General features: G+C 36.8%; 1 protein-coding gene, 1 long non-coding RNA gene and 1 other non-coding gene across 10 annotated transcripts; 2 read left to right on the top strand and 1 right to left on the bottom strand.

The window, feature by feature from the left end:
- Positions 1-102,203: 102,203 nt before the first annotated feature.
- On the bottom strand, positions 102,204-293,675 carry SLC16A7 (solute carrier family 16 member 7). 7 transcript variants are annotated; one of them, XM_060657092.3, is made up of 7 exons: positions 293,468-293,675; positions 201,732-201,836; positions 196,618-196,745; positions 192,983-193,226; positions 109,636-109,779; positions 106,532-107,350; positions 102,204-102,503 (listed from the first exon to the last, which is right to left on the bottom strand). In XM_060657092.3, exons 4-7 carry the CDS (start codon positions 193,194-193,196, stop codon positions 102,232-102,234), a joined length of 1,449 nt encoding a protein of 482 aa, XP_060513075.1. In that variant the 5' UTR covers positions 193,197-193,226; positions 196,618-196,745; positions 201,732-201,836; positions 293,468-293,675; the 3' UTR covers positions 102,204-102,231. The 7 variants fall into 7 exon arrangements, with proteins under 7 accessions (XP_060513075.1, XP_060513077.1, XP_060513078.1 ...); XM_060657094.3 differs by lacking the exon at positions 196,618-196,745; XM_060657095.3 differs by lacking the exon at positions 201,732-201,836.
- A 14-nt stretch (positions 293,676-293,689) lies between these two features.
- LOC144616897 (uncharacterized) lies at positions 293,690-490,944 on the top strand. Of its 2 annotated transcripts, XR_013556732.2 has the most exons (4): positions 293,690-294,798; positions 323,380-323,450; positions 486,253-486,311; positions 490,610-490,944. It is a non-coding gene; the product is annotated as an uncharacterized LOC144616897 (long non-coding RNA). The 2 variants fall into 2 exon arrangements; XR_013556731.2 differs by lacking the exons at positions 486,253-486,311; positions 490,610-490,944 and adding an exon at positions 439,924-441,055 and having other exon boundaries at positions 323,380-323,518.
- On the top strand, positions 360,484-360,588 carry LOC132660443 (U6 spliceosomal RNA). The gene has a single exon (XR_009601793.1). It is a non-coding gene; the product is annotated as a U6 spliceosomal RNA (small nuclear RNA).
- Positions 490,945-576,716: the final 85,772 nt, after the last annotated feature.

The following is a 576,716-nucleotide window of genomic DNA, read 5'->3' as shown; positions in this document are numbered from 1 at the left end:
CACTGTGGGGTGGCGTGTCCCGTCTGGGCTACTTGCACACTGCCAGGCTTGTGTTGCTGGGGATCTGGCGTATTAGCTGGGGTGGGTAGGCAAGGTGCACGGGGGCTGGAGGGGCAGGCTTAGCTCGCTTCTCCTTAGGTGATCCACTTCAGGAGGAGCCCTGTGGCAGCGGGAGGGAGTCAGATCTGCTGCCGGAGGTTTGGCTCCGCAGAAGCACAGAGTTGGGTGTTTGCGCGGAGCGAGCAAGTTCCCTGGCAGGAACTGGTTCCCTTTGGGATTTTGGCTGGGGGATGGGCGGGGGAGATGGCGCTGGCGCCTTTGTTCCCCGCCAAGCTGAGCTCTGCCATCCGGGGGCTCAGCAGCTCTCCCTCCCTTTGTCCTCCAGCCTTCCCGCTTTCCGAGCAGAGCTGTTCACTTATGACCTCCCAGACGCTAAGTCGCGCTTGCTGTCGGAACACAGTCTGTCCGGCCCCTCCGCTTTTGCCAGCCAGACTCGGGGGCTCTGCTTGGCCGGCGAGCCGCCCCTCCGCCCCGGCTCCCTCCCGCCAGTCCGTGGAGCGCGCACCGCCTCGCCGCCCTTCCTACCCTCTTCCGTGGGCCTCTCGTCTGCGCTTGACTCCGGAGACTCCCTTCTGCTAATCCTCTGGCGGTTTTCTGGGTTCTTTAGGCAGGTGTAGGTGGAATCTAAGTGATCGGCAGGACGCGCTGTGAGCCCCGCGTCCTCCTACACCGCCATCTTCCGGAACCTCCAAGAAGTGCTAATCTGGAAGATTCCTCCCCATCATATTGTTGGTTTCTTTCAGACTCTTTCCCTTTTTTCTTCCAAAGTTTCATATTTTCAGTGCACAGCAGGGTGCCTGGATGCTTCCGAAAGCAGAAGAAATGCCTCCCACCTTATATATCGCTGTGGGTATCAAGTGAATTAAGTGTCTAGGTTGTAAAGTTTAAAATCGGTAACGAAATCATGTCTTTCAGAGTTTGGCTTATACTCTGAATTAGAAATCAGTATCACAGAGACAGGAAATTTGACAAATGATCATAAAATCTTAGAAATCACTTAGTTGAAAAAGATTCCATACTTTTTTCATTTCTCAAAGCAAAAACATAATCAATACACAAATGAATCCAAATTGAACAGGTGGATAAAATATCAAACAATAAATAAGTAATAAAAAACTTATTTTCAAAAAATGAAAAAGTACTTTTAACAGAGTAATTAGTGTTTATTGAGAAATATGTTCAGATCATTATTGGATTTGCTTACTGTTTGAAATAAACACAGATTTTCATCTGTTTAATACAGCTGAAATTTCAGGATATCATTTGCATGCTTTCATTTGCAGAAGAAGCCTACACACACTAGGCTATCTCTAGCATTAAACACAAGTCACACATTAAAACAGATTTTTAACACGAAGCTATCTGCTGCCCCAGGTTCATAACTATGACTCATTTTGTTTTAATAAATTGGAAAGACTGTGTTTCAGAGCTAATTAGGCAACTGGCTATCATTAGCGTTGTACAGTCTCTTGCCAGCTTGAATTTTATAAATGAAATTAGTGTGATGATTCCAGCTCACTCTCAAGCAGACAGTTTACATTATTAAGCTGTGTTTGGCCCACCTCAGCAATTAACTGACTCTCCAAATATACTGTTTTTGTCCAGTTTCTCCAAAAGAAGATAAAAGGAAGATCGGAAAACCAACCAGACCCAAATTATGGCATTAATAACTAAACAATGTTGGAAGCCAAATGCTATTTTGTGTTTTAATCAGAAACACCTCACATCATACCCTAATCCTTGATGAATTTTAAATGCATTCCATGGCATTACCCATTTAATCATTAGTAGCTACTGTTTATTCATAAAGAAGATCCACAAAGACCAGGGGACTATGCTCGAAGATAAAAAAGAAATATATCGTGTAGAGTGAAACTTTCCTTTTTGCAACAAAACAAAAATATACACATGTGCACACATGCATTTAAAAAAGGAAAATGAATGAGATATCCTGAGGGAAAGACTAACTAGGAAAACTGAGCTGACTAGAGAATGATGTTTCCACATCATGATTCTGATCATGGTGCTTTCCAGGTTCAAGCCTTCACTTACCCTTTATTTCCTAGGACAGGGGTCAGTAAGCTTTCATAAAAGGTCCAGATAATAAATGCCTTTAGGGGCCATTTGTTCTCTGTTGCAAGATAACAATTCTTCTGCTATACCTAAACAAATGGGCATAGCTATGTTCCAATAAAACATTATTTACCAAAAAAATAGAGTATGGCCTGAATGTGGCTTATGAGCCATAGTTTTCTGATCCCCTGACCTAGGCAGATTCACATATCTCCACAGATTTATTTCCTTCCTCTTCTCCTTTACTTACACAACTTTTCTCTGCCTGGGAATTTCTTTCATGATGAATAACTGTCAAACAGCTACTAATATTTCCAATATATGGATTATTAATTTGTGGTAGGTTATCTTAATATTCATCTCCCTCCCTTCCCCTCGTGTGAAGTAAACCTTTTTCTTTTCATTATCTTATTTAGAATCATTTTATTAAGTGCCCACTATATGTTCTCCATGTTTGGGATACTCCAGCAAACAAAATAGAAATTCTTGCTCTTTGCTATTTCCATTAGACGTGGGAGTGAGGACTGTGGGGGTGGCAGGGGAGTAGACACGGGAAATAAATGACATTTTCATTAACCAAAATAAGTAAATATATCATGTTGTATATTAGATGGTGAAAATTATTATGGGAAAATAAGGGGGGTGGGAAGAGCAGTATAAGGGAGAGGAACTATATGTAGAAAAGGGACAGTTGACCCTATTCAATTGGGTTCTCATTGTAAACCTCATTGAGAAAGTGGAATTTGAGAAAATATTCGGGGGGATAAAAGAAAAAAGGAAGTTAAACAGATATCCTTTTTTTACAGAAAGAACTGTTAGAGCAAAGGCCATAAGACAAGAATGCCCAATGTAAATGGATGCAGTAAGCAAGAAGGAGAAGAGATGAATTTGAAGAAATCGCTTGAGACCACATCCTGTGGGGCCTCATTAATCATTATAAAGACTGTGGCTTTTACTCTGAGTGAAAATGGGAGCCATCAGTGAGCACAGGAGTGATATGAGCCAGATTATGTTTTAGAAGGATTTCTGACTGCTCTCCTAAGAATGGATTGTAGCAGGGCAAAAGATAGATGTGTCATTAGTGATAAGGTTCCTGCAATCATCCAGGCAAGGGATGATGGGGATCTGACAAAGAGATAGCAGTGGAGGTGTTGAGAAGTATCCAGATTCTTGACTTTAACATTCTACCTTTGCATCTTCTTGCATATATTTTTATTTAAATACATTTTGAAGTATTTTAATTCTTTACATGAATTCTTATGTCCCCATATCAGGCCATCAAGACAGTAATTATGCCTATCTGTATTTCTGAGACTTCACTTAATTCTTGGCACATTAAAATAGCCCAATAAATGTTTAATAAATATCTGGATGAACTAAAGAATAAATCAACCAATCAAGCAGTGAATGATTCAGAGTAAACTTTTTTTTTCAAAAGGTTAAAACAAATTAAAGTAGGTATTTAAATAACAGGGATATAAGACAGAAGGGAAATGATGAATTGTCACTAGGAATAAATTAATCATAATGTGGCTAATTAGCTCAAAACAATGCAAAAATGTGGTTTTTGCTTCTTGCTGTTGGTTCTCTCTTCACTTTTGTAATTTTATCTGTTTTCTAAGTCTTTCCCTTTTCTCTCCTAATTCATCATTTTAGTTCATTCCAAATATCTGTCTTTCTTATTCCTATGTTCCAACATTTTCACCTCTCTCTCATGAGTTTGGGGATCAATGAAGTAATGAAAGTTGTACCACCTGGTTATGGCTTGGACACTATGGATTAAATTGTACCATGTCCTAAAACAACAGAATGATCTCAGTGACTGTAGGAAAATAATATTTTTTTCTCTTCATTATTTTTATTGCTTAAAAACAAAAAAGAGGCTGTTCTCTGAAGAAGACATATGAAAATGCTCCTCTTACCTTCCAGTGTCTATTGTATCATGAGCCTCGTGGCTTGCATTTAATAAATTGTTCTGCAGAAATCATGTCTATCAAATATTTTTGGACATGTTAAATCTACCCCCTACCTACTACCCCACAAGATTTAATCTATAAGAAAGCCAAATAGAATCTAAGAATACTGTTTTCAGAAGATTTTCTGAAATAATAGATTTCTCAATAACTACAGAATTGCCAAGTGTGAATCACTGTAGGGCATACTTATTTTAGGATTTTTGCTGGATTGGGTTTTACCCTCAACTTATTGATGCATTTGTGAGGTAAATTTTGGAATACATTTATAGTTGTGGGTTGTTTTCATAAAACTATTGCATTCATCTCAAAGGCATTTAGTACCCATTTCTCCATTATAAAAGGACTATCCCAAAATAAATTGCATTACCAGGATAAGAGAGAAGCTATTGAATTTTAGTTATTTTTAAAGGCCATTTGAAGGAACACTATACTTGATTCTTCTATGTAGAGATGAACAGATTTCTATAAAGGCTGATTAGCCCATCTGAGGATTTACATTATTGGTTTGAGGTACAAATTTTTCATTTTGTTGCATTTCAGCAGAGGCTTCTATAAAACTGGATGTCCCTTCTCTTTGTAAACCACGAATTTCCAGAAGGGAGAGTGATTCTGTAGCAGGGTCTGAATTGAAAGAAACAAGAAAACTAGAGCTCTAATGATTCTGCTACAACACTCTCTAGCTCCTTTTATAAGCTGTTCTGTTTTAGATTTCTAACCACAGTAAACACATTTGCTGCAGCCAGAATCCAGGTTGCTGTAGCAAGGTAGTTCTCTGAAGTAATTGTATAAAATCCCTTCTATGAATAACAGGGAAAAAGCCTAGGTGAAAATGCTTTGTTTAGTGTATTTTGATCCCTAGTTTGAAGCAAAAGAGAAAATCAGCATCATTTGTCATCTCCAGCATCTTGATGCAAAGCCATCTTTTTGAAAACTTGCAGCATGACCCAATAGAAAGTGTTAGACAATGAATCAAAGATCTTTGCTCAGGCCTCGGCTCTCCTATACACAAGTTTTGTTCCTTCAGATAAAGTCCCTTTACCTCTGTGTTCCAGTTTCCTTATTTATAAGGCTTTAATCAGAATACTAACCCTGTTTACTTCTGAGAATTAATATGTTAACCACATAAATATTTATGTGAAAGGGCTTTGAGAAAGTACAGGAAACTAAAATAGGCCATATTCCAAACTTGGACTACTTTTATGTTCACATATGTCTTGTCTTTCAACCAATGCTTTGAGCAGGCACATACTTTATCAGTAAGCAACACTTTTGACTACAAGTATTAATATCCAAATAACAGCTATTTAAACTAGGGTGGGGGCGGGCTCCTGGGTGGCTCAGTTGGTTGAGCATCTGACTTTGGCTCAGGTCATGATCTCACAGCTTGTGAGTTCAAGCCCCACATCAGGCTCCGTGTTGACAGCTCAGAGCCTGGAGTCTGCTTCAGATTCTGTGTCCCTCTCTCGCTGTGCCCCTCCCTTGCTCTTGCTCTGTCTCCCTGTCAAGAATAAATAAAACATTTTAAAAATTTTTTCACAAAAATAAAAAAAAAACTAGGGTGGGGGCATTTATTATTTAGTTAAAATGAGGTGTGGGGGTAGGAAACTATTCAGTGGGTTCAGTAAAAGTTAACAACTTTCTTTACATTCTGAATTATTTATTGTGTATGGATTGTTTTCACCCATATGCACATTACCATCTCCCCTTTCTCAGTAATAAAATAGACACCTAAGCACCAGACATCATCATATCCATATATAAGGCTGGGAAGGGAAGCACTGGCTAAGGAAGACAGCCAGCTTTCTTTTCCTGACAAGTTCATATAGAAATTATCTTTTCTAGGCAGTTAAAGAAGGTGGTGTATAAAGATCCTGAACTCATCTCCGATGAACACACCGAATATGCAACTACATATGGAACATTTCTGTCTGAAAAAGACCTGAAAACTAGCTGAATAGCTCCTCCACAACAAAGTAGAAAAGAGTCACATGGAGATGGAGAGGAGAGGTAGAAACACTGTCTTTTCAAAAACTCCATCCCTGGCATGGTGACCCACAATCAGGAGGGATCTCACAAACCTGTCCTTTCTCCCTAAGGAGCAAAGAATTTGTGCCTTACACCAGGCACCCAATCCTTGGGATCTGAAACAAGCAAAGATACCTCAAAATGTCTGGCCTTAAAAACCGGTGGGGCTTACATCCAGGAGGCCCATAGGGTTGTAGGAAATGCAGATTCTACTCCTAAAGGGCTCACACACATACTCACTCACTCTAGGACCCAGCACAACAACGGCACTTTGAAAAGCACTTAGATCATATATGAAAGAGAATTATTTGCTAATCTTAAAGCATCTGCCAGATGGGTAGAAGCCTACTGGGACTCTCTCTGAAGAAAATGGTGCTTCCAGGTGCCATTTTCACAATCTTTCTCTACCTTGCTGGCACTAGTGGGCATACCTCACCTCTGTGCTCACCATGGCCCCGCTAAAGCCAAGACACATAGGGGACACTGACTCTGACACATAGAGCACGTGACTCTGATGGCCAGCAGGGATTGCATTTCTGGCCCCACAGGTCAGGAACAGCTGGAAGAGAGAGTTTTGGGTAGGCTACCATTTCCGAGGCACTGCACAGATAGCAGACTAAAACACATCCTCAGTCTTTCTGTGAAAAGGGCCTTATTTACTTGTCCTGGAGCTTCACTCTGAGGACAGGCTTCAGGTTTACTACACATCTAGAGACCATGAAAGTGCCCTCAGGAAATGTGCATTGAAGGATGCTATCTTTGAATTCTCCCTCTACCTCACTACAACTCATCGGTATCCCCCAGAAAGGAGCTCATTAGAGTTGTCTGGAGCCCTGATTTTTTTTCTAACTGTCACCAAGGGGACATCTCCAAATCACCTGGATTGGAGGTCAGCAGGGTTTATGATTATGGTCCCACAAGATGACATATATTGCACTATTTAAAAGTTGCTGGCTAAGAGTTTTCCTTCCAGTAAGCCTGAAACTAGATGCTGAATAAGAGCCCTCCCTCTAGAACACTGACAGGTCTTAGCACACACTCATCCACTGAGACCTATGAAGAATTAATCAGGCTAATTACATAACTACAAAGATTCAAGAGATAACCAAAAGCTAGGTAGGGTTAAATGATAAGGTTGATCTGCTACAAAGGGCCACTCCATCAAGACTGAGAGAGAGAGAGCTGTTTCACATATTATATAGAAACAAACACAGAGAACAAAGCAACATAAGGAAACAGAGGAATATATTCCAAAAGAAATAACAAGATAAAACCCCAGAAAAAAAATATTAATGAAATACAAATAAGTAATTTACCTGATAAAGAGTTCAAAGTAATTGTCATAAAGATACTCATTGAACTTGAGACAAGAATGAATGAACATAGAAAGAACTTCAACAAAGAGAAATATAAGAAAGTATCAAACAGAAGTCTCAGAGCTGAAAAATGCAACAACTGGACTGATAATACACTAGAAGTGTTCAATAGGAGAGTAGATGAAGCAGAAGAAAGGATCTAGGATCTGGAAAATATGGCAATGGAACTCACCCAAACAGAGCAGAGAAAAAGAGGACAGAGAAAGAGAAAGAACTTTAAAAAGTGAAGATAGCTTAAGGGACCTATGAGACAATATCAAGTGCCATAATATTTGCACAATAGGGGTCCCAGAAGAAGAAAAAGAAAAAAGAATATTTATTTGAAAAAATAATGTTTGAAAACTTTCTTAATGTGAATAAGGAAACACATCCAGATCCAGGAAGCCCAGAGAGTTCCAAAAAAGATGAACCTAAAGAAAGCCACACCAAGACACATTATAAATAAAATGTCAACAGTTAAAGATAAGAGAGAATCTTAAAAGCCACAAGAGAAAAATTACTTGTTACATACAAGAGAACCCCCATAAGCAAGTTTCTCAGCAGAAACCTTGCAGGCCAGAAGAGAACGGGATGATACACTCAAAATGTTAATAGGATAAAACTTCCAACAAAGAATGCTTTACCTGGCAAAATTACCTCTCAGAATTGAAGAAGATAATAGAGTGTTTTAGACAAGTAAAAGCTAAAAGGATTCATTTAAACAAGCTTTATAAGACATGTTTAGGACTTCTTTAAACTTAAAAGAAAAGGCACTAATTAGTAAAAAGAAGACATATGAAAGCAAAAGTCTCTCTCTTAAAGATAAATATATAGTAAAAGTGGATTAGCCACTTATAAAACAAGTATGAAGGTTAACAGACAAAAGTAGTAAAATAACTATAACTACAATAATTAAAGGGATAAAATAAAAAGACATAAAATATGACAGCAAACAAAACATGAGGTGGGGACAACATGCAGAGTTTTAGAATGCATTCAAACTTAACTTGCTATCAACTGAAAGTAGACATATATGTAGGCTGTTACATATGATACTCAAAGTAAACCATAAAGTCAAAACCTACAATAGAGACACAAAAGATAACAAGAAAGTAATCTAAGCATAATACTAAAGAAAATCACCAAACCATAAGGGAAGAAAGCAAGCAAGAAAAAAAGGAACAGAGAGGAACTACAAAACAGAAAACAACTAAAAAAAGCACAATAAGTACACACCTATCAATAATTACTTTTAATGTCAATGGATTAAATGACAGAGTAGCTGAATTGGTTTAAACAACGACAACAACAACAACAACAAGACCATTTTTATGTTGCCCACTTGAGATAAGGACACACACAGACTGAAAGTGAAGGGATAGAAAAAGATGTTTCATACAAATAGAAATCAAAAGAAAGCCATGGTATCTGTACATATATCAGGCAAAATAGACTTTAAAATAATGACTATAATAAAAAACAAAGATAGGCATTACATAATGATAAAAGGGTCAATTTAACAAGTAGAAAGAGCATTCGTAAAAATATTATGTACCTAATATAGAAGCACCTAAATATATAAAGCAAATATTACCTACAGAGAGAAATTGACAGAGATGCAATAATACTAGGGAATTTTAATGCACAACTTATATAAATGAATAGATCATCCAGACAGAAGATCAGTCAATAAGAAAACGTTGCCTTCAACAACACATTAGACCAGATGGATTTAGTGATACATACAGAACATTCCATTCCAAAAACAGCAGGATACATATTCTTCTCATACACATGTAACGGTCTCCAGATTAGGTCATATTTAAGGCCTCAAAACAAGTCTTAATAATTTGAGAAAATTTAAACCATATGAAACTAGAAATCAATACATGAAACTAGAAACCAATTACAAGAAAACTGGAAAAATCACAAATATGTGGCATTAAACAACATGCTACTGAACAACCAATGGATCAAAAAAAAAGTCAAAGAAGAAATTTAAAAATACCTTGAGACAAATGAAAATGAAAATAAAATATCAAAATCCTGGGATATAGCAAAAGCAGTTCTAAGAGGAAATTTCATAGCTATACATGCATACCTCAAGAAAAATCTCAAACAATCTAACTTTACACCTAAAGGAACTAGAAAAGGAAGAACAAATGAAGCTCAAAGTTAATAGAAAGAAGGAAATAATAAAAACCAGAGCAGAAATAAATGAAATAGAAATTTAAAAGACAATAGAAGAGATCACCGAAAATAAGAGCTGGTTCTTTAAAAAGACAAACAAAATTAAAAGTCTTTAGCTAGACTCAGTTGAAAAAAAGAGAAGGATCAAATAAATAAAATCAGAAATGAAAGAGAAGGTACAATTGATACCAAAGAAATACAGAGGATCACAAGACTACTACAAACAATTACATGCCAACAAATTAGACAACCTAGAAGAAATGGATAAATTCCTACTAACATACAATCTTCTAAGAGTGAATCATGAATAGAAAATCTAAACAGACTATTAGTAAGATATGATCAGTAAACAAAAACGTCCCAACAAACAAAATTCCAGGACCAGACAATTTCACTGGTGAATTCTACCAAACATTCAAAGACTTAATACCTACTTCAAACTCTTCCAAAAAAATGAAGAGGAGGAAAACTTCCAAGTTCATTTTATGAGGTAAACATTACCCTACTACCAAGACAAGGATGCCACAGAAAAATAAAATCACAAGCCAATATCCCTGATGAACACAGATGCAAAACTTGTCAACAAAATATTAGCAAATCAAATTCAACAATACATAAAAATGGCCATACACCACAATCAAGTAGGTTTTATTCCAGGAATGTAAAGATGGTCCAATATCTGCAAATCAATCAACATGATACACTACATTAACAAAACCAAGGATAAAAATCATGATTGTCTCAATAGATGCAGAAAAAAACATTTGACAAAATTCAACATCCATTTATAATAAAAAGTCTCAAAAATGAGTATAAAGTGAAAGTATCACAAGATAATAAAGACTATATATGACAAACCCACTGTTAACATCATACTCAATAGTGAAAAGCTCAAGCCTTTTCTTCTAAGATCAGGAACACAACAAGGATGCCCACTCTCACCATTTTTATTCAAAATAATATTGTAAGTCCTAGCCAGAGAAGTTAAGCAGGAAAAATAAAAATAAAAACATCAAAATTGGAAAGGAAGAAATAAAACTCTATTAGTTGTCAACATGATTTTAGAAAATCCTAAAGACACCACAAAAAAACCTGTTAGAGCTAATAATAAATGAATTCAATAACATTGTGGAGTACAAATTCAATATACAAAAATCTGTTGCATTTTTATACACTAACAATGGACTATCAGAAAGAGAAATTAAGAAAACATTCCCACTTATATTCACATCAACAAGAATAAAATACTTAGGAATAAATTTAACTAAGGAAGTTAAAGACCTGTATTCTGAAATCTAGAAGACATTGAATAATGGAAAAACATTTCATAATCATATATTGGAAGAACTGATATTATTAAAATGTCCATATTACCCAAAACAATCTACAGACTCAATGCAACCCCTATCAAAAGTCCAATGGCATTTTTCCCAGAAAGAGAACAGAGTCCTAAAATGTGTATGGAACCACAAAAGTTCTCAAATAGACAAAACAACCTTGAAAAAAAGCAGAGCCAGATGCATCATATTCCCTGATTTCAAACTATATTCCAAAACTATAGTAATCAAAATTATAGTATTGGCATAAAACAGACACATATATCAATGGAACATAATGGCCTAAAAATAACCCTATGCATATATGGTCAATTGGTTTGTAACAAAGGAGACAAGACTATATAATGGGGGAAAAAAAAAACCTCTCTTCTCTAAAGGGTGTTGGAAAACCAGAGAACCACTTGAAAAAGAATGAAACTGGACCACTATCTTATACTATATCCAAAAATTAACTCAAAGTGGATTAAGTACTTTAATGTAAAATATGAAACCATAAAAACCCTAGAAGAAATCATCGGTGCTAAGTTTTTTGACATCAGTTCTGGGTGATGATTTTTGAGACCTGCCCCAAGAACCAGGGCAACAAAAGGTAAAATTAAAAAAAAAAAAAAAATGGGACTACATCAAACTAAAATGCTTCTGGATAGCAAAAGAAATCATGGACAAAAAGAAAAGGCTACTACTGAATGGGAGAAGATTTTGCAAATCATATATCCAGTAGGGGGTTAATATCCAAAATATATAAAGAACTCACACAACTAAATAACAACAACAAAAAATCTGATTAAAAAATGGGCAGAAGATATGAATAGACATTTTTCCAAAGGAGACATACAGATGGCCTACAGGCACATGACAAGAAGTTCAATATCACTGATCATTGGGGAAATGCAAATAAAAACCAGAAGATACCATTTTGCACCTGTTAGAATAGCTATTAACAAAAAGACAAGATATAACAAGTATTGATTAAGGTATAGAGAAAAGAGAACACTTGTGTACAGATGGTATGAATGCAAATTGGTGTAGCCACTATGGAAAACAGTATGGAGGTTCCCCCAAAAAATTAAAAATAAAACTACATCCAGCAATTCCAGATTGAGCTATTTATTCAAAGAAAATAAAAACATTAACTTGAAAAGATATATGCATCACTTTGTTTAGTGCAGCATTATTTACAGTAGCCAAAATATGGAAACAACCGAAGTGTCTGTTGATGGGTGAATGGAGAAAGAAGATACATTTTATATACATCACACACATGTATATATATACACATACATATCACAGAATACTACTCAGCCATAAAAAAAGAAATGAAATCTTTCCATTTGCAAAACATGGATGGACCTTGAGGGTATCACATTAAGTGAAATAAGCCAGAAGTACAGATACCATATGATTTCATCTATATGCAGCATCTAAAAAACAAAACAAATGAATAGACTGAAGAAAACTAAACCAAATTCATAGATACAGAGAACAGATTAGTGGTGGGCAGAAGGCAGAGGATTGGAAGTGGATAAATGGGTAAAGGAGGTCAAGAGGTACAAACTTTCAGTTATAAAGTAAGTGAGTCATGGGGATATAATATATCTCATGCATACTTGACAGTTGGTAAAAGAGCAAATCTTAAAAGTTCTCATTACGAGAAAAAAAAATGTGATTTTGTATGGTGACAGATGGTAACTAGACTTGCTGTGCTGATCATTTCTCAGTGTATACAAATATTGAACCATGTTGAATACCTGAAACTAATGCTACTTGTTGATTATATTTCAATTAAAAAAAGAAAGTATCTGTTTTAGAAATTCCTTCTATCAGATTTCCTTTCACATACCAGTGTCCAGAACTAGATTATATAGTCACCTCTGCAGTGAAAGAGATCTAAGTTTATAGTATATGAGATGTGAAGGCAGTAAAGGATGAGAGGGTAAAGTATAGATTTGGGGTAAGAAACAAATAATGTCTCATACACCTTAACCACACAAAGTTCAATACACCCTTTTGAGAATATACCCCCACATCCTACAATTGCTGTTTATTCACATTCTTACATGATTCCATTTTGTTACTATAGCAAAGTGACCTCAGTGGCCCAGGACCCTGTCCAAATCTCATCTCATGCCTCATCTGGGGCATGAAGTTTACAAATTGTTTTCCAGATGTGTACCCCAGTCTTACTCACTGTTCCCAAAAAGTAAACATCATTTTATGGAGGTCAAACATCAACCTCACCCTGTGAAGTAACCAGTTCCTACCAAAAACATATTGGCCCTTCTTTTGAGACCTTTGTCTCCAAGTTTCTTTGGAGATATTTTATTGTTTCAGCCTCACCGGTCTACACTTGCCAACCTAGCCAGAGAGCAAAAGTTTACATGATAAAAATATCTCCTATTCCTTTATAAATATAAACTTAAAAAGTCACTTAAAGGTGACTCTCTACTCATTCTTCCCTGCTGAAATATCTGAATTGAGGTGAATTTTTATCTCTGCTTTCAAGGCAAAGCAGATGGTAATGATTCTCCCCCTATATCTCTCCCCTTCCAAATGAAATCATTCCTATTTAATCTGGGCATTTTATTACACATGATGCACTTATTAAACCATCGTCTTTGTGTTTTATTGATAAAACAGAATAAAGGAAACTCAATTCTGAGCAGTCATTGAAACTAAAGAAACTTCTTTCTCTCCTCATCTTGCCCTTCAGAATCCAATAACAGGCAGAATAACTCTGTCCATATGTACATGGCAGTGGAATGTGATCACTGTCTCAGGAGTTCTTAAAGCAGGGTTGAGGAAGTTGGTATGGTGATCACACTGAATAGTAATTAGATTCTGCAACCCCCATAGAAGCCTCTGGTGTACTTGATTAACCTTGAGAGGAGGCTCCAGGAAATGTTTCTGGAATCATAAAACAAAAACATTGGCCAGTCTCATCCTTGCATACTGAATCTAGGGAGCTTACTTTCTCCTGGGCCAGATAGGAAACATCTAGGGAAAAAATTAGGAAAGCTAAATGTATTACTTTTCCCATGGAAGAGTTAGACTCAAATTCAGGGATAGTGGGAACCAAGATCCCTGCATAGTCATGGAGAAACCCCTACCAGTTCTTTTTTTTTTTTTTTTTTTTTTTTTTTAAGCATTAGCAGACCTTGTTTCTGTTCTGCTTATACAAAAACTTCTTTAACTTCTTCCTGTCATTGTTTGTCCAACTTCAGGGACAGCAACAGCAAATCTATCTCTCTGAATCTTTTACCCCTAACATTGTTTCTTCTTCATAGTAGAAGTTCAATAAAAAATAGTTTAATAAAACATGAATTTATAATATTTTAAAATATTATATTTATAGAACATAATCTAGAAATATTTCATTGAATAAATACCCGAGGGTAGCAGTTTACCATGCAGTGGAAATGTTGGGTGGAGAATGACGGTAAGTAAAAACTCCTCTCGAATTCCTAATACAGCTCAGGTGGAAAAAGAACTTTAGCTTCCAAACCTACAATGAAGCAGCATGCCAAGAAAGGTGACCTACCTTAAAGGCACAAAGAATCTGACAGTAAAAGATGAAGGAAGATGACAGGTGCTTCCAATGACTTTGGAACTGAAAGAGTTTCTTGAGGCATATAGAGAGTCTGTGTCTAAAATAAATGTGATGCTTGATGGGTTTGATATTCATTGGGAACCACTAGGGAAACATTTCAAGTAGTTTGCTTTCCAAACCTTTTCCTTGGTAACGTAAAGAGTGGGAATGTGTCACCTAAAACCCAAGCAACTTGCTTCCCTTGGCAGCAAAGTCAATCTCTATTCATGGAATGGGCATGTTCCTGAGCCTCAGCAATTTATGTTTCTTTTATTCTCAGAACACATATCAGCCCAGTGAGCCTCAGTTCATGTGCCTGACATATTTCAGTGTTATACTGCAAAATAAAACATTGTTTCTTTCTTTCCATGTGCACTGAGTTTTCAGGTGGGAGTTCTCCCCTTGCAAACCTATCGGTCAAATCTAGCTACTGTGCCCACAGATCCTATCTCCATTTATGCTTAACACTTAACAACAGTGAAACATGTCATCTCTTCGTAGGGGTAACAAGGCTCTTGCTAAAGAATTCACAGAGCAGAAATAACTAAGATCTATTAGATCGTTTTGAATATTTTCTATCATTATGTACATTTCCCAGGATAATCTGTGGGAAATTCCAGATGTGTTATCGCTAGAGTCCTTCTTACTTATAAAACTTCAGCTTAATAAAAATAATACTAATCATGTTACTTGCACCTGACCAAAATGAAAAATATCACAAATGAAAATATTTGTCATTGCCAATACATGTCACAATTTTTTGAATAACAGAAAAAATAAGAAACTAAACCTTTTTTTTTTTTACTTTTCAATATGAACTTAAAAAAACATTGCCTACTTTATTCACATTTTGGAAGATTGCTTTCAATTGTATCATGTTCATTGCTATACATTATTTCCCCTGAGACATATATTATTATTCCTATACTTTTTTGTTTTTTAGATTTCTGTTTAGATTGTAACATCCAAATAACCCAAAGATATTAAGACTTAATTACTGATTTTTATTTTTGCAAACACAAAGACTTTTCTCTGACCCAAGCTTCAGCTTCTTCAAGAATACATGTGATATATTATTTTATTTTTAATATTTATTTACTTAGAGAAAGCACAAGTGGGGGAGGCGCAGGGAGAGAGGGAGAGAGAGAATCCCAAGCAGGCTCCATGCTGTCAGTGCAGATCCTGATGTTGGGCTTAATCTCATGCACCGTGAGATAATGACCTGAGCCGAAATCAAGAGTTGACGCTTAACTGACTGAGTCACCCTGGAGCCCCAAGGATACATGGAATATTTTAAACAGAGGATACCTAAAGTCTTTCCCTGTTCTAAGAATCAGTGACTAATTCACATTACAAGGAAAGAAAGATATGAGTTTTTTTTGTGAAATCATTATTTTTAACCTGTGAGCATCATCCTTACTATGATTGCTAGTCTCCAAAGAAGCCTCCTCCCATAAACTACACTCTCCCGTTACCTTCTTTTAATCAGTAGAATGTGGTAGGAGTGATGGTGTGTGACTCCCAATGCTAAATCATGAGAAACCAAGGCTTCAAGCTAGGTATACCAGAAAATTCTTCCAGGGAAGCCAATCATGGAAATAATTCAACTTCAGTAAGCTTAGCATGCTGTGAGAGGCTCCAGACTGGTCACACTTAGAGGCCAAACAGAAAGCAAAAGATATTCAGGCAGTTCCCATATCAGCTGAGGACTAGCTTTGTGAGGGAAAGAACCATCATGGATATTTACCCTAACTGGGCCTTCAAGATGAATTTTGGCTACAACTGAAATTTTCCTGCAACTGTTTGAGAGATCTGAACCCAATCAATCCACTGTGAGAGATAATAAATTGTTGTAAACCACTAAGATTTGGGGGTGGCTTGTAACATAGCAATAACGAAACAAATACTGATTACATTTTTAATCTATGTTCTTTACTAAAGTCCTTATCTGTCAAATTTATGCAGGTTTCCTCTCACATATTAATCTTTTTCGCTTTATTTTTTTCCACTAATGATATTCCTCACATTTTGAAAAACACATAAAAAGGTGGCCTATTGTGCAATAAATATCCTGTACAAAGATTTCAGAAAGCCTGGCTTCTAATCCTTATTTCACATAGTAGTTGACTTTCTTATGGCTTTAAGCAAGTCACTGCATACTTTTTTCTGAATCTTACTGCCGAGAGTTCATGTAATTATAACAGAATTTATTGCATCGAAGTGCTTAATAATGCCAAGAAACAACAACCAAACTAGGAACTGAAAAACTGTAGACTCCACTGTAAAGGACAGTTTTCCATAACAGAAAATTTTAAGTTTTCTGCTCCATCCCAGAACTTTTAATGATCTACTTGATACTCAGAGGCTCATATTTATATCAGCCATCTCTTCATTTTAAAAAATGGTTAAAAAAAAAAAAAAAGACCTATGTTTATCTCAAACGTAATGTCACATTTAATTACATAGATAAGAAGTTGTACCTGATTCTATGTGAAATATTAAAAATTCTTATCTCAGTAATGGTGATAAAAAATAGCATGTTTTCCAGTAACTGTATTGTGCACATTTAATTAAGATCAACTTTTGTAAGTCCTGTCTTCTCGTGCTCACCCCATACCCTTTGGGAAATAGAGGAAAGATCTGAAGTCTGTGAAGAACGGTCAGTTTGATGTTTAGAGAGAATGGAGAATTAACAGTATTTGCAAAAAAAAAAATGCAAAAATAGTACTAAGAGGAATAGAGCAGATTGGAAAATGCTTGAGGTTTCCCTCTGGGCCTGGCTGCCTAAATTTTTAAGACTCTCTGTGGCCATCAATTTCTTGGGGAGATAATAATAGCAAGTAGTCCCCAAAACGTACACTCTTTTGCTATGATAGCCCAAGAGTGAGTCTGAATTTTGAGTAGCATTATTGATTGGATGGGATGAAGTGATACTGAAGTGGGCTGGCTGATCCTACCTATAACAGCTTATCAAATCCAGAAGCATGAGCTGCTGGCCTCACAGAAAAAGAAGCACAAGCTTCCTTTCAGGCGTAGCTCCTCTGAGCAGCAAAGGACCTCCAATAATGCTGCCTGCTGCTGACCATGCTAAAAACAATGTTCTCTCTGGTGTGCCTGCGTGGCTCAGCTGGTTAAGCGATCGACTTTGGCTCAGGTCACGATCTCACTGTTTGTGGGTTGGAGCCCCGCATGGGGCTGTGTGTTGACAGCTCGGACCCTGGAGCCTGCTTCAGATTCTGCGTCTCCCTCCCTCTTCTCTCTCTCTCTCTGCCACTCCCCCACTTGTGCTCTCCCTCAAAACTAAATAAAAACGTTTAAAAATTTTTAATAAAAACAATGTTCCCTCAAGTCAGACTAGCGCGGCACCTTACTACCAAGGGCAGACACTAATCCCACCCCCTTTCTTCTCCACTGGCATGCCCAGCTGGCTGGAGGGAAGACCGTAGCAGTGCCATTCTTGTTTCCCACTGCGGGTTGAGGGGTGGATGGCAACAGCAACGTGTATGTGTGTGTGTTCAACAGGAATGAGCGTGGTCCTTGACACCAGTCGCTAGCCAAAATAAAATAACCAGAAACACTTTTCCTAGGTAGCTAGATAACTTTGCTACCATCCTCAGAATGTAAGAACTCCAGGAGTCACCCCCTCCCTCCCTGCCAGTCATGCTCATTCAGCTCAGTATAGTGGGGAAAAGCCACGTCTCTCCACATGGCCCATCCTAGAGGGAACTACGCAGCCCCTTCACGCCTATTTTTTTGATGTTCGTTTATTCTTGAGAGAGAGAATGAGCTTGGGAGGGGCAGAGAGAGGGGGAGAGATTCTGAAGGAGCTCTGTGCTGACAGCAGAGAGCCCCATACGGGGCTCTAACTCACAAACCATGAGATCATGACCTGAATCAAAGTGGGATGCTTAACCAACTGAAACACCCAGGTGCCCCACTCTATCACACCTTTAAGAACAAGCTACAGGGGCACCTGGGTGGCTCAGTCGGTTGGTTAAGTGCCCGACTTCAACTCACATGATGATCTCAGGATTTGTCGGTTCAAGCCCCATGTTGGGCTCTGTGCTGACAGCTCAGAGCCTGAAGCCTGCTTCAGATTCCGTGTCTCCCTCTCTCTCTTCCCCCACTTGTGCTCTGTTTCTCTCTCTGTCTCTCTCTTCCCCTGTCTCAAAATAATAAACAAATATTTAAAATTTTTTTTAAAAAAGAACAAGTTACAGAATGGAGGTGAGAGCTAAATTATAATTGAAAGGAGAAATACATGTGGAAGAATATATTTATTACCAAATTTACAGAAATATTTAATTGATTTTTGACGTATATGGGAAAAATGAGGTGAACAGTCCTTAATCAAAACTAGAACATAAAAACTGCATGCAACCATTTTTGCCATGATTTTTTTTGGAAGGAAGGAGGGAAGGGTTTCCCTGAAATATATGTCTGGTGATAGCATTTCTATTTTTAACCTCTCAATATAGGTTAAAGCTGTATATTTTCTCACTCTTTAACGGCTGTTAAATGAGTCTGTTCTCAGACTCAAACACTAAGGATAATAATTTTAAAGTAAAGAACAAAAGTGTTCCTGTCAGTTGCTCTCTGCATATTAATGTAGTAAGCTTATTACTAGATTTCATGATTAAAACAACAGATTTTGATAACTACCAAAGGCATAAAAGTTATGTTCATATGTCTGCTGATATAAATTTGTTTATTCAACAGAGAGAGGATGTTTCTATACTTATAGCTAAACAGAGAGGGAAGAAAGAACAAAAACTTTATTCCAAACTGGCATTTCTTGTTTGCACAAGTACCTGAAGTCAAAATATAAGAGATGGGTTTTTATATTTTATAGCTAAGATGCTTTATAATATTTCAGTAGAATATTTTCCAAACTGCCCTTAGGTAATCATAGTTTTATTTGAAAAAAAAAAGTCAAAAAAGCATTTGCTTGAAAGATTGAGAAATACTAGATTTTTGTAGGCTCTCAGAGCTTTTAACATACTAATGTAAATTGGGAATCTCCAAGGGAGGTATACAATATAGAGGGTTTGCTAAACAAAAAAAATCCTTATGTACCTATGCATGGGTATATGTGTGTGTGTGTGTGTGTGTGTGTGTGTGTGTGTGTGTGTGTGTGTTGAACAAAATCTGTTAACACACAAAAGAAATATTTTTCTGACTTCACAGCTTGGGGGAAAATACTGGTACAGAATATGACTTATGGAACCACATCTTATTTTACATGCACACACAAACACACACACATACACCCAACCCCCCTAACAGCAAAGTGAATACACATATAAAAGCAGTAGTTCTTGAATTACAGAATTTATAAGAATCTTTGAAATATCTGTTTTGAAAATCGTGGTTTTGGAGGCTACTGTAAATAGAAATTCTGATTCAGTAAGTCTTGAAAGGGGCTCAGACATCTGTATCTTTAATAAGCATTCTACATAATTCTAATACAGAACCCCATGTGTTTTACAGAGAAATGCTGGTCTAACATATTTCTAATAAATTTATTTTTGCATAGATGTTTTTGTATATCACAGCCCAGTATTAGAAGGTGAGAAAAGATGAAAATGCATTATTAAATTTAGGGAAAGGAAGTATTTTTGTCCTCGTGTATTTTCCTACTTTTCCTTCAATACTGCTACCATTGTTGAAGAATAGTAGAGATCCTATGGCTGGTATGTTTTATTGGACATATTGCCAATTAAATATTGAATGCCTTTAGGTCTGGCCTTTTAATGCAACCTAGGATGTCCCTGCTCAAAACAAGCAGCCCCAGGCAGTCATCATGAAGTCTCCACTTAGCTCATTTCTCGCCAGTCCTCATCTCTGGAATTGAACGGTAAGGAAAAGAAGAGGGAGAGAAAAGTAAAGGATCAGCCTTTTGTTGACCTTTGACACCCCCTCAATTTGTGTTCCCTGTTTTTCCTCCCCCAACTGAATATCAGGGATACTTAATCAGCATTAGAGAAATCTCCATCATGGCTGTAGAATTCAAATACCCACAGTATTAGTTTATCAAGAGGGAATTAGTTTATCAACAAACAGCAACAGAAGGATGGCTCTCATGATATGGGGAATATTTCATCCTTCTGGGAAAAGGGAAGAAAATCTAAATGAACTTGTTACATATCCAAAGGCAACAAATATAATCAAAGACATATGCCCTTTGAATGGGAGAATCAGGTTGTCCCAGAAGTGGCAGAGGGATGTCAGAAGGTTGACCTATTACCAATGTTTATATTAAGCAGCGGACTGTTCAGAGGTCAGTGCAGAATGCAAACTAAAGGGAATAGAGGCTAATTCATTTTTTTTTAATTGCGGTATAATTGACATACAACATATTAGTTTCAGGTATACAACATGATTCGATACTTGTATCTATTGTGAAACAACCACTATAGTAAGTCTAATTAACATCTATCACCAGAAACAGTTATAGAATTGTTGTCCTTGTGATGAGAACTTTGAAGGTATACTCTCTTAACAACTTTCAAATATGGAACACAGTATAATTAACTATAGTCACCATGCTGTACGTTACATCCCCAGGAGTTATTTAGTTTATAACTTTAAAATTTATCTGTATCTCTTGACTTCCTTCACCCATAATGCACATCAGAAATTCCCATACTCTCAGGCTGCCACCAACGTGTTCTCTGTATCTATGAACTTGTTTTTTGTTTTGTTTCATTTTTAGATTCTGCATACAAGTGAAATCTGTCTCTCTTACTTATCGCTTTCAGCATAACACCCTTACAATCTATCAATGCTGTAGGAAATGACAAGGTTTTATTCTTCTTTATGGCTGAATAATGTTCCATTGTGTGTGTGTGTGTGTGTGTGTGTGTGTGTGTGTGTGTGTGTATATACATATACCACATTTTTTAAATATGAAATTTATTGTCAAATTGGTTTCCATACAACACCCAGTGCTCATGCCAACACGTGCCCACCTCAATGCCCATCACCCACTTTCTCCTCCCTCCCACCCCCATCAATCCTCAGTTTATTCTCAGTTTTTAAGAGTCTCTTCCTCTCTTTTTTCCCCTCCCCCATAGTCTTCTGTTAAGTTTCTCAGGATCCACATAAGAGTGAAAACATATGGTATCTGTCTTTCTCTGTATGACTTATTTCACTTAGCATAACACTCTCCAGTTCCATCCACGTTGCTACAAAAGGCAGATTTCATTCTTTCTCATTGCCAAGTAGTATTCCATTGTGTATATAAACCACAATTTCTTATCCATTCATCAGTTGATAGACATTTAGGCTCTTGCCACAATGTGACTATTGTGGAAAGTGCTGCTATAAACATTGGGGTACAAGTGGCCCTATGCACCAGCACTCCAGTATTCCCTGGGTAAATTCCTAGCAGTGCTATTGCTGGGTCATAGGGTAAATCTATTTCTAATTTTTTGAGGAACCTCCACACTGTTTTCCCAGTGGCACATTTTTTTATCCATCCTTCATCAGTGGACAGTTAGGTTGTTTCCATGTCTGAGCTATTATAAATAATGCTGCAGTGAACATGGGGATGCAGATTATCTTTTTGAATTACTGTTTTAGTTTTCTTTGACTGAATACCCATAAGTGGAATTGCTAAATCATATGGTAGTTTTATTTTTAATTTTGGGGGAAACCTCCATACTGTTTTCCATAGTGGCTGTACAACAATGGAAGTTTTTAATATTTATATTAATTTGATTTTATCATAAAAGTAAATAGGTTTCTGGGGCATAGATCAAAGTTGTTATAACTTATACCAATAATGACACCAGTTTCCCACATCCAAAGTTCCACAGGTGAAACTCTGAGAAAAGCTCTGAAATTAAATCTGGGAGTTTATAGAAGTTACTCCTCAAAGAAGGAGTAAAATATTTGTTCTCTAGCCATTTGCATTTATTTCATTGGAATATAAAAACTTTGCTGCATACCTCTTGGTTTCATTTCCCTTTGAAAGGTAAACCCACAAGGAGGTAACTCTAAATCTCTCCAGAGATTTCTAACTTTTCTAAACCAGTCTTTAACTTCCAAAACTCATCCTTTAACACAGATGCTAGGAACATTTGCTTAGAAAGTTTAAGTAGGTAGAGACATTAAAATATTCATTTCTTGACTATAATTATTTACCTTTGAAATGACTAACCACTCATATGACAATCTCAAATCCTCTTCTTCCTTTTTTTTTAAATTTCTTAAAGTTTATTTATTTTGAGAGAGAGAGAGAGCAGGAGGTGGGCAAAGAGAGGGAGAGAGAGAATCCCAAACTGGCTCTGCACTGTCAACACAGAGCCCAACACTGGGCTCGATTTCACACTTTGAAGTCATGACCTGAACTGAGATCAGGAGTCTGATGCTTAACAAACTGAAGCACCCAGACAACCTCCAATCTACTTCTTTCATTTTACCAGCATTGTTCATGCTAGAACTGAGCCAGCAGACACCTTTCCGTCCTTATTTACTTGATTTCAGAGTTGTCCTCTAGATACCTCAAGTTCAACAAACCCAGTTCCTAAAGTCATAGACTACTTTCCAAAATCGGATCCTTATTCAGCATCTTTTAATAAATGGCATTGTGGTCTACCCAGGTGCTCAGGCCAGAAAGCTTGATGTTACATTGATGCAACCCTCTTCCTCACCACCAGTAAAACACCAATTCTGTCAATTGCAGCCATGTCTCTACACTTCCACTGGGGCCACCAACATTTCTTATATGTCTATTGCAAAAACATCCCAAGTGGTCCATTATATATATCCTGCATCCATTCAGCAACTCAAGTGATATTTAAACAAAATGTAATTTTAGATAAGTTATTCCCTTACTTCTGGCATTCCACTGCCTACAGGAAGGTAACTCATGGTCAGATTGCACCAGCAGGGCTCCTTGAGATCTAGTAAAATTGAGATACCCAACATGTCATCATCTTTCTTCACGTTTTTATTTCAGTCTGTTCATTTGTTGATCTTGGTCTGTCTGCTGTGTGACATTGACCATAGCATGATACAACCTCTCCTTTAGATTCTGTAATCAAACATTCTTCACGACCATTGAGAGGCAATGTAGCACAGCAATTAAGAGCAGAAGTTTTAGATGTAGTCTTCTTGAATTTAAATTTGCCTGTCTACTTTCCATAGGTATTACCTTGGACAAATTAATTAACCTTTCTATGCCAGTTTCCTCATCTTTAAATGAAGATAACAATAACTTTGCAATAATGAATAAATTAATTAGTACATGTGAAGTATTTAGAATTGATTTTGACACATAGTAAACATTCAATAAATGTTAGTTATTTTGTTTATTACCATAGCTTATAAACAGACTTGTTTTGTTTACTAGGTACTGTATCCATAGTTCCCAATTAATCTAATTGTTTTATTTCTGTCTGAGCCAATCTTATTCATATGCACTGTTTCCCTGGTCCTTAATTTTTATTTCTTAATACTGGTATAATTTATTTTACTCACAACATTTTGGAAAAGGCTGAGGAAGGGTTTAAATCACAGCAACACAAACAGCTTCAAAAATCTCACCTAATCCCAAACTTTTGCCATCTGCTGGTTCTTCTCTTTCTCTCCCCGTCCTGTATCTCCATTACTCTTTTTCTTCTTAGATTAACCAGAAGGTCCCAATTCTTCTTCTATTATGCAAGAAAACATCCCACCAGTAACCCTGTTAGTCGTTCAGTTTAGAGGACCCCCTCTTCTGGTCAGCCTCCTCCAAATGGTGAGGAATCTGCAGGACTACTGGGATGTGCCCACCTTTAGGTGATGCTCTGGGTACTCAGAGCTCAGGAATTCACTGCCCCAAGAGTCCCTAGGTCACCTTCAGGGGTTGGGTAGGCTTTTTTTTTCCCCCAGGATAAGTGTCATAAATATCTAAACTGGAATGTCTGCATGCTTTCACACAAGATTCCTCATGATATGGATAGGAAGAGATGGGGGCTGATCTGAGAATAGAAGAGAAGGCCTAAATATTAGCTCTCTTTGTGCCATCAGATTCCAGCACAGAATTCCTGGAAGTCTAAGCATTTTAAATTCAAACTTGTTTCTTTACAATATTATGAGATTATACTGGCCCAGGTAGGATGGTAGAGCATAATACTTACCAGTTTGTTAGCTTGATTTACAGTTTTTCAGTCTCCAGACATACGGTATGTAAGTGTCCATTTGAACACTTGGAGTGGGACTTGCAAGTTTTAGGCTCTGGCCTGTACCCCACTTCTTTTAAGTCTTGGCTCCCACCAATACATAAGTCCCTAGGGTAGTGGGGAGAACTTTTCTACTTCTACTCCAAGAACTTTTCAAAGTTTTGTTTTGCATTTTTATTTCAAATAAGGGCATTTTTATGCCTACTAGGATTTCTGATATTAACTCTTAGGTAATAAACTATTACGACATCATTTTTATACAGTGAAGACCCAAAACTGAAACAGGGGCTATGAATTATGTGTCCTTTGTTACCTACATAATCTATGTTTCATACCACTTTCCTCTTGATTCTCACTCCTCTGGCCATTGCGAGACATTGTTTAGTTCCTTGAACAAAGCACGATCTTACCTGCCTCAGGGCCTTTGTGCTGCTATTTCTATCTAAAGTGTTCCTTCCCCCTTCCTACGTATCCTAACTATATATGCTCATACTTGAGGTCTTGGCCTAAATGTAATCTTCTCAGGGAAATCTGAGAGCAAGTTAAGGCTTGTCTTCGTTTTCTTCTTCCCTTGCTTCATTATAGTCTCATTAAATTTAATCCCACAATTAACTGCTGTCTCCTTATTCCTGTACGAGAGTGATTCCATGTCTGTTTGTGCATCAGTTTATTTCCAGTTTTTGAGCATTGCCTAACCACATAAGTAGCCTTCAATAAATATGTGTTGACAGACCTACTAGCAACTCAATGTTTTGCAAGTTTATATAATAATGAATATATCCCTGTAGCCTAGTAATGTGTGAAAGGCTGGTATGCAGAATGCTTTATTATGAATTATACATGTCAACTCTGAAATTTCTTCCTAAGTAATTCCATGCAAGCAACAAGAGTAATTATTTGAGAATTTCAAACTCTTGGAGCCCTGTAGCGAGTTTGTTGCACAATATTATCTTCACTTAAAAACAGTTTTGCCTTTCCCTTCACACATTTCAGCATCATGTAAAAAAATGTAAAAAAAAAAAAAAAAATCATCCATTATTTAAAGGTACACTGTGGAGCTGTTGACCAAATTTGCCCTTTCTTCATTTTCCTTTCACTGATTTTAGTTTAATTCATTGTAGCTCAACCTAATTCTTATCAATTCTATGATCCAGTTTGTATAAGTTTCATCCTACGTTAAAATGAAATCATGTTTCCAAGGAGTCTAATGGGTGTGACTGAAGTATACTTAGCTAAATTCACTGTCATCAATAGCCCAGAAATTCTTGCCCATCTGTGGGGAATAAATCCTGAAAATGGATTAATTCCTCAGTAGCTGGCTTTCTTTGATGAGCATGAACATCATCATTCTTTCCATTTGTGCTATTGAAGAAAGGAAAGGTCATAACTATATGTCAACAGGCTTTAATATCTGCAGCCTAAGGAGAAGTTCTCTGAGGTAGAAGGAAAATGGAGACTGGCTGGGGCTACTAAAATAGAATACCATAGACTGACTGATTTATTTTTTTTTATTTTTATTTTTTTTAGGATTTTTGGTTAGTTGTTTTGTTTTTTTTTAATATATGAAATTTACTGTCAAATTGGTTTCCATACAACACCCATAGACTGACTGATTTAAACAACAAACCCTTCTCATAGTTCTGAAGGCTGAAAGTCTGAGATCAGGTTGCCAGTATGGTCAGGTTCCTGGTGAAGGCCCTCCTCCTGCTTCACAGATGTCTGCCATGTCACTGCACCTTCACATGGTAGAGAAAGGGGGATCATCTGTCTATGTCTCTTCTTATAAGGACACTAATCCCATTATGAGGGCTCCACTCTCATCACCTAATTACCTCCCCAAAGCCCCACCTGCCAATACCATCACTTTGGGGATTAGGACTTTACCATATGAATTTGGGGGGGGGGGCACATTCAGTCCATAGCATATATGTATGTGTGTATGTATATGTCAATTTATGTAATTCCATCAACTAGGAACTATTATTGTATGAGGAGACTAGTGAAGAGGTTAAGTTTTTTGCTCAACTTCACAAATTGTTTTAGCAAAGGAAACATTTACCCAAATAGGATTAGCATTATTAGTATTATCCCTACTACGGTTCTCAAGCTCTGCAAGGATGGCACAACAGTAATTTACAACCAGGCATTCTAACACCAGAGTCTGTGCACTTTAGCACCATTTTTTTTTCACTTTTTATTTAAATCCCGGTAGTTAACATACAGTGTATTAGTTTCAGTTGTACAATATAGTGATTTAACACTTCCATACAACACCCACTACTCATCACAACAGGTACGCTCCCTAATCTCCATCACCTATTTCACCCATCCCCCACCCACCTCCCCCCTGTAGCCATCAGTTTGCTCTCTGGAGGTAAGTGTCTATTTCCTGATTTGCCTCTCTTTTTTCCCTTTGCTCATTAGTTTTGTTGCTTAAATTCCACATATAAGTGAAATCATATGGTATTTGTCTTTCTCCAACTGACTTATTTCGCTTAGCCTAATACACTCTGGCTCCAGCCATCTCATTGTGAATGGCAAGATTTCATTCTTTTTGATGTCTGAGTAATAGTCCATTGTATGTATATGTATGCGTGTGTGTGTACACACACACACACACACACACACACACACACACTCACCCCACATCTTCTTTATCCATTCAATGGTTGACGGACACTTGGACTGTTTCCATAACTTGGCTATTGTAGATAATGCTACTACAAACATCAGGGTGCATTTACCCAAAGAATACAAAAGTACTAATTCAAAGGGATACATGCACTCCAATGTTTATAGCAGCATCAATCTTGAAGTTGCCTCTAGCTAAGCTAGGAAGAGCGTTGTGATCAATTAGCAAAACCTATCAGCACCCGAAGGAAAGTGTTAGCACTCACATCAAATATGGTTGCCCCTGTGCTAGTCTTTTAAAACTGAATTGTGCCCTTATCTTTGAACTCTCATTAGGCAACAAGAGCAATAGTCCCCATTAAGGTACGAGGAATAGAAAGAAAGTAGCTTAGCTGATGTGAGGATGAAAGAGTTGTTCTTTAAACATTTTGCTTAATATTTACTATATAACAAACATTGAGCTAGTTGTTTTCACAAATATTGTTGCATTCATATTGAATAAGTTTTGTTATTAATTCTTAAATTAAAGACAAATTGATGTTCAGAGAGTATACATGACTTCCAAGATCATACATCTAGTAAGTGATAGAGAAGGCATAAAGATATAGATCCTCATATTCTAAAATCATTGCTCTTTTCATTATACAGTGGCTACATATGGTGGGTAATAGGAAAATTTTGATCAGAAGAATATATTTACTAAAAAAAAAATAAATTCAGTACAACTGATAGTTCCATAAAATCTTTTCTAAAGAGTGTAACATCTTTTTTTAATGTTCATTTATTTGTTTTTGAGGGGCAGGGGAAGGGTAAAAGAAAGAGGGAGAGAGAGAATCCCAAACAGGCTCTGCACTGTGTGTGCAGAGCCTGATGCAGGACTTGAACTCATGAACATGAACCAAAAACAAGAGTTGGATGCTTAACCAACAGAGCCATCCTATGCCTAAAGAGTGTGACATCTTAATCCCTTGATATCTCTAAGCCTGAATCTTAAAATAGAGAGCCCTTTAATTGATTTTTGGACATTAGACATACACTAATTGTGAGGCTTATATGTGACAGACACCCTGAAGGATTCTGAAAATTAATTCATTACAAAGGTGTTAGATACTTTATGCTGTCACAGAGTTCATAGTCTACTAATTATCTCATTCAAAGATATTTTTGTACTCCTACTATGTGTCAGACACTATGGAGGTAAATGGTGAAAAAGATAAATGTGATTCTTGTCCTCTGGATTATGTTCTAATAGAGAAGACAAATTCTAAAATTCATTAATAAACTATAATTATAATAAATAATATCACATGGGAATTTTTTTAAGGCTATAAGCAGGATACTGAGGAAGAGAATAATTACCTTAAAGAGTGTGATCAGGAATGATTTATGTGACATTTATTATAATCTTGGGTAAATAGAAAGAGCTAACCATGGAAAGAGCATTCAAGGAAGAGGGAGCATGTGTTGAATGCCTACCATGTACCAGAATGTGTATATATAATTTGGCTTTGCCCAAAGAGAGGTCTGGCCTTGTGCCAGACTGCTGGAAGTTACTCTCCAAACCTTTGGAATCTCTGGAGTGACGTGTCTTTCATATTTATGTTGGGCCTCTCAGACCACACCTGAGAGTTCATAGGAACTAGGTGGTTTGTCGTGAGCCCCGTGGGCCATATCATGTCAGTCTGAACTCTAATAAGGAAGGGCTAGAGACAGAGTCCAATCATGTGGGAAACCAATCAACCACTCATGCTTACATAATGAAGTTCAATAAAACTCTGGACACATAAGCTCAAGTGAACTTCTGTGGTGGGCAATCCTCTATGTGTTTTGTCACACCTTGATGCTGAGAGGGTAACACATTCCAAAAACAATGGGAGCTTTGTTTAGAGTTCTTCCAAACTGTTCTATGTGCCTCTTCTTTTGGCTGCTTTTAAGTTGTATCCTTTCCCTATATTTGTAGGGGCTATTACTATTTATCAAAATTACCTAATGAGCCAAACTGGATTAAATTGTCCTGAAACAATTTGAAAGGAAAATTACTTTCATCCTTTATCTAAAATTCATTTGATCTTATTCATCAGTTTCTACCAGCTTACCAACAAGAAATAAAAATAAATTAAACACAGGATGTTGACTTTGCACATTTATGCAAAAGTAGCATTTCCTGAACAACCCTCATGTTGATGCGTGTCGTTTAGTAGTGATTGCTTGTCTGGATATATATATATATATATCTGCTTTGATAATTTCAACAGATGTTTTTGTTATTTTGTTCATTTAGGGAAATAAATTAATTAAGAACATAGTTCTGGAGTCAGATTCCATTTTCTGAACTCCAGCTCACTAGGTGCACCTACCAAATATTATATAATCTTCCTGAGCTTCAGTCTCTTAGTCTGTGAAATGTTGAAAATAATCTTTCCCACTGTAAGGTTATTGGGAGGATTAAATGAGAGAGTCATGTAAAGAAGTTTTCATGGAATCCGGGACATCATATGTGCTCCATAAACATTAATTGCTAGGGATAGGTGGGACATGATTTGGGAATAAAGAAGGTGCAAATGAAAACAAAATTAAAATGGAATTTTAGATCAATTTATCAATTTTTGTCTAATGAAAAAACAACACCTTTAGGTACTTTGTTAATTAAAATGTTAGCTAAAATGCACTTTCTCCCCAATTTCCTATCCTTCCCTCTGTTTTTCTCCAAGATGGTAGCCGAATTCATGGAGGAAGGAGAGGTTCCTGAAAAGGGTTATAGCCACAGAAAACTGGATCTAGGCCTGTAAGGTGTCTTCTGGATCATTCAGACTCTTCTGCCGAGCTTTAATACCAACTTCTCTTCTAAGATATAAGCTTATTTATCAAACTTCATTCTTGACATCTACACTGGGATGTCTCATAAATATTCCAGGCAAAACAGACCAGAGATAACTATTGATTTTTTTTCCTATACCCACACCCACTCCTCACCCAGTCTTCCTCCTTCACTTGATCCCCACCACCCACTTCATTGTTCCTATCCCAAACCTAAGATTTGTCTTACGTTCCCATTCCACACTCCACATTGGCAAGTCCAATTAGCTGTTGTCTAATAGATCCTTCGTCCATCCTTTTACCTTTATTTCCACTACTACCACTGTATTCCCAACCTTCATCATCTCTCAATCTCTTCCATTGGAGTAGCTTTATCATCATTCTCCATGCTTCCACTCTTGCAGCTCACAATCTATTTCTCACAAAGAAGTTTGAGTGTTCTTTTAAAACTTAAATCATGTCACTACCATGCTTAAAACCCTTCAGTGACTTCCCATCACATTTAGATTATACTCACATTAGTTAATAAAGCTTTTAAAATATAACTGTATTTGCCCCTAACAACTTTTCCAACTCAGCTAGCGTCACTCTTCTGTGGTCCAAATTCACTGACCTTCTCTGGATTCCTTGAGTATATTAAAGTGGTTTCCATCCTACACTTCTGAATTTACTATTACTTTTACCTGGAATTCACATATCCTTAACATTCATATACCTGTCTTTTCCTTATCATGCAAATGTCTAGTGATTTAGTTTAAATGTTACCTCCTCAGGGAAGTCTTTGCTCAGTATCTAATCTAAAAGCTTTATCCAGACACACTCCACTAACTCACATTTGAAGTTTTCTTATTTGTTTGTTCATTCATTCATTCGTTCATTCACCCATTCATCCCATTAATTTTCTCTTTCTTCTCACCCTACTGTAATTTAAGCTACTTGAGAAAAGACACAACAGTTTCTGAAACAATAGAATGTCAGTACATATTTGTTAATTAAATTACTTAACTAAATAAATGATTGACCTCATTGAAAAAATGGATTGACTGAATCTGTGCCATCATTGCCCTAGAGTACTGTGCTCCCAGCACGGATGATCACTATGTTTAATCTGGTCCCCTTTGACTATTTGTGCTGGTGCTCACTCCTACATTAGGTTTCTACCTGTGGTTGCCCTTAATTCCCAAATCCACACCTCCGTGCCACCTTATCAAATCAGCCCTTGAGACCCTGTAGCTAGAATCCCACTTTAATGGTCATATATATAGCGAGCTTCCACGAATGTTCTTGTACCATTTCCCCAAGCTATGTTAGAAATGGACATTTTTGCGGGCGCCTGAGTGGCTTAGTTGGTTACATGTCTGACTTCGGCTCAGGTCATGATCTCACAGTTCGTGAGTTCGAGCCCCACGTCGGGCTCTGGGCTGACAGGGCCTGGAGCCCACTTCAGATGCTGTCTGCCCCTCCTCTGCTTGCACTCTGTCTCTCGCATTGTCTCAAAAATAAATAAACATTAACAAAAGTTAAAAAGAAAAAGAAATGGACATTTTTGAGACTTCTTCTAAGAGGTTTAAATCCTCTCACAATTTATTTTTTATTTTTTTTTTTTATTTTTTGACATTGAAAAATTTATTTATTTTTTTTTTTTGACATTGAAAAATTTATTTATTTATTTTTTTTTATTTTATTTTTTAATATATGAAATTTTCTGTCAAATTGGTTTCCATACAACACCCAGTGCTCATCCCAAAAGGTGCCCTCCTCAATACCCATCACCCACCCTGCCCTCCCTCCCACCCTGCCCTCCCTCCCACCCCCCATCAACCCTCAGTTTGTTCTCAGTTTTTAACAGTCTCTAATGCTTTGGCTCTCTCCCACTCTAACCTCTTTTTTTTTTTTTTTTTCCCTTCCCCTCCCCCATGGGTTTCTGTTATGTTTCTCAGGATCCACATAAGAGTGAAACCATATGGTATCTGTCTTTCTCTGTATGGCTTATTTCACTTAGCATCACACTCTCCAGTTCCATCCACGTTGCTACAAAAGGCCATATTTCATTTTTTCTCATTGCCACGTAGTATTCCATTGTGTATATAAACCACAATTTCTTTATCCATTCATCAGTTGATGGACATTTAGGCTCTTTCCATAATTTGGCTATTGTTGAGAGTGCCGCTATAAACATTGGGGTACAGGTGCCCCTATGCATCAGTACTCCTGTATCCCTTGGATAAATTCCTAGCAGTGCTATTGCTGGGTCATAGGGTAGGTCTATTTTTAATTTTCTGAGGAACCTCCACACTGCTTTCCAGAGCGGCTGCACCAATTTGCATTCCCACCAACAGTGCAAGAGGGTTCCTGTTTCTCCACATCCTCTCCAGCATCTAAATCCTCTCACAATTTAAAGAAAGTGTGTCACTTGCATCAGTGTTCTGGGACAGTTTCATACCTATCTGAATATTTCTGAAAAGTGTTCCTCTTACACCGCCCTCCTACTGGTCAGCCTCTAAGAAGAAAGGAGAGGATAAAGAATGAGGATTCTGGTACCCTAACTATTTAATCTCTTTAACTTCTCCCCTCTTCCAAAAGTCTCAGAATCAAAGGTGTGGAATATCTTCCAATCATAAGAAGATACATCATTTGTGCTATAGAATAGATTTTGCATTCCAGATATGCCATATTGTATCCTTGTGGTATAATTTCACATGTTCCTCTATCCTCACATATTTCTGTTAGCTGCTAGTTATATCTAGAGGTTTGGTTTGATCTGTTCCTGTTTTTGTTTTGTGGGAGTTGTTATTTCTGCTTGTTTTTCCCCATTATATCAGGAGGTACATATATGAGGTTCTTCCCTCTTTCAGTAATGGTAAAATAGATGTAAATATTTAAGTTAATAATGGCTAAATGCATTAGCCTAAGTATTCCATTAAAAAGTTTCATATCAATCTTTCTCCTAATGTTTTAGCATCCACAGATAATCATAAACCAGTCCTATTGTTTCATTAAGTACAAGTATTATTTATTATATGCCAAAGATCAGTCTACATTGACTTACTTCAAAGGAATTTTTACATGGGTTTCTAAGGACTATGTATGCAGGCAAGCACTGCAGTGTTTAATTAATAGCCAACCTTCCAGCCCTAGCCTAATGGAATTTTACTCTTTTGTTAATGTAATGGAGTTGGAGTTACTTTTTAATGACCTTATACAATCGACTCTTCCCATTAGAGAGCAACATTCTATGCTGTACATAATTTTTTTTATGTATCTATAGTGCAGTTTGTGTTTTGAAAGCACTTTATAGTTTGCCTTTCCATAGCTAGCTTTTCTTCCATAATTTTGCTTTCATACCAGGCAAAGTATGCAACCAGATAAACTAACAAACCAGAGACTAGTACATGCTTTAATTGAGGAACACAAAAAAATTCAAGTGAAAGTAAACTTCTCTATTTCAACTAGTGATAATATACAAAAACATATGTTGATATGATGAAGGTTAACTGGGGGGGGGGGGGGGTTGAATAGTGTAGTCACAAAAGCTCTCTCTGAAAGAACACAACTGAGCTGAGACCTGAATTGAGAAGGAGGTGGTCATACAAAGAGCACCAAAAAAACATCTCAGGCCAAGGGAACAGCCATTGCAAAGAGCTGGAAGGAAGAATGAGTTTGGCTTCTTTAAAAACCCAAGAAAAGATTAGTGTGGTTACAGCATTTAAGTGAGGGGTTAGAATTGTTTGAAATAAGATCATGTCAGTAGGTAAGGAACACATCATATAGGTCATTCAATGGAGGCCATGATAAGGAATTTGAAATTTATTTGAACCATAATGAAAAGGAATTGTAAGGTTTGAGTATAGTGGTAATGTGATCTTATTTAGGTTGTTAGAAGACTAAGTTAGAATGGTTATATGCACAGAAAGAATCTGGAGAGGCTGAAGGGTAAGAGTGGAATTAGAATAAGTAAAGGATAAGACAATTGCAGTATTCCAGGGAAGAGATCTCGGTGGCCTAGCTTAGGGGGTAGCAGTAGATATAGAAGACACAAGGAGAGATTCAAGCAATATTTTGGAAGTAAAATATACAGAATTCTGAGAAGTTGGATGGGACCAGTGCTGAGGAAAAGAAGAATCAGGGTAAAACTCTCTGTGTAAGTAAATGATGGGTGCTTGTGTCATTAATTGTGATAGAGAAAACTGGGGGTAAGCAGTTCTGTAGATTCCCAGTTTGACCTTGATAACTGAGATTTCTATTAGACTTGTAACTGACGCTCTCAATAGTCTGTTAGATTTATGGCTTTGGAATCCTGGAACTCAGGGGGACAGGTCATAGCTCAAGACACAAAAGTTGTGGAATCCATCAGCAAAAATAATGAGTAGATAAGAATACCTAGAAAGAGAGTATAGGTAGAAAATAGCAACTGACACAGCTCCAACCCTGGACCACTATAGCATCTAGAAGTTGGTTAAAAGAAGAAAGAGCATAGGCCCTAAGAAAGACATGTCAGTGAAAGAGAAAATTGGGAAACTGTAATATCAACAAGCTAAGAGCTAAGAGAACAAGCTGAGAACAAAGCTAAGAGAAAAAGCTGAGAGCAGACTATGATGAGAGATAACGAAATAACTAGTGGCTATGGTAATGTGGAAGTCATCTGCAATTTTAAAAAGGGGAAGTTCATTGGGAAAAGGCATATATGCAAAAATAACATGATTTAAAATGAATGGTCAATTTTCATGGATTGGAAGAAAAAATATTGTTAAAATATCTGTACTACCAAAGCAATCTACATATTTAATGGAATGCCTATCAAAATACCACCAGCAGTTTTTACAGAACTAGAACAAACAATCCTCAAATTTGTATGGAACCACAAAAGACCCTGAATAGCCAAAGCAATCCTGAAAAAGAAAAACAAAGCTGGAGGTATCACATTTCCAGACTTCAAGCTATATTACAGAGCTATAGTCATGAAGAGAGTATGGTACTGGCACAAAAACAGACACATAGATCAATAGAACAGAAAAGGAAACCCACAGAAATGGACCCACGATAGAACAGAAAAGGAAACCCACAAAAATGGACCCACAACTATATGGTCAACTAATCTTCAACAAAGCAGGAAAGAATATCCCATGGATAAAAGACAACCTCTTCACCAAATGGTGTTAGGAAAACTGGATAGCAACATGCAGAAGAATGAAACTGGAACATTTTCTTATGCCGTACACAAAAATACATTCAAAGTGGTGAAAGACTTAAATGTGAGACAGGAAACCATCAAAATCCTAGAGGAGAACACAGGCAGCAACCTCCTTGATCTTGGCCATAGCAACTTCTTACTAGACAGGTCTCTAGAGCAAAAATGAACAATTGGGACTTCATTAAAATAAGAGGCACAGCAAAGGAAACAATCAACAAAACTAAAAGGCAGCTTATGGAATAGCAGAAGATATTTGCAAATGACATATTGTATAAAGGATTAGTATCCAAAATCTATAAAGAACTTGTCAAACAACATTCCCAAAATAAATAATCCAATTAAAAATGGGGAGAAAAATGAACAGACATTTTTCCAAGGAAGACATCCAGACATTCAGACACATGAAAAGATGCTCAACATCACTCATCAGGGAAATACAAATCAAAACCACGATGGAGATACCACCTCACCCCTGTCAGATGTCTAAAATTAACAACACAGGAAACAACCAATGTTGAGGAGGATGGGGAAAAAGGACAATCCTCTAACACTGTCAGTGGGAATGCAAACTGGTTCACCCACTCTGGAAAACACTATGGAGGTTTCTCAAAAAGTTAAAAATAGAACTACCCAATGATCCAACAATTTCACTATTAGGTATTTACTCAGAGGATACAAAAATACAGAATTGAAGGAGTACATGCACCACAAAGTTTATAACAGCATTATCAATAATAGCCAAAGTTTGGAAAGAGCCCAAATGTCCAGTGACTGATGAATGGACAAAGAATATATGATATATACATCACACACACACACACACACACACACACACACACACTGGAATATTACTCAGCCATCAAAAAGGGTGAAATCTTGCCATTTGCAATGACATGGATGGAGCTAGAGTGTATTATGCTAAGAGAAATATGTCAGAGAAGACAAATGTCATACGATTTCACTCATATGTGGAATTTAAGAAGCAAAACAGATGAACGTGGAGGAAGGAAAAAAAAGAGAGGGAAGAAAATCATAAGAGACTCTTAACTACAGAGAACAAACTGAGGGGTGCTGGAGGGGAGGTAGTTTGGAGATGGGCTAAATGGATGAGAATAATTAAAAAGAGCCCTTTTTGTGTTGGGCACTGCGTGCTGTATGTAAGTGGTAAATCACTAAATTCTACTCCTGAAACCAATATTACACTATATGTTAACTAACTAGAATTAAATAAAAATTTGAAAAAAAAAAGAAACCAAAAAATAATGTGAATGGGTGATTTTAAGAAGTAAAATAGTAAATTCTGATTTCCAGAGCACTGGATCATAGGGGAGAAGTGGTCAAAGTGATCATCCCCTTGTTTTCATAGGATTTGATCATGCATTTTGTATATTGAAGGAAACAATCTGTTTGAGCAGTAGAAACAGATGCTGTAAAAGAAAGAGGGTAGGAAAACAGCCTCATCAAAATTCTTGGGGTGACAGATAATGGGATGCTATATTAATCAGGGTTCTCCAGACTCCTGAGAAAACAGAATAGGATATCTGTATCTTAGAGATGCTTAGAGGAAGCATTTTTTCTCTATTGTTAAGAAAGAGAAGACAGAAAACATCAACATAGATGAAAGTAGGGTTTGAGTAGGTCATTTTATTTGTTCTGTGTTATTAGGAGTCAAGAACATCAACTTAGTGTGAGGACCCAGGAAAGGATGTGGGAAACTGAAGGGGAAAGTATAGTATATAAATCCCCACCCAGGGCATTTAGCCAGGTGTAGAATCAGATTTCATGTTTATTTTGGTGCCTATTCAAAGCATGTAACTTGGAATTTAGGATGATAGTTGAACTCAACAAGAAAGGATTTAACCAGGTAGTTAAGTACAAAAGGGGACAAAAGTAGGGGGAACATTTGTAAGGGCATAGTTTTGATGATAGAAACTATGGATGTGAGGGAGTGATAAGCAGTAAAAAAGTATATGGTAAGTGAATGGAAAGTCTCAATAAGAATATTTTGAAGTTATGCTTACAGTAAGTGAGATAGGTGGATAGGAGTTAATAGTTTAAGAATGTGTGCTTGAAACTGAAATTTCGAAGGAGGAATAGCAGAGACAGAATAAGAACTTCAGAAATGTCACACTGGAAAGTTTGGGGGAGAACCTTATGAAATACAAAATAAACAGAAGCTCCAATCTATGAAATAAGTGGAAGGAGATTAAAAAATTAATTCTTTCATGACTATTATTTCAATGCTGCTTATATAGTAGTATTATCAAATTCTCCTGAAAATAACCTTGTGCCATGTTAGCGGTTACATGTTACAAATGCCCTAAGCAAGGGATCAGCCCGTCTTTTGAGTACTTGAGCTCTGTGCGTCACTTCCCATGAATGATTATCTGGGATGGCACTTGTGAAAAACATAGAATAAATAATTAATTTCTCGGGGTGCCTTGGGTGGCTCAGTCAGTTAAGCATCCAACTCTTGGTTTCAGCTCAGGTCATGATCTCATGGTTTGTGAGTTTGAGCTCCACATCAGGCTCTGTGTTGACAGAGTAGAGCCTGCTTGGGATTCTCTCTCTCCCCCTCTCTCTACCCCTCCCCTGCTCCCCACCTTCTCTCTCAAAATAAATAAACTTAAAAATTTTTTAATTAAAAAATAATTAATTGATTAATCTCTTTATTCTGTAGTGCTATTATCTGCAAAGTGGGGATAATAATACATACCTGGAGGGGGTACTGGAAAATCAAATGCAAGTTTGTGTGTGTGTGTGTGTGTGTGTGCGCAGTGTGGTTTGTACTGGAGATGCTCAATACTTTTTCTTCTGTTAACTCTCCAGTCTTGTTTTCAAACATAAACTAAATCAATGTTTTCTAAAGTAGTATTAGTTAAAACATTGGTTTCAAGGGATATCTTTCTATCATGATAGAAAAGAGAGGTTTGTGGGATGCCTGGGTGGCTCAGTCAGTTGAGCATCCGACTCTTGATTTCAGCTCAAGTCATGACCCCAGGGTTGTAAGATCAAGCCCCACATTGTGCTCTGCACTTAATGTGGAATTTGCTTAAAATTGTCTCTCTCCCTTTAACTTTGCCCTTCTCTCCCGTGTTCTCTCTCTCTAAAAGAAAAATGAGAGAGAGTGGGATTTGTATTTAAATAAATTTAAAGAATCTGAGATTAAGCAATGTGGTTTTGATTTGAAGATAAGTTTTTTTTTTTCTTGCAGCACCTCCTGGAGACTTTATTTTGCTTTTGCATATTATGACTCTGAGGAGGAGTTTGGTTATATTTGTTCCACATTTTCCAAAGTTCTTTGATGATGAAAACTACTTGTAAAACACTAATTTTCCATGGATCCACTTTTGGAAATGCTGGATTATATTATATCTCAGGATTTCCTTTCCTTAAGGTTATGGTAGTATCATTTGTTTAATAAATGGATTAAGTGTGAATGTTGAAAGCAAAATGTAGTTCAGATTTGTGGAACTGATCATCAAGAAGGAAGAAGCTATATGGCTCTTGCTCTCAAGGAACTTGAACTCTAAGTAACTGGGGTGCTTCAAAGTTACCCCCCACAATCCTTCAAGGGATACCTTTCATGCATCCCAGTGTTTCAGTAGTATCCCCTTCCAAAGAACATGTAGCCATTGTTATGTTATGTTATGTTATGTTATGTTATGTTATGTTATGTTATGTTATGTTATGTTAACAAAATGGCATGAGCCTAGGATATAACTCAAAACTGTCAAATACCAACATTCTGAGACAGATCACATCTGCTGCAAACATCCTCATCAACAGTTTCAAAGGAAAGGAAGTGACTTTATTAGACCTTTACAAGACTAGACAGGGAGATAAAAAAAGATTAAGAAAATCAATATATCTTTTTACACATTGGCCTACAGTCAGACAACAAAGACTTCAGCTACAAGCCAAACTTAAAATCAGAATCTCTAATGTCACCCAATCTCAATGAGCAGAACTGAGATAATAGATATGTGACTCCCGTTTACTCAAACCCTTTGATGAATCTTGTCTATGTGCCCAGCTCAGCATTCAAATTTTTTTTCTGATTTTTTAATGTTTATTTTTGAGAGAGAGAGAGACAGAGCACAAGTGGAAGAGGGGCAGAGAGAGAGGGAGACAGAATCCGAAGCAAGCTCCAGGCTCCAGCTGTCAGCATAGACCCTAGCGTGGGGCTTGAACTCACAAACGGTGAGACCAAGACCTGACCTGAAGTCAGACGCTTAACCGACTGCGCCACCCAGGCACCTCTACCCAGCTCAGCATTTAAAAGAAACAGAACCACTAACAATTTCTTAAAGCCTAATCCATCTTCAGAGGATGTACTATTTCCCTCTGAGAGAAAAGTCATACATAGCATATTGTCTGAAGAAAATGAATCACTATGAAGCATCTCAGAAATGGCAGGGAGATGGGAACATGAGAGTCGAGTATGAATGTAGAAATCAGCCTGAAGCATGTCCTCTAATTATAAAATGCTGCTGAGATTTTGACAAGATTCTGAATGTTAATACTTGTTGCACCCAAACATGCACAGGACCAGAGCATAAGGTATACCTGCAGGAGCATCTATAGGATAATCCACTCAACTATTCCAGGCATTCTCAAAGTGTGGTCCTGGACCAGCTGCTGGAGCATCACCTGGGGGAATGGGTTAGGAAGGCAAATTACACAGACACATTGAATCAGAAATGTGGGTGGAGCCCAGCAATCTGTATTTTAGCAAACCCTCTAGGTGATTCTCATGCAGTTTCAAATTTGGAAACTATTGATCTATCCAAATCATTGCAACAATTTGCATGGGAATGTAGTCTCTTCTCAGAAGACCCCACCTCCCCCCCATAAAAAAAAATCTTGTACCTTCTCATCGGCCTTGTCTGCACGTGGCAATAGCCTAATCCTATAGGGAACTTGAAAGAACAATGACGAAAGTCAGTCAGAAAAGAATCCCAGCCTCTGTCGTCAAGCTAAGTTATGTATGCTAACTGTGATGTGATGGGCAAGGGTCACTGATTAGCAGAACTGGCCACAACTGCACACAGCTGCAAGGTCAGAAGCATCATCTTTGTTGGCAAAGAGCTACACAACTAATTCCTTGATTAAAATGCCTGTCGTGCACCTTAACAAAATGAACCACTAGTATTTAACTTATCATTATGCAAAGTCCTGTTGATTATGAAATGCTAAACATATATTAAGTCAAATTCTGAGCCATTTGTCCCCAAAGTGGGAGGCTTGCTGATAACAGAGGGGGTATCTCATGACGACCCGCTGAGGAAGATTTTATGTTTTCACTATTCAGGTACACGAGATAGCCCTGGTTTCTTGCCGTTGTAAACCCATTAGGAAGATGTTGAATAGCAGCCAAAGAGAAAAACCTGTGACAATATGACCAAGTCAAGCAGAACATACTTAGGTTTAGACTCTACAGAATGTTTATCCTACCCTCAAACATTCCCTACTATCAGCTTTGGCTGTGGCTTCCTGCTCAGTCCTCAGGTGGCTCTGCTCCTGCTACTCAGTTTTATCCAGAAAAGAAGGCAGCCAACCTTGTCCTGTCCAATCAGCAGCTGGCTGCTTATCTGACCAGAACAGCTCCATGGGGCAAAGTTCCCCTCTCTGAGATAAACAGTCCCTTCCATTCTGGGAAACAAATTGGCTCTGGAAAAGTAGTGTGTGCAGAGCAAGATTACAAGGAAAAATAGAAAGAGAAGCCAGAATGGGACATAGTAAAGGGGATAAAGATGGAAAGAGAAAATGATGGTAAGGAAGAATAATAAGGGGTAAAGCAGAGGGGCAAAAGGGCAAATGAAACCATTATCGCTCAAATTTAGAAAGATTATATAGTATTCAGATATTTGCAGACTAAGTCTCTCTCCTGCAAACAACCCACCATCTCACCAAAATGGAAAGCTGATACTCGATATCCATACAACAGCTCCACTTCTGTGGGAGAAGTTTCTCTGCCCTATCCAATACAAATTACCTCCTTTTATTGTTTTCTGCCAGTCTTTAGAAATTTCTTAGAACAAAAGTGTAATGCATCAGGACTGTGACTGAGGATATTTTCACAGTTTTGCCCACTTTGGGCAGTTATTTTTAAGTCCTATATTATAGGAAAAATGCAGCTATAACTGAGACCTGATTTTATTCTCTAAAGTAGCTAGAGTTGAATGAGTTTATCCTCCCACACTTATTTTTCAGTGAAGAATAAAGTGACCAGTATAGTTGAATCTTATGGCTTTAGGGGGCCTTGCTCCTTCAGCTTTGTGACCCATTAAATAGATCCTAGTTCATCACTTTCATGACTACAGAGATAGCACTATGCTCATAGGAGTTCATCAGGTGGAGTTGCAAAAAGGAAAAAAAAAATCACACTTCTGGTCAAGGGATTATTTCCAAATTTCCACTATTTAAAAAGTGGTTACTAACCACACATTTAGATGATTTGAAAGAGTAAAACACTGTAAGATATTTTGACTGCTAATTCATATTAATCATAATGGGTATCCTCCAGGGTCAGGAAAATCTAACAGTATCAAAAAGAAGAATCTGTCTTTTTATACCTTTAATGTGTTTTATTTTACTATAAGTGTTAGAATTTGACAGAGATTTTATGACACCTTAATTTTTAGCATAAATACTTAATTATTACATGAGGCCAAAATTCATAACTGTGCTTGATCCTAAGAGGTAAAAACTTTAAAATCTTTCTATTTAATTAATATATAAATTGTGGGGCGCCTGGGTGGCTCAGTCAGTTAAGTGTCTGACTCTGGCTCAGGTCATGATCTCACCGTCTGTGGGTTCGAGCCCTGTGTCAGGCACTCTGCCAATAGCTCAGAGCCTGCTTCGGATTCTGTGTGTGTGTGTGTGTGTGTGTGTGTGTGTGTGTGTGTGTCTCTGTGTGCCCCTTCCTTGCTTGCACTCTGTTTCTCTCTCTCTCAAAAATAAAAACATTAAAAAATTAAATATATATATTGATAGATATAAATTGTATGATCTGTTATTCACAAGTATTCTCTATATGAAAATGTACTAGTCTCATGCCATATGCTAATAGTAACATTACAGAAGAAGCCAAACCATGTTAAGTAAAAATACAGAGTGTTATTGAACATGATATTAAATCACAATTGCCAGATAGGAAGTCAGATATGCAGATAATAATCTTTCACTTTTTTGTCACCTATTTGAGCATGTACCCACAGAAGTTCAACTACCTGAGTGGTTGGTTATGCCCTATAAATTATCATTGTGTCCTACAGAAGTCAAAGCAATTGTGCAATTTTCTACTGAACTGAATTCGTATCTCAACTGCTTGCAATAAAAAAAAAATAATAATTTGCTATATTTACAAAAGACCTTTCAGAGAAAGAAATCCAACAGCATCCCTTGACTTGCAATTGAATGACCTGAGTAGCCAGTTTTGGGCCAGTAATTTTTTGAGAGTGCCATCTACCAAAAGAAACAAAAACAAACACATAAAGCTTTTATATTTCTGACAGCTCTTACCGACTTCACAATGTCTTCAATTCAATAAACTTGGTATGTCTGCTACGTGCCAGTGATATTAAGATGAAATAGGCGTCTTGATTGACACCTTTGGAGCACAAAGTGTTCTAAGGATTAATATAAATATCGTTTCATTACCTTTTGGTAATATACCATAATTCACTCACTTACTCATTAATTAACTAATTAATTTGTATTTATTCATATTTCATGCCCAATACCTGAGCACCAACAATGTGTTAAGCACTGTACTAGGCCTTAGGAAGGCACAGGTTGACAACCTCGAAATTCTCCTCAAGGAATCTCATGGGAGACACAGTAAATAAAGTAAGGATTTCAACAGAACATAATCATGAACAATGATACAAAGAATTTATGCCAGTGCATTTATATTAAATTTTAAGCCTAGGCTGCGCCTGGGTGGCTCAGTCAGTTGAGCGTCCGACTTCAGCTCAGGTCATAATCTCGCGGTCTGTGAGTTCGAGCCCCACGTCAGGCTCTGTGCTGACAGCTCAGAGCCTGGAGCCTGCTTTGGATTCTGTGTCTCCCTATTTCTCTGCCCCTCCTCTGCTCATGCTCTGTCTCTCTCTCTCTGTCAAAAATAAATAAACATTAATTTTTTTTTATTTTTAAGCCTGGAGTTCTTACAGGAAGTGATATTTTGCTGAAAAACTTGAAGCCTGGTGAAGAGGCTACCAAATGATTTTCAAGTACATAACAGTGGGTGCTGAAGCATGGAGGTTTAAAGCCAAGCCAGTAACTGAAGCAGCAATTCAATGTGGTGGATTTTTTTCCTCCATAAAGGAGTACTAATGCCTGGGAGCAGAAGAAGTTGAAACTAGAGAGAAGCGGGAATCAGATTACAAGAGACTGGGTGGTAAGGAGAATAAATGTTATCTTGAACATGATGAAGAGGCATCAAAAGAAATGACACAAATTGCTCTTACAAAACACTTCTGAATCCTAAAATTCACACGGAAACACGCAAGACTCCAAACAGCCAGGGAAATATTGAGAAAGAAGAAGAAAGCTGGAGGTATCACAGTTCCTGATTTCAAACTATATTACAAAGATACAGTAAAGCATAAAAAGGACACATAGATCAACAGAACATTGCAGAGAGGCCAGAAATAAGCCCATGCATGTATGGTCTTCAGCATATATCTTCAACAAGGAAATTTCATAAAAGAAATTTGTCTAGGAGTTGTTTTGAATCAGTGGGTTTCTTGGGGAAGGATGGTCCAGAGTTTCCTTCTCAAACACGTTGCTGACATTTCTTGAGTAAAATAGCATGAAAGAAAATAAATCTATTAGATTCTTTTTTTGTCCTCTGGTCATCTTGTTCCAAAGATTTATTTTACCTGTCCGAGTACCATGTTTTTACTAAATAGCAGAATCAGTACAGTACTAATGATCTCTCAAAGACACCAAAACAAGCAGGAAATCAACAATGTATGATATTGGGAAGGGTCTGCCCTTAATTTTCTAGGGACATAGGCAAAAGTGAAGAGAAGTGTGAGAAATGCCAAAACTGTAAAGAGAGTAAAGTGAATAAATTCGTTGTAGTCACATACAGCAGGGAAGATTAGCTGAACTCATTTTCAAATTGACTTTTACAGATGAAGATATTACATTTAGAAAAAGCTTAATGTTTTTGTTGAATTTATGCCAGTTCTTTATCACAATTTTTCAGGTTTATATTTGTATTTGTGTGTATATATGCATTTGGATTTAAAGCTCAGCTATGTGGTTCTTTAATCTGGGGGGGTCTCAGTCTATCGACAACAGGACATAGTTTAAACTCTGTATCTGGCCATGCACTGTGATGGTATCTGACTTCTACCAATCCCTTTGTAATCATATTTTGCAGCCATTCCCTGCCTTTCATGTCGTAAGCCAACAACATCAAATTATTTATGGTTCTCTCTCTCTTGCTTTTGCTCATGCCTAAAATTTCTAAAGTACCTGATTCACCTTAAGCCTCAGTTTTGTTATCGATTGTTTCAAGAAGCTTTACTTGACCTTCCCAAGCTGAGTTGGACATCTCATCTTTAGTATTTCAATAACAATGGACTAAATCTCCATGACTATGTTTTCTACATTTTTTATAAGTATTTGCCTATATTTTCCCTCCTCATTTCAATTTATTGACCATGAACATTCTGACGCTCTCTATTCTGCTCTAAAAAGCTGGAGATCGATCAATGCAACCAAGAAAGTGAAAAAATACCCACATAACTGGAGAAAAGTTTTCAAATCACATTACTGAGAAGAGCCATATCCAGAATATAGAAAGAACTCTTGCAAGTCAATCATAAAAAGATAAAGACCCCAATTAAAAATGGACAAAGAATCTAAGTGGACATTTCCCCCAAAGATGACCAAAAAGCACAAACTACAATAAGATACTGCTTCACAACCACCAGGATGGCTATAATAGAAACAACAGACACTTTTGATAAGCATGCATTCACCCACATACTTTATCAAGTGTTGAAAAGGATGTGGAGAAATTGGGCCCCTCATACACTGCCGGTAGAAATGTAAAATGGTGCAGTCACTTTGGGAAACAGTTTGGCATTTCCTCAAAATGTTAAACATAGAGTTGCCATATGTCCCAGTAGTTCCATTCCTAGGTGTATACCCCAAGGCATTGAAAACATAAATTTACCCCAAAACTTATATATGAATATTCATAGAACCATTACTCATTATAGCCAAAAAGTGGAAACAACCCAAATGCATATCAACTGATGAATGGGGAAAATGAGGAGATGTTGGTCCAAGGATACAGATTTTCAGTTATAAGATGATTAAGTCCTGGGGATCTAATGTACAGTGTGGTGATTATAATTAACACTACTGTATTGTAGGCTTTAAAGTTGCTATAGTTATAGTTAAAGTAGATACCAAATGTTCTCACTATAACAACATAAGTGGTATTTATATGAGGTGAAGGATGTGCTAACTAACTTTATTATAGTAAATGTTTTGTAACATATATATCAAATCATTATACTGTATACCTTAAACTTATACAATGCTATATGTCAATTATATTTCTGTAAAACTAGAAGAGAAAATCCTAAAGCAAAACAAAGAAAACAAAATAATGGACAGTGACTTCTAATGACAAGTGTTCTTTTTGGGTTGATGTAAATAGTGGAGAATCTGAATTTGATTTTGGTAATGGTTGAACAACGTGAATATACAAAACAACAATGACGACAACATTGAATTATACATTTTAAACGGTTGAATTGAATGGCTAAATGTTGTATGAATGGTTAAAAGGTATATGAATTATGTTTCAATGAAGCTGTTTCAAAAAAAATCGAGCATTAGGGCATGACAAATAAAACAGTAACATTTCCTCAAATGCTCACAGATCAGTTATGTTCTCTGCCCTCTGGGAAAGTACATGGCAAGTTAAATTGTAATCAAAAGCCTGCTTGATAGATACAGATTTAGAACAAAGAATTTTGGTAATCTAAGCAAGCTTCTAGCACTTATCTTTGATTAAGGAAATAAACCTACCTGTCAAGGGCTTTAGTATCTGAGCCCCTTTGCCTAGTCAGAATTTCCCAGATGCCCATAATGAAGCATAGTTCTCCTTTCTGACTTTTTTGTCTTTTGTACTGTCTATAGATAGTTTCATAGAAGCAGTTTTGCTTAACACACCTTGCTAATAGCATAGAGTAAACCAGAGTTTCAAATATCCCCCAAAAGCCAGACTTAGCCTGAGGCCATTCACTAATTTCTTGATTAGAAGTGCTTCTTAGTCACTCAATTGTCAGGATGCTCTATGGTATTTCACTTTAAAGGGAGAATCAACTTTTCTCTGTTTACCCAAGTCCAAAGCCCTGTGTGATACATATCATTGCCCCTCAAAAGATAATTTGAGGATCATTTAAATGTACTGCTAAGAAATGGTACACATTTTGTTCCTCTAAGATGGCCTTGGTCCTCTCCTACTTCCCCAAGCACCTTCCAGCTAACCTTATGTTGGAGTTGGTCATCAAGAAGACATTACTGTTGGTTGATCCCCTAGCTAGGACCAGGCAATCAGAGGCTTTTCATCCTCTCTCCTGACTGTAAAATGTATGGTCCACCCACCATTCCCATACTAGGAGTTGTTTCAAGGACATCATTTTGCAAGTAAACTGCTGTTGGACCATCTGGACTGAATGTACGATGGAACCCAATTAGACTGCTATATAAATTTTTAAGATCTGGAGGATGGGTATAGAGATCTAGCCATCTTGCAGCCACTCAAAACAAGCCTCGTATCTAAGTTCCTTATTTGTTAAAACTGCCACCTACTAGTTGAGAGTGGCCTGTCTGTTTCTCGTGGCTCTCCTTACCCTCCGGGTACAGAGTCGGTTTCAGATTTCATCCAGGGAACTCCCAAGGTTGCGAACTAACACCTTAGCTACACCTTCACCTCCTCTGCATCCCTGCTTCATCCAGTTCATTCAGATGCTATTGTGACATTCACTTAAGAGGAATGAACCAATTCCTTTACATTGAATGGATCCACATTCATGCACGTGAGAGACTATAACAGAAACAAAATGTGGGCTTCCCTTGAACATTTTGCTGGATTTCAACCTCCAATAAGGAGTATTTCAGTGTTTCCAAAAATCGACCCAGTTAGTGTGATCAGAGAACCAGGAAATTCTGGCTTCTGCACAGTGTGCCACTAACATGAAAATGGAAGGATTGGGAATGACGGGGCCAGAAACGCCTGCAGTGAGTTATAAAACAATCTGTATTTGCTTTCTAATAGTTGGTAAATGCGTTACCACATTTTAAATAAATTATCTGCAGCTACAGTCAATAATTCAGAGAAAGCCTAAGTGCCACAAGAAGATATTATTCTCCTCCGTGGAAACCACAAGTTTGGTTTTTTCCCAAGATACTTATGTGCAGGAGATGATGATAGTTGCTCTCCATAATTCTCTTTAGTGGCTTTATGATTCTGCAGACTGTGCTTCTAGAGGTAAAACATAGTTCCAGGAAATATGCTAGGTAGTTGCCCCCTCTTAATTTAAGCTTCTGTTTTTGTGTCACAGTATTCAACTAGATAGTTCAAAAATACAACATGTATGTATACAATAATTAGGTGTTCTCTGTACCTATGTAAATTCAAGAGCTTGATAATAGATGGGGCTGGTTTAACAGATCTTGTGTTCTCAACACAGAAGTTATCTTAATTACGCCACTTCAGTCTATGTTGCTAGATGTCAAGAACTTAAAAGGTGAGAAAGAGTTGAAAGGACTAGACCATCCATAGTGGAAAGGTTGGAGAATCACGGAAACTTGGCTCAAGCCAGTTTAATTCAAGAAGTGCTTACTGTGATAGGTATAAGCTTATACACAAAGACAAATAAACTCCTTATTTTATCCCTATCTAGTTATAGGATTTAGGGGAAAAAATCACTTTACATCTCTGGACTTTTTTCTGCTCATTTAAAAAATTATGGTGTCAGTATAAGATAATCACCTTTTCATGACTTTTATTCTTGAAATTTTAGAATCTCATGAGTCACCTGGCTGACTAATATATAGCATAATTGCCTTATGCATATTACTAATCAATATTTTTGGATTAGATGTTACTGACTCACAAAGTTTTCCAAAATTCTCAGGTTATGTAAAGAACCAAAATAACCAAAAACAAACAAACAAACAAAAAAAAACAAAGCATAATGTACACGGGGTCAATTGAAAATGCATGTTACAAAATGATTTTGAACATTCACGATTAACTCAGCCTTAAAAAGAAAAAACTCAAGACAGATATATTATGAAAAGGCTTGTTAAGTACAAATTCAAAATAAAGAAGTTGAATTGCCTGAGCATTTCGACTTGTGCAATGGAGATGATATTTGTCTTTTTTGTGGGGGAGGGCTGTCTCTCAGAACTTTAACCCTCTTCCTCTGTATGAGGATGGAGGGAAGCCAAGACACTTCAAGTAAGATTTGAAATTGCCTGATAGTTTCTTTGCCAGTTTCCCCTAAAGCCGGCCAGAAGCTTATTTGGAGGCCAGCAGGGGCAAGTTCAGAGGTTAGGCACCCGATCCCTGGGGTTCAGGGGAGGGGTGCTGCGCTGGAAGTGTGTGCTCAATGCAGGATGGGAGCTGAGGCCCTACCTGTGTAGAGCAGGGCTTGGTGCTCACAGCACTGGTGGCCTTTGACCGTGGCTTCTGGTCTGCCTGCCATATTACCGATGATTTTCCATGTCTTAGCTTCCCCACTGAGACTGTAAATCACTCAATAGTCTTTCTATAAATTTCTTTTGCTGCTTTAATGGGGTGGAACTGATTCATGATATATGCAGTTAATACACGGGACTGGCCCAAGTATATACAGTCATGGTCACTTGTGCAACAATATTCAAGCTTAATTGTATAATTCTTTAGAGTATTTACAAGTTTGAAACATGATTCGGCAAAACAGGTTGATCACAGAAGGTATCTGCTTTAAAGCAGGTATCTATTTAATGGTGTGATTAGAGTGCTAAATTGCTCCCCATTTTCTTAATGTGTGACCTTGGGTAGGTTCATTAACGTCTCCAAAAACAGGTTCTCTCATTTATCCAAAAAGGACAAATCCTACTTACCTTACAGTTTGTTTTTAGAATTAAATATATATAGAAAAAATATTAAGCCAAGTTCTTGGTTCAAGTAAATAAGAAATATACTATTTTTAATAAATACATTCTAATCCATATTATAGTAGAACAAATACTTTTTGGAATTAATTTGAAATTTAAATCTGCATCTGTTTCATTCTAATAATACAATGTTGACGTTTCGCTTAATTTCTGTCTCAGTTATATCAATATTTAAATTTAAAGAACTTTTAAATGACCTCATTAAATTGTTTTGTAGACCTATGTGTATGAAATAACCCAGACCAATGGTTAGAGATATAAGAGAGGCTACCTATTTTATGCAGTATTTTTGGAACATTGCATTTAGTCTTTTCAAAACTCAGTTTTATGAAGATGAGCTTTCTAGAGTTTAAATGATGCTCAGTCACACAGGAGTGCTTGGAGTCAGACCCCAGGCAACAGGACTCGAAACCTTTGCTACTTGTACTTCCTAATTCATGTGTGAGGCCCAAGGTAAGCACTGAATACATTTTAGTTCCTATCCCACTTTCCCCTTAGCTTAAGCAAGTGTATTTATCTAAGAAAAAGAAAAAAAAAAAAAAGGAAAAAAGAAAGCTGTGTGCTAAATTATAAGAGAGTGACTGAAGATAATTGGTGTCATGTTCTTTCTGTCCAGTGATTAGAACACTATGGTTTATTTTGGGCACTGTTAGAAGGACATTTACACCCATTCTGGAAAGACTAGTTCAAATCCCCTTTCCTTCACTTCTAGCTCTCCGACATCCATGGCTTCCATTTACTTATCTGTAAAATGGGGCTGCTGCTGGAGTTGTGTGTTTTTTTTGTTTTGTTTTGTTTTGTTTTTTTACCAAGAATGAAGGAGATACATATCTGCTGTACCTAGATTAAAACTAAAGGCTATGAATTTCCTTTCATCAGAGAAAAAGAAGGCACAGTTGGAACCCTCAATCCAACTAAAATAGTATCTAATTCAGCCAGACTTGGGCTATCAGCAGAAACTGTGAACACCAACAATAGTAAACAAACCCTCGGGCTAGGTTTCTGCAGCTATCATGGAATTGGATCAAGACTCTCTAATGTTTCATTTTCTATGGTTTGTCAAGGCAGCAGAAATATAAAACCAAGACTAGACAATCTGGCTTCATTGCCAACATGGCATTAAGACAAGAGTTGATAGGATAAATCCAGCTAATTCACGTCTTAGTTTCAACTATCCAAGGATACATTTACATGGATTGGTACAAAATGACTAATTTTTCTGCAATTTCAGTTTTTTCACAAAGTATTCACTTTGTCTGGTTTTTTTTTTTTACTTATTTTAGAGCCAGGAAAAAAAGACCATTCTGTAATCTGATCTGCTTATTATGACCTATGTGTTTTGTTGTTTCCTTTAGACAAGGTGTCTGTGTAAATTAATTGAAATTATTTGAATTAATCGAAAACATGAATTTTTAATATTAAAAATTAATTGAACTTTTTGAATTAATTGAAAATATTTGATTTCCTTTTTATTATACATTTAATTACTGACATAACAATCTTGGATTCATCCTTATCATTCCCCATATCCAAAGAAGCATTGAGTTCTGCTGATTTCATGTACTAAGTGTTTTAAATTTGTCCCCCACAGCTTTACTACACAACTTGATTTCAAGCTCTTACCATCTCTTGCAACTACAGCTTTCTTTTATTTTTTTTAGTGTTTTTTAATGTTTATTTATTTTTGAGAGAGAGCACGTGCATGTACACGCGCGCGCGAGCGCGCGCACGCGCGCGCGCACGCACACACACACACACACACGAGCGAGCAAGGGGCAGAGAGAGAGGGAGACACAGAATCTAAAGCAGGCTCCTGACGCGGGGCTGGAACTCACGAACTGCGAGATCATGACCTAAGCCAAAGACAGACGCTTAACGTCCTGAACCACCCAGGCGCCCCTGCAACTACAGCTTTCTACAGCACCCTGTACATCCAAACTTGGGTTGCGCAAAGCCCTGTCTCCACACAATTTGTGGAATGATATATCTAAATGCAAATCTGACCATGGCATTCCCAGGTTTAAAACCTATAACTAACACCACATAGCCCTGAGGCTAAAGCCACATCTCCTTAACAGGACAGAAAGTAAAAAAACAAGCCACCATAACTTAACTCCCTCCTGCCTAGATCTGACCTCGCCTCGTGACATTCCATCTTATATTTTATACGCAAGCAATATAGAACCACATGCTATTCTGCAGATCTGCTATACTAGTTCTCACTCCTAGGTCTTTGTTCATGCCATATCCTAAGTAGCTAGACCTTTGGTCTAGCTAACCCTTGCCGTCCTGTAAGATTTCGCTTTGGCATTACCTCCTCCAAGAAGTTTTCCTGACCTATCTCTCACCACCAGGTTGACTAGGTATTTCCGCTGCCATCTGCCATCTGCCACTACCATTTCTCCAATCAAAAGAAAAGCAGTTGATTTGCAAGTCTGCTTCTTCAAACGATTCTGAGAGCTCCTTTAGAGCAGAGAATGTTTGCTCATCATCACTGATCCCAGCACCTAACACCATGACTGGCATAATGCCTAGGAGATGTTCAATAAATGTTTGATTAAATGAATATACTCATGGCATAATCTGCCAGAAAATTTGTTTCCTGTTTGATTATAAATGCCGTCCTGAAATTTCTCACATTTATTAGCTGACTCATATTTTGCTTAAGTCCAGTGTGAAACCACCACAGTCACAGGAGACTTAACGCTATACATAAAATGCACATGGACCCCTTGAGAGATTGTTTTGCAATGAACATTCCTAGAGGTGATTTGGATAGAAGTTTTACAGTGAATTCTTTACAGTGAACTAATTTAAGTCAAGTTTAAATACCTCTCCACCAAATTCTCCAGCAAAGACAATGTGATATTGCTAACAGCAAAAAACAAGGGTCTGAAACTGTTTCGTCTAGGACGTTAGGAAAAAAGTACCCTTTCTCAAAAGAATGAGTCAGAAGAAGAAACTAATAAGGGTTTGTTAAAAGGGAAGAAAAGGAATAAAATTCAAGAAACTGTTCAAAAAACACAGGCTTCATACCAAAGACATAATGACTCATTCTCATATAAATAGGTTCATTACAATGAAAAAAGAATAACCCTTTTCCCTTCTGAGTTCAAATCTCTCCAGCAATGGCTGAACCCCCATTCATTAGTTGACTAATGATGAAAGCTTATGTTTTACTAATAGTATATAGAGGCCAAAGGCAGACCTTCCCATAGGTAAGATTTGTGTTCGGCATTATACACTAAAGGAAATTTAAAAATCACAGCAAATTAGTCAAGCAGAAACAGCTTTCAAGGAATAGCATTATCTTGAGCAGTGCTGGGAGTGGTTCCCCTTTTTTGTGCATCGTCTATTCAGCAAATACTTACTGAGGGAAGTACATGTGGAAAGCACTTGGGGTGGGATGGGGGGAACAGCGAGGATGAACAATAACAGAGCAATGGAGCACTTGATAGAGTCCAGTCATGGTTCCAAGTGCTTGACTTGAATTAACTTGTTAATGATCCCCACAACCCTAAGAGACAGCACTCTTATCCTCAGACTACTTATCTGGAAACTGAGACACACAGAACTTAAATCTCTTGCCCATTTTTCATATAGTTTTTGCCCTAATTGCGGTATCTGTGCTGTGTGTAAAATGCTAGGAGAGACATAGATATCATCCCACAGGTGCCACTTGTGAGAATAAAAATATTACAAATGGGGGCACCAGGGTGGCTCAATCGGTTGAGTGTCCAACTCAGCTCAGGTCATGATCTCGCAGTTTGTGAGTTCGAGCCCCTCATCGGGATCTGTGCTGACAGCTCAGAGCCTGGCGCCTGCTTCAGATCCTGTGTCTCCCTCTTTCTCTGCCCATCCCCTGCTTGTGCTCTGTCTCTGTCTCTGTCTCTCAAATAAATAAATGTAAAAAAACAATTTTTTTTAAATACATTACAAGTGCAATCTAATGTGTGATAGTCACATGTTTGCCTCAGTCACCACTTTACCCCTGCCATGGAGAATGGTGCTTGGGATATAGGAGGAATGAAGTAAATATTTGTCGCTTGAATTACTTAAGTGAAGATATCATTTTTATTAAAGGTTCAAAAGGAGGGAAGACAATGGGAAGAAAACTAACATTTATTGAGTGTCCTATGGGGTAGGCACCTTTACTACTCGACCACTTGTTTGGTGTGGTGGTTACCGGTATGAATTCTGACACCAGACGAGCTGGCACCAAAGCCTGGCTCTGCCATTCTCTAGGTGTATGAACTTGGAGACACTTACACTTTCTGTGCCTCACTGTCCTCATCTGTAAAATGGAAATAACAACAGTGCCTACTGAGTGGATTAGTATGAGGATTACATGAGTGAATTAGGCAAAACCCTCACGAAAATAATGCTCCCACGAAAATAATGGCTCCCCATTATTGTTACCAGTAAAACATGATCATTACTACACTCAATACCCAATTTTAGTGACTGGGAGAGGGTCCACATCTACTCCACATTAGATGCTTATGCCAATTAATAAGTGTTAACGAAATACAGAGACAAAAGACAAGTGTTCAGGGAAATCAGGAGGGGAAGGAAACAAGAGGGTGAATGTGAGAGACCTCAGGCAGATGGAAGAGTGTAGGAGAAAAAAATCATGGCTGTCAAAGGGCAGAGACTAGTTTGGGAAGCAATAGGTAGTAAGGTTTACGTGAGAGGAAGTCAACTCAGTAGTTAACCTTTTTTTTTTTCTTTTTAGTAGTTCATCATTTTAATCTCATTCCCATCTATTGATCTCCTCAGGAAACAAAACAAAACAAAACATACACATTTGAAAGTTGATACCTTTACATTTATAAGTCCAGTTTCTCAATGATTAAAGAGCCTTTGCATTTCCGCTAATTAGAATATCTATTTTTATCAGGACTGAGTAATATAAACTTTCCTTGGCAAGGGCACAGATCCCACACTCCCAGTTTCCTTATGTTTGGCTACAATCCGTCTGAGAGCAATTGTAGCCTACAGGGGAGGAAAACTTTTCCCTTCCCCCCTTCTAGTTATTTAGGCCAATTCAGTAACTAAACTGCCATAAAACAGATTAACAGGAGAAAATCAAATTTAATTACATAGGTATGAAAGATCCACAAAGGCATGAGAGGCTCCTGGACAGTCAGGCATTGAGGCTTATATACCATCCTGGGCTAAGGAGAAAGGGGTCTGATCTGGGACTTCAGAGAGGAGGAAGACAGTTCACAGGAAGACAGGAGGAGCAAGTAGATGGTAAGCAAATGTTTGCCATACGAACAGAAGTCTTACATAAACAAGAACCAAAACCACTCTTCCTGGAACAGGCTCCCAGTCTTATTTATTTATTTATTTATTTATTTATTTATTTATTTATCTATCTATCTATCTATCTATTTATTTAAGCCAGTTAAGGGTGAGATAAAAAACTCTTGTTGAGTCTGTTGGGTCTTTACCTCAAAGATAATTATTGTCTTTACCTCAAAATAATCCACATGCCAAAGTGGCATATTCTGGGGCAGCCAGCCCTGAACCCCATCAAGCCTAGAGCCATACCAGCAGATTCTTATTTATTGGCTTGCTGAGAGAAGCTAACAGGCTGTAAGGCAGGGGCCCCACGAATTGGAGTGCGCTTTCTAGCTGACATTGTAATCTAAGTTTTCAACAGAACAGCAAAGTAAATATATATATATATATATATATATCCCTTTAATACTGAGCAGTGGTCCCTCTGGATGGGGAAGCAGGCATAATGGCACAGTAGCACCAGAAAGCCTGCTTTACTGGCTTCGGTGCTTTGTGCATGTACTAAAGACAGGCCGAATAATGGTCCACTTGGCATCTCTTCTAACCCTTAATTTCTTACTTTAAAATACAGATTATTATAGAAAGTATCTTTTTGTGCTCTGTTGTTTTTGTCTGGGGGGAGCTGTGGAATGGAAATGCTCCAGCCAACCAATATTGATTCTGAGAGACAGTAAATGCATTCAGGCCCAAGCTCTTACCAAACATATTTGTTCTATGGGACAAAACAAAATATTCTTGTGTCCTAAGTCCAAGCAAAGTTTCTTTCATACCTGAGTCAGAGAAAAGGAGACACATTAAATAATGACCAAGATGCTCAGTTTCAGGATGTTGGATTCTTACTGTTGACCTTTATATGGTAGCTTGTATATGAAAACAAATCATAAGGAATGAAGTCAGCAAATTAGGCTGCTACAAAAGGAGGAAAAGAGCTTCAGACTTAAGCAACAGCCTGTGCTAAAAGCAGCTTGCTGCATAAGTATATTTAGTCAGTAAAACAGTGAACTGGAAAATCAGATTAGGATCTTTAAAATAAAAATCTAGGGCTTACTGGGAAATGCTTGAAGAGAAAACTCAGTGAGCTAGTAGAACACTTTGTTATAGAGGGCAATCCAATTGAACATGATGGAGATTTTCTTCCTAGTTTGAAAGAATACAGAAGAGAGTTACAAAACCAGATAAAACACCCACAACTCTTGACTAAGGATACTTTTGAGATGAACAGTCTATAAGAACAAATTTAAATTGGAAGAATGTCAATTCTCTGCTTTTTATCCAAAGTGGGGAGAGAGGGACATGTCAAAACAATGCATGTATTTAAATATAAAGTATTACAATGCTATAGTTATGATTTGTAAACCCAAGCAAAGATGAGATAAAATAGTGTGAATATTTCCAGATACTCGCCTGGCAAGTTCTGAAAGTGGATTTTTTGCCAAAGTGAGAACAGAGAGATTATTAAATTGGAAGTTGGAAAGGAGTGGAGGAATATAGAATGTTGACCAAAAAGATGTCAATCACAAATGATGCCAATCACAAATCATGCTTAAGCAATTCTCATTAGAGAGATAGTTCAGTAGTGTAGGCTATTCTGTACGTGAACGTACCTTCTCTGATTTTAGGATTTCTTCGTCAGGTATGGGATTTGTCAGTTTGGGGAAGTCTGCATCTTTGTGTGGACTTGGCAACAGGAATTAAGAAAGGGCAATAAATTGAGTGGACATTATCTCTAGAGAGAGAAAGAGAATCTGTTGCAGTGATATATCAAAGCCACAGAGATACTCACGGCTGCTCAGATCAGATAATGAAAAGAGGGCATGAGACTGTGCTATATATAAAGACAATAAGTTCCAAAAATAAGGCATGGGCCAAAATGACAAGACCAGGAACTGGGGGAAAAAAATCAGAAAGAAGTGATATTAGGTGAAAACTAAGGAAATCTGGATAAAATATGGACTTTAGGTGGTCATAATGTATCAATGTTGTTTCATTCATGGTAATAAATGTACCAAAGTAAAGTAAGATGCTAATGAGGAAACTCTGTGCAGAGTGTGTGAGTACTCTCTGGACTATTGTTTCAATTTTTCTGTAAATGTAAAATTGTTCTAAAAATAAAGTCTATTGAAATTTTTTAAAACACAGTATAAAAATCTTCTTTGTATACTGATCTATGATATTCCTTATAGAATAAAATAATATGCATCCATTTTAAAAATAAAGCACGAGAAGAGTTCTGAGAGTATTGAAGTCTGTGTTGGTTCCATTGGAAAGCTCACATTTGAACAGAAGCTTAAAGAAGGTCAGGAAAGACTATTTCGGGTGGAAATGGATATGGATGGTTATCTGGTGGAAGTATGTTTCCAGGAAAGAAAACATCAGGAGGAGAACGCCTGTAAATGACAGAATGCTTGGGCTCTCCACAGAAAAGTGAGAAGCTAATGTGACTCCAGAAAGTGAGGGAAGTAGTAGGAATTGAGGTCACAAGTCAAAAAGATTATAATTGTAGGTAGACAGATCTTGTAAGGCTTTGGATGTTTACTATTAAAGAAACAGGAGCCCTTGTAGTGTTTAAGTATAGGAGTGCCATGATTTGGCTCATGTTTTAAAAAAGGGACAAACTTAGGGAAGTTTGTCACAGAAAATTATGGGGGGGGGGTGGGGGGAGAGGAAGAGTTTGTACTGAAAAGAGGCAGTTGGGCGTTAGTCCTCTTGAGACATGGAACAATGAAATTAAAGTAGTTGGTGTGAGTCTTCTAGCTTCCAGGATCTCTGAATTCCAGCCTCTGTGGGGAAGAATGCAGTCCTTTTCAACCTTACTGATGGTAAGGAGGCCTTCCAGCCAATGCTGAGCTGAGAGGGCTCTCCAGAACTTGGGGGATCAGTGGTGATACTTGCCTCAGGCTTCGCAACCACAAGCGCATCCCACAGGCACCCAGCACCCACTAGCCCTTCTGGAGCTTTTCATTCCTGGCAGGGAGCTGGGTGGTGGGGTGGGGGTGGGGGTGCACAAATAAAACTTCCTTCTCCAGCAGAAAGTCTAGTGACCACTATTGAACTCTTGGAATAGGATGTTCTAAGTCATAGGGATGGTATACTTTCAATATATTAAAGAAAGGGATCTGTAGGAAGGAAAAAAGACATTATCACTAGAACATAGAGGATCTTTGGTAAATTATCTTCAAAGTTAAGTAAGTGCAATATTATTTTTATCCTAAACTAATGACAGAGGCCATAAAATATAAAAGATCTAAGAAGGTCACATACATACCAGGTTGAAAGGAGAATTATTTTAGTGAACAGATGTGTTGACCATTCCATGATGTATCGCAATGTTGAAACACACATGCCTAAATTTCATTTCATGTAAGCTCCCTATTCATATTGGGTCATTCCATTAAAAAAATTTCTCCCATTATCTATGTTGGTGGGTAAGAATGAAAGGACAGTAAAATTGGTATATCCAATAAATGGTTCCTTATTTGAATTACTGTCTTTCTATCCTGCTGAATTTCAACCAGGAATCTAGTTGAGACAGAATTCATGGCTTTTACAATAGCTTATTCTGTACAATTCTTCTACAATAAAACATACTTCCCTCAGGGAGTCCAGAATTATAGTGGTTAAAGAACTAGACTGGGGAAAGTCAAAGACTATGTATGTATGTATGTATGTGGGTATGTATAAACAGATAGGTTATCTGTTAATTTTTGAAGTGAGAAAAATGTATGTAAGTAGGAACTTTATAAAACATTTATGGAATCAGAAATTCTGAATTAGCCCTGAGGTTTATGTCAGAAATCTTTTCCTTTCTATTTTTGGATGTAACCTACCATGGAGAAGAGAAGAAGCCTCCCTCCAAGCTGGGGAGGAGGCTAAGAAGAAATATTTAATACCTCTAATGTCAATACACATAAAACTAAGAATTTTTTTTGCACTGGGAATTTGTGACAGGAAGTATATAATCACATAACTTCCCTCAAATCAGAAATATTCTGCCTCCCTAAGATGAGGGCACTGATACACATTAGGAGACAGGGAAGGAAAAAGCTTTCATTATGAGTAACAATTTAAGATTGCCAAAAATACTTGTTTGTAACCCAAATGCCAATCCATTAAAAGTAAGTTGATAACTCTTCTTACTCTAGTGCTGGTGTCAGGGAGAGGGAAACAATGTACACCACTAGTTCAAGAGGCTCCTTGTGAAATTGTGACAAGGTGCCCTTCCAGGCGGACGCCGTGTTGAGGAGGGCACATGGCTTGGTTAGTGGAGTAGGATGGATTTTGGGAGGCACGTCCTCTCTGCCATTCACCCATGAGTACCTGGACCTGAATGTTAGGGAACCAAAACGTGGGTGGGGAGAAATGCCCCTCCATCTTTGTTAACAGTAGTGATTACGTCAAAGTCCTAATAACCACCATGGTAGCATCAGTCCTGAGCATTGGCCATGAAGGTTTAAAAAATAACTCTCCAGGAACTCCAAAACAAGACTCTTACTCATGAAGAGTGGAAGGTATCTAGGAAACACAGGAAAGGGAGGAAGGTAGATCTTGGCTAACTTTTGTAATGAGTTACCATTTGGAGGGACATCCAAGCTCCAGGGTATCAGAGATCTACCAATTGCTGCTGCTAAGTAGGTCAGGGTTATGACAAAGTGTTACATATGATATACATTGTTCATTACCAAGGAGACATTACTAACAAGTAACAATTATTAAAGTTGCATAGATGGGAGAAATGTGATTTCTTCTTATCCATACTCAGCATGGAGTTAGGAGAGTATTGGTTCTTATATTTAGTTCTCTAGGTAAGTAAAACTGCTAGAGACTAACTACTGGGCTACACTTTCTAGAATGTCCCTGATTAGAAAAATAAGTATTTGCCTCTCTAAATATTGTTTCTCCATATTCTTAGAAATAGCAATTTGTCTCAGATGTAGGAAAGAATTGAAGAAGGTGTAGAAGCAGCTACAACTTTAATTTTTAGAACACAGTATGTTGTGGGACCTGAGGACAGAAAAAGAAAAGCGAGTTGAGAAATGTAACAGGAGCAAGTCCACTATGTGCTGGCTGGCAGGTCACACAATGAGAATGCAACAATCAAGGAGATACTGACCCTTCTCTACAGAGCTTAGTGATCAGAAGCAGTAGATAAAGGGGACTTCCATGGGCTACACTGTCTCAAGTACAAGGCAATGTGCTCACTGCTGTAGATACATAGTGAATTAATGCACAAACCACCCAATGAGAGAGGTATTCAATAACTCCTTTCACAAAGAGGAAATCAAGGATGAGAGAGATGTAAATAATGGGCCCTGCCTGCGAAATATGGAGCTGGGATTCAAACCCAGCATATCTGACAATGACATTTTTCATTCTTTATTACTATCTTACAAGGTTAAGACTCCTTTTATTAACCTTCTAATACTTGGGTTTGTATTAGAATGATTATTGATGCTGCTTTTATTATAGACTATGGCCTTGAATGGAGGTTCCATCCACCAATTAGCAAATTATCATAAAAACGCCCAGGATATCACATTTGTTATTGCTTGACCTCTGTATTGCCACTGTGAATGAACATATCAGAATGTCACCCATGTTCAACTATTAAAATCCTCATTTTAAAAGTTAGATACAATTTCAGAGTCAGAGAGGAATATATGAGGTGACATTCCAGCTTTTATTCATGTCAATGAACATAAATAATCCAGTGTTGTTAAAGGGCAAATCTGAGTGAATTGGTACTCCAAAAGTGAGTAAGTTTATAACATGAATTTTAACTTTGAAGCTCCTGCTTTTTTGGTTAATACACCTAAGAGAGATTTGAAAGCGATCAGTAGTTGTTTGGGTTTTTTTTTTTTTTTAATGCTTGTTTATTTACTTTGAGAAAGAGAGCATGAGCAGGAAAGGGGCAGAGAGGGAGAGAGAGAGAGAGAGAGAGAGAGAGAGAGAGAGAGAATCCCAAGAAGGCTGTCTCTGCCAGTGCAGAGCCCGATTCAGGCCTTGAACCTATGAACCGTGAGATCATGACCTGAGCCAAAACCAAGAGTTGGATACTTAACCAACTGAGCCATCCCAGTGGCTAGCATAACCTTAGAAAAAATTCTTCAAGTGGCATATGAGTTTATTTTTTAATTACCTTTCATACATAGCATTTTTTTGCAATGGCATTATTTAACATCTGAGTGGCAATAGTTTACCTTCTGTTGTGTGAAGAGAGGAAGGCGTGATTTTTTTGGCTTCCAATCAACAATAAAGTGTGGAGGAGTATAACAGATGCTGAATATTTAGTCGTGCAGTTTGAGGATTGAGCCATGGCATGACTGTCCTAGATAAACAGACTGAGTACCTATGTGCAAGGCACATTTCAAATGAGATTTTCCCCCACATCCTTTGTAGGATGTGAAAATGCAGCCTCTGAAACCTGAGGCAGAACAGAAGGGGGGAAGAAGCGATGTCCATATTTTATTACCATCGTTATTCTGCTTAACTTTCTGTGACACCTCACCTATTTCTCTTTCCCTCTGTGCTACTTCAAAGCATTCATTTCTTCAGATGGCATACTATAGTTCAGAAGATGGTGCCTCCTTATTTAAAAGGAGCAAAGCAGAAGGAGTGAAATTCTCCAATGTAGCAATTGGAGGAATGTTTTTTAAAAATCTGAGTTTATGATAAAGGGAGAAATACCTTTCCTTTAAACTTGATCATCCTGTTGAGATAAAGGAGCAAACTTGTAGGATCTCAGAGCCTGAAGTTCCCTCATCATTTAACCTACTAGATTAATGGAAGAGAGAACCGAGTCCAGCTGGCACAGGAGTCAATAGCAGAATCCGCTTTTGTGGCTTCGGGTGTAGCCTTCCTGAGTCATTGCAAGAGGGCTTTTTGTACATTCTGATCCTATCTCATTGAAAGCAGTGGAAACTAAGAAATCTTTGCTAGCATAATAGAGACATTTTCCTCCAGCTCTAGAGTAGTCTCTCCTTAAATAATGTACGGAATATTCAGCTTTTTTCATGAGATTCCTGTCTTCCTCCCCTCCTCATGTTTATCAAGATACCAAGACCCGTACAACACCAATGTATTGAATTTCAGCCAAAGAGCATGCAACCAAGAGGGAGACTGTGAGGGTGGAGACCCAATAGAAATTGTTATTCTACAGAAGGAAATCTTAGATGCCATGATTCAAACTACGCTCCTTCCCTAGCCTGCTTCTACCTCTTTACCCTTGAGTCAAATGTTATCAAGTGTGGATGGTGTAACTTAGGAATAAATTGTATTTTGAGGGGTTTGTAATTTTTCTGCAATGTCTTGTTATTCTGTTTTACATTTGATTACCTATATATCACATATTACACACGTATTACAAACATATCTGAGGCCCAATATGACAATTTTTGAAGATGAAATGTGAAACAGAAGAGGAAGATCCTAGGTCTAGGTCTCTGGGAAACTTCAATGAGGTTAATGGTGAAAAATTAAAATCCCCTGTGTCAGGAGACACAAATTGCCATTTTTCCAATGGAAGTTACTCCTGAAGACGTCTTACACGAGTGGTAATTCAGGTCTTCTATCCCACTGGGCACTGTCTATGGAAAACAACTTTCAAAGATACCAGTGGCTCCACCGAATTCACAGCCATTTGACAAATAGAGTGCTGATCAGCTTAAACAGTGATTGGAATCCCCAAACAAACAACAAAACCTAGTTTTGAAAGGCCCGGAAGCAATTTACTTAGTAGCAGCAAAACTTACTGCCCAGAAAAGGAAAACTAATAATGCCAGCATATGCAATTAGAGCAAGTAACATGCTGTAAGATGCAGGATGATAAAACAAAAGATTCCACTTTCAAATGGCAAATAAGTTGATGTATTGGTGGTGTGTCACATCACGCTGAAAAGGTTGGACATAATAAACTGAAAAACAACAGCTCCTCTCTCCAGGTTGATGAGTCAACACATTTCACCAATAAATGTCAAGCTATAGCATTTGTAAGATGTGTAAATGATGTTGAAATCCAAGAAAACTTTTTCTGTTGCAACCAACTCCATGAAGAGGAGGCAAAGACAAGATATATTTAAAGTTTTGTAAACAAAAGATTTATCTCGGAGGAACTGAGTTGACATCTGTATTGATAGTGCCCTTTCAATGATGGGCTTCATGCGAGGTTTCATCCCTTGTAAAATAATGTCACGGCACACTCCTTTCTTTACGGAGAGGGGCTGGAATCAAAAAATCATTGGAAATGAAATTTTCAAAACAAATGTCTGGATGATGGTCCAAAAATGGTTAACTTTATTAAACAATGACATCTTATTTGCAGCTGCTTTAGAAACCCTAGAAACATCTAGAAAAGAGCTCTTAACTCTCCTGCTGCCTACAGAAATCGGACGGTTTAACAAAGGAAGAATTCTTAACAGCGTGAGTCGAAAGGTAAATTGCAGATGTTGCTAAGTGTTTTGAAGATGAAGAACGGCTACAGAAACCTGTGTGCTTAGCACACTTATTTTTTTAATCACATGAAGCAGCTGAGTAAGTCCCCTTAAGGCCCTTCAGAAAATGTTTTGACTTCACAAGATGAGAGTCTTAGACTTAAAAGAAAATGGAATCTTTTGAAAAAAAATTATGCTGCAAAAGGAATGTTGAAATGTTGCCACTGCCTCTTGGTCTTGAGAGTAAGGAAATACATTGGTAGATCTCAAGTCGTCTTGAAAACCATCCGGAGGAGTCGCACTACAAAACTGAACAGTATCTCCCCCATGACCCTCTTTCACGGTAAGTGTATAACAGGGAGGTGACCCTTTCTTTGAATCTTCTCAGCCTAAGAAATGACTTGGAGAAAAGAGGAAGAACTTTGTGACCTATAGTTCGATTATACACTGAAGATGAAATTTACCAACCATCCCAAGACAAGTTCTCAATTTCTGTGAAAGAAGAGAAACTTGCCACTCATAGGAAAGTACTGAACAATTTGCTGCAATTTACAACCCTTACATGTGTGAGCAAGTTTATTTTTTACAAGAGCTAGGATAGAAATCATCTCACTTCACTTGAAAATGAGATGCATGTATTCATCTCAAGTTTGATTCTATGCAGCAAAACACAGCACAAATTTCATAGAAAAAAAAACCTACTACATATTTGTGTGTTTCTATAGAAGATATATAAAAACATATATGTATAATAATTGCATGACTGTTAAATCTGTATTTGAGCCTCAATATGTCATAGTCTTATAAAAAGTTCGGCTTAGCACCTCTATTCATATCGCTCTGGAAAAAAGTTTTAGTAGATTTAATATTAAACATTGCTGGGGTGCCAGGGGTGGCTCAGTCGGTTAAGAGGCCGACTTCAGCTCAGGTCATGATTTCGGGGTCCGTGAGTTTGAGCCCCGCGTGGGGCTCTATGCTGACAGCTCGAAGCCTGGAGTCTGATTTGGATTCTGTGTCTCCCTCTCTCTCTGCCCCTCCCCCGCTCACACTTTGTCTCTGTCTCTCTCTCTCGAAAATAAACATTAAAAAAAAATTGCCAATAAATTCTCCTGTTGTAAAGAATGTAGTCAATTTACAACCTTTATTTAATTTTAATCTACTTTTAGAGATAAGAAATCCCATTTTGATGCAAGCCAGTTACTTAATAGAAATTACTATGTTATTTTGTTTTCTTTATGAAAAGAAAAAAGAAAATCATACATAGCAAGGTAATGCTAAGTATCTGATTTATTCTCAGGAAAACTGTACTATAAAAGTCATTCTTAGTTTTAAATAGGAGGAAAACAAATTTCTCCTATGCATGCCATACACTGTATCTCATTAGCATCCTAAGAATAGAAATGGGTGACAAAGCTTTTAGGCCTACTCAGATAAGCATTTTTAAAAATCAAGAAGGAAGGGGCGCCTGGGTGGCTCAGTCGGTTGGGCGTCCGACTTTGGCTCAGGTCATGATCTCGCGGTCCGTGAGTTCGAGCCCCGCATCGGGCTCTGTGCTGACAGCTCAGAGCCTGGAGCCTGTTTCAGATTCTGTGTCTCCCTCTCTCTCTGACCTTCCCCCATTCATGCTCTGTCTCTCTCTGTCTCAAAAATGAATAAACGTTAAAAAAACAATCAAGAAGGAAGTCTAAAAACAAAGAACAAACATTGACATTTTCTTTACCTATACTAGTGACTCGCATCAAAGTTGATATCTTCTGTCAGGAAGGTGAAGTACACAAAAAGAATAAGCTACTAATTTAGCCAAACTTAGAAGATTCACAGAAGAAATGACTACTCAAAATAGCCCAGATTCATTTACATAATAAATTTGCATTGTCATGATTCTTCAAAGACCATCACAGTGGGTTCAAAGTAGTGGAAGATACAATGTATAATGTTAAAAAAAATTTTTTTGAGTCACAACATAGAAAAAGAGAGGGATGGAAATGAATGGTCCAGTTAAATACCAACAGACAGGGGCACCCAGGTGGCTCGGTTGGTTGGGCGGCCGACTTCGGCTCAGGTCATGGTCTCGTGGTTTGTGAGTTCGAGCCCCGCGTCGGGCTCTGTGCTGACAGCTTAGAGCCTGGAGCCTGTTTCAGATTCTGTGTCTCCCTCTCTCTGACCCTCCCCCATTCATGCTCTGTCTCTCTCTCAAAAATAAATAAACGCTAAAAAAAAAATTTAAATACCAACAGACAATGCTGGAGCAAGAGTCTCCTGCAGGAACCACACGGACTCTAAGATGCTCCCTTAAGCCTATGCTCAGAGTGAGTACAGCAGTATTAGCATTTTGCCATCAATCAGACTTTTTTCCTAGTCATGAATTAATCATTGTATCTTTGGTGACAGTAAGATTGGAGGAATTAACTAGATTAAATACACTGTTCCTCATCTATTTTATATCTTTTCTCCTCAAGCTTTACAGTTTACAGTTGTTTAAACCTTACAAGATTTTGTAAATAATAACACATCTAAAATATGTACTTTTCACTTTTGCAAGCTAGTGATATCAATTAGCAAAATTAATGTGACTCTACTGTAATTCTCAATATTTCCACAGTTCATGTGCTTTTTTTCCTTACGACCCTGATGGAGTCCACAGCCATTAACTCATCGAAAATTGGTAGCAATGAGATTTTGGTGTAAAGTCAAACAGAAATGAGATAAAAGAAATCACATAATGAAGAAATATTCCCACACCAGCTTGGTCTGTGGTTAGAGAGGTGTTTTAAAAAATGAGAGCTATCAGAAGAATACAAAACTTAATGTGATTAATTAGGAAAAACAATCTTAGCAGTATGAGTCATTCTTATATCCTGAATAATGAACACATACCATGAACACAATTTCTTCTTGATGAGCTTAAAATTTAATAAAAAAAAAATAAGAAAACCAAGTAGATTTACCCACTGAAAGCTGAGGTTTAGCTATGCAAAGTATGTCAGTTCATCTCCATTGGTCTTGATAATACTGATTACATTTCCTCAGTTGCGATCTAACTTTTCCCGCAAAAACACCTTAAAGAATATTTAGATTAAAGATTTTCATTTAGCTGTGAAATGTTTGACTTTGTATAAGCAACTCATTTGTATTCTGAAACAGTAAGTGTGATGAGGCTATTTGCAGATCATCCGCTACATTGAAACCACGTCTACCACGTGGTTTCAACGCAAAAGATAGCCTTTGATTATCGCCTCCCACGGAATGCCTCTGGCCTGTTTCGCCACCAACTGTGCAGTTATGGGAGTATATGATCAGAGTGATATAGACATAGTTTCTAAAAGAAATCTCTAACTTAATTTTGAAGTTCATTAATTTATTTAGTTTAAAAAACTGGTTTTGGTATGGAATCCCACCCCTGACTTCTTCCCGGAACCCCAGGATCATAGGTAACTCACGAACTGACTTGCTGAGATGGGTATCTACTAGCCTAACAAACTAAACTTGGCAACTCAGCTAATCAGAATTCTTATTTTGTTGTTGTGAATCAGAAAAAAATTGTCACATAACGTTGTATAAATTTAAGGTGTATAACGTGTTACTGTGATACATTTATATATTGCCATATGATTGCCATTGTGGTGATATTTATCACATTACATAATTATAGTACAATTTTGTTGTCTATATCCATTATATGGTACATTAGATCTCTCTGGCTTATTTCCTACTCATTGCAAGTTTGTACCCTTAAACAACATCAGTCTTATCTCCCTCCTTCAATCCCTGGTAACCACCATTTAACTTTCTATAAAACAGAGTTTTTAATATTTATACCAACCTCTTCCAATCCTGTACTGTTCTCAATCTTTCCTGTTAGTAGTAAATGGCATCATTCTTTTGCTTAAGTCAGATGCTAAAGAGTCTTAATTAATTTCTCATTTTTGTATTACTTACCATGTGAGCAAGTCCCATGGGTCTGATTCCAAAACATGTTACTAATCTAATCAAATCACCATCATTTCTTGCCTTATAATTGTAATAGCCTTCTATATTTTCAACAGTCTATTTTTGTATAGCAGTCAAAGAAGTGTCTTAAAATGTAAATATAATTATGGCATACCCATATTTACCAGCTTCTGGCAGCTGACCCTGTTTAACTCTCTGATCTGATCCCATGTAAGGCCCCCCTACCTCACTCAATGGGAGGGCCCATCTCTAAACACCTATTGTTAGGTACCCATCCAATTATTCTCTACTGCATAAACATGACAATAGTTATCATGATACAATATTATTATTACTATGATGTTTTATTGTTTATTTACTTATGTGTTTTTTCCTGATAAGAGTCATAAGAGCAGACAACTTGTCTCTTTATCACCACTCTACCCTCAACACAAGAGCAACAAATACAAAGCAAGTGTTTAGTAATGAATAATGTATAAATACGTAAGATGTATTGGTGATTTGTTTTACTTTGCTGACATTACTGTTCTCAGGACTACATAACATAATACAACATAATGTAATATAACACAATGATACTATTTTTCACTTTGTACTGGGTCAGTACATGAGATCAAAAGTGAAAGTTAAATTAGATTTTGTAGGCTTTACTCCTCCAAATTCCTAACCACCTATTTCTGTTTCTTTTATCTTGAGAACTTATAAATTATAATGTAAATTTACTTACTATGTTTTGCTTTTCATCTACCTTATCCAATTATAATAGACATGCCATATGTTCAGGTTTACATCTGTAATACTTTGCCATTTGAAATACCTCCTGGTACCTAATAGATGCCAAATAAATATTTGTTGATAAATGAATATTTGACAATCTTAATTCTATTAGTTCTTGATAAGCAAGGAGTAGATTTCAAAGAGCATGAGAGAAATGGTTTCCTATATTGGCATTCTGATATTTTGGCAAGAAAACATATATTGGTTGTAACCTCTTTGGGAGCTTCATGAAAATCTGAAACCAGCCTCCAAGGTCAGAGGGCAGGGAGAGGCCAAAGAAAGAGGCAGGCCACTGTAGGTTGGCAGGTGGCAGTTTTGATAAGAGTTATTATATTCAAGGCATATCATGGGCGACAGCAATACAAGTGAACCCCCACCCCTGCCTGCCAAATTGTAAACATTTATTAAGACACCCTAACTGGGATTAGTCACGTATACTGTGCAGATGTTCTCAACCTCACCATCTCATGGTTATGCCCTTGGAGCACCCTCTGGGATCAGGAAAGGCAAATGGAACCCATATCCCAGGACAGGGGAGGGGGTGAGAAGCCTCTAATTGCCTAGGTCACAGCTCAACCAGTGGTGTATCTTCCCCATGCCTCCTTCAACACACAGTTAACATATCACACAATCTTTAGATCAAGATTTAAATGATGTAGAAAAAGAGACAGAACTCTTTGTATTTAAACTCGTTAGTATATAAATTAAGCTAGGTTTTCTGAATACTTCTTGAAAACAGCCTAAACCCCTCCATAATAGTTAACTAAAGAAGGAAAAAGCTTATTTTATTAAACTGAAATTATATAATTTTTAAGTATATCTTTATCGACCTGCACTTGCTGAGTTACACGATATCATATGATGCTTTAATTTCACAATATCGTATTCATTTAAATGTCATATCTTAGTCTGAGCTATTTTAAACATATACTTCAACCCTTATTTTAAAGTATCCACATTATCCAATTAGACCTCTGCAGTGTTCACATATAAATTTAACTAACTGCAATAAAAGACAGTACCTAAATTGTTGCCCATGGGTGGTACAGAAAACAAATCCTGTAGGAGTTCAGAAGAGGCATAGATGAGGAGATAAAGGAGACTTAATAAGAAAGGTGGTTCTTAGGCTGGGATCTAAATGATACATAAAATAGAAACAGATAAACCAAGACCAGAAATACAAGCAGAGTTGAACCAATCAAAGTTAACACGACTGGACCACGAGTGGTCTCGGCAAAAGTGCAGAGTTTGTACAGAAGAAACCTTGTGAGAAAGGTAAGTGAGGAGTGCAGGTCTTGAACAATAGGCCAAGGACATTTGACCTTAAATAATTATTAGTTGCATGATGTTAGAGACATCAGCGGAATACTATTGTAATGGCCATATGAAGAGTTGTTTGGAGAAGCAAGAGTTTAAAAGCGGAAAACCAGTTAAAAACCTTTGGCCATTGACTGATTTTGAATTAATAAAGAGCTTGACTAGAAATATTGGTCATGTTAATGGAAAATAACATTATTTTTTTTCTCTTGGTTCCAAAACTATTTCTGGATAAGCTTTATCAAAATATTCCCAACTTGAAATCCATGTTTCCTACAACTACAACTCCCTACAACTAATTCTGCAAATCTGAAAAAGTGAAATGAGTTTCATAAACTTGATATGAACTCATTAACTTCATCAGCGAAGGTGTGAAAGGCTGCGGTCTTCTCCCAGCCAAGTGGGTTGTCTATAATAAAACACCTATCACTTCAGGGATTTAAATTAGCAAGCCATCTGGCAGGAAAAAAAATAATAATGAGGACAACATTACACAAAGGGGAGGGCTTGGGTTTAACTCAGAGGGTTCAACAGCATTGAGGATGATCTGTTTTTTGTTTTCTTTTGCTTTAAGTTAAAATTTTAGTTCTTATTAAAATATCACACCTGTGAGGGTTACGTTTTTAAATAGACTTCTATGTTGTAAAGTCAACAATATGCATGCAAAAATGAGCAATGACTATTAAGTAGATGAGACCCCATTGATTAGTTCAGGTGTAGATATAGTACCATGAGAAGGTCTCATCCAGTTTTCTTATCCTTAGGTACCTGTTAAGGCCCAGTAATGCACTGTTAAAGTCACTGTCTATGATACCCTCTTAATATGGTTCCCCTGATGAATCACGCCTCTCACCATTTAAGGAAAACAAAACAAAACCCAGCATTGGTAAGGGTAGGAAGCTTTATTCACCACTAGCTGGTAGAAAGATGATTTCACCTTTCAGAAAAGCAATCCAGCAATATTATTAAAAACAAAAAGTGCTTCTAACTTTTTGCCTCGTAGTCTCATTGTAGATTTGCCCATATAATAATAATTAACAATCCCAATAATCTAAGAGTAGGTCAGCAGACCACAGAATATTTGTAGGCTGAAATATTATTATCAAGCTTATGACAGTTGAGGGGCTTTGAGGAGATACTGGAGAAGGAGTAAAGGAGCAAGGAACTAGTACCTGAGCATTACATTCACAATGAGTCTGAAATATGGACTTTTCACTTTAGATCCACATGGCATATAAATACAGTTGCAGATTTATATTTATGGAATTGAAATGTATATATCACACAACTTTAAATTTGTTTTAGTTTCACACTACCTGATGGAAATTCTTGGATGGTAGGCTGGCAAGTAATATTTCCATATGTTTTTATAATATTCACATTTTCTGTGATGAATACATATCACTTTACAAACAGGAAGACACACAATATGCACTGTATTAAAAAACACACTGAGGAGAAACTGACTTACACAGTTGTTCTGTTTGATCTATTTTAATCTGGTATATGAAACACAACAATGTAGGATGGCTAATAATAAGCATCTTGCACACATGACAGATGGACTTTTCCCCCAACAATAAAATTCTTCCTGGATGTCCAGCTTATGTAATATAAATCTCTTTTTTGCTGCTAAATAATTGTACTTTGCTATTCCTTGTCCTATTTGGCTTTCTAGACACCCAAGTTAATTGTTATATGCAATCCATTATGTACCCATATCCTTGTTTTCCAAAGGATACCATAACTGGCTTAGTTTGAGTTCTCCCAGAAACAGAACCTAAGACACACATTTTGGTACAGGTATTTTAGTTGGGAGTTCATTCCAGAATGTTGGAGTGGGGGAACAGGGAAAATGTGATATGAAGTAGGAAAAGCCAATAAAAGGCACATTCTTGAGGTCACAGTTGTAGGCAACAGGGGCTCAACTCAACCAGGTCCTCTGATTAAATATGTAGAATGCCTCAAAACAGTGTCCATGCAGAGGATGTCTAGGACAGTTATGCATCAGATCCCAACACCTGCAGCATTAACACCCCTGCGCAGCCAGGCAATGCCTGTATGTGAGCTGAGTGGGCTTCTGCATGATCAGGGAAAATTATGAGCTAGAAATGCAGTAAGATTAATGGCACATGCTTGAGGAGGGGTGCCATCAGGACTCAAAGAAGTGTTTACCACCATGGAATTGAAATATATATATATATATATATATATATATATATATACACACACACACACATATGATATATATATCACATATATATATGATACAGTAAGGAATGATACATATATATGTACAGTAAGTATATATGTGATATATATATCACAACTGAAAGTAGGGGTGGGGTAAGAGGATGTGCAAAAGCATCTGCTTACACTGCTCAGATCTATTTGTAACCCATGTTAATTTTACTGTCACTTACTCTTCAAGGTAGTAACCAACCACATTCTCTTAAAAAGATTCAGTAATTAGGTTTAATGAGACAAGCTATAGTGCTCACTGAGGTGGCTTTCCCTGAGGTCAGAACGTTCATTATCTCCATCCACAACAACCCGTTCTAGATTGCCCTTTTTCCAGCACTGTCGCTGGTTTAGGTGTGTGTCTAGTCAGATGATGGGGACCTTTCCTGAGGAGTCTGAGACTTTGGTTATCTTTTCCTTATCAACGTCTGGTTGCTGAGAAATGCTCTATTAAGTCTCCATATTCTAGATGAGCTGATTCAGACCTTTATTCCCTAGGGGTCTGAGCATCTGGTTTTGTCAAGCTGTGGGAGATGCAATTTTCCTTCCACTCTTAACAGGCAAGAAAATCCCAAAATATGTTTCAATAAATTCTCTAAGTTCCATACACATTCCCCCCCATTCTGATTACATAGCTGTGGGCCTAGCTCCTCATGACCATCAGAGTTACCTTTTCCCTCAGTAAAATGGTACCTATTTCCTTTCTGTGATAGTCTACTGGCATATAATAGGATGTCCCAAGTGACAATGCAACTGTCATAGCTCCAGTTTCAGTGAAAACATCATTGTGTCCATGGTGGAAGTGTTCCTTATCTGGGAAATAAAGCCTAACTCAGCAGAGACTAAAGTTATACAGAGGAGAAAGACATTTCCAAGTAAGTCTCTGGGAGGAATGGCCAGAGGCCTGATTCTATGCATAACTCATGATTCTGGATCCATACAACCTAACTTCAGAACACAATAATATTATGTTAGTGCTTTACAAAACATTCTAAGATTTTTTCTTAATGTTTATTTAATTTTGACTGAGAGAGAGACAGAGCATGAGCGGGGGAGGCGCAGAGAGAGAGGGAGACACAGAATGGGAAGCAGGCTCCAGGCTCTGAGCCATCAGCCCAGAGCCTGACGCGGGGCTCGAACTCACAGACCGCAAGAGCATGACCTGAGCCGAAGTTGGACGCTCAACCGACTGAGCCACCCAGGTGCCCCATTACAAAACATTCTAGAGATTGATGCTATAAAATAAATAAACTGGCTGACATAGGAAATAACGTGGTAGGGGTTCTACTTTAGACAGGACATATGAGGAAGACTTGTCTGAGGAGGTGACATTTAAACTGAGTACAAAATAAAGGAAAGGAATGAGCCATTTGAAAAGTCCGGGGAAAGATTTTGATCTACACTGAGTGTCTGGAGGCAGAGAGAAAGCATAGGAAGAGAATGTAGAGAGGAAATCAGGAAAGAGATCAAGTAGGGCATTTTAACCACGGAGAAGAATGGTAGTCTTGTCACGAGTGATTATGATTACAGAGTTTTAAACACCAGCATGACCAGCACGATTATATTCGTATTTAAAGGAGATGACTCTTGTGTAGAGAGTATACTGGGGATGGAGACAAGGAAAGAAGAGGGGGAAAACCAGCTAGGAAGCAAGGCAATCATGGTTGAAGAAAAAAAATGAAAGTAAGCTGAATGAGGATGAGGACTGGGAACACAGAAGTAAGAGATCCTAGAACACATCTGTGGTGAGAAATAATTGACTTTACTAATTGTAGAAAAAATTAGAAGGAGATAAATTTTGACTTGTTATAAGGAGTAATTGCATCTTTATGTGATGGATTGCTATTGTTCAAAATTATATCCTCAAGAGTATTTTACTTCCCTACCCAATAACTTCAGTATTAGTCACAGCACTACTTTTAGTGTTCAAATGTGAAAGAGGGGCTCCTGGGTGGCTCAGTCAGTTGAGCGTAGGACTCTTGATTTCAGTTTAGGTCATATCCCAGGGTTGTGGGATCAAGCCCCACATCAGGCTCTGTGCTGAGGGTAGAGCTGCTTGGGATTCTCTCTCTCCCTCTGCCCTTCTCCCCAGCTCATGATCTGTCTGTCTGTCTGTCTCTCTCTCTCAAATTAAAAAAAAAAAAAGTGAAAGAAAGTGATGTTTGCTGCTCTTTTAAAAATAAGTTTATTTATTTATTTTTGAGACAGAGACAGAGAGAGAGAGAGAGAGAGAGAGAGAGAGAGCATGCACACCAGTAGGGGAGGGGCAGTGAGAGAGGAAGAAAGATTCCCAAGCAGGGTCTGCCCTGTCAGCACAGGATGTGGGGCTTCAACTCACCAAGTGTGAGATAACCAAGGGAAGCCCCCCAGGTGCCCCACTGAAAAGAAACCTAAAAAGCTATCTTATGGTTCCCTTACTGTTTTTTTTTTTTTTTCCTCCACCAGAAGCACAGTATATTCTGACAGGGGCTCTCCTCTTGTCTGGACACTGAACGGGAAAAAATCCTAAGTAGAGCCACAGCTGATCCACAACACATGTCACGTGAGTGGGAAATAAGCTAGACGCTTGAGGCTCATTTGTTACTCTAACATAATTAATGACTGATACGATGTACAGCTATTTAAAATGCACATTTTGGAGCGCCTGGTTGGCTTAGTCGGTTAAGCATCTGACTGTGGCTCAGGTCATGATCTCCCGGTTTGTGAGTTCGAGCCCCGCATCAGACTCTGTGCTGACAGCTCAGGGCCTGGAGCCCGCTTCATATTCTGTGTCTCCCTCTCTCTCTGCCCCTCCTGCACTCATGCTCTCTCTCTCTCTCTCTCTCTCTCTCTCTCTCTCTCTCTCTCTCTCTATATATATATATATATATATATATATATATATATAATATAACAAACGTTAAAAAAATTAAAAAAAATAAAACTCACATTTTAAGTATTTTGTCACACTCAATTTTATCTATAACTTGATATTTTTCCATTCCTATTAGTTATTGTGCATCTCTGTGGGAAGATCAATAGATCTATCCTCTTCCAAAATTTTCCTAGCACCCAATTTATCAGTACCTGGATATCTAATGTATCATAATTTCCATGGTTCTTTCTTTATTGGACAGTGTATCACTGAAAGGAAACCTTTAGACTTTTCTGATTTAGATCAGAATCAGAATAAACTGAATTCTTCCGGCAACATAAACCACTTGGAAGAATTGCTGACGCCATATTACTCTCAATATCACAAAATTTAACTGTCATGGCCATTACCTCTCCTCATCCACTCCTCTCAGAAGGTAGGGAGGATGACATGAATGGTCATCGCCACTTTGGCATATGGGCTATTTTGAACTGAAGGCAATTAAGAAGCAGCATATGTAGCATCTCCCATCTGCCTATAGCAGAACATAAACCTCCTTTGTGAATAAGGTGTTCTCCTCTCTGTCTTCGGTACCAAGAGGAGGGAAACAACTCTCATCACTGGAGACAGAAAGGCAGCACCAAGATGGGTCGGTACAAACAAACCTTACTAAAGTAGCTCTTATCTTCCATTAATTTCATCTGCATTCCCGCAACTTATTGTGCCTACAAGTCTCAAATCAAATCTCCCTTGTTTTGTCACTTCTGCACAAATTTATCATTCCTTGTTAAGATGGTATATAAGCCCCAAATTCTAACGACCCCTTGGAGTTACTCATCATCGAGTTCTCCTGCATGTATACGTGTTACATGTATGAATGTGTTTTTTGTGGGTTTTTTTTCCTCCTGTTAATCTGTTTTTTGTCCGTCTAATTCACCAACCCCAGTGATAAAACATAAGAGGGTAGAGAAAAGTTGTTTTCCTAAACATTAAAATGTAATAATAGAACATTATTATTAATAGGTTATGTCTCATATCAGACACAACTCTTATGTACCTACCAGATAGATTGATAGATAGATAGGGATGTCTTTTTATCTTCTGGCTTTTCACTCATAGCTGATTCACAGCATCTGGGGAGAAATCTGAGGGATGGAACAAAACCTTCATCACCAGTTTTATATTACAGAAGCTTTAAAAGTTGAAAGAGACAATACTTTTCAGTGATATCTTGTTACCTAATGATACAGCAGCATAGGAAATGAATATTTAGCATTAACTTGTTAGTGTTTGTCTCCACAGTAAGAGGTTAAAGATAAGACTTATAGAGAAATTTCTTCTGGTCTGGCTATCCATGCAGCTCTTGTTGGACCTATACACAGAGATCTGAAAAAAAAAAAAAACCTTTAACTGACATAGAAATTTTGCTTTAATGTATTCTGTCTCATAGTTTCTCAATATTCTTTCTTTTAATGTTTTTTATTTATTTTTGAGCAGAGAGGGACAGAACATGAGCAGGGGAGGGGCAGAGAGAGAGAGAGGGAGACACAGAATCTGAAGCGGGCTCCAGGCTCTGAGCTGTCGGCACAGAGCCTGACGCGGGGCTTGAACTCACAGAGTGTGAGATCATGACCTGAGCTGAAGTTGGACACTTAACCGACTGAGCCACCCAGGCGCCCCACAATATTCTATCTTCTTGATCATCTCAGTTTCTATTATTTTCTTTCAACACTAACGAACATAAATGTTTCAGTTCAAGCAGCAAAGCAAATAGTGAATTTTTATCAACTATGAGTGATTAATTAGGATCAGTCATTATAGTATCTGTTATCCTTTTCTAATATGCAACGAAATGGGAAAAATTAAGGCAATTTTGTATACCATAGGAAGTTTCATATTTAAATTCTTTATCTTCCATGATTTGTAAATTTGGGCATGCCATGTAACTTCTGCTTCATTTATATCATCTATAATTAAAATATTTTTGGGGCGCCTGGGTGGCGCAGTCGGTTAAGCTTCCGACTTCAGCCAGGTCACGATCTCGCGGTCTGTGAGTTCGAGCCCCGCGTCAGGCTCTGGGCTGATGGCTCAGAGCCTGGAGCCTGTTTCCCATTCTGTGTCTCCCTCTCTCTCTGCCCCTCCCCCGTTCATGCTCTGTCTCTCTCTGTCCCAAAAATAAATAAAAAAAATTTTTTTTTTATCTCATCTAAACATAAGATAAAGGTATGTGAGACTGTATCTTTTAAGCATTCACCAAAGGCACAAGTTAAAGGCCATGATTTTATTGAATAGACTACTGACCATTTCTAATTGACCCAGACAGTTCATCAATGTGGAATTGCTACATATTTTATATAGTGCAATTCCATAAATTATTGAATTGACCCCTCCCAAATCTGGTTATAGTGAAAGGTAAATAAACATTTTAAATATAAGCATTAAATGGAAAAATGACGTTACAGGGATACCTCTATGGTTAGTGTTCTCTCCCATTTAGTTGTAAAGCAGGAGACCTGTTTTCATCTCCAAATTAAAATAAGGCCCAGATGAGAATGAAAACATGCGATTAAGGGGATGTTTAACAAAACGTATCCTTAATTTTATGGACCTTAAATCTTTCATTTTAATAGTGACAAAACTTCACTACCTTTGCCCCCAGGTATGCCTCTTCAACACCCTATGTTATCTTTGCAGTGTGCATTTCAAGAAAAATTATTTTCTGTAGCCAAACTTAAAAGTTGATACAATACCTCCTTCTCTCTTCCCGCTTCATTAATCTCTGGCTCTTGTCCCTTGACAACTAAGAACTATTTACCAGGTCAAATGTAATTCGCAAACTAGTTCCATCGACTTCCTCCCCACACAGATGTGTGTTTGTGTTTTGCACTGGGGCAGCCTCGAGCCCATGACAGATGCAAATCTCATTTCCACTCCCACAACTGCCTGCAGGATATTTTGGTAATTGAAGTTGGGATCAGATATTTCCAGTCAGACTTTTATAAACTTTTATTTATAACAAGCCAGAGTGTGATGATTTTTGTAAGCCATGCTTCGGTGCCCAACTGTATTATCGCAAAGCATAGGGAGAATTTCAGGAAAACTTCTTTAGGTTTTTAAGTGATGTGACTTTATTTCTTTCTAAGATTTACAGAAAATAATATCCTATTTTGTTTAGTTGCTTTCCTGCAATAACTCTAATTAATTAATTTCTCACATAGCTTTAAAATGTGTCAAAGTCTAACCAGGCCCAGTTGTCCGGGCTGTCTCATGGGGTGCACCAGGAATCAAAAGGAAAAAGTCAGCAAGGATGTCCTTTTCCACAACCCTCTCTCATGCCTCAACCACCCCAGGCATATATTTTGTGGTATAGAGTAACAAAGAATTTCTCCAGCAGTGTGTTCCCTTCTTGAAATCTGTTGCTTCATGGCTAATTCTACTGGGTATAGATAGGTTTGATTATTCTCACTCCTCTAAAGGCAAATTAGAAGGTGTTATCTAAATAACTAATTAATTTCATCGTTAGTAATAATAAAATGAAGAATATCATAATAATCTCTCCCTTTCCAAAGGTGCATTTCTACTTGACTTGGATTCTTTTATAAATCTAATCATTTTACTTTAAAAGAGGAATACTAATATTACGGATGTAGCAATTAGCATCTTAAAATTCTTATTAGCTTAGAATTGAATTGAATCTAGTATTTCAAATATGTCACAGAAATGAACATAAAAGACTACAATTGTATCCAAAAACCCAGAGCAAGTGTAGAGATGAAGATGTCGTTTTCCAGAATCCCATATGAAAATGATTTCAGTTTCCTTGACTGCAATTAACAATGTGATATGTCTGACCAAGAGGCTAACGCGACCTTCTGTTACATTAATAGAAGTAGAGTGCCCAGAAGAAAGGATGTGACAGTTCAACTGTTCTCTGTACTTCTAAGGAATCCTGCTTTACTCTGGAGACACATTTTGTTTAAATGATCAAAATGATGAGATGACTAAATAAAATTATCACGTTTTAAAAATTAGAAAAAAGAATATTTATGAGATGAGATGGAAAAGAAGGAATATTATAGTCTATTTGAAGGACAGTTTAATGAGAGCTGGGTAGATATTCCATTCTTATCCTATTATACCCTCCTCATGTCAAAATTCTAATTGAATCAATTCATGTTGTTGAGTATTTACCCTATTCCTGGCAAGATAATGGGGTTGATAACCAGGAATAGATTCCAATTCTGGCCCTTTAATTCACTGCTACGTGACCCTGGCCAAGGATTTCGCTTTTCTGATTTGCAATATTCTGAAGTGCAATGTGGCGTTAGCCCTACCTATTTCAGAGAAGAGTGGCAAGTGTTAAATTAGCTAATGTGTGGAATGTAACAGAAACCATCCCACAGCAAGTATCTGACTTATCTTTGTGAGTATTGTTACTATTAATATTCAAAATATTTTTTAGGTCCCAAGTGGAATGAAGTGTTCAAGTGTTAAAATTTCTAACATAGTTCTATTCAAATAAGCAATAATTTTTTGTTTTCCCCATTCTTATTGGCCGTTCTTAGGCTTCTGTTGTTGTTGTTGTTCCGAAATGCTTTGGAAATTCTCATATAAGCTCTGAGCTCCCTTTCCATATACGTGTATGTGCACAAACAAGCACAAACACATGGATAAAACTGTGCTAAATATTCAGGAGATGGATTGGTTCATTAAATTCCTCCCCTTAGTATATGTCTTCAATAAAAAAATAAATTAAATTAGTAAAACTAGAAATTTCACAGAGAAGGGCAAGAAATGCTCTGCCACTGAGGAAAGTATCTGCAAATCCTGTTGGGAGTGCTAACATCATGCTTTCGATCTTTCTTGGTAATAATGCAATGGGGACAAAGGACAAGAGATTGGAGATGTTATCTCAAGTCCAATTAGAAATTAGAGTTCATTCAGCAACAGCCACAGGATTTGCTAAATATTCCCTAGCTATAGAATGGCAAATGAGTGGAAAGTTAATCCTTGTTCATTTGCTGACTTGTAGCTAATTTGTTTGCAAGCAATACATTGGGATCAATTTCAGAGTTTATGTTTTGTCAACAGACAAGTCTTGTTACACTAGCATTCTAAATCTTTACAAACCCTTGGTCTCTTTTGATAAACATAAAAATATGAACCTCTCACTTAATGTAATTTGAAATTGTAAAATAACTATTTTAATAAAGGTACCGACAAGGTTGAAAACAATTTTTTGAAATTAAGTGGTCTCTCAAAGATTCCAGCATGATTCTCTCCATGCTTGTTCCCTCCTGCTTTGCCTTCATTAACCCCCCAATGTATTATGTACTTAATGTTTTACACGTTTACCCAGAGAGAAGCAAAAATAAATAGAAAATTATTCAAATTATTTTAACCAACCTTTTTTCTGTAATTATTGTGGTGCCTGATATCATTGTCTGCACAGGAGTACTCTTCCTTCCTTCTGCTAACAGAACCTGGTTTCCGATCCCAGGGGCAACCATGTGATCCAAGTTGTGAGACTCATAATCCATAAACTAGACAAATAGATTGGTCCAGGGGTGTGAATAATAATACAAGAAAGGACAACTGGAATCCTCTCCTGGAGTTTTAACTGGAATTAACATGTCTGCGTATTACAGTTGGGGATATTGTGTACACATACACGTGTAGAGGGGAAGGGGATTTTTTTTTCCCCCTGTGATCACAGAGTCGTATAAACATAACACCTGAGCATATTCCCTCATCACACGGAGAATAAAGACGCACACAGAGAAAAACAGAGATGAGAAACGGCAGAGAATACCCCGAGAGAGTCAAGTTTCAATGTATCAGAGATGTCCTACAAGTCTTCAATTCTGAGACGTGTGCAATGTGCTGTCAATAAATTCTTGTTTTACTCCAGCTCAATCAAGTGGGGTTCCGATCTCTCACAGTTGAAATGGTTAATACCACTACAATTTTAGGTTATTGTGTGTTTTGCTCTTCAAGCATTTATTTAAAGCAATGGAATCTTTTTCAAGTGAAATAGTAGGAGGACCTTCACCCCACAGAAAAAGTTGTTTGGCTTGAAGCAGGTTATTAATAAAGGTCCTGTTCTTTAGTGCCTTCTTGGAGTTCCCCTTGTCCCAGAGGTGACTCCTCTACTTTCTGCAAAAAGGCCTTTGTCTCTGCAAAACACTGTCTGAAAATTAACTGGGAAAGTCCTCCTGGGAACAAAGCGTACATTCTACTTCATCTGCTTCTTTCTTTCCTTTTTTTTAAAAATTAATTTCAGCTCTATTGAAATATAATTGTAATATATAATTATAAGATATTTAAAATGTACATTGTGGTAATTTGATATACATATAAATTGCGAAAGGACTTGTCCTATCTAGTTAATTAACACATCCATCACCTTGCATCTTTTTTTTTTTTTTTTTTTTTGGTGAGAACATTTAATCTCTACTCTCTCAGAAAATATTAATTATACAATACAGTGTTCTCAACTACACTCCCCGTGTTTTACATTAGATCTTCAGACCTTCTTCTTCTTTTTTTTAAGTTTATTCATTTTGAAAGAGAGAGAAAGAATATGAGCAGTGGATGGGCAGAGAGAGAGAGGGAGGGGGAGAGAGAATCCCAAGCAGGCTCTGTGCCATCAGTGCAGAGCCCGATGGAGGGCTGGAACTCACAAACCACCGTGAGATCATGACCTGAGGCGAAATCAAGACTCAGATGCTCAACCAAAGGAGCCATCTAGGTGCCCTGACCTTATTCTTATAAGAGTTTGCACCTGTTTACCAACCTTTGCCATATCCTCCCATCCCACCCCAGACCTTGGCAATTACTTTTCCACTTTTTATGATTTGGACTTTTGTTTAGATTCTACAATTACATATATATATATATATATATATATATATATATATACACACACACACACACACATACACACATATATATGTATATATATGTGTGTATATATATATATATACACATACACACATATATATGTATATATATATACACACACATATATATACACACACATATACACATATAGTTATATACATACATGTGCACATACATAAATATACATGCACACACACATATATATACATACACACACATATATACACACATTGACATGAGGGTAGCTGCATATCTCTATCACACTTTGCTCTGTGATATGTCTAGACAACTTTTGCCTTCTCATACTACTTTTGTTAGAGGTATCCTTTACCTAATGTGTTATATGAAAAATTCTGCAAAGAGTAATTAGCTTTAGAGAAATATGTATGATTCCACCAATTTCCTAATATAAATATAAAACTGGGGAATATATTTCTCTGAAAATTATATTCAATGATTTGTATTTTATCATTATGTTTTCAATGTATTTTTCATTTGCTATAACATTGAGTCTTGGTATTATACAAACCTAAGATACCAAGCTTTAAATTGACTTCTTTTTTATTTGTTTTTGACTTCTTAATTTTAAAATAAAAGTTGTATAAACAATATTTACAAAGGAAATTCTATGAAGAAGAAAATGTGGAAAATGACTCTAAATATATTTTCTTGTTAATAATTAAGCTTGAAGAGTGAAATACAAATGTTTAACTTTGTGATAATGAATATAGTTATGATTTAGAATCAATTAGCCCTTAAAATAGGAAATGGTTACATGAGTTTCCACTTTGGGTAATGAGGAAATTTCATTTTAGTAAAGTGCCTTTCATATAGAAGTCAAGAAGGTTGATATGATAATGGTAATGATGATGATGTTTTTAATTTGAACCTCATGAGGCATCAGTTATCTCAATTAAAGCAAATTAAAAATGAAAACACATAATCAATAGAAACATAGCAACTTGAAGTCACCAGGTTTTTTTTTTTTTCAATATAGCCATTTTTTGTTTTTGCCTACCCAACATCCTCTCCTCTCTGGTACAGCATTTCAAATTGCCTTTGGGAGAATATCCTCCACCCAACTTCAGGCAACAAAGCTCAGAAGGGACTCTAGCCAAGACTCTATTTGAGATTTAGCCTGGTAAAACAAAGCGCCGGATTATCTTAGAAACAGGGATTGGTTAACAGATGGGCATATGACCTAAAATCGTCCAATGAGAGAGAATCCCAAAGCTTGTGAGGGAGCAGGTAAGAGATGATGCTCTATGTTTTAAGCCAGAATAGAGAGCCCATAAATAAATCCATGCATCTATAGTTAAGTGATCTTTGATAAGGGTACAAAGAACATACAATAGGGAAAGAATGGTTTCTTCAATAAATGATAGTGGGGACACTAGATATCAGCATGCAGGAAAATGAAGTTGGACTCCTATCTCACGCTATATACAAAAGTCAACTCTAAATAGATTAAAGACAGAAACATAAGATCTGAAACCGTAAATCTCCTAAAAGAAAATATAAGGGAAAAGTGTTGACATTGGTTTGAGCAGTGATGTTTTTGGGTGGGATATGATGTCAATAACATAGGCAACAAAAATAATAATAGGCAAGTGGGATTGCATTAAACTAAACTTCTGCACAGTAAAAGAAATAATCAAAAGAATGAAAAGGCAACCTATGGAATGGGAGAAAATGTTTATAAACCATATTCCCAATAAGAAATTAGTATCCAATATATATAAGGAACTCCAACAACTAAATACCTAAAATAGATTAACCCAATTTAAAAATGAGCTAAGGACCTGCATAGACAGTTCTCAAAAGAAGACATGGAAATGGCCAACAGGTATATGAAAATGTGTTCAACATTGCTAATCATCAGGGAAATGTACATAATAATCACAATGAGGTATCACCTCATACCTGTCAGAGTAGCTATTATCAAAAAGACAAAAAGTAATGAGTGTTAGGATGTAGAGAAAGGGAAACTTTCTATTCCGTTGGTGGGAATGTAAATTGGTATAGCCACTATGGAAAGCAGTATACACATTCTCCCCAAAGTTACAAATAGAACTACCATATGATCTAGCAATCCCAATTCTGTATATATACCAAAAGAAATGAAATCAGTATCTTAAAGAGATATCTGTATTCCCATGTTTATTACACCATTATTCACAAAAGACAGCACATGGAAACAATGCAAGTGTCTATCGACAGATGAATGAATAAAGAAAACGTGGTCTAAGGGAGCCTGGGTGGCTCAGTTGATTAATCACCCAACTCCCGATCTTCACTGAGGTCATGATGTCATGTTTCATGAGTTCGAGCGCCGCCTAGGGCTCTGTGCTGACAAAGTATATTGTGATTCTCTCTCCCTCTTTCTCTGCCCCTCCCCTGCTCACTCGCTCACTCTCTCTCAAAATAAATAAATAAGCATTTTAAAAGAAGAAAATGTGGTGTATATACAATGGAATATTATTCAGCCATGAGAAAGAAAGAAAGCCTGCCATTTGGGGAGGAGATGGATGAAACTGGGGGGTATCATGCTAAGTGAAATAAGCCAAACACAGAAAGACAAATACTACATGATCTCACTTATATGTGAAATCTAAAAAAGTCGAACTCATAAAAGCAGAGTAGAATAGTGGTTGCCAGGGGCTGGCGGGGGGTGGTAAATGGAGAGATGCTGGTAAAAGGGTACAAGCTTCAGTTATGAGGGATAAAGAAGTTTTGGAGATCTAACATGCAGCATAGTGATTACAGTTAATACTCTATTGTATACTTGGGATTTGCTGAGCTGATCTTGCTTGTCACCACACACACAAACAAAAAAATACACATACACACAAACACAATCATGACTATGAGAGGAGATGCATATGTTCATCAGCTTGATTGTTGTCATTATTTTGCAACATATATCAAAACATCATATTGTACACCTTAAATATATACAATTTTTTTGGTCAAGTCTACCTCAGTAAAGTTGGGCAAAGAGTCAGACTCTGGAAATAGTAACCTAATAAAGGGCTAAAACCAGAGAGATTAACCAGATGAAAGTTTACAGAAAATGTTGAGTTTTATATCTATGTTAAATAATGAATAAGATAGGAGTTTGTAAGAGGAATAGGGGACATTTGATCGGGAGCCAATGTTAGGAATGCTCTTTTCTTCTCTCTCTCTCTCTCTTTTTTTTTTTAAGAACTCGAATCCTATTTTGTCTTCTCCAGATCACTGTATGAAATAAATAGAAGCCAGATAAATAGGCATCTACTTGAGGAACAATTCAGGGATGCTCAGCCTTTCGTTTGTTGAAATAATAGCATATCAAGGACCTTATCCTCTACTTGTGGACAAAGCACAAAAGAATAATTCAAGTTTCTAATTTAACAAAAGCAAAGAGATCCGCGTTCCCATCGCAGTTTATTTTCTGTCTCAGTGATTTTGTTCCATCCAGGGGAGCTAGAGAATTTGGTCCAAAGAGGGTAGAATATTGGCCTAGTAGTGCAGCAGGGTCTGGAATCCCGGCATGATCAGAGGGGAAGGTGTTTTTGTTTTAGGTGTTTACTTAAATTCCAATTAATATACAGTGTCAATAATTAATCCAATTAATATACAGTTTCAGTGTAATATACACTGTAATATACAGTGTAAATAATATACGGTGTAATATTCCATGCAACACCCAGCGCTCATCACAGTGCACTGCTTAATCCCCAGCACCTATTTCGCCCACCCTTCCCTCCCTGGTAACCACGGGTTTGTTCTCTATAGTTAAGAGTCTCTTTCTTGCTTTGCCCCTCCCTCTCCCACCCCTTCCCTCCCTCACTCTCTTTTTCCCAAAAAGGAATGTTCCTGTGGTATTTTGTACATGGCCATTCTAGACTTCTCCAAGAAATTTCAGAGTCTGGCACACTTATGTAACTTTTTCCCATTTCAAATACAACTGTAGACTATTTTTCTTATTACTCTGCTGATAATTTTATTCAGACTTTGGAATGGGTGATATTAGATGTATGTATTTAAGCTTCCGTCTTAACTGAAGTCTAATAATTAAGTCTGCCAGTATAAAAGTCCATAGCTGAAAAACATTTATTGAACACTTATAAGAAGGAATTAATCAGGTCAAGGAATGAGAAAAAATATTATAGGCTTATGGGGTAGCACGAGGCAAAAAGCAATGGCAGCTTTATAAAAATGAGGAGACACCCATGTGACTATATTTTAGTAATTACAGAAGGATTATTGAGAAACCAGTCTGGAAAGGTAAGTGGCAATAGCTAATGAGAATTCTAATACTATGCTCAGGACTTTGATCTTTTTCTTCACAAAACAGAGTACATTGAGTATTTGGGAGAGTGGTGGTTATTTGATAGAAATAGAGCTAGAACGTGAATAAAATAGTCAGAGAAAAAAAGGATGCTAACAATAGACTGTTCAAGACCTATGTGAATTAGAACAGAGACTACAGACGAGATGTGGTAGTGTACGTGGAAAAGGTAGGATGCCGTTGATTTGGTTGCAGCTTTCTTCTACAATTGCATTGTTTTTCTTGGTTTTGTCTTCTATCTGGATGAAAGTTTTTTTTTAAAAAATGGTATTTTCCCTCAGTATACAAGTCAAAGTCCTTTAGTTGACCACTAAGTCTCTAAAAACACTCCCAAGGCCTCCCCTGATCTCATTTACAACTCCCCACCCCCCGACCCCCTTCATTGTCGCTCTTCTCCCTAGGCTGAACATTTTGCCCTTTCTTGAATTTGCCAGACATGCTCCTAACTCAGAGGTTTCTCACTTCTAGTTTCCTCTGCTTGGGATGTTCTTCTTTCAGAAATCTGTATATTTTTTTCCTTTACCTCCTTCAGGTTTTTGTACAAATGTCATCTTATCTATGTTTTCCACCCTGCCTAAAATTGTAACCTCCTTATCCCCTTCCCTGCTTTATTATTCCCTTAGCACCTAGTATCTAACATAGTAAATGAGTTCATTTTTTTGTTTCTTGTTTTCTCCAGTAGAACTTAAATTTCATAAGGTCTAAATATATTCACCATTTTGTTTACCATAAACTTAGCATTTAGAACAAATGTTTCTACAATTTCAAGTATTCAAATATATTTGTCAAATAATTATCAAGTGGTATGCTTTGCAATGTATGTAGCTGCTTGTGTGCTTTTTATACTTTTATTCATTCCTTCATACCTCCTATCACCACCACTTTGTGAATTTGGCCTAATTGGCATCCAGAAAATCTCTGGACACTAGATATATCTCACCTAGTCCCACTTACCAGGCCTTCCCTACCCCTACTCTCTCTCTCAGAGAATGTAAGAAAAGAAAAAATATATATTTTTGTTCTGACTTAATATCAGTGTAGATGGTGCTATATTTCATGTTGTTTTTCTCCTAAATGGAAAGTATATATATTATGCCAAATTCCACAATGTGATAGACACCAATATTCATCTCCCACTTATTGCCTTGATTTGTTAGAAATATAGGAAGGGCCCTTGAGCTCAGTGAAGACAAATTCTACCTAATCCCCAGGAGAATCATCATCACTGGACTCCAAAGTGGATACAATAATTTCATTGGCCAGAAATTTGTTTAGGATTGGCCACGTGACCTAGCGTGGCCAGTGGGATAGAAGTGGGAAGCTAGTGAAATGGGCTTCAGAGTCTCTGCTTCCCCGATAATAAGGTCAAATCCAATTGGCAGGGTGATTTACTCTTCTACACTTCATCCTTCCCCTTCCTCATTCGTCCCGCCTGCATTGTGAATGTGATAACGGCAGGTGTAGCCATCATAAGGTGATAAACATGAGCAGAACCAAAATGTAAGACTGACAGAGCAGAAAATCAGAATGACCCTTGGTCTCTGATGGCATCATTCAGTGCTTGCAAACAGCCGACTTCTGGATTTCTCATGATGTGGAAAACACAAATCGATTTGCCTAAGTCACTGTACTTGGGTTTTCTGTATTTCTGATTACATTCCTAATTGATGTAGTAGTGACTCAAATGTGTTGATGTAATTAGCTGCATAAATACAATAACACCATGCTACACATCTTGCTTATTTGCAATAGTACATTCCTTGTGAAATACTTTGATAACAACGAGCTATATTAAAGTAATAATGGGGTATTAGGGAATTTAATATACAATTTTAATTTACTGAAATGAGCTAATGGCTTCATGAGGTAAAGTTATATTCAAAAGGGAGGATCTTTAAAAAAGGGGGGGAGGATCTCATAGTAACGATACTTGTTCACACACGTTGTTTAGTACAAGTGAGGCAAGTGAGTGCTTAACATTTAATATTCCACCCGATGCTATACCTTTGTGTGAAATCAAATGTCAACCTATGGTACTTATTTCTGTAGTTCTCTTTGTTGTGCATACATCATTTTTCCACAGGAGATTCTCTAAATCCCACATCATAAAAAAAAGGGAAAGGAGATATGACCTAGTTAATTTCATTCTAGATAGGACTGTGTTAAGACAGCTTGTTAGTAGACGATATTGACACACAAATTCAATACCAATGCCCCACTGAATGTACTTTAAATATAAGCAACTAAGTCTTCCCATTACCGTGAGCTACACTTTTTAGGTTGATAACTCTCAGAGCCATTTCTTTATTATTCTGAAGATGTAGGTTTAATCACTAATTTGAAATCATGTGGGGACAAGAGCTCATGACAAAAGTTAAATGTTGAAGTATGTCTTTAAATTAAAAATAAGTAGGAGATGAGATCCATTTCAAAGGCCATTTAAAACAAAAACAAAAACAAAAACTCTTCTGCTTTCTGGTCTGTTATGCAAAGCTTAGAAGTTGCCAGTCCTAACATTAAGTGAAAAAGCTAACGGATCTGAAAAATCAACATTTCTTCTTGGAGCCTTGAGAGAGATGAGGTACCATGGCACACTGCTGCCCCCCACATTGGAGAGCTGGACGGGCAAATACAAATAACCACGACTTACCAGAGCAGACACCTGCGAGCAGCAATTCCACAGGAACCAGGGCCGGGGTAAGAAAACCTCAACAGTGGTTGCCGAAATCTCAGCGTGAAAAAGTCTGAGAATTAAAAACTCCAGGGGAACCCAGTCAGAGAGGAGAGGCCCACACATTCTGGGTTTTCCTCCAGGAGCTTTACCAGGTGCTTACGGTGGATATCAGAGAAAAACTCCCTTGTGCTTCTGGCAGGGGGAAGGGAAAAGGAACCATTTTGAAATGCTCCAGAGCATTCTGTTTTTACTCAGCAAGGTCTTTCCTCAGAAGAAACTATTTAACCAGGGCCTAACCTGCTGGGGCTTATCAGAGCCTAACTGACTTGAGGGAAGGGATATACCCAGCTCCAGCTGGCTGTAGCCTTCCACATAAAGGAAGGGAGATATCCAATTACACTCCCCCCTGCCAAGCTTTCTGTGAGAAAGAAGGAAAATATTCAATTCTAGCTTACTCTAGCCATCCTGTCCCACCCAGGGCTGGGCTGGTGGGGGGTGGGGGGTAGGGTGGCAAGGAAGAAAAATAAGAAGCACGTGTGAACTGCACAGTGCAGGGCACAGAACATCTTACTAAAGGCTTACTTAAGCACTTCCTTCTTCCAGTTCTTTCTACCAACATCATGTCTGACAATCAAGAAAAACATTTATGCGACATACTAAAAGGAACGAAGCACAGCTTGAAGATGGAGAGCTAGCATTCAAGCCAAACTTAGTTATGGCAAGGATGTTGAAATGATCAGATCAGTAATTTAAAACAACTATGCTAAGAGCTCTAATGGATAAAGTGGACAGCGTGAAAGAACAGAGAGGCACTAGAAGCAGAGAGGCAGAGTTCTGAGAAGGAACCAAGAAGAAATGCTAGAGATCAAAAACACTGTCACAGAGATGGAGAACACCTTTGATGGGCTCATTAGTCAACTAGACACAGCAGAGGAAAAACATCTGTAAGCTTGAGACTATCTCAATAGAAACCTTCATAACTGAAAGGCACAGAGTAAAGACAGAAAACAGAACAGAATATCCAACAATTGGGCCTACTACAAAAGTTGTAACATACGTATAATGGGGATATCAGAAGAGGATGAAAGAGAGGAAGAAATATTTGAAACAATAATGACCAAGAATTCTCCAATAATATCAGGTACCAAACAGATCCAGAAAGCTCAGAGAACACTAAGCAGGATAAATGTAAGAAAACTATACCTGGCATGTGATTTTCAAACTATAGAAAATTAAAAATATGGCAAAAAAAAAAAAAAAAAAAAAACCTGAAAGAAGCCAGAGGGGAAAAAAAAACGCTTCACCTGTAGAGGAGCAAAGATAAGACTTATATCCAACTTCTCTTCAGAAACCATTCAAGTAGGAGGAGGGTAGAAGGAAATATTGAAAATGTTGAGAGAAAAAAAGCCCAACCCATAACTCTGTATACTGCAAAATTATCCTTCAAAACCGAAGGAGAAGTGTTTTTTAAGACAAACAAAAATTACGGGAACTTTTCACTCGTAGACCAGCCTTTAAAAGATGTTTAAAAAAGTTATTTAGAGGGAAGGAAAATAATAGGGGTCAAGAACTCAGATCTATAGACAGAAAGGAAAGGAATTTGAGAAAGAATAAATGAAGGTAAAATACGAACTTTTATTCATCTTATTCTTAATTGCTCTAAAAATAATATTTTGTCCAAAAAAGTAATAGCAATAATGTCCTCAAGTATGCATGTATATTCATACATATACATATGCCTACATATATGAAATGAATGACAGCAATGATACAAGAGATAGGAGAACAGAATTAGGACTGTGTTGTTTTTACAAGGTACTTGCACAACCTGTGAAGTACTGGGTTAGTTGTAAATGTGTATTGCAATCACTAGGCAAACCACTAAAAAAGTAAAAAAAAAAATAAAAGGAAATATAACCAATATAATCAATATGCTAAGAAAGGAGAGAAAATGGAATTATATAAAATGCTCCTTTAAAGCCATGAAAATCAGAAAGAGAGTGGAAGACAAAAATAGGAACAAAGAACAAGGGCAGCACATAGAATGTAGTAACAAATTATGGTAGATATTACTCCAACTATTCAGTTATCATGTTAAATATCAGTGGTCTAAATGCACCAATTAACAAGGAGATTATTAGGGTAAAACACAAACAAGACCCACCTATATGTTGCCTCTGAGAAACCCATTTGAAATATGAAGACACCTATAGATTCAAAGTAAACGGATGGGAAAAAGTACACTATGGTAACACTAATCAAAAGAAAGTAGGAGTAGCTTTATTAATTTCAGATAGTACACACTTTATTTACAGCAAGGAAAGTTATCAGGGATAAAGAGTGGCATTACTTAATGATAAAGGTGTCAGTTTTCCACAACAATCCTTAATATGTATGTTCCTAACAACAAAGCATCAAAATATGAGGTCAAACCTGCAAGGAGATGTTGATGAGTCCACTGTTAACAGCTGTTGACCTTCAATCCTCCATCAAAAATGGACAGATCCAGCAAGAAGAAAATCAGTAAGGACACAGTTGAACGCAACAACACAATCAAACAACTAGATATAATGACATCTATGGGCTACTTCATCCAACAAGAGCAGAGTACACTTTCTTATCAAGTTTACATGAAATACTCACCAACATAGACATTCTGGGCAATAACACAGACCTTAATAAATTTAAAATAATAGAAAGTATGCAATGTCTGTTCTCAGACCACAATAATATTAAGCTAGAGATCAATTAACAGAAAGAGAACTTGAAAATCCCCAAACACTTGGGGATTAAACATCGTACTTCTAATCATAGTGCATTTCTAAGTAACACAGAGTTCAAAGAAGAAATGTGAAGATAAATTTAAAATACTTTGTATTTTTACAAAAATGAATTGTAGCAAAGTTGCTACTCTGGGTAGCCGTGGGGGTGGGGGAGGTGCTGAATGGGGAAGACTATGCATGTATGGGACAGGGCGAGTATGAGAAATTGCTGTACTTTCTATGCCATTTTCCTTGAACTTGAAACTGCTTTAAAAAAAATAAAGTCTATTTAATAAAGTTAAAGGAGGGAAAATAAGCTAAAAAGTGGTTTGACGGGAACTTCTATGGTGCAGGTAATATTTTCTTTTTAAAATGAGTGTGTTCCTTCTGTATACTCATGGAAAATAACAAACAGTAGACATTCATTTTAGCCCTTAAGAATAATTTGTATTTTGGCTGTATTTGACTTCCAATAACATTCATCAATTTTGTGCATTCTGAAAAAAGTAGTACCCTAATATTTGAGCTGATGTGGGAAATTGTTTTGATTAGCATAGTATAGCATAGCATTTAATGGTCCTTAAAAAAAGCCGTGGCAGATTTCATTTCAAAATTTAGCATGAATATTTATTTGTCATTTTAACCTAATATGCAATACAGGTTTTCTATATATTATATAAATATATATTCATATACTTTCCAAGAAACAGCATAGGCCTGCAATAAAAATTAGTGAGCAATAAGAAATAATAATTAAAATACAATAAGAATACGGTACAAGGGAATATATACAATGCTAAATTGCATAATTCAGACAAAAAGATGCTTTAGTTTTGTGTGCTTCTCCCCCTACCCACACCCAAAAAAGAACCAAAGCTTAGTAGACAAGAGCACTTATGATGAATGTAAATATTGGGAATAAGTAGCACCTCTGGTCAATAAAATCATTGTCAACATTTATTTCCAGGAAGCCTAATAGTGCATTTCTGATTTTGTAAATAAAACTAGTTAATATGTACCATGGAAGTTTGGCTACTGCATATTTCAGAATTTACCCAGAATGTTTACTAATGAAATAAAAATGAATTCCTCAAAGCAGAATTATCAATTTTAAGAACAAAAAAGGTACAGGTATTTGTTTTCTATACCTTACTTTGAAAATTAGCCAGAGAATACCTCTAATATCCATTCAACCTGCATCATAGGATGCTATAGTACTAATTTAATAATCTAGATCCATCTATTTATTTCAATAAATGAATTATTCTGTGCATGGTACTTAGCTAGGTAGGCATTTAAGCTGTTATTATAACAAAGTTAACTAACATTTTTGTCTGCAAGAAACTCACATTCTAGTAAGAAACAGATGAATTTGAAAATATATTCAAAACTGCAGGCAAAATATGTACTCCCATAAAGGAATTCAACATTTGGTTTCAAATTAGTTATGCTGAGAAACAGAAGATACAATTAACGGAGACAGTATAAATGAAAGTTAAGTGGTAAATGATTCAGTAGTGAAACAAGTTTCATTAAAAATGAAGAAGTAGGAAAAAAATAAAGTAGGAACATATTGAATTGAATATACTTTAAAATAATCAACAACATAATATATTCCTGATTGAAATAGATCTACATTATATTTAATTAACAACAAAATATGTATTTGTATGAAAATGCTAGCTCTTTCATTTTAATTTCCCCCCATGTTTTATTTACCAAGTCCAGAACTACTGGATATGCAAAAATTATAGAAATGAGTACATATACTTTAAGTACCTTCATCTGTAAGAAGGCAAAAAGAAGTGCATTCTATCTTACATTTTAAAACTTTGATCGATGTTCAAATTATTTTATACCTTACTGATTTTTTTGGAAAGTGAAATTATATGCAACCATGGTTTAGGTCATAAAAACAACTGACCGAATCATCTTACCTATCAAGCAAAACCACCCTGTCTCTTAATTTCTCTTTAATTTTAATTGTAGTCTATAGGCCCTGTGACAGTAGGATCATTTTGTTCAGTGGTCTTTAGGATGAACAAAGCAACTACATTTTAATTCTTCCACTTAAAAAATCATAAAAATACAGCCCAAGATACAATTTATATTTTTTAAAAAAGTAATCCTACAGATTAACCCCTAAATCTAGCTCCTAAAGGATTCTCGCAAAAGTTAGCTAGATGTGGCTATTGCTAAGGAATATCTTTTATTTGTCTTCTTAACAACATGTCATTATGCATGACTTTTATCCCATAATTTTACTTTTAATATCTGCTCCAATATACCAATGGGATAAGAAAAAAATGTTTATTGAAGGAATATAAATAGTAATTTTTAAAAATTTTCTTTTACATTTTTTTAAGTTTATTTATTTTGAGAGACAGAGAGAGAGCACGAGCAGGGAAGGGGCAGAGACAGAAGGAGAGGGAATCCCAAGCAGGATCCGTGCTGTCAGCGTGGAGCCTGACAGCAAGGGGTGGAACTCCACACCAAGAACCATGAGATCATGACCTGAGCCAAAATGAAGAGTCAGATGCTTAACAAACGGAGCCACCCAGACACCCCAATAAAATACTTTTTTAAATTCCTCAGAAATGGGAAATTATTCACCCTAGGAAATACTAATCAACACAGTAGTTTAAAATAGCTGGAGGGAATATTTAGCAAATATGTGGAAATATCCTACTCTCCCATATCCAACATAGGAATTTCTATACCTGACTCGTATCTAAGCAATTTGCGATCTCATTTTTATCATCATTACAAAGAAGGGGCCTCATATTTATTGATGCGCTCACTGCAGCTACTGAGGCTTTTCCCATCCCAATGACAAGGCAGTGAGTACATATGGATATCTGTTTGGCTGAATAACACGTCACTGACCGCAAACACGTAATGTGCCCTGTTCATGAAAGATTTTACTGTGACACATCAGTTTATCAAAACTTTTATTAAAGTATGTTCTTAGGGTGAATAGCCTTGATGAATTAAGCAAACAAATACAGAGTACAAATTGTTTTTACACTTTCACAGAGCAAATTCCTAATAACAACCACTATCCCCTTCACAAGGGATTTTCTATTTAGACCTGATTTTTTTCTAGAATAGAATCAAAGGGAAAATCTGAAAATAATATCTATCTAGATAAATGGGGACAGAGGAAGATGGTATCTCTAAGGTAAAAGAAACTATAGTTTTACTGTTGCCAGACCTCTGTTGTAGATTTTGGTGTTAAATACATGAAATGACCATTTAACAAAGCAAGAATTTTCTAGATAGATTTTATCTTAATAATTTTATCAACCCATCCTCAGATACCTGGATCAAGAAATATTGTTGAGTGTTCTCTTCAAGATTATACAGTGGCAATAATTTCTTGCATAGAACTTAATAATTTAACACACTTGTGTTTTCTGTGCTCTGGCATTAAATTTTTAGGAAACAAGTGAATGATGCTTCTAAAATAAAGTATGAACATACACAATAAAGGAATTAATGGACTACTGACACATGGTTTCTATAAACACATTATTGGAGAGTATGTTTAATGACTTAGATATTGCTATAACAATACATATTGTGCACAATCATTCATCCCACCAATTATTATGTCCAGTTTACTCAGAATTATCTACTGTGGGAAATCATTAAATATTCTTCAAATTCAATTTACAAATGTGATTTTGCAAAGTATGACTCAGGAGAAATATATTCACTCTGGAAATAAAGGTTTTATGAAGCAAGGTTAGAATAAACATTTCCAGGTAAATTTGTATTCAGTCTATAAAGTTCACCATTACAAATAGTATGGCCTATTCAGTGCAATGGAGAAAAAAAAAATGAGTCAGGATTCAAAAGACTTGGGTTCTACTTCCTACCCTGCATTTATTCAAAATTCAAAACATCTGTTTAGGCAAAGCCCTTAACCTGTTATAGTCTTATTCTGTACAAACATGCATATCTAACAAACCTAATTTAGAGGGTTGAGAAGATGAAATGAATTAAATATATTTTTGATACATAAATAGATCAGACCCAAAATACAATACAAATCAAAATACAATTACATCTAATGATCAGAAAATAAACATTTTAGTTTGCGTATCCTTTCTCACTAAATCCAGAAATCTTCATCCTTCAGTTAGAAATAGAAAGCATGTGGTAGAAAAATAAAGTCCTTTAAATAGTATATCCAAAATTTGTACTCTACTCTAATGAACAAGCTATATAAACTAGGACTAACTTCAAAATCTTTTTTAGATGCATATTAAAGTAAAACAAAAACAAATGCAGCATAAAAAGCTTAAAAGAATGTGTTTTAAAATTTCACCCTGAAATTCACATAAGAATTCCATTCTTTTGTTCATTTGAATGAAACTTAAAAAAACATTTTTTTAATGTTTATTTTGGAGAGAAAGGCAGAGTGCAAATGGGGGAGGGGCAGACAGAGGGAGACTAGAATCTGAACCAGGCTCCCGGCTCTGAGCTGTCAGCACAGAGACCGATGTGGGGCTTGACATGAACCACGAGATCATAGCCTGAGCTGAAGGTGGATGCTTAACCTACTGAGTCACCCAGGTGTCCCCAAACAGAACTTGTTACCAACTTATGCCTTGACAGATATTGAATATCTGTGTTTTCATACAGAGCCTCTCTTATTTTGCCATATGTGAATTTTAAACAAGGAAATAAAAAAAGCTTGTTTTGCCATGTGAAGAAGAAATGTTTGCTGAAAAAGTAATGAATTAATCACCTACTGAAATATTCCTGAATGTTACTCACACTATTAATAAGTACATACAGACACTGGAAAACATGGCATTCATGCACATAGGGGAAGTGTAACTAAAACCCACCAGAAAAACAAGAATTCTATATTAAAAATGCCCAGAATTAGATGAAAAATGTTAAAGAAGCTGACCTAGATATTGTGAAAAACAAAGGAAAATAATTTTTATTTATCTTTTTTTTAAGTTTATTTTGAGAGAGACAGAGAGCACCTGCATGTGCATGTGTGGTAGAGGGGCAGAGAGAGTGAGAGATTGAGAGAGAGAAAGAGAGAGAGAGAGGATCCCAAGGAGGCTGGGCACTTCAGTGTGGAGCTCGATGTGGGGCTCAAACTCACGAACCCTGAGATCATGACCTGAGTAGAAATCAAGAGTTGGACATTCAACCGACTGAGCCACCCAGGCACCCCAAAAGGAAAAAAAATAATTTTTTTAATAGTTATGAGGGAAAAAAAGGAGGTGAGGAGTTACGGTAGCACAGGGGTGCGATGGGAGAAATAATTTGGTCTAAAAAATTCCCATATGCTCTACTAACGCCAAACATTCTGCTTGCAGTATTACTTTTCCTCTTAAGGCAAGGACTTAAAATTATGATTCTCAATACTCTAACAATTCTTTCAAGAACTGCATGTAAGTGAAATAAAGTGAAAGAAAGGCAGTAGTGGGGGAAGACTAACATCAATCAGATAGCAGGATCTTGTAGGAGCTAAAAATGAAATAGTGTGCAAACAATTGAGAGCAAAGAAGAGAAAATGAGAACTATAAAAAATGATGTGAGCTCAGAAAATTATTCATTTTTTAATTACCAACAAAGATAGTTTATGGTTTTCATTATACAAGCATTATAATTACTGATAATTGAGCCCCTCAGCTTCTAAGTGCATGGAGACCATGCACATGGATGTGTGGAAATCAAAACATAATAAACAAAGTGAGTTGAATAAAGTAAAGATGATAATTTCAATTTATATCTGAATAGTTTTGATGCTTCTTGATACTGTGAAGTGTTTTGGTAGGGAATCTACTTGGTATGATGTGTCGGGATGTCATTACATTAAAACTGCGTATAGGATGATATGTAATGGTGCTGTGATGGGGTGTTAAGCTTTTGTTTCTCAAAGTTGTGAGGTACTTTAAGAAAATTAGAAACATCCAAGATAGTGAGTGTCAAGGACAGGAAGATCGATTTTTCTAGATTCCTAAAAATCATATTCATTTATATATCTATCATGCATAAGAAAGACTCATTAACAAAATGTCTTCTAGAATATAAGCACGTTCCTTATGCAGGATACCTCAAGCCTATAGTCACACACAAGTTCTCTTATTTGTGAAGATGAGAGGTCATGGCCAAAAATATATACTGCTGGCTCCAGGAATATGGCCATTCCTACAAATCACAAATAAAGAAGACCAGATACAGCATGTGTGGTTTTGTGAAAGATGTAAGACACTAGAAGTGTACTATCTGAGACAATGCTAAGGAGAACAATATATATATATATATATATATATATATATATATATATATATATATATATGTATATATGTATATATATATGTATATATATATTTTTTGAGAACAATATTCTATGGATGCCAAAAGTCTAGAGGGAAAGGACAAAAGCAATGACACTTTTCTGTCTAAAGAACAAATGGACAGAATGGAGAATGGCAATTACAGATGCTCAAGGAAACTTGAAAAATGAGTTAGGGCTTTAAGGGGCAGTTGCATTCAATGAGGAAAATAAATACTTTATAGATAAATCAAGTCAATTATATCTTACAATCTTTCTAAATTTCTTTGATAGCTTGGGATGATCCTATAAATGGGAATCTCTGTATCTCTGAATATGATTTGTATAAGGTACTTTTTATTTTTGAGTCATAATAAGTAGCAACTAATATGGGAATTATTTATCCATAAAGAAAATAACATTTTCCTTCTAAATCCAACCTCGGGGAAAATATATTATGCCTGAGTCATATAAATGTCATTATTTTTATGAAAAAAAAAAAAGCTGTATTAAAACAATTAGGGTTATTATACAATCATTACCATTATTTGGGATAATTTTCATGGGCTAGAAAAGCAAGCAACTTGAAATTATATATTCAGTTTATGGCAAACAGTCTCTAATGAACACTAAATAAATCAGATTACAAATTACAGTTAAACCTAACTAGTTTACCATATAGGTTTTAAATTTCTTATATCTATATTCTATCTACCTTTGCTTCTATAGATTCTATTGGAAGAAAGCATGGTAGTGAACACCCTAGGGGCTCTTTCTGCTCTCAGATAAACCTGAGTTTTAGTTCTATTTCTGTCACATACTACTTTTCAACTTTGGGTAATTAGCTGAACTTTGTGTGTCTGATTTTTTTGTTTTGTTTCTCTCATCTATTATATCAGGCCAATAGCCTCTACTTATAATTTGGTTTGAATATTAAAAGGCATTATGTAGCCAAAATGCATGCTATAAATATTACTTCTCTTTTCACTTCCTATCCTTTCTCCCTGTTAAATGCATCCTAATGATCATGATTTTTAATTGTTTTATTAAAAGTGTGCAATATTATACATTTGAGAGGGCCTTTTTTTAAAAGGTCCTTTTGGATGGAAAATTATTTTGAATTAAGTGATTAGGGATATCTCTATGTTTTATGACATCAATATAAAAACTTACATTTGTATCATGTATCTTGAAGTCTTTTTCCTGTATCCTCAATTGTCATGTACAGCCACAGAAGGAGGAGTGAAAAAACGTGCCTAGATTTTGAAAGTGCACATTTAAATATATCAGACAATTATTTTATTTATTTTCTAGTTTCAGGGGATGGGTCATGAGATAGGGTGGTTGGAACTTGATACTAAAGAAATGAAACTCATGAGCCTTGTGAATTTACATTGAGAAAACATCAGGTCTTCCAATGTGAAATACACTAGATACTGACCCAGAAAGGGAAAAAGAGTAGGGATAGGTCAGGACAAGCCTAAACCCAATATTCGATTCATAAATTAGTGAAGGCATATTTAAGGTTAAATTGTGAAAGACATGGGCTGCTCAGTTATCACAAGTAGAAAAATACCTAAAAGTATCCAGTGATCATGAATTATTTTGGTACCTTGGTTTATAACCTCCCTTCTGCACAATTCCTCAGTGACGGAATGACACTAAAAGGAAATTTAATGGTGTATATTCTGAATTTGCTTCATGACACCTTGAACATCTAAAACCCATCATTCCCTAGGGGAAGAAATATGCTAATTGCTGCAGACTCAGAGGCCAACTATACTGCTTCCTCTAGTTACGCAACTATGTGAATTTCTAGGTTGGTACCTTCTGCTCAGTCTCCAAAGATTCTCTTAAAGCAACAGGTATTCTAACAAGTTCAAGAGAGTGGAGAGCGAATGACTAGAAGATTACTTTACCCCGGAACAATTCTCAATCCTGTACGTGAGTCTGTGTCAGTGTTTCAGGTGTGTTCTGATCTAATTTCCAACATGTACATATGGGAATTAATATTTGCACATTTTGTAACGTTGTGTAATGCTACTGCTGGGTATGGCTACATATCTATCACGTGCTTTGTGCAATTTTACTTCCCTTTTTTTTTTTTTTTTTTTCAACGTTTTTTATTTATTTTTGGGACAGAGAGAGACAGAGCATGAACGGGGGAGGGGCAGAGAGAGAGGGAGACACAGAATCGGAAACAGGCTCCAGGCTCCGAGCCATCAGCCCAGAGCCTGACGCGGGGCTCGAACTCACGGACCGCAAGATCGTGACCTGGCTGAAGTCGGACGCTTAACCGACTGCGCCACCCAGGCGCCCCTACTTCCCTTTCTTTTTTAACAATCTAATATACAATGTTAGTAATGAAAATTTAATGAGGATGACCAAAGACCAACACAACAAATTCGAATCGGTTTTGACCTGACAAAAACCTCATCAATAAGTGAATAAACCCCCTTCCATGGAGGAAGGCACTGGAATGCACCCACCAGCTTGTCTGTACCAGCAAGTGACAAAAAGGACTATAAAGCCTTAGGCACAAAACCCCACTATCAATACTTTGCTGTTTATTCCCCCTGGGATATTATATCTGTATTAATTTAAATAGGTATCCTCAGAGAATCTGAAGACAGTTTTTGGAAATCTTTAATAGTGGACAGCCACTACACAATTTATCATGTTGCATTTCTTACGATGAATCAGAGTTGAATACAAAAGCACTAATAAAATGAAAACAGCTCATTCAAGACTCAAGACTGGGCAAAACTAAATTAAAGACAGCCAAACACTGCCACATTTTGCCTGATTTATCTACCTATCGTATTGGCACAAGTTGTTTTATTTAATATTTAAAAAATACAAATACCTCTTCATCTGCAAAAAAGATAAATGAGATGTGGAATTTTCTATAGCTTCCTAAATATGAGCCCCATGCTTAACCAGTGCATAAATTTTACAAATCAAATCCCTAACATTAAATATCACAAAAGCTTGGTGTCCAGGTGCACTCTTATAAGAAACAAAAATAGCACCTGCCTCTACAGCAATTAAAAAAGAAAAGAACGGCAAATTCATTTTGTAACATCGCTTCAATAATCAAGCACTAAATGTTTTTCATTAATCATATGCTTAAACTTTAGATTTATTAATATAAATACTTATCGCATTAGCCATAAGGCACAAATTCTTCCTTGTTTAGAAGTACTTTATTACTCTAAATTGTATTTATAGTTCTGAGCGCACAGTAACTGTCATATACTTCCATACTCAAGGGTGATTCAGATTCTCAGATGTTTTAACATCGCTATGAAAATGAGAAACCGCTATATTAACCCAGCCCGCAATGCTGCAAGCTTCTTACTATCGTATGACAAACTATGCCTACCCTTCACAAGTATATGCCAACTAACATACAGCTTCCAGTTCTAGAAACCTTTAACAGTCTCCTAGTCATGTTCACTGGCAGCAGGAAGTCTGACTGGGAGTAGGTGGGATTTCGAAGAGCTGCCATTCCCACAAGGTGAGGAATCTCAGTGGTGGAGTGAAAGGCCCATTGGGGTTTCTCTGTTTCGCTTTTGCATTTTGGCGAGGGGATAAAAATGGGAGAACTTGGAGGCCTCAGTAGAAGCACCTCTCACTCTTAGTCAGCTTTATTCAGATGGGTCACTCATAACAGTAACTCTCTGATCACTGCTACAATGACTGGGAAAAATTAGAATTTGGCCTATTTGTCAGTCTGTCAACCAGGTTGCTGGTAGATTCCATTTTGAAGTCTATGACAGGGAGTCTGGATTGAGTTCTGATTAAAAGAAATCCCTGCTTATTACTTTCTGGCTTAGCAACTAAAATCCTTTTAAAATTAATGAACGTAGCTCATTGCTAAGAATCATTTAGGCTTTTAATTTGATTTATATATTAAGTAAGAATTCTGAAAATTGTTTGAGGGTTCTATTCTCTAGCACCAAGTACTAATGGCCATCCTCAAAGAAACTACATGCATGGATTCATCAAATTTAACAGTACTCAGAAATAATGGTTTAAAATGGAGGGTTGGTTTTTTTTATTTCAAATTTATTTTTTTCAAATACTTTTATTTTTTTACAGCAGTTAGTTGCGTTTTCAAATTAAGATCATCTTCATTTCACCCATGTTCTTATATTTAAAATCTACACTACAAAGTAGTATGCAGACCTAATACATTTCTTCACTCTCCACGGATTTGTTTTTAAAGTTAAAAAAAAAAGTATAGTGATAATATTCTTTCTGAACCTATTTGTCTTTTGTCCTCTAGATACTCTGTGCGCATGTGTGTAAATACAGGTGAGTGTGTGTGTGTGCATGTGCACATTAGAAGAAAATTCATTTTCCTTCAATTCCATCTAACACTGAAAACTAAAATCTAGACAGGGTATTCTTATTTGATTAAACATATTCCTTCTCGCTATTTAAACCAGGGATTTGGGATTCAGATCTCTATAACCAAGACCAGAAGTCGCTGGAAGACTCTACAATTACTCTAACCACCACAACCAGAGTCACGTATGGAAATAAACCCATTGCATGGATTCTTTATAGGCATAACCTCAAATTTTAACTACCCAAACAAGTTTTAAAAAACAAACTTATAAAAATTTGCCATTGAGGAAAATCTCACTTCCATCCTTAATTATGACTTCTCATTTCAAGTAAAAACCTTTCCAATATTTTGAAAAAAAAATACTCCTAAGAAAGTCATAAACATTGAAATCAGAGATGTGATTCTTATTAAATATTAGTTTCTCTTTCTGAGGGATTATTCTCTGTTCTTGTACTTTTGATGCTGACATCATGATGTTTAGATTTGTTCAAAGGTTCAGATTCTTTGGACTCAGGCGAACTCATTTTCTTCTTCCTTGCTTCTCCCAGCTTCTTTTCCTTTGCAAGCAATCTGTAGTTTATAGCATTGCCGATAAGTAGCCACACACTTGATAGGAACACAATAGCTCCACAGGCCATATACATGTATTTATATTGTCCAGTTTGATCCACCAATTTACCTAAGAGACAAAAGAATATCTTTTAAGATAGCATAATAAAACAGCCATAAAATGATGAAATTTTCGATAAGTATACCTATTTCTTATTTAATATTGAATGAGACTTTAACAAAAAAAGTCCTCAATTATGCCTTCTATATATGCATAGAAAAGGCATGTACAGGCACACACAGCATTATACTACCAGTATGTTAAATTTATTAAAGATATTCCCCTCAGTAAAATTGTACAACCAAGACAAAGTAGGTATATATATCTGTTTGGGTGTATATTCGTAAATACATGTATGTATTTACATGTATGTAAATATGTACACATACATATACATATATGTGTGAGGCATGTTTTTTGTATTTATATGTATATAAATAGATCTATTTATCTATTAATATTTACACACTGAGACTGCTTCATCCTTTCCATGCTTCTTTTCAATAAAGAAAATACAGAGGAAAATATTACATTTTTTAGGTAAGACACAAAAGCTTTTATAAGGTTCTCGACAGGGCATAATATTTACTCAATGCTTTCTCTATGCCCAGCACTAGGCTAAACACTTTTTTTTTTTAATGTTTATTTATTTGAGAGAGAGAGAGAGAGAGAGACAGAGCACAAGCAGGGGAGGGGAAGAGAGAGAGGGGACAGAGGATCTGAAGCAGGCTCTGCACTGATAGCAAAGGGCCCAATACAGGGCTGTGAACCCACGAGCTATGAGATCATGACCCGAGCTGAAGTAGGACGCTTAACCTACTGAGCCACCCAGGTGCCCCTAGGCTCAACACTTTTAAATGAGGTAATATCTCATTTAATCTTTATAAGAGCACTAGGAAGTAATTTGACCATGGTTACATAGCCAGTGAGTGGCAGAATCTAACCAAAATCTGTCTGAATCTCTGGTTCTTAACTACTCTGCAAAATAGGTTCAGCGAAACTCTTGGTTAAGAGTCATTAACTCTTTAGGCTGATCACAATTTTTTAGTTTATCTGAACCTATTAAGGCCATACTAATCAGGAAGAAAGTATGTATCCCATCTGATTATTAAGAAATTTAAAAACTAGCCTGGTATCATACAACCTGAAGGTTTATTGACTTTTAAAATTGGCTTATTTAAGTGTGCCATATATATAAACATAACAATAATGCATAACTTACATTTCAATTCTAACTTAAGTCAAATATTTCTGTTCATGCAATAATTTTTCTACTTCTAAATACATAAACATTAGGTCTATGGCTCCCATCAGAATTAATATCACGTTGGGTTACCATATTGACATATTTTCTAAATGTTTGGGGAATTTCTTAGCATCATCAAGAAACCAGATGTGATTTCCAGTACTGAAACTTCAGCTGTTTGTGAGACAGCAGTGAAAATTTGAGCTGAAAAAAAAAAAAAAAAATCAAAACCATACTCTCTCTACCTTCCACTGCTCTACTAATAAGAGTAGCAAAAAAAAAAAAAAAAAAAAAAAAAAAAAAAAAAAAAAAGTAGCACCAACAGCAACTGTATGAGAAGTAAATACAACACTCATTCATTCGAAAGTATTTACTGGGTGCCTCCATGTGCCAGACATTATTCTATCAGCGATCAAGGCTATAGAAAAGAAGCCAGTCTAAACATCAAGGAAAATCTGTGGTAGCAGGAGACATATACAGTATGAAAAAAATGGGTAATTGTGGCTATGGTCTGAGAGCTTCAACAAGGAGCCCCATATTAATTATTGTCTTTGTCACTACTGGTGCAATGGTTTGGCAATATCAACACAATAAGCACTCAAGAACACTAAAACTGATGTAAATATTCTTTTTCTTTTAAATTTTTTTAACGTTTATTCATTTTTGAGAGACAGACAGAGAGTATGAGTGGGAAAGGGGCAGAGAGAGAGGGAGACACAGAACCTGAAGCAGGCTCCAGGCTCTGAGCTGTCAAAACGGAGACTGACACGGGGCTCGAACTCACGAATTGTGAGATCATGACCCGAGCCGAAGTCGGATGCTTAACCGACTGAGCCACCCAGAAGCCCCATTAATACAGGTTCTCAGCACAGGTAGAAATAATCAAATCATATTCCTTCATTTTCATTCTTACAGCCTACCTACCATGTTTGTTGACCTGACTTCTTTTTTTTTTTTTTTTTTAGTCCCACCATGGCTGGTGAAATACAATTTTCTCTGTTAATACTAAGAATTCTGCTGCTCATGAATAGGCTTCTAAAACCCATTTGGTAAAACTAATTCTGTAGGAAAAGACAGGTCAATTGTATTTGTCTTATGCAGCAAAATCATTTGGCTGATAAATAAGACTAGCTTTCATTCTTTTTGAAAATTGCTTTGGTGCCACAGTATATACATATTAAAAGGTATACCACCCAAAACATCTGTGCTAGACAGGAGAGGACAGCCCTCCCTGGTAGACAGAAAAAGTCAATAGCTGTACCACTCATTCCTGACCAAGTGGAAAAGCAAGGCAAAAGGTCAATGATAACTTAAGATCAACAAATTAAATACAAATTTTCCCAATTCAAAATGATTCCTTGTCACTATATTGTATACCTGAAACTAATGTAACAATGTATGTAAATTATACTGGTATTAAAAAAATTATACCTAAATGTCATGTAGGAAACAGTTTAAAGACTGACTTACATACATGGAAAACTTTACATTGAGCCTGGCAGTTACTGTGACCACCGGATGTCAGGCCAAGAGTCTAACTGAATACCTAAGTTTAGTATTAAGCAAAACAATGGTTTCCAGTGGTTACTGGAAAAGACTGACCCACATAATGTTTACAACATGAAAGTCTAAGATTAAACAAAGTCTTAACTTCAAAAATGCACTTATACATTTGTTTTAGTCTCCTTAGTGTGCAATTTAGCACAGATACTTTCTTTTTTAAAATTGTTTTTAATGTTTATCTATTTTTGAGAGAGGGTGGGGAGGGGCAGAGAGAGAGGGCAACACAGAATCCGAAGCAGGCTCCAGGCTCCGAGCTGTCAGTGCAGAGCCCGATACAGGGCTCGAACTCGTGAACTGTGAGATCATGATCTGAACCGAAGTCAGATGTTTAACCGACTGAGCCACTCAGGTGCCCCTAGCACAGATACTTTCATAGGCATGACTGAAATATTTCAGATCTTAAAAATCTAAAAGTAATCCTTATAGTTTATAAGTGTGAAATGTAAGTATCTGTTCAAAATAAATTTCTTTTCCTTCCTGTATATATATATATATATATATATATATATATATATATATATATGTATATATACACACACATATGTATATATATGCATATTTTTCTGTCAGCAATGTTATAAAAGTATGCTATCCTTAGGCACGTAACATATTAATGTAACCAATGTACTCCAATAAGAAAAGAGATCCTGACCTTTTGATAGCATTATTTTAAATTTTTGACTCTTTTTAATATAAACAGAAATTTGTTCATCAATGATAAATAAAAGGTGGAATTTTATTATTATGATACATTTTTATAAGCACAAAAAAGATATGCATAAAAACCTGAAGATTATGTTACTAATTATCAGTCTAACTTAAATTTTTTTTTTAATTTTTCTTTAAACGTTTATTTATTGAGATAGAGAGAGACAGAGCATGAACGGGGGAGAGTAAGAGAGAGAGGGAGACAAAGAATCTGAAACAGGCTCCAGGCTCTGAGCTGTCAGCACATAACCCGACTTGGGGCTTGAACTCACAGACTGCGAGATCATGACCTGAGCCGAAGTCGGACGCTTAACTGACTGAGCCACCCAGGCGCCCCAGTCTAACTTAAATTCTTAAGTTCATAGGTCCAGGCTCTGAAGCAAATTTATGTCTAAAATCAACTATTTATGCAATTTAAAAATACATGTATAATAAACCCTAAAGTTAACACACCCACAGCCTTGTAGGCTATTCATGTTTATTGTTATAAGCCACATTATATCATACATTCCAAAGAAGGTCCTGGCTAGTGGGTATTCCTTCTATGCTCTCTTCTCCTCTGGATGAGAATGATTCTTACCAGCAAGAGGAGGGCCAAGAAGAACAGGGCAACACTCCACCACTGTGACGAGTCCCACAGCACTGGAAAACCTCTGAGGGCCAACCAGGTCCATGAGCGTTTCAAAGAGGACACTGCTGACACTCCCAAATCCGAGACCAAAAAACACAGCATACAACACCAGGCTTGTGTAGTCGTCTGCCAATGGGCACAGGAGATGACACACTCCATTGAACATGACTGCAAAACTGAAGAAGTACTGGATTCGGGGTCGGATAAATTTGGAGTTTGCAACGATTCCTCCACAAGGTCTAGCAAACATATCAACAAAAGCCATAATAGACAGCAAGAAAGCTGCAGAATACTCATCAATTCCCTTGTCTTTGGCATATGGAGCCAAGAATATAATGGGGGCAAAAAACCCTAGAAACATAATGACATTTCCAGATAAGTATATCAGAAATCCCCTATGCTTAAAAAGGGAGAAATCTAAATACTTATTAACTCTTTCCCATCTTGATTTCTTCCTATGGCTTTTCTTCACATCTGGGTCATTCTCTTTTACGCCAATCTTATTTTTAGACTTCTTCGTAGCTTGTTTGGGTTCAACGGGTCTCATGAGGGATCCAGCCACACAAGCATTCAACAATAAGCCTCCTAAAATCAAAAAGCTTCCTTTCCAACCAAAAGTATTAAAAAGGTACTGATTGAAAGGAGCCAATGTGCTTAAGAAAACAGGACTTCCTGCCATGGCGAGGCCATTAGCCATGGGTCGTTTCTTGTAGAAGTATTTGCCAATGATTGTTAGGGCAGGTTGCAGGTTGAACGCTAAACCTAAACCTAAAAAGAAAGACAAAAAGGAAGAAAAACACAAACACATTATGTCACTCACAAAAGAAATCACTCCTTAAAAGGTACATTCATGTGGGTAAGTCAGGACCCAAAGTACAACACCAGGTGGTAATTTTTGATGATAATTATTATCACAGAATTGCACATCAACAAAGAGGTTCTCATAACTGGACATTTGACATGTATGACAGCTTCATATTGCTTTCATGTAAAAGCACAAAATTAAACCCAAGAACTTCTGATGTTTCCATATTCATAGAATAGGTTGAAATTAGGACAGAATTATTAGTTCTTACTTAAAATCATGTAATTAAACAGATAGGCTAATTCTCTCTCCATTTATGTAACATATATTTTTATATGCATTATATTTATATACACACATATACAATAGATTGCTACCTTGTGGGCAAGAGTGCAATTTATGTGACCACTTTTGTTATTTTTTTTTTTTAAGTTTTGTTTTTTTATTTTGAGAGAGACAGAGCGCAAGCATGGGAGGAGCAGAGAGAAAGGGAGACAGCGAGAACCCCAAGCAGGCTCCACACTGTCAGCACAAAGCCCGATGCAGGGCTTGAACTCACAAACTGTGAGATCATGACTTGAGCTGAAGTCAGACACCTAACCTACTGAGCCACCCAGGCGCCCCACCTATATGCATTATTGGGCAAAACACTTAGACTTCTTGAGTTCCAATCCCCTCAACAATAACAAATGAGGGTTTTGCCAAAGTCAAGTAAGTTCTAAAACTCTTAAGATGTTATATAATGACATTATGATGGTAATTATCTGCAAATATTTATTTAAAAGTAATGAAATTCTGGGCACTCTGTAAGGTACTGAGTATTCATTTTTTGCATGCATCATCCCAACAACTCCAAAAGGAAAGAGCTATCATTTTCCATATTCTAAAGACAAAAAGATAGAAAGAGGCTAATTTACCCATGATCAGCTAATATGTGCTAAGTCAGGATTAAAACTAGATTGTCTATCAAAAAGTATTGGCTGATAACGCCTTAAGATAAATCTCATAGGTGTATTTAAGGGTTGACTCCAGAAGCACCAAAGTCTTCAAGACTCAAAATAAATGGAATTGAAGTCAGAATAGCATATAACGCTGTTGAAATTTGTGGGACAGTAATATCAAAATGATCATTTCCATATTACATCTGTTTGTGGGCCCAGCCTGACTTCTATGGTCAAATGCAATATACGGTATTTCTGCACAAAACAAAAAAGGTGTTCCCTGCACTATGACAATTCTTAGATAGAAGATTCTCATTTACAATGTCAAAAAGTATTTTATCACATCAAAAAGGTAGAGTGTTGTGGATAGGCTGTAAAGAGAAAGATTTTAACATCACTATTACTATAGGCTTTACTACATCTTATTTTTTTTTTTCATCAAATGATATGCCACTGCAGGGTTAGACTGACCTAAAATTACTATAAAAAGAGAAATACACTTACTGTTTTGCTGTGAGCATAAGGAAAAGATTCAATTTCTTTATACACTGAATCCAATTTTCCTTAAAACTTTGCGTGTAGATTTGCTTAATGCAATTTATTGTTAAGGCTAATAAAAGTAGTGTTTTCCAAATGTACATATTTAGGTCAGTTTAGGTCAACAGACATTACACATGAGGAACAACTGTAATCAAGTGACAGTATAAAATTTAAAAATATTAGCAGCAAATGTGCCTTACAGAGCCTTTAAGCAACTGGAATCTTTTGTAAGGAAAAGAAGGGACCCTAATACAGAGCCCTACCACTAACCAGAACACAAACAAAAATAATTCTATTGTTAGAGCTAAATCAGTGCATGCAGAAAATATACTTTGGCATCATTTTTTAACCTATAATGAGTCATAAGTCAGATACTCCAAATAGTGGTAAGTAATGAAAAATAACTTTAAAAAAAATGAAGCTATTTATATGCCAGAAAGTTTATGTCCATAATACCCCATCTTAACTGGCTGATGAGCAAATGGTGAAATGGTAAAATTGAATGAAAATGGTTTTCTTTTTGACATTGATATCATAGCACCTAATGTGTCTAATATTTTGTTTCTTCCATTTCTTGAAATAAGTTTGATTGGCCATTCCATGCTAGTATTTCATTGTACTCGATGAAAATACTTTAAGATAGCATCTGCTATAAGACACAAACTCAAGTAAAACAATGTAAATGTTCTATTGTTTATGCTTCTTACAGAGCTTTGCAAACAATGGAAGTGTTAAGAAGAAAATAAGCAGAAAACAAAATGACTTACCGGTAATGAATCCCACAGTGAGGTAGAGCTCTATTACGCTGGTACTAAAAGAGGCTGTGACCATTCCCAAGCAGCATAATAAACCTCCTATCATCACTACTGGTCGGCTACCATATTTATTCACCAGAACACTACTTATGGGACCTGAGGTAGAGAGAAAATGAAGAAATATTCAATTGCTGGGTCATTTACTTACAGTTTATTTTTTAACATTTGTTAATTTTGAAAGCACGTTTTAATGATCAAACAAAAATATTAGTTCACATAGAATATAATGAAGACTTTTCAATACTTCCTAATCAGATTGACTGTTTTTCTTTAACCATATATATGACAGCACACAAAATAATAAATTCTAAGTGTTTAACATATAGTTTACGACCATAATCATTCAACTTTTGATGTAAAAGTTTTTCAACAGGACATAATTATACTACCCAATATTTAATAAATGCAAACAAATTGATATAACAATCTAGAGATTATAGAAATCACTTGTTTATCATTTTATTTTCTAGAATAATATATTCTATGGGCACACACATATATATCCTCTTAATTAGAGCTCAAAATTGTTTTATGATACCACAGTATGATTTTCTTTATAAATCCTTTTTTGAAAAATTTCTTTTGATTCTAAGATACCAATTGTTTTCATATTTTATTATGTTAGAAATGAGGATGTCTCACACTAGAGGTCTCTTAACAATCCCTGTTTGACAGGTGGTGGTCATAGGTAGCAAAGTAGCTATCACAGCCTATGCATGCTTGAATTTGGTTAATTCTGTGGCTTGGTTGGACAATGGCAATTCTTCATATTTCATATATTTCAAATTGCAATCAAACCATATAAGGACCACTTGAAGAAGTAATATGAATATGAATCCTGATTATTGTCTGAAATATTCTCCTGTTGACACATTCTGATAATGTCAAGAAAGTACCAGCATCAAAACATACTGAATAGGTAGAGCAGCTGAGATGAAATTACCGGAGAAAATGGCAGATCTCTCTAGTAAGATATGCTGCCTCACTGGCAAAGAGAACAAGCTTACGTGTGAAACACAAACACTGAGAACGCTGACTCAAAAACTAATTTAGGAGAGCCATATACTGAATAGGAAGAAGTTTTAGAAATGCCTTACTCAATTTATTTAATGTACACTTCCTAATGCATGTGTGTGTGTGTGTGTATATAAAAAATGTGCAAGAGTGATTAAAAGGATTAAAATCATCTATGTTTACATCTAGAAAAGCTCTTTTGGTAGTTATAAAATAAAGGCTCTAAATAGTAAGAGCTGTTTTATTTTAATCACAGCAATTTTTTTAGCAGTATCTCATAAAATAATGGTACAACCTAACAATTGAGGTCATCTTAGATTCCGTGAAAGTTTATACTGTTTTATGAGAACTGTCAACATGTAAATGGTTTGATTTGACATTTCCTTCTTAACTAAAAATCATATTTCATCTATAACAAGGGCCATTGCTTTGAGGAAAAAACTACATTAGGTCAGAATTCTCAGTCCAATATTTAGCCTAGAAAATAATTAATGATTTTTAGTTAATACTATAACTTAAAAATTTGCTAAGTGCTATTGTACTGCATTTGAGAATTTTTACGTGGATAGTATTTGAAATATGTTCAGATTCATTTGTCAATAAGCCTTATTCTTTCATAGAACTATAGTTATTATTTTTATTCCTTAACTATAAGTTGAAATAAAAACTTCATGGCCTAATATTACTCCACACATCTTCTGAAATGGTATTGGTAAAAACACATTATTTTACAAAAAGAACTCAAAAACAGAATATCACATTTTGCATTTAATACCAAACAAAGCAAAACTAGAAAGGGCCATATGAAAGATAGCTCTATAAAAACAACAGAGTTGGGGGAGAAATCAATGAAAATTGTACAAGATAATGTGAAAAGAATAGATTTCTATAAGATGGTAAAAACTCATATGATTTAGGAAATGAGCATTTTCATCAAAAAGCACATAGCTAAATTCAGATAGCCTTTGTGAGAACTGAATTGATTAGCTTTGATTATGTATTGAACTTTAGTGTATATTCCTTTTCTTAAAATTACTTACCCAATTCACTTCACTTCACTTTAACTCAAATCAGTTCAATGCAATATTTCTTGAGCTTCTAGTATAAAACCAGTTGACATACACCAAACATAAAATAATAAACGCACAGCTATAAACATCAATGCATTATAGTCCAGAGGAAATTAACAACAAGTTATTTTAAGAACTGTGATGAGTGCTTTGATTAAATACCAGACTATTCAAAGGCATTTATCAATTACTTGGACTAAAAACAATTTTCTTAGTATCGTTGAAATTATATATGCCATTTTCTATGTGATGCCTGGATAACTAACACAAGGGCTAATTACATTTTACAAATGTATTTGCCTAAACGGTATAAATTTAAATTTGAACAGAGCTATGAATCACAACTTAATTTGCAATGCATTGTAAATAATTATGTCTATAGTTTAGGATAACGACATAAAGGCTTTCATCTCCCTCCACAACTGTGATTGATTAAGAGTAGCCAATAAAGGGGCGCCTGGGTGGCTCAGTTGGTTGGGCAGCCAACTACAGCTCAGGTCATGATCTCATGGCCTGTGAGTTTGAGCTCCCGCGTCGGGCCCTGTCCTGAGCGCTCAGAGCCTGGAGCCTGCTTCCGATTCCTCGGTTCTCTCTCTCAAAAATAATAAACAATAAAAAAATTAAAAAAAAAGAGTAGCCAATAAAGGAAATATTTAGAGGTGTTAACATTTTTTTTTTTGGAAGGGGCCTTTATAGCTTCTACCATAGTATCAGTCAAGATGCAATGGGAGTTCTGATTTTAACAAATGATTTTTCTGTGAATCATATACTTTAGTTAAGTGATAATCCTTAAAATAATCTATAAGGAATATACTTACATAATTCATCTATAATCTTTTCCTAGCAAAAAGAAATATATAAAAGATATATTAAAAATATATACTTTTTAAGTTGATTTATTTAGAAATAATCAAAGCTCCTTACCTCTTCATATTAAATGCTTATAAAATGTCATAAAGTATTTCTAACAGTTGTGGATCTAATTAAAATTATGATACAGGACAAACTATACTTATTTTGTAAAGAATCTTTAAATGCTTAATATTAGCTTGAGAAGGCATCTAAAATTAGATGTAAAACACAGTGCCACTCAATACCTCTTTCTCCAACCTACAAACAGCTTGGTTCATTGTATTAACAAGAAAGATAAAGTTTTAAGAAAATAAATTCTCATCACATGTAATTTTTGTTAAACATGCACTAGCCTCGCAGTTATCCTTTGTTGATGAATCATAGGCCTAATTATATTCTGAGCCAATTCATTCATTTATCTATTAATTCAATGTGTGGAAGTTTTTACTCAGCATATGTTTCTAAGTAATCATGATGTTTAATCATTAGTTATGTCAAAAAAATTCTCTACCTGCTGAGAGTTGTATCTGAGCCCATATCTAAGTAGAGCAAAGGTATTACTCATCCAAATACTGTTTTATTTCTCAAGTAGTTAAAAAAAAGATGTGTAAGAATTATTAATATTGTCTTACTTCCAAAAAATCCAAGAAAGTATCAGACTGTATCCAAACCAGCCTGATCTACCCACTAATTTCTTCTGATCCAGCTTTCCAAACTATCTCAGGATTTTTAGAGTCAAGTATAATAGTCACTTTCATGGTAGCTGTGATGCTGTAAAGGAGGACTTTCTCAGAGAGCAGTATAAAGATCACAATGTTGTCACCCATATTTCACCTTCTTTATTTTCTGAAAGCTACTTTTGTCAGCTACTTCTGTCTTTTAATGACTATGGCTCCATAACACTTAGCAAAAGAATACCCTGGCAAGGAAGTTTTTGTGGGTTCTTACAAATTACAGACAGTGTTTGCCCATTCTTAGAACTGTTGCATTTATAGTTCGTCACCTCTCCCCCCCACACACATACCGCAACACTTATTTACTCTCTATTTTATTTGTTTGAGTCTTGTTCATATATTCTATTTGAAGCTCTGTGACATTAGTCACCACATATACTATTATTATTCATCAACATTTATTGAATTATTACTCTTTGCAGGCAGTGTGTTAAGAATTGTACATGAATTATTGCATGTGATATTCATGGCAATTGATAATTACAGTAATGTAAGAATTGATCAAACTGATATATGCAAAATGTTTAGATAACTTGTTTAAGGACACATCAATATAAGTGGTAGAATGTGGATATGAGCCCCAGGTCATCTGATTATAAAACTTACACCTTTTACTACTGTGCAGAAAAGAATTAACATATCATGTATGAGACTGCCATCCTTAGAAAGGCCTGCCTGCAAGGCTGGCACCTGGGAACTTGGATTTCAGACGTGTTCCCACCATTCCCTAACTGGTGAGCTGGCTCACTGTGCTTGAACTGTTTCACGATGTGGTTTACGCCAAACATCTGCTTTCCTACCCCGAGTGTGGATCTTTAGGTCATGCGCGACAGAGAATGCCCATGTGACCAGCAACCCAATAGAAACCATAAGCTTCGAGTCTCCAGTGATCTTCCTGGTAGACAACGCTTCACCTGTGTCACAACTAGTTGCTGGATTCAGCTTATCCTCTGTGATTCCATTGGGAGAGGACTGTTGGAAGTTTGCACCTAGTTTCTCCTGGACTTTGACCCATGGGCTTTTGCTATTCCTGACTTTGTTTGGCATCCTTTCGTTATAACAAATCATAGCCACGAAAAAGACATTGTTGGGTCCTGTGAACTTTTCTAGTGAATCATCAAACCTGAAAGTTGTCTTGGGGATTCTGAATACAACTACTATAGTATATCTCTTCTAATTTTGAGTTTTGCATGTAGTTATATTTAAACAACTGATTTTTTTTTTTTCGGTAAATATTTTTTAAATGTATGACCTACGTATACAGGAGCTGGTCTATTCTTTTGTGCATTGTTATTCTCTTCTGTAAACATGAACTCATAGTGTTTGTTTTATTTCTTTGGTATATGGCATGAGTACATGATAAATGCTGTGAGAAAATGTAGAGAATATGTTATGTAATGAACATTTCATAAAATATATTTGATCAATCTAAAACCATGAATTGGAATTGACTATCAATTTGAGCTATATAAAATTTTTATGCATAGCATAAACACTAACAGAAGAAATGATAAACTGCTATAATTTATTTTTCATTTGCTTTATTTCAAATTTGTATATGTGGTATCCTGTCAAATCAAATGATAAAAAGCACTAGAGCAGGGCTGGGAGAAAGTTGTTTGCAATTACAGAAATTTATCTGTGTTTACTACTGTAGTATTTTTCTTACTGACAGGGACTTTCTAAATTTGAAAGATTTTTCAAAGAGATTTTTTGAATTAGAAAACTGTTGCTATTTTAATTGGGACAGAGGGTGGGAGCCTCCTCATTAACTACTTGTTTGCCTGACATTTATCCCTGCACTGAAGTTGGAATTGAAAATTCCCCTGCTTTCTTTCTCCAAGTGATTCACTTCACTTAAGGTCAGTGAAAAACATGAGGGGAGAGTCCCTAATGATTAGGAAGCAGCTATCGCATTTACCTTTACAAAGGATGGAGATATAAATGTTATGCCGGTAAATCATCGTCAGTTAGCATGTTGCTCAATGATAATTGCGCCGGTTTGATTTACTAGAGCTCATTCAGGCTCTTACAAAAGATGAATTTTTATGTCGGCCAAAGGCAGTCATAGTATATTCATTCAGCATTCAACTAGTATTTTAGATTTTTAAGTATATGAGGGTTTTGAATGTACGGTTTGAGTAGCTGTAGAAATCAAGAAAGGGGTGATTAATATGCTAGGTGTATTTTGATGCATAACAGGGACAGAGGGTACTGGAGGGTGACATGGTCTGCGAACTCATCTTTGCATTTGCTGTTCCCTCTGTTTGAAATGTTCTCCCCTTTATATATAAATGGCTTCTTTTTTCTCACATTCAGGTCTCCGTGCATATGTCACCTCCTCAGACAGACATCTCACCATTTCAACGGATGAACGTACCAACCTGGCATCATTACAGCTGTTTAAAGGAGTGGTCACTCTGCATGGGGGAGGGGTGAGAGAGTGAACAAACTGACCTCAAAACCTTTTACTACAAATCAAAGTGTTTGAAAACGAACATTCTCTGTGAGCACTGGCAGAAATGCCAAACACTTCCTTGGTGTTTACAGGTTACATTCTTCCCAACCAGGAAAACCATTTTCACTTGTTTAAGGCTGGCACAATGGCTCCGTAAAAAAACACAAACAAAAACAAAAACCTTTCTTGAGGACTTGGCATGTTTCTAAACTCTTCACATATAAAATCACATTGAATCCTTAAAATCTCTCTAAAAGTTGGCATGATTTCTTCATTCCCATTTTATATATAAGGAAACTGAGTTGCAGAGTGAAAACTTTGAAGGATTGCTCAAGCCCTCTGCTATACCTACCTGTTCTAGAGCATGCCTCGCACAAGTATCATTATTCCTGGGAGCAGAGATCACATTTCTTTTACATGTATGATGCTCATTTATTCAAAATAAAAATTTATATTTAATATTACATTATGCAAAATGTATACTTTATAATCCCTGATCTTTGGAATAATTTTTAAGAAGACAGAAAAAATAAGACTATATTGCAGAAACTGCTGGTTGTCTACGCCCTTCATTCTTCCTAAAAGAATCCTGATTTTGTTTTATAATTAATCTCTTCTGTGACACCCCAGGCCTTAACGCTTGGGGAATGAATCGTAAGTACTGTAAGCCAATCATGATAGGACCATTCCCATCACCAAATACTGGCTTACACATGAGCATCTGGGGGCAATTTATATAGGGTAAAATTTTCTGAGGGCTTCTGGGAAAGGATGTCTTTAGTCTTATAAAGCAATAAAGCAATAAAATGCCTCTGTATGTTTTCATGAGAATGTGATGCCTCGAGGTTCCATAGTCATCTTTTGACTGTAAAGTGTTCTTGAAGATGAGACAGACATTTAAGCCATTGATTAGACCAAAGAGCCAATAAATTAACCAAACCAGACTTCTTGTGATATAACATCATAAAGCTTCAGTGCTGGTTAGTTTACCAATGGGCATTGGATTTTTCCCTGCTTGCAGTCTAAGACATTCTGATATAATAGAAAAAATTCAATTCCTATTAAATATATTTCATAAAAAATAAAATCTATTAATACTATCTCATAAAATACTATCTAAAGTATTAATAAGATCTATAAAATATATTTATAGTAGTCTTTATAGTATCTATAATACTATCTCATAAAGTACTATTATTAATACTATTAACACTATCTCAAAAATCTATTAATACTATCTCACAATAAAAAGTAGTTGACATCTACTAAATACCTTCTTTTCCCCTAAAGCTTAAAAGTTTACTTAGTTTCAAAATAGAACTACCATACAACCCAGTAATTGCACTACTAGGTATTTATCCAAAGGATACAGGAGTGCTGATTCAAGATTTGAAGGGACACATGCATCCCAATGTTTATGGCAGCACTATTGACAATAGCCAAAGTATGGAAAGAGCCCAAATGTCCATCAACTGATGGATGGATAAAGAAGATGTGGTGTATGTGTGTGTCTATATATACACACACATACACCACATCTTCTTTATCCATACACACACACACACACACACACACACACACACACACACACGATGGAATATTACTCAGGGATCAAAAAGAATGAAATCTTGCCATTTGCAACAACGTGGATGGAACTAGAGTGTATTATGCTAAGTGAAATAAGTCAGAGAAAGAAAAATATATGATTTCATTCATATGGGGAATTCAAGAAATGAAACAGATGAACATAGGGGAAAGGAAGCAAAAGTAAGATAAAAACAGGGAAACAAACCGTAAGAGACTGTTGCATACAGAGAACAAACTGAGGGTTGCTGGAGGGGTGTTGGGTGTGGGGATGGGCTACATGGGTGGTGGGCATTGAGGAGGGCACTTGGGATGAGCACTGGGTGTTATATGTAAGTGATGAATCATTAAATTCCATTACTGAAATCATTATTACACTATATGTTAAGTAAGTTGGATTTAAATTAAAACAAATAATAAAATATATACATATTATTTAAAAAATTTATTTAGTTTCACAGAATTATTTCAGTGAAATCTAATTATAGAACATTTATTTATATATTTTTAATAATTTTTAATATTTTAAAACATTTATTCATTTTTGAGAGACAGAGAGAAACAGAGCATGAGCACAGTAGGGGCAGAGAGAGAGGGAGACACAGAATCTGAAGCAGGCCCCAAGCTCTGAGCTGTCAGCACAGAGGCTTGATGTGGGGCTTGAACCCATGAACCATGAGATTACGACCTGAACCAAAGTCAGATGCTTAAATGATTGAGCGACCCAGGCACCCGGATATGGATATATTTATATATATAATACTATATAGATATACACATATATTTAAGTTTACTTTTCTTTTTGAGACAGAGATAAAAAGCAAGCAGGAAAGGGGCAGAGAGAGAGGGAGACAGAGTTCCAAGCTGACAGTGGGGAGCCCAATGTGGGGTTTGAACTCAAACTGTGAGATCGTGACTTGAGCCAAAGTCGAGTTGGATACCTAACTGACTGAGCCACCCAGGCACCCCATCTAACTATAGAACATTTAAAGTGATTCTAACATTTTTCCAATTTGTTATACTCAATTAAATGTAATAGTTTAACCTCAATGGAAGTTTTGAAATGTGGATATGTAATTGATAATGTATCTTAAAATATATGTATTTCTCTTAACCAGTCAGGAAAATTCAATCTGTAAATTGAAGGTTCAAACCTGTCTTAGGCAACTAATAAACAATATGACCATTTCTAAACGGTGCTAAAATATGTTTCTGTTCATGGATATTTTTCCCTCATAATTCTTACTGTACATAGAATATTGCATGAAGTCCTATGAAATTTTATATTATTTCCTTCCATGTGTTCTTCAAAATTAGCTTTAAATAACTTGGTTCTAATGCATTCCATGAATGCATCCATCTAATATATTCTAATCTTTTAGCTGCTAAACTACTTTGTTCTTCTCTCAAGTTAGTATTAATATTCTACTTTGTGATATTTATTTCCATATTTGTATTAGTCACTAGAATTTCAGCTCTTTGGAGGGCAAGGGCATAATGTGACTCATTTATAATTTACTTAGACTTAAGACAATTTATTTCATATAAGAGATAGGAATTATTTTTTAATTTAATTAGATGAAATTATTTTCTAAGTTGATTTTAGAACTGTCATATGATGCCACCCTCACTTCGACATGATATCAGTATTTATCACAGCAGACAGGTTTTAAAGAGGGTATTTAATCTACTGGGTTCCTTTTTCTTTTCATCTAAAGATGATATGTAAAACGAAACAAAACAAGAAACACATATGCCAGGTTAAAGGTCAATTTAGAGATGAGTACATGAGCTCCATTGATTTTAACTCTTCTCTTTAAAGTGCCTTTGTTTATGAGTGAAGACTGATTTTATGCATACAAAATTCCTAACTAAAGGTATGAGGTCCACTTACCCCAATATCTCTGTCACTACTTATTACCATATTTGACTCCATACACTACATATAGTGCATATATAGTGTATATATAGCATATATATAGTGTATATGTAGTGTATATATAGATGTATTTGTGTGTAGGTGTGTTTTGAACCTAAGAGACACAGTATCAAGCAAATGTGCTCCTACTGTCCTTTGTGAACTTTTTACATAAGTGCTGGTATAAAGTACTACAGAGTGATAATAATTAGTATTCTCCACTTATTCTAGGGAATAGTCATCACCAGAGAAACAATAACTTATATTTAAGTGAGTCCTCCTGTGTCTAATACTCTTGGTTATAAGCTCTGAATCTCTGCATCCATTTTCTCCTGCTTTCTCTTTTGAGAAAACGTGGATTCCCTGCAGGATTCTGCTTTTCACTGTGCAGCCACATGCTAAGAGAATTATGGAGGTAGGAGTAAATCCTGATTTACATAGAGAGCCAGTTGTGATAACATCATTCCCTTCTCCATTGAATGATTTAGGTCTGGGCTTATGACACAATTCTGGCCGCCAAGACATGAGAGGAAATCTAGCAATTTCTGGGAAAAGTTCTTCATTTTTTTTAAGTTCATTTATTTATTTCAAGAGAGACAGAGACAGCAAAAATGGGGGAGGTGCAGAGAGAGAGGAAGAGAGAGGGAACCCCAAGCAACACTGAGCCTAAGGCGGAGCTTGAACTCATGAAGCTAGGAGATCATGACCTGAGCCAAAACCAAGAGTTGGATGCTCAACTGACGGAGTCATCCAGGCACCCCAAAAGTCTTTTTCTTAAAAAGAGATACAAAGAGGGGGCACCTGAGTGGCTCAGACAGTTGAGCATCTGAGTCTTCGGCTTAAGTTATGATCCCAGTGTTGTGGGATCAAGCCCCATGTGGGGCTCTATGCTGAGTGTTGAGCCTGCGTAAGATTCTTTCTCTTTCTCTGCCCCTCTCCTGCTCCCACTCTCTCTTTCTAAAAGAAAAAGAAAAAAAGACAGAGAGAGATACGAAAAATAAATCACTAAATGTTGTCTCCTATATGTATGTTACCTTGAAACACAGCAGCTATCTTACAAACATGAAGAGAGCTGGCCTGAGGAAAAGGTGAAACACAGAAGCTAGAGAACTTCACAGAGCATCACAATGAAGTGGACTTGGAACCTAATGATGCCATTTTATGGTCACTCTATATTTTAAATCCTCGTTAAATGAAGGAATGTATTTATTTAGTGTTTAAACTGAAAGCACCCTAGCAGATAAACGTGCAAAAAAAGACTACTTTTCCTTAAATATTGTGGTCTAATGAAAGATAGATTTGGAAATACCAAGAGTAATTACAACAAAAGAAGTGTGGTTCAATCACATGCCTAAGTGAAAAACTGTAATTTTACTTTGAAGAACTGGGTATTTCGTTTAATAGCTTGTTTTACAGATTTCCTGAAGTAAGTGGCAGTCATAAATTTATGGCAATACATACATTCATAAATTAAATAAAAACTTTAAGTTGACAAGGGTTTTTTGGTGTTTGGAATTTCACGGGGGTTTAGATAAAATATATGACATTGTCTAGATACGTCTTTGCGGTTGGTTTATATTTTAACCTCTTTATAACCGCCATCTTTTACACATACACACACACATATGAACTCAAAATAAAATTTTAAAAAAATGTTAATAATGGCCTCAGAAATCTCATTATTTATTATTAATTATGGGACATATATGTTCTAATTTATGTAACATTACTATCAATCCAGGGAACAATATTATTTTTTTTAAAAGTCACAGTAAGACATTTTATATCCTTTGGCATCTTCTAGAACCTCTATGAGTGGGATCCAGCTATAACAGTGTTCACAGAGTAAGTCTAAAATGAATGAATGAGGGGTGCCTGGATGGCTCAGTCGGTTAAGCGTCTGACTCCAGCTCAGGTCATGATCTCATGGCTTGTGAGTTCAAGACCCCAAGTCGGGCTCTGTGCTGACATCTCAGAGCCTGGAGCCCGCTTCAGATTCTGTCTCCCTCTCTTTCTCTGCTCCTCCCCTGCTCATGCTCTCTCTCTCCTTCAAAATAAATAAACATTTAAAAAAATGAATGAATGAATGAATGAATCCAACTGTTTAGTAAATATATGATGTATGATATTCTTGTCTTTCTGAATGAGGAATCAACAAGTTCCAGAAAGCATCACAGGTTACCTGTGGAAATAACACCTGCAATGCAGGCCTACAGATAGAGGAGTAAACTGACATATGGGCACTGAACAGTGGTTTCCAGAAGCAACCTTGGAAGGTATTTGCAGAATATTTTTCCTTAATATACTTTCCCATCTTTTGGTTTTGGCTTGAACTCACATTTCCAGACATTTACACTTACTCTTTCACTTTTTATATTATTTCCAACATTCTTTCTAGGATATTTTAAACCACTTTTTTAAAGAAAAATATTTGGTACCGAAATTAGAAAAATTACACAAATACAAAATAAGCCTGAGATGACCAAAATGGAAGACAAGTGTGGATTTTTGGAGAAGAAATGGCAACTCAAGAGAAGAATAATGGTATATCTCATGGAATTAAAACTAGAGTCATGAAGAGAAACCGAGAGAAGGGAGGTATGAGGTTCAAATCTCTGAAAATTAAGATTTTTATGGAGAAAAATATGGAAGAATAAGGAGTATCTCTAAGCACTGATAGCTGCTGATGAAGTAATTAAATTATAGTGTTAAGATAAAAAGAAAGAACAAAGAACATGTTAGAGAAAAGTAGAGTCAGGGAAATATAGACCCACTTGTCAGAAACAAACAAAAATATGTCTTCCATAGGTTAATAAATAATAAATCTGAAGGTTTCTAGGAACAAATTAGCATACATTATTGAAAGATGTTTTTTTTTTTTAAAAACTAGAATAGAAAGCTATGATCAATTACTAGTCAAGTAATAGAGAACTTGTGACTACCAAAAAACAAATAAAAACTAAACTACTCCACCCCAAAATTCACCTACATTATCAGAGCTTGTTTTTAATTGTATATATTTAAGGTGTACAACATGATGATCTGATATATGCCTACATTATGAATAACCACAGTCAAGCTAATTAACATATCCATCACCTCTCATAGTTACCGTGTGTGTGGGGGGGTGGGGGTGGGTAAGAACATAAGAGATCTACTTTCTTAGAAAATTTCAGGTATACATTACATGGTTGTTAACTATAGTCACCATGTGGTACATTAGGTCTCCCGAATTACTCATTTTATAATGGAAAGTTTGCACATTTCACCAACATCTCATTTCCTCCACTTTCCTCACCCCCTGGCAACACCACCTTCTTCTTCTACTCTCTGGTTCTAGGAGTTCAACTTTTTTAGATTCCACATATGTGAGATCATGCAGTATTTGTCTTTCTCTGACTTAATCAGTTAGTATAATGCTCTCAAGCTTCATCCATATTGTCATAAATGACAGGATTTGCTTTCTTTTAGGGCTGGACAATATCCCACTGCATATATACATATACCGCACAGTCTTTATTCAGCTATTGAAGGACAGTTGGGTTGTTTCCATATCCTGGCTACTGTGAAGAATGCTGCAATGAATATGGGAGTGCAGACATCTCCTGAAGACAGTAATTTTATTTCCTTTGGATATATACTCAGAAGTGGGATTGACAGATCATATGGGAGTTCTACTTTTAATTTTTTAAAGAACTTTGTATTGATTTCTATAATGGCTGTAAAGATCTTCATTCTTACCAACAGTGTATAAGGGTTCCCTTTTGTCCATATCCTTGCCAGCATTTGTTTTCTCTTGCCTTTTGTATAATAAACATTCTAACAGGTGTGAGGTGATACCTCATTGTGTTTTTGATTAGCATTTCCCTGATGATTAATGATGTTTGGCACCTTTTCATATATCTGTTGGCTCTCTGATGTCTTCTTTGGAAAAACATCTATTCAGGTCCTTTGCTTATCAGAACTTCTTAACTGAGGCAAAATCTATCCTTCATATGGGACATTTGTCAGTGTTAGAGAATATGTCTGTTTTCATGGGAATTTGGAGCACTATTAGTATTTGGTGGATGGGATCAGAGATGCTAAACCTCCTGAAAGGTGTAAAACCCATTACACAGATTTGGCCAATTTCAAATTCCACTAAGCTCCCAATGGAATACTCTGGGCTAGAAAAATAGAGGCAGATTACCTGAAGAGGAGAGTGTTTTCACACATGAACACCTGATAAAATGAGGAATGGTTGAAAAAAATGTATATACTTAGCTCTGATAAAGATGATATAGGAAAAAAAATAACAGCTTCCTTTCATTTTTTGAAGAACATTGAGAGGGTTATTAGATACAACAGAAGTTATAGAAGATCTGTGTATAGAAAAGATATTCTTAATTCTTTGAGAGATAGTTACTTGCCCTTGAACTGTTCAAGCAGAAGCTATATGACCACGTAATAAGAATATTGTAAAGAGACTTAAAGAATGAAAGTTGGTCAGACATTTATGTTCTTTTAATCCTAGGATTTTCAAAGAAAATATTTCATATATCTTACATATAAAAGCTGCAGTTTAAAGTATGCTAAATTATGAATTCCTTGCATGACTGATTCCAATCTCGTTTTGAAATGATTTTTAAGTCTAACTACTATGGTGAACCTTACATTTCTTAAAAAACAATGTAAATTACTTCTCAAAAGTAGTTTCCTACAATAAACATGCAATCTGTAGATTCATTATTAAGTAAAGTACTATCTCAGCTTTTCTACCTTCTGTTGATTTTGCTATTTTAGTATAAACAGTCATTACTCATGACATATTTATTATAATTTTATTTACAGTATTAAAAATAACATGAGTATGAAAGAATGCTGGAAAAGCAGAGAACTTTAAAAGGATGCAAGTGAATTTCAGCATTCTGGAACATACACAGTTCATTCCTGTTTAAGTTAATAAGGAGAATTGACTCAACAAAAATTAGATGTTGGGCACACTGTTGGGAAGGTAGTGAGATGGATGCTTTTCCAAAAATTTTGTAATGGATAATTGGTTTCTCATTTCAAACTGAGAAAATAAGATTAAGTGTCACTGCTGTTTAGTAAGCTGGGGAAAAAAAGGGTCGTGGTTCTATAACCTTAAGCATATCTCTAAAAATCTCCAATTATCAATCAGCCATCTGTGCTTGAGCAGTCATGGAGATAGTACTTTCAAAGAGAGGCAGATTTTCACATCCAAAAAGGTACTCGGAAAAAGTGAGTGTTTTTGTTTCTTGTCAGCAAAGACTGTGCTTCACTTGATTATATGATTGTTGAGAACCATTAGGCTAAGTGACTTTTAGGTTTTCTTTATAGAAAAGTTTGAGAATCCTATGCCTCAGTAACCTGTTCTGGAATTCATTTATTCAGTCAATAAACATATAGACAGTTTTGTTTATATACCAGGAATTTTAAGTGTTTCCTCAGTTGCTGGGAATAAAGAGACCTTATCTACCCCAAACTTGGGGGCAGGAGAATCTTATTCTAAAGGATCTCAGTGTTCAGTAAAGGAGGGTGGTTCAGACATATAAGGAAATAGAGCAAATTGCAATCCTGTATTGTTATTATGGAGATCTCAAAACAGTTATGAGAGAGGACCACTTAAAGGTGCCTCCAGGAGTCAAGAAAACTGAACAGTGGGTAAAAGGGAGAACATTCTAGATGGTGGAAAGAGTGGTATGACTCAGTAAGTTGGAACCTCTCTAGAAGAGTGGTTTTCAAATTGAGGTGTTCTTACCCTTGTAGGTAATGCAAACTTTCCAAAGGATAAAGCATTTGTAGTTTAAGGTATTCAATTATTTCAATCCACAATTTCCATATGCTCTAAATTCAAATATCATGTAGATTCTTCTATCCTACCTCTGCTTTCATAAGGGTCCACCGCTTAGAGGTGTTAAACCCCCCAAAAGCTCTAGCGAGACATTTGGAAAGTTTCCCTAGATGCTTTTAAAGGATTAATAAAGGTTTTTTAAAAACCCACTGTAAAGCCTCCTTTCTTTATCTTGTGCATATTAATGTTGGGGGAAATGCAGGCTTGTCCATGGGGTATCTGAGGTCTTATTTTTAAGAGTTCAGAAACCACATACATTGTAGTGTGGATAGAGGAAGTGATAGCAATTTATGTTCAGCAGCTTCAGGTCTTCCAACTACAAAGAATGCATTGCTCTTGACGGAGAGTCTGATGAGAACAATGTAAACAGAGCATTAATAAAAATGAATGCTTGTTAAAGATTCAAAATTTAAATTAATAATTTCCAGCTATTCTCTCTTTTCACTCTTAGGACAGGTCATTGGAAATAAAAGCACCTTTGATCAGCTGGAGCAGTTCAAATCGTTGGAGCGTATTCCTTTAATTGTACCTGAAATGTTTTCTGGAATACCACATTTTTACTTTAAATTCATGGATAAATACTAAGATAGCCATGGGACTAATTGTATTTCAGCAGCATATACTTTTCTGTTTGTTAAATTCGTATGAAAATTTCATAATAATGAATCTAAAAATAAAGTAAGATATTTGTGGATATGTACACCTGATTCTTAAAATACTTCCAGATACATATTTACTAAAATAATATTGTGCCTTTTGTCATATTCTGACTTCATAAATAAATAGGAATCAGAGGCATGTTATACTAAGTATCAGGAACAGCTTACAAATTTGTTCTTGTTTTTAAGCTTTTTGCAAAAACACCTAAATATGTTACAAAATTAATTTAGGTTAACTTTTTATAAGATGTACCCTGTAATTAATTTTCAGTACTTTTACAATAATCTTCAAATGCATATTAAAATATTTATTTGAACTTGAAAATCAATTCAGACATTCTCTGACTGAAATTAAATTGTTTTAGCTGATTAGTTTGAGTAGGGACTGGCTTTGCTAATTAAATGAGAAGGAATCATGTTCCCACACACTGAACAAGCTAAGTCGGTGCCTCCAATGTTTTTACAAATATATACATAAAACACATGACAGACAAAGCTCTTAGTCACAAACACCTTATTTAAAAAGGTGTATATTTTAATTTCTCTACCCCTTATGACTTTATTAGATTAAAAATCTGCCTCTGAATTATGAAAAAGCAATATAAATTTTTATCATTTAGTTAGTTTTGGTAAACGTTTTAAATAAACTTCTCAAAAGTTGAGAGATTTATTGACTGAAAAATAATTCTTTGGTGAGATAGATTTTCAATGCTTTGCTTTTCATAATTTGCGGGAAGACTTAGTTAAATTGTTAGCTAATCGATCATTACAATTTTTTATTAGAAATCATTATATGATTTTTGGCAAATTCAGAGAGTTGACTGATATTGCTAAAATCAAGTACATTCCATTGTGATCTACTTTATTATGTAAATAGTTTACTCAGTGTTTACATCTATAGAAACAAAACAGGAATATAATTGAGACAAAATCTGTATCTGCTCAACCAGCACTAAAGAATATTCATCTATAAAAGCAAAGGTGGCCTGTTAATCTCATTAAAAGACACCTTTCCATTAAATGTTTACTTTTTGTTGAATTACCCTATTTTGATCAAATCTGCTATAATAATATTATAATGAAACTAGATCAGAATAATTCTGTGAATACCTTAGAATCCCAAAAAATTATAAATTAATTTAGATATATAAGCCATGTTTTTCCAAAGAAAGAAAAAAGAAATTAAAAATACTTAAAAGCATGAAAGTAATTTGCAGGAGTATAATGGAAACGTAAGTTCAAATATGGATTGAATGCAAAATTTGCCACTTTGTAGTTGAATGCTCATTCATTCATTTATTTTTAGATGAATGATAATGGTCAACAGATCATTTTGGTATTTGGATTCTATTATTGCTTCAGAAAGAAGTCACTATTTCTATCCTTTGCTCGTATAGAAATTTTTATCAGAGAGAAAATTAAAAAAAAAACTCTCTAAACCTGTTTGACTTCTGGGAATGGTTGTTTGGTAGTGACTGTCGCTGATGGACATTTTGCAAGGTTACTTACTGGTTAATTTTAAACATGCCTAGAAATAATGCATAAGCAAAGATTTTCGAAGTTTTATAAAACCTTACACATAAAGTTTTATAAAACCTTACACGTAATCCACAATGTCATAACTAAATACATTCTATAATAAAGGAAATGTAATTATGAGATATTATATTTGAATATTCAAGGTAGAGTGAAACAACTCATTTCAAAAGCTTTCCACGAGGAGTTGCAAGTGACAGTATAAAGACAATGGCTCCTGACCCACCCATGGCATTCTGGCTTAAGAGACACAATCTGTGGAATTTTCTCCAATAACTGGTTAAGGCCAGAGCAACTCTGACTCTAGAGTGAAAGATAATTCAAAAAAAAAAAAAAAAAAAAAAAAAAGAAAGAAAAGAAAAGAAAAAAAAAAGCAGTAGATTGTTGGTAAAGCCCCTCTTTATTTCTTTTGCTTGAGTCAGTTTATGTTAGACAACAATTCAGCCGAGCTTAAATGTGTACCATCCCTCCACCGTATATGGCGGTAGTTTGGTGAGAGCCCTGAGTAGTAAAGAAAGAAGCCTCTTAAGAGGACAGAGTGAAAAATCCTGGTAAGATCAAACACAACACCGCCTAAGGCCCTTCCTACTCATTCCTCTCATAGAATGTCTACCTTCAGTACTCCTCTTTGAGGAGATGTTAGAACTATGCCCAGACACTACGCAAATGTTCTGAATTTGCTTGTAGAGACTTGATACCAAAGGAATAAACAGAGAAACATGTGAAAATATATAGCCCTGCCAAAATTTTCTTGGACATTCTGGCATTGTTATTTTCAGGGAATTGTGCCTCGGCATCAGGGAATCAGGTATTTTCTTCTGTTTCTTGCTAAGAATGTGTGTTGTTCACTTGAAATAGTTTAACCTGAAATGCCAAATGCCAAATATTCACTGATACATACAAGTATTTGTGGTATGTTTTTTAGAGACCAATCTATGCTTCAAATAAAACTGTGTACTAAGATCTGTTATCACTATGATTAGCAAAAAATAAAAATAAAATAATTTATGATAGCTAACTGAAGGTAAAAAATACAAAAGGGTTGAGTAGACAGACTCCAGTACAACAGAGTTTAAGGTAAATTGCGATTTCCTTCATCTCTGTTTTTTTAAATGTTTATTTATTTATTTTGAGAGACAATGTGAGAGAGAGAATCCCAAGCAGATAATGGGCTATATCATCTTGGAGCCTGATTCGCGGCTGATCTCACTAACTGTGAGATCATGACCTTAGCCGAAATAAAAGAGTCAGACACTTAACCAATTGAGCCACCCAGCCGTACTATATTTCCTGCATCTTTATAACATAGGCTACTAGTGAGAGAATCACAAATGCATTAAGATTTTGTATGTTCCATTACAAATAATAAAGAAAGCATTTGTATATCCCCCAAGTTGAACTTAGTAGCAAATGGATCAACACAAATATTCCTAATGCAGGAAAGGAAAAAAAAAAACTAAATCTTATCTACTGATGATTTAACGATGAATAGTTCCATGGCCTTGAGATTTCCTGTGATTAAGCTGCACTGAATGAAGGCTGTAGAGAACAAGACATTTTCAAATATTCTACTTGCAAAAACATATGTACCTTCTGCACTAATCCCTGAAATTAAAGATTAAGATACATGTGAATTTTTTTTGCAAATGGAATTAAATATTGAAAGTCTTGAGAACTAGTTGGTTAAAAAAATACTTGATTTAATATTTAACAGGAGTATCTATGTGCACTGTTACCAAATATTTAACTAATGATAATGAAGCCGTTAGCCAATCTGCTTCTTTCTTCATATCTTTTTGCTATATCCAAATGTACTCTTACTGTCAAATGAAGGCAGCTTAAGCTACAAACCCTACACTTTCATGGGTCCCTTGCAAGGCCCTGGAAGGGGCTAGAGATGTATTCACAAGGTCATACATTTAGTAAACTCTGAAAAGTAAGATATTTTTACATTTTTTTCTTGAAAAGTTTCCTCCAAATGTTACAAGATTACAAGGACAACAAAATCTAGATCTACTCCTAGAAATGCCAATATTTTTTTGGCTGCAATATAAATAAAATTTCAAGTTTAGACTTAGTTTCACAAAGCCTAGATTGCTTTGATCATGTAACAGGAGAATTGTCTGTGCACTTCTTAGCTACTATAATCTATGATTGTTAAACTAATGTGATCCAGAGAGTTGGAAAAATTCCAGGGTGCTAGAAACACATAACATTTAGTTTCTTTATGACAACTGAGGACACAGGCCATCTATTTCTGATCCACAAATAAATCTCATTAGAAAAACGCAATGACAAGGTTTCATGTCATGCTAATATTAGTAATCAGTACAACTGAAGAAACAAAGAGTTATAAGAACTGACCTAAAATAATTCTGCTGAACAGACACAGCTTTCAATATTTGCATAATTTACCCTAAATATACCACTGCATTGTTCTATCACTCAGAGGCAGAACATGAAAGCATTCTGAATTAAAATGTTTTCCTCTGGGGTGCCCAGGTGGCTCAGTTGGTTGAGTGTCAACTCTTGATTTTAGCTCAGGTAATAACCTCATGGTTTGGTTCATGGGATCGAGCCCTGCATCGGGCTCCACGCTTAGAGAATGGCACCTGTTTGGGATTCTCTCCCGCCTCTCTCTGCCCCTCCCCTGCTCACATGCACTCTCTCTCTCTCTCAAAATAAAACAAACAAAAAATGTTTTCCTCAGAATTTATCCTAAATTTATCCAATAAAATATTTCTTGTTGTGTATTAAAACTATAGGTCTCTAGAGAGATGTCTATTTCCATTTATTAAAAATATCTGTATCCCTTGGGGCACCTGGGTGGCTCAGTTGGATAAGCGTCCGACTTCAGCTCAGGTCACAATCTCACAGTTCATGGGTTTGAGCCCCTGTCAGGCTCTGTGCTGACAGCTCAGAGCCTGGAGCCTGCTTCGGACTCTCTCTCTCTCTCTCTCTCTCTCTCTCTCCCTGCCCTTCTCCCACTTGTACTCTGTCACTGTGTCTCAAAAATATATAAACATTAAAAAAATTTAAAAAAAAAGCTGTATCCCTTTTTTGGAGTCTGGATTTTTTTTCTTAGTCTAATAATTTGTAGAAAACCAATGGAATATTGTGGAATTTATAATTTCATAATTCCCTAATTGTGTCAAGAGGTATTAAGAAAAACATAAATATGAAGTGAATTTTACAAAGTGAATAAAAAATAGCATACTATTTTAATGACTCTTTAATGTTGCTATGAATACAATCTCATATGAAAAATGGATCTTTACAGATGGACAGGGCAGGTAGATAATAGAGAGACTGACAGATTTTAATTTAGGTACTCTACCAGATATTTTTTTAATATTTTGTAAGTACTATGATACTTATGTTTGCTTATGATTCTGAAAGATAAAAGTTCCAAATTATAAGCTTTGTACTACATTCATAGCTAGCAATTATCACACAGTGAATTAAAATATGTCTAGTTTCAGAATACACAGAAATAATTCCTTAAGTAGTAAAATAATCCATCCAGAAGAGTCATGATAAAAATTTATGATTGGCCCAAGAATATCTTTTATATCAAATTATACAATAAAGCTGACAGCCTTAAAAATGGCAACAAGATGACACAAAAATGAAAAGAATATTCATTAAAATAATGTTATCCTAAAGCAGTCTGACAAATGAAGACGTGTCTATTTTTCAGAAATAGACGCTCAAGAATCAGTTAACTGTAAAGTACAGACTTATTTTAAAATGTAGGGAAACAAGGGGTGCCTGGGTGGCTCAGTAGGTTAAGCATCAGACTCTTCTTGATTTTGGCTCAGGTCACGATCTCATGGTTCGTGAGTTCAAGCCCTGTGCTTGTGCTGACAGCCTGGAGCCTGCTTAGGATTCTCTCTCACCCTCTCTCTCTGTCCTTTCCTCACTTGTTCTCTTTCTCTCCCTCTCAAAATAAATAAACATTTAAAAATAAACAAAATGGAGGGAAACAGAAATGTGCACATGAAAATGCAACATCATGAAAAATTATCACAGCTGAGAAATATGTTAAATTTGTAAGATCTAGAAATGCTACTAAAAATTCACATTAGTCGACAATGGTTTACACATTTTCAAATATGCATTATATACATATAAACTGGATAACCATTAGTGACTCCATTCATATTCAACTGGGTATGTCTATTTTTAATTTGCTAGGTAGGGTTAAGAGAGTTCATGCACACACACAAAAAAATTCCTATTTTAATCTGGGTCAATTCACCCACTGATCAGAAAAGACATCACCCAGCACTTGTACCAAACACTGGCTTTAAATGTTTATCTGCAGGTTGCATATGTCAAATGCACACATTCAACACAAAAGACATATAATGCTGTGTGTCATAGAAAATGAAGTCTATATGTGGGGTAGCACACAGTACAATCACGGGTATAATTCCTTTAAAAAAATGGGAAACCTTTATGGCCAAATCTCAGATTAAAATTTATAAATTAGTGGCTTATGGTGATCATATTACTTCTGTAATAGAGTTTTTTTTTTTTTAAATTTTTTTTTTAATGTTTATTTATTTTTTGAGACAGAGAGAGACAGAGCGTGAACAGGAGAGGGGCAGAGAGAGAGGGAGACACAGAATCTGAAACAGGCTCCAGGCTCTGAGCTGTCAGCACAGAGCCTGACGCGGGGCTCGAACTCACAGACCGTGAGATCATGACCTGAGCCGAAGTCGGCCGCTTAACCGACTGAGCCACCCAGGCGCCCCTGTAATAGAGTTTAAAATCTACAGTCTATAGACTACTTCACAGGGTCTCTGGAGGATCAAAAGAGGTAATACACATGAAAGAGTTTTGGGACAGTTAAAGAAATAAAGTCCAATTCCTCCTCCTGCACCAAGATCACCCCTGCTTATGCCCTTTTCTTTATAGCTCCAATACCATAGCCTATTCCAGGCCTGACAAGGATGGATTTTAATCTGATTGGTTAGAGTCTGGGAATGGATTAAACCTATTTAATGATATCATCTGCTCTAAAATATGTGAGCTAGGTACCTTACACCCTCTCACTCATGATGTCTTACTTCTATGCTCTTCATTTCTTACTCAAGTTTGCTCCTTCATTTACCAAGCCAGAAAAAGGTAAGATCACAAGATCTAGATATGTGGTGGGAATCAGGGAATAGGAAGACAGAATTTAGTGTTAACTCATTATAATAAAGATAAAACAAATAGAAAAAAAAAATTTCGTAATTTTTATAATCAGAAAAAAATATAAATATATATATTTTCTGCACAGATATATTTTGAATTATATCAAATGATAATTTCATTATATGTCTACAGCTGTAATTAATTTATTTGAATGCATAGCACAGTAATAACTGTTACAAGTCAGTCTAATAGTTGTAGTAATTTCTGCTTAAATAGAAACTTAAAATGTTCAAAGTCTTTCTCCCATGTTACTATGTCACTGTATGTATGTATGTAGGTGTATTTCTTGGTAGTTAACTATTATTCATGAGAATACTAAATCTTGCCTGCCTGACTTTAGGGAAAAAATCAGATTGCATAGACATCTTCATCCATAAAATCCCTAATTATTCTGCTGTCTACTCTGTCAATATTCTTTGAAGGAAACCTAAAATAATTTTCTGCTAGATTCAGATGCATGAGGGTACAGCCTATGAGGAATGCCAACTGGCTAGAACTAAACTAAGATACTCTTAAGGTATGCTCTGGTTGGAAATAATAATAATGACACATTATCTTACTGTCTCCTTTGGCTCAGCTCACAATTAAATGTAAAGCTACTCTCAAAGCTTTCTTCAGACTTTAATTATTGGAGAAGTCCCAAATCCAAAATTCTAGACCAAAACTCTTTAATGATGATGGCACAGGAAAAACAAGTTCCTTCTAGCATTTTCAGCAGCATTAATCACCACCATTTCAAAATCAGTCAAGCCACAAACATTGTTTCATTCAAGCCTCAGAAAAAATTGGTTCTGTTCCTGTATTTCTGATTTCATTTAGTGACATCACTATCCATTCAATCAAGCCAGAAAGCTAGATACCATCCTAAATAATTCTTTATGTTTCATATCTGATATCAAATTAATCATAAAGTACTGGTGATTTCAGTTCCTAATTATACTTTGAAACCATTTGCTTCTTTTCATCCTTGTTCCATTTCCTTACTTAGAGTTTGTATCACCTTTTACTGGACACAAATAGATGACCAGAGCGATCTTTCAAAAAGCATCTTATTGAACATGGTTTTTCTTTCCAAAACCCTTAGTTGACTGTCTATCAGCTTTAGAATAAAGACTAAATATTTAAAAATGAGATATGACCCATTTATCATATTATCTGTCTTTAACTTCACAACATTCCACTTTGTTTTTTTACATTCTTTCAAGATCTATTATATTTGTGAATGCTGTTTTAACTCATCTTATAGACATTGAGTGCCTACTATGTTTTAGACAGGTCTAGGCATTGAAGATACAAAACAAAAGAGAATTAAATGTCCTATTCTCTTACTGTATTCATTTTAATTCTTTCTGCTTGGAATGCCTTCTTTTCCAACATAGAAAACGTCTACATAAATTCCAAAATTTGTCCTAAATGTAACTCCCTGTGGAGTTTATCTGTCAGGAAAAGTATCTGCTTCTTTACTTTGCATGTATCATAACTGGTACAATTTTGTATTATGACATGTATTACTTTGTTTCTGATACATCTGTCTTCCTCACCAGAATGTAAATTCTTTTGTGTCATTCACTGTGGGTTTGGTGACTAACCCATTACATCTCTGCTTTGTTATGTACAGTTTCTTCCATTATCATACCTGTTGATTTAAGTCTTTACTTGAAATTTAGCAACTTTTGTATCAATTTCTAGAGCAATTACCTTCGTCCTCTCTGTCATCATCGTTATCATGGACATTGTGATAAACTCTCCAACATTCATTCTAACCCCAGGTGAAATGTTTAGGAAGGAGCCCAAACCAGTGACAGAAATCTCATCCTTCTTGCTGGTACAGTATGGGGTTGATTAGAACTACACTATTTTGAGCCAATAAAATGGGAGAAAAGACTTGGTTAGGGCTTCTACAGTAAAATGCACTTAAAAATGTAGAATTTGTCATACCAGATTATAATGTCTCCTTTTCTCTTAGTATGTTTCTCTCGTGTAGAGAAACTGCGTGAATGAAATTTAAAACCAAATGAAACCCAATGACATGTTTTGTCAATATAACTTTGGTGCTTTTTAAAATCAGTGCAGAAAAACTCTACCAGTTTGGAGATAAGTAATTTACAAAGTTTAACTTTTGTCCAAATTCATTAGTAATTATTCTAACTTCTCTTCCTCTAATGCCTCATAAACTTCTCTTTTTAACACAATGTTGCTAATTATTAGTAAAACAGCACAGTGAGTCTGCTAATAGCTGGTATTCCTGAGTGTTTTTCCTCTGGGACACCAGCAATCGCTCCTCCTGGAACCTAGTGTTCTACACATTAATCTGAAAGAATGGCTCCTCCTTTGTCAGAATAATTTCCATGCTTTAAATCATCTGTTTGTTTCACGATTTACAAATGTACGCTTTCTTGTAGATAGAAAGATCCTTTCTTAAACATCCAGTAAATGTAGCTTTAGTAACAAAACAAAACTAAAATAAAAATAATGATGAACATTAAGTCAAGTTTACTGTGCAAGGATTTATATAGACAGAGGGAAAAAAAAGGAATATGCTAAAAGAAAAAAAAAGGAATCTCTCAAATACATTTCTATCCATTGATGAAGATACTGATATAGATGGAGCCCATGCACATCATTAATTCCCCCTTCCTTTTCACCTGGCCTAAAAGATGTCTCTAGAAATTCATATTGTTATATAACATTATTTTTCTATAAACAATTTATATGATGTCTCTCACCCCCTCTATCTTTTAGATCATGATAGTCTCTGTAGATGCTTATTTTAAACTTCTCTGTTTCCATCAACTATCTTTAGAATATTTTCCTTGTCTTGAATTCCTCTTTCCATTTCAGAACCCTCTTGAATTCCCCACTTCCCTTTCTAGGTTGCCATTCAGGGACATAGGACCTCTTTCCTCTATGTCCTAAAATTAGCTGTGAACCAACTAATCAATAGCATATAGTTCCTGCTTTCAGCTACTGGTTGGCCTCAGGGGTTCCACGTGATTTTCTTTAGATTCAAGCCAATGGTTTCTTGCTTCTTAAAAGAAAAGTTCCAAAACTTTCCAAGTGGAAAGGATGGTGGCAGCGTTAGCATGCTATCTCCAGGGCAACTCATCCCTTATTTACCTTTGGAATGTTTTACCCTATGTTTTTAATGTTTATTTAGTTTTAATTTTTTAATGTTTATTTATTTTTGAGAGAGAGAAAGAGAGAGAGAGAGAGAGAGAGAGAGGAGAGTATGTGCAAATAGGGAAGGTGCAGAGAGAGAGGGAGACAGAGGATCCAAAGAGTTGTCTACGCTGACAGCAGAGAGCCCAAGGCAGGGCTCCAACTCATGAATCTGTGAGTTCATGACCTGAGCTGAAGTCGGATGCATAACCAACTGAGCCACCCAGGTGCCCGTTTTGCCCTATTTTTAGTAAGGGTCTACTATAAGCTAAGCAGACTCGTGGGCCCTGGGACTAACCCAGTACCATGAGCAAAGAAGAAGGTTCTGGCAGCTGCAACCCAGATGTGAAGGAACTGTTACCCCTCACACTGCATTTGCAAACAAACTAGTTAAGTTTTCTCCAAGTGCTCCATGGTAGAAAGGGCTACAGTCTATACCTACTGCATTAGAACCTCTGGGCATGGGAAAAGAAATCTGCTGTTAAAAATGATCAGTATCCTCAAGTGATTCTTTTGTACCTAAAGTTTAACTCTCCGGGTTAAGCTGTGAGCTCACAGCATTTTCTTTCTCTGAAGCAAGGTTTTGCAGTGGCCCAGGACTAATGTCAGCTATAGATACTCAGGAACATAGAGACAAACGCAGTGGAAGGCAAAAGGTTGAAATGCCAGTAAAAGGTAACATGAATGTCAAAACACAGTCCATATTTTAGAAACGGGCAAAGAGTTGTTCTCTATCAGAATTTGGAGCTAGTAAATAAAAATCCAGGAGAGAGGCACCTGGGTGGTTCAGTTGGTTGAGTGACTGCCCCTTCTCTCTGTGTGTGCTCTCTCTCTCTCTCAAAACAAACAAACATTAAAAAAAAAAACAAAAAACACAAGTTCAACAAAACTAACAGGTTTCTTTTCTTACGTTTATTTATTTTGAGGGGGAAGGGGCTGAAAGAGAGGGAGACAGAGGATCCCAAACAGGCTCTGCACAGTCAGTGTGGAGCCGAAGCAGGGCTTGATCCCAGGAACCATGAGATCACAACCTGGGCCGAAATCAAGAGTCTGAGGCTTAACCAACTGAGCCACCTGAGCACCCCAAGAATTGGTTTTTTAAATAAACACAAATTTTCTCAAAGAAGACATACAAATGGTATATGAAAAGTTGTTCAATATCACTAACCATCAAGGAACTGCAGATCGAAACAGCAATGAGCCATCACCTAACACCTGTCAGGGTGGCTATTTAAAAACAAAACAAAAGGCAACAAGTGTTGGCAAGGATGTGGAGAAACTAGAACCCTGATACTGCTGGTGGCAAAGTAAAAAGGTACAGCCCTTGGAAAATAGTATGGAAGCTGTTCAGAATATTAAAAGTGCAACCACCAATAGTGATGCAATAATTCCATTTCTGAGTATTTATCAGAAAAATGGAAATCAGAATCTTAAAGAGCTATTAGCACTTTCCGGTGTACATTAAAGTACTCACTATTCATAATAGCAAAGATGGGGAAACAATCTTAATGTCCATTGACGGATGAATGGCGAAAAAAATGTGGCACTTACATACAATGTGATATGATTCAGCCTTAAAAAAGAAGGCAACTCCACAACATGGGACAGAATGGGTGAATCTGGAGGACATTATGTCAAGCGAAATAAGCAAGTCACAGAAGGACAATATGATTCCACTTATATGAAGTATTTAAAGTTGTCCAGTTCATAGAATCAAGAGTAGAATGATAGTTGCCAGGGGCTGGGTGGACAGGGGAATGGGGAGCTACTAATCAAAAGGCAGAGTTTCAGTTAAGCAAGATAATAAGTTGTAGAGCTCTCCTGCACAACACTGTCCCTACAGCTAATAATACTGTATTATATACTTAAAAATTTGTTTAGAGGGTATATCTCATGGTAAGTGTTATTACCACAATAAAATGAAACTTCAAAACAATTAAAATTTTTTTTTAAATCACAGGGGCAAATAAGAAGATGAAGCAGGAGAATTTTTAAGAGGACACAGGCCAGAGTAATTCTTTCAGAGATTTGTTTGGGCCACTGTGTTTTTGTCAGGATACAATACCATGTTGCCTGTTGCCACCTTTCTGCCTTTGAAAGGTGTAGCTAAACAAGTCAGTTTTCTAACATCAAAGTGGTGCTAATGTTTTAGAAATAATTTAATTCCTCAATATGATGAAATTGGGAAAGTTCTCAAAGCAAAAAGTCTTCCTGTCATCAATTCGCCTCACATATAAATGTGATCATAATCCAGCATGAATGCTTTCTTTGTCCTGTTTCCAATAGCAAAGTGCCCTACTCCGATTTCCGACAATGTCACAAGTTACTCATTAGACCTGCTGTGGTCATCTGATGTTGACTAGTATTTATTCCCTTAAGGTCTAGGAAGAAATTATACTTAATTGAAATTCATGGTCACCTGTCTCATTTAAAGGTATCTATCTCCAAGCTGTTCAGCCATCCTATTCCAATTCAAGTCAGGTCACTCAAAATATATGCAAAGCCTATTTTATATTTTCTTCCAATCTCTTCAAATGTGTAAGTCTCTCTCTTTCCCACTCTGCCATCACTCAGACTTATATGGAGAACACAGAAGGCACTTCCCAGGCTTAAGTGGAGAACACAGAAGGCACCAGGCAAGAACTACTTCTCAACTTCCAGTGTGCAAAACTATAAACTTTCTTGCAACCTACCAACGCAGGAAATATTAAGATGATGAAGACTGAAGATCAAGTATTTTGGAATATTTAAAACCCTAATTTGATTTTTCAGTTTGGCTGTATCTTCCACACTCAGTTCCAATTTATAGTTGCGTTTCATAATCACTCACACATAGGCTTTCAAGAGTTATATTTTTGTTAGTAAATGATGGGCTATCTTTGAAAATCTTACAGTATAGTTCCATACTTGGTGGATGAATTTAAATTTATTCTTTAATGGAAAGATTTCATTCTTGTGATGGTGTGATCTAGACCACCTGACAGTTCCCAAATCGAACCTGGTAGGTGTACTGAGACCAGATATCTGTCCTGGAATTGTTGTGAACCTATTTTTTTTTCAAGTGCAATATTTCTGTGATAAAGCATCATTCTGTGAATGCATAGCCTAGAGCTCTTCGAAGGTTTTACTTTATATAAAGCTCATACAGAGTGAATGGCAATATGAGAATGGTGATCATTATCTCATACCATAAAGGCTGAGCATTACTTGGTTTTGCAATCCACAAACTCTTTGCATGTGGTCTAGTTTAGAGCAATGACTTATGGGACACAAGCAGAGATATTCAACCATTAAAGAAGCAAGGAACTATTTCATTAGTTGGACTGGTTGGCAGGATAGAAACAGAACCATAGTCAAAGTATGAGTCAATTATGCTGTTCTACCAGGGTCAGGAACACTGGTTTAGAGATACAGGGGAGCTGTTACAGGGACAAATCTAGAGTCAAGGTGAGAGGCCGAGTCACCCTAAAGAAGCCCAGTTTCTGTTTCTTCCTATCACAGCAATGGCATTAGGAAAACTAGGAAAAGTCCCATGTAATTTACTCAGTTATTCAAAAAGTCAGCTCACTTTTATCCCAGCCAGGGATTTAAGGATGTTAAGTAACATCAACACTTGGTTAGTAATAAAATTATTCTATGGCGTTACAAGAGGAATGGGGTTTTAGAGACTGCGTTGATTACTTTAAAAGGCCCATTACTAAGCAATAATCACTTCTGAGAACTCCAATAAACTGGTCTGAAATTCCTCTTTCTCCAAAATGCAATCAGCTCAAATATTGGAATTTTCATTCATTATAAAACTTCAATTTTAATTTGTCAACGATTTCATAGAATAACAAGCAGTCTCTTCGTTATTATTATTTGCCAAGCTTTTAGGTATGTACCAAAACCCTTTCAAAGAAGATGGTCTTCTGTAGCATTAGGTAGAGGAGGCAAAATAAGTTGTACATCCTATTTGAAGCTGGCTTGCAATGTCCTTTGTGTTTCATTTGCTCCCCCTACCACATCTGCAATTATGCCTTGGTGCAGAAGCACAAATACTGAATCTTGGGAGGGTGGGGAGGGTGTTGGCCACATGCTTTTAAAATACTGTGGGACAGGGGTGCCTGGGTGGCTCAGTCGGTTAAGCGTCTGACTTTGGCTCAGGTCATGATCTCACACTCCATGAGTTTGAACGCCGCGTCAGGCTCTGTGCTGACAGCTCAGAGCCTGCTTCGGATTCTGTGTCTCCCTCTCTCTCTGCCCCCCCCCCCGCTCATGCCCTGTCTCTCTCTGTCTCAAAAATAAATAATAATAAAAAAATTAAAAAAAAAATTAAATACTGTGCGACAATATGCAGTCCCCACTTGAGAGGAAGTAGAGTCTGAGAAGAAACTAGGGTGGGTTTAGGATAAGGAGACAGAGGGCTAATTCATTAAAAGAGGCTGACAATGTAGAGCCTAGAGAACATAATACATGTCCTCTAATACATAATACATAAAGGAAGTTCCATAGAGCTCAGTGGGAAGGATTGGTAAGGATTGGTAAGGATGCCAAGGGGGGGGACTAGAAATCATCAGAGAAACATTAGTCAGCATGTGGAGGAAGGTATGTGTGAGGGAAGCAGATGATCAGGAAAACTTATGCTTGTACTAAAGGCTAGACAGAAATAAGGAACTCAATGGTCTTAATTTCCAGGCAGGATCAGGCAGTGAGGTCTAATGAGGCTGGTCAAAAATTCTTTTGTTGAGACCCTAAAGTGGTATCTTCCCAGAAAACTGTTTAAAAGGGACTTTTTAACTGCAGTGCCTGTGACATCTGCAGCAGTTTATGGTGCAAAGAGACCATCTGTAGCCTCCTGGACCAATCCGGCCTTGAAGTGATACCTGAACAGAAGGCTGAGGAGAAAATTAATTCACTACTGGAACTCACCCTTCAATGGACCTTAATGGCTGCTACAGTTAGAAATTTGCATACTGTGTTTGAAATTATTTTTGAAGAGTTTTGTTTTTGTTTTCGTTTTGTTTTGTTTTGGTTTTGGTTTTTTTGGTGTGCACTTAAAGCATTTCACCCAAGCCTACTCTACCTTCTATTTTTCCATATTTATGAAATCTCTGCTCCTGGATAGACAATTTGACTTCACATCCATGCTCTAGAAATTCTTATTCTTTTGCCTCGACCATACTACATGCACATGGAGTTTAGCTCATATTTTGCTCTTCCTTTAAGATCCAGCTTAAATGCTACCACATCTAAGGGCTGTCCTTGGAGCCTTGCTCTCATGTTTCCAACCACTGGCGCCATCTATTGTCAGATGTAGGAATCAATTTCTTACTGGTTAACAGGACTATATATCTCACTGCCTATTGCCTTGAGTTCTTATGAAAACCAGGCATCAAAATGTATTTTCCTACAAAAATTTTGTTATCTCAGGTAGATGGTAATCTCGATGGATAAATGAATGCTCTGCTTCTTTTTCCTATAGTACCAATCACAGAATATTTATACTTGATACGTGTTAGAGAGTTTAACTTTATTCTAGTGTCGATGTGTATTCAAATGTACAGCAATCTCCATTATGCAAAATTTGTAATATTTTACCTAATCTTTAAGTATTTAATGATAAACATATATTGAGAAACAGTGTTGAAAATGGTGAAAGTTATTATTAAACTTATGTTGAAATATAATGCAAAACTATCAGATGAACATTCTTTCATTTAAAAACATCTTCATGGTCACCTGTGATAAGGCACAGTGAAATGCATGATGTATGAGAACTGTTGCACAGAACTGGTAGACTTCTGACCTATCCCACTTTACTACAGAGCTGTTCCCTTTTTCTACCTTTTGAAATGGGCATATATTCCTATCTGACATCAAGAAATAAAACCTACCACAAATAGAACTCTTATTCCCCATGAACTGATGTAAAGCAGCTTACTTCTAATGGCTGCAATGCATCATACATTCAAAATAAATTAGTGGCCATTAAGCCACAGGCTCCTCATCATTTGTATTACAAATGATGCTTAGACATCAGGCATTACTGGAACCACCTTTCATCTGAAGAGTGATATTGATATTCTTCAGTCAGAGCACATTAAAATGATCCAATGAAATACACACTGACTTCAGGAAGGATATAGCATGTTATGCTTGTGATGAGAATATTATTTAGGTTTCCTGGTAGCAAAACGCATTTCTTCCATTATAAAAACTATGTTTTTGAGGTAGAAATTAAATATGCCTCAAATCAAAATGACTTTTTCAGGACCTCATAGTGGTAGACTATTTATATCTTAGCTGTTTGCCACCTAAATCACAAAGCACACAGGGAGTGTTCAAAATATATTCAGGAGCTGTAAAAGACTATTTTGCTTTCATTCTTGTATCATGTCTTAAGCTCTTTTCAAGATGATTTAATTATATAGGAAATGCAGTGGGCTTTATTGTTAGTGTCATAGAAAAGGAAACTTCAAGTTGAATTTTAAGAAACCAGAGAGTGATGCATGAATGTATGAATTTATAGCAATATGGGAGGATTTTTAAATATGATTATAAACCTAATGAAACAAGCTTTCTTAATCTCTTCACAATTTTTCTTATTTTGCATATAACACTTGAACAATAGCTAATTACATAAAGAAAGTGAAGAATTTCAATTACCTCCATCATCAAAGTCCCCAAATCCATATCATCAACTGGAATCTTAAGAAAATTTTAGGAATATTTCCAATTCTAACATGAATCTCCCAGATTATTCTGTGGATTCCCTCTGTAGTCAGAAAGTCCGGTTTGAATTGAGACAACCCACAGCATCTCCATATTGAGGGTGTAAAGCTACACTTAGATACGTTTGTTTGTCCCCCTCCCCCTGTGGCTCTCCCGTGTTGGCAATTTCAGGGATATTTTTCATATACTAGTGAGAACATACTGCATAGTTTTTCAACAAAGGCATTTTCAAACGTGATCCCTTATGTCAACTATAATAGAAATCAACTCTTTAACACCCTCTCTTTCTTCAAGTTGGTGTTGGTGGGAGGGGGTGAGGAGGCCTAGAGCTGGCCAGGCTAGAAGTCTAACTGAAGCTGTGGAGGGACACGCACTGGCACGGGGTCAATGGGCTGATAAGTCACACGAGAAGGGAGGAGCCAGTATGGAAAGTCACTTCAATCTTTATGAAATTCCTTATGAAGCAGCAGAAAAATAAGAACCTTGTGTACTTGAGAAAATTAAGAAATAAAGGAAGAGAATGGTTGAAATCTGCAGAGAAGGGCAAAAAATAAGCCAGTTAAAAGTCATACACTAGGCTTTAGTCACATATGGCCTTTTACCTGGACATAGTTCCCTTTCATACTGCTTTGGCTTATTTCCTGTAGAACCCACAAAGATTCAGGAACCACTACATTTTCTGACAGAAGGACTGAAAAATGTAACATTTTAAAATATGCTACACGCTAATGAGGCTTTTCTCCACATACACATATATTTGCATAGCACGTTTTCAGTCTACAAAGAACTTCACAATTTTATTTATTCCATTTGGCTTCTTGAAACACTGTAAGGCATGAATATCACTATTTTAGTGATATAAGTATCACTCCCAATCATTACTTCATAGTGGACAAAACGGATTCTCACACTGGATCAAGGACTTGCCTGGAATCACATAGCTCCCAGTGATAGAGCTGAAGTTTGACCCCGTGTCTTTACGTCCAGGTGAAACCCTCATTACAAAATGCCATGATGTTATGAAATAGTATTTGTTTATACTTTAGAACAGCAGCACTTAGTCCTCTTTGGAACACTTTCCCTTTCGAGTGTGGGTCATATGACCTCTGCGGGCCGAGCCAAGAGCTGCATTATAACCACGTTATGATGAAGAAGTCAGGTTCACAGAGCTCAGGTGACTTGCATGAGGGTCACATTGCTAACAGACAGTGCAATAAAGATTTGAATATGGTCTTTTTATACTAAATCCAAAATGTTTAGATAGTCTATGAACTCAAGGGTTTGAAAGAGTAGACATAAAGGATAATGGGCCATGTGTCTGGGACTCTTACAATGCCAGCAAACGCTTCAAAGCACTGAGCCGAGGGGGCTGCAAGGTTTGTGTCCTAGGGACTAGTCCTGTGATCTTTCGTGAGTCATTTAACCTTTCTGAACTGCAGTTCAGAAGTTCTGTAATCTGGAGAATGATGATCAGATCATTCTCCAAACTCATAGGCTGTTTAAAATTCAGATGAGGTCATTCATGTTAAAGAATGTTACAAACTTTAAAATGCTATACAAATACAAAATGTTAGTGTTTTTTGTCACAATTTTCTGAAAACGTCTTAAGGGTAATTTCTTACTTAATTTATAAGTTTGGGGCATACACAAGAATAAAATGTAAAAGTCTAAACATGTCTGAGCTTGAATACTCTGCATTTAATTTCATTTGCAGTATGCATTGTTAACTGTTTATTACATAAAAGGAATCAGACCAGGTCAAAACAGAAGGTACTTTGACATAAAGATATTTAGAACCTGTCCTGGCAGATATTCAATACATATGCTTTAGATTATATTTTCATGATTATTCATTTTATGGAATGATAGGTTTTCCTCCCCTTTTGTTTATAATCTATTAAAAAGCTCTCCACACGTCTTGGGATGTGTGTGGGAAGGCTGGATGGATAACACTGCTATGGATAAGCACAGGTGGTGAAGAGACTTGAGAATTTGAAAGTTTCTGAGATCTATGACCACTGTCATATTTTAGTAGAATAAATAGCACTAAACCATTCCATCCTGAAAAGCATGTATTTCAAAAAAGTTTCTGATCATGAAAAACACGCCACCTGGAATCTGAATACATCTCAAAATATATTAGGAAAATAGAAAGTAAAATAGATGGACTTGGTCCAGATACTCAAGCAAGATGTTCTCTGATATGGCCACCACTCTAGTCCTCCGTAGCTAAGTCACTCCTTGTGCTTTTTGGTGGCTTCCTTTATGAAATAATACTGTTTTTGCTTTACCAATATTTTCCTCAGATGAAACTATATAACAGTAAGTCTATATATACTTACTGCTAACATATCTAATTCTCACACTAAAACTATACTTATATACTAGCTCAAGAAATAGGGGAAATTTTAGAAACACCAGCAGTTTATGATTTTAGGAGCTGCATGTTCTGGTTATTTTTAATTTTAGCAAGCCCAATATTTTAGAGAAGACTTAAGACTATTTATGTGGATAGGGTTAAAAGATTAAGAGTTCTTGTGGCAGACAGTGTTGACAGAGATGCTTCTAAGTGTTAGAGGATTTTGTCCTTTGGTATGACAGATCCCAAAGAACACTGACAACAATAAAAAAAATGTGGCAGTAAAAACTGGTGTGGATACTTGCAAGGTTAAGGCTTCAATAATACCTGGTAAATCTTGAACTAATAACTGAGGACCTCTGTCCTGAAAATTCATTCTAGATTCTCACAAGTGGTTGGGTCATAATTGACCTCTGTATAGACACTGAAAAATCTTTTTGTAAATGTGAAAGCTGGCAGGCAACCTATTATAACAAAGGTAGATCCTCAATAATTACCAATAATTTTAAAGCAATCTCTTCCTAGACCTACTTTAAACTTTTCCACACAGACAGACAAGTAGATAGTACTATCTAGGTATCAAAGTCAGCTACATTGTCAGCAAGCTTCATTGTGCTGTTTGAAAGCTATGTGTAGCTTTTCCAGAACCGTCATTCTGCCTTCCAATACCTACATTTAACATTTAACATTTAAGTGACAAATAACAACTTGGCCTAGGCAAAAAAAAAAAAAAAAAAGGAAAGAAAGAAACTAGTCTGTTTACAAGGTAAGGATCTGTCCACTTGTTGCATGATTATTTTAAAAGCCACAAAAGCATGGATTAGTAAAAACTATCTGTACTACTCTTCAACTTTACTACAATCTTACTTTTATTTATTATTTATTTTTTTAAATATAAAATTTATTGTCAAATTGGTTTCCACACAATACCCAGTGCTCATCCAAACAGGTGCCCTCCTCAATGCCCATCACCCACCCTTCCCTCCCTCCCAGCTCCCATCAACCCTCAGTTTATTCTCAGTTTTTAAGAGTCTGTTATGGTTTGGCTCTCTCTAACTTTTTTCCCTTCCCCTCCCCCATGGTCTTCTGTTAAGTTTCTCAGGATCCACATAAGAGTGAAAATATATGGTATCTGTCTTTCTCTGTATGGCTTATTTCACTTAGCATCATACTCTCCAGTTCCATCCACATTGCTACAAAGGGCCATATGTCATTCTTTCTCATTGCCACATACTCCATTGTGTATAAAACCACAATTTCTTTATCCATTCATCAGTTGATGGACATTTAGGCTCTTTCCATAATTTGGCTATTGTTGAGAGTGCTGCTATAAACATTGGGGTACAAGTGCTCCTATGCATCAGCACTCCTGTATCCCTTGGGTAAATTCCTAGCAGTGCTATTGCTGGGTCATAGGGTAGATCTATTTTTAATTTTTTGAGGAACCTCCACACTTTTACAGAGTGGCTGCACCAGTTTGCATTCCCACCAAGAGTGCAAGAGGGTTCCCGTTTCTCCACATCCTCTCCAGCATGTGTAGTCTCCTGATTTGTTCATTTTAGCCACTCTGGCTGGCATGAGGTGGTATCTCAGTGTGGTTTGGATTTGTATTTCCCTGATGAGGAGTGACATTCAGCATCTTTTCATGTGTCTGTTGGCCATCTGGATGTCTTCTTTAGAGAAGTGTATATTCATATCTTCTGCCCATTTCATCACTGGATTATTTGTGTTTCAGGTGTGGAGTTTGGTGAGTTCTTTATAGATTTTGGATACTAGCCCTTTGTCCTATATGTCATTTGCAAATATCTTTTGCCATTCCCATAAAAGGTTGCCTTTTACTTGTGTTGATTGTTTCCTTTGCAGTGCAGAAGCTTTTTATCTTCATGAGGTCCCAATAGTTTATTTTTGCTTTTAATTCCCTTGCCTTTGGAGATGTGTCAAGTAAGAAATTGCTGCAGCTGAGGTCAGAGAGGTTTTTTCCTGCTTTCTCCTCTAGGGTTTTGATGGTTTCCTGTCTCACGTTCACGTCCTTCATCCATTGTGGGTTTATTTTTTTGAATGGTGTAAGAAAGTGGTCTAGTTTCATTCTTCTGCATGTTGCTGTCCAGTTCTCCAAGAACCATTTGTTAAAGAGCCTGTCTTTTTTCCATTGGATATTCTTTCCTGCTTTGTCAAAGATGAGTTGGCCATACTTTTGTGGGTCTAATTCTGGAGTCACTAGTCTATTCCATTGGTCTATGTGTCTGTTTTTGTGCCAATACCATGCTGTCTTGATGATTACAACTTTGTAGTAGAGGCTAAAGTCTAGGATTGTGATGCCTCCTGCTTTGGTCTTCTTCTTCAATATTACTTTGGCTATTAGGGGTCTTTTGTGGTTCCATACAAATTTTAGGATTGCTTGTTCTAGCTTTGAGAAGAATGCTGGTGCAATTTTGATTGGGACTGCATTGAATGTGTAGATAGCTTTGGGTAGTATTGACATTTTAACAATATTTATTCTTCCAATCCATGAGCACGGAATGTTTTTCCATTTCTTTGTATCTTCTTCAATTTCCTTCATAAGCTTTCTATAGCTTTCAGCATACAGATATTTTACATCTTTGGTTAGGTTTATTCCTGGGTTTATGAGTCTTGGTGCAATTGTGAATGGGATCAGTTTCTTTATTTGTCTTTCTGTTGCTTCATTATTAGTGTATAAGAATGCAACTGATTTTTGTACATTGATTTTGTATCCTGCGACTTTGCTGAATTCATGTATCAGTTGTAGCAGACTTTTGGTGGAGTCTATCGGGTTTTCTATGTATAATATCATGTCATCTGCAAAAAGTGAAAGCTTGACTTCATCTTTGCCAATTTTGATGCCTTTGATTTCCTTTTGTTGTCTGATTGCAGATGCTAGAACTTCCAACACTATGTTAGCAGCGGTGAGAGTGGACATCCCTGTCATGTTCCTGATCTCGGGGGGAAAAAATCTCAGTTTTTCCCTATTGAGGATGATGTTGGCTGTAGGCTTTTCATAAATGGCTTTTAATATGTTTAAGTATGTTCCTTCTCTCCCGACTTCTCAAAGGTTTTTATTAAGAAAGGATGCTGAATTTTGTTCAAGGCTTCTTCTGCATTGATTGACAGGATCATATGGTTCTTATCTTTTCTTTTATTAATGTGATGTAGCACATTGATTGATTTGAGAATGTTGAACCAGCCCTGCATCCCAGGAATGAATCCCACTTGATCATGGTGAATAATTCTTTTTATATGCTGTTGAATTTGATTTGCTAGTATCTTATTGAGAATTTTTGCATCCATATTCATCAGGGATATTGGCCTGTAGTTCTCTTTTTTTACTGGGTCTCTGTCTGGTTTAGGAATCAAAGTAATACTGGCTTCACAGAATGAGTCTGGAAGTTTTCCTTCCCTTTCTATTTTTTGGAACAGCTTGAGAAGGATAGGTATTATCTCTGCTTTAAATGTCTGGTAGAACTCCCCTGGGAAGCCATCTGGTCCTGGACTCTTATTTGTTGGGAGATTTTTGATTACTGATTCAATTTCTTTGCTGGTTATGGGTCTGGTCAAGCTTTCTATCTCTTCCTGTTTGAGTTTTGGAAGTGTGTGGGTGCTTACGAATTTGTCCATTTCTTCCAGGTTGTCCAGTTTGTTGCCATATAATTGTTCATAGTATTCCCTGGTTATTGCTTGTATTTCTGAGGGATTGGTTGTAATAGTTCCATTTTCATTCATGATTTTATCTATTTGGGTCCTCTCCCTTTTCTTTTTGAGACATCTGGCTAGAGGTTTATCAACATTGTTTATTTTTTCAAAAAACCAGCTCTTGGTTTCATTGATCTGCTCTACAGATTTTTAAAATTCTGTATTGTTCATTTCTGCTCTGATCTTTATTATCTCTCTTCTGCTGCTGGATTTGGGGTGTCTTTGCTGTTCTGCTACTATTTCCTTTAGGTGTGCTGTTAGATTTTTGTATTTGGGATTTTTTTGTTTCTTGAGATAGGTCTGGATTGCAATGTAGTTTCCTCTCAGGACTGCCTTCACTGCATCCCAAAGCGTTTGGATTGTTGTATTTTCATTTTCATTTGTTTCCATATACTTTTTAATGTGTTCTCTAATTTCCTGGTTGACCAATTCATTCTTTAGTAGAGGGTTCTTTAACTTCCATGCTTTGGAGGTTTTCCAGACTTTTTCCTGTTGTTGATTTCCAGTTTCATAGCATTGTGGTCTGAGAGCATGCATGGTATGATCTCATTTCTTTTGCACTTATTATGGGCTGTTTTGTGACCCAGTATGTGATCTATCTTGGAGAATGTTCCAGTGCACTCGAGAAGAAAGTATATTCTGTTGCTTTGGGATGCAGAGTTCTAAATATATCTGTCAAGTCCATCTGATCCAATGTATCATTCAGGGCCCTTGTTTCTTTATTGATTCTGTGTCTAGATGATCTATCCATTGTTGTAAGTGGGGTATTAGAGTCCCCAGCAATTACCACATTCTTATGATAAGGTTGCTTATGTTTGCGATTATTTGTTTTATATATTTGGGGGCTCCCCTTTCGGCACATAGACATTTATAATTGTTAGCTCTTCCTGATGGATAGGCCGTGTAATTATTATGTAATGCCCTTCTTCATCTCTTGTTACAGCCTTTAATTTAAAGTCTAGTTTGTCTAATATAAGTATGGTTACTCCAACTTTCTTTTGACTTCCAATAGCATGATACATAGTTCTCCATCCCCTCACTTTCAATCTGAAGGTGTCCTCGGATCCAAAATGAGTCTTGTAGTCAGCAAATAGATGGGTGTTGTTATTTTATCCATTCTGATACTCTATGTCTTTTGGTTGGAGCATTTAGTCCATTTACATTCAGTGTTATTATTGAAAGATATGGGTTTAGAGTCATTGTGATGTCTGTAGGTTTCATGCCTGTGGTGATGTCTCTGGTACTTTGTGGTCCTTGCAACATTTCACTCACAGAGCCTCCCTTAGGATCTCTTGTAGGGCTAGTTAGTGGTGATGAATTCCTTAAGTTTTTGTTTGTTTGGGAAAACCTTTATCTCTCCTTCTATTCTGAATGACAGACTTGCTGGATAAAGGATTCTCGGCTGCATACTTTTTTCTGTTCATCACATTGAAGATTTCCTGCCATTCCTTTCTGGCCTGCCAAGTTTCAGTAGAAAAGGTCTGCCACTACTCTTATGGGTCTACCTTTGGAAGTTAGAGCCTGTTTATCCCTAGCTGCTTTCAGAATTTGTCTTTACCCTTGTGTTTTGCCAGTTTCACTATAATATGTTGCGCAGAAGATCGATTCAAATTACGTCTGTAGGGAGTTCTCTGTGCCTCTTGGATTTCAATGCCTTTTTCCTTCTCCAGATCAGGGAAGTTCTTAGCTATGATTTGTTCCAGTACACCTTCTGCCCCCTTTCTCTCTCTCTTCTTCTGGAATTCCTATTATATGGATATTGTTGCATTTGATTGTATCACTCAGTTCTCTAATTCTCCCCTCATACTCCTGGATTTTTTTATCTCTCTTTTTTCTCAGCTTCCTCTTTTTCCATAATTTTATCTTCTAATTCACCTATTCTCTCCTCTGCCTCTTCAATCTGTGCTATGGCCACCTTCGTTTTATTTTGGACCTCATTTATAACATTTTTTAGCTCCTCATGACTATTTCTTAGTCCCTTGATCTCTGTAGCAATAGATTCTCTGCTCTCCTTTATTCTTTGTTCAAGCCCAGTGATTAATTTTATGACTATTATTCTAAATTCTTGTTCCGTTATATTGCTTAAATCATTTTTGATGAATTCGTTAGCAGTCTCTACTTCCTGGAGTTTCTTTTGAGGATAATTCTTCCATTTTCTCATTTTGGGTAGTCCCTGCTGTGGCTCCAAACTGCAGGGTACTTCCCCTGTGCTGTCTGGAGTAACTTGTGTTGGTGGGTGGGTCCACAGTCAGACCCGATGTCTGCCACCAGCCCACCACTGGGGCCACAGTCAGACTGGTGTGTACCTTATCTTCCCCTCTCCCAGGGGCAGGACTCACTGTGGAGTGGTGTGGCCCTTGTCTGGGCTACTTGCATACTGCCAGGCTTGTGGTGCTGCTTCAGTGAGATCTGGCGTATTAGCTGGGGTGGATCCACAAGGTGCACAGGGGTGGGAGGGGCAGGGTTAGCTCGCTTTTGTGTTCCCCTTCGGGAGGGGCCCTGCATCACCTGGAGGGAGGCAGACCCGTGGGAGGGATGGATCCACAAAAGCACAGCTTTAGGCGTTTGCGTGGTGCAAGCAAGTTTGGTGACAGGAACTGGTTCCGTTTGGAATTTTGGCTGGGGGATGGAAGAGGGAGATGACGCTTGCCAGGGCCTTTGCTCCCCTGCTGAGCTGAGTTCTGTCTTCCAGGTCTGAACAGCTCTCCCTCCTGGTGTCCTCTCACCCTCCCAGCTCTCTGAGAGCAGAGCTGTTGACTTTTAACATTCCAGATGTTAAGTCCCGCTGGCTTTCAGAACTCACAGAGTCCGGGCCCTGTGCTTTTGCAAGCCAGACTATGGGGGCTCTGCCTTGCCGGGCTGGCTGCCCCTCCACTGCCCTGGCTCCCTCCTGCCAGCCTGTGTAGTACACAATGTGTCTCTGCCCTTCCTACCCTCTTCTGTGGGCCTCTTGTCTACGCTTGGCTCCAGAGAGTCTGTTCTGCTAGAGTCTGGTGGTTTTCTGGGTTATTTAGGCATATGCAGGTGGAATCTAAGTGATCAGCAGGACGAGGTGAGCCCAGCGTCCTCCTATGCCACCATCTTCCAAGAGTCTCTCCACAATCTTGTTTTTAAAGTTGAACTTCTTATGGAGAAAGGTTGAGTCATGAAACCTTTAGTTTTCACAAATAAAGAATTAAGACTATAACATTATCAAATGAGAGGCATGAAAATGTTGAATAATTAATGACATGGGAATTAGAAAGTGACATTTAATAAAGAGAAACAAAAGGGAGAGAAAGACAGAGTGAGGATACCCTTTCCAAATTACTCTTTTCTTTTTTTCACAGAACACTTACATGATGTAAGAAATCATAAAGAGATGGAGCGCCTGGGTGGCTCAGTCAGTTCAACATCCGAGTCTTGATTTTGGCTCACTTCATGATCTCATGGTTCAAGGGACTGAGCCCCATCCTGCTTGGGAGTCTCTCCCTCCCTCTCTCTCTGCCCCTCCCCCACATGCACATGCACTCTCTCTCAAAATAAATAAATATTTTAATAAAAGAAATAATAAAGAGATGATAAAAAAAGGAAAGGATGGGAATGCAAGCTGGTGTAGACACTCTGGAAAACAGTATGGAGGTTCCTCAAAAAACTAAAAATAGAACTACCCTATGACCCAGCAATTGCACTACTAGGCATTTATCCACGGGATACAGATGTGCTGTTTTGAAGGAACATATACACCCCCATGTTTATAGCAGCACTATCAACAATAGCCAAAGTATGGAAAGAGCCCAAATGTCCATCGATGGATGAATGGATAAAGATGATGTGATATATATATATACACACACACACACAATGGAGTATTACTCAGCAATCAAAAAGAATGAAATCTTGCCATTTGCAACTACCTGGATGGAACTGGAGGGTATTATGCTAAGTGAAATTAGTCAGAGAAATAAAAAAATCATATGACTTCACTCATATGAGGACTTTAAGAGACAAAACAGATGAACATAAGGGAAGGGAAACAAAAATAATATAAAAACAGGGAGGGGGACAAAACTGAAGACACTTAAATATGGAGAACAAACTGAGGATTACTGGAGGGGTTGTGGAAGGAGGGATGGGCTAAATGGGTAAGGGGCACTAAGGAATCTACTCCTGAAATCACTGTTGCATTATATGCTAATTTGGATGTAAATTTTAAAAAATTAAAAATAAAATTTAGGAAAAAAAAAAGGAAAGGAAAGGAAATACCCACCTGACCTCACTGGTAATCAATCTCGTGAGTTATAATACCAATCAATTCCTGTAAACTCTATGGATTCTATGAAATTGGTTTTATTTTTTATTTTTTTTTAATGTTTATTTCTGAGAGAAAGTGTGAGTGGGAACGGGTCAGAGAGAGAGAAGGAGACACAGATTCCGAAGCAGGTTCGAGGCTCTGAGCTGTCAGCACAGAGCCCGATATGGGGCTTGAACTCACAAACCATGAGATCATGACCTGAGCCGAAGTCGGATGCTTAACCGACTGAGCCACCCAGGGTCCCCTGAAACTGTGATCTTAATGGCAAGCTCATTACTAAGAAGAAATGACTTTAAGAAGAAATGTGAATAATTATGAACTTATTTTTTCAAACCACACATAGACACAACTAATGAGAATGTGTTGGTGTATCCGGTGACAATACACATGGGTCGTGAGTTTCACCCAACATAATGGTACCACTAATACTCTGAAGTGTAAAAGTGTTTTGCAATTTTTAATTTAAAAAAATGAATTATAAGGTGAAAGTTTAGGCAAATTGGAAAAAACAATCTCAGATACATATCTACATAGGAAACCTCTCTGTTTGATATTTCCTCATTTCAGAAGTTGGTAAACTTTCAGAATTTCTAGGTTTCTATTTTCCTGTGCAATAGAAAAAGAAAAGTACACCACAGTATGTAGAAGCGTGTGTCCTTTCAGGGGGAAGCATGGGTGATATTACCCCATAGGTTGCACATTGCTTGATGGCAGGTTTTTAGTGTTTAGACTAAACACTAGTTGTCAGTAATCTGCAAGCATATCCACTTCTCAAGGGCAAACTCATATTGACCATTTGCCATCCTAGTTTAAGCCACTGTTGTTCACTGACACACTGTTCTTTGCTGCCTAAAGGGTTGCTCACAGCCATCAGGCTCATGCCCTTGCGTGTAGTTCAGAGGAGAGTATGCAGTCAGTGTCACCACATCACTAAAGAAAATGTTTACGAACAGAGAACTAGAACTGAGTGAGTGTCCATGCTTTTTTACCTGTCCTGTTCCCATTACGCTGTTCTGTCCTTCTCCCGTACACTATGAAGATGCTCTGTTTGTGTTTCATTGTTTTGCCTTGAGTGCCCTAACTGTTTCATTACAAAACTACTTCCTTTGGATCCTCTGGGTGGCTCAGTCGGTTAAGCATCCGACTTCGGCTCAGGTCATGATCTCATGGTTCGTGCATCAGGGTCTCAAGGCCGACAGCTCAGAGCCTGGAATCTGCCTCAGATTTGGTCTTCCTCTGTCTCTGCCCCTCCCCCAACTCGTGCTCTGTCTGTCTCTCTCTCTCAAAAATAAACATTACAGAAAAATTTAAAGCGAAACTACTTCCCTTGATAACCTTTCAATTGGGAACTTCCCCCACCCAACTACCTCAGGGCTAGGGGGCGGCATAAGTGTTCTACCTTTTCTCTATCAAATTTAAACCTCCTCTCCAACTTTACCCTTTCTTTTATAAATCTTTGTGCTTCTTTTAAGCTATTTCCATCAAGTTTCTGCACTCTCTCCAACCCCCCTTCTTGCTATTATCGATTGGCACCTGGGTCTCTTACCCAATCATGCTTTTGAGGCTGGCACATAGCTAAGAGCCTCTCTCTACCCCACTGCCAATCATCTTCGTTAGGGACATCAATATACATGTGACTTCTCAATTTCTTGAGCTTCCCCCCCACCCCAAACTTTTTCCTTTAATTCTTTTTTGTCACATTCTACCTCAATGATACATTGAAATGGTCATAGTTGGAATTTGTCATCAACCAATATGGCATTTCTCTCCCCTGACAATTTGAATGCAAACATCCCCTTCACCACCTTGGGCCTTTCATTTCACTTGCTTTCAATCTCACTATTAATAACTTCTAAGGTCTCATCAAGATTTCCAATCTATAGATGCTACTGCTCCCCCTCCAACATCCAACATTTATCAAGGTCTCCTACTTTTCTTTCCCTTGTAGAACTTAAATTGGATGGCTTACACTAAAGACCTGAAAATTGCTGTAGAAAAATCACAGGACTGTAGTAACAGATGCCTTCACATTTCATGATAGCAAACTCCAAATGGAATCTCAACAGTGTCTCAATACTGCTATGTGATTTCTAATAATCTAGCTTTCCCATTGTCTGAGGTTTCACACCCAACTCCCTTGGTCCTCAAAGCCCTATTCTCCCTCTTCCCATGCCCATCTCCCTGCAGTCAGTTTGTGGTGAGACAAGAGAAGTCATCACCAGGGACTTACTCATCTTCTAGAACAACAACCCCACTATACCTTTATGTGCACACTTATCCCTTCCCCAGTACATTTATATTCATTCCATATTTTCAATGGTCTTGCTAATATAATGATAATATTCAGTATAAGTTGGCTAAAGTTCCTTTACCACTGGACAGTGTTTGGATTGATACTGACAAGTTTTGCCTTATGACCATCTTTTTAAAACAGATTTATTTAAATTCAAGTTAGTTAACATAGAGCATAGTATTGGTTTCAGGAGTAGAACCCAGTGATTCATCACTTACATATCTTATGACCCTCTTTTTGAAAAACATTCTTATTTAGATAACTGGATTTAGTATGATTACTACTGCAGCTTAGAGTTCCTTTCTTACCCTTTAAGGTGATGGTGCCTATCTTTATTCTAATCCACTTATGCATTGGCCATAAAGAATACATCACTGGACAATCTTATTCCCAAGTATTATATCACATAAAATTCCTAACTTCTTTCCAGAGATATAAGTAATGATTACTGAGTGGCGAATGTTTGGAGGACTTGAATGAGAGTGCTAGGTCCCAGGACAGGAAGGTGAGGCAGAGCACAGCCTGTACCATCATAGCCAGCAACCCTAATAGCCCAAAGATGGAAGATACAAGATTAACAGTCAGATTTCCTGGTGCCTAGTTCTGTACCCTATTAATTTCCAATGCTATGTACTAACTTGCTCACTATTAACAGAGTCATTAAAATCTAGTGGATCAGAAATTGGCTAATAAGATTTTAGACCATATAATTTGATATCCAAGGTCAGTGAGAGTAGTGACAAGGTTGTAGTAAACAACAACCTGCCTATCATAGTTCCTGAAATCTGTATCTTCTCCTTCCTTTCATTTTTCCCTCCCTACATTAATTTCTTTCTCTTTTAAAGTGAAATGTCTAATTTAAGCCATATACTTAAATGTTTACCAATCTATACCTAAAAACTTTAAATATGCTTTTTCAAAACAGTTTAAAAATTACACTTTGGCTAACTTAATATAGCTATTTCTTCATACCCCAAAGACCTTTCTCAAAAGAGTTTCAAGTCACGTTCATTTTCTATATGAATTCCACTGGTACTCAAGGCTCTCTGGTAATCTATAGGTCCAAAGCAACTCAAATTAGCCACATGCACTCATTCTGCACTATAAGTGAGATAACTTTAAACACCGTCATGGGGAACATGAGTTTGAGGCTAAAAAATGCTTCTGAGCTCTACGCACTAACTAATCGTTATAATCCCTTCCTCATATCTCCAACTTGATTGGGATGGGTTAGTCCACACTCCATCTGTGGTCTGCTGAGACCACACAAACTCAATGTGGCAATTTGAGTCACCTCTCTAAATAGAAAGATGTTATGTTTTGAATGGTGCCAAACAAACCATCAACACTCAAAAAATAAATTACAATAATAAGAACATGTAGGAGGCAGTTCAGGGAGAAATAAGTGAAATGTCTAAAAGGCTTAGAGACTGATTTATGAGGGATGATTAAGAGAACAGAAAATAAGTAGCTTGGTCAAATAATGCCAAGGAGGACAATGAAATAACTACTTATATTTTTTGAGGGACTTAACATGTTGAAAAGTAAAAGCATTTATTATTTACCAAGTAGATAATAATCATAATCACTATATAGCTTATGTTTCTTTGGTATAATTTTCAAAATACATCTCACATATCTCAGAGTGTAATTAAGCAGTACAAACATTTTACACCCATCAAACATTTTTTTTTTTGTGGTGAAAATAATTTGAGGAAAGTTATTTCTAATCAAAGAATGTTATGTGCTATTTCGAATAGGAAGGATAGAGAATGATCTAGCAGAAGGAATCCTGAAAGATGACTCCTAGAAGTCAGAAGCCAATGCCCTCATCCTCTCACTGGTACATACTATATGGCTTTTGAAAAACTCAGAACCTTCTTGGTATTTTATCCATAAAATAAAACAGCAGTAAAGTGGAAGAAACTTCCCTTCACTTTGTAAAGGTCTATGAACACATGTAATTATGAGGCAAAGTATAAAATGTTTCTTTAAAGAATATTAAATTATATGGAGTTGGAAGTGGATTCTAGCTGTTTAATGATAAACCACACCAATAACATACACTAAGAACCCATAAGCAACATTCCATTTAGTTATGAATATAAGCCAAATAGTTAATTCCTGTATCTCTGCGCTTTCAACAGGATTGTGTTCTTGAGGGAAAGTATTCATGCAACAGTATTTCTGGAGATATACTATTATTCTTTGGCACTGGAATATCAATAACTATAATTTTTTTGGAACTTATTACATAGCATTACTACACTTTGGGTAATTTATCTAACTGGAATTTTCATAAACCAAAAGTTTTCTATTATCACCTTCATTTCACAGGTAAAAGATTTATATTGGACTTCTTTTTTTTTTTTTTTTTTTTTTTTTTTTTTATTTTTTAATATATGAAATTTACTGTCAAATTGGTTTCCATACAACACCCAGTGCTCATCCCAAAAGGTGCCCTCCTCAATACCCATCACCCACCCTGCCCTCCCTCCCACCCCCCATCAACCCTCAGTTTGTTCTCAGTTTTTAACAGTCTCTTATGCTTTGGCTCTCTCCCACTCTAACCTCTTTTTTTTTTTTTTTCCTTCCCCTCCCCCATGGGATTCTGTTACGTTTCTCAGGATCCACATAAGAGTGAAACCATATGGTATCTGTCTTTCTCTGTATGGCTTATTTCACTTAGCATCACACTCTCCAGTTCCATCCATGTTGCTACAAAAGGCCATATTTCATTTTTTCTCATTGCCACGTAGTATTCCATTGTGTATATAAACCACAATTTCTTTATCCATTCATCAGTTGATGGACATTTAGGCTCTTTCCATAATTTGGCTATTGTTGAGAGTGCTGCTATAAACATTGGGGTACAGGTGCCCCTATGCATCAGTACTCCTGTATCCCTTGGATAAATTCCTAGCAGTGCTATTGCTGGGTCATAGGGTAGGTCTATTTTTAATTTTCTGAGGAACCTCCACACTGCTTTCCAGAGTGGCTGCACCAATTTGCATTCCCACCAACAGTGCAAGAGGGTTCCTGTTTCTCCACATCCTCTCCAGCATCTATAGTCTCCTGATTTGTTCATTTTGGCCACTCTGACTGGCGTGAGGTGGTATCTGAGTGTGGTTTTGATTTGTATTTCCCTGATAAGGAGCGACGTTGAACATCTTTTCATGTGCCTGTTGGCCATCCGGATGTCTTCTTTAGAGAAGTGTCTATTCATGTTTTCTGCCCATTTCTTCACTGGGTTATTTGTTTTTCGGGTGTGGAGTTTGATGAGCTCTTTATAGATTTTGGATACTAGCCCTTTGTCCGATGTGTCATTTGCAAATATCTTTTCCCATTCCGTTGGTTGCCTTTTAGTTTTGTTGGTTGTTTCCTTTGCTGTGCAGAAGCTTTTTATCTTCATAAGGTCCCAGTAATTCACTTTTGCTTTTAATTCCCTTGCCTTTGGGGATGTGCCGAGTAAAAGATTGCTACGGCTGAGGTCAGAGAGGTCTTTTCCTGCTTTCTCCTCTAAGGTTTTGATGGTTTCCTGTCTCACATTCAGGTCCTTTATCCATTTTGAGTTTATTTTTGTGAATGGTGTGAGAAAGTGGTCTAGTTTCAACCTTCTGCATGTTGCTGTCCAGTTCTCCCAGCACCATTTGTTAAAGAGACTGTCTTTTTTCCATTGGATGTTCTTTCCTGCTTTGTCAAAGATGAGTTGGCCATACGTTTGTGGGTCTAGTTCTGGGGTTTCTATTCTATTCCATTGGTCTATGTGTCTGTTTTTATGCCAATACCATGCTGTCTTGATGATGACAGCTTTGTAGTAGAGGCTAAAGTCTGGGATTGTGATGCCTCCTGCTTTGGTCTTCTTCTTCAAAATTACTTTGGCTATTCGGGGCCTTTTGTGGTTCCATATGAATTTTAGGATTGCTTGTTCTAGTTTCGAGAAGAATGCTGGTGCAATTTTGATTGGGATTGCATTGAATGTGTAGATAGCTTTGGGTAGTATTGACATTTTGACAATATTTATTCTTCCAATCCATGAGCACGGAATGTCTTTCCATTTCTTTATATCTTCTTCAATTACCTGCATAAGCTTTCTATAGTTTTCAGCATACAGATCTTTTACATCTTTGGTTAGATTTATTCCTAGGTATTTTATGCTTCTTGGTGCAATTGTGAATGGGATCAGTTTCTTCATTTGTCTTTCTGTTGCTTCATTGTTAGTGTATAAGAATGCAACTGATTTCTGCACATTGATTTTGTATCCTGCAACTTTGCTGAATTCATGTATCAGTTCTAGCAGACTTTTGGTGGAGTCTATCGGATTTTCCATGTATAATATCATGTCATCTGCAAAAAGTGAAAGCTTGACTTCATCTTTGCCAATTTTGATGCCTTTGATTTCCTTTTGTTGTCTGATTGCTGAGGCTAGAACTTCCAGCACTATGTTAAACAGCAGCGGTGACAGTGGGCATCCCTGTCGTGTTCCTGATCTCAGGGAAAAAGCTCTCAGTTTTTCCCCGTTGAGGATGATGTTAGCTGTGGGCTTTTCATAAATGGCGTTTATGATCTTTAAGTATGTTCCTTCTATCCCGACTTTCTCAAGGGTTTTTATTAAGAAAGGGTGCTGGATTTTGTCAAAGGCCTTTTCTGCATCGATTGACAGGATCATATGGTTCTTCTCTTTTTTTTTGTTAATGTGATGTATCACGTTGATCGATTTGCGAATGTTGAACCAGCCCTGCATCCCAGGAATGAATCCCACTTGATCATGGTGAATAATTCTTTTTATATGCTGTTGAATTCGATTAGCTAGTATCTTATTAAGAATTTGTGCATCCATATTCATCAGGGATATTGGCCTGTAGTTCTCTTTTTTTACTGGGTCTCTGTCTGGTTTAGGAATCAAAGTAATACTGGCTTCATAGAATGAGTCTGGAAGTTTTCCTTCCCTTTCTATTTCTTGGAATAGCTTGAGAAGGATAGGTATTATCTCTGCTTTAAATGTCTGGTAGAACTCCCCTGGGAAGCCATCTGGTCCTGGACTCTTATTTGTTGGGAGATTTTTGATAACCGATTCAATTTCTTCGCTGGTTATGGGTCTGTTCAAGCTTTCTATTTCCTCCTGATTGAGTTTTGGAAGAGTGTGGGTGTTTAGAAATTTGTCCATTTCTTCCAGGTTGTCCAATTTGCTGGCATATAATTTTTCATAGTATTCCCTGATAATTGTTTGTATCTCTGAGGGATTGGTTGTAATCATTCCATTTTCATTCATGATTTTATCTATTTGGGTCATCTCCCTTTTCTTTTTGAGAAGCCTGGCTAGAGGTTTGTCAATTTTGTTTATTTTTTCAAAAAACCAACTCTTGGTTTCGTTGATCTGCTCTACAGTTTTTTTAGATTCTATATTGTTTATTTCTGCTCTGATCTTTATTATTTCTCTTCTTCTGCTGGGTTTAGGCTGCCTTTGCTGTTCTGCTTCTATTTCCTTTAGGTGTGCTGTTAGATTTTGTATTTGGGATTTTTCTTGTTTCTTGAGATAGGCCTGGATTGCAATGTATTTTCCTCTCAGGACTGCCTTCGCTGCATCCCAAAGCGTTTGGATTGTTGTATTTTCATTTTCGTTTGTTTCCATATATGTTTTAATTTCTTCTCTAATTGCCTGGTTGACCCACTCATTCATTAGTAGGGTGTTCTTTAACCTCCATGCTTTTGGAGGTTTTCCAGACTTTTTCCTGTGGTTGATTTCAAGCTTCATAGCATTGTGGTCTGAAAGTATGCATGGTATAATTTCAATTCTTGTAAACTTATGAAGGGCTGTTTTGTGACCCAGTATATGATCTATCTTGGAGAATGTTCCATGTGCACTCGAGAAGAAAGTATATTCTGTTGCTTTGGGATGCAGAGTTCTAAATATATCTGTCAAGTCCATCTGATCCAATGTATCATTCAGGGCCCTTGTTTCTTTATTGACTGTGTGTCTAGATGATCTATCCATTTCTGTAAGTGGGGTGTTAAAGTCCCCTGCAATGACCACATTCTTATCAATAAGGTTGCTTATGTTTATGAGTAATTGTTTTATATATCTGGGGGCTCGGGTATTTGGCGCATAGACATTTATAATAGTTAGCTCTTCCTGGTGGATAGACCCTGTGATTATTATATAATGCCCTTCTTCATCTCTTGTTACAGCCTTTAATTTAAAGTCTAGTTTGTCTGATATAAGTATGGCTACTCCAGCTTTCTTTTGGCTTCCAGGAGCATGATAAATAGTTTTCCATCCCCTCACTCTCAATCTAAAGGTGTCCTCAGATCTGAAATGTGTCTCTTGTAGACAGCAAATAGATGGGTCTTGTTTTTTTATCCATTCTGATACCCTATGTCTTTTAGTTGGCGCATTTAATCCATTTACATTCAGTGTTATTATAGAAAGATATGGGTTTAGAGTCATTGTGATGTCTGTATGTTTTATGCTTGTAGTGATGTCTCTGGTACTTTGTCTCACAGGATCCCCCTTAGGATCTCTTGTAGGGCTGGTTTCGTGGTGACAAATTCCTTCAGTTTTTGTTTGTTTGGGAAGACCTTTATCTCTCCTTCTATTCTAAATGACAGACTTGCTGGATAAAGGATTCTCGGCTGCATATTTTTTCTGTTTAGCACACTGTAGATATAGTGCCAAGCCTTTCTGGCCTGCCAAGTTTCAAAGGAGAGATCAGTCACGAGTCTTATAGGTCTCCCTTTATATGTGAGGGCACGTTTATCCCTTGCTGCTTTCAGAATTTTCTCTTTATCCTTGTATTTTGCCAGTTTCACTATGATATGTCGTGCAGAAGATCGATTCAAGTGACGTCTGAAGGGAGTTCTCTGTGCCTCTTGGATTTCAATGCCTTTTTCCTTCCCCAGTTCAGGGAAGTTCTCAGCTATAATTTGTTCAAGTACCCCTTCAGCACCCTTCCCTCTCTCTTCCTCCTCTGGGATACCAATTATGCGTATATTATTTTTTTTTAGTGTATCACTTAGTTCTCTAATTTTCCCCTCATACTCCTGGATTTTTTTATCTCTCTTTCTTTCAGCTTCCTCTTTCTCCATAACTTTATCTTCTAGTTCACCTATTCTCTCCTCTGCCTCTTCAAGCCGAGCCATCGTGGATTCCATTTTGTTTTGCAATTCGTTTAAAGCGTTTTTCAACTCCTCGTGACTGTTCCTTAGTCCCTCGATCTTTGTGGCAAGAGATTCTCTGCTGTCCTGTATACTGTTTTCAAGCCCAGCGATTAATTTTATGACTATTATTCTAAATTCACTTTCTGTTATATTATTTAAATCCTTTTTGATCAGTTCATTAGCTGTTGTTATTTCCTGGAGATTCTTCTGAGGGGAATTCTTCCGTTTGGTCATTTTGGAGAGTCCCTGGCGTGGTGAGGACCTGCAGTGCACTTCCCCTGTGCTGTGGTGTATAACTGGAGTTAGTGGGCGGGGCCGCAGTCCGACCCGATGTCTGCCCCCAGCCCACTGCTGGGACCACAGTCAGACTGGTGTGTGCCTTCTCTTCCCCTCTCCTAGGGGCGGGATTCACTGTGGGGTGGCGTGTCCCGTCTGGGCTACTTGCACACTGCCAGGCTTGTGTTGCTGGGGATCTGGCGTATTAGCTGGGGTGGGTAGGCAAGGTGCACAGGGGCTGGAGGGGCAGGCTTAGCTCGCTTCTCCTTAGGTGATCCACTTCAGGAGGAGCCCTGTGGCAGCGGGAGGGAGTCAGATCCGCTGCCGGAGGTTTGGCTCCGTAGAAGCACAGAGTTGGGTGTTTGCGCGGAGCGAGCAAGTTCCCTGGCAGGAACTGGTTCCCTTTGGGATTTTGGCTGGGGGATGGGCGGGGGAGATGGCGCTGGCGTGCGCCTTTGTTCCCCGCCAAGCTGAGCTCTGCCGTCCGGGGGCTCAGCAGCTCTCCCTCCCTTTGTCCTCCAGCCTTCCCGCTTTCTGAGCAGAGCTGTTCACTTATGACCTCCCAGACGCTAAGTCGCGCTTGCTGTCGGAACACAGTCCGTCCGGCCCCTCCGCTTTTGCCAGCCAGACTCGGGGGCTCTGCTTGGCCGGCGAGCCGCCCCTCCGCCCCAGCTCCCTCCCGCCAGTCCGTGGAGCGCGCACCGCCTCGCCGCCCTTCCTACCCTCTTCCGTGGGCCTCTCGTCTGCGCTTGACTCCGGAGACTCCCTTCTGCTAATCCTCTGGCGGTTTTCTGGGTTCTTTAGGCAGGTGTAGGTGGAATCTAAGTGATCGGCAGGACGCACTGTGAGCCCCGCGTCCTCCTACGCCGCCATCTTCCGGACCATCTGGACTTCTTGTTATTATACTCTCAAATGTAGAAATTTCATGTACATCTCAACTAAAAAAAAACTATTCCTAAAATGCAAAAGCACCTTCACTCTTCAAGTATACTTTTAATGAAAATATTCTTATGATAAAATTAACTAGTTAATGCTCCGCGTAATTAAGTTAGAATCACATTTATGTCTCAAATTCTAGTCCTATTCTGTTTGACAATTAGCAAACACCTCAGATAGAAGCACCAAACTAACTCCCAACAAGTCTCCCCTAGGTTCTATCTTACCAAATGCAACATATGTTTACTTGGTAAATAACATATCCGATTAGCAAGTTCAATTATGATTCTTTTTTATTGTATACAATTGATATAAAAACCTGAAGACTAACCTTAAGAAAGACTTGAGATATGGGTTTTTAAGCATATTGTTAATATTGATGTTAATATTTAATAATTTTATTTTCTTTTTCCTATGCGCACCTGAAAACTGATATTGAACTGTGACAATCAGCTATGCTTTCAGGGGAGATACCTGATAAGTTCCTTGGCTGGTGTGAAAGGTTTGAAATAGCACCTTGCTTTACCAAATTAACAGTATTCTTCATTCCACTGTCACCTAATCCTTGGCACTAGAATAAGAGAAGGACACAAAAGCTGTATTCTACAAAGGATCTATGAGTTGCTGCTGTATACCAGGTGGCCTTTCAGGTTTTTCTGCACTCAAGTTTTCTTGGAGTGTCTATGACGACTTATGGAGCTTATGAGGTATCTCTGATATTAAAATCATAGACACACATATGTTATATAGAACAGACATTATATATACATACATTGTTTATCTCCACAATTAAATTTGTCATTGTCAAAAACAAATGAACAAAGGAAAAAAAAGAGACAAACCAAAAAGGCGATGATTAACTATAGAAAACAAAGTGATGGTTACCAGAGGGGGTGGTCATGAGTGGATGGATAAAATAGCTGAAGCAGATTAAGAGTACACTTATCATGATGAGCACTGAATAATGTATAGAACTGTTGAATCACTATATTGTACACCTGAAACTAATATAACACTGTATGGTAAATATTTTGGAATTAAACTTTAAAAAATTTAAATGTTTATTTTTGAGAGAGAGAGAGAGAGAAAGCGTGTGAAAGCGGGGGAGGGGCAGAGAGAGAGGGAGACAGAGGATCCAAAGCGGGCTCTGCACTGACAGCAGAGAGCCTGATGCAGGCTTGAACTAATGAGAACCATGAGATCATGACCTAAATTGAAGTCGGCCGCTTTACTGACTGAGCCACCCAGCCTCCCCTAAAATTAAAAATTTAATAGAAAATTAGACAATTCAAAAAGATTCCACATAGCAGAGAGAACTTGACCATAATCTTTGAAAGTAAAATAAAACTTAAAGTTTGTCTAAACAATCTTTCATTGTCAGTTTTTGTAAACTGGATGCCTCTTTAGGAATGAAAAAAGAAGAATTTGTAAAGTATTCACTATAAAGCAAGAAAATATTTCTTGTGTAGATGGAAAATTGATGGAAATAAAAAAAGAACAATGGAAATGGGGTAACAACAGTTGAAAACAAATAATTATTGCTTTAGAATTTTATAACAGAAAGTAGCTGAAGGACTTCCAACTTTGTAAAAGTATTCTCTGAATATTTATACTGTGACCTCATAATAGCACACAAAGTCATATCATGCGATGCCTTGCACTCAAATATCCCATAATACTTCCACATTTTATGTTAGAGGAAGGAACTAGTTTCAAAGATGATCTCTGTTGTCCTTATACTAAAATGCTGACTTTTTCTAAACAGTTTAAATCCTCTCTATCCTCCAGGAAGCCATATCATTCCCATTTCCACCAACTATTCCTTTGACCATTAAGGATATTTTTTATTTCTTTTCTCCCCTATCGGTTAATATCTCTGTCATTAAAATTATCACATAGATTTAGTAGTTTTTATTTATTTTTCTTCCTAGCTGGATAAAACTCCTTGAGGTTGAAAGTTTACCTTCTGAACCTGTACTGTCCAATATGGTAGCTATTGACCAACTGAAGCTTTTAAAATTTAAATTAAAATGGAATAAAAATTTAGTTCCTTTCTCAAACTAGCTTCATTTCAAGGGCTCAATAGCCACATGTGGCTAGTGGATAACATTTACTGGACAATCAGATTTATAGAACATTTCTATCACCACACAAAGTTCTACAGAGCAGTAGCATTCTAGTAAAAACTAAATAATAGATAGTGATAAATGATACAGGTGGGAAAAACAGTGCAAGGAAAGAGGATAAAATTGTGTGGATATGATGTTGGCAAGCTTGAGAAGACCTCTCTAGGAAGGTGAATTTTAAGTAAAGACCTGAAAGAAATGGAGAGCATAGGGGTAGTCATTTATAAAATCAAGGGAACATCATTCCAATAATGGGAAGAATAAGTCCAAGTCCCTGAGATGAAAGCATGACTGGTATATTCTAGAAACAGCAGGTGGGCAATATAGCTAGAGCAGAGGGAGATAGAATAATAGGGTCAGGGAAGTAATGGGGGACAGCAGACATTCTGAGTGAGATGGGAACACACACAGAGGAAAGAAAAGATTGGACTTAGGTTACAAGATTTCACTGGTAGCTATATGCAGAAGCAGGGACACCAAATTACAGGCTATAATATTCATCTAGACTTCAAATAATAGTGTCTTGAACCGAGCAGCAGAAGTAATAAAAAGTGATCAAATTTTGGATGTATTTAGAAGGCAGAACCAAAAGATATGCTAATCAGAATTAAGAGAACGAGAGAGAGAGAGAGAGAGAGAGAGAGAGATTAAGAAACATTCCAATGTTTTTGGACTGATCAATAACGGGGGGAGAATTTCAGGAGATCAATTTTAGATAGGTTAAGTTAGAGATATCTGTTAAGAAGTTGAGTGAAAATGTTAAAGGAATGCTTTATATGCAGGTCTAGAGTTCAGAAGAGATTAGGACTGGAGATATAAATTTGAAAGGCATCAACGTAGAAATAACAGCTATAGTCATAGAGAAGTACAAGCCACCTATGGAGCAAATACATACAGAAAAGAAATCCAAGAGCCTATCTTTCAAACGCTGAGAGTTTAAGGAAATAAAAAGCGCTAGAAACACACACTGAGAAGGCATGACTACCACCATCAGAAGAAAATAACATGTGCAGTCTTTTACAAGTAAGATTAAGAAAATGTTTGATGGGAGAGTGAACAGCTACTGTGTCTAAAATCGCTAAAAGGTCAGTATGATGAGAACTGAGAAATGACAAAACTGATCCCACAGCAGTCAGGGAGACCCTGAAAACAGCGATTTCAGGTAAATGGTGGGAACAAACATCCAACTGGAATGGGGTAAAGAGATGGAAAAGAAAGCAGAGATATTAAATATAGCAATGCTTTCAAGAAGTTTTGCTTAAAGGGAAGGACATAAGTAGGGTTGTGGCTGACAGGAAATGAGAGAACGTTTTTTATTTATCTTGTTTTGGAAGTTAACCTATTTGGAAGTTGGAAGATAAAATATGTATATATGCTACGGGCATGATTCTGTTTTAACGGGAAGCAATTTTTGTCTATAGTCATATCTTTCAGCTAGTGAGTGGTAAAAAAATGAAATGCATGAGTAAAGGGGTTGATCCCAGCTAGGATGCAGACAGTGCAAGACAGAAGGGGGGGTAGATAGGTCCAGATGTAAACACGTGGGAAACTGTGATGGTAGAAATATGTGACATGTCTTACTTCAACTTTCTAAATGAAGTAAAAATCAAAGTTGTCACCTTGGATGAAGGAGATGATAGTGGAATTGAGGAATGAGAATTCAAGGAGAAATACCCATCTCATAGAATGGGAGAAAGACTGAGTTAGGACAACAGGATATAAAGTACAGTGACCAGACAGTTTAAGGATCCACTTGAGATCACTGATCGTGAATAAAAATAGAGCAGTAAATCCTGCAGCATATTTTTCTTTAGTGACAGTCAGCTGTGTAGATGCAGGCACTGAGCAGGCAGACAGCCTGCTTTAACTGGCTCTGGTTGCATGAAGGGGTACAGGAAAATGAGCAGTAGGTAAGCAAATTGAGAATGTACACACAAAAAAAGTAATAATCACCGAATCTGACAGTTAGTTAGGTAAAGACTGGAAAGATGGCATCAGGGGAGCTGTGATAAATACGGCAGTATAAATAGAAGGATAGGACCAGTGGGGCTGAAGGATTAGCAGAGCTGGGAGACTAAAGGAAATGGGTAGAAGACAGGACCTACTGGTAGAGAGTCAAATATTAGAAAATTGGGATTATGAAGGGTTTAAAAGTTACTGGTGAGGACAGTTTAAGGATGTGAACACAGGAGTTACTATAGAGGGACTGGATGATGGTGGCAGTGGTGATGGTGAAGGTGGTGATAACTACTACTTTGTGCATTACCTTTTTTATGTCACCAAATGTCTGGGTTGGAATCTATAATGTCCTTCCAATTTGTAGAGAAAGCAGTTAAGCTTAGAGGGAATAGATAACATGGTTAAGGAGGTATCCAAAACAGGACATTCCTGGGTTTATCTGACTTCAAAGTTATACTTTTTTCTCTTAATTTTTGTGACATGAGAAGTTTACACTACAATGACTGGTCCTTTTCAGAAATAGAAAGATATATTTCTATGGCACAGAAACAGACACTCAGATCAATGGAACAGAATAGACAACCCACAAATGGACCCACAAATGTATGGCCAACTAATCTTTGACAAAGCAGGAAAGAATATCCAATGGAATAAAGACAGTCTCTTCAGTAAGTGGTGCTGGGAAAACTGGACAGTGACATGCAGAAAAATGATCCTGGACCACTTTCTTACACCATACACAATAGTAAACTCAAAATGGATGAAAGACCTAAATGTAAGACTCTAATAAGGATGAGTTGATTAAGAATATGTATTAAATTACTTTGTTTCCACTTTTATGTAGACATATCATGCATGAATTTATCTAAACTTTGAGTCTGTTAAAAATTTTGCCTAATTCATTTTTTATTGGGATCATAAATTATATGCGATCATCATTCCCTTATATAAGAAAAATTATCTTTTCCAGTCTCCTCTTGTTGGTCCTCACGTTTCCTTCTTCTCTCACTACAATTCCAATATTGTAGAATTCAGTTAGCACATCTATTCACATAATCCATACCCTTCAGAACTTCATATTGTTTTATTGTTTTATCTTTTCTTAGACTTGGTATTTCTACCGTGTAAAGATAAAATATGATTTGTCTTGATAGAAGAGTATTCTCCATTTCAAAAACAAACAAAAACTCACAAATATGTGTTTCTGATCATTTTAGTTTCTCTGCCTGCATTACGTTACTTGTATGGTGCTCATTTTGTGCATCTACTGCGTTAAAATCTGTTCAAACATAATATACAGCCATTCACCACAAAAATAAAGCACAATGGCTTAGCTGCTGTTACGATGGATTCTGCAACTCATACATTCTCACATACTTTCTCCATATGTTGCATTGAAAAAGACAAGAAAGGAGGAAACTTAGAAGACAGAACATAAATCTAGTTTAAAGGTTTAATCATCTAATTTAGACAATGTCTAGAACGGCAAAATGTGGTCAAAGTAATAGAAAAATGGATCCTTTATTTTTTTTTCTAAGTTGAAATCTAAGGCAAAGTTTACATTATCATAGGAAGTTTTCTTTCCTTCTTAATCCATTCTTCCACACTGGTGATGGTGTCCAGGTCTCTGAATAATTTTGAATTTTCAAAACACCTAAACTAAGCTCATTGTTAGCACATTATCTTAACACATACAGGTTTACATGGTAAGATGTTTGCCCAGATAACCACACTGTTCTTCCTTATTGTGTTTAATTAGGTGAGATGAAACTAATCCACAGAGAGTTCAGAAATATATATTCATGAAAAAAAGCACAGACTTTTTATTTATAAGGGACTTGAGCTGAGAAATATTAACTTGCCAGAGCTACTCAGCTAGTTAAGTGGCAGCACTGGAATCTGAGCACAGTCAAAAATACAAGTCCATGCCCTAAACCACTATTCCACTATGTCACATTACATCTTAAAAAAAAAAAAAAAAAAAAGCATAATAAGACTTCTTTTGCTTAGAAATTTAGTAAAGAAAAAAATCAGTTATTCATCTTTGAAAGTTTCTGGTGTGTTTTTAAACAACAATTTATCTAGACTCAATGATTATGCACTACAAAAGGGTAAGTGAAACAGCCTGCCAGTTGAAAGAGGAGCACCTCTTCGAAAAAACAGTTACAGTTGGAAGATCAGGAATAACTATCATTGAAAGTAAAACTAATATTCAAATGTTTAGCTAATTGAATTTCAGGCTATTAGATTCCTATTATGGTAAAGAAATAGTTATGACTTAGCTAAAGCAACAAAAAGTATTGTCTGAAACCAAACAGAAATTCAGGTTCTTTGTGAGATATGTTTTTCTGCTGCTACTGCCGAACCCCAAGGGAGAACGAATGAATGGTGAACATAAAGGAAACAGAAACATTTCTGTTTTCAACTTGATGCTTCACAAGTAGAGAGAAAAAAATACCTGTGTCTAATAACTATTCAACATTAACTGATGCTTCATTCATTAAACCTAAGAGAGTAAAAGTAGTCAAAAAGACAAAATAAGAGGTCACAAATATGAACTTAAAATATGAAGTGAATAAAACGGTCTTCCTTTCTTCTCCCAGAGATTTATTTTGGAATGTCAAGAGCGTATGGAGCCAGGCTGTTTTGTCAGGACATGTAGTTTCGCAAGCACTTTCGAATTGCCTCAAGCTTCTAGTTGAGTTGTGTTTGAACTAAATGGGAGCCAACTTTAAGGAGCAGAGGTTATGTTGCCTGTGGAAAGTTTTATTCAGCTTCTAAAACACATCATGTTTGATTTAAGGAACACCTTGAAGTAATATTTTTGCCACAACACAATGGTATTTAGTATCATTTCTCGTGTGAAGGAGTATTCATCAAAAAGGCTTATTGTTCATTTTATCAGTCATTGCCTTAAACTTGTCTTTCTTTATCTGAAAATGAAAAATTAACTCTACACAGATATTTTACATGTATCTTACATTAATTGTGACTTCTCTTACCCAAGAAGTATTTGGAAGATTAATAACAACCTCTATGTGTTCAAGAACACTCTAAGCGAGGTTATTAAAAGTCAACCCTTTCCAGATTTCTGATAGAAGATAAAAAATTTGTCCCAGACAACAACAAGGGCACAGAACACAGAGAAGCTTTGAAAAGTTTCTCAATCTTTAGATTGCATCCACCCTTGGGAAGATGATAGAAATCTGTACCGTTGAGACAGACTTCTGTTTCAAAAACTTTTTGTAGCCCAGTTCTTGCCCAAAAAGTCAAATATCCAACTGCCTGTTCTTTGTGCCACACGGATTTCACAGCTGTCATTTCCCCAGCACATACCATATCATCTTGCCACTAGCACCATGCAGAACACATTCTCATCAGAATAATTCAAGGCTATGGGGCATCACCTATGTATCAGTCTTCAAAAATCCATCAGTGCTTTCCATAGCAGTTCTACAAAGCTTTAGAATTAATGCCCCTCTCGTTACTATAATGTTTCTAGGTGTAATTATTATTATTTTAATAGCCTGAGAAAATTGTATTCCTTTTGAAGGACCTTGATAAAATCTATGGCTGTAATCCAGGTATATCTACATAAATGTTAGTGTAGGGAAAACAACTGTAACAAAAACATTGGGTAACTTCAAATTATTGTACACAGCACAGGAAACAGTAATTCTATCAGAGAAAGTCTACAGGTATGGTGGTTCCCCCTTCTCTTTGGATTCCCTTTTTAGGTGAACTTGCCTACTCACTAAAATTTATTTGTAACTCCCAAATCAGTACTCACAGTCATTCAGAGATGTGCAGAGTAGGGGAAAAATGGAACCTCCTGACATGCAAGTTCCCAAGGTCAAGCAAGGTGACACTCTGCCTTCTTATTTCAGTTCTCCTACTGTAAACAAGTATCCTTTTCCTTCCTTAGTTTTCCTTCCCATGTTTTCCACATTTTTGTACTTTTTGTTGATGATTTTGTTGTTTAAAAGTGGTCTTAAGGCGTAAATGCTTAAGTACTGGCTAGTGTTTCTAAGCACAAGAAGGCTGTGTTGTACCTTATGGAGAAAAATGTCTTTGAACAGAAACACATAAAACAAGATTATATATTGAGCAGTGGATGAAAATATGACCAGAGGCTCATAGGAACCTAACCTTGTATTTTCCCTGGGAGCAGGAGCTCAGTATTCACTGATTCGGCATCCACTGCAATTTCATCCAACATAACTAATGTGAATACCAAGAATCAGCTGCATTTTAATACATTCAGAATTATGATCCTAAAATAGGAAAAGAACTGGGACACTGCCCAGAGTTGTGATTTTGGTATCCCAGCTGGTCATCTTCTGATTGTCTTCTTTCGTGTCTGCATGGACACAAATTAGTTGTCCAGGATAATTTGAGTCAATTTTAGGCTATCCGCTAGACCTCTCTCCATGTTTTCATCCTGTATCAATCACATTCACTTCCTTTGGGCTACTAGAACTCTCTATGACCTTTCCCCCTTTAGGGCTTTCACTTGTATTACGTGCTCTGCTTCAAATACTTTCCTTACTTTCATTAATGCTGCATACTCATCATTTAAGTTCAGCTCCAAGAAACATTTCCTGATCACACACTTATGAGATCTATTACCTTTCTTATCAGTTTCATGCCAACTGCTGTGCTTCCTTACTTATACATATGATAGCTATAATTAAATAAATGAAATTTATTATCCTGTAAGCACAGACTGCATCTGCTTGCTCGATGTGACTTTCCCAGGTAAACCAGTGCTTTGCATGTTATTGATGCTCAGTGTGTATCTGAAGAATAAATAAATGAATGAAATTACATAAGTAATTTCCCCATAAGTAATTCTCCCCAGTTATGACACTGGATTACCCACCTATCTCTACCTCTGATGATCACAAACAAATACTTGTGTACTAATTGTGTACTTGTGTACTAATTAGGCAGAAGCAGAGTTTCTGCCATAGCCAGGGGCCTCATCTTAAGGTCAGATCTATGAACCCCGTATCTGCATATCTAATTCTAACTAGCTGAGCAAATACTTGCACAAGAACAGCCATCTAGATTAATCATTTAAAAAACTCTCTGGAAAAGTGCAATTACTGTGTCTGTCACTACTGCTATAAGAAGGAAGGAAGGAAAGAAGGAAGGAAGGAAGGAAGGAAGGGAAGAAGGGAGGGAGGAAGGGAGGAAGGGAGGAAGGGAGGAAGGAAGGGGAGAAAAAGAAGTAATCAAAGGGTATTTCAAATTCTCTTCCATAATCATCAAACTTAAGTCACTCACAGAATACAAAAAAAATGAAAATTAATTCCTATTTTCCTAATGTCCTTTTAAGATAACTAATTGAAAACACCTGTTACATATTCTCGATCCTAATGCTGATTGAGAGGGGATAGAATATTTCCTTGTTTTAAAAGAAATATTCTCAGAAACAGTTTTTAAATTAATCAATATAGTTCAGGAAAGTATTTTATGCTAGGACCTTTTAGGAACTTAACCTGACATATATCTATCATATGTCTATTCTACTTAAAGAAGAACACATTCATTGAGGACTAACAGTAACTCACAGAATATTAAGGAAGATTATTTCTTTATAGAAATTACAGAGCATATGAATTTGAGATTTGGTGGAGAGATGCTACTCAGTCCACAGCACTGCCCGAATCAACATTATAAACTGATTGTTCCAGTAAGCACATCACTCGCTGTTACCAATGGCCACATACACTACAGCTTATGAAGCACATCCCACCGACTTCCAACAGTGACACTATTTTTGTGCTACTTCTGGATCATGGATTATCTGTAACCACCTTGCCTGAATGTATTCTTTGAGGCATCTGTTTCTTCACATCAGTAGTTTCTGAATTAAACCTGGCCTTACCAAATTAGGTTGATGGGGCTTGGGTGCCCTAGGTGCAAGGAATTCTCAGAAAGTAAATTTCTGACTTTTTATTTGGGAAGGCAAGAAATCACAAAGTTGGGAGTCCCCTAAACATAGGAAGGATCCCAAAGGTATATGATAGCCCAGAAGAATGACAAATATCCACTGCGCTACCCAAATAGCACGTGGCGTAGGGAAATGCCACAGCAAATACGAGTAAAGGCCATGGCATTGCTGTTAGAACTGACTACTGACCTATTTGTTACTTTAACGTCTGTTTAAAAACCTTACTGGCACGGGTTGTTCTAATCAGACTTACTATCTTCCTTGCACCTAATCTGTGGTTGTATTCTATCATGACTCTGAGGAGTAGATATCATATGTACATTCACATGTATTTTTTCTATGATTTACAGATGGGGAAAGTGAAAATCCGAGGTCAATGGGTGGCCCAAGCCATGAAATGGCAAAGTCCACACTTTATGTCTGTTATTTTGGAGCTCATTATTTTAACACCAATACTCTTCTGCCTCTCACTGAACATAAACCAATAAAAAACCCTCATGAGATTCCAGGACTTTCCATATCTAAGCTCCACTCAAAGGACCAAACCTTGTAAGGTGCAACTGAGCGGTCTAGATAACTACTAAGTATTATATTTCATTAGGTGATCGAGTTTCTAAATACAGAATATGGATTTTGACACACATCTAACCACTTAGCTATAAAGAAACTATCTAAATGTAATCATGGATGACTAGTAAAAAAGCAACATATTTTATTCTTGAAAATCACATATTAGTCTACTTTAAAAACAGTGAAGTAGTGAGTACTGATTGTTTTGTCTCTTCAAAAACCTTCTCTCCTCTGGGAAGAGTGTCACCCTAGTTTTTAGGAACTGCTCTTTTCCTACCCCACATATATTGTTCCACTCAGACTGCCAGTGTTAGCCCCTCATTCATCCACTGCCTGCAGGGGCTGATGCAAAGTAGACCAGATCCTAGCAATCGTCCTTAGCATCTGTCAAATTATAACTTAGGGAAGAGGGGCAGTCTCATGTCAAATGTGAGACTGAAATATGAGCCTGCAATGCTGGTAATCATTTCCCCTCTGTCAATGGGAGTATACCAAAATAAATAAACAAAGCTACCTCACTGGAAGAGGCAGAGGAGAGAGAAGAGAGAGCAATATGACAGACAGAAATCACTGCTGCTGGTTGACCTGGAAGGCACTGACACCTGTGTGCCACTTCTGATTTGTATGCAGGAACACTTCTCTTTAGACAAGGGGTTGAATCAGGTTTCTGTCATTTGCAACCAAAACACATTTGCATATGCAATGATACAATAGCATATTTCAGAGGAATTTAAGCCACAATTCAGGAAACGTACTCTTATTCTTACTAAGCCATAAATTAAGAAGGTTCTTTTTATACATTGATAAATGTTCACTATCTAAAGCACACACATCAAAAAGGATTTAAATAGTTTGTTAATTTTTTTAATGCATATATTTTTAAGTTTTTATTTATCTATTTGTGAGAGAGAGAGAGAGAGAACAGGGAAGGGGCAGAGAAACAGAGAGAGAGAATCCCAAGCAGGCTGTGAGCTGTGAGCACAGAGCCCAATGCGGGGTTCGATCTCATGAACCATGAGATCATGAACTGAGCCGAAATCAAGAGTCGGACACTCAACCAGCTAAGCCACACAAGCACCCTTTAATTTTTTTTTCTCCTGGAAATAAAATTTAGTAATAATCCTATATTATTTGAATTATCACCCCTCTATAGGGACGGTATCTCCTGGACTAGTTAGGCCTAAGCATACTTAAGATCTGCCCTTGATCCTGTCTCTTACCATCCAAGTTCTGGGAGGAACAAAGAGACATTTAATTATAAAAAGCTCCATTGGCATGATTTGATCCCAATCTCTGTGCCTTAAGGTGCAAGTGTTTGCCTCTCACTTCTATCCCCATGAAAACTGGCAATGACTATTTCCATGTGCAGCTCCTTTTTAATTTGAGAAACTGAAGGCTTCCTTCTTCCCTAACAGAGCTCTGAAGAAGGAGCCCATGTAGAAACCTTCTCATGATATGAGCCAAATGACTAAAGTCTATTCTAGTCCATATTTACAATTTCCATAATTTATATTGTAATTACATAACAATCTAGGCCTTCATGTTTGTATTGGTCAGTATCATATAGGTTTTTTGGAACAAGAAACTATAGAAGCTTAATAAAAATTTCTTTCTTAATTACTCAAAGTATAAGGCGGACCAAGGATCTTCCCCTTGTAGCCATGTCATGTGGAACAAGATTGCTGCCAGGAGAAGAGGAAAAAGGAAGTTGCACACCAGCTGGAACTGTTTTGTCCAGGTGTCCAGGGAATATATACATCCTTTCACTCTCATTTCATTGGTCAGAACTAATCATTTGATCTCAATGTGAGCATAGAGAAGCTGGAAAATGTACAGGAACACATGGATATATACAGTAAGCAAAATGCTTTCTGCCACACTATACCATATTTCCTAGGAAAACTTTAGCAATATCTTTAGCAATGCTCATGGATTTTTAAAAAAATCTACCATCCTGTAGGTATAAAAGGTACATAGCCTGCTTGCATAGGACTATCCAAATGTACCTGGTACTTTTGGGATTTTATAAAGCTAATATGAAAGCCCTGCGTTATCTCAATCACAGAATGGAATAAACTTCATTTTTTTTTTGGCTACTAAAAGAGAGCACTTTATGAATTATTTTAATGGCTCTTTTATTCTGCAAAATATTCAGAGTAGAAAGCAAAATAATGTAGTGAGCTTATTTAGACTTAAGAAAGAATAGAAAAATACACATTATATATTATGACCACCAACCACTCATGCCTAAAATCTTTTGCTTCTTGGCCTCCAGTAAAAACAAACCAAAACAAAACTTGGTGGTCTGATGCTTGGCCCCCTGTGTAAAGTATTCCATCATAAAACCATCACCCTTACCTTAGTACAACTGGCAGTCACTGCTCACATAAAACAGAAGAGTATGTTACCATGGAGACAAAACCAACTCTCCCCTCCAGAATGGTTGATTCTTCCAAGTCATAACAGATACTACCAGAAAAATAACAAGAGGTACTCACAGAGACTGGCAGCCCCAAATCCATATTCAGTTATCATGGAGCTAAGCAAGTTTGCATTATCTTTTGATAGAGTAACAAAGGCAAACATTGCACTGAAAGATAATCGTATGTAATCACTGTTTACAAAATAAACCCCTATATCCATCTAAACAATGTGGAAAGTTTAAATTGTAACATTTTCTACCTCTACTTAGCGCTTTATTAATGGAGTGACCACTGTGCTTGACCTATTTGCTGAAATTCATTAGAGCTCCAGGAGACCATATGGATGACCAGATGGGTTGCTGTAATTTAATGTCATTATTGGAAGGATGAAGTAAGGTATAAACATAATTTGCATTCTTTTCCATTCTTCCTGCATACCTTTTATTAGTTTCATTTTTAATTCAGACATCAGAAGGGAAGATAATACCTTGCTACCAAGGCTCAGATGCCAACTAATTACTACAAGAGACTCCAGTCCTGACATCATAGGCCAGGCCTCAGAACACACTCCATCTTACCCGGTGACCCCACCATGGTGATTAATAGGTTGAGTGCTAAGGCCTAATGAGTGTGTCAGATCTTAGATGTTCTCTAGGCTAATGTAATTAGCATTATGTTGAACAGAGTATTTCAGTTACTTAGTAGAGAGCCTCGTTAAACTTCATACTAAACTATGTGTTTTCACATCTTGGTCTTTAAATTTACTTCATAATCATCAACCTAAAAGTCCTCCATAAATAGAGATCTTTCAAATATTAAAGGATAAGCTAAATATTTTTACATCAATTATGGATTTTCTTGAACAAAAGTGAAACCCCATGCTATAAATGAAATGAAGTATTTTTCAGTGATGCTTGTTGAAATTCAAGTATCTAGACTCTACCAATAGAAATTCTGATTAAAAAAAAGGGGGTTTAGGAGAAGATCCATGACTATGCATTTTAAACAAGAGACCCATTAAATAAAAAGCAAAAAGTCTGTGGACCATGCTTGAAAAAGCACTACCATTTTGGTAACAGGACCAATATCTGTCTCTTAGATTAACTGAATGTATCAGAATTTTTTTCTAATAGTTATTAGGTTTCTGAAAAAATTATCTGAATCCATAAAAGGGGGATTGTTTTCATATTGAGATTACAGTTTAAAATGTACCAATTATTTCTTGTTAAAAAATTAAAAACAATTATTGAGATGAAACACAAATGTTATTTGCAACAAACCATGTAAAGTGTAATGAGTTCTCCATTAACCAGGGGACATGGAAGGCAAAGACACTTCTATCCTGCAGCCCATGGGCCTGGGATTGCTTTCAAAATTCATGGGAAATAACACAGTGTAGAAGAATTCCTAGAATTCCTGACTTTTCTCTATGGCCAGGGATAATAAACAAAATGTCTCAGCTCTGATGACTAAGGACTCTAGCAATATTCCAATTACTTACTTGGATCTCACCTAGATATTACCATTATCAATTACTACATACTGAGTATGTATACTACATACTGAGTATGAGTTTTATGTGTGTAGCGTTTGCTTTCTTGAAACATTCAGATAGAAACTCCCTACTGATCTTTAATTTAGACACATTTTTTCATCTATTACCCTAAACATTTAAGGCATTTTTATCCCAAATTGATAACTACTTACTTAACCAAACTACCATTTTCTTTATGAGCTTCAAAAGAGTTCGCTTTTGTGAATTTTAAACATGTATGCTATGTGTATTTAAAATAGGAAAATGAATAAAATAAAAACTATTTCATGATAAATATATATTATAGGTATTGACATATTATAATTTGATACTGAGATTTAATGGTTCGAGAAAAGAAATTTATCATTCTTCATTCTAATAAACCTTTTTGTAGATCCAGCCAGGGAGCAGAAAGCTATCAACTGACACTGGCAAGTCTATAAACACATCGTGCTTCCATTGGATGAAGAATAATTGCTGGGGTATCAAGCTCTACATGAGACTCACTGGATGATACCAGCTCTATTTTTTCCTCTAGGAATCTTGCATTTTCCAGCAACCCTGGCCTCTGTCTTTAGGCAGAGCAGTATAAGAATTCTGATCAGTCAAGACAATGGGGGAAGAGTTAAGATGGTGGATTAGTATGGCCATCCTGAACTTGTCTCATCCCAGAAATGCAGCTAGATCAGGATCAAACCATTTTAAACACCTGGGAAATTGATCTGCGGATTAACACAACAAACTGCATAATTGGATACAGAGAACTTGGCAGGTATATGGTACAGAGAGGTGAATAAGTGGAAAGAGAAAAGCCATGGAGCCACATAGGGCAGGGAGCCATTTTTGCAGAGAGAGGACAGAGAGAAAGAGAAATGGGGAGAGTGCAGAGCATCAGGATCATGCAAAAAAAGCACTCCCCCTGAAAGTAGCTGGAAAGAAAGAGAGAGAAGAGTGAAACACTTGCAGGAGACAGGAGAAAAAAATCTGTTCCCCGAAACCATTGATGGGGAGGGAGGAGAGGGCTTCACTATGGCCAGGATTCCATAAATATTGGAGCACAGAGTCTGAAGTTTCAGAGCTCAGTGACTAGCAGTGCTCTGGTGAGGAAGTAGGGTGAATCCCCAAGAGCAGGCAGCAGGGTCTGAGGGGTCAGTGTGTCACACAGGGAGAAGCAGTTCCCCTGACTGGATTGCATTTGGTAGAGGTCAGATGGCCTCCCCATGAGCAAAAGTCCCAGCAGAGCCCAGAGAACAGCCATGTTGACTGATATTGAAACTGCCTGAGGGCAGCAAAATCAGACATGGGCTCAGTGATGTGATTTGCCATAAACTCTGGGCCTCTGCCACTGTGTGAAAGCATGAATGTTTTCTGAGACAAGCCAGCATCTAGCCATTGCTCAGGGAGACACTGCCCCAGAGAGTTGCTGCAGGTCCATGCTGCAAGGGTCTCTGAAGTGTGGGGTTTTGAAACACATCCCCCTCTGAGATAAAACTCTGGAGGGAGGTGTTGCCGGGAAGGTAGACAGCTTGAACACAGACAGGGTAGAGGCAGGGAGCGGAGAGAAGTCTGAGACAAAAGAGAGATGCTTGATCCTGGGTTGGTGAGGATGTGGAATTCCTGTGCATAAGACTAGGGAGCTAGCTGAAGTCATTTTCATTTCTAGCATGCCTAGCACGCTAGCACACACAGTTCCACCCCAGTAAGCTAAGCAGCACAACCAAGTGACACAGAGCTATTACACCAAGCCCCACCCACCTGCGCCCTTCAGGCAATCTCCCAGAAGACCAGCATAAACCCCTTCCACCTGCAAATCAATCTATGGACTCGAGTGTACTGCAAAGTTTCAATTATAAGGGAAACAGGATGTAACTTTATTCAGGTTTCATTCTGTTTGCTTGTTTGTTTATTCATTTTCTTTGCTTCTGTTTTTGCTTAGGTTGTTTCTTTTTTCTTTCTTTTATTTCTCTTTCTTGGAAACAGAAAGACCAAATTCTTTTTTGTTTTATTCAATTTTATGATTTAAAAATTTTAAATTATTTTAACATTTTTTTCCTTCATCTTCTTTCTCTATTTCTATTTCTCTGTTTCTTTCTCAACAAGCAGAAAGTAACACACTTAGGATATAGCTCCCTTTCATTGATTTTTTTTGTTTTTAATTTTTTAACTTTTATTTTTTTATCTTATTATTCTTTTTCTTCCTCCAAAATGACAAGATGGAGGAATTCATCCCAAAACAAAGAACAGGAAGAAATTATGGCCAGGGATTTAATCAGCATAGATATGAGATGTCTAAACTAGAATTTAAAACCACGATTATAAGGACATTAGCTGGGGTTGAAAAGGCATAGACGATACCAGAGAATCCCTTTCGGTGGAGATAAAACAACTAAAATCTAGTCAGGACAAAATTAAAAATGCTATAACTGAGATGAAATCTTGAATGGATCTTGCCATGATGGCAAGGATGGATGAAACAGAGCAACAAATAAGTGAAATAAAAGAAGAAATTATGGAAAATAATAAAGCAGAAAAAAAGAAGGAAACAAAGGGGAAAGATCATGATACGAGACTTAGAGTACTCAGTGACTTATTAAAAAGAAATAACATTTGAATCGAATGAGTCCCAGAGAAGGAAAAGAGAGCAAATGGAGTAGAAGGTTTATGTGAGCAAATTAAAGCTGAAAACTTTCCTAATCTGGGGAAAGACACAGACATCAAAATCCAAGAAGCACAGATAATTAGATTCAATAAAAAATGCCATCACTAAGGCATATCATAGTCAAATTCACAGAATACACAGACAAGGAAAGAATCCTGAAATCAGCAAGGGAGAGAAAAGTTCTTAACCTACAAGGTAAGACAGATCAGGTTCACAGCAGATATGTCCACAGGAACTTGGCAAGCCAGAAAGGAATGCCAGGATATATTCAACCTGCTGAATCAGAAAAATACGTAGCCAAGAATTCTTTATCTGGCAAAGCTGTCATTCAAAATAGAAAGAGAGATAAAGAGTTTCAGACAAACAAAAACTAAAGGAGTTTATGACCACTAACCCAGCCCCGTGAGAAATTTTAAGGGGGACTCTTTGAGTGGAGAAAAACAAAACAAACAAAACAAAACAGACCAAAAGCAACAAAGACTGGAAAGACCCAGAGAATACTACCAGAAACATGAACCCTAGAGGCAACACAATGGCACCAAATTCATATCTTTCAATAATCACTCTAAGTATAAATGGACCAAATACACCAATCAAAAGACACAGGGTATGAGAATGGATTAAAAAAAAAAAAGACTCATCTATATGCTGCTTAGAAGAGACTCATTTTAGAACCAAAGATCTTCGGATTGAAAATAAGGGAATGGAGAACCATCTATTACGTTAATGGTTATCAAAACAAAGCTGGAGTAGCCATACTTCTATTAGACAAACTATATTTTAAAATAAAGATGTAACAAGAGATGAAGAAGGGCATTATATCATAATTAAGGGGTATATCCAGCAAGAAAATCTAACAATTCTAAATGTTTATGCCCCTAACTTGGCACACCCAAATTTATGAATCAATTAATATAAACAAAAGGAAACTCATTGATAATAATACCATAATAGTAAGGAGCTTTAGCACCCCAAATACAACAATGAGCACATCATCTAAGCAAAAAATCAACAAGGAAACAATGGCTTTGAATGACAGATACTTTGATAGACTTAACAAATATATTCAGAACATTTCATTCTAAAGCAGCAGAATACAAATTCATCTCGAGTGCACATGGAAAATTAACATTCTTCAGAATAAATCACATTCTGGGTCACAAATAAGCCCTCAACAAGTACAAAAGTCGATATCATACACGCATATTTTCAGACCACAACACTATGACACTTGAAATCAACTACAAGAAAAAAACTGTAAAGACCATGAATACTTGGAAATTAAATAACATCCTACTAAAAAATGAATGGATTAACTAAGAAATTAAAGAGGAAATTAAAAAGTACGTAGAAGCCAATGAAAATGAAAACACAACAGACCAAAACATCCGGGAAGCAGCAAAGGTGGTCATAAAGGGAAAGTATATAAGCAATCCAGGCCTTCCTAAAGAAGGAAGAAATGTCTCAAATACACAACCTAACCTTATACGTAAGGTAGCTAGAAAAAGAACAGCAATTAAAGCTCAAAACTAGCAGAAGAAGGGAAATAATAAAGCTTAGAACAGAAATCAATGATACCAAAATCAAAAGAACGGTAGAACACATCAATGAAACCAGGAGCTGGTTCTTTAAAAGAATTAGCAGAATTGATAAACTCCTACCAAGATTATAAAAAAGAAAAAGGAAAGAACCCAAATAAATAAAATCATGAATGAAAGAGGAGAGATCACAACCAATACCACAAAAATACAAACATTAATAGGAGAATATTATGAGCAATTATATGCCAACAAATTGAGCAATCTGGAAGAAATGGACAAGTTCCTAGAAACATATAAACTACCAAAACTGAAACAGGGAGAAATAGAAAATCAGAACAGACCCATATCCAGAAATTGAATCAGTAATCAAAAATCTCCCAGCAAACAACAGTCCAGGGCTGGATGACTGTCCAGGGAAATTCTACCAAACATTTAAAGAAGAGTTAAAACTTACTCTTTTGAACTGCTCCAGAAAATATAAATGGAAGGAAAACTTCCAGACTCATTCTATAAGGCCAGCATTACCTTGATTCCAAAACCAAAGGCCCCAGTAAAAAGAATTAAGGACCTATCTCCCTGATGAACATGAATGCAAATATTCTCAACAAGATACCACTAGCAAACCAAGTCCAACAATACATGAAAATAATTATTCACCAAGATCAAGTGGGATTTATTCCTGGGCTGCAGGGGTGGTTCAAAATCCTCAAATCAATCAATGTGAAACATCATATTAATAAAAGAAAGAGTAAGAATAACATGATCATCTCAACAGATGCAGAAAAAGTATTTTTTTTTTAATATATGAAATTTACTGTCAAATTGGTTTCCATACAACACCCAGTGCTCATCCCAAAAGGTGCCCTCCTCAATACCCATCACCCACCCTGCCCTCCCTCCCACCCTGCCCTCCCTCCCACCCCCCATCAACCCTCAGTTTGTTCTCAGTTTTTAACAGTCTCTTATGCTTTGGCTCTCTCCCACTCTAACCTCTTTTTTTTTTTTTTTTTCCTTCCCCTCCCCCATGGGTTTCTGTTATGTTTCTCAGGATCCACATAAGAGTGAAACCATATGGTATCTGTCTTTCTCTGTATGGCTTATTTCACTTAGCATCACACTCTCCAGTTCCATCCATGTTGCTACAAAAGGCCATATTTCATTTTTTCTCATTGCCACGTAGTATTCCATTGTGTATATAAACCACAATTTCTTTATCCATTCATCAGTTGATGGACATTTAGGCTCTTTCCATAATTTGGCTATTGTTGAGAGTGCCGCTATAAACATTGGGGTACAGGTGCCCCTATGCATCAGTACTCCTGTATCCCTTGGATAAATTCCTAGCAGTGCTATTGCTGGGTCATAGGGTAGGTCTATTTTTAATTTTCTGAGGAACCTCCACACTGCTTTCCAGAGCGGCTGCACCAATTTGCATTCCCACCAACAGTGCAAGAGGGTTCCTGTTTCTCCACATCCTCTCCAGCATCTATAGTCTCCTGATTTCTTCATTTTGGCCACTCTGACTGGCGTGAGGTGGTATCTGAGTGTGGTTTTGATTTGTATTTCCCTGATAAGGAGCGACGTTGAACATCTTTTCATGTGCCTGTTGGCCATCCGGATGTCTTCTTTAGAGAAGTGTCTATTCATGTCAGAAAAAGTATTTGACAACATATAGCATCCTTTAATAAAAACCCTCAAGAAGTAGGGATAAAAGGAACATACCTCAAGATCATTAAGGGCCATATATGAAAGATTCACAGCTAGTATCACCCTCAGTGGGGAAAAACTGAGAACTTTCCCCCTAAGGTCAGCAAAATGACAGGGATGTCCACATTCACCACTGTTACTTAACATAGTATTGGAAGTCCTAGCCTCAGCAATCAGAGAACTAAAAGAAAGAAAAGGCATCCAAATCAGCAATGAAGAAGTCAAACTTTCACTCTTCGCAGATGACAAGATATTCTATATGGAGAATCCAAAAGATTTCAGCAAAAAACTGCTGGAACGGATATATAAATTCAGCAAAGTTGCAGGATATAAAATCAACGCACAGAAATCAGTTGTTCAGTTGCATTTCTATATGCCAATAATGAAACAACAGAAAGAGCAATCAAGGAAATCGATCCCACTTACAATTGTCCCGTAAACTATAAAATACCTAGGAAGAAACCTAACCAAACAGGTTAGGAAAGATCTATACACTGAAAACTATAGAAAGCTTATGAAAGAAATTGAAAAACACAGAAAGAAATGGAAAAACATTCCATGCTCATGGATTGTAAGAACAAATATTTAAAAATGTTAAAACAAAGCAAACTACACATTCACTTCAATCCCTATCAAACGAACACCAGCATACTTCACAGAGCTAGAACAATCAATCCTAAAATTTGGATGGAACCAGAAAAGACCTGGAGTAGCCAAAGAAACCCTGAAAGAGATTAGGTGGGGAAGATGGCAGTGCAGGAGGATGCTGGGCTCACCATGTCCTGCTGATCACTTAAATTTCACCCACATCGGCCTAAATAACCCAGAAAACTTCCAGAAGACTAGCAGAATGGACTCTCCAGAGCCAAGTGGAGAAAAGAGGCCCACGGAAGAGGGTAGGAAGGGAGGATAGGTGGTGCCTACTACACAGACTGGCGGGAGGGAGCCAGGGCAGTGGAGGGGCAGCCTGCCCAGCAAGGCAGAGGCCCCAGAAGTCTGGCTTGAAAAAGTGGAGAGGCCAGACTCCAAGAGTCCTGACAGCAGGCGGGACTTAACATCTGGAGTGTTAAAAGTCAACAGCTCTGCTCTTGGGAGACCGGGGAGGGCGAGAGGATGCCAGGAGGGAGCCTTGTTGAGCCCCAGAAGACAGAGCTCAGCTTGGCGGGAGGAACAAAGGTGCTGGCAAGTGCCATTTCCCTCTCACATCCCCCAGCTGGAATTCCAAAAAGCAACCAGTTCCCATTCCTGAACTTGCTTGCACCTCACAAATGCCCAACACTGTGCTTCTATGGATCCATCCCTCCTATGGGCCTGCCTCCATCAAGTGTTGCAGGGACCTTCCCACAGGGTACCACCAACTGCAAAGCAGGCTAAGCCTGTCCCTCTCACCCCTGTGTACCTTGCGGATCCACCCATCTAATACACCCTTGGCCAGATTCCATCAAAGCAGCACCACAAGCCTGGCAGTGTGCAAGCAGCCCAGACAGGGGATACACCACTCTATAGTGAGTCCTTCCCCTGGGAGAGGGGAAGATAAGGTACACACCCGTCTGACTGTGGCCCCAGAGGTGGGCTGCAGGCAGACATCTGGTCTGACTATGACCCCACCCTCCAACACAAGTTACTCCAGACAGCACAGGGGAAGTGCCCTACAGTTGGGAGCCACTGCAGGGACTATCCAAAATGAGAAAATGGAAGAATTCTCCTCAAAAGAAACTCCAGGAAGTAGAGGCTGCTAACGAATTCATCAAAAACGATTTAAGCAATATAACTGAACAAAATTTTAGAATAATAGTCATAATTAATTGCTGGGCTTGAAAAAAGCAAAAAGGACAGCAGAGAATCTATTGCTACAGAGATCAAGGGACTAAGAAATAGTCATGAGGAACTAAAAAATGCTATAAATGAGGTGTAAAATAAAATGGAGGCAGCGTAGCACAGATTCAAGAGGCAAAGGAAAGAATAGGTGAATTAGAAGATAAAATTATGGAAAAAGAGGAAGCTGAGAAAAAGATATAAGAAAATCCAGGAATATGAGGGGAGAATTAGAGAACTAAGTGATGCAATCAAACAGAAAAAATATCTGTATCATAGGAATGCCAGAAGAAGAAGAGAGAGAGAGACAAAGGGGCTGAAGGTGTACTTGAACAAATCATACCTGAGAACTTCCCAGATCTGAGGAAAGAAACAGGCATTGAAATCCAACAGGCACAGAGAACTCCCTAAAGTGGTAACTTGAATCGATCTGCATGACATAAGATAGTGAAACTTGCAAAATACAAAATTCTGAAAGCAGCTAGGGATGAATGGTCCCTAAGATACAAAAAGGTAAACACATAAGGGTAGTAGCAGACCTACCTACTGAAACTTGGCAGGCCAGAAAGGAATGGCAGAATATCTTCAGTGTGATGAACAGAAAAAATATGCGGCCAAGAATCCTTTATCCAGCAAGTCTGTCATTCAGAATAGAAGGAGAGATAAAGGATTTCCCAAACAAACAAAAACTGATGGAATTCATCACCACTAAACCAGCCCTACAAGAAGAGATCCTAAGGGTGATTCTGTGAGTGAAATGTTGCAAGGACCACAAAGTACCAGAGACATCACTACAGGCATGAAACCTACAAATCACAACAATTCTAAACCCATATCTTTCAATAATAACACTGAATGTAAATGGACTAACTGCTCCAACCAAAAGACACAGGGTATCAGAATGGATAAAAAAACAATACCCACCTACTTTCTGTATACAAGAGACTCATTTTAGACCTGAGGACACCTTCAGATTGAAAGTGAGGGGATGGAGAACCAAGTGGGATTCATTCCTGGGCTGCAGCATTGATTCAGTATTCACCAATCAATCAATGTGAAACATCACATTAATAAAAGAAAAGAACCATATGATGCTGTCAATCGAAGCAGAAGAGACATTGGACAAAATTCAGCATTCTTTCTTAATAAAAACCCTCGAGAAAGTCGGGATAGAAGGAACATACTTAAACATATTAAAAGCCATTTATGAAAAGCCTACAGCTAATATCATCCTCAATGGGGAAAAACTGAGAGCGTTTTTCCTGAGATCAGGAACACGCCAGGGATGTCCACTCTCACCACTGTTGTTTAACGTAGTGTTGGAAGTTGTAGCATCAGCAATCAGACAAAAAAAGGAAATCAAAGGCATCAAAATCGGCAAAGATGAAGTCAAGCTTTCACTTTTTGCAGACGACATGATATCATACATGGAAAACCTGACAGACTCCAAAAGTCTGCTAGAACTGATACATGAATTCAGCAAAGTCACAGGATACAAAATCAATGTACAGAAATCAGTTGCATTCTTATACACTAATAATGAAGCAACAGAAAGACAAATAAAGAAACTGATCCCATTCACAATTGCACCAAGACTCATAAAATACCTAGGAATAAACCTAACCAAAGATTTAAAATAGCTGTATGCTGAAAGCTATAGAAAGCTTATGAAGGAAATTGAAGAAGATACAAAGAAATGGAAAAACATTCTGTACTCATGGACTGGAAGAATAAATATTGTTAAAATGTCAGTACTACCCAAAGCTATCTACACATTCAACACAATCCCAGTAAAACTTGCACCAGCATTCTTCTCAAAGCTAGAACAAGCAATCCTAAAATTTGTATGGAACCACAAAAGACCCCTAATAGCCAAAGTAATATTGAAGAAGAAGACCAAAGCAGGAGGCATCACAATCCTAGACTTTAGCCTCTACTACAAAGTTGTAATCATCAAGACAGCATGGTATTGGCACAAAAACAGACACATAGACCAATGGAATAGAATAGCAACTCCAGAATTGGACGTCACAAAAGTATGGCCAACTCATCTTTGACAAAGCAGGAAAGAATATCCAAAGGAAAAAAGATAGTCTCTTTAACAAATGGTGCTGGGGGAACTGGACAGCAACATGCAGAAGAATGAAACTAGACCACTTTCTTACACCATTCACAAAAATAAACTCACAATAGATAAAGGACCTGAACGTGAGACAGGAAACCATCAAAACCCTAGAGGAGAAAGCAGGAAAAAACCTCTCTGACCTCAGCTGCAGCAATTTCTTACTTGACACATCTCCAAAGGCAAGGGAATTAAAAGCAAAAATGAACTATTGGGAACTCATGAAGATGAAAATCTTCTGCACTGCAAAGGAAAGAATCAACAAAACTAAAAGGAAAGATATTTGCAAATGACATTTGGACAAAGGGCTAGTATCCAAAATCTATAAAGAGCTCACCAAACTCCACACCCGAAAAACAAATAATCCAGTGAAGAAATGGGCAGAAAACATGAATAGACACTTCTCTAAAGAAGACATCCAGATGACCAACAGACACATGAAAAGATGCTCAACATCACTCCTCATCAGGGAAATACAAATCAAAACCACACTGAGATACCACCTCACGCCAGTCAGAGTGGCTAAAATGAACAAATCAGGAGACTACAGATGCTGGTGAGGATGTGGAATAACAGGAACCCTCTTGCACTGTTGGTGGGAATGCAAACTGGTGCAGCTGCTCTGGAAGACAGTGTGGAGGCTCCTGAAAAAATTAAAAATAGATCTACCCTATGACCCAACAGTAGCACTGCTAGGAATTTACCCAAGGGATACAGGCATGCTGACGCACAGGGGCATCAACAATAGCCAAATTGTGGAAAGACCCTAAATGCCCATCAACTGATGAATGGATAAAGAAGCTGTGGTTTATATACACAATGGAATACTAGTTGGCAATGAGAAAGAATGAAATATGGTCTTTTGTAGCAACGTGGATGGAACTGGAGAGTGTTATGCTAAATGAAATAAGTCATACAGATAAAGAGAGATACCGTATGTTTTCACTCTTATGTGGATCCTGAGAAACTTAATAGAAGACCATAGGGAAGGAGAAGGGGGAAAAAAGTTAGAGAGGGAGGAAGGCAAACCATAAGAGACTCTTAAAAACTGAGAATAAACTGAGGGTTGATGGGGGGTGGGAAGGAGGGGAAAGTGGGTGATGGGCATTGAGGAGGGCACCTTCTGGGATGAGCACTGGGTGTTGTATTTAAACCAGTAAGACAATAAATTTCATATTAAAAAAGAAAGAAGAAACACTGAAAAAGAAAACCAAAACTGGAAGCATGACAATTCTGGACATCAAGCTGTATTACAAAGTTGTAATCATGAAAACAGTATGGTAGTGGCACAAAAACAGACACATAGATCAATGGAACAGAATAGAGAACCCAGAAATGGACCCACAGATATATGGCCAACTAACCTTCCACAAAACAGGAAAGAATAACCAATGGAAAAAAGACAGTCCTTTAGCAAATGGTATTGGGCAAACTGGACACGGACATGCAGAAAAATGAACTGGACCACTTTCTTACACTCTGCACAAAAATAAATTCAAAATGGATGAAAGACCTAATGTAAGACAGGAAACCAGCAAAATCCTAGCACAGAAAACAGTCAACAAACTCTTTGACCTCAGCCACAACAATTTTTTACTAGACACATCTCTGGAAGCAAGGGAAACAAAAACAAAAATGAACTGTTGGGACCTCATCAAGAATAAAAGCTTCTGCACAGCAAAGGAAACAATCAACAAAACTAAAAGGCAACCAACCTATGGAATGAGAGAAGATATATGCAAGTGACATATCTGATAAAAGGTTAGTATCCAAAATCTATAAATAATTTACCAAACTCAACACCAAAAAAACAAATAATCCAGTGAAGAAATGGTCAAAAGACACAAAGAGATACTTTTCTGAAGAAGACATCTAGATGGCCAAATGACACATGAAAAGATGCTCAATATCACTCAGCATCAGGGAAATACAAATCAAACCCACAATGAAATACCACCTCAAACCTGTCAGAATGGCTAAAAGGAACAACTCAGACAACAACAGATGTGGGTGAGGATGTGGAGAAAGGGGAACACTTTTGCCCTATTAGTGGGAATGCAAACTGCCACAGCCATTCTGGAAAATATGGAGGTTCTTCAAAAAGTTAAAAATAGAACTACCCTATGATTGAGCAATTGCACTACTAGGTATTTATCCAAAGGATACGCTTCTGCTGTTTCAAAGGAGAACATGCACCCCAATGTTTATAACAGCACTATCCACACTAGCCAAATTATGGAAAGGCCGAGATGTCCATCGACTGACGAATGGATAAGGAAGATGTGGTATATATATATATACACGATGGAATATTACTCAATGATTAGAAAGAATGAAATCTTGCCGTTTGCAACAATATGGATGGAACTAAAGCGTATTATGGTAAGTGAAATAAGTCAGAGAAACATCGTATGATTTCACTCATATGTGGAATTTAAGAAACAAAACAGATGAACATAAGGGAAGGGAAGGAAAAATAAGATAAAATAGAGAGGGAGGCAAATCATAAAAGACTCTTAAAGAGAACAAACTGAGGGTTGCTGTAAGGGGTTGTGAGTGGGGGGATGGGCTAAATGGGTGAAGGGATTAAGGAGGGCACTTGATGGGATGAGCACTGGGTGTTATATGTAAGTGATGAATCACTAAACTCTACTACTGAAACCATTATTACACTATATGTTAACAAACTTGGATTTACATAAAATTTTGAAAAATACACACACACACACACACACACACAAATTCTGACCAGTGGAATATTACAGAAGTACTGTTTATCCTTTCCAGGCCTGGCCCTAAAATATCTCCACATGTTCTTCCATGATGTCTGTGTTCATTCTCTCCAGACAAATGGAACAGATTTTAGAAACACCACAAAGTCTCAGGTGATGGCAGAGCCACTAGATGAAACATTGCTTGAGCAATAAATAAACATGTATTCCTTTGAGGCACTGGGATTTTTGGGTTATTTGCTTAAAAGTAATAAAGTCAAGACTTGAGTTAATCTAAAAGTTATACAAACTTTTGTCTTGCTTGTGAGTTAGTCAACTACCTATTCAACAAAAAATTATGATGTTCAAATTCAATGGACTTCTAGAGGAATCTGTTTCATTTGTATTTAAGAAGGGGAAAAAATTCATATCTTAACATTAGCACATTTTGTAGCTCAGGAAAAGAGGAATTTGTGTGTAGTTCTAGTGAAGTGTTATTAAAGAACACCTGACCCTCTGCCAGAGGAACAAGACAGGGTGCACAGTATCTACTGTTTCTATTGTCATCAGAAATACTATAATTATATTCCTTAAAGCAACTGTCCAAAGGAGATACTCAGAAAGTGTTTTAGAAGCAGAAGTTTTCACTGATCCACCCAAGTAGCATTTTAATTTTTTTAAAATGTTTATTAATTTTTGACAGACAGAGAGAGACAGAGCATGAGCAGGGGAAGGGCAGAGAGAGAGGGAGACACAGAATCCGAAGCAGGCTCCAGGCTCTAAGCCGTCAGCACAGAGCCCAACGCGGGGCTCTAACTCACAGACTGCAAGATCATGACCTGAGCCAAAGTCGGACGCTCGACCAACTGAGCCACTCAGGCGCCCCCCAAGTAGCATTTTAAAGATTTCTTTTGGTACCAGAACAAAAAATGCAGCAATTTAACCTAGCTAAAAAGCTAAGAAAGGCAAACTGGATTAATGTAAAATCAGTGACATATAGAAAATGGAAAACACATATATCAACACGAGCACACATGGGCACACACACACACACACACACACACACACACACACACAGGATTATTGGAGGATAAAATTTTCACCTCGGTAGCACACTAAAGAGACCAATATCTTACAGAATAATCATATGCCATTGACAAATGACCTCAGTGGAGGTATCACTGAATCAGGTCAGTAGAAGGCCTGGCCTAGATCTGGCTCTATCACTTTCTAGAGGCAGAGAGGAAGAAATGAGAAAGGCATAAGAGCATAGTGACAATGTTTGGAGTCCAATTTCCATCTGCCACTAATGAGCTGTCTGTCTTGGGAAACTATTTTATGTTTCGATTTCCTCAGTTATATAATGGAGAGAAAATAATACCTATTTCACATATTGTTAAGAGGATTAAATCATATGATACATAACAAGCGTTTAGAGAGAACTTATGTGAAAGTAAATACTAATAAATGTTGAATATTATTTCTAATGGTATCTTCCTATCACTAATGAGCCATATTACCTTCAACTGCCAAGTAAGAAACTGTGCTAAATGATTTGTATGGTTTCTCTTAGTGCTTATATTCTAAGCCTACATCTGTATCTTAAAATCAAGTATCCAGTTGAAAAATGAAAACTCGAAAACCTAAATATTTTAAGCAATGACTTAAAAAAATTAGAGACAGTCTAGTCTGCTGTTGAGATTGATTTAAAGAAAATAATTTACATAATACTGCATAAATAATTCCATTTTTTAAAAAATATTCAGAAGTGATACGGTACTTTGTTTTATTTTTTATCCTTCATGAATCTTACCTCATTTAAACAAGGAATGTAACGAGATAATTTTCAGGCAACCATTTAAATTAAAACCTGTCATATTTAATGAATACTACAGAGATAAGGAATTATTTTGATCACACAAACCTGAATGGATCAAACCTGAATGGATCCAGAATGTACTGATAACACTCCATTTTTGCAGCTGAAAGTGAAGTACTTCCTAGGCTTATAGATTGTCAGCAATTGTAGGTTATTTCTCATTAAGAAGAAAGCATTTCTACCAACTGTAGCAGTGGTAGGAAATGATACTGACACTACAGTATAGACTTCACTCCAAATTAAATGGAAAGGTAGCTCCCTTGGAAATTCTATAATTTAGTGAATCTTAGTTTGTTCAAAGAAATTATCGTTCAAATAAATACTCTAGTAATACTCAGATTCAGGTGAATAGTTCAAGAGGTGGAATCAATAAAATTATTAAGAATTCATTTGGAATTATGTTTGATTGGTTTTAAGTGACAATATATACACCAAGACACTACATGTAAAACACTGTGGTATGGAAGAATTGTTTTCTTAATTGGCAATTCCATTTATTACCAGAAACCTTACCTCCTGCATACATAACAGCCAGCATAATGGATGATATCCAGGCGATCTCACTGTAGGTAGTGTTGAATATTTGCTGAATTTCTTTGAAGAACACCGTGACTGCTTTGGGGAACGCATATGAAAATCCAATGGAGATAAAAGATGCTCCAACCACTACCCAGCCCCATCCTCCATCAGGAGGTGGATGCAGTGGGGCACCTGCTGGGGGTGGCATGTCTGCTCCTCTATTTGAAATTCAAATAACCTGTTTAAAGAAAATGAAATAACAGTTGAAACCATATTTCCATTTTCATACATTACTCTTGATAATCACCAAAATAGTATATTCCAGTTATAGCTACAATTACATGACTTTGCATGAATACTTTTTAATACTCTTATACTCAGAAAATTAACAAAAAAAAAATGGAATGAGGTATGTCACTTTGCTATGGGCTAAAAGTTGAAACCATTTAATTCACTTACAGAAATAAAAATTACTCAACGGTTTCAGTTCTGTACTGAAGTACCAACTCCAAAATAAAAGCTATCTCAATCTGATTTCTAAACATAGTAAAAACAGAGCTATTATCACTTAAAAACAGAATACATTTGGGGCTCCTGTGTGGCTCAGTTGGTTGAGCGTCCTAGGTGGCTCAGTAGGTTAAGTGTCTGACTCTTGATTTCCACTCAGGTGGTGATCTCCCAGTTCATGAGCTCGAGCCCTGCTTTGGGCTCTGGGCTGACACTGTGGAGCCTGCTTGGGATTCTCTCTCTCTCTCCCTCTCTCTCTGTTCCTTCCCCACTTGTGCTTTCTCTCTTGAAGTAAATAAATAAAAACTTAAAAAGAAAACCCAGATTACATTTTTAATCCAAAATACTTAGTATTTTCTTTACAAAGTTTAAAAAGGACCATGTATGGGGTAACTGGGTGGCTCAGTTGGTTTAAGCGTCCAACTTCAGCTCAGGTCATGACCTCGCGGTCTTTGAGTTCAAGCCCCATGTCAAGCTTTGTGCTGACAGCGCAGAGCCTTGGAGCTTGCTTCAGATTCTGTGTCTCCCTCTCTCTCTGCCCCTCCCCTGCTCGCACTCTGTTTCTCTCTCTCTGTCAAAAACAAATAAACATTAAAAAAAAATTTTAAAGGACCATGTATTAAATCTGATAGATTTTAAAGAATAGATTTTTAAATTAGTAGAAATATCAGATCATTAGATACATTTTAGAATTTTTCTTTTAATAATTGAGAACCCTTAAAAATATTTCACATGCATCTGTTTTCTAGACTCATAGCATTAGAAATTATATGGTTTTAATGAATTAATATTACCACTCTTCTCAAAATGGTGCTACCATTTAATGAATGATATATTTTATGCATTTTTTTATAGCAATGAAATTCTTTCAAACAAATGAATGGCATGTTATTGTTTGTTAAAAGAAAGGACTTTCTCTCTGGATATGACTAGGAACACTTAACCACTAACTTTATGGTACATAGCACCCACTCTCCTGTGGAAGAAATGATCACACATACTTAATACAACTGAAGTTAACTTTAAAACACCTTGGTTGCCTAACATCAATGTTTCTTTGTAAAGTTGTTTGCTTAGCTTTTGCTGTAATTGCCAGCCTTTCTCAGTGTCTTCTTATTACAACTCTCATGTTATTTGTGAACATATTTCAATTGCAATGTAGAGGAAAGAGAGAAGCAATTTTCTGTTAGTAAAATAATGTTGGAAATGAGTTAATAAAAACTAATTTTGCCACCTGTTTTCAGAAAACCTACCAAAAAACTAAACAGATATCTATAAAAACAGAGACAGATTTTTTATTTTAATGTCAGATTACATCAGGGATACTTTCAGTGATCTTTTATATGTGTTTTTTATTTAGATTTTGAATGAAAATAGTCTAAATTCTAAAATTTTATAATCTGCTGATAGTTATACTGAAGGACTTTGCTTTCAGAAATTCACATAGGAAGAATGATAAAAATGAAACCTAAAATAGGTAGAGCAGTTCTCTGCAATTTTCCTGTTTGCATAAAAGAATCTGTCTTTCATTATTAATTCATGTGTTTAAACTATTAAAGTTTTTATTACATCTGCTATTGTAAACACTCAGAAATACAACTGAATGATTTGTTTTATCATTTCAAAAATAACATTTCTAAATAATCTTAAATACACTTTTAAATAATTAAGCATTATATCAATATGAATATTGAAATTTACTAATATTCAAATCATGTTATGAATATGAATACTGAAATTTACTAATAAGCTAGGTTGATGTTAGGATTTCTATTGTATAGACAGGAATCTATGCTCATAAAGGCCCTTAAAAAAAGGATTATATAGGTGGCATAGGTGGCTCATCAGTTAACCTTCTGGCTCTTGATTTTGGCTCAGGTCATAACCTCACAGCTCATGGGATAAAGCCCGAGTCAGGCTCCATACGGACAGCATGGGACCTGCTTGGGATTCTCTCTCCCTTCCTCTCTGCGCCTCCCCTGCTTATGCGCTCGCTCGCTCTCTCTCTCTCTAAAATAAAAATTTTTAACAAAAAAGGATTATATGACTGAAATATTTTTTCTCCTCAATCCTTGTTTTGTATTGTTATTTTTTCACCAGTTTATCTTAGTATGTGATCTTTTGTTATCTGTTTACAGCACATTTGCTTGATTTTAATTATAACCACATTTTATATACACAATGGAATACTACGTGGCAATGAGAAAAAAAGAAATATGGCCTTTTGTAGCAACATGGATGGAACTGGAGAGTGTGATGCTAAGTGAAATAAGCCATACAGAGAAAGACAGATACCATATGGTTTCACTCTTATGTGGATCCTGAGAAACATAACAGAAACCCATGGGGGAGGGGAAGGAAAAAAAAAAAAAAAAAGAGGTTAGAGTGGGAGAGAGCCAAAGCATTAGAGACTGTTAAAAACTGAGAACAAACTGAGGGTTGATGGGGGGTGGGAGGGAGGGCAGGGTGGGAGGGAGGGCAGGGTGGGTGATGGGTATTGAGGAGGGCACCTTTTGGGATGAGCACTGGGTGTTGTATGGAAACCAATTTGACAGTAAATTTCATATATTAAAAAATAAAAAAAAAAAAAAAATTATAACCACATACTCCAGGTTGAGAGGCACCATTTATACCTCTTCACTTCCTTATCTCCTAGCTGTTTTTTCCATATAAATTGATATCTCATGATCTCTTAACTAAATCATTACAAAGTACAGCCTAACCAATTAGCCCTTGAAATATTCCACTTTCACCTGTTCATTATTTCTTTTAATGTTTATTTATTTTAGAGCGTGTGCGTGAGCAGGGGAGGGACAGAGAAAAAGGGGGACAGAGGATCCAAGTGGGTTCTGTGCTGACAGCAGTGAGCCAGATGCGAGGCTCAAACTCACAAACCACAAGATCATGACCTGGGTCAAAGTCCGATGCAGGTGCCCCCAACCTGTTCGGTATTAAAAAACTCCTGAGTTGATTAAGTCAGATCCAATTCACACACTCAATGGTCTCGTTAGTTTCCTGTGCACAATTCTGTTAATATATTACACAACTTATAGCTGTTGTGTCTTTTTCCTTTTATTTGTGGAAATAATCAGAAAAAATAGGAATTAAAAGTATAATTTTACCTGTTGATAGATGCCAAATTGAACAGATTTATTTGGATTATCCGTGGAATTTTTAAGCCTAGTCACTATTCCTTGAAGTGATATGTGAAGGCAATGCAAAGGGGAGAGTAGAGCAGACTCTGTATTTCCTAAAGAAATGAAAAAAAACAAAGGTTACATGTATAATTCAATCCCATAAGCCTCATTAAAGCCACTAGCTTTAATCATCCCAGGAAAACATGTGACCATGTTTTAATAATTAGCAAAATTTCTTTGTCAACCCATCAATTGGATTACTACAGTATGAACAAAATGACAAACATACATGTGTGAGAAAAAAAAAATTTATAAGTATAAAATGAAGAACTAGGCATTTTTAAAAAAAGTAAATAATAGATTGCATATCTATCAATATGAGAAGGAAATTTATTGGCATTCATTAGCTGTCACTCAAATAATTTCCTATAGTCATTTAAATAATTTGCTGTAAAATTCAATTAAAGAAAATATCCATTGACAAAGGAAACAAAGTTTAAAAGAGAATTATGGGAAATATTACCAATAATATATATGTCTCACAATGAGACAGACTGGGTCATGAAAAGGAATAAAAGTATTTTAAGGACCTTCTGATTTAGAATTAAAACTTCCTAATCAGATCTGGGTGACAGACAAATAGGCTAAAATTCCCTAATACATCAAATACTATTATTTCAACTTGAATCTTGTGCTGAATATATAGAAGCTAGTACTTAGAGTTTATTTTGTTTGGGTTAGACATTCCTTTGCCCAGATTAAAGCTGAGAAAAAGTCAACTCTTTCAATTAAATAATCAGTTTCCTGTTTTGCACACAAGGCTGCTGTATCTAAAGTGTTGAAGGCAGGCAACAGAGCCACCAGACCATACAAATGAGATTTGTATGACAGGATGAGCAAAGCCTGTGATCTAGTTGCCAAGTCAGTGAGAAACTGAGGGTGGGGACCAGAATGAAGAGTACTCAGGGGATTATAAAGTCAAGAATAAAATCTGATAAATGGACAAGGCTGGAATTAAAGTCTTAACTTACACTAGGAAAAAAGAGTTCATGCTAAATGGGTCTCCCAGGTCTGGGGTAACAGCAGCGAGGAGAAACATCTGTTCTGGTCTTACCAGGTGCCTTGGGAACCTTGGTAACTTTAAGCCGGGTAATCTAGGGATGGCAGCCCCATCCTACTACATGTAACTAGCCCATCCGAATGCAGAAAACCCTTCTTATATTTTACAAAATACAGTTTCTGTCCGTTTCCTCTGGCACAGAGAACTGCCCTGAGTTCAGGGCAAAGCCTCAGAGGAAAGCCTGAGGCATTCCTGAAAATTGGGCTCCGACCTTGCAGTCCATGCTTAATTATCATCATGCTTTATGGAGGTCAGCAGAGAGGCCACAACAAGCAATCTTGACAAGTCCACATTCTAAATGCCATCTAACATTTCTACAAAACTTTCACAGTGCTTTAACCTGACTGGTCTATTTTCTTACCGAAAGACCAACGCATATGCATGGCTTTTTCAACAAACTGGCCAAAAATCCAGTAAGTTATAACTTCCTGCTTGGTAATTATAACTATATTAATCTATTTTACACCCCTTTCTCTACATCTCTAAAACTATCATATTTTAATACATGTTTATGCAAATATATTTATATCCATACAACCCATATATTGGTCTTTAGGTTTTTTCTTATTTTTTTTAATGTTTATTTATTTTTGAGAGAGAGAGAGAGAGAGAAAGAGAGACAGAGTGTAAGTAGGAGAGGGGCAGCGAGAGAGGGAGACACAGAATCCAAAGCAGGCTCCAAGCTCTGAGCTGTCAGCACAGGGCCCAACTCGGGACTCACGAACTGTCAGATCATGACCCGAGCCAAAGTCAAATGTTCAACCCATTGAGCCACCCAGGTGCTCCAGTCTTTAGTTTTAAAAATGAAAAGTAGTGTTTTAGAATTGTGTGCCCTACTAAAAAAATAGAAGATCAACAATCCTTAAGAATATGGGAAGGTTTTCTTTTAATTTGGGAAAGCAACTATTTTGGAGATTGTTTCCTAAAGTCCAAGAAGGCATAAAGCTTATGTGTCCCTACAAAAGCTGGATTAATTACCATAGGTGCAAGTTGGACTATGCTCTCAGCTAATTTGGTTTCTTAGCAGTTCTCACATACGCCACTTGTTTCATGATGGCTTTTACTTACAACAGGATGCATGAAAAAAAAAAACAGCAATGCTTAATTTTTCCCCCAAAGATTCAATTAATTATCATAATTCCATAAATGAAGAGGAAGTGGTGTTTTTAATCACATTTAGAGATAAGGGCATATGGGGCACCTGGATGACTCATTCGGTTAAGCATCCGACTCTTGGTTTCAGCTCAGGTCATGATCTCACAGTTCATGAGTTTGAGCCCCCCATTGGGCTCCTTGCTTACTGTACAGAGCCTGCTTCAGATTCTCTGTCTCTCCCTCTCTCTGCCCCTCCCCTGCTCATGTTCTTTCTCTCTCTCAAAATAAATAAGCTAAAACAAAACAAATCACTGGATTCTGTGAAAAGAGAGACACACACAGAGAGAGAGAGAGATGAGGGAATGAAGAGTTAGAGGTGCTAAGTGATTTTTCCTATGTGTAATGTCCAGTAAGTGATCAAATTGGTACCATGACTAGTATTTTTGTTAGGCCCATTGTTACCGATTCCACTTTGACACAGCAACTTAGAGGCTGCTCTTTCTGCTAGCAAATACATTCCTTCGGTTTTATTTCTATGGTGAATTTCCAAATTTCAATTCTTGCATATATCCTTGTCTGTCTGGTCCATTGGAATTCAAATATTTGTTCTCTAATTCTAAACCTCAACTATCCTTCAAAGTCTTTAGGAATTCATCACTATTTCAGCTTATTTACATCTACCCTCTCTATAATGCGGTTGAGTATATAGACTAAAATATATCATTGTCATTGACAAAAAGGGTGACTTAATGACTACTGAAAACATTTGGCTATAAAGTAAAAAACTTAGGGGGCGCCTGGGTGGCTCAGTTGGTTGAGTGTCTGATTTCGGCTCAGGTCATGACCTCACAGCTCATGAGTTCGAGCCCCACTTCGGGCTCTGTGCCGACAACTCAGAGCCTGGAGCCTGCTTCAGATTCTGTGTCTCCTTCTCTCTCTGCCCTTTCCCTGCTCACACTTTGTCTCACTCTGTTTCTTAAAAATAAATAAATGTACAAAAATAAAAAATAAAAAATAAATTTTTTAAAGTAAAAAACTTATGTGGGGGGACATGCTAAAGCGCCAAAACCTTGCTTTATCTTCTAGCAATCAATATGGGTTGACTAATCTATGGAGAGGAAGATGTAGTACAAAGAAATAATATAACTATTAGTGATGATCAATGGGTAGACTCCAGTGTTATATTTAGGGCCCTTTCTCATTCAGTTGCACAGAATATCAGAATGTTCCTTTATATATTTTGCAAATAATTTTTCTTCAACTACCCAAATCTAAATCAGGATGCCTCAGTTTTATGAACCCTTATCAATAGTCTAAGCCATCCAGAAGTCTGTGTTGCAAAATACAGTCCAGAAATAATATTCTCAGGAAACTAAGTCCCAAATTAAATCATTTGATGTGAGGAGACTATTGACTTCATTATAAATTCATCTAGATAGCCCCATAGATAAAGCATAGCTTGTTCTTCACATCCTACCTTGGCTATGTTTTCACCTAAAGGGATTACTATGTTCCTTAAAGAATAATGAAGAAGACTTTTTGCTTTCTACTTCCTTTTTCTTATACAAAAGGATAGAGTTGTGTCAAATTAACGTACGATATTTAAGTTTAGATGATAACTCACCCAATTTTACAATAGGAATTAAACTGAACCAAATCTTCTCTTTTCCAACAGGTAATTGAATTAAAATGGGAATCTAATGCTGAGAGGTTATTTTATTCTTCCAGATGGACCATCTTTTAAATCCTATAGACTGATTTACTTTGACAACTAGACAAGAGAGATATCAATAGTGCATGGCCCACAAAATGTCAGTAACACAAAACCTATTTTTAGATGTGAACTACTGCTGTAGTTAAAAGGACTCTGAGAATGCTAATTGATAATAAAGGTCAAACTAACTGAAGATGTTTTTATAATGGGCAAATTATAAAAAATAATATGAACCAGCACATAATTATTTATAAAGAATTGGAAATGGACATCCCACACCAAGCAATTCCTAATTTCTAATCCTATACTTTAGAATTGTGTACAAGCAGTTTGAGTGGGCTGAATAGGGGCCCCCCAAAAGATGTCCATGTCTAATCCCTAGAATCTGCAATATACCTCATATGGTCCTAGAACCTGAGTGCTTGTGTTCCCTCAAAATTCAGATGTTGATACCTAATCCCAAATGGTGATGGTATTTGAAGGCAGAGCCTATAGGAGGCAGTCACCAGGGTGAAGTTCTCATGAATACGGTTCATGCCCTTTTAAATGAGGCCCCGAGACAGCTCCCTTGCTCCCTCTGTCGAATGAGGATACTATGAAGCAGGAAGAGGGCCCTACCCAGACACTGAATCTGCTGGCACCTTGATCTTTGACTTCCCAGTCTCCAGAACTGTGAGAAATAATTTCTGTTATTTATAAGCCACCTAGTATATGGTATTTTGTTACAGCAGCCTTAACAGACTAAGATAAAACTCGGTACCGGGGGCAGGATGCTGTCTGACATTATCTTTTTTACCTCTTATATTTTAGTGACATTCTCTGGTCAACCTGGAAAAATGGAATATATTTACAGATTTTTGGGTCTTCCATTATGCATTTAGTCTTCAAAGATTTTCTGGTATTTGTTTCTTTCCTCAATTTGAAAGGAAGGTAATTAACTGGCACTAAGAAAGGGGTGTTAAAAAAAATTCCTGAAGATTTCCAGGAAGATTACAGGGCCATAGAATACCCTTCTCACTTTTCTATTACAAAGCCCATTTTAAAAAATTAAGTAAAGAAAAAATCCATAAGATCTCCGGATACCAAGGATGAGATTGAGAAATACGCTAGAATCTCCTAGAAGTTTCTATAAAATACAATACTGTTGAGGGCAGGATTAAGATATAGTACCAGAGCAAGGTGAATCAACCCAGCCAGAGACATGAAGTAACATGGTCTTCCATTTCACCAAGATAAGCTCCCTTATTCCTCTGCTCACCAGGTGGCTGAAGCTTCCTGTGAAGCAATGCTCCTTTTAGAATCCTGTTTTAGTTCCATCTATGACATATCTCTTTGTCCCCCAATAGAATTGTAACCCAATTCTACAATGCCTGCATCCTCTCACCCTTGAGTAATAGTATTTATAATATGGGGAAAGTAAAGACAACTTAAATGACCAATGCTGGGAAGTGGTTGAACATATGTCACTGCCATTCACTTGGTAAACTGTTATACATACATTAAATGATAATTACAGAAGTTGTGCAGTAACAAAGGAAATATGTATTATATAATGTTCAGTGAAAACATGATGCTAAAAATGTGTATGATAGCAAAATTCAAAATATATGACAAAAGAGATGCATTTAAAAAGACCTCATAAAGGGCACCTGGGTGGCTTAGTCAGTTGAGCGTCCAACTTCAGCTCAGGTCATGAGCTCAGGGTTTGTGAGTTTGAGCCCCACATCAGGATTTTGGATCCTCTGTCTCCATCTCTCTGCCCCTTCCTGGTCCTGCTCTTTCTCTCTCTCTCTCAAAAATGAGTATTTATTTAAAACAACAACAACAACACATAGGTCATAGTCTTGGGGTGAGGTTGGTAAAAAATATATATATTTAACTATACTAGTTTGGAATAACACTTATTATAATATCTTACTATATAAAATGCTTTAAGTTAATCTTACACATTTAATTATTTGCCCTAATTTTGGGGTTTATGTCTGCTTTGAAAAATAGGTTAATTTTAACTCATACACAACAATTCAAATATGGTTATTGTAAGTAATAGAGTGAAATTGGAAGCTATATTTTTAGAGACCTTTCCTCTGTTTTTGTTTCCTTTTGTCTTGCTTTATATGATTTTGTTTTTAGTTATACCTAAATGAAATGATGAGGCTTTTGTATTGTAAAGAGGATACCCAGAGATGGTCTCCATGTATCAGTTTAGATATACATTACATTTTCTCACTACCAATTACCCATGTAAATAACACTTTTTGTTACCTCTTAAATTACAAGTAAGCATCACTGATTAAGACACCTGACATTTTGACCTGTATTTTCTCATAATTCTATTGAGTAGCTATTGTCTCCATTTTGCAGACAATGAACTGAAAGCCAACCATGTCGGGTATCTTTCCTTAAGTCTACCTGCTGCACTTGTTTCACTCTAGGACAAGGCACTCAGAGTTAAGAACTGTACGCTTCCTACTATCTTCATGTTACTCTGCAATCCTGAGCCACTGGCAGTGTGCACGTTGCCGCCCTTTTTCCACCCTACTATCTATTTTGCCTGTTCCAATTCTGCTTTGCTTCTTGTCACTTGCCTAGGCTTTCTGCCTTCCACCCATTTCAGCTCTGTACTTCCCAGGAGACTTCAGGAGACATTCAGTTGGTAATTGCCAAACTAGGAAGAGGAAACAAAAGCTGGAGCCCACGGAAAATTAACCATCCAGTGCATTCAGGAAATGGTATCAAGAGTCAGGACTATAAGGCTTTGAAGGGAAGGGCTGTGCAACTCTTAGAAATCTAACCAAGTTGTCAGTTGTTTCTTTTACTACACACTTAGCAATGGATTCGATTGACAATTTTATTTTTTCTTCATCATTATTTGTCCTGGTCTAGTCATGTTTGCCCTGCGTCTCTGAAAGCAAAATATACTCCCTTCCCACTAACTTTGGACATGCTTTGTCAATGCGATATAAAGCAGTAAGAGTCACCTTAAAATATGTTTGCATGTTTTGACACTATGCCTATAGTCCTTACTTCTAATATGAAAACATGTCCCTAGATCCCTGATGTTTGAAGGTTAGCCAGGAGCCAACCGGCGCTAGTGCTGACCCATATTTCCAAGTAGCATGAATAAGAAATAAATATCTATTGTCATAAGCCTTAACATATTAGAGCTGTTTGACAGAACAACAAAATTTGAGGTGGTGTATGTAAAACAAAATCCTAAAATGTGTGGCATTGGTTTTAGGGATAGGCCGATGGTTGTGAGGAAGGACCCTGTTAGAAGAGATTAGAAAAATGACAATTTATGTTAAGCAGAGGCAAAATATTTGGTAAAACTATTTGTCTGTGGCGTCTTGGAAGGCAGAAAATGCACACAGGGCAGTTGGCATTTTGGGACAAGAGATTTAGATAAAGAATGTTGGTATCATGAGTTGGTTTTAACTAGCTACATTTAACAAGTACTAGCAGAGGCAATAAGGTCATAATAGATTTGATCTGCTTGCAAGCAAGGGTGGAAAGGAAAAAGGGACAATCCATGTATTACAGGGAATTGGAGGGTTGTAAGACACATTTCCGTCCCCTATAGATAGCCTGGTAAAAGATTCTCAAATTAAGACACTGCCTCAATGCAAAAACTGAATCAAAAGGTCACGGGAAAAGGCCAAACCAAGGGTGCAGCCTTAGTGCTTTTTCTTAAAATCTCTTACTGGCTTGAGTCAGACACCAGTAAGTTCTTTCAGTTTAAAAAATAGTTGAGGGCAGGGGTGGAAAAGAAATGAATCGTTGGTCTCTGAAGGTCTAGTAACCTTAAATTGTCTCTCATTAAGTGTATTTAGAGAGGCATTGCTCATAAAAAACTGAGAATGTTCTTATTTGCACTAATTGGAATCAAATAATTTTAAAAACATTTTAAAGGGTTATATTATAAAATGTTGTCATCAGCCTGGATAGAATGGAATAGTGTCTGTTGGAAATATAAAATGATCAAGTGATTAAAATGACTCCTATATCCTGCATCTTGCTTTATGTGACATACAGAGATCTAACACTGGAAAATTTGAATACATAGATCACATTAAATGTCACTAAAGTGCCGTAACCCTTTGAGCAAGTGGCATTCACACTGGCTCTTAGTTTCCTTATTTGTAAAAAGACAGCAGGATTAAGCGTTCTCTGAGGCCCCTTTCAGCTTATATTTGATTCTATGACACAAAAATAGTCCTATTTTATAGACTCTCTTAGCTTGTGAAATACAAATTTCTTTCTCTCCGAAAATAAGCAATGAACAGATAGACATTATTTGAGCAAGTTTTCCAAGATTCCAAAAACTTGGAAATGAGAAAAGTTCTTTTGAAAAAATCCTCTGAAGGAATTTCATTATGTAAGGGGACTGGGCCACATACTTAAATACAAGAAGGCTCCTACAGGACAAGTATTAGTTCCTTAAGTGTGCTTAGAATTTTATTCAATTCCCAAATCACAATTTAGTTTCCATAAAAATTATTATATGAGATCCTCAGAGTACCTGGTTGGTATGTGTTTGAATGGTTTTTCATGATCAGGATTAAAATATTGACGCATATTGCCATGTTCTTTAACAGAATATGTTCCCATAAAAGCAGGACAATTTGGTTCAGTGTTGCAAATAAATCACGTGAAGGCATCTTTCCAAAACAGAGTGAAAACAGCACCTTGCACATGATATATTCAAAGTGTTTTAAAAACTATGTAATATTTCAATTCATACACTATATATTTTTAGTTCCCAAATTTGCCCAATTTATATATCCCTAAATAAAAAAAAAAAATGTACTATACAACTACCAAAAGGGAATCAGGTCATCATATTATTGTTCAGTACAAATAACATGTTTGATAGAATTTTAAATAGTCACTGAAGATATCATTAATAATGCATAAGAATTGACTATTTATAAACATTCCAAAAGGTATCCCTCTTGTCTAATTTATATATAAATTTTATGACACTGACATCGGTGGGGACCGTTAACTGCAGTCATTTCTTATAAAAGATCAATAAAACCCAGCTGAAATAGGAGGCAGAGTCGAAGTGATTACTTTCATCCCATTTTATGACATTCTCAAGAATCACTCTAAAGATCCTCTCAGGAAACTTCCCTGTAAAGCCCCACAAAATCCACAATTTTAAGCCCTCGTATTTAAAATCTGATGTTATTGTTATGTGATATGCACTGAACACTGATAATGAAGTTGATGCTGACTGGAACAAAAATGAACCCAAAGTTAAATAGAACCTAGATGAGAGCTACAGGAGCCACTGAAAATAAATCCATTGGTTGGATCCCGCTTGTCACTTCTAGAAGGTCACCAGAAAGAAGCATCATCCCCAATGCAGAGAAAAGAAAATCGTCTCACTCCTTTTCTCCTTTCCTTACAGTACTAGTCAAGGCTGTGACTCCCACAAAAATTCAGAAACAAATGCAGTCATCTGAGAACAGACGACACACTAGTACCACACAAAATTAGAGTAATGAAATGATGAGAACCCTTTCATCTTTGCACGCTGTATCCATTTTTTCCCCTTAGCTTTCTCCTAAAAGCCTGGTGGCTTCACTCAGATTTTGCTGCCACCTGGGCAAGGATGATATCGATAATTCCAAGCAATTTGAGGTCAATTTAATTTCTCTACCTTTAATCAATTTTTATTAGTTTAATTTTGTTTCCACCTTGCTGTTCCCTTGTAGATCCTGGCATCCACCCATCTTCTCAAGAGACTGTCCTGCCTGACTGGGTACCATTCTGTTCCAGGCGATTCACTCCTATTTGTTCTGAATTTGCCTCAGCCAGGGAAGAGCTCCCTCACCCTGAGGCTTTCTTTACACTCCTTGCTGCTTTACAAGACAGCGCTAAGCTTTCTCTTTTAGTTTGCTCGTCCAACACATCCCAGCCTGACTGACAGCAAGACAAGCAGCTGAGGTAGGAACTACAGGCTGCTACCGTTTCTCCCTAGAACTTTCCAAACCTGGGGACAGCAGAAAGGGGATTCCTATCTTTAACCTCCACTGCAAACAAACCTTCTCTTCCTGTTCTGTTCTGGACAAAAAGACATCCTTCGCTTTTCTCATGCTAATTCATTTATTTATCATTGTTAAGGAAATCTCTCTGACCTTTCTAAGGGCTTTGGAAACAATAATTTCCATGCGTTATTTTTAATTTTTAATGTATTTGTCTATTCTGGTTCTTTCCTTTACCCTGTGTTTACCTCTTCAAGCCTAAAAAGAACAGGAAAGCATAACTTACTCCAGTTACCATTTTTTTCCTGAGCTTTCATTATATTTCTCTCATCTTTACCTCAAAACTTCATGCAAGAGACATCTTCCCTTAAAACCTCTATTTTCTCACCATCTACTCGTAATTCCTTGCTTGGAACCTTTCACTTGCAAGCTTTGCTGAATAAATTTTCTCTTAAAAACGAGCTATGACTTCCTAATCTCCAAAACCACTGGCGCTCATTTCAGAATTTTCTATGGTATTTAACAATATTTAATTGTACTTTGTACTTGAGACTTTGGTTTCTATCTCACTCCCTCACTCTACCTCCTTCCATGACTAGTTTTCCTCTTCAGGTCCAACTATGTGGGTTCTCATAAAGGTCATATTGTTGATTCTCTTTTTCCTTTACCTACTCTCCATAATAGCATCTACCTCTAAAAATTCAGTTACCACTTTTACACGTGAGGTAGCAATTCTCTATCCCTTGTGGCTATGTTTTTCCTAACTTATAGTTCTTTATTTCGTACTACTCCCTAGACATTTTCAAAAGGATATGCCACTGAAATGTTAAATTCCCCTAAGTCTGTTAATTGTAGTAACAGTCAGGTCCTAGGCTGTAAATCCATAAGTCCTTCCTTACGCATGGATACTTTTCTTTAATAGCTCTTGAATGCATCTTTCTTTTAATTTCTCTTTGACCAGTATGGTTCACACTCCTGTTCATCTCACATTGTCTCCTAAGGGACTGTCCCATCTTCAATTTCCCATGCTTGCCTCCTATAACCTCTTCACACAGCCAGCCTCCCTTTGATGTTCCCCAGCAGGATTAACCTCCCAACAGTACCCTCAGATCGGGTTACTGCATCACTCAAAAACTTCAGTGGTACCGCAGAGTACAAGGCATTGCAATATTTGACTATACTAAATCTTTCTTGCTCATTCTTATCATTCAAGTTTTAAATTTGCATAATACTCTATATATTACATAAAATACCTGTCCCACAAGATGTTTACATATAAGTAATCAGGTAGATTTGAGGAATTCTCTGCTAAATGATGTGTTTATTTCACAGTTTCTCAGTCTTCACTGTTAATATGCATTTTGGTTTGCTTTAGTTATAGGATACAAAGCTCCCAGACTTGTTTTAGGGCAGAAAGGGGCTTTTTCCCCCCAAGAAGTCTACCTTCCCTTCATTTACTCAATCCTCCTACATAGTCACATGATGAAATAATGCCCATCCTTCCACACAAATAAACGATGCCTTTTAAAATAAAATCATGGAAGTCTTTCTAATAACTTATGAGAAGGGAAAATCTACCTTCTCTAAACTCTGAAAGCCATTTTATTACACTATGCCATATCTTATTTTGAAATTATTCACGTCTATCCTCCATCCTGGACTGTAAGTATCTTGAGACCATGAATCATGAATAAATCATATTATATTCTCTATAGTACCTACCACGTAACCTCAGATTAAGTAAATAACTTCATTCCAGGATATATAAAACTTGACACAGGTTGTTTTTGTGTTTTAGAGTACTTCACTTCTTATAGTCCTTTCGAATGAAGAAATTTATGTACATTCAATTATATAAAAGTGGCACTTAGTAATAACATAAAAATCCTAACATGGAGTTTGTTACTCATACAATCCTAAAATAGACATTGGTGCTAGAATCATTATCTGCAGATAATGACAAAATTTACTCAATGTATTTAGTTTCAATGGCTCAATTTATTTCAGTAAATGGGGTCGGGGATTCACACAGAACTAAATGAAACTAGGTAAATTTTGGTCTCACAGAAAACTTTTTTTAATTAAAAAAATTTTTAATGTTTATTTATTTTTGAGAGAGAGAGTGTGAGCAGGGGAAAGGCAGAGAGAGGGGGAGACAGCGAATCCCAAGCAGGCCCTACACTGTCAGTGCAGAGCCCGATGTGAGGCTCAAACCCACGAACCATGAGATCATGACCTGAGCTGAAATCAAGAGTCGGAAGCTTAACCGACTGAGCCACGGAGGCGTCCCTCACAGAAAACTTTGTAAAAGCCAGTCAGATTCTAGTCAAACTAATTAGAATTTCTAGTTTCACCCAGTTCCTTTGGGGTCAAACATGTAAAATGTATTACCAAGGACCGTGGGGAATAAAGCTGTATCATGGGATTCCTAGAGGCTCATAATTCTACCTGGTTCTAAGCTGACCCATCAAAGTGATGGAAATAAATATGCCTTTGAATCTAGCCCTGTCTTGAGAGGAGTTCAGACTGACTAAGCCACGCTCCTTTGGGACCTAAGGAAAAATGTCATGAATGACACAGATGCCATCTATGTCTAGAGCTGACTCTCTCAAAAGAACCTGTAATAGAGATCCCCATCCAAATATAAAAGACTAAGACATGCCGTAGGTTGAATCACTATTTAAAATATTATGTTCAGTAACACCTGACCTTAAAAGGGGCTACAAAATGAGAAACACTCTTCATCTCTCTTCATTCCCAACCATGCTTATACCTCTCTCTCATTACTATGCATCTCCTGGTAAACCAGGAGATTACAGCAGATTCGCTGGTTACAAAAAATGTTATGAACAACTTTTCTACAATTTTTGGAGCAGTTCTAATTTTAAGAAAATGTTTGTAATGAGGTATGGAGACTTCTAGATTCAAAGGAGAACAATATGTTTATACAGACGATTGTTCCGATGCAGGTAAAATTGAGGTTCCAAACTATGCTCATAGAGCTAGTGAGCTGAAGATGATTCTAGGAATCTATTTGCACGAATTAACAATTCTGTTTTGTTGTTGTTGTTGTTGCCGCTGTTGTTGTTGTTGTTGTTTTGTCTTGCTATGTGGCTAAAGGCAGAGAGAAGAGTGCATGGAGGCCCAGGAGAGAGTAAAATAATCCAGTAAACAAGATGTATGGCATAGTACCCATGGTCAGTCTGCAGATTCTAATGGACAGAGAGTTTAGGGACAGAACCTCAAGAAAACTGTTTTCCCAAAAGACTTTGAAGGTCTGTACACATTGATGTTTTAAGATTCAGAAGATAAAGTTTGGTATATTCAGAAGTTTTAAGATTCAGAAGATAAAGTTTGGCCAGCTTCAGGCCCTCAGTAGTCAATTACTTTTGGAGCATCAGAAGACAAGGTCTTTTCCATTGGCAATGTTTCATTTTTCTTGTTGTTGTTTTCACTGAGGGCATTACTGGTGAGAAGCAGTAGTGGAAAACCTCATCTGATCTCTTTCTGATCTCATGTGATTCCCAGAAATGTTTGATGGAAGATTTTTCAGAGAATTCAAAGTCCTTATAAAAAAGTAAAAGGTGAAGAGTCAGAAGAACTGGGATCATTAATATCAACCTGACTCCATATTCAGTTAATATTCAAGAAGTATGAATTGAAAGCCTACTGTATGCCAAGTGCAGTGGCTACAGTGCTGAACAAAACAAATCCCCACCCGTGGTTGCGTATTTTAGTGGAGGAGAGAGGCAAAAAGAATGTTGTAAATATAGACAAGATAATAACAGACTGATACCATGTAAAAAGGAAAATAAACAGGGTATAATGATAGAGATTCATCATTCACGGGTGGGATAAACAAACAAACAAACAAACAAACAAAAAACAAGCTTGCAAATAAAGTAGCCAGGGGAAGTAAAGGAAGTAAAATGTGAAGGAATTTTTATTTCACTTCCTTCTAAATAGTAGAAGTTGAAGAACCTTCTTCTCTCTCTGACTTCTTCTCAATCCAAAACTTAATTGCAATCAAGATAACTCATCCTCAGTCTAAGAGAAATAAGACTAGATATAATCCCTATGAAGTTCAAAGTTGTTTTTCAAATATAGTTAACCGTTTGTTTTCTGGAAAACATTATATTGGAAAATGCCCCCATTTTCTGTGATATTCAGCCCCAGGGCTCTTGGATGCTCTAAGGATCAATTCACTGCCTGCTTCATTCTTTCTTGGCTATGGGTCCCAGGAACTCAGCCTGTTTTCTAGTCTTCTTGTCTGTTGCCTCTCTGTCTTTTTTTAAATTCTACTCTTGTAGTCTTGACTGGAAAGTGGGATAGTTTCCCTAAATCTTTCATTTCTTGACAATCCTAAAGTTAGACAGAAAACTCCTTTGTTTGGGGGGTTGTTATGAATCATCACTGTGGGGAAATACATGGGGATAGTAAAAATGATAAATACGGTAAGTTTTACAGCTTAGAGTATTAACTGTGCTGGTCTTCAATTAGAGATTTTGCCTGTCTCTGAGATGATAATTAAAGTGGAAAATGAATCTCTATCCTGAGTTCTCATTCCTGGAGATAAGCCTTGCAAGTCTCTTCCTTCATTCTAATTGTCTGCCCTCATGACGAAATCAAGACAGAACATTGTGTTTTCATATCTTCTTGTTTCCTGTGGTGATACATTCATTTACTCACTTAACATTTACTGGGTATCTCATTTTATGCAAGGCATTAGAAATATAAAGATGACCAGGACACAAAATATTGTCTCTGACCTATGAAATAACTCCATCTAGGAGGTGAATTATGAAGTAGATGGTTACAACAGAGTATGATATTTTTTTTCTGTTTCTTTTTTTTTATTTTTATTTTTTCAATATATGAAGTTTATTGTCAAATTGGTTTCCATACAACACCCAGTGCTCACCCCAAAAGGTGCCCTCCTCGATACCCATCACCCACCCTCCCCTCCCTCCCATCCCCCATCAACCCTCAGTTTGTTCTCAGTTTTTAAGAGTCTCTTATGCTTTGGCTCTCTTCTACTCTAACCTCTTTTTTTTTCCTTCCCCTCCCCCATGGGTTTCTGTTAAGTTTCTCAGGATCCACATAAGAGTGAAACCATATGGTATCTGTCTTTCTCTGTATGGCTTATTTCACTTAGCATAACACTCTCCAGTTCCATCCATGTTTCTACAAAGGGCCATATTTCATTCTTTCTCATTGCCACATAGTACTCCATTGTGTATATAAACCACAATTTCTTTATCCATTCATCAGTTGATGGATATTTAGGCTCTTTCCATAATTTGGCTATTGTTGAGAGTGCTGCTATAAACATTGGGGTACAAGTGCCCCTATGCATCAGTACTCCTGTATCCCTTGGGTAAATTCCTAGCAGTGCTATTACTGGGTCATAGGGTAGGTCTATTCAGAGTATGATAAACATCATTAAATGGGTAAATTCAGATTTCTATGGAGAAAGATGAGGAAAACTGAGACCACATGCTGAAGTTAAGGAATTATCTCAAGAGTAGTTGAAGTCACAATGACCTGGGTAAGCTGACTCTTGAAATATAAATGGGATCCACTTCTGGGATGGATTGGGGCCTGGTGGGATAGGGAGTGGTAACAGATGACAAGAAAATATATCAATTGGTATGCCCCAGAAATAAAAGACAGCATGACATCATGATGTAGTTGGAGAGAAATTAGGTGAAAGGGCATATATTCTATTCATCTTAGAGTTTGGGGACTTACATTCTGCTTTTTGAGAAAGGGGATGATTTAGTTAGTTACCATTTTAGAAAATAATCCTAGATATAGAGTAGAGAAGAAGATGATTGAAGAGATGATTTAACAAAGTAGTTAAATTCTATTGCAGTAATCTAGAAAAGACATGAGAAAACAGTATCCAGAGAGACAGAAGGGCAGATTTATTAAAAATAATAGCTATAATAATTTAATGGATATACAACATAAAAAAGGTAAATTATGACATTAAAGACACAAACTGTGAAAAGAAGGGGAGTAAAGAGTAGAGTTCTTACATGCAATTGAAGTTAGGTTGTTATCAGCATAAAATAGACCATTATATCTATAAAATGTTTTATGTTAGCCTGATGGTAACCACAGAGCAAAAACCTATAGAAGATACACAAAAGATAAAGAGAAGGAAATTAAAGCATACCATTAAGAAAACTCACCAATTCATAAAAGAAGACAGCAAGAAATGAAAAGAAAAAATAATGGAGCTATAGAATAGTTAAAACAATAAAATGACATTAGTAATGGTATCAATAATTATTTTAAATGTATGGATTAAATTCTTAGTCAAAAGTCATGGAGTCACCAAAACCAAATGGAAAAAAAAAGAAAAAAAATATATGCTACTTATAAGAGACTCACTTCAGTTTTAAGGATCCACATAGGCTTAGAGTGAAGGAATGGAAAAAGATTTCCATACAAATGTAAATCTAAAGAAATTGGAATGCTGTATTTACAGCACTCAAAATATATTTTAAGTCAAAAACTCTAGGAAGAGAAAAAATCATATAATGGTAAAATGGTCAATTCATCAAGAGGATATAACAATTATAAATACATATATGAGGCCAAAAATGGACCCCCTAACTGCAGTAAGCAAACACTAACAGATCTAAAGAGGAGAAAAAGACAGTAATATAATAATATTAGAGGATTTCAATACCCAACTTTCAACAATGGATAGATCATCCAGACAGAAAATCAATCAGGAAACACTGGACTTGAAATATACTTTATCCAAATGGACCAAACAGCATATACAAAGCATTCCACCCAAAAGCAACAGAATCCACATTCTTCTCAATTGCACACAGAACATTCTTTAGGGTAGATCATACGTTAGGTGACAAAACAAGTACTAAAAAATTTAAGAAGACTGAAATCATACCAAGTATTTTTTTCAACCAGAATAGAATTAAACTAGAAAGCAACAACTGGAAAAAAATTGGAAAATTCACCAACATGTGGCAATTAAAGAATATATTTCTGAAGAGCCAAAGAGTCAAAGAAGAAATAAAAACATTATCTTGCGGGGTGTCTGGGTGGCTCAGTTGGTTAAGCATCCAACTCTTGATTTTGGCTCAGGTTATCTCATCGTTCATGGGATTGAGCCTGCACAGACAGTGTAGACCCTACTTGGGATTCTCTCTCCCTCTGCCCCACCTCTGCTCATACACTCTCTCTCTCAAAATAAATAAATAAACTTAAAAATTTTTTTTAAATATCTTGAAACAAACAACAACAACAACAAAATGGAAACATAACATGCCAAAACTTATGGGAAGTAGCAAAAGTAATTCCAAGAGGGAAGTTTATGGCAATAAACATCGACCTTGAGAAAAAAGAAAGATCTGAAATGAACTAACTTTAAACCTCAAGGAACTAAAAGAAGAAGAACAAATAAGCCCAAAGTTAGCAGAAGGAAAGAAATAACAAAGATTAGGTCAGAAATAAGTTAGAGACCAGAAAAAATTAGAAAAGATCAATGAAACTAAAAGCTGGTTTATTTGAAAAGATAAAAAAACTGAAAAATCTTTGGCTAGACTAGGATAGGAAAAAAAGAACATTCAAATAAATTACATCAGAAATGCAAGAAGAGACATTACCACTGATAGCATGGAAATACAAAGGATCATGACACCGCTATGAAAAGTTATATGCCAACAAATAGGATAAACTAGAAGAAACATACAACCTAATATGACTGAATCTTGAGGAAAGAGAAAATCTGAACAGATTAATGACAATTAAGGTGATTGATTCAGTAATCAAAACTTCCCAACAACAAAAAGGCCAGGACAAGATAATTTGAGTACTGAATTCTAACAAATATTTAAAAAGAATGAATGCCAATCCTTCCCAAATGCTTCCAAAATGTTAAAAAAAAAAGAGGGGGTTGGGTGGGGAAACACTCCCAAACTTATTCTATGAAACCAGCATCACCCTGATGCCAAAGTAAGATGAGGACACTATAAGAAAATAAAATTAAACATCAAATTCCCTGATGAACATAGATGTAAATATTTGCAACAAAACATTAGCAAACAAATACAATAGCACATACCATGAACAAGTGGGATTTATCCCTAGCATGCAAGGATAGTTCAGTATACACAGATCAATAAATCTGATACACCACATAAAGAGAATGAAATATAAAAATCATATGATCTTCTCAGTAGATGTAGAAAAAGCATTTAACAAAATTCAACATCTCTGCATGATAAAAACTCTCAAGAAATTAGGAATAGAATGAATGTGCTTCAACATAATAAAGACCATATATGATAATCCCAGAGCTAATGTGATATTCAACAGAGGAAAATTGAAAGCTTCCTCTAGGACCAGAAACAATACAATGATATCCACTCTCGCCACTTAGATTCAACAGTACCAGAAGTCCTTGCCAGAGCTATTAGGCAAGAAAAAGAAATAAAAGGCATCCATATTAGAAAGAAAGAAGTAAAACTATTTCTATTTTCAGATGATATGAATTTATACATAGAAAATCCTAAATAATTCATCCAAAAACTTAAAATTAATCAAGATTCAAATTCAATACACAGAAATCAGTTGTTATTTCTATACGCTACTAGTAAACTATCTGAAAAAGAAATTAAGAACAAAATCCCATTTACATCAAAACAATCAAATACTTAGGAGTAAATTAAACCAAGGAGGTGAAAGATCAGTGCACTAAAAACTATAAGACTTTGATGAAAGAAATTGAAGAAGACAGAAATAAGTGAAAACATATCTGCAGTAAATAAAAAGAATAATTTTAAAGCAACCTAAACACTCACTGAAATCCCTATCAAGATACTAATGGGATTTTTTTTTAATATAGAAAATTCCAATCCTAAAATTCATATGGAACCACCCTGACTGGACAAAGCAATCTTGAGAAAAAAGAACTAACCTGAAGGCATCATACTTCTGATTTCAAACTGTAAAACAAAGCTAGCATAATCAAAACATTATGGTATAATCATAAAATAGACACATAAATCAATTATAACAGAGTCACAAACCCAGAAATAAATCCACAGATATATGGTCACTAATATTTGACAAGGAAGCCAAGTACACTGAATGGAAAAAGGATAGCTTTTTCAATAAATAGTTTTGGGATAATTGGATTATCACATGCAAAGGAATGAGACTGGGCCTCTATCTTACACCACTCACAAAAAATAACCTGAAACTGATTAAAAACTTAAAACATAAGAATGAAATCCTAAAACTCTTAGAAGAAATCACAGGGGAAAATCTCCTTGAATTGGTCTTCACAATTACTTTTGGGATATGACACTAAAGCACAGCAAACAAAAACAAAAAATAAAAGTAGGACTACACCAAACTAAATTAAAAAATCAATAAAATAAAAATTCAACCTATAAAACTGGAGAAAATATTTGCAAACCATCTCTATAAAAAGGGGTTAATTAATATCTTGTATATACAGAACTCATATAGCTCAAAAGCAAAAAACAAACAAAAAACAAAAAAAAAAAAAACCACATTCCAATTAAAAATTTGACAGAGGACCTGAATAGACATTTTTCCCAATAAGGCATACAAATGGCCAACAGATATATGAAAAGATACTCAATATCACTAATCCTTATGGCAATGCAAAACAAAACCACAATGAGATATCACATAACACCTGTTAGAAGGACTATTATTTTTATTATATTTTATAAGTTTTTTTTAATTGAAGTGTCATTAACATGCAGAGTTATATTAACTTCAAGTGTGAAAAGTAACAATTCAACAATTCTATACTCAGAGCTCATCAAGATAAGTGTACTCTTAATCCCCTTTATCTGTTCCACCCATTCCCCCACTTATGGCCCCTCTGGCAACCACCAGTTTGTATTTAAGAGTCTGTATTTTGTCTCTTTTTTCTTTGTTCATTTGTTTTGTTTCTTAAGTTCCACACTGAGTGAAATAATATGGTATTTCTGTTTCTGTTAGCATTATACCCTCTAGTTTCATCCATGTTGTTGTAAATGGCAAGATCTCATTCTTTTTTATGCCTGAGTAATAATCCATTAAATATATATACCATATCTTTATCCATTCATCTATGGATGAACACTTGGTTGCTTTCATATCTTGGCTATTGTAAATAATGCTGCAATAAACATAAGGATGCATACAGATGGCCAATAGACACATGGAAAGATGCTCAACATCACTAACCATCAGGGAAATGCAAACCAAAGCCACAATGAAATACCACCTTATACCTGTCAGGTAGGCTAAAATAAACAAATTTAAAAATTTAAAAAAATTAAAAAAAAGAAGGAACAACAGTGTTGGCAAGGATGTGGAGAAAGGGGAACCCTTCTGCACTGTTGGCAGGAATGCAAACTTGTGCAACTACTAAGGAAAACATTATGGAGTATTGTCAAAAATTTTAAAATAGAATCACCATATGATTCAGTAATTCCACTACTGGATATTTACCCAAAGAAAACAAACAAACAAAATAGTAATTCAAAAGATATATGTACTCCTATGTTTATTGCAGCATTATTTACAATAGTCAAGATTTAGAAGGCAAATTATTAACAAGAGAAGAATGAGCAAAGATGCAGAGGAAAGAGAACCTTGGTGTACTGGTGGTAGGAATATAAATTAGTAAAGCTACTATGGAAAACAGCAAGGAAATTCCTCAAAAAATTAAAAGTGGAATTATCATAAGATCCAGCAATACCAATTCTGGGTATATATCCAAAGGGAATAAAATCACTATCTTGAAGAGATATCTGCTCCCCCATGTTCACTGCAGCATCTATTCACAATAGGCAAGACATGGAAACAACCTAAGTGTCTACTGATGGTTAAATGAATAAACAAAATGTGAGATATACAACATGTATGTGTGTGTGTGTGTGTGTGTGTGTGTATATATATATACACACACATACAAACACAAATATATACAGACAGATAATGAAATACTATTCAATCATTAAAAAAAGCAGGGGGGTGCCTGGGTGGCTCAGTGGGTTAAGTGTCCGACTTCAGCTCAGGTCATGATCTCGTGGTCCGTGGGTTTGAGCCCCACGTCAGGCTATGTGCTGACAGCTCGAAGCCTGGAGTCTGCTTCGGATTCTATGTCTCCCTCTCTCTCTCTGCCCCTCCCCCACTCACCCTCTGTCTGTCTGTCTGTCTCTCCCTTAAAAATAAATAAACATTAAAAAATTGAAAAAACAAGAAAATTCTGCTACTGATGCCAACATGGATGGATCTTGAGGGCATTATGCTAAGTGAAATAAATCAGACAAAGAAAAAAAACACTGTATGATCTCACATATGCAGAATCTAAAAACAGTGAACTCATAGAAACAGAGAGTAGAATGGTGGCTGCTAGAGGTTGAGGGGTGTGGGAATTGGGGAGATATTAAATAAGAGTACTAATGTCCACTGATAAGATGAATAAGTTCTGGGGATTTAATATACAGCATAGACTATAGTTAACAAAACTTTATTATATACTTCAGAGTTACTAACAGAATAGATGTTAAATATTCCCACCACAAAATAAAAATGGTAATTATATGAGGTGATGGAGGTATAACCTACCCCTATTGTGGTAATCATTTTACCATATTTAAATGTATCAAATCATCACATTGTAGCAGCGCCTGGGTGGTTCAGTTGGTTAAGTGTTGGACTCTTGATTTCGGCTCAGGTGATGACCTCATGGTTTGTGAGATGGAGCCCTGTGTCCAACTCCACGCTGACAGAGTGTGGAGCAGGCTTGGAATTCTCCCTCTCACTCTCTCTATGCCCCTCCCCTGCTCTCTCTCAAAATAAATAAACTTAAAAAAAATCACATTTTACATCTTAACACATCTTACACAACAACTAACACAATGTTATATCTCAATAAATCTGAGAAACACACACACAGTGGATCAATACAAAGTTTAGAATAACTGTTACCTCCTTTGGGAGCAGGTTGGAGAGGAAACAGGAGGGGAATAAAGTCATTTCAAGGGATGTTTCTAGTAAATTCTCCAGCTGAATGGTAGGTTTCTGGATATTTATCATATCAATATGCATTCTAATTTATGTAAATGTTACTTAAAATGTTTTGTATTTATCACATATGTTTCAGTGATAAAGAAAATACATAGTAATAGTAATGTTATTTTATTTTCTTAGTAGATGAGAAAACTATAGCAAATGTGTATTATTTTCCTTCCTTCCATTTCTTGCATTTTGTTTCCTTTTCAATGTGACACACTTTAATTCTTTAAAAAAATAAATTTATAACGTTATAATAGTACAAATACCCTTGAGAAGAAAGAGAAAAATGATTTGTTAGTTTTCTGTTTTCCAGAAATTACAAGTTCAGTTAGTGAGGGCTGCACCTAATTATCTATGATTGTTTTTCAAGTACATTTGCTGTACTCAAATAGATAATTGTAGCAAAAATCCAATAACTAGTAAACAGATTTTTTCATATAAATATTAGGTTTACTGCTAGGTACAAATTAAAAAAAAAATCTCAGGAGCTACTTGTCATTTAAAAAGAAGAGCAGAACCATGTCAGCATAATTTAAAACACAATGAAACTTTACTTTTTTAAAAATAAAGCTTTAATTTAAAATGATTAGATTATTTTAAATGCACATGTCCTCAATATAAAAGAAATTGAATTTTTTATCCAATTAGTGAAAGCGCATAGTCAAAATACTTAAAACTGAGGTAAATTGTTTTTTACCTAGAAGCATAATAAATCAGAAGCAAACTCTGTCAAATGTTAGTCATTGAGAACATCAATCTGTACAATGACTCTGCTGTCAACTTCAGGTTTGAGGCTTAATCATTTTAGAAGCAAGAAAGCCATGAGTCATATTTTATCCAGGAGGCACTTGAGAACACAATATTCATGCTGTTACCCTCATAAATTTCTTGACAATTTGCCTCAAGGTCAATTGGCAATGAAATAATAGAAATTTTAAATTTTGAACAGATTATGTGAAGGTGGATTTAATGAATATGTAACCTGCACTGTCATTTGGTCTCATGTACATATACTTTGGAAGATACCAGATAGCCTGCAAAACTAATAAAACACACAATAGTCCTGAAGTATACTTAACAGGTAATCACATGGCATATAAGCACTGAATAACATCAGAATGTGTCACTCCGAATCATTTTTTCTAAAGGGTTAGCTTTTGGAGTTTTTAAAGAATGTTTCATATGCAAAGAAACATAATTCATTAATTTATGATACCTACATAAATTTTATTACGTCATGCATCATATTTATTTAAAGACCATGATGCAAAATGGTAATAAGGCAAAATTGCCTACTAAATATTCCCCTCTCTGTATCCACCTCTCTAAATAGTTCCCTTTCACATTTACTCTTGGCTTGGCCATGTGACTTACTGTGTATGTATTAGTCTGTACAGGCTGTCCCAATAAAATATCATAGGCTGGGTGGCTCAAACAGCAGAGTTATTTTTTCTGGAAGCCCAAGATCAAGGTGCCAGCATGGTCGAATTCTGGTGACAACCTTCTTTCTGGCTTGCAGAAAGCCACCTTCTATGTGCTCACATGGCCTTTTCTTAATGCATGTGTGCAAAGAGATATCAAGCTTTCTGATTTCTCTTTGTATAAGGGTAACAATTCCATCAGACCTCGTCCCCACCCTCATAACCCAGTTACTTCCCAAAGGCCCCATCTCCAAATACCATTACATTGGGAATGAGGAGTTTAATAAATGGACTGAAGCAGGGGAACTCACAAGTATTCAGTCTGTAACAATATGGCCAATGGAACAACAGCAAATATGACACAGAGACTTCAAGACCATTTGTGCATTTGAGTCCCTCCTTTCTTGTTTTCTGGACCCCCATCATCACTACCCGAGAAAGGAGTCTGAGGTAGCCCGCTGGGTAATAAGAGACACGTGGCCTTATTCCGTCTTTGTTCTTGCTGATCCAGACTAACTTAGCTCATGAGTAAAATGACCTGATAGCTGAGGATCAGTCTTACCACACTCTGAGACAATTATAATTGCAGATTACTACCACTCTCCCCACCTCACCGGGCCTTTCAAATACTAACACTACTCCTCCTTGGACACTGTGGCATGAATTAGTGATTCTTTAGTGGAATACCATTATTCCACATATTCCTCCTTGGACACTGTGACATGAATTAGTGATTGCCTTAAATAGTTCTACTATCAAACTTCTGCCAAAAGAAGCTTCCTTCATTCTAGCATTTGATTCACAAATATTTTCAAACTACATGGAAAGAGGTCAACAGGCTAAGATTAGGGACACAACCATGGAACAAGATGCAGCCCATGCATTCACACAGTATGTAATTCGTTGGGAGATAACAATAAAAAAGGGGCAGGGGCGCCTGGGTGGCTCAGAAAGTTAGGCATCCAACTTCGGCTCAGGTCATGATCTCATGGTTCGTGAGTTCGAGCCTCACATTGGGCTCTGTGCTAGCAGCTCGGGGCCTGGAGCCTGCTTTGGATTCTGTGACTCCCTCTCTCTCTGCCCCTCTCCTGCTCACACTCTGTCTTTCTCTGTCTCCCAAAAAATAAATAAATATTAAAAAAAAATTTAAAGGGGTGGGGAACAATACCCTGTGGCAGCTTTTCTCAACTGCAATGATCTGAACCAGCAAATATAGAAATGACTTCAGTGACTATTTTCTCAGTTGTCTCAAGTATGTTACATAAACAGTGTGTACCTCAGTGTATAGACAGTAAGTTAATTCAATCCATTCTAAGACTTATGGCATTAAGAGTAATTGTCTCATCAAACTCCAGTTGAGAAAAAAACAGTCTGTATCAATAACTATTGCACTAGGAAGTACAAACAAACCAGCCTGAAGAGATTATAAATACATTTTGGTTGAGCCTTTATTGACGAACATGAACAGTCAAGTGAAAAGAAAAGAGAAAAATAATCAAATAAGAATATTTTGGGGGCTCCTGGCTGGCTCAGTTGGAAGAGCATGCAACTCTTGATACCAGGGTTGTGAGTTCAAGTTGTGGGGCTCCAAGCCCCATGGTGGGCATGGAGACTATTTTAAAAAGGGGGCGGGAGGCGGGGATGCTTGGGTGGCTCAGTTAGTTGAGCGGCCAACTTCGGTTCAAGTGAGGATCTAATGGTTCGCGGGTTCGAGCCCCACATCACGCTCGCTGCTGTCAGCACAGAGACTACTTCACTTTGCATCCTCTGTCCCCCTCTCTCTGTCCCTCCCCTGCTTGCACTCTCTCTCAAAAATAAACATTTAAAAAAATAAGTAAGAAAAACTAAAGAGTATTTCGCACAGAGTCTTGGGAGGAGAGATGCTAGTACACTTGTAAAACTAACAGATAAAATCGATTCCCTCTTTCTGATAGCTAACCAATGATGCCCCAGAAAACAGCATAGCAAAGTCCAATACAGACTAAAATTATAATCACTTGGAAGAACTAACACACCGAATGAGAAACACAGTTTCATCCTTATAAAGTGTTTCCGAAAGTAAGTTCAATGTAATGGATAAGAAATGGACGTTACGATTTTTTTCACTGTTGCTGATAGCCTCTTAGTCTACATAATTTTAACTTACACTAAGGAAAAGAAAGTGTATTGATTAAATGTTAATATAAAATGTTTTATTGCTAAGAACCACTAAGAACTACCAGTAGAAAAACAACAAGAACAGCAAAATAAAAACCCACATTTGCTGGCAACTTGCCTAGTCTTTAAGTAACAGTGCATCACTTTCCTGAATTAGGTTTAATTTTATTCAACGTTCTCGGATTCTTATCTTCAGTGTTTATTCTGTCTATGTTGATGACATGGTCTTACCAGACTATTTCAGAAGTAGCCTCAAGAAACAACGGACTCTATTGCCAATTACTGTCTGAAAGAATAGCTCAGTATTAATTACACCAAACCTAACTCATCGTTTTTGGTAGCTATTCTTCTACAGGTATAAAATGCTAAAAATTCTATGCAACAGGTTAGCTTTATTATATATGGGAGTATTATATAGCAAAATCATCCTGACATGCTTATTACACTGCTCAAAATTCTAAATTTTATAAGAGCCTTGTAAGTTATTTTATGATAGAGGTGATAGAAATGGAAACTTCCTGCCTACAAAACATCCCAGGTCAGAGTCAACCCTTTTATGCTTCAGAGTGCAGAATTCTGTAACTTTATTAAAGCTTTAATTCAAATAGCTGACTAGATCCAAAACTGCATTTGAATTAAAGTCCTTGGACTACTATAAAGTACCCTTGCAGAACCATACTGATACAGAGATGGTACATTCTTCCCCTAGATAAGAATACAAGCAAGGCTCTGAGTTGTATATAACAATGCCATTTTCACAATCCATCGAATTAGAATACAAAGTGGATCTTATTGCAATAGGTGATACAGAACTGCCAAACACTTCAGTCTTAATTATTTGCTACACAACTTTAGTCCAAAGTCAAGATCAAGATAATTCTGTAAATTTGCATTTGGATATAACCCGTCTGCTGTAAGTACATGATGATGAAAAATAAAACCTGAAAAGAGAAAATCAAAGCAAATAACTAATCTAAATGAAGATGATGATGATGATGATGATGATGATGATAAGAAGAACAATAAACAAATAACAACAACAAGAAACATTTCCATTGACCAGAAGCACGATGTGGTAAAACATGAGTCTGCTGGAATCTGGAACCAAAGCGGTCAATGAAGCAAAAGTTCATCTTCTGTACAATAGAGGGGAGAAGTTGAGCAAGTGTTCCATGCAACACCAGATATTAGACTTGCCCAATGATGTAAGCTGGGTGCCAGTCCAGGTCTGTCTTCTCCTCCTTCAATTCCTCCTGAGTGGAGGAAGAAAAAAGCAAACCGTTGCCCATCACAACTGGAACAATATTTCTTGACATTAGAGCCAATGGGACACAGGCAGAACTGGGCAACAAAAGTCAAACAAAGCTAGTCCATGGCTTACATGTAGATTGCTATAGATTTCAAACAAGCACAGGATGTTGAACAGTAGGAACTCTTCTCCATTTTGAGAAATGTTCATTGAAGTTCTGCATATCTTACAATCCTCAGTTCTCCTAGGTGAACATGTTTGTGCAGAAGACATGTAAAAAATGTTTATAGCTGTCTGTAAATAGGAGTTTTTAAAAATTGGAAACAATTTAAATGTATATAAATAAAAGAATAGGTAATTAAAGTATGTATATTCTTGTTAAAATGTCTATACTACCCAAAGCAATCTACACATGTAATGCAATCCCTATCAAAATACCACCAGCATTTTACACAAAGCCAGAACAAAGAATCCTAAAATTTGTGTGAAACTACAAAAGGCCCCCAATAGCAAAAGCAATCTTGAAAAATAAAAGCAAAGCTGGAGGCATGACAATTCTGGGCTTCAAGTCACATTACAAAGCTGTAGTCATCAAAACAGTATGGTGCTGGCACAAAAACAGACAGATAGATCAATGGACCAGGATAGAAAACACAGAAGTGAATCCACAACTATATGGCCAATTAATCTTCAACAAAGTAGGAAAGAATATCTAACAGAAAAAAAAAGACAGTCTCTTCAAGAAATGGTGTTGGGAAAACTGGAGAGCACAAGCGTAAAAAATGAAACTGGACCATTTTCTTACAACATACACAAAAATAAACACAAAATGGATGAAAACCTAAATGTGAGACAGGAAACCATCAAAATCCTAGAGGAGAACACAGGCAGCAACCTCTTTGACATCAGCCATAGCAACTTCTTACATCTCCAGAGGCGAGGGAAGCAAAACCAAAAATGAACTATTGGGACTTCATCAAAATAAAAAGCTTCTGCACAGCAAAGGAAACAACAAAACTATAAGGCAACCGATGGAATGGGAGAAGATATTTGCAAATCACAAATCTGAAAAAGGGTTAGTATCCAAAATCTATAAAGAATCTATCAAGTTCAACACACAAAAAACAAATATTCTAATTAAAAAATGTGTATAAGACATGAATAGACATTTTTCCAAAGAAGACATCCAGATGGCTACCAGACACATGAAAAGATGCTCAACTTTTTGAGGATGAGGATGAGGATGAGGATGAAGGGAATGTATTTCCCTTCATCATCAGGGAAGTACATTTCAAAACCACAAACAGATACCAGCTCCCAGCTGTCAGAATGGCTAAAATTAACAACTCAGGAAACAACAGGCTTGGAGAGGATGTGGAGAAAGGGGAACCCTCTTGCACTGTTGGTGGGAATGCAAACTGGTGCAGCCGCTCTGGAAAACGTGTGGATGTTCCTCAGTTAGTTAAAAATAGAACAATCACACAATCCAATAATTGCACTACTAGGTATTTACCCAAAGGACACAAAAATAGTAATTTGAAGTGAAACATGCACTCTGATGTTTATAGCAACATTATCAACAATAGCCAAAGTATTGAAAGAGCCCAAATGTTCATTGACTGATGATTGGATAAAGAAGATGCGGTGTGTGCGCACCCACACACACACACACACACACACACACACACACACACAGTGGAATATTACTCAGCTGTCAAAAAGAATGAAAGCTTCCATTTACAATGACATGGATGGAGCTAGAGTGTATTATGCTAAGCGAAATAAGTCAGTCAGAGAAAGACAAATACTGTATGTAATCACTCATATATGGAATTTAAGAAACAAAACAGATGAACATGGAAAGAAAGAAGGAAAGAAAGAAAGAAATGCAATGCAGAAACAGACTCTTAACTATAGAGAACAAACTGAGGATTACTGGAGAGGAGGTGAGCGGGGGATTGGTTAAATAGGTGACAGGTATTAAAAAAGGCACCTGTGATGACACTGGGTGTTGTATATAAGTGATGAATCATTAAATTCTATACCTGAAACTAGTATTACACTGTATGTTAACTAACTTGAATTTACATTAAAAATTTAAAAAAAATAAACAGGAAAAAATAAAGTATACATATTCATAAATGTAATATACAGAGTTAAACTGATGAGCGCAAGCTGTGTGTTTGAGCCACCTCAGATAAAGCATGTGGCAAAATAATGCATGCTTTCTTTTATCACGAGGTCTGATAACTCATAAAACTGTGTAAAAAATATATATAATCTATACGAACAGAAAATATAATAAAATACAATAAATAAATATAACAAAATATAAATAAATACATATAAAGTATAAAATCATGAGAATGATAACCTTCAAATTCAGCAAGGCCATTATCACAGGAAGCAGGTAAGGGGAAAAGGGGAGCAACAGGACGGGAGAGTAACATGGGCGTTCCTCTGTGTCTACAAATTATTAGTACTTAAGTAACTAAGACGAGATTTAATTATTCAATCAGTAACTATATTATGTACGTGCTGTGTGCTTGGCACCATTCTAGGCACTGGGTTTAAGCAATAAACAAAACAGACTAATACTCCTGCCCTTACAGAGCTTATGTTCCAGTAGAAAAAGAGGAGGCAGCAGAGAAGGAACAAGTAAGTGAGATGTGAAGCATTCCCCATGATGGCGACCGTTCTGCAGTAAAATCAAACCTAAAAGGGAGACATGGAGAACTGAGGGTAGATTGCTGCAGGTCTAAACCTCAGAGTCAGAAAGTGCTGCATAGAGAGAGGCTCACTGAGAAAGTGACTTTTAAGAGAAGATCTGAAAAGATGTGACTACAAGATAAAAAGTTGTCTGGAGGAAAGAATTCTTGGTAAAGGTAGAACACATGCAAAGGCCCTGAGGCTGGTGTGCCTGACAAATTCAAAATGACAGAGCACCTGGATGGCTCAGTCAGTTGAGCGTCTGTCTTTTGATTTTGGCTCAGGTCCTGATCTCCCAATTCGTGCGAGTTCAAGCCCCACATTTGGCTCTGCGCTGACAGTGCGGAGCCTGCTTGGAATTCTCTCTCTCTCCAGCTCTCTTTCAAATTAAATAAAAACAAATAAACTTAAAAATAATTTACAAAAGGAAATAGATGTAGAGGCACACTGCAAATAACAAAAAGCTACAAGAAGAATAGTTATGTTGTTTTAACACAACTCTGGTTTGGTGGGAGATAGAAAAATGCACTATACGTGGATTCAGGTCTCTACCAACTTCTCAGCAGTCTGTATCACACTGAGAATAAGTCATAAAAGACTTAAAAGAAGGAAGGAAGGCTGAAGAGGCAAAAGATAAAAAGCGGAAATATTAGTTTCCCTAGAAAATGTCCAAATTCCCAGTCAACTTTTATCTTAAAAAAAAAAAAAAGAACAGTTAGCAAAAAGAAAAAAAAGAAATCAAGGGCTTCTCCATATACTTCCTATTTGTGATGGTTAATTTTATGTATCAACTTGGCGAGGCTATGGGACCTGTTGTTTGGTCAAACAATAGTCCAGATAACTGCTGTGAAGGTATTCTGCAGAGGTAATCAACCTTTATAACCAAGTGACTTTAATTAAGTGAAGAAAATTACCTTCCACAACATGGGTGGGCTTCATCCGATCAGCTGAAGGCCTTAAGAGCAAAAACTGAGGTTTCCCAAAGAAGAAAGAATTCTACCTCAAAACTGTAACATAGAAATCCTGTCGGAGTTTCTAGCCTGCTGGCAGGCCCTGTGAATTCTGGACTCAAGACTGAAATATCAACTCTTACACAAATTTCCAGCCTGCCGGCCTCCTCGCAGATTGCAGACTTTCCAGGACCTGTAACTGCATAAGCCAAGTCCTTAAAATTAATCTCTCAGTTTTTGTTTTTGTTTTTCTCTGTAGAACCCTGCCTAATACAGAGGACAGAGCATGGAGCCACAGAGAATTGTTCTCAAGCCTCAAAACCTAATGGCATTTGCTCTGCTAAGTCGCAAACTTGCTTGAGACCAGTGACCCTTCCGTCCTTCCAATTTCTCCCTTTTTGAAGGGGAGTATCTAATCTGCATCTGCCCTCTTGCATTGTGGAAGCAGGTGACTTGCTTGCTAGGCTTCACAGGTCCACAAACGGAGAGGAATTTTGCCCCTGAGGGACTAGACCCCAAGTCCCACCCTTTACTGATTTAGATAGAATGTGGACTTAGAGCTGACGCCAGAATGGTTAAAGTCTTTGGAGGATACTGGGATTGGGTGAATGTATTTTTACACGGGAAGGACATGACTTTGGGGAGGGTCAGAGGCAGAGTGTTATTGGTTGAACTGTGTCCCTCAAAAAAAAAAAAAGTACATTTAAGTCCTAACCTCCAATACCTCAGAACGTGCCCTTATTTGGAAATAGGGCGAATGCAGATGGAAACAGTTAAGATAAGGTTATGCTGAAGTAGGGTGGACTCCTAATCATACACCAGTATGACAGGAATCCTTATAAGAAGACGGCCATGTGAAGACGGAGACACAGAAAGAATGTCATGTGAAGACAGAGACAAAGACTGGGGTTATGCTGCCACAGCCTGGGACTGTCAGAAGGTATAAAAACAAAGGAAGGATTCTTTCCTAGAAGCTTCCAAGAAAGCCCAGAGGAGCCAAAGCTCTGACTTCAGACTTCAGGTCTCCAAAATACAGAGAATGCATTTCTGTTGTTTTTAGCCAGCTAGTTTGTGATACGTTGTTACAGCAGACCTAGGAAGTGCTTAGCAAGGATTTATAGTTTACCAGGTAACGTTCTATATAAATTCACATGATTCTCATGCTAAACAAGTGGAGGAAGCACTATTATTGCTATAACCCCCACTTATAACTCATGCAACAGAGACTCTTACAGGTTATGTGATTTACCCATGATTGCAAAGCAAGTTAACTGTGATACTGAGGCCATGAGCTAGGTTTTGACACCTACCCTTTACAGCATTGAAAGGATTGGTACTCTCTGTTTACCTTTGAGATAGATCTTGTGTGTGCATGTGTGTGTGTGTGTGTGTGCATGCACACGCATGTATGTGTTAATATCTATGGGTAATTGCCAAAGGGCCTTAGTGAACTTTTCGGCAATTCATGGAGTTTATGGGATAATGGGCTGAAGGAACACAGACAACCTTTTTGATGGTAACTTGATCTGTATATTCCCAAAGGAAAACTGAGAAGTAGGTGAATATCCAATGGACACAGTGAATTGGAAAAAGGACCTACATATTATGATTCTGAATATCTGAATATCTAATAATAAAAGAGGAATAGAAGAGTTTACTAAAAAATATGATAAGAAATCTATACGTACCTCACTTTAATAAACCGTCTTGGGGCGCCAAGGTGGCTCAGTCAGTTAAGCGTCTGACTTTGGCTCAGGTCATGATCTCACAGTTTGTGAGTTCTAGCCCCACATCAGGCTCTGTGCTGATAGCTCAGAGACTGGAGCCTGCTTTAGATTCTGGGTCTCCCTCCCTCTCTGTCCCTCCCCTGCTCAATTTCTCTCTCTCTCTCTCTCTCTCTCTCTCTCTTGTAAAAATAAATAAACATTTTAAAAAATTAAAAACACTGCCTTGATTGTTAGGGCCTCAAAACTTAATTTTTTTAATCATAAGTCAAATAATTGTTTTATCTTGGATGGCATGCAGATTGTTTCAAACGTTTTTTGTTTTACATTTATTTTTTTTGAGAGAGAGAGACAGAGACAGAGCACAAGTGGGGGAGGGGAAGAGACAGAATGAGACACAGAATCTGAAGCAGGCTCCAGGCTCTGAGCTGTCAGCACAGAGCCCAAAGCAGTGCTCGATCTCCCAAACCATTAGATCATGACCTGAGCCGAAGTTGGATGCTTAATGGACCAACCCAGGTGACCAACCCAGGTGCTCCCAGATTGTTTCAAACTTTAAATAAAGACACTTCATATTTATCTGCATATTTGTATTCTACTCATATTTTAAATTTCTTTAATTAGTGTTACTACAGCCACTTAAACATTAAGTTATAAATGAGGAACCTGCTGGCATGGCTTTATTGTGTCTCATACTGAGTACCAGAAACACTCTCTTCTCTAACCTTGAGAACTTAAATGTACCTAAGCATGTCCATATACAGAGAGAAGGGCTAGATTCTATACATTATAATACATGGATACACAAACTTTAGCAATGCGAAGGGTGAATCTGGAAAATATCACTAGAGAACGATTCCTTAATAATGCTGGTGCTTATTTAGCTACACCTCCAAATAAAAATGTTTTAAGGACTAAAATATGATTTCCCATTCAAAACCAGTATAAACATTGACTAATAACCCATTAACCCCATTGTCCCCCCAGTAAGTAGAGACTTTGGTTTTCGTCCCAGCTCTCCCAGCAGCTGTGGTTACTTTCCATCTCTGGACTGCGCTTGTCAGACATAGTGTGATGGTCTTCAAGATCCCTGGTAGCTCCAAATTTCAATTGCAAAATCATCAATCCTCGATTGACATTTAATTGCAGTTCAAAAGAAACATACATGGAAAACTACCACAATTAACATTTAGCTTTTAATTTTTACTCGTCTTTATCACTTGAGTCTCAACACAACCAAAACAAGTTTTCCTGGCCTTGGATACTTGCTGAATTGTGATAACAATGGTCAGACACTCTAGAAAAAAACCAAGACTCCCAACATAAATTCTTCTAATTTATGGCTCCAGTGGCTTAAGCAATATATCTCTTTATCCTCAGAATTCAATACAGAATATGATTACTCTGTAAATGTACAGAGTAAATATTTTTATTTTTAGAAACCAACTTTGAAAACTATAAACTCTAGTAAGCAATGTCTTTAATTACATCTAACCTATAAAGACAGCATCACCTGCAATGTAGCTGTCAGTAACTTCTTATCTTGCCATAATACAGTCTCGAACATTCTGGGAACAAATTACCTAAGCCCCATAAAGAATAAATTTATTTTTACAATTTTTTCAGCAAAGTACACACAGTTATAAAACATAATGATTTAAAATAAGAAAAATTAGATTATTTTTGACATTGTTATATAACATCAAATAAAAATGAAATTTTAGTGATTGAAGATTGTGTTATTTTCAAAATGTCAGTGTTAAGCAAACTTTAAGATTTCCCTTACTAATGAAGACTTGGCAGGCTACATAATATACCATATTATTTTACATAATTGCGATTAATACATCTTTCAGCCAAGAGGTTGAAGAATGACTAGTTTTAGAAAAACATTTAAAATCCTATTTCCCTAATGCAGGCACAGAATACCTCACTAGCCTTAACTCCATGCAACTCAAAAGCAAAACCTTTAAATGTTGGCTAGTCTTTTTCTACAGTTTTTCATTGTTCTTTCATTAAGCTTATAACATGAAATCAGTGGATATTAAAGAAATTTAAAAAAACCGCATGTCTATAATCTAAGGAAAGCCTAACATGGATACAATCTGTTTAATTTAAGTTACCTGAATAGGGAACACGAGTTTTCCACTTTTCTCAGGGCTCAGAGTTGAGAACAGAGGCAACTAATCATTAACTTTTAGCCAGAAGCGAACTTGCACACTTATCTCAAGAGACTGCTTTTCCCTTCCCTCTCTCTTCTCTCAAATAGGGGAAAGGTAGCCTCTTTTCTTGAGGAACTTGCTTTGACAGTCACAATTAGTTCATACTTTTCACAGTATAAAGTTAACTTGGCTTAAATTATATCCTGGGTCAAAGAAGGTAACCAAGTCTGGCAATTTGAACTGCTAAATTTAATCTTCTAATCCTTTTTCTCTGAGTTGATATACCCCAGTTTCAAGTGTATTTACCACAATGTGATTTCATTCATGTATAGACACTGCAAAAGTACTATAATATATAAGTTCATGTGCCAGTGAATCTTCACTGAGTCTAAAACTAGATAATTCAGTAAGGAATGAACAATAAGGCCAAGGTCATGTGTTGAATCCCTCCAGGAGTCCTCAGCTTCCTTTTGTTGCCTAATCACAAATTACACTCCTTATTCAACCAGCCATTCTATAAATGCAAAACCTACATCAGAAAGCGTCCTCACTTAAGAATGTGACAGTAATTCTGATGATGGGTCAGTGTTGCCATCTTTGTATTTGAAGAAATTACACTGACCTTTGGAGAAACGAAGAGCTACCATTTACTGGGTGTTTCTCATATCCTCGGTAGTTATTTTACCAAACAATTTATATCCACAACTTCATTCTCTAAACTGTAAAATATAGGGGCGCCTGGGTGGCTCAGTTGGTTGAGTGCACGACTTGGGCTCAGGTCATGATCTCACAGTTCGTGAGTTCGATCCCCGCATCAGGCTCTGTGCTGACAGCTCAGAGCCTGGAGCCTGCTTCAGATTCTGTGTCTCCCTCTCTCTCTCTACCCTCCTCAGCTCATGCTCTGCCTCTGTCTCAAAAATAAATAAACATTAAATTTAAAAAAATAAACTGTAAAATATAGACATTATGATACATATTTTAAGTATGAAAACACCGAAGCGCTGAGTTTTGATCACTCATATGTAAGGCCATATAGCTGATAATTATTGGGTCCTGGGTTCCAATTCTGGTTTGTCTGAATCCAAATCTGTATTTCTCTCCACTGAACAGTAGACCATCCTTTGCATAGTCAGTGGGTGAGAAGAATTTGATTCCCCACATAAAAGATGCCATTATTAAGACCAAGGCACTAAGTAATAACTAGCTATAAAATATGCTTCCTAACTATTTTATTTATTTATTTTTAAATGTTTATTTATTTATTTTGAGAGACGAGAAAGCACAGGTGCAGGGAAGGGAAGAGAGAGGGAGGAAGAGGGAATCCCAAGCAGGCTCTGCACTGGCTGAACCCAGCACAGGGCTCAAACCCACGAACTGTGAGATCATGGCCTGAGCTGAAATCAAGAGTCAGATACTCAACTGACTGAGCCACCCAGGTGTCCCCCAAATATTTCAATAGGCCGCATTTCTAAATGCATATCATGGTTTCAATCACCAAGTAATAGCATAACTAGTCTCTGGGCATTTCCCCTAATTTATTTAAGGATATAAAGCAAATGCCTTTACAAAATATGACATGGTATTTTTTCTCTCTCCCTTATTAAAATTCAATTCAAAAAATAAAATAAAATTGTTAAGAAATTTTGCCTCATACAAAATTGGACACTCACTGAGGTTGTAATATCTTGAATAAATTGTAGTATGGATTTTACAATCATGTAGTATATCTGATAATCAAAAGCAAAGAATATCTTTACTGAGAACTCTTCAAATACCTTTGTTCCAACACAACAAAGTGCTTAGTAGCTAGCCAATGTTCAGTTATATTTATTTGGAGTAAAATTGCCTAATGTAATATAGGTGATTAATCAATAATAACTTAATTTGGTATTCTGTAGATACACCTCAAAGTAGATTATTTTCCCAAAAAGTGGAAGAACAGGGGTGCCTGTGTGGCTCAGTGTGTTGAGCATCCGACTCTGGCTCAGATCATGATCTCATGGTTTGTGAGTTCGAGCCCCGCATAGGGCTCTACACTGACAGTATGGAACTTGCTTGGAAGTCTCTCCCATTCTCTCTGCCCATACCCTGATTGTGCTCTCTCTCTCAAAATACACGAACAAACTTTAAAAAAAAAAAAAGTGGAAAAATAGCCGGCATTGGTGGTTAGTGGTGAGCATAGCTGCCTTCCAAAAAAGTGGAAGAACAAAATTTCAGTAAAGTCACATGCTTTATCAACTGCTTTTATATAATGGAAATATGACAATAAGACTCAACTTTTGCAAAGAAATGATTATTAACTTTGTTAAGTAAGTGCGTATATATAAAAACTTCCAAAGTTAAATAAAAAGAGAAATACAGATATATCAAAGTTTGATATGTAAAAATTATGTCATCAAGAAAGTAACAACATAAGGTCTAGAAATATTAGAATTGGAAGGAATGTGTACAATATATCTTGTTCTTATTTTGTATGATTTTTCTTATTGGTGTCACAATAGTAAATCCTTAAAAAATTACTATGTGATAGAACCCATGGTCTGTTAGTTAACTTTATAGAGTTTGTTAGACAAATTTAAACAGCTCTGATTATAAATAATATATTTGCTTTCTCAATGTAGAATTTACTTTTGTCACATAAGATATTTCTGTACTAAATTATTTTATCATCTTAAATATGCATTTTCAGCAGATCTACCAAAAAGCCAAAATTACCTAATTTAGATTTAGTGTTTACTCAAGTAGAAAAAAATGGCAAAAATAATGAATTGACTTAAATATGCAATTTTGGACAGCTTTGTAATCACACTAAAATATTCAACAATTTGACTCTTTCTTTCAACAAGAAATATATCTTAAAGCACAGAGAAATCACGTTGGTATTAAAGTTGAACAATTCAGTTCTGTGGGATGTGAGATAAATACAGACAGTCATGTTTGCTACATAAACCTTTGAGAAAAGAAAAGCCACATGCAAAACAGACTTGTTCATCAAGAGCCCTGGGGAGAAAAATGGCTGAAGGTGACTAACCTTTGCCAAGGTTACAAATTCTCAAGAGCAATTTCAAAACTATCATAATGTGAGACTTTTTTTTAAATTCCAGTTTCCACAATTCTTCAATAATGTGGGGACAGTAGAGAGAGGAAATATAGTCTCAGGGGAAAACCTTGATGAATAGCATGTGTGCTCTTGGAACAGGTTATTAATTCTGCATTTGAAACATGACAATAAGTTCTTGGCAATGAATTTGTTTATAGCATTACTCCCAAGTTCCACGCAGCATTTGTACATTTCCCTTGTGAGAGTTTGATGCTTTGTGTATTATGACTAAGGAGTGAAAACTGAATTAATGTGGAAAGCCCAAGTTTGTCACCTGAATAAAACTGTAAGAAATTCCACAGAGCAGAAAGTTCAGGTATATACTTAGGGTGAGAAACAGCAGAGAACTAGTGAGAAGGTAAAAAAAATAAATAAAATAAAATAAATACCTCCCAAACACAATGGGAACCTTTGTAGGGATTGCTTTCCTCATCTGAGTAAAATTTTTTTTTCTTCTTCTTTTCCTGGAGCAAGTACCATCATCTGAACACTCATTTTGCACTACTGATTGTGATCCTATTATTTTCTGAAGTCCAGAATAATAATAATAAAGCTAAAAGGAGCACACAGAAGAAAACAATCCTGAGTTCATTATCCCTTAGGTTACAAGGTAAAAGGAATCTTTTTCTTTAACCTTGATAAGCATAAAAAGGAAAAGGTCATCAGTAAACTTGCACAGAATACCTCCTTTAAGGTTTCAATATACCACAGGAAAATAAGATGGGAGCAACATGGTCCCAAACATAGCTCATTAGTTGAACAGAATTATTGGAAGAGTGATTTGAGAATATGGAACATTTAAGACCCTTCCTTCTTTGACCGTCATCCAGTCAACAGAAGATCCTACTATATTCAGCCAATATAGGAAACATGTTCAGAGACAGAGTGCTTAAAAAAAAAACCTTTCGAGCCCAAGCCTTTGAATCCGCTTAGCTCTCTGCCATCCCCTCAGCATGCACTGGGGCCTCATAGTTTTCTATTAAATAAACCAGCATCCTGCCAGTGACTCAGCTCAAAGTCTCAGAGTCAGCAGTATTGTCTTCTTTTCTCTATCATCAAATCAAAGTTGCCAATCCTTGTAGATTCTACTGCCACAGAGACTCAAATCGATCTACCTTTCTTCTTTCCCACAAGCATCATTTAATTTCAATAAATCTGGTAGCTTTCCAATTGTCGTCCTGGCATCCAATCTCTCTATTTGAGTAAAGCCTCAATATCGTTGCCTAAATGAGACAGCTAACATAAGCTCAGACCATGGCACACCCCAAGTCAAAATTGGTCAGTAACTCCCTGCCTCCTCTTCCCAACATTGACACCACAGTTATCTGTATGTGTGAGTACACACACACACACACACACACACACACACACACACACACACACACCAGGAGATAGGTTATAAAATAATATGATCAAGTGTGTAGTTTCCATCTATTGCTAGAGCCAACAATACTAACATTGGTGTTTTAACGTGCATTCGCTTTTCACTGCCATTAGTAAATTAGAAGCCGTTAATCCTCCTTGTTTTAAAAATACCACAAAGGCATTAGACATTAACAAGATATGAGCCAACAGAGTTTAAGGCAACATTCTATCTACTGGCCCAGTCATATGTCACCAGGTATGAGAGTCTTCCACACCTCAAAATAAGTTTATATCTTTAGTAAAAGTTAATAAAAAAAGCCTTTAAGACTTTTTGTTGTATTTTATTTTTAAAGTTTTATTTATTTATTTGAGAGAGACAGAGACAGCACAAGTGGGAAAGAGGCAGACAGACAGGGAGAGAGAATCCCAAGCAGTCTCCACGCCACCATCACAGAGCCTAACGCAGGGCTCAAACCCACAAAACCATGAGATCATGACCTGAGCCAAAACCAAGAGTCGGACATTTAACCAACTGAGCCACTGAGGCGCCCCTATTTTATTTTACTTTTAAGATTTTATTTTTAAGTAATTTCTACAGCCAATATGGGGCTCAAACTCATAGCCTTAAAATCAAGAGTCTCATGCTCTACCTACTAAGCCAGTCAGGTGCCCTTTAAATTATTTTAAATGGAAGCACAAAATCTTCAAATGCAGATGCAATGGAATATAAATAAGAAAAGTAGAATAGCTATTACCAAAAAGACCAGAAATAACAAAGGCTGGAGAGGATGTGCAGAAAAAGAAAGCCTAGTGCACTGTTGGTAGGAATGCAAACTGGTACAGCCACTATGGAAAAAGTACAGAAGTTCATCAAAAATTCAAGATAGAGCTACCAGGTGATCTGGCAGTCCCACTTCTATGCATATATATACTGGCTGAAGATGATATCACTACCTCGAAGAGATATCTGCACTCTTATGTTCTATGTTCACTGCAGCATTATTCACGGATACCCAAAACAACATACAGAAACAATACAAGTGTCCATCAACGAACGAATGAAAAAAGAAAATGTGATACGTGTGCATGCACACAGGCATATACACACATTGGAATATTATCCAGCCATAAAAGAAGATCGAAATTCTGCTTCTTATGACAACATGTATGTACCTCTAAGACATTATACTAAGTGAAGTAAGTCAGACAAAGACAAATAGGTATGATCTCATGTATATTTAGAATCTAAAAATATTGAACTCAGAGACAGTAGAATGGTGGAGGGCTGGAGGGTGGGAGAAATGAAATGTCGGCCAAATGGTACAAACTTTCAGTTATAAGATGAATACATTTTGGGGATCTGAGGTACAGCACAGTGACTATAGTCAACAACACCATTTCGTATACTTAAGAGTTGGTAGGAAAGTAGAGCTTTAGTTGTTCTCACCATAACAAGAAGAAAATGATAATTATGTAAGGTGATGTATGTGTTAACCAACCTTATGGTGACAATAACTACACCATATACATCTGTATCAAAACATCACCTTGTATCCCTTAAACTTACACAATGTTCCATGTCAACTATATCACAAGAGAGCTGGGGAAAAAAAAAAGTAAAGTCAAGTCATATGGCAAAGGCAATTTCTAGGAATTATAATCATGTCTAGAAGGTGACAAATATCATATGGCTTCAGGGCACCTGGGTGGTCAGCTGGTTGAGCATCCCATTCTTGATTTCAGCTCAGGTCATGATCCCAGGGTTGTTGGATCAAGCCTCATGGCAGGCTTTGCACCGGGCATAGCTCCTGCTTGAGATTCTCTATCCCTCTCTCTCTTTCTTTCTGCTCCCCTCCCCCACTTGCTCTCTCTCTCTTTCTCTCTCTCTCTCTCAAATAAATGAAATGAAAAAAAAATTTAATAAATAAATAAATAAATCATACAATTTCAATTTTTTTTATTCCTCTCAGGTTTCCCTGTATGGACTTGACTTTGACTTTGACCTTCCCGGTGTCCCACTGAGCAGCAGCCAGACCACATGACCTTTGTGCCTTTAGCTGTGGCCCCATGAGACAGGCCACAGCCCACTCACTAGGCTTCACCCCTTGGGGAACAAGCTATTTCCTACCGTGGTGCAGCACAGCCCCTTTCTGTCCTTCCTCACACTATTCTAAAGGATTCTTTAAAAAAAAAAAAAAAAAGTGCTCGATTTAGTGTTAAAAAGTTTAGGTTCAGATATACCCTCTCCTTTTTACCCTTAACAAATTACCTAATGTCTCTGAATCTCAGGCTGCTCACCTATCTACTCGTTTCATATTTCCTTATGGAGACACTTCTGGTAAAATAACACTTCAGTTCATCCCCCATGTGACTGATGACTTTGGAAGAAGAAAAAAAAACAACTATGCAAGCTTAGTATGGATGTTTCTGGGTTCTCTCTTTTCCTTATGTGCCTTCCTACAGAGGAGATGCATTCTGGTTTGGTCTATACCATGTGATAAGTCTACTAGGCCAAATTCTGTTCCTACAAAAGAAAAGCCTAAGTGTTGCAAATAAGTTCAACTAGAAACCCCGTTTGACCATATATCCAAACCACATTCTCTAGCTTAGCATCATTTTAAAGAAATAGATGAGTCAAAGGACTAGCTGAATCTATTTTTTCCCTTGTGTTAACTAATCAATTTAACCAACATTTGGTGAGCAGCTAGCATATACAAAAGATATTATGATGCCAAGATAAATAAGACAAATTATCTTTTCTCAATTACTCTTCCATGTAGGAAGATAGATTAATACACAGTTAACAAGTCTGAATTATTAAAGTTAAAATAGAGATATAAAGTATTATTAGAGTTGTCATCTACTGTAGTTCTTGTATAATTTAATTCATTGCTACATACATTCACATACACTAAAGGTAAGAACCAAAACTGTAAAACTACCTACTCAAGGCATGTGCTGTAACATCAAAAAGCTGTTAAGAAATGTTAGAATTTGGTAATCAGAACAATATCATAGAAATGTTCCCCTGGATCTGAAACCAGTATGTTTATTATCAACCAGATTTTCCATGGACACATTAGCAAATGTGACTGATTTGCTCATATGGGAACTCTCAATTTATTATTTCTGGACCATAACATGAATGGAGAAGACTACACATTTAATTTAAAATTTTCCCTAGGTTTAAGACACTGCCAAAAGTACAAAAATCTGGCCAATTCTGCCTGAAAGAAAACGCCTAATTATTGGTCATCACCATTGACATTACCAACAGAATCCAAAGTTTACATAAAAGAAACAAGGACACAGTGAGTGACTTAGCAGAATATCTAATACAGAGAATATTGTCAGGCATGTTCAATTTACCTCCCTACTCATTTCTTGATGTGGTTTCAAAGGTAAAAAGGTATATAGAGGTAAGAAAACATGACAAGGTATTCTATATGTAATTTACTTGAAACCTGCCATTGACTCATTCATTCCAGTGACATTTTTGTTCAAATAATTTCTCTTTTTTCCTGCCATCCCCTGTCAACCGCTGGATTAAAGTTAAAGCAGAGGCAAGAGTGATATCTTTGTAGGTTCAGAAGTTTCTCTAAAGGCATACAACAATCTACATATTTCCACACAATTAAGTGCTTTGAGGAAAGCCCCTCCTAATTTTCTGTGATTTTTAGCTTTGCCAGGCAAAAGAGATGCCGTTTAGTGAAGTGTGGGAGGAATGAGGCTATGAAATAGGTATGGAAGGGATCGACTAAAGCATACCACCAAGATGTCAAATGTATTTGAAGAAAAATAGAAATATCATTGAACTAAAAGCACACAATGTTATATGCTAACTTGGATGTAAATTTAAAAATTAATTAAAAAATAAAAATAAGAAAAAATTAAAAAATAAAAGCACACAACGTGACTATTGGTGCCTGTTCCTTTTTTTTTTTTTCTTTTTTTTTTTCATGTTTTATTTTATTATTGAGAGACAGAGCATGGGGCGGGGGGCGGGGGGGAGAGAGAGGAAGAGACACAGAATCTGAGGCAGGCTCCAGACTCTGACCTGTTAGCACAGAGCCCAACACAGGGCTCCAATTCACAACCCACGAGATCATGACCTGGGCTAAGTCAGAGGCTTAACTGACTGAGCCACCCAGGTACCCCTTGGGGTTTGTTTCTAAACCATATACTCATTGGTCTGTGATTATAGTTTTTAAGTATCCAGTTTCTAGAGAGAACCTGGGGAGCTAAACAAAGAAACAAACCAGTAGAGACAAGCTATTCTATAAGAACAATTCATGACTACAAACTATCTAAGAAACCGTGGCATGCTTCTATTGTGTGTAGGTAGCCAGAGCGAGTACATAGATCTGATGTCACACCCAACCTAACTCTTCAACTTCTTACATCCAACTAACTCCACTACTAGGATCTCTGCTATTTCAGGGATCATTGGCTCTTCCCCACCACAGGAGGAAAGTCTTGAACAGACTTCATTTATCTGTTGCCATTCAGAGGTACACAATACATGTTGACTGAATCAATTCCTGTATCGTGCCCTGGAATATAGCTACTGTGGCCAAAGTCAAAAGGCTGATCAAATATATATTATTAGGCCTAAAGAAGACCTACCGCATCATTACCAGACACACAGAATGTAACATTGACAGAAGTAGCAATTTCTATCCATCTACTTCAGAGGTTCCTCTCTTAACATAATGTTTGCAAATTCAACATTCTGACTAGGTTTCTCTCACTTGCCGAGTAGTTTGTTTATTTATTTTTTACCGAGGAACTCTTTTTACAGGGTGTTGCATACTTTTCCTAGAACCAAGAAATATGCATGCTTAAACAATGACATCAAAACAAACCTAAAAGCTTACAGTATGACAGATAAAACAGAAATACAAATGAATCAAATGAAGTGATTATAGAATATGCAAAATTTGTTCCATCTACATATTAGTGATAATGAGAATGGGCAAGGAAGAGAGTTATTTAAAAGTACAAGAAATTTTAAAAATTACATTCAATAACAAATTATGAAGTTGACAGAATTTAGTTGCATTAGAATGCCTCTACCCCAAAGATAGTCACCCTAAAGTTTGGATGCTCTCCTGACTATATTTGAAAATAAAGTATGACTCTAGAAAGCGTTGAAGGAAAATATTCATGGAATAAAAATAATAATTATAATAGGTAATACTTAGTACTATGTACCAAGTACTGAGCTAAGTATTTAACATAAATTAACACAGTTAATTCTCACAGTGGCCTTATGAAGAAGATGCTTTTTACTGTTCTCATTTCACAGATGAAAAAGATGTTTCGGCAGGTTATAATTAGTAAGAATCAGGGCCAACATTTGAACTTATATATTCAGGATCCATAATCTGTACACTTAACTGTTAAGGAATAGCCAGTTCCCCTAATAAGCAATGCATCCCAAAGGAAGCACATGACATATTATAACCTACCTTGACAATTATAAACCTAGTATGGAACAAAAATTAAATAAAAGGAGCAAATCCCCCCATGATCGACCTGAGGTCATCCTGGCATAAATGACTCTACTCTCAAGCTTCCCCTAGTTGCAGTGTGTCAGCCTATATTAGTTTTCCACTGCTACTGCAATAAAGTGGCACAAAATTAGTGGCTTAAAACAACACAAATTTATTTATCCTATAGTTCTAAAGGTCAGAAGTCTCTCTGAGCTAAAATCAAGGTGTCAGTGGGAGGCCAAGGGAAGAATCTGTTTCCTTGCCTTTTCCAGCTTCTAAAAGTCATCCATATTCCATGGCCTATGGCCACATTCCCTCATTGTCCAACAAGCAATAACACCTGAAGTCCTTTTCACGCTACCATTTCTCCTTTACTTATCAGGCCTCTGGTGATTACATTGGGTCCATGCACAGAATCAAGGATAATCTCAAGGTCATCTGATTAGCAACTTTACTTCTCCCACCCCAAGGAACATATTCATAGGGTGTAAGGGTTAGGATGTGGGGAGACATGATTCTGCCTGCCATATGGACATAACCATACTCTGTTCATGAACTTAAGGTAGAAGATCATACATGTCACGAGTATGACACATCTTTATAAATTTATCATGCTACTCTATGAATATAGCTAAAATATGTAGCAATCCAAATCCAAAAAGGAAATTTGGCCAATTAAACATAGCTCTGAAAAGAGAATGCACTGGTTATAAGAACACTTGACTTCAAATGATCTCTCAACAATGCATGAGTCTTGATCCAGTGCCAAACGAGTTTTCTCATCTACACAGTATGAAAATAACACCTGACATACTCTACACCAGGATTATACTAAGGATCAAATCAGATTAAACCATGACTGTGAACACTCTGTGAGTAATAAAGCTTCATACAAATAAAATATAAACATAAGAAACCCAGTATCATTATTTTTGTTCAAAATATACTTATTTTTCAAAGAGTGCCAAAGATAAAAATAAAAGTATGTACCTACAGTCTCCATATTTCCTTTAAAACAAGCATTCACATTAGTAATAATAACATAGTTCTTATTATTATTGAAATTTATTATTTATTACCTTTCAAATATTCTTCTGATGAAGGAAGGGTTTATATCCAGCTCTCTTTTATAGACAGAGAAACTGAAGCTTAATCTCTTGCCTGAGATCACACAGAATACAGAGTCATAGAAGGACTAGAGGCTAAGAGTGCCAACTTCCAAATCCATTCTATTTTTAAAAACAGATTTAAACACCAGCCAAGACGATATGCCCATTCACATTAAGATCCACCAATTCCACAAGCAGCATGACTTGGCAGAAACTAGACCCACCGAGAGCCCTCACAAAGCAGTTCTGTCGGCACAGTCCTAAGTCCTTTGGTTCCTAAGATTCCCGTGTCTGAGTTTTCACAGGAAAGCATCACATCTGAAGAGCCACTCCTAAAAGAACCTGAGAATAACTATCTAAAATACTGAGATGCATGCTTAAAAAAAAAAAAAAATGAAAAAGGTATCTCACTCCATCTCTGAAAGATGTAGCATGTAGCTTTCTATTGCGCTGGCTGAAATTGCTGTTTGCTTTCTCTAGGTCTCCAGAGTTTTATTTAAAGGCCCTCTTTAGATACGGACAGATCTAATTATATTACTTCACTTCACCATGAATCCTACATCATAATTGTGGTGCCTGCCTTGGTTTGTGCCTGCCTTTACGTTTTCTGTCTTAAGTTCTATTTCCCAAAGTGCTGAGGAGTTCCTAACAAAACATCAAAGAGACCCACTTCAGTCCAATGTATTTGGGATTTCAAAACTATAACCTGTTTTAACTTTTGGGAGACATTTCCCTCCACTTTTGGTAGGATAATATATAAGTGTATGTATAGGTCTTTTTTATAAAGCAATAGTTTGAAATTATTACATAAATACATTAAAACTCTATTTACATTAAATTTATTAATTTAAACAAACTGAAGCAGCAGTAAGATTTCAAAGCTCTAACAATAAATTAGGAACACTTTAAAAAGATCATCAAGGGGCACCTGGGTGGCTCAGTCGGCTGAATGCCTGACTTCCGCTCAGGTCATGATCTCAAGGTTCATGAGTTCAAGCCCTCCATCGGGTTCATTGCCCCACTTTGGATCCTCTGTCCCTCCCTCCATACGCCTCCCCTGCTTGTGCTCTCTCAAAAATAAAGAATAAAATATTTTAAAAAGATCAAAAAATTTTTAAAGTTATTTAAATATACGTCACAGGAGCAAAGACTAAGAGGAGAGAATGGAGGTAATACAATGTCATTTGGATAGTACTGATATCATTACCTAATTTGACCAGAGAACTTTAACATTACAGCCTGCAACGGAAGGAATTTTAGGCTGGCAGTGAAAGTGTTTACTATGTGAAATTCCAAGACTATCATAAGCGGACTATGTACATATAATTGTCTCATTCAGTAAATACCACATGAAAACTTGTCCATTCTACCTGCAAGGAATTTTTCTTCCAATGATAATTAAATCTATTTGAGTTTAGAATCAATATTAGAATACATTTTATAAAATTACTAGCATTATCATACCACAATAAGTAAAATTTATATGATAAAGTTAACATATCTAAGGGCATAACATCCTACTACAATTAATTTTCTTTCTTGCTTCAGTGACTACCACTGAAGTATATAATTTTGAATTCATTTCATTTATAGATACAATGACATATTGGTACTATTTGCTACAATCCGCTTTCATCAGCATAATTACATTCCTTATCCCATACCTGAAAAGCAACTTCTCTCATATTTTGATTCCCATGTGAGATAAAATAATGTCACTCATATTTGAGAATAATGAGATAAGGCAGGTTTTTTTTCTGTGTCTCGACTATGAACCTATTAAAACGATGTGAGTTTAGAAATTCTCTGATTAGAAACTAGAACATTAAAAACTAGAATATTAAAACTAGAACATTAGAAAACCAGAGTTAAGTTTAATTTACAGTAGTTTGTTATGCAAAAATAGGGCAATAGAAGTTCCCTCCTTTACTTTAATGTGCAGCTTTTTTTTTAAAACAGAAACAGAAACAAACCTTAAAAGGTATGTGTTTGTGTCTGATATGCAAAAAACAAAAGGACTAAATTGACAGTTAAATGACCATATCCATTAAATATGTTTTTTTAAAGGAAAGGAAGTTGAAATGAAATAAAACGTTTTCTGTTTGTTTTGGCATGCCTTTTGACCTTGTGAGTAATCTTCACCTTGTACAAAAGTTATGATATATGACCTTCTGAAACATGCAAGTCTATATCACAGATAAGTTTTACATACACTTTTACTAATTGGAAAAAAAAAAAGCTTGTTTTATAGTTCTCTGAATATAAAACCGATACCAACCTTAGGTGTACTTCTAGGAAAGTCTACAAGTCAAGAGAAATTCCTTGATCCATTATGCTGAAATCAATACAAATAAGAAAAGGAAACAAAGAAAAACAACAACAACAAAAACCCACAGGAAACTCTAAACCTTTGGAAGTTTATGTTAATGTTCAATGTCCCATCCAATTATCAGGTAGGAAAAAATATGGTATTTTTAATTCTGTAATTTCAGAGACCATTACTTAGGTGATTTAAATGGCCCTACCTTTTAGAAAGAAACGGCAGCTATTTCAATATTGCCATTTTAATACTCCGCAGCATCATAAAGTTCTATGTCTGGTGTATGGTCATCTCATAATTAATTGACTTAGGAATTTTCATTGCAACTAAAATGCATTACCCAGGGTTTGTGATCTCTTCTAGCTCATGAAAAAATTTTAATTAAGACATAAATAAAATATACTTTTATAAAGTTGTTTATTAAAAGAGCTAAGAATGTATGATGTTGAGAAGGGAAATATATTATTCATATTTACACATGGTTGGTTATTACCTACAGAGTGATAAACAGGGAAAACTATATTAGCTGAAATAGGTAATTTTATTGATGTATTTGAAAACATAGACAGGAAGTCTTCCAAAAATAAGGAACTATTTTGGAAAACACAGTAAAGCATAAAAAGAATATTTAACACTATATAAATCCACACTCAAACTTTCAGAAGAAATAGCAGATAATTCTCCTCTCCTAGGAGAAAGTGTTTTCTCCTTAAACTTAACAGCATCATCCATTTATGTTTCTAAACATTCAGTGTTCACTAGGGCTTAAGAAAAAGTTCTTGGAATGAATTATTCATTAATCCCTCAATCCTAAATCCATACTTTATGATAGTAGTTAGCATCAGCAATAAAGCCCAAAATAACAGAACCCTTCTTTTATTTTTCTTTAAATCTCTTTCTCCCTTCTTTTCCTCACAAACCCAGAACAGATGTTTGTTTGGAAGCAAACATCAAACACTGAAAGGAGAATTTAGAATAAGTTATGATTGAGGCAAAAACGTAAAATCACATCAGCTGACAAGTGGCTGACAGGCCCAGGGTTGAAGAACAGTGAGGGCATTATGGCAAAGCTAAAGAGTAACATTCCTTTTGCTTCCGTGACTGACATGTGGCACCACGTCATACTTAGATATCCCGTAACAAATCCACTGTTTCAAGTTTATACAACCACCGCAGGTGATCTTTGAAAGTCATAGGAGACAGATTCTCCTAAGCCTTATTACATACAACTACAGAAACAGCGTTTACAGCTACTGTGTATAGCCATTTTCACGGCCAACTTCAAGACATGCTATTGCACACCTTACTAAGCAGCATAATCTAAAATCTCTAAACAAGTGTAATAAAATTACATGAGTGGAATCTAAGGAAATGACTTTCACTATCTCAGAATGAACACAAAGTGAAAACACATTAAAACAAAGGGTTTATTGCAGAACTTTGACAAAAAGTTCATTCAAATATCTTTGTTATGGAGATATAAATCCTTCTCCCTTCTAACTGAGGAAGTCAAAGATGAAAGAAAATTGACTGGTATGGAAAACAAATAGAATGTCTTTAGTATTATATTGAAAATTAACCATGAAGAGGGACAAATCCAAAACATATTGCAAAAGCGTATCTTAATAATCCTGTCTTGTTGATATGTCACCAAGTTTATTTCTATGATGCAGGTGGGGGTGGCTGTGACGGGGCTTGCATGGGCAAAGTGAAGAGACTCAAACACATAGGAGCTTCTATTAGCTGCTTAGTGGTTCTCTCCCCTACAGCCAAATTTACATTTATCTTTCATTCTATGAAGCAAATTGTGCACCAGAGCCTTTAGCAATATTATTTTTACATATGAGTAGGGTGGACAAATATGGTATGGTCCCCTTAAGAATGTGCCTCAAAACCTCCAACTAGAGGGAGTGTAACGGACCAACGGCCCCAGCTGCTGAGCTCCGAAATCCACTGCTGGATTTGCACAGAGTCCACACTTCCCACTGGCTGCTCTCAGCCTACACGTGAGCACCGCAGGGATATTAAGGCAGACTGTACCTAGGACACATGGGACTCCTCTGGTGACCAATTTGGGGCCTAGTCTTGCCTGGCCTAAGTTGGATATTCAATAGTTATCTTTGGGGAAAATAAACCATTATTATTATTGAGTTGTCAAAGCCCAGGTTGCTTCATAAATATCAGCAACTGACTAAGTGTGAAACTTAGTTTTAAAATCACTTTCAGGGGCACCTGGGTGGCTCAGGTCATGATTCCTGAGTTCGAACCCCACAACAGGCTCTCTGCTTCAGATGCTCTGTCTCCCTCTCTCTGTGCCCCTCCCCCACTCATGCTATATCTCTCTCTCTCTCTCAAAAATAAACATTAAAATTTTTTAAAGAGGGGCGCCTGGGTGGCTCAGTCGGTTAAGCGGCCGACTTCGGCCCAGGTCATGATCTCGCGGTCCGTGAGTTCGAGCCCCGCGTCGGGCTCTGTGCTGACGGCTCAGAGCCTGGAGCCTGTTTCAGATTCTATGTCTCCCTCTCTCTGACCCTCCCCTGTTCATGCTCTGTCTCTCCCTGTCTCAAAAATAAATAAAATGTTAAAAAAAAAAAAATTAAAAAATAAATAAATAAATAAAATTTTTTAAAGAAATAAAATTATTTTCAGCTTTCCAATGTTATTCTAGGAAGCTAAAGTACAACAAATGGGTTAGAAAACTACAAAGAGATTTTTGTTCCTTGGAAATATAACCTCTGATATCAGAGGTATCTAAAAATTAAATGGACTGCTCCAATCCCCTCAATTACTCTTTGATAATACTAACATCTCCATTTCACAGGACAGGAAACACTTAGCTTGGAGAAGCCAAGTTTTCAGGGTTAAACAATTTCAGGAGCAGGAGCCAATATTCCAACCTCAAATTTGCTCACCCTTTTTTCCCCCCACAATTACCATACAGTCAGAAGACATATCTGCTATGAAAAGATCCCGAATGCTTGCCTCAGTCACCAAGGGATGGTCAAACTGTGTGGTATATAAAAACACTTCCAGTGCTAAACTTTGATGAATTTTATGAGAAAATTCACTTGACAATGTCAGAGCGGTTTTATTTCATATAAGCAACATTTCTTTTTCATACACTGTGGAACAAGGAAATGTATAAATACAGCTAACTTAAAATTCTTAATTCAGATTACAGTTACCAAAGTGCTCAGGTAAGACTATGTTGTTTCTAAATACAGTAATGGAAATTAACATTATGAATTAGGTATCTGTTCTAATAATCAAAAATGATGATATATAAATCCTAGACACTAAATATTAAATCAGTACAGTGTAATGCTTTGAGCAAGTAAAATATTAGAAAGATACGTCTATGAAATATGTACTAATATCAGGCTTAGGAATTTTTAAGCAAAATACTATTAAGCAAGATCACAAAACCAGAGGTAGAAATCCAGTTAATTTTACCCAAATCTTATACTGAACAGACCAACAAGGCACATGTATCAGCCCAGCATCTAGAGAACTTCAAACAGCACCACCCCCACTTAGTTCAAATGTTAATGTGGTTGAAGTCAAGTCAGGGCACTATTTGGAATCAAAATAGTAAAATACCTTTAAAGCAAAGTTCCATTTACAAATTTGAAGCCATCAAATTCCACTAATGACTCTGGTCCCCATCACTCTCAAGCCCTAAAAGAATGTTCCTCTAATCACTAATCCTCTTTCTCAATCTCACACTCACATGGCTAGGTATTTTTTTCCATTATGCTCTCCACCTTCCCACACCCCCTTAATATACTTCCTAACATTTTCCACCATATCTTCTTGATCTCCCCCTTTTTTTTTTTTAAATAAACAAACTTCCTTATTCCTAGCATGGACATTGTGCTGTATCCACATCCTTTTCTCCTTGAGGACCTGACTCACATGAAGTCCCTGAAGACATACCCATATCATCAAATCCAGAACAGATGCTCAACATAATCCTATTTCCCCTCTGTGGCTTTCATATAACTACTTTTCCTTTTTTAACTTATACAAGGAAATCTTTTTTCAATTAAGTTCCTTTCACCAAGCTATATCACCCTGAATACTAGGACACATCAGCTTTCAGGTCATTTCCTTAAAATTCATTTATTTTCATTCCAAGGTCTCACCATAATCAATATCCATAATCAATACCCACACATTGCAATCAATATCTTATTGATCCAGAGAATTCATAGCCTCCAGTCCCACTCTCACGTCAGTAACCAACTTCCAAACTGGATCCTACCGGCCCAGCTGAACGCCTCTACCACTGGAGTCTTAAACCTTGAAATTCTACTTCTCACTTAGTTTCCCATCTTTCGTGCAACCTTAAAAATGTCATTTCCATCAATACTGTTCTGGAATCTCCTTGAAATATTCACTCCCTTGACGCTGACATCTTCTCTCAAATTATTAGACCTTTTTTAACCTCAATTTCTTCTCTGTTCAGTTGCCATGTTCATTCAAATCCCAGTTCTGCTATTTATTGGTAAGATACCTTGGGAAAATTACTGGATCCTCATTTTTTTTTAATGGAAATAATATTTATATCTCATAGGAAAGAAGGGAATAAATATGGTAACATATATAAGATACTAAGTATAATTCCTAGTACATTATAAGTACTCGATAAATATTAATATACCCTATAACACTTTATTTAGGTCGTTCACACCTTTGTCTTCCGGCAACAAGGACCTTGAAAACTCCAAACTTGGAATGGGCCCTGCAATTAGAGTAGACCCTGCAATGACTGAGTAGAACTGGAAAAAAATGGATTAACCGTATAGACCGATGCCACTACACATTCCAATTTCAGCAATATCTTTAATGCCTCTCCAGTAAGCTTTTCTCACACCTGTTGGTATTTTCCTCTCCTTTCCACTATAGTTCTATACATCCTCCCCTCTCCTTAAGTTCCCCAGCCACCTCCAGTCATCACCTGTGGCCCATCCATTTTTCTCCATCAGAGAAAAAGAAAGCCCTCAGACCAGGCATGAAATCTCACAAAGTCTTGTTCTTTGCTGGACACAAAACCTGCCCTTCTTGGTCACCAAACAGACCCTCACCTGATAGGTGATGATTTCTTCTTGACCTCTGAGAGTTTCGCCATATGATTGAACCCCCGCTCTAGTGTCCTGTAATGCCACTTCTTCCTTTGCACTATATGCTCTAACACTGAATTAATTTCAGTTTCCAGTTCATTCCCATACTATTTCACACCTTTGTGCCTTTACTGCCTTAGTTGGTGTCAGTGCCCATAGATGAACCTTCTCGCTTTTGTTACGCAAGCTCCTATTTATTCCTCAAGACCCAATTTAAGAGTCCCTTCTCTGTGAGGGTAGTGTACAGGAAAGACATGAAAGAAAGGATAATGAGAAGTATTGGCAGGATTAAAAAAAGAAAAAACCCTCCCAGAAAAGGTGATAATAAGAAAGCCTCACAATATCTAGAGCTGATAGATGATAATGAGTTTCAATCATGATATTGGGTTTCTTGCTTAACTTCTATCTTTCACGTACATTTACACTTATTTCATGAAAAGCATTTCAATTGCTCCCTGACAGCTAAGAAATAGAGTCTTAAACCTTTCAAATTTGCAGATAATTACAAAAATATCTCCAACTGTCAGAAAATTACCAGCTTTCCATCTGTTTATGAAGTGAGTTGAAAAGGGGAGGGCGGAAAAAGAAGTCAAGCTACAACACACGTTTGTTGGAGAGAAAATCAACATCAAATAAACAGAGACATTGATTTCGATTTTTCTGTAATTTTCACAAATTCCTTGAATACCAGTTAGTTATAATATCATTATAATACAGCCCAAAGGTAACTTCTGAAACTGAAATTTAGGATTTTATAACCTTGAACTGCAATAAAAACAGCGTAGGTTGCTATTAACATCTGCCAACGTTTCACATTGCTTTGCTTTGCATTTATTTTTGGTTGTTTGTTTTATTTGGGCCATCTAGCTTTATTAAGTTCTATACGACATAAATTCTCTCCTTACCACTGTTTAGATTTTATGCCACGTTAGCAATAGATGAGGCCCAATATTCAAATTTATCAAAAACTCCCTCAATATTTTAATACAAAACCTTCCACATGCTCAGAGTTGCAGCAGGATAGATACGACTCTTTAAAGGTCAGTGCAAGAATCATCTCCATGGATATTTATGCTTTTTTTGTGAACAGATGTAGGTCATTGCTGAGATAGTTTCAAAGTCACCTTCCAAAGCTGGAATACAGATTTGACATTTGGTAAATTTTCAAAGCCATTATACAACACAATTTTCTTCAATTCACCAAAATTCCCTTTGTGCTGTGGAAAGGCTGTTGTAAGACCAGTTTTCAAACTGTTCAGCTTGATTACACTGGTGTGGTACAACTTATCTAAAGCTATTTTAAGCATCTTCTTGGGTTACAGTAAGCTATATTGTAAATCTAATTACACTTACCCACAGGAAAGCAAGTACATGAGAATCCTGCTCTGTAATCCACTAAATAAAAGGCTTTATATTTTTCTTCATAGCCTTTATCAAAATAGTTGTTACACAGTTTCTATTATATATTTCTAATGCCATTCTCTTTCACTATAGCTTGTGGATATGTTGTACATGTAGCACCTAGTATGGTGCCCAGAGGACCAACCAAGAAATGTTTGATGAGTGAATAAATGAATGAATGATGACCGGAAGAGATGACTACATTTGTATACATTTATGCTTGTCACTCTAAACTCATGCTGAAAATGTATACGTATTTCAGAGATTTGGTGGCACATAGAATAGCATACTATAACAAAGCACAGATTTTCAATTCAAATGGAATGAATTTAATACCAGATCTGGTACTTAATAGCTGTGTGATCAAAGGCAAGCAGGCTGAACTCTATAACCCCCTCTCTGTTTTGCATTGGAGTAAGTATTAAACAACTGTAAAATATGAACAACTGCACTAAAGTATTAAAATTAATGCAATGCATACAAAAGTATGCAGTTCAGTCCGTGGCACAGAGCAAGGTTTTCATGTGGTAGGTAATACTACTTATTAATATTTCATATAGCTTGTAAGTGAATTATATATATATAAGTATATAAATATATATTAATTATATATTATTATATATTATAATATGTTTATTATTATATGTTAATATATATTTATATATTAATATATATTTATATATATATATAATGTTATCCAAGAGCTTTTTAAAATTGACAAAATCAATCTATTTTGAGGATACATTCGCAGTGATAATTCATCAATAATTTATGGCATTAAACAGAAATTTCCAGCGCCTTTATGCCTATATTCCCAATTATTAGAAGCTGTTTAAGTAAGCTGCTTTCAATTAAATTTCATCATTTGTTATTCTGTACACTACTTCCAAATCCTTCCTAAGCATTTGGAATCTATCTCAGTTGGTCCCCATAACTACAATCTTAATTCATGGTTAGTTCAATTCTGTGGTCTACATTGCATGCTCTTTCTCAATCAACTTTCATTTCATTATTGCCCCCATATTTCATAATTCCAACCACTATCACAATGGAAAAAGCAAATCTTCCCTAGATTGTGTTCTGGACTATACCTGCTTTCGGGCTCTTTCCTCTGCATGAAGAATCGGATCCAGTCTAAAATCCTAACATTTATTTATTCATTCATGGGCATATACTAAGTACCATCCATGCTCTGGTCTGAATGTTTGTGCTCCCCCAAATTCATATGTTGAAAACCTAATGTCTAAGTTAATGGTATTAGGAGATGTGGTCTTTTAGAGGTGATCAGAAACAGGATTCCTGCCTTAAAAGAAGCTGTAGAGAGCTATCTTTTCTTTTCCACCATCTGAGAATATGACACGAAATCCGCCACCCAAAAAAGATCTTCATCTGACCACGCTGGCACCCTGACCTCAGACTTTCAGCCTCCAGAATTGTTAGAAGTAAATTTCTGTTGTTTAGAAGCTTCCCAGTGTGTGGAATTTTGGTATAGCAGCAGAAACAGACTAGCCCAATCTATATGCCAGATACCATGCTAGAATACAGAGTTACAAAGATGAACACAGTAAGGTGTCTGGTATCAAAGAGCTCAAATCTAATTAGGGAATGCAAACTTAGAAACAGGTGTGAAAAATGTGGCAAGTGAAATAATTATGTGCATGGCTTTCTGAAAACAGAGAAGGGATATCTAACCAGCCTGGAGTAAGTGAGGAACCGGGACAGAATCCTAGAAAGCAATGGTTCTTATAAAGAGGAAACAGCAGGCTTAAAAGGACAAGGGGAGGGGCATTCCAGGCCTGAGGGCCAGTATGAAGCATTGAAACCATAGATGGTCTGTTCACTAACACAGCAAATTTACTTTGAAGCTCTTTTGTTACGTCAATTCACAAAGATGTCTCCAGCATAAATTAGGAAAGGGTTTGTTCTAGATTTTGTTTAAGATGAATTAACATTACAATCCTTTCTAATCTGTAAATTCAAACATTTTTCTCTTACCACCGTATAAAGCAATATTAGGAAGCATCTGTTTTGTTATATTTTATTCAGTGTTTCAGGTCACACAGATACAGTCACGATATTCCAAAATGGTGGAATATTAGCATTACTGTACATTTTTCCCACCAAACACAAGTTCTAAACTGACTAATCTTATTAGTGAGATCTAGGAAAGACCACAATGGCGCTCTATAAAGAGAAACTGACACACACTGACAGGTACAACTGGTAACAATAAGGGTTCAATAAGCCCTTGGTTATAGAAAAGCATGGGAATGAGCTCCCTCTTGACAAATGGAGAGCATAAGAACCAGTGATACCCAATATTGTTTAGTGATTGTCTCCAAGTCAGAAATACACACACTAAAATGACTCCCTTGAATGTAAAAGTAGAAACATTATGAAGACATTTGGGAAAAAACAAGACTGACTTAATTTCCATTCTGATATATGTATAATAATAACCCTAGAAACTACTGCACAATTGTAAAATAAATTGGGACCCATCAAAAAAGAAATGTATTTATTTTTTAATGTTTATTTATTTTTGAGAGACAGAGAGAAAGAGAGAGAGAGAGAGAGAGAGAGAGGAGGAGGAGGAGGGGCAGATAGAGAGGGAGACACAGAATCTGAAGCAGGCTCCAGGCTCGGAGCTGTCAGCACAGATCCTGACGAGGGGCTGGAACTCACCAACCGCGAGATCATGACCTGAGCTGAAGTCGGACACTAAACTGACTAAGCCACCCAGGTGCCCCAGAAATGTATTTATTAATACAACAATTAGTGTTATGTCCCATCAGAGCAAAGTCTTCATTTTTTCATCACACTTTTCCATCTCAATAAAAGTTCTAAAAAATATTTGTAAATGAATGAATAAATGAATGCATGCTATGTATAAGACTAAACTCAGGAGAATTTGGTGGCAAACGAATGAATACACAGTGTCTTCACCATAGTAGGGGATACAAACAGACAAATTAAAAGAATGGCTTTATATGAAGTAAAGTAAAAAAGAATCTGAGGAATACTGGGTGGGAGAAATGTCTCCTTCAGCTCGTTGATTAGGGAAGGCTTCTGTGATGGGAAAGGTGGGGGTAGGATACAATATTTACCTAGGTAAATACTTTGTATGTTTCACATAGCTCTCATCACAGGGTATCCTGGCAGCTATCATACCTCCAATTTATAGACAGAGAAATTTAAGCTTACAGAATTTATGTAAGATTGTTTCAACTGATATGTATGTTAATGTGTAAATATACATATACATGAACTAAAAAAGAAAAGAATTTCTATGTAAATGCTGCCCTCAATGTTTTGTGCAACTAGAAACTATGTTAGACTTCTCAGTTTGCCCATCCAAGTCATTTTTCATACATGCAACTCCTCTCAAAAAACTGGCACTCCATTAGTTTAAAGGTTCCTGAGAGAACTCTGACTAACCACCAAAATATGCCATTTTAAAATTTAAAAATTTTTGGAAAAGACATTTAGACTATTAAGCTTCTTATTAGATTGTCAAGATGAAAGGTGTATGTTTTCAGTTGTTAATAGACGGCAGTACTTGTTTCTAGTAAGGCCACCAGTGACTTTCATTATATGTGTCAGTCAAATGGTAAAAAAGAAACATACCATTGAAAAAAAAAAAAAAAAAAGCCTACACAATTGCAAACACTTGGCATGGTAAGTACTTTCAGTAGCCAAGAGTGACATGGATCCTTCTGCTATCTGGGTAGATAAAATCCAAGATTATTTTAGAGAAAGCACTATTTTTTTTTCAGAATCTCAGCCATTTAATTTCTTGTAGCAAACAAAAATAACGATCACAATGTTTAGAAAACTAAAATTCTGATGTATTTTTTTTCTGTCAGAATGCAGACTTCAAGTTAATGTAAGATTTCATTTCAAATGACAAAAAGGGACATTCACCAAAATTCATTATTGAATGTATGATTTGAAAACACAGAATTACCCCCAAAAGTTAAATATTAAAAACAAGTAATAGGGGCGCCTGGGTGGCTCAGTCGGTTAAACGTCCGACTTCAGCTCAGGTCACGATCTCGCGGTCCGTGGGTTCAAGCCCCGCAGTCCGTGGGTTCAAGCCCCGCGTCAGGCTCTGGGCTGATGGCTCAGAGCCTGGAGCCTGCTTCCGATTCTGTCTCCCTCTCTCTCTGCCCCTCCCCCGTTCATGCTCTGTCTCTTTCTGTCTCAAAAATAAATAAACGTTAAAAAAAAATACTTTAAAAAAAAACAAGTAATAAATCACAAATGTCATTTTGGTCTACTTATTCATAAGCCAATGCCTCCTATGTTTCTAGTAATATTCCTGGGTTTCCTAACAACCACTTAAATCTGGCACAAGGCTAAAATACAGGTCAACAGGCTGTTGATGTTGCTCTAACTAGAGATGTGAATTGTAAGCCCATGAGGAGAATGATCCAGTGGAAATCACTACCATCCCTTATTGGCAAGACTGCCTTTTGCTACATCATTTTGGCTATACAGCATGGCTTCAACTCCCTCACTATCACAAAGAGTTTTGTGGTGTACTTTTAGGTTGTTTCATGTTTGTTTTATCACTTATAAATAGTAATATCTATAAAAACAATATAAGAAAAGAAAAAAGATAGTGGCACAACAACCCTGTTTTGTGTCATACAAAAATTGATGGAGCAAACTAAAAACTTATTTTCAGAACAGGGAATGATAAAACCCAAAGAATGATGGTAACAATTACAAGACTGTTATGAAAAATTAGCTTTCAAAACTCCTGAATCAAGTCTTGGAATTGCCAAGAGCCTTTGGAAAATAAGGGGCTCCTGGGTGACTCAGTTGGTTATACAGCCAATTCTTGATCTCGGCTTGGGTCATGATCCCACAGTTCATGATATCGAGCCCTGCATCGGGCTCTGTGCTGACATCACGGAGCCTGCTTGGGATTCTCTCTCCCTCTCTCTCTGTCTCTGCCTATCTTGTGTGCACTGACTCTCTCATTCTCAAAAATAAATATATAAACATTTTTTTTTTAAAAAAGAATCTTTGGAAAATAAAATCAACATTGTTTTTTTAAAGGCTTTAACGTGAAAGTCTATGAGCAAAAGGATTATTAAGTTTGCTCAGGTGTGTATTACTGAATTGATACTTTCAAATGATAGACAAAAACTTGATAGAATTGCAAGTTATTAAATCAGTATTTGATGCTCATATAAGAATTAATCATTCTAACTCAAATAATGTCAACAACCACAGTACAATTATTAATAAAAAAGGTATACAAATATATAGTAACCCATCAGAACACATGAAAATACCTACACTGTCTCTTAAATTGATATTCATATAACTTGTATTCTGTTCCCTGTGTTAATTATTAGCAAGCAACTATCAGAGATTCTAATCTACTTTTTTTTAGAAGTCTGTAAAACTTTTTTTTTACCTAAAAAATTATCATGGCAGAGAGTTTGGTGTTTATACTTGATGGACTAAAGACTTAGTAAATATTTAATTCTAAGATATTCAAGAATTACTTACAGACCATTTAAGAATTAAGAGTGAAGATCTGTTTTTTTTTCTTCAGGCAACTATTAATGAACTATGTGAATTTGGAAATTTTAGTTAACCCCTGAATACCAATGTTTCTTCATTGTTTTTTAAATATTTTTTAAAGTTTATATATTTATTTTGAGAGACAAAGAGTGCAAATGGAGGAGAAGCAGAGAGAAAGGGAGAGAGAGAAAGAGAGAGAGAGAATCCCAAGCAGGTTCCATGCTGTCAGAGTAGAGCCTGAGGCAGGGCTCGAACTCACAAACGGTTGAGCCAAAATCAAGAGCCAGACACTTGAATGACTGAGCCACCCAGGCACCCCTTTATGTTTCTTCATTTTTAAACTGGGAATACCTCATAGGTCATTGAAAGAATAAATGATCTGCTACTTGCAGATAGCTTAGTACCTGTATGACACACAGCATTATACATTTTTTTTCAGAAAACAGTTATTAACCCAGTGGAATGGACAACAGAAAAGAGAATGTTGCTAGAACCTTTATTTTAAAAATTCTTCCTCCAGCTAGAATTCTGCAAAATAAGAAACACAAGATTGGAAAATAATGGCAACTTTAAAAAGGCAATGACCATGCCAGTAGGGTACATTTCTATTTACAGAAAGAGGAAGGAGAAAACAAAGAGAATGCTAAGGAGAAGGAAAGCCACAGAACATAAAGAGTTGAAAATGGCAAGTCATGATAAAATGTCAGACTATTATTATATGCTAACTATTTAGGGAAAAAGATCCTTTTGGCCCCAAATGTTTTCTGTTAGTCCTTTAAGCCCTAGCCATGTAAGCAGAATACTTTAGATTTGAGATTAAGATTTTATGGTATACTAAATTTATGTACCTTGGAAAATTTTAAATATATGTGACGGCTTTCTTCCAGTGCGCATATAAAAAGAATACAGCGTGACTGCTTCTTTCCTAAGGGCAATCTGAGGTTGAAACAAAGGCAACTTTTCTACTAAACCACAAAAGACTAGATTTACAATTGAATAGTGTGACTTGGTTGATAGTTTCTTCTTTAATACTCAAAGGGTTGAAGCTTACAATTCTTAACCATTAGTAGGGTTTCCATTTTCTCTACAAAGAAATGCACAAAGAGGTCAGTGGTATTTGATTGGTATGGACCCATATTGAAAAAAGGAACAGAGGGGCGCCTGGGTGGCTCAGTCGGTTAAGTGTCCGACTTCGGCTCAGGTCATGATCTCACGGTTTGTGAGTTCGAGCCCCGTTATGGACTCTGTGCTGACAGCTCGGAGCCTGGAGCCTGCTTCTGTTCTGTGTCTCCTTCTCTCTCTGTCCCTCCCCAACTTGTGCTCTGTCTCTCTATGTCTCTCAAAAAATAAATAAATGTAAAAAAATTTAAAAAAAGAAAATAGGAACAGAATTTTGTAAATTATTTGAAATCCGGAACTATTTTCTCATAATCTACAAAGTATCCGAAAAATAGTAAGCCCAGGTGCTCAGAGAATACAATTTAGATTAACACATCGTGTCTGGTGCTACATGAACACTGAAATCTCTGGTCTTAAATTCATGTAATCAAACTCATAATATATCTCCTTAAATATGGATTACTTGTCTAATTAATTAAACAAAGAGACCACAGGACTGAGGTGGCTGCGATGCCATGGTGGCCTACATAAACCTACTGAAATCTCAGCCTGTAGATGCCTCAAGGTTGCAAAATGAAAACGCTACAGGCAACCAATCACAAAGAGCCAACTAGTCATTAAGCTGCAGCCAGTCAATAATTTCCTTACTTTGCTTCCACCTTTTCTCTCTAAAAGTCTCCCCCACGCTCCTGTCGGAGGGGCAGTCTAAACACTTGCAGTTTGGCACTGCCCAATTTCAATATAGTTTTGCTCAAATAAACTCTGAAAATGTTTAATGTGCCTCAGTTCATCTTAACACATCTATTGTCTCCAGGTGATTTTGCCCACCATCCCATAATTCTATAGAGGTCGTAACTTAGAACACGTACAGTTTTGATCATTTTATCTCATGAGTTCATGAAGCTTGAGCTCATTTATTTACACTGTGTAATATGGTTTTAATAGAAAATTAAGTAAATTAAAGCCTAAGAAGAAGAAAACTCGCATTCAATATACTCTACACAATTGTTTCAAAGTTAAGTGCTATTTAATTGAGATTTGTGAAATAATTGTTTAATTATTTAAATCTGTACTGAAAACATAAATACTTCTAAGTTTGCATTTAAGGTGGATCTTTGTGAGTAATACTGATTTCTAGCATCTCATTATTAATATATATGTCAAATAAAACTGTAACAGGGGTATTTGAGTGTTAAAGAGTTTCTAAATACAATATATAGGGTCCCTACCTTGTTAAACAGGAACATGGTAATAAACCACTTTGGAAACCCACCATTTAAGCTTAAACAAATGACTTAAACGGGAAATATAAAGGATTTTCTCAGGGAAATACTTTTCCTCATAGACAGATGAATCGAGTCACAAACATTCCTTCTACCATCTTCGGATTACACAAATCTTGCCAAATTGGAATCCATCTAAAGTATAGGTAGGTTTCAGGAAATTATAAAACCAACTCCCTCGAAGCCCTTCATGAAATTTGCTATTGGATACCTGACACTTGGATTTTCAGACTGTAAAATGACTGCTAAAAATTCATGAATTTATTTGTAGATTATTAGGTCAAAAAATGGCATGCAAATAATTAATTAGTAAAAGACATTTTAATATCCTCTAAATGGTAAAAGTGTTAGAATGTGCTCTCTGAGTTTATTGCATTGCATGATTTGTAACATGTTCTACCATAAGCTCAATTTGTATATAAAACTAAGGAATTTGTTTCAGTGGGATTGCCAATGGAAAGAGAATTGAGGAAATAAGTCACAAAGGCAATGTTAATAAGGGGCAGAAATTCAAGCTCTGATAGTACATTTTGTACCTGGATATAGCAGAGAACTTTCCAATTAGGGCCAACAAGTAGAAAGCTGATAACTCCAAGCTGAGATTTATAGGGAAAGGTCAGCAGCATGTAATGAGAATTTGGAGCACATACATCCAGCTGTAACACCTTTAGTATAAGTATAGTTTCTAATGGCAAAAGCTAATGGTTCCATGACAATAATAAATAATGGTGAGACAATATTCTAGCCTCAGGCTTCAGAAAAAGAACTCTGGTGGCACTATACAATTTTCACTAACACTAGCTATAGAAATAGTTCTAACGGGGTAGTTTCATTCTCCTCAGTGCATCAGCTGCACTAGAATACAGAAAACACAATAGGCAAAGCACAATCTTTCGAGTGAAGTCCATCCTTTCCTCAACGGAATTTATTGCTATGAACAGTCCCTACAGAAAGAAAGCAAGGAAAGAAAAAGGCAGGAAGAGAGGAAGGAAGGACGGTGGAAGGGAGGAAGACATTAGTGCCCCATCACTCACCATATATCATTCAGAACAAAAATGTAAAAATAAATACCACTTAAATGCCTTGGAATTCACTTAAATGCCTGAGATGACCTACCAGAGTCATCTCAGAGCACTCACAATGCACACAAAATGTACAGGGCCACCTGGAATTGCGGCTGCACAGTCTGCAAGGCCATCTACAAGCAGCTCTGAAGTAGTATTTAAGTAACATGGACTCCAGAGTTGACAGATCTGAAATCAAGAGGTCTTAACCATGTGACTATAGGCAAGTTAATGAACCTAGCTAAGTTCAGTTTCCAAACCCATTAAATAAGGAACATGCTACTAACCACCACTAAGGGTTACTGAGAAATAAATGCAAATAGAACACACAGGACACTGCCTGGCAGAAGTCAGTGAGCTGCGAAACTCACTTGTTTAATTCGCTATTTTTATTAACATGTACCAACTTTCGTAGGAAGTGATGCAAAAAGATATGAAGCAACGTGCTACTTGGCACATTACTGGATGTGAGACACATGGAATCTTAGGAACCACACTCCACTGCTCAGCATTAAGTAACCGTGTCACTCCTAGTTAACCCTTCCCGTGAAAATGGACAGCATACACCGTGATGTGCTTTGTGACCTTGCACTAACTGATCTGATTAGCAGCCTGCTGGGGGCTGATGGATCTGTAGCCTTGTTGGCAGTCACACTGTACAAACTGCAACTGCCCAGCTGCCACCGATTCCCCAATCCAAGAAAATAGAGTAGGGAAGAGCGGAATCGACAATAACAAATATAAATACCATAATGAAGTATTAACCAAGAAGACTGTCAAATTTTGTAGAAAGAAAATAAGTGCACGTTGTGGATTTCTTGAGCCTATGTACAAGGACCAGGAAAAAGTACCTGGAAATCTTGTCATCTCCACCCCAAGATTAACAGCAGAATTATTATTCTTCCACACGGCCAAGGCCTAGAATTCAGGTATATCATTAATGGCAGGATGGATTCCTCACGTTTAGGTAACCTGAAGGTTACAAACCTGTCTGTTCCTAACTTCAGTGTCCACCAGCCCATTAATCACAGCAGTCTCTTTCCATAGCTCACTCTGAAAACCCTTGCACTGCCCAAAATACACCTGTACTGCTCCCTTGAGTACCAAGTGTGTTTCAGGCACTCATAAGCTACCCAAAATACACCTGTTTTTAGTTGCTACATTGAGTACAAAAAAGGTCACACTGCTGGCAGCTCTTCTGGACATTTTACAACTGAAAAAGAAATATGCTGAATTATTCCAGATAGATCGCAATGGTGCTTAACCGGGGGTGATTTTGTTTCCCACGGGACATTCGGCATTGTTTGGAGACATATTTGGCCATTGCAGTTGGGAAGGCTGCTAGGGGATGGAATCTGTGACAAACTATGGTGAGTCAAGGGAAGTGCCTAGGACTTAACACTTAAGAACACACTCACTCATTCTTAGGGTCATACAAGTGCAAGATTAAACAACATGCCCATGATAAGGGGTGCCTCCTTAAATATTGTAGCCTGGCTGCCTTCCAGGCCTCATTAGTAAACAGCACCCATAAAAGGAATTATCTAGTCCAGGATATCAATAGTGCTAAGGTTGAGAAACCCAGATTGGTTTAAAGAATCTAAAGAAAATCAGGGTTGGAAAAATGATTCCCTCTCTTTTTTAATTAAAGTTACAAATGTATTTATTTATTTACTTTTTTTAATGTTTATTTATGTTTGAGAGAAAGGATAGACAGAGAGTGAGTGGGGGAGAGGCAGACAGAGAGGGCAACACAGAATCCAAAGCAGGCTCCAGGCTCCAAGCTGTAAGCACAAAGCCCGACGCGGGGCTCGAACCCACAAACCGTGAAATCATGACCTGAGCCGAAGTCGGACACTTAACCGACTGAGCCACCCAGGCACCCCTCAAGTTACAAATTTAAAATCACACTTTGTTAAATGTGCCTAAAAGTGAAATAATCCCAAATTCTAGCATTATCTTCCATCCACTTTACTCCCATTCACATCTGCAATGAAGTTAAATCAATTCGACCCTTTCCTTCCTGGCTCTTGTGTCCAGGCCCTAGGCTTTCCATCTGCTGCTTTCACTCACCCAAACTGCCTTTAACTCCCGGATGTCAACACACCTTTGCTGTCAAAATGTGACCCCTCCCTTTTCAAATGTATTTCTCTCTCCCTCTTATATTGCACTGCAGTCACTTATTTGCTCACCCCACACAAACATGCATACAAATGCACACATAGTAATTTAACCTCCTTATGGGCACAGGACAGGTTTTCTTTATATTTATTTTCCCAACTGCCTCTATGTAGAACAGTACTTTGAACATGGAAAGCACTCAATGTATGTTTTAAACTGACCAATGAGGCAGGTAAAAAAAATAATACATAACAGACACCACGAACCATAATATTTCCTGGCCTTGTTGAATCCGGTACCAAATCTCTTTTCTTGCAGATGTCTCCACCTATTTCAAGTTTGATCTTCCAGAATTTTTAAGGCTTGTTTTCAGCAGGTAACTGACTTGACATTTTGCTACAAACAAATGCCCAGAATCTTTCCTCCCCAAAGGCCTATTCTAGCAGAAGCAGAACTTTGCCTTTGTTTGAGCTCTGAGTCCAAATTCAGTAAGAAAATAAACTCAACTACTAATAACAGTAGAAGGAATAGCTTTGTAGTTTGTCAAACTCCTCAGGAAGCCAAATTGATGCCATTTGAAAGCACATTCCAACAATCCCTACTCACCTTGACCTATTCTGAAACATTTCTAATTTTGACTTTTAATAAAAAATATGCTATGACTGCCTAAGTGATTAATACGTAACTATAAACACCTCCTATTGAAAAAGAATATAATATAGAATACAACACAATACAAATTTTTTGGCTATTTATCCTTGAAACAAATGTAATATATGTTTCTAAATATATGATTTGACAGAAAGGAAACTGAAGGCCTTTCCCCTGTGGATACCATGAAACCACTGATTTTAATAATTTCATCACCTTGTTTTAAAATATTTATTTTTTTATTTTGAAAGACAGAGTGTGTGAGCAGGGAGAGGCAGAGAGAGAGAACCCCAACCAGGCTCCTCACCCTCAGCACAGAGCCCATGCCAGGCTCCATCCCACAAACCTTGACATCACGACCTGAGCCAAAACCACGAATCACACATTCCACTGACAGCCACCCAGGCTCCCCAAGTCTTTTCATCTTCGTATCTGGGAATTGGCGTAACCTTTAAGTAGCACTGGGAAAGATTAAATTCTGATCTTACAAGTTTATTATGAAATAGATAGTGTGAAAAAAAAAAAACTCTACTAAAGATTAAATGCCTATATATTCCATTGACATGATCATTTCCAAAATGTGAGGTCACAGAACTACTATCTTAGATTTTCTCACAGTGTTACCTGACTCTGTGCTACGTAAAAATCATTTTAATTGTTCATCCATGGAAAAGATAGCTGACTTGTTTTGAACACCCACTATGAGCCAAGTAATTTCCATGGGTGTCTCATTCAATTTCCATATGTTCCATGTTGGTTGCAACATCCAGTGTTGCTAGGAGAGGTTTCACCACCTACCTTTTGCAGATGAGGAAACAGCCTCAAGGAGGTTTAGCAAGTTGCCAATTTTCATACCACTGGTAAACAGTGCTTCTAAAGCATGAACGTCCAATCATGTCAAACTACTGCTATCCAGAAAATGTTCTGGCTTACATTTTCACTACGAAGGGCAGAAAATCTGCTCATATTTTAAGAGTGCTCCACTAGTGAATCAATACATGCAACTTGATGTTAAGCTATAATAATATTCAAGGTTAAGCAAGGACTGAGCTTCCCAAGAGGAAATGCACCACATCAAGATAAGTGACAAAAGGAAGCTACCATTCTTCTGGGCTTTCGGTGGAGCATACAGAGAAGCAAGGGAAAATCGGAAAGGATCACAATTCACACAGTGTCAATTCAGTTCACACTTCTTTGTTCCTTGCTTCAACAACTTGATTTGGACCTACTGTGTATAAGGCACCTTAGTGCCTCCTATACAGCATAAAAGAAGTAAACGGTTTTCTTCAAAAAGTTTACAGGAAATTCATAGAAATTTACAAAGCAAAATATACAATGAGTTCTAAATATTATTTGATTGCTGAGTGTTATGAAAATTCAAAAGGGGAAACAGATTATTCTGATTGGGGTCATGAGGATACACATTATTCAGAAGGGTGGAATTTGAGCTGCCCTTGAAGGACAGGCTTAGTATCAATAGGTACAGATTGTAAAAGAAAATACACTAAGTTGAGAAATCAAAAGTCTGGATACAGAAAGTTGTATAACATATTTGGGAAATGACAATAAAATGTGAAGTTTAAGAAACTACGTAGGCACACATTCTGAAATCTTTTGTAGAGGAGGATTTTTAAAACAATGACTTATAAGGATCATCAACCACTTCCATTTAAAAGTTGTTCATAAAACAGAGGCATCTGGGGGCACCTGAGTAGCTCAGTCAGTTGAACATGCCACTCTTGATTTCCGCTCAGGTCATGATCTCATGGTTCATGAGTTCAAGCCCTACATTGGGCTCTGCACTGGCAAATGTGGAGCCTAGTTGGGATTCCCTGTCTCCCTTTCTCTCCGCCCCTCCCCAACTCGTTCGTTCTCTCCCTCTCTCTCTCTCTCTCTCTCTCTCAAAACAAGTAAATAAAAATTAAAAAAACAAAAAACAAAATCAGAGGCACCTGGCTGGCTCAGTTGGAAGAGCATGTGACTCTTGATCTCGAAGTTGTGAGTTCAAGCCCCATGCTGGGTGTAGACGATTACTTAAAATAAATAAACTTAAAAAAAATAAAAGTTGCTCTTTCATTTTATTACCTATGTGTAGATAATTTTTTTAATTTAATTATTTATTTTGAGAGAGAGAGAGAGAGAAAGCAAGGCGGGGGGTGGGGGGGGGCAAAGAAAAGAGGGAGAGAGAGAATCCCAAGCAGGCTCCATGCTGTCAGCACAGAGCCCGATGCAGGACTCAAACTCACGAACTGTGAGATCATGACCTGAGCTGAAACCGAGAGTCAGACGCTTAACCGACTGATCCATCCAGGTGCTCGACCTATGTGTAGATAATTTTTTGTAATTTAATGTATAATATGAACACTGGTCATAATGAAGTGTTTTAAATGTAAGAAGGTCATATCATTTTAATAGTCAGGCACATAGCTTCTAGATAGAAAATTTTATTATTATCATTTGAGAAAAGTGGGTTGTCCAAGTACTGTTCTATCATTGCATATGGCAAACAATGGAGACAGATACAGTCAGATGAAAAACATTATGGACTGAATGTTTGTGTCCCCCTCCCAACTTCATATGTTAAAGCCATAATCCCCATTATGACATTAGGTGGAGTCTTTGGGAGGTAATTTGGTTTATATGAGGTCATGGGGGTGGGAGGGTAGGGGTCCTCATAACGGGATTAGTGTCCTTACAAGAAGAAACCAGAGAACTTGTTCCCTCTCTCTCTCTCTGTCTCTGTCTCTGTCCCATCATCTGAGGACACAGCAAGAAGACAGGTATTTGCAAACCGGAAAAGGGCTTTTACCAGGAATCAGCATTTTGATGAGGGACTTCCCAATCTTAAGAATTAGCAGAAATAAATGTTGTTTAAGCAACCAGTTTATGAGATTTCATTACAACACTGCAACTAACTAAGGCAGATGACTAGGTAGATAGACGGATTGCCTAAAGACAAACTGACTGTTTTAAAAATGAAAATAGAAGATAGTCTTTTGAGACTCAATGTGGTCTTTCTAAGATTTCTATCTTGGGGCACCTGGGTGGCTCAGTCAGTTAAGCATCTGACTCTTGGTTTGGGCTCAGGTCATGAGCTCATGGTTCGTGGGTTCAAGCCCCACATCGGGCTCTGTGCTGACAGCACAGAGACTGCTTGAGATTCTCTCTCCCCCAGTCTCTCTACCCCTTCTCTTCTCTCTCACTCACTCTTTATCAAAATAAAAAAAACTTTAAAAAATATTTTTAAAAATTAAAAAAAAGAAATTATTTCTATCTTAAAAAAAGAAAAAAAATTATTTCTATCTTCATCCTAAGGATGGGAAAATTTAATCTGAGTGCCGGTGGGACATTAATTAATTGATTCATTCATTTTGTCAGTAATTGAGGACCTACCATATGGAAAGCCCTAAGCTAACTGGTGGATTAAAACACACACACATGGCACAAAAACAGACACATAGACCAATGGAATAGAATAGAAACCCCAGAACTAGACCCACAAACGTATGGCCAACTCATCTTTGACAAAGCAGGAAAGAACATCCAATGGAACAAAGACAGTCTCTTTAACAAATGGTGCTGGGAGAACTGGACAGCAACATGCAGAAGGTTGAAACTAGACCACTTTCTCACATCATTCACAAAAATAAACTCAAAATGGATAAAGGACCTGAATGTGAGACAGGAAACCATCAAAACCCTAGAGGAGAAAGCAGGAAAAGACCTCTCTGACCTCAGCCGTAGCAATCTCTTACTTGACACATCCCCAAAGGCAAGGGAATTAAAAGCAAAAATGAATTACTGGGACCTTATGAAGATAAAAAGCTTCTGCACAGCAAAGGAAACAACCAACAAAACTAAAAGGCAACCAACGGAATGGGAAAAGATATTTGCAAATGACATATCGGACAAAGGGCTAGTATCCAAAATCTATAAAGAGCTCACCAAACTCCACACCCGAAAAACAAATAACCCAGTGAAGAAATGGGCAGAAAACATGAATAGACACTTCTCTAAAGAAGACATCCGGATGGCCAACAGGCACATGAAAAGATGCTCAACGTCGCTCCTCATCAGGGAAATAGAAATCAAAACCACACTCAGATATCACCTCACGCCAGTCAGAGTGGCCAAAATGAACAAATCAGAGACTATAGATGCTGGAGAGGATGTGGAGAAACGGGAACCCTCTTGTACTGTTGGTGGGAATGCAAATTGGTGCAGCCACTCTGGAAAGCAGTGTGGAGGTTCCTCAGAAAATTAAAAATAGACCTACCCTATGACCCAGCAATAGCACTGCTAGGAATTTACCCAAGGGATACAGGAGTACTGATGCATAGGGGCACTTGTACCCCAATGTTTATAGCAGCACTCTCAACAATAGCCAAATTATGGAAAGAGCCTAAATGTCCATCAATGGATGAATGGATAAAGAAATTGTGGTTTATATACACAATGGAATACTACTTGGCAATGAGAAAGAACGAAATATGGCCCTTTGTAGCAACGTGAATGGAACTGGAGAGTGTGATTCTAAGTGAAATAAGCCATACAGAGAAAGACAGATACCATATGGTTTCACTCTTATGTGGATCCTGAGAAACTTAACAGAAACCCATGGGGGAGGGGAAGGAAAAAAAAAAAAGAGGTTAGAGTGGGAGAGAGCCAAAGCATAAGAGACTGTTAAAAACTGAGAACAAACTGAGGGTTGATGGGGGGTGGGAGGGAGGGGAGGGTGGGTGATGGGTATTGAGGAGGGCACCTTTTGGGATGAGCACTGGGTGTTGTATGGAAACCAATTTGACAATAAATTTCATATATTGAAAAACACACACACACACACACACACACCAAAAGAATATGATGTGTTTTCCTTTACTACATGGTAGGGGTGATAGATTATATAAGCATATAATTATAGTCAAGTGTGCTAAAAGCTACAATGGAGGTGATTAAGTCCCTGTGAAAGCAATGAAGACTTCCTATGGGATTCTGGCATAATTTTGTAGAGGAAGTGGCAATGGAAAGTAATCATGAACGATAAGCAGTTAGAGGAAAAGGTTTGATAGATCATTTAGATATAAAGAGCAGAATATTCAAAGTCATAATTCTTGAAAGGGTCTAGCACATGATGGCCATGAATCATTGGATGCATGATTACAAGAAGCAAGAATGAAGACTGAAAATGTATGACAGTACTTGATAGTAAAAGGAAAGCTAAGGGTTACAACAGTAAGCAGAAGGTAAATCTTCAGGCATGGGAGGGACATAATTAGTTTTGTTTTTTAGTACAATTGGTTTGAGATGATGTGGAGAATTATAAAAGAGAGAAGAGGGTTATCAAGTCTTAAGGGTTTGATGAAAATATGGATATAGATGGGTTTGAAGTGTCAAGAATGACCTTGTATATCCAGTGTCGAGATTGGGTGGATATTAATGGATGGAGGAACACCAAGAAGTGGGAGAACAGAATATTTGCAATGGCCATGCAGGACTGAATCAAAGGAGGTCAATTCGGGCAAGATTTGTAGACCTGGAAAATATCCCCTTGGAAAGGCTAAGCTGAAACTCTGAAGACAGGAGTGTCACTGAAAAGAAAAAAAAAAATGACAGAGGAAAGCAAAAAGCAGACATTTGAGAAATAAATAGTGTTGGGTGAATAAAAAAAAATAGTTGAGTCTATGAAGGAGACAAAGATAAGGAGGAAGATTGTCAAATGTATAAAAAAGAACAGGAACTAAGTAAAGATGATAGATTTATCCAGAGAGAGTCCTCATATTTAATCTTGCTTCCTCTGAAGCTTTGTGGACAAAAATATGTCATTACTGAAAGATAAAAAAAATCTTTCCTTGGGAGGCTAAAGTTTCTCTCTAGTAAAATTAATGACAAACATCAGACAGGACAAGATAAATAAATATAAATCAAAAGACTAGTACATACATACACATAGACAACTGCATGATTACACAGTTTACATAAGAAAGGCATATGTACTTTTCATAGCACAAGAAGTCTAAATACTGACCTACCAAATTTTATGTACTTCTGGAAGGATTCATTTAAATTTTCATATTAAATGCAAGAGAAATTAATGGATTTTTTTCATCGTTGAGGTTGTGACATAATGCCACAGGAAATTATTTCTGGTTTAATTCACCAATTGTGCATAAACTCTCTTGGGTGCCAGGTCAACATACGAAGCATAGCATGGTGTAAGTGATATGAGACCTACAGGGAACTGCGAGATTGGCTTCATTTCTAATGAGGGAAAAGTTTTATTTACAAGACAACTCAGCTGTGAAACTGAAGTAATAACATGAATTAATTTATACACTCTGCATTTAAAGGTCAAGTACTTTAAACAACTTCTCTCCATGTTCTTGAGAGTAGGAAAAAAACCATATTAAATAATATTTATAGATGTTGTAGAACAAAGTCTCTTTGTTGGTACACATTAAACTCCCACATAAAATATATTCAGATGGAAAGTTAAATCTATTTTACTCAGTGGCAAAGAAATTAAAACTGTCCAGGTTAAAATCTATATCCTTTTAGCTTTTACCAAACAAAATTTGTTTTCCCTGTAACTCAATCTGACCAACTTGTCATCAGCCATGAGCTTGAAAGTCGAGAGACAAAATAAGAAATATCACTGTCACTGAATAGATGATAAGTTGAAATTTCTGTCTCTTTAGTAACAATTTTATTACTCAAGCATATTTTTATGTAAAAGAAATTACATAAAAAATTTCTTCCCCAAAATGACAAGTTGTTTTGTTTCTAATTCACGAGTCTACATTAGACATATTTTCAATTGCCTCCCTTTCTTTCAATTTGCTTCTTGATGATGGTGATAGAACATACCTAGGTAGACAGGCTTGTACCACATGATCTTAACCCCAGGCCATAGCCAATTAGACCAGCAATTACATCAAGTGAAGGGAAAGAAATAATAAACATTCACTGAGCAGCCACTATACATAAGTCATCACTTTTACTTATTACTTTTCACAGGTAGTAACTCATTTATTGCTCACCACAGCTATGTGGTAGTTACTATCATTATCATCCCCCTTTTCAGAGGAAGAAACTGAGTCTCAGAATCATTAAGAAAGCTTCCTAAGATTACAATGCTAACAAGATTTGGAGCTGAGATTCAAATCCAGCCAGTCCAGCTGCTGAACCTGAACTCTAACCACAATGGTATACTGTCCTGAAATAGTATGCCACTTTACTACTATCTATAGGTGAGGCTAAGACAATTTTATTTTCTACCTCAAAAATTTGAAGAACTTCATGGAGAGACTGAGTCAGTTGGACTGTGTTGGATGCTAGAAGCATGAGGTCATTTAGCATTGCAACAACATGCAAAATGGGCAGACCCTGGGGAAAATCAGTCATGCGTTACCATTCCAGCAAGATCTGACTGTACTTCCTGAAATCAGGCTCTAAGAAATCCCTCTGTATTTCCAATCAATGAGTTTATTATTTGAGTTCATTTGTACAAATCTCTGTGCTTTGTAGTATAAAAAATCCCTCCATGGAAATCAACTAAAAATTGCACATAAAATAGGAAAAATAGAAAGAAAGAAATATCCAGAGAATAAAACTAACTGAAAGGGGAAACCAGATGGTTAAGAGGAGTACATTATTCAGGTTTCCTCTTGGGACATTTGATGAACTGGGTGGACTGAGACTTAAGGTTTCACAGCCCAAAGGTTGCTTGCAAAGATCACAATTCACAAAGCCAGCCAGAGATGGAAAGTCTCCAAAAGGTGATAGGCCCTCCTGTAATCCAATAAAACTATATCGTCATTGTAGGAGAAATAAGTCTATAAGAGTACACACACATATACACACCCACACAGCTGGCAACTGCAAAAAAAAAAAAAAAAAAAAAAAAGTCTGCCTCCAAACCTGGCATTAGTGAAGAGGAACAACAAACAACAACAAAAATCACCTGAGGATTCATGACCAACAGTCATCACTCACATGGCTTTGCAGCTCATTTCATATTATCAAGGTAGCTCAAACATCTAAAACCAGTTTACAGTGTTGAGTAATGCTCTAGATTCCTGGCAAAAGGAAATGTAAATTCTCTCAACTATAAACCCAGCTTAGCCCAAACTTCAAATAATTCCCACATGACAAAAATCTAAGCAATAAGGCATTATTAAGCAAGAACCAGGAGAAACTACAGACAGAGAATCAGGTCCATAAAGACATTAGATAACAAAATTATCAAAGATAAAATATAAATTAAATACGCTTTATAAAGGAAAGGACTAAAATGTGATTAAAGAATAAGAGACCGTGAAGAAATTGTACAAGAACTGAACATTAAAAACTTTTGCCCATATATGACTTATTATTAAAACCAAATAAAACCAAAAGAAGGCAAATGAATAATAAATATAAAATTTTTAATAGTGATTAACTCTGAGAAGAGTTGGGAGGGGCGCAGAATGAGGAAGAAAGAATGATGCTAGGGAGATGAGCACAGTTAAGATTCGATTTCTGTTAATACTTTAGCTCTTGAATTGGTTAGTGGGTTCATTGGTTTTCACTGTTTTAACAAGTAACTTAAAATACCTATGAATAATGAGAGCAAGTCACAAACTTGAGGACCAAACCATACATTCATACATATATACACACATTACTATTTAAAAAACAATTATTATAGTTCACCACATTAATAGAATCCAGGAAAAATCATAAAATCTCCTGAAAATCCTACTAACCTAAAATTAGAAGAAAAATGCCTTAATCTCATGAATAAAATGTATAAAAACAAAACAAAAAGAAAAACAAATAAAAATGTATAACATCATATTTACTGTTATCACTGTAAGAGATTAGGAACAAGACAAGAATCAGATCTATACAATGTCTTATTAAGAGTCCCCGGAAAAGCAGTGAGGCACAAGAGAAAGAAATTATATGTAAGGGGTCGGAAATAAAATTCTTTTTATACACAGATTACAGATATATCTCTCTGCATAGGATAAAAATCTACAAATAAAATACTAGAATCAAGTAGATGGTCAGTTTGGTAGATAAAATATCATACAAGAATAAATTATTTACACATCATAAAATATATGTAATTTTAAAAGACAACATATATCTTCATTACATAGTTCTTTCTTAAAAAATATTACAAAATGTGGCAAATTCTTTTCAGATACAATTTTTCAAAATGGAAGACATGAAGGAAGACCTGAAGGAATAGAGATAAACAATACTCATGAATTAAGAATATCAATACATTACAACTGCCAAATTGATGTACTGATTCAAATGCAATGAAAAATCCTTTTTTTTTAAATTTTTACTTGAAACTTAGGTCTAAAATGTATTGAAAGATCAAAGGCCAGGATGGCAAAGTCAGTTCTAAACCAGAACAAATGGAGGGGGTCATAGATTACTAAATATCAAGGTTGGTTTTACAGCTATGGTGACTAAGAGGTGCCAGTGCCAGGATAGATGAATTTACCAAAGAAACACAACAGAAAGCCAGGAAATAAATACACACAGAATTTATTTTTATTCCAAAACTGGCATTACCAACAAGTAGGGGAAACACCCGCACTGGAAATTATGACATAAGATCTTCCCCTCATACCGTGAAGAAAAATAAAGAATAAATGAATCACCGCTGATGAGAAAACAAAGCTAGATAGCTGAGCTATCCAACCCAAGAGCCACATGAGTCTATTTAAATTTAAATTTAAATTGCTTAAAATTAAATTTAAAAATTTAGTTCCTCAGTCACATTATTCACATTTCAAGTGCTCAAAAGCAATATGTGGCTAGTGACTATCATTTTGGACAGTGCCACATACAAAATATTTCCATCAGTAGGGAAAGTCTATTGGACAGTGCTGAGAACACTTAGGATAGTATCTTCATGCTCTTGGGGGTGAGAAGGATATATCAAGCAAGAAATAACAAATTAAACAAACAAGAAAAAAATGGAAATAACTGATAAAATTCAGCTATTAAAATTCAGAACTATTTATCAAAAGACACTATATAAAAAATGAAAAAGAAAGCCTTTATCTTTGTTTTTTTATTTTTCTAATGTTTATTTATTTTTGAGAGAAAGACAGACAGAATGTGAGTGGGGAAGGAGCAGAGAGAGAAGGAGACACAGAATCCTAAACAGGCTACAGGCCTGACCCTGGGCTCAAACTCAGGAACCGCGAAATCATGACCTGATCTGAAGTCGTTTAACTGACTGAGCCACCCAGGCGTCCCAAAAAGCCTTTATCTGAAGGAAGGTATTTGTAACATGTATATATGGAACATTCAGGATATATAAAAACCTACATAAGCAATAAAAAGATAAACACTCACATAGAAAAATGGACAAAAGACTTATCAGGTACTTTATGTGATGGCAGAAAATGGTAATAACAATTTGACTTATTTTATCAAAATATATATACTAAAACGTTTGACAAATTTGCATGTTCCATTTTAAATCATCAAGAGTAAGGAGGGCCAACAACAATCTATTTTCTGGCCTGGATGAAAGATTATACTGGTTTAGACAGCATCCCAGCAACATATAAGTAGGCTGATAATAATGTTTGAACATGTAGTTAAGTAGATACTTCTACTGTTAGCTTATCCTTCATTAAAAGACAGTTTTCTAGTTCCCTTAACAATTTATTTTCACCTTACTTTGAGCACACAAGAGTACTTGGGACACACAGAGCATATTTATACCACCTTCTCACTCGGGTGCAAAATTTGGTGGTGACTAAGGCATTAATCTCATATTTGTCTCAATCAGAAGAATCAGAGAAGATAAAGGCATGTGTGTGCCTGGAGGGTGGAATGGAAAAAGGAGATTAAGTTGTAAACTATGAGGAAATACTCAAAATATAACTGAAATGCGTAGTTTCCTCAAAGCAAAGAAAATTTCCAATCCTGAATTAACATGAATACATATTATTCAATGCACCATCCACTTCCTTACCCTCTTCTCCAAAAACACAACACAGACAGGATAAAAAACAAATCACAATTTCCTAACTTTCCATATAGAAAAAAAAAAGTCTTCATATTTTAATGAAATGAATTTTAAAAGTTGATGTTTCTATACCTCAAAATTTGAATCAAAACTACACTCACACTACATTCCCAAGTGGCATAGTTTGCACTAAATCTTAGTTTTAACCAAATTCTAAAAGAAGCACGAGAGGATTTTTGAGCTTCTGGCATATGGTAAAAACAATAGTGATATTAAACAACTTCAAATAATTTAAAATATCACTTAGTATCGTGAAGTGCCAAACAGTAATACACGGTCATTTGATCACACTCAGAAAAGGCAGTGTGAGTATGAGCCAATGATTCTACAAGTAGACTTAATTTGTCAGAGAGAAATAGACAATAGGAACACTTTGTGTGGATCCCAGGAGACTATGACATGATTTCGCCCCTCAAGGTCTTTGTAATCTAAGAATGAGAGGAAAACAATTAATAGTGTGGCAATTCTTGTACAAGGTGAATAGTGCTAGCCAGTTGCAGAGATAATAGGACATTCATATCAGGTTGAATATCAGAGGACATATGACAATCACTAGTAAGAATTAGGAAGAATCCATACCATGAATTAGGACCCCAATCTAATGAATGGAGTGTGTATGATGGGTGATAGCTGACAGTCTAGGTGAACTAGAAGTTACCACAAATATGATCCACTTTAGGATAGCAGGACTTTAGCTCCCAGACTGAAGTTCAAAGACCCCTCTCCCCAGGGAAGGAAACTGTAAAGAACATGTCTGTGCCCAGTATTCATAGAGGATAGGGGAGCCAGAGAATTCTACAAGCAGTGATCAGTATGTGGAAACAGGTATAAAGTAGCCCTAACAGCAGAAGAAAGTGAGGCTGGGAAAATCAGGCTCATGAGTGCAGGCATGTAACACATTATCAAGAAAAAAAGGCGGGCACCTGTGTGGCTCAGTCGGTTGGGCGACTGACTTCACTCAGGTCATGATCTCACAGATTGTGAGTTCGAGCCCCATGTCAGGCTCTGTGCTGATAGCTCAGAGCCTGGAGTCTGCTTCGGATTCTGTGTCTCCCTCTCTCTCTCTCTCTCTGCCCCTCTCCCACTCACGTTCTGCCTCTCTCCTTCAAAAATAAACATTAAAAAAATTTCTTTTAAAGAAAAGAAGAGGATAGACTTGAGAGAACAATGGTAGAGACCCATGGTTCAACCAGTCGGCCAACTCTTGAAACAAACTTGCTGTTGAAAAACACTGTAAAAGCCAACCCCTCTGATTGACAGTAATGGGTCACCCAGTTCCAGTTTAGCCTCACTACTTCCTACTATCCTAGGCAGAGACTGTTTAATTATATATTCTGCTTCGATTCAGATTGGCCTGCCAAAGGAGATTAGGTTTGAGTTAGCTGGTAAGTATAATCAGTAGGCCAACTTTGCACAACTAAGGAAAGCAGACAAAAGGCCATAAGATTTGGAGGGGGTGAATTTTTGTGCATAATTTTCTATTTCTGATTAACAGTCCCATATGGTTCCCTTTTGAGGTATATTCTGATTGTATGCTTGACTTCTCTTCCTCACAAGTACATGCCTCCTACCTCCTCCTCTGCTACACAGACTCTTATTCATTTTCTCCTGCCAATTTCCTATGTTCTGTTCCTTCCAAAGGAGACACACAACCCTAATTCTATCCTGTTGCCACAGAGCTGTGAGTACAAATGTCATTCTTTTTGCAAAACCAAGAATAGGAACTGATGAGAAGAAACTTAGTCATTGACTTTCCGGGCTAATGAAAATGCCGAGAAATGTGATGACTTCTACAGCACCCCGTGGCAAAAACTGCATTTTAAAACCCATTTGTAACCACTTGGTTGATGCCTGCCTCCTCAGTATTAATTCTAATGCAAACCATAGTGTGATATCTCCATATGCGATTTTTCATAAACATATAAATTCAATAATAACTTGTACATCCTCAGAGGAAAAGGTTTTTACATGAATTGGTAGATAATTTCCAAGTTGGTATGTTTTGCTTTGCATCTAGAATCTCAACAATGAATCTGTAACACTCAGAGTTCTTTGTGCAGTCAGAACTTAGAATAACATGATTAATCAAACCTTTTTCAAAGGCAGGGATCTATGGTTGCAAAAAAATCAAAATCCACTCAGCACAGCTTAAGGAAAAGAGAAAAAAACAAAAACAGTGTCAACACAGAATTCAACTGCAGAACTCATATGTTGTTAGGCAGCTGCCGGCCCCCTCTGTCTCTCTAGGGCCTTGAACAGTTCAGATGCTAAGAATATGATCTAAGTATTAAAATGTGGAATCTGGAGTGTCTAGTCCCAAACATTATCTCCACTATTTACTAACTGTGAAATTTGCTGAATCACTTAATGTCTCAGTGCCTTTGTGCTTTCTGTTAAAAAAAAAAAAAAAAGTAATAATGGTACCTATCTTATGTGTATGAATTAAACAAGATAACACATGAAGTATTTATATTTAGGACAGTGTCTGAGACAGTAGGCACTAAATAAATCTAAGTCATTGTGATAGCATTATTATAATTGCTTGTTTTGAGCATATATGCCATTCTTCTCTCTGCCTGCTCTTCTATGTTGCCAATTCATAGATTAAGAAAAATGTCAAGAACACAATTCATAGGGACTTTTTCTCTATGGCTGAACTTACCAACAAATGAAGCTGGCTAAGACATCTATGAGCTGCTTGAAAGATGGTGAGTTCACTGTATGCTTGCAAACCTTTTAATTGAAGCTGGGTAATCACTTTTCATGGATTCAGCAAGTAATATTAATACACTGGTTGAAATATTGGGCTAAACAACTTCTAAGTTTCTTTGAGTGCATGATTCAATTTATATAGATTTTGTGTAAAATCCATGATACTTAAATTCAAGTAAAGTCTTCAATGCAAATCTAGAACTTAAATTTTCCTTTGTTTAAATCCTATAAATCATTTAAATCCTTTAAATCCTATAAAATGATGTTTCAATCCTTTAAATCCTATAAAATGATGGGGCAATACACATCATACATACACGAGGAGAACCAGATGTCAATACAGTAAATGTTTTTCTAATGATTAAAAGGGTAAATACCCTGTAAATCAGGTAAATATCCACTTCAACAGAAAATATGTGGTAAAATCTTGATGTTAAAGTGAGAGCTCACTCAAAAAGTTTAAATGCTCATTTTAGATACATCTAACCTATAGAATTTTCAGTGTGGTTGAGAAATAAGATGGATCCATGGAAATGTCAGGTACTGTAAGTGGGAAAATAGAGGAAGAGAAAAATCACAAAATTATATCAGCATAGAATTCTACGTAGAAAGTGTAGCCAGTTTCCAAGCAAAACATTATGCTACTATCAAAGATACCATTTATTGCACCAAAATTTCAGTACAGATAGGTGATTTCCACAAAATCAAGAAGAAAGTGAGTTGTGGGAAGGAAGAGGGGATGGTGGCAGCAGTGATCAAAAGGAACAACCATTTCTCTTTGGAATTTCTTGACCTGAATACCTTTGTGTACATTATAAGCAGAGCCACTATTAAGAAGGGAAAATCATATACCATCAAAGTGTGTGTTGAGCAAGGAAGACTGCTAATTGTCATGCATTTTGGACCTGGAAGGGAATGTGCTACTTTGAAAGGATTAGCTTTGCATCGTCTTAATTTTCATTACCTTAAAGGGTATAGAAAGTATGGAAGGAAAAGTCTAGTGTGCTATTTTAGTAGACTGGCAAACATTAGTCAAAATTCAGGAAACTTGCTCTTGTGCTTCTTGAAGGCAGGTGACTTTTATTCATCTTTTAGCCCCATTATTGAGTACAACAATATTTTTAGGTTCACTGGTCTCAGTCACACTAGATAGAATGGAATGACAGTATATGGAAAGATAATGAGTAAAAAATACTAAGCATACTTTTAAATCTATAATATAACAATTTATGTTGGTTAGCCATGTGTTTTAATAAATGTTTGAGTGTGACGTGTATGGCAGAAAACTTCAGAATGTGGTAAGAAAAATGATTTAGAGATGTTGAGTTATGTGTTTAAGGACATCGGTAAAGTCTATTGAGCAGGTAATCATATAAATGGTGTTGATAATTAAGCACTTCATTGATATGGCTACAAGCTACAATACAACACTATATACAGATAACAAGCAATGGTTTCAATTTTTTTCTTAGTATTCCTGCAACACACACTAGATGTCTTTGCCTCCTGTGTCGTAAAACGAAACAAAACAAAAACCCTTCAGGATTGCACAAAATTTGGTCAGTCAACTATGGTAAAATACAGCTATATTTCAGTAACTAAAGCTTTTACAAGCTAAGGAATTCAAAATTTAGATTGCCTCTATGTATGATGTGGCAATACACATCATACATACACAAGGAGAACCAGATGTCAATATAGTAAATGCTTTTTCTAATGATTAAAATCCCAAGATTTGAAAAGGCAGAGTGATTCTATGAATAACAAACAAGATAACCATAGTATTCTCACATGGGAATTGTTCATTTAGTTCATGAGTTAGATTAAAGGATTTTGAGTCTACTAGAACAGACCCCAGGTCTCAACAATGGATTCCCCACCTCAATAATTCCATTTATCATTCTGCTTCTTATTGTTGTTTGCCATATCAATATTAAAATTTTACTAACCCATATGACCTTGATGTTTGTCATTTTCTTATGAAAACAGAGATAGCAGCTACCTGATTGGTCATGCTTTGTAAGACACCTGAGAATATGTCACATGTTTAAAACTGTGACAATGAAATCCAAAATTTAGTTACTCTTCAGACACATGCAGGGCTTTATAAATACTTCCAAATTCTATTTTGTCTTAAACACAGAGCTCTTGTCTCAAGGCAATGCTTCCTAAATGGTGTTCCATTAAATTCCAAAGCTATGAAATTCTATTCAAAATCACCTCTGTAATCAAATAAGCTTGGAAAATTTTGAACTTAGACTAGAGGCTAGTGCTTATCCAAAGCCAAGCAGAACTTTATAAGCATAGTAATGATGATGGATGAGAAGGGTGCATATATTTAATAAAAAACCATTTTGCCTTTATGAAGCCCTTATTAATGTGCACTAATTTAAGTAATACATTCACATGACTAATCACATGACTAAAGACTGACAGAATAGAGCACTTAATATATGTAGATTAATTTTTTTGATTCCATACTTCATGGTGAAATGGGCCTAACAATAATGCTTAAAAAATCTAGATTATTTAATAAAATTAGCCAGCCACCTCTCCAAAGAAAGTATTTGTGCCAAAACATGTAAAATTAAAATCTATAAAATGTCACTCATGTTAAGTAAATTCTCAGACAGAATATGACTTCTAACTGGGGAATGATGCTAGCAAATATACTATTAAGTATAATAGAAGAGATGAGTTTCAGTTCCCTTTTAAATAATGAATTTTAGGGGAACTGTGTAAATAAAAAACATGTATCATACAACGGGCTTATTCTTGAAATGCTGTAATTCCTTTATATCCACGGCTAATTTTTTTTTTCCAGAATAACAGTGACTCAGTTCCCCCTGCTCGTTCTACTGAATATTCTTTATTTTTCACCCTTACAAACAATTGATTTAAGACAACTGAATAACTAAGAAATAGAATCAAGCAAAGTCTTGAGAAGATAATGGAGTTATTTTTACACAATAAAACCCTAACCAGGTAACTTAAAATCAACTCAGAATATTTCTTTTTTGCATTTGTGAAAAATAAATATCTCAATATTTTTTTCGTTAAAAAAACTAAAACACCTGGGGTGCCTGGATGGCTCAATCAATTGGGCATCTGACTCTTGATTTTGGCTCAGGTCATGACCCCATGGCTCCTGGGATTGAGCTCCCCATGGGGTGTTGTGCTGGCAGCACAAAGCTTGCTTGGGATTCTCTCTCTCCCTCTCTGCCCCTCTCCCACTCACCCTTAGGCTCTCTCTCTTTTTCTCTATCTCAAAATAAATAAACTTGCTTTTTTTTTTTAATTAGAAAAAAGAAACTAAAATATCCATCAATATTGAAAATAAATTCAGGAAAACCTATGAACTTCCTTATAGAGATTTTAAGCACAAATTCAGAAAGTTTTAGTGGCCTACCTAGAATATTTCAATTGCATGACAAATGATTTTTGTTGTTGGTACCTATTTTTTTTTAGTTTTGTTCAAACTAAATGATAAAATACTTTGGCTAGAAGCAAAAGAGAGAATTCCCGTAAAATGATATTTTAGGTATTATCAGGATGCTTCTTATCTTTGCAGAATATTTTAATAAGCACCTCCAATTCTTCTGTTATATGACAGTTAAGATACTAAACAATGAAATCCCTATTCTATGTATTTATACTTAAAGGTCACAGGCCTGGGGTAGTAAAGCTAAAAGCCAGTTCTATAGGCATCATGCTGTTGCCTGTCCATTACACTTTTCTTTCTCAGTTTGACTTCTGGCAACTGTTAGGTTCTTATGACTATTATTTGTAGTTTTGCCTTCCAGTAAAACTGAAGGGCATTTCAGGGAACAGTCACTAGGTCCTGGCCAAAGTGAATGCCAACATCCAACAGAGTCAAGTCATGGTCCAAGATGAGGCAACAAGCAAGCTTCAACAGGTTCATCATTTTAGACTCCAGCACTTTAGAGTTCACAGGATAAATCCACATCTTGTGAGCAAGGTAAAGGCCAGAAAACCCAACTGTCAGCCACAAAAATGTCTTCACGTTGCTTAGAACACGTTCAGCAACAGGCCAAAGGCAGATTTCTGGAGCAATGGCAACACCATCCATGGCAATCCAAGAACAGGAATAGTCACCAAAGATATGAATGACTGATAACTTCGCTAGTATTATTACTGGAGCAATTGTGTGGCTACACACACAGTGTGGTGGTTTCACAGAGGCAGCAAATTGAGCATCTGAATGTTCGCCAATCTTGGCACACACGCTTTTCTCCATATACTTGTTTTCAACCCTATCAGGTAATTTCTCATTTAAGAGATTACAAAGGAAAAAAAAAAAAAGGTAAAAGTCAATGTCAAGCAAAGGAAAAGAAAGTTTTTTATTAGTGATCACTGGCATATTTAAGACAGAAATTATACCAAAAAATTGGTAAGTTATGTGATTATGTGTATTTCTATTTTCAGATTTCTAGGAATCTGAGAGACTTCCCAGGAATGTAGGAAGGAGCTGGCTGTACAGACAAAGAATGCCTAGTTTTTAAAACAAACTTGACTGTCTAATGAAATAACGTTAAAGAACCATGGCACTTTGATTAGCTTATATTATTCTGATACTTTTTAGTAACATGGACAGCACATTAGAATTATTTCTTTTTAAATCATTAATGATCTGATTACAAAAGATGGCCCTTTTCAGGAGCCAAAAGAGTCCACATAGAAACTTTTCTCACCCCAACAGACTATATGGAGATATTTTAATTCAGGATTAATAATCCAAATAGATCAATTTGAACCTCTAGTTCTACTTTTGTGCAAGACCCATGCGTACAGGAATATCTGATTTGTATAACCACTCTTTGTTTGAATTATTGTCCTTAGACTCTTGGTTTTGGTAAACTACCAAATTTAATTACTATAGATTATCTAAAAATAGATGGACTATGCTCTTAATCTGTCCATAAAAATGTTCAATTAACAATGGAGCATTTCTTATTTTACCCATCAACTCTCTCCTATAAAATACTGTTCAGTAAGTGTTAATAATACCTGATAATTTTCCCATACCTCCTTGATTGGATATCTTTTTGGAATTAAGAAGGGATATTATAATTACAATGCATAAATTATATTCTCTTGTCATCTACAATGAAAAATCCCACTCACATTGAATGACCATTAGACACAATAAAACTCTGATAAACAAGACAATGTTCAACTCAACTGCCTCACATTTTGCAGCACGTAGTATCTCAATCATGTATTCTGAAACTGTTTTACTACAAAAAAACATATTTTTAATCTTTATACTGGAATTTCATTATAGCACCATCTTCCAGGTACTACAGCTTAATGTACTTGACCTTTCATGCTATAGTTACGAGCTAAATTGCATATAATGAAGGTTTTCCTAAATCCCTTTGAAATGGGTTTAAGATGGACTCTTAAACTGAATTCAAATGATGATGAGATTCTGGTAGTTTAATGAACCAATTATTACTAAGATTTTGGGATTTTAGATGTGAATAGTTTCTTATTAAGATATAAATGGAGATCAATGCACCTGTTTATTAATAAAGCATAATCAAGCACTCAGAAAAAAAGGAAAACAATATTCAAATCCCAGTTATTTAAACACAGTCCTAATTCAATAGTGTTAACCATGTCTACCTAATTTCTTGGTGCTAACATCAGTCGCAACATACACAGTTCAGAGTTAACATTTTTTAAAAGAAGGATCATGTATGTGTGTTATGGTCTGAACGTTTGGGGCCCCCCTAAACTCATATGTTGATAACCTAATGCCCAAGGTGATGATATTAGGAGATGGGGCCTTTGTCAGGGGCTTAGGTCATGAGGGTGCAGCCCTCATGAATGGCATTAGTGCTCTTGTAAAGGAGACCCCAAAGAGTTCCTGAATCCCTCCCACCATGTGAGGATACAAGGAGAAGTCTACAACCTGGAGGAAGAAGGCCCTCACCCGACCACACTGGCACCCAGATCTGAGACCAGCAGCTTCCAAAACTGTGAGAAATAAATTTCTGTTGTTTATAAGCTACCCAGTCTGCAGCATTTGTTACAACAGCTTGAACAGACTAAGACAATGTGGAAGAGGGGCAAAATAAAATTTTGTCAACATTTTTCTTGTCCTTTTAATTTTCTCTTTTATTTTTTGAGAACGACCTAAACGTGTGATTTTGGTATTTAAAAATACATTTTTTTAATTAGCATAATTTAAAAGGACAGAACCCTAAATATTTTTCTTTTATCCTCCCCATATTTTCCTTTTCTAGAAAATGTGTGTTCCATGAGGGAAGATTCCACTCTGCTTGGGAAGACTACATGGAACAGGATAAATGTGGATTTTGAAAATAGAGCTTTGTTATCTAACATGCCTGAGACATGAGATGCTTCTTTATTTGGATCCTAAATTAGTGACAATGGGACCCATGTTACAGTGTTGTTGAGGCTTTCAGATAATGACTTTCAGGATTCCGTGAGGTAATCCTGCACCTTCTCTTTGGCACATAACCTGCACCAACTATGCTATTTGTCTTCTCTTTCCCCTTTTCCAATACCAAAAATCTGAGTGAGCAAATCTTTTTGAAAATCCTTAGGACACAAGAGAATACTTTAAAAGTCACATTTTTAAATTTAGATTTTATTACAGACCACAACTCAATATCTGAATGTATAGCTGAGGAGGCGTTAAGTATTATTGCTACAAGACAAAAGCTAGTAAAGTAAAAGGACTAGTAAAATGTGAAATAATTTAAATAGCTAATAGACTAAAAACATTTGAGGGAACATTCATTCTTAAGTGAAAGTTATAGACCCAATATGCATAATAATTTTTATCATAAGCAGTGAAATATCCCAATGAACAATAATTAAGTTTCTAAGCATTCAAAATAAGATTTTAATTTTAATTGGTGATAAGTCTACAGAAGTGTCTCTTCCCCCTTTTATTGAACATTTGAAAACAAATGTAGATAATGGGTCCAGCCAGGTACCTTACTGAGATAGAGCAACAAGTCTGTTATTGATTAAAAAAAATAATAACAATAAAAATTTGCATGTCTCCTCAATGAAGCAACTTTTTTTTTTTAATTAACAGCATTTATTACTTGGCAATTAATGATAAAAAAGGAAATAATTTTAGGTGAGCTTTAGAACTGTTATCTGTGAATCCTGTAGCAGGCCATTAATGTAATTAATGTTCTTCTCCATGGCTCAAGTGGCCAGATTACTCTCCATAGAGATGCTAATGTGGCCCATGAGGGATGGATTTACATTTTCATACACTCCCTGCAGCTTCTTCTGAATCATTCACCTTTTCCTATCTACTTATTATTTTGTCATATCCATTAGTGATATGCAAATATTTCTGCAGTATCTCTTGCTTTCTAAGTTCAGGGGGGAAAAAAACTTGTATTAAGTTGCATTGATTCTTTGTTTTTCCTCTAAAAAAGCCATTGCTTTAGGAAAATGCACTGAAGGACTTGATTGCTTCAGTGAAGACACCATGCCATAAGTAAGTGGGACTTTTATGAAGGCTAGGAAGGGATACTACAGGAAAATGGAGGGGGAAAAAAGAAGACATTCTAAACAACTAAGCATTAACAGGTAAAGAAAAGAGAGAAGGGATTATAGACAGAAAGTGACAGAGACAAAAAGAAACAGAGAGAACATAGAAAGTTCTGGGTCAATAAAACACCGGTATTTTCAATAAAAATCTGCAGATAAATTTGTAGTGAAAGACTCAAGTTTTATAAAAACACAGCACAATGCTTTTAACAAAAAAGAATTCAGTCATACAATAGAACAAATCGGCAAATTCGCTTTTTTTTTTAAAATGTATTGAAGTCCATTCCTATCTATGTCCCAGCTCCAAAAGTTTCCTTTTAAAAAAGTCAATTTCTTGGTCATATTGAACAATGGTGATCTATTTACTAGTACTACAGCCTTAAACCAAGAATCTGTTCTATCTCATCTTTAGTATTCTCTTCCCTAGAATGGGTATAACAACATCCACCTTAGTCCTCAGTGGGCTATTGTAAGTTTTTAATGAGATAAGGTATGAAATGCTCTTGACACAGTGCTGGCACTTAGTTGTGTTCTCAATATCTAGTTTTTGTTGTTTATTTTTTACTAAACTAGTGATTAGCAAAACTAATTAACACATGTCCAGCACACATGTACTTTCTGAAGGTTTGGATAACTTGTGAGAAAAAAATTTCTCTGCCCTACAGGAAATAATCAATTTTATCAAGTGAATGAGTATTCTGACTCAGTGATTTTCCACATGGGCTATACTTTAGTATCATAGATTACTGAGTGAAACCAAAATCTTATCCTGAAGTAATTCACCAATCGGTTCAAATGTCCCTTTATGATAGAAGACAGGATTCAGTAGGCAGAGATGATAAGATTAGGGCCTGAGGTCCTGGGTGCAGAAAAACCCCTATTTTGGAACAATGCTGGGAGCTTCTGACTACAGCAAGCCCCCTCAGGCATAAGGTTCCTGTAAGAATGTAACAGACCCCACCTACTCCCCCTCAGGTTTCCCCTCTGGAATTGGACAAAAGACCTAAGTATGGCCACAGCCCACCTCTCATACAATGGAAACGAACCAATCAGGAATGGACAACCCAGCACTTAGAGCTATCAAGCCAATAAGGAAGGGTAGAACCTGAGAAGGAAGGGGGTAGGGGGAAGGGGGAGGGCTGACCAGAACCTTGCCTATGGTCCTTGGGCATTCACTTTCAAATGTCCCCTCTCTGTAAAGACAGCTTTCCTACTACTTTTCCTTTCTAATCTTATATTCCAATAAACTTTTGCCTACTGCTCATTTTGTGTCCACCTCTTCATTCTTTGAAGTGGCGAGACAACAAATCCCGGGTATTGTGGTAAAAAATCCTGCAACACCTTCAAGTTTAGGAACCGCTGTTCTAGGTACAAAAGGTACACTCACAGACAAATAGTTATAGTATTACATGAACTATATACAGTATTATGATCCTTATTAAGCAGATCTTTATATTTATCCATGTTTTTGGTTTTGCTTTTGAGTTCTGTGGCACTTACATAGACCAGCTCCTCATTTCACTGAAAGACTATCCTCTCAGCTCCAAAACATGCCCACTTCTTTCATTTAAGCCTTTTTTGATTTCTCCATCACACAGTAAAGTCCCCCTCTTCAGAAATCCTAGAGCAGGGATCAACAAATATTTTTTTCTCTGAAGTGCCAGATAGTAAATATTTTAGGTTTCACAGGCTTAATCACAACTACTCAACTCTATCCAGCAGCAGGAAATTAATCGGCCACTGAAAATGTAGAAACAAATGAGTGTAGCTGTATTCCAGGAAAACTTCACTTACCAAAAACAGCAGTAGGTTAGATATGGTCCCAGGGTTATAGTTTGTCAACTTCTGCTGCAGACTATCACTGCTCTCTACCGTTTGACAATTCTACTCTGGATTATACCCATAACCAGTACGCACATCAAGAATGTCTCTGAAATTATAGTCTCCTCAGGGTGTCAGGAATGATGTCTTACACATATATTCAGCTATCTCTGGAGAGTACTTCATATAGCAATGCTAATTATTTACTGATTTGAAATGATTTAAGATATGGGAGCAAGATTTAGTTGCCATTAGCATCTCACCTGCATTGAAACATTTACTAAAGCATTGATTCTTGCAGTTCCCTAATGGGCAGCCTCATCTTGCTGAGTCTTTATTCTCTTTATCTATAAATGAATACAATCTATCTTACATGGGATTAATGAGAATTAGAAATACCGTATATAAAAAATCAGACACATAGGTGGCACTTAAACAGTATTACTAAAATAAAAAACAAGAGACCAGCCTTGAGAATTCCTGGATGGACAAAATCAGTTTGACTCATATAAACAAAGCTTAATTTAGCTTACTTAGCAAGACTAACTTGACCTGGGTCATTGCTTGCTTATACCTCTGAAATATCACAGGCACAACTTATGCTGGTTCCCAAGGTTGATTTGAGGTAACCACTGACACTATCTAGACTTTCTAAACCTGAATGGTTCCAAAAGCATAGCAGCCTTAACCAGGTTACAAAAACAACAGGTAGAAAGACTGAGTATGTGAGGGGTGCCTGGGTGGCTCAGTTGGTTGAGCATCCAACTTCAGCTCAGGTCATGATCTCATGGTCCATGAGTTCAAGCCTCACATCGGACTCTCTGCTGTCAGCGTGGAGCCTGCTTTGGATCCTCTGTCTCCCTCTCTCTGCCTCTCTCTCTCTCTCTCTCAAAAATAAACATTTGAAAAAAAGAAAGACTGAATATGTGAAATTGATAGAGAAAATATAAGACATAACTTTTCACCACCTATGTACAGGGTGTCAATCAACCCAAAAGGGTTTTATTTTGTGTAGACTCAGAAAGCTGAGTAAGGACTCTAGGTAGAAGCAAAAACAACTCTGTTATAATTGGCAATGCCTTAAAAAGAATAGACTCCCTCAGTATGTATACTTAAAATAAACAATAGATGGTGGTTTATGAAAGATGCTGAAGAAACAGTACATAAAAATGGAAACAGATGTCCTCTAAATTTCTTGCACCAAAATGCTAAAAGATATGTAAATATGGATAATTATACCTGGCATCCAGAAAGCTGCACTATATAGAGAAACTAAAGACTTCTACAAATGCAACTATAATAAAATGTTTAAAACAAGACATATTACAAATGCAATGTTACTAAAATTGTGTAAAAGTTTCTTCTACTTATCTACAGGCTTCAGAAGAAATTTGAACATAAACTTAGTTATGAAGGTGAGGTTAAAGCTAGAAACGAAATAGCAGGAAGTTAGAGCATTTTAAAAGGAAAGGATAACATGGCCAAAGGAAGTGGCAGGAAATAAAATGAGGCAGAGGGGACAGTTCAATTGGACTCAAGTATGATAGTGGTGGAAGATAAGCCCAGAAAAATTTTTGGAATTACAGGGGCTGAAATGCTAGTCCTTGGACCCAGAAAATGGAAGTCACCATCGTGTTAGTAATGTATCAGTAAGAGAGGTGTATTTCAATAAGACTATCTGGTGGAACATACAGAATTAAGTGGTAGAGTGAGAAGCCAGAGGTGAGAGGAGCCGCTAAGAGACTGGCACGATTCTAGGTAGCATGTAAAAAGTGCCCAAACTCTGTGGCAACATCGGAAATGAGAATTTTCTGAGAAATGAAGTATTTTGGTTGTACAATTGTCAGATGTTAGCAACTGACTCGGAGATGTATTTCCAGGAGGAGAGAGGTCTCAAATCTTCTAGACTAGAATGCTAATACCAACCAAAGCAATGGGAACAAAGGAAAGAAGGAAGACAGAGAGCTCAGAGGGTGTTGTTGAAGATGTTAGCAGTGCAAGTGAAGGGGAGCTGTCCAGCAGGCACTTGGAAAGGTAGGCTTGAAGCTTTTGTGAGGGTCAAAGCTGAAGATAATGTCGTGGGACAGAAGGCAGAAACCAAGACAGGATGAGCTTTGTCAAATGACAGAATATACACAAAAGGAAAACTCGGGACAGAAATTGAGGAACACATACTTTAATGAGCAGGAGGTGAAAAGAGAGCCCAAGAAGGAGCTGCAAACAAGCAGTCAGAGAAGTAAGAAAACAAGGAGCACCTGGAAGCCAAAACAGGAGTTTCAGAAGCAGCAGATGCCAACACTGCCCAAGGCTGATGACAGGTTAAAGCAAACGAAAGTCTGGAGCCTAGGATAACATGACTATTAAATAATTATGCTTAATACATCTTACAAGAAAGAACTTAGTCCTTCAAATCCAAGTATTTTCACGTGAGCTAGCCTTTGAAGCAAAGACAAAAGATGCTTTTGGAAATACTCTAATCTCAAGGATCATTTCTTCAAACATTCTCAATTTGATCGTATTGGCCAACAGTTTTCAGCCACATCTAGTACGATTCTTCTAAGAGGCGTATTTAAATATCACGGGAATTCTTGGTGATTACCATGACTGAGGGTAAGCTAACAGGGCCATAGACACTAAATGTTCTGCAATGAAAGAGGCATTCCCACACAAAGAAGAGGTCCCCGCCAAAATGCCAACAGTACCACCTGTTGAGAAACACTGTCACATGACACCGTTTATCACTGAATACACCTTTTGCATAGTTGAAAAGAACTGATAGAATTTTGGATTCTGAAATTTTGGAGACTCAGATTTAAAATAAGGGAAACTCATTAACATAGTTCCTTCCTTAGAAACTCTTCAAGTAAATTCACGCCTCTTAGTTTTGCTTAGTTTTGATTCATATCTAATCTACTTCCTAAAGAAAGTGGTCTTCAAGCAAATTATCTAGCAGGACTGCTTCTTCTTATAAATTATAATTCACCTACATATAAGCTCTAATCAGTGTCTGTTTAGAGCTATAGGCGATCACCACGCATACATTTTATTGTATTACTAGGTGAGGAAACTGCCAGTGTTTGACATAAAACATTTTCTAAAAATACCAACACTTTATCCAGATCTTTGTTCTCTAAACAAATATTTCTCTTGCGTGCACCATTCATACTAAATATTTCTAACTGAAAAATTGCTGTTTTAATGCCAAATATTACCAAAAATTCATTACCTGTTTAGATCATCGAACCATTCAATATACCCACTTTTGTATGGCTATCCTAATTGCACACAACTTCTAACAAAAAATATCTTTATACCAGCGTCTCATAGCTGTCACTCAAATGCCCTATAAGATTTTCATGAACTCATCTGGGATTTCAATGAATATTAATAAGAACATCTGCAAGAGGTTTTGATATTAGGACAGAAAAATGTTTTCAAAAATATTGGCATCACTTGTTAACACTGATATTTATGAATATGTTGAACACGTCTCTGGTGCACCCAAGCACCAATTACTCCAGTGCTGGGTGGACTAGTTATATTATAGTCAAGTTCAATTTGTTTAACTTGTGCTTAATTTTTTCCCAGTGTTCTTGATGATTACAGTTTATGCATAAATGCACATACCCCCTTCTTGTTTACTAACTGCCATGTATGTGGGGTAAATGTTATTTTTTTTTTCTCTAGACAATTGTCCACATTAGGCTATTCTCTCATATCATGACTGTAAACTCCTCAATCTCCCAAGTAGGCAGACCAGGCCCCTGGCTTCACCATTTAGGGGAACACCTGTGAAAATGAAGCTTTTTCTTTAACTTTTTTTTTAAGTTCTGATTCTCACTGAGACTTGGTGTACAGTTGTTTCCCAACACATTTCCTAATCGCTTTGATCCAGTTTTGAGAAAGCCTGTGACAAACCTGGATGACCTCTCAGACAATGAGAGCCCATGTAACGGTTTATGATGCAATCCAACACTGTTAGGCCATCTAATGGGAAAACAGGCATTTCCAAGCATTTCTAAATTATCTGTTAAGAAGAATGAGCCAGTGATCCTTCTAACAACCTAACAGCCTTAATGCCACACATTTAAATCTTAACACTAGCAGGGTGCCTGGGTGGCTCAGTCGGTTAAGCCTCTGACTTCAGCTCAAGTCATGATCCCCCAGTTTGTGGGTTCAAGCCCCGTGTGTCGGGCTCTGTGCTGACAGTTCAGAGCCTGGAGCCTGCTTCAGATCCTGTGTCTCCCTCTCTCCTTCCCCCTTCCCCACTCACTCTGTCTCTCTCTCTCAAAAATAAATAAACATTAAAAAAAATCTTAACACTAGCTACCATTATGCATGTGCTCAGCACAGTGCTAAGTATTTCACAGGTATTATCTCATTTAATTTTTACAACCAATATATGGAATTGAATATTATCCTCTTTTTATACATGAAGAAACAGATTTTGAGAAATTTTCACACATGAAGAAACCGAGATTTAGAGGTTTAGCAACTTGCCCTAGCTAGTAAATGGCAGAGCCAAGATCAAAACCCAGACAGACCAGACTACAGACGCCCCGCTCTTACCCTCATCCCTCTTTTGCCAGAGATCTAGACCTCTGGCTGTGCAAATTGAGCAAGTTAACTCTTTGTACCTAAACTCCTCTTCTGCAAACATGGATATTAATAGACCTACAGAAAGTAGTGTTCTAACACAGTGCCTAGAACATTGTAAGCATTACAGAGATGTTACAGTTACTATACTCAGGTTCTTCAGAGCAGGTGAATGGTAGTCTATCAAAGCATATAATAAACTGCAATTTAGTCTCTTCTTTAAAAAAATGGAAGTCAATTCATTGGCAAAGATAATTTCCAGGGAAAGAGTGTCTTCCCCTCACAGCAAGAAGAAAATCACCATTTCCTGTTTTTACAGGGTCACTCTCAACAAGCAAAAGAATAGGGCTGAATACACCAGTTTCTGAGGCGAGGTGCCTTTCTCCAATTGCCTTTTAGCAGTTCTTATAAACATTTCTTTCAAGTTATTTAGGATATATGTCTCTTCCACTGAGAAAGAAATTGATTGAAAGCTAATAGGATATTGTGATAAGCACCTGTGTTATATGGAAATGATGAATCACTATATTGTACACCTGAAACTAATATTACACTGTATGTAAACTAATTGGAATTTAAATAAAACTTAAAAATTAAAAACACTTATATTAAAAAAAGAAAGAAACAAAGAAAGCTAAAAGTATTGGAGGAAGATTAGCCTGGATAACCAGACATGAATCTTTTGAGAGCAGAATTTCACCCTCACCCATCTTGGCAACCACAGTGCAGTGTCTAGAATGATTTCAGGGGTTCAAAATTAGCTAGTCTATATTTTAGGTGTTTTCCACACACTTTATTCCTCACAATAGCACATCAGGGTAGGCACCACCAACCATATTTTAAGGATAAGAAAAAACTGAGGAGATTGTTAAATAATTACTCAACCTTACGAAAGTGCAAAACTGACCTTGAAGTACATCTAACTCTGAAGTTAATTACCTTTTCCCATGTGAATGTCTCGAAAAAAATGTTCAGTGAATAAATATAAGAAGTAAAAGTAAATGCAGGGAATTTCCTTTCATTCCAGATTCATGACCAACGAATATGACTCTGGATAAGGAAAATTTCTGTAGGTCACATTGCCCTTCTTCTCTTTGGGAGGGTTCTAGGTGGAAAATACAAGCCGGATATTATATAGGAGTAAATGCATAAGCAGAAATAAACTGAGCATTTATAGGATGATTCAAGAACATGTACTTTGGGAAACAGGTGTTAAAATTTCAGCCCACTTACCATTATTAAAACACACCCTGGGGGGCAGGGGGAAGCAGTATGTAATTGCAATCTGCTGATGTGAATTTTGAAAAACAAAAAGCAAAAAAAAACGGTTTCTGACTTTATGAGTTGTTACACAACACACGGAGTTGCTTATTAAAGTAATAATCTTTCCCTTTCACTGAATCATTCAGTTTCCCACTCGCTTAGATTGCGTTAAATGCAATGTGTTCAGAAGCAGAAAGCGAAGCTAAGATTGCTTCACCAGGGCTAAATAAGGGTCACCTTGTTCAACCTTCGTCTACTCTCTGCAGCCACCACCCAGCTTTGATTTCTCAGCCACACTCCCCCAAACTGCACATTTAGTATTTGTGGTTCCAATGACAGCACCTTCAAGCTAATGTGTCTTTTGAAAGTTTGCTCTTGAGCTCTCGGTTTGTGTTTAACCATAATGTACAGGGTGCCAGGAAAGGGCATCTAGCGCCCACCGTTTACTCCTGCCCAGTCTTTTTCACATCACCCTCACGACTGCTATTTCATTTCTCCACTATGAATCTTCTTGGACCAGGAAAGGCAGGAGGACATGAAATACTAGCTTTCCTACTAACACCAGCCAGCCCTCACTCAACCCATCCCACTGAGTACTACTTCTCCAGGAAGAGATGGTAGAGTCACTTGTAGACAAACCGCTCATTTCCTGTGTGTGTGTGTGTGTGTGTGTGTGTGTGTGTGTGTGTGTGCGTGTGCGCGCGCGCGCGCATAATTTTAATATCCCCGGAGTAGACCACAAACTCCCCTCGCCAGCCCTACCGGGAAAGTGGCCCTGGTCACAACCGCCTTTGCCAAGGCAGTCTGCAATCCCTCTCGCGGAAGTAAAGGAGAAAAGGGGCCGCAGAGGGCAGCTGCCGAGCAACGTAACATCTGCTCAGAGGAGGCACTTCGCACGCGAGCCGCGTCTCCAGCCTCCCGCACTACCTGCACAGACCTGGCGCCCCCAGAGCGGCGCAGCGGCGCAGGAAACCAGCGTGATACCGGGCGGCGCAGGCCCTCCTCGGCCCGGGTCTAGTCATGCTCCCTTCTGCCCGAGCGCAGGCCTCTCCCGCACACATCTTTCCATACGCCTCCGCCCCACTATGCAACCTGGGGACCAAAAAAGAAAACGACACCTCCCTCCCTGGTATTCCGTCCCCTCCCAGCCTCTCGGACTCCCGATCGTCTGCTACAAGAAAAGACGCCCCCTACCCATACTTTTCACCACTACTCGTCCCCAGGTGTTGCGGCAACGAGGCCACCCCAGGGTGCTCGCGGGCCTGGGGCGAGATGCTGGTGACAAGCAGGCAGGGGACGCGCCTGGTGGGAACCGGCCTTGGGAGACTCGTGGGCCGAGCAGAGGGGGAGAAGCACAGCGTCGGCAGAGTCTCCGCGCAACAGCTCGGGACACAGGCACCTCCTGGCCATAAGCGGGCGGGCGCGCGGGCGCGCGGGCGCTCCCCGCCCAGGACCCCCGGGGCCCACCTCCCTGACGCGCGCGCGCGCGCGCGAACGACCCCGCGCCGGCTGCGCCCCTGCAGCTGCCGCGCGGCTGTCTGCGCGTCTGACTGACGCGAGCTCTCCTCCCGCGGCCGCTTCGGGGGTTTTTGTCTATATAAGGGCTCGCTAGCCAGCTCTGCGTCGGCGCGTTTGTCAGGGGCTGGCCATTATTTTTACACACGCGTGCGGCTCCGCTGGCAGCTGGGGTGGCAGAGGCACGCTCGCCTGCCTCTGGGCCAGCGCCGCCGCCGCCTCCTCCCTTCCTCCCGGGGTGTACTTACTTTACCCGGTCTCTGGCACGGGGTGGGCGCCGCAGCTCTCCGATCCCCAGCCCGCCCCCACCCCCCCCCGCCGCAGCCGGTTCGCCTCGCCGTCACCGGGTGAATGGAATTATTTATTTATTTACGGCCCTAGACTTGTCCTCGCCCGCCGCAGCCGGGGGCGGGGGAGGAGGGGGGCGGAGGGGAGGCGCAGCCGCCGGGCGCCCTCGTGGGTGGGGGGAGGGGAGAGGTGGAGAAGGAGGGCGGGGGCTAGCGCGCCGGGCTTTCGGCGAGCTGGCCGCCCGAGGGCGGGGGCGAACCCCGCCCAGTGACTCCGGGCCGACTGAGCATGCTCCAAGCGACCGTCGCCGCTGTAGACACTTTCTCTGGGGCTCGGGGCGCTCCACTTCGGATTTTAGTTTGGGCCGGGAGAGAAAAAAGTCAGAAATCAGGTGGGGAGAACTGTTGTTCCAGATCGGTCGTGACACGCTTTACCCGAAGTACTTTGGCGGCGAACCTAGCAGCCAGGTGTGCCCGTTGCCCCGTTTCGATAACCCCCGGGGAGTTGTGAAATCGGTGTGAGAGGAAAGCGTGTGCTCCGGAGAGGAGCCGGCACGGTGCGGGGAGGTTGGAAGCTTCTCGTTGCGAGTGTGGCGCGAAAGGGTAGGGCCGTTTTGCCATCGAGGTCTTTTTTGCCGCGAGGGGAGGAATGGCGGTGTCGGGAGTTGAGGCTCACCAACCGGCACACTCTAAAGGAAAAATAAAATGTACACCGTGGGACGAGGAGTGCCGAAAGTAGTACGAGGAGAACTTGGAAATAGGAAAGCCCCTTACAAACAGTCCCTTCCATTTTTTTGTTTCCCAAATGCTTTAGTCTTCAAAGTAGGGCTTCGGGTTTGTCAACGAGTAGCGCTAGGGATAGTGGTCCTCCCGCAGCCATTGGTGTGGTGTCTCCTGCTTTTATTTTTTTTCCCTCCACTGTCTAGAACATGTTTCTTGGGGAAGCTGAAAAGAGGAAATGAACATGTAAGTCACACCAAAGATCGGGTTCCTTAAGTGCCTTTACTGTTGAAGTGCTGCTTGGAAGAAAAGGAACAGAAGACTAAATGTGGGCTTGAATGTGAGAATTCATATTGCAGTTTTTCTGCCCATGTAGCAGGCCCCTCCCCCACGGACACACGTGTCTGCTCCTGAAAAGTGAAACATACAAAGTGATGTGAATCCTAAATATTAATGTAACTCCCTAGAAGCTTTTCTTGTTTATCCTAGAACTGAAATAATTTGTAAGAAGCCAGGATAACTTAGTTGAAGTAACTGGAGCGTTGAAGCCCACGGGACAAGGAATCCAAATGGTAATAATAGTAACAGCAATAATAATAATAATTACACTGATTTATTAAGTCCTTCTCATTGTCAGGCACTGTCCTAAGCAGTTTTATGGGTTTTCTCAATTAATTAAATAAACCTACTGGATGAATACTATGATTTTTCACAGTTTACAAATTTGGAAATAGGTGTAGGGGAGGAAAACTCTTCCCTTCTTCCTTTTTATGTTGTTTGGCTGGCCTAATAAGTACATTGACACAAGACAGATTAACAGGAGAAAAACAAATTTAATTTCATATGTCTAGGAGCCCATAAAATAGGAGACTCCAAAAAGTGACCAAAGTAGACAAGGTTTATTTATACTTCCTTTCTGGCCCTGAATTCCCTATCTCTGGTGATAAGGATGGCTCTCTTCCTCCTGGTACTGGGAGGGTAACTTCACCTGAAAGATTTACTTCCTATTTCAAGGGGGACAGAACAGAGTCAGAGTGTCCTTGAACTGACTGTTCCTCAAGCAAATAATCACTATGCCAAAGTGGAATATTTGGGGGTGGCATATTCTGCTCCCCTTCAGAGTTAAGTCATTTAGCTAAATCCACATTGCTTGTTTCTGCCACGGCTGGTTTGTAGTCTTGTGCAAAACTTGAATCTTGGTATCTGCAGCCACAAAAGAGAAATAATATCAACTTCGTATTACTGTCATAAGATTTAGGTGAGATGATATATGTGACATAGCTGGTAGATAATATGAGATGAATTAATGGTGGCTTATGATTAGTAACTTTAAAAAGTTGGGATGACAGTTTTACCGAGGAAGGGGTGTCAGAAACTACAAGGCGAAGGCAGAAAATGCTAGAAAGAACTTTAGTTTTTCTTTATAAGTGGGGCAACTGGGTGGCTCAGTCGGTTGAACATTCAACTTCAGCTCAGGTCATGAACTCACTGCTCTTGTGCTCAAGGCCCGCATCGGGCTCTGTGCTGGCAACTCAGAGCCTGAAGCCTGCTTTGGATTCTGTCTCCCTCTCTCTCTGCCCCTCCCCTGTGCTCGCTGGCTCTCTTTCTCTCTCTCAAAAATAAACATTAAAAATAAAATAAAAACAAAAATGTGTAAAATGACATTTATAATAAGGTACATTTTATAGTGATGGGATGTTTAACAGTGACTGTAAGCACTTCATTTTTATTACAAAGAATAATGGCACGTTTTGAAAAGAAGCAAAACTAAGACATATCTCTCTAGGTCATGTTCTTGAGTGTTTGCAATTGACATTTTTCCTGCTCATTCATCACTCATTTCCTTTCAAAGAAGAGGAAGAAGAAGAAGAAAGACCATATAGTTCCTGAATTTTGACCCTATTCTCCTTTTTCCTTATTTTTTTTTGTCTTATTTTTTGTTTGTTTTTATTGTGCCGTGTTCTTGGTCTAACTCATTTTCAAACTCCTAAACATCACTACCCATAGCATTAATCGTAACTGTAACAAGAATTCTTTTTTTAAGTCTTGTTTTTCCAACATTAAAAACTCAATCCAATTTACATACTGCCCCAGTGTTAGTATTTGGGGATTCATCCTTAAGGTGCATTGTTGCTCTGGCCAGGCATGCTATGTAAATACATGGTTGGATTAGAAAGGAATCTGACAAGTCACCTGGATGGCTCAGTCAGTTAAGCATCTGACTCTTGATTTCGGCTCAGATTCATGGGAATCTCTCAGGAATCTCTGAGTTCGTGGGATGGAGCCCTGCATTGGGCTCTGTGCTGACAGTGCAGAGCCTGCTTGTGATTCCCTCTCTCTTTCTCTCTCTCTCTAAATAAATAAACTTAAAAATAAGTAATCTCAAAGGAGAATTAGGTAGGAATAAATCCAGTCAATTTATCCTGTGACTTATAGTCTTAATATTATTCAGAAGTTGAGAAAAGAATACAATGTAGGGAAAAGGCAAACCATATGACCAGAAGTTGAAATGTTTTTGGTAAAAATTTTTGCCTTAATTTGTATTCATAAGGGGAAATAACAGTGCAAGAAACAAATAGCAATATACTCAATATTCTAGCAACCCATTTTCCACAAATAAGTAAACTAGTGAATACATAAATAACATATAAACTAATAAAGCTAAACATATTTCACTGTCTACCCCCAGCCTCATATTCCAGGTTGTCTACCCTCAGCTGTATACTCTCAGGTTCTTCATTCCTCAGACATGCCATATCTTCCTACATTTTGCTAACTTGTTGCATTCCCCATGTTCTCTTTTCCATCTCAAACTGGTCTGAGTCTTTTTTTCCCCCTTTGGGTCCAGCAAATATGTCATCATCTCTCTAGCATTTCAGGGATTCCTCCAATAAGAATTAAGACCATCTTCCTCTTTGTTCTTTTTCATAGAACGTGGTATATGCCTCTATTTGGGGCATTTTCTTTCTGCTTCACAGTACGGCTGTATTATAATTTCTTTTCTGTCTCCCCAATCTGTTAGGGACGGTTTATTCATCTCTGCAGTCTTCCAGCATCCGGCACAAATTCTTGCAGCTAGAAGGTAATCAATAATGTTTGACAATTGGAGGAAAGAAATGATAGTGTGACTTTAGGCAACAGATATATTCTAGAGGCTGTTGGTGTTCACAATATCCATGATCTGCATGACACTACTTTTCCCAGTTTCTCTTACAGTTATATTGGGGCCACGTGACTAGTTCTAACTAATAGAGTATGGACGAAAATGGCATATATCATTTCTGGGCAAAGGGAGTTAAGAGCCAGTGTGCCTCCTCCATTCTTGTCTTTCCCTGCTCTAACAGTCTCATGTTTTAGATATAGTAGCTGTAAACTAGAGTCACTAAAAGATAAAGACTTGCACTGGTCTTTGGGTGAGAAAGTTACCATTATTGTGTTAAGCCACTAATATTTCAGGCTTTATTTGTTACAAGAACATAGCCTAGCCTATTATGACCAATACACAATGTTACTTAGTAAGACTATAAATCATAATGAAATAAAGAGCCAATGAAACATTGAGCTTAAGAGAATGCCATAACGTGTTCTTAAGTCAAGACTAACTATAGATATTTCACAACTCACAATAGATTTTTAGCAGCTTTTTCATGGCAAGACTCTGTGAATCCAGAGTAGGGGTGTGTGTGTACGTGTGCGTGTGCGTGGGTAAACTACACACAATAGATGGGTTTTAACTAAGGACAAAAGGCCAAATGTCCAAATAATCCCCTTAGGCTGAGTGAAAAGAAACGTGTACCTGCCAGCCAGTAACTAAGATTGCAGCTGGCTAGCAGCTGTGACTATGATTGCTCTGACCTGGTTTCACAGAATGTACAAAATGTGAAAGACATCTTTCCACTGCTTATAGATTCTTATCTTGAGTACATCCATATAGGCTACTTTGGAAATACCTTCTATGGAAGCTTCCCATAGAATTGTGGAGAATGCAGACCTATTCTCATTGTACAAAGAATAAAAAAAGGGAAACAATTGTATTGGACATTGCTGTATGGCATGACTTTCCATAACTATACAATTGCCCAGAGAGGTCTTTTGTCAAAATAGATGACCTTTGGAGTTCTAAAAATCTCTTGATGGATTCTGCATTGAAACTCCTATCCATTGGCATTTTTCTAATTCTACATTTTATTTAATGCTCTCCATGAAGTAAGCTTAATAGATTCTAATTATAAGTGTCTTATACATGCCTTCATCTGAATATTTCAATTATTCTGAAAGCATATAAAATTAGAAATTTGGATTAAAAGTTTTCACTCTAAACTGTAAACCATTCTGGCAGGGATCTTGTAAATAGTGGCTTATAATTATTTAATACTTACTGAACTTACTTAAATGAATCAGTGATGACCGAAGATGGTACCTAGGAACCTAAGTTTCAGTGCCTTCTCCTGTGCATGTAGTGTTACTTAGGTGGGTCACTTAATCTTAACTTTCTAAAACTCTGTGGTACTTTCAAGCACTTCAAGGGTGCAGAGATCCACAAAGATCATGCATAATTTTAACAAATGAAGGAAATATTTATGTAGAGGTTTTTTTTTTTTTTTATAATTAACCAAAAATAGATGTTTACTGGGGCGCCTGGGTGGCTCAGTTGGTTAAGCGTCGGACTTCGGGTCGGGTCATGATCTCGCAGTTTGTGAGTTCGAGCCCCGCGTCGGGCTCTGTGCTGACAGCTCAGGGCCTGGAGCCCGCTTCATATTCTGTATCTCCCTCTCTCTCTGCCCCTTCCATACTCATGCACTGTCTCTCAAAAACGAATAAACGTTAAAAAAAATTAAAAATAGATATTTACTTATATGGATGCACTTCATAAAATGCAACCATAAAGTTACCTGTTTAACTTGTAACATTGAGTAACTTGCCAGATGCCCGGAATGTCCTTGAAGGTTGAGTCACTATTTGTATTTACATAATGCCTCACAGGTCACTAGAGAATTTCTTGCTAAAATACTCTCAGCTACCTGCTTTTCAGTAAACTGAAATTTCAACTGCCTTTACTTTGTTTCTTTGGCTAAAGTTCAGGCCACACTTACATTTTTTCACTCAGAAACTCTTCTTCTGCTTCCTCTCTGCCAGGAATTGACCCAAGCTACATATTTGTTTTGTGCTCTTTTGCTATGTAATAGTAATTGATTTGTTAATGTTGGCTAATTTTTCTGGGATCTTGTTGATAAGGATGTTGTACTATCACTTGTTACAGGTTTTTTCCCAAGAAATGATCTCTGTGAGATCTGTTATATGAAATATGGTATCAGTTTCAAATTAACAGAATGTGATTATGCCTTTTTAGCCCTAGGATTTGGGCTGGAGCCTAGCAGTGTAGGTGGTTACCTGAGATTTATCGATGTTGTTGTTGTTGTTGTTGTTTTTCATTGAGAAACTTTCACTTCTCAATACAAGGCCAGTGTCATGGAATCCAGTAATGACTTTGAAATATTTATCTTCAATGAACTTCATTCATTCAGGATATTTATTAGACAACCTGCCAGGCACTGTGATCAGGTTTTTCGATGTATGTAGTGCTTGTCTCAAGCAGCCTATACACTGTTTATTTAATTTTCAGACTGATTATGATCCTAATGCTGTGATTACATCCACTGCATAATTATGTTTCTTCATACATACACACCAGATTATAAATATTTGGATATTAGGTTTCTTAAATGATATTCTTTGTAGGTTTTTTTTAAATCCAAACAGGAATAGACCATCCTAGTCATTGAGTTGAAGAGTTACCCACACACTCAGAAATAGGTTTCAAAAAAGACACATACAGTTCTTCCTCAGACTTTATGAAGGAGAATGTGCTTTCTTCCATGAGGCCAAAGACTCAATCAGAAATTGTGGACTTCTTTGTCAATACAGCAGCTTTATTTCATGTTAAATAAATGTGTATGAAATATAGCTTACATACATTAACATGCTTGCATTTTAAGTGTGTAGTTAGATGAATTTTGAAAAATTTATATATCCACTTAACCACTACTCCAGTCAAGATTTAGAGAACTTCCATCATCCCAGAAAGTTCCCTCTTGCTGTTTTTAGTCAATTGTCTGCACAGCCCAGGCAATCATTGATCTGGTTTTTATCATCGAAGACTAGTTGGTTTTACCTACTCTAAAATGTTATATAAATAGAATGATATAATCTATTGACTTCTTTCATTCTGTACGTATATCTTTAATTCATTCATTTAGTTGTGTGTATGTAGTTTGTTTTTTCATTGCTGAGTAGTGTTCTATTGTGTGGAAATACCACAAGTTCTTTATCAAGTCACATGTTGATGCATATTTGGATGATTTTTATTATTTGCTTCTATAAATATTTAAATACAAGTATTTCTGTGGACATGTGTTATCATATCAAGTTTGATTTTTAAAACATAAAATAAAAAACTGTTAAAGCAATATAATGTCTGAAATGAGTATTTCAGATACTCGGCATCTGAATACTGGATATAGGTCTAGCTGGGCCCTTCACTAATGCACTAAATTGGCAAAGACACAAATATGTTTAAATGTTATTGTCTTCATAAGTAGTAAAAATTTGATTTGGCTTAGTAAGAAGGGTCAACCAGACAGGGCGCCTGGGTAGCTCAGTCAGTTAAGCGTCCGACTTCGGCTCAGCTCATGATCTCATGGTTCCCGGGCCCGAGCCCTGCATCAGGCTCTGTGCTGACAGCTCAGAGCTCAACTTTGGATCCTGTGTCTCCCTCTCTCTCTGCCCCTCTCCCACTCATGCTCTGCCTCTCTCAAAAATAAACATAAAAAAAAGAAGGGTCAACCAGATAATTAAATGGAATTGCCTTCTAAATTATAAAGCTTAATAGAAATGAAAGGTGGTATTATCATATGTAAAATATGTAAATTTTTAGGAAATAATCCCTCAGAAATAAAATAAGTAAAGCAAACTGATTTGACATCATTTGAATTGTGTAAACAATCAAACGCAATGTAAAATTAATTAAAATTTGATATTTAAGTTTATCTCCTGAATAAGTTTTTTAAAGAAAAAATCAGACAATTGCAAAATCCAGAAATAGTTTTATAAATAAAAATCACTCTTTGGCTTCATAACTTTAAATAAATTCCTGTCTAGTTAAGATTACTCATATATATGATTAGCTATAAGAAAAATCATTTATTATAAGCTACAGACCCAGTTGTAGAGTAGTACATAAAATTGTACTCTCTCCCTCTGTCTCTCAACCAAATTATAGCTTAATAAAATTTTTCCTCATAACTATTCTGGAGAATTTTATCTCTTTTTCTAGGTATGGAGCTGGGTGTGGGATCTTTAAAGATCATTCCTCTTTTTATTTGAGAGGTTTTTCTTCCTTTCTGCTCTGGTTACTATTTTTATATAAAAAGGTTAAAATTGTATTATAAACCAATAACAATTTCAGTATGTTCATGGATTCTGTTTGTAGAGCGGGATTGGCTTGCCTCTGCTCCATAATGTCTAGAGCCTCAACCACAAAGGTCAGAACACAGTGTCCTAATATCACTTAGAAGCTTCTTCAATCACACATCTGTTCCTGGGTTGGAATGACTCAAAGGCTAGTCTCACCTGGGTCTCCTTAGCACTGAAACATGACTTCCCCTTATGGCTTGGGATTCTTACAGCATGATGACTGTGTTCCAAAAGGCAACCTAGTGAGAGCCAGCCTTCCAAGATCCACGTGGAAATTGACCTAAATTCAGAAGTTACTCAGGGTCTTTTCCACTGCATTCTACAGATAACTAGTGAGTCATAGTCCATATTAGTTTTCTATTGCTGTTGTAACAAATTATCAAACACCATGTAATTTAAAACAAAACAAATTTATGAGCTCATAGTTTGTCAATTGGAAGTCGGAGTGAGTTTGATTAGTTCCTCTGCTCTGGGTCTCACAATCTGGAGGAAATTTTATTTCCAATTTCATTCAGGTTGCTTACAGAATTCAAGTACTCGAAGTTGTAGGGCTGAGGTCCTCAGTTCTTTGGTGACTATCAGTTCCTTAAGGTCACCTCTTTTCCTCATCACACTGACCCTCTATCTTCAAAAAGCAACAGTACCTGTTGCTCATGCCTCGACTCTGACTTGCCCTACATTGCATCTCTACTATCTCCAGCTGGAGAAACTTCTCTGCTTTTAAGGCTTCATGTAATTATATTGGGCCCACCTGCATGATCTATCATAAGGCCCATAACCTTACGTATATCTGCAAAATCCTGAAACAACATACTCACAGGATCCAGGGATTGGAGTGTGGATATCTTTAGGAAGGTTAATTCTACCTACCACATCAGAGAAGAGGAATTAGATCCTACCTTTAGATGGGGAGCAGCCAGGATGTATCTTAGGAAAGCATATGGGATGGAAGGGGTTGTTGCAGTTTGGCAAACACAACCTGCGACACTTTGTTCCTTTGCTTTTTTCTCTGTCACCTCCTCTATTTGGAAAACCAGTGGAGGAATATTAGCAGAAAATTGCTAATTGGTAAGTGGACTTGCCTACAATTTTTCTTAGGAAAATCAGGCACGAGATACAGGAAAAGAACCAAGCAGTTTGTTCTGTGTTTCTTGATTTTGTTTTGTTTCATGTACTGTTCTTGAAAACTTTAGACCATGTGGTAGAAACGTTTGTGTTTCCAGGATCCCATATGCAGCCCGGATGCACAGTGTGGTTAGCAGGCATGTCAGCAACTTCACGCTCTGTCTTAGCTGCAGGAAGTCATATCTTCTGATGTCAGCTTCTTTTTTGGGGTAGCATGCATCTGTTGACTGAGTGTGGGAAGTGTATAAAAACCCAGTCATTTTGGCCTGAGGTGAGATGTGCTGGTGGGTAATACTTGCTCTGGAGATCCCTGCCAGTTTTTGTCACAATTTGATTTCCTCTTCTGCCCAATCCTGCTAACTCTCCTCTCCCATCTTAGGTGTTGATTCCTAATAAATATTTTGCACCCTCAACTTCTCAGAATCTGCCTTTAGGTAATCCAGCCTTTGAAAGCTGGCATCAAGAGGGGTCTGAAAATGCAAATTAACCATAGGATCTTAGAGCGGCATTATTCATCACCTTGCTGTCAGTGAAGACGCCATCACAAACAACTTCTGGGACAAGGTGGTGGTCTATTTGTTAAGACTTTTCAGCCGTGTTTGGGGGACTAGCCAGTGGAAGGTATGCACTAGTGAGAGCTAAGTATCAGACTGTTTATTGTAGGGAGAAAACAGTATCTATTAGCATAACAGGACCATACCCCAAAGCAGTTACAAGACGTGGCCAGTGAAACTGGGGGAGTGCTTGTGTGACTGAGTTCTAAGGACGTTTAATCAAGGGGGTCAAAACAAAATTAAACAGTAAAAAGTTGGTGGACTTGGCAGTTGCGATAGTATAATTTATAAGAAATACATGTATTTGGTCATTCAGAGGACAGTGTATATTTCGTCTTCATTCATATTTCCTGGTTCACAGCTCCCCAGGCCCTTGAGATTTTCTGAGCGATAAGAGTGATGAGAGCGTCTTTTGTTATGCTGTTTGGTCTCTTGTTCTCAGTTCCTGAAAATGCCTCAGAGCCATAAAGGTGAAATGGATGTCTTGTTATTAAAAGTCCCTTTCTACCTTAACTAGGTTTATCTTTTTGGAAAGCACCTGGGGAGGGGGACTGGTTGCCAGGGGAAACAACTCTGAAGGGAAGGTTGGAACTTTCAGTCCCACCCCTGATTTCCCCAGAAAGGGAGAGATTGGAGGTTGGGACAATAATCAATGGCCATTGGGTTCATCATGCAAATGTATCAAAGCCCCCATAAAACCCAAAAGGAGGGGGTGCAGAGAGCCTCCAGGTTGAGGAAAAAGAGCTCTTCCATGTGCCATTGTGCCGAGTCCCAAGCTTTACAACGACCGAAGCTTCTTTGTTCGGGACCTCACCCTATGTATAGGTTCATCTAGTTGTTGATTTGTATGCTTTAATATCCATTGCAATAAATTGGTAATCTAGTGAACTAACAGGTTTTGTGAGTTCTGTGGGCTGTACTAGCAAATTAATCGAACCCAAGGAGGGGTAGTAGGAACCTCTGATTAATAGCCAGTTGTTCAGAAGCAGGGGTAACATCCTGGGCATCTGAAGTGGAGGGCAGTCTTGTGGAACTGAGCCCTTTACGTGTGGAATCTGATTCTATCTCTAGGTAGATAGTTTCAGAATCGAACTGAATTCTTGGACACCCTGCTGGTGTCCGAGAATTGCCCAGGATCAGAAAAGAGCATTTTCAGATACAGAATTTACCACAGTGGCACCTACCTCAGGAATTGGTATGAATTCTCTACTAAAAGGCTCCTTAAAAAATAGAAAACATAATAGCAGCATTCTGCTATTAGCTGAATGCTATTAGCATTCTCCAGAGAAAGAGCATCAAGAGAATGTATCTATTCCACAGGAAGGCCATACAGCACAGTGTTAAGTGAGGGCATGATGAATGTGCCAGTGACAGGGACACCAGCATCACTAGAGTGTTCAGTGGTATCTCTCCTCTGTAGTTCAGGCAAGACTAGACTCACTAATAACAGTAGGACTTATATGACCTCAAAACAACATAATCCAGATGCAGTGCTTTTTTTTTTTTTAAGTTTATTTATTTATTTTGAGAGAGACAGAAACAGTGTGAGCAGGGGAGGGGCAGTGAGAGGATTAGAGAGAGAATCCCAAACAGGCTCCACACCGTCAGAACAGAGCCTGATGGTGGGGCTTGAACTCATGAATCGTGAGGTCATGACCTGAGCCTAAACCAAGAGTCAGATGTTTAGCTGACTGAGCCCCCAGATAATAATGCTTAACTTCCAAAACTCAGGATATGCTGATACATGTAATGACTAAGTCTGGTCTGGCATCCTAACTGGGCTCATTCACAGAAAGTTAATAAGATGATTAATAGAACATGACATATCAGTGGGCATAATAGATGGACAGCTGACAAGAGCACTGTTCATCTTGAACCAGCAGAAGAAATCAAACTTGGGTCACTGGGTGGGGAGGTAGAGGGCAGTGACCCCATAAACACACACACACACACACACACACACACACACACACAGATCATTTCCACTATTTCCAGACCTGCAATTGGAATGCTGATCACAGAGGTGGCTGATTCCTAGGAGAAACAGCCCTGTAAAACTGTAACAGTTATACTTGAGTGGTCCCCCCCAGTCTTTCCCCAAAGGAGCCATAGCTACTTTATTAGGAAAGAGGGAAGCCCAAATATGAGGACTGGAGGACAGAGTTAATGAGTGGACATTGACACCTAAAAACCCAAAGTATCATCACACCCCTTCTTAGATTTTGGGCATATGGACTCCACTCCAGATAATAAATGAAGTATTGCCAACATCCAGCTTACAGTAAATTCACTGAGTCAATGGACCTGTTCAGTGGATTTAAACACTGGATAGTTGGGGAGTAATTTCTACATTGAACGCCTGGTCTTTGAGGTGAAAGTTACTATAGCGGGAAGACCAAGTAAAGGCCCTAGAAATTAACCCACTCCCTTCCAACCAAGAAAGGAAATCAAAAACAAGAGCACATGGTAAGGAGCCAGAAGTAGAGCTAAGGAGATCAGTGCCACCCTTAAAGGCATAAAGGAAGAAGGGATGGTGATACCATAATATTTTCACTTAATTAGCTGAATTGGTTCGTATAGAAAATAATTTCTTTTTTTTAAATTTTTTTTAACGTTTATTTATTTTTGAGACAGGGAGAGACAGAGCATGAACGGGGGAGGGTCAGAGAGAGAGACGGAGACACAGAATCTGAAACAGGCTCCAGGCTCTGAGCTGTCAGCACAGAGCCCGACACGGGGCTCGAACCCACGGACCGCGAGATCATGACCTGAGCCGAAATCAGACGCTTAACCGACTGAGCCACCCAGGCGCCCCTAGAAAATAATTTCTGATGGGTGATCATAAACTACCACGAGCTCAACCATGGAGTAGCCCCAGTTGTTGCCATCATGCCAGAAACAGTCTCTTTGCTAGAGCAGATGAATCCAGCTTCCAATACATGGCATGGGGTCACCAGTTAGAGTACATACATTCTTTTCTATGCCATTTAGAAAAGAGGATGGGAACAGTTCACATTCATATGGAATAAACAATAATATGCATTTTAAAAAAATTGATGTTTATTTTTGAGAGGAAGACACAGAGTGCAAGCAGAGGAGGGCAGAGAGAGAGAGAGGGAGACACAGAATCCAAAGCAGGCTCCGGGCTCTGAGTTGTCAACACAGAGCCTGATGTGGGGCTGGAACTCACGGATCATGAGATCATGCCCTGAGCTGAAGTCGGACACTTAATTGACTGAGCCACCCAGGCACCCCAAACAATAATATGCATCTATAGTTTGGTTCAAGGCTCTGCTACTCTCCTGTCTTCTCTCATGATAAAGTATCAAGAGAGCTGACCATTTGGATATCCTACAGGATAGCATATTGATCTATTACATTGTTAACATCATATTTATCAGGCTGAATGACCAAGAAATGGCAAGCACAATGGAGTTCATGGCAAGATCCATGGATGGGAGATAAACACATTTAGGAATCTTCCACTTCTTTAAAATTTATAGGGGTCTAGTGTTTCATGGTGTGCCCAGATATCCCCTCCAAAACAAAGATAAATTATTACATTTTGTACCTCCTACCATGAAAAGGGAAGAATGCCATCTGTTTGCCTCTGAGTGTTTGAGGCAGCATATTTTACACCTGTAGACACTGTTCTGGCTCATAGATGGAGAGATGTGAAAAGCTGCTGTCTTTGAGTGAGGCCCAGAGGAAGAAAGGTCTCTGCTTCTTGAGAAACACAATTCAACTCCCTCTTTGTGTTGGTGCTAGCAATGGTGAGAAACAAAATTATCATATAGCGTCTGTGGCCATCCCCAGTGGGAGGAGACTCTGGGGTTCCGAAGGTCGCTGGGGTTCTGAAGCATGACTATGTCATCTGCAGCACAGTATTTTACACCTTTTATACATTTTGATAGAATAATTCCTGGCTACTGGGCCTCTTCATGGGACATCCAGCGACTCTGCAGATGGTATTGCCATTAATCGGCCTAGTTCTGTCAGCCCTACTAAGTTATAAGGTCAGGCAAACCCAGCAGTGACCGACTATAAGATAGCAATGGTGCATCTGAAATCAAGCATAAGCAGCAGGAGAGAGCGCAAGTAAGTTATAGGGGCAGTTAGCCCAGACCCCCCTGGCAGGCACAACTGCTGAATCAGCACACTTCCCTTAGTCCACACTTAGGGCTGTAGGAGGGATCCCATACAGCTCTATGAAGGAGGAAATAAAAGGCAAAACTTGGTTTATGGATGGGTCCACTCAACATGGGCAGTTGTATTACAGATCTATTCAGGGACAGTCTTGAAAGACAGTGATGAGGGGAAACCCTAATAGGAAAAGTTTCAGGTGGGACACCTGATCATCCACTTTGTGTAGACAAAGTTGTGGCTCAAAGCTAGAGTTCTTTTTTTTTTTTAATTTTTTAATGTTTATTTTTGAGAGAGAGAGAGCATGGGCGAGGGGCAGAAAGAGAGAGAGACAGAGGATCTGAAGCAGGATCTGTGCTGTCAGCACAGAGCCTGATGTAGGGCTCAAACTCACAATCAGTGAGACCATGACCTGAGCCAAAGTCAGGTGCTTAACTGACCCACCCAGGTGCCCCTAAAAACTAGAATGCATACTGATTCATAGGCAGTAGGAAATGACCTGGATGTTGCTCAGAGGCCTGAAAAGAAAACGATTGGAAGACTGGGGACAAAAATGTCTGGAGTATAGGCATATGGGTGAACACAGGAGAGTAGTCATAAAGTGGAAAAATGTTCACTCCACATGTTAATGGCTCAAGAGAGCATTCACCACAAGAGTCATGAACAATCAAGTACTCAAAGTGACCAGTAGGTTGATGATAGCTAGCTTCTTTCACTGACCCCTCCCATGAACTTATGATGGACACATAAACAAAGTAGCCATGAGGTAGAATTAGAGGTTATGCCTGGACCCAAAAGTATAGACTCTGACTTACTAAGACTGATTCAGGTACTGTTTCTGCCACATATTCAATCTGCCAGTAATAGAGATCAGTTCTTAGTTGATATGATATGGCACCATACCTTAAGGAGACCAGCTGACCATTCTATATCAAGAGCACCATTTTGGTCCCCTTTAGTCATAATGAGCCCATCATATTTCACATAAGGGTTTGCCTTCTCTGAATACAGGGCCTCAGCCACCACTATTATCTGAAAACCAATAGAATGATTGATCCATCCATCCAACATGTGATCCCATATAACAGATCAGATCAGGGAACCCTCTTTTTAGCAAAGGAAATGCTGGAGAGGACACTTAACCATGCTATCTATTGGTTATTACATTTCCTGCATTAAAAGTTTCTGGCATAATAGAGCATTGCAATGGACTGTGGAGGACACAGCTGGAGTGACCAAAAATTTACAGGATAAAGTGTGCCATCCTCCAGAGTATAGTATATGCATTCAATCAAGTATTCTTCAATGATGCTATATTCCCAAATAAAGAAAAGAGGGGACACAGAATCAAAGAGTGGAAGAAGTGGCCCCACTTATGATCATTCCCAATGACTTTGTGTTTTTGTCCTCACAACTCTAGTCCCTACAGTGTTCAATGCCCTGGTCCCCAAAGAGGACACACTTTCTCCAAGGACCACAGCCAGTATCTCATTGCATGATAACCTACAGCAGCTATCTGCCCATTCTGGGTTCCTTGTGTCTATGGACCAACATGAAAGAAGAGGAATAACTTCCTTGGCAGGAATAATTGATTCTGATCATCAGGAGGCAATAGGGTTCTTTCAATGCACTAGGAGCAGAGAGAGAATACAGGTGGAACTCAGGTGATCCACACTGGCACCTGTTGAAAACCCCTTACCCAATGATGATGGTAGACAGGTACATCATACCCCAGGCTGAGAAGTGTGGTGACCAGGGACTCAGGCCTGTTGTAATGGGGGGTCTGGTTCACACCACCAGGTAAGTCACTGATGTTAGCAGAGGGGTAGCTAAGGTTGAAGGAAACCTACAGTAGATAGTGGGGGAGGGAGAAGATCACAACTGAGTATCAGCTGTGACGTGGCTCCAAGCACAACTGCCATGTCAGGTCCTGTCATTTGTCTCACTAACCTCCTACTTCTCACAGTCCCTTTAGGAAAAGAGGCCTGCCAGTTTCTGCCCCACCAGGAGCTGATTTTTAAACATATATAAAGTATATGTTCAAAGGTGGTGCAAAGGGTGAACTGTGACAAATACGAAGATGCACCACCCAGATGCCCTTCAAATAATGATTTGCTGCTGGGAGTGCAGTCAGCATTCAGCCTCAGGGTCAGCTTCCTCAGAGTGTGCCTCAGCTACAGCACACGAGTGATGCAGTAAGGCAGGAGTGGGCCAGGGTGCCCTACCACGTGGACACTTTAGGCAGCCTGGGGTTTACTAGCACGACTGGGTAAGTGAGGATCAATACATGCCCATGAGGACCACCTGGGCTCTCTCCAGAGCCCCATGTCCGGTTGTCCAAGCTTTGTTGAGTTCATCGCAGTTGGATTCCTTTGTCTGCCCAATCTTGCCTATTCCCCTTTCTCTTTTGGAAAAAATACCGTGTTGACTAAATCTAGTGTCACCTTTTGCTTCTGGAAAACCCAACAGATGACCCACCAGTTTAGAAAGGCAAACTGGGAACCATCTCTCTTTATTTCTGCCATCAGGATCCACGTTCAAGGCACAGAACTACGTGAAATCCCTGCACGTAAAGAATACACAGTATCACTAAGCCAGTAATAAAAACATCAAGTTAATATGCAATTTCCCATCCCCTTCTTCTTTTCAACTCTGGTCATCTCTTAATCCACATGCTGTAGCTTAAAATTGTCATGGATTGGGACATCTGGGTCATGGTCAGTTGGTTAAACCTCCAACTTCAGCTCAGGTCATGATCTCGTGGTCTGTGAGTTTGAGCCCTGCATTGGGCTCTGTGCTGAAATCTTAGAGCCTGGAGCCTGCTTCAGATTCTGTGTCTCTCTCTCTCTGCCCTTACCCCGCTCGCTCTCTCTCTCTCTCTCTCTCTGTCTCTCTTTCAAAAATAAATAAGCATTTTAAAAAATTAAAATGTCATGGATTAATTCACTCACACATGTAGTGCTTTTTTTTTGTTTTGTTTTGTTTTTTGCTTCTATTAGCAAAAATAATCCATTGCTTCTAGTCCCAGCCCTTGGCAACCACTGCTTTGGGGTTTTGTTTTGTACTTTTTAACTTTTTTTCCCCACACTATAACTTTTTTCCCCTTTCTGTTAACGCTCTATCCCCCTGCATAATCATGCCTGATATTCTAGGCTGACTCCAATTTAGAGACATCAGGGCAATCCCTCAGGAAATAGCTCCCTTGCATCTTATGGAACATCTTACATCCACCTAAAGAGAATTTCTGCTGCTGCATGACATGATGTGTTAATCCAGCTTCCACATTATCTACTTCTGGGGCTTTCCCTTCTGCCTTTTCCAATCAGTCAAGCTAGCTCCTTTTTTCTCCGAGTTCACTGCTTTAAGGTTCTCAAAGATTCCCCACTTGAACTGAGTAATCACACAGAGGCTCCAGGACTCATGAAATCAAATGAATTTATGTTTCAACTCTAGTAACTCTGAGTATATCACCTACTTTCTCCCTATACATTTCAGATTTGGATGGCTTACTGCTTCATTAAATTGTGAGTCCATTTTATGAGAAACACCTTTACTACCAGAACTTGAACTAAAAATTTATAAAGGATAAAAAGTTTATTTTTAGATAACAGAAACTAATCCCAACTCAAGATTTCATCAAGCTAAACCTGGATGATTAAAATACTCTTCTAAATGATTTCCCTACCTCTAATCTTATTTCCCCTTCAGCATTTCAAGAGTGTTAGTATTATTATCAGTATTCTGTTAAAATCTTCTGAGAGAGTGAAAGTCTAAGAAGGTGAAGGATAAAGAGAAACCATGTAAGTAAGGCATGTGTGGCATTTTAAATGCTATGCAGATTCATTTAAAGTAATGCCTCCCTTCCCCATCCAGAGTAATACAATAACTTTCTTTTGGGGAAGTTTTTGGAGAAAAAATACAGACATATGTTTGTATTTCCACTATAGCAATGATTTGTAGTTCATATAGCATTTCCCATGTAGCCAAAAATAAATATAACAGGAGAGGATGATATAGTACTTGTACTTTTCAATAGTCAAAGAAAAGAAATTCAAGCATGCAATATTATTTGCGTAACTTAGTCATAACATCCTTCATTAACTATTTCAACATGAGAATCAAAGGAGGGCAATCTATAAAGACTACAATCCAGGGTTGGATGAAAATAATTATCTGCTGCCTATTTCTTAGAAAACATCTGGTTTTCTTGTTGCTGTTTAGAACAATAAACAACCCATAAACCCATTTGTTCTCAGTCCCAATTGATTTAATTTGAATAATTATGTTTAATATTTCTTATTTTCATTTCCTAAATTACAAATATAATTAGCCTTAATCTTGGGTTGTGATTTATTATTCATTTTTATAGATGGAAATCTTACAATATTCTGGGTAAATTTTCAAATAAAGCAGCCCCTTGTCTTCCCTATCTGATATTATCTCATGAATGTCATTCTTACATGCGTAAGAATAAACTACTGGGTAATAATTGACAGCTATTCCTTGAGAGTTAAAATTTGAATGGATAATTAGTCATTTTACCTTAAAGTAGAACTGCTTGATTGCAATTATATTTTAAAACATTTCTCCCGTGACTTTAACTAGGTATGGCCTCTTCTGTGCTTTTTACCAACCAGATCAATATATAATCTCAAAAACAGAATCAATAATTCAACAAATATTTTAAAAAATTTTTTAATGTTTATTTACTTTTAAGAGAGAGAGAGAGACAAAGTGTGAGCAGGGAGAGTCAGAGAGAGAAGGAGACACAGAATTCAAAGCAGGCTCCAGGCTCTGAGCTGTCAGCACAGAGCTGGTTGTGGGGCTCAAACCCATGAACTGTGAGATCATGACCTGAGTGGAAGTCAGATGCTCAACCAACTGAGCCACCCAGGCGCCCCACTAGAATTCAACAAATATTTACTGAGGCCTTATTATGTGCTGGAAAAATGGAAATAATCAATATTTCATGAGTTCTCACTATACATCAGGAGCTATATTAAAATTTTTATATACATCATCTCATTTAATCTTTATAACAAACATACAAGAAAGATTTCTACTCCATTTTGCAAGGAGACAGGCATATAAATTTTAGTGGCTGTGCTCAAGTCACACAGCCAATCAGTAACATCGAGTCTACTCAAGACCGTGACTGTAGGGTTTGTGCTACTACCCAATAAACAATAGAACTATGGTCTTTTAGGTCATAGGAAAAAAAATGAATGAGAAGCAGTCCTTGCCTCGGAGAATTTTACCACCTAGTAGGTAATCTAATTACAACATTTTTATAAATAATTATAACTAATGGTGGCTAGAAATGACTGGCTACAAGTCCAGATCAAGCAGTATAGCAATTCAGGCTAGAGTGTATGAAGCAATTTCTCACGGTTGAAGGAATCAAGGATGCTTCTTGTAGAGAGAAAGGTAGGAAAGCATAGTAATTAAAAACATAAATCTCTTCATGGTTTCCATTTCATTTAGAATAAAAAACTGTTAATGTGTTTTTTTGCAGGAATTGCTAATTCCCTACTCAATATCTACTCCCTCCATTTGATGAGGTGGCAGTGTGCTCAACTAGAAAGCCTTTTTTGCAACTAAGTGATACCATGTGACTAAATTCCTGTCAATGAAACATAAATGGAAGGCTTTTTAACCTCCTAACCTCAGTCTTTTGTGAAGCCTCCTTAATATGATATAGACCTTGTTGTTTTATTTTTATTGTTTTTTTCTTATTCTTCCTTTATCTTGCCTGGAATGTGGACATGATGGCTGGGATTTAAAAAGTCATCCAGGACCATGCAATGACAAAAGGAGAAACCATAATCTAGGAATGTTGAGAGACAAAGAAGATAACTGTATCAGATCATCAGGACTTTCTGTATCTGTACTTTGTGTGTGTGTGTGTGTGTGTGTGTGTGTGTGAGAGAGAGAGAGAGAGAGAGAGAGAGAAAATTAAACTTCTTTTTTTTAAAGCTGTTATTATTTCTGACATGGGATACTAGCAACCAAGTGCAATTCCTAACTAATACCATGATCCTATCATACTTCTAAAGAGAAGTAGAATAATAATATATCACCAATGAGGAATAATTCCAAGACTGGAAAGGGCAACATTAATTAGTAATTATTATTCTTAATTATTACTGATCTTAAACTCAGACTATTCAAGGTAACTGTAGTATATGGTCAAACTATCTATAAAGTTTTGTGTGATCTCTTCTGCTTTACCTCTTGCCACCTACCTCATGCTCAGTACACATCATTGATTACCTTTCATTTCTTGGGTTATATCATATTCATTCTCATCTTGAGTCTGTGCCACCCCATCCTCTAATGCACCTCCCTCAACATCTAGCCAACTTATCATTCAGATCTTAGCACAAATATCATTTCCTTAGGGATTCAGACTAGGTTATTTCTCCTTGTGTACGCCATGTATCTTTCCTTTATAGTGTTTGTAGCACTTGCCATATTAAATTATATATTGTGTGTTGATTTGATTGAATGTGACGTCTACCTAGATGACAAGTTCATGAAGGTACTGATGGTGTCTGCTTTTTTTTCCTTTTTATCCTTAGTAACTAACACAGGGCCTAACTAGACCCAGAATAATACTCAATGTATCATGCAATATTTAAAGAATGGCACGTGGCACCTTTGTATATAAGCAGAGTACAGTCAGTCAAAAATATTTTTTTAAGAGTGGGGGGGAGGGGCAAAGAGAGAGGGAGAGAGAATGTTTATTTATTTTTAACATTTATTCATTTTTGAGAGACAGAGAAAGACATAGTGTGAGTGGGGGAGGGGCAGAGAGACAGGGAGACCCACAGAATCTGAAGCAGGCTATAGGCTCTGAGCTGTCAACACAGAGCCCCATGCGGGACTCGAACTCATGGACTGCGAAATCATGAACTGAGCCGAAGTTGTACGCTTAACTGACTGAGCCACCCAGGCGCCCCAGTCATATTTTTTAATGGTTTTGAAATAGTGTCTCTTTCATTGGGTAAATACTTGTTCCCATCTCTTCTCATTCTCTGTTCTTGGTAGTAAGAAATACAGGTAAAAAGATCCAAAGATACTTTATCACTGGATAGTGGTAAATAGGGTAGATAACAGGTACTTAGTGTGGTTGGCCTATATTTTGAATGTGAATAAAACCTAATAAAAGCTAAAGCAGGAAACTCAAAATATGACAATAATGACAATATAACTGAAGTTGAATTTCCTAAGGAGGTCAGTTTAAATGCATAAAACTAATAACAGTTTTATTTAAGAAAACTATATAATTGTGACTTGATATTTGACCATGAAGTTCTCTTCCATGTGGAATTTATAACAATTCACTAACTTACAAGTTAGGCCTGTGTTTATTCGTTTTATCTTATTTTGGGTTTTATTCTATTTGTTTCTTGGTCTTTATTTGTATTCTTAAGTGCCTCAAATCTTCTTGTTTATCCATCTCAGCAAACCATTTTCTTTGGAAATGCTTCTGTCTTGTTATGTATTTTCCAGGAGACTTAGACATTCTGATTAAACAATTCAATGTCCATTTATTTCCATTATCCAAGGGTTTTTTACCCCTTGCTATACATTCTTATATTTTAATTTTAGTTCTGTAGTTTACCTTTCTTTCTACTCATGCCTCTCTTTGTCTCCTTGGGTAGGCATTGATGGTAATTCCTCTTCTTTCTGCTTATGTTGCTGGCCTTCAGATCCTTTGAGGTTTTGAGGGTTTTTTACTCAACTTATTTATTGGTCCATCTTTAGTGATTTTGTGTGTAGAAAAAAAGAGCTCTTTATCTAATAGAAGAATCAAAATAAATCTCTTAATGGTGAATAAATCTCTTAATGGTGTGTTCTGTTCATTTCATTTTTAAAACAGCTATTCCAAACATTTTTAGTGGCATGGGCCACTTGGTCATCAGTTGCAGTCTATGGGACCCTTCTTTCTCAGATTTAAAATTTTTAAATATTTATTTACTTTTGAGAGAAAGAGAGAGTACATGCCTGTCTAGCAAATGGGGGAGGGGCAGAGAGAGAAGGAGGCAGGGGATCTGAAGCAGGCTCCACCCTGTCAGCTCAGGCCCCAGCATGGTCCAGGAAGTCAGGAACCTTAAGGTCATGACCTGAGCTGAAGTCTGACACTTAACTGACTGAGCCACCCAGGTACCCCCCGCTTCTTTTTCACAGTTTAATGAATAATAAAAAACTAAAATGAAATGCAAAGGATGTACTACTGTGGAATATGTTTACCAAAATATTTTAAATTTTTATACAATAATATATGCTTATGATTATTAACATATTACATAGAATAGTATAGCATGGATCTCATAGTAGCCATATTCCAAAGTAGTTATGGGCTTAAAGATATTTCAGTATATCTATAATAACTCATATATAATATGAATAAATCTATGATTTTATTAGTGTCAAAGTTATAATTTATGGTTTGAAGACAGTGCTAACTTTAGTCAGAGGTTAGTGAAAATCAAGTACATATTTTTCGAACTAAGTTTGCTGACCTGCAAATTCTATCCATGGACCCCATTGGGATCCAAGGACCCTAGGTTAATAATTCCTCCTTTAACAGCACTATCAACAATAGCCAAAGTATGGAAAGAGCCCAAATATCCACCAATGGATGAATGGGTAAAGAAGATGTGGTATGTATATACAATGGAGTGTTACTTGGCAATCAAAAAGAATGAAATCTTGCCATTTGCAACTACATGGATGGAGCTAGAGGGTATTACGCTAAGTGAAATTAGTCAGAGAAGGACAAATATCATATGACTTCACTCATATGAGGGATTTAAGATACAAAACAGATGAACATAAGGGAAGGGAAGCAAAAATAATACAAAAACAGGGAGGGGGACAAAACACAAGAGACTCTTATTAAATATAGAGAACAAACAAAGGGTTCCTGGAGGGGTTCCGGGAAGGGGATGGGCTAAATGGGCAACGGGCATTAAGGAATATACTCCTGAAATCATTGTTGCACTATATGCTAACTAACTGGGATGTAAAGTAAAAAATAAACTATTTAAAAAAATAATAATTCCTGCTTTAAAGCATGCTCAGTCTACAGCAAGCAACCATGCAAAGAATGCATCCAGTCCATACATTTCTAGTATTTTATATTGATTATTTTGAGAATTGAAGCCCATGAGTGACTCTTAAGGAATTTACATTCTGGTAGAGATGGGCATGTAAACAAAGTAGAAAACTAGATATAAAACTAGGTTGTTATATGCTGGCTTAAAAATTCTCTAAGTGACAAGCGGAAGAATTATGGAGTAGCAGAGAACATGAAGCAGGCAACTATATTATACAGTCAGGCTTGCTTTTAAGGGAATTTTGGCGGTGTCATAGAGAACAGAATTATGTGGAGAGTGTTGGTAAGAATGGCAAAGGTGAAGATGATGATGATGATCTCTGTGCATGTATATGAGGAGAAGGTTGAAAATGTCACTGACGGAGAAAAGGGAGCTCAGGGAATTTTTCAAGGTTTCTACGTGAATTACTTACATGCATGGTTAATACTGTTTGCCAAAATCATACGTGTAAGAAATTCTGATTCAGAATTTCTGATTTCAGAATTGTGATTCTGCACAGAAAAGTTATATATTCCTTTGGGGAAATGGAAAATGGAGGGATTGGGTTGAAATATCCAGCAGGCAATGAGAACAACAGAAATAAGGGCTGTGTTTGGAAATCAGTGATATGTAGGTGATTTTAATCACTTGAAAGGATGATTTTAATCACATCAAGGAAAACAGAGAAAAAATAGAAGAGGCTCAAGGATGGAACCACAGAAAATATGTACATTTGAGGGATAGCTGAGGAGCAGAATCCCCTTAAATAAGGAATTTTCATGGAGGTGGGAGCAGGTGGATATTGATGCCTTAAAAGACAAAGAAAAAATTTATTTTGGCCATTAAAAAAAAATTCAACTGAGTACATTTTAAAGATCTCATTGGCTTTGTTTAATAATTCATGAATCAGTGGCATCTAATCCTGCAGATAGAAAGGAACTCCAAGGAGCTGTCTAAAATGAACTTTCAGGGACGCCTGGGAGGCTCAGTTGCTTAAGTGTCCGACTTCAGCTCAGGTCATGATTTCATGGCTAGCAAGTTCAAGCCCTGCATCTGGCTCTGTGCTGACAGCTCAGAGCCTGGAGCCTGCTTTGGATTCTGTGTCTCCCTCTCTCTCTGTCCCTCCCCCGCTCATGCTCTGTCTCTCTCTCAAAAATAAATAAATATTATATATATATATATTTGTTGTTTTGTTGTTGTTGTTGTTGTTGTTTGTTTTTAATGAAAGACTTTTACAGGCAGAGGGGAACAGGGACAAGGAAGTTATACCAGGCAAAATAGCACTTGGTTATTTCAAGGTCACTTTCCTTACCTAACTTGTGCTGATCAGGTGATTCCTAATTATCTGGTTTAAGATTCCATTTCTGGGAGAACCGAACCATAATTAAGTCAAGTTTCAGTTGGGTGACAAGGGGTTTGCATAAGTGACTCCATTTTGGACCTGTTCTCAGTTTTAATAGTTCTTTACAATTCACTCTACTATATTATTCCTTTTTTCATCCTCATGCAACTTTCATACTTTTTTATTACAATGAAGATTTAATGTTGTGTACATTACAATTATTTTCTCATTCTTGAAGCTATAGACAGAAATTGAAATTCCACACACACACTATGTATTAATTCCATATCTCTGTCTCTTAGAGATACGGTATACAGATTTTCATTGTTCTCTTACAGCATTTTTTTCTGCCTGTTTTATTTGATGTATTTTACCTTCTTGGTCAGTTTTTGACATCACATTTATGGCCTGAGATTTTCCCTTCAGTCACTATTTAATCATAAAATCATGATTCTTTATTACGCCTCATTAGCATTTACCATTAAAAATAATATTAATGCCATAAACCCTTTTTCTCTAGTTGTTACTGCCTTATATTTTCCCCTCTCATTCTACTTCTTAATCACTCTTTTCTGTAATGGAAGACAAATTTATTTTCTTGAGTGTGCTCAGAAGTAGGGGGCGCAGGGCCTTTTTCCCACAGGCTTTATTACAGGAAAGTTAGTATTAGCATAAGTCAGAAGACTGAGATTTTAAAAACAAAAATAAAAAAATCTACTTCCCAGATTTGTCAAGTTGTTTACTGTTTCTCCTATGGGACCTTAAGAGTGTTTTAAATATTCAATTCAAGTACTATATTAATTTATACTTTTAGATCCATCAACCTCCTTTGAAGTATGTCATATAATTTTTTCATGTTCCTATTTTCTTAATCTTTATACCATTTCAGCTTTTGTGTCTAAACATTTGATTTCCAGAATTTAGTTATTTCCATTAAAATTTTTATCTCTTTTAAAATATGATGAAGTTACACACAGAAAAAATATACAAAACATAAATGTACACAGTTTCAAATTATTAAAAAGTGAACAGCAATTAAACTACCCAGGTCAAGAGAACATTGTGAGTTCCCAGAAGTTCCCCAGTTGCCCTTTTCTACTCTCCACCTCCCTTCCTCAACTTTTATGTAATCATTTCCTTGTTTTTCTCTATATTTCTAAACCCCAAAATGCATTCCTAAGTACCGTAACTTAGTTTTTGCTATTCTAAAACTTTATACAAATTAAATCATGCAGAAATACATGTATTTCTGGGGTGCCTGGGTGGCTCAGTCAGTTAAGCATCTGACTCTTGATTTCTGTTCAGGTCATGCTCTCAAGGTTCATGAGATGGAGCCCTGCACCATCTGTGGTGTCAGCATGGAGCCCACTTGGGATTCTGTCTCTCCCTCTCTCGCTGTCTCTCCCCTGCTCACACGCATGCACTATCTCAAAGTAAATAAATAAACTTAAAAAAAAAAAACAAGGAAATACATGTATTTCTTCTGTGTTTGACTTCTATTGCTCTGTACTCCTTTTATAATTTTGTCAATAATGTTTCAGTTCCATTCATTCCTTTTATTTTATCTGATTCCGTTGTATGAATGAATCAAGATATATTTATCTATTTTGCTATTGATGGATTTTTAGGGCACTCCTACAAGGCTGCCATCCACATACTCATGCTTATTTCCTAGGGGTCCATATGCCTGCAATTTCCATGGCTCAAGGTATAAGAGTAGATTCGCTTGCCTTAGGCTTTGTATATTTTCAACCTTAGATAATTTCAGGGTGCTTTTTACAAAGTAATCGTACCAGTTTATCTTCCTAGGAGCGTCGTACGAATTCCTGTTGTTCCACATTCTTTCTAATGCTTTCTGTCATATTTTTATTATTTCCATTTTGGTGCCTGCATAGTGATAATTCACTAGGAGTTTAATTTTAATCTCCCTGATTTATAATGAGGTTGTACCTTTTTATGTGTAGACCAGCCAATTACATATTCTCTTTTGTGAAGTGGCCGTTCTTCATCTTTGCTAGTTTTCCTTTGGGTTGCCTTTTTCTGTTTAAGATTTGTAGGCATTCTTTATATGTACTGGAAGCAACCTCTTTGTATATGCTGTTAACTGTATTCTGTTATGTGATTTGCATGTTTACACCCCCAATGGTGCCCTTAATAGAAGTTCTTACTTTTTTTTGCTTTAGATTTTTTTTCTAAAGTTTACTTATTTATTTTGAGAGACAGAAAGAGAGAAAGAGAGCAGGGGAGGGGCAGAAAGAGAAGGAGAGAGAGAGAATTCCAGGCAGCCTCCATCCACATGGTCAATGCAGAGCCTGATGCAGGGCTGAAACTCACTAACCCTGAGAAATGACCTGAGCAGAAATCAAGAGGCAGACGCTTAACCAACTGAGCCACCCAGGCACCCCAGAAATTCTGACTTTTAATGTAGCTGAATTTATAAATCCTTTCTTTGTCATTATTTATTTTTCCATCCTGTTTTGGAAATATTTTCCTGTCCAAGTATTATCAGGATATTCCTTATTATCTCCTAAAATCTCTATTGTCTATCATTTTTCTTTTCTATATTTAGTTCTGTGAATATTGGTAGTCTGGAGGAGAGCCCTATTTCATTTTTCTACATGAATACTTAATTGTCTGAAGACCATTTATTTTTGCGCTTCTGTGCAAAACCACGTCTGTCATATGCCAAGTATATATACATCACTGAGTCCATTACTAGATGCTCTATCCCACTCACCTATTTCTGTATCCCCAGGCTAACACCACACTATATACTTTTAAATGCCATGAAACATTATTATTACTGTTGTTATATTTATTATTAGTTTACAAGCCAATGTTAATTTAGTTGTCCCACATATGTGGTAGCTTCCGTGCTCTTCGTTTTCGTTTTTTTGTGTTTTTTTTTTCCCCTGCATTATTCACTTGTCATCTGGTAGAATTTCCTTTAGCATCAGTCTGCTAGTAGTGAATTCTTTCATTTTTGGTTTGAGAATGGCTTTATTTTAGGTCCCATACTGAAAGGAGTTTCTTTTAGATAAAAGATGTTTAGTTTCAGCATATTGATAAATTATTCCAATCTTTTGATTTCATTTCGCTACTGAGGGGACAACTGTCAACCTGTTGCTATTTGTCAGAGTACTGTTGTTTGCTCTTTAATATTCTAGAGAAGGTATTTGAAATATTTTGTATAGTTTTAAGATTGTGTTATGTGTAAGTTGCAGTCTGAATTACACAGCCTGCATTACATAAAACCAAAAATCTATTCACTCTTTTCCAATAAAACATACACACATTTAAAAGTATACATGTGCCGGGGCACCTGGGTGGTTTGGTCAGTTAAGCATCCACCTTCAGCTAAGGTCATGATCTCGCAGTTCTTGGGTTCGAGCCAAATGTGGGGCTCTGTGCTGACAGCTCGGAGCCTGGAGCCTGCTTCAGATTATGTGTCTCCCTCTTTCTCTGCCCCTGCCCCACTCATGTTCTGTCTCTCAAAAACAAATAAACATTAAAAAAACATTTTTTTAAAAAAGAATATCACTTTAAGAAAAGTTGCTATAAATAGTAGGTTAAATTTGCTTTATTTTAAAATTTACATTGCCTTTCTCATGAAGTTTGCTGACACAAACTGACAACTTTATGAGTATTTCTACTGGAAGTGGTAATTCAATTGGAACTTTTTAAATGAGAGAAACTGAATTTTCAGAGTAATTCTTACATTGCATCAAATTTTCATGGAAAGTTGTGTTTTTATTATATAAAATAAATAAATCGGAACTCCTGAGTGTCAACATGAATCACTTTATAAATGTCTAATAGCATCTAGCATGATATTCAAAGTGGTCTAAATGGATTTTTCATAGCTTGGGCTCTCTTAGTGTTTACTTATTTCCCAGTGAGAATTCTTCAATAAAAGTTCATGTGAAGACAATAATAATGCCCTGCATTGGAAATCTGTTGAATTGGATTCCTTTGCAACAATATTCCTTTTTCTATAAGCCTGGGACAATTTTAAATCAGTAATCTATATATGATTACAATCCATGTTTTCTGAGATACCTGGACATACTCATTTTCAAAATGCGATATATGGAAATGATTTCTCTTTTGAGAAAACCTACTATATAAAACACAATGTTATGAAAATACTTGTGAAACATTTTAGCATATTTCTCTTTACAGAGAAATTATTGCTTATTTCACTTAAAAATACTAAAGCAGGGGCGCCTGGGTGGCTCAGTCGGTTAAGTGTCTGACTTCAGCTCAGGTCATGATCTCGAGGTCTGTGAGTTTGAGCCACGCGTCGGGCTCTGTGCTGACAGCTCAGAGCCTGGAGCCTGCTTCGGATTCTGTGTCTCCCTCCCTCTCTGCCCCTCCCCTGCTCACGCTCTGTCTCTCTGTCTCAAAAATAAATTAAAAAAACATTTAAAAAATTTAAAAAAATACTAAAGCAAAGTGTGTTAAAATAGAAGTACCAATTACACATTTACATATTTTCATGCAAATAACTTCGTAACAAGGTATAAAGAAAAAACCTTATCTGCTGGTAGCTAAAAGTTACTGTAAAAGAAGATTAGTAATAAATGAAAGCAGTCTTAATATTTAGTAAATATCAATGAGAAACTAAGTCAATATTCAAACCATGGGCATGAAATAGTTTAATGATTACACCTTGTGAAATGATACGCTGAAAAGATGTTCCAGTAATGGGGCGCCCTAGTGATTCAGTTGGTTAAGCATCTGACTTTGGCTCAAGTCATGATCTCATGGTTTATGAGTTCAAGTCCCATGTCAGGCTTTGTGCTGGCAGCTCAGAGCTCGGAGTCTGCTTTGGATTTTGTGTCTCCCTCTCTCTCTTCCCCTCCCCCACTCGTGCTCTGTCTCTCTGTCTCTCAAACATAAATAAACATTAAAAAAAAGATGTTCCAGTAATGGATATCATATCACCAAGGAAACAACTACTAGAAATTGCTTATCACCTTTAACACAGATCAGTGTATTTCTAACAGTAGAATGTTAAAATTACCAACCTTTATTTTTATTATTTTTATTATGTTTTTAATTTTTTAATGTTTATTTTTGAGAGAGAGAGAGAGAGAGAGAGAGAGGAGAGCAAATGTGAACAGGGTAGGGGCAGAGAGAGAGGGAGACACAAAATCTTAAACAGGCTCCATGCTCTGAGCTGTCAGCACAGAGCCTGATGCAGGGCTTCGAACTCAAACTGTGAGGTGATGACCTCAGCCAAAGTCAGACACTTAACCGACTGAGCCGCCCAGGTGCCTTCCCATCCCTTATTTATAAATCAAATGTTACTAACATGGTCATAGTCTTTATTAATGTGTAAAATTTGATTTAGCCAATCCTTCTGCTACCTACTTTTAACCTACTTGTACCCACTTTTGCTTTTTCTAGGCTTTCTACATGTCTGGTTGCAGCTCTAAATAATGTTTTGAAAAGAGAGTATCCAGCTTCTGAATCTAAGGGTAGGTTCTGCCTCTTAACACTTGAGAGAACTTCCTAAATGTTGAAATGAAGTTCAGGAGATGAACAGGTATGAAGATTAACAATGTCTACTACTCACTTTAAAAGTTTCAATTTTACTCTGTAATTGCTATAGAACCTTTCTTTATTATTTGAATGATAAACCTATAATGTTCTTTACTGTCTTCTTATGGCTTATTATATAACCTTACCAGTTAATGTCACATATAAAGAAAGATTTGGACTTCTAAATATTAACTTGTAAATTAGCTAATGAGCAAAATTAAATCATGATCAAAAAAATCAATTCCTTTTAAGAAAAAACTATTTTTAGACATTTATTCTCTTAATATTTGAGAACCTATTAATGTTGCAATAGCATTAAAATGTAAAGATATTAGATACCCTAATATAAAACAGTATTACTTAAAGTAGCGTCAATAAATTTTTGGATGACCATTACCTAGGGTTTATTAAAATTCATATTCTTAAACTCTACTTCAAATCTATTAATTTATAATCTGGGTTAGGCACCAAGAATATGGATTTTTAGCAAAGCATCTGGGAGATTTTATGCACAATAAAATTTGAGAACCATTGTACTAAATATTAGTTATCTTTCACATAACATTTGTGAGAATTTCTTTCCTAAAATGCTGCTATAGCTAAACCCAGGCATCTCTGTAACAGCTGTATATTGAAAACATTAAAATTATAAGCTGGTGCCAATTAAAATACCTACAAGGATATCTTTTAACTTATAAAGACATATATAGTTATTATTCCCTTTTTTAATGTTTATTTATTTATTTGGGGAGAAAGTAGGGAAGGCTCAGAGACAGGGAGAGAGAAAGAATCCCAAGCAGGCTTCCTTGCTGCTAGTGCAGAGCCCGACGTGGGTATCAAACTCACAAACCATGAGATCATGACCTGAACCAAAAAAAAGAATCGGACATTTAACTGACTGAGCCACCCAGGTGCCCCTACAGTTACTATTCTTGCTTCCACCCTGCTTTCATCCTCTTCATCACTTTTACTAGTTTATTATATATGCTGCTACTGTTTTTATGGAGATATGTTCATTTTCTCCTGTCTTTCACAAAAGACAGAAAATCATACAGTATTCCGTGCCTTGCTTTTTGTCATTTTAACATATCTTGAATATCTTTTCGTATTAGTGCACATTACCACTCATTAAAATATTCTTTCTGTAATTTTCATTACATATTCTTAACTCTACTTCTTAGCCTAAAAGATTTTCTGTTATTAAATTAAGTCACCTTACTGATATTTGCTAATACTTCACATTATAAGATAGCATTAAAAAAGAGATTATTGAGGAGATGATCCAATTAAGAAAGCTGAAGTTCCAAAGAGACTAGTAGTCCATTTTGTTTACTATAAAACCAGAGTCTTTATTTTGTGAATGAGGGAGACACACAAATGAAAGTAAGACTTAGATAAGAAATTGGGACCATGTCTCACCATTTCCTATTTTAATAATAAAGATTGGCAAATGGAAAGAATTTAAATTTTCTATGTTATGTGAAATTGAAACAAATTGCTTTTCTTTCAAAATACTATTTGAAACAATAATGTATACATTAATTTTATTTTTATAATAATTATTACTAAAATCAAGATTCCCTACCAATATTATAAGTTAAACATTTGAAATTACCACTTTTGTAGGTAAGAAAATGATTGGATATTGGTAATTTTGAGTGGTTCAACTTCATAATAACGTAGGCCATTCAGACCTGAGACAAGTTTCAGTGACCTTCAGGCAGAGGGTTCACACTCACGTCACAGTCACAACACACAGTGGCTACTGGTGCTGAGTGAAAGTGGGAAAACAAAAGCAAGGAGAACAAGGACATCAAGGGACAATGACAACCTATACTTCCTCTCACTTCAGTTCTTATCAGCTCTAATCCGGTTTCATCAGTTAGGGTTTAGGCAAAGGGCAGATTATAGAAAGAGAAATAATAGAGGATGGGCTGTCCACAGGCATTTGTACTCATACAGACGAATACATGCATCTGAGGCTCCAGAAGACCCAGGGGTCGCTGTCACACCCTCATTTCTTGGTTTTCAAGCACTCAGCAGTGTTTCCTACAGTTTACATCTCGGAAATCCTCCCAGGTACTCAGCAGGTCACTCTCTTACTGTTGATGCCTTTTGTTAGTTTATCAAACATTTGATACCTGCATAGTTTTGTCTTCCTACTTAGTTTCTTTTTTTTTTTTTTTTTTCCTAATTCCTATTGCTACCTTGTCCAAAGGTCTTCATATAGTGAAAAATCAGGGGCTGTTACCTGAATAAAGATATCAATTTCTAGTAAGATTAAAGTTGAAATTATTTTTTTTTAATTTTTAAAAATTCTTTTTTAATTTTATTTATTTTTGATAGAGAGAGACAGAGAGAGTGAGCAGGGGAGGGGCAGAGAGAGAGAGAGAGGGAGACACAGAATCTACAGCAGGCCCCAAGCTCTGACCTTTCAGCACAGAGCCCAATGTGGGGCTCGATCTCATGAACTGTGAGATCATGACCTGAGCCAAAACCAAGAGTCAGAAGCATAACCGACTGAGCCACCCAGGCACCCCATTTTATTTTTACTTTTTTAAAAGGTTTTATTTATTTTTGAGAGAGAGACAGAACCTGTGTGGGGGAGGGGCAGGAAGAGATTGGGGAACAGAATCTGAAGCAGTCTCCAGGCTCTGAGCTGTCAGCACAGAGCTCAATGCAGTGCTTGAACTCATGAAATCGAGATCATGACCTGAGATCAGGACGCTTAACTGACTGAGCCATTCAGGTGCCCCAAAGTTGAAATTCTTGTATCTCTTGAGTGACATGAGGTACAGAGGAGACTCCAAGGTTTTAAACGGGTAACTTGTAAATTTGGGAAGACTGAAACCATTATGGAACCATATTTCTCTAATAGTTTCAAAACAAAGCACGGATCAGGTTGTGGTTCGCAAAAACCATTTACTTTTCCCCCAAATAAGTGCAATTGTGTTGATATTAATATCTCATATTTTCTAAGTTTTTATATTCTCTTTTGCTCTTGGACCCATAATTCCTGTAAAATGTTCCCATAATCCCGTATGTGTGAGTAGACAGCAAAATACTGATGGATGGTTGACTTAAACTACCCTTTCTACTAATTTCAGTTTATTTTCCATTTTGAACATGTTGTAAGATGCTTTTAAAAAATTTCCCCTCAACTCTTCAGTGAAGTGTAGCATGAAGAGAACGTTTCTTCTCTTCACTGACATATCAACTTTCACTTTCTCTACAGCCATGCTATCCGACATGTAGATAAGAAAATTAGAATTAAATAAATTCATATTCAGTCCTCAGTTGCAGTAGCCCCATTTCAAACACCACGCTAGAGCATCATGTATTCGCCTTTACTTAAAGCAGGATACTATATTTGATGAACTGCCAGATGTATTTCAAATGATTTCATTTAATTATCATTTTCTCAATGGCTTCATCTATGATTTTAACACACCATCTTCTCTTTCTTAGTAACAAAAGTATTAGATGGTAAACATAACTCTTTTGTTAGTTTGGCTTTTTGGCTCTTTGTTAGTTTTTTGTTTTGTTTTTTTTTTTTTTTTTGTGGCTGTTTTTGATAGTTTGGTGTTGCAATTTCAAGCTTGGCACATACTTAAAAGAAGGGAGAGTTACTTTAAAATTGCCTTAAGATTGGGAAACATTTTGAAAATGGTTGTAAACCATCCTTACAAAGTTCATATTACTGCAGGGTAAAAGGCAATTAAAATTGGTACAAACACTTCTGGATCTTAAAATCTGGATGTAGCCCTTATTTTTTTTTTTCATACTATGATAGATAATTAAAGATACTTTCATGCTGGATCTTATGGCAAACATATTTCCTAAATATGATTGTGCTATTTAGAAATTATGCAAGCATATGCATCAGAGATACTCATCTTTAAGAAACTTCTCTCAATTTACAAAATTAGAGTGACTGCATAATTTTGGAAGTGAGTACTCCAAAATTACTCCATATTAAAAGAAATTCCTCTTGTTTTGGAACATCTACTCAAAAACAGAAATGATTTGTCATAGAGTCATTGGGTGGAGTTAAATGACTAGCTTTATTTATCCTTGCTTAATATAAGTACTTAGAGAGGCAAAAAGAAAAAAGAGAGAAAAGAAGGAATAACTCTTTTACTTTAGCCTAATAACATAAAAAATTCTCATTTTATTCTATAGTTCCAGTAACTGGATCTCTATCTTTCCTCCCATGATTGACTTCACATTATTTTCCAGTTTCTCTGGGACATCAGTCTTGCCCTCCTCTCTCATTCTCCCTCTCTCTCTCTCTGTCTGTCTACCCCCCCTTCTCTCTCTCTCTTTCCTCTCTCTTTCAACTCTGTCCACAGCTACTTTACAGTACAAGGTGCTCAATAAAGGCCCCCTTAATCCCAACTTCCAAGTTACTTTTTCTTCTGTTACACTGTGGCTGTACTTCCTAAAGCCGTGCTCTATCTTGTGTGGTTCTACTGTAGACCCTTCAATTGGATCTAGGTTTCGTTCTCTAACCTTCTTACCACTTACAGTATACAGGCCCCTCTCTGTGAGTTGCCCTTCTGTCCCCTTCAGGATGATGTCTTCATTTCGTATTTCCTGCAGACTACTGTGAAAAATCTACCATGCCCACGATCTCACCCAGCCTTTGCTCCTGACAGTCAAGGCCAAATTGAAAAGCTTGGTTCCTGCTCACTTGGGAAAGGAGGTCAATATTTTCCCCCAAAGTATCTAATCATTTGAGACATTATGATTTATGCCCCATGCTCCTGTCTTTATGAATGAATAGTCACTACTTACTGATAGATATCCCTCATATTCATTACCTGAATGATTTTCTACCCATTCTTCTACTTTCTACTGTTTCGACCTCAAATGATTTTTCCTTTGTAGAGATCTGAATCCTGGCTGCAAAGAATTTGGTGTATCCTGTCAGTGTCCCAGTGAAAGTCAATTATGACGACATGTCAAAACCTTTAACTTATTTTTTATAAAATCTTTTTAATATTTATTTATTTTTGAGAGAGAGAGAGAGAGAGAGAGAGGGAGGAAGAGAGGGAGGGAGGGGAAGAGAGAGAGGGAGACACAGAATCTGAAGCAGGCTCCAGGCTCTGAGCTGTCAGCACAGAGCCTGACACGGGACTCGAACCCATGAAGCGAGAGATCGTGACCTGAGTTGAAGTCAGACACTTAACTGACTGAGCCACTCAGGCACCCCAAAACCCCTAACAACTTATCCTTCAAGTGAGGACAACTAAGAAATCACTTGTCGAAAACACGGTAGGTTAACTAGGACAGACAGGTATCTTGCAATTCCTGTCTCTTGCATCCTTCCTTTTAAATATCTATTTGGCTTTAACAGGAAGCAGTTATGGTGAAATTACTATTTTTATTGATTTTTTAATCTTTATATTTATTACTTGTATATGAATGTACACAGACCAGGTTCTTATTAAATGCCTCACTAAAATAATGGCATTAAGTCTCATTGTTAGTCCTTACATCTAGGGCAACATGATGAGAATTAAATCAATTGTTCTATTCCAGTAGTTAGATACCCCATCGATGAGAGATAAGGAAAAAATGATTTTTCTCTGTTAATAAAGATGAAGGAGACAGTCATCCCTTTCTCTTCTCTTCCTGTTCCATTTAGTATGTAAATAAAATTTCAAGGAGTCAGATAACCCCATCTGTTTTTGCCTTTTAAGACACTAGCATTGTCTCTAAGTTCTAGGTCTCATTCTACCATGAAATACAAATACCTGGGGAGATCACGCTCCAGCCTTCCTGGCACACCGGAGGCTTAATCTAGGCATCTAGACTGGCTAGAACTATCTGACTCACTCAGGGAAAAAAGAGAAGTTTTATTATCTTTTCTGTGTCAGACCCATTAACTCAAGAAACAGATAAGATTCTCAAGGTATATGAAGAGTAAAATATTTTTTTTTTAATTTTTTTTTTTAACGTTTTTATTTTTGAGACAGAGAGAGACAAAGCATGAACGGGGGAGGGTCAGAGAGAGGGAGACACAGAATCCGAAACAGGCTCCAGGCTCTGAGCTGTCAGCACAGAGCCCGACGCGGGGCTTGAACTCACGGACCGCGAGATCATGACCTGAGCCGAAGTCGGCCGCTTAACCGACTGAGCCACCCAGGCACCCCAAGAATAAAATATTTCTGGAGGAAGTGAAAGCAAGCATTCCCTATCTTCATATCATGTACATTTCATGTCATAGGAGACTAGAGCTTGTTGAGGGAGCACTGATAAATCTAGTGCAGTTTTATTTCCCTGAAATTCAGAACATATAAATAACTTCTAGAAATCAATAAGAAAAATGTTACTCAGAAGGAAAATATGACTAAAGGACATTACCAGGCAAATCATAGAAGCAAAAAAAACAATGTCCAACACACTTAAGAAAAACTGCTTAATTTCACAAGTAATGAGAAATGAAAATTACAACCAGAATGAGATCCCATTTCACATATGTCAAATTTGCAAGTAATAATGTCTAGTACTGTTGATAAGGATATGAAGCAACATTGCTACTTAAGACCAATTTAGCAATGGCTATCGTGATTGCTTATTTCCTAAGCAATCACACTTCTAGAAAACTCTACCGTGTGTGCATGTAGTAGTCACAATAATGTCCTCCCACAAAAAGTCCGTGTTGTAATTCTTGGGCCATATTAATATGTTAGGTTACATGGAAAAGGGGAATCGCAGTTGTAGATGGAATCAACTTTGCTAATAAAACAAAACAAAAAAAAAACTAACCTTAAAATAGAGAAATATTCTGAATTATCCACTTGGGCCCAATGTAATCACAAACGTCTTTAAACATGGAAGAGAATATTAACAGACTCAAAAGGAGAAATGGGCAGGGATATAATGATAGTGGGGAACTTTAATGCCCCACTTTCAACAATGGGTAGATTCTCCAGACAGAAAATCAATAAGGAAACATTGGAATTTAGATCACATGGACTTAGACATTTACAGAACATTCCATCCAACAGCAACAGAAATCATTCTTCTCAGGCACACTTGAAATATTCTCCAGGATAGATCATATCTTAGGCCACAAAACAAGTCTTAATAAATGTAGAAAGGCTAAAATCCTATCAAGCATCTTTTCTGATGACAAGGGTAGGATTCTAGAAATCAGTTACAAGAAGAAAACTAAAAAAATCACAGTAACATGCTACCAAACAACCAATGAGTCGAAAAATAAATCAAAAGATAAATAAAAATATGCCTTGGGACAAATGAAGATGAAAATACAACGTCCCCAAACTTAAGGGATGTAGCAAAAGCAGTCCTAAGAGGGAAGTTCATAATACAAATGTCTATATTAAGAAAACAAAATATTTCAGGGGTGCCTGGCTGGCTCAGTTGGTTAAGTGTCCAACTTCGGCTCAGTTCATGATCTCGCAGTTCATGAGTTTGAGACCCGCGTCGGGCTCTGTGCTGACAGCTCAAGCCTGGAGCCTGCTTCGGGATCTGTCTCTCTCTCTCTCTCTCTCTCTCTCTCTCTCTCTCTCTCTCTGCACCTCCCCTGCTCATGCTTTGTCCCTCTCTGTCTCTCAAAAATGAATAAAAGTGTTTAAAAAAAAGAGAAAACAAATTATTTCAAATAAACAACTTAACTTTACACCTAAACATACCAGAAAAAGAAGAACTAAGCCCAGAGTTAGTAGAGGGGAGTAAATAACAAAGATCAGAGTAGAAATAAATGAAATAAAGACTAAAAAGGTAATAGAAAAGGTCAATGAAAATAACTGGTTTTTTCAAAGGTAAACAAAACAGACAAACCTTTAGCTAGACCCATCAAGGGAAAGAGAGAGTACATTTAAATAAAATCAGGATGAAAAGTAAATGATACAACTGATACCACAAAAATACAAAGAATCACAAGAGACTATTTGCACTGCAGTAATGTCATATTTTCCTCAGCTCATGTTAAGGGGTAATTGTATACATACATACATAATTGTAGGAACAATTATATACCAAAAAATTGGACAACCTAGAAGAAATGAATATATTCCTAGAAATAGATAACCTACCAAGATTGAATCATGAAGAAATAGAAAATGTAAGAAGACCAGTTACTAGTAAGGAGCTTGAATCAGTAATCAAAAATCTCCCAACAAACAAAAGTCCAGGACCAGATGGCTTCACTAGCAAATCCTACCAAACATCTAAAGAACTAGTACGAATCCATCTCAATTCTTCCAAAAAATAGAAAAGGAAAGAATGCTTCCAAACTCCTTTCATGAGGCCAGCATTTCTCTGTTACCAAAATCAGAGAAGAACGCTACAAGAAAAGAAAATTACAGGCCAAATTATGTTCTTGATGAACATAGATGCAAAAATCCTCAACAAAATATTAGCTCATCAAATTCAACAATACATTAAAGGGTCAAACACTATGATCGACTGGGATTTATTCAAGGGATGCCAAGATGGTTCAATGTACACAAACATAATGTTGTTCAGAAGATGACGTACAAGAATATTCATAGAATCACTGATTGTAATATTAATGGGAGAAAGATTGCTGGTATTTAGCTGTGGAATAATATGTGACAGCAAAAATGAATGAACCAGAGTAATTCATATCAACATAGATAACTGTTAAGCAAATATGAGCAAGTACAGTATAATGTTATTAAACATTGAATATGCCCTTAAAGTATAAAGAAATGGACATTATAACCCCCAAATTCAGAGGAACAGTTGCCTGTGTGTGCAAAGAATGGGATAGAAGGAAGATCTGCTTAGGGAAACGTACATAGGACACTGCAACTATATTTGTTAAGTCATTTCTTAAACAACTGTGGGAAATAAATATTGCATCATTTTTGTCCACAAAGTTTTGTGTCTGAATTTTTTCACAATAACAATCTTAAGTGCTCTTCTTAAAACATGAGATTATATCAAGCCCCTGTTCAAAACACTTAATTAAAATCCAGACTGCTTCCCAGTGACTCCTGGGCCCTATAAACCTGCCTCATTCATTTTTTTTTTCAAAATTTTCTCCTCCTAACATGCTTTTTGCTCACTTTGCTCTGGCTACATTGGCCTTTTGTATTACAAAATTTGCCAATCTTCTTCTGATCTCCAGGCTTTTAACTTGTGTTACCACTGTCCACAGTACTTCTTTCACCAGAGTATTATAATATTACTTTGTGTTACTTTATTGTCTGACTATTTGAGGACAGTGGTGGGCATGGGAAGAAAGGAAAGGACCACTCCTTAGAAGGTCCCTCGCTTCCCTGGTAAATTAGGCTTCCTGTATGTTAAAGTCTCTATCTTCCTTGCTATCAAGAAGAACTAAGTGTCCTATGAATGATTTACTGAAAGACAGCAGGCCCTTGGGTGGTGGTGTCCCTGGGTAAGAACAACAGTGGTTGAAATTGTTTTAAGCCCAACTTTTTCTAGGCAGAGAATCTCTTGGGCAGTGAGAGTTCAGGGGAACAGGATGGCTAGGAGTGATCACTGAAAAGAATGAGCATTAAGGGCCAGGGTAGAGATCAGCCAGGGTTGAACAGGATACAAAAGGAAATCTGTCCTCCAGAGAAGAACGCCTTAGAACGAAACCGAGGCAAGTAAGAATTTACTGCAGTGCAAATAGCATCTTTGGAAAGATGGCCAAGGACCAGTTTTCTACAACAGGGGTGTGTGACAGCAAGGAGCAAAGGCAGGTAAAGCAGCCGTGAGCTGACAAACTCCAACACTCCTCATTGCCTGAGGTTGGAATCTTACTGAGCATCTAATTTGAGTCACTTGGATGATTGTCTGGGAGATACTAGCTCCCGGCATTAGGTGCTGACTTTTCTCCTGGAAAGGAATGTGGCGTTCAAGCTGGTTCTAATCAAATGTAGACAAATAAAAGTTAGGGCAATCCTTGCAGCCCGTGTGAGGAGCAAAAGTAAATAACGAATTGGTTGAAACACCTACAGTCCAACAAGCCCAGAGATCCTGCTCTTGTTAGCATCTACTGTAGCAATATTCCTCTTCGCCTTTGTTACCATTTACATGTCAGACTCCTAAATTTGCACTGAGCAAAGAGAGCATTTCCTAAATAAGGGAGTCGTCTTTAATCATAGTTATGAGTTTGTGCTTTAGTCAGCTTGGAGGTCACACAGAATCTTGATTTCCTTCAGTGAGAACATGAATACCTACTATGTTCATACTGTCAGTTGTCAACAAATGATTAGCTTCTCCTGCTGGTAAACACTGCCTTTGTACAGGACTGTTATTATCTTCTCAAAAGTCAAAGAGTCAGGAGTGAACCAATAAAATGTTAAATACATTGTTATCCAGTTTGGTAAACTTGATAATCCTTAATAAAAGATAAATATTTGGTGTTCTATTTCTCTGTTAATAGGCATTATTAAATTTAGATTAAAATGCATGTCTAAGACTTTTGAAACAATTTGCATTTGAATTGAAATGTGCACACTCTTAACAGCTGGAACAATGGACAAAAGTCAGTTTCCTCTAGAGGAAAAAAATGGAAACTTGCTTACCAAGATGATATCAGCATGACCAGATGATAAAGGTCTAGCTCCTGATTATAAGCACTATTTTAGAAGTCTCATTTCTGCACATTCCCTGTAGCATTATCAGTATTCAAGCTATTTCATCAAGTATACATGTGTGACTATGGGAAGGCAAAAGTAATTTGATATCCTGCTGTTTCACATTCGGGTTTGATATGAATGGGGATATGGAAATTGTATGGCAGTAAAGACAATTTGCTGATTCTATCCTACCTGTTTGGGTCAGTATGAGACTTGATATTAACACTTCAACTTACTATAAGATACTTAACACATTCATTAGACAATATGACATAAAAGATACAAATCTTGGATTATAAGCAACAGTAGAGATGACAGTTTGACTCCATAGTTCACTCTTTTTAAAGGATCATGTGACTCCACCTTAGTCTCTCCACATACACCATCTACCTTTTTCTGCCACCTCCATCAGTCCCCACCTACTTGACCTACAGGCTTGGACACTTATGTAGCCCCCCAGCCCTAAAGATAAAAAGGAGAAGCCTCAGTGTCTTTGGATTTCACTGTAAACCATTCGTTTTAAAATAACAAGGAATGCTATGTTCTTTATCAGTTGCATAATAATGTTACCATAGCAGCAATAAATAAATAAGGTAGAAGTTAATTTGTAACATATCATCAACATCTTGATGTAGGGACTGTGGCAGTTGCCACATGATTTATACATACAGTGCAGGAAAAACGTGCAGCATTTCTAACTTGCAGCTCCTCTTCTTCACCCAAGAAAAATTATGCCCTGAGCTGCCATTTGTAATTCAAGTTGACACCAGTCAAATCGGAAACACACGAATTTTGCATCACCATTTCTAAGCAATAGGTGAATATTTGGTTTCCAGCTTGCTCAAATGAATTGTCTAATTCTTTGTCCCTTCCTATTGATATTCCCATCTCCGAGTTTTGTGTTTGCATCTGCTAAAGAAGCAAAGAAAGGAGAGCACTAAAATCGCATCTCCCAACCCCAGAATAGGATATACTCTGCCATGTTTTCACTTCTGTCTTCTTTGTCACCATTTAGCTTTGTCATTATTATTATTTTTTAAACTGTGTGGTGGCTCCCCCTGGAAGTAAACATCAACCTCTTAATTTTGCCACCATGCCTTCCAGGGAAGGCTGGTACATTTAAAGTAGGATATGGGACCAAGACAGAGAGAAGTATCAAATTTTAGCTGAGGGTCCAGAGAATCCACCAGTACTTACTCAGCACCTGCTCAATAAATTGCCTCACTCAATAATGAGCACTGTATAAGATCGGGTTATTTTGTAGGTGAATTAGGAATGCTCTATGCTTCTGTCTGTGGATGCCTAAAATCTGGAATTGATCTTTGGCCAAAGTAAGGATGAGACATCTTAGTCCTTTGAGATTTGATGTTAAAAGTTCAAACTTCCCTGGAGGCGCCTGCTGCAAGGTTGTCTATGCAGTTTAGAAATGTTTCTATTGATGTTTTACACCTGTTTTAACTGGTTACACAGTGCAGAGCCCTGCTGTAAACTTTTACTTGGGTTCCCTTAAAATCAAGATACTTTGTGCATATCTTGGTGGTTCATAATCTGAAAACAAAGCACACTCTGTGTGACTTAGAAAGAATCCTGGGGCCTGGAACTCTTTGGTGATTGCCTGGAGTGTCTTTCTTCTATTGTACTATATCCTTTATTTTTAACAAAGCTTGTGTGAATACACCTTGAGGAGTCTTGTGCATCTTTCAGTTATCTGACCCTGTGTAATCAATGTAAGCACACACTCTGTATGTTTCTTTTAAGGAAAGAAAAAAATAATAATAGGCACAGAATTCCTTTTCCAATCACTGTTGTTTGAAATAGTCATTTGAGTATGAACACTGACATGAAAAGATTTTATTCACTAAAAAAGAGGTGATTTTTTTGGAGAATAGATTTACTTCTCACTTTGCTGTTTCACTATTTGCAATGTGACAATTGTATCATTTCAAATTAAACCCACAAACACATATATGAATAACAGCATACATATTAAATAGATACATATTAAAATAGTATATATATTAGATATTTAAAGATATTAAATTTTATTTATTTATTTTTTTAACATTTATTTATTTTTGAGACAGGGAGAGACAGAGCATGAACAGGGGAGGGTCAGAGAGAGGGAGACACAGAATCTGAAACAGGCTCCAGGCTCTGAGCTGTCAGCACAGAGCCCGACGCGGGGCTTGACCTCACGGACCGTGAGATCATGACCTGAGCCGAAGTCGGACGCTTAAGTGACCAAGCCACCCAGGCACCCCAACATATTAAATTTTAAAATAGTATATATGGTATATATAGGTATTAAAATAGCATATATATATTAGTGTGTGTATATATATATATATATGTGTGTGTGTGTGTGTGTGTGTGTGTACACATACACACGGCAGATGTGGCATATTAGTTTCTGGGGTCAGAATCCTAGTTCGAATATTTTTAAAAAATGTTTGTATTTATTTTTAACAGAGAGAATATGAGCAAGGGAGGGACAGAGAAAGGGGTGGGGGGACAGAAGATCCAAACCAGGCTCTGCATTGACAGCAGGGAGCCTGATGCAGGGCATGAACTCACGAACTGTGAGATCATGACTTGAGGCAAAGTCAAATGCTCAACCAATGGAGCCACCTCGGTGCCCCTGGTCCCAATATTTTTATGTTATAAAATCTTAGTCACTTCATGTTGTCTGCCTTAGCTTCCCCATCTGTAAATTAGGATAGTAGTAGTAGATTAAATCAGTCCATGAATGTCTCTTAAAAGTGGCCAGTGTCAGCTATTATTAGCATTATTGTTATTATTATTATACTATGTTTTATGTAAGGTATCAAATGGCAAAAGTATATTGAAAAGAAATTAGAACTGTTCTCCATAAATTATAAATTTTGCACATCAGAAGTTTTAGAACCCCATAACTCTCACTTTTTAATATTTGTCTTCATTGTTAGGGTTATGATTAGAATAATAGTAGGACAAAAATAAGCATGTGAATATATTCTTTTGACTGTGAATCTCCTTGTTCCTTGATTACAGAGAATTCCATTTAAAAAAGAACACTGTGAAATCCAAAGTATTGTACAAAGATTGGTGTTACTATTAATTTGAGTCTAGTTATTGGTTTCAGTGTAGGATGATGCTCTTGTTAAGACCTAGTTCTCTTCTTTGGGACATCATTTGAGTAGGGCGAAGACGTGAATGGTACTGAAAATACTACAATGTGATAATCACTGAGACTGGACTGGTTCAACATCTGATGTTTCGATTTCTTGATAAATCAATCTCCGAGGTTCAGTTCATTCACAGTGTGAGGCTACTTACCTGTTCAAAGTACATCAGTTTTGTCTTCCAGTTTTTATATTGGCTTCCTGTCAGGGTTTGCATTGATTTTAAAGTTTTATTGTTGATGTTTAAAGCACTTAATGGCCTGATACCTTCTTATATTAATGATTTGCTTATCCCCACAGGACAAGAATAAATTTTGAGATCTTCTTCTGCTAGCTGGATGTCAGTCTTAAATGTCACCTTGAGATTCAGAGGGCAAAGGCCTTTTGTCTTTTGTTCATGTTCTTTTTGAGATAAGCCATTAGAAAGAAAATTTCATATCTTTTCTAAAGGTCAGTGGGGCAACATGGAAAAATATAATATTGAGACCTTTGACTTATCAAATTAATGTCTGTTTTCGAATTCTCAAATAAGATCTGTAACAGATCAAATTCCCCAGAAATGTGATCATAAAAATACTTAATCTATGAAATGTGGAAATTCTTAAAGTAATATTCTTATATGTTTTTAAAAGGTTGGGAAATAAGTGCTATATTTCCGAGTGAAAGAGTATTTTACTTCTCATCTATGACAGTAAAAACTGTAATTTTATTTGCAAAGCCAATCTCTCAAAATGCAATTTTTTTCATTTTCTAAGATATTTATGATAAATTTCATGAATCGAAAAGTGCCTTAAAATATTTTGCAATCAATCACAAACAGCGTTTTTAGATTTAATGTTTAATTATGAAGACTGGGTTATGCTATGTGTTTGTGATAGATAGTTTTGACTAATATATGATTACTGCCACGAGCAATCTCTGTTTTGGGAAAGGAAATAACTCTTTCACTTGAGCATAACTGTTGAAACATAATGTAGAACATTAACTGTTTATGACTGCATATAGCCTATAAAAGGAGTGTTCATTCATGATATAGGCAAACAGATTTTTATGTGCTAGTATAATCTATAAAAGAAATCTACTTAATCTGTGACCTACCTACATACTTATTTAGCTATTAGTTTGTTTTGTATATCATTCAGTACAAGGTCTTATCTGTCATTTGCCATATTGACATTTGACACTTGATAATTTAGTATATATCAAATCCTCTGTACATAAGATAAAGTACAAGGAAGTATTTTGAAAATGTTGAGTGCTAGATAAATGTAACATATCACCATTATTTTACTATTATTATTTTCTATGAAGGAATGTTTTCCCTACGAAAGTGATCTGACTTCAGAAGTTCTCCTTCCTGGGGTTCCTGGATGGCTTAGTTGGTTGAGCATTGGAGTCTTGGTTTTGGCTCAGGTCACGATCTAACAATTTGTGAGTTTGAGCCCTGTGTTGGGCTCTGTGCTGACAGCAGGAAGCTTGCTTGGGATTCTCTCTCTCCCCCTCTGTCTGCCCCTCCCCTGCTTGCATTCTCTCTCAAAATAAATAAATAAACATAAAAAAAAGAAGTTCTCCTTCTTACTATGCCATTTCCCCCACATCTTTTTTCCCCTGCATCTGGGTAATGGAATTCACTCACATAGGTATGGCAAAGGAAAGACTTGAAATGTCTATAACATGGTGAAAATAAAATATCTTTTCTAGGATATTTTAGGTGGGATCCTTTGCTGATAGTTCAAATCATAGCAGGAAAGGTGAAAGATGAACTATTTATTTATGTTTAAAAGAGATTTAAAGCTATATAGCCATAAATACCCAAGAGTGAATTTTTTATTATTTGGAATTAAACTTCTATTTTTTTTTCATGTGAATGACTTGATTTGTAAAACAATGGATTAAAAAATGAATAACTCATTGTTTTAACACAGTTCATGTACCATTTTCTTACTTATGTTTGCAAATAAGTTCTCCAGTACATGAGGAAAAATATGTTTAATATATCTGTTACTTTGGAATTCATTGTCACTGAGAAATTTACAATGAATCCACTTCATGACACAATATATAAAGTACAAATATATCATGCTGTTGATGCTGATTTAATGATGATATTGACAGTTTTATGACTAAGTCTCTAAGCAGAAGAAATGCTAAAAATTGATTTTTAGCAGGTTCTTCCTTACTTAAAATGTAAGCCATGGACTCAGCTATATAATCAATTTTTTTAAATATTGTCAACTATAAGACTTCAATAATCATGAAGATATTATAAATATTAATGCAATCTGCAATTTATTGTGGACTTTGGCTTTCTGAAATTATTTAAGTTAGCTGCCTCAATATTCTTATTTGGTCTGCTCTCCTTGGAGGGCATCTTCTTTCTATATATCCTAAAATAGCTTTTATTGTGTTTACAGTTAGATTTGTTTGTATATCTACTTTGCAATTATACTCATTGGATTATTGTTATTAGGTTAAACCACATAAAATTGTAGATATTTAATAGTTTTTAACCTATAGATATGTTACCTTGAGATTAAAAAACAACAGCAACTCTGTGCTGTGCTGACAGTGTGGAGCCTGACTGGAATGCTCTCTCCTCTCTCTCTCTCTCTCCCCTCCTCCCCTGCTCACATTGTCTCTGTCTCTCTCAAAATAAATAAACTTCAAAAAAAGCCCCAGGAACTGGGCACCAGAAGGGCAAATAGACAGAAAGCCTTTAATCCTTAATGGGTGATCAGCCGTTTAAAAATTGTCTTGGGGTGCCTGTGTGGCTCAGTTGGTTAAGCGCCTGACTCTTGATTTTGGCTTAGGTCATAATATCACAGTTTGTGAGTTTGAACTCGTGTTGGGCTCTGCCCTGAGCATGGAGCCTACTTAAGATTCTCTGACTCCCTCTCCCTCTGTTCCTTCCCAGCTAGGGCATATGTGCTCTCTCTCTCTCTCTCTGTCTTTCAAAAAAAAGACAGAGATATAGAATTAGAACACAGATATAGAATTTAAATCTCAGACTTGAGATTTTATCTAGTAAATTAAAAAAATACTTTTGATGTTTATTTATTTTTGAGAGACAGACAGACAGACAAAGTGTAAGTGGGGTAGGGGCAGAGAGAGAAGGAGACACAGAATCCGAAGAGGCTCCAGGCTCTGAGCTGTCAGCACAGAGCCCATCTCGGGGCTTGAACTCATGAACTGCAAGATCATGACCTGGGCCAAAGTCGGAGGCTCAACCAGCTGAGTCACCTAGGCGCCCCTATGTAGTAAATTTGTATAGCACACTGTAAGATCCTGCAGTAGAAACCTTTTCATTATTTCCATTATAGTTTCTGACCTATGAATAGAATTTATGTGTTTGCTGTTAATATGATAGAATGGGTCATTTTAGCATATACCATTAGTTACCAAAATTTTTCAGTAGTAATTTATTTCTTATGAAATTCAAGTTTCTTGGGAATTGTCTAGATATATGGCTTTTCCTGGTAATATTCTTCAGGCTTCCGTAGCTGAACATAATCAATTTTTAGCTCTGCCACAACTTTGGCAGAGACTTTGCCTCAGACTTTGTCTGAGGTATCATTGTAGTGATCAGATTGAGACTTCTACATTTAGGTATTAAGAACCTTTAGCCTACTTGGTTCTTTTTTTTTTTAATGTTTATTTATTTTTGAGAGAGAGTGAATGAGCATGAGCAGGGGATGGGCAGAGAGAGGGAGACAGGATCCAAAGTGGGCTCCATGCTAACAGGAGAGAGCCAGATGTGGGGCTTAAACTCATGAACCCTGAGATCATGACCTGAGCCAAAGTCAGACGCTCAACTGTCTGAGCCACCCAGGTGCCCCTAACCTACTTGGTTCTTAAATAGGAAATCTGAAAAGAAAAAAAAATACTAAGTTTATTACAAAAATAAACGTACAATTTGTTTTACTAAAGGTTTGGGTTAAACTGCACACCCATTTATTGCTCTTTCTAAAGCAAAGTATCTAACTCTGAGAACAACGCATCAGACCAGAGACTGGTAAGGTGATGCTCCTGTAGTGTAAGAGTAAGTGGGGCTACTTCTGTTAATTTCATATATTGATTTTGTTTTCTCTTAATTTCCGATTTTGTCTTCATTGATGCCTGTGCTAAGTGAAATAAATAACTGTTATCATCTCTTGTTCTAATAATCCTACCAAGTATTCATCTCTCAAAACTCTAAAGTCTAGTTATTACTCTTATAGTCTTAGTTTTTGATTCACACATTGTCCTGGAATATCGGAAGAGGCAAGTTCACGTGTGATATTCAATCAGTTCCCACTCCTATGCTCTGTCCCCCGCCATCAGCCTCACTTTCACCCCCAGATTTCTGTACCACCAGTTTCAATGTTAGAAGAAAGCTTCCTGTAAGTGTTCTAGACCATTTGGTCAACACTGATGAAAAAGCTACAGCATTTTTTAAGGCTCTGCAAAAGCAGAATTTTATGTTGAAAATCAAACAAATATACTCTAAGAATTACTTTGGAGGGAATGTGAACGCTCCATCCTGTAAGATACTCAAAGATAAAAGCTCTTTCCTATCTCATCTCTTTTATCCTTTGTTTTGTTTTGTTTGGGTGCTATAACAAAAATGCCAAAGATTAGGTAGCTTAAACAAAAATATTTCCTTCACAACTCTGGGGGTGGGGAGCCCAAAATCAAGGAGCCAGCAGATTCAGTTTAGGTGAGAGACCACCTCCTGGATCATAAACAACAATCTTCTCACTGTGTCTTCACGTGAAGGAAGGGTGAAAAGAACTCTCTGGGATTCTTTTATAAGAGCACTAATCCCACTTGTGAGGAATCCACCCTCATGACTTAATCACCTCCCTAAGGCCCGACTTTACAATACCCTATTGGGGGTTAAGATTTCAACATATGAATTTTGAGGGAGACATAAGCATTCAGTTCATTACACCAGTTGAATTCAATTTAAATTCATTGAATTTTATTCAGCTCCAAGCACTAGTCTCAGAACTGGATATATGATGTTTGGAAAACTCTGGTCCTAGGTCTTACTAAGCATATAATGCTATAACACTGAAAGTTTAAAAACTGCCTGAGAGGGGCGCCTGGGTGGCTCAGTCGGTTAAGTGTCCGACTTCGGCTCAGGTCACCATCTCACAGTCTGTGAGTTCAAGCCCCGCATCAGGCTCTGTGCTGATGGCTCAGAGCCTGGAGCCTGCTTGGGATTCTATGTCTCCCTCTCCCTCTGCCCCTCCCCCGCTCATGCTCTGTCTCTCTCTGTCTCAAAAATAAATAAAAATATTAAAAAAAAAACTGCCTGAGAACAGAAAAAGTAACTAAATCAGTTTGGAAAACTGTAATCAAGAGGTACATTTCAGCTGAACGTTGAAAAGTAAGTGATATTTTGCCACATGGAGTGGGGGAGTAGGAAGTGATTTCTAGGAAAGTGGAGTCCACACATCCAAAGGCACAGAAGCCTGAAAGGTTATGGCCCATTAAGGGACAAAAGGCAGGTGTTGGAGAGGCAGATAATGAATGAATCCAGAATTATAGGTGTGGCAGTCTTGGGTCATAGGTGCTTTGTCTAATCTTTATCTTGAGGATCTTTTGGATTTCTGGTTGACCATTAGCCTCAAACATTATAGAAATGAAATTTGTGGCCTATCTTGATGTGTGAATATTACCAACATGAAGCTATTGCTGTCTATAGATCACTATGGAAACTAATGATGGTATTACTCCTTGTAACTCTATTTATGGAGGATAATGCTTGAATATCACTTACATGTACCAAATTAAGAAAATTGTGAAGTTAATCATGGTACATGCATAAAATATAATACTATGAGATAATTTTAAAATAATTATTGTAATATTGAAGAAAATGACAGTAGCATATTGCATCACTTAATCATGTAGAGGCCAGGGGCAGCCTGCCAAAGACAGGCCATTTTGGCATGAATATTATTTTGGTTAAATGTAATCAAAACCCAGCAGACAGAGGAAAAGCTCTCTTCCTGGTCCTCAACTGCCTAAATTTACGCTGGTAAGGAGAGCTTATACCACAAAAGAGATGCCGCTAACAAAGACTCCCTTTACCTGAGGAACATATCTGTAATAATAGGGCAAACCTTGTTTCCAAACATCCCCTTTTGTCTTCCCGCTAATGGCCTTCCTCCCTTTTGTGTCCTCAGACCCTGCCCCTCTCCTTAACTCATATAAACTTTATGTTGCCTCATTGTCTTTGAAATTTCATGTCTGGGTGGATTGCCTGTACATACACCTATTACATTTGATTTTCTCCTGTTAATCTGTCTCATGGCATTTTGATTATAAGTCCAGCTAGAAGGACCATAGGGCGGAGGAAGGTCTTTCTCCCTGACAATCACATAACTTATAAACAGTGAATCATGGTTTAAAATTTAATTCTTTAACTCCTACTCCAATTCTCCCCTATCACTAACCCATAAATATGAATTTTCCTATGAAGGAGAAAATATACGTTAGTAGAATGTTTTCATTCATTTATTCCACAAAATGAATGAGTTTGATTTCATTAAATCACTATTATGTACTCATATTTTTCTTATCTAATGTAATATCTTTATATATAGGATACAGATCTCAAAATATACTAGCAAAATATTTGCCTTATATTGGTAGAATAACATTTTAAACCTGTCTTAAATCTGGTTGGTGCCATCATGATATGTTTACTTCCTCTAATTATCTTTCCATTAGAGAATCCAGCACTTGGCACCTTGAGCACTAAACATGGAAAAAACTCTGGAAGAGTTACCAACCTTAACAAAATAAAAGTTCCAGGGACACCTCAGTGGCTCAGTCAGTTGAGGGTCCGACTCTTGATTTTGGCTCAGGTAGTGATTCCAGGATTGTGGGGTCGAGCCCCATGTTGGGCTCTGTGCTGAGCATAGAGCCTGCTTGAGATTCTCTCTCTCTGTCTCTCTCTCTGTCTCTCTCTGTCTCTCTCTCTGTCTCTCTAAAAAATAAATAAATAATAAAATAAAATAAGAGGTCCATAATCTAAGGAAAGAAAGCCTGTTTAATCACTTACAAGAAATACAAAATTTATATCCAACCCCCAAACAAAAGTAATTTGATACAGGAATTCATGAAAAGAAAACCAAGTCCTAAAATCCATATGTAATTCATGTAAATCTAAGTTATGCTAGATTGATATGTTTTGGTAATTTTGTGGGGTTTAATGAGAATAAAATGGGAAAAGCTTTTCCCCCATCAGTTTCTTTCTTCTGGCATAAGACAGTTAGAAGCCTTGACAGGTGTGTTCATTCTTTTAGGTCACTGAGGAATCATTAAATGAATTACTTCTGCTGTGCATTTAATGGCACTAGAGGTTTAAATCATGAAAGCATGTTCCTATAAGCCTAAATTATTCCCAAGGACTATTTTATAGGTATCATGATAAAATCCTGCTGTTATTTTTGTTTCGTCTAGAAAAGTTAATGAAGGAGCAACTTTACAGAAAATAAGTAAGTGTATATCCCACTGCCCATTTTTTTTTCATCACAGTATTTAGGTTTTTGCATTGTGTGTAAATTTCAAATAACTCAATGGTAATTTGGAGGAAGTCATACACCGTTGACCCTTGACTAACACAAGTTTGAAGTGTGTGGGTCCAATTACACATGAATTTTTCTTGATAAATACAATACAGTACTTTAAATGCATTTTCTCCTATTATTTTCTCAATAACATTTTCTTTAGCTTACTTTATTGTATGAATATGGTATATAATAACTTACAAAATACGTTCATGTTATTGGCAGTTAAGTGTTGAAGGGTCAGTGCTCCTAACCCTACCTACAATGCTCAAGGGTTAAAACTGTGTGACTATTTTATTAAAACAGTTTTATTGAGGTTATAACTGACATGCAGTATTTCAAGTGTGTAGTTCAATGTTTTGATGTACATATACAACCATTAAATTAATAACGCAATCAAGAAGATGAGGATATTAATCACACCCAAAAGTTTTCTCAGGTGTCTTCATAATTTCTCCCTCCTGCTTTTCATCCTTTTCCCCAAGCAACCACTGATTTGTTTTCTGTTATGGTAAATTAGTTTGCATTTTCTAGAAATTTATATAACTGTAATCACACCATATGTACTCTTTTTGTCTGGTTTCTTTCCTTCAGCATAATTATTTTGAGATTTACCTATGTTTTCGTGTGTGTCAATAATTGCTTTTTATTTCTGAGAAATATTTTACTGAATGGATATACTGCAATTTATTTATCTCTTCACCTGTTGATAATTGGGTTGTTGCAATTTGGGGCTATCAACAGGTAAATATCTATGGACATTTACGTATAATTCTTTGTATGGAAATGCACTTCCATTTCTCTTGGGTAAATATGTAGGAGTGTAATGGCTATGTCATAGATATATGTTTGATTTTTTTATGAAAACTTTTACATTTATTTAGTATTTTTTATGGCACAGCATTTGATCTTACTTGGCAAATGTTCTTAACGCACTTCTAACAAATGTTTTTTCCCCACTTTTTCCTGGATGGAGCATTCAAGAAATGTCAAGTAGGTTAAAATAATTGGAATGCTGTTCAAATCTCCTATATTCTTACTGGTTTTTTGTGGGTACTTAACCTATCAATTATTATGAAATTTTGTACCATAATTATAGATACATGTATTTCTCTTTACAGTTCCATAAGTTTTTATTTTTATTTTTTTTTAATTTTTTTAACGTTTATTTATTTTTGAGACAGAGAGACAGAGCATGAACGGGGGAGGGGCAGAGAGAGAGGGAGACACAGAATCGGAAGCAGGCTCCAGGCTCTGAGCCATCAGCCCAGGGCCCGATGCGGGGCTGGAACTCACGGACCATGTGATCGTGACCTGAGCTGAAGTCGGAGGCCTAACCGACTGAGCCACCCAGGCGCCCCTCCATAAGTTTTTAATCCGTGTATTTTATTAGGTCCATAAATGCTTAGAATTGCTATATCCTCTGGATGAATTGATGTACAGATCATTTTGAAACATACTTTGTCTAATAGTAATATAGAAACTCCAGATTTCTTTTGATTAATGTTAACATGGTATACATTTTTCCATTCTTTGCATCTTTAAAAAATTGAAGTATTATTGGCATATGATGTTATATTAGTTTCAGGTGTACAAAATAGTCATTTGACAATTCTATACATTAAGCTATGCTCTCCACAATAAGCATACCTTATTACAATATTATTGACTATATTCCCTGTGCTGTATTTTTCTTCACTATGATTTATTCATTTTATAACTGGAAGTGTCTACCTCTTAATTACTTTCACCTATTTCACTTGTGCTTTCAACCCTTTCCCCTCTGACAACAACCTATTTGTTCTCTATATTTGTGTTTCTATTTGTTTTGTTCTTTAGAGTCCACATATAAGTGAAATCATATGATATTTGTCTTTCCTTGTTTGATTTATTTCACTTACTATAATACCCTCCAGGTCCATCTATGCTGTCACAAACATCAAGATCTCATTCTTTTTCATGACTCACTAATAGTCCATTGTGTATGTATATGTGTGTGTGCATACATATATATATATATATGTGTGTGTGTGTGTGTGTGTGTGTGTGTACCCCATCTTCTTTATCCATTCCTCTATAGATGGATATTTAGGTTGCTTCCATATCTTGGCTACTGTAAATAATGCTGCAGTAAACATAGGAGTGCATATATCTTTTCAAATTAGTGGTTTTGTTTTCTTTGGCAAAATACCCTATAGTGAAATTACTGGATCATATGGTATTTCTATTTTTAATGTTTTGAGGAACTCCCATACTGTTTTCCACAGTGGTTGTACCAATTTACATTTCCACCAACAGTGCGTGAAGGTTCCCTTTTCTGTGCATCCTCACCAACACTTGTTATTTCTTGTGTTTTTGATATTAGCCATTCTGACAGTATAAGGTGATATCTCACTGTAGTCTTGATTTGGCAATTCCCTGATTATTAGTGATATTAAGCATCTTTTCAGGTGTATATTGGCCATCTGTATGTGTTCGTTGGAAAAATGTCTATTCAGTTCCTATGCTCATTTTAATCAGATTATTTGTTTTTTGGTTTGAGTTGCATAAATTCTCAATAGTACTTTTCACAGAACTAGAAGAAATAATCCTAAAATTTGTATGGAACCACATAAGACCCTGAATAGCCAAAGCAATATCAAGAAATAACAAAGCTAGAATATCACAATCCCAGATTTCAAGATATACTAAGCTATATTATTCAAAATAGTATGGTACTGGCACATAAATAGACACATAGATTAATGGAACAGGATAGAGAGCCCAGAAATAAACTCACACCTACATGGTCAATTAATCTATGACAAAGAAGGCAAGAGTGTATAATGGAGAAAAGATGATCTGTTCAATACATGGTATTGAGAAAACTGGACAGTTACATGCAAAAGAATGATATGGGACCACTTTCTTACACCATTCACAAAAATAAACTCAAAGTGGATTAAAGACCTAAATATGAGGCCTGAAACCATGAAACCCCTTAAAGAAAACATAAGCAATAATCTCTTGGACATTGGCCTTTGCAATATGTTTCTAGAAAAACCTCGTTATGCAAGGGAAGCAAAAGCAAAACAACAAAAACAAAACTATTGGGACTACACCAAACAAAAAACAAAAAACAAACCACATTTGCACAGTGAAGAAATCCATCAACAATATGAAAAGGCAACCTACTGGTGAGAGAAGATATTTGCAAATGATATATCTGATAAAGGGTTAATACCCATTCTTTTACTTATAAGCTAGTTTTGTATCTATATTTAAGGCAGATTCCTTTTAAGCAGTACATAATGGTGTCTTCATTTTTTTATCCATCCTGACAATCTCTATTAATTAGTGTGTTTAGACCATTTACATTTAATGGGATTGATAAGACTGGTTTTAAATCTAATATGTTGCTACTTTTTCCCAATTATCTTTTATTTCCCTTTTTATTTTTTCCTTTATTTTGATTTGAGTATTGCTTATGAGTTCATTTTATCTCCTTTGTTGGATTATTGGCTCTCTCAGTGGTTGCTTCAGTGTTATTGTATATAATAGCTCCACCTTATCACAGCCCACATTGAGGTTACATTCTTCACCTTTAGTATAATAACCATCACAATTATACTTATTTTTTCCCCTTCTGGTTTTCCCCCTTATGTTATAGGCGTTATACATTTTACTTCTACATATATTATATTACTTTTTAAAAAAAGATGTAAATATTAAGAAAAACATTTTTTTTATATTTACACATGTAGTTACCATTTTTGGTGCACATCATTCCTTTGGGTAGGTAGAGATTTTTAATTGTTATCATTTTATTTGTGCCTGAAGGATTTTTTAAAACTTATTTTGTATGCTAGGTCTGTTGGAGATGAAGTTTGCTTTTCTACTCTCTACTTAAAATGTTCATTTATGGATTCCTATTCTAATAGCTGATTTATTGTTCTTTTCCATTAATTTGATCATCTGAGACATTTCTGGGTCTATTTTTTTTAAAGCTTTTTTTTATTTTTTTACTTATTTAAAAAAATTTTAACATTTCTTCATTTTTTGAGAGACAGAGTGTGAGTGGGGGAGTGGCAGAGAGAGAGGGAGACAGAATCCGATGCAGGTTTCAAGCTCTGAACTGACAGCACAGAGCAGGACATGGGGCTCAAACTCACGGACCATGAGATCTTGACCTGACCTGAAGTTGGATACTTAACCCACTGAGCCACCCAGGCACCCCTTTAAAGCTTTTTTTAAATGTTTATTTATTTTTGAGAGAGAGACAGAGACAGAGAGTGAGCAGGGGAGGGGCAGAGAGAGAGGGAGAAACAGAATCTGAAGCAGGCTCCAGGCTCCAGGCTCCAAGCTGTCAGCACAGAGCCCGATGTGGGGCCTGAACTCACGAACCGTGAGATCATGACCTGAGCCAAAGTCAGATGCTCAACCCACTGAGCCACCCAAGGGCCCCATTTCTGGGTTTATTTTTAAGGATTATGTTTCTCCTCATTTTGGCCACATTTTCTTGATTTTGCATGCCTGTTTTTCACTGGAGGCCAGACATTGTGAATTTTACCTTATTATATAAAGGTATTTCATATAAATAACGCAAGCATTTTTCTGGGATTCAGCCATATGTAAGAATTTAACCCTTTTGGGTCTTGCTTTTAAACTCTGTTAGGCAGGGCCAGAATAACATTTCATATAACCCTAATTTTTCCTACTATTGAGGCAACTCTTCTGAGTACTCTCTCCAATATCCTGTAACTATGAGGCCTTACACTACGGCTGGTGAGAACAGAAACTCTTCTAAGCCCTGTGACATATCCAGGGATTGTTCTTTCAGATCTTTTCTGATCATTCTTTTACCAGCCTCAGTAGGTTCTTAACACGAATGCAATGATAATATTTAGCTAAAGCCTAAAAGGGGCCTTCTGAAGATGTCTGGAGTTTTCTCTGCCTCTCTCTGTCTCTCTCTGTCTCTCTCTGTCTCAAAAATTATTCCTGAATGCCTAAGAAATTTTAAGAGAATGGATTTTAAGACATAGAAGTATCATAAAATGGAAATGTTCTAATATAATAGCAATCATAATAGTAATTTCCTTTTGTACAAAAGACCCAAAAGAAAATAATTCATTAGTTTCTTTTAGTCAACATGTACTACTAAATGTGAATGATGTGATGTGTTTTGGGTCCAGGAGCAAATGGCCAAGAAAGAATTCTTGAAATGTCTTTGGTGCAAAAAAGGTGGTTTTGTTAAAGCATGGGGACAGGACCCAGGGTCAGAAAGAGCTGCATTGGGGTTGTGAGGATTGACATTATAAACTTTTAAGTTGGGAGGGGATTAGGGATAGTGCAAGTCTCTAAGGACCTTGGAAACAAGGTTTCCAGGAACTTGAGGGGCTATCTGCTGTTTAAGTTAAGGTCATTTACTACTAACTAGTAAAACTTTGGTCATGAGACCCTTCAGATGTTATATCAGTGGGCAATATATTTGGAGGATGATTGCTAACATATATTTGGGGAATTAGAGATAAAGGAAGCTTCCAAAGGGATTTTTATAAGTTAAAGAAGACTTGCAGACCCTGGAGGTCAGGCTAAGGTGAAGCTAAGGTTGCCTTTTGCCTCTAGTTAAGAATTAACATCCAGGAAGCTTCACTCCTGGAGGAGATCACTCTGGCTGCCTCAAGTACTTGTCAATGGGCTGCAAGTTGTAAGGAAATGTAATTTTTTTCTACATTTCTTTTGCCTTTGTTCTCTACATCAATAAACAATTATTTGATATTGTTTTAAGTATTGGATAGATATATAAGAACTAACTACTTTTTTTTGTTTGTTTTTTTTACCTCGAACAGCTACAATATAAGTGCACAGAAATAATTGGAAATGATCCACTTTAGAAAATGATGATGTTGAGGAGGAAAAACTATCCCTTATCCTTTAAAATTCGTCTAGTTTGTCTAAGAATCAAATTGACATGAGACAGATTAACAGAAAATCAAAGTTTAATAGTATGTATACCTCCTGTATGTATGGGAGAAACCTAGAGAAAATGACTAACTCCCCACCTTATCACCTTAAATAAACTAGGTATGATAGACAGGGAGACCCTAGCAACAAGACCTGTTTGATCAAAATCCTCTATGTCCCATTGTTTCTGATTGACACAGTAAACATTTGTTTACCATTTACCTTTTTTCTTTTTCAGCTTCCTGTGAATTTCATTTTCTCCTTTTGAAGTCCCAGTCTCTCTTCTCCTTAGTTCAGACTGACATGTATACCTCATTTGATCTTATGGTATTTGGAATTTCATATGTGTATGTATTCCCTATATGTGTACATTTAAATTTGATTACTCCTATTAATCTGTCTTGTGTTAGTTTGATTCTTAGTCCAGCTAGAAGGACCTTTGAAGGGGACAGGAAATTCTTCCTCCCTGACACTGGTCACACGCTTAGAAGATTACCTATTGTCCATCAGTCTTCAATTCTTTTCAGCCACACTTCTCTTCCTTCATTATCTAACATAAGAATTCATCTTTTAAAACCTGCCTAACCCAAACTGATGTGTCTATCTGTAGAATTTGGAATATATATTAGATCCTAATAATTATAAAATATGGAACGGAGTTATGAGATAATCTGAAGAAGATTCAGGTACACGGGACTTAGTTGTGTGGGGAAGCACACAAACCACTAGATCTTGTATCTTTCAGAATCTTTTCTCCAGTAAACCTGAATGATGGCTTTTGAGCATAAAGCCAATAATTCTTTTGTATTTTATCTCTAACTCATTAATAGAATAAAAGGATACTAGGAAAATATATTTTAATCTTCAAGTTCCTTGCAATTGGTAGCAGATAATATTGGGGGTCTGTGTTGGGAATTGTTCCTAGATGGACTATGTGCCTCAATTATAGTTGCTTTTTATCTGTTGGAGATGCCTCTTACCTATAGGAGCTTTTACACATACCAGGACAGAAACAATAGAATGCAAGTACATTCTAGCAGACAGCTTGATTGGGAAAATTACATTTGTAGGTGTTTTTCATACAGTGTTTGCCAAGTTCTATCTGTTACTAGCTGTCTTCAGAAAGTGACATATAGTCCTATTGGATCACAAAGTCTCTTTAAGTTTCAGAATGAGTTTCACCCTTGAGTAACCAGGAAAAGACAAGGAATTTTCCGACCGACTTTTGGGTCCTTTGTTCTTGGCTGTGAACTGTCCTTTGTTCTTGGCTGTGAACTATCCTTTGTTCTTGGCTGTGAACTATGCTGTTAAACCCCGTCTGGACTTGGCCATTCAAATTGGTGCTGGGTGAAATGCGGAGACCCTGGGCCCTGAGGCCTCAATACAGCCTGTCCCAAAAATGTTGCCAAAGGTTCTAAGTCTCCTCATGAGAAAGAACTCAAGGACAGGCAAAACATAGAGGATGAGCAATGCAAGCAGGAAAGTTTATTAAAGCAAAAGTACACTCTTAAGATGCAAAAGTGGATGAACTCAAGGGAGAGAGAGAAAGAGCTGTATGTCCTGGAGCTCGGGTTTTTATCTTCTATAGACAGTTGTTAACTAGGGGGTGGAACATTCATTACTTGCAGCAGGACTGTCTTGGAAACAGGGTTTCAAGCCTTTTCTTCCTTATCTGGCAGGGGTTTCTGGGCTACTTTGTCAGCCATCTTGGGCCTGTCTGGTCTGATCTAGCTTCTTGTGGTTTTGTTTTGGAGTACTGCCAGGTCTCTGACTTTCCTAATAGCTGGCCATGAGTTCCTCTTTGATGGCCTCCACACATCCTGTTGGAACCTAACTAACTGCCTCAGACAAAATATTTCTTAGTAATTCCACAAATTGTTTCTGTCATACCTTCTTCTAGCTGCATTTTTCTTTTTTAAAAAACACATCTTTTAAAAAAAATTTTATTTAGAGAGAGGGGGAGTGCAAGGAGGAGAGGGGCAGAGAGAGGGAGGGAATCAGACACTTAACTGACTGAGCCACACAGGTGTCCCCCTAGCTGCATTTTTCTTAGGTTATCAATAAAGCTAAAGTTCCCCTTGAGTCAAATTTTCCTATTCCTTTTCAGAATTACAAATATGGACAAGTTCATTTTCTTTAGTGTTCCAAACAGTTCCAGCTTCACTTTACAATTGCTCTGTCCCCAATCCTGGTCATCACTGCCCCTACCTACAGCCCAGGTGAAAACATGGCTGTCAGGGCATGAAGTGTGCATGCCCAGTGACCCCCCCACCCCCCCGGTGCCCATGACCCCAAGCACAGTACATGGGATAGAATTAGAGATAGGTAGAGGGAACAAAACTCTTTCCTTTGTTTTCAGTTACTTTCATTAAAAGCCTGTAACTAGGTCTATCATAAAGACCAAACTGTTTCTTGGTCTTAAAAACTTGGTATTTATTTATGGATATTGTTTCAAAAATTATCAGTTTATATGATAAAATCATCTTTTTCTCTTCCAGAAAGGATAATTATTTTTATGTGTAGATTAATACACAAAATCAAACTACTACAATAAAGTTTACACTTCTAAGACAAGTTTTTATTTCATAGTATAGTTTTACCAATAAGAAGAAAAGGTATTTTTCTGGAATATTCCCCCTTATGTTTTATATGAATAATTATATATTTTTCTGGACAGGTTCTATTGAGCTATATTAAAATATGATAAAATGGCATTGTGGTATTATTAATTTTTTCCCCATGCTTCATTTCTCCCAACTCAGAAAGAATCTTAGGGTAAAATTGAAATCTAATTTATGTTGAAAGTTGGTGTGTCAAATTCAATTCTATTTGTGGATATGAAACAGAAGGATTTCTTCCCTTCGCTTTAATGTGTCACAATTATTTTTAAAAACTTCTAAACCCCTAGTGAAAATAAAAATGAACAGCAAGTCGTGATTCTCAATTGTGTCTATAGGACTAAGGACATTAAATGCACCCTAAATGTGAAGAGTGGTTAAGATTTCATTGAGTTTCTTGCATCAGGAAGCATTCCTAAAAGTGGAAAACACATCCAACTACCAATGATTGGGGGTAGTAGTAGTACGAGTGCTAGTAATCTTACCACCCGAACTAGCAAACCAATTACTATGTGCCAGGCATTGTGCTACATCTGTCCATTTAATCCTCATCAAGTCTGTATCTGTTTTGTAGATGATGACACTCAGTCTTTCAGAGATTATGTAATGTTCCCAGGGTCACAAAGCATAGGAGTGATAGAACCAGGCGTTGAATCCAACCTCTGACTCCAACATAAATGCTGTTTCCTCAAGTACACAATCTAACGCATTGCAGACTTTTGATAATGTTGTATTGAGTAACTGACTGCCTCCTGTCTGCAAATGTCTTTTTGCAGTGTGATACTGATGAAGTACACAAAGTATAGTTACTGTTGATTTCTCCCTTTTCCACACTGGCAGTTCCCTGTGTTTCCTGCAACATATTCTTCATGTAGCATTTAAGTGATTTTTAAATGTGTAAGTTAGATCACATTACTCCCCTGCTTTAAACCCTCCAACTCCTTCTTGCTTCTTAGAATAATAATAACATTTTGCACATAACAGAAAAATAAAATAATGATCTCCAAAACTTTTTATCTTCAAATTTGTTACCCATTGATATATCACTTGAACCCCACTGTTCTTCCTCTTCCCATCACATGATGAGATGAGCCTCACCAATCTTCTTTTTGTACTTCTGAAGATACAAAATTCATTGTTTTAAAGGTCTTTTTTCCTGCTATCCCTTATGCTGAAACATTCTTTTTTGTCCTCCCCAAGTCTGGCCCCTTCTCAACATTTATATTAATACAAATACCTACCCTCTATACAAAGAAGCCTATTTAAAGTGTATTCCTAGAATAATTTTCTATCACATAACCCTGTTTTCCCCCCCCACCTTTATTATTAGATAGCACTATTTTATATGAACTTTTATGTTAGCTTACATGTAGACTTCTTTGTTTCATATTAGTTTATTTGTGGCTGGGATTTCTAGTAGATTAAAAATCTGTTAGAAATAAGCTCCCTTCCTAAAAAACAAATAATCCAGTGAAGAAATGGGTGAAAGAAATGAATAGACACTTCTCCAAAGAAGACATCCAGATGGCCAACTGACACATGACACTCAACATCACTCATCATCAGGGAAATACAAATCAAAACCACAATGAGATATCACCTTACACCTGTCAGAATGGCTACATTAACAACTCAGGCAAGGACAGATGTTGGCGAGGATGCGGAGAAAGAGGATCTCTTTTGCATTGTTGGTGGGAATGCAAGCTGGTGCAGCCACTCTGGAAAACAGTATGGAGGTTCCTCAAAAAATTAAAAGTAGAATTACCCTATGACCCAGCAATTGCACTACTAGGCATTTATTCACGGGATACAGGTGTGCTATTTCAAAGGGACACAAGCACCCCCATGTTTTCAGCAGCACTATCAACAATAGCCAAAGTATGGAAAGCGCCCAAATGTCCATCGATGGATGGATGGATAAAGAAAATGTGGTATATATATATATATAATTGAATATTACTCAGCAATCAAAAAGAATGAAATCTTGCCATTTGCAACTATGTGGATGGAACTGAAGGGTATTATGCTAAGTGAAATTAGTCAGTCAGAGAAAGAAAAAAATCATATGACTTCACTCATATGAGGACTTTAAGAGGCAAAACAGATGAACCTAAGGGAAGGGAAACAAAAATATTATAAAAACAGGGAGGGGACAAAACAGAAGAGACTCATAAATATGGAGAACTGAGGGTTACTGGAGGGATTGTGGGAGGGGGAATGGGCTAAATGGGTAAGGAGCACTAAGGAATCTACTCCTGAAATCATTGTTGCACTATATGCTAACCAAGTTGGATGTAAATTTTAAAAAATAAAAAATAAAATTAAAAACAAAAAGAAATAAGCTCCCTTAAGGCAGGAATTTGTCTTATTTATAGAAGAGCTTTGGACACATAATAGACTTGCACCAAGTAATCATTTAATGGGTGTATTAATAAACAAAGGAAGGTATTTTGTATGATTGGAACCAAAAGCACTAAAATATCCCATGGGAAAAATAGAGATTAGAATATAAACTTGATATCAAATGAATGGACTTTCTATTTTCTTTTAAAGATTTCAATCTTTTTTAATAAAAGAGATCTTAATTAATCAACTTAAATATTTTTTCATCAGAAATACATAAGATTAATTTCAGAAGTTTAAGTATGCATTTAAAACTCTATCTTAAATTGAGGCATATTGTCCACAGAATAAAACATAAATTCTAAGAGCGTTATTTGATGAATTTTATATATGTATACACCTGCACACAACAATGTTTCCATCACTCTTCCAGAAGTTTCCTCATGACCCTTGATTAACAGTACCATACCTTCATAGCCTCTATTTTAACTTCTAGCCCCGTTAATTACTTCTGTCTGTTCTTTTTTTTTTAATTTTATTTTAGAGGTTCTTTTCCACCCTATTTTTCAATTCCTCTAAATTACATAAGAGAAATTTTGCCTCAGTGTCAGTACCAAGAAGCAAAATCTAAGAAAAACTCTCAAGGTTCAAAGTTTATTCTGACTCTTAACCAAAAATGTGTCTTAGTCATCTTAGTTATAAATTCAAAACTCAGAACACTATTTTCACCTATCTGGAGGAAAACATATATAGCAAGATGGAAGGATATAAATATCATCTTTCATGTCTTATGAACTTAGTTGATATTTACCAATATAATTATTATACAGTTATGTATTTTAATCATCTTTTAAAATATTTTATAGAGTAAGCAAAAATCAGTATTTATACAAAAGCCAAAACATCTCTGGGATGTTTGTTACATGCATGTGGCACCTGCGGGATATTTCTTACAGCTTTTACAGGCTTTTATGTCTTGAGTATCTTAGTAACTTAACATTCAATTTTCTTTTTCACTTTTGGCTTTAAAAAGAGACAACCAAATAGGTTTATCATATGAAGCCACTGAGATTTAAAATATTTAATATAAATCATTTTAAAAGAAAAATACAGTGGTGTATTTGGTACTGATTTATAAAGAGATGTTTGCAACCTTCTTGAAATTTTTCAAAATACTACATGAAATGTCTATTTACATCACTATTCCTTTGTTTGTCCTTGATCTTTTTATATCCCATGATTACTACTATATAGCAATGCTTGTTCTAATGTATGTCCTTTATAAAACATAAGCTTACAATTCAGGTTTATCAAAATAGCAAGTCTTTGTTTAGGAAATGCATTATTTCTGAAACTTATGCAAACCCATAATATCGCTCTTTTCATTGGTGGATAGATCTCCAAGAGAGTAAGCACAGATGTAGAAGTTAAGATTTATGTACAACTTAGAAGACCTACTTACAGTCTACGAACAGTGCCCTTGGGAAGAGAATTGCTCTATACCTCCTAAGTTCAACATTGAGTTCATTTCATAAAGCAGCATGTATAAACCTTCAAGGCTTAATGAAATAATGGGCCCTTTGAGAAAGCCTACACTCATTTGTCACTCATAGTTCACTCAAACACTAGGAGGGTTGAAAATATTTCTGTCTCAGATTTAGATGCATTAAAAACCTGGTCTTCAGAATGAAGTTGATGAAACATCTGATTCACTCCGTTGGCTTTATCAAAATGCAATTTCCTGGGTTCACTCCAGATCTAGTGAATAACATGTCAGTGAGTGGGCGGCCTGGAGTCTGCATTTTGATTAAGTTCCTCAGGTGCTTCATATGCCTTCTGAAGATAAAGAGGTTACACATACTTTTCACGTTTATGTGTCCTCTGAAGTAACATTTTAGCTTAAAAGTGTGAAAACCAGATGTGATTTGGATAAACATGTTGGGAAATTGTACTATATATGGTATCTTGGGTATTTAGGAACTGGGGATTTACCTCTATAAAATGCCTACATGGTGGATGCTTTATACATATAATTTAATATAATCCTAACCATAATCTTATGGGAATAGGTATCATTATATCAGTTTTATGGATAAGAGAACAAGCTCAAAGATGTTAAATAACCTTATCTGAGTTACACAGATAATAACTGGAAAATTTGAAAAAACAATTCATTATATCAAACTTTAAAGCTTTTTCTACTATATTAGGTTGCTGGCTTGGATGGAGCAGAGGAAGCAATACTTTTTTTTTTTAATTTTTTTTTTAACGTTTATTTATTTTTGAGACAGAGAGAGACAGAGCATGAATGGGGGAGGGTCAGAGAGAGAGGGAGACACAGAATCTGAAACAGGCTCCAGGCTCTGAGCTGTCAGCACAGAGCCCGATGCGGGGCTTGAACTCACGGACCGCGAGATCGTGACCTGAGCCGAAGTCAGACGCCTAACCGACTGACCCACCCAGGCGCCCCAGGAAGCAATACTTTTTTGAAACAAACTCATGCTAACCAATAAGCACTTGCTCTATCAGTTAGTAGAACAAACTGGTAAGGGAGAAATTCTTACACCAACTTCATAGATGAGACACAGAGAGGTTAGGTACCTTGCTGATAAACTCATATTTATTCATCCATTTATGTACGTATATATTTATTTCCATATTAAAAGGCTACAGAGGACTGAATATGAGGTTGAACAAAGCATGCCTTGTCTCTGCCCTTATGGAGATTGTAGACTAGCTTAAGAGACACCATAATTTGTGATAAATGCTGTCAGAACAAAAATAACAGGAGAAATCTAAGTTGGAACTCAAAGAAGGCTTATCCAGAGAAGTGACACTTGAGCTAAGACACAAAGTCTGAGTAAGATTCACAATGTAAAAAGTGAGAGGAAAAGCATTCTGGGCAGAGGGAATATCATGTGAAAAGTTTATGAGGTAGAAACAACTTGCACTTTCAGGAACTGGAAGGACAGTGTGGCCATCATGGAGGACAAGGAGTGAATGGTACTGATGCTGGAATCGGTAGCCATATGACTGAGGTCTCTGATGGCAAAATCAAAGATTCTTGGCAATGCTTCTATGTCAAAAGACAGAGAAAGAGATCCATTTTGCATATTAAAAGATCATTCTGGGTGTTCTGTAAATAGGCCCGCTTTGTTGTGGTGTGGTTCAAATGAGAACAATGCATAAAATTAATTGAGAGTGGCAACAGAAATGTAGAAATGGAGAGTAATTTTAAAAATAAGTTTGGATTTAGAATCAGCAGGGCTTCATACTGATGGGGTGAAGACATAATGACAAAGCTATGTAGAAAATGATTTCTAACTTTCTGTCTTTTAGAAACTGGATGAAGAGAGACTAGAGGGCCATATGCTGAGGAAAGAAACATTATAGAGGAAAAGGTTGAAATATGGAACCTGGGGCTTTGGTGGAAATATATACGGGTGGGCTTCCTGAGCACAAAGATCTTTTTTTAATCCATGGCAATAATAGAGCTCACCTGAAGAGACCTCCTAGAATGAGAAACAAAGAAAGCCCAACAGGTTAAGCAGGAAGGGAGCCAGGAAGTGAGACTGAGCAGGAGAAGCCAGAGACATACAGGAAATCAGAAGCGTCATGGTGTCATGGAAACCAAGGAAAGAGGGAATTTCGAGGATGGGATGGTCAGTCTTTGAGTGTTTCAGCAAGGGCCAACAAGGTGCAGAGGGAACAGTGTTCTCCATTTGGTCAAACCCCAGGGACAGTTTCAGGCCTGTTCTACTTCTAAAAATCTTGGCAGTAAAAGTACATAGGGAATCAGGGTAAAATTTGGAGATTTGGAGTTAGGGGAGCATACTTTTTAGAGCTCTGTAGTAGAGCCTATTCAAATACTAATGGGAAAAGTACAAAAAGGAGGAAGATTAATGATCTGCCAAAAATAATAGGTAAAGGGAGGATAAACATTTTTGAGAAGATGAGAACAGGTGGAGGAACTTTGGCAGAAGAAAGGACACTTTTCCCATTCAAACGGAGGGAATAATAAAGGACGACAATGGTGATAGCTAACACTGTTTTGCTATACACTATCATTTTTGATGAGTGGCAATGTATACGTACATTGTGTTTATATGTAAGTATGTGTTATATGTACGTATGTGTTATATGAATGTTACCTTAATATATATTAATTTGATTAATATATTAGCCTCCCTAATAACTTTCTAAGATTGGTATTCTTATCGCCACTTTATGTATGGGTGCAAGAAGTATAAGCGATTTGCCTAGGTCGCACAACTAGGGAGTGAAGAAATGGGATTTGACATAGAGCCTAAGCCAAGAACTGCAGACCTCCTGGTAGGAAAGTGAATTCCTTCTTATCTGAGTACTTCTACCTACGTGATGTACAAGGCGAAGGCATGGACTAAAGGGTGCAGGGATGGTAGTGGTGAAAGAGATAAAGGGAGATTTTAAAGTGTATGAAATAGTGGCTAGAGAACTTGGGAAAGCATGCTTACAGGCGAAGGGTGAAATAGATGCTCATGTAGTGGTCGGTCCTCATTTGCGTTTTGTGAGAAGTGACTTACAGTGATACCAGTCAGCCTGGTTTTGTGACTGAATACCTTCCATAAGGTATTCCATAAGATGCAATATGAATCCAGGTAAAAGAAAGTGGATAGTTGGGTTCACTCAGGGCCAGAGCGTTTTGGGTTTTATTTTGTTTTGGCAAGGAAGTTGGAAGTCGACGATATTTGCGAAGGAGTAGCAAATCAAGAGTGTACTCGCTTTGGAAGCACATATACTAAAATTGGAACGACACAGAGAAGACTAGCATGGCCCCTGCACAAATCAAGAGTGTAAACCTGAATCTGTCTACATTTTATCCAGTCCCACTGCATTGCCACTAAGAATTATAAGATTACTCTGAGTGAGCAAAAAATTTAATAATGATGCATCAAACCATAATTCTGTAAGATTAAAACAAGAAGAAAAAAATATTTAAAAAGAGGGAACTAAAACAGCTACCTAGCTAGTTACTCATAATATAATAATATGCTGTGATTGGGGAAGTAGTAGAAAGTCTTCTAATTTACAACAGTATGTTTGAATGTACTTACACTTGGAGAATTTTCCAGGATTGCTAGCAATATTATGCCCCAAGCACATTGCTGAGATTTCCTGTATTTTTTCCAAAGCATTTAACTTTCGAAGTAAACTGCATTTTCCTATACATTTGCTATATTTTCCCTTAAATTCTTTGTTTTCTTAAAACTATTTCACATATCTATTTCATCCTTGCTAATGGACACCAGCAAAGTTACAATTTCATGGACATTAATGTTGATTAAAATAGATTTTCTATCATTTATGTAGGAAAGACATGATACATAATTGCTCATAAAATTTAAGCAGCAATAGTGTGTAAATTGATTCCTTTAAGAGAAATGTGCAGTTTTAAGGTCACTATTTCATGCATGCATCATTCATTACCCATGGTGACACTATATTGCCTATTCAAAGTTATCTCAAAGCCAGAAACAAATAAAAAGCTAGGCCTAAGCTGGTGAGAAATGTGGTTTATTAGCATTTTTACAGATTCTTGCAAGTAAAGTTTCCCTAAATGGATCCACATGGGAATGGTTGTGAATAGATAATTTTCTCTACAAATCTTTCATTGTAGAATCAGGGATTATGAATTTCACAGCCATAGACAATGTTAAATTTATTTTATTCCAATCTCAGATACACATATTTATTTCTGAGTTTTATGCAAAATCAGCTACCATATATTATGTGCAAATGTTGGTTCATGCCTATATCTTAATTACAAAGTAGAATGAGAAATCAATTTGTAAAATTTTGGAAAGAGCTTACCTAGTATATACTAGAATTTACTCACATATCAAATTCACTATGATGAAAACCAGGACTTTTTAATAAAATTTACATGTGTCTATCAAAAGCAGTGGCTATAATTTGTAAACCTTAAAATATGTTGACAAGGTTAGTGCTATAAAAATTAAGATCTTCATGTCATTTGACTTTGACAAAGACTTATCAGAATGAGGGAAGGAGCTCAGTCAGTACTGGGATGGACAAAAGCAAGAAACTCTACAGCTGAAACCCAGAGAGACATAATGGGATACAAGGTCCCTTCCAAGATGATTAGTGGAAGCCCAGCAAAGAAAGCAGAGCAAAAACCAACAAATAAGGTGCCAGGAAACAAAAGCAGTATGTGATAATTCCTGGAGGGGATCTAAGCCAGGATTCAGTAATTTTTTTACTCAATATATAGTACATGCCTACCAAATGCCAGGCAATCTTTTAGAGGCTTGAGGTAGAGGTCCACATGGACCTTACATCATAGTGAAGGGAAGAAATACTAAATATTAAACATAACAAATAAATAACTGTTGGAAAGTATTACACACTATGGAAAAAACAAAACAAAACAAAACAAAACAAAACAAACAAACAAAAAACCAAGGTGGGGCAAGAGGGATCAGAGCTGTGCAGTGTGGAATCAGGGTTACAATTAAGTAGGATGATTAGGACCCAGCTAAAAGAGGTGTTGCCTTGGGGGAGTGAAGGGATTAGCCATACAGATACTTGATAGAAGAGAAAGCTCTCAGTGCAAAGGCTCCAAAGTGGGACAATGCCTGACTCACTCATAGGAAAGGGTCAGTGTGTCCAGAGTAAAGTGCATCAAGGAGAGGAATCTGGACACAGGGTCAGAGAGGGACAGGCAGGGCTGTCTCTCTATGGCTATCTTCTTCCCTTTACTGTTTATGTCCCTGTGTGTCTCCTTTCCCCTAGTGTTAAAAGGAACGGCTTGCACTGGCTACATCACACAGTGAAGGGGAGGGGAAAGAAATAGAAGTCTGATTCTATGGGATAGGTAAGGTAGTAGGACTGTAGGTTAACAGTTACAGGTTCCCTGAGAGAGTGTGAAGAAAAGACAAGGTTGGACAGATTTGTTTTTTTTTTTTTTGTTTTTTGTTTTTTTTTTTTTTTTTAATATATGAAATTTACTGTCAAATTGGTTTCCATACAACACCCAGTGCTCATCCCAAAAGGTGCCCTCCTCAATACCCATCACCCACCCTGCCCTCCCTCCCACCCTGCCCTCCCTCCCACCCCCCATCAACCCTCAGTTTGTTCTCAGTTTTTAACAGACTCTAATGCTTTGGCTCTCTCCCACTCTAACCTCTTTTTTTTTTTTTTTTTTTTTTTTCCTTCCCCTCCCCCATGGGTTTCTGTTATGTTTCTCAGGATCCACATAAGAGTGAAACCATATGGTATCTGTCTTTCTCTGTATGGCTTATTTCACTTAGCATCACACTCTCCAGTTCCATCCATGTTGCTACAAAAGGCCATATTTCATTTTTTCTCATTGCCACGTAGTATTCCATTGTGTATATAAACCACAATTTCTTTATCCATTCATCAGTTGATGGACATTTAGGCTCTTTCCATAATTTGGCTATTGTTGAGAGTGCCGCTATAAACATTGGGGTACAGGTGCCCCTATGCATCAGTACTCCTGTATCCCTTGGGTAAATAAGGTTGGACAGATTTGGATTAAATCCTGTCTCTATCACTAATGAACTCTCTGACCTAAAAAATATGACTTAACTTTCATGAATCTTGATCTCTTCAGTGATAAAATGAGCATCGTGGCACCATTTTCCTAAAACACCACTAGGATCAGCTAATGTATGTAAACTGTTAGCCACTGGGCGCAGTTATGAGGTAGGCCTTTGTGACGAGCTGTCTTCTTCTCTTGTCTATTTTGGCTGCTTAGCACTCCTGTCACTGATTCCAGCTCAGACATTACTATCTTTTCTGGAAATAACTTGGATTTGAGTAAAAGAACTAGACTTCTTTTACTAACAAAAAGACTATTGAAACAGTTGTATAGAATAAGCCAGACACACAGAGATAATAAGAAAAAGTATTTAAAAGTTTTTCCCACTACACATTCAAACTTGTTCCATGGTACCTACCCCCGCCCCCCCCCAGTCCCCATTAAATAAATTGTAGACAAAATTCTAGGCTTTTTCTGGTCACTTTTATTACATTCCTGTATCACTTGGGTTAACTACAATGGAAAGGAGGGGCCTGGGGGTCTTGCCAATGTTTTCTTGCCTATGGTGCCCACCCCCCCCCCCCCACTGCCCCACCTCCCTAACCATTTGGCTGCCTTTGATGGGCAGGAGAGGTGAGTGGCTGGTAAGTTCTTTCTCAGTGGAGATTGTTGTGAGTTGGCATTGGTGTTCTCTGGGTCTGGCAAGGGTTTAAAACTGACAGTTTTTCTCATGGGGTGATTTTGGAATGCCCCAGACACCCTGCAATACTGGGAATGTCCCTCTTGCAGATCCCTTGAAATGAATTACTTTAACTGTTTCAACTAGCCATTTATATGTTATGCCCAGCCCTGCAGCACCCAGTGGTATGGTCCCAACTGCTCTCCACCAGGGTTCCCTCCACCTCCATGTGCCCCTCTTGGACAAGATCTCAGACGGTTTCAGTTTTTGTTGCCTGCTCCAGAGGCCCACTTTTCATTCCAGAGGAAGTGGTCATGTACCTTTGATCCCAATAAACTCTGGGAATGCAGGCCGTCTTCAGTATCTTGCTCAGCTCTCAGAACAGTTAGAATGCTCAAGCTTTAGATTTTTCAGATTTGAGTCCAACACTAATGAGTACATTACTAGAGATCCAAGAGACACATGGTCTCTTGAAGCACTTTTTTTCTGGGCTTAGAAATAGATGTCAAATGCCTTCACTGTCCTGTAATGAGGGTAGGATGGAATTCACAGCCTGTAGATAACTTCCTCTGGACAAATCGAATATCCAGTGTTCTGGCTTCTATACTTTAAACCCAGACTGGAGTAAGTGAGGAACCTAGGGTCAAAAACCAGCGTTCCACCATCTCCTTTCTAGGTCCTGCATCTTGTTCCACTATCTTCTCAAGAAACAGCATAGTGTATTACAGAATAAAAAGTCCTAAGATAAAACATCTTTCCAACTATTCATGCCACAAATATAAACAAGTGTCAAAAAAAGATCTTAGCTCCAGGAAAGGCTGAGAGACTGCCCAATACAGTATCAAGTGGGAGAATTGCAAATGCATTGTTCCTGTCATATGTATTTAGCATTTGTTTCAAATACTAAAACTATACTGAATCCTCCTTATCAGCATAATTCATGCCCTTAAGAATAATATACATATGTATAATATTCCAGGTGATATAATTATTTACTTAAAGCATTGATTTTTTTTTATATGTTCCAGTGTTTAAGTGCTTGAGAATGAGTCTTTTCCCTACAACTTTCTTTTTTTTTTCTTCTGAACAAAGTTTTATGATGACAAGCAGTTTTCAGTTTGAATACTGAATGCAGGTCAACACAAAGGATTTCTGACCTCTCAAGACTTGCTAATGCCAAATATTTTATTTTATTTTTTTTGAGATGGTTGGATTTATAATTATTTTTTAGTATAATTTATTGTCAAATGGGTTTCCATACAACACCCAGTGCTCATCCCAAGTGTCCTCCTCAATGCCCATCACCCACTTTTCCCTCTTCCCCACCCCCCATTAACCCTCAATTTGTTCTCAGTATTTAAGAGTCTCTTAAGGTTTGCCTCCCTCCCTCTCTGTAACTTTTTTCTTCCCCTTCCCCTCCCCCATGGTCTTCTGTTAAGTTTCTCAAGATCCACATATGAGTGAAAACATATGGTATATCTGTCCTTCTCTGACTGACTTATTTCACTTAGCATAATACCCTCCAGTTCCATCCACATTGCTGCAAATGGCCAGATTTCACTCCCCACAACTTTCAATGTTCTTAGATTCAAAAGAATATTTTCTCTTCAAAATAATTACCAACATAAGCAACCTTTCCTCTACTGAGGACATATTTCATCTATTTTTTGAATGACTAAACACCATGTGGATCCAAATTGAGTAAGTGATTTGGGATCAAATGATTTGTGACTACGTGGTGATCAAGCTGGAAAATAACATTTATTGGGGGGGGGGAATTAAAGATATGACACTAAGGTGATGTGACTGGGTTCTCATGCATACCAAAAAGGTTCTAAAAAGAGGCATTACAAATAGTAATAAGGAAAAGAATAGCATCATTGAGGGAGAAGCATTGCCTTTTAAGATAACTGCTTGGTAGAACATAGCACTAATGTAGAAAGAAATTTCTGATAAGATTAATATTATTTATCTTCTAGTTCATATGTAATAAAGAAAAGCTAAAACAGAGATACTTGAATATTACTGGCATTGAAGATTTTTTACTTATGGTATTCTCATCTTGATTTTCAATTTGTGCATTTGATTTTACAAAGAAATCCAAATGTGATTCAATTCCTCAGAACTCACATGCTATTTCTTGCTCTCATTTATGTTATTCAAAAGACATGTAATAATTAGATGAAAATTCAGAATATTCAGAAAGTCAGAATTATTTTCTACCCTCCTCCTTTCCTTACAATCTTAAATATATATGTTACTTAGATTAAGCCTACTAGAATATTTGGTGCACATTAAATCCAGAAATAAAGATGAGTGATATTTTTGTTACATGTTAAATATCTACACTAGACACTCTCTTTTAAAGAGTGAGAAATTGGGGCGCCTGAGTGGCTCAGTCGGTTAAGTGTCCGACTTCGGCTCAGGTCACGATCTCACAGTCCCTGAGTTGGAGCCCCGCATCTGGCTCTGCGCTGACAGCTCACAGCCTGGAGCCTGTTTCAGATTCTGTGTCTCCCTCTCTGTCTGACCCCCCCCCATTCATGCTCTGTCTCTCTCTGTCTCAAAAATAAATAAACGTTAAAAAAATAATAATAAAAATAAAAAGTGGGAAATTAATTAGTTTGCTTTTAGACAACATTACCAATGTTTTCTTTGTTTTCCCCCAAATGAACAGCAGTGTAATATAACTTAGATGCAACCAATGTGGTGTTACTTAAAAATACTCACTATTGTTAGTAATGAATACTTCCTAGAAACCAGCCTTACTATTTATGAAAAGTGTGCTCAAGAAAAACAAATGAAGTTTTCAACTATTTCAATTGACATGGACTCTAGTAAATAAATAAACATAAAAGAAATTAAGTATCTTTAGCAGCAAATACAAAAAAATTTACCCATTCCTACTATAAAATGGCTATATTTCAGGTTTATCAGACTGAATTTAATTAGTTTGCTTTATGGTCTACATGTTAGAAATTAAATGACTTCCCCTCTGTGAATGTATTTTCCACATAATTTCTAATATTTGAAATATATTACACAAGTTAGTTGAATCTATGACTTCTTACCATAAATTTATGACTAGATTGCTTTAAAATTAATTGACATTGGAAGGAAAAAAATATCCAGGAAGACTGTAATAAAATAAGACACAAATAAGCTTCTCAAAAAGAGCTATTTGATGTTTGTTCATTGTGCATGAAAGAGGGTTAATGGAATTCTCTGAAACTTTTTTTTTTCTCTCTCCCTCCAGGGACTTCTAAAATAGAGAAAATATTTAAAAAGACATTTACTTAAAACAATTTTTACATTGAAAATCTATGAGTCGTCAACATCCATTTCATCCCAGATTATTTTTCTCTCAGCCAGTCATGGTAGTTCCTTTCTTTTTATTACAGCCAACAATTAGTTCAGAAATGGGTGTGTGACCCAAATATTGCAGATTAAAAGTAAGGCTAACTGAGCATTCTGGGAAAAGCTTTCTCTCCCTTAATGGAAGCAGTAAGAAGAAATAGTTTACAATTTTCCTCTAGAATATATATCAAAAATGTTGTAACCATCTTTCTACCGTACTGAATATGAAGCCAGATTCACCAAGATTCACAGATCAGATCAAGGAAAGTGGAGGCATAGTTGACATTTCAAATACCAACTCGGGAGGACATACCCTACATCGGACTTCCAATTAAATATAATATTGTACTCATTTGTTTATGTGCTTATTGTCTCTACCCCCTGAAACATAAACTCTATGAAGCAAAAACATTATTTTGTTCATAGTTGTATCTCTGATGCTTAGATCAATGGCTGGTGCATGGTAGGTACCGATATGTGCCAAATGAATAAGGAAAAAACAAACTTTATGTGTGTGTGTGTGTGTGTGTGTGTGTGTGTGTGTGCGTAATTACACATACATTTTTGCATGGTTATGCGTGTGTATGTATACATGTATTTATGTGGGAATATATTACACTCATATAACTTCTATCTGCTTCCACTGAAGACACCCTAATGAACAAAGAGCACATCTAGTGCCCAGAACTTGGCTCCTATTAACATTCCTCTTTAAAAGAACTAGGGCTCCTTGAGAAATAACAGATTGTAGGGCTGGGACAGAGAAGGAATAAGATGAACTGGAAATCAATTGTTACATATGAAAAAACTGTCTAAAAATATGATAGGGTTATGTCACAAGAACATAAGAGTCCAAAATGTCTTCAACTGGTCAAATCTGAGATACTCTGGGCACTGAAATAAGTCAAGAATACAAGTAATTATAAATTATTGAAGAAAATGGCAATGCATACACCCATATGGGTATTAAATAGATAAATAATGAAACAAATAAATTGAGAAGTGTCACCTGAAAATCTGGAGGAAGTGCTCGAGTTGGAAAACCATTATTTTAAAACCATCATAGTTTGGATTGTTTCATCCAAGATATATCAGTGGCTGCTAAACCTACATGCGTAGGGGATTAGATGAAGAGTGGGATCTGTGTATGATCTTTCAGTGTCTCTCAACAGATTGTTTATCATTACAGGGAAAAAGAGTAACTATGAAGTACAAAAATTGGATCATATCTTGAACAGGTGATCAAAATTAATAGCACCCAGGGCTTCCAGATTTGATACTGTGAAAAGGATATAACATCACTTTTATAGTTTTCCAGGTCAAAATGCTTTACCTAAGTCTAATCATGAGGAAACATTAGACAAATAAAGTTAGAGCATCCTATTACCAAGATAAAGGAAGTGTTCTTTAAAAATGTGAACATCACAAAAGACAAAGATTGAGGAATTGTGTAGACTGAAAGACCTGTCAATTAAATGCAATACATTATCTTGGACTAAAGCTGGCACTGGAGAATAAAAAACATTAGAACTGACATTATTGGAATAAAATATTGTATCAATAGTAAATGACTAAAGTTGATAATTCTACTATGGTTATGAGAATATCTTTATTCTGTGGAAATATATTGATTTAGGGCCACGATGTATGCAACTTTCTCTAAAAGGTTTAAACAAAAACACATTGTATGAAAAAAAAGCAAATGATAAAACAAATGGGTCAATATATTAATAATAGGTAAATTTGGGGAAATTGTACAACGTTGTTTTGTATACTATTTTTGTAACTTTTCTGTAAGTTTGAAATTATTTCCAAAATAAAGTGGTTTTGAGGAACTCTTGTGTAATGTGGTAAAGTTTGACCTTCTTTAAAAATTTTTAGAACATCATTCCATGAGAATAGTAAAATAAGTAAGATCTTTCCGAGATGATATCAAAAGATAAGGGGATATTCACAAAGAGAAAGAACTTTATTTAAGCTGAAATCAGAAAACCTTTACAAAAAGTAGAACAAGGTTGATTTGGCATTCTTATAACTAATATTTGCATGGGGGAAATGGAGATCTTTGAAAAAGATTTTTTCCTTTGCATATGAGAGATTAATAGAGAGCTGTTAAAGCAAGACTGAGAAAGCCTTCAAATTGAACCTGGAACAGTGATGAGATGAGACAATCTCTTCTTTCTCTTACAACCAGGCTGTAATAACAACAGAGTTTGTTTTAATTTATTTAATTTATTTTATTTTGTCATTATTATTTTCTTTAAGTAAAAGAGGTGAGAAAAAAACCAAAAGAAATGTAAATGCATTTTGGAAGATAGAAAAGTAGATGACTCAGCTAAAGTTAGAAGTTGAACCTTTGTATCCATAAGATCCTAACAAGAGAAGAACTGAAAGTCCTGTGAAATCCCTGGAGAAACCTGACAGGTTTGACAGTTGGAAAGCAGGAATAACGTCTGAAATGAAAAGAAGGGGGAGGAATTCTCTCTTCAGATGGTTTTCCTGATACACTCTGTGATGATTAATTTTATGTACCAACTTGGCTACATTCCCATGCCCAGGTGTTTTGGTTAAGCACCAGAATAGATGTGGTCATGAAGGCATCGGTAAACATGATTAATATTTTAATCGCTAGCCTTTGGGTAAAGCACATCGCTCTCCAAAATGTGGGTGGGCCTCATCCAATCAGTTGAAGGCCTTAGGAGAATAGAGTGAGGGTTTTTTTTCTGCCTCCAAATGGCCTGTAGACTCAAAATACAACATCAAATCCTGACTGAATTTCCAGCCTGCAAACCTGCTGGCCTGCTCAGTGAATTTCAGACTTACCAGCCCTGAGAATCACATGACTCATTCCCTCAATTAATTTATATACATACATTTTTATATTCATATATATGGACACATACATACATATATACATCACACACACACATACACTACATATATACACTATTGGTTCTGTTCTATGAAGTATCCTAATACACCCTCTATACAAAAGTAGAGACAAGACTATTTAGGTACAGAAACAGGATGATGTGAGGTAAGTTACTGAGAACAGGGAAGATAGTCAAGGTAATCACTCAGGACAAAGAGATGGAAAATAGTTCAAAGGTGATAGGAAAATGAGTATTCTGATCTAGGAGATCCAATATCTAAGAATAGGCCCAAGTCCAATAAAAAGAACAGGAAAAACAGAACAGACAAAAGTATCAAAGAAATGTATCAAGGAAAGTCCAGCATTAGTCAAACTGAAAGGGCATCTTGATGGTCCCAGGAACATGAACGAAGAGATGTCCACAAAGTCACATCACCAAGAAAAATACAGGGATAAAGAGAAGTGACTAACAGCTTCCAAAGTGTAGGACAGATCAAGGAGCAAAATATAGGATTCAGGATGTCATCAAGAGTTGCTTTTTTTTAAGTTTATTTATTTATTTTGAGAGAGATATGGAGAGAGTACAAGTGGGCAAGGGGGAGAGAGAGAGAGAGAGAGAGGGAATCCGAAGCAGGCACTACTCTGTCAGTGCAAAGCCTGACAGGGGCTTGATCTCAAAAACCATGAGATCATGATCTGAGCTGAAATCAAGAGTCAGATGTTTAATTAACTGAGCCATCCAGGTGACCGAGGATATCATCAGACTTTTAATCACCACCACTAAATATTATAAATAAAAGCCTTCAAACTGCTAAGATTTTTTTTATCTAGAATTCCATATCCAGACAAAAAGTCAATCATATATAAGGGAAAAATAAAACCATTTTTAGATATTCAAGAAAAACAACATCCATCACAATCACCCAAGCATCTTTTCTGAGGAAGCCACTAGAGGATGTTTTCATTTGGCAAAATGAGGCTTTAAAAAAAAAAAGTAGGGCATGGTGTCCAGAAAGAAGAATCCAAGAGAGGGAATCAGACAAAGGATGTTTTTTGAAAGCAGCTGGTCACTCAGCCTGGGAGCAACCTCTGCAAATCTGAGCAGAAAGCAGGAAAGCAGGGAGGTCTCCAGGAGGTAAGCTCTGCTGATGGATGATTTGATATGTCTGAATGTTTGTAGAAAATTATTGATAGATATTCGACAAGTTTACTGCAGCATAAAATGATTCTAACGATTACATAGAACACTAAGCCAATGAGAAAATGAAGTGATTAACTATAGAAGAAACAAAGAAGTTGAACAAGAAAGGGGATATAAGGAGTAAGCAGATTAAATATTGTCTTTAATAATGTAAACTCTGACAATCCTATCAAAATAATAGGAGCATTCTTCACAGAGCTAGAACGAACAATCCTAAAATTTGTATGGAACCACAAAAGACACCAACTAGCCAAAGTAATCCTGAAAAAGAAAACAAAGCTTGAGGCATCACAATTCTGGACTTGAAGCTGTATTACAAAGCTGTAGTCATCAAGACAGTATGGTACTGGCACAGAAACAGACACTCAGATCAATGGAACAGAATAGAGAACCCAGAAATGGACCCACAAACATATGGCCAACTAACCTTTGACAAAGCAGGAAAAAGTATTCAATAGAAAACAGGCAGTCTCTTCAGCAAGTGATGTTGGGAAAATTGGACAGCAACATGCAGAAGAATGAACCTGGACCACTTTTTTACACCGTGCACAAAAATAAACTCAAAATGGATGAAAGACCTAAACATAAGAAAGGAAGCCATCAAAATCCTACAGGAGGAAAGAGGCAACAACCTTGTTGGCCTTGGCCACAGCGAATTCTTATTTGACATGTGTCTGAAGGCAAGGGAAACAAAAGCAAATATGAACTGTCGGGACCTCATCAAGATAATGAAGCACAGCAAAGGAAACAATAAGCAAAACTAAAAGACAACCGACAGAATGGGAGAAGATATTTGCAAATAACATATCAGATAAAGGGTTAGTATCCAAAATCTGTAAAAAAACTCATCAAACTCAACACCCAAAAAACAATAATCCAGTGAAGAAATGGTCAAAAGACATGGATAGACACTTTTTCAAAGAAGACATTCAGATGGCAGACAGACACATGAAAAATGCTCAACATCACTCATCATCAGGAAAATAAAAATCAAAACTACAATGAGATACCACCTCACACTTGTCAGAATGGCTAAAATGAACAACTCAGGCAACAACGGATGCTGGTGAAGATGTGGAGAAAGAGGAACACTTTTGGCACTGCTGGTGGGAATGCAAACTGGTATACAGCCACTCTGGAAAACAGTATGGAGGTTCCTCAAAAAATTAAAAATAGAACTACCCTATGACCCAGCAATTGCACTACTAGGTATTTATCTAAAGGATACAGTAGTGCTGATGTGAAGGGGCACATGCACCCCCATGTTTATAGCAGCACTATCAACAATAGCCAAGTATGGAAAGAGCCCAAAAGTCCATTAACGGAGGAATGGATAAAGAAGATATGGTATATGTATACAATGGAATATTACTTAGCGATCAAAAAGAATGAAATCTTGTCATTTGTAACAATGTGGATGGAACGAGAGTGTATTATGCTAAGCAAGATAAGTCAGTCAAGGCAAATATCATATGATTTCACTTATATGTGGAATTTAAGAAACAAAACATATTAATATAAGGAAGGGAAGCAAAAATAACATAAAAACAGAGAGGGAGACAAACCATAGAGACTCTTAAATACAGAGAACAAACTGAAGGTTGCCAGAGGGGTGTTGTGTGGGGGGACAGGCCAAATAGGCAATGGGCATTGAGGAGGGCACTTGTTGGGGTGAGCACTGGGTGTTATATGTAAGTGATGAATCACTAAATTCTATTCCTGAAAAAAAAATAAAAACAAATAAAAAGGAAAAAAAAAATAATGTAAACTCTGACTATTGCTTTAACAACAACAACAACAACAACAACAACAACAACAACAACAACAAAACCCCCAAACAAACAAAAATCCCTCACCCTAAGTAATACAAATATTTTGAGGTAATGGGGAAAGTGAAGTTGGAGGAGAAGTATAGTAGAGAACTATCTTCTCAATCAGTAGAAGAGGAAGGTAATAGACAATGAGAAAAATTATAAATAAGAAACAGTATAAATATTTTATTAAGATAAACGGATACAAATACTAAAAGAAATAGCTAAAAGATTTGAAAGTGGCTGCCCCTGGGTAATAATACAGGTAGGTAGAAAGGAATAGTCCCAAAGTCCATTTTTAATATCAATATTATATTACTATTAGTGTTTTAAACATATTAATAATCTTTGATTTTTAAACTTGAGTAGACACGCTATTTTCATTTAAAAATTAATTTTTAAGAACAAGGATATATATCTCATGCATCTATAACCAGGAAAATTATTTCAATTATTATTTATAGAGGATGATAAAAATTTCAATATGGTTTGCCCTTTATAAAGCATTTGGATCCTTGAAATTGTAAATATGTGTAAAATGAAGGACAATTAAGGATTTCAGTATTGTGAAGGTAGCATCAGGTAAAAAGCACTTTCTCTTGTGATTTTGAATTTGTGATCTAGCTGTGATCAGAACATCTGTGCAGACACTAGCTGAATTTAAGGCAATCTGCTCTGGTATTTATGAACTGAATATTCTCTCCTTTCTACACTTTTTGGACAGAAATTTGAGTAAATGGGCACAATACTTTAAAAGTTATCATATAACAACAGCAAAGGACTGAATGTATGTATGACACAGACTGTCAGCTTATGGCAGTGTCCTTTTTCCTCTTTCTGTTAGTGATAAGAATTCCGATTTGGTCTGTTTCCTGGAGGAGGGGGGATGCTGTAAACTTCACTCTCCCTTGAGGTTGTATAGATCTCCCTTGCCCTTTTATTTATCCTGCTACTTGGAATAGGGAGGGAGGGAAATACTGTACGATGCCTGAAGTTCATGCATCCCTCTTGGACCGAGAAGATGAGGGCCATTTCAGGGATGGAATAACAAAAACTAGAAGTGTACAACATGGGGCCACTATACCAGTCAGGGGCTTCTTATAGGTGGGAGAAAAATACAATTATGTTTTACTTAAGCTGGGTTTCTCAGTCTTACCTCACATATAGTTTGAAATAGTTTTCCTTTCTCCTAAGATTTAAAGCACTTAAATTTTAATGTAGAAATAAAATAGAAACCGAGTAGCTTTATAATAATAGAGTGTGTAGGACTTATATCTTGCATTTCCCCCTAAATAAACTACAGCTAAGCTTCTGATAAAACAAACTATGAGTAAAAGTTCAGTTTTAGCACGACTTAAGAAGCAATGGTATTCTTGTGAGGTGTCAATAAACAGGATGATACAGAAGCAGATTGATGGAGATAGGAATTATATCTGTTAGAATTACTGCCTGAGATTAATAATTACTTACAGGGGCGCCTGGGTGGCTCAGTCGGTTAAGCGTCTGACTTCGGCTCAGGTCACGATCTCGCGGTCCGTGAGTTCGAGCCCCGCGTCGGGCTCTGGGCTGATGGCTCAGAGTCTGGAGCCTGCTTCCGATTCTGTGTTTCCCTCTCTCTCTGCCCCTCCCCCGTTCATGCTCTGTCTCTCTCTGTCTCAAAAATAAATAAACCGTTAAAAAAAAAAATTTTTAATAATTACTTACAAAGTAGGAAAATGAAACTAGCTATACGCAGGAATACATTTAACTAAAATCCAGCAGAATCAGTTAATAGGTTTATTGAGAATATTGCTGCTGTCAACTTCTATTGGCATGGCAGGCCAAATAACAAAATTAAGACTACTGTCCTAATGGGAAGCAAAGATGGAACTTCTAGCTTATTAAAATCTCATCTTAAAAGAAGTGGCTGTTTTATTAAAAGCTCAATCGATTTCTGTTCATGTTTCTTATCCACTGTATTTCCTGAGTGACCAATACCGAGAGCATGCATAGTGGTTTCATAAAAGGTCATGACTGGCAGGATATCATTATTTGTGCCCATGATTTAAAAAAAAAATAGCAGCTTTATTGAGATACACTATACATAACTTATGTACTATAAAATTAGTTCTTTTAGTTGAAGAGTGAAATACAGTGGGGTTTTTTGGTTGCATTATCATCACTACTATTTAATTTGGGGACATTTTCATCACCTCAAATGAAACATTGAAAAAATAGCAACTATTAACCATTTCATTACTTTGAAAAGATACCCATTAGCAGTCAATCCTCCTATCCTTGTCCCTGGGAACCAATAAACTACTTTCTGTGGGTGTGGATACTCGTGTCCGAATTACTTTAAGTAGGATACTTTTTTAAGATTCATCCATGCCGCGGCATGTCTCAGTACCTTATTGCTTTTTATAACTGGATAGTATTACATGGTATGGATATGCTGCTTTTTGTATTTCTAGTCAGGTCAAGGACAACTGGGGTTGATGACACCTTTCAACTATTATGAATAATGCTGCTCAGAACATCTGTGCACACACTTCTGTGTGAACCTGTGTATTCAGTTCTGAGTGTGTACTTATGAGTGGAATTACTAGGTTACAAGGTAATTCTATGTTTAATACGTTAAGTCAAATTGTTTCCCACAGTGGCTGCATCATCGTAAATCTCCACCAGTAATGTATGAGGGTTCCAACTTCTCTACATCCATGCCAACACTTGAAATTGTGTGTCTTTTTTTTTATTATTACAGTAATCCTAGTGAGTATGAAGTGAAATCTCACTGTAGTTGCAATCTGCATTTCCTTAACAGTAATGATATTGAGCATCTTTTAATGTGTATATCGGGCATCTGTGTATCTTCTGGGGAGAAATATCTATTCAAATCCTTTGCCCATTTTAATTGGGTTGTTTGTTATTGTAGTGTTCTTCATATATTCTAGATATAAGACCCTTTCAGATGTGTTGAAAATATGTTCTTCCATTCTCTGTACTATCTTTTCATCTTCTTTGTTTCTTTTTGAAGTGAAAAGTAAATATTTTAATCATGACAAAAACAGTCCCAGATCACAATTGTATGTAACTAGAAATTAATAACTAAAAGAGAAAGAGAACAAACAAAAACAATTTTAACATCTAGAAAATAAATATAAGTACTGACAATAATAACCCAGGAGTCAAAATAAGAAGTTAGAAATGAAATTGCACGGCATTTAGAAAGCTCAAATGAAATGTATTTTGGCTACACAAAAGTTGATTAAAATATTTACAAATCAAAACTTCATAGCCAGAAATATTATTAACAAATTCAAATAACTGCAGTATTTGCCAAATAACATTTTTATTTTTATTTTTATTCTTTGAGAGATCAGATACATTTTTATGTAAACATCTAAGTTTATGATATTAAGTTGAATCTTTGGACAAACCAGACATTCTTAATACTTTTTGTTGTTAAAAGTCAATGAATTAATGTCTGCATTCTTTTGATGTAATCAGTATGGGAATTAAAAACATACATTTAATTTTTAAAATAATAGTTTTCTCATAAAACCATTAGTTACACTAAACTTTCAAAATTCTTTTTTTAATTCTTTTAATGTTTATTTATTTTTGAGAGAGAGAGTGAAAGAGAGAGCATGTGTGGAGGAGGGGCAGAGAGAGAGAGGGACACAGAATCCAAAGCAGGCTTCAGGCTCTGAACTGTCAGCACAGAGTCCCATGAGGGGCTTGAACTCACAAACTGGGAGATTCTGACCTAAGCCGAAGTTGGATGCTCAAATGACTGAGCCACCTAAGCACTCCAACGTTCAAAATTCCAATACTGGTTTATAAATTAGATAAACTGCATGTCTTTTCATTTTCTTTGTGATGTCCTTTGAAGCACACACACAAAAAAAATTAATTATGATAAAATCTAAATTTAACACAGAATCTGAAGCAGGCTCCAGGCTCTGAGCTGTCAGCACAGTGCCCCATGAGGGGCTTGAACCCACAGACCGTGAGAATATGACCGAGCTAAAATTGGACACTTAACTGACTGAGCCACCCAAGTGCCCCTTGATTTCCTCTTCATTTCTGAAGGATGTTTTCAAGGGCATGGGATTCTGGGTTGATAGTTCTTTTCTCTCAAAACTTCTGGCCTTCATGATTTCTGATAAGAGTTCTGCTGTCATCCTAATTATTTATTCTCTGTAAGTAAGGTGTCATTTTTCACTGGCTGCTTTAAAATTTATTTATCTTTATATTTTTAGGTTAATAAGCTGTGTCTTAGCATGTAGTTGTTTAAGTTTATCCTGTTTGGGGTTGCTCAGCATCTTGAGGCTATCTGTTTATGATTTTTGGGGGGTCAAATTTGGGAAATTTCCAGCCATTACCTCTGAGTACTTTTTCAACTCTGCCTTCCTTATCCTCTACTTCCAGAACTCCAGGGATATGAATAAAGACCTTTTGGTATAGTACTACATGTCCCTGAAGCTCTGTTAAGTATTTTTTATGTCTTCCCACCCCCCCCCCCTCTTTTTCAGACTGGGGTAATTTCTGTTGTTCCCTCTCTAGTTCCTGATTTTTTCCTCTGCCCTCCATTCTGCCAACAAGTATATCATTTTTTTAAAATTATGGTTATTGTACTTTTCTTTCATAAAATACTCATTTGGTTCTTTCTTTATATCTTATTTTCCTTTTCTGAGACTTTCTTTTTTTTAAATTGATTTTATTTTATTTTAGAGAGTGAAGGCAGGAGTGGGGAGAAGGGCAGGGAGGGAGGGAGAGAGAGACAAAGAGAGAGAGAGAGAGATGCAAGTGAGGGAGGGGCAGAGAGAGAGGGAGAGAGAGAATCCCAAGCAGGCCCCATGATCAGCATGGAGCACAATGTGGGGCTCAATGCGCCGACCCTGGGATCATGACCTGAGCTGAAATCAAGATTAGGATGCTCAGCCGACCTAGGCACCAAGGTGCCCTGAGACTTTCTATTCTTTTCTTGAGACTTTATTTTGATTTTTAATTAAAAAGATGTTTTTTAATCTTTATTTGAAAGAGAGAGAGCAAGCAGGGGAGGAACAAAGAGAGAGGAAGATACAGAATGTGAAGCAGGCTGCAGGTTCTGAGCTGTCAGCACTGAGCCCGACATGGGGCTTGAACCCACGAACCATGAATTCATGACCTGAGCTGAAGTTGGATGCTTAACCAACTGAGCCACCCAGGTGCCTCTCTTTTCTTGAGACTTTCTAACTTTTCATTTGTTTAAAGCATGTTTGTAATTGTTTACTGAAGTATTTATAGCATGGCTGCTTTAAAATCCTTGTCAGATGATTCTAACATCTCTTTTCTTTCTTAGTTTTGGCATCTGTTGTCTTTTTTCATTCAGTTTGAGATCTTCCTGGTTCTTGATCATGAGCACTTTTAAAATAAACGAGGACATTTTCATAATATGTTATGAGACTCTGGATCTTATTTAAATCTTCTGTTTTAGCTGCCTTTCTATGACACAAATCCTTCTGGGAAACAGGAGGCCTGCTTCATTATTGCCAGCTGGGGACAGGAGTTCAGGTTCTCTACTAAGCTTCCATTGACACTCAAAGAGAATGTCATCACTATTGCTGGATCTCCCCCATGTGATCACCACTGACGCTATGGTGGAGGTGGCCTTGTTACCACCTGTTGATGTGAAAGTCATGACTCCCCAGTAGGCCTCTTCTGACACTACTCCAGTAGGGAGTGGGAAGGAGCCTTTGTTCATGCTGAGTGGTTGTGAAAGTTCAACCTCCCTATGTTTTCATGTGTTCACTGACAATGGACTTCGTTGCCATCTAGTGGGAATGGAAGTCCTGACTTTTACCTTGGACTTTTCTGATACACTCCCAGCTGGGATGGTAGGGTGGGTACCTTGTTATAGTCTCACAAGGGTGAAAGTCTAAGTGCAATATTCAGCTTTTCCTGATGTGGGTGGGAATGTGGCCATAGATTTTTCTGTAGTTTTTTTCTGTTTGGCTGGAGTAAAGCAGTTATTGTCTGTAAGTTTTCTGTCTTTCTAGGCTGCCCTTTCTTCTAGCTAGGGAGAACAGGCTTTTGTTACTGCTGTTGTTGTCTTTTGTAATCTGCACCCACTGGCATTTCAAAGCTGTTGGCTTGTTAAACTCCAAGTCTGCAATACACGAGGCTAAAAGAAAATCCAGGGAATCTCTACCTACCATATTGCTCCTTGGGTGCCAAGATCCCTAACTCAGCCCCCTTCTTTCCACTTTTCAGAGTCTTATGTTGGTTTATATATAATGTCCAGAGTTCTTGGTTTAAGTTCTTGGTAATTTACTGAAAGCAGTAGGAGAAAGTGTGTTTACTTCATCTCCCTAGGAGCAGACGTCTTGTTTATTTTGCTATGTTTTATGAGTTATTATCACAATAGTTTACCTAGAGATTCCTATTAACATTTTAAAACCATGTAGTTCACATGAATACCAACTTGATTTCAATAGTGTATGCAAAGTTTGTTCCTGTATACCTCCATTATTGTCCCTCTGCCCTCCATTCTGTCATCAAGTATATCATTTTTTTTTAAATTATGGTTATAATTGTGCCATTGTGTGGAGTCGCAGTACTGTCTCTCATTTTAATCTGAAGGACTCCCCTTGGTATGCTAGGGCTGAATGCTCTCAGTTTTTGTCCTGAGAATATCTTAACATCTCCTTCATTTTTTTTTTTAATTTTTTTTTAACGTTTATTTATTTTTGAGACAGAGAGAGACAGAGCATGAACGGGGGAGGGGCAGAGAGAGAGGGAGACACAGAATCGGAAGCAGGCTCCAGGCTCTGAGCCATCAGCCCGATGCCCGATGCGGGGCTCGAACTCACGGACCGCGAGATCGTGACCTGAGCTGAAGTCGGGCGCTTAACCGACTGAGCCACCCAGGCGCCCCAACATCTCCTTCATTTTTGAAAGATAGTTTTGCTACCTTGTTTTACAGCCTTTTTTCTTTCAGTACTTAGAATATGTCATCCTGCTGCCTTACGTTCTGTATGGTTTCTGTTGTGAAGTCAGTGGTCATGGAGGCTCCATCGTACATAATGATTAGCTTTAGTCTTGGTGCTTTCAAGAGTCTCTTTGGATTAGACTCTCAACAGTTTGATTATGATGTTTCTAATTATGCTACTGAAGTTTGTTGAGCTTCTTGGATTTGAAGATTAATACTTTTCATCAGATTTAAAAAGCTTTTAGGGGCTCCTGGGTGGCTCAGTCAGTTAAGCATCTGACTTCGGCTCAGGTCATGATCTTGTGGTTCATGAGTTCGAGCCCCGCGTCAGGCTCTGGGGTGACAGCTCAGAGCCTGGAGCCTGCTTCGGATTCTGTGTCTCTCTCTGCCCCTCCCCTGTTCCCACTCTGTCTCTGTCTCAAAAATAAATAAACATTAAAAAATATATTAAAAAAAGAAGTTTTTGGACCTTACTGTATATTATTTTTGCCATTCCCTTTTCCTTCTTCAAAGACTCCCATTCTGTGTTTGTTGATACAACTAATGTTGTCCCATAGGTCTCTGAGGTCCTGTTAATTTTCTTCATTTTTTAATCTTTTGGTTCCCCAGATTGGATGATTGCAATTGATCCATCTTCAAATTTACTGATCCTTTCTTCTGCCAGTTCAAAGCTGATTTTGAATGCCTGTAGTGAATGTTTCATTTCAGTTGTTTAGAATTTCTATTTGGTTCTTTTAAAAACAAAACTCTATGTCTTTATTGATATTCTACATTTGGGGAGATATAATTCTAGTTAAGTCCGATGTCTGTTTCTTTGACTGCTTTTTGTGCTATGTACAGGCCATACTTTGTGTCTTCCTTTGTTGTTGAAAATTGGACATTTTAAATAAAATGATTTGGCAGCTCTGGTAATCAGATATCACCCCAGGGCTTTCTGTGCATTTTTTTTTTTTTTTGCTGCTGTTTTTGTTTGTTTGTTTAGTGACTTTCCTGAACTAATTCTATAAAGTCGTTGTCATGTGTAGCCACTGAAATCTCTGTTCAGTGAGACAAACTATCTTAAATGTCCTCCTTCTATAAAATAATCCTTGAATGGAGAGACTACTAATAAGAGGGGGGAAAATGGGGGAAAAAGGCAATAATGAAACCCGGTGACATGGTAAGGACATGGATCTCTGCTGCATTGCCTAGACCCCTATAATCATGCTTGTACATAGAGATGAATTTAGAGGCGGATGTGGGACTCCTACATTTCAAATTCAAAGGATGGCTGCTGAAGTCCTCAGTTTAGCTGCTCCAAGTCCTAAGAAATTGACTTTATTTCTTTCCTTAATGGTAAACCCTAAAAGCATATAGTATAAGATAGTTGCAGACAACAGTGATTGTTCATTTTTCCATTTTTAAAGGTAAGGAAAATGATATTGAGAAGAGTTCAGTACTTTTTCCCAAGTCACAAAATTCTTAGTGGCAGAGTTGAGTTTTAAAATCCAGGCTCTTTTCCATTTACTATGCTACTTCCATTACAGCATTCTATTATGTCAATAGATAAAACATTTTTTTTATCCTTCTGACAATACAGTGTGGATTACTCTCTCGTGACTTTCTCACACATTATATGTGTTATTGAGCTCAGGCTAAAGAGTTTCCATAAGAAATAGTTTTATAGTTCTGTATCAGACATAATGGGACAGAGCTTCCAGATAAAATGGAGAAATGTATTTTGCAGATGGGTGGCCTATGGTTTTTATGTGGGGTGCCAAATCACTTGATATATGAGTATTAGGATAAGTGTTAAAGTGAATTCTCTTTGCTTTGTGATCATGGTAGGCCATTCATCTAAATATAATGTAAGCTTCTTAAAATACTCTTCCTCTCCAATTTTTTCTTTAAAACATTGGGGTGTATTTTTCCAAAATTTCTAACAAGTGTATTAAAAAATTAACCTCATTGTCCAAAATAACTACAAACACCATGAAGCAGCCTATATTAATGTTCCCTTATCATATTCTTTTAAAAAACTGAATAAAGGACTAGGGCATGCCTGAAATATGGATCTTAGTTATGTCTTGATATATATCCATAATAAATAAATAAATACCAAAAGGGAATATTATATCCAGAAACAATTTTCTGATCTGGCAACATTAATATTCATTGGAACTTCTATTTATATTAGCATTTCAGATGAAAAATTAGCCTTAGTATCTAATTCAACTTTAACAATCAAGTCTGGATGCAGTATATTGATTCAGAATTTTGGAACATCACTTTTCATCACATCATGTTGCAACAAAATGTATCATGGCATGATGAGCCTGGCTTGAATCTCTGATATGAATAATTACAATAAATAAGATATGGATCAGGATGATCAAAAGGAAATCCAAAAAGGAAAAGGTGGATTTAAGACCATCTACAGAAAAGGCAGCACCTAATATACTCCACTGTGGAAGTGTCAGGATTTCTGCTTCCTAATGATGGAAGCAAGGAGTCTGGGATAAGAAGGTTTAGTTCTAAAAGAATGACTCCCCCAATGCCATGACCTCCCCAGATCCCCTGGAGTCAAACTGTCTTAGAAATTGAGTGTGCATTCAGGGACAAAAGAGTGATAATATCTCCCTGAGATAGGAGAGATCAAGGTTATGCAGACATTTCCAAATGATCAGGTCTTTTAACATCAGCTGACTGCCATTCCTGGATTGCAAACCAGAAGAAAGATCTAAGTGATAACGTGTAGTTTGTGAATTACCTCTGTGGTTAATGGTGCTCTGATCCAGCCTGTTCTTGTTAATATGAGATCAAGAAGGCAGATAGAACAGCAGGAGTTACCAACTTTATAGGCAAGCTAATTCCAGCTACTGCTCTGTGAGTCATTCATTAGCTTGCTAATTCAAAAGTCACTCTATCACTCATATTCGCTTGATATTTTCTGATCTAATGTTCAATTTGCTGAGTAATGCTATTGTGGGTGGGGGGAGGTGGAGATGACAGGAAGGGAGGGAGGAAGAAACCAGAAACTGGTCCTAGTTAAAAGTATACTATCTCCATAAGATTTTTTAATTATTTAATTAGTTTAAATATTTTTTGTTTATTTATTTATTTTTGAGAGAGAGTACAAGTATAAGCAGGGAAAAAGCAGAGAGAGAGGGAGAGAGAATCCTAAGCAGTTTCCACACTCCCAGTGTGTAGCCTGATATGGGGCTCAAACTCACAAAATGTGAGATCATACCCTAAGCTGAAATTAAGAGTCAGACTCTTAAGCCACTGAGTCACCCAGGTGCCCAAGATTTTTTTATTTATTATATTTTTATTTTTTGAATATCCTTACTGCTTTATTTTTTTTCTTTTCAAATTTTTATTTAAATTCTAGTTACTTAGTGCACAATGCAATATTGATTTCAGGAGTAGAATTCAGTGATTTATCACTTACATATAACAGCCAGTGCTCACCACAACAAGTGACCTCCTTAATACAGGTCACCCATATAGCCCATCCCCCATCCACCTCCTTCCATCAACCCTTAGTTTTTCCTCTATCCTTAAGAGTCTCTTATGATTTATTTCCCTCCTTCTCTTTTTTTCACTTCTTTCCATATGTTCATCTGTTTTGTTTCTTAAATTCCACATATGAGTGAAATCATGGTATTTGTCTTTCTCTGACTTATTTTGCTTAGCATAATACACGGTAGCTCCATCCACATCACTGCAAATGGAAAGAGTTTGTTCTTTTTGATGGCTGAGCAACATTTCATTATATATACCACATCATGTTTACCCATTCATCAATTGATGGACATTTGGGCTTTTTCCATACTTTGGCTATTGTTGATAATGCTGCTATACACACTGGGGTGTGTGCACCTCTTTGTATCTGTATTTTTGCATTTTTTAGTAAATACCTAGTTGTGCAATTGCTGGTTTGTAGGGTAGTTCTATTTTTAACTGTTTGAGGAAACTGCATACTGTTTTCCAGAGTGGCGGCACCAGTTTGCATTCCCACCAACAGTACAAGAGAGTTCCCCATTTCTCCTTATCCTCATCAACATCTGTTGTTTCTTGTAGTGTTAATTTTAGCCATTCTGACAGATGTGAGGTGGTATCTTATGTTTTGATTTGTACTTCCTGATGATGAGTGATGTTGAGTATCTTTTCATGTGACGGTTAGCCATCTGGATGTCTTCTTTGGAAAAATGTCTATTCATATCTTTTGCCCATTTCTTCACTGGATTGTTAGGGGTTGAATTTTATGAGTTCTTTATAGATTTTGGATACTAGTCTTTATCAGATATATCATTTGGAAATATCTTCTCCCATTCCATAGGTTGCCTTTTGGTTTTGTTGATTGTTTCCTTCTCTGTGCACAAGTTTTTACCTTGATGAAGTCTCAATGGTTCATTTTTGCTTTTGTTTCCCTTGCCTCCAGAGACATGTCTAGTAAGAAGTTGCTACAGCAAAGGTAAAAGAGGTTGCTGCCTGAGTTCTCCTCTAGGATTTTGAGGGTTTCCTGTCTCACATTTAGGTCTTTCATCCACCTTGAATTTATTTGTGTGTATAGTGTAAGAAAGTGGTCCAGTTTCATTTTTCTGCATGTTGCTGTCCACTTTTCCCAACACCGTTTGGTGAAGAGACTGTCTTTTTTCCATTGGGGATATTCTTTCCTGCTTTGTCGAAGATCAGTTGACCATAAAGTTGTGGGTCCATTTCTGGGTTTTCTATTCTGTTCCACTGACCTATGTGTCTGTTTTTGTGCCAATACCACTGTCTTGATGACTACAGCTTTGTAATATAGCTTGAAGTCTGGCATCATGATGCCTTCAGTTTTGGTTTCCTTTTTCAGGATTACTTTGGCTATTCGGGGTCTTTTCTGTTTCATACAAATTTTAGGCTTGTTTGTTCTAGCTCTGTGAAGAATGCTGGTGGTGTTTTGATAGGGATTGCATTAAATGTGTAGCTTGCTTTGGGTAGTATAGACATTTTAACAATGTTTGTTCTTTCAATCCAGGAGCATGGAATGTTTTTCCACTTCTTTATGTCCTCTTCAGTTTCTTTCAAAAGTGTTCTATAGTTTTAGAGTATAGATTTTTTACCTGTTTGGTTAGGTTTATTTCTAGATATTTTATGTTTTTTGGTATAATTCTAAATGGGATCGATTCCTTGATTTCTTTTTCTGCTTTATTATCATTGGTGTATAGAAATGTGTCAGATTTCTGTATGTTGATTTTATATCCTGTGACTTTACTGAATTCATATATTAGTCTAGTGATTTTTTGATGAAGTCTTTTGAGTTTCCTACAATTGAGTATCATGTATCTGCAAATAGTGAAAGTTTGACTTCTTCCTTACCAATTAGTATGCCTTTTCTTTTCTTTTCTTCTCTCTCTCTTTCTCTCTCTTTTTTGTCTAATTGCTGAGGTTCCATATGATTTTTTGAAATTCAAAATACTGAGAATTGAGTGGGAGTCATGGGCACTAGAACATGCTATTTCTGCCTTGCTTTGTAACTTAGAGATACCACCTATCTTTGGATCTCACCTTTCTTTGTAAAAAAAAATGAGAAAATTTAACTAGAATTCACCCATGTTCCACCTCAATTACAATAATTACAGCGTTGACTATGTGCCAGATTAAAAAAATTTAACATTTATTTATTTTTGAGAGACAGAGAGAGACAGAGTGAGAGTTGGGGAGGGGCAGAGAGAGAACCCAAAGCAGGCTCTAGGCTCTGAGCTGTCAGCACAGAGCCCAACATGGATCAAATCCACGAACTGTGAGATCGTGGCCTGAGCCAAAGACTCTTAACTGACTGAGCCACCCATGTGCCCCCATGCCAGATTTTTTTTAACATACACTATCTTGTGTAATGATCACAACAGTTAAATTCTCTAATTCCTGTTTTATAGATGACACTGTTGGGGCCTTGGCTAAGTTAAACAATTTTTCCTCATAAAAGAGTCAGGTGATTGGATCTTAGGTCTGTTTAACTCCAAAGACTATGAAAATTCTACTACACTGCTTTGCAAAATAATAAGTGTTTATTTAAACATTGAATGAATGATATTTCTCCAATTTTACCCAAAAGTGTGAAATTTTACTTTCATAAGATTATATGGGTCTTTTGATGAGACAGTTTATGTTAGATTATCAACATTCTTTCCTGGCATAGTGTCCAGTTCACAGTAGGCACCAAATACACTGAATGAATATAACAATTGGCTGTGTTGGCAACAGAATAATCCACACTCCCCTCCCCAGTCTATTGGATATAGTTGTATTTACTTCTTCATGAAAGATGATCCCTGGTTTCTTCATTCTTTTGTAACTTGACTGCTAAAGGAAAAATGTATACTAAAATATATAGTTTAACAAAGATAAAAAGAGAACGCATGTTTATTTTCAGAAAAGAATCCCAAATGATAGACATGAAACTCATCATCATTAAAAGACATTTGTTAGCAGATTTTTCAGGTAACCTAAAAGAAGACCTTATATAAAAATAAATAAATAAAACAAGCAAACAAATAAATATTCACACACACACACTCTCCTAATCATAAAATATTCACTACATATTTTAAATGAATGTTAAATAGAATATATGGCTTAGAATCAGACAAATTAGACAAAAAAAGAGAGAGAGAGAGAAGAAAAGAAATAAAAGGCATACTAATTGGTAAGGAAGAAGTCAAACTTTCACTATTTGCACATACATGATACTCAGTTGTAGGAAACTCAAAAGACTTCATCAAAAAATTACTAGACGGTAATATGACTCTAGGAAAATCCCTTTGCTTCCTCCCAAGAATGGGCAAAATTATTGCGGCTTGCATGTTTGTCAAAAGAATTAGAAATAATATTGCTAATATTATTGCTAATATATTGCTAATAATGTTGTTATTCACTTATTTGCCAATAAGTCCTCAGTAATTGTTATTTACTACGGTGGAAAGCAAAGAAAACATCTTCTTCGGCTGGCTCTGTGTAAATAGTGAGTTTTTAAAAATAAGATACATTTGAATTACACTGTGAGATTTAAAGTTTGTCAAGATGTTTCCACGGATAACTGTATGGGAAGCACATAAATAATATGAGTCATACTTTCCAGTTTCATTAATGCTTTTTTCCCCCTCCCATGTCTGTGTCTCAGGGCCTGTATTACTTTGCAAAACTAATATGGTTTCTTGAAGCTCTTTGCTATAGAACTGGCTCTAAACAAACTTATCTATACAGTATTCACTGGAAGGCAGCTATATAACAGTGACTGCATGGAATACACATGGAATTGTGATTGTAAGGTGCGATCCAGGAACACACAAATCGGGAAATACTTGGACTGAGCTTAGACAAGGACTATAAAATGAACTCATTCTAAACAGTCACACGGTTTGAACCTAATGAAATATTATTACTTTTGCCTTTGATTTCTTTGGAATGCCACCAAGGCCCTGTTGTTGTAACACTGCTGTGGTCTCTACTTATTAACTTAGTGCTGTAACCTGACCATTTTGTAACTGGCATTAAAATTGCAAAATCAAAACCCTGAGTGTGTACATGCAAATTATTAGGTTAAAAGAAATCCGGCTGGGAAATACAGACACTCAAATCCCCTTACTAATTTTAACTTCATATAGCTCACAATTTTGAAGTAATAGGAAGATCTCGAGAGTAATAATGATATACAGCAGCCAACAAGTTTAGAGTAATAGCAAAAGTCTCTTTGTTCTTTGGTTTAAATTAAACTAGTTTGTAAATATATAAAGGGATTTTTTAATTTCAGGTTTTCATTCTGTGTTTTGACTCTTATACTCTGGTTTGATCAATGATACCAATAGTTAGGTATAATGCTATATTGTCAAACCCAGAATTGTGGCTCCATAATAGAGATCCATCTACCTTCTTCCATATCTTTAGCTCTAGGAACCTGAAAAAGGACACCAGAGGGTGAAGATATTCAGTGAAACTCTTTGATGGTTCATATACAGGTGGTATATGATAATTGAGAACTTAGGTACAAGAATTAAATATCTGAATTGTATTAGCATTTGCTAATTCATATTCATTCAGTAATTATGTATGGGCCAAACACAATTTTGGACACCAAGGATTAAATAGTGAGCAAAACAGAGAAGTTTCTGCCCCCATTATTTTTTTTTTAGTATTTTAGTAGGAGGACAAGGAAAAAGTGGAAAATAAAGAACTATAAGGTCAGAACAGACACAGTAACTACTGTGATGCAGAGAAGGTACTGTTTGACAGCTTACTAGATTAATTTGCCAGCTCAAACACTTTGGAAAGTGTTTGAATATATCTAAATAACTATAAAAAATAGATAATATTACCAAATTCATAAGGATGAAGTTAAAAAGTACACATAAAGTGCCAAACTCAGTGACTGACACATAGTAAGTGCTCAAAAGCTCTAAGCTGGCAAACGGTAACTTTTTCAACTTTGTAAAGACAATCTACAAAATGCTTACACCTAACATTATACTTAGTGGTGAAGAACTGAAAGCTTTCCCACTAAGGTCAGATATAAGACAAGGATGTTCCCTCTTACCACTCTTTTTCAATACTGTATTAGAATCCTGCTAATGAAATAAGGCAAGGAAATAAAATAAAAGGCATACAGATTGGAAGGAAGACATAAAAACTATCTTTGTTTGCAGGTGACATTATTGTCTATGTAGAAAATTCAAAAAAATCTACAAAAACAAAACAAACAAACAAACAAACAAACAAACAAAAAACACACTCCTGGAACTAAAAAGCAATTACAGCAAAGTTGCAGGATACAAGGTTAATACACAAAAGTCAATTAATTGCTTTCTCACATACCAACAATGAACAAGTGACATTTTGAAATTAAAAACACAATACCATTTACATTAGCACGCTCAAAAATGAAAAACAGGTATAAATCTAACAAAATACATACAAGATCTATGTGAGGAATACTACAAAATTGATATATAAAGTCAAAGAAAAATTAAACAAATGGAGAGATAGTCCATGTATATTGCTAGGAAGACTCAATATTGTCAAGATGTCACTTCTTTCCAGCTTGATCTATAGATTCAATAAAACCCCAATCAAAACCCATAAAATTATTTTATGGATATTGACAAACTAATTCTAAAGTTTAAATGGAGAGGTGAAAGACCCAGAACAGCCAAACGATATTAAATTAGAAAGTTGGAAGACTTACTATAAAACTATACTAATCAAGACAGTATGGTATTGGCAAAAGAATAGACAATGTGTAAATGGAACAGAACAGAGAGCCCAGAAGTAGACACCCATAAATTTAGTCAACTGATCTTTGACAAAGGAGCAAAGGCAATACATTGGAACAAAGGTAGTTTCTCAACAAATGATGGTGGAACAACTGAATATCCACCTGCAAAAAATGAATCTAGACACAAATATTATATCCTTCACAAAATTTAAGTCAAACTGTATCACAGACCTAAATGTAAAAGATAAAAATCTAAAACTCCCAAAGATAACATAGGAGAAAATCTAGATGACTTAGGGTATGGCGGTGCCTTTTAAGATACAATACCCATGACACAACATGAAAGAAATAATTGATAAGTAGGACTTCATTAAAAGTAAACACATTCCTGTGAAAGACAGCATCAAGAGAATTAAAATACCAGACACACTCTGGAAGAAAATATTTGTAAAAGACACATCTGATAAAAGACTGTTATCCAAAATATACAACTTAAAACTCAACAATAAGAAAGCAAACAGTCTGATTGAAAAGTGTTTGTGAGGTCAGAGCCCTTATAAATGGATTTAATGCTCTTATAAAAGAGATGCCAGAGAGCTCCCTAGCCCCTTCCACTACTTGAGGACATAGTGAGAAGATGGTCATCTATGAACCAGGAAATGATATCACCAGATACCAAATCTGCTGGTACCTTGATCATCTTGGACTTTTCCAGAAGGGCGAGAAATAAATTTCTGTTGTTATAAGCCATTCAGTCTGTGGTATTTTTGTTATAGCAACCTAAATGGACTAAGACAGTCATTTTGCAAAGAATTAATTTATATCAAATGTGTTGTATTCTTTTGTGCTTTTTTTCCCTTCATCTTGCTGAATTAGAGAAGAAAAAGGAAAAAAAAAAACTATTTCTCAAATGAGACTAAATTCTCTAGAGAAGTTTTCTTAAACACCTGCTCACTCAGAATAAAAGACTAGGTGGCATAGGATCTTGAGTTTAGTCTCAGCACCCAGATTTATTACTCTTGTCATTTGAACCAGGAAACCTCTCTGAGCCTTAGTCTGCACATCTCTAAAACAGGGACAATTAAGACCTTAGTTATATATAGATATTTGACAGCTTTCATGAATTGTTAATTTGTATATGTAAATATAAGATGGTATTATATTACTTGAATTGATAATATATATTATGTTTCTCAAAATGATCTCAAAGTGGCATTGGAAGGAATTAACACATTTAGAAAATACCTCTTTCCAATATCTCATAGGGGTAATTGTATAGGTGGAGAAATCAAGTGCAGTTTTTCTAAGTGTTGAAATTTAGGGTGCTTTTACTGTGTAATAAAGGGCCCTGAGAATTAGCTAATACTTCCAAAGTAATCCAGTTTTCCTTCTGTAAGCCAGTCATCAAGATGGAGCCTAACTTGTTTCAAAGACACCATATTTTCCATCAGAGAATGTTATTTTTTTCCAAACCAAGGAAAGAATACTAGTACTACTAATAATGATAATAAAAGTAGATATAATACCAATAGACAACACTTACATAGACTTTTTTCGTGTCAGACACTATCTTTAGCATTTTACATCATCTTACATTGTATTTGGGCCACCAGTCAAACGTTGTGGTCTGCCACTGTCTGGGTTGACTTTACAATTGAATTGACATTATTCATTCATTCATTCATGAACATTTATAGAGGGTCTAATATGTGTCAGACTTCTACTTAGAAAGTTGAAGCTCGATATTCCTCTTGTGCCTCACACCCCAGTTATTTTTAGTTCTGCAAAAACCTAAGCTGCTTCATTTCTCAATCTTTCACAGATTCTCATCCACAAATTAATTTGTTGTATTTCTCTGCTTCTCTGTATTCCTACTCTTTCCCTGGCACTCCTTGGACATTTTTTACATAGCCAATAAGCTACCTTATATTCTCAAATTCTCTAGAGAATGCTGTCTTTTTTTCCAAGCTTAACTGAACTGGACTCAAATTTCAGGACTAACTTTGATCTGTTACCACCCAGGATGTAGAATGTTCATGTAGGGATAGGCCACAAAGCACAGGGACAAGTCTTTGGGTACAGAATCATCATTTTTCTTAGCTTCCCATTAACTTCCTACATCTTTGTTTTTTTTGTTTTGTTTTGTTTTATTTTTGTTTTTGTTTTTTTTTTTTAAACATCATCTTCATTTGGTAATTGTATCATCTGGTTCAATTTGATGTAAACTGGATTTTTTAAAAACAAAACAGGTAACAGATATAAGAGGAAGTCAGCTAATTTTATGTTTGTTTATATTCAGACAGAAAATTACAGAGGACAACCATTTAAATTATTTTTCACTTTTAAAAACTTATTAGACCTGCATGCAACATCTAGTACTAGAGTCAGAGGACCATGTCAATAAGCTTATGTCAAAGGCAAAGTATTTCATATACCCCATAGATAAAATCACTATCCTGCAATTTTTTTTCTATTCATGAAAGTTTCCTGCAGAACCAAAATTAATTTGTTTTAAAATGCAATCAATACATGTTAAAAGATGAACAAACCCAAAGTGAAATGAAGGGTTATTGGAAGAATAAATGATAGGGTCTTGGACTCTTGCTATCAGATCCATGCAGCAGGCAGCAAAAATAATGAGACTATTTTGTCCTAATAATAAATTAATAACTCCTAATCATGCTCACTTCTGCTTGGTTTTCCCTCTCTGAGCAAAGTCAGCACATGGTTCTCCACACTAATGGAGAGCAGCATTAACATCCCTAATACAGAATAGATGACCATCCCTTTGGGAGTTTTCTTGCAGTCACAGCAGTTTCCAAGCCTCAGAGAATGATTAAAAAAAAAAAGAAGAAGAAGAAGAAGTAAAGGAAAAAAGAAAGAAAGAAGGGGTAAACACTAGCTACGGAAAAGTAATTTAAACTTTTTTCCAGCAACTTTAATTTCTGAGCTCCAAAGACCCTTTCAATTTCTTATTTTCATTCCCTTAATTGAACACACATTTATTGAACCTTTGTTTGCAAAGTAGTGATAAATGCTATGAGGTATACTACTGCAGAGGATAACACAGGAGGCAAACTACAGGAACTGAATAATTATCCCCAAACTTTCAATTCTATAACATCATGGAGAATGTCTGTTTCATTCACCAGCCTATATAACATCCAGCAGAGTGCCTACCACATTGGTGGTGCCTAATAAAGATTTGGTGAGTGAATGAATAGATTAGAAACAATGTCAGAAGGGACTGAGAAAGTCTGGATAACTCAGACAAGGGTCAGGTGCTTAGTCACATGCTACTCACCCATCTGAAGGCTTTAAGAAATAAGTAACAAAGAAAGCAATTACATATTTAAATAAGGCTCAAACATGCCCTTGATGGTGAATTGAGGGTAATGTAGCTGGCAATCTGATATTAACGTACGTGTGGGTGAGAAGGACATTTACAGAGTCCCTTCCTTGCCATTGCCAGGGAAAGGTCCTAGCATATGCCTCAGACAGGGCTGCTATTTGATTCAGAGGTAGTCTCCTGAAAGTGATCGGGAAAGAAAATTTAGGCTAATATGCATGCACACTGGTAAATTATTACTACCAAAATTATCATGCCTGCATCCTCTTAGAGAATTTAATCCTAATATCTTTGCATTAATTTTCACAAATTGGTTCCAGATTTAACAATTTTCACAGTGGTTATTTTTCCCCCGGTGATCGCAGGAATGACTGGGAGGTTTCACTTAGGTAGTTTGAGACACGTGACTCTAAGATTTTGCTATTTGCACAGTCGAAAGGATTTCAAATTGGTGGACCCCATCTAACTTCCTATTTGTATTTCTTCTCAATAGATTATGGATAATATTTTTATATCCGTGCCTCCTCTGATTTTTCTCTTATTTTCACTGCTGTAACTTAGAATGTCCATCTTTCTATGTAATTCTTAGGGGCTTTTCTGAAGCTTCACTAAATTTACACTATAAATGGATGCTTAGAAGGCAGCTGTAGGCTGCTATGGTGGTACACATTTAATCAGCATGTCTGTCTCTTAGATCATCATTATAACAAGTGCACTGCATGAATTATCCATTAATCTTACCTGGGATCAGAATGTTTAGAGCAGAGTTACTGTGAAGTGAAATCACATCAGCTGTTTACTATTAGTCTTTTTATTGAGGTATTCAGAAGAGTTGGAAGTTTTGATTTTTGTCTTTTTTTAAAATAACTTTGAAAAGAACTAACTCACTTGGAGAGTAAACTAGTAGTATCCTGTTGGCACAGATTATGCTTATTTTAGAACACTACATCTAAAGAAGTATTTTTGCAATACATTGAAAATTAAATGATTCACTATGCCATATTTTACAGTTTTTAGTTTAATGCTTTTTGAACGCTTATTTATGGTTAACTGAAGTAGACCATACATAAAACGTATACTTGCTTAACACATAACTTCAGAAGCTACACCTAAACTATCCCTAATTTTATTGCCTAAATACATATTTTAAAATATATAGTTCATATACATGTATCTCATTTGTCCCTTTTCAAATAGCTATCCAGCTCAGGGTCAAAGGAAAAAACCTAAAGGCAAAGAGTACATACAAACTCAGGAAGCTTTCTGAGAAACAAATCCACCTTAATTACAGAAGAGGAATATAATAAAATTGAAAAAAAAATGGTAGCTGATATGTAGTGAGTACTTACACTATTTTTAGTGTTTTATATGGATTATTTCCTTTAAACTTTACAATGATACTTAGTGGTAGGTGCTTCTATCGTCCTTATTACAACTCAAAAATGCTTCCTGGAGTATGGATCATGTACTCTCAACTACACAGACCTCTCATCTCTAATGATTATTTCTTCCATTGTCCTTCAGCAACCCACTTCTCTGGTTATACACCTGAGGTTTTCATCACCAATCACCTTCGAAGATTCAAATTCAAGTGTTTCACTTTTTGACTGCCATCTCTAATTCTTTTATTTAATTTTTATTTATTTATTTATTTTTAATTTTTTAATATTTTATTTATTTCTGAAAGAGAGAGAGAGAGAGAGAGAGAGAGAGAGAGAGAGAGAGAGAAAACAAGTGGGGGAGGGGCAGAGAGAGAGAGGGAGACACAGAATCCGAAGCAGGCTCCAGGCTCTGAGCTGTCAGCACAGAGCCCGACGCGGGGCTTGAACTGACGAACTGTGAGATCATGACCTGAGCCAAGTTGGATGCTTAACCAACAGAGACACCCAGGTGCCCCAATTTTTATTTATTTTTAATGCTTATTATTTTATTAAATTTTTATTTACCTTTGAGAGAGAAAGAGAGGCAGAGTCCGAGTGGGGGAGGGGCAGAGAGAGAAGGAGACACAGAATCTGAAGTAGACTCTAGGCTCTGAGCTGTCAGCACAGAGTCCCACGCAGGGCTCGACCTTACCGACCATGAGATCATGACCTCAGCCAAAGTCGGACGCTCAACCGACTGAGCCACCCAGGCACCACTTTAATGTTTATTTTTTGAGAGAGAGAGACAGAGCATGAGTGGGGGGGGTGGGGGCAGAGAGAGAGAGAGAGAGACAGGGAATCTGAAGCAGGCTTCAGACTCTGAGTTGTCAGCACAGAGCCTGATGTGGGGCTTGAACCCATGGGCTGTGAGATCATGACCTGCGTTAAAGTCAGATGCTTAACCAACTGAGCCACCCAGGCGCCCCTACCATCTCTAATTCTAACTCACTCCTGTTTCATAATTAAGTCCGCAATAGAACAGTCTGGAGATGAGTATATCCTTTGCAAGGCTAATGCACAAATTCACAAAGTGTTTCATATTTTTATATTCGTAGCTCAGATAATTTAATATTGGAATTGTATAACTTTTTCCAAATTGATATATAGATTTACTGCAATTATAATCAAAATACCAAATAGTTACTTTATTTCTATTGAGGAACGGGAAAGCAAATATTAAATTTGTGTAAAATACAAAGGGTAAAAAATATCCAAGATATCTTTAAGAAAAAGATCAAGGTTATAATGTTTGCTCTACAAATATCAAGAAAAATTATGAAAATACCATAATTATGAGGGTTGCTGGAGGGGAGGTGGGTGGGAGCATGGGCTAAATGGGTGATAGGCATTAAGGAGGGCACTTGTTTTGATGAGCACTGGGTGTTATATGTAAGTGACGAATCACTAAATTCTACTCGTGAAAGTAATATTATACTCTATGTTAACTAACTAGAATTTAAACAAAAACTTGAAGCATTAAACAAAACAAAAACAAGAGGGGCACCTGGGTGGCTCAGTCGGTTAAGCGGGTAAGCATCCAATTTTGGCTCGGGTCATGATCTCTGGGTTCCTGAGTTCGAGCCCCCTTTTGGGCTCTGTGATGACAGCTCAAAGCCTGGAGCCTGCTTTGGATTCTGTATCTCCCTCTCTCTCTGCCCCTCCCCCACTTATACTCTGTCTCTCTCTCAGAAATAAATAAACAGTAAAAAAAAATTTAAAAATTTTAAAAAAATAAGAAAAAAAAGACACCAAAATTAAAAGCAGGTAGTATTAGTGAATAGACAGATAAACATAGGAATGGAATAGATCAGAAGCTCAGAAATGGGCCTACAAATACTAAAATTTGATTTTTAGCAATGGAAGTTCTATGAAACACTGAGGGAAATAGTCTTTTCAAAAAATATTGTTGCAAAAACTTTATATTGATAAGTAAAACACAAAATTAAATGAACCCCTACCTCACCTAATACACGCGCGCACACACACACACACACACACACACACACGCTCAATTCCGGGTGAATTATGGACCTAAATGTGAAAAACACCAAATAAAATTCTATAATATTATATAGTAGTCTCTCAATACAATCTTTAGGACTTTGGGGATATGGAGTGGTTTATTAAGCAACATGCAAAAGAATTAGGCAAAAATAGAAAGATTGGTAAGTGGACTATATTAAGAACTTATGTTCATCAAAAAATAGATTTTGAAGAGTAAAAAATTATTCTACAGATAGGAAATATTTACAATACAATAACCAATAAAATTCATTCAGAATATGTTAAAAATTCTTAAAATGCAACAATAAAAAGACAAAATGGGAAAATGGGCAAAAATTTTAAAAAAACACTTCAAAAGACGTTCAATCTCACTAGCAATCAGGGATATAAATGCAACCTACAATCATAAAACATAACTCATCAATGATTAGAAGGCAAAATCCAATAGTGCAATAATGCTAAGTGTTGGTAAGGACAGAGATTTTCACGACTTGCTTGTCAGAGCATAAACCGTGAAGATCGCTTCAGAAAACAATTGGCCATACCTAGGAGATCTGAAAGACAGACATATGACACAGGCTATGTCATACCTAGCCATAAACCCCATAGAGAGGCTTCGTTCTGCTTATTAGGATACATGCACTTGAAGGGTCATGGTGTATAGTTCAAAACTACAAACAACCCAAGTGTCTACCAATGGTAAAGTAAATAAACAAATTATGGTATATCTATATGATAGAATACTAAAGAGCAATGATAAACTAAAGATGTATAAAAAATTAGTGGATTAAAAACATATTAAAAGAAAGAAGCCAACATAGCTAAGAAAAGTACTGTATGATTTCATTGTATAAAAGTCAAAAATGACAAAATGAATATCTTTTTACTGATGTGTACTTAGGTAGTAAAACTCTAAAGTAGATTCGGGATAGTTAATGGAAGAAGAGGGGGTGGGTATGATTAGGAAGGCCTGTGTAGGAGGCTTCTGGGGACCTGCTATGTTCCAATGTCTTGATCTGAGCAGGGATGACTGGGGGTTTGTCCTCCATCAATTCGTTAAGTTAGGCATGTATATTACACATGTTTTCTTATCTGTTACATATTAATAAAAAATAAGATGTAGCTGTATTAAAACAGTTATGGAAGCAAATACCACATTTTAATGTTTATAGACAACTCTTTGAAAAAAGGGTTGAGAGAATAAGAAAGATGAGAGAGGAAGTGTCCCAAGACTGATAAGATTTGAACATAGTTACAAATCAAGGAAAGTAAAAAATACAAAGTTGTGAGCAAGGTAAAAAGAGGAAGAGAATCACATCTTGGACCTAGAGAGGATGAGAGAAGACTGGGTCAGTCAGGGTGCCGGTTGGATACAGATAGCATGTCCAAAAGGGTTCACTTGAAAGAGATGGGCTATCTACAGGAGAGTGAACAAGATTAAAGAAACAAGGATTGGTGAGGCATCCAGGGACCTGTAACAGCACAGATGCCTTATGACCCCTTGGTCTGACGAAACAGGGGAGAATATGAACATTTTAGCCAAGTCCAAGTGAGAGCTCAAGTTAAGAGGGGTTACCCTCTGGGCCACAGTCCATATGCAACCCCTGTTGCAGTAAAGCAGGAAAAGGGCATGGGCCAAAGACAGTAGTGGGGAAATCTCGAATCTTCTTCCTCTCACCCTCTGATTTCCTTCTACTTGCCATTGTCCAAGCACCACAGAAACCCACAGGGCACGAGTGGCTGAGTGACGCAGTCTGAAAAGGCTGGTCTTTTGCAACTCAGAACAGAACAGAGAAAGGCAGAGAAATCATGTAGGGATGGGGAGGGGCAAATGTAGAAGAATCAGCACAGGACTGTTATTAACAGAAAAAGCTTGATTTAGGAAAGACATCCCTCCTTAGGCCAGAGAACTGTAGAAACTCATGGGTGATAATTCAGAGACAATGTTGGTAAAAGGGAAAGATAGTTAGGAGAACTCTTATCTGGTGACCTTACTCTGAATAAAGTCAACTCAGGGGTTGTTTGCCAGGGGAGAAGAAAAGCAGAGGTAGATCAGGCCATTTGAGAAGATTAGAGGAAATTTGCATTTACTGTGGTAGGAAATTAAGTAGGAAGTCAATTAGGTATGGGTAAAGAACTGCTGAGTTGCACTGAAGGCAACTGAATTTTTCATATAATGACAGTTTCTCTATTTCAGTGTTTAAACAAATATTAATCAAAACCACTTATACAGAAGTGAAAATAAGTTTTCTTAACTGTTTCTAAGACAAAAAAAGTTTTGAGGGCAGAAACTGTGGTTTTATTCATACCTGCTCACACACCTCTCTCTTCCCTCACTCTCATTACAGATATCAAACACATGTGCATGTCTGTGTACACACACACACACACACACACACACACACACAAACCTAACACAATATACTTATATAGATTGGCACTTGAGATTTTAATAATCAGGAAAGGTAATTCTTACCTTAATGTATTATAATTAACTTAATACAAAAATACATATAAAGAGTGTTGGTTGGTTAAATCCTGGGTTTTAGTCCTAGTTCCACTATGTAATTTTGGTAAGTGCTATGGTCTGAATGCTTGTGCCTGTCCCCCAAATCCTAATTCATATGTTGAAATACTAATATCCAATGCGATGATATTAGAAGTTGGGACCTTTGGGAGATGCCTAAACCATGAGTGTGGAGCCATCATGAATGGGATTAATTACTTTAAAAAGTGGCTACATAGAGACGTCTAGCTCCTTCCACCCTACGAGGAAACAGAATGAAGGTGACAGTTATGAAGCAGGAAGAGGGTACTCTTGAGAAGGTGACTATGCTAGTGCCTTGATCTTGGTCTTCCCAGCTTCCAGAACTGTCAGCAATAAATTTCTGTGGTTTGTAAGCCACGCAGTGGGTGGTATTTTGTTATAGCAGCCGCAATGGCCTAAGACAGTAAGTCAGGCCTACATTTTCTTCAAGCTTGAATTCAGTATGCATTTACTTTTATGAAGCCATTCTAGGTAAGACTTTATGAAATATGGTTTCTGCAGTTGATTGTTTTTATGAAAACCAGAAGTATATATGCCAAAATATGTCAAAGAGATTGGGAAAATTTGATTGATATATGCATATGTATTTTCTTTGTCTTTCTTCATCTGTTTTCTGTCTTTAACAATAAATTTGGTATTAAAGTTAAACCAAGAAAGTATTTATCTACTAATCACCTGGTATAATCAAATTTTTCTATTCTGTTATTACAGAATGTTTAGATTTTCTTTAAAAGGAAAATGATTTAGACGAGACAATATTGACTGTGTCTCCTGCAGTAATTGGTAATCATTCCCAAATTGTCAACCAATGTATACCTGAAGTATGCTTAGCCTAGCCTCTACTGGGTAACAGTGAAAACATCAGGTCAAATTAGGCATACAGTATTTACTCAGGAGGTAAAGATGAGCAGGAATTTTTTTCGATTTCAGATATCCTAACACCAGGAATATGGCAGTAGTTGAAATGGATATTAGTCACATATTACTATTAATGTTGTACCCATAGGAATATCTTTCAAGACACTCAGAAGGCTGTGCGGCACTATATACTCACTGGAAATTGGGAGATGACGTTAAGATGAGAGAGATGATCACAGGCTGTATTCTTACAGAGGAGATTCTTTATCCAGAGTTGAAGTGTATATTGTGCAAACCTTCCCTGTGGGACAGCTATGTTCAAGGCAAGATATCAGGCACCAAGGAGAGTGCCAGCAGGAGGAACAGAGGTGGGAGTGTAGGAAAACCCCTACTCCATGACCTGTTATATTCAGAAATAATTCACTGCCTTAGGTAATTACAGGGACAGAATCCACAGTTCTTTGAATCATCCAATTATTAATATACAGCAATGAAAGAGATCATAATCAGTTATTAGACATTTCTATCAATAGCCTCAAGGTAGTGAAAACCAGAATTGGATGTCCTTGAGATGCTAGCTGAGAAGTTTTTCCATTAAGGAATGATGTAAAGCAAGAATATTCTTCCAAATGAGATAGCTCTGAGAAGATTAGTCTTTTTAACTGTGTGCCATTTAAATACAGGGCATAGTGGTGGGGTTCCAAGGGACAGGGACCAGGCAGAAAGGCAAACAACATACTCTAATTATAAGGCTATATTTACACCAGTTTTTGGAATATGGGAAAGCCATTTGAGAATAGGCAGACTTATTTCTTATTCAATCTACTACTAATCATAAGTGCAAAATGTAATATTTTGGCATGAGTGCTTTGGCATCAAAGTGTAAAACTATTGGAATATATTTACAAGCAATGTATGTATGACAGAACTCTTCAATCAGCATCTTTATCTGCAAGACTGATTGAATAATGAGTAGGTGGGGATCAGGAACAGGCAAAAAGTTATCTGTCATTTGACAGTATTTTTGACAATAAAAGGTGCTAGCAGCATCAAAATGTCACGTATCCTCTTTTACTAATCTTAAGCAGGCTATTTGTCCATTCTTTATCTTGGTTTTCTCATCTAAAAATTGAAATAGTTGGGTTAAATTATCTCTAAGTTACCTTTAGTTCTAAAAGACTATGGAACAGTAATTGTTTAAGGTAAACAAAACATAACTGGATCCTGAGTATGATTCTTACAGTCCACTTTTTATGTGACCAACCATAATGGATAAAATATCTCTTCTGCCAAAGTGTGTTTCTTATTATTTTTAGCAATACTTTTAGCAGTTACCAAACCTCTACCAGACTAGAGCTTGAACTCTGTACAATGCAGCGTTCACTACTTAGTTGATGTATTAATAAGGTTTTTTAAGTTTATTTGTTTTGAGAGAGAGATAGAGAGCAAGCAGGGAAGTGGCAGAGAGGGAAACAAAATCCCAAGCAGGATCTTCACTGTCAGCACAGAGCCTGATGTGGGGTTCAAACCCGTGAACCATTAGATCATGACCTGAGCTGAAATCAAGAGTCCAACAACTTAACTGACTGAGCCACCCAAGAGCCCTTATGTATTAATAATATTTGAAGCTATTTCATCATTGTAGTTTACCCAAGCCAGAGTCTTTTATCAGTATTTCTTTGAGTGGTTCTTCTTTAAAAAAAATTAATGTTTATTTGTTTTTGAAAGAGACAGAGAGAGTATGAGCAGGGGAGGGACAAAGAGAGAGGGAGACACAGAATCTGAAGCAGGCTGTGCTGACAGCTCAGAGCCCAATGCGGGACTCGAACTCACAAACCGCGAGATCATGACCTGAGCCAAAGTCGGAAGCTTAACCAACTGAGCCACCCAGGTGCCCCTGAGTGATTCTTAATATTTGCATATGCAGCGTATCATAAAGAATCCTGGCAAGTTCAAAACTACATCCATTGGTCAATGTTGAGAGCTCAGAACTTTTAGCACCTACATTTTTACTTAATTTTTGTTTTTATATCTTTACGATTGTAGCAAAATACACATAAAATTTACCATTTTAACGATTCTAAAATGTACAGTTCACTGGCATGAATAATATTCACAATGTTTTTGCAACTATCACCATTAAATAATTCCAGAACTTTTTCACGATCACACATGGAAACCCAGTGACCCTTAGCAGCTGCTCCCTAGTTCCTCCTGCCCTCAGCCCCTGCCAACCACTAATCTGTTTTTGGTTTCTATGTATTTGCCTATTATGGATATTTCCTGTATATGAGATCATATAATTTTTGACCTTTTGTGTCTGGATTCTTTCACTTAGCAAGTTTACAAGGTTCATCTATGTTATAGCAGGTTATCAATACTTTGTTCCTTTTTTGTGCCTGAATAATATTCCATTGTATGTATGTACCATATTTTGTTTACCCCTATATCAGTTGATGGACATTTGGGTTAGTTTCCATTCTTTTGACTACTGTGAATAATGCTGCTATGAACACTCATATGCAAGTTTTCAATTATTTTGAGTGAATGCAGTCGAATTGTTGAGTCACATGTCTAATTATGTTTAACCTACTGAGATACTGGCAAGCAAGAGCAGTGGTACCATTTTACATTCAGTATGTGTGTTTTTAAATATAATTCTCCAGGGGCACCTGGGTGGCTCAGTCAGTTTAGCCTCTGACTTCAGCTCAGGTCCTGATCTCATGGTTTGTAGGTTCGAGCCCCGCGTGGGGCTCTGTGCTGACAGCTCAGAGCCTGGAGCCTGCTTCAGATTCCGTGTCCCCCTCTCTCTCTGCCCCTCCCCTGCTCACACTCTCTCTGTCTCTCTCAAAAATAAACATTAAAAAAATTAAAAAAATATATAATTCTCCAAACACCCCTGTAAAGTAGGTAAAGTTATTATGCTGATACAATGGCTGAGGGCTTGTGAAGTTAGGTAACTTACCCTAGGTCACCACCTATAATTTGTTGGTTACCTGACTAAACTTGGAGCTCATTAGCCACAAGGCTGAGTCTAAAAAACACAGACAGGAAACATCTCTGATATACATGTTTTTTTTTCCCTCTGGGGATATGAAGACAACTTATAGCTTTATTTCGACATTTATTTTGTTGTTGTAAACTGAATTAAATAGTCCAGATCAAATTTTCTGTTTCCTCTTACTTTGGGTTACTTCTTGTTACTAATTTTGGTACAGTTGAAACTTGTTTGGATTATATAGTGCACCTATTAATTTTTTCAATCTTTTGTATCAAACACTTATTTGACAACCTTGTAGCATAATAGCTGAATATTCACTGTTAAACTTTAATACAATTCCACACTCTTTGCTCTAAAGATTTTAACTAATTTGCTTAAGTTTTTAAACTAATTTTTACCTAAGAGTAGTTGTGGCCTATTTGTTTCTTTGCTGGGAAGGAGAACCTATCCATTTTAGAAGGAAGGAAATGTCATTGAAACTAAAATGCAGACATTAAGTTGAATGTTGTCATTCTAGACTCCCAGGCATCAAGGTCACACTGTTGTATTAAGAGTATCTGCTGGCCACAATGAAGTACTCCATAGGAATTTCTCCTTATAGAATTCCAAAAGTCTCCAGGTATTACTTGTGGACACTTCCTTAATGTGTTTCCCAATTCTCTTTATATATGAACTTCAAACATTCTTAGGCACATTAAGGAATTGCCTTAATTCATTTGCAGGTAACACAGAGCTCATGAAAATACATCTAATATTGTTGGGAAGAATTCAGAGCTTGTCTTACTCCTTGTATAATACATAGGGCTAGTGTAGTTATAGGAAGTTAGGGGAAATGATCACATTATATAATGATTTCTAGGGCATTGATTATTCCTATGAGAATTAATATGTAGAGAATTTCTTAAAGCCAAATATTAAGGAAGAATGGTTTCAGTAAAGTGAGGTGCAGAGAGTTGTATGAACATTATTGGCAAAAATACATATTTAGTATTTGAACAGGCAACACATTATTTTGGCTACTTATCTTGCAACCTATTTTAGTAGGTACTCAAAAAAATAACCAGGCACGATATTAGACCCTCCAGATACATTGCCTTATTTCATATGTACATAAGAGCCGTCATCATGAAATGTGCATACAATCATAAATATATGCATGCATTTATGTCATGACAATGTCTCATATAAAATAAATAATATTAAGAAAATATCAACACATTCACAACTTATATGCTTTATTATTTTATGCATAAGTGAGTAGGTTGAAATGTGGTCCTTCTCTAGCTATGTGTAAGTTTAACTTGGTGCTGAGTTTTCATAAAACCCTGATTTACACTATTCTAGATGAAAGCAATGCCTTCTTCAATTGTTTTAAGACAGGGATTTGAAAAAGTGGTGGGGTATAATCTGAAGATGGAATAGCTATGATGTTGGACAACACATCATGCTGATAATATTTTTCTGAAAATATCACCTAGCTTTGTGAGATGCTCAATGTAACTGCAACAATAAATAAATAAATAAATAAATAAATAAATAAGGAAGAAAGAAAGAAAGAAAGAAAGAAAGAAAGAAAGAAAGAAAGAAAGAAAGAAAGGCAAAGATTAGGGCACAGACACCAGATCTTACTTGAAACAGATATAGTACTATTTTGCTTTTATGTGCGTGGCATTCCATTTGAACTCCACATGGGATCTTTCTGTACCAAGTCTACATAATCAAGCCCATTGTTAGCCAATTTTAGAGGGAAATTAGTCCCATCCTATAAATGGATTACTCTGTTTGCTGCAGTATGTGTTGAAGTGCTAACATGCATTTTCTATTTTACTCTGTGTGATTCATTGGACATATTATGGGCTTGTTTACTACAGAGAATAAAAAGGTTACTTGTGAAGTTGGCTTTAGAAAAATCCAGGTGAGGACTGGTAATGAAAAGACTTAATTACATTTCTCAGTAATCCTCGCCCCACCAGGATCACATAAGCAGGGAAAGAGTACCAAAAATGAAATCTCTACAGACATCACACATACCAAGTGAGCTTACAGACCTCCTCAGAAATCCTAGTAGGTGGTGGTGAAATGTCTTTGAACAACACAGAGAAAGAAGGCTAAAATTCGGGTGCTAAAATTTTCAACAGGAATGCAACCACTAAATATTTCAGTTTTTTCAGCATGGACATTCTGGATATGCCTTTCTTTTTAATTTAACTATATAAATTGTCATTTGCTCTCAGAGATAATCATATTCAGTGGAATGGAAAAGGTAGAGAGTATTTTTTGAATAGTTTCAGTGCCATCTATTGGCCGTTAAATTTGTTGTTTCAATGCTAAGCCAAGGAACACCAGTTACTTTTATAAGGAGGAAGACATTTCACATATTCAAGATAAAAATGCATCCAGTTTGATGTTTGAAGGGTTATAAACATTACAATGTGCCTTAGGATTCTCATATGTAGTATTTCAAATCAGATAATATAATAAGGAATAAACAGAGATACAAATATTTTAAGTACTAACTCTAAGGATCCAAGTAGATTATATTTAATACCAACCACAGAATATTTTACTTGTCATAAACAAAATAAAACTAATGACTCTTCTTTATATAATGAATAATTTTCTAAAAGCCTTGTAGCTTTTACAAACGCAATGTTAATCTTCTCTTTGCCATTGTAAGCATAAAGGAAGCTATTTTGTGTCACAAAAATGGCTCAATTAATAGCATTTTCTCTTCATGCACAGATCAGAAACGAACAGAGAAAAGACTGTGAAGTAGATTTTTAAAGACGTCTTTTCTAAAGCTCCCTTTTTACATGTATATTACAATTGTTGAATTAGATAATTTGAACATTCAAATTAAAGGACATGCAATTAATTAGTTTCAGGTAAAATTATTTTCTCATTCAATTTTGCAAGCACAGCTAGTTGAATAATGAAGAGTTAAGCCTAAGAACCAGGAAGCCACACTTTTAAAATCTGTCCCTCTCTTTCTGCTTCTCATAATGAATTCTTTCATACATTTATGATCTATAAATGTCCTCATTGAGGGAGACTAAGGGGGGAGAGGAGAGAGGGAGAGAGAGGGAGAAGGAAAGAAGGGGAAGAGAGAAACATTGAGACAATCAGTAGCCATGACGTACCCCAAAATAATACAATTTTTTCATGGCACAGTGAGTTAAAATTTCTCCTGCTTTGATCCCCAATCCACCTCGCTTTGGGTTTATAAATCTGTAGTTTTAAAACATCATATTTTTATATAACACTTCACTGTATTGTACATTTTCCACTTGTTTCTGCCATATTAATTAACCATAGATTATTTATTACAAAACTTTAGAAGGTTTTACAGTGAGGTGAAATATATACACGAAGGCATATGTGAAAGAGAAGTTTAATGTTTGCTTTTCTAAAATGTGAACTATTATTAGTTTTCTCAGTTAATTCTTTTTAAAATTCCTATGGTGATAATTCAGTTTTACCAAAGAAATAACAAAGTCCTCACAGCATCCAAAGGATTTCTTGGGTGATTTAACTTCTGTAGATCTAAGTCTATTAGAAAATGGAGCCCCATTTTCCAATATTTTTACTATTCAAATAGATTGCTTTCATATATGGAAGATAGATAAAACAGCAACTTCAAATTGTTAATGCTACCAATTTCCTCAGGAGGATTAGACAGACAACGAAACAGACAAAAATGACTTACAAAGTATATAGGTACTTGACTCTTGTCTATAATTTAGAGATGTTGTGACTGATTTTCATTCTCTGCTTCCCTCCAAGAATATCTTTTACGTGACCAAAGGTCTTTTTGATTTTACAGTCTATTCTCTACTCAGATAACATGTGAATAAAAATGTGCTACTCTGTGCTTGAAAATAAAACAGGACACTTAAAATCAACCCCCCAAACAAACACACAAGAGGCCTTTCCTATCTTAAAGTAATGCTTACTTTCTGCTGTGATGATTTTATTAGTCATGGCTTACACTGGCCCTCAAAGGTGGTCATTCTGCAGAGAACTGGTTTCACTGCCTAGTAAGACCATGCCATCCTTGAAGGTGAACCTCAGGATTTGAGATGACTCAGCAATGTCTAGGAACTTGCTTGCATTTGGCTCATTAAAAATTAATACAGCTCAGAATATAATGGTATTTCTCATCAGTGGATTGCTATTTAAGTGCTATTTGTATACACATCTTGACAAGAAACTAAGTACATATGCTGGGAACAATTTAGACAAGAAAACTAAGATTAAAAGGGAGAATCTAGTTAAATCAGATTTTTGTACAAATGAAAAGATATATGTGCAAATATATGTGCATTTTGTGGCTCACAACATAGATCTACTCAGTACTTTATATCGATATCTCTACATTTTCCAGCTAACTAGAAATCCTGTTGAACATCCAACTCTGTATTTCCTGTAGAGAACCAAGTAGCTGTAGCCACACAGATCTCATTCCCTCTATCAATCTATAATGATTAAGAATCTGAGCTCTGGAAGCAGACTACTTGGGTTTAAATCCCTACTCTGCTACCATCTCTTGTATAAACTGGAGAAAATGACACAAATTCTCTGAGCCCCAGTTTCCTTATATGTAAAATAAAAAGGCTACCTTTTAGCACTGTAGAAAGATCACATATGATGGTATCTTTTAAGTACTTGTTAAGGTACTTGTTACCTGGCACAGAGAACATATGGAACAAATTCTAGCCATTTAATAAGAATAAATTGTAAAACCTAAACTTATTTGGTTAAAAATTAAAAAAAAGAAACCGTGATGAGAAAAAAGAGTGGGACACAATCAAATAACTGGATCCCAGCCTGTGAAAATCTTTCAATTCAGCTTTGTGACTCTCAAATGAGAAAGACACAAATTCATTTGTGTTTTGGCTCCTCACCAAGTATAACGAGTAGTGCGGTAATGAACATAGCTGGCATTAAACTAACCAGCACCCTATGCGGTCAGGCTAAAGACATTTGAATGCACAGGTGTCCCGCATGGTAGGAACCTACAAAATCAGTGCTTTTTCTCTCGGGGCAGCCCTGGGGCTCCACTGTGATCCCTTTACCCACAACAGTGAAGGCATCCCTTACAACACTGAGGGCATTTCTCTGGAAGATCCTGCTTCTAACAACATTCATACTCTAAGGTCAGCCTCTCCAGTGACCAGCAGATTCCAAGTCACAGAAAAAAAAAAAAAAGGATCATAAAGAATTTTACTTTCTTAAAAAAAAACTTTGAATAGCAAAAATGGAGAGATGAGAACTTAAAGAAAGAGACTGCTAGGGAAAGAATGGGTGGATAGGAATTCAGAAAGAAAAATCTAAGGTTCAGAGTCAGAGAGAGTGAGAGAGAAAAAAATAAAATGGTCCTAAGTCTAAGATAGCAAGAGCACAGGGGAGAGGAGAGAAGAAACAGATGAGGAGAGAAGGGAAGACAGTAGTGATGGGGCTAAGAAGCTTATTCTGAAAACCACATGAAGCCATTTATTTTTGTTCCCTTTTGCTTCTCCTCGCTTTTGTGCCACAGTCTTTAAGTATTTCAGCTTCCATATTCTTTACAGTAACTGTATGAGGTTGGTAGATACTATTATGATTACCAGATTTATAGATGAGAAAAGTTAGGCTTAGAAATAATAATCGACTGGAAAGACGCTGAGTGGCTAGTCAGTTGAGTCCCCAACTCTTGATTTCAACTCAAGTCATGATCCCAGGGTCGTGGGATTGAGCCCTGCCTCCGGCTCCATGCTGAGTGTGGAGCCTGCTTTAGATTCTCTCTCTTTCTCCCTCTGACCCTCTTTGCTGCTTACATGCACTCTCCACCCCCCTCCAAAAAAAAAAAAAAAAAAAAGAAGAAAAAAAGAAAAAAAATCAACTGGAAAAAGCACACAGTGGTGTTCCCCTTTTCCTTTTTATTATTTTTAATAATTATATTTTTAACATTTTTATTTATTTTTGAAAGATGTAGATAGAGGGGAGGGGAGGGGCAGAGAGTGAGGGAGACACAGAATTCAAAGCAAGCTCCAGGCTCTGAGCTGTCAGCACGGAGCCCAATGTGGGGCTCAAACCCACCAACTGTGAGATAATGACCTGAGCAGAAGTCGGACACTTAACCAACTGAGCCACCCAGGCATCCCTCTCCTTTCCTCATAGATAATCAAATCCAGTCCCCCTCAAGAGGTTTTATCCCATTGAAGGAACCCCAACTTCTCCCGTTTAAGCCTATCCTTCACTATTTAACTATACAGGCAATGAGCCTCAGAAAACCATACTCTTCAGTTCTGGCATTTTGTAGTGTGATCAACCACTCAGTCTCAATCAATTCATAGTCTTATCTTCTAAAAATGCAACCACTGGATATTTAGAATGTTTCTGAGAGTACTTGAAATCACCTTCATTCTTTCTATTTCAATTAAGAGGCATGAGATGGAGGGTGTGTATGATTAAAAGAATTTTAAAATATTGGTTTTTAAAAGTTTATTCATTTATTATTTGAGAGAGACAGACACAGCACGAGTGGGGAAGGGGCAGAGAGAGAGGGAGAGAAAGAGAGAATCCCAAGCAGGCTCCATGCTGTCAGGACAGAGTCCGACGTGAGGCTTGAACTCACAAAACCATGAGATCATGACCTGAGTCAAACCAGGAGTCAGAGGCTTAACCAACTGAGCCACCAAGGTGCCCCTAAAATGTTGTTTTTAGAGGAATATTGAAAAATTGAACCCTTTGCTTTTCCAGGTCAAGCTCATCCTCCCCTCAATGTTCCCAGAGTCACTATGTGCGCTACAGTAAGCATTATACCTGTCATTAGTAATTAATACTCAACAAAAAGCACTGGGAAAAACAAAAACATCCAAACTTGAAAACTAAACTATTTTGGAATTGAAATTTTGAAAAAAAATTATTTTCAATGCTTTTTCATGATGTAGTATTTCAATAGCATTTAGAATTTGAAATGGGTTTTGTGATTTTTTTTTAAAGTTAATTTCCACAATACCGCTGTGAAGAAAGTAGGTGTTACGTATCGTGTGATTACAATTAGGTGCCAGTTGAATATTTTAAGACACATTGTATGCACAATAGTTTCAAATTGGTTATTATTAAAAGATAAGGAAATTAAAATTCATGTGCTAAGCTCCAACTAAGAGATTACATGGTCAACTTGAGACTATACTGTAAGGATTGGTATGTAGATTTTTAGGATAAACAATCTTATGATATGAAAATAGGATAAACTGCACCCTAAAACTTTAACACAATAATAATTTCCTTGAGTGCAGTTTTAGCTCTTTGATGCTGAAGTAGATCTACAACGTTATATATAATGTTATATATATCTGCTCTGGTAAAATTATCATCCCTAAATAATATTATCCCTAAATAATAATAGGGAAAGGAAAGAATGAGTAAGAGGAAGAAAAAGGAGAAGAAGGGGAGGAGAAAACGGAAGCATTACTTATAGGTCACAGAGCATTTGTAAGACCCGTTACCTCATAAAAATCCTATGAAATGGGTATTATTTCTGTTTTACACATAAGGAAACTGAGGCCCAGTTTTTAAATGAGTTACCTAAGGTCATATAAATGCAACTGGAACAGCATGAAATCGGTAATGTAGGATACCATTACTTTCAATATCTCTTAAGATCCTCATGTGTATGTGTGTTTGCTAAATCACTTCAGCATCAATGAATAATCATTTTGCCGTATGCTCCCAAAGTGAAATAAAAATAATGCCTATTTCCAACAGCTCATGCTTTATAACCATTTTATAACATTTAGAAAGTTTAACTAGAAACCTTTTCTCTTGGGCTGTATTCAAATGATTTATGATAATGTCCTTAGCAAAAAGACGCATCATTATTGTGATTAATCTCATCTGGTGACAGTACCATTGCACAACTAAATCATCATGCTAGAAAGAAACAAAATCAGTAACTCCATTTAGCAGAATTTGGTGATGATGCTTGTTCAAGTATTGCAAAATTCATATTAAATTAGTTCCATATGGCATTAAACACTGTTCATTGCCTGCTAAAGACCTCAGTATAAAAAAAATTGGTGATTTTCCATTTCTATTGCATACATGTGTTTAGACTTGTCAGTTACTTGAGATAATGCTGGCATTGAGGGAAAATCACTCTCATCAGTGCTATTCCTGAAATCATTTCTTGCCTATGATTTTCAGGTGAATAATTCTTTACCTATTTGGAAAACATACTCTTCAGTAAACATGGTCTCATAGTATTCTCCATAATGCTTTAGCCTTGTCCCTAGAGGAGACAGTATTGCTAAATTTTAAGTCTCCCACTCCCATTCTTAATCTATTACATACCAATAAACTTGGTTTTACAGCATCATTTCATTCAGTCTGATGTAAAACCCAAGTTGAAGTTCCTGAAACATTAAATTCTTCTATTTCAAGAGAACCAAAAAGCTATCTTGTTTCAGATAAACAGAGTTAACTTTAGTGTTCACATTTTTATCTGTCCTGCCGCATGGATATTACTCCTTCTTCTCCACAGCATGATTGGCACATCGCTATTATCCATTTAATGTGAATTATAGCTGATTTTATACTGAATGTCTTCACTGGAAAGTAAGCTCACTGACACAGGGTCCTGGGTCTTACTTATCTTTGACATCTTACAACCTGGCTAGACAATTTCTATTGAGTGAACAACTGTTAAATGAATAATAGTATTTATAATGGCTAATGACTAAAACACAAATGTTTACTTTGCTACGCATTTTACTTACATTACCTCATTTAATCCTTGCAGCAATCCATGAAATAGATTCTATCATTATCCTCACTACAGAAGTAAGGAAACTGAAACAAGGGACAAAGATGACATCACACACCTTTTGCACAATTAGTATAGTGGTAAAGCTAGAATTCAATGTCAAGCAGTCTGACTCCAGAGTCAAGGCCGTAACAGACAACCTGTTTTGCCAGAGAGGACTTTGGCATCAGGAATTAATGATTCTTCATTACCAAGACTGATACTATGACTTTTGTCAATTACACCTGCTATGGCATTACATTGCCACTTAATACATTTTATGTATCATGTGATGGTTAATTTTACATGCCATTTTGACTGGGGCAAGGGACACCCAGAGAGCTGGTGAAACATTATTTCTGGGTATGTCCGTGAGAGTGTTTGTGGAAGAGATTAGCATCTGAATCAGGAGACTGAATAAAGAAGATCCGCCCACAGACTGAATAAAGATCTGCCCCTCACCAGTGTGGGCAGGCAACATCCGCTCCAATGAGGGCCCAAATAGGACAAAAAGGCAGAGGAATGGTGAATCATCTTCTGACCTCAGACATTGGAGATCCTGGTTCTCAAGCCTTCACCCGCTGAGACTTACACCAGCAACCCCATTCTCAGGCCTTAGGTCTCAGACCGGGAATTACATGTTCAAGTCTCCCCCACCCCCACCTCCGGTCCTTAGGCCTTTCCACTCAGGGTAAATTATTCCTGGTTCTACAGCTTGTGGGAACCTCCATAAATTGCATAAGCCAATTTCCATAATAAGTCTCATCATAAACATAACCTATTGGTGCTGTTTTTTTGGAGAACTCTAACATATCATGGTTTGTGTGTTTGTTTGCTGTTTGGTAAACAAGAATCTTTCATTATCTATGCTCAGAGATGAGTAGAGTGATTAATATATTCCAAAACTGCAAATAATCCAAAATGCTTTTATATTTGGTATATTATTTAAATTTTTTGCACCAGAATTTACTTTCTAAAACTGTTTTTTAGGCTTTAAGTTTTATGTACTTAGAGTCTGGGTCTATCCTTCTCAACAAATATTCTTAGCAACTAGCATTATAGCTACAACATAAGTGCTCAAAAAATTTTGAGTTTCATGAGTAACTATTGCTACTGATGTTAGATTTTTTTCTTTTTCTTTTTTTATTTTAGAGAGAGAGAGAGGGAGCAGGGGAAGGGACAGAGGGAGAGAGAGAGAGAGAGAGAGAGAGAGAGAGAGAGAGTATTAAGCAGGCTCCATGCCAGTGAGGAGCCCAATGCAGGGCTTGGATCCCATGATCCTGGCATCATGATCTGTGCTGAAATCAAGAGTGGGACAATCAACCAACTGAGCCATCAGGTGCCTCAGTTGTTTTTTTTCCCTTCAAAACCAAGACAACATGAACAGTTTGGAGGACACATTGGGATAAAATATTTGTAACAAAACAGGATCAAATTTGACAGGATGTCATTACCAAAGGAGAAGAACCAAGAGCTCTATGTTCTACCCTTCCCACTCCAGTCAACTTTGAGATGGTCATATAGTTTCAATGCATAAAAAATGCCTATGCTGGATCCTAAACAGAGGCTGTAAAATTAGAAGTTGAAAGTATAATTGCCTGCCTTACAGAGGTTAAATGTGGTCTCAGGAGAGGGTGTAAAATGATCATCCAGAATCCTATTTAGCACTAAGTTTGGTAATTATCTTATTAATTAACTCAGCTCTTCAAAGTTAGTATAAATAAATGCTTATCAGATCAACATGTACTAACCCAAAAATAGAATAAGTATTTTTGAAAATGGCACTGTACTTTCTTTGATCCGGAGGACCTCTTCCATATGGACAGCTAACTGTAAAGCATCCACTGATCTAAGAAGTAGTTGTCATATCAAAAACAGGCATTAAATTCATGCTGTGATAGAAAATGCAATGTTTTGGAAGACTGCCTGATGTAATTTTTTTTCAACTCCAGAGTAGTTTTAAAAATAACAGGTAACTCTGTAGGTTGCAAGAAAAAGTGTAAAAAGAAGAGAACTACGGATGAAGACACTGCCAGTGGTCTCCACAATAACCTAGGCCCTAGCCCCCTGACCCAGAGTCGTGATCACAGAAACCTCAGAAGAGTTATAGATTGGAGATTTCTGAACCAATTACCAGGGTAGCATCTCATAGGAAGTAAGAGTTTAGCAGATAGGGAGTCAGTGGATCTTCTTATGAGGAAATCAGTACACATAAAGGCAGGAAGACCTTTATATTCCACTTTCCCTTATCACCACCATTAGGCATCTACATCCTCATGAATTTCTTCATGATAACCAATCAAGACCTGCCTCCCCAGACTATATATAATGGACAAAAGTGAGTTTTGCAACAATATCAGAGTGAAGTTTGCTCACCATTTTACCCTTTTTTAGAGTCTACCTAAAACTGCATATCCATTCTCCAATTATTGACTTGATCAGGTTAATAAATGGAACATAGATTCAAAACACAGTCTCATTAATCCTATTCCCATGGAGTTAAATCAAACTGACCCTATTTTCATCTCTAAAAGACAGTATTTGATTAGTTCAACTTGAAATCGTATAGTTGGAAATATTTTGTAACTTGAAAAAAAAAAAACACTCTTAAAAATCCTGGCTATAAGGGAACTTGCTTGCACCGTGCAAACACCGAATGCTGTGCTTCTACGGATCCATCCCTCCGGCGGGTCTGACTCACTCCCGCTGCCACAAGGCCCCTCCCGAAGCAGATCACCGAAGGAGAAGCGAGCTAAGCCTGCCCCTCCCACCCCCGTGCACCTTGCCTATCCACTGCAGCTAATACACCAGATCCCCAGCACCACAAAACTGGCAGTGTGCAAGTAGCCCAGATGGCCACGCCACCCCACAGTGAATCCCGCCCGTAGGAGAGGGGAAGAGAAGGCACACACCAGTCTGATTGTGGCCCCATCGGTGGGCTGGGGGCAGACATCAGGTCGGACTGCGTCCCCGCCCACCAACTCCAGTTATACACCACAGCACAGGGGAAGTGCCCTGCAGGTCCTCACCACTCCAGGGACTATCCAAAATGACCAAATGGAAGAATTCCCCTCAGAAGAATCTCCAAGAAATAACAACAGCTAACGAACTGATCAAAAAGAATTTAAACATATAACAGAAAGTGAATTTAGAATAATAGTCATAAAATTAATCGCTGGGCTTGAAAACAGTATAAAGGACAGCAGAGAATCTCTTGCTGCAGAGATCAAGGGACTAAGGAACAGTCAGGAGGAGCTGAAAAACGCTTTAAACGAGATGCAAAATAAAATGGAAACGACCACGGCTCGGATTGAAGAGGCAGAGGAGAGAATAGGTGAACTAGAAGATAAAATTATGGAAAAAGAGGAAGCTGAGAAAAAGAGAGATAAAAAAAATCCAGGAGTATGAGGGGAAAATTAGAGAACAAAGTGATGCACTAAAGAGAAATAATATACGCATAATTGGTATTCCCGAGGACGAAGAGAGAGGGAAAGGTGCTGAAGGTGTACTTGAAGAAATAATAGCTGAGAACTTCCCTGAACTGGGGAAGGAAAAAGGCACTGAAATCCAAGAGGCACAGAGAACTCCCTTCAGACGTAACTTGAATCGATCTTATGCACGACATATCATAGTGAAACTGGCAAAATACAAGGATAAAGAGAAAATTCTGAAAGCAGCAAGGGATAAACGTGCCCTAACATATAAAGGGAGACCTATAAGACTCATGACCAATCTCTTCTTAAACTTGGCAGGCCAGAAAGGAATGGCAGGAGATCTTCAATGTGATGAACAGAAAAAAAAAAATATGCAGCTGAGAATCCTTTATCTAGCAAATCTGTCATTTAGAATAGAAGGAGAGATAAAGGTCTTCCCAAACAAAAAAAAAAACTGAAGGAATTTGTCACCACTAAACCAGCCCTACAAGAGATCCTAAGGGGGATCCTGTGAGACAAAGTACCAGAGACATCGCTACAAGCATAAAACATACAGACATCACAATGACTCTAAACCCGTATCTTTCTATAATAACACTGAATGTAAATGGACTAAATGCGCCAACCAAAAGACATAAGCTATCAGAATGGATAAAAAAAACAAGACCCATCTATTTGCAGTCTACAAGAGACTCGTTTTAGACCTGAGGACACCTTCAGCTTGAGATTGAGGGGATGGAGAACTATTTATCATGCCACTGGAAGTCAAAAGAAAGCTGGAGTAGCCATACTTATATCAGACTTATATAGACTTTAAATTAAAGGCTGTAACAAGAGATGAAGAAGGGCATTATATAATCATTACAGGGTCTATCCATCAGTAAGAGCTAACAATTATAAATGTTTATGCGCCGAATACAGGAGCCCCCAAATCTATAAAACAATTACTCATAAACATAAGCAACCTTATTGATAAGAATGTGGTAATTGCAGGGGACTTTAACACTCCACTCACAGAAATGGATAGATCATCTAGACACACGGTCATAAAGAAACAAGGGCCCTGAATGAGACATTGGATCAGATGGACTTGACAGATATATTTAGAACTCTGCATCCCAAAGCAACAGAATATACTTTCTTCTCGAGTGCACATGGAACATTCTCCAAGATAGATCACATACTGGGTCACAAAACAGCCCTTCATAAGTATACAAGAATTGAAATGATACCATGCATACTTTCAGACCACAATGCTATGAAGCTGGAAATCAACCACAGGAAAAAGTCTGGAAAACCTCCAAAAGCATGGAAGTTAAAGAACACCCTACTAAAGAATGAGTGGGTCAACCAGGCAATTAGAGAAGAAATTAAAAAATACACGGAAACAAATGAAAATGAAAATACAAAAATCCAAACACTTTGGGATGCAGTGAAGGCAATCCTGAGAGGAAAATACATTGCAATCCAGGCCTATCTCAAGAAACAAGAAAAATCCCAAATACAAAATCTAATGGCATTCCTAAGGAAGTAGAAGCAGAGCAGCAAAGACAGCCTAAACCCAGTAGAAGAAGAGAAATAATAAAGATCAGAGCAGAAATAAACAATATAGGATCTAAAAAAAACTGTAGAGCAGATCAATGAAACCAGGAGTTGTTTTTTTGAAAAATAAACAAAATTGACAAACCTCTAGCCAGGCTTCTCAAAAAGAAAAGGGAGATGACCCAAATAGATAAAATCATGACTGCAAATGGAATTATTACAACCAATCCCTCAGAGATACAAGCAATTATCAGGGAATACTATGAAAAATTATATGCCAACAAACTGGACAACCTGGAAGAAATGGACACGTTCCTAAACACCCACAAACTTCCAAAACTCAATCAGGAGGAAATAGAAAGCTTGAACAGACCCATAACCCGCAAACAAATTGAATCAGTTATCAAAAATCTCCCAACAAATAAGAGTCCAGGACCAGATGGCTTCCCAGGGGAGTTCTACCAGACGTTTAAAGCAGAGATAATACCTATCCTTCTCAAGCTATTCCAAAAAATAGAAAGGGAAGGAAAACTTCCAGACTCATTCTATGAAGCCAGTATTACTTTGATTCCTAAACCAGACAGAGACCCAGCAAAAAAAGAGAACTACAGCCAAATATCCCTGATGAATATGGATGCAAAAATTCTCAATAAGATACTAGCAAATCGAATTCAACAGTATATAAAAAGAATTATTCACCATGATCAAGTGGGATTCATTCCTGGGATGCAGGGCTGGTTCAACATTCGCAAATCAATCAACGTGATACATCACATTAATAAAAGAAAAGATAAGAATCATATGATCCTGTCAATTGATGCAGAAAAGGTATTTGACAAAATTCAGCAACGTTTCTTAATAAAAATCCTTCAGAAAGTCGGGATAGAAGGAACATACTTAAACATCATAAAAACCATTTATGAAAAGCCCACAGCTAACATCATCCTCAATGGGGAAAAACTGAGAGCTTTTTCCCTGAGATCAGGAACACGACAGGGATGTCGACTCTCACCGCTGTTGTTTAACATAGTGTTGGAAGTGCTAGCATCAGCAATCAGACAACAAAAGGAAATCAAAGGCATCAAAATTGGCAAAGATGAAGTTAAGCTTTCACTTTTTGCAGATGACATGATATTATACATGGAAAACCCGATAGACTCCACCAAAAGTCTGCTACAACTGATACATGAATTCAGCAAAGTTGCAGGATACAAAATCAATGTACAGAAAACAGTTGCATTCTTATACACTAATAATGAAGCAACAGAAAGACAAATAACAAAACTGATCCCATTCACAATTGCACCAAGAAGCATAAAATACCTAGGAATAAATCTAACCAAAGATGTAAAAGATCTGTATGCTGAAAACTATAGAAAGCTTATGAAGGAAATTGAAGAAGATATAAAGAAATGGAAAAACATTCCATGCTCATGGATTGAAAGAATAAATATTGTCAAAATGTCAATACTACCCAAAGCTATCTACACATTCAATGCAATCCCAATCAAAATTGCACCAGCATTCTTCTCGAAACTAGAACAAGCATTTCTAAAATTCATATGGAACCACAAAAGGCCCCGAATAGCCAAAGTAATTTTGAGGAAGAAGACCAAAGCAGCAGGCATCACAATCCCAGACTTTAGCCTCTACTACAAAGCTGCAATCATCAAGACAGCATGGTATTGGCACAAAAACAGACACATAGACCAATGGAATAGAATAGAAACCCCAGAACTAGACCCACAAAAGTATGGTCAATTAATCTTTGACAAAGCAGGAAAGAATATCCAATGGAAAAAGGACAGTCTCTTTAACAAATGGTGCTGGGAGAGCTGGACAGCAACATTCAGAAGGATGAAACTAGACCACTTTCTTACAGCATTCACAAAAAATAAACTCAAAATGGATAAAGGACCTGAATGTGAGACAGGAAACCATCAAAACCCTAGAGGAGAAAGCAGGAAAAGACCTCTCTGACCTCAGCCGTAGCAATCTCTTACTCGACACATCCCCAAAGGCAAGGGAATTAAAAGCAAAAATGAACTATTGGGACCTCATGAAGATAAAAAGCTTCTGCACAGCAAAGGAAACAACCAACAAAACTAAAAGGCAAACAACGGAATGGGAAAAGATATTTGCAAATGACATATAGGACAAAGGGCTAGTATCCAAAATCTATAAAGAGCTCACCAAACTCCACACCCGAAAAACAAATAACCCAGTGAAGAAATGGGCAGAAAACATGAATAGACACTTCTCTAAAGAAGACATCCAGATGGCCAACAGGCACATGAAAAGATGCTCAACGTCGCTCCTCATCAGGGAAATACAAATCAAAACCACACTCAGATATCACCTCACGCCAGTCAGAGTGGCCAAAATGAAGAAATCAGGAGACTATAGATGCTGGAAAGGATGTGGAGAAGCGGGAACCCTCTTGCACTGTTGGTGGGAATGCAAAGTGGTACAGCCACTCTGGAAAACAGTGTGGAGGTTCCTCAAAAAATTAAAAATAGACCTACCTTATGACCCAGCAGTAGCACTGCTAGGAATTTACCCAAGGGATACAGGAGTGCTGACGCATAGGGACACTTGTACCCCAATGTTTATAGCAGCACTCTCAACAATAGCCAAATTGTGGAAAGAGCCTAAATTTCCATCAAGTGATGAATGGATAAAGAAATTGTGGTTTATATACACAATGGAGTACTACGTGGCAATGAGAAAGAATGAAATATGGCCCTTGGTAGCAACGTGGTTGGAACTGGAGAGTGTTATGCTAAGTGAAATAAGCCATACAGAGAAAGACAGATACCATATGTTTTCTCTCTTAGGTGGATTCTGAGAAACTTAACAGAAACCCATGGGGGAGGGGAAGGAAAAAAAAAAAAAAAAAAAAGAGGTTAGAGTGGGAGAGAGCCAAAGCATAAGAGACTGTTAAAAACTGAGAACAAACTGAGGGTTGATGGGGGGTGGGAGGGAGGGGAGGGTGGGTGATGGGTATTGAGGAGGGCACCTTTTGGGATGAGCACTGGGTGTTGTATGGAAACCAATTTGACAATAAATTTCATATATTGAAAAATAAATAAATAGAAAATAAAAAACTGAAGCTTATTAAAACCAAAAAAAAAAATCCTGGGTATAAATATGCTAACAAAGATTGAAGAAGACCATCACAGTTAGGATATATAAATGTGAACTTCCAAGGAACTTTGAAGAAGACTAAAAATAAAGTTAATTATGGACCAAATGAAAAAATTTAGCATGAAATATTTTCTGAGTAAATAAAGTCATACAGATTTATTAAAAAAGATGTGCTATGGGGTAAATTTATAAAAACGTGAAAATGTCATTCTATATTGCATGAAAACATTTCCTTTCTTTCAGTTGAAGTTGTTTTCCAAATGTCCAAGTATTCCACTGCCAGCTGGTCTTTTAGAAAGGGTCTGTTTTTTTTCCCATTGAAGTGTCAGGCTGTTCTTTTGATGAGAACATATCTTGAGGCCATTTTGCTGACACTTTATGTGATAGACTGTTCACTTCTTCCTAAGGAAAACTAAGGAAACTGGAGAATGTAGTTAGTTTAAAAAATGCTAGGACATCCCTGTTCCAAATGACAGTCAAATAATGGAAAATAATAAAATGAAAACTGTTAGTGATAGTTCTATTCTCATTCAGTATCACTATGGCCTTCTACAGTCTGTGCAAATTTCACATTTATTTAACTGGAAAAATGAGCAAGGATCATGTCACAAGCAAGATTAAAGGTCTATAGACTTTCTTCCTACATGCCATGTGATAGCAGACACATTCCTTATTTTTTCTAAGCCTCAGTAACCTCATCTGGAAAATTAGAATGCAAAAGTACTAACTTCGTAAAGTTGGTTTGAAGACTAAATGAAATAATGCCTTTGGAACATTTAAAAGAGTTCGTGACCATCTTACTCATTTCAGAGATATCAGACATCACTAGAATTATAATTTTGTATTTTTCTTTATGAATTACTTATTCTCCAAATTGTAGATTTGGAAGATATTTGGCATTTTAAACTCTCTAAGTTATTTTTAATTAAAATATTCATCTGCTAAAATGAAAATTACATTGTTTCATAATTTGTTCCCTGTAGATGCAGTTTTAAAATATAAATATTTATCTTAAATATACTAATAAGTTTGCTAAGTGAATAGGACACAATAATGACAAGAAAGAAGAAAACTTGTCGTGAAATTAAGTGGAAATTAGTACGATTTAACTCAGATTGAAAGAAGGGATATATTAGTGCATTTTCTGTCTAGAATATGTCCAGCCACAAAATATTTCAATAAGAAGAAAAGTGGCAAAGCCTGCGTAAGAAGGAAGAAGTCTAGGGGCGCCTGGGTGGCGCAGTCGGTTAAGCGTCCGACTTCAGCCAGGTCACGATCTCACGGTCCGTGAGTTCGAGCCCCGCGTCGGGCTCTGGGCTGATGGCTCAGAGCCTGGAGCCTGTTTCCGATTCTGTGTCTCCCTCTCTCTCTGTCCCTCCCCCGTTCATGCTCTGTCTCTCTCTGTCCCAAAAATAAATAAACGTTGAAAAAAAAAATTTAAAAAAAAAAAAAAAAAAGAAGGAAGAAGTCTAATGATGGAAAAGAAAGAAAATGTTTAGCTATTAATTCCAGAATGGAAATGAGGTGAGGACAATAGTTAGAAATCCAGGAAATGAAATGTTTGCTGACTTTGCAAAATGAAGTTTTGAGCTAGAAATATTAGGAATATGGTACACTACTCCTAAAAAATTACCACCAACAAAAGGCTTTTAAATTTGTATGTTATGGATAATATCTCTGAAAGAAAAGTTTAGGTGTTATTAAAGTGGGAAGTAAAAATGGAACTTGAAGATAAAGCAGCAAACATTTGCAAATTACTAAAATCAGTGAATAACTCTTTAATTGGTTCATTCATGTATGGATGAATGCATTTATTTAGTTACTGTGGTCTTATGAATGAAATACAAAATTGACACTAGAAAGGGATCACTAGTGTAATCACATATCCAATACTTGAATTCAGTTCCAAAAAGAGCATGTTAAATAAAGACAAACTGAACTTAGAATTTGTCTTGGAGTTTCCACATATTGGAATTAGTGACTTAAAAATGTGTGGATTCTCCAAATATATAAAAGATGTTCCTGTCTTTTCCAGTAAGTGATAGTTAGTTACCCATCTGAAAACCAGAATCTTCAGAAGGATCTCAGTAGGGCTACTCTATGCTTACCTAACCTTTCCCCAGGAGAGAAAGTCTTCCTATTCAATGATGTTAAGTATGCCTACACTATGACTTGTTCTTTTGTTTCTCTGTATTCCAGTATTGTGAAATTCAGACAATATTGTAGTACAATATTATCTTGCATATTTTCCCCTAGTCACAGACCACTTAGTGGCCACCTATTAAAAAATGTTGTTGGTTATCTTCCAAATGAAAGGCACTAAACTTGGTGCTAGAGAAAGAAATATGAACTAACAAAGTTCTAATACCCAAGAAATTGGATGAAAGTTATAGTCTAACTCAGTATCCAAAGACTGAATCCTATTCTAAAAGAGGCATGCTAATACTATCAACAATAGCCAAGTTAGGGAAAAAGTCCACGTGTATATCTACAGATGAATGGATAAAGAAGATGTGGTATATACACACAATGGAATATTATTCAGCCATCAAAAAGAATGAAATCTTGCCCTGTGCAACGACCTGGAACTGGAGCGTATTGTGCTAAGTGAAATAAGTCAGTCAGTGAAAGACAAATACCATATGATTTCACTCATTTGTGGAATTTAAGAAACAACACAGATGGACATGGGGAAGGGAAGGAAAAATAAAACAAAATAAAAACAGAGAGGAAGTCAAACCATAAAAGACTCTTAACGGTAGAGAACAAACTGAGGGTGGCTGGAGGGGAAGTGGGTAGAGGAATGGGCTACATGGGTGATGGGCATTAAGGAGGGTACTTGTGATAAGCACTTGGTGTTGTATATAAGTGATGAATTACTAAATTTTACTCCTGCAACCAATACTATACTATATGTTAATTAAATTTAAATAAAAGCTTGAAAAAGGGGAAAAAAGAGGCATGCTAAATAAAGGCAAAGTACCTCATTTAAAAAAAATCCTTTTTAACATTTATTTATTTTTGAGAGACAGAGAGAAACAGCACAAATGGGAGATGGGCAGAGAAAGAGGGAGACACAAACTCCAAAGCAGGCTCCAGGCACTGGGCTGTCAGCACAGAGCCTAACGCGGGGCTCAAACCCACTGACTGTGAGATCATGACCTGAACTGAAGTCAGACACTTAACTGACTGAGCCACCCAGGCGCCCTGCTACCACAAAGTTTTGTTAGGGCAAAAATAAAGCTAATAATTTCAATAACTATAATAAGTTACATAACTGAAATATGAATAAATATGGTAGGACAAAAGGAGAAAAGACTAAAACAGGATTAGGAAACACTTCTCAAAAGAGACAATATTTGAGTTAAATCTGAAATGCTAAACAGTGAGGTGTGGCTAAACAGTGAGGTGAGGCATGAATTTCGTAGAGAAAATCTAAGTAGCAGGTATAGTAATTACAAACATATAGCACCACTGAGAAATTGCTGTTGTCAATTACTGTATTGCAGAGATCCCCCGAGCAGGAAATCTCTACCAGGTGACCGGAAATATGTCTGGATTTTAGATTAAGATTTGGGAAAGTCAGGGCAATAGTATAGTGATAAGATGCTCAGCCAGTGCTGAGGATAATCTTTAAGGGGTAGAAAGAGGCAGAGTACTAAGGGAAAATGAAGAGAAGCATTTGAAGAACTAGAAGAATTATAAGAAAAATTTCTTTCTTTAGGAAAAAAAGGAAAAAAAATTCAAGAAGAAGGTGGTAACTAAATGAGACAAAATCTGCACAAAGGTCACAATATTAAAAGAAATATGTGTTTATTTTGTTTTGGAAACCACAGCACAGCAAAAATTATTTGAATGGATCATAGAAATCCAAACCGTATCATAGTCACTTGAGAAACAAAAATTTAAAAAAAGTGAAGTCTACAAAAAAATACTCAATGTAAAAAAGTCATCAGGGAATCTCAAATGAAAACCACAATGAGATACCATTGTATTTCACCTGAATGGATGAAATGAAGAATTAATGATACCAAGAGATGACAAGGATGGAGAACAATGGAGCAATTAGGACTTCCACTCTGTAGTAAACATGACACACTTTAAAAAATATTTAGGGGGCGCCTGGGTGGCTCAGTCGGTTGAGCGTCCGACTTCGGCTCAGGTCATGATCTCACGGTCTGTGAGTTCGAGCCCCGCGTCGGGCTCTGTGCTGACAGCTCAGAGCCTGGAGCCTGCTTCCGATTCTGTGTCTCCCTCTCTCTCTGACCCTCCCCCATTCATGCTCTGTCTCTCTCTGTCTCAAAAAACTAAATAAATATTAAAAAAAATTTAAAAAAATATTTAGTAGCATGTACCCAAACCCCTCACACACATACACCTTTGAACTTTTGATTCTGTTCTGAGATTCACAAAAGGAATGAATGACTGTGTTCACGTACACAAAATAACTGCATTACAATATTCATGACAACATTACTTATAAAAGCTTCATGCTGAAAACAACAGTAGTGTCCATGAACAGCAGGCTAAATAAGTCACAAAATATCCATACAGTGCAGTTATGCAGAACCCCGCATATACACCCCATACAATTGATTCACGCAGACATAATGTTGACCAAAGAAGGCAGACATGAGAGCACATAATCTATGATTCCACTGAAATTAAATTATGAAATTTAAAAGAAAGAAGTAACAGTCTATGATGTTAGAAGTCAGTACAGTAGTTACCTTTGGAGGAAGTGTGTACTGGTTGGGGCAGGAGGAAGCTGCTGGAATGCCGGAAACGTTGATTACACACACACACACACACACACACACACACACACACACACACACACAATTTGTATATAAATATAATGTATGTATATATTATGTATATAATGTGTTGAATACATGGATATATATGTATATGAGAAATATCCTTTTGTACAGGTATGATCAAGTTGATGCCTTACTATATGTCATTATATCTCAATAGAAAGGATAATGAAAGTAAAATAGAGGAGGTAAGGAATAATTAGAACAAGACCCTGGAGGTGGCTGAAGGGGATGGGATTAAAAGTACAAATGGAGGATTAGCATTGAAAAGGAGGAATGCTACCACTTTCTCTGAGATTTTAGGGAAGGAGATAAGCATGAGTGTGAATATCAATTTGTGGGGGGAACGGATTTTGTTTTAAGTGAAAAGGAGTGAGAAACATAAGGAACTCAAACTATTGATCAGAGAAACCCCATGGCCCTGGGAGGTTACTGGCCTCAAATTAGCTCCCTTTGCACCAGTCCAGTGCTAGCTATTGTCAAAGCACAGAAGTCATGTTATGCTACAGCATTCCTATCAGCTACTTTAAATTTCCATTTCATTTTGCTTCATTTTCTGACAGTTATCCCTCACTTCATTTCTGCCCTAAACTCTGTCTCTAAGTTTCAAGGCTAGCCTAGAAAACCATACCCACTTCAAACCTCTCAAAAAATGGCTCCCCAATATCAGACCAATACCCCACAATGGTGGTTGGCAGCCGATGTTAATCTTATGACCTGTTCTGGGGCTTTTCTCTCAGTATTATTAAGATACAGTGCTTTATATTAATATATTAAAATGACAGGATCTCTAAAATCATTTGTTTGGTACACATAAAACAAAGAAATCTTCTCTAATTTTGAATTAATTTTATATTTACTACATCTATTACCGAAAAAAAAACAAACCAAAACAGATCAATCTATTTCCTCTTCAGATGGTGGGTCTTAAGGAAACCAAGAATTTCCAAAACAAAGAATTGCTTTTCTCAGCTCTGCAAGATGGGATAGTAGAACCATCTAGACTGCCTTATTGCAACCCCTCATGAGTTGGCTCAGTGAAAAGTCAGGGATATCTCTTTGAGAGGAAAACCAGAGACACTGCCTTAGCTTTTAGGAAAAGACAAATAGTCCGCTTTCAACAGAGAATGCTTTGGAGAAAGTACTTAAAAATAAATCAATCTCGGGGCACCTAGGTGGCTTAGTCAGTTAGGTATCCGACTCTTGATTTTGGCTCAGGTCATGATCTCATGGTTCATGAACTCATGCTGTACCTCAGGCTCCATCTCATGGTTCATGAGATAGAGCCCCATGTTGGGCTCTGGGCTGTCAGCGCACAGAACCTGCTTGGGATTCTCTCTTTCCCTATCTCTCTGCCCCTCCTCTGTTCACCCTCTCTCTCTCAAAATAAATAAATATTAAAAAAATAAAAATAAATCAGTCTTAACTATTCCTTGATGTTTTTGATCTCTAATTCACAATGCCTTGTCAAAATCTAGAGCCAGGAAGTACAATTATTCAAATTCTGGACCTTATACAAAGTATTTCTTTCCCAGATTTAGCAACACAGAGTTAATGCCTTGACTCAACTACTAGCCAAGGATAAAGGTCATCTTCTGTATATGAAGAAATAGGTGTAGACAGAAGAAAAATCCCTCTTCGTATATAAGGGGTTTAGGGTCAATATTACATAATTATTTGCTTATACAGGCTGCAGGAGGCATTCCTTCTATGTTAAAAATACTCCAGTTCCTGAACAGTAAGGATGTTTGTTTCCAGCTGCGATGATAATATATTCTCTGATCTCTCTCATCAGTAAAGCAAAGGTTGAGATTTCCTCTAAAATTTGCTCTAGTTGATCTTCCAAATGTATTTGGAACTACCAACAAAGCTATTTCTGAAAGCTCCTAGGGTAAGCAATGGGAAATATTACTGTAATAAATCATGATTCAGACATCCAGAGACAATTGGGCTGTACTAAAGCCCTTCAAAAAGACTTGATCAGATTGAAGCAACAATGTCTGTGTACCCTACAGCTGCCAGAAAATACATCTGCAGGATTTTTTTTTTGTTACTGGAGAATAACTGGATTTTAGTCATCTGTATAGAATTTGAAACTCAACCTCTGACATTTCAGAAAAGTAGAGCTTAATACGAAAACTACATCAGTATGTTTTGTGCTAAAAACACCACAAGGCAGTACTAGGTAAAAGGGGTAAGGATAAAGATTATGCTCAAAGGGAATAACCTATAGGTGAAATAAAATATCTAGGAGTAGTGGCTTGTACAAAGTCAGCAACAGCATCGGACAACAAAGAACCCTGTTCAAGGATGCCCTGGGCTCTTTATCTTTACAATAGCTCCTTATATCTATATAGCTCTCTACAGATTACAAAACACTTCAAACACATTATAGCAGCCACCTGGCTTCCATCCCCCCAAATCAGGAAAATCAAGGAGGTAAGAGAAAGGGAAACATAACTGTGGCTACATATGCCCTTTTCCTGGAAAGGCATTTTGAAATTTCTGTCTCATTTTGTTGTTGAAAAGTAAGAAAAGTTTCTCCAAGTTTCTTGAAATGACATGAGTTTTTGGTTATGAAAAACCTTGTTTCCTTGGTTATCTATATTTTTACACACCTAATTTAGGGTTTTTCCACTTTACTATCATTGGTCCTTTGGGTGGGATAATTCTTTGTTGTGGAGAGTGTTTTGTGCATCGTAGGATATTAGGCAGTGTTCCTGTTCTCTATTCACCAGATACCAGTAGCCACAACCACGCTAAGGTGTAAAAGCCACAAATGTTGGCAAAATTTGCCAAGTGGATTGGGGACCAGTTCGGGAGGGATAATAACGCAAGAGAAAATAGCTACTTTGATTCAAATAAATTCTTATAAAATATCTACATTTTGTACGAACAATTTGTAAGAATCGTTACTTAGTAAATCTGCTTACTACCCACAAAACAGAATATTGTTGATTCGTTTGGATATCAAGTGAACAGATAAGTTCCAATGTTTATCGCTCCACTGGGCCAAATGAATCCCTTTACTACATTTTGGAAAAATTTGTTCTAACTTTTTTATGTTGGCCTACCTTTGCACTTGGAAGTTCATTCTGATACAAGGTCTTTTCAAATGTCAGATTTGGTTTTCTCATTCTTTCTACCTTTCTCATTCCTGTAGCCAAGAAGACATAATATCTGGCTACTCCTGTAGCCAGAAGAATCATGCTGAATCTTTTGATTCACATGTTTTGCTCTTTCTTTTCATGGAAACAGAACCAGTATTTGTACAATGCCTTCCAAACCAATGACAAAAGACAGATGTTCTTTCCAGAAATCAATGTATCTCGAGATAACCTGAAAATTTCAAAAATTATCTCAAGTGGAAATAGAAACTCATCAAAGATGAGTGAGAGTAAAAATTTCCAGAATTAAAATATTTGATAGAAGTTTTAAAGGAATTAATGAGCATTAGGTGTAAATAAATGTCAATTAAGCTAATTTGAAATATGGGGAGCTATTTTCAATCTTTGGTTAATATCTGAACTTGGAATAAAAATAAAATGTCAACTTGACCCTAACAGAAATGTAGCAATACAGATGAGATCATCTGGGTGGATAAGATTCCAGCAATTCAGAAATTCTAAATTTGAAGAAGTTGAAATTCATTCAAGAATTAGGTTAATTGAGAATGAGGTGGGAATGTGAAAATGTTTTGGAGGTTTCTACTTGATAAGAGCATAGGAGACTGATGAATCAAATGAACATGAAAGTAATTTTCTTCAATAAAGCAGATGAATCTGAGGCTTTAAGGAGTAAGATTTTATTTTTTATTATTTTATCTATCAAATTTTTTTAATGTTTATTTAATTTTGAGAGAGAGAGAGAGAGAGAGAGAGAGACAGACAGACAGACAGAGCATGAGCAGGGGAGGGGCAGAGAGAGGCAGAGACACAGAATCTGAAGCAGGTTCCAGGCTCTGAGCTGTTCAGAACTGATGCGAGGCTCAAATTCAGGAGCCATGAGATCATGACCTGAGCTGAAGTCGGATACTTAACCGACTGAATTACCCAGGCACCCCTAAAGATTTTTTTAAGGCTTCTTTATTCATTTTAAGAGAGAGAGAGGGAGAGAATGAGAGAGAGAGAGAGAGAGAGAGAGACAGAGAAAGACTCCTAAGCAGGTTCTGCACCATCAGTGCAGAGCCTGACATGGGGCTTGAATCCGAGAACCGTGAGATCATGACCTGAGCCAAAACCAAGTCAGACACCCAACCAACTGAATCACCCAGATGTCTCTAAAAAGTAAAGTTTTAATTTTGATATAGTCCCAATACTTTATTTTTTCTCTTGTTTCCCTTGTCTCAGGAGACATATCCAGAAAGATTTTGCTATGGCTGATATGGTCAGAGAAATTGCTGCTTGTGTTCTCTTCTAGGATTTTTCTGGTTTTAGGTCTCACATTTAGGTCCTCAATCCATTGTGAGTTTATTTTTGTGTATAGTATAAGAAAGTGGTCCAGTTTCATTCTTTTGCATGTTGCTGTCCAGTTTTCCCAACATTATTCATTAAAGAGGTTGTCTTTTTCCCATTACATATTTTTACCTCCTTTGTTGAATATTAACTGACCATATAACTGTGAATTTATTCTGGGTTTTCTATTCTGTTCCATTGATATGTGTCTATTTTTGTACTGTCTGCACAGCAACAAACAAAACTGAAAGACAACCTAATGAATGGAAGGAAATATTTGCAAATGACATATCTGATAAAGGGTTAGTATCTAAAATAAATAAAGAAGGTCTACAACTCAACACCAAAAAACCCCAAAATAATCCAATTTAAAAAATGGGCAAAGACATGAGCAGACATTTCCCCAAAGACATCCAGATGGCCAACAAACACATGAAAAGATATTCAACATCACTTATAAAATGCAAATCAAAACCACAATGAGATATCACCTCACACCTGCCAAAATGGCTAAAATAAAACTCTCAAGAAACAACAAATGTTGGCAGGGATGTGGAGAAAAAGGAACTCTTGTGCACTATTTGTAGGAATGCAAACTGGTGCAGCTGCTGTATGAGATTCCTCAAAAAATTAAAAAAAGAATTACCCTATGATCCAATAATCACACTACTGGGTATTTACCCAAAGACTGCAAAAACACTAATTCAAAGGGACACATGCACCCCTATATTTATTGTAGCCTTATTTATAATAGCCCAATTATGGAAGCAGCCTGTGTATCCTTAGATGAATGGATAAAGAAGATATGGTATATCTTACAACGTATATACATACAATGAAATATTACTCAGCCATAAAAAAGAATGAAATCTTGCCATTTGCAACAACATGGATGGATCTAGAGAGCATTATGCTAAGCAAAATAAGCTAGTCAGAGAAAGGCAAATACCATATGATTTCATTCATATGCAGAAATTAAGAAACAAAACAAATGAACAAAAGAAAAAAAGAGAGAAAGAAACAACCTCCAAAACAGACTCTGGTTACCAGAGGTGAAGTAGGTTGGGGGATGGGTGAAATGGGTGAGGGAGATTAAAAGTACACTTACCTTGATGAGCACTGAGTGATATATGGAATTGTTGAGTCACCATATTGCTGAAACAAATATAACAGTGTGTTAACTATACTGGAATTAAAATTAAAAGGGAAAAGAAAAAGAAGGTAATAAAACTTAGGTATATATTGTCACCAATGCAGGCTACATCTTTGTACACAGGAGGCAAAAAAATCCATACAAATTTAAAAAATCTCAAAATGAAAAAAAGAGTAGAGTTAATCTTTTTAAGTTTATTTATTTATTTTGAGTGAGTGAGTGAGAGAAAGAGAGAGAGAGAGGACAAGTGGAGGAGGAGCAGAGAGAGGGAATCCCAAGCAGGCTCTTCACTGCCAGCACAGAGCCTGATGCAGGGCTCTAACTCAGGAACCATGAGATCATGACCTGAGACCAATCAAGAGTCAGACACTTAGCCGACTGAGCCACCCAGGCGTCCCGAGTAGGGTTAATCTTTTCCATTGGGAACAGGTCATATTCATTTACAAGTGCACGTGCAGTCCTATTGTCCAGCCTTTTAGGTCCATCGAGGAAAATGCCCTACAAAGTGTCCAGCTTCTATGTTCTCTGTAAAGTTTATATCTCCTTAAATGCAATGTCCTTGTAGTTTTTAAGCAGTTCTATGTTAATTAGAGGCCTAAACCCTGCAAACATTCATTCTATGGCTGTTCAGTGCCAAATTTGGGGCTTTCTGGAAGCATGACAATATAGGGCCAAAAGGAGAGGCAGTTGCCCAAGATTCTGGTCTGGAAGATGATAGATCCAAAGCAGAGAACAGTTTAGCTTGAAGAACCAGGGCTTTATGTTGGAAAACAGAAACAAAGACATCTCTGATTTGCTTCTCACCCTGTGAGAGAAGGGAGTCAGCCTGGGCTAATGGGCCATTTTATTTTGTTTACTTACAAGATGGTCATAACAACTGTCATGCATCACTTACTGTTCTAGGCACTTTATCAATAGTAACTTATTTCCTCCTTGAAATAAGTCTAGGAGGTCCATACTAGTATCATCCTGATTTTACAGAAAACCTTGAGGAAACTAGAGAAGTAAAGTTGCTTACCCAGGACCCTCAGCTGACTAAACATGAAGCCAGCTTTCAAATCCAGACATTCTGGCTCTTTAGTCTATCTCCTTACATGACTATACTCTGCTGCCTGAATCAGAATAAAAATGTAACAGAAGCAGCTCGGCTCTGGCACCAGGAGCCAGACTATGAGGATGTCCTTAGTGTTCAGACAGACAGAGCGATCAAGACTCAGGAAATAAGTTTTACCATGACAGGGTGTGTGGCCAGAACCTAAAAGCAGAGGAGATTGGAAGCAGGCAGCCCTGGGAGATGAAAGAGTAGCAAAGTAAGGGAATCCAGGGGAATGGCCAAGAAATGATTTGCATACTGTGTTAAGACTACTAGCCATTGTGTCACAAGTGGTTTGGGCTGATTTAAACTAACAAAGTAGAATTTGAGGAAAATTTCCTCCTGTGAACTTCTCTTTCCCTCCCCTCAGCTTTCTAGAGCACAGCGAGGATATAGGACAAGAGAGAAAACAGATGGAATGTATCAAGTTAACATGTTTCCTGTAGCATTTTAAAAATGATTGTTCATTCTTTATTTACTCTTCTCACTGGTAATTGCTTCCTTTTCTTCCAGGACTGTTCATTTGACAAAGGTAAATCTTGCCTCTGAGATTTTGAGAGGTTCAGGATAGAAGGTGAAAAACAAATGGAGATCCATGAAACTATAATTCTTATTACAAATAAGGTACATGAAAATAGGCCTAAAAATGTCAGTCTCAGGGAGCCTGGGTGGTTCAGGCAGTTGACTACCCGACTACTAGCTTTGGCTCAGGTCATGGGCTCGTAGTTTGTGGTATTAAGCCCCACGTTGGGCTCTGGGCTGACAGCGTGGAGCCTGCTTGGGACTCTCTATCTCCCTCTCTCTCTCTGCCCCTCCTCTACTCATGTTCTCTCTCTCTCTCTCTCTCTCTCTCAAAATAAATAAATATTTTCAAAAAATAAATAAAAATGTCAGTCTTGTAATATGATAAGTGAACAAAAATATCATTACCAAGGAGGGTATATCTGATACATCAATGAACTGGGAGGCAGGTACCTAGGGCTGATCATACTAGTCTCTGTATTTTTATGTATGTAACGCTAAAAATTATAAGAGATTAAGGCAACTAATTTTCAGTAATGGTGAGTTGACGATAACCTTTAAGTGACACCTCTCCTCCAGATTCTCCCTGAGTTTGGGAAAGGTAGATAAAAATACATGGAAGTCCATTCTAGTCTGTCAATCAGGACAATGAAAAGGACATGCAAGGAACTCCTGCAGCATCTGAAACGGACCTGGTGGTGTACGTTTAGTCAGAGCACAGGCACGTGTGAGAAAATGGTCCACGTGGTAGGTTATTGTATATTTGGGGAACAATTTTATTTTCCCAATAACCTCGGGAGAACTATAGATAAAAGACAAGGACTGTAAAAAAAAAAAAACATTTCCTCTATGCTTGGCATATTCATGGGGCAATGGTCTTGCTATAAGGGTGACTATTTAACTGAGAAAGTGTCACAGCCCAGCTGCCCCAGCAAACTTACCAAGACTTTCGTTAGCAAAGAGGTGCTGCTCCTTCCTGAGAAAGTCCGCAGAAGTAAGAGTTCCTCCTTCCATATTTGATCCCATATGATTCCTTGATATCCAAGCTGGCAAAGCAATATTAGAATAAATCAAAAACTCCCCTTTTCCCTTTAACTCCCTCTGGCAGACTACCATAGATACAGTCTCTGTGGAGACCCCATCTCAAGTCACAATACCGTTTGAGCACAGATCTACCTCTGTAAAGAGGTAAAATGTGCAAAGAGTAAAATCATTGGGATGAAAAATGCTTCAGCAATTCAAAAGAAGGGAATCAGTCTGAAGAATGAAAAACTATCATTCTTTGAAATGAGGTTTCTACAAGATAGAAGGTAAGATGTTAGAAAATCTTTATATTCAGCAAGACACAAGACATTGCTAGAGGAAGACAGGCGCAAGAAGGGAAATTATGACATCAGGGAAAAAATTGCATGGAAAGGGAAAACGCGATTGCAAAATTTTAAAAGGCAGTAGAAATAGCAAAAATCAATGGGAATACTACAGACAACTAGAATAATGAATTAGAAAAATTAGTTTTTAAAAAACATTACTCATAGTAAAAAGGATGGAAAATAAGCTCAGAAAAAAAAGAGGGATGGAGGAAGTATTGATTCATTAATTTATCAATTCACTTAAATATTTCTTGAGCACCCACTATTTGCAGGCATGTTCAAGTGCAGGTAATAGAATGGTGAACAGGAAAATGTCCTTGCTTCATAGAGGTTAAATTATAGTGACTGGCACTGACAATAATTGATGAGCAAATAAGTGTATAAAATAATATCAGGGAGTAGCAAATGCTATGAAAGCGACCAGAGCAAGGTAAGAGGAAGACATGAGGGATAATGGGGTTGCCAGAGATGGCTTCTCTAAAAAGGTGACATTTGAGCAGGTAAAAGCAATAACATAAGAGGGTGAACTCTGTAGAGAGCACTCCAAGTTCAAAGACCATGAAGCAAGGACCCGTGTGTGTATATTCAAGCAGATGTAGAATGCTAAAAAATGAAGTCAGAGAACGAGCCAAGGCCAGATCATTTAGATTCTGCACGATAATATTAGGAGTTTGGATTTATCATGAGAGTGATGGGAAGCCACTGGAGGGTTTTAACCAGTAGGGTGACACAATTTATATTTTAAATAGATACTGTTTGAAACAAGAAAAATACATGTCACCGCATTAGCTTTTTTTTCCCCCTAAAAGAACTGAAAGTATAAATCAGAACTAAAGAAATTGCTGACTTACAGCAACTGAATGGAAGGAAACAAGATAGAAAGAGGGAAGGCAGTAACACTTTCCTGTGACATTTTTAACATATTCAGTAAAGAATACAAAGGGAAATAGAGGGGCTGTATTCAGGCAAATAACATAACTGTTCCTGACAAAAGGGGTGTGGGGAGAAATGATCTAAGTAAGAGCTGAACTTGTATTTTGAACACATGCATCACATTTAAAAACAGAATAATGACAAATCTCTAACTCTTCTTAATATATTTGTTGGAGCCCAGAAGTAACCAAAATATGTCTCCTGGCCCTCTAAGCTTTCCCCTATCATTCATTGAATCAACAGGGTTACTGCTTAGGGCTATAATTATACAGCTTTAAGCTAGTTCTTTAAGCTTAATTCGAATGATGATATAGCAGAAAGATCATGGAGTTTGGAATCCTACAAAGTTTTAAATTCCAAATTTGTTCTTTGTTAGCTCTTAGCATTGGGCAGATAACTTAATCTCTTTGAGTATGATTTCTCCCATCAGTAAAGTGAACAAAATACAATCTAATTTACAGGAGTGTAGTAAAAATTGAATGATATAATTAGGCAAAGAGTGCTGGGCATGAATTCCCTACTTATCTTAAATGAAAAGCAATCAAGTCTCCATCTTGCTAGAGTGGTTAGTATATCCAACATTAAACTATGAATGACTACATTCCATATACAGGATTGAAGGCTAAACCCAAGAACTAAATAGCAGTAATGAAGCTTGAAATAGAATTCCATATTAAAGTTTCAGTTAATGTAGGATTTATTAGGGGGATTTCATACATCAAGATTTAGGAGCTAGAGACGTTACCTCTTTGGTGACGATGAAACCTCTGTAATCCATAATTAAAGACAGTAAATATTCAAGATTTCCCTCACATAAGACTGAGAAGTCAGTTACATGGACTTCACTAGGCTTTCGTCTTGACACAAAAATAAAGAAAATTGCCCCAAAGAAGACGTAAACCTTAATCCCTTTAATCTCCCTCGCATCTTTGGTTTTCTGGCAAAGGAGTGGATATAAATATAGAATGAAGCAATGGTTTTCCTTATTGAAAAAGACAATCCTAATTATCGGGAAGCTTTAAAATTAAATCTAGTTTTGCTATTGAATAGTTGCTTATAAACACTAAACTTCATTTTATATTTTCCTAAATATAATGTAAAATCTATTAATAATTCTTCTTGTAACATTATTAAAAATGGGAAAAATGCACACTTAAGCATGATCTGGGAAATATAAAGATACTATGAGCTATAAGGCAATATCTAAAAATTACTATTCATTTCAAAACAATATCACATAATTATTTTCCTGTCCTGTCAGCACCATTACAATAATATTTTAGACTGAGATGAAGAGTTCGAAATATATATACTAGCATATTTGGAATTTTTGTATGAAAAAAAAAGGAGCCATTTTAAATCAATGGGGAATGGAAGAATCATAAAATGAATGCTGTCAGGATGTCGACTAGTTATTTAGAAGAAAATAAAGTTTGATTACTAATCCTCACATATAAAAAGGAATTCTAGATGGTTTAAAACTTCAACAATTATGTTTGGAAGGACACATACAGAAATATTTTAATAATATTGGAGCAGAAGAATACCTTTGAGGTAATGCACCAAACCCAGAAGATACAAAGGTGAGCATGACAGACTTGACTATGTAATGATTACAAACTTTTGTAAAGTAAAAGATGCCATAAATGACAAGTAACCAAAGTTTGCAAAAATAACATAAAAAAGAACTTTAACAGAGCAAAACAGGTATGAACAAATGAATAAAAAAATTGCTCAAATAATGCAGACAATGCATAGACAACAAATAGGAATAGTCAATAAACATATTTAAAAATTTCCAGGATCATTAACAGGGAAAGAATTCAGCAAGCCTCACTAGTCAAATGGAAATGGTATACTCAAGAACACAGCTGGACTGGCCAGAACATCATGTTGCCTTTATATCAAAAGGAGGCAGCTATACCTTTAAAGGAACCATTAAGTTCACTGCCTTCATGAAGCATCACTGCTGGCTCAATGGGGTCTTTGATTCACAGGTGTTCTCCTAAACTTCAAGGCCAGATTTACAGATGGATCAGCTAAATTAGAACTTAGTGGTGCCCACTGAACCACTACTGATGTTCAGTCTCGGTGCCAGCTATTTGTAAACAAAAATGGATGGGCTAACTCCAGTCAGTGGGCAGAACTCAAGGCAGTCTTCACAGACCTGGCCAATACCACCCTTCATGAATCTTTTTACATTTTTATCCACACTTAAGGTGCTGCCAATATCCCAGGTGTCTTGTCTACCACTTGGAAGACCACAGAGTAGCTGATGAGATACACCCCTTTTTGGAGCCATGAACTAGGGAAACAAATCTCAGCTGGCACTCAGACAGACTTCATCATTCATGTCGATGTTTACTGTAAAGGCCCATTCTCCAATAAAACCACCTAAAATCAGGTTGCTGATCAAGCCTGCTCAGATGGCCACCATCACTTCCTAAATTCATCACCGTACTAAACATGGCAACACACCTACTTGTGTAGACAGAGTATAAAGTAAAGAACTGTATGTTTCTGGTGTAGAAACCACTTCATGCCAAACATGACTCTTGCTAAAACTTGATGCCTTTGGTTCACAGTGGGAGGTCACACTACAAGAGTAATAGCCCCTGGCTTCTTCTGGCAAACTGACTACATGAGATTTCTGATTCCTCTCTTTAGGCTATCTGTGGTACTTCATGACTATCAACACCTTTTCCAGCCATAGTGCTGCTGTTCCAGTCTAATCAGTTAACTCTGGCTACCCAAATATGATTCTTAAATCTAGACTGTGCTCTCTGTTCTGCTTTCCAAACCATCTACAGTCTGACAGTGGTTTGCCCCTTAAAAGCCACTGAAAAACAGGCATATGTATTATGGTATTTGAGGGAAATTCATGCCCCTTATAATTTTTAGGCTGCTGGCATCACTGAGAGGTGAATGGATTTCTTGGAAATCATCTAAAAACTATTTCTGATTCTATGTACTTTATCTCTTCTGGGTCTATACCTGTTAGTAAGATAATTTAGTCACTGAATGTGACCATCCCAGGATAAGTTGATCTCCTCTTGGCTCCCTTCCTGGGTAATGATCAGAGGAAAAGGGAGGATAAATGTATAAAACTATCTAGGGAGGCCTGGGTTGCTCAGTCGGTTAAGCGTTTGACTCTAGGTTTCAGCTCAGGTCATGATCTCACGGTTCGTGAGTTCGAGTCCCACATCAGGCTCTGCGCTGACAGCACAGAGCCTGCCTGAGATTCTCTCTGTCCCTCTCTCTGCCCCTCCTCCACTCTCTCTGTCTCTCAGAATAAATAAACTTAAAAAAATTAAAAAATATATACAACTATCTTGAAAATTCAGAATTATTCCTTGATCATTCCAAGGCATGATGTTTATCTTTCTCCTACTAATAACCTCTGATGGACCTGACTGGTATTCTCTCTGGGAGGCAGCCTAAGCAAAAGAGAAGCTAGGAGGTTCAAACATAATTCTAGTTCAGACACCTAGCACTCCACATCAGCCCTGGCAACTGATAAGCATCTATTGATGCTCACATGCTGCTTGCAGTATTGTGAGTAATGAAATCTTTTGTCTTTGACCTTGGAGTCTTGTGTCTTCTACCAGCCTCCATGAAAAAGTAACCGGCTAAATTAATAGCTTATAAAAAAGGTAAAATCAAATCCCAGACTGGCATATACATGCGTCTGATACCAAAAGCTGAAAAATTACTGAATTTGATTGTGAAACAAGAGATTGGGTATCCCCTGAAATCACAAACAGTACCTATTCTTTGATCACTCCAAACCACCTGGTTTATTCTCCAAAGTTGTGCTGTTTAAATGGCAATGAACTGAATTAAACCAGGAAGCCATTACTCTAAAAGAAACACCTGCATACAATGATAGGCTCACAAGTACAAATGTCATTTTTGGTTCAGTCAATATACAATATGTGCATATCCAAGAAAAATATCTTCCTGTTCTAGAAACCATTATAACTACAATTGGTACAATGTTTTGATTTTCATGATAAAGGAGTTTTAAAATTATATTTAATGATATCATTTTCTTTGATTCAAGAAAATTTTGCCCAGATAAGTTTAAAAATTAGCCCTTGGATATTGCACGTTAGTTTTTTTATATGTATATGACCACTTTATCAAAGTTTGAGTGCTACTGAAAGATTTCCCATTAAATTGAAAAAAACAAACTAAGAAAATTAACTTTCTTAGGAAACAGTCAACTCAAGGATAGCTTTTCTGAACTTCTTATATTCCACTTTTCATTTATAACTATCTTTTTTTTCCTCCTAGCTGGATGTGTAAATCCAGTCAAATGCAAAAATGTCAACTTATAACTTGTCTCCAAAAGAGAAAATATCCTTTCCTAATATTACAATGAATTCCATCACCATAGATGGAATTTCATCATAGTGTCTATAAAGAGACAAAAAGATCACAATACAAATTGTAGGTCCTTTGTGTGTGATAGAAAGGCATAATTTGAGAATGTTGGTTTGTGCTGCCTTTTGGCTGACAAAAGTAAGTAATTCCAACAGGCATATAGCAGAATATAAAGGTCATTCAGAAGTGTGTGTGTGTGTGTATGTGTGTACATGAGATGAATGGAAGTCTCCAGTGTAGAAAATGTGAGTCACAACTGCCATTTTCTAAGTTAGAGGTCTCTGTACTTTAAGGCTACCATAATCATCACAGTATTAAATCCAGAGTATTACACAGAGCATACCTACATTTTGCCTTCCAGATTAACCCAAAGCTGACACAAATATAATCAAGCCTATGTTAGCTAGACTGCAATTTATGTATTTTATGAGAAGAAGCCTTTGTACCTCCAATACAACTCTAGTTTAAGTGATGGGGAAAATCTGATTTCATAGAGATATTCCATGCATAATTTTCATTATATGCTACTTTTATCTTGATGTAATCTCAATTCACTTTTCCCCCAATGAAATCTAGTACCTGAACCTTGAACTAAGGCAGGAGACAATCCAGCATAATAAAAAGTTACCTAAACTTTTGTGTTCCAAATATGCTTCTCCCAGTATCCCATTAAGTCACAAGTTGTTAAATGCCTGTTGTCAATTTCAGGGTCTTTAAAAGTATTCGTTTGGAAGTACTAGGAAGGTCAAATCTCATGAGTCAATTTCATATCCCATCATAGTAAATGGAATACTGTGTTGAATCTCTTACATATATAAAAGGTCAGTTTCACTGTAAATATCATGTCTGTCATTGAAACAAGACACTGCTTAGCTACTGACAGATGTAGTTGTTCACCTATAGGCTTCCCGAGAGTAGTTTTCTAGTCTTCAAATCTAATTCTTTCCAGTATAAATTCCGATTCAGTAACAAGAGATCTATGTGGGTAAGTTTTGCATATGGTGATTAAGAGTCAGAGAGCTCTGAGGAATGAATTCAGCCTCTGTTACCTAGGAACTGTGTGACCTTCAGCAAGTTATTGAATATCTCTGAAACTGACTTTCCCCATTTACAGAATGGGGATTTAAGGTCATTGTGAGAATTGCATGAGATGATGTATATAAATTACCTGACATATTGTAAACACTGAATAAATGGTAGGTATCATTATTATGTGACATTTCCACTTTCTCTATTTGCTCCAACCAAGACACTCTTCTTTCATTGTTACCTAAAATTATCTTACCTATCTTGTAAGTTTTATCTCAAACTCAACTTTTTTTTTTTTAATTTTTAAAATGTCCTGAGGTGGTAGTCATTTCTCTACTCTCTCAAAGTTAGGTCAACTCAATTGAGCATATATGTATTAAAAGGAATGATATGTACCAAAAAAATGTATAATTCATTATGGTAGATTCTAGAACTGAAATATGATTTCATTGTCTCACATAGCACCACCATAATATGTAATATTGAAAAATAAAAAAACACTAGCAATATTTGTTCTTTTGACCCCAGAAGGACACAAAAAAATCACTTATTTTTAACTTTACTCTCAAGCATTAGTATCAGGCATTTCCAATTTGTTTCCTGGAATGTATAAGAGAATCATCAAAAATGTACAAAAATGTTTTCTTCTTTCACTTTATGTCTTTCCCAGGAATACTTCTTTCATCGTCCTGCCCTCTGTTTTCCATGAGAATGTGTTCATCATTCACTGGGGTTTAAGGGAGGTGTGGTCAGGGAAGAAAAGGTCAAGAAGGATCTCCTATAGATTTATGAAAGATGAAGATGAAAAATGAAGGATGAATAACTGCTACCTGGACAGAGGAGAAAATGAACAAGATCTGGTGGGAATCACTGGGAGAGAGTTTGATTTTGTGAGGATGACAGATGATGTAACCAAACTGTCAAGAAAGAACACTTGAACCTTATGTGTTTCATTTAGCTTTTCACATGTTTAAAAGAAATTCTCTTTTTACAGAAATTTTCCCAAGAACAACGTTCAAAAATTGTGTTGAATTATTTCCATTTCCAAGGAAACTTCTGGGAAAATTTCATCTTGACAATTGGTGCACCAGTGTTTTTCAGACCCAAGACTGGAATTTCAGACCCCAGACTGCCAAGACTTGGTTTTTGGAATTAAAGCAACACCACCCTCTAGAGGACTTTGACATGTTGCAGATTCCTCTAACTTAGGAATGAACTGGGAAAGAGAAACAGGTGCTCTTCCCCATCTTTGTGTGCTCAGGCCCTTAATGCAGTTTGGAAACAAAACAAAACAAAACAAAACAAAACAAAACAAAACAAAACAACAGCCATCATAACACTGGTTTCTGTGATGCGAATATCTACTGATGCACATGTGTGTCCAAAAGAATCCAAGCTTGGGTGAAAAGCAGCTGACCCCTGAGATAAGTGTGGCCACTATAATACTCTAACTCTAACATACACATTACCACCACTCCAGGGACCCTTGAGATCACACTGAGAGGGCAACTATTTGAATCAGTCCCTTTCTCATATTTCTTTGCTCTTCACAACTCATTGGTAAAGACTGCCCTCATCAAATAAGCTGGAAAAAGCTCCTTTTTCCACTATTTTCTGGAAGAGTTTATGAAGGCTTGATAGTTTCTTCTTTAAAAATTGGATAGAATTCATTAATGGAGCTACCTAGGCCTAGGTTTTTGTACCTAGTAAAATTTTTACTTACTAATAAATATCTTTGTCACAGACATATTCACATTTTCTCTCTTCATGATTCAATACGTATAATTTCATTTTTCTAGGAATTTGCTCATTTCACCGTGATTGCCTATTGGCATATATTGTGTTATGGTATTTCCTTATAAGTATTTTCATTTCTGTAGGGTCAGTAGCAATGTTCCTTTGTTCTGATTTGGTAATTTTTATCTTTTGTCCTTTTTATCATTGATTTTTGAGGGGAGGGTTTGTTAAGATCCTCCCTCTACAACTCAAAAGCCACAACATATATTTGGTCCTTATTTTCAGACAACATAATCTATTTCAAATGGTTGAGTAAAAAATTATTGAAATACATTATCCAGGAAGGTCATAGAACGAGTCTGGGATATTGCACAGCCAGGACCAAAAAAAAGCCAAGGAAAATGACTGCCTATGTCACAGGACCTGCAGATACCTATGACAGCAGAGAATGAGTGTCCTAGGTACTACAATAGTGGACACAAGCAAACAAATGCCTTCTACTTTTGTCCTTGCCTGGAGATAAAGTCTTCCAGTGTGTAGCCATCACCTTCAGTTGCTCATTTCAGATCACACCTAATTAGGAGAACTTAGGTCACCTATGGCAACCTAGTAGGGAAGGTATCTGAAAAACCTGTTATCACTAGCTTTATAATATAGGAAATGAAAATAGAGTGAGTTGTAATAGATGCTGAGTAAGCCAACTTATATTTATTACCATAGTGACTTCATTTGATCTGGGTACTTCCCACTCCTCTGACCATATTTCTTAACACTTTCCTCAAATGACCACCATGCTTCATTCACACTGTCCTTGATTTTTCCCCCTGTCTCAGATAACCTTACAAAACCCAGGACGCTTGTATCTTTCTGTTATTTTTGATTCAAATGCTCTTATCTTAGGTGTTGATGTCTATGCCACATCCTATAAGAAATCTTCCAAAATCATCCTGGCTAAAAACAGTCAGCTCCATCCTGAAACAGAAGTTTATTTTTGATTCTTATCATTGATTTTTATTTTATTCTTTACATGAGTTCATATTGTTAATCTGCATGCTTATTGTCTGAAAATAGCAACATAAATTAGCTTCATGAAGGCAGAGATTCTGTATATTTATACAACCAATTGCCAAGGACAGAATATAGTACATTTTAGGCCAGCAGTATCCAATAGGATTTTCTGCAATGATGGAAATGTTCTTTCTATATTTACAGTCCAGTAGGATAGCCACTAGACATATATACCTACTGAGCTCTTCCAACGCAGTTAGTGCCACCAAAGAGCTGAATTTTAATTGTTAATTAATTATGATTAATATAGATTTAAATAACAGCATGTGTTTAGTGGCTACACTATTGGGCATTCTAGAATTGGCTTTCAAAACTATTTGCTTAATGGAGTAGTTAATAATTAGCAAAAAGATCATGTCCATAATTCCTATACATCTGTACCCCTATTATCAGTACTCTTTAATAAGTCTATTTGTTGGCTATATAAATTGTTTCAACCTTTTACATGCCTTCAAGAGAAATAAGGATTTCCTAAGAAGCTGACCCATGAAAAATCAATTTTTCACTTTCATCTATGCCTCCCCTCCATTTTTAAGGAATGTATTTAGCGAAGAGCATTTCTGAACATCAGAGGCACTACCTCTATAAATATTACTCTGGAGAATAAAAACAGGACAACGATATTAATCATCCTCTTTGTATCAAGTGATATGATATAGAAGAGCACTAAGGATTGACAGTGGCAAGAGATCAGTTTCAGAATGAGGAAGAAAAAGAAAAACACATTGTTAGATGATATAGAAGAAGTCTGCATTCTTTGTGATTTTGTCAAAACTTTAGTTCTATAATCTACAATCCTGACTTCTGAAACATCAGTTTACTTTCGAAACAAGGCTTTTCATAGGTATTCCCACTTCCAGGGTAGTATTTTTGAAAGCTTTATAGATTTGTTTCCTAGAATAAGCCAATTTCTTTCTTTTTTTTAAATGTTCTTTATTTTTGAGAGAGAGACAGAGACAGAGTGCGATTGGGGGATGGGCAGAGAGAGAGAGAGAGAAAATCCTAAGCAGGCTCCAGGCCCTGAGCTGTCAGCACAGAGCCTGATGGAGGGCCCGAACTTGTGGACCATGAGATCACAACCTGAGCAAAGTCAGATGCTTAGTCTACTGAGCCACCCAGGGGCTCCTAGAATAAGCCGGTTTCGTCGCATTCACCCCAAATGTTAAGGCTGTAGCTTGGGGATGGATTTAGAAAGAACAGACATTAATTCTATACCAGAGAAGAGACAGGAAAATCCTGTTTCAAGGGAGGTAGAGGATATGTGCAATATATATGGAACTTTCTTTCTCTGTGCTGAAATCCAAGGAGAGGATGGCATGTTAGAATAAAGGAAAGAGATGGAATTCATGTCCTTATGGCCATTTGGAAACCCCAAATGTACTCACTTTGTAAAGTGCCCCTTTACCAAAGGCTGCAGTTCCACAAAACTGAGCAAAAAGAGAGCCTGTTCATCCTATGTCATAGAGAATTTTGTTTGAATAAAAAGCCTGTAGGTTGATTTATGTTTCAAGAAATCAGAATGCTTGCCTCACTGATTTTTAAAAGAGACTAATTAATTTATTACAGCATGTCAAAAAGGAGTGGTATTAGTAAGATTTACTAAAATATATCATCAAAAGTACACAATTCCCACTCCAGGTCAGGACATATATAAATGTGAAAGATGTCCACTGCCTGGCAACAAAAGAAAATATTATGTCAAAATAAAAATCATACTGTTCCACGGGGATAGTAAAAAGTGGTGAATTCAAAGAAACTTTGATAAACTAAATTCTCAAAGATAAGTGATCTCTCATAAAAGAGCAGAGAGCCTGTCAGTAGCTTTGATACATGAGGGTGAACACTTTATCTGCATGGAGTTGTATCTCACAAATATAGAAAGACCTTTTAGGAACAAAGGTAAATCACCCAGGTCTTAGATTACAGGATGGGCTAATGAAATTAACTGAAACCCAGAAAAGCTCCAAATTCATAAACAAATTGCTCAAAAACTTGTTGCAGCCATAATTAACTAAGACTGCACTGCTTTTCCATCTTTAAAAACTAGAAGCCAGCAAAACAGATGAAAAGATGATTGTCAGACTCTGAACAGTTGGGAGTTGTCCATAAGGAAGATAAACAAATGAAATAAACCTAATAATTGGCACAGTTTCCTGCTTAAAGGAACTTTTCAAATGGTGGTATAGGGAAGAAGACCCCAAAAGAAAAGACAGAACTTGGAGACTCCCCTGGTGGGAGGAGGGAGTGATAAAACTTTCAGATATTTGTGTAGGAACTTCCTAAGTCTGTGGCTAAATAATATGTCAAATATCTGTGCAGTACATGGCAGGAAATTTTAAGAATGCTCCTGGGAGCTAAGATAGGTCTGAGAATGTTTGAATACTGGCCATAAAAAGTTGAGAAACCATTGTTAAACAGGGCATTCAGGAGACACTTCCAGAAGGATAGTGCCTTCACAGCAGGGCTAAGCCAGATGTAGAATTAATGCTACCCTATAACTATCTTAACAATGCTTAGATGATTTATAAGCCTTGAAAAGATATCAAGCTGATCTCCAAATAATTTAATTGTTTTCCAGCAAAAACTACAATAATTTTAAGAGGAAGAAACCAAAATTAAGTACTTCATCAAAAATATCCAGCATCCATTCCAAAAATAATAGATATATACAAAGTAGAAAAATTGATGCATTTACTAGGAGAGAAATCAATCCATAGAAACAGACACAGAAATGATGGATGAAGAAGTAAATATAAGGAGTTCAGAACACACATGATAATTATTCTCTAGGATGTAACAAACAAAAACATGAAAACATTGAGAAAAGAAATGGAAGGCACAAATTTCTAGAGATGAAAAGCACATATCTATATTTTAAAATTCACTGGATGAGATTAACAGCAGGTTGTACAATATAGAAGGAAAAAAATCAGTGAGAATTATGGCACTGCAAAAGAAATTATAAAAAGCAAAGCACAGAGAAATAAAAACTAAACAAATATATAAAATCTAAGGTATTTACTGGACAAACTCAAACTGCTTAATATCATTGTAATTGGAGCATCAAAAAGGGAGAAATCAGAAAAACAATATGAAATTATAATTGCTAAAAATTTTCCAAATTTTATGAAAATGAAAGCCACAGACCCAGGAAGATGAATACACAAAAACAAAGAAAAACATAGAAAGCATACTGTAATTAAATTACTAAGAACCATCAAGGAGAAAAATTTTTAAACAATGAGACCCCGAAATATATATTCCAAATAAGTCAACAGAAAATAATCATAGACTCATCATAAGAAATTATACAAGATAGAAGACATAGTAACAAAAAATTTTAAGATAAAAGCTATCACCTCAGAATTATTTATCCAGAAAAAAAAATCTTTCAAAATGAAGGTGGTCTTCCAGTCTCTGTTTAGGGTATATTAAGCTGGAGAGAGTTTACTCCTAATCCAATAACATAAAAAAAAAAAAAAAACAGACGATTTATACAAATAATAACTCTATAAAACCCATTGGAGAGCAAAAGATAGGGCCACCAACTAGCCTGACATGTAAAGACAGACAGATACCTCCAAAGACAAATGAAATGCAACTACTGGCTTACCTAAGGCAGACAACAGGAGTAAAATGGGCTTCTAGTATTCTGGTAAGAAATGTTTAGCTAAAATGTTTAATCAGTTGTCAAAGGCTAAATATGGTTTAGCATGAGAATTCGGAGTTATTTGAAAGCTTTTATCAATGGATCTCACCAAATTCTTATGGAAAAGATGGAGAGCAGAGTAGGAGAATGGGGAAAACCACCCTTAGGTATGGACCTGAGGGAGGGTAATAGGAAAAGCACAAAGTCCTAGTAGATAAAAGTCTTAAGGGAAGCAAACTCTTACCCAAGCATTCAGTAAAAATTCTTTTTGGCTGGGGGAAGAGAAAAAAAAAAGCCCTCTACTTCTGGGCTTCAAAATGAAACAATCCTAGACTAAACACCAGCCAAGGTGTTCTACTACTGCACAAGAGGTAGAATCACTGAAAAAGTCCTGTCCCAATACCCAGGAATATAAGGCTTACCTAAAATAGGCTGAGTTGTGACAACAGAGACTACACTCCACTCCATACTGGACAAATAAGCATTGAGTAACAAGTAATAGTGGTTTATCACTGGAGAATGGACAAGAGCATGGAGAAAATCTCTCTCTGACATATGGGTTTAGAGGAAGCACCTAAAGCTGAGGGTAGAATAGAACATTGAGAAAAACACCCTGGCAATCTAGCCCTACACTAAATATAAGGTAACACTAGAAAAATTTGAAGCTTGTAGTGATGACAAACATCAAACAAAAGTAAATAGTAAAACCCAAGCCCAACCAAACTCCTAACTAGATTAACTCAACTCAGCACACTGAAGGCAGAACAGAAAGACAAGGCTGCCAATTTATGGCAAAAATATTATTTACCTTAGTCTCTTCTAAAAATTATGAAACACACATACACACACAAAAAGCAAGAAACAAGTGACAATCAAAGGACAATAAAGAGAAATACAGCCTACTATTAAAGGCCAAATAATCAACAGAATCAGACTCAGACAGGAAATTTAAAAGGACTATGATGAAAAAGTTAAAGGCTCTAGTAGAAAAGGTAGACAACATGCATGAACAGATGGGAAATTTTAGCAAAGACATGAAAGACTTGGAAATGCTAAGGAAAAAATGCTGACTTAGTTGAAGAACGGCTTTAATGCGCTTAGCAGTAGACATGGCAGAGCTAAGAAAGGAATCAGTGATGCTGATATGGTCAATAGGAATTATGTACAATGCAATACAAAAAGAACAAATAAGCAGGAAAAAAGAGAGACCAGAACATTCTGTTAAGACACTATTAAACAATATAACATACGTGCAATTAGAGACAGGATGGAGAAGGTGGAATATTTGAAGAGATAATGGCTGAAAATTTTCCAGAAGTAATAAAAATCATATATGCAAAAATCTCAGAGAGACCTAAGAATGGTAAATCCTAAAAACAAAACAAACAAAAAACCCCACACCTAAACACATCATCTTGAAACTGTTGGAAATCAGAGGTGAAAAGTAAATCCTGAAAGCAGCGAGAGAAAAAAAAGACAATTTGCACCCAATGGACAAAGATAAGAATTACAAAAGACTTCTCATAAGAAATTATGCAAGCCAAAAGACAATGTAGTGGCATCTTTGAAGTGGTGAAAGAAAAACAAAATCAAAAATTCTCTACTCAGCAAAAATATTTTTTAAAAAATGAGCAATAAGTAAAGACTTTTTAGGAAGAACAAAAACTGAGGGAATCCATTGCCAACATACACGAACAAAAAGAAAATGAACGTTTTTCAGGTTGGAGTTGTATGATATCAAACAGAAACTGAACATTATACAGAAAATGAACATTAGAAATGGCAAAAATGATAAATTTTTAAAAAATTGATATTTTGCAATTCTTAATAAGTCCAAAAGATAGCCGAATGTCTAATGGAAAAAATGGAAAGATATTTTGTGTTTATAACATATGTAAGAGTGAAATGTACAATTACATTAGGCCAAAGACTAGAAGAGAGGAACAGGGAATATATAGATTTACATGGGGTGGTGCAGAATTCTTACACTACTTATCAATACAAAGGAATAAACACTGTTACACATAGCTTGAATGGATATGAAAAAAACATTATACCTGAGTAAAAGAAAGCCAGGCACAAAAGAGTACATGGTATATGATTCCATTTATATGAAATTCGAGAAAAGAAAAAAATAATCTTTGGTGAAAGAAATCAGAAAGTTTGTGTTGTAGACAGCTGGACTATAAGAGTGCATACGGTAATTTTCTTTACTTTTAGAAGTAGTTACACGGTCTCATGCATTTGTCAAAGTTCACCAAACCATACATTTAATTCCTGTATTTCAACATATAAATAAAAATCAACTTAAAGTTGAAAAGGTAAATAATATGCTGTCTGTGAAATAAAAACATTAAACTGTGGTTTACAAAAAAACATTTTCTTTTATTAAGAAATGTATGTGCATATCTGGTTCTAGTATCTTTACCTAGCATGAAAACTTTGTCCAAAGGCAACATTGCTTGCAGAGAGGTGATATTACAATGAATCAAAAATATTAGACATACTCTTTTTTTTCCATTTTTTTAATGTTTATTTTTGAGATGGAGGAGAGGCAAAGAGAGACAGAGACAGAGACAGAGGATCTAAAGCAGTCTCTGTGCTGACCGCAAGGAGACCAATGCAGAGCTTAAACTCACAAACCATGAAATCATGACCTGCGCTGAATGCTTAACCTAGTTTGCCTCCCTGGAGCCCCCCAAATTTTAGACATTTCCTAAGTATAAAACTATTCTGCAAGAATGGCAAGTCGTGAATGGACTTCTCTTCATTAAATTGCACTTAAATTTTCCTTTTCTTTTTTCTCAGTAAGACTTAACCCTGTGCCTGAAATTTAGTCTAAAGATTAAAAACATTTTATCTATTAAGCCAGAAGCATCTGTCCCAATGTGTAATGGAAGAATGGCAGTCTTTTTTTTTTTTTTTAAGACATCATGCGCCACACAGAGCCCAACACTGCGTTTGAACTCATAACCCTGAGACCAAGATCTGAGTCGAGATCAAGAGTTGGACACCTAACCAACTGAGCCACCCAGGTGTCCCAGTGGCAGTCTATTTTAAATGATATGGCAGTAATAATAATTGTGGTAAACAATAGTTTGCTACCCCATGCTTGTTTTTGAGTGACTTCACACTGTAAATTTTGCATAATTTTGCACTACAAAGTAATTTACAAAGTAGTATAGAGTTTTAAATTTATCTTTTGCAGGGCCCCTGCGTGGTCCAGTCAGTTAAGCGTCCGACTCTTGGTTTTGGCTCAGGTCATGATGTCATGGTTCGTGAGTTCAAGCTCCATATTGGGCTCAGCACAGATAGTGCAGAGCCTGTTTGGGATTCTCTCTCTTCCTCTCTCTGCCCCTCCCCTGTTCACTCTCTCTGTTTCTCTCAAAATAAATAAATAAACTTAAAAAAATAAAAAAAAATTATCTTTTGGGAGGGATGAGAACTGGGTGAACTCCTTGAAGCCTATCTATGTGTAACTCACATAGTCAGGGAGTTAAGAATTTGTGGTTCCAACTAAAACTAACCATATGCTTCTACCAGCTACTTTGGACTAACTGGAGGCACTGAAGAAATTGAAATTAGCATTATGCTCAGAAAGGAATTTCATGGTTGAAAAGTCATGGACAAGGGCACCTGGGTGGCTCGGTCGGTTAAATGTCCGACTTCGGCTCAGGTCATGATCTCGCACTCTGTGAGTTCGAGCCCCATGTAGGGCTCTGTGCTGACAGCTCAAAGCCTGGAGACTGCTTCAGATTCTGTGTCTCCCTCTCTCTCTGGCCCTCCCCCCATTCATGCTCTGTCTCTCTCTGTCTCAAAAATAAATAAACGTTAAAAAATTTTTAAGAAAAAAAGAAAAAAGTCATGGACAGAGACTGTCTAAGGTTTTAACCAAAGTTAAACCCAAGTTAGAAGGCTATGGCTTACACAGTTTAAGGGTAAAAAGAAAAACAGGTTTTAGTTGGTCAAAACAAAATTTCTGCTTAGTGAATCAACCTCATCCAGACCAATAGCATATATCAAATCATATATATGTCTAGGTCTACCTTTATCCCATACTGCTTTGCTTTACTGAAGAGAGACTGGATTTGAACTAATTATCCTGCAATATTCAAGATCAATAATTATGAGTGTTTACTAATCTAACAGAAACACATTCCACTCTTTTCTAAGAGGTAAGATGTTATTTAGGTTTTATCATAGATAGGTACATTTTGTTGAGCAAAATAGCAGCACACAGGTTAGAGAGTCAAATGACTCTCAATGTTTTTATTACTAAGCAAGTTATTTCTAATCCATTTTAGGGTTTTTGGTTTTTTTATAGAATTATACCAGCTTTTGGCTGAAACTTTTGAAATTTACAGTATCCATTATAAAATAATTAATCTTTGTTAATTAATGGGTAGATGATGGGAGGGATAAAGAATTTAGTTGGGGCTATTTTAGATTAGGTAAATCAGAAAACATTACTCTCAGAAGGCAACATTTAAGTAGAAACAGGATCAAAATAAAGAAGTGAGCCATAAAAACAGTTGGGAAAGGATATTTCCTGGCAGAGGAGAAAGCAAATGAAAAAGCCCTGAGCTACAATGGATTTGGCATGCTCAAGGAACAGCAATAAACAATATGGCAGGAAGTGAGTGAGTGAGAAGCTGATGACTTTGGAGAGGCAGCCATATGCCAGAGAAGTTTGGACCTAGAAAGCTATGTTGAAGACATGATTTTTAAGTGTAATGGCAAACCATGGGAAGATTTTGAGCAATGGCATGATATGACCTAATTTACGTTAAATAAACATCAAATTCAGGAACCTCTCTTTCTCTCTGGCTAATGCTAAGAAAAAAAAACTGTAGGGAATTAGTGGAAATAGCAAAGGAGCTATCAAAACTTATCACCTCCCTCAAAATGCAAGGTGTTATAGGAGTGAAAAGGAAGGCATGATTAATTCAGCCTGTGGGGACTTAACACACTAAAAGAATGAGCAGTTAGTAGTCTTTGAGGTCAAACAGAAATATACAGATGAACATTGGGACTGGGAGAAATGCATCCCCAGTTAAGGGACAAGCTGAGAAAAAGGAGGATCACAGGATTAGGTGAGTTGTCATTGGTGAAAGGCTGAGGGTTAATATGATGATTGCATGTAGAGAAGAATTGGGAGATGAGATTGTTTAAGTAGATTGGAGCCAGGCTCTATTCTGGAGTTTGTGATTTATTCCTCTAGCAATAAACATTTAAAATTAATAATTTAGATGTTATCTATTGAGAAAAATTATTTATCAACTTTTTCCAAATTCCTGCAATATATAATGCTTTGCTAGGCATTGGAAATACAGGAATAATATAAGACAAACTATTCCTTTAAGTTTTAATAGTTTGTCACACTTTGATTAGAATAAAGTAGCTTCCTATAAGCAATATGTCACCTTTTTTTTAAATTTTTTAATGTTTATTTATTTTTCAAAGAGAGACAGAAAGAGACAGAGAGGCAGAGCATGAGCTCTCTTTTGAGAAAGAGAGAGAGAGGGAGAGAGAGCACAAGCAGGGGAGAGGCAGAGAGAGAGGGAGACACAGAATCCGAAGCAGGCTCCAGGCTCTGAGCTGTCAGCACAGAGCCCAATGTGGGGCTCAAAACCACAAGCTGCAAGATCACTGCCTGAGCCAAAGTTGAAGTTGGATGCTTAACTGACTGAGCCACCCAGGTGCCCCAATATGTCACCTTTTCTATAGCTTCAGAAGATGGAATTTGCCCCCTCACTCCAGTTCTATAGTTTTTGTGGCTTTGTTTTAGAGCCACTGAGAAGTTCAGCATCAATACCCAGGGTGATACGGACTCTTAGACTTCTCCCAATATTGACCCAATTCTTCCTACTCTTTATCTTCCAAGTTACCAATACATCCTGGCCTCATATGACAGTGGGGAAAATGAATTTGTATCCTCATTAAGCATCCCAGTTAAATTCGACATCTAATCCCCTTACACAAGGTCCTCCAGTTATTTCTGAAAGTACCCCAAGGAGCTGTCTTTTTTTTAATGTTTATTTTTGAGAGAGAGAGAGAGAGAGAGAGCAAGCAGGGAAGGGGCAGAGAGAGAGGGAAACACAAGATCTGAAGCAGGCTCCAGGCTCTGAGCTGTCAGCACAGACCCCAACGTGGATCTGAAACCCGTGAACCATGAGATCGTGACCTGAGCCGAAGTCAGACCCTTACCTGACTGAGACCCCAGGTACCCCCAAGGAGCTGTCTTATGCATGCTCAGGAATGGGTTCCTCAAAGTTTACACTTCAGCGTATTCATTAATTCATTAGCATTCATGTCGGCAACAATAGCTCATATAGAGACCACTGTGCAGGGCGCATTCAGCCCCTGTTGGTGATTGCCACTTGTTTCAGCCCTTGGAAGGATGGCCGTACCAACTTAGGCAATGTCACCACATCCTTAGCATGGAGCAGGCCTGATTCATAATTCACCACAGCACAACTCTGATGATGCTACCATTTTACTAATATTTCAGTGATGGTGTGAGGACAAAAATACAGAAATACAGCACCAACAGTAATGTAAAACCACCTCCTAAATATGCCTGTTCTCAGGGTCCACAGGTCCAGGGCTATCCTCAGCATCCCTTATTTCCCCGTCTAGTTTGTGGGAAGATGTCAGCTCCTGCTCAAAATATGAACACACACGCACACGAATTTTTGAGAAACTACTAAGAGCACTCCATGCATATCTATGATCTCAAATTAAAAGTTAAATTGACTTGAGCAGCAGAGCGTCCCAGGTTGAGCAGAGGGTCCCCTCATAGCTCATATTTTACTCTTTGTTTCCAACTAAGCTCTTCTTGGGATGTTTCTAAATGCCACACCATTTGGAAAAAAAAATCCTATATTCTTTCCCAAAGGATTTGAAACTGTCTGCTGGTCACCACAGCCTTATCACTCAGAAAATAATAATCCACGAATGGCATATCTAAGTCCTTCATCTGAATACGAACATATATAAGTTATTAGAAAAACCTTGTCAAATTCTGATTCACAGTCCGAGTTGTGTGGCATAAAGCACATACCTATAGCTTTTTCTTGTAGTATCACTGTAGGGGCAGAAAACTCCTTTCTCCCTTCTAGGTTTTTTGGCTGGTCTAATTATTAATTGATATAAGACAGATTAGCAAGAGCAAAACAAATTTTGTATGTGTAAGAGCCCATAAAACTAGGAGACTTTCTGACAGTCAGGTAATTGAGGCTTATATAACACCCGAGCTAAGCGTGGAGGAGGGGTCTGAAGCTTCAAAGGGGCAGAAAACAATTCACAGAAAGGTACGATGAGCAAATGTTTAGAAAACAAATGTGTTCCATGCCATGCAGACAAGCCTGATATAATAAATTATCTCTGGTAATAGCTGCCTTCTGGGTAGAGGTCTCCTGTCTGAATTCTTCCAGGCTGTTAAGGGGGAGGAAAAAATGCTTCATGAATCTGCTGGGCCCCAATTGTCTCCGGCTAGAAATAACCCTCATGCCAAAATGGCACATTCTGGGGTGGTGTGTTTGCTCTCCCTCATCAGCTTTGTCCGCAAATATTTGAAAGCCAGTACACAGAAAGCTACAAGTATAAGATCAGTTTACAGTTCAGTGAACTCTAAATTCTTACAAAACCAAGAAACGTTACTTCCAAAAGGGCAACAGGTTTGCAGACATGGCTTTAGCTGAAAAATACACAGAGCATTGTACTTTACCTGCAAAAATAGTGTTGTTCTTAAGATAAACACTTATATTCCAGTATTGTTTTGTTTTCTAGAAACATGGGAAGTGTTATATAAATAAAAGGTATATTTCCCTAAAACAAGAGTATAGTTTTCTTGAAAAGTGACTGGAAAGTTCCTATATCCAGAAAAATATATGGCCTTTCTTTTACACCTATCAAGATATCTTAAAACCCTTAAGATCTCTTTTTTTTTTTTTAAATCCAGGAAACTCTAGTGGACAAGTCCAGGTGCTCTAGTGGTCATACAGCAGACTCCTCCTTTTCAATCACTTGTCTGGGCAATATTTAATCTCACGTATTTTTTGTCTCCTTCACCAAAACACCAGCTCCCTAATAGCAAAGACTCTTCTTACCTGTGAGCTTCTAGACTAGCTCTGAAAAGGGTGCCTAGTGTCTAGGAGGTATGCCTGGAGTGTGATGAGCTCAGCGCTTACTTATTGAATTGCTAGTTTCTGAAAGTGGTAGATTTTCCGAAAATAAGTAGTAAGTACAAATGAAGAGAGGCTCTGATTATACTCTGAACTTTATGCCTCATAGTATGTTGTAATCAGTTTTCACTGCCAGCATCTCTTTTCCTGTATTTTTGATTTAATGGATAGCTTCTACTCTAATGAAAGAACTTTCAAAAATAGACTATTAACTATATAGTAAAAATAAACTATTATTCATTTTTTCTTTTCCTACAACAATGTGCGACTCAGGAGCTACTTCAATTTGTATTCTTCTTTACCTAGTCAGAAAAAAAATGTTTTTTTCATTTATGTTCATAGTACTTTATAATACTGTACTTGTATTATATCATTTTCTACAATATAATTTTTTGCTAATATGTTATTTTTTTCATTAGTCTTTGAATACTCCAGAAAAGCATTTTTAAAGCTCTTTTTTAAAGAAATCTCAGCACACCAAGTGTCCATCAATAGATGAATGGAGAAAGAAGAGGTGTCATGTATGTGTGTGTGTGTGTGTATATTATATATATATTATATATATATATATGTATATATATATATACACACACACATATATACATATATACGTATATAACATAAATATAATATATATATATGATGGAATAATGGAACATTATTCAGCCATAAAGAAGAGTGAAACCTTGCCATTTGCAATGATGTGGATGGAGCTAGAAAGTACAATGCTTTATAAGTACGTCAGAGAAAGACAAATACCATATGATTTTACTCATGTGTGGAATTTAAGAAACAAAATAAGTAAGCAAAGGAAGAGAGAGAGGGAGAGAGAGAGAGAAACCAAGAAACAGACTCTTAACTACAAAGAACAAACTGATGATTACCAGAGCGGAGGTGGGTGCGAAGATGGGTGAGGTAGGCAAAAGAGAATAAAAGCATACTTATCATGATGAGTACTGAGTAGTGCATAGAATTGTTGGATCACTATATTGTACACTTGAAATTAACATAAAACCAAGTGTTAATTATACTGAAATTAAAAAAAAATCCTCGGCACCTCGTAATTGCTCAAGAAAGTTTTCTGAGATATTACGGAAATGAAGAATAACAGTATTCTTACATTAAGCCTTTTAACAAACAGGTTACAATAATCTACTTTTTAGAATAAAAACACACATAGTAATTTTGGAATTACCAAATAGCTATATTCTTGGTTAAGCTCTTCTTACAATCTTACTATGGAAAAACAAAGCAATGGTTTATTTTAACCTATCACCTAATCTTACAAGTTTGTCAACATGATTCATTTTTCATTGGTTGTTTGATCATCTCAATGGATTATTTTTTCATTTAATAGTTAACAGTACTTTATTTTTGTGGAAGTATTCAATAAGATGCATAATTCATTTTTTCCTGGTTAAAAAAATATTTTCCTATTAAAATTCTTAAAGAATTTTGCATATCCAACAACCTGCTTAGCAGTTAATATTTTGGTTTTGCTTGAGTCTTTTAGTTAATGTAAAAACAATTATGACATTCTTTGAAACGGGATTTTGTAGGTATAAGCATTAATTACATTTCTCATAAACTAAGCTATCTAACATAACAATATGTAGCACAAAAAGCAGATATAATTTTAAGATGCCAAAACTCCTACCTGTCATCAAAATTTTTCATCAAAATAACAGTCATTTATCAACACCTACCCTCTGTTTCACTGTTTCTGTTTCCTGAACTGAACTCATGTATCAAGTCTGTCTTCACACTCTCCATTACTCTTTGGTTCAGTTAAACTTAGATAGTCAACTATTTATTGGAGAACTACTACTGTAGATATGAGGACATACAAAATGACCTCCACTTTCCAATATTTTATATGTGAAAATGATTATTATACTATTTAATTCAAACAATAAAAATACTTCCATCTGCAGAGTTCAGGGAAGAAAAAAATTATCCATCATAAGCATCTACTAAATATTAACTGTGTCTCCAGATAGATGGGTTAGCTTATAAAGGGATGGCCACGGTCTTTTAAAGAGGTCTAAAACAATGCAAGTCAGAGAGGTAGTAATCTTTCATGAATGCACATCTGATCATGGTGGATCTCTTATAAAATTCAGCAATGGCTTTCTTTTTTTCCATTAATAAACCCCCTGGCTTGCATAATAGGCCCTTAGCCGCCAAACTTGTATTAGTTTACCAGCCTTGCTTATGACAGTTTCTTGCACTGCACCACCCTTCCATATATGAAAGTTTTTGGTCTTATAAAACTCTTTACCCAATGACTATACTCTCATAATTTTATCTGTTTCCTGTGCCAACAATCCCCCCCCCTTTTTTTGAGGTTTTGTAACTATTTTTATAATTTATTGTCAAATTGGTTTCCATACAACACCCAGTGCTCATCCCAACAAGTGCCCTCCTCAATGCCCATCACCTACTTTCCCCTCTCTCCCACCCCCCATCAACCCTCAGTTTGTTCTCAGTATCCAAGAGTCTCCTATGATTTGCCTCCCTCCCTCTCTGTAACTTTTTTTTTACCCTTTCTCCTCCCCCATGGTCTTCTGTTAAGTTTCTCAAGATCCACCTATGAGTGAAAACGTACGGTATCTGTCTTTCTCTGACTGACGTATTTCACTTAGCATAATACCCTCCAGTACCATCCACGTTGCTGCGAATGGCCAGATTTCATTCTTCCTCATTGCCAAATAGTAAGAATCCCCTTTCTGATTTTGTCTACCTTTGCTTTCCAAGCCATCCAAGTGGTTACTCAGGGCAGTTTGGGAACTCCATTTTCTGTCCTCCCATTGCATCTGATGTCATGATTTCTTCCCTGTCTTAACTTCCTAAGGACCAAACACATCTTCTTATACATCTCTCTCTACTAAGCAGTGTATGTTACAAAGATTCAAGAAATAATTGTTAAGTATATAGACAAATGTATTTGATATCGGTGTGTCACAATGTTTACATATATAATATCTGATATTATATAGATTACATATATCATATTTGGATTTCAGAAAATATATGAGTATTAGACTGAATTTTTCAAAATTTCCTTGGATACTGGATGTGAAACAGCAATAGTATTTTCCATACTTCCTCCTTCTGTTCATGTTTAATGTTTTCTCTATTCATTTGTATTCTTGTCACTAGAAGGATAAGATTAAAGATTTGCTTTTATTTTTTGCCATTTTCTTCATATGATTTTCTCCATGTTACCATGCTGTTTCAGCTCTAGACTAGTGTTTCATTAGCAATGTCCCTTGAAACTAATTGTTGTCATTGGCCCCAAAGGTACACATTGGAATTAGGCCATGTCAATAGATTCTAGAACACAGACAGCTTTAGAATTAGGCTCTGCCTACTTATCTTTAGCAAACTGAAATTAACTGAGAGTAAAAGGAAAAAAATAGTGTTCTCATCTATGACCTACAGAGGATACTGGGAATCTAAATGTTAATTTTGCTTTTAAGTTAACAAGAAAACTTCTGTTTCCTTTGATTGTATCTCTCTTGCACAAAAAGCAATTTTTTTTTCTTGATTTACACCAACTTTAAAGTGTGTTTGCCTCTGGTAGCTTGTAAATTAAAGGGCTTTTATTGTATTCTGGCATCATCACTTACTCAATGTGTCTCTTGTTTGAACATTTAAATTTTAGTAAGGCTTAATATATTCTCAGTTACATTCAGTGTAGTGGTTTTGCCATAATACCAGTTGAAAAAAGTTATAAAATGCCTGACCATATGGTCTCTTGATGCACAACATTTAATACAAAACTCAAAGTAAACATTTCAAAAGTATTTTTGGAATCATTACCAAATGTTGATGCTACATAATAAAGACTATATGACAACACTCCAAATGTTAAGCATTCTTAAATTGAGGAGCATTTTCATAATAACAGGGAAGAACAGAGTTGTAGAAAGAAAACATACTTAGGCGTTAGACTTCACGCGCATCAACTCAAATCAGGTGTGATCACTTTTAGCTGAAGATGTCATGTCTTTAAGCCTCAAGGTCATGGGATAACGATTATTTTAGGAATAATAATATGAGTATCTTTTAATTATAAGCTTTCAATGAAAAAAATTTGGTTGTGACAGAAAGGACTGATTCTCCAAAATTGTATTTGTATCAGATCATAGATTGCACCATTGCTTCCTACTTAAATATCTCCTGCAATTTTAACTGGTAAGTGACTTTTCTTCTTTAGTGCCTGGACTCGGTTAAATACTAATATGCTATACATAGGAAGCATATCATAAGAAAGCAATTCGCCTTAGACTGTAACAACACAATCATATGAAATTTTCTCAACTTGGATTATATCCAGAGATCTCCAACATGATTACAGTCCTGTGCATTTTTTTGTCCGCTATTTTAGGTTATAATGTATACATAACAAAATCTAGTAAATATAAGTGTACAATTATAGGAATTTTGACAAATATATACAGTCATGTAACCATCATCACAATCATGTTATGGAATACTTTTATCACCCTAAAAAGCTCCTTAATGTGCATTTGCAACAAATTTTCGCACTGCCATTCCAGCCCGTGACAACCACTAAGCTATCTTCGTATAGTTTTGCCTTGTCTAGAATTTTGTATGAACAGAATTAAAAATATACAAAACATAGTCTTTTATGTTGGTTTCTTTCACTTGGTATATTCCTTTTGAGATTCATCCATACTGTTGCATATATTAATAGTTCGTTCTTGGTGGCTAGGTAGTATTTCATTATATGAATATATCATTTGTACATGCATTCACTAGCTGATAGCAGTTTGGACTTGTTTCCGTTTTATGGCTCTTGTGAATAAAGCTGATATGAACATCCAAGTACAAGTATTTGTTTGTGCATATGCTTCCATTTCTCTTGGATAGACACTCAGTGTTGGATTGCCAAGTCATACAGTAAGTGTGTTTAACTTTATAAAATACAGCTAACTTGTTTCCAAAGTGGCTGTCCCATTTTGTATTTTCACTAGAATATTTGAACATTCTAGTTCCTCCACATCTTTACCAATACTCCCTAAATTAATCTATAGCTCCAATATAACCTTAATCAGAATCTGAGCAGACTATTTTTTTTAACAATTGACAAGCTCATTCTAAAATTTATACAAAGGAACTAGAATACAAAATACAAAGGAAATAGAATAGTGCAAACAACTTTGAAAACATTAAAGATTGGGGGAGATATACTACCTGGTTTCAAGAATTATAAAGCTTCAGTAAATAAGATATTTTGATAGTGATGTAAAGACAGACTAAAAGATCAATGGAACTAAATAAAGAATCAAGAAATAAACTAAAAATATGTGATTATTTTATTTTTTGACAAAAGTTACAAGGCAATTCAGTGGAGGAAATGTAAACTTTTAACAAATGATTCTAGGATATATGGATAGTCATTTGTAAAAACAAATAAATCTCAGCCTTAATTTCATACCATATACAAAAATGTAACTCACAATGTATTATAGATGTAAATATAAGAGCTAAAACCCTAAAACCTTGAAAAAAATAGGAGAAAATCATTGACCTTTGATAAAGCAAATATTTTTAAAAATATGAGAGGAAAAGCAAAAACTATATTAAAAATAAATAATTAGACTTAGTCAAAATTTAAAACTGCTGAAAAGACACAATAACAAAAAGGAAAAAGTCAAGTCAACAATTGGGAGAAAATATTTGTGAAAGATATATCTGATGAAGGATGTGTACATAGAATATACAAATAACTCTTAACATCCAGTAATAAAAAGATGAATAACTAACTTTAGAAATGGGGTAAGATATTTAAATACACCTGCCACCAGAGAAGATATATATTTGCTAAACAAGCACGAAGAGTTCAACATCAATGATTATTAGGGAAATGAACTTCAAAATCACAGAGATACTACAGAATCTATAGAATGGCTAAGATTAAATACTGACCATATCAAGAGCTAGTGAAAATTCGTAGCAATTGGAAACTCTCATACACTGCTGGCAAACATAAAAAATAGTATGCCACTTTGGAAAAATAATAGTCCAGTAGTTTCTTAAATAGTTAAGCATACACCTACTCTCTGACCCAGCCATATCACTCAAGGGATTTACCCCAGAGAAATGAAAACAATTACTCACAGTAGTCAAAAGCTGTAAACAACACAAACGTCCAACAACAGGTGGGTGTAAAAAAATGGTATATAATTGGGCAATGAAATATTACTCAACAATAAAGAATGAACTTTTGTTATAACTGAAACATCATTGATCATTCCTAAAAGGTTATTCCATATAAAGGAAGTCAGACAAAAGAGGGTCTGTTCTAAAAATACTTTTATATAAAATTCTAGAAAAAAGAAACTAAATTATAGTGAATGAAAGCAAATCAGTGATTGACTAGGGGTGATGCTGAGGAGGGACAAGAAAAAGGGATTTCCAATGAATGTAAAGAAATTTGGGGAGTTAATAGATGTATTTATTATCTTCATTGTGTTAGTGTCCAAATTTATCAAATAGCATCCTTTAAATATGTACAGTTTATTATATGTCAATTATATATCAATAGATATAAAAAATTTTGTTAATGATTTTAGATAACGTCATAATCTTTAGTAATATGAGAGAATATAATGCAATAAATGCCCTATTAAAACCTCCCTTTTAAATTCTATAAATATTCTAAAATCTCCTTTGAAGAATTTTTGGTTTTGTTTTTGTTTTTTTGGTTGTTTATTTCTTTTGCCCTTCCTGCTTTGTTTTAAGGAATGAGACACAGGTAGTTATTTTAAATGTCTCCTTTGTGTTATTTATTGGAAATTTTATAATTAGGATTAACTATTTTGGTTGGCAAGAATTTTTCATGACTTTGAACTCCCATGGGTATGTGGATATGAGTTTAAATCCAATTGACTATGGGGTGCCTGGGTGGCTCAGTCTGTTAAGCATCAGAGTCTTTGCTTTGACTCAGGTCATAATCTCAGGGTTTGTGAAATGGAGCCCCACATTGGGCTCTGTGCTGTCAATGCAAAGCCTGCTTGGGATTCTCTCTTCCCCTCTCTCTGCCCCTCCCCCACTCGGGCTTTTTTTTCCTCTCTCTCTCAGAGTAAGTAAATAAACATTAAAAAAAAAAAAAACAATTGACTAAACACTTAAAACAAACACACTTGTTGTTTGACATGGTCTGCTCATTTACTTGGTTTTGTACCTGGATAGAAGTCTTCTAAAGAACAAATCTGAGCCTTTGCACGCATCTAATATTGGTGAGAACAAGAAGACAGAAACGTTACCTCTCTCACCAGACAGTAGACTATCCATTTGGCATCTTGCCTGGAAAGTTGCAAACTCAATTAAATGCACGTATGGCCCAGAGCAGTAAGCATTCATCTTTGCCAAGACTCATTTCTCTATGGCATTTCCAAACTATGGCTAGGCTATAAACCCTTTCCATGTAATGAATTGTATTTTTTTTTTTGTTTTTGCTTAATAATTTCAGATTGTACAATGCTTTCTTTGCCGTAAAATAATCATGGAAAAACATCAAATAGAATATCAGTACAAATTCTACAAGTGTGCTTTTCCTACTGAGGTACATTTTATTTAGGAAATCAGGTCTGGAGATATCTACCCTTAATGAGAGGTAATGGTAGAATTAATAAATCTCCCAATATTCCCTGAAGCAGCTGTTCTCCTTTGAAATAATGAGCATATGGTTTCATCATATTTTATTGATTTGATCCCCTTCAGCTAAAGGAATATTTCAGTGGAATGCAAACAACTTTCACAATTTCTGCATATTTCTCCATTTTCTTGGCTAAACACAAAGCTGATGAGCATACAAATGAAAAGCCAAAGGCAGTATTCAGATTTCTTAACCCAAAGACAAGACAAAAGATCAGATGGGACCCCTGAAATGTCTTTATTTCTGAGATGCCTACCTAAATATTTACTAGACTTCAAAAACAAAGTGGGATGGACTAAAATAAGTAATGGTTTAAAGAGACCCCGTATCATATATAGATCCAGGAATTGTCATGGTTTGAGCCAATGGTGTATATACACTGGGGAGGCAGAAAGTGACCATAACTCTCTAGCAAAGTGTATTTAGGGTTGACTCAAGGAAGTAGTTATCAAATTATATAAAGAACTCATGGAAGGCTGGGCTGAGGTTCAATTAGGTAGAAATGAGTCGGAGTCCATTAGAAAACATATTTAAGCCCCCCCCCCCCCAAAATGGAAAGAGATTAGATACAGGACATAAAAAGAAAATACCTTAATCAGCCCAAGTTTGGGTGGGAAGCAACAGAGTGAGTGGAACAAGAATTAGATCAACATCAGAGGCAACAGACAGGTAACTTCCAAAGGAGATGAACTAAGGTATTTGTGAATTACTGAAAAAATGTGTATTTTAATGAGTCTTACACACTACCCTCTCATGACATGAGTCCCTTTGTAGAAGAGCTTCTCCTCCCAGAATTATATAATTTTATGGAACAAAGTTATTATTTTATTTAGAATTTCTCTCATTTTGCAATAGTGGAGTATGCTTACTTCTTCAGAGCTGGTGTGCTCTAACAAATACATAGTTGATTTAAAATATGGATTATTGAACCCCAGCTCTCAAGAGAATAGATTCAGTGAATAGGAGGTTGAGCTAAAATTTGCATTTTAATGAGCTCTTCAAAAAGATCTGGATTGAGAATTTTTTCCCTTCTGGTTTCCTGCAGGCATGTGGCTTTTGAGGCTCTAACTGAGTTCTGCAGGAGGCCATTTATGACTCTGATCTTGCTTAATTGTCAAAAACAGAGCTATTTCTATGCACATTGTGCCAGAAGAAGCAAATGGTTCAGCCTAATTTATTTGTTATTCTTATGAGATATGTCAATAAAGGAAAATAGTAGGAAAATATTTTAATATAGGGTTAAAGGATGGAACTGTTAAATTCATTGTGTTCTTTGGCCTTATTCTTTTGTCAGACACAGTTAGTCAGGTATCTTTGATGCAAAACTTCTCTAGGTTTTTCTCTGGCATGCCAAGATATCTAGTGAACCTCTAGGAGGAATGGTTACAGTCTAGCATTTCTGGAACAATTTGACCATAGGAGTATTCCTTTAGGAAGAGGAGTATTGACTATTATTCTTCCAGAGCTCATGTTGAGCAGAATAAACTATGGAAAATTCTAGTTTACTGACTTAAACCATTTATACATTTTTACAAATATATAGCAACAGAAAAGAAGAGATCGCTCAGGAGTAAACGTCCAAACATTATTGCTAATTTACTATTTATAATTATATGCAATTTATTATTGCAGGAATTAGACTCAGTAAGTCATCAAGTCCAGCCAGATCAAAAAATGGCTGAATGGAACCTCAAGTAAGGTTTCTAAACCATAGTACTGGACGCCACTATATTAGGGAAAGACAGGGTTGTAGCTGAAATCGATGGTCAGTAACAGCCTATCTGAGAAACAAATGTATTTAAACTGCCTAGAAAGAGCTGCACAAGTAGGGTTGGATTGTAAATAGAAAAGGTCAGTAAAGAAAAAAAACAAAACAAAACAAAAAACAGGGTCGCCTGGGTGGCTCAGTCGGTAAGTGTCCGATTTCAGCTCAGGTCATGATCTCCAGTTTGTGAGTTCGAGCCCCACATCCGGCTCTGTGCTGACAGCTCAGAGTCTGGAGCCTGCTTCAGATTCTGTGTCTCCCTCTCTCTCTGCTCCTCCCCCACTCACACTCTGTCTCTCTCTCAAAAATAAACATTAAAAATTTTTTTTAAAGAAAAAAGAAAAAAAAACGTTATATAATCTGAGGCAAAAATGCTAAGGTATATAGAGGAAGTGAATTGCAGGAACAGAAACAAGGTTGAAAAGTGTGTGGCATAGTCGATGTCATAGGATGAACATGGTGGGGTTTCATATGTCAGACATCATACTCTTAGGTAATGTATTTTCAGTGTACCTGTCCTTTATTTGATTTCTTTGAGGTCATTTCTTCCCCAGCTCCTTAAGGAAAATACATGTAGACTTTAAAAATTATAGGGGCACCTGGGTGGCTCAGTCAGTTAAGCATCTGACTTCGGTCTAGGTCATGATCTCTCAGTTCCTGAGTTCGACCCCTGTGTCCAGATCTGTGCTGACAGCTCGGAGCCTGGAGCCTGCTTCGGATTCTGTGTCTCCCTCTCTCTCTGCCCCTCTCCTGCTCACACTCTGTCTCTCTCTCTCTCAAAAAATAAACATTAAAAATTTTTTTTAAAAATTCTAGACTATGCCTTATTGAGTGACTGTTATACTCTCAACCCATGTTAATCATATTTCTGTTATAAAATACCTAAAATTACCTAAAATAATACATATAATATTCATAACATAATATATTATATAACTTATTAGATGATAGAGTATCTAATGCAATTCTCACAAAATGCCTTACAAGGTAAAGGCCAAGCGACTCATCCAAGGACAAGCTCCTCCAAACTACGAAAATGGACTAGACTTAGGATTTATGATGATTTCATTTAGTTTTGATTTTTTTTTTATTTATAGGTTTTATTTCTTTTATTTGTAACTTAAATAGGTGTGACTACTCCATATTATATAAAGGTCCCATATTCTCTTTACAGGTGATAAAATAAAATTGTGACAAAGAAAAATGTTCATCAAAAATTTGTTATCTTAGTAGCCAATAATGATTTCCACAATATCTTAATTGCTTTTGTTCATTTTTTGTCTCTATACTTCACAAAATTAACTGTCAATGATATAAGATAAATCAATTATGATACTGTCCTGAAAAAAAAAAATTGGACAGTGAACTGTAACAGATGCAGCACACCAGCTTTCTGTTTTTCCACATTACAGTGAAAAGGGGCCATATACATCATTTGAGGGGCATGAATAATTACTCCAAATGAAAGGTGTGGCCAAGGCTTAGTAAAATTTCCCTGTAATACAACATTTCATCTTGTATTTGTACAGGCCGTTTAAACAGGCCATATCTTCCCTTCCACAGTTCATGGAAAAATTCTGTTTCCTATTAGGCTAGAAAAAAAATCTCTGATTACACCCTACGGTTGTTTGGCATTAACACATATTCTGGATCATGACCCAGATGTTCTGATCTCAAACACATTAGATCAAGAGCTGTTCTTGACACCGCAATTGAGAACATCTCCTGCTTTTGTTGGCTTTTTCAGTCTCCATGAGGTCAATGTTATTTTCTCTGCTTTTCAAGTGAAGAGACTCGTAGAAAGAAACTTGCTCAAGTGTCACAATCAAAGGAAGTCACTTGCAAAATTAAACTTTGAACCTAAAGCATCTGAGATACTAGCTTACCAATGACTGACGAAAGCAAAGTGCATTTCTTATGCTCTAAAACTCCTTGCTCCTTTTCTAAACAAAATATTGTAAATAAGGAGGCACACTACTTTAAAAAAAATTAACTTAGCCCATAATTATGAGTCTACAGATGGCAGTAGAAATTACAATAAATAAACAACTAAATGAGTATCTAAATATAGATAATTTGGAGCATAAAGCAGCTTTTCAGAATATTAAGAAATTCTAGTAATTCTTATTCTATTCTGTTATACACATAACTATCATTTTTCTCATATGAGCTCCAAATTTTGTGAAAGACATACATTCACACCATATATCACAGAGGAAAAGAAAGGAAAAATATCAAATCAAAGTGAAGCATTTATACTGTCAATACTAATTTGTAATTGACTTTCTTCATTTAACATTAAACCAAATGGATTCATTATGAAGGGTAAGTCTTAAAATATCTTAGGTTTTCAGGACTTATAAACACCAAGAAAATCAAGACTTATTTACTTAAATCTTTCTATATTAATATGTGTAACACGAGATTTTTGTGAAACGTTTCAAGATTATAAGCAGAAGGATGATTTCTCTCAGTGATATTCGACTGACATAAAACAGATAAAGGCATCACTTGTGATGTGATTTTACATTATTATATATATTATATCTACCTATGCACATATACATACACACGCATATATATGTGACATTCTGATACAAATATTATATTTAACCAAGATATGTAATTTCTATGAATTATCAGTCTCGTAAATGTGTGATGAACAGATGATAACCCATGTGATTTAATACAAGTGATAATTCTGCAATCATTCATCTTACTTTTTTTCTTCATGAGCTGCTATAAACTGTGTTGGCCCAGAAAGCATCTGGTTTTATGTGTATACATACAGCAGTTTAGCTCACATCCAAAGAAAATACATGGGTGCAACAGTGACAATGAAATGAAAACAAGTGAGGGCCATTTTGCCATGTTAATAATTGCCAAAGACTGAAATATTTAAATAGTTTAATATTTAAATATTTCCTATTTAAAATAATCAATTATCCAAAATGTGCACATAAGGGAGATTAGTTGGAACAACAGATATGCATTGAACCATAGGAGAAATGGAAGATCTATTTATGTTCAGCAATGATCTTTTGACAACGATTCACAATATTTTGATCACCTTTTGTGGACAGGAAAGAAAAATTCATCTCTGGCTGTGCATATCATCTTATTTTAAAAGGGTGGATGAAGGAAGTCTAATTCTGAACCTAATTATGAAGAAGGTATTTTGTTGATGAAGTATTTTTGTTAATAATTTTTGAATCTGTCTAAATTCTTGTGCCCTATAAGACCCAGAACTTATCCATAACCCAATACTCTTCACTGTGCTTTCCCACCAACTTGGGAAAGAAAGAACAGAATTTGATCAATTTAGGTCTTATTTACATGATGTCATCATATGCTCTTGTATTATCAATAACCAGTGACAGTGGGGCTAGTGCTTACAGCAGTAGAAGAGAAAAGAATATATGGACTGATATCTAAATTGTTTTATTAAATTTGATGCAGATATTTTGATAATAATGAGCACTTGTACATGGAGATTCACTGGCTCAGCTGATAAATGTTCATGGGATGCTGTAAGCTGGATACTCTCTTTAAACTTTCTTTAAATCCATTCCTTTCACATCCCAGTGTTCATGAGTCAACACCTAGATTATAAGCCGCCACCTCCTTCAACCCTGACACTTTCCCCTTGCACACTGGGCCTTTCCTGCAAAACAGTACCAATGCTAATATTTCATTGCAAGCCTCCCAAACCAGACTGTTCAAACTACGACCTATAGAATTGTCATAACTCCAAGGAGAAGACCTCTATATTTTCTTAAGGTGCTCCCACAACCTCTTTGACTTAAGTAACACTTTCCCATCGTACCCTATTTGCTCTCTAGTCTTCTCAAACTGCTAATGTTCTTATCCTTAGTAATCTTGGGGCTGAGATGCATGTTCTGTGCCCCTCCTCCCTCACTAATGCCTCTGCCCCAAATTCACTTCTTTATCTTCTGAAGAAAAGAAGGTCCCTTTGACATTGATAGTGTTCAACCACAGAACCCTCTTTCCTTCCTTGTTCTTATTTAGCAATTTTCTTGTCATCTCTCCTTTGTCAGCAATTTATAGCTTGACTTACAAAGTTCCTTTGTGTCCCCATTACCGCGTTCTAGACATTGCCATGGTGACTTAAATGTGCCCATGAACGGTATGTTCCACACAATGGCCTTTGGGTGATTCAAATCATTCACCTCCACTACTTGCCTTTTCCTGTATTTCAGCAACTCTAACCATCACATCTGGCGCTCTTGTCAACCTGTATAAAACTATAAAATTGATAACCAAACATTTCACTCTGAATGCCAAGCACTCTCTTTTCAACTTGATTATTTATGTTTTTCTTCAACAAAAACACCACCTATTTTGGTGGTCCCTTTTCTCCTTTCCTACTTAGATTTCATGGTACATCGTTCCAGTAACCCTCTTGCGAAACTAAACTCATTTGCCTTAATTTTTAATTGAACAAATCTACCCGAACCCCTGCCCTGAATGAACCTAACCATCTGTTTTCTCTGAGCCTGCACTGATTATTCCAAAACCACCGGAAAATGTCTCATTAGACAATATATTAATTCCACTATGAATTGAGAGGTAGCGATTTCAAATGAGCCCTCAGCATTGCCACATCTTTCTAATTCTCTGATAACTCACTTTTATATTCCCCACAATTACCTCAAAACTTCCCTACTATTTTTTCAAACATTGGATTATTCTTATCCTATTTATACTGAGCAAGTGACCTTGATTTCTACTTTAAAGAAATCAAAACCATCTAAGGAAAACTTCCTAATTTTATTGAAATAAAACATTCCAACCTACCTCATCTGTACATATACTTTTTTCGCTTTATCTTGTTAAGTAGAGAACCTGCCCCTCCCCCTCCCTAAGGCTGACATTTCCACCCTGTTTTGGACTCTATCCTCTCTCATCTTTAAAAACTGTAAATAATCACTTATTGTTGTAAAATTATTTAAACTTTTCTCTCAATGTATGATTCCTGTTTTTTTTTAATTGCTTAATCTGTACAAAAATATCTTAGTGCTTCATTTCCAGTCAGTTACTGCCCCATGATTGTCCCCTTGAAAATCAAACTTTTCTGAAGACTGGTTTATATATCTTCATATCTCACACACCCCTGAAGCTGCTCACATCCGGATTCTGTTTCGTCTCTCCACCACAGCAAGACTTTCTAAGGATCCAGTGAATGTCACTAAATGCAACTGACATTATCAGTCCTTACCTTGATGCTAGTGGACACATCTTTCTTGAAGCACTTTCCATTCCGTTTCTGTGACACAATACTCTCCTGGATTTCTTCTCCTTGATTCTGCATACTTTGTTAGATACTATTCTTGTACTCCTCCATAAATAGAGGTTGGTTTCTCAGGGTTTCTTCCCAGGCCCTCATGCCCCCATTATTCTTCACTGACTCTCTCATACCACAGACATGTGTTCAATTATCTTCTATATGCAGAGGACTAACATAATAATATCCCAGCTCCAGAGGGCATTTCTGATTCTCTTTATATCATATTCATTCCATGGATAGCATGACTTACTGACTTATAATCTATATCCTAACATATTAGGACAGCATATACTGTCTTCTCTTTATTTACAATTTTAACTCACATCTTGGACAAACCTATTCTATTCTGACTGCCTGGATATTACAAGCAGACCCAAAGAACATAATTTTGGTCACTCTCTGGTAATTTCCTTCTTGTCTTTACTCAGTATTCCTACCATTTACCTCTGGATATGGCCAGGTAAGTTCACCCAGCACAAAAGAAAATGTAAAACAAAAAAATTAATAAATATTAATTTCTACTAACTACTTCTGGTAAAACAGCCATAATAGAATAAGAAAGTAGTATGGTAAGAAGAGAGGGATGAGAAGTAAGATCAAACTTTGGAAAAGCTTGACAAGAGAGAAGCCTATGAGCCAAGAAAAATGAAAGAAAGGACAAGTACCTATAGTATCCTATTTAATTTATGAGAGGAATTGTCATATGACACAACTTGGCTTTTTTTTTTTTTTTAAATGAAAACTCTCCCTTTAACCACAACACACCTATCAAAATGGCAAAATCCAGAATACTGACAACACTGAATGCTGACAAGAATACACAGCAACAGAGACTCTCATTCATTGCTGGTGGGGATGCAAAATGGTACAACCACTGTGGAAGACAGTTCAGTGGTTTCTTACCAAACTGAACATACTCTTAACATATGATCCAGTAATCATGATCTTTAAAATTTAAGTCAGTTGATGTTTGTAGCAACTTTATTCATAATTGCCAAAGCTTGCCATCAACCAAGATATCCTTTGGATAAACTGTGGTACATCCAGACAATAGAATATTATTTAGAACTAAAAAGAAATAATATATCAAGCCATGGAAAGATATGGAAGAACCTCGAATACATAATGCTATGTGAAAGAAGCATCTGCAAAGGCTACACAATGTATGATTCCAACTATACAACATTCTAGAAAGGGCATAATTATAGAGACAGGAAAAAGATCAGTGGTTGCCAGTGAATAGGGTGAGGGCAGATAACAGGCGAAACACAGGACATGTTTACGGTAGTGAAAATACTCTATGTGTTACTCTACTGAGGTACACATGTGATTATACATTTGTCCAAACCCATAAACCGTACAAAAGTAAGAGTGAACCCTAATATAAACTATGGATGTTAGCTATTTTTAAAAAAAATTTTAAATGTATTTTCGAGAGAGCACAAATGGGGTAGGGGCAGAGACAGAGGAAGACACAGAGTACGAAACAGGCTCCAGGCTCTGAACTGTCAGCACAGAGCTGGACACGGGGCTCGAACTCACGAATTGTGAGATCATGACCTGAGCTGAAGTCGAATGCTCAACCGACTGAGCCCCCCAGGTGCCCCTGGATGTTAACTATTAACACATGGTGATGTGTCAATGTAGGTTCATCAGTTGCATCAAACATATCACTTTAGTGAAAGATGTTGATAATGGGGGAAGCTATGACTGTATGTGGGCGGGGGGGGGGGGAGTAGATGGGAAATCTCTGTGCCTTCTCTCAATTTTGCTATGAACTTAAAACTCTCTTTAAAAAAATAAAGTCTCAAAAACACAGTAAAACTCACCCTTTAGACATAGGTCTACTATGTAATTCTATTCCAGAAAGCTCTTGCTCTCCCTGCTGCTTTTCGTTCCCAAACCATCTAGGAGAAGACAGCAGTTTGGCTCTCCCGTAGCCACTTTCTGGAAATCTTCCCCCCATCCACATTAAAGCTTATATATATTGACAAGTTCCAAATAGCCCCAGCAGGCTTCACACAAGAATATAATTCCAACGTTAAAAAGAGAAAACCAAATCACAATCTATAATTTGGCATACAGTCAAGGTTACTGAGCTTATAATGATATGGAGAGAAAATTTTCAAAGGATTGTCTGGTGATAGATGGCATGATTTTACTATTTCCTAATGCTGTTATGGTTAGTCGTGTCCCAAAAATTATGTTCAGCAAATTACTGGGGTCAAAAAGGAAGAGGAAAGCTAAGTTTATTAAAGCATATCCTAACAGACTAGTAAATGTGTTAAAAAATAGACCACAAACTAGCAAACTTGCCATCCAAATGAGCAAGCTGAGGTTTTCTGGGAAGAGGTAACATACTTCCAGTAGGGTTAGTCCTTGGCAGAAAATTAAGAGTGGCTTTTACATCAAAGACTTAGTTGGTTCACAAATAAGAGGACTAAAAGAAAATAAGTGATTTTGTTAAATAGCAATTAAACAATCTGGTTTAGAGCGACATAGTGAAAATACCTCTTGCCAAACCGAAGATGTATTAGGGGAGGTGGGTAAGGACTATAAGGATTCTTTGGCTACAAAAGCCAAGAATATAGGAAAATGAACAGAACATTTAATTTAAAAATTCACCCTTTTATTACATTAACATATAACTTAGTAAATGAAACACGAAAAGAAGACATTTCCTTAAAAACACTAAGAAAATACACTGAAATGTATTAGTTCAAATGCTTTCTATATTCATCAGACTAAGACCACGTAAAAGCTCAGTAAGAACAAAACTTGCTAAATGTTGATACGTTATCTTACAGGATGATCATTTATAGCAATATTTAAGTGAATAAGACACAGGTATCCTGTTAAATACATTTTTTATATTTTTATCATTATTTAATAGGTTTTTCCCAAAGACCTGAGAATAAAAATCTAGCAATTCATTCTGAGGTGTTTTCTCACTTTCCTAAGTTGTGTCCCACACAATGTCTTACCCTATGTTGATAGATGTTTATTTAAACAGCACACACTCTTGCACACAGGTGCAAGTATGTATGCAGTAAGATCTCATGGTGAAACAATTGTGGAAACTATTGTATATGCTCCCCCCTTCTTGATACACACAATAAACATGATCAATGTAACATATTGAAGAAGTTCTGTCACAGAAGTCTTGTGCTAGAACTTTGCTCAGATTATCAGTTACCAAATTAGTTTGAAGACACACCCTTTTTACATAAGCACACCTTTACATTTTGCATGCTACATGTGATGTAGTTGGAGCTCCAAAAAGAAAATGAATAACAAAGTTTCACAAATGGCTTTATTTTTCCTAGAATTTACTGGGAGAAAAATGTAACTGATGGCTTCTACATAGCATAGACTCCGAGAATGGTACCAGGCTGCTTCCTAATGTAGCCAACTAGCTTCTATAAATTCTATTTTTGGCAATAAATACATACGCACATATGTAGGAAAATTCACATCAGATCCTGAAAAGTAACTAAAATTTTTATGTTACCTGTGCAATCAAAAATTTCCAAAGTTACTCAATTATCATGTTTTTTGTTATGGACTGAATGTTTGTGTCCCTCCCCCTCCCCCCAAATTCATATGTTGAAGCCTAACCCCCAATGTAATGGTGTTAGGAGGTGGGGTCTTCAGGAAGTAATTAGGTTTAGATGAGCCATGAAAAGTAGGATCTTCATGGTGGGATTAGCGTTCTTATAAGATAGAACCAAGAGCTTGTTTTCTTTCTTTTGTGGCAGTTTGAGGTCTCAGTAAGAAGGCGGCCATCTGCAAACCAGGAAGCAGGTCCTCACCAGAATTCAACCATACTGTCACCCTCATCTCTGACCTCCCATCCTCCCAAACTGTGAGAAATACATGTCTCTTTAAAGCCATCCCATCTATGGTGTTTTGTTATATCAGCACAAGTTAACTAAAACTGCCTTTATTTGAAGACAATTTCTCTGCTTTACAATGAGCTGTTTTCATCAACTGCCTATATATGTGTCAATTTGGTAATTAAAGGAGATCATATTAATAAGCCTCATTGTCCATTGATACTCATCTGACTCACATAAAAGAAAATATTGGAAAGAGGTAGCTTAGTATGGATAAAAAGTTAATCACTTCACAACTGAATGAAAATGCTACCAGTTTAGAATTTTTTATTGGGTGCTTTTTTTTTCAAGCCCCAAACTTAACCACTGAAAAACTTATTTTAGGTTTTAATCTCTTTGGTATTTGATATAATGGATTTTTCTTTAAGAGAGAGACACATTCAACAAAAAGACAGAATTCATTGTCTTTGGCTTATTTCCTCCTCCAGAGAAATAGAAAGTAATGCAAGGGCCATGTCCATTGTACTAAATTCCACATAATAAGTTCTCCCAAAAGAAATACCACTGTAAGGACTGAAAATTTCAGGTTAGAAGAACATAGCTTTAAAAGGTGCCACTAAAGATATTAAACAAGAATATCTCAATTTCAGGCAATCAACCCTGGGATTTTTTTTTAAGTTCTGCTTTAAATGTATAGGACTGACATGTTCAAAACTTTGTATGTTTAAGAAAAAAATCACTCTGAATCAAATATCATTAAAAACCTATCAGAAAAAGTGTTCATAATCTATAAATTTGCAATATGTTTATTTACTGCAGAAACAATTTAATTCATTTATTATTAAAATGGAACATTTCTATTCACATTGATACTTCTCAACATAGAAAAACTCAATAAGAGTGCAATCCACTGAATCTGAGAGAACTATTTAGCATCTGTATCTTAGTAAAATAAGAGAAAAAATACAAGTCTAATGATACAAAAGTCTCACATCAAATAAATGTAAAGCACAAAAAACTGGATTTGGTGATTAAAAATTCTAAATAGTGCTAGATGCTAGAGGAATAGGATGGTGAGGATGCTTTGACTGTAAATAACAGAAAATTGAGATTTAAAAAGCCTTAATTGGACATTACCTGAAAATTTACTAATTCACTTCACAGAATTCTCAAAAGAAGCTCAGAGATGGACAGGAAAGAATATCTCCAGGGTTGGCTTATTTGGTGACAGGATAAGAAAATTAATGACTCAGTTTATTTCCATATCTCTGCTCTACCCCCAATGCCCACACCTATTGGCTTTGCTGTTTGGATTACCCATAATTTAGACATCACACAAAGGCATGGTAATAATAACCATCATCAAAAGAGATCAACTCTTTCCGTATCTTCATTTCAGAGTGAAGAAATCTTTTCTGACGTTTCCCTCAAAACATTTCCTTTCACACAACTTTGGCTAGAATTAAATCCCATGATTGTCTTAGACAAATTAGGATTTGCTTGCTGGTGCTAGAGATGGGTCAGAATCTTTGAGTGCAAAGGAGGATGGAAATCGGCACAAAATCAACTCTTCCGGGAAGATTTCATGGATGGAGAGATGGGTTTTCCCAGGCTACCTCAAGTGTGTATTATCCACTTCAAGTATGTTATCTACTGTTTTCAAATAATATAGTTTTATAGAATGGTTTGCATTATAATTATGAAAATAATTATCTAGATGAAATAAATATAGTGACAGTCATTAGGAAAGCACTTACTGGTTTTCTACATTTGCCAAGACTCTGCTAGAAACTAGGAATAAAATGTTATTCTGATTATTGGTGGTACAAATGTTAAAGATATCACTACAATATAATTTTGCTACTTACACTTTAAATTATTTTGCTTAGAGTTTGTGGTCTTTTGAAAATTAATTAAAAACAAATCACATTACAAGGAGACTGTCACTATTGGTCCTGAAACATAGAAACACTTCATGTGGAGGATTCACATAAAAAGGACATCGTGATTTAGAGGATAATGTTACCAAATCAAACTGTTCACTACCTAAAAAAGGAAGTCTTATATACTTGTTTTATACAGTACACTCCAACTAGGCCAGTGGTACAAGGGCAAATGACAATTCACACACATTCACGCACACACACACACACACACACGCAGCCTTCTAAAGGAACCAAACAATGTGGACAGTCAGGCAGAACAGCTGTCAAACAGTCTTGCTTCCTAAATAAATAGTAGAGTATTAATAGGCCCCAATAAGATCAGGAAATAGTAAGGTACAGTCAAGCAAAGCAATGTCTTAAGGGCTTCTTAGAGCCTTTAATATACTAATATACATTAAAAAATAGCTAATATTAATTAAGAATTTACTGAACACCACACCCTGGCATAGAGTGCTTTAAATGTTTTATTTAATCAACAAAATAATCCTATGAAGTATTTACAGTACTTTCATTTTATTTTATTTTATTTTTTATTTTTTAACTGTACTTTCCATTTAAGATAAGAAACCCGAACCCCTCTAGAAGCTTTACTAGGGAAAAGGTTTAGCAGGAGGCAGGTAGAATTTTTCTGTAATTAATTCAGATACAGACTCAGATTTCAGGATTTTTTTCTAGAGCTGGAAGGAGGGCTTTCTATGAATAAGATTAAGATTTCCCCCAGAGAGCACCTCTGGGTTTGTTCTAGCACACACAAAATAATTGTAACCTAAATCACTGTTAAGAGGATAAAGCCATTACAAAAAAATCAAAAACCTTAGTAAAGTATCCACACAGCATGTGAACAATATGAGCACTGAGATGCCCTAGTGAACAAAAGTATATATCCCTAAGTTATTAAATACTTGATGCTTTACATTGGATATTCAGATATAAGTCCACTAAATAATACATTTGCAAAAGCAATTTTCATTTTTAGAGTAACATCTGTGTTTTTGAGAGTTAAGATTCTTATTTTAATATAAACATTTGCTATCCATGTTTATATCCACCTTCATAGGCTAACCCAAAATATGTTGCATATAAAAATGATGAATTGTACAATTATTATAATATGCATAAGCAAATCGGCATAGAGTTTGACCTATTTGTAGTACTGCAGTAATGATGTAGGTATTATAATTTTACAGTGTGGTGTATCATAAGGAACTCGTTAATACAGAAATGTCACTTAAGATATTATACCTCCAAAGTCTAAATTAGCAGTCCCATAGTTGAAAAACATGAAAGATCAAAGTGACACAAAAGATGCTCTATATAGTTAATAATTAGTGTTTGTTCTCATAAGAGCGCTTGGGGGAAAAATGCCACAAGTGATTAAAAACATAAACATATCGTTGTACCTGGAAGTAAAGGTGAAGCAAAGAGAATATTTAAGACTTTGATACTCCCAATGTATTACTTCATAAAATTAAAAAGATACACAATTGCTTTAGATACACATAATGCTTTGCTATTGATCATATTAATATTCAGTATGCTGACATTTGCAGTACTGAATTTCAGAGGTGTAAAATAGGCTGTCTTTACAGGATTTAGAGCTACTAAGGGGTCAAATAACAAGAATGTATTTAAAACTGATTTTTTGTTAGTTTTAATCTTGAAAGTAGCTATGAACTGTGCCTTGGAGCACTTAACAATATTTAATCTGTAAAAACGTGGCAAATGGTAAATCCTCACAATAGTTTGGAAGGAACATATGTTTTACAAAAGATAAGTGTAATACGTATATTCTCCATTATATTTCACTTTTAATCTCAGGTTCTTTAGGGTGAACTGCATTTTGAATTTTAAGCATTTTGTTCAGCTCATTGCAGTAAATTCTCACGCTTCCACACTTATTACTTCTTATAGGCATTTTTTGCAAGGAAAATAATACCAATTCTTATTATCACCTTAAATTGCCTGATGAAGAATGGTCAACTTTTTTTGCTTCGCTTCTTCCTCTTAAATATGCTTCTTTTAAAAGAGCCATTTGAATGGATAAAGAAATTGTGGTTTACATACACAATGGAATACTACTTGGCAATGAGAAAGAATGAAATATGGGCATTTGCAGCAACGTGGGTGGAACTGGAGAGTGTGATGCTAAGTGAAATAAGCCATACAGAGAAAGACAGATAACATATGTTTTCACTCTTATGTGGATCCTGAGAAACTTAACAGAAGACCATGGGGGAGGGGAAGGGAAAAAAGTTAGAGAGAGAGAGAGAGAGAGCGCGCCAAACCATCAAAGACTCTTAAAAACTGAGAATAAACTGAGGGTTGATGGGGGGTGGGGGGGGGGGAAAGTGGGTGATGGGCATTAAGGAGGGCACCTGTTGGGATGAGTACTGAGTGTTGTATGCAAATCAATTTGACAATAAATTTCATATTAAAAAAAATAAAAGCTGTTTGACATTTGCCCCATATCAGTCTGTTTTGCACCAAGCTATTCTATGTTAATGTTTGCTAGATAAATTAGAATATGGTATTGTCAGCGCAGGGGATGTAACTCTATGTTACATACTTTGATCATGCCACAATGTGAATAGACTACTGGTGATTCAAGTTATATTAAGTGATTTCTGTCTCTCCGAGTATTTTCTGCAGGGATATTTTGCATGTTATTTTTTAAAAGTTTTTTTAATGTTTATTTTTGAGACAGAGAGAGACAGAGCGTGAGTGGGGAGGGGCAGAGAGAGAGGGAGACACAGAATCCTAAGCAGGCTCCAGGCTCCGAGCTGTCAGCACAGAGCCCGACGCGGGACTCAGACTCACGAACCATGAGATCACGACCTGAGCCGAAGTCTGAGGCCTAACCAACTGAGACACCCAGACACCCCTCATATGTTATTTTAAGATGATGATAATTTACGTGGTTCTATGAACATCTTATAGCATACTGAGGAATTTCGTAGTTGTAAATATTAATTGTTTGCTCTTTCTTGAGAAGTTTGAATGGCAGCTAGTCAATACTGGAACTGGGTCATCAGCAGCAACCTGCAATTTGTCAGAAAATATGTTTAAAAATTTATCTGAGTATGGGGTAAATATATTGATAGTTCCAAACTCAGAGCATTTTCCTCATGGAAGTAAAGTAGTAAATACTTATTTCTGTAGGCAAAAGTACATTTCTGTCACCGTTATTATGTGCATATACATATATTTTAGCCAACTGACACACAATACTGTTGACCTTCTGACCTTTGCCTAAACATGAACTTTCTTATCAATTCTTTTAAACACTGTACACAGATTCCTTTCAGAGTGTATTAGATTTAAGCATCTGATCTGGAGAGTAAAATATAATAACCTGCAGTATAAAGTCACTTTGAGCTTTGAATGGAAAAATAATCTATGACCTAACTGAGGTAATAGAAATACAGGCTAAGTTGGAACAATGACCTGACCCTCCTCCTCCCAGCTCTAATATTTTGGTAAACTATTAATTTTCTCTAGTTTTCCCCACCAAAGTTCAGTGTGCATTTGGACACAGAAGGCAAGTCATAACTCCCTCAATTGATGGGAAAAAAACAGCTTTCCGTGAGGTGGAAAATTTAATATAAGCTTGGTCAAGAAAAGATATATATCTCTCCTCTATTTGTCTGTCTGTCTATCTATCTATCTATCTATCTACCTATCTATCTATCTATCTTTGTCCCCATCTTCATTTATCTGATGACATATTATGGATTATTGTGTCAATATAGACGCAATATGGAATATTGGCTGCAATCAATTGTCACGGTGTATGTGTGGTTATTGAACAGTAATGCTCTCCTAAAACTCTGTGGACAAGAGGAATACACAGTGCTAAGCATCCACACTGATTTTTAATTGAGTTGTTTCATACTGGGATATTCTCTGGGCTGATGGACTCTGGCATTAGCAAAAAACATCAGTATGTTTAGTAATTCTCAAGAACACATGTAGGCCAACTAACAAAAATAAAATGGAGAATTCTCCATCTAGGCACTCACGGTCTGATCATTCAATCAGGGCACACAGTTGCAGCATCAAGAGACGACATAGCTAGGTTCTGGAATCTCAGCCCAGCACTGCTATTCCCTGCTACCTCATTCTGCCTAGAGGTTGATCTGGGAAGAGGTAGAAATGCATTGTATTATTTCAATATGTCTCCTCACAGGATGTTGGCATGATGTCATCTTGCGAGATTACACAAGACGCTCCCCAAGAATTCTCCCCCTGGTGCTGAGCACCGTATATCTTATCACTTTTATCTCATCCTCTAGGTAAGGTAGAGTGACTTCCACTGTTAGCTCTGGAAATCCAAATCCTAGGAAACTCCTCAGTCCAGACAAACAGGCCTGGCCTGACATGTATGCTGAATTCTAGCCCTGCATTCCCAACTGTCTTTGGTACCTTGTGGACTGACTTCTCAAGCAGCATTTAATATTCAAAAATCTGCAATTTATTAGAACAATAGCAGCTAACAGATATTTTGCACGCACTGTATGCCAGGCACTATTATTAACACTCTTACAATATTGACTTCTTAATGCTTAGGGCTTCAACACAATCCTGCGAGTACTTCCTTTCTTTCAAAAAATGAGAAAATGAGGAACAGAAAGAAAAATAACTGTGTAAAGTCACACGGCTAGTAAATAGCAAAGTGGGAATTAAAGTCTGGCTCCAGGATCCTCAGACTTAGCCACCTTCTGATACTATTCCTTGTACCACCTTTAACAACAATAAGCTCTTCCTTCAGGTATTAACAATGATAATGGTAACAAGAGTGATAATAATAGTAGTAATAATAAAACTTGGCCTCTTAGGCACAAAATCTCAGATTTTTTATTTCTTCCTCTACTTTACTGATTCTACTTCCATAATGTTCTCTTTTTTTCTGTTACAACTATTTTTAGTCTAACTCAGGTCTTTATTTCTACCTCCTAGGACAAACCCAATATTTTCCTTTGGAGATATTTCCATTACGACACATATAAATATGTTGTATTCTCATAATGCCAATGATACCGTAACATTGTATGAATATAGCACAGTTTGTTTGCAATGTGTCTATACTTTGTATTAACTAAATTTAAAATCTTTGCCAATGTGGCATTAGTAAAAGTGGACACTTTGATATATGTTACAAATATTTTCCACTTTTCATGACTTTTAAATTTTTTTAAATGTTTATTTATTTTGAGAGAGAGAGAGCATGTGCACAAGCAGGGCAGGAGCAGAGGGATAGGGAAGCACAGAATCTGTAGCAGGCTCCAGGCTCTGAGCTGTCAGCACAGAGCCCGACAAAGGGCTCGGACTCACAAGCTGTGAGATCATGACCTGAGCTGAAGTCCAAGCGACTGAGCCACCTAGGCGCCCCTCATGACTTTTGACTTTTAAAAATGTATTTTTGCCATTCAAATTTTTTACTTTCTAATTGGTCAAATTTTTTCTCAGAGGTTTCTTTGTTTTGTCATATGCAAGAAGAGTTATAACTCAGACAGGATTATGAAGAAGTATCTCTACTTTCTTCTGCTACATTCACATTGTCTGTTTATGTGTGTATTCATTTTTATAGGTTTGTGTGTTAATTATAGTTGTGTTTGCTTTTTTATTGTTAGTTTGTTTGACATTTAAGTTTTTGCTTCATCTAGAATTTTTGTACAGGTTACAAATGCTCTTTTTTCCCCCCTCAAATGTGTGTCTGAGTAGACCCAATACAATATATTGGAAACATTTCCTTCACTGATTTGAAATACACCCTTTATAATAATTTCTAGTGATCCCCATTTTTTTGGATTTTCCTATTATACACTTCTGTTGATTACAAATAACACACTTTCCCCTTCTCTTTCTAAAATATCTCATTCTTTTCTTGCCTAATTTCACTGTTGTCTACACCCAGAATACAATAATAAGTATGGGACAGTGGATATCTTTATCTTGTTCCAGTTTTAATGACCATTTCTAATTTTATCATTAGGGTTTAGATCCATATTTTAAATTTTACTTAGATTCCTAAAAACAATGTGTTGTAAATTTTATCAATTTTTTTCAGCATCTGTGGAAATTATCAGTTTTTCTCATTTGACCTATTAATATGGTAAAATATATTAATGTTTTGCTAACACCAAACCATGTGGGCATTTGTAGAATCACCTTGCTTGGTTGTGTTCTGTGTTTCTTTTAATAAACTATTTGATCCTATTCGCAAATACTTTATTTTGCCTTAGCATCAATGCCATCAATATTTACAACAGAAATTGGTCTATAGTTGCTTTTTATGTTTATATAAATATACTTTATAAGGTTTTAATATCAATTTTAGAATACACTTTATAAAAAGTGTCTGGAAGCTTTCTTTCTGTAGGTAATGTAACAGTTTAAACCTTTGCAACTTGATATCTGGCTTAAGTAACACTATCAACATCACCTGGGAGATTGCTAGACTCTTAGATCTTATGCAAAGCAACTGAAGCTGAATCTGCATTTTAATAACATCTCCAGGTGTTTTTGTAAGTTTGAGAACACTGGTATGAATAATATAGGAATTATATGTTTTTGAAGGGTTAGTAGAATTCACCTGAGAAAAACACCCTAGTGCTCCATATGTGTTTATATTTGGAGAGGGCAAAGGGCAGCTGTTTGACAACTTTTCTCATTTTTTAAACCCAAAGTTCATCTGTTTATTCTACCTATTCCAGAGTCAGTGCCTAATTTGTCTTTTCCTAGAAAAAGAAAAATCAAGATGTGCATGATTTTAAGCTAAGTATTTTCTTTCACTTACTCATCTTAATGTTTTGCAAGTTTTTGATTTCTCTTTCTTTCTCATTATAAATTTGGTGCTTTTGGGATTTTCCCCTTTATTCTAGATTATGTTACTTGTTTACTTTTATTTTCAAGGAAGCAGACTTGTAAGTTGGTTAGTTTGATGGTTTTCTTGTTCATCAATCTCTGTGTACATATTTTATTTCTTCCCTTTGGTTTCCTTACCTTAATTAATCTTTTTCCTAATTTAAGATTATAATATCTAATATATACTTTCCTATTCTTTTCTGTTTACAATTTTCCTTTTTGCACAGACTTTACTTAACTCCCTCAATGAAAATATGTCATCTTTTCCTTACCATTTTCCCCTAGAAATCCTTTATTTTTTTTTCATAGAGTCATTTTATTTTTTCTACTTTTTTAAAAATTTAAATTCAAGTTAGTTAACATGTTGTGTAGTATTGGTTTCAGAAGTAGAATGTAGTGATTCATCACTTACATATAACACCCAGTGCTCATCCCAACAGGTGCCCTCCTTAGTACCCATCACCAGTATGTATAGGCCATCCTGCCCCCCACTTCCCCTCCCACAACCCTCAGTTTGTTCTCTGTATTTAAGAGTCTTTTATGGGTTGCCTCCCTCTCTGTTTTTTATTTTATTTTTTAATTTAATTTAATTTAATTTAATTTATTTTATTTTATTTTTCCTTCCCTTCCCCTATGTTCATCTTTTTTTTCTTAAATTCCACATTTGAGTGAAATCATATGATATTTGTTTTTCTCTGACTTACTTCTCTTAGCATAATACATTCTACTACCACCCACATCATTGCAAATGGCAAGATTTCATTCTTTTTGATCACTGAGTAATATTACTGATATTTGATCACGTAGAATATATATATATATATATATATAATATATATATATATATTCTACCACCTCCTCTTCATCCCTTCATCAGTTGATGGACATCATCAGTTGGGGTCTCTCCATAGTCAGGCTGTTGTTGATAGTGCTGCTGTAAACGTTGGTGCATGTGCCCTTTGAATCAGCATTTTTGTATCCTTTAGATAAATACATAGTAGTGCAATTGTGGGGTTGCAGGGTAGTTGTATTTTTAATTAAAAAAATTAATGTTTATTTATTTTTTGAGAGAGAGACAGACAGAGCATGAGAGGTGCAGGAGCGGAGAGAGAGAGAAGGGGACACGGAATCTGAATCAGGCTCCAGGCCCAGCTGTCAGTACAGAGTCCAATGTGGGGCTCAAACTCAGAAACCACGAGATTATGACCCGAGCCAAAGTCTGACGCTTAACCAACTGAGCTACCCAAGTGCCCCTATTTTTAATTTTTTGAGGAACCTCCATACTGTTTTCCAGAGTGGCTGCACCAGTTTGCATTCCCACCAACAGTGCAAAAGAGTTCCCCTTTCTCTGCATCCCCACCAACATCTGTTGTTTCCTGAGTTGTTAATTTTAGCCATTCTGACACGTGTGAGGTGGTGTCTCAACATGATTTTGATTTGTATTTCCCTGATGATGTGTGTGTGATGTTGAGCATCTTTTCATGTGTCTGCCATCTGGAAGCCTTCTTTGGAAAAGTGTCTATTCATGGCTTCTGCCCATTTCTTCACTGGATTATTTGTTTTTTGGGTGTTGACTTTGGTAAGTTCTTTATAGATTTTGGATACTAACCCTTTATCAGATATGTCATTTGAAAATATCTTCTCCCACTCCATCAGATGCCTTTTAAATTTGCTGATTGTTTCCTTCACTGTGCAGACGATTTTCATCTTGGTGAGGTCCCAATGGCTCATTTTTTATTTTGTTTCTCTTGCCTCTGGAGACATGCTGAATAAGAAATTGCTGTGGCCAAGGTCAAAGAGGTTGTTGCCTGTTTTCTCCTCTAGGATTTTGATGGTTTCATGTTTTAAATTGAGGTCTTTCATCCATTTTGAGTTGATTTTTGTGTATGGTGTAAGAAAGTGGTCCAGTTTCATCCTTGTGTATGTCTCTCTCCAGTTTTCCCAACACCATTTGCTGAAGAGACTTTTTTTCCCACTGGATATTCTTTCTTGCTCTGTCAAAGATTAGTTGGCCATATGTTTGTGGGTCTGTGTCTGTTCTGTTCCATTGATCTGAGTGTCTGTTTTTGTGCCGCTACCATAGTGTCTTGATGATTACAGCTTTGTAAAAGCTTGAAGGCTGGGATTGTGATGGGTTCTTTGTTTCTTCTTCAGTTTCTTTCATAAGTATTATATAGCTTTCAGCATATATATCATTTATCTCTTTAGGTAGGTTTATTCCTAGGTATCTTAAGGGGTTTTTTTTTTGGTGCAATTGTAAATGGGACTGGTTCCTTGATTTCTCTTTCTGCTGCTTCATTATTGATGTATACAAATGCAACAGATTTATTCAGAGAATGTGGTCTAGTTATTTCAACAATTTGGCATTTAAGAAAGTGTCCTTCAGACTTAACATTTGGTCAATGCTTCACAGGAACTTGAAAGATTATTTCTTTTCTCTTAGGATACAATTTAATGTGCTTATTAGCTTTATTTTATTGTTGATAGTATTTGTATCCTTAGCCTTTTTGTTTACTTGATTTGTCTTGCATTGAGAAGAGTCCCCACACCCCAAATAAAGGGTTAAGGATAAATACCCTTCTATGACAGATATGTATATTTTTGTACATGTCTTCTGGAGGTTTTACTTTATTAGTTTTGATTCTATGTTATTTTGTGTAAAATATTTATGTCAACGATTTTGGGGATTTGGGATTTTATTTTTGTATTATGTCATAAATTCAACCTATGCATATATTGATAGCCCAATCACTGCTTACTTTATTATTGTTGGCATTTGTTTCATTGTCTTTATAATTTCACTTTTACCTGGGGATTGTAATATAAATTTGTTTTAGATTTATGTTATTTAAGTATGGTCAACTCTCACCAATATATTGGTAAGAAATATACATTTCATACATATGTATAAAATTTGACAATATGTTTTATTTGCTAAATTAATTTATCTCAGGTATGATAATGTAATAGAATTATTACATTATTAATATGATAGACATTACATTTTGTCTTAATTAATCATCTTAATATATATTAGATTTTTTTCTGTTTTGAATATTACCTATTTCTGTTATTTGTCATATCATCCACATGTTCTTTGGCTTTAGTTTATACATATTTTCCCTCTCATACTTTGATGGTTTATAACAGTATATTTTCTTGTAAAAAACATTTTAATAAATTATATTTAAATTTCTTTTTTTTTTTTTTATTTTTTTTTATTTTTAAAAAATTTTTTTTTTCAACGTTTTTTATTTATTTTTGGGACAGAGAGACACAGAGCAGGAACGGGGGAGGGGCAGAGAGAGAGGGAGACACAGAATCGGAAACAGGCTCCAGGCTCCGAGCCATCAGCCCAGAGCCTGACGCGGGGCTCGAACTCACGGACCGCGAGATCGTGACCTGGCTGAAGTCGGACGCTTAAATTTCTATGCTTCCTCTATTATAATAGTTGAAGAAAGCAGGATATATTTTTTCTTCTACTTATTTCTTCATGCTTTGACTTCTTGATTTTTGTATTTTTAAGTTTTCATGTAGTTAAGGCTTTTAATTCTTTTCTCTTACCTTTAACTCCTTTTAATTTTTCACTTACATATTTAAATGGATTTAGTATTTCTCCATTCCTGAACTCTTCATTTTGATATATTTCTCAGCAGAATTTCATCATTCTCTCAGTTTTCTAAAAGGTGTGTGTGTGTGTGTGTAGGCGCTACAGTTTTGGAAGTTTAGCATGTTTGGAAATGTTTCTCTTGCTCTTTCACTTGAAGGCAAATCTTATGAAATTCAGTACTTTGAGGGTTTTGTGGACCTTTTATCACGGTCACCTACCATCCAATATTGAGGTGAAGGAATCTGAGATTAGTTCGCCCTTGTTGTATGTAACCTAGTAGTTTGCCAGAAAGTCCAAAGGATACTACTCTCAGAAGACAGGAGCATTGCCAGAATACATCTCCATACTGATAATTCTGTATCAACTTTTCTTATCAAACAGCATGGCTTTTAAGTCTTTTTCTTTTTCTTTTTTTTTTTAAATTTTTTTAACGTTTATTTATTTTTGAGACAGAGAGAGACAGAGCATGAATGGGGGAGGGTCAGAGAGAGAGGGAGGCACAGAATCTGAAACGGGCTCCAGGCTCTGAGCTGTCAGCACAGAGCCCAACGCGGGGCTCGAACTCACGGACCGTGAGATCATGACCTGAGCCGAAGTCGGACGCTTAACCGACTGAGCCACCCAGGCGCCCCTTAAGTCTTTTTATAATGTCATACTTTATTTCAGAAAGAAAATAAAAGCTTTCTTCTAAAATCAAATTATAAGTGATTTTATCTCAGTCTATCCTATTCTTGTAGAAATGCAAGTTAGGCATACATTGTATGTATTTGTGTTTGTTTTGTATCAATTAGTTTCTCTCTGATCATTTCTAGCTTTTCGTTGTCATTTCATTTTGATTTGTTTTATCAAGCCTATGTTTTAGGCCTCTTAGTATTTTTTAATAGTGTTTCTTCTCATTTTGTTGCCTTCATTTCAATAATGATTTCTTCTCCTACACATCCCTGCAATTGGTCATGTATTTTTGCAAATTATATTGTATTTGACAGCTCTATTTTGGAATTAATGATTGTTATTTCCTTTTTTGGTTGTTATTGTCATTAGGAATGGAAATAGAGTAAGAAATATTTATTCCACCAATATGCCCATTACTTCAAAGAAAATTTACATTTATCTTTTGTCAAAATATTGAAATAAAAGATGAAAAATAAAAAAGAGAATTCCACTTCTACTGGTGATAGAGTACTCTATATTAGACTAACTCTCACTAAGAACCACAATGAAAGCTAAAAACAAAAGAGAAAGGGAGAGAGAGGAAGGGAGGAAGGGAGAGAGAAAATGATGGGAACAGAGGGGAAACGATATCTCATGTTTTCTTTTTTCTTTTATTCTCTTGCTTGCAGGCTGGATTGAGCATATTCTATGAACTGGACACTCTTATTTCTTCTTCTGTGATTTGCTGGTATGTGTCTGTTGCCCATCCCCTGCCTCCCCGCCATGTGCCTATAGAAAATAAACGCTCTTCACATTCTAGATTATTAATGATTTGTCAATTAGATTGCTGCAAATAGCTTCTCTCAGTCTGTAATTGATTATTTTACACCTTCTGGTATTGTTTTGGTGACAATAAATCTCAGATTATGATTGCAGACACATACGTCAATCTTTTTTTAATGAATTTTTTTTTGCATCTATCAAAGAAATCTCATTATACTCTTAGGTTATAATGATAATTTGCTATATTCCCCTACACGTTAAAAATAAAGTTTACTTTTGAACTGTCTGTGGAATTAATTAATTATTTTTGTATAGGATGAGAGGTAGAGATTCAGTTTTAATTTTTTTTTTTTTTGCCATGGATAACCTATTATCCTGATACTATTTGCTGAATGGTACATCCTTTTCACACTCATCAGTGATGCCACCTCTCAGAATTCAAGCTGCCATGTATTCTTGGCCCTGGTTCTGAGCTCTCACGTGTATTCTATTGGTCTAATTGTTCATCACCACACCTAGTTAACACTGGTTTAAAAACAGTCTTCTAACTTCCACTGCTGCTTTTGAGGATCCCAAAATGTTTATAATTCCATTCCCTTTAATAATCCATTCAGCAAATAATAAGCACTTGCTACATGCCCAGAAATAGCCCAGGTACTAGACAGAGAGTATCAATGATTAAGGTAAATTTTCCTTGAGAAGCTTACATTCCATAGAACAATCAGATAATTAACAAATAAATCTATAATATAATGTTAGACAGTGATAGATAATATATAGGAATTTAAACTAAATAAGAAGGTAAGAGAGCAAGAACAGCCTATTTTATCTTTTTAAAGTTTTTTAATGTTCATTTTATTGTTTTTGAGGGAGAGAGAAACAGCATGAATGGGGGAAGGGCAGAGAGAGAGGGAGACACAGAATCTGAAGCAGGCTCCAGGCTTCAAGCTGTCAGCCCAGAGCCTGACGTGGGGCTCGTACTCACAAACTGTGAGATCATGACCTGAGCTGAAGTTGGGCACTTAACTGACTGAGCCACCTGGGTGCCCCAAGAACAGCCCATTTTAAATAGAATCAACAGAAAAAGACTCTCTTTGGACAGAATGCTCAATTTGAGAATAAGGAACTGAGAAAACAAGCCATGTGATTGATTGTCTCTAGTAAGAATATTTCAGGCACGAGGAAGCAAGTACAAAGGCCTAGAGATGGAAATGAGTATCTTTGTGAAACCGAAGTATGGCTGCTTTTGCTTGAGTGGAATATACAAGGGGGGAGAAGGAAAAATGAGGCCAGACAGGGAACCAGAAACCTTATTTTAGAGGGTTTTGTAGGTTATAGTAAAGAATTTGGATTATGTTACATGTGTTTGGGAGATTTTGGAGCAAGAGACTGATACAATCAGCTATACATGTTAATAATATTGCTCAGGATGCTGCATGGAGACCTCTTACAGGAGAGCAAGGTTGGAAGTTGGGGACGTTTGGACGTTAAATATTCTAGCAACAGATGGTTTGGCTTAGACTAGGACAGTTGCAGTGGAGGTGGAGAGAATTAGACTTGCGATATATATTTAAGTGGATTATATAGGACATCTGAGAGAATGTGAAATATGTGGACTATGACTGAAAAGGAGCTTCGTTTTGTGAGCAATGATTAGTTTAATTTCTGAGCTAAGAGAGACTAGGGGAGGAGCATGTATGGAGATACAGGAAGTGAAAACATTATTTTTTGGGCCTCTTAAGTTTGAGGTATCTATTAGAAATTCAGGTGGAGACACTGAGCAGGCAGTTGAATATCTGAGTTGGAGATCAGGTGGAAAGCTGGGGCCAATGGATAAGGTCACCTAAATGTGAATTAAAATTTTTTTAACGTTTATTCATTTTTGAGAGATAGAGTGTGAGCAGGAGAGGGGCAGAGAGAGAGGGAGACACAGAATCCGAAGCAGGCTCCAGGCTCTGAGCTGTCAGCACAGAGCCCAACGCCAGGCTCGAACTCACAAACCATGAGATCATGACCTGAGCTGAAGTTGGATGCTCAACCGACTGAGCCACCCAGGAGCCCCGGGTCACCTAGCTGTGAATTTAAAGAGCAGAAGATTGGATTGGAACCCTGAGTCCTTCCAATGTTCAGAGGCAGTGAAGATGAAGCACATCCAGCCAAGGAAACTAATGGATCCAATAAAGTCAGAGGTAGACCAAGAATGCAGCTGTCTGGAAGCGGAGTCAAGAAACTGCTTCAAGGAATGAGTAGTAAACCCACTGAGCCAGATGAGCTTCAAATGTGCTAATATCTTAGAGGAAGACGTGTTCCACTCTTACCGAGAGCAGAAATGAGCAGCATGAAGGTAAGCTAGAATATCTCAGGCAGGAAACCATTTAGCTGTTTTCCAAGAAACCATTCATTTAGGAAACTCCCTGGAATATATATCAACAAGAAGTCACAAACTCCAAAGCTGGTACACATCTCGCCTGTCATTTGCTCTAAGCAAATCCATGACATAAGGAACAAACTGTTTTAACAAGAATTGGTCTCTCGTGCATTTAGAGAAAGGATTCTCTGTCACTATCCTGATTGCCTAAAAACTAATATTAACATTCCTGTTTTCCATCCAAGGTCGAATGACTCCTTCAACTTCTACATCTTCATGTTTAAATATTTTTTTTCTTTCCATTATATATTCTCTGCCTAGCGAAAACGATTTTTTTAAAAATCAGTTGTAGTTCCATAAAAGTAGTATATTTCCCTTCAGAAAGTATCTTATAATTTTGCTTTGAGAGTTTAGTAAGCTCCAAACAGCATGCATGGCATAACACATAGGAAATCCAGGTTAGGTATCAACTCCTCAGCCTGCTGTCTCTTACCTTCCAGTACCTTTCAGTACACATTCAATTATTGCTTTTCCTGTATACTTGCTGGGCTCGAAGGGAAATAAGCAAAAACTCATAAAGTCTCCCAGGCAGTGGGTAGTGGAGTTAGGAGGTCTGTCTAGCTCCAAATCTCATACTCGAATTTCAACTGCTGGAAGTGAATATTATCCACTTAATTCACATTCATTACCTACTTGATACACTCTTAGTGTTGTTCTCTAATTTGTTTCTGGACCAAGAGAACACCTCTCATTCAGAGACAAAAACCACCACTATTTTACCCCTACCTCCTTTAAAGTGGAAAATGACAGGGAGTGTGAACTTTCTGAAGACTAGATATTTTGAAAAGTCCTCTCATATAAAAAAGAACAATACTAGGAAATAAATGACAACTTCCTAGGTAAGGTCTTCTAGAAAAGTCCAGTCATTTTTCAACTTTGGGAAGTTACACAAACCTTAAAGAAACTAACTTTTATTCGAATAAGAAGGGAAACATTTCATTACACAAGGTGCCTCATTCCAGATTACAAAACCAGGAGTCAAGAAACAGGCTCATGAGTAGATTTAGCAAATTTGAAAAATAATAAAAATAAGAGTACATGATATAAATAAAGGATACCAAACCTAATCTGACCAGTGAAGATTTGTCATGTAGATTCCAAATTTACTAGAGAGAATAGGGCCGTTTCAAAAACCATTAGCCCCAGTGGTCTCATTCCCTGGGGATAATCTACACAAAAGTAACAAGTGCAGACTTGATCACTCCTCATATCCCCAGGCTCCCATGCATCGGATAACATACCGTCTCACCTAAAAGTATCTTCTAGGGGTGCCTGAGTGGCTCAGTCAGTTAAGCAGCTGATCCTTGATTTCAGCTCGGGTCATGATCTCACGGCTTGTGGGATTGGGATTGAGCCCCATGTTGGGCTCCATGATGACAGTGTGGAGCCTGCTTTAAATTCTCTCTCTCTCTCTCTCTCTCTCTCTCTGCCCCTCCTCCCTTGCTCTTGTGCACATGAGAGCTCGCTCTTTCTCTCTCGAAAATAAACAAACTTAAAAAAATGTTAAAAAGTATCTTTTAATTAATAGTTTTACTTTGATCCGAGGATAAATTATAAGGGTGCCTGGGTGGCTCAGTGGGTTGAGTGTCTGACTTTGCCTCAGGTCACGATCTCACAGTTCGAGTTTGAGCCCCTGGAGCAGACTCTGCACAGACAGTGTGGAGCCTGCTTGGGATTCTCTCTCTGTCCTCTTTCTCTGCCCTTTCTCCGCTCATGCTTTCTAAATAAGTAAGTAAGTAAATAAATAAATAAATAAATAATAAATAAATAATAGCCTTGTCTTTTAACCATTTCGACTTTTGACACGACTTTAAAATACACAATTCTCTTGGCAGGTTGCCAACAGTTGCATACTGCGATGACACACACTACTTTGAGCCGTCGGTAGTGAAAGCTGTATTTATGGCATTCACCTGACAGATGATGCTATGAATTCGGGGATTCCATTTGATATTCAGAATCAAGGGGTAATGCCAAGGCAATGTTGCAAAAGTAAAACAAATTTTCTGCCAGTGTATTTTTAAGGGAAAGGCTCAGTGGCTTCGGTAACTGCTCGTTTATTCAAATAACTGCTTACATCGCTGACCTTTGTTTCTTTAATTTCCATGAAGCCATCATTAAACATGGAGCAAAGACACCAACTGTTTGTAATTGGATACAGTTAGCCACATCTATGGTAAGGAGAAAAAAAAAATGCTTGTGGAATTTTGCACTAAAAACCTGAAGTTCTGACTTAAACCTGAGCTCTAGTCTATATTAACAGAATGCTCCTTTTTCTCAGTAACCTGAATGTGAGATTCATGAATGGAGTTTTTCCCTTTTTTACATTTTTTTAATGTGTATTTGTTTTTGAGAGAGAGAGAGAGAGCGTGAGCAGGGGAGGGGCGGAGAGAGAGGGAGACACAGAATCTGAAGCAGGCTCCAGGCTCCGAGCTGTCAGCGCAGAGCCCAACGCGGGGCTCCAATCCACAAATGAGATCATGACCTGAGCCAAAGTCAGACACTCAACTGAGCCACCCAGGCGCCCCAATGGAGGTTTTTCTTAATCTTTGGTTCATAAAACCTTGCCCCACATTGCCAAGCACAAAGGAGCCATTTTTGTTGAAAGAATAAATTTGGAATCTATTTATATATGTAAAACTTGATTGATGATGATTGTGGCCAGTGGATTTTTAAGGAGGACCAGTAGCAAGACCTAAGGGAATCTATGAGGGCTGACAAGTGCATGTATTCCTCAGATTTACTAACACCGGCTTAATATCCTGGGCACCTGTTCTTTCTACACAGCAATATGTCATTTCCTGGATATTCTGTTTGTTTTTATAAAAAATATAATGAAAATTAATTATTTTAAAGAACCACTTATCTCCTAAACCAACTAGGTTATATATTAGTTCTCCATTGTTATCTTGAAGACGTTTGTTTTCTACATCTGGATAAAAACACTACCATGTTATTAGGAAAGTTTCATGATATAAAAAAAATAAGATTTCGGTTAAGTGTTGCCCTCTGTGCAAGGAGAATTAAAGTTAGGTGGCTGCTTACAGCTCTCCTAAGCAGGAAGCATGAAGTCAACATAAATAGACTGAGCTTATCATAGCACAGAATCCCAGTTCTGACTGACCCTCGTGAGTCAGTGAGGATCCTGGCCTGTCCTTTCGCATTAGTCCATAATGCACACTCTAGTTATCTAAATATTAAGTGTACATACACAAAGCATCACCTCAAGCACACAAGAGAGGCAACCGATTGTTCTCTCATGGTATACTAGTTATTTACAGACTGACCACATGTTTATTGAGTGTTAGACTATGAGCCAGATATTATATTACATTGGTTGTGTCTACGAAATGCCATTTAAGAAATTACCAATAGTTTCTCTGCCCTTAACAGTAGGTGTGTGAAATGAGACAATCCAAAAGTTATTACAGGAACAAGTAAAATGCTGTTGGTGTCACGATAGGTATAAGATGGCATGGGGATTAAGGGAGGAAATAAATCACATTTTATTTTGATGACTAGGGAAGCCTAATATTGATTTAGTTGGGCCTTAAAGGTTGAGTAGAATTTACAGATGGAAATTTAAGGAGACATATTTTATGGAAGTAATTTGTAACTCATATATGGAGGTACTGATGAGATAGTTGAATCATCTCATGACAAAATGATGATTCATCATAGTCCCTGTTTATCTCTGGATAAAGAGAGAATGTGGCTCTGCCACAGTTTACAAAATATTCCTATACATTTGCAGAAATAACGGAATCCATTGCCTAAATTATTGATGTTCTAGGGTGGTTCTGTTAAAAAACAACAACAAAAAAACTTTAATACTTCAAACCAAATAGTTATCTAGAGATTTTCCAATCCAAGTCTAATCATCTCCTATATTTAGACTATTTAATTGTTCCAAATCAAGAAGGTTAGGAGAGGAACAGAAGGATAATTTGAATTTAGTCAGTTTTGTTATTTGTTAGCTCTGGTAAATGTTCTGGTGCAGAAGGTGATAGGAAATAATGATCTTCAGTAATTGTCTACGGGTAATGGTAAGTGGCAGAATGTGGCATCTGACAGCAGAATGTTGCATCTGTGGCTGTTTCTGGGACTCCAAGATTATATTTCTATATCAAAAATAGCTTTATGTGGGCTCCACGGGTTAAAGAGTCCATGCACACATCTGTGTCTTTTAATTATCCATGCTGCAACTGTCCTGCTTTACAATGAATAAATGAGAGCTATTTTTAAATCTATATTTATGTTCCCTAAACAGACTCTCCTTGAAAGAAAAAAATTTGCAGGGCTCCTGAGCATTCTGAAAGAATTTGCTTTTGTTCTCTGGGTAAAACTTTAAAGTTTCCCTGATGTTTTCAGCTTATCTTCTGGCTGTTTACAATCTGATCACAGAGTAAAAGTGTTTTCCAGGTCGCACGTGTTCTATACCAATTGACTGAATCAGTCAATTCAATCAGTATTGACTGAATATTCAGAATCATTTACTGCTTAAGGCCAAACTGATATTCTTTACTGAGGGACATTAAGAAAATGGAGAGGTCACCCACATTTATTGATAAGAAGAGAATATTTTACAGATGCCACTTTCCTCAAATTTATCTCTTACATTGATAAAATTATAACCTAAGTTCTAGTACGGTTACTCGTGGGATTCGATAAATTGAATTTAACATTTGTATTAAAGACCATGGTGCTAAAATTAGCCCAGACTTTTGCAAAAAAGGATGAGGAGGAAAACAGGGGAGAGTTTTCCTTAAAATATATAAAGACTTAGTAGAAAATGATAGGTTTTTAAAAAATTTTATTGTTTATTTATATTTGAGAGTGAGAGAGAGAGAGTCATAGCATGAGAAGCAGAGAGGCAGAGAGAGAGGGAGACAGAGAATCCAAAGCAGGCTCCAGGCTCCGAGCTGTCAGCACAGAGCCTGACACAGGGCTCGAACCCACGAACCATGAAATCACGACCTGAACCGAAGCTGGATGCTTAACCAGCTGAGCCACCCAGGCACCCCTAGTAAAACATAGTTCTTAAAAGCATGTTTTATGAGCACAGTGATAGACAGACTGACAATTGCAACAAAATAGAAAACCCAGAATCAAGTCTTGTCTGTCTGGAGTTGTGTCGGTTGTCAGAGAGGATGCACCATGGTAAACTTCAGGAGTGGGATTATTCAACAAATGAGCTTCAGGTAATAGTTTATAGGAAAGAAAAAACTCTCAACCTCCTGCCATCAAAAATCCACTCGAAATAGATTAGTAGTTTATATTTCAAAGGCAGAAATTTAAAACTTTTAGAAGAAACTATATATTTCTCAACTTGTTGTAGGGGATGGTTTCTTAAACAAGATACGTAAGGGCCAACCACAAAATAAAAATAGTAAATTTTACTTTCCTAAAATTGAGAACTTTGAAAACTTGGGTGGCTCACTATGTTGAGCACCCAACTCTTGATTTTGGCTCCAGTCGTGAACCCAGGATCATAGGATCCAACCTAACCCCATGTTGGGTTCTACACTGAGCACTGAGCTTAAGATTCTCTCTCTTGCCCTCTGCCCCTCTCCCAAATTTGTGCATGTTTTTCCTCTCTAAAAAAAATAAATAACTTTTAATTATCAAAAGTCACTTTAAACAAAGTAAATTAAATCTTTTTTTCTCCTGTTTAGTTCTCATATATTAATTATTAGATCAATCAAAGAACCTAGAAGGAAAACACTGTTGGTCCATTCAAGGAAAATAGGAGAATTGCCACTGACAGGGCAAAGAGTATAATTTGGAAAATGAATTGTGGAAATATTATCAAGATTCACTGAAAGATGAGTAAGTGGCAACTGAGATGAGTGTATAGAAAACTATCAGAAGTTCATGGTTTTCTCCAGTCCTATCCCCAAACCTGCGAGTGGAGAATGTACACGCTGAAGTTTCTAAGTTACAGCTTCATGAAGCTAGAGGTGGAGTGAGGGGAGAGGCACAGGGGTTCTTGAAGTATTTGCCATCATCACCGACTGTGGTATTTGGACAAGTGAGGAAACCAAAACCGGAGGGGCATATGGGCTGGTGAATAGGCACGGATTGAGGAAATAAAAGCTTAATGTGGACAAACAATAGGTTTAATAGTAGTAAGTAAGTCAGAAAGTACAGAAGTTGAGATCAGAAGATGGAAGTTTCAAGAGTTCTTCTGATTGTGAAGACGTGTGATGATGTGTTTCCTGTTAATGTGAGTGAAGGAGGAGGATTTTGGAACTTTGGAGTTAAAAACTTACAAGTCAAGAAGGTTTGAAGAGCCCCTTATGAAATCAGAGGATTATGGCTGAGACATCTTTTTATGTCACTCTAAGAGGAGCTTTAAAAATTACCCCTGAAAAGATATGAAAAAAAAATTGTATTTCAGTATCCCTTCCTTTTATTTAATATGTCTCCACTTTATTGGTTTTTAAATGTCAGAGTGGCTCATTGCCCAAACTTCAAAATGGGGTTCTCATTTTGTGGAGGTAACTCATTACACTTGCAACTGCTTGGTATGTGTTTGATTTAAACACATAAATCCAGAATTAAAATGAAGATATTGGCTTAAGAAGGTGGCATTTGAAAGCAGCATGAAGAGTGCAGAGGTATGCCTTTGGCGTGGAAGGAGGTTGCTTGTCTCTTATCTTGAAGGTAATTAGAGTTCCCCAAAGACAGAAAAGTCAATTCATTCTAAATCAAAATAATTTAGTTGCTATTGCATTGAGTAAGCATAAAACCACCAAAAGGACCTCTAGAATGGTACATATTCTCATCTTCTACTTAAAATAATGTGTATAGCACTGTCAAATTACAAGTATTGAGTATGTCAAGAATGTTGACAGATGATGACACATAATATGTGTAAAGCTTCTGTCACTACCTTAATGCTTCATACAAAATAATTATTTTTTATAACAAGTCTATTTAAAATGAGTTAGCACCTTTTTAATTTAAATTTTAATTAATTAATATACAGTGTAATATTGGTTTCAGGAGTAGAATTCAGTGACTCATCACTTACATACAACACGCAGTGCTCATCACAACATGTGCCCTCCTTAAAACCCATCACCCACCTAGCTCATCCCCCACCCACCTCCCTCCGTCAACCCTGTTTGTTCTCTATCATTAAAACCAATAGAGATTGGTTTGTTTCCCTCTCTTTATCCCCACCCCTTCCCATATATTTATTTGTTTTGTTTTTTTAAATTTATATATGAGTGAAATAATATTTATCTTTCTCTGATTGACTTATTTCACTTAGCATAATACATTCTAGCTCCATCCACCTCCCTGCACATGGCAAGATTTCATTCTTTTTGATGGCTGAGTAATATTCCATTGTATATTTACATACCACATCATCTTTATCCATTCATCAGTCAATGGACATCTGGGCTTCTGCTCCATAGTTTGGCTATGTTGATAATGCTGCTATACACATCAGGGTGTATGTACCCCTTCAAATCTGTAATTTTGCAACCTTTGGATAAATACCTAATAGCACAATTGCTGGATATTAGGGTAGTCTACTTTTAGTTTCTTCAGGAACCTCCATACTATTCTCCTGAGTGGCTGCATCAGTATGCATTCCCAACAGTGCAAGAGTGTTCACCTTTCTCCTCATCCTTGCCAAAACTTGTTGTTTGTTGTGTTGTTAATTTTAGCCATTCTGACAGATGTGAGGTGGTATCTTATCATGGTCTTGATTTGTATTTCCCTGACGATGAGAGATGTTGAGCATCTTTTCATGTGTCTGTTAGCCATCTGGATGTCTTCTTTGGAAAAGTGTCTATTCATGTCTTCTATCCATTTCTTAACTGGGTTGTTTGTTTTTTGGATGCTGAGTTTGTTAAGTTCTTTATAGATTTTAGTTGGATATGTCATTTGCAAATATCTTCTCCCATTCCATCAGATGCCTTTTAGTTTTCTTGATTGTTTCTTTTGCTGTGCAGAAGCTTTTTATCTTGATGAAGTCCTAACAGTTTATGTTTGCTTTTGTTTCCCTTGCCTTCAGCAATGTGTTTAGTAAGAAGTTGCTCTGGCTGAGGTCAAAGTGGTTGCTGCCTGCTTTTTCCTTCAGGATTTTGATGGCTTCCTGTCTCACATTTAGGTCTTTCATCCATTTTGAACTTATTTTTCTGTATGATGTTAGAAAGTGGTCCAGGTTCATTCTTCTGCATGTCGCTGTCCAGTTCTCCCAACACCATTTGTTGAAGAAACTGTCTTCTTCCCATTGAATATTTTTTACTGCTTTGTTTTTTTTTAAATTCTTTAATGTTTATTCATATTTGAGAGAGAGAGTGAGAGAGAAAGAGAGAGAGAGAATGTGGGTGGGGCAGGAGGGATACAGAATCTGAAACAGGCTCCAGGCTCCAAGCTGTCAGCACAGAGCCCAACGCAAGGCTCAAACCCGTGAAGTGTGGGATCATGACCTGAGCTGAAGTCAAACGCTTAACCGACTGAGCCACTCAGGCACCCCTTCTTTCTTGTTTTGTTGAGGATTAGTTAACCATGTAGTTCTAGGTCTGTTTTTGGGTTCTCTATTCTGTTCCATTTATCTGTATGTCTGTTTTTGTGCCAGTACCATACTGTCTTGATGACTACAGCTTTGTAATATAGCTTAAAATCTAGAGTCATGATGCCTCCAGTTTTGTTTTTCTTTTCCAGGATTGCTTTGGCTATTTGGGGCCTTTTGTGGTTCCATACAAATTTTAGGATTGTTTGATCTAGCTCTGTGAAGAATGCTGGTATTATTTTGACAGGGATTGCCTTAAATGTGTAGACTGGTTTAGTAGAGACATTTGAACAATGTTTGTTCTTTAAATCCATGAACATGGAATGTTTTTCCATTTTTTTGTGTTCTCTTCAGTTTCTTTCATAATTCTCTTATAGTTTTTAGAGTATAGATCTTTTACTTCTTTAGTTAGTTTTATTCCTAGATATCTTATTTTTTTGGCGCAATTGTAAATGTTATTGGTTCCTTGATTTCTTTTTCTGCTACTTCATTATTGGTGTATAAAAATGCAATAGATTTCTGCATATTGATTTTATCCTGCGACTTTACTGAATTCATGTATTAGTTCTAGCAATTTTTTGGTGGAGTCTCTCACGTCTTCTACATCGAATATCATGTCATCTGCAAATAGTGAAAGTGTGACTTCTTTCTTGCTGATTAGTATGTCCTTTATTTCATTTTGTTGTCTAATTGCTGAGGCTAAGATTTCCAGTACTATGTTAAATACTAATGGTGAGAGTGGTCATCCTTATCTTGTTCCTGACCAAAAAGGAAAGGATCTCAGTTTTTCCCCACTAAGGGTGAGATTAGCTGTGGGAATTTTGTATGTCTTTATGATGTTGAGGTATGTTCCATCTATCCCTACTTTGTTGAGGGTTTTGATCAAGAATCAATGCTGTTTTTTGTCAAATGCTTTTCCTGCCTTGCAGCCTAGGAATAAATTCCACTTGGTCATGGTGAATAATTCTTTTAATATACTGTTGGATTCAATCTGCTAGTATCTGGTTGAGAATTTTTGCATACAGCTTCATCAGGGGTATTGGCCTGTAAGTCTCCTTTTTAGTGGGATCTTTGTCTCATTTTGGAATCAAGATAATGTTGGCTTCATAGAATGAGTTTGGAAACTTTCCTTCCATTTCTATTTTTTGGAAGAGTTTGAGAAGAATAGGCATTATGTCTTCTTTAAATACCTAGTAGAATTCTCCTGGGAATCCATCTGGCCCAGGGTTCTTGTTTCTTGGGAGATGTCTGATTACTGATTCAACTTCTTTGCTGTGTGAGGTTTGCATCTCAGTTATAGCTTTTTTTTTTTTTTTTATTTCAGTCTGACTAGTCTTTAGGTCTTTGATCTCTACAGCAAGGGTTTATCTGGTGTCTTCTATCCTTTTTACAAGTTCAGCTAGTAGTCTTATGATAGCTGTTCAGATATATTGCTTATATATGTTTTGAGCAAGTCCCTGGCTGTGATTTCTTCTTGACCTTTCTTTTGGGGAGAATTCCTCCATCTTGTCATTATGGGTAAGTTTCTGTCTTCCATTTGTTTTAAAAGCTTGTTATGTTTCCTGTACCTGGGAGTAATGCTATATTAAAAAGGGGTAATACAGTGTCCAAGGCCTGGCACTTCAGGAAGTGGTTTTGGTGTATGTTGTGTGAACTCTGCTGTTGTGTTTTGGCTTCTCTTTCCCACTGGTAAGTCCTCTGCAGAGCTCCTCCTCACTTACAGTGGGGAGGGTTTGGACTTGTAACTAGGTGTGCTTTGATTTGTTTGTTAAAGTAAGCCTGGAAAAAGTGGGGAAAGGCCTGATCGCAAAGAAAGAGAAAAGGAAAGGGAACCAAGGAAACCAAACAGAGAATAAAAAACTATAGGGCTGATTCCAAAGAAAAAGAAAAAAAAGAAAAAAAGAAAAAGAAAAAAAAAGAAAAGGAAAAAAAAAAGAAGCTTGATCCAAAAAAAAAAAAAAAAAAAAAAAAAAAAAGAGAGAGAGAGAGAAAAGGAAATTAAACAAACAAACAAACTATAAGCCTATTCGAAAGTAGGCTTAAGATAAAAAAGAAAAACAAAAAGTAAGCCTGGTCCTATTTCCACCAGAACTGCAGGTGACACTCTGAAGCACTCTATTTTCTGTACACTTAGTGGCTGTATGTGCTGCCTGTGCAGATCTTCTGGAGGAGAGGCCCACTGCATTGGTTCATAGTCAGTCTTGTCCCAGTAAATAAGCAGTTGCCAGGCACAAGGGAGCAAGGTATGGTGTCCACGGATCCCACCTCCACTGGGGGCTGGTGTGTTGCTGTCTGAAGTCTCATCAGGTTGGTGTCACCCCAATCTCGTGTCCCTGGACAGGGGATCTTACCCTCCCCTCTCACCCACTGTTCAGGCAGAATAGCGAGGGCGGTCAGGTCACCCTGCACCACAGCTTTCCTACATTTTTTCTTTGGAATGAAGTTCGGAATCAAAACTCAAAGTCTTAAAGGACCCAGCACTGTGCAGACTCTCTCCCCTCCTCTGGATTAGAGCCTCTCCACACTGTGTCAGAAGTCCTTTATCCTAGAAATATAGTCCTGTACCCACATGGTGCATGGACTCTATGGTGTAGCGCCACTAAAAGCAGCAATAAGGTTATATGCCCTCTGGGCATGCCTCTGTCCTCTGCCGGTGAAGGGCCTTTTGCTGGCATCTATAGAGTCTTTTGTTCTTGGAGAGGAAAGATCCCCTCTTTCAGAAGTATTCTGGGAAGGGGAATGTTCTCTCCCAGTGCGCCCTGGAGATTCCTACACCACACCATGCACTCTGGGGCCAGCTTCCTCCTTTTCCTCAGGAGTGCACAGCATAACTCTACTCCAGAGACAGTCTTGCATGTTCAAAACCTCCAAGTTTGAGCTCCACCTGCTGTTTGTAAAAAAATCTGCAATACTCAGTACCTCTGGCTCCCCAGTCCATGGTCCAGAGAGGTATTTCTCTTGAGTGAACCTGATGCTACACTCTTTCAACCCCTCTCTCTTTCTCTCCCTTTGTCTCTCCATAGAAAGAGTTCCTTGCACCTCCGTGGCATCTCCATTTTTCTTTTCCCCAGTTCACTTCCATGCACCTCGCACCTGCCACTCTCTCTCTCCCTCCAAACGTGGATATCATTTTGCAAGTCTGCAGATCAATTTCCTGGGTGTTCCAAGTAATCTGACTCAATACAGCTGTGTTTGAGGGTCGAGGAAAGCCCAGGGTCCCTCTATTTCTCCCCCCATCTTAACTCCTCCTTCTAACATCTTTCTTTTACGTGGAGACATTTTTTTCCCTTACACCATTCCTTAACCTTACAGCGTTGAGATTCAGATTACGAAGAATTACAAAAATGTGTTATGGCCTATCCCCTGGTAGAGATTGCTAGACACAATTGTTGAAGGGCATGAACTAATGCAAGAGTGTCTTTAAGAATTTACACATCCTGTACAGGACCAGTGTAGCACATTCTGACCAGATTGCAAAACTAGAATGAAATAAGCTCAAATTTGATATTTTCCAAAATAATGGACAAGTATCTCAGCTTTAGCAGGCCATCACTTTTGTGTGTGTGTGTGTGTGTGTGTGTGTGTGTGTGTGCGCGCCCTGGATTTTTTTTTTTTATATTATAAAGACAAATCAAATGTGAAAGATTTTTATGGAATACATCTTTTTAGTTCTATGTAACTACACTGTTAGCATTTGCAAATGAATATGGAAAATAAAATATATATGTATTTCACTGATGAAATGAAGTGAACAATTGTAACCGTTAAATAAAAACTTCAGGGGTGCCTGGGTGGCTCAGTCGGTTAAGTGTCCGACTTTGGCTCAGGTCTTGGTCTCACCGTCTGTGAGTTCAAGTCCCACTTCAGGCTCTGTGCTGACAGCTCAGAGCCTGGAGCCTGTTTCAGATTCTGTGTCTCCCTCTCTCTCTGCCCCTCCCCTGCTCATGCTCTGTCTCTCTCTGTCTCAAAAATAAATAAAAACATTAAAAAAAGTTAAAAAAACTGCAATGAATGTGTGAATATCTATAAATGCAGACAAACATATACTTAATGAATTGAATAAATTAAAACCCAAACTTTACAATCTGGACTTTTCTTTTTTTAAAATACCTTTTCTTAATTTAAATCCAATCTAGTTAACATATAGTGTAATAATGATTTTAGGAATAGAATTTAGTGATTCATCACTTACATACAACACCCAGTGTTCATCCCTACAAGTGCCCTCCTTAATGCCCATAGCCCATTTAGCCCATCTCCCCACCCAACACCTCACCAGCAATCCTCAGTTTGCTCTCTGTATTTAAGAGTCTCTTATGTTGTATCCCCCTCCCTGTTTTTATATTATTTTTGTTTCCCTTCCCTTATGTTTATCTGTTTTCTGTCTTAAAGTCCTCATATGAGTGAAGTAATATGATACTTGCCTTTCTCTGACTAATTTTGCTTAGCATAATAGCCTCCAGTTCTACCCACATAGTTGTAAATGGCAAGATTAGCAGGCCTCTCTTCATGTGTAGCTTAACCATTCAAATCTAACCCTTTGGACAAATATAATGTACTTAAAAATAACACAAGTCTTATTCAACAATATACAATGTATTTCTTAAGCACAGCAGATACATATTATCATTTGTAGCCTATTCTCCCCCCCATATTCTTTTCATCTGTGTTCATTCTTCATAGACCATAGCATCTAGTGACAAAGACAGTATTAAACAAGTCAATTAATTACTAACTAATTTAAAATTATAATAAGAGGTATGAAGAAAACAAATAAGGCCTCTGAAACTCTATAAGATAGGGTACATAATTTAGATAGAAAGCAGGAAATAGATCTCTGAGTAAGAGATAAACTGAGACTGTAGAAAAAATAAAAGTTAGTCATTGGAAACATAGGGTGAAGTGCTGGAGGAGGGGAACTTGAGTAGTAATTGAGTGGTCCAGGAAGAAAGATCAGCATGTGCAAAGATCCGATGGTAGGAGAACACAGAACACACTTGAAAGGAAGTGTAGCAAGGAAGATAAATCACAGTATGTGATGACGGGAGGAAGCGGGTAGAGCTGGAGGACACAGGTCAATTAGAGCCAGCTAAGAACCCCAACACATTCTCTCTTCCACATATGAAATCATTTTTTGTTCTTCACAACTTCCACACTCACATAATGTTCAACAAGTTCCTTCCTCTTTGGCAGGACATTCCCTCCCTGTGAAATCCCCACCACAGAAACCCATGTGTGTGTGCGAGCGTATTTTTCTTAGTTATTAGTAAGCATGCTGTTGAAAACTGATGATAATAGCTCATAATTTTAATGACACATCACCTGAATATTCTTCCTTTCTAAAATAGTTTGAAAGCCCTCTGCACTGAGTGTGTGTGTGTAGGTATGTGTAGTGGGTTCAGAAAGTAAAATGTATAATTCAGAAAGTAAAATGTTTAATGAAAACTACTTTGGAATAAAATTCACCTATGGTAAAGTTTGTAAACATCTATGAAAAAGTTTGGCTGTAATTATGTAAAGCAATTTGGAAAAACCTTCAGATATTTGATTTATATAAGAAAGTATTGTTTAAGAACCAAACTGATTATCACCACCCGATCCCTCTAAAGGGATAACATATTTCATATTAAAGGAAAAATAAATCTCTGCACTACTGCCTTTTATTCAAAGACTGACAGGGATGAGAGAATAGAATAAAATGAAATGTCAAAGCCTCTGCCAGCTTGTCCATGCTACTGAATGGGAAGAGTGGGCATAAATAGCCCATTGTTCTAGCAAAGGCATTGAGTCTTTGGATACACAAAATTATGCCTGGAGTCTTGCTAAGCATCATTTAAAGAACTAAATTGTTCTGGACAAGAAGGTGATTTGAGTATCTCTGAGGAAACCTAAGGTGAGGGGTAAGAAAAAGGAGAAGGTTGGTTCTAATGAAAGAGTCTTGAAAAGAAGGGGGGATGAGCAATGAGCACCTCCATGATAGAAAACCAGTTTGTTCTCAAACATTTAATGAGATATGCTCTTCCCACAAGTGGTTTGTATAAAGCTTGTTTTATTATGTTTGCGTGTATGCCTCTGTGTGTGTGTGTGTGTGTCAGTGTGTGTATGCCTCTGTATGTGCACGTGTGTGTGTGCATGTGAGTGTGAGTGGGTGTGTGTAAAGAATCTAATAAAATAAGGTTGGACTCTATGTTCACAAACCAGTAAAGGGAAAGTGATAGCCAAGGACTGTAAGATTCAAGTAAAATGTATAGTTCGGAAGTAAGAAAAAGTCAGAAGCAGAACTAATTCTAAAACTGGAAGTTCCCTGGAAATTAACAGAAATCTTGGGTAAGGCCTTATAATAGCAACAGAACTAGGTTGGGACAATCACAACATCTTTAATTTCAAAGAACAATTGAATTTCATCAACTAATAAACAATACAAACTCAGAACCTAGAATTAAAATTACCTCTCTGGCCAAAAGAAAAGCTTTTTTTAAGCATAAAGCACACCTAATAATCATAGGATTACTTTTTTGTCCTAAAAATATATTTCACTTTCTATGAAACAGTCCTTGAAGAGCTAATAGCATAGATATATCTTTGTTTTACAAAGCTAAGCACAGTCTTTCTATATGATCCAACAATCATGTCTTAGGTATACATACCTAAAGGAGTTAAAAAGTTATGTCCACATAAAAACCTAGCCTACAACCCAGCAATTGCACCACTCAATATTTATCCAAAGGATACAAAAATGCTGATTCAAAAGGGCACATACACCCCAGTGTTTATAGCACTGCTATCCACAATAGTCAAGTTATGGAAAGAGCCCAAATGTCTGTCGACTGATGAATGAATAAAGAATAGGTGGTATAGATATACAATGGAATATTACTCGATGATCAAAAAGAATGAGATCTTGCCATTTGCAACAACGTGGATGGAACTAGACGCTATTATGCTAAGTGAACTAAGTCAGTCAGAGAGAGACAAAGACCATATGATTTCACTCACATGTGGAATTTAAGATACAAAACAGCTGAACATACAGGAAGGGAAGGAAAAAGAAGATAAAAACAGAAAGGGAGAAAAACCATAAGAGACTCTTAAACACAGAGAATAAACTGAGGGTTGCTGGAGAATTCTGGGTGGGAGGATGGGTGGTGGGCATTAAGGAGGGCACTTGTTGGGATGAGCACTGAGTGTTATATGTAAGTGATGAATCACGAAATTCTACTCCTAAAGCCGTCATTATGCTATATGTTAACTACCTTGGTTTAAATAAAATTTTCAAAATCCAAAATAAATAAATAAACATGTAAATAACTTGCACATGACTTTTTATAGCAACTCTATTTATAAGTGCCAAAAATTGACATTTTAAAATGGCTGATATTTTCTCTGCTCTTATGTAATTTATTATTATAGATGTAATCATATAAAATGTAAGGATTAAATGAGGGCAAGCAGAAGAATAGTGAGACTTAGGAATGACTCACCTATTCAATGCATAGAAAAGGAAACGAGGTCCCAGAAAGAACAGCAAAAAAAATGTTGAACTTGCTAGCTACTGAGCTATCATCTTTCTGCTTCAATCTTTTCCACCCTTTGCACTAAGTGGGTGACTAGTCAACTGTAAATTGTTGGAGATTGTTGTCAATCATGCATTACTCTTCCCTTCCAGGTGCTACACAACTAACAATAATTACGAGAAGAAAAATGAGGATCAGTTTCACAAATGATAAATTAGAAAAGGTTTTGGACTTGAAGCCCAAATGAAGAATCACCTTATTCCCTCTCCCTTGACTAAAGATAACCCTCTTCTACTAAGTGCCTGCATTACCTAATCAGAATATGAAGAAGCTGCATCGCAGAGACTTGAATCATATGGGTACATGAATCATATAAGGTACAATATAACAAGAGACCAAGACATGAGTCAGAAACAGGTGGGTGTTGGGGCACCTGGGTGCCTCAGTCGATTGAGCGTCTGACTTCAGCTCAGGTCGTGATCTCATGGTCCGTGAGTTCGAGCCCCGCGTCGGGCTCTGTGCTGACAGCTCAGAGCCTGGAGCCTGCTTCAGATTCTGTGTCTCCCTCTCTCATTCTCTGGGTCTTCCCCACCCATGCTCTCTCTCTCTCTCTCTCTCTCTCTCTCTCTCTGAGAAATAAATAAATTTAAAAATTAAAAAAAAAAAAAGAAATGGGTGCGTGTTGATAAAAATTTCCTTATAAGGAAACAATACCAATGTGGTTTAAGTGACTTATTTCTAATTATCCTTCTTGTCTGCATTAGTCCTCTAGTCACTGGTAATGTAACTGTCCAATATTCCCCACAAAAATAATTTTCTTTGCCTAGACAGACAGTTGGTTTATCGGTCATTTGAAATTAGGGTACCAAAAATTTTCATTTTACTTTAAGACTATTTCTTCTTGATTTTTAAGTGAAAACCAGATTTGAAGGATTGGACCCTTCAGCTGAAGAATTTCTCTACTTAAAGTAATTACAATTTATTTACTAGGCTAAAATCTATACACGATATCTTCTGTGATTTGCTCATTTATTCAATTGGACATTATTAAAAGGGCTGAGTCTAGCAATCAGTGCATGTTGGAACCTCACAGTATCTAGTGTGTACATACTTAATTATCTTATTGAAGTGAATGGAAACATCTATTTAAGTAAAGCAAACAGTATTTCCCATCATGCAGGTGGGTGGCAGTTCTAAGGAAGTGCCTGCCTAACCTAACCTTACCACTTTGTCACTGCTTACAAAACTAGACACCCGCCAGTTATTTAAACAGCCCACCAAATCAGACATGCTATTTCCAACGCATCTGCTACAAGGAATTTATCCCTAATGCGAATGAAGTTAAAAGCTTTAGGTCTTTTTAACATGGCATGCTTCACCACTTAAATGATATTGAATATTATATGTCATTATTCATGACATCCTATTACTGCAACAATTCCAAATACCATTATTGGTTTTATCAATTATTTTCTGATACTTTGGAAAATTTCTGGAATTTGGAAATTCCTTAAAATTCCTTCTTTGAGGTATTTAAGATGTATGTCCTAGTCATTCTGCAGTGGAACTATAAATTCAATATCAAAATCAAATTGGACAAGATGAGGCTAAAAGTGAGGGATGATAAAGAATATTAATTTTTGGATGGCAATATAAGAGCAGATACAAATTAAAATATGGTTTAAAATGTGTTCAAGATTTTGATTGTCAATATACATGATAAAAGTATTATAAAAATGAAAGTGAAGTATATGGGAAATTGTGATTATCTACAGTGTTCGAAGGTATCAGTAGTTTTACTTCTGCTCAATGTACTCATCCATGTTGATGCACAAATTTATATTTTAATTCTATCCAGTTGTATTTTTAAATTTCTTGAAATGTAGAGTGTGTTTTAAATTTTGTCGTTAGCAACTACAGCTTTAGGTTGAAAAAATATTTTTTTAAAAGAGTTTTTATTTTTTTTAATTTATTTTTTTAATGTTTATTTTTGAGAAAGAGAGAGCACAAGCTGGGGAGGGACAGAGAGAGAGGGAGACACAGAATCCGAAGCAGGCTCCAGGCTCTGAGCTGTCAGCACAGAGGCCAATGTGGGGCTTGAACTCACAGACTGTGAGATCATGACCTGAGCCGAAGTCGGATGCTTAACCGACTTAGCCACCCAGACGCCCCTAGGTTGAAATTTTTAAGTAATAATAATACAAATTGAATTTGGCTTAAAGTTGTATTTATTGTCCTACTGACTCTTTAAAAATGATATTTTCCTTAAAGACCCTTTGGTTATAAAATATGGATTTATTATTTTTCTAAAATAGCCAAAGTTCCTAATTCACTGATTTATTAAAACACTTTCCTGTACATAAATAAAGACAAAATCTCTCATTTGGTTATGTCTTTTTGTATTTTTGTTGTTTTTAGGTGAATGTACTTTCAGGAGGTTATTTTTATTTCTATTTTTTAATTTAGTATGTATTCATGTATTTATTTTTTCAGAGAGACAGGGACCACACGAATGTGAGTTGGGGAGAGGAGCAGAGGGAAAGAGAGACTCTTATGCAGACTCCACACCTAGCATCAATGCAGCATTAGATCTGACAACCTACTGAGATCATGACCTGAGCCGAAATCAAGAGTCAGACACTTAACCCACTGAGCCACCCAGGCACTCCTCCCCTTTTTCAGGAGGTTGTTTATTTTTAAAGCATTAGCCAGAAATTTCTGAATAACTTTGTTTGATATCCACTAAACCAAGAAGAGAGAAAGTCAAATGGATATTCTTTGAAGCTATATACAGAAAAATAAAAGTGCCACATATGAACCAAAGTGGCCAGAAATCCTTAGTGGGGTTTTTTTTCTTCATTTTTTAAATGTTTATTCATGTTTGAGATGGGGGAGGGGCAGAGAGAGAGGGAGACACAGAATCCGAAGCTGTCAGCACAGAGCCCTTCACAGGGCGCAAACCCACGAATCCTGAGATCAGGAACGGAGCCAAAGTCGGACGCTCTACCAACTGAGCCACCCAGGCACCCCAATCCTTGGTATTTTTAAAAGTTCCTCTAACAGTTCACAGTCAATGAAATTATAACAGAAAGTGTACTTTCCCACATGCATTTCCATTTATAAACCTAAAATAGTAACTGCTGATACATGAACTTCAGAGTTGCTGAAAAACATGCTTATTAAAATGATGAGTATTTAGAGAATGTTCCCAACATCAAAGTTATCATACATAGCTTTCCTAAATTTTAATACATTAAATCTAATTTTCTCATCCCCCCATTCACTGTTTTATTTACTGAATTGAAATAATTTCTTCTTTTGCTTTCTATTATTCCCAATTATTGTTGATAATACTGTCCAAGAAATAGTTTCTTCTTTTAAAAAAATCTGTATATAAAAATAGTTACCTAATTTTGATAATCCTTGGTACATGATTTGCTAGAGAAATGCCAAGATCATTTCATTATATAAAAACTTGACAAATATTGATAGACAGCCATGCAAAGGGCAAGCTCATATGAATTTTTATTTAACTTACTTAGCAATTATCATTTTTAAAGGGCAATTCAGTGTCTGAAGAAAGAGGTTAAATTATGCTAGTTTGCAACTGATTCCTTAGCAATGAACATTAAGTAACCTCCATACTTTCAGGGAGAAGAAAAATAAGGTAAATTTTTTGCTTTACATTTTAAAGAATCTGAGGCAAATATTTAACTAAATTTCATGGCTGAAGAGAGGTAGATTTTATACACTATTCTATTATTTGATGAAGTCCCAATAGTTCACTTTTCCTTTTTGTCCCCTTGCCTCTAGAGGCACGTCTACTAAGAAGCTGCTACAGCCAAAGTCAAAAAGGTTGCTGCCTGTGTTCTCCTCTAGGATTTTGATGGTTTCTTGTCTCACATTTAGGTCTTTCATCCATTATGAATTTATTTTGCACATGGTGTATGTAAGTGGGACAGTTTTTCTTCTGCATGTTGCTGTCCAGGTTTCCCAACACCATTTGTTGAAAAGAGTATCTTTCTTCTATTGGATATTTTTTCTTGCTTTGTCAAAGATTAGTTAACTATATAGTTGTGGGTCCATTTCTAGGTTTTCTATTCTGTTCCATTGATCTATGTGTCTGTTTTTGTGTCAGTACCATACTGTCTTGATGGCTACAGCTTTGTAATACAACTTGAAGTCTGGAATTGTAATACCTCCAACTTTGTTTTTCTTTTTCAGATTGCTTTTGCTATTCAGGGTCTTTTGTGGTTCCATACAAATTTTAGAATTGTTTGTACAGATAAAAAGCTTCCACAGAGCGAAGGAAATAATCAACTAAACTAAAAGACAGCCTACAGAATGGGAGAAGATATATGCAAATATCACATCTGATAAAGGGTTACTATCCAAAATCTATAGAAAACTCAACAAACTCAACACCCCAAAAATAAATAATCCTGTTAAGAAATGGGCTGAAGACATGAATAGATACTTTTCCAAAGAACACATGCAGATGGCCAACAGATACATGAAAAGATGCTCAACATCACTTATCATCAGGGAAATACAATTCAAGACCACAAAGGGACGCCACCTCACACCTGTCAGAATGGCTAAAATTAACAGGAAACAACAGGTGTTGGCAAGGATGCAGAAAAAGGAGTACCTCTTACGCTGTTGAAAGGAATGCAAACTGGTGCAGCCACTCCAGAAAGCTTAAGGAATTTTCTCAAAAAGTTAAAAATAGCACTACTCTATGACCCAGCAGTTGCACTATTGGTATTTACCCAAAGGATACAAAAATACTGATTAAAAGAGGCACATGCACACTGATGTTTATAGCAGCACTATTAACAATAGCCAAATTTATGGAAACAGCCCAAATGTACATTGACTGACGAATGGATAAAGAAGAGGTGATATAATGGAATATTACTCAGCCATCAAAAAAGAATGAAATCTTGCCATTTGCAACAACATGGATGGAGCTAGAGTGTATTATGCTAAGCAAAATAAGTCAGAAAAAGACAAACACCATATGATTTCACTCATATATGGAGTTTAAGAAACAAAACAGATGAGCATAGGGTAAGGGAAAAAAGAGAGAGGGAGGCAAACTATAAGGGACTCTTAACTATAGAGAACAAACTGAGGGCTGATGGAGGGAAGGTGGGCAGGGGATGGGCTAAATGGGTGATAGGTATTAAGGAGGGCACTTGTGATGAGCACTGGGTGTTGTATGTAAGTGATGAATCAGTGAATTCTATTCCTGAAACCAACATGCACTGTATGTTGACTAAATAAAATTTAAATAATAAAAAGAAATAGTTTTAAAATCTAAATAATTGATATATGAAAATAAAATTTTTAAAAATAAAAAATTAGTGGTGATAATAATTTCATCATTAAATATGCTTTTCAGTAATTCTAAAACCTTTGTACCAATAGCCATGCTTTTCAATATATTTGGAAAATATGCTAAAGATATATTTGATCTGTGAAATCTTTGGATAGGCTAATGTCATAATGTCTACATGAGTACCGTAAGAGTTATGCAAACAAACTCCAACCTAGCCTCAAAGTATGTGTACTGGATTAATGCTTATAATAACTTTTTAAAAACATTAACTAAATATTATTCTATTAAGCCATTTAATTAACCATAACATAAAATTAAAAATCCAACTTTTAAAATATCTTGCCAATTTTAGTTATATATTTATAGTATTATATTCATTAATTTGCTACCTATTTGCTTAAAAAGTACAACTTTTCTTGGTAAACATAAAATTGTATATTTAAACCCAATATGTACATAGAAAACTGAATAACTTGTTGGTTTTCTCAAGTTCACCTTCTCTTTTGAGGTTTCTCAATAATTATCATGGCTTCAGGAATTTTGTTCAGTGTCAGAGAATCCTTTATAATAATGACCCACCACACTTAAATTTCAGTCTGTCAATTTCTTTTTCCAATTCTTCAGAGAACTCCAGTTAACTCATCTCAGCTTTCTTGACCCAAGCCTCACAAATCATAGTTAATTAGGCAGTCATTAGATGGTCACCATTGTATCAGGAGCCTCTCCTGATCCAGTTAGCCATCGGCATGAAGTCTTGTGATATAAAATATACCTGACACCCTTCAGAAAGCTTTGATAAGGGCAGTTTTCTCAGAGGTCTTTGGGCAATGAACATTTAAACTACACCTAGTGCCTTTCTTTGCAAGGCAATGTTGTGCAGATTGGGTTGATTATAGAGGCCCTGCATTTGATTCTGATCTTTGTGACTTTGAGCAAGTTACCTAAACTCTGAGACTTTGCTTATCTATAATAAACTCTCCAACTTTAGGCAAGTTACTTAACTTTTTGATACCAGAGTTTCTTCATGAGTAAATAAGGACAGTATCAGTATCTACTACATATTTCATGAGCTAATTGATTTATATATGGTGCTTAGCATAGGCTCTGGCATACAGGAAACCTTTGGGCAAATACAGTTACATATTCATATTAGGAGAGAACATTCTTATACAGGTCTCTGGGTTCTGAGAACTCTCCCCTAGGGAGGTCTCAAGGGCACATCATTGCTTATGGCTGGATAGAAAAGATGTAACACTGGGGTTCATTTTTAGGAAGTACAAGGGCACTTCACATGTGAGCCTCATCTGCCAAAAGCCTCTCTGAAAATGTTAAGCGGATGGTGTTTTTCTATTTGCTTCACTCCTATCTCTTACCAAGTGAACTCCTATGGGAAAGTGGGGTACATTTTCTGGGTCCCCTTAAAAAACCAAAATAGGGGTGCCTGGGTGGCTCAGTGGGTTGAACGTCTGACTTCGGCTCAGGTCATGATCTCATAGCTCGTGAGTTCAAGCCCCGCGTTGGGCTCTGTGCTGACAGCACAGAACCTGGAGCCTGCTTCAGATTCTGTGTCTACCTCTCTCTCTGCCCCTGGAGCCTGCTTTGGATTCTGTGTCTCCCTCTCTCTCTGCCCCTAACCAACTCGCTTTCTGTGTCTGTCTCTCTTAAAAATAAATATTAAAAAAAAACCCAAAATATTTCTTTGAATATAAATGAATAGTTTGGTATATTTTAATACAGCAAAGATTCCTTTGAGTTATGTCAATTTTTGGCCCCCAATTGGTGCGTGTGTGTGTGTGTGTGTGTGTATCTCAGAGTTTCATTTTACCTAGCTACCTGTTGTCTATCTATCCTCTATCTTATATATTTATACAGTGTTCGTATATGTGTGTGTGTCTTTTTTCCTAGTCTATATATTTAGACAGCTATATTTTTTCCATAGAATTCCCAGAAGATTGGTTATTGTTATGGTTTCAGAAGCCAGGTGAAACTAGTTAGAACACTCCTACTTTCCAAATGAAAACCACTATCTCTGTATTCAGTTGACACATAGCAAAAATGATGACCAGTCAGTATCTGATATGGTCCCTTCAAAGAAAGAACACAGACTCGGAATGCATCCTAGTTTTGAGGAGCAGTTTAACAAGCCCTGCAAGGAATCATGAAGGGGGCAAGACCTCATCTAGATGTGTTGGGGAAAGTTGAATTTGAAGTGCAAATCTTTATTCATTAATTTTATTGCTTCTGAGGTGTTTTATCTTAATCTTCCCTCTTCAATAGACAGGATCTGCTAATGCAGTCTGTAGGACAGAGTGGGAGGGTTCATGCAGTGGAAGAGAGAAATTCACTAAGATGTTATGTTCAACTCTCACAATAGAAGTTGAAAGTGGCAAAGCCTGTTGACAGTATATGTTTCCAAATGGAACTGATTCATTTCCAGTGTGTCATCTGCTCCATTCTAAATTTTTTTCTGCCCCCAAAGTGGTAAACATTGAAACCACCTAAGGAAAATTCACTACATAAGGAAAAGCACATACATAATTTTGTCATGTGAATTAGACTCCCTGGTGTATACTCCCTTGGAGAGTAGAAGAGGTAGTTATTTAGTCTTTAGGGAAGCAAATAAAAACATAATTTTCTTGTATATGTGTCTCTGGGATACAGGACTCAAGCCGTAATTCAGATAACTCAATACATCTATCTATCCATTTAACAGTGTCTGCAGAAAAAAAAAAAGAATTAGGAGACCTTACCAGCCAATATTATGAAATGGTCTAAAATTACCCTGACAGCAGCAAGTCAAAAAAGAAATACCATTCTTTTTCTTCCCAAATTACACAACCCTCAAGTGGCCTTTTCTACCTTTATCTCTCTAAAGCTCCCTTTGAAAATAACAGTATATAATAATTCTTTAAGAAGTGTGATACTTCTCTGGCCACACCAGCATGTAGAAGGATAGAGGTTCACAAAACCATTATTTTCCTGGATCTTCCCGATCTCCTATTATTAAAACCAGTTTTCTTCAAATTCTATTACATAGTTGAGATTTCCCAAGAAATATACAATGCATATGCCACAAATCAACCCTCTAGGCTATCATTGTGACCCTTCTCCTGCCTCAGCTAATTTTGATAGTGTGATGGTTAATTTTATGTGGTCAAGTAACTGGCCACAGGATGCTCAGACTAAACATTATTTCCAGGGGGTAACATCAAGGGCCCTCCCCACCTTCCCAATGCTCAGTGCCAGGGGGGTGAGGGGTGGTACCACCGAATCCATTTAAACCATGGAGGGACTGAATAGAATAAAAGGCTGAAAAAGAAGGAAACTACCTCATTTTATTTTCTGCTCCCTGTTTGAGCTGGGATGTCTCATCTCCTGCCCTTGGACTGGGATTTGTTCCATTGACTTCCCCAGCTGACAGGACTTCACATTTGGACTGAATTACACCACCAGCTTTCCTGGGTCTCCTGCTTTCAGACAGCAGAGCATGGGACTTGTCAGCGTCCACAGTTGTGTGAGCCAATTCCTCATAACAAAATCAATCAGTGTGTGTGTGTGTGTGTGTGTGTGTGTGTGTGTGTGTGTGTGTGTTCTGGTGGTTCTATTTCTCTGGAGAACCCTTATACAAATAGTGTCTTTGTCATTCTCCAGAAAAGCAGTTTGAACTGTAAAGCCAAAGCACACAGAATGCTTTGTCCCTCCAGGGCACGTGTGAAGGCTTCCTGTCCGCTAAGCCCTTGCTTTCCTGAATATACCATGCTGCTGCTGCTTGCTTGCATGACTACCTTGAATCCTGCTGCAGTTAGTCACTGAAGGTGCCACCATCTGGGCCGGTGCCAGCCAATTTCTACACTGCTGCAGCCACTGAGAGATATAAAGGTCCTTCTCTGTGCTTCTGGCATCATTTCTCATCCTTGCCCTTAAGATGGCATTATCACTCCTTGCCTTCATAACTGCTGACAGCAACATTTCAGATGCCCCACGCTCTCGATGCTTTGTGGAAGCTTTAAGAAACAGACATTTTTAGTTTTTCACCTACTTTTTTTTATTATAGGACTTTTACCCAAGGATCAAGATACAAATTTATAAGGGCTGGATGGAGAACAACTTGAATGACAGGCATGGCGCTGTATTCAAATTTGCCCTCTAGCAGAAATCTACTGCTTTTGAACCAGACTAGTGCACTTTCCCTTTTTCTTCTTGTAGAGTATAAGGTTTCTTGGTTTTCATATAAATAAGGTCGCTGGTTGGCCAACCTACAAGAATGCCAGACATATCCAAGTATTCTTCATTGCTAGGCTGAACACAGAAGAAATTCAAATAGGGATCTTTGATAAATGACACTAAAATAATTGCTACTGTTTACCACATGTCATATCAGACCAGTTTGGGGCAAAGCCTGGAATGATCAACTTTTTTTAGAGTACTTGATATGTGGAATAAAAAAATGAATATATAAACAAATTCAAAGTGTTCCTTATTTAGATTAGTAGCTAAGGTTCTGTTTGTGATTATCTAATATTGGAAAATAAAAAGGAGGGAAATAAGTTATTTTTCTGAGAAATATTGTTTTGATTTTTCTCCCTTTTGTAAAGCAGAACTGACAGTCCCACTAATGTCAGAATTCCAGTAGGATGTTTTACCTCAAATATAAATCATGAATTGATGATAAAATTGTACTTGTCAGTATAATCTAGGCCAAAAAAAAAAAAAAAACCCACATCTATTTAGTAACAATGCTTTGAAAGCACATCAAAATCAGATTTTTTTTTTCTTCTGCTTGTCTGCCCGGGTCTTAGGAGGAAAACACCCAATGGGAAACAATCCTCCCACAAGTAAAGGGACAGCCTTGGGAAATAGGAACTAAGAAGACTCTGGATCTGTGATTAACAGAAAAGGACTTGGCTGGGGATGGGATAGTACTGCCAGATTAGAGACTTGGAAACAGACAAGGACTGCTACGTTTGATCGTTTAGCCATCATGAAAAAATAACTGCCCAGTTCCTGCTCTAGCAGTCTCCCCTTTTAGGCAAGAGCTAGCCACAAAAATTGAGTGGTATTCTAGGAAGAGTCATTAGCACAATGCTCGCCAAAGGCTACATACCTCTTTATGCTAAAAATATCTACAAATTAAAAGTGTCTATGTTTCCCATGACATAAGTGGGAGAATGAGCAGAAAGGATAGTAGGTGTGGCATTCCTTCTGTCTTTGGCTACGGTAATAATAATAATTAATAATAGTAAAAACAGACCTCATTTTTTGTGTTTGCTGTTGTTTGTTTAAGACACCAGATAAGGTATGAATTAGCAGAAATGGAAAGTCTTTCCATGAAATTTCAAGGTAGTCCAGAACACATTCAGCAAAACCACCTCTTTCCAAGTCTTCCCAAAGTCCTAAGGATTCCCTCAAACATTCCATAGCTAGTAACCATGTTTGTAAAGAAATATTATCAGTAATAGTTTTTTAATGTTTCTCTCCTTTAAGAACATTTGTCTACAAATACAAAAGGTATTGATTTAAATTTCCCAAAAGAGATTTTTTTTAGATATATATTTTTTAATGTTTATTTATTTTTTGAAAGAGAGGGGAAGAGAGAGAGAGAATACACACGTGAGTGGGGGGGAGGGGCAGAGAGAAGGAGACCCAGAATCCAAAGCAGGCTCCAGGCTCTGAGCTGTCAGCACAGAGCCCAAAACAGGGCTCGAACCCATGAACTGCAAGATCATGACCTGAGTTGAAATCGGACACTAACCGACTGACTGAGCCACCCAGGCGCCCCCCAACAGAGCTTTTATAAATGACCCAAATCATCTATAGCATCCCCAAGAGCTATAGTATTCTAAAGTAAGTGGTGTTTTTAGTTAAATGTTTAATGTTTGTTGTAATTAGCATATCAGTTAATGGTATTAATTTATGATACAGTACAGTAGATGTTTATATGCCATGTGCACATTTCATAGCATGTTGGGGCCTACTGTATGAATCAATAAGTATAAAATATTTCATTTCAGAGGTTTTTTAATGAGATGTTTGTGCCATTGTTTTAAGGTCTAAAGGTTAGAGTTCTGGTCCCAAATTTGCTCCCTCAACATGACCTACCCTTAGCAACTCACTTAACCTTTGGAGCCTCAGATTTGCCATCTATAAAGTAAGGAGTTGCATGAGAGAGGCACTTCAAATTTGAAATTTTTGTCTGGGTTAGATCATAATTTTTATTTAAAATTTACATTACAACTAGGGGCACCTGGGTGGCTCTGTCAGTTAAGCCTCCAACATTGGCTCAGGTCATGATCTCATGGTTTGTTCAAGCCCCGCTTTCGGCTCTGTGCTGACAGCTCAGAGCCTGGAGCCTGCTTCGGATTCCGTGTCTCCCTCTCTCTCCGCCCCTCCCCTACTTACGTTCTCTCTCTCTCTCTCTCTCTCTCTCTCTCTCAAAAATAAATAAACATTAAAAAAATTTTTAAAAATAAAAATTTACATTATAACTAAATCTTATAGTCATTTTCTGCTTCTTTGTGCCTATTAGAGAAGTAAATTGACAACCATTGTGCCAGGAAGTGTCCTAGGGGTCTCTCTTTATAAAAAGGTACCTTGGCCTCACAACCTCTCCAAGCATTGTAACCATCTCCCATTCTAAATGATTCGCAAACAGGCTCTCAGGGAGCCATAGACTTCCTCAACTTTATATTGCAGAGCCCAGATTTGAAAACAGCACCACTTACCTTCTAAATCCTTGCTGCTTCTACTAAAACGGTCTTTCATTAATCATATCTCTGCTGTATTTGTGTCCAAATACTAAACCTGAATGCAATCCTCAATTGCATCATTGTTACTATGTAAAGATAGTAAAACTTTACGAGCATACACTTCACAACGCAGCCCCAGAGAAAGCACTGGAAAGAAAGCCACAAGTATGTATTAGAGCAAACATCCAGGGTGATCTGTCAATTCAACAAAATAATGTAAACAGAAAGCCAAGGCTGTGCACAGTAATAGAAGACATATATTTTTATAGCTAACTGGCAATCTACATTGAGAAAATTTTGAAATATTAATCTGTATGTTTTCTTTCTGTCTTCTTTATATATCTTGAGCCTGCCTTGAAGCAGTGAGCAGCGTTTACACAGAAAGAGAATTATTAGACGAAGAGAGAGAACTCATTGGTACTCAGCGTTTTAATGTATAAACTAAGCTTTTTAGAATCAGAAAGGAATGTCTTGTAGATAACAGAACATAGGGACTCTGGGAAGCATCCCTCTTGACTATCCTTACCCTGCAGAGACTTGGTATCCTTTTCCCTTTCAGCTAGTGTGCAAGGGGGGATTACAGAAAGGAGAGATCTAGAGAAAGGAATCCTTCAAAATCTGTCTGTGAAGCTTAGACTCATCCTCAGGTGGCCCATCAGAAAACCAACCAAAGTCAAAACAGCTAAAGCTCTGAAAGCAGAGCTGTGGCATAGAATACCACCCAGGCTTCACACCGGTCTCTCTACAGTACACAAGCAAGTCAAACCAAAACAGTGCTACAAAACCTTTGTAATCTAAATTGCCATTTGAAGCACAATTCACAAAAGAGGGATGGGATATACGTTCTGAGCCTAAATACTATAAGCTCCAGTGGAAGATTTAAATGGGCAAGCAGAGGCATCCAGTGTAATATTCAAAATACTCAATCCCACATTACTCAGCATCCCAAGAACCAAGAAAAATCTCAAGTCAAATGAGAAAAGACTAGAGATACAAATGCTAAGACAAGACAGATATTAGAAATATCTGCCAAGAATTTTAAAGCAGACATAAAAATGCTCTAGTAAGCAATTATTAATACTCTTGAAATCATTGGAAAAAAATAGTCTCAGCCAAAAAAAAAGATAGGAGAAGGTAAACCAAATGGAGATTTTAGAAGTGAAAATTATAATAACTGAAAATTTAAAAACTCATTAGATGGGCTACAGTAGCCCATATATCCAGGATATATAAAAGATTCTCAAAACTGAAGAGTAAGGATACAACCTAGTTAAAAAACAGGGCAATGTTAAGAAATAAAAATAAATGAGCAAAGAAAAGAGTGAGAGTGAGAGTGAGAAACAAAAAACCAAGAAACAGACTCTTAACTATAGAGAACAAATGAATGGTTCCCAGAAGGGAGGTAAGTGGGAAGACAGGTGATATAGGTGAAGGGGATTCAGAGCACACTTATCATGATAAGCACTTAGTAATGTACAGAATTACTGAATCACTATATTATATATCTGAAGCTAATATAGCACTGTATGTTAACCATACTGGAATTAAAATTTAAAAGCTTAAATAAAAAAAAAAAATTCAGACACTTCCCCAAACAGCATATACAGATAGGATAAGAACATGAAAAGATGTATAATATCAATAACCATTAATTAGACACAACTGAAAACCATAACTTGATGTCACTTTATAGCTATTAGAATTGTTAAAGACATAAAATGTTGACTCTCACAAGTGCTGTTGAGGATGCAGAACAATCCGATCTCTCAAACAATACTTCAAAATGTAAGATGGTACATTCTGGAAAACATTTTGGCAATCTCTTATAAAGTTAAACAAACACTTATCATATGACCCAGTAATCCCACTCCTGAGTTTTTAACCTGGAGAAATAAGAACTTCTATTTGCAAAAATATGTGTACGTGAATACATGGGTATTGATGACAGCTTTCCAGAAACAATCCAAATATCTTTTAGTGGATAAATGGATAAACAGACCATGCTACATTCTTTGAATTCAATATTCCTGAACATTAAAATGAAACATTCTAATTTTCACTCATATGTGGAACTTGAGAAACTTAACAGAAGACCACGGGGGAAGGAAAGGGGAAAAACTAGCTTCAAACAGAGAGGGAGGCAAACCATAAGAGACTCTTAAATACAGAAAACAAACTGAGGGTTGATGGAGGGGCACGGGGGGAGGAGGGAAATGGGTGATGGGCATTAAGGAAGAAAAGAAAAGAAATATACTACTGAGGTCTGCTACAACTTGGATGAATTCCAAGGGAATTATGCTAAATGAAAAGAGCCAATCTTGAAATAATACACATGGAATAATCCCATTTATATAATATTCTTAAAAGAACTAAATTGTAGTGATGGACAACAGATCAGTGGTTGTGGGACATTAGGTTTCTGTGGAGAGCATGAATACAAAGGGATAGCATGAGGGAGCTCCTCTTGGGTGATGGAACATTTTTTTTGAAATGTTTTTTAATGTTTATTTAATTTTGAGAGAGAGAGAGAGAGCGTGCAAGCAGGGGAGGGACAGAGAGAGAGGGAGGGACAGAGAGAGAGAGGGAGACACAGAATCCTAAGCAGACTCCTGACTCTGAGCTGGCAGCACAGAGCCCGACGTGAGGCCCGAACTCAGAAACTGTGAGCTCATGACCTAAGCCGAAGTTGGACACTTAACCGACCAAGCCACCCAGGTGCTCCTGATGGAACATTTTTTATTCTAATTATGGGAGTGGCTCCTTAAATATGTATGTATGATAAAATTCATAGAACTATACACACAGAAAAGACCGCATATAAAAAAGCTGATGAAATCTGAATAAGGTCTGTAGTTTAGGTAATACTATTTTTTATGCTAATATTAACTACCTGGGCCCAACTATTGAACTACTGTTTTTAAAGATATCATCAGGGGGATACAGGTGAAGAGTAAATGGGAAATTGGGAGTTTTCACAATTCCGTCTGAGCCGACAATTACTTCAAAATAAAAATTTTAAAAACATCTGATGCTTATATAAATATACAGTGAACTTGTGTCAGAATTATTTAGCTTATTAGTGGTGGAACTGGCAAAATGACAAAGCTGGTTCAAGAGGCTATCAGAGGCAGATGTTCATACAATTGACTAAATAATGGAGGCTGAAATGGAGATTACTAAGTTACATACAAAACTGTTTGAAAGGCAATGAAGCTATAACATCTGGATATACAAATATTTTTATATTGAATCTCTACTGGGCAAAAATCAATTACAAGCTCTCGTTTTTCCAAGATAACATCTAGTTTTACAGGTCCTGGGCCTTCATCAAGATACACTAGTAAGCCAAAGTCCAAAGTCCCTAAAGAGTGAGATGGATTCTAGGTACACTTGTATATTTGGGTCTTATTTCAAACTAAAAAAAAAAATAATTCCTTAATACCTTCAGTCTTTTTACCTTCTGGGGGAGATATGTCAGTTGGTCTCTATTACTGTTTATAGAAGGCCTTCCAGAAATTGTTGTTTGCTTTTTACCCTTGGCTCTTTTGGAGAAAGTTGATCATCCTTGCCCTAAGAATAGCAAGTGACCGGGGCGCCTGGGTGGCTCAGTCGGTTAAGCGGCCGACTTCGGCTCAGGTCATGATCTCGCGGTCAGTGAGTTCAAGCCCCGCGTCGGGCTCTGTGCTGACAGCTCAGAGCCTGGAGCCTGTTTCAGATTCTGTGTCTCCCTCTCTCTGACCCTCCCCCGTTCATGCTGTCTCTCTGTCTCAAAAATAAATAAACGTTAAAAAAATTAAAAAAAAAAAAAAAAAAAAAAAAAGAATAGCAAGTGACCATGCAAATTGGCCCCACAGTTACAACCATGTCACCTGAAAGAAGGACATTCATTAACATCCTTCCCTGGAGGGGTGTGTTATCGCATTCCTAAGGGAAAGGTGCTAGTGTGAAAGGAAAAGCCCCAGAGTCTGCTTTGGGAGGAAGCTGATTTTGGGAAAAGCCACTTACATTAACCGATATGGAAAATCCCAATGGCCATGAATTAATACAGTCCAATAAATGATAAAAATAGCATTTCTGAAATCAGGTTTTGTGATTTAAAAAAATGACTCTATCCAAGTGTCAATTGCATTAATAGAAGGTATAGAAATGCATAATGAGCGTCAGATTCTAAAGAGAAAACAAAAACAACCTCACAATCTTGCAACAGTGAGTGAATTTGCTTTACTGCTCTAACTTTTCCAATAAAGAACATGCAGAGTTGTTGATAGACGATTGTTGCCTACCGTTTGTTATTGATCTGGGTAAAGGTACACCTATGCAAGTGAAAGTATGCTGCAAAATCTACTTGGCTGAAAGATAACTCTGAGATAACAGGAGAATTAGGCAGTGCAAGAAGCCAGCAGTGGGTACTTCAGATGTGGTGCCTTTCTAATTAAACCAGAGAATGAACATTTCATTTTTTCCCTGCTAATTGTACAAGGTTTGATTTCTCTAGAGAAATTTAGGTCTGGTAAACAGTTTCCCCGAATGCTTTGCACGCAGGTTCTAATGTATTGACATTGAAGGAATGATCCAATTATTATGTGATTAACTGTGGACTGCTGTTGGTCTTAGACTGATTACATTGATGGTTTATGAAGCAGAATCTGTATTTGGCTCAAATGGCTTTGCCTAAACTGGCAACTTCTACCCAGGGATTAGAACTACATTGAAAAAATATTGCAAGGAGAAGCACATGTAATAATTATTCAGCTAATTCCCATTGTCATTCAGAGACATGCTGTTACTAAGCAATAGTAATTACAATTGCAGCATGTGCAGTGCTGTTGCCATGTTCAAAATTAATGAATATTTTATTGTCAACACACACAAATACAGAAATATCCTGCATTTGTTGTGCAGACAAATCTTCAGTGTTTCAGCAACAGAGACAAATAAAATTTACTCCCATGCAAATTTAATTACAATATGATACATGAGAAAATGAGTGACATTTCATAAATTAGAAAGAATTAGAAATTCAAAAATGCTAATTTTTAATAAAGCCAATTAACACACTGGAATTAAATGCAATCTTCGGCTTCATCGAAATGATTTTTCCATTATTCTTCAGTGCAGCATTAAAATTCAAGACGCGAGGAAAGAAAACATTCTGGTAATACTAATTATGACAAGGAAAGAGGATGAATTCAGGTTTCCCTTCAGCGGTTATTTTTAAATAGGTGATTGATAACTAGAAAAAAATTTCTTCATCTGCTACTTCCGAATTGTCGTTCCATGTTTTGTCAATGTTCTCTACTAGTTTATTTGTAGTATCTTAGCTTGTCTGGATCTTCTAAATCCATCCTCTAATCCCTGTCTCATATGTTTCATTTAATCATGGTAGATATGGGGACTAATTAAAGAAAATAAATGGTCTAATACTAAGGCCACAGAATGCAGAATGCTTCTATTGCTACTTAACAAATGGCATTTTTGGTGAATCCTTCAAAAGAAATTATTGTTGAACTTTATCCACTGTTCAGGGTATAAAATAAACAGTTACCCTTTTCTAAATTTGAGGTAGAGTCTTTTGCTACCCTATTTAAGGTACTGAGATATTTGTTTGTTTTTACTTTTGAAGGTGAGTTATAAACAAATTATCAAATTTACCAAATGTATAGAATGTATAATAGGACTCACTTTGACCTGCAAGGAACACCTCATAAAGAGGATTTATTATTTTACAAATAGGAGGGAAAATGAGGTATCCTGCTGTGTTGAAACAAATTAAATGTTCCGTTATATTTTGTTGTTGTTTTTAGTAATTTTAATCATATTTTTCACCCTCTGGAACACCGGAAACACTGGAAACAATTACTATCTGATATTTGATATTTATCAGTACCACGCATGTTTTCTATTTTAAACTGAATATACATGTATGTATATAAATTGTTTTATGTGGATAACCACATGTTATACATATTTTTTTCTACAAATTGCCTTTTTTTGACCAAACTTACCTTTGGGAGATTTATCCATAGATTAGAATACATACTCTGATTAATTCATTTTCATTGTTGAATAGTATTTAACTACATGTGTATACCTCAACATATGTATTTTCCTATTGATGAATGTTTAGTCATTTCCATGGACTTTTTATTACAAAGAATGCGGCTACAATAATTGTGGTATAAGTATTCCTTTGTATATATACACAAGGATTTTTTTAAGGCAGTTGTCTTGAAACAGAAGTATATTTATCCTTGGTGGCATCCAAAATCCTCCCAATGATATACCCATATGGGCCATTTGGCCCATATGAAGTATGAAGTTCCATAGCATAAGCTTCCCTAGGAACACATTCATAGCCATCCTCATATTTTACAAAATAATTGACATTTTTATAACAGCAATTCTTCTGATCCATGAATCTGATGTACCTCTCCAATTATTTAGGTCCTTTTTAGTATGCTTCAACAGAAGTCTGTAAAATTATTCATAAACTTCTGTCATATTTTTTGGTACATTTGGCCTCTTAAATTATAGTTTTAACTCTTTGTGCTAATATATAGGAATGTGATTGATTTCTGAATGTTGCTAGACTAATAAATGCTAAGCGTTTTTCTACGTGTCCTCTGGAGTTTCCCATGTAGGACAAACTGTCCTCAAATAATGATCACTTTGTTTTTTTCTTTTGAATCCTCAAAAGTTTTCTTTTTCTTATCTTACTTCAGTTGTTAGAATCTCCATTAAAATATTCACATAGTGTGGGGTGCCTGGGTGGCTCAGTCAGTTAAGTGTCCAACTTTGGCTTGGGTCGCAATTTCGTAGTTCCTGAGTTCGGGCCCTGGGCTGACAGCTTGGAGCCTGGAGCCTGGAGCCTGTTTCAGATTCTCTGTTTCCCACCCCCCCACTCTGACCCTCCCCTGCTCTGTCTCTGTCTCTCTCTCTCAAATATAAAATAAAACATATATTTTTTTAAATATTCACATAGCGAAATATAGGCATACCTCCACTTGGTTTTTTGTTTCTTTGTTTTGCTTTTGAATGTGTATCTGTTCAGTTTCTTTAATGATTAGGTTATTCAGCTTTTCTACTTTCTTCCTGAGTTTTCTTTAGTAAGTTATAGTTTTCTAAAGAAAATTCCATTTTGGGGGATGAAGGGGAACAGGAGGCACAGGCTTCCAGTTATAGAATGAATAAGTCACAGGGATGAAAAGTAGAGCATAGAGAATATAGCCAAATATTACATATATTGCAATAGCATTGTATAGTGACAGATAGTAGGTACCTACACTTGGGATGAACATAGCATAACACATAGACTTGTCAAATCACTATGTTGTATGCCTGAAAGTAACATAACATTGCATGTTAACTATTACTTCAATAAAAAAATAAAAAATAAAGACTCTTTTTTCCCGTTAGCTTCTCAAAATAACTGGCATACAATTTCTTGTGACATAAGAGGTTGCCATAATAAGACTCCTTCTGTCTCAGATTTGGCTGAAAGCTCAAGACAAATAAAAGAGCTACTAAGTACTTCATGTCTTAGAGTGAGTTACCCTTACGAGACTGCCAGCATTTTTTCATCTCCCACTCTTATGGCATAAAGAGTAATGGTTAACAATGCTTGGAGGGATCATGCCAATGTGCTTTTCATGTCCTCCTCCCTCTGTGTGAGACAGAATCAATTTCCTTCTCCCCACCCCGTGCCTTAGGAAGTTGAGTGAAGAGGACTTAAGGAGAACCATGCTGAGAAGTTTATATGTGCCTCCTGGAGCCAAGAATATGTATGGAATGGTGTTTAATTTTCATAGGGACAAACTAAACACAAGAGAGGGTCTGGAGCTGACACCCCAATGACAGATAAGGCTGCCTTTGAACCAAAGACTCTTCCTCCAAGGGAAGGGCAAAGGTGCATGTGTCCCCAGAAGGGAGTAAGCCAAGAGTCATCTTAAAAGGGATTCAGTCCAAGAGGATCATCTGGGGAAACAATGTGACTCAACTAGAAACTCAGGTGCAGAGGGTGAGTTTAACTGGCCAGACAGAAGGGGTATATATCCTCTATAAGGAGATCCCCAGTGGGGATGTCTGAAAAACACAAAAGTGTTCGTGAAATAAATACTACATAAGAGTGCGTTTGCCATACCTGGAGGCAAAATGTGTTAGGCACAAATGCATTGGTCCATTTCTTTTAGTCCCCTTTACCCTTAATGTCTTCCCTGAAGGAGTAAAACTCTGCAACTAGTCAGTTGGGAAAGGTAGAGAGAGGAAAGGGAGAAGGCAACCATCCTCCCCATTCCCACCACTTACTAAAGACTGAACCAGCCCTCGTTGGAAGAGGAAGAGAATCTTTTAAGAAGTTCAGAGCATTGACATTAAACTGGACTGGGACTCTTATTACTAAAAGTAAAGGCTATTTTATTTTCTAAGAGACCAGAAAAATTATGGGACTTGCTAGAGATTTCTTTTAATGGCAAGACAGAATATGTTTCATCATATCTTTGCAAGGCAAGTGTAAGAAAACTGAAGTTTGTTTCTGCTTGCATCCAAAGAAGTCTAGTCCGTTAAATAAACTGGTACATTCTCCAGTATTGTTTTTAAAATCTCTGCTCTGTCTGTACTTATGTCCCACTTTGTCATTCATTTCATTATTTATGTATTCCCTTCTGATCAATATATTGTCCATTAATGTCAAAAATATATTTTTGGCTTTGTTGACCCTCTTTATCTTTGTTCCCTACTCCATTACCTGAGATGCTTTATATCGCCATTGGTTGAATTTCTTTGGATTTATTCTGTCATCATTCTAACTTTAGTAAACTGAACTTTAAGTTTACTGAATTTCAGTATTTCTTTTCTTCTTCCTTATGGTAAGCTTATGATATTATACACTTCTGTCTCATGCTCATTCACAGTCACAGCAACAACTATTCTCTAATTTGCAATACAATTCTAGGGGTGTCTGGGAGGTTCAGGCAATTGAGCCTCAGACTCTTGATTTTGGTTCGGGTCATAATCCCAGCAACCTGGGATAAATCCCCACATGGGGCTCTGTGCTCTCAGGATGGAGACTGCTTCAGATTCTGTCTCTTCTTCTGCCTCTCCACCACTTTCAGCTTCCCCGTGTGCCCCCTATGTGCGCACACTCCCTCTCAAAACAAATAAATAAACTGAAAAAAAAATCTACTTGGCATATCTAATTATCTAGAAGTTCCATTTTTTAAATCTAAATTTTTTTTTCCTCTTTAGTTATTTTTTAAAAATTGATTTCTAACCTAATGACACTGTGGTTAAAGAAGGTTAAAGAAGATGGTTATGATACCAATCCTTTAAACTTGGCTGAGACTTGTTTGCTGCCTTATTATACAGTTAGTTTGCAGAAATATTCTCCATGTTCTTAGGAAAAATATGTTCCCTAACTGTTGGGCAAAGGACATTTTTTTATGTCCTTCTCATTAATCATATTATTCAACGTTTTTTTTTTCCAGTCTAATCTCAAATATGGGAGAACTGTAGAAGGATACATTTGTCCTTATACTTCTGTTGATTCTGTTTTTTTTTTTTATTCTAGTCCTTTTTTGGGGGGCTTACCTTAATAACTAACCAACTCAAGAATCATTATAGTATCATGGGAATAGAAATTTTTACTATTAAGATTAAAGTATCAAAAACTGGAAATATAGAGTGTACTCTGTGCTCTCTGAATAATATTAACCCTGTCCAGGGAAGGCACAAAGTGAGAGAAGGGAAGAACTCTTCTTGCCCTGAGGCACCTGGGTGGCTCAGTTGGTTAAGTGTCCAACTTTGGCTCAGGTCACGATCTTGCGGTTCACAGGTTTGAACCTGGCACTGGGCTCTGGGCTGACAGCTCAGAACCTGAAGCCTGCTTCAGATTTGCCCTCTCTCTCTGCCCCTCCCCACTTGTGCTTGCTCTCTCTCTCTCTCTCTCTCTCTCTCTCAAAAATAAATAAATAAGCATTTTTTTAAAAAAATAAAAACAATTAAAAAAAGAACTCTTCTTTCCAGACATCCAAGAGGTCATGAGGAAGTCCCAAGAAATCGTACTAGAAATACTTTTCCCCAGGCCTTGACCTTTCTAAGTGCAAGAGTTCAGACAGAATTCAGACTGCCCAAAAGAAGACTATCATGACCCCGAGCTTCCCACTTACAAGGTCTCTCAGACATCCTTTCATTTGCATTTTTATTTTTATTTTTTTAAATATGAAATTTATTTGGTTTCCATACAACACCTAGTGCTCATGCCAGCAGGTGTCCTCCTCAATGCCCATCTCCCGCTTTCCCCTCCCTCCCACCCCCCATCAACCCTCAGTTTATTCTCAGTTTTTAAGAGTCTCTTATTGTTTGGCTCTCTCCCTCTCTAACTTTTTCCCCCCTCCACTCCCCCATGGTCTTCTGTTAAGTTTCTCAGGATCCACATAAGAGTGAAAACATATGGTATCTGTCTTTCTCCGTATGACTTATTTCACTTAGCATAACACTCTCCAGTTCCATCCACGTTGCTACAAAAGGCCAGATTTCATTCTCTCTCTGCCAAGTAGTATTCTATTGTGTATATAAACCACAATTTCTTTATCCATTGATCAGTTGGTAGACATTTAGGCTCTTTGATAATTTGGCTATCGTTGAAAGTGCTGCTATAGGGTAAATCTATTTTAATTTAGTGCTGCTACAGCTGTTATAGGGTAGGTCTATTTTTAATTTTTTGAGGAACTTCCACACTGTTTTCCAGAATGGCTGTGCCAGCTTGCATTCCCACAAACGGTGCAAGAGGGTTCCCGTTTCTCCACATCCTCGCCAGCAACTATAGTCTGATTTGTTCATTTTAGCCACTCTGACTGGCATGAGGTGGTATCTGAGTGTGGTTTTGATTTGTATTTCCCTGACGAGGAGCGAGATTGAGCATCTTGTCATGTGCCTGTTGACCATCTGGATGTCTTCTTTAGAGAAGTGTCTATTCATGTGTTCTGCCCATTTCTTCACTGGATTATTTGGTTTTCGGGTGTGGAGTTGGATGAGCTCTTTATAGATTTTGGATACTAGCCCTTTGTCCAATATGTCATTTGCAAATATCTTTTCACATTTTGTAGGTTGCCTTTTAGTTTTGTTGATTGTTTCCTTGGCAGTGCAGAAGCTTTTTATCTTCATGAGGTCCTAATAGTTCATTTTTGCTTTTAATTCCCTTGCCTTTGGGGATGTGTCAAATAAAATTGCTGTGGCTGAGGTCAGAGAGGTTTTTTCCTGCTTTTTTCCTGCTTTCTCTTCTGGGTTTTGATGGTTTCCTGTCTCACGTTCAGGTACTTTAACCATTTTGAGTTTGTTTTGTTAATGGTGTAAGAAAGTGGTCTAGTTTAATCCTTCTGCATGTTGCTGTCCAGTTCTTCCAGCACCATTTGTTAAAGAGACTGTCTTTTTTCCAATGGATATTCTTTCCTGCCTTGTCAAAGATTAGTTGGCCATACTTTTGTGGGTCTAATTCTGGGGTTTCTATTCTATTCCATTGGTCTATGTGTCTGTTTTTGTGCCAATACCATACTGTCTTGATGATTACAGCTTTGTAGTAGAGGCTAAAGTCTAGGATTGTGATGCCTCCTGCTTTGGTTTTCTTCTTCAAAATTACTTTTTGGCTATTCAGGGTCTTTTGTGGTTCCATACAAATTTTAGGATTGCTTGTTTTAGCTTCGAGAAGAATGCTGGTGCAATTTTGATTGGGATTGCATTGAATGTGTAGATAGCTTTGGGTAGTATTGACATTTTAACAATATTCTTCCAATCCATGAGCATGGAATGTTATTCCATTTCTTTGTATCTTCTTCAATTTCCTTCATAAGCTTTCTATAGCTTTCAGCATACAGATCTTTTACATCTTTGGTTAGGTTTATTCCTAGGTATTTTATGATTCTTGGTGAATCATAAATTGTGAATGGGATCCCAATTGTGAATGGGATCAGTTTCTTTATTTGTCTTTCTGTTGCTTCATTATTAGTATAAGAATGAAAGTGATTTTTGTACATTGATTTTGTATCCTGCAACTTTGCTAAATTCATGTATCAGTAATAGCAGACTTGGTGGAGTCTATCGGGTTTTCCATGTATAATATGTCATCTGCAAAAAGGGAAAGCTTAACCTCATCTTGCCAATTTTGATGCTTTTGATTTCCTTTTGTTGTCTGATTGCTGATGCTACAACTTCCAACACTATGTTAAACAACAGCGGTGAGACTGGACATCCCTGTCATGTTCCTGATCTCAGGGAAAAAGCTCTCAGTTTTTCCCCGTTGAGGATGATGTTAGCTGCGGGATTTTCATAAATGGCTCTTATGATGTTTAAGTATGTTCCTTCTATCCCGACTTTCTTGAGGGTTTTTATTAAGAAAGGATGCTAAATTTTGTCAAATGCTTTTTCTGCATCGATTGACAGGATCATATGGTTCTTATCTTTTCTTTTATTAATGTGATGTATCACGTTGATTGATTTGTGAATGTTGAATCAGCCCTGCAGCCCAGGAATGAATCCCACTTGATCATGGTGAATAATTCTTTTTATATGCTGTTGAATTCGATTTGCTAGTATCTTATTGAGAATTTTTGCATCCATATTCATCAAGGATATTGGCCTGTAGTTCTCTTTTTTTACTGGGTCTCTGTCTGGTTTAGGAATCAAAGTAATGCTGGCTTCATAGAATGAGTCTGGAAGTTTTCCTTCCCTTTCTATTTTTTGGAATAGCTTGAGAAGGATAGGTATTATCTCTGCTTTAAATGTCTGGTAGAATTCCCCAGGGAAGCCATCTGGTCCTGGACTCTTATTTGTTGGGAGATTTTTGATAACTGATTCAATTTCTTTGCTGGTTATGAGTCTGCTCAAGTTTTCTATTTCTTCCTGTTTGAGTTTGGAAGTGTGTGGGTGCTTAGGAATTTGTCAGTTTCTTCCAGGTTGTCCAGTTTGTTGGCATATAATTTTTCATAATATTCCCTGAAAGTTGCTTGTATTTCTGAGGGATTGGTTGTAATAATTCCATATTCATTCGTGATCTTATCTATTTGGGTCCTCTCCCTTTTCTTGTTTAGAAGCCTGGCTAGAGGTTTATCAATTTTGTTCATTTTTTTCAAAAAACCAACTCTTGGTTTCATTGATCTGCTCTACAGTTTTTTTTAGATTCTATTTTGTTTATTTCTACTCTGATCTTTATTCTTTTTCTTCTTCTTCTGGGTTTGGGGTGTCTTTGCTGTTCTGCTTCTATTTCATTTAGGTGTGCCATTAGATTTTGCATTTGGGATTTTTCTTGTTTCTTGAGATAGGCCTGGATTGCAATGTATTTTCCTCTCAGGACTGCCTTCGCCGCATCCCAAAACAAGGACTGTTGTATTTTCATTTTCATTTGTTTCCATATATTTTTAAATTTCTTCTCTAATTCCTGGTTGACCCATTCATTGTTTAGTAGGGTGTTCTTTAACCTCCATGCTTTTGGAGGTTTTCCAGACTTTTTCCTGTGGTTGATTTCAAGCTTCATAGCATTGTGGTCTGAAAGTATGCATGGTATGATCTCAATTCTTGTATACTTATGAAGGGCTGTTTTGTGACCCAGTATGTGATCTATCTTGGAGAATGTTCCATGTGCACTCGAGAAGAAAGTATATTCTGTTGCTTTGAAATGCAGAATTCTAAATATATCAGTCAAGTCCTTCTGATCCAATGTATCATTCAGGGCCCTTGTTTCTTTATGACCGTGTGTCTAGATGATCTATCCATTTCTGTGAGTGGGGTGTTAAAGTCCCCAGCAATTACCACATTCTTATCAATAAGGTTGCTTATGTTTGTGATTAATTGTTTTATATATTTGGGGGCTTCTGTATTCAGTGCATAGACATTTATAATTGTTAGCTTCCTGATGCATAGACCACGTAATTATTATATAATGCCCTTTTTCATCTCTTGTTACAGCCTTTAATTTAAAGTCTAGTTTGTCTGATATAAGTCTGGCTACTCCAGATTTCTTTTGAGGTCCAGTAGCATGATAGACAGTTCTCCATCCCCTCACTCTCAATCTGAAGGTGTCCTCAGGCCTAAAATGAGTCTCTTGTAGACAGCAAATAGATGGGTCTTATTTTTTTTATCCATTCTGATAACCTATGTCTAGGTTGGAGCATTTAGTCCATTTACATTCAGTGTTATTATAGAAAGATATGGGTTTAGAGTCATTGTGATGTCTGTAGGTTTCATACTTGTAGTGATGTCTCTGGTACTTTGTGGTCCTTGCAACATTTCACTCACAGAGTCCCCCTTAGGATCTCTTGTAAGGCTGGTTTAGTGGTGATGAATTCCTTCAGCTTTGTTTGTTTGGGAAAACCTTTATCTCTCCTTCTATTCTGAATGACAGACTTGCTGGATAAAGGATTCTCGGCTGCATATTTTTCTGTTCATCACATTGAACATTTCCTGCCATTCCTTTCTGGCCTGCCAAGTTTCAGTAGATAGGTCTGCTACTACCCTTATATGTTTACCTTTGTATGTTAGGGGCTGTTTATCCCTAGCTGCTTTCAGAAGTCTCTCTTTATCCTTGTATTTTGCCAGTTTCACTATGATATGTCATGCAGAAGATTGATTCAAGTTACATCTGAAGGGAGGTCTCTGTGCCTCTCGGATTTCAATGCTTTTTTCCTTCCCCAGATCAAGGAAGTTCTCAGCTATGATTTGTTCAAGTACAACTTCCGCCCTTTTCTCTCACTCTTCTTCTGGAATTCCTATGATACAGATATTGTTCTGTTTGATTGAATCACTTAGTTCTCTAATTCTCCCCTCATACTCCTGGAATTTTTTTTTTATCTTTTTCTCAGCTTCCTCTTTTTCCATAATTTTATCTTCTAATTCACCGATTCTCTCCTCTGCCTCTTCAATCTGAGGTGTGGTTGCCTCCATTTTATTTTGCACCTCATTTATAGCATTTTTTAGCTCCTCATGACTATTTCTTAGTCCCCTGATCTCTGTAGCAATATATTCTCTGATGTCCTCTACACTTTTTTCAAGCCCAGCAATTAATTTTATGACTATTATTCTAAATTCTTGTTCTGTTATATTGCTTAAATTGTTTTTGATCAATTTGTTAGCTGTTGCTACTTCCTGGAGTTTCTTTTGAGGAGAATTCTTCCATTTCCTCATTTTGGATAATCCCTGGGGTGGTGCGGAACTGCAGGGCACTTCCCCTGTGCTGTCTGGAGTAACTTGTGTTGGTGGGCGGGGCCGCAGTCAGACCTGATGTCTGTCCCCAGCCCACTGCTGGGGCCACAGTCAGACTGGAGTGTACCTTATCTTCCCCTCTCCCAGGGACAGGACTCACTGTGGAGTGGTGTGGCCATTGTCTGGGCTACTTGCACGCTGCCAGGCTTGTGTTGCTGCTTCTATGGGATCTTGCATATTAGCGGGGGTTGATCCTCAAGGTGCACAGGGGTGGGAGGGGGAGGCTTAGCTCGCTTTGCCCTATGAGAGGGGCCCTGCAGCACCAGGAGGGAGGCAGACCTGCTGGAGGGATGGATCCACAGAAGCACAGCATTGGGTGTTTGCACGTGTAAGCAAGTTCAGGGACAGGAACTGGTTCCCTTTGGAATTTCGGCTGGGGGATGGGAGAGGGAGATAGTGCTGGCCAGCGCCTTTGTTCTCCCATCGAGCTGAGCTCTGTCTTCCGGGGCTCAGCAACTCTCCCTTCTGATGTCCTCTCGCCCTCTCCACTCTCTGAGAGCAGAGCTGTTGACTTTTAACATTCCAGATATTAAGTCCCTCTGGCTGTCAGAACTCATGCAGTCCGGCCCCTCTGCTTTTGCAAGCCAGACTTGGGGATTCTGCCTTGCCAGGAAGGCTGCCCCTCCACCACCCTGGCTCCCGCCAGTCCGTGTAGTGTGCACCACCTCTCTGCCCTTCCTACCCTCTTCTGTGGGCCTCTTGTGTACGCTTGGCTCCAGAGTCCATTCTGCTAAACTTCTGGTGGTTTTCTGGTTTATTTGGGCAGATGTGGGTGGAATCTAAGTGATCAGCAGGACGAGGTGAGCCCAGCATCCTCCTATGCTGCCATCTTCTCCCATTGATTCATTTTTATTTCCTAGAATTCACAGCACAGACTCCATGACCTCTCTTGAGACTACTAGGTATAGTCTCATTGGGTACATGAGTGTACCCATATGGTAATGCTGTGTTTAACATTTTGGGAAACTGAAGACTGATTTCAATATTCCACCATAGTATGATATCTTATTTGTTTTCTTACTTGGAATGTTCTCACTCTACATTTTATTCAAGAGGTGTTTAGTAATCAGATGAAGTATATAGTCAAGTATATTTTCTATTTTGCCTTATATTAACTTTATTACTATTGGAAATGATGACTGTTAACATTAGAAAAAAATAGAAATTTGGGAACTGAGAGTATGGAACATAGGGATTATTCAGAAATAAATATGAGCCAAAACAGGAAAACAAAGTAAAAACAAACAAATCACCAGGATCTTAAAATACAGATAATCAAAATAAAAAAGGCAAAAAAAAAAAAAAACCCTGAAAAAATCCTCATATATTGAACAATGGGTTAATTTTCTTAATATAAATATTTTGCAACTCACTGAAAAAATAGATACACATCCCATAAATATTAAGATTGGAGATTGGCAAGGATTTCATTGTAAGATATACAAATAGGTAAAAAAAACATTTTTCAACATTCAAATTTACTTCAAATTATTAAAATGCAAATTAAAGCAGCAACCAAATGAAGTTTTTAGCCAATAACTGGAAAAATTTGATCATACCCAGTTCTGGTGTGGAAAGAAAGCCAGCTCTCACTGCTCACTGGTAATGCCTGCTGCACAGGGTACAGTTCCAAATTAAAAAAATTATATACCTTGTCAATCTGTTTATCTGTGTAAACACATACATACCTGTCTTGGAATAGATGTACATACTGATTTTTATTAACCCTGGGAATATAAAGTCTTTATAATCAGAACACTAAAATGAGCTCCCTTGTAAGCTAGTCATAGATACTAATGTCATAAAATTTAATTATAATATTTCAACATAGTCAGGAACTTGTCAATCCAATCCAATAATTTAGAAAGGTGTGAGAATGCTAATGGAGCCTAATTGGTGGCCTGCTGGGTTCAGCTTTGCTTTGGTAGGTGGCACTAAAGCATTGGTATCTATTTTGGTTGTATTGCATTTTTTTAAATAGAATTTATTGTCAAGTCAGCTAACATACAGTGTATACAATGTGCTCCTGGCTTCAGGAGTAGATTCCCGAGGTTCATCGCTCACATACAACACCCAGTGCTCATCCCAAAAAGTGCCCTCCTCAATGCCCGTCACCCATTTCCCCCCCTCCTCCCTCCCATCAACACTGTTTGTCAGTTCTCTGTATTTAAGAGTCTCTTATGGTATTGCATTTTTGGAGGAACCTTGTGAGTGCATCTTTCTGCACTCGGTGATTTTAGTTAGCATACCAATTGAGTCAGAAGCTTTTGTTTACCAAAAGCATCTATGTTTCTTTTTGTTTTCCTGGTCTGGCTACTCTCTGAGCTGGAATTACAATTGTATACATAGTTTATAGTTTTCATAGGTCTTTCAATGCATTATCTCATTTAATCCCTCCTAACAACTTTGGGAGGCAGTTCTCACACTCTGTTACTATCTAGGAAATGAAATTTAATTGGTTTTAGAAAGCACAATTGGTTCGTCAAGGCTACTTTGTCCAATGTCACAATTACTAAAGGGCAACATTAAAATTCAAATTAGTTTCTCCTGACTCGACCTTCATGCCTACTTTCCACTATACATTTCATCTTGTTCAGCTTTTTGAGGCCGTGAGTACAGGAATGTCTCCATTTTATGGAAAAGAGGTGTTTTTAGGTTTTTTTTTTTTTTTGGTTTTGTTTTTTGTTTTTTTTGTAATTAAATTATTTACAAATGAGCCATTATAAGAGTGAGTAGAGATTGCACTATTCCTAACAACACCTAGAAACCAGGATTCCTAACTCTTTACTCTGCTTTGTCCTCATGCTGCCTCTGGGGATAAACTAACAGCTCCTAGAGATACCACTCAAGTTTTTGAGGTTCTTTGGGACACTCCCACCCCTATTAAGCTGTAAATAGCTTAATAAAACACATGCTTCCAGCACAATCCTCAGTACTCAGGCAAAGCCAACACCCTGCTTAATTCTTTTTCTAAAAACACTATAATGATAAATATGTGTAGCAGTCGACTTGGACTTCATGCCTAACCAGGTGGGGATTAAAAAAATAATAATTTCAGCAAAAAGTGAGAAAGCATTTTCCTTGTTCATAAGAGTTTAATCTGAAATGATCTGTAAAAAACCCCAGAAATTGCTTAAAATAAAATCCCATTTTCAAGTAAACAAAAGATGTTTGTGTTTGTACATAAACTACTTTTGTACAGGAAGAATACAAGGTATCTTACAATGATATATAAATTAAATAAGAGAGCACAGATTAATTTAGAAGGAAAATAATAAGGTGTAAAATTAGCCAGAGAATAGGGAGTGAATATTTTTTTGATGCATACACTGCAAATTTGGTCAAAGTTTTTTTAAAAATTTTTTTAACGTTTGTTTATTTTTTAGAGAGAGGTTGAGAATGCACAAGTGGGTGAGAGGAAGAGAGAGAAGAAGACACAGAATCTGAAGCAGTCTCCAGGCTCTGAGCTCAGCACCGAACCCGATGTGGGGCTTGAATGCACAAACTGTGAGACCATGACCTGAGCTGAAGTTGGTCGTTTAACTGACTGAGCCACCCAGGTGCCCCTAGGTCAAAGTTTTAATTGGAGAGATGGTTATCAAAAACCTTTTTTTTTTTTTTTTTAATGTGTGGTCCAACTTTGTCTAGTGTGATAAATCAGCAAAGGAAATTGCACTTTGGGGGATACACAATAAAACCTACAGTGAGGAGATGCCTTTTATTCATGACTAAAAATATTATTCTGCAACTTTGGATTTGTTTAGCATAGCTGCTGAAGTTGGAAAGGGTTAAAGTGTTAAGGATAAGCCCCAACTCTGAACTGCACACAAGAGATTTGCTCAAGCACCAGCCAGAATACAAAATATAAAAACAACAAAAAATATAGAAGTAATTACATCATTCTGGGCACCTCTGTGGCTTAGTTAAGTGCCTGACTTTGGCCGAGATCATGATCTCATGGTTGGGGAGGTCACACCCTGCATCAGGCTTGGTGCTGACAGCTTCAGTCTTCCATCCCTTTTCTCTGCCCCTCCCCCACTCACACACTCTCTCTCAAAAATAAACATTAAGTTTCTTTTTAAAAGAAGTACTTATGTCATCCAAATATGCTGACAGCCTATTCCTCTAAGTAGGGTTAAGTCCTTCTGCAGCTCCCAGGAGAATAACTGTGGTAAATAATCGAATCTCAAAGGAAGGTGGGCAGACATTGGGGACAGTGAGTTCTTTTTTTTTTTTTTTTTTAATGTTTATTTATTTTTGAGAGAGACAGAGACAGAATGCGGGTGGGTTAGGGGCAGAGAGAGAGGGAGACATGGAATTCGAGGCAGGTTCCAGGCTCTGAGCCACCAGCAAAGAGCCCTACGTGGGGCTCGAACCCACCAGCCATGAGATCATGACCTAAGCTGAAGTTGGATGCTCAACTGACTGAGCCACCCAGGCGCCACCAGCACAATGAGCTCTTAACAGCTGACTTGGATGATCCTTCTAGTGGCATTTTCTTGCTGAGTGTGTTTTCATAAACCACTGAATTTCTAAGTAATCTAGAGCATCAGGTGTTCTCTGTTTGTTGTCCACTGGGCCCCACCACTACGGCATTCACTACTGTAAGGGTTCTGCTTATATGAAATTTGGAAAGGAGAAGAGAAAGGAGACCCCGTTAATATCCTCTGGAGGCAACTGCAGGTAGATACCTGGGCAGAAGATAAGGTTTTGAGAATCATCTATATCTGCTTTGGGTGTCAGCAAAGACTGGAAACTGCAGAGATGATGGAGACTTACCAAGGCTTCCAGGTGAGTACCTGCATGTTACCTGCCTCTAACAGCTTTGTGCCCATGCCTGCCAGCAGCCTTGCAAGCCATTAATTCTCTGTATTAAAATCCTTACTGTTCTGAATATCTGGAACAGTTTTTGTTTCCTGGGTCAACCTAACATTCACCATATGTGCTTATGAGAATACTTCCTAGAAAACTACTACATAATTCTTAGTGTCCATGAAATAAAAGAGAACGATGGACTCAAGAGACAAACAACTATTCGTCGTGCAAGACACTTTTCCCTCAACAGTGTTCTTCAAATAAAAGTTTCAGAGTGCTACTTTTCTAAACGTCTTACAATAGAGGCTTGGGTTCATGGGAAGGTGGCATGGAAGGAAACAGGCATCATAATGCTATCATGACACTCTGCTCTATTGACACAGCCTGTCCCAAGAAAACATTTTGGGATATCTAACTGAATGGAATAGTCTAGTCCTCAAGAGGGGCTTTGCTTGGCTCAGCCTTGATAAATATCTGTTGATATTTACAATTAGATTATACTGGAGAGCATGTTAATCTAGAATGCATTTTGAATTACCAGTTAAATATAGGTTCATGGGCTTTAAAGACAACCAACCTAGATGTAATCCTACCTATATCTGAAGAAGACTGAAGAGCCTGACAGGATTGAACTCATGGTTAGAAATTCTCCCCCTTTTCTTGGAAGTTGCAAAAGTAAGACCTGCATGAAAAATCATGACTCTCCTGAGAAACTTGTTTTACACCCTTTCTAGCACAAGCATACTTGGGCAATCAAGGCCTATTGACAACACTTCTGTAAATGAAAATTCTAATGAATTTACTTATGCAGCTTCCTTTGGAAGATATGAATACTCTTAAGAAGCATGGCTCATATTACAGTATTTTGTATCAAAAATTCTTTATTACCTAAATTTTAAAAGTAGACATTTGTCATGGATTGCCTCCATAAATAATATAAAAAAGACACCTCTATAGAAATTAGAACACTAGCAACCAGCATTCTTCCTGCATATAGACACAATCTCATTGGTGGGAATTTAGATTGTTGCCATTTAAAGCTCCTAGGGGCACCTGGGTGGCTCAATCAGTTAAGCCTCTGACTAGAGATTTCAGCTCAGGTCATGATCTTACAGTTCATGAGATGGAGCCCGCATTGGGCTCTGTGCTGACAGTGTGGAGCCTGGTTGGGATTCTCACTCTCCCCCTCTCTCTGCCCCTCCCCCCTCATGCTCTCTCCTTCTCTCTCTCAAAATAAATAAACATCAAAAAAAATTTTTTAAATGCTTCTAAAGACAAAAGAGGCTTGGTTTCATTTCTCAAAGTAACAGGGTCAATTTACTCAATTATTCAGAAATATTTCTTGCATACCTACTATGTGTCAGACATTGTGTTTACATTCCAGGACATAGCAATGAGCAAAACAGACAAAACTATCTGCTCTCCCATTCTAGTGGCAGAGGTACAAAATAAGTTGAAGTAAGTGGAGTAAGTTACATGTTAGAGGATAGTGGGAGGCACTGAAAAAACTTGGGAGGAAAATGGAATGGGGAATGGCAGGGACAGGAGCTTAAACAGGATTATGAATGGAAGCCTCAATGATATGAGCTTTTAAAAAGCCATGCGGATCTATGTGGAAGGAACATGCCACAAAGAGGAAACAGCTGGTGCAAGAGTCCAGCAGTGGGAATGTGCACATATGTTTGACAAGCAACAAGGTCAGTGACTATGGTATGGGATATGATGGTCAAGTATGAAGAGATGGGATCTGAGAGGTTATCAGAAGCCAGATGATGATGGGTCTTATAGACCCCCAATTTTAAGGATGTTGGTATTCATTCTCAACTTATTCTGACTTGGGTGGCCACTGGAGAACTTAGAGCAGCCAAGTGAAACTATCTGATTCACATTTTAACGAGATCTCTCTGATTGCTGGGTTGAGAACTGGAAGCAAGCATTTCTAGGCACATCACTTCACATTTGTCTCATCGAAATTCTCTCACTTTTTCTTCCTGGCATCTGTTTGACGTCCACTACTATATAATGTCTGCTTGAAAAAAGAGCTCTATCAAGTAGCTTTATATTTCACATTGTATTCCTTCCTCCAGCTTCATTATGAAGTGTTAAGTACGATTGGACTCAGCAACCAGAAGCCCCCGCTATTAACACTTTTACATACTAGTGTGTAACAAATGTGTTAAACATTTATGCTATGATTTTAGGTGATAAATGAGGATAGTCGATCATATAGACATGCACATATCCACTCTAATCTCAAATATATGAACATAATGTACAAAGGAAGAAAGATCAAATAGGAATATCCCAAATGTCCAAAAAGGTATTTTATTTTTCCCCCTCCAACTTTCAGTATATTGGAATTCATGTGAGGAAACAAAAATTGTTAGAGGGTGCAAGAAGTCATACTCTACACATATACTATTATATGTTGAGTTCTCTGAAAGCAGACACTGAGAAGTTTGGGGTACAAGACGTTTATCAGGGATCAACACCTATGAAAGGAAAGTGGGGGGTGGAGAAGCAAGACTGAGAAGAGGGTAAGTCACACCACAATGCAGGTCTGACAATCTCAGCCAAGCTGGTAAGAAATTCTGAACCAAAAATTACCTGTAAGACTTGTCCTACTGCTTATCCACCAAAATGGCCTGGTCTTTCCGTCCTCACCTCAGTCAGCCACTGGCTGAAGGTATGGCCTCAGATGAGACCGTTTTCTGGAGTAAGGTATATACCCTGAGCAGCTAAGAGTGCTGAGTCCTTTCTTGAAGGGTGGCACATTTTTGTGTTTCCCATGCACAGATGTCTTGTGACAAAACATGTCTTACACAAGCCAGGTGACAGCACTGTCTCCCTAGCCTCTCATTTCACAGCCATTCTCTGAGTAGAAAAAAAATAATTAAAACTGAGCAAAAAGATTCCTGCATCAAAAGCAAATAGAAGAAAAGGACTCTAATCTCTTAGGCATCTCTAGGTGGAGGGGGGAGGGAGAGAAGGGATCTTTTCACATATTGTAATGACTCATGCAGGAAGCAAAAGTGGTATGAGGAACTAAGGTACTGGGAAGTTATTAGAAGCAGAAGAGGTAAGTAGTCTGACACCCGCTTTCTTCAATTATCTTCTATAATGGCTTGTGACCCTATAAATCTCTTGTAACAGATCTGGCCAAAGACAAAGACAACCCCTGCAAACCTAAAACCACATTTTCAGGGCTTAGCTTTGCTAAGTCTCTCTTTAGCATTAGATACAATTTATTACACATTTTCTTTTCTTAGTTACACGCCAACACACTCTCCTACTTTGCTGCTCTCTCTTTGTGAGCTCCTTCTCAGCTTTTTTGTTCATTCCTCATTCTCCTTCTAAGACCAAATTTTACTCAGAGCTATTTCCTACATCCCTTCCCTTCTCTCTCTGTATTAAACCCCACATGATACCATTATTTTGCATTGAGTTGCACGGCACCTCCATAAGATGACTCCAGCCAGTCTTTTGAGTTCCAAACTTGTATATGAAAGTTGTCTTTGAAATTTTCACATACTTAACATGTGCAAAACTGAACATTTACTCCTTAATCCCCACTTCAATACACAATAGGTCTTCTCACATCTTCCCCGATATTCTTGTAACCAGAACACCCAATTTTTAAAGCCAGAAATCTAACACTTGGCATATGAATTCCTTTTCCCTCTATGGTCAGGACAACCACTGTAGGACACATCATCATCAGATCTTATCCAGACTCCTATAATCTTCCTACTCTTTTCCCACCAAAATCCATTCTCTAAAGAGTAGCCGGAATCGTATTTTTAATTTGCAAATACGATCAAATTCAAAACCTTCTAAGGAGTCCCCATTGCATTTTATATAAAAATTCAAATTTTTTACCATGACTTACAAGTGCCTGCATAATCTGGCTCTAGGTTGACGCTTCATCTTTATTTCTTACTCTTCTTCCTTGAATTCACTCTGTCCACACACACTGACTTTCTCTTTCTCTAACACACTGAGTTCTTTCCCATTTTTTAACTTTGGCAAATTCTATTTCTTTTATAGACTGCTCCTTCTCACTTTACATGTTTACAGCCATATTATTTCTTTAAATAGGCCTCTGTTGAGAATTTATTCTTAAATAGGCTCCTTATGTTACTTTATCTGTTCCCTTCCTGTAGATCACTTACCAAAACTACAGATTTTACATTTATTAGTTTGTTTACTCACCTAATATCTGTCTCCCCTAGGAGAGTGTAAGCCCCATGAGGCCCAGGAGAGTATCTTTCTATTTTCCCTACCTGTATTCTCCACAATTAGCACCATTAACTCACACCTGGTAAGTTCCCAGTAAGTATCTGTTAGATGAATTAATAAAGTCTTTAAACTATATAAACATGAAGAAATAACATCTTAATCCTTTCAATTTAGAAAGATAAAATGTCTTGCAAATTTTTGTAAGTGGTGAAAATGCAATACAGAAAGTTTGAGGACCTCTCTGGGCCAGGACAAGTCTCTATCATATTTCATCCAGATGACTTCAAGAGCCTCCTTAGCGATCTCTTCACTTTCTCCCCGTCCTTGCTAAAGTTCACTCTCCACGGAGTAGCCACATCTGAGACTCATACGTAATTTGAATCTAGTCTTTTGCCATGTTCAAAGGAAAGGGAAAAAGGCAATGTAAAAATAAAGTATAACTTAAGAGAAAGTCTTCAGTGACTACTTATACCCATTTAGTTGTTTCCCTTCAAACCCCTTGAGTTTCTTAGTCCCTGAGAGAAAGATTACTGTGGACAGACTTTCTAAAGTCAGTACTGGTGGCTTCCTTGAAAATCAGTTAAAGTCAATACTGAAATGGCAGTGAGAGGCAGCACAGATACAGTCTCCAAAGGGAACTCATCAGTGTATTTCCCTTACTGTCAAAGACACGCAGACAAGCTCAATTGACTTTAATTAAGGTCTCCCTAGGCTCCCCAACAGGTAAAGCCTTCCTAGCATCCGTAGCACCATAGCACCATAGGTAAGTAATTTGCCAACTAGGGTAAGTGTTAAGACACTGCAGCCCCAGGGTAGCTATATAATCCTTAGAAGTAATTAGTAAGAGATTATAACCTATAATTCTGCATTCACAGCAAAAACATCTTGTTATCATAGCAATGGCCTAGATATGTGTTAATTTGACACCTACTGAACAAAAATCAACACATCAAAAAACAAAGAGCCAGACTCGTGTTTTAATATCATAGTGTCTCCTATGATGGATAATGATATTTGAATGTAGCACTCCTTAAGTATTGTTCGATCATCATGCGCCATAATTAGTAAAAAGCAAGCAGCACTTTCTTTGAAAAGAAACAAAGATTAAAAAAAAAAAAAGCCAAAACCATATGGACTACAGCAATACTAGGCAAAGAACAAGAAAGTTTATTAAGAGTCTGGAGTTTTAATTTTTTTTAATATTTATTTTGGAGAGAAAGAGAGAGACAGAGTGTGAGAGGGCAAGGGGCAGAGAGAGAAGGAGACACAGAATCCAAAGCAGGCTCAGGCTCTGAGCTATCAACATAGAGCAAGACACGGGGCTCAAACCCATGAACTGCAAGATCATGACCTGAGCCGAAGTTGGAGGCTTAACTGACTGAGCCACCCAGGCGCCCCAAGAGTCTGGAGTTTTAAATTTATGTTGAATGCCAAATTTGCAAATATCTTTCAAGAATTCTCATCCGTTACCCTTTATAACAATCCTGTAAGGAAGTTTGGTGCTTATTAACATCACAATTTTACAGACGAAGAAGAAAATAGAGATTCAGAGAGGGTAAGTGAGCTGCGTAGGGTCTCTTAGGATGTCATATTGGCAGGGAATGGATTAAAGCCCAGAACCCTTCTCCTTTTCAGAATAGCAAGCCTTACCGGCTCTCTGGGGTTCCTTTCTTAAGCAGAATATACATGGCAAGCATCTATGAACATTTACAATGTATAAGAACTTTTAGAAAGTAGTTTTCTCAATGCAAAAAGTTCTTCAAAAAGAATGATTTTCTAGATAGGTATAACATAAGTCTCAGGGAATTTCGGCATGAAAATTTCTCATTAATTCTATAATCTCCACTTATTAAATTATTTTTCCTTGGGCAAAACAACTTCTCTGTGACTCCGTTTCTTCACTTCTAAAATTGATACAGCAACAGAAGCTACTTTCCAGGATTGTGGGAAAACAAAAGAAATAATTCACTGAAAGATCAACAAATAACTCTTTGAGACACTCTTTGAGTGTCTATTATGCAGCAAGCACTCCAAATACTAAGATTCAGGGACCTGGTCTCCATACAAGAATGTAGCACTACTGAAAAGTTTAAGTTTCTGACTTTGACATTTGAGCAACCACTTGTCCTAAGGAAATGTAGAAATGGAGCGGCCTAAATTGTCTCATCTCAGGCACATATTTCCTCAGTAAATCAACCCTTAGTTCTGAATGAGGGATTAAGACAAATATAGAGTACAAGGCAGCTTTTAAGGTAATTCAAAGTTTGAAAACTATTTAATTTTCTAAGAAAAGAGACATGTAAATAACAGTAAGCAAGCAGCTCCAAGTAGAATATTCCAGGAAAACCCATGCAGGTGAGTATAAAGGCTAAAAATAACAAATCAAGCTAGACAACTACTATTTAGATTACTATGAATGAATGCACAAAATCTTTATCTAGAAATGTGTGACTGATAAAATAGAAAATATCAACTCATTCTTTTTAACAAAAAAAAAAATGCAAAATCCTCACAGAAACAAAAGCATACTACAATTTGCTTCAAAATTCTTTTCCTCTGTAAGTAATTTTTGAAAGAAACTTTTTTGATCAGGTAAGATTTATTATTCCTCTTTCTGCAAAATATACTCCTGAATTTTAGCATCTAATTTATCCATCTAATTTATTCATTTAGCATCCAATTTATTCATTATACATTTTGTACCTCAAAAATGCCAAGTGATTTTAAAAATACTTTTTTCATAAGTACTGTACTAGTTATCTGTGCAGCAATTGATTCCAAAACTTAGTGGCTGAAAACCATAAACATTCAGTAGTTCAGAGTTTCAGGTATTCAAGAACAGATTAGCAGGGCATGTGCCATTAAACTGCAGTCAGGATGTTGGTAGGGGCTTCAGTCACCCGAAAGATTTATGTGTGCTATAGAAATTGCATCCAAGATGATGTATTCACATGTCTGCTGGCAGGAGGTCCCAGGTGGCCCCACACATGAGCCTCACCAGAGCCTGCCTGAATGTCCTCAAAGCATGTCATCTGGCTCTGTGATCCAAGAGTGATCCAAGGAAAAGGAAGGCAGAAGCTACAATGTCCCTAATGGCCAGTCTCTGAAGTCTCAGGTGGTCCCCTCCTCTTCTTGTATCTATTCATAAGTGAATCACTAAATCCAGCCCACACCCTGGAGGATGTGATTTGGTGCCACTTCGATAAAAGGAGGAGCATCAAAAAATTTGTGGACATATTTTAAACTATCAGGTTTTTAAAAATTATTTTAGAGCTATTTCTAGCATTTGACCATTAGAAGGAATCGAGTAGATGTTGATAACACCCAATTCTCTCTTATCAGTTATCTATTAGGCCATGCAGGGGATTGGGGCGCCTCCGTGGCTCAGTCGGTTAAGTGTCCGACTTCAGCTCAGGTCATGATCTCACGGTTCATGGATTTGAGCCCCGCATCCGGGCTCTGTGCTGACAGCTCAGAGCCTGGGGCCTGTTTCGGATTCTGTGTCTCCCTTTCTCTCTGACCCTCCCCCTTTCATGCTCTGTCTCTCTCTGTCTCAAAAATAAATAAACGTTAAAAACAAATTAAAAAAAAAAAAGACCATGCAGGGGATTGACTCGGAGCCCCAATTCTGGAGCCTGACTGCCCTGGTCAAAACCTTGGCTCTACTACATATGTACTAGCTGTATAATCCTGGGTAAACCACTTAACTAACCAGTGCCTCAGTGTTTTCTCTTCAACCAGGAGCTAATTATCGGTCTTACCTTTTCGTCTTTTTGGGAGGACACAATGAGTGAATGGGAATAAAGCACTTAGAATACTGCTGGCCACATTGTGAACACTCAGTAAGTTTTAAGGAGTGTTCTTGAGTTGGTTGGTGTTAATAATAATAGCTCAACTTGTGTAGTAATAAGTTTACTTCCAGAGTCAGAAATATATTTTTCTTTATCAAAAATAGAAGATTTTGAATTGAACTATTAGACAACAAACAAGGCTTACCCAAACAGTGCAACTGATTACTCAGTGTTTAAAAAATCACTTTGGGGGCCCTTGGGTGGCTTAGTGCTTTAAGTGTCTGACTCTTGATCTTGGCTCAGGTCATGATCTCACAAGCTTGGATTTTCTCTGAGTATGGCGCCTGCTTGGGATTCGCTATTTCCCTATCCTTCTGCCCCTCTCCTGCTCATGCGTTTGTGTGCACACATACACACTCTCCTAAACAAATAAACAAACAAACAAACATCATTTTGAGAATATTTCATCACTTACTATTCCACCAGGATTTGCTGTCTTTGCTGGGACTGATTTTCTTTAGGGTATTTTGTTTCCTATAAGTGGTTTTATATTTACCCCTCCAGGATAAGGATATTTATTCATCTCAAATAGTTGAATCAAGTGAAAACAATGCTGTCTGAAATTAGTTTGGTTAATTTGTTTTTCTCTTTCCAAAAGCTTGTATCTCAGCTCTACCTGAATGTACTTGGTTTTTATTCTTTTGACAAGCTTATCCCCTACTAAGCTGTGTTTCTTTACAGCTTGATTGCAGTGTGTCAAAACTGCTGGGCTCTAATCATGAACCTCTTTTCAAAGATTCAGTTGCTTCCCAGTAGCTGAATACTTACATCCATCCACTGACTGTTACTGTCAGCCTCCTGCTGCCTCCTCATGTGAGGGGTTCCCAAACTCTTTTTACTTTAGCAGCTTAATGAGCACTTTGAGTTGTGAAGAGTATTTTCTCTTGTGAAGCCAGGGCCATAAATCCCTCCAAGTCTCCCCTCCACCCATATTAGGGCAGAGGAAGCTTCCTCTCACCCCCGCCCTCCCACCATTCTTTCCCCTGGCAGATCAAATTCTCTCAGCTCTTCTGAACTAGCCATTACCAATCCTGCAATCTCAATCTCTCTCTCTGCTTCCTGTTCAGAACCAAATGTAATTTTTCTAGGAGCAATTTCTGACAGCAGATCTGTCATACACCAAGATGATCAGATTGGGGAAGCCCTTCCAAGACTGTAGAGTAGAAAAATATGCTGTGCAAAAGAAAGGGTTTACCTGAAAACTTGCATCTTTGAGCTCTCCATTCACTTCTTCCTGAGAGTATCTGGGGGTTTTTCCTAAGGCAAAAGAAGATATGAAATCATATTTCTATCCTACAATTTGCAAAGCTTTTGGTATTGTTAGGTATGTACTACTTAGTAACTTTAGTTTTCATCTCCATTTCTGCCTCCTGTGCTATATCTACTTCCGCCTTTTAAACATACACACACTTTTTCCCAAAGTGGCATCACAATACAGAATATTCCTTAATTTGCTGCTTTCTAAAACTAATATGTGGTGCTACATCTATCCCATTAGTACCAGCAATGCACATGGGATTTGTAATTGTGCTGGTATGCATACAGATCATCTCCTCTATGCAGCACAGTGTTAAATTGAGCAAATTACTTCATCTTTTTAACCCTTGCCTAATTGTAAAATGGGGATAGCATCTACCTCATAGGGTGGGATTAAATATAATAAAGTAAGCACTTATCACACTGCCTAGCAATTGGAAAGAGATCAGTGTATTTCAGCTATTAATTTAATTGTTACTGTTATATCACTATTATTAAACAAATTTGTGTCATTTTTTAAAAATGAATAAAAATAATATTCTATATTATAAACTGAAGAATCTTAGGGTATCCAACCAATTTCCATTTTTTTTTAATTTTATTTAAATCCAAGTGAGTGAACATATAGTGTAATAATGGTTTCAGGAGAATTTAGTGATTCATCACTTATATACAATACCCAGTGCTCATCCCAACAAGTGCCTTCCTTAATGCCCGTCACCCCACCCAACACCCATCCAGCAATTCTCAGGTTGTTCTCTGTATTTAAGAGTCTCTTATGGTTGGCCTCCCTCCCTGTTTTTATCTGATGTTTCCTTCCCCTCCACTATGTTCATCTGTTTTGTTTCTTAAATTCCACATATGAGTGAGATCATATGGTATTTATCTTTCTCTGACATTTCTTATTTCCCATAGCATAATACACTCTAGTTCCATCCACGTTGTTGCAAATGGCAAAATTTCATTCTTTATGATTGTTGAGTAATATTCCATTGTGTGGTGTGTGTGTGTGTGTGTGTGTGTGTGTGTATATACACATATACACATGTGTATGTATATATATATATATATATATATATATATATATATATATATACACACCACACACACCACATCTTCTTTATAGATTTTGGTTACTAACCCTTTATCTGATATGCCATTTGCAAATATCTTCTCCCATTCCATCAGTTGCCTTTGGTTTTGTTGATCATTTCCTTAACTGTGCAGAAGCTTTTTATCTTGGTGAGGTCCCAATTGTTCATTTTTGCTTTTGTTTCCCTTGCCTCTGGAGACATGTCTAGTAAGAAGTTGCTGTGGCTGAGGTCAAAGAGGTTACTGCCTGTTTTTTCCTGTAGGATTTTGGTAGTTTTCCGTCCTACATTTGAGGTCTTTCATCCATTTTGAGTTTATTCCTGTGTATGGTATCAGAAAGTGGTCCAGGTTTCTTCTGCATGTTGCTGTCCAGTTTTCCCAACACCATTTTTTGAAGAGACTGTCTTTTTTTCCATTGGATATTCTTTCCTGCATTGTTGAAGATTAGTTGGCCATATGTTTGTGGGTCCATTTCTGGGTTCTCTATTCTGTTCCATTGATCTGAGTGTCTTTTTTTGTGCCAGTGCCATACTGTTTTGATGATTACAGCTTTGTAATAAGCTTGAAGTCAGGAATTGTGATGCATTCAGCTTTGATTTTCTTATTTTCAAGATTACTTTAGCATTTGGGATCTTTTCTTGTTCCATACAAATTTTAGTATTGTTTGTTCTAGCTCTGTGAAGGATGCTGGTGTTATTTTGATAAGGATTGCATGGAATACATACATTGCTTTGGGTAGTATCAACATTTTAACAATATTTGTTCTTGTGATCCATGAGAATGGAATGTTTTCCCATTTATTTGCATCTTCTTCAATTTATTTCATAAGATTTCCATAGTTTTCAGCATACGGATCTTCAATCAATTTCCCATTTATGGCTCTTTAGATGGTTTCTAATTTTTCAATATTAGAAAATGTGATGATGGACAGTCTCACATGGTCCTCTCTGTACACCTATAGCTATTTTTCTGTTTTCAATATCACTCCAAATTCTCCGTAACCCTGGAGACTGTGCACAGAGATTAAGAATTTGTTTTCTTCTTACTAAAATGTTCCTCTTGCATACCCTATGGCTGGCCTGGGCATGGGAGTAAAGTTGTATCCACACCCAACTATTGAACATTGCTCCCAGCTCTGCCCCAACAAGAAGACTGGCCAGAGAACCCAGAGAGCCATGAAGCCCATTCTACAGGCCTGCTCATGCAAGGAGCCAAGCCAGCAGCCCTGCCAAACTGTTGAGCAGTGTTCTGTCCCCACATAACCAGAGAGTCTGAAGAGAGACCTTGGGCAGCCTCTAAGCCTGACCAATGGAACTGCCCACCATAGAGGCCAGCCTACAACCCTGCCCAGTGGTGGAACCCAGCCAGTGATTCCACCCAATGGTGAAACATAGCCTGCAGTCCCGCTTATACAGAGAGCTCAGATGGAAACCCCAAAGGACCACACAGCACAGTCTTCAACCTCACTCAACTCTACAGCTAGAGGCCTAGCTCGACCAGAGAGCCCAGCCAGCAGCCTAATCCAAATGAAGCACAGCCAATTGCCTAACCTGATGGTGAATCCCAGTCTGAGGCCCCATTCGACTTTGGCACATAGCCTCAGGCCCCATATGATGACAATGCCCTGTCTGTGGCTCTGCCTGAACAGGGAGTCAGCCTGGGGCTGTGCCTGAGTGGAAAGAGAGTCAGTGGTGCCATCAGGGTCACAGAGCACAGCCTGAGGTCACACCTGACCAGAAGGGATTGAAGAGGCCAGCTAACAGCCCCACCTGATGATGGAGGATAGCCAGCAGCCCTGCCTGATCAGTGGCCCAAAGATACTTGAGTGTGTATCTTTGCCAGCAGGCCCACCCAACCACAGAGCCCAGCCAGCAACATCCCACTCCCATCTCAGAACACTGGCAATGGACTTGCCTAAGATTCTGATAGCAAGCCCAGCCTTCCCATGGACACTATTAGCTAACCCAACCAACTCAAGCTGAGCTGATTGTACCCCTCTGCCAAAGTGAACCTATAAAGTCTGGAAGAGGACACTGTTTATCCAAATGTGTAGATACCAACACAAAGACATAAGGATCACAAAAAGGTAAACATGACACTACCCAAGGGAACTAATAAAGTTCCAATAACTGATCCTAAAGAAATGGTGATTTATGAACTCTCTGAGAAAGAATTCAGAATAATCTTCTTAAAGAAGTTCAGTGGACTGTAAGAACACACCAACAACTAAACAAAATTAGGAAAAAAAAATGCATAAGCAAGCTGAGGAGATCAACAAATTAAGAAAAACCACACAACAAAAACAGAAGCCATAGAACTGAAGAATACAGTGAGTGAAATTAAAAATTCAATGGAGAGCTTCAATAGCAGCTTTGACTAAGCAAAAAGAAGAATCAATATTCAGGTATCAGAAGAATTAATACTGTTAAAATGTCATATTGCCCAAAGCCATCTACATATTCAATGCAATCCTTATAAAAAATCCAATGATATTTTTTTTACAGATATAGAAAACAAAACCCTATAATTCATGTGGAACTACAAAAATCCCAAATAGCGAAAGAAGTCTTCAGAAAAAACAAAACTGGACATGCAGTTGACCCTTGAACAACACAGGTTTGAATTGTGTGGGTCTACTTACAAATAGATTTTTTACAGCACAGTACTATAAATTTAATTTCTCTTCATTATTTTTTAATAGCATTGCATTTTATCCAGCTTACTTTATTGTGAGAATACAGTATATAATACATATAACATACAAATACATGTTAATTGATTGTTTATGTAAGACTTCTGTCAATAGTCAACTCTTAAGTTTTGGGGGAGTCAAAAATAATACATAGATTTTTGACTGCATGGGGGGGTCAGTGCCCCTATCCTCCATATTGTTCCAAGGATCAATTGTGTATGTCTTAGCTATATATAAAAAGGGTAATGATTACCTAATTTTCCCATTTGGGGCAACAAAAACATAATTTTTAAAAAGTATTGGGTAGCACAAAGTATTGAACAATACAATGAAAATATAAAATGAGAAAAAATAATAAGTTTAATCATTAAAAAATAGCTTATGTTACTATTTTTATGTATTTATTTTAATGTACTTTTTTTTCCTTTTAGTATTACAAAAGAACTTAGAATTCAGCACAGAATTAATGGTCAATAAATATTACGTGTACTGTTCATAGCTGTGGACATCTGAGTTCTGAATCACACAATGAAAGGGTGTATCTAAACCAGGGAGTTGTCCAGAGCATTATTTGATACATACATACATACATACATACATACATTATTTATTTATTACAGCAGTTTTAGGTTGAGAGGAAAGTACAGAGATTTCCTATAGCCTCCTGCTGCCAGATATGAACGGCCCCCCTCACTATAAAAAACCAGCACCGATGTGGTACATTTGTTACAATTTTGATATTTATTTTTTATTTTATTTTTATTTTAAATTTAATATTATTTTTTATGGATACATCATAATCGCCCAAAGTCTAGAGTTTATGTTAGCATTCACTCTTGGCGTATATCTGAGTTTTGGCAAATGTATAATGACATTATAGTACCATAGAGAATAACTTCACTGCCCCCCAAATCCTCTGTGCTCTACTTATCACCTTACCCCCTACTCCTACCCCCTGACAATAAATTACTCTTTTACTGGCTGTATAGTTTTACCTTTTTCAGAATGTCATAATAGTTGGAATCATAAAGCATGTAGCCTTTTCAGATTGGTTTCTTTCACATTGTAATATGTATTTAAGTATATGCATAAGTAATATACATGTATTTTTTATGGCTTGCTAGCTTATTTCTTTTTAACAGTGAACAATAATCCATTGTCTGGATGAACCATAGTTTGTATATCTATTAACCTACTGGAGAACATCGTATTTTATTGCAAGACTGGGCAATTGTGAATAGAGTTGCTATAAACATTCATGTGCAGGTTTTTGTGTGGACATGTTTTCAACTTTTCTGAGTAAATTCCGAGGAGTGCAATGGCTGGATTGTATGGGAAGGGTATGTTTAATCTTGTAAAAAACTACCTAACTATTTTCCAGAGTGATTATACTTTTGCATTTCTCCAAGTGAAGAATAAAAGTTGCCGTTGCTCCACATCCTTGCCAGTATTTGGTGGTGTTTTCGATTTTGGCCAATAGAAGTGTGTAGGGGCATCTCACTGTTGTTTTAATTTGCAATTCCTTAATGACGTATGAAGTTGAACATAATTTCATATGCTTATTTGCCACTTGCACAGATTCTTTGGTGAAGTGTCTGTTCAAGACATTTTCCCATTTTTTAGTTTGGTAGTTAATTTTCTTATTGTTGAATTTCAGAAGTTTTTGTATATTTTATATAACATTTCCCTCAATCTATAGCTTGTATTATATTTATCTTGCAAGTGTGTCTTTTGTAGGAAAAAAGGTGTTTAATTTTAATGAAATTCAGCTTATCAATTATTTTTCATATTGTGGCTTTGATGTTGTATCAAACAAGCATCCCCATATCCAAGGTCATCTAGATTTTCTTCTATGTTATTTTCTAAAAGTTTTGCAATTTTATCGTTAAAATTCAGATGTATGATCAATTTTGAGTTAAATTTTGTTAAGGATGTAATGTCTGTGTCTAGATTCAGTTTTTGCAAGTGGATGTCCAGTTGTTCCAGAACCATTTGTTGAACAGACTATCTTTACTCCACTGTATCTAGAAGCTGCTCTTTTGTCAAAGATTAGTTAACTATATTTATGGGAGTCTGTTTCTGGGCTCTCTGTACTGTCCCATTGACTTGTTTGTCTATTTTTTCACTAATCCAACACTATCTTGATTACATTAGCTTTATAATGTATCTTGAGGTCGAGTACTGTCAGCCCTCCAGCTTTGTTTTTCTCCTTTGATACTGTGTTGATTATTCTGGGTCCTTGCCTCTCCATATAAACTTTAGAATCTGTCAATATCCACAAAATAATTTGGGGGAGATTTATATTGAGATTGTATTAAATCTATAGACCAATTTGGGAAGAATGGACATCTTGACAATATCAAGTCCACGAATTTCATGAGCATGAAATATATATATATATATATCCTATATATATATATATATATATATATATATATAAAATGTATATATCCTATATATGTCCTATATATATCCTGTATATATATATATATATATATATATATATCCTGTATATATATATATATATATATATATACCTTTTTATTTATTTATTTATTTATTTAAATTTACTCAAATATTTTATTGGTAACTTTTATTTATTTTTTTTGTCTTTTTCATTTTTTTTTAATATATGAAATTTATTGTCAAATTGGTTTCCATACAACACCCAGTGCTCATCCCAAAAGGTGCCCTCCTCAATACCCATCACCCACCCTCCCCTCCCTCCCACCCCCCATCAACCCTCAGTTTGTTCTCAGTTTTTAACAGTCTGTTATATATACTTTTTAGATTTATATCTAAATATTTGGGGGGTCTAGTGTAAATGGAATTTTGTTTTCAATTTCAAATTCTACCTGTTCATTGTTGGGATATAGGAAAGCTATGACTACTTTTGTATATTAACTTTGTATCCTGCAACCTTGTTAAAATTGCTTATTAGTTTCAAGAGTATTTTTGTCAGTTGTCTCAGGTTTTCTATGTAAACAGTCATGTCATCTGTAAACAAAGATGATTTTATTTATTCCTTTTCAATTAGTAAGACATTTCTTTTTCTTGTCTTAATGCATTATCCAGGACTTTCCAGTACAATGTTGAAAAAGAGTTGTCAGAGGGGACATCCATACCTTGTTCCTGATATTAGTGGGAATGCTTCTAGTTCCTCCCATTAAGTATAATGTTCACAGGTTTTTAGTGGATGTTTTTTCAAGTGAAGAAGTTCCTCTCTATTCCTAATGTACTGACAGCTTTTAAGAATGGGTGTTGGGTTTTGTCAAATGCTTTTTCTTCATCTACTGATATGATCAAATAATTTTTTTCTATTTTTAGCCGGATGTGATGGACTATATGAATTGATTTTCAAATGTTAATGTTGAACCAGACTTGCAGACTTGGGCTAAATTACACTTGGGTGTGATGTACAGTTATTTTTTTACATTGTGTTGAATTCAATTTGCTAATATTTTGTTGTGGGTTTTGCATCTACATTCATGAGAAATACTGATTTGCAAGTTTTTTTTTTTTTTTTTTTCTGGTAATGTCTTTAGTTTTGACATTAGGGTAATGCTGGCCTCATAGAATGATTTAGAAAGTATTCCCTCTGCTTTTATCTTCTGGAAGAGATTATGGAGGATTGGTATAAATTTTTTGTTAAATGTTTGATAGAATTACCCAGTGAACCATCTGGGTCTGGTGCTTTCTGTTTTGGAAAATTATTGTTTATTGATTCAATTTTTTTAGTTGATATGCACCTATTCAAATAGCCTATTTCTTTCATGTGTGTGTTTGGCAGATTGTGTCTTTCAAAGAATTGTTCCATTTCACCTTTTTGTTTAATGTATGGGCATGGAATTGTTAATAATATTCCTTTTTTATCCTTTAATGGCCATGGGATCAGTAATGATGTTCCCCTTTTTATTTCTGGTATTAGTGATTTGTGTCTTCTTTCTTAGGTAGTCTGACTAGAGGCTTATTCATTTCTTTTTTAAAAAAAAATTTTTTTTAACGTTTATTTATTTTTGGGACAGAGAGAGACAGAGCATGAACGGGAGAGGGGCAGAGAGAGAGGGAGACACAGAATCCGAAGCAGGCTCCAGGCTCTGAGCCATCAGCCCAGAGCCCGACGCGGGGCTCGAACTCATGAACGGCGAGATCGTGACCTGAGCCGAAGTCGGACGCTCAACCGACTGAGCCACCCAGGTGCCCCAAGGCTTATTCATTTCATTGATGCTTTCAAATAACCAGCTTTTGGTTTTACTGATTTTCTGTATTGTTTTTTTCGATTTCACTGAATTCTGTTCTAGTATCTATAATTTCTTTCATCTGTTTACTTTGCAATTAATTTTTCCTTTTTCAAGTTTTACACATGAAAGTTTAGATTATTGACTTTAGGTCTGTCTTCCTTCCAATATATCATTCCATGCTATAAATTTCCCTCTAAGTACTACTTTTACTGCATCTCCCCAATTTTGATAAGTTGATTTTCATTTTTACTAAGTTCAAAATATTTTAAAATTATCTTTAGATTTATTCTTTGACATATGTGTTATTTATAAGTGTTTTGTTTAATCTGCAACTTTTGATTTTTCTAGCTATCTCTCTACTATTGATTTCTAGTTTAATTCCATTGTGGTCTAAGATTATATCACTTCTATTCTTTTAAATTTGTTAAGGTATGGGAGTTCCTGACTAGCTCAGTTAAGCATCTGACTCTTGATTTTAGCTTTTGTCATGAGCTTGTGATTCATGGGTTCCAGCTCCGCATCAGGCTCTGCACTGACAGCATGGAGCCTGCTTGGGATTCTCTTTCTCCCTCTCTGCCCCTCCCCTGCTCTCGCTGTCTCAAAATAAATTTAAAAATTTTAAAAGATTAAAAAATTAAATTTGTCAAGGAATGTTTTGTGGCCCAGAGTATCTCTTATCTCAATGACTGTTCCATGTGAGCTTCAGAAGAATGTGAATCCTGCTGTTGTTAGACGAAGTAGCCAATAAATGTAAATTATATCCAGTTGATTGATGGCACTGTTGAGTTCAATTATGTCCTTATTGGTTTTTTTATTATTACATCTGCCAATTTACAAAAGAGAAATGTTGAAATCTCCAACTATAGTAGTGGATTCATCTATTTCTACTTCCAGTTTTATCAGTTTTTGCTTCACATATTTTGACACTCTTTTTTTAAGAGTATACACATTAGGTATTATTATACCTTTTGGAGAACTGAACCCTTTATCATTATGTAATGTCTCCTTTTACCCCTAATAACTTTCCTTGCTTTGAAGTCTATTTTCTCTGAAATTAATATAGTTACTCCTGCTTTCTTTTAATTATTATTAGCATGGTATATTTTTCTCTACCCATTTACTTTTAATCAACAAGTATCTTTATATTTAAAATGGGTTTCTTGAACATAACATACAGTTGCATCTTGTTTTCTTAATCCACTCTCTCAAGTCATGGTTTTTACTTGGTGCACTTACACTACTGATGTTTAAAGTTATTATTGACATATTTGAATTAATATCTAACACACTTGTTATTCCTTTCTAACCATTGCATTTGTTCTTGGTACCTATTTTTTTCTTCCACTTGTTTTCCCTTTGTGGTGTTAACTGAACATTGTATATAATTCCATTTTTTTTCACTCCTTTCTTAGCATATCATTTATTTATTATTTACTGTACTTTTTTAGTAGTTACCTTAGAGTTTGCAACATACAAAATGGAAGGACTTTATAATACCAAAATAATCATAATACTCCCTTCTGTCTCTTATATTATTGCTATCATTCACTGCACTTATATATGAGCATATATATATACATACACACACACACACACACACACACACACACACACACACGTACCCAAATACATACATCTATATACACACATAATTGAACATATTGTTGCTATTATTATTTTAAGCTAATTGTTATCTCACATGTTAATTAAGAATAAGAAAAATAAAAGTTTTGTTTTACTTTCTCTTATTCCTTCTCCAGTATTCTTCCTTCCTTTAGGTAGATCCAAGTTTCTGACCTATATCTTTTCCTTCTCTCAGAAGAACTTCTTTAAATATTTCTTGGAAAGCAGGCCCACTGTCAATAAATTCCCTCAATATTGTTTGAGAAAGTTTTTATGTCTTCTTTGCTTTTGAAGGATAGTTTTGCAGGGTACATATTCCTGGGTTGGTGGTCTTTTTCTCTCAATACTTTAAATACTTCACTGTATTCTCTTCTTGCTTTTATAGTTTCTGAAGAGAATTTGGATGTAATTCTTATCCTTGCTTCTTTACAGATAAGGTATTTTTTTTTCTTTTTGGCTTCTTTCAAGACTTTTTCTTTATCTTTAATTTTTTGTAGCTTGGAAATGATATGCCTAGATGTAGTTTTTTTGTTTTGTTTTTTGCATATGTCCTGCTTGTTGCTCTATGAGCTTCCCGAAACTGAGGTTTGGTGTTTGGCATCAATTTAATAAAATTATAAGTCAGTAATGCTTCAAATATTTTGCCTGTTACTTTTTCCCTTTCTTTTCTTTCTGGCATTCTCATTATTTATGAATTACGCACTTTAAAGATGTCTCACAGTTCTTGGACATTCTGTTTTGTCCATGTTCTCTTTCTGCTTTACTATTTTAAAAGTTTCTGTTGACGTGTCTTCAAGCTCAGAAATTCTTTCCTTTGTACCCAGTCTACCAATAAGCCAATCAAGGGCATTCTTCATTTGTTTCAGTGTACACCAGTATGAAGAAAAGCTTTGCAACAGGCACAGGTTTCAAGTTCTGCCCTCTCTGTCTGAACTTGCATAGGTTACTTACTCGCTGTGAGCATCAAATGTTTCCTTTAAAAACTGGATGAAGGATTTTAAATAATGTTTACAAACTATCCAGTAAGGGGTCTTAAATATAATGAGTGCTAGGTAAATGGTAAATGTGTCATTATTATCATAGTTTGTAGTAGTAGCACCATATTGTAACCTCTCTTTGGTAGTCAATACTGACAGAGGAACTGCCAATGCTAAAATTGGAGAAGTATTCAGGCTTTCTTACCACTCTAATTACAAGCACAATTAGACTATCCATAGGTAATTATTGTGCACCTGCCATATGCTGAATCTTGAGGAAAACAAGAAGTAAGAGACATATAAGCCCTTCCAACGTGGCCTGAACTCAACATTTTCAAACTTGAATTTGTGTTTTTTTACTCCAAGGTTCTTTATCTCAGTGAATCACACCACTACACAAGCCAGAAATCTAAAGTCATCCATGATTCTATCCTCTTTCTCACCCCCAATATCTAATCCATCAACAAGTCTTGCTGATTGAATTCTAAATATCTCTCTAGTGTCCCCCCAAAATTCATATTCACCCAGAACCTGTAAATATAACTTTATTTGGAAATAGGTATTTACAAATATAATAAAACTAAGATGGGTTCATATTAAATTAAGATTGTCCATAATGCAATGATTCACATTCTTATAAAAGGGAAATTTGGATACAGATGCATGAGGAAGAAAGCCATATGGAGACAGAGGAAGAGATTGGAGGGATACATCTACAAACCAAGAAATTAAGGATTTCAGGTAACCACAAGAAGCAAATAGAGACAAGGTACGATTCTTTCCTCAAGAGCATGACACTACCAACACTTTTATTTCAGACTTCCAGCATCTAAAACTGTTTTAAGCCACTCAATCTGTGGCATTTTGTTATAGCAGACCTAAGAAACTAATACACTATCCATCACGTACTTCAGACTACTATCATCTCACATTTACTGCTGCAGAAGCTCTCTGCCTTAACCTATCAAAATCTGAGGCAAACATTAAGTAATGATGTTTGATTTTTGAGGTGACATCCCAGGGCAGGGAGATTGAGGATATAGCAAAGCGAGAGCGAGAAGGATAGGAAGTAATGTAAGGTGATGCATTATCATGTTGGCTTCATCATGGTAAGTCACAAAGCAGACATACCTAGTTGCTCAACCACATGAATTATCTCTAGGCATAATATTCAAAGAAATTGTGTCAAGGTATAGTCCATAGGAAAGAGGAAAGAGAGATAATTCATTTGGCTTCTTCCTATCTTCTGTTTGCCAATGATCAAAGTGACATCACAAAGAGCTAACTCTCAAACACTTTGGAGTACCATTATCTGTCCTCTGTGGTTCACATACTCTGAAGTAGACCTCCTACAAATACAGACTTAGCTGGAAAAGCTGGAAACTCAGAGCATGAGGCTAACTGATTTGGTTTTTCAGCAGTTACCAAAAGGAAAGACTGGGCCTTCTACTTAGCAGACCCCAGGGATTACAACCACAAAGGGCCCAAGACACTGAAGTTAGAGTGAAGCAACTAGCTGAAGGTGTGAGAGAGGATGGTACAGAGGGAGGTGTATAAGAGGTATCTGATATACATCCTAACAGTACTTTCTACAACTACTGATATCCAACAATTCCATTATCTACACTGTGGCCATTATAACCTTTATAGTATATAATATGTTTTACTTAGAATCCTTCAATGATTTTCAATTGCTCTTCGGATGATCTCTTAGTCTGTTGGGCTGCCATAATGGATATCATAGACTATGTGACTTAACAGAAATTTATTTTTTTATAGTTCTGGAGGCTGGAAGTACAGTTGGGCTTTGGTGAGGACTCTTTTCCTGGCTTGCAGATGACCATCCTCTGGGTGTGTCCTCACATGGCGGGGGGGGGGGGGGGGGTGGGCAGAGAAAGGGGAGGGGGGTGGGAAGGAAGGACAGAAAGAGATCGAAAACAAGCTTCTGGTATCTCTTAAAGAGCACTAAACCCATCAAGAGGATCCTCTCTTATGATGTCATCTAAACCTGCTTTCCTCCTATGGTTCCACCTCCCAACATCATTACATTAGGGTTTAGGGCTTTAACATATGGATTTTGGAGGACATAGCATTCAGTCCATCACAGACAAAGACTGAAGTCTTTTCTATGACCTACATGGTTTGGATTCTATTGCCTCAAGTCACCGTGGCCCTCTGCTCTCTGCACTGCAGCCATGATGCTATGCTTTCATTTCCCTGCACTTGCCACTCTATCTTCCACCATAGGAGCTTTGCATATACTGCCTGGGTCTGGAATGTTCTTTCCCATCTTCCAACCTCACTTGTCCTAGTTAACTCCTACTATTCCTTCAGATTCATAGCCAATCTTAATTTCTTTAGGGAAAACTTTTCTTACCCACTGGTCTCCTAAGTTTTCCCTATCACGTGGTCTCATATCCATGTACCTCATCTTTCTTGTACTTACCATGGATAGGTTTTAATGTATTCGTGCACTCTGTGATTAACTTCTGAATCTCCCAATATAATATGAGCTACACAAGGATATAAAACTGTTTGCTTGTGGAGATGTTTTATCATCACCATCATAAACCTAGAATGTAGCACTGACGGTGTCTGCTGCATGGTAGACTAAACATTCAAAAAATGTTCGTTGAATAAATTCCTTCAAGGGTTTAAGAACTAGTTTTTCAGACAAGTGATATCCATAAAAGATAATATATACAAATTTGATTTGATATTTAAGTGTTAAAATAAAAACTCATGCCAAGATCTACAATAGTGTAGAAGAAAGCATACTCCTGAAGGATAAGGCAACTTGAAGCTACCAAAGAGGATCTGAGAGTGGAACTAGGAAGTGAAGAAACAATGAAGTTTAGATAATCAGAAAGGAGGGAGTAGGGCCTTCTCTGATGAAATATGCTAGTGTTAGTTATTATTTTTTTTAATTTTTTTTCTCTTTGGCCATGAACCATAAACCTGTGCTTTTCCTATGAGTGATGTTATTTTAGTATAATATTTCTTTCTGGTAATTCTCAACCTACCACTGTGATATAATTTATTTACTTGGTTAGAGTGGAAAAAATTAGGCATTTGTAATAAATATGCCATAAACCCATTGTAAATAATAACTTTATGTACCACTACTACCTCATATTTCACATAATTCCATTTGCATAGCAGTCTTTATGTTAGTTATATAATCATAGAAATACCAGACAGTAAGAATACAATTCAAAAGTCATGCATTAAAAGAAACTTATACTGAAGGATACAGCTAAAACACTATTATACTTAGACGATCATATGTGTCTGTTATTTTTATGATTGTTGGTATTTTAAGAAGTGATATATTTCAAATAAAATTTGGGAAGAATCATTTTGTTATGATACAATCAATTATTCAGGCTAAAATTCACCAATACACCATGACACATATTTGAAAGATATATTTCAAATTGAATTTTGGTATTTCGAATTGTAATTTCCTAGAAAATTAAAATGTAGCACATGTTTTATAACAAAGGCCTATCAAGCAGGTTGACACCATGAATTCCTCTGCTTGTTCTGCACCAAATTCTCTCTCTTCAATGCTAAACATCTGAGCTTTCCCACAGTCTTAGTTTTCCCAATTTATCCCTTCTCTAATCACACTTTCACCTTATTCTTTTGAGTGAACATAAATCTTCATGTTCCCAAATATAAGAGTGATTCCTCTGTCAGTGATTCTTTTCTGATCTGGTATTGAACCAGTGACTTGAGAAGTCCCAAAGACCCTCCTACCAGCATATTATTTTCACAGGTGTCACACACACCTGCAGAAACCTAAGATATGGGATTGCCTTTGGAACTGGGTGACAGGCAAAGGTTATAAAAGAGCTGAGGAAATTGTTATCAAAATCTATGTTGAAAAAAACACACACAAAAAAACAATTGTTTGTAGAGTCCAGAAGTTGAAATGAGGAAACTGCTACTGGAATCTAGAAAAATGGTAAGCCATGCCTATAGTAATGAAAAAATTAACAAAAAGGTCATCTATGATATAGAAAATATACGTAATTGTGAATCTGCTAAGGTTATGACTAGGTAAAATGTTTGAAATTTCAGTTGTCTTCTTTTAATGGTATGTAATGAAATGCAGGAAAAAAGAGATGAGCTAAAAAGAGAAATGCTAAGTTTTCAAGCAAAAATAGAAGAAATACAGAGAAGCCAAGATCTCTGAGTTGGAAAATAAAAACTATTTCACATCTCCATTGCTTATAGACAAAAAAAAAAAAAAAGATTCTCAGAGAAAGAAATTGTTCCAGAGTAAACATCCCATCAAGTTATATGACCTTTGAAATAATCAAGACAATGTCTATTAGACCCCCTCATTTTGACAGAAGACCTCTTAGAATCGTAAAGTTGTAATTTCAGGAAAGCCTAATTCCAAAATACTTCCTTTTTTAAAAAATATTTTTTAATGTTTATGTATTTTTGAAACAGAGAGAGACAGAGCATGAACAGGGGAGGGTCAGAGAGAGGGAGGTCACAGAATCCAAAGCAGGCTCTAGGCTCTGAGCTGTCAGCACACAGCCCAATGCGGGGCTTGAACTCATGGACCATGAGATCTTGACCTGAGCCAAAGTCGAATGCTTAACCAACTGAGCCACCTAGGCGCCCCTCCAAAATACTTCTAAAGATGACTAGGAGAGGAGATCTCAAAAAGAAAAGAATTGTGTATGTGGCTTTTGTCTAATGGAATATAATCTAATTCATAGAAAACCTATGGCATTTAAAAAAAAAAAGAATATATCAGGAACAGAGACAGCTCACAAGCAGAATTAGATTCTGGGCTCTACCTCTATAGGCAGGAAGCTAGATGAGAAACCTACTCAGCTATTTTTTATGAGAGAGAAAAGATTTCTCAGAGGGCAGAGTCAAGAGTTGTGAAGCACAGTGGATTAGAGAACCACTCAGGAAGCAAAGTTGGATCTAATAAAGGAACAGTCCTTGAGATAGCAATAGGCATAGGGAGATCTGGCTATATTTCAGAATTGCTATGATCCAGCGACTCTATTCCTCCTGCTCTCTGAATGGGACTGTCTATTGCCGATGTAGAGAGGTGCCAGTCCTTTCCAACACAAATTAAGCCCAATGTGTACATGAACACAGCTGACACCACCTAAAGTAGCATCGAGTCATCCCAGATGAGCTCAGCTCCTCTTACAAGCAAATAGATGATCATGTGTTAAGCAACTGAGTTTTAGGGGCAGTCTGTTATGGAGCAACAGATAATAGAAATACCTGCTATCTCAAGCTCCTAGGCATACCCTATTGTGTATTCTGTTTTCTGTGTCTTTCAAAAATGAAGATTTCTCAGCCATTTTGCAGTTTAACCTATAATGCCAATGATAACTCTATTGTATCTCTCCATAAAAGATGGTAAGCACTTGGGGCGCCTGGGTGACTCAGTCCTTTGTCTCTGACTTCAGCTCACATCATGATCTCACGGTTAGTGAGTTTGAGCCCCGCATCGGACTCTGTGATGACAGCTCAGAACCTGGAGCCTGCTTCAGATTCTGTACCTCCCTCTCTCTTTGCCCCTCCCTCACTTGCCCTCTCCCCCCTCTCTCTGGAAAATAAATATAAATTTTTAAAAAGATGGTAAGCACTTAATGCAAAACTTAGATCTTATTTTATTTTCTATTCTTAGCACCCAATATAGCATTGGCATAGAGTAGGAATGTTATGAATTTGAATGTGAATGAATGGCAGTAACTTTTTCATATGCCCAATACTAGATTTTGATTTGTTATTAAGCATTAATGATAATAATTAAAATAATTTATCTCAGGAGGACAACCAGTTTTTTCATTGCATTAATACAATTTATATTAAAAGATTTAATTATGCATAGGATCTTACTAATATTTTAATATTTGAATGCAGTCTGTGGAGAATTCAGGTCTAGAGATATTTTGTTCAAAATCCCAGATCTTATCTAGTGATATCCTTGTTTTAGAACAAGGGTATCTTTGGTTCTAAAACCCAAGATAAAGGTTGTGTCTAAGGGATACTTCACAATTAAAAATATTTTGTAATAAGCAAAAAGTGCCCTTATTAAAGCCCTCCACAATAAAGGACACATGTAACAGTAAGAAATTCACTCGTGTTAGGTTCCCAGAACTTAAGAGTCTTTCCAGATCCCATGTCTTTAATTCCCTACCACTGGCTCCAAATCCTCCCAGTTTCCATCATGAGGTTCATTACTGAAAGTTAAATAGTGCAGTAGTTAAGCCCTGGCCTCTCAAATCCAAATGTGCAAGTTTAACACATGGCTCTGACACTTTCTAGCTGCAGGATTTAGAACATGTTACTTAACGCGTCAACATTTCACTTCTCTCCTCCGCTAAATGGGTACAGAAATTGCACTTACCTAAGTATTTGAAGATTATATTTACACATGGTGAAAAGCACTTAGCAGAGAAACTGGCACTTGGCCAACATTCCACAAATGTTAGCTCTTACTATTGCAAAGAGTAGGCTTTTTGAGTCTGCTTTCCAGTAAGTACTTTGGTTGACCATTTGTTCCTCATTGATTTTGGATTCAGTCTCATAATTCCATGGAAGAATTAATATTTGGAAAGGAAGTTTGGATAACATATATCTTATTTTAATCCCTTCAAATACCAGGAAAAATTATGTTGATTTTTTATTTTATTTTTTTAGAAGGGAGACAGTATATTGGCAATGGCTGCCAGGCTATTATTGGCCATTTGTTATGGTTGAGAGTCTTTCCACCACATATCAGTGAAGAGCGGATCTAGAACAGAAAGTTGCCTCTCTTCTGGCATTATTTTATTTCATTTCTGGAATTATGTTTGTGGCATATCAATGTGGATATATTTGTCTATCCTCCAAACAGAGATGTCTGAGATGGTTTCTAAGACAGTGTCATGATTATTTGAAACTAACATGTGCTCATTATAATCAGTCATACCAACCTAGTCTTCCCAGTCTTATTTTGATTTTTGCATTATTTTTCTTTTGTTTTTAATTTTTATGTCATAGTAGCACTGTTAGTTGTCTACTGAACATTTACTCTTATCTTCTTAATAGAGTCTTGATTTTGTTCATAGGACTGTGCTTAATGTATGTTGAAACCGTGTCTAAACATAGAAACAACTATATTCAACTATGATTTGTTGAAGCCAATCATGGGGGTGCCACTTCTCTTCTTAGTGATTGGTTTTGGCATGGATGCAATATAATTCCAGCCAATAAAATATGAGGGAAGTCTATTCAGGTTCTTTTGTGAAAGACAATGCTAGAAATAAAAAAGTGAAACATAGGAGGAAGTATCCCCTTCCACTGAATGTTGCATTATCTGATTATTGTGACCAAAACTGGGATAATTGTATTGAGTTCTTGAAAGATCAATGACACAGTGAGTGTGGCAGGGTAGGAAGTTAACAAACTGGAACCTTGATGACATTATTCAGGAGATGAATTTATCAATCCTGGAGGTACTTGCCTCTGAGGTCTTTTGACTATGTAGATTAGTATACAGTTGATCCTTGAACAACATAAGTTTGAACTGCATGGATCTATTTACATGTGGATTTTTTTCCAGTAAATATAATATAGTACTATAAATGTATTTTCTCTTCCTTATGGTTTTCGTAATAACATTTTCTTTTCTCTAGCTTACTTTATTATAAGAATACAGTGTAAGGGGCGCCTGGGTGGCGCAGTCAGTTAAGCGTCCGACTTCAGCCAGGTCACGATCTCGCGGTCCGTGAGTTCGAGCCCCGCGTCAGGCTCTGGGCTGATGGCTCGGAGCCTGGAGCCTGTTTCCGATTCTGTGTCTCCCTCTCTCTCTGCCCCTCCCCCGTTCATGCTCTGTCTCTCTCTGTCCCAAAAATAAATAAAAAACGTTGAAAAAAAAAATTAAAAAAAAAAAAAAAAGAATACAGTGTAAAATACATATAAGATACAAATATGTGTTGGCTATTTTATCCATAAGGCTTCTGGTCAATAGTATGCCATTAGTGGTTAAATTTGGGGGCAGCCAAAAGTTATATGCAGATTTTTTTACTGTGTGGGTGGTTGTTCAAGGGTCAACTGTATTTATTTTCATCATTCTTTAAATATGAGTGGAAATTTTCTGCTCTTGGAAGTTTAAAAATTCCTGAAGGACAGTTTTTTAAAAACCTATACTAAATATTATCTCAAAAACTTTTTAATGTTACTCCTATGGAGAATATGAGACTATTTATGTAATTTTATAGACTACTTAACAAATAATTCCAAGAAAACTGACTCATGGAGCAAACAGGAAAGGGGTCTTTATGAACATACTACAGCATCCTGTTCTATTGAATATTTTTGTCCATTTTTGTCAAGAAGAAAAGCAGATTTATACTACCTGGAGACTGAAATCTAAACTTTGTTTATTTTTCAAGGCCATTGGTGATATTTGCTTATTGTTCCCGTCATATTTCTCATTATATATGTTGTATATATATGTATTATGATATATATGTATATTTATATATTATGCATTATCTTATATTATATACATCATATATGCTAACAGAATCCCAAATGTGGCCTGTTGTTACACACATTCATGTCTCCCACATGCTGTTTTTTTAGTCTCAAACATGCTTCCTGTTTTTATTGAAATAGTTGATGTTTCTGATGTTCTGTCCAGATCCTTTCTTAATGAGTGGGTGGACGGAACCCTCAACTTCTGTGCTATTGGCTCACAGCTGTCCTCTTCTCTGGAGAATTGTCCTTGGCTGAACAAGAGCTGCCTTGGCTAGGAAATTAACTCCACTTCCTGAAGTGACAACCTGAACTACTGAGGTGATAACCAATTAGTGACTGTCATCGGGGTACAAAAGATGGCACTTCTGCTTCAAGATAGAAGCAAATAGTGCAATTCATGCTTCAGAATGCCCCATGGACTAGACTGATGCTAATCTCTAATAGAATCTGAATCCTTATTTAGTTTTTTTCTACACTATCCTGTTTCCTTCTTTCCTCTGCTCCTGAGAGCCCTCCTCAATAAATCAATTTCATAGGAATCTTCATCTGACAACCTGCTTCTAAGAAAACAGACCTAAGGTAGTACCCTTGGATAAATTCTGAGTATCCTTAAAGATTCGGTCTAGGGTCATTTAATGTATATAAATTATTAAAATTGTTCTAAGAAAGCAGCAGGCACTCTCTCCCCTATGTTCACATAATTAATATATCAGCACTTAAAGCACTGTTTTAAACAAATTAAAATCCCTTGCTAATCTTCCCTTCACACTATAGATTCTGAGAAGGAAAGAATTGAATCTACTAAATATGTGCATTCTCCATAACACAATGTATGACCAAAAAAGTGGCTTAAGAAAAATTTGAATAAAGAAAAAAATGATTTACATTTCTTGAAAATAAGTGTTAAACAATGGATAATAGAACAAAGATTTAAAAATTTCAATAAATATTTACCCAAACCAGCAAAATGAATTTACAAAGTACAAATATAAAATCTTTATAAAGTTTAAAGAATTATTCATAATAATAATTTTAAACTCATCAGTACTAGGTTGGTTTTGATTCTTAAATTTTTCTCATCTTTATGGATCATATTTTCCTGCTTCTTTCTATGCCTAGAAGTTTTTAGTTTATATTAGAAATTTTATTGCAAAAACACCTAACAGCCAATAGACAAACAGCAAAATATGTTTACTTCTTATTAATGTTTCTAGGAAAAAATCCATAGTTCCATTTCTGATAAGCTATTGTGTTTTAAAAATTTCTAAATGTATATTTCTGGCTCCAGATTCTCCTTTTTAAAAAAAAATTTTTTTAATGTTTATTTCTGAGACAGAGAGAGACAGAGCATGAGTGGGGGAGGGGCAGAGAGAGAGGGAGACACAGAATCCAAAGCAGGCTCCAGGCTCTGAGCTGTCAGCACAGAGCCCAACGTGGGGCTCAAAACCACAAGCTGCAAGCAAGATCATTACCTGAGCCAAAGTTGAAGTTGGATGCTTAACTGACTGAGTCACCCAGGTGCCCCAATATGTCACCTTTTCTATAGCTTCAGAAGATGGAATTTGCCCCCTCACTCCAGTTCGATAGTTTTTGTGGCTTTGTTTTAGAGTTTTAAAGTCCGTCGCTCAACCAACTGAGCCACCCAGGCACCCCAGATTCTCCTTTGAGCTACTAACTCACATATCCAATTGCATATTTGTCAACTCCACCTGTATTGACTACAGTTTGATCCAACTTTGTTCTACTCACATCATTCCTGTCTCCCCATTTCAGTCAAGGGCACCACTGTACACATTGTTGCTTGAATATTCAGAGTCATTATTGACCCTGCCATTTAAGTGCCTCACCTCTTCTTACTACACCTAGTCCATTAGCAAGGATGCCTGGAATTTTTTTATTAGATGATACACAGAAATCACTTTTACTTCTTTTAGTGCTGGATCATTTTGTTTTCTTCTAAGTTATAGTTAAATGATTTGAAAAGAGTTTAATCCTTTCCGATCTTGCTCTTCAGATTGGATAGGCAGGAGGGAAGTAGTGTTCAATGAAGGTCTGAGTATTCTTCAATACCAAGGCACAGCCCGTCTGTGTACCGGTAAGTAACGGATCTGTAATTTGAACATGTACACCAAATCCTGAGCTCCTGATTCTGAAGCCTACCTTCTTTTCATTACACCATACTGCTTCCTCCCTTTTTCTCTCAACTTTCACCACCCTTGAAAGTCTGGAGTACAATTCAGGAGATGATCTTCATCACACTTTTGCACTTGACCTCAAAGATGAACATATCCCCATCCTGGATTTGCAGAAGACGATGCTTAATTTGTTTCCTTTGCTTTCTACAGATCATCAAAACTTTACATTTATCCTAACTGAATTTTATCATGTTAGATTCAATACATTGAATGGCTATAGCTCGTCCAAACATTTTGAAACCCACATTCCGATTGCTAATTCACAGTTTCTTTGAACTTTATACCATCAGCAATTTAAAAAAATTTTTTTAACATTTATTTATTTTTGAGACAGAGAGAGAGAGAGAGAGAATGAACAGGGGAGGGTCAGAGAAAGAGGGAGACACAGAATCTGAAACAGGCTCCAGGCTCTGAGCTGTCAGCACTGAGCCCGACATGGGGCTCGAACCCAGAGACCGCGAGATCATGACCTGAGCCAAAGTCAGACGCTTAACCGACTGAGCCACCCAGGCACCCCTCATCAGCAATTTTTATAAGTTACCCTTTTATATTTGCTTCCTAGTTGTTGACAAAAGTATGGGATAGGACAGGATTAAGAAAAGTGTGAAAAAGCTTCTTTTGAGTTATCTAATCCACCAAATTATACAACCATCCCAACAGCATTTCTCCATTTTTTTCTCTGACCAAAATAAAAAGTCTCTGCTGGGTATTTTACTGGAATATAGTCTCATTATATACACTATATTTGACTTATCCTTCCATCTAGAAACTAATTTCAAGTCACTTGCCATGGCCAAACTGAGAGTATGCCATAAATCTCACCTGGTTTTACAAGTGGACTACTTTACTATCTTTCTTAAATGTCAGTGAGAAATATTTTTCACTGATATATTTTAAAATCATTAAAAGTGATATTAAACATAAACTTAGTTAAATCACAGCATTAGCTCAGCCATCTGTTTTATATATGGTGTAATTTTAAAGAGTCCGCTGATTGTTTCATGAACTTGCATACATATCTGTCTTCTTTAAGAACATGAGCCTGTGGTCAAGAGTGAGAGGCAAAAGAGCTGGATTCTACTCCCAATTCCACCAATAACTATCTTAGTGATGGTATTATATCATCACTAACGGGGTTTCATTTGATTCATTTGTAAAATGAAAACAATTTACCGTATTAGTATTTCCCAAAGTGTCCCTACAATTTCAATTCCAGAGTTTAATAGAAATTGCTGAAAACATGATGCCTATGGTAAAATAGTTTTGGGCAATGTGAATAGATTTCTTCACTATAGGATTATCAGAGTCTTAGAATTAAAATGATTTGTTGAACAAAGAACTATGCCAGTGTTTTCCAAGCTTACTAAAACACACAACACTTCTACACAGTTTATTTGTTGGGTAGCGTATATGCTAGGAAATGTAAAAGATCTTAAGTATTAAAGATCCAAGTATTATTTCTGCTTCAAAGGATTCTACAATTACCATATATTCTGAACCCACTCAATCAAAGTACAAGATCCAAAATTTTTATCAGAAAGACAAAACCCAGGCACACTGAACAAAAAAGGATGGCACCAGTAGACTTAAACAAAATTAAAATTTAGATTTTGAAGTATTTAATGGTGTATGGATTATGAGTGTACTAATGGCAAAAGGCTGTCCCATAAGTAGAAGCAAACTCAATTATTGCCACCAAAAAGTTGCTGTGATGTGTTCTGAGTGATTTTGTGTTATTGTTGTGAGGTTAAAATAGCATTCAAATAGGAAAGGAAGACATAAATTTATGATAGGCTTGATGAAAAATGTATATAAAATAACTTATCGAAAACATATGGTTAAAAAGAAAGAAAACTGGCAACGTACAATGTTTTAATTAAATATTGTGACAGATGGCATTGGCCTGCTTAAACAGTATGCTAACAGAGTTCTTAAAATTTCCATGTTTTTCTGTAGACTTCTCACCTTCCTCTTAAGTTTCTATCGAATACAGATTATTAGGAAAAGTAAAAGCTAGAAGGCACATAGATGAACATGATTTCTTACAAGACATATTGTACTTGTTAAACTCTAATATATGTTTGTGACATAGTTCAAACTATCTTCCTATGGGCATCTGTTCTCAGTTTAAAAATGGAGCTCTGTGATGGGTGATGAGATGAGATTGCAACTTTAAGGATTACTGTAAATATTAAAATAATAAAAGAATGCCAAATTTCTCTGTAAGTAAAGTAAAAACCCAAACCATATGCTGCTATAGTTATTCATATAATGATAGTTTTTTTTTTAGTGACAAGTAGGTATGGATAAATCAGGTAATCAGATGGATTTTTTGATAACTAAAATGGTATGTAGCATGAAAACCACAAATATAAAGAATTTCATAGCCACTCTTTCTTTTACTTGTTTCAACAATTATCTTACTCTAATATTGATTCTCTATATAATGCCCTCATGTCATATTCTGACTTTTGAGTTGTCTCCTTATTATGGTGTACTTTGTAAAGTGAATGACACTTGAGAACAATTTATCTTTATGAACTTCTCACCTAAATTCAAGGAACATATCATTGCAAAAGGTCAACTATAAATGTCTACTTTCCTCAGAAATAAAGAAACATTTTGAACTCAATACACTATAAAATTTTAAATTGCATATTAACACACTAAACCATTCCATTCCAAAAAATGCTTTCCATACAATTTAAGGGAGCAGCATTCAAAGCTTTCAAAACTTCCTCTTAATCTGTTTTCTAATCCCATAATTGACTCTTCTATAATTTACAGGACACTCTTGTTTTGTACCTCTCTCAAAACACATGCCTAGGATCTTGTATATCTAGTCAAGTAATGTGTGAAATACTTCTAATGGTAAGGTTTTTTTTTACTGACATCTATATCAAAAGTGATACCAAGGTAAGCTTTATCATGAAAACTGGGACAAGAAATTCACTAGAGCTCAAACTTACCTTTATATGCCATTGTTCATGATCTGCTTTCCTTCAGTAACATAGAGTCATTGTAGTATTGTATCAATGACTTTCTACTTAGTCTCCTTACATAAACTTTCATTTTTAATTTTTTATGTAAATTTTCTTAAAGAAGCAAATATGTATGTTAAAAGTCTAGTTAAATAACCATTTAAATTCAAATTTTGATGTTTTATTCTTTTTTAATGGCTGTACCATAATTTGACTTTTAAAAAATTCTATTCAGTTTTCTTATTTTAATTCCAGTATAGTTAACCCTGTATAGTGTTGTATTATTTTCAGGTGTACAATATAGTGATTCAACAATTCTATACATTACTCATTGCTCATCATGATAAGTGTACTCTTTAATCCTTATCACCTCCCCTCCCACCTCCCTTCTGGTATCCATCAGTTTGCTCTCTATAGTTAAGAGTCTGTTTCTTGATATGTCTCTTTTTTTCCCTTTGTTCATTTTTTTCTTAAATTCCACATATGAGTAAAATCATATGGTATTTGTCTTTCTCTGACTTGTTTCATTTACCATTATTCTCTCTAGTTCCACCCATGTTGCTGCAAATGGCAAGATTTCACTCTTTTTATGGTTGAATACTGTTTCATCGAATACACAAGCACACACACACACACACACACACACACACACCACTTCTTTATCCATTCATCTATCAATAGAAATATGGGCTGCTTCCAAAAAAATGGCTGTTGTAAACAATGTTGCAATTAACATAGGGGTGTATATATTCTTTTGAATTACTGTTTTTATATTCTCTGCATAAATACCAGTAGTGTGATTACTGGATTGTAGTGTAGTTTTATTTTTAACTTTTTAAAAAATCTCCATACTGTTTTTCACAGTGGCTATATCAGTTTGCATTCCCATCAGCAGTGTAAAAGGGTTCCTTTTTCTCCACATCTTCACCAATACTTGTTGTTTCTTTTTTTATTTTTATTTTATCCATTCTGACAGGTGTGAGGTAATATCTCATTATGGTATTGATTTGCATCTCCCTAATGATGAGTGGTGTTGAGCATCTTTTCATGTGTCTGTTGGCCATCTGGATGTCTTCATTGAAGAAATGTCTGTTCATGTCTTCTGCCTATTTTTAATTGGATTTTTTTAGTATTGGATTATATAAGTTTTTTATATATTTTGTATACTAAACCTTTACTGGCTGTGTCATTTGCAAATATCTTTTCCCATTCATCAGGTTAACTTTTTAGCTTTGTTGCTTGTTTCCTTCACTGTGTAGAAGCTTTTTATTTTGATATAGTCCCAATAGTTTCTTGTTTTTATTTCCTTTGCTTAAGGAGACATTTCTAGAAAAATTTTGCCATGGCCAATGTCAGAGAAATTACTGCCTGTGCTTCTTCTTGGAATTTTATGGTTTCAGGTCTCACATTTAGGCCTTTAATCCATTATGAGTTTATTTTTGTGTATGATGTAAAACAGTGGTCCAGTTTAATTCTTTTACATGCAGCTGTCAAGTTTTACCAACACCATTTGTTGAAGAGACTGTCTTTGTCCCATTGCATATTCTCTCCTCATTTGTTAAAGATTAATTGACCATATAATCATGCGTTTGTTTCTGGGTTTTCTTTTCTGTTCTACTGACATGTGTCTACTTTTGTGACAGTACCACACTATTTTGATTACTATAGTTTTGTATTATAACTTGAAATATACCTCCAGTTTGTTTTCCTTTTTCAAGACTGCTTTGGCCATTCATGTGTGTGTGTGTGTGTGTGTGTGTGTGTGCTTATAGAAATTTTAGAATTATTTGTTCTAATTCTGTGAAGAATGCTATTGGTATTTTGATAGGGGTTGTATTAAATCTGTAGATTGCTCTGGGTAGTACAATATTTTAACAATATTTGTTCTTCCAATCCATGAGCATAGAATATCTTTCCATTTCTTTGTGTTGTCTTCAATTTCCTTCATAAGTGGTTTATAGTTTTCAGAGTACAGGTCTTTCACCACCTTGGTTAAGTTTATTACTATGCATTTTTTTTTATTTTTGGTACAGTTGTAAATGGAATTGTTCTCTTAATTTCTCTTTTTGTTGTTTCATTATTAGTGTATAGAAATTCAACAGATTTCTGTACATTGACTTTATATCCTGTGAAATTATTGAATTCCTTTATCAGTTATAGTAGTTTTTTTGGTGGAGTCTTTAGAGTTTTCTATATATAGTATTATGACATCTGCAAATAATGAAAATTTTACTTATCCTTACCATTTTGGATGCATTGTATTCCTTTTTCTTGTCTGATTCCTGTGGCAAGGACTTCTGGTACCATGTTGAATAAAAATGGTGAGAGTGGACTTCCTTTTCTTGTTCCTCATCTTAGGGGGAAAGCTTTCATGTTTTCACCATTGAGTATGATGGTAGATGTGGGTTTTTCATATGCCCTTTATTATGTTGAGGTATAGTCCCTCTAAACTTACTCTGTTGAGGGTTTTTATCATGAATGGATATTATACTTCGTCAAATTCTTTTTCTGCATCTATTGAAATGATCATATGGTTTTTACTCTTTCTCTTGTTAATGTGATGTATCCCATTGATTGTTTTGCAAATATTGAACCACCCTTGCATCCTAGGAATAAATCCTCCTTGAGTGTGATGAATGATATTTTTACTTGTTTGTTTGGTTTTTAGAAAGAGGGCCCAAGTAGGGAAGAAAGGCAGAGGGAGAGAGAGAGAGAATGCAATCAGGGAGGAGGGGCAGAGGGAGAGGGAGAAAGAGTGAGACAGAAAGAGAGAGAGAATGTTAACCAGGCTCCATGCTGAGTGCAGAGCATAACACAGGGCTTGATCAGAAAAGCCTGAGCAGAAAAGAAGAGTTGGACATTCAACCAACGGAGTCATCCAGGTGCCTCAATGAATGATATTTTCAATGTATTGTTGGATTCAGTTTGCTAGCATTTTGTTGAGGACTTTTGCATCTATATTCATCAGAGATATTAGCCTATATTTATCTTTAAAAAAATTTTTTTTGTATGTCTTCATCTGCTTTTGGTATCAGGGTAATGCAGGCTTCATAGAATGAATGTGGAAGATTTCATTCCTCTTCCATGTTTTGGAATAGTTTGGGAATAGGTATTAACTCACATTAAATGTTTGGTAGAATTCATCAGTGAAGCTATCTGGCCCTGGACTTTTTTTTGTTGGGAGTTTTTTGATTACGGATTCAATTTCATTGCTGGTAATCAGTCTGTTGAAATGTTCTATTTCTTTTCTGATTCAATTTTGGGAGGTTATGTGTTTCTAGAAATTTATCCATTTCTACTAGGTTGTCCAAATTGTTGGCATATTACTTTTCATAACATCCTTCTTATAATTCTTTGTATTTCTGTAGTGTAAGCTGTTATTTCTCCTCTTTCATTTCTGATTTTGAGTCTTCTCATATTTTTTTGATGAATCCGGCTAAAAGTTTATCAATTTTGTTGATCTTTTCAAAGAACCAGCTCCTGGTTTCATTGATCTGTTCTTTTGGTGTTTTCATCTCTGATTTCATTTATTTCTGATTTACTATTTATAATTTTCTTTCTTCGGCCTGTTTTGGGTTTTGTTTGTTGTTCTTTTTCTATTTCCTTTGAGGGAGACCTGTATTGTCAGAAACTTCCCTCTTAGAACAGATTTGGCTGCATTCCAAAGATTTTTGAACCATTGTGTTTTCATTTTCATTTGTCTCCATGCATTTTTTTAAATTTCCTCTTCAATTTCTTCATTGATCCATTCATTCTTTAGTTACATGTTATTTAACCTCCATGTATTTGTGTTCTTCCCAGGCTTTTTTCTTGTGGTTGATTTCTAGTGTCATACCATTGTGGTCAGAAAAGATGCATGGAAAAACTGATCTTTTTGAATTTATTGATACTTATTTTGTGACTTAATATGTGACCAATTCTGGAGAATGTTCCATGTGCACTTGAATGTGTATTATGTTGTTTTAGTATAGACTGTTCTGAATATATGTGTTAAATCCATCTAGTCCATGAGTTATTCAAAACCACTGTTTCCTTGTTGATTTTCTTTTGGGTGATCTGTCCATGGATATAAGTGGGGTGTCCATGGATATAAGAGTCTCCTACTATTACTGTAATAATATCTGTTATTTTATATTAACTGCTTTAAGTATTTGGGTGCTTCCAGTTTAGGTGTATAAGTATTTACAATTGTTATATCTTCCTGTTGGATTGTCCCTTGAATAATTATATAGTAGCTTTCTTTGTCTCTTGTTACAATCCCTGTTTAAGGGTTGTTTTGTCCAATATAAATATTGCTACCCTGGCTTTTTTCCACAACTATTTGCATGATAAATGTTTCTCCATTCCCTCACTTTCAAGCTGCATGTATCGTAGGTCTGAAATGAGTCTCTTGTAAGCAGCATATATATGGGTCTTATGTTTTTTTTAATCCATTACATCACCCTATGTCATTTTATTGAAGTGTTTAGCCCATTTGCTTTCAAAGTAATTTTTGCTGGGTATTTATTTATTGCCATCTTGCTACTTGTTTTATGGTTGTTTCTGTAGTTTTTCTCTGTTCCTTTCTTCTCGTACTCTCTTCTGTCATGTTTATTTGGTTTTCTTTAGTGATATATTTGGATTCCTTTCTCTATATTTTACTTATCTATTACTGGTTGTTGAATGGTGGTTAACATTTGGTTTGTATATTACATCTTCTGCATATAGCAGTCTATACTAAGTTGATGGTTGTTTATGTTTGGAATTATTTACTCCTCTCCTCTTCATACTTTAGGTATATGGTGTCATACTTTACACCCTTTTATTTTGTGAGTCCTTGACTTATTTTTACAGATACACTTATTTTTACTGCTTTTGTGTTTCCTACTTAATTTACTCTTGCTTATGAGTCTTTTCTTTCCACTCAAAGTATCCCTTTACCATTTCTTATAGGGCTGTTTTAGTGATCATGAATTTCTTTAACTTTTGTTTGTCTGGGAAACTCTTTATCTCTCCTTCTATTCGAAATGATAGCCTTGATGGATAAAGTTTTCTTGGCTACAGATTTTCTCCTTTCAGCACTTTGAATATATAATTCCATTCCCTCTGGCCTTCAGAGTTTCTGCTGAAAAATCAGCTGATAGCCTTACGGGGGGTTTCCCTACTATGTAGTGCTTTCTTTTCTCTTGATGCTTTTAAAATTCTCTTTCTCACTATTTTTTTTTATCATCTTAATTACTATGTGTCTTGATGTGAACCTCCTTGGTTGATTTTGTTGGGGACTCTCTGTGCATCCTGCATCTGGATTTCTGTTTCCTTCCTCAGATTTGTAAAGTATTCAACTATTATTTCTTCAAATTAAAATTTCTGCCTCTTTTTCTTTCTCTTCCCCTGGGATTCCTTTAATGCAAATGCTATTATGCTCAATGGTGTCATTGAGTTCCCTAAGCCTATTCCTGTTTTACATATTTTTTTTTCTCTCACCTGCTCAGCTTGGTTACCTTCCATTAGTCTGTCCTTCTGGTTGCTGATTCCTCCTTCTGTTTCATCTAGTATACTATTTATTCCATCTAGTATATTTTTAATTTCATTTATTGTGTTCATCTCTGATTAGTTCTTTTTTATGTTATTGCTAAGGGTCTCACGGATGTCCTCCACTCTTTTCTCAAGTCCAGTAAATACCTTCATTATCATTACTTTAAATTCTCTATCAGGCATATTACTTATTATCTGTTTCACTTTGGTCTCTCACTGTGATTTTTGTCCTATTCTTTCATTTGGGACATATTCCCCTGTCTCCTTATTTTGTCTAATTCTCTGTGTCTGTTTCTGTGTGTTAGGATAGACAACTATGTTTCCTGCACTTGAAAGTAAGGGTTTATGAAGAAGAGGTCCTATAGTGCCCTGCCATGCAGGGTCCACTGTTCACCAGATCATGGTACTTCAAGGGTGTCTCCTCTATGTGATGCCCTGCTGTTGTGGCTGAGCTGCTTTTTTCTTCAGTCCAGTCTGCAATGGCTCTCTTTGCCTCTTGTGGGCAATGTTTGGTTTTATGGTGTTAGTGGGACAGTCTGGGAACACTTTGGGCTTTGGTTGAGTCAGA

This window comes from Panthera onca, chromosome B4 (genome assembly GCF_046562875.1).
Source record: "Panthera onca isolate mPanOnc1 chromosome B4, mPanOnc1 haplotype 2, whole genome shotgun sequence".
Taxonomy (NCBI): domain Eukaryota; kingdom Metazoa; phylum Chordata; class Mammalia; order Carnivora; family Felidae; genus Panthera; species Panthera onca.
This window is presented reverse-complemented; position numbering and strand designations above follow the sequence as displayed.

Bases quoted from the DNA above. Each gene is read 5' to 3' on its own strand.
- SLC16A7 (XM_060657092.3), bottom strand. From the start codon at position 193,196: ATGCCACCCCCAGCAGGTGCCCCACTGCATCCACCTCCTGATGGAGGA. The intron at 109,780-192,982 runs GTAAGGTTTCTG...TCTCTACCTCAG, and splicing joins GGCTGTTATGTATGCAGGAG to GTCCCATAAGTAGTGTTCTG. The intron at 102,504-106,531 runs GTAAGAATCATT...TTTGTCTCTTAG, and splicing joins TCTTGGCCCTCCTCTTGCTG to GTAAATTGGTGGATCAAACT.